Here is a 576,716-nt window from a genome sequence, read left to right on the forward strand (position 1 = left end):
AGCGAAACCAAGTATTATGGTGTTCACTCTTTTCAAGTGAGTTTCCAAGTCATCATCTGTTAAGTAAATGTCATCGACATAAGATAATGCTTCATCATCATATTGTTGTAGTAATTCTGTTACTCTCGCTGAGAATACCCCCGGGCTGTTCTTGTACCCCTGGGCTAACCGACAGAATTGTTTTTGAGTGCCATTTACTGACAAAGCTGTTAAATATCTGCTCTCTGGTGCTATGTTTTGACAAAAGAATCCGTTGGAGATGTCCAAGGTAGTTTTGTATTTTTTGCGCACTATGTTATTCATTAGTGCAGCACTGTGTGAGTTTTGCACTGCAAAAGTTTTGCAACATGTGTTAAGGTGTCGGTAATCCAAAACTAGACGATATGAGTTGTCTGGTTTGGCGACCGGAAACAAAGGATTGTTCATTTGTGAGGTGCAAGTTTCAATCACCCCCTGGTATTCTAGCTGATCTAGTATTTCATTTACTTGTTTTTTAGCTTCTTGCTTAATTGGGTACTGCCTTTGTGCAGTTGGTTGTGATTTTAACTGGACTTTGTGAGGAGGAGAATCCTCATCCCATCCTACATGATTTTTATATAAAGCAGGTGCTAAGGCCACTGCCCACTTTCTAGCAAGTGTGTATTTTTTATGAATCGGGATTTGATTCGAGAAGGCAGGCATAATTACTTCTTCGCCATGAGGGCACTCCCTGACAAACTCTGGTGGCCAGTCTTTTTCAGCTAAAAGTATGTCATAACCCTTTGAGAGGTTATCCCAAAATAGTCCCCTTATTTTCCTAGTCTTATCTCCCTCTATACGTAATGTTATCTCGTATATTTTGTGGGGCTTGCTAACTCTGGTATCTGCAGTTTCCACTTGAAGGTATTCATTCGTGTCCACTGTCTCCAGATGATTCATAAGGACTTTGCGAGCTATGCTCACCTCTGCTGCGCTGTCTAGCATTGTCTGAGCCCACTCTCCGTTTTTCAGTTGTGTCCTCAGTATTCTCGGCATTGTTAACTACCTTGATACTGGCTACCTTCTTTTTTGGAAATTGTGATTTCTTTTTCAGTTGAGCAGGTTCCTTGTCTTTGGACTTGGCGTGCTCTTCTGATCGTCCTCTTCTTTCCGATTTCTGCGAGGAATTCTGAAAAGATTGAGAGGGACGTGTATCAATGTCTTGATATCTATCAGGTTTTTTAATATTATCCCTATTTCTAAGGTTACATCTATTCCCAGAGGGTTCACTCTGGGGTGACCTTTGTCTCGGGTTTGGAGATTTCTCTCTTCGCCTAGGAGACCTTCCTCTGGACTGGAATTTCTTTTCTTTGGGATTGGATTGTTTGTTCCCATCCCAGTTCTTTTTTGGTGAATTATTATTATTATTAAAAAACATTTTTTCTGGACTTGTAGTCAGTTGCGGTTTTACTGGTATTCCACCTAGACTATCTCTGCCTAGTTCTTCATAGGATTTTTCTATGATTCTGGCAATTTCAGCTGGTTGGTCTGCTATATCTGTCTCTTTTAACCTCTGGCGGATCGCCACGTTTGCTGCTTCACCCTTTATGTTGGCTAGTAATATAGCCGAGACCTGCTTGAAGTCTTTTAGTAATTTCATACCAAGAGTTAAAGCAGGTTCTGGACCGTATTCATCTTGAATTTGTTTTAGCACATCTGGTATTACCGAAATGGATGGAACACCGTGCGTTTTTGTGTAGATGGAAGCAAAGACTGTACCCCAAGTGTCACAGTCCTCAATGTGTGGTGCGATTCCCATTGGGAGACATATAGTCAGAATCCTGTGTTTTTCTAATGGGGTGATGTCAGGAAACACCGCCTCTATTTGGGTGATTTTCTGTGCCAACCAGAATGGTATTTGTTCCCGTTTAGCTGGAACTTTACCTAGGCAGGATTGGATGTTCTGTGGTGTAATTTTATTTGTGTTCCCCTGGTGAGGGGTCAGCTGTGGTAGTTTAATCGCTGGCTGAATTGTTGAAGTCCGCATTACATACTGAACTAATTGTCTGTGAATTTTTAGTAGTTGTTTTAGCTGTATTAACAGCTCTGCTGCAGGCATTCTTTCGATGTCTGGATATGGTGTGTATCCGGCTAGGACCGGCCACGTTGCTCCTGGTCTTCCTAAAGGACCGAGCCTTGTAATGTGATTATTATGTTTTAGGGTGCCATCAAATAAGAGCAAATGCTCTTGGAATTTGAGTGGTACTTCCACCTCCTCGAAAGGAGTGTACTCATTAGGAGGTTCCTCTACTTTGTAATAGTGGAAGTACTTTGTTATAGTATTAGCTGCTGGAAAATGTATCCATGTATAGTATACCTCTGTCTGCCGATATTCGTGTGCCTCGATTACGAATATGACTGTGCCACCTCTAGGTGTCAGTCCATTTTCTATAAGTTTTAAGGTTATAGATCTCCTTTTGGCGACCGGAATGAGTATTATATCCGCGTCTGCTGCTTGCATGGTAGCATCAGCATCTGCTATTTCAGTAGCTAATCTAGTAACCTCTCGTTCTTCATCGCTGTCCATTTTGCTGACAGGATGGTATTATGTTTATTTGCAGATCAGGTTTCTTTATGGAAACAGAGATTAGATGCACAATATTTTGGAACACTGTTTATCCTTCAACGTTGACTAGACCAAGAACCATACATAGGAGTTCCCTCCTGCGAGGTTTTGGAGGATATTATAACCTTTCACCCACTCCAGACGTCTTTGGAGTATTTGGGAAAAGGGGTCTGAGTGAGAAAGCACGACTGAGTTACTCTAAATGTCTTACGTTAGTTTTATCGCCCTTTCCAAACGCGTTGGGCGCCATGTAGTGTAGCTCCTATTTTCCCAATAGGCTCTGCGCATTGGAATAGTACCTACAGCAATAAAGGCCTAGGCCAGACGTTAACTAGGTCTACTACTGTCGATACTAGACTTAATTTTTGGGTTTGCCAGCTAAGCTCAGAGTTCGCTAGAAACTTTCTCGAATGTTCAAGGAAGGATTAACTCCCCTGATTAGACAAGAAGGGATTTAGTTTCTGACAACCATAGAACATGACAACTTTGCTCTCCCCTAATCAAGAGTCAATCTCAAGAGTCGTGTGAGCACAAGGCAATTATTTTACTCAGTCAGTACGTGCATTCTTAGTCTCATCAGAATGTAGAGAAAAGGAAGAGACGGGCGTGTTCAATAAAAGGTGTTATTTATTGATCAGTCTCTTTTCTCGTACAAGAGAAATGGATCGATATTATTGCAATACTTATAGTTAAGTAAAGTGCATACATTAAAAGCAATAGTATAAAATAATACTGTAAAAACATTGATATGGTTTCTGAGCCATATGATGTTTTAAAATGATTAAAATATATTTACATACACATATACATTTGACTAAACGTGCTCAACTGGTGTTTCTAAATACGCCTACCCCGTGTACCTGACCTAAGTCTAATACGTGGGCGGGAATAGAAAGTTACAGTTTAAGTTAAGTTTGTTTTTGCCAAGTGAATAACTAAAGAATTCTCTAGGAGGGGTTATTCAGTTCTGTACCTGGAATTTAGGATGAATGAGGAATGGTATCTCTTTCTCTGCTCTCGATATTCCAGGCTGCCTGCGAGGGCTGCCCAGAAATGCCGGTGCTGGGTCTCTCGGCTTGAGATAACAGCGCGTCTCTCAGCGCGTCAGGAAGGCGGGGCTGCTGCCTGCGGGGTCTGCTTCTGCTCTCGGCTTCGGCAAGTATGGCTGCTCCGTCTTGTCACCACGCGTGTGTTTGCATAGGGCAAGGTCGGCAATATTTATACCTTAAAGGTGCCGGGATTGACGTAAGGATGGACATAGGTACGTCAATAAAGATGTCATACGACTTGCTCGTTAGCACATTCTTTACTAAAGTTCTCTGTGAAATCAAAACAATGGCCGCACGGATTATCCAGGTTGTCATAGGTTTGATTTGTTATGAGAACGTCGTATGCCTTATCAGGGGCTGGAGGAATGTCGCTTGTCTAATTAGATCTCAAGCGTTATGACCTAATCAGATAACACGTTCCTGTGCCGTAGTGTGACTGCGTCAGATAACGGTATCTGCATCATGGGGGATTTCTTGCCTCATGGGCTGACTGTTAGTTAACTAGCTAGGTAGTTTAACCAGAATAGGGTCAGGAATAGGGGGATCGATTCAGAACCTATAGAAATACACGACAAGTTTTTGAGCACCCTCGTCTGTTAGATGCGTTTCCTGCAGATATGCGATGGCGACTCCATGGCGGCGGAGGAAGGACAGGACCCTATGTCTCTTGGTGCAAGTGCCTAGCCCCGCACGTTCCATGTCATCAACTTATATCCCATGACCTGTGTTGGTGCCCTTCCGGGGTACTAATCGCATTCCAGTGGGTTCCCCCACTTGTGACCCTGAACGGTGCCTCGATGCCAACAACAATCATCCCCCTGTACCCCACCCAACCCTTGAGAGCCCCAAACCCCTCAACTCCCCCAGAACACACCCCGCCACCCCCACCCACGAGCAAACAGGCAGTGAAAACAATAAAACATGCTACCTTGCCCTCCCCCTGCCAGTGCCAGGACATGCACAGCCACCCCATCCGTTCCATACAACCCCCACACACACACAACCCAACCGGTACTTCCCAACCACCCCCCTCCCAGCTCCCCGCTAGACCCAGTCTAACATAACAAACCTTAGGCATGATACTACAATAGAACATACAGTTACCCCGCCCCAGATTTTCCTCTCAGCTGGATGCAAGTCCTCCGCCCCATCCCGTCATCCAGAGCAAACCGCTGAACCCACCAGCATCACAAAACATCAGCAAGGGTTCCAAAGTTCCTCCCACACCAAGGACAATATTGCAGAGATCATAAGTACCTCAGGGTGGGTCCGACTCCGTCATTGTCTCGGATAGTCCCGTCTCTGGAATCACCGGTCACCAATGTAATACGGGGCCCCCTGAAGCGGATGAAGGGCAGACTAGCAGGGGATAAGTAAATCCAAAACAGAAAACGAAATGTCTGCCTTATATATTTGGGAGACAGTGTATCAGGAGTGGGAAGTCTGACTTGTGGCGTCCCCCAGGGCTCAGCATTATCCCCACTCCTGTTTAACCTATACCTGCAGCCCCTGATTAACACACTAGCGGGGATGGGCTGTCGGGTGTTTAACTATGCTGATGACACTCAGCTGCTGCTGGGCATAGATGACACAGTACAAGCCCAGTCACACGCTCAGGACATACTTAGATATACGGTCCACTGGATGTCCACCAACCAGCTTAAAATTAATCCGGAAAAGACAGAGGTGCTGATAGTACCATCCAAGTGCTCCTCCTGGAGTGCCTTGTATTGGCCCCAGGAGCTGGGCCCATCCCCACAGCCAGCAGTCACAGTCAAAAGTCTGGGTATTAAGCTGGACAGTGCCCTTTCAATGACCAACCAGGTTTCCACCGTGGTCGGCACCTGTACTGGTCTTCTAAGACAGTTGCGCAAACTAGTCCCTCTCCTCTCCCAGTCGATGCTACGTACAGTGGTCTCGGCCACTATAGTATAGTGTCAAGACTTGACTATGGCAATGCGCTCTACTTAGGCCTGCCAAAAATGCTAACAAACAGACTTCAGGTAGTCCTAAATGACGCCGCTAGACTTATTTTCAACCTTCCGCGGAGAACGCATGCCTCTCCACTATTAAAAAGTCTACACTGGCTGCCAATTGGACAGAGGTCCGTTTTTAAAAGCCTCTGTATAGCCCACAAAGCCATCTATGGGAAGGCCCCGACCTACATCAAGGAACGGATTGAGATATATAGGCCGGAAAGAAGTCTCAGGTCCTCTGATGCCAAACTCCTTGTATGTCCTCGTTTCAAACTGGCCACAATGGGAGGGAGATCCTTTTCAGTTCTACTACCGAACCTTTGGAACGCCCTGCCTGAGACACTCCGAAAGGAGGGGAATTTACTCCGTTTCAGGAAAGCCTTGAAAACTAATTTGTTCAGAACAGCACTCAGCTCAGCTTAAGTACTCCACCCTTTTTATATCCCGGATGTTTTGTTTTGTGGTCAAAGCGCCCTGAGACCTGTAGGTGACCTGGCGCTATATAAACCCATAATAACAATAACAATAACAATAACAATATTTCAATTTAGAGGCTCATTAGGAGTCCTATAGCAATAGCATGCACAACTTCGAGCTCACTTATCACGAACTATGCATTAATTTTTTAAACAACTTCAAAATAAATATATTTTATTTTCATTTTTCAATAACAAAGTGATGAAAAAAGTGTTCAAAGACATCGTCGTTTAGATATATACCTAACACAGTACTATATTTACAATTAAGAAAAATACACAGCCCCTGGGAACCCTCTCATCTTTCATTCATATTTACAGACTCATTCCACTAGGCCAAATTCACACATTCGATTCATCCATCCACATTCACACAATCCAAGAACCTCACAACCTATCGTAGACAGATACACTGAGGTTGTCCTGCAGTATCCTCTGAGCAACTTGCTAGGGGGAGATGTGATATTGTTGGCAGGACAGATGTTCACCACGCCAACGCGCGTTTCGGTGCCAAGTGCGATCTACGGCGGCACCTTCATCAGGGCATGTATACGAAGGGGGGGCACAACGGGGGCAACACAGTTTTTACAGCCGTGACAACTCTTGAATTCAAAACGGCACAGGATGAACACTCTTCGCACTTTTGATGGACTATCGTCTATTTCATCGAATATTAGTGCTGGTTCAAAGGGACTCTACGAGCCTTGCGGGATAAGGGCTGCTTTCTTATTACACCTTCCAGCAGTTAATGTAGCGAAACATACATTGTTTGAGCGTATTTCAGGCTTAAACGTTTTTCTTCCCTATCGGTTGATAATCGTCACGTACACAATGGATGTAAGAGACCAGCCGGGGAGCACCGCCTCATTTACTTCCGATGATGAACTCCTGTATATCAGCACGCTGGAAGACCTACTCACGCCGCCGGCAACCTCGAAATGCCTCGGTGTCTGTGCTGGGCATCGTATCTTGTAGGGTGTCTGGAACCAAAGTGTCCCCAGGGAGAGTCCTGATCAGAGACTCCGGGCCCGCCTCCCCCCCGGGCGGTCTCAGCAGTAGAGCGCCATCCTCACCCACCATGATTCTAGGCCCTGCAGGATCCTCTGAGGCAGATCGGCGTCTTCGTCTCCCGCGGCGCCGTCGCTAGGGCGGATGCCCCACGTCTCCCGGGGTCCTCCTCGTTCTCCCGGTGGTAGATCATCGCCTCGTATCTCGAGCCACTCCCAGACCTCCGCCGGGGATTCAAAAAAATGAGCACGACCTTGTGAGATTACTTTGAGCTTAGCTGGGTACAAGAGCATATACTGCAGCTTCATCTCCCGGAGCTTCTGTTTCACGGCCAGGTAAAATTTCTTCTGCTCCTGCACCTGCTGGGTGTAGTCAGGATATATGGAGATGCGGCTGTTTTCAATAGTGAGGGTGTCCGTTTCCCTCGCCGCCCTCAGTATACAGTCTCGGTCCTTGTAGTTCAGTATCTTGGCGATGAGCGCTCTCGGGCGCGGAGGCGGCACCAGGGCGCTGTGCGCCCATACGATAACAAAGACACTGGATAGTCCCCGTGGACACAGATGGGTCCGAATCCAAGTTTCCAGAAAACGTTCGGCGTTGCCCGCCTCCAACCGTTCCGGCACGCCTAGGACCCTGATGTTACTACGGCGTGATCTACCTTCCGCGTCCTCGGCTCTCCGCTCCAGGGCATGCGTCGCAGCCGTGATGCACGCAAGTCTTGAGGGAGGCCACCTCACCTTGCAGTTGAGTGATATTGCCCTCAGCCTCAGCGTCGGAGACCTTATCCGCCACCTTACGGAGATCTGTTCGCAAGAGGTTGACATCAATGGAAACTGTCTCGATCTGCCGCTCAAGCGCAGTGTGGGAGCCCTGTATAGCTTTCAGCAGTTCGGCTCTGGATGGTTCCGCCGGCCCCTCCGCACCCTCCTCTTGGCCAGTCTGACGGGTAATTCTATGTGAGGGCAGCCTCTGGGTAGTGTATTGTGTAATGGTGTTGGGCTGGGTGGACTTCGACATCCTGTCTTTACGCATCGCCGGTGGCAACAAGGACTCAATGATCCCCCCCGGGTGACTCCGAAACTTCTCGTTCCCCCTGTCTTCCTGCCGCAGGGCTCCAGGCAGTTCTTCGAGGATCAAGAGGACACCAGGCCGCGTCAAGGCAGGCCCACACAACTGCGGCGAAGGCTAGAAGGTCCACCTTCGCCCCCTTAGAGCAGCGGCGTCTGTGGGGGGCCGTTGAAGTCGACCATCCGCTCCCCCTGGGGGCGCCCGGGAATTGGACGGACCCAGGGGTCCCAGGGGAGCGAACACAGGACGTACCCCTCCTCCTCCGTCCAGCAAGCATCGAGGTTCAGGACAGGCAGGCCAATTCAGGGGTCAAGGGTGTCGTGATGGGCCAACACTCCAATAGTCCCCCACTCTTCCGTACTTACGTCTTTTCAGGCACCTGGAATTCCGGGGTGCTTGCCCACAATGCTGTGCCCCTGCGGAGAGTCCGGGGCCTCTAGTCAATCACCCAAGGGCCACTCAGCCAAACAGACAGCCTCTCAGGAGCAGCCGGAGCGCGATCTAGCAGCCCCCTCTCTCACCAGGCTGCCAGCAGGGCCCGGGGGAACCAGCTCACTCCAGGGGGCCGGGGCCCAGCACCAGCGGAGAGAAACGGCTTCACCAAGCGTCGAATCAGGGATGGAGGTCCAGCGCGGCCAACCGCGGTGATGTTTGTCCGTTCACCAACACCGTGTCACCATGGCTAGGGGCCCATATTTGACTGTGGGGCACCGGAGACTGGCTCCCCTCTTCCGTTCTGCAGCCCCGCCCGACACGGGGCCACTCAGGTACTTGAACCCCGTGGGTGGGGGGGGGGAGCACCACCACGCCTCCATTGGGGCCCGCAAACCCCCACCGCACACAGGCTCCGAAGCGGCCTGCGGCCGGCCTATGCCGCGGACAAGATGGCGGCCCAGCCCGGCAGGGCCTCAGCACCGGACCTCAGAGCCGCCGGGCGGGACACGAGGCCACTCCGCCCCGGGCCCCACGTCAGCCCCCAAGTCCTGCAGGGCTATCTGCCCCGGCTCCAGGGGCACTGATCCGGGCAGGAGCGCCCTCCGTATATCACCAGGCAGCCCCCGGGAGAGAGGGCGGGTGCCGCGCCTCACCTCCGGTCCTCCGATAGGGTTCGGGCCGAGCCGTGTGCTTTTGAAGAGCCCTCCGGGGCTTCACAGGCGTTAGAGCGGCGGAGCCCCAGATGGCATCAGGCTCCGCCGATGAGATTACAACACGGCCGTCGCTGGAGAGCCCAGAGAGGCCACTCCCACCGCACCCCTCCGCACCAGGCCGCGATCCCCGGCCTCGCTTAGGCGCTCGGCCGGGCCCCGCTGTATCGGCTCTTCTTTCCGCAGGATTTGCGGGTGCCGTCTCGACCAGCCGCCGGCCAGGGGGGCACCAGGACAGGGGGATCCCCGGCAGTCGATTCAGTCCGCTATAGAGGCCTGGACAGGATTAATTTCAGGATTTTCGGGTCCGTCGGACGGGAGCTGGCGGAGCTCACGTCCTGCCAGCCATGCTGCTTGGCCACACCCCCGGTTTTCCTGTTACTTATTGCCTTCAAACTTTCTGCTTAGACTTCGGTTTTACTGGACTTAGGACTCTACGCACTTTACAACCACTGAACAGACCAAAAGAGCTTGCGCTCTTTCCTAAAATAAATGTTGGTGTCTGATAAGATCCTTCTAGACAGGCTCAGGTAGTTGAAAGTGACGGGGACCATCTTATCCTGGTTTAGCTCCTTTTGTGAGGTCCCAGAGAATCCGGTTGCATCCTTACATTTCCTCCCCTCACCCCATGATTTGTGGAGTCCTCAGGGCTGACTCTTTTTAATATCTACCTGGCACCCCTTGCCCCACTCGTAGAGCAACATGGTATAAATGTTATCTCATATGCTGACGATACCCAGCTTGTGTTCTCCTTCAAAGATCACTCTGAGGCTGCATTTACAAACTTCAAGCAGTGTCTCTTGGACATATCAGCCTGGATGACTGATAATTGGCTCAGGCTGAATACCGACAAAACAGAGGTTTTTTTTTCAATCAGCCTTCCCCTCCCCAATCTGTTCTCTGGTGGCCTTAAAAGCTTGATCCTCTCCCTCTTCCTGTCTCCTCTGCCAGGAACCTGGGGTTCAAATTCGACACAACCCTCTCATGCAAGACCCAGATAGGCCATGTTTCCTCGTCCTGATTTTGGAAAATGAGGGCTCTACGGAGATTCCTCTATTTGCTACATTTAGACTGCAGGAAAACAATAGTCCACGTGCTGATCACGTTGCCGCTGGACTACGCAAATAGTTTGTACTTGGGTTTGCCAGCCTTCCTGATCAGGAAATTGCAAACTATACAGAATGCAGCTGCTAGGCTTATAAGAAACGTCCCGCTATGGCATCACATTTCCCCTCATTTACGTAGTCTTCATTGGTTGCCTGTCAAAAGGAGAACAGAATTCAAGGCAATGACTCTTGCCTTCAGAGCAATAAACAACATTGGTCCTCAATATCTAAGGAAGAGACTCTGTAAATCCCATCAGACAAGGAACCTAAGGTCGAACCATCTTGAACTCCTAGTCACTACCCGCTTTGCAAAGGCCAGGCTTGGAGGACTGTCCTTCCCCGTCGGAGCTCCATGCCCGAACACATCAAAAAGGCCAACTCAGAATCTACCCACCAAAAATCCTTGAAGACTTGGCTCTTTAACCTTCCTTAGTACCCTGTGGCATCCGAAAACTGAGCCTCACCTTCTCCGTCTCTGCTGCTAGCACCGGGACACCTCCGTTGGGGGTAGCAGTGCGCTCTACAAGCTACAAAATAAAATAAAATATAGATTGGCTACCCAATAGACATTCTTAATTTACTTGTAAGTCCAGAGTAAAGTATCACTGCCTGTGCCCAGGGCCTGTAAATATAATACTATTACTGAGCCTGCAGCACTAATTGTGGTACCCATTTAAGTAGCACTTTAAATATGTTTCAGGTCTGCCATTGCAGCCTGTGTGTGCTGTTTTACACTGCCATTTCAATCTGGCAAATGAACTTTTTTCCAGGCGCAAACCTGGCCCTATATATAATTTACTACTATGGTAGATCCTGCACAGCCCAGAAGGCAGGGTGCATTGTGTTGAAAAACATGAACATATACTTTTATGTTTTCTATGTTCTGGTAGTGAAAAACTCTTACATTTGCTTATCACTACTACAAGGCCTCTCTCTCCCCTAGGGTAACATTGTAGTTAATAAGCTATAACTCCCAAATGGGCACAAATGACTCACTCATGTTTTGTGTCTTTGGAATTGTATTGAAAATCCTAACCTATGGTGAAGTCTAATTTTAAATTATTTAAAAAATGACACTTTTAGAAAGTTGGCATGTTTCTGCCTTAGCCATTTGGTGCCTGCAGCCTGTCTCTGGGTCACATGACTGGATGTATATGAGAAAATTAGGTGTACTATATGGTGTGGTTGTCCAACCTCACATGTAATAAACTTACCAACCCCTTTAGGACCAGTAGGTCTAGTCTGTCAAACTGTGAGCTCTACCCTGGGTAGCTGTGGCACTGAGCAGCCAGGCTTACACAGAGAAAAGGGTGTAAAGCATTTAAACAGCACCAAAACAACTGAAGAAGAAATGTACACACCAGTCAAGAAATCCGACACCAATTTAGAAAAATAGACTGCATTATATCAGAATGTAAGCACTATGAAGAAAAATCACTCCCAGAGGGTTCCAGAGATATGGATTTTATAAGTAATAACAAATCAAAGCATTTTCACCCGAACACGAACACACCTTGGCAAAATCAACAATTTGACCCAAAGAAACTTTTTCAACAAAAACGTTGGTAAGTGTCAAGGCGGTGGGTAGAAACACTTGGGATGACCAACTCCAGCAGGGAGTTAGACTGGGGGCTCAGCAAGGTCCTTAGAAACAAATACCTCCACAGTAGAAGCAGTCTTCTAGCAGTTCCAGGCGCTTTATCAATGTTGCAATGGATTCTTACGGAGTGGTCCTGATACAAGAGATGAAGGATGCTGAAGATGCTCCAACAATGCTGTAGAAACGACACACTCAATAAGGGTCTTCTTTTGGGGCTTCCTTGGTCCACGATGAGGCTGAGGGGGTTCTGGTTTAATGGTCGACATCTCATGAAGGGTTTTTCAGTCTGATTAGCAGGCCTCAGTGCACTCTCGGAGGCAAAAAACCAGCAGCATAAGTCAACAAAATTGGGGGTGACTGTACCAAAAGAGGTTTTTCCTTACACTGTAGTTGTACTTGGGCTTTGTGTATTCCTTCCAGGCTGCCACACACTTAGATGTTCATGGATGGGCCAACACTGGCAGGATGGGAGAGAGGAGTGCATTGGTGTTAATACATGAGTCTGCTCGGTTTCAAAGACCTGCATTGCATGGCAGCCCGCTGCTTCATTGGAATCACCACTGTGTAACAGATTATTGGTGCAGGACCTCGCACCCTGATCGATGACAACCTTTTTTGTGTTTAAATCTGTTTTTATTAAGTTTTGATTTTGCATAGTAATGAAAGGCAACATACGTTTGGATATTCATCTATACATAAGACCATCTGCCAAAAATGTGGTGTACATTTCTTTTTGTGTGAATGCTGAGTATACCAGGAATACCTATGACGTTGTTTGTACAGGATCAAACCTGTCATATTACAGACTGCAGAGGTTACAGTTCAATAATAGCATGCTTTTCTCATAACATTGTACAGAGTCCTTCCAGTTCATACATCGTGGGCTTCTGAACAGATGGTATGATTGAGAACAAAGATAAACCAACAACAACAGCGTTGACCAGTACATGTATAGTTATCACTCCCACTGCCCCCCTACACTCATCTCCCCAGTGTTTACTATCAACCTGGTTGTTGCCTCTACTCTCTAGCAGCAACTACATCTATGCTGGGTGTCAATCAGCTTATATGTATTCTTGGAATATTATGGCATTTCACTGACGGGGCACACGTCTCCCACTGCTTGCTTGCATCCCTCTCACTTGGACTGCCCCCCAGAGCCTTCCTCCTCCGTTTGCTGTAAGGCGCAGAGTAGTCCCTCCTATTGGGCTGCTATGGGCTCTTTCCGCAGCCCCAGTGTTTATTCCCGCAGGATGGTGATTCCCTCTGCCTTGGCCCATGCAAAGAGCAAGCATCGCCACGCCCACGCGTGTGGTGGGTCTTGCACCTTCCACTGCTTAGTTAAAAGTTACTTGGCAACCACCAGCCCCAGGTCTAGAAACCGGGATGTTACTTTTGTGGCGGGTTCTTCTAAAATGGTGCAATAGGTATACAGTCCATTCAAAGGATATATTGCGGCCCGTGCATATGTGTAATAGCCTGCTGATTGTGTGCCAATATGTGTATAGTCTGGGACAACTCCAGAACATGTATATCAACTCAGCCCCGGGTTCGGTGCATCTGGGACATGTCGCATCCGTGCGATGAAAATACTTGTTGATCATCTCAGGCGTAAGATATGCTCTATGGACAGTAAATAATTGTATTTGTCAGAATATCATATTCCTAGATATATACACTGGGCTTTTAAATATCCTTTCCCATTACTTGTCTGCCAATTGTCGCCTCAAGTCCAGCTCCCATGTGCGGCGGAGTGGATCTAGGCTTATCGCAACATGTGTTCGGAGTGACGCTGCAAACCAGTGAACCAGGTGTGCACTTCACCTCATAACGAGGAGGTATTGTATGGTAAGGGGTAAACTACCATTACTACGTGGCCACTACTCGAATAACCATTTGTATGCATCTTTTACTTTGCAAGTACCATTACTACGCATGCTTGAACTACCATGCTTCTAATACGAAAATACCGTTACAACGCAACTAACAGCATGCAGAAGTAGGTTCTGTTAGTCCGAGAGTTAGATTTTTCAGAGCAGGACTTGCTCGGATTTCATAAATTGGGTCTGTGTGTTTCGGAAGAACTAATAGTCTGAAGATATCTTTCCTGGGTTCTTAATTGGATTAAACGTGTGACCCCCAACACATCTCTTAATATGCACGTATTTCTATAAAAAAAGATGCAAACCGGGAAACTCCATTATTAAGCATAACATGTATTTAAAAAATCTTAAATGCAAGACTTACGTCTGCTCTCCGAATCTCTGCTCACTCCCCTGGTATCCTTCTTAGCATCCTCTGAAGTCTGTCCGCCCTACTCCGGAAATAGCATGGATGTGGCACAGATAAGGTTGTTGCCCCGGATTGGCTGGTGTGTGTTTTCACTTGGAGGTGTCTCCCAGCAACACGCTGCTGTCCAGGTCTGTCCTAGTACTGGTGAGTTTATGTCACAGGGTGGGCAGTTGTTATACATCGGCTCTGATCCTGCAGTGGTCCGGTTCAGGAACAAGGATGGGCAGATTCTCGGGTGGTGGAGGTTCCTCTATGGTGGCGGGTAACTAATTTACCCGGCTCGGGTTCAGCACTTCTCTCATTCTGTCCTAGGCTTGACTAGCCTTGGTCGGTGGGTGGTAGCGTCCTCCAGATCTATGCGGACCCCGGAACAGTCACAGGCTGGTGTCTGGGTCAAGGCAGTGCCCCCTATGGGTGGCTGGTCCCAGCCCCGCTAGAAGTTACGGTGCAGTAAGTGCTGTCTCCACTTGCAGGAGCAGGCAAGGGTTATTTTATCCACGTGTGAAAGGAAGGAGCCGCTTGACGTAAAATAAAGTAACGAGTACGCACTACGCACCCCTCCCGCCTCTCCTAAGCACCCTCCCTCTCCGCGCACAGCACCCTCAACTTGGCTTGATGAAAAAGGAAAAATAAAAATATTTTATTAAATTAACACCCCCCACCCGAAACCCTTATTTCCCTGGCATCCCGTCCCAGGGGATAGGTTAATAAAACCATTATTTATGATCAAAACTATCCTAAAATGCACTGTAGTTGTTTGCATGATATTTAATTGCGTAGTAATAGCATTTTTAATACATTTAAAAGGAGTTGCGAAATAAAAGCATGAGCAATAAAAACTTGCGAAGTAACGGTATTTGCGAAGTAATAACTTCGTAGTAAAAGCTTGCAAAGTAATGGTTTACGAAATAACGAGTCATATTCATGGTAAGGTGTTGACTCGGTTCTGTGGTTATGCCCACCCATCTGGCAGTCAGTGTCGCTACTAGCGAGCAGTGTGTTAGGAATTGCCCCGACGGAAGTCCCTCCTCCGCCACCAAGGACTCATATGGTATAAGTGTACCATCACAGTACAGATCTCCTAAGGTCTGTATGTCGGCTTCCCGCCATTCTGTGAGTGAGAGAGGTGTGAGTACCCCGGGGCAACTAGGGGATCCCTCCAACGGTATTGCTGGTGCGTAAGGGGCGATAGCTCTAGTGAGATATAGACACCTGCGCTAGCATTTGTACGCCACTGCTAGCAGACGTGGCGTTGGTGGTGCAGCTTTGGTAGCTGGTGAAAGAGTCTGAGTGTTTGCTCTAGCAAGTGCAGTGGCAGCATAGTCGCTGTGTCTTTGTGGCCCTATCCGCGAGCCAGCCGGCTATCCGCGGCAGCTGGGCAGCCAGATAGTAGTGATCAAAACAGGGCGCTGCAAGGCCCCCGTGGTCAGTAGGCAAATACAGTTTCGCTAGTGCCAGGAGTCCGCATGTTGGGTGCGGAGTCTCTCCAGGAGGCCCGAGTGCCTGCCTTTCCCTTCTTCTTCACGTTCATATTGTAACAGCTGGGATTCTAAGTGTGTAAGTGAGATTGATAGCTGCTTACATATGTTCTATGCTGGGCATCCCCCAGAGAAAGTCCCTGAGCCGTTTAGTGAGTGTAGTGAAGAAGGCTGCAGGAACATAGAGAGGTAAATTAACGAAGTAATACAGGAGTCGGGGAAGGATCTTAGCACTAAGTTAGTGCTACCCTGCCAGTGACCGTCAGTGAAAGTGTGCTCCAGAAGCGTACCTGCGACTTGATTGCTGTTAAGGCCCTCCCCGAGTTTCCGTCAAACAAGTCTTTCGGTTGGTGGTATATCTCAATCCCTAGGTAGCGAAAGGTGCACTCCCTCCAGTGTACCCTTGTACCATTCAGAGTGTATCCTGGGTCTTGGCTTCCTTCCCTGAACGCATAAATGCAGGATTTGCCAGCGTTCACTTGGAGTCCCGAAAAGGCGGCGGAGTCATGCAGTATATGTGCTAGCTGAGCTGGTATGTTTTCTATGTCCTTCACGTTGACTAGTAGGTCATCTGCGTATAGAGACACTTGGTGCACCACGTCGCCCAGGGGTATTCCATCTCCCAATGTTGCACGTAGCACCACCGCTAGGGGTTCTATCACTAGTGAAAACAGAAGGTGTGACTGTCTAGTACCTCTGCACACTGGTATGGCTTCAGAGAGGTATGGTCCTAACCGCACCCGGACTGTGGGATTTTTGTATAATCTGTTGACCATCTGAAGACATCCTTATCCCAGTTCTTATCGCAGCAACACTGCCAACAGGTAGCCCCATTCTAAGCAATCAAATGCTTTTTCCATGTCTAACATGAGGCCCGATCTGGGCTACTTCTGTATACCGTCCGTTGCCACCCTGAAAAACCTCCGCAAGTTCAGTGACGTGTTCCCTGTGGGTACAAATCCATTTTGGCCGGCATGGACCAATTCAGGGACTGTTAGTTCCAGTCTTTCCGTTAGTACTTTAGCGACTATCTTATAGTCCGTATTGAGAAACACTAAGGTTCTATATGAACCTAGGACTGTGGGGTCCCTATCTGGCATTAGCAGGGACACCAGGTATGCTTCACGCATCGAGGAGGGTAATGTTCGCTCCTCCAGTGCTGTAGTATATAGTGCATGAAGGTGTTGCACTGGAGACAAACGGTAAGCCTTATAATATTCGGCAGGCAGACCATCAGACCCAGGCGTTTTCCCAGACGCCATGGACCCAATCGGCTCCTCAATCTCCTCTAAAGTGAGGGGGCTATACAGTGTCTCCTGATGTGTTTCTGAGGCTATGGGTAACTGGACGGATTCTAAGAATCTCTGCAGGTAATTACCAGAGTAGCGTCCCCTAGATTGCTACAGTTGTGCGTAGTGGTCTGTGATTGCCTTATGTATCTCGCGATGCATATTCACTAGGGTCCCCTCCAATATGCGCATGGCCCCAGTCAGGGCGTGATTACTCTCTTGCTTTAGCAGCCAGGCAAGTAGGCGAGCTGCTCTATCAGCCGTGGCATGTGTGCGAGCTGTGTGAGCTGTGTAGTTGTGGCACCGCAATCGCTCCAGGAGGTCCGCATGCTGGGTGCAGAGTCTCTCCAGGAGGCCCGAGTGCCAGCCTTTCCCTTCTCCTTCACGTTCGTATTGTAACAGCTGGGATTCTAAGTGTGTAAGTGAGATTGATAGCTGCTTACGTATATTCCATGTGGGCCCTAATCGCCATTTTGAAGGGCGTCCTATTTCACTAGTGCATTACTTGCTGTACCTTTGTTAAGGTCAAAATATGTAAGAATAGCCGTCCCTAGTGACAAACAGAATTCAGGGTCTTCTAGTGCGTTCGTTTGGAGACGCCATGTGGGTATGGAGGGGTGATCAGTCTACCGGCTGAGTTGGATCCACAGAGGATAATGATTGGAGTGCGTCCGCCCTAGGTATTCTGATTTCGTGACTAGTGGAAGCAGGTATTGGGAACCCACTACCCTGTCTAGTCGTACATGCAGATTGTGCACTACAGAGTAATAGGAGTAGCTACGCTCATTAGGGTTAAGGACACACCACACATCTAACAATGCCCAATGTGTGAGCTAGTATGTGAGCGCCTACGCTTTTGACACAGCAGATGTTCTGTGAAGCAGGGGGTACAATCTATCTGTGTGTAGGTTAAGTACCGAATTAAAATTCCCCACCCAGTAACCAGGGGAGCCCAGCGTAAGGAGTCAAGCCTAATGATAACTGCATTAGGAATGATGGCTGGTCTACATTTGGAGTGTATATCGATCCCAACACTATTGTTTGACCATTAAGCGTCCCACACACTAAGGTGTATCTGCCTTCACGGTCTGTTGCCACCTCCGCACAGACAAACGGGATGCCCGCCCTCAAACAGATTAACGTGCCCCTCGCATGTGATGAGTATACAGTGTCATACACCTGTGCCCTCCATCGCCTGCACAATCTGTCTTGTTCCGTCTGTGTCATGTATGTTTCTTGCAATAGGGCAATACCGACCGGGTTTCTCTGGAGGTAAGCGAATATGGATTAGTGCGCGTGGGTATGTGCATGCCATGTATATTCCATGTTATTATGTTAGCTTGCGTCATTGCTAGAGTAGTTAGTCATCTGTGGCGTCAGGAGTGGGATGCGCCCTGGTGTGTGTGGGTCATGGGTAGGCAGGGGTGTACCGGTCGGCTGCAACAAAAACAGTAAATCAACTTTGAACGTCATAACAGCTGGGACGAACTCTGCGGAGATGTCCCGCCAAACATCTGTAACAAATTAAAAGTATAAACTAATTCAGTACATTGCCTGGTGGGGTCGCGCTTATAAGCGGTGCTCTGCCGTGACTATCCCCCCATTTATGTGTAGGAGGTGTGCCATCCAGGTAATCACCTAGGTCGGTGTGAGGAGCCAGTGTGAGTTAAGGCTGTGTCGCTGTGTATGTGCCTAGTCTCCACAGTAATATGCATCGGGCGGTCAGTCCTGGACCTAGTGGTCTCCTAGCTGTTGCATAATGGACCGTGAGTGGTTACTAACCTATCAGTACCTCCCGTATCTCTAGCGCGATCTAAAATACATAAACTAACAAATAAAGCTCTACTTGCGTGAGCTGCCTGTGACAGGGTTCAACACGACAATGTTCTATCCTATGGTGCCATCAGCAGTCTGTGTGGTCACCACTGGTAAACACATGTCCTCAGATTCTTCGGTTGATGGAGACGATGAGCGACTAGCCACTGCCGAGTTGTGCATGTAGGTTTCCAAGCACTCTCTGCTATGTGTGGTTCCAAGAGTTGCAACCACCTCCAGGACAGCCTGCCGCTCCATTCTGATCTTCTCCGGACTCAGGGCTGCTGTCCCTGGTTTTGCATTTTGCAGTGCCTTGCTTCTACCGCGCCATTCAGTTCTCGTGCCTGCTGAGTTGTCACCATCTAGGCCCGAGGGGCGCGTTCCCGTCCACAGCCCTGACTCCTCCAGCAAGCCAGTCCCATGCCTCCCCAGGGAATCAAAGAAGCGGGTCCCCCTTTCATTACCACTCTCAGCCTGGCGGAGAATAGCAGGGAGTAGAGCAGTTCCAGTTCTCTGAGTTGGTGCTTCACCGCCGCATAGTTGCGTCTGCGATGCTGCACTAGTGCAGTGTAGTCTGGGAGTAGCATAACTTGACTGCCGCTCGCTTTGAGGTCTTCTAGTTTTTGGGTTTTGCGCAACACTGCATCCCTGTCATAATAGTTGAGAAGCTTAAAAAGGAACAGGTGTGGCCTATCTCCTGGTTGGGGCTTTTGCGCCGGCACACGATGCACCATCTCCACTACAAACTGTGGCAACTGTGTTCCCTGGGGCAGTAAATCTTGTAGCCAGTGCTCAACATATTGCTCTGGATTCCTTCCTTCTTCCCCCTCTGGTAAGCCCACCACACAAATGTTGTTGCAGTGGGAGTTACCTCCGCGTCTTCTACTTTATCTTCTAGGGCATGCATGCGATCCATCATGTCTTGCAGCTCAGCAGCGTGGCTTTGGGTAACAGGCTAAAGTTCCTTGAGTGTCTGGCTATGGATGGTGACTTTCTCAGCCAGTTTATGGTGGACTGCATGTAGGATCGTGAAGTCTGAGGTAACTTTATCGATCTGAGTTTCCAGAGATGTTCTGGTATGTTCTAGTGCTGTATCGATTTTCTCCTCTGCTGCACGCACCAAATCTATTTTGCCCGCCAGGGCCTTGGTGAGTGGTTCCATCTCCCCTTCGTCTCTTATGGATGAGGGGTCCAAACTTCCCATACACAGCGGTCCTTGCTGTATCTTGGCACGCATCCGGCCCATCACAAGTAGCTGTGCCGTTGGCATTCGCAGGTGTGGGTTACTTGAGCCGTGTGTCCGGGTCTGTGTATTGGAGGCAGTTGCACTTCGTGTGGCATCTCGTTCTTGAAAGCGGGGCCTGTGTCCTGGAGGCCCTGTGTGCAGACCCTGCATCAGCAGCTCTCCAGCAGTGTGGAGTATTTGGGCTCCCAGTGGGGCGGCGGCCGGTAGTGTCTCTCAGTGTTAGGGTGTCTTCCTCTTCGTTAACGTCGCTCCTCAGCGGCAGGGCGCTCGTGCCTTTTCCTCTATCGGGTGCAGCGATTTTGTAGGGTATAGGCATGTTCCGCCCGCTACCGCTACCTCTGTCACCTCTTCCCGCAGCACGCTATAGCCGCCTCTGGCCACCTACAGCCCACTGGTCTTGTTAGCCGGGTGTGCACAGGCCCTGAGGGTCACTTATCCACTATTGTCCTTGTCGGTTTCGAGGCGTTTCCTCCCCCACAGCTTCACTCCCAAGATGAGTCGCCTCCAGTGCTTCACTGTCACCTGGTGTCGCCCACTCCTTTGGCGTGTTGACTACTGGGTTCCTGCATGTCACTTCTCTGGCGTGTACTCACTGGGCTACTTCCCGGCAGGGGGGTCATCTACCTCTGTCTGTCTCCCCGTCTGGAGTATTGGGCTCAGATGCGGGTTAACGTACCCTGATCTTGATGACTATGGCTGGAGCTGGTGATGTGGCCCTTATTTCCTCTTGCACTGCGGGCTCGGTGTAGCCCCACCCGGGGGCCGGTGCTGCTACGTCTTCTCTTGTTGCTACGTCAGATATTTCCTCATCTGCGTGCTGACCGGGTCTCTATTTGGCCCGTTGTGTTCACCTTAGCATTATATCGCCCACCAGGCGCCTCAGAGATAGGATCTCTCAAGCTCCGCTTCTTGGTCTGCCACCACCAGTTACCTTTCGTTTCCTTAGCAATCAAGGACCGCCATGAGGGGAATGAGGGGATCGCTGCCTGCTGTTTGACGATTACTCGCCTCCTCTGCTTGCAGGGCCGCGTCAGAGATCTTTCTCTTAAGGAGCAAATGACTTGGGGGGGCCCGCCGCCACAGCCAGTGTGTTTGGCGAGTGCTCTCAGAGTTTGGTGTATACAGGCGTTCCCATTGCCTCAGTAGCTGGAAATCAGTTGCCCCTCCACTCTGGTGTGCCGCCTCGCCAGTCAAATGCCGCGACACCCAATCGTCGCCGCCTCCATCGTTTCTGCCCTATGCGCTGGCTGCTTCCCTCACCTCAGTCATAGCAGCAAACTTAGTCTTCAAAATGGCGAGTGTTGGAGCCGCCTAGTGCTACCTTCTGGTCTGCCACCACCAGCAATCTCGGGCCTCCGGTGTCAGCTCGGAACTGCTGTTGAGGGATACCTCGGTGATCGAGAGCCACGAGGGGTTTGCAGGCTGTTTGTTGTCTGCATTGCACCAAATGCAATGCAGTGCGCATAACTAAATTTGTTTTATTTATTTTTATGTTTACTTACCTGTTAAAGTCCAGATTCCATACATTACTACCCCCCCACCCTGTCCCTCCCACTCCCCACGTCACCGCCCGGCCGGTACTCCCACTACCGGCCGCAGCTGCCCGCCTCCTCCTCTACTAGCAGGGCCGCGCCCAGGGCCTTTTTCCCAGGGGGCCAGACAACTCGGGGGCCCACTACCACAGCGGGTGAGTTTGATGAATGCCTCTCCGGGTTTAGTGCGAATGCACGGCCTCGTCGCCCCAGTCCATTGGGGCCCAGCAGGAATTCAGCCGTCCCTCTGCTCCACTGGGCCGCCTCGTCTGTTAGAAACTACAGTCTCGGTGTGGATGGCTGCCTCCCATGCTGCGCCGCCTCCACGTGTCCGCTCTGCATGTTGGCCACTCTCCTCGCCTTGGTTGTAGCTGTGGCAGCAGTCGGCGGGATGGCGCTTGCTGGACCTGTCCCACGCTGTCCTCCAGACCATCACCACCGGAGATCCTGGATCTCGGAGCTGCTACCAAGGGATCGCCGACCTCCGTGCAACGGCCGCTCGCCTCTCTCGTCAGAAGGGTTGCATCGGCGGTCCGCTTCACCGGAGGGCCGACGATCAGGGAAGCCCCCACCACATTAGCGGCTGAGTCCGGAAAGCACTGCGTGGGGGGTTGTGTCTGATACTGGCTGCTGCCTCTCCCTGCGCGCTGCCTCCGCGCGCCTTCACTGTATTTAGGCCGCTCTTTTCCCTGCAGCCGCGGCTGCAGCTACAACCCAGGAAATGGCACTCGACAGGGCTATCTGACTTCAGTGGCCCTTCACCTCACCGGGACCACATATTTCCTGCGCGAATGGAATGGTATCAGGATGATCGTGGCGGATAAGTAGGGGATGTTGGCTGGAGTGTTTGGAACTTGCATCCGCCATGTTGGTTGGCTAACCACGTCCCCCTCATCAATGACAACCTTGACGACGGACTCTGTATTGCAGCCTCGCAGCTCGTCAGAACTGACACATCGCCCTGACTGTGCGATGCATCTTCAGCGTTGGACTTCGCAGCCCAAGCCCTCATCAACAGGCTCCTTGATGATGACACAGGATTTCACATTGCAGCCTGCCACATCTTTGAACCGACGCATTGCTTTGGCTTCACAATGCATCTTCAACATGGAACCTTGCAAAACTCTGCAAACCAGGATTTTAGGTACTTTGTTCAGTTGGCTTAGCTGGGTGCCTGTAGCCAGCCCACACACCATCAAGGTCAGCCTGAAATTGTGACTTTTCTACTGGTCAGCGTGACCAAATATCCACAGTTGCCGCTTGTGCTTTAAGCCAGTTATGGTTCAGGCTGCCTAAAATACATTTTTACAGTTACTTTTCTTCTTAAGTTATCAAAAATTTGATTTTTTCATTGACATATTTAAAATAATAAACTAAACAGAAAATAATTTTTAAGCATTTTTATAACCCTTTCCAGAAGTGGAAGTGGAAAATAAAGATTCTACCCCCACCTCTGCCTATTAAGGAAAGGTTTATCAGGCTCTACCAGTGCATTAGCTTTTAGATTTTATTTTACTGTGAGGGCATGCTAACCCCTATATTCAGTGGACCTACTGTTAGGCTCAAGGCCCACTAGGGGAAGTCCCAACTTTAATGTTGCTCCATCTTGCACACCTTGAACTCTGAATTCTTGGATACGGTATGGATTTGTCTCATGCAGTAACAGAAGAGTCCTGAAGGAAAAAAACACACATTTACTCTTCTGAAATGAACTATCTCACATCCTCCAAATATATTTAGATTTGGTTAGCATTCTACAGCTACAAGTGCTTGTGAACATAAATGGTTCACCTCCAACATATGATGTGATATGAAATGCTAGGATTAAATCAAACCCTTCCACTGTATGATGGTAAATGCATGAAGAACATAATCCCTTCATTAACTTTATTAATTTCAAAACCAGTTTGTAATGCGTTCAAAAAACGACATCGAGTAGGTGATTCAGAAACGTCGGAAGAAATTGGAGATTTTAAATAAACAGGAAAACATAACTGTAGTTTAGTAGAATCAGTCATTAAATAATACTGCCTTTGAATAAAAATCCAAGTCCACAGATAGCAGCACTCCAAGAACAATTAGTACCCTTGATGAAATTCAGCTAATATCACAAAGAGGATATTCCAGAGAAGTTGTAACATATATTATGTAGTTTTCAATCTGAGTGGAGACATAAGCAGACAATAAATGGCCACTGGAAATTAACGTTCTCCGGGGTAATTTCCTTAATATACTGAAGTTCAAAGAGAGCAGACACAATCTAGTTCGTGTTTGTTCTCATTTGGAATATGAATCTCACTACATGTGCAACATCTTGTTTTGGTAACGATAACCAAAACCCTCCCGGTTCGGTTTTCGACTTAGAAACATAGAACATTTACTTAAATCTGCATTCAATAATAATTGTGTGGAATTAATATTCAATATATAGACTTTCTGATTGTCTAAATGTAAGAACCATAAATGTACTTCAAGCATAAGTCCAGCTACCTTGATTAGCCCCTGTGGCAAAACAGTTCCTACTCTGACAATAGATAATGCATACTGTGTGTGTGTTCCTCACACTTGCAATGTACACTTTAGGGGTGAATTATAAATACATAAAAATAGTTTTTTCCTGCATGGCAAAGGCAGTTTTTCATACCATGTGTTACTGCAGCGGATTTAAACTGCAGCCTAGCTATAGCACTGCGGTGCTACAAATGTGGGTGATGTAACTATGCACTGCAGCCCACATCTGGCATTTAACTTTCCATGCCCCACTTGTATTTTAGGCATCATTTATAATTATTAATGGACTTGTATGGAAGTTAAATAGGTAAAATAGGGAGTTCCAATATACAGCAGATGTTTTAGAAGGGAAGCAGAATCACTTTCCTACTGTTTAACCGTGGTACCGTGCGTGCACAGTGTCCCAAAGCCAGCAAATATAGGGTCCAGAAAAATAATAAAACATCTGAGGGGACGATGCAGAAAAGGGTGATTTCCTACTCAGTCAGTGTTGGGCTGATATGAGGCATTTTCAGCAATTTTAGAAACTTTTGATCCGATTGAGGTAGAAATAATCTTTTGTTGACGTGTTAATGCGGTGGGACAGGAGCAAGGGCAGAAAATTCATAGTAATGGTCTGGATCAGCTCCATGTAATCAAGGATGTTATGGTGTTATTTGCCCCTGTAGGATCTAAACAGCAGAAAGATAAGGATGGAAGAGTTCATTTTGGAAGTTTGAGGCTAAAAATGTAGAGCACATACAGTTTTAGCAGGAAACCGAAAAAATATAATTTAATAATCAGCGAGGCACAGAAGCGTTTCTCACTCTGCTTTATTTCTTCGCATATTTCCATTCTCTCGTTCTTTCGTTTAGAGGCATGTCTTTTGTTTTTGATAACCCACTGTAGTATTTCTCTTCATTTGCATATACTTTCCAGCTGTTGTGATGATAAACTGCGAGTTCACCCCTTTTGTCGGCACCGCAGTCACAGGAGTATCCGTCTTTCTGACGTCACATTATCAAATGCCTAGAATAGAGACGTTTGCGATTGCCTTTGCAAAAACAATAGCATTTACCTTTAATGTTTGACAATAAGGAAAATTTAAAAAATACTATTTGGGGTCCGTGTTTTACAGTGTCTTTTTTAAACTCTGTTTTACGAGTACCCGTCATTAGTTACACTTGAACGAACAGCTTTGGTTTATTCTTGCTTCTTATAGAAAATCTTAACACCTTGCTATGTGGATAGGATACAGGGACATGAACGAAACCAGAAATATATTAGTTTAGTAGGAGAGTGACAGCACCGCACACATTCATGTTTGCTTTTAGGGCGGAGACGTGTTTCCACCACATTCATTCGCACAATAAACTGGGTGTATTTATTTTGGAGGCACGAAGAAATTCGCACCAGCTGATGATTTTATCTGATTGTTATATTTGGGCAAATTCCACTGTGTATTCCAATGAGCGAATACTAGCAAGAAAGCAATGCCTAGTGAGTGTCTTCTCGGCACGTCGCTGGTTCTCTTTTTAATGAATAACTTTGAATATTATTAAAACAAAGACTTATAGTGCACCATCCAGGCAAAACATATGTTGGTCGCCAATCAAACTTGAAACAGTTACCACAGGAGATGCTTCTGTTGTTGTTAAGGTGGATACAATGAAACCTCTGCATCATTGGTAATTATGTTTACGTGTTTTAAGTCACCCAGCGGTGGAAATGGGACAGTAACAGGCTGACGGCACACTACCGCAGGACTGCTCTGCTGTACTCTATATATATGGGAGCGCCAGTCAGACACTCACTGATTCAGACACGCCAATACCCTTTGATGTCCTGCGTCTGGGAGTCAGTACTGTAATTCACGCCAGCAGCACATATGTGATTTCAGCAATATGACCAATGCAGTCTGGGTTCTGCAACTAACGTGGGTTGTTAGCATGAGATGGTGGCAGCACTTTAAATGTTACAACATGGTGGTTTCACAAAATAGGCGATGGTTTTGCAACGTGCTTGTGAACACATCACAGTTGAGGATGCATGCAGCTAGATCAGAGGTCTTCAAACTTTTGTAGGTTGAGCCCCCCCCAGCTGAATTTTTTTAGATGTTGGGCCCCCCCACCACCTGACAGAAATTTCTGGACTCGACCGCCACGCGCACATTCCAAGCATATTCAGCGAATAACATTCAATACAATAAGAGTGTTTAGTAAACTGCAGGTTTGTGAGTGGGTGTTGTGAAATTACAGTGGCTTATTACATAGCTCAAAACACCATTTTCCAAGATAAAATGTGTGCAAATAGTTTTTACTAGGATGCTTTGTTTTACAACTGACATAGAATGATAATAAAACCACCGACGACGGTCAATCTGTGGTTGGATTGTTGCTACTGCTATCCTCAGGTTGTGCTCCACATCCAGTCTTGAATGGTATTTAGTCTTTAATACCTTCAGTGCTGAGGACCCAATCTCACATAAATAGGACAAACTGAAAGGCAAGAGAGTTTTGATAGCAGTTTCTCCCAAAGCTGAATATTCGGCAGACATTTTCAGCCAAGACAGGGACTGTAAGGGATACAGTGTTGTCAGATGTTTCGAGCACTCCCTAGCTCAGAGCTGCTACAAGAGAAACAAATCTTCTGTAGAAATCATTAACAAACGTTTTAGACAGCATTATAATGGGATAATTTCCCACCAACCAGTTATGGATCCGAAAACAGTTGTAAGTCCACAGAGAAGGCGCTGAACAAACACCTCACTGAGAATTCCTTAGTGGTACAATACGTTGCTTGCCTGAAGTAGTGGGGGTTTGGGACACGTCAGGCTTAGGTTTAAAAAAAATAGAACTAATAATAAATTAATGATGTTGTCTAGTTTACTTCAGAGTAATGTTGTCTGACAGACTTTGTGATGGCAGGGACATGTTAGGGATTTTGGGTGCTCTGGGCCAAAACTATTTTGAGGGACCTTGTTCAGTACAGGTTTGAGTTTAAATGATTTATTTTCAGCTCTGCCATACCCTATTTAGCCAGGCTACTAACGGTGCACAGGCATTGTAGTCGAAATTCTAAAAGCATTTACAGCTAATATCCACAGATAGTGATGTGTTTTCACTGTTGTAACAGAGCAGCCGCCCACTAATTTTACAGTGAATAATATCTGTGATATCCTCCAATTTCTCATATGTAAGGACCTGTTTGGATCTAACTTTTTTATGGTTAACTTTTTTAAGGTTGTTGCATGAAACAAACACATTTCTCTACAAATAGTAATGGACTCCCTCACATCAATTACATTAAAAAGAAATTAAACAAAACAGTATTTGCAAGAATCTGTTTAAGAATTGTTCCAGTCCATCACGGCAAAAACAGAACTGTCCCTATCAAGGGGCCCCTGGAAGGCTGGTTTGTAGTGCATTTAGATGTCTCCTTTTGTAATTTAGGATGAAAAACTTAATGGAGCACGAGATGCCCATACTTGTGTACAGGGGTGAGTGAGGTGACCATATAAATTTGGGTGCGCATGTTATTGCAGAGTGGGACGAATGAATGTATGTTTAGTGGCGGGCTTATTCGAGTGAGATTGCAGATTGAACAGTGAGGGGGACAGGTGGGTGAAGTGTCACGAGTGCAGGTTGAGTAGTGTGCTTGTGTGACCGCAGGGTGAACAGCGCAAATGCATTGTGAGTGCAGAGTGATCACTGTAAGTGGAGGGTAAGTTGGTGAATGGTGTGAAAACCTGGTGATTCGTGTGAGTGCAAAGTGAGTGGGTGAATGTTGTGAGTGCATGGTTATCAGTGTGAGCGCATAGTGATCGCTGTGAGTGCAGAGTGATCACTGTGAGTTGAGGGTAAGTGGGTGAATGGTGTGAGTGCATCAGGATCAGTGTGAGTGCTGGGTGAGAGTGAAAGTGAAGGGCGAGAATGAGGAGTGAGTGGTCTGAATGTAGGTTGCATTCCCAGACACTTGAAGTAACTCAGCATGTTATGGACGGCAGCGTAGGGTTTCAAATTTGTTAAACTATTGCTATTATGGCAGTAACCAGGGATCAGGGTGGAGTAAATAAATAATGTGCTGATCCCTCAACAAACTTCCAGTCTTATGATTAGGGTTGCCAGCTCATTATTTTGATGTCACAGATGGTATAAAAATAAGCAGTCACCTAAAGCTGTATTTTCAGCACTTGTCTGTGCATACTTTGAACAGCAAATATAAATAGAAAGAACTTTTGTTTTCTAGAGCTGCATGAATGATCCATGACTGATAATAAAAGGGAACAAAGATAGAAAAGTCACATTACAAATGAATCAACAAAAAGAAGGGGGGACCGGGAGCTCGTTAACATTACAAATGAATATATACTTCTTATTTATAACCATATTTAGCAACTTGCAAGCTGTTTAAACACATGTGGCTGACTGGCATTTTGCGCGTCTGTCTGTGTAATTTTAAAAGAAACTTTCAGGGACGTTTTAAGGATTTTGGGGCCTGTGGGCCAAATGTATTTCTGGGGCCCCTGTTTGGACGAGCTTTGATTTTATGATCCAGTCTCAGCTCTTTCATGCCTTCTTTGGTCAAATACTAAATGTGTGTACATCGGATATTCAGGCATAGTGATGTGTGTTTTCAGTATGTAACACAACAGCAGTTCACTAATATTACTGCAAATAATCTGTCACACCCTTCTATTTCTCATATGTGAGGTCATGTATTGATCTAAAATAAACTTTTTATATGGATGTGGCATGATTCATAAACACATTTTGTCTGCAAAATGTCTGTAATAGACTTTTACACAATAAAAGTTAATGATTGAAAATCGCTATTTACAACCTTGGGTTTAAAAATAATTCAAGGTCATGAGGGCAAGACTCTGTAGACTAGAGCTGGCTCTGTCACCCCCCACCCCTCCCATCCCCTTTGAAAGGTTGGGGCCCATGCCTTAAACTTCTCTGGAAACTTGGTCTTCGTTCTGGGAAGAGCTAACTCTCCCAGGAGTGGGTTAATTCACAGAGCTGACAGCTTCAGCTGCAGTGGGAGGCAAGGAGTCTCCTCTGCTAAAACCGAAAGCGTGTCTGTTTGTTTGCTTTCGGTTTTAGCAGAGGAGACTTCTTGCCTCCCACTGCAGCTGAAGCTGTCAGCTCTGTGAATTAACCCCCTCCTGGGAGAGTTAACAACACAAAAGAACGGGCATGTCATGCCCCATTGATCTCCCTCCCTCACCCTTTCACATACCTTCACGGAGTCCTCCCTGAAGACTTGGACGCAGGGAACAAAAGTCAGAGTGGAGTGCGCGCCCCCCCTGGGAAGGTGTCGCTCCCCCCAGGGGGGTGCGCCCCACAGACTGAAGAACACTGAGCTAGATAGATGCTCTTCTACCACGATTCACTACTCAGAAGTTACGCAGAAATCTTTTTCTTAGCTGACCAGACCAGTTCCTAATTTGTAAAACAATAAGTCCTGGGGCCCAATGTTTTTCTCAAAGCCCGTGGCCCGCAGTATCAAAGCTCGGGATGCTGAATGCTAAGGCTGTCTAGTCTGTGTTCTACCTCATTCCTCCTTTAATCAACCACCGGACACTTCCTGTCTCTGGATCTCACTTTTGCAGGTTCTTTTTCATCCCAGCTTTCTCCCTTTGCCACGGTTTTTCCAACTTTCCCTTTCTCCTTCTCCCCCTTTTGTGTTTTTCTCTCTCTTGCTTTGGATCCAGTTGTGTTGAAAAATATAAGTCTTGGTCCCCAAAAACGAGTGCAGATGGGTCTCTATTTAAGCTTCTCCTTCTTTCAGACTCAGCATTGGAAACTATTTCTGGAAATGGTTTCAGCTTGGAATCCCTGCTTCTCAGCCCTTCTATGTTTTGTATCCTGATGCCAATCCACTTCCTCCTTTCCATGCTTAAGCCCTTATGGTTGCCGGGGTTCTGTCTAAGAGTCATAACGCTTCTTCCTGACTGTCATTGTGTTTTTGTGGTGACACGTGCTTTGAGAATGTAACACTAACTCTAAGCCATTCATCTGGAAGGTGACAACTTTACAACCACTTCTTTCCCAGAAGTACACGTTAAATTTGCATAGGTCTTCAACACAGAGTGATAACATCTATATCAACATTACACTTCTTTTATAATTTCTAGTATGAATGAAGAACACAGACTATTTTTAAAAGAAGACTGGATAGGCTCATATTAGGTTCCTTCTTGAAACATCAGAACACTGAAACTGAGACACTCATCACAGTGCACACCCACCAGATGCCTAAAAAAGTAACATTGCTGTATAATCATCTTCCAGCCTATCTATCCCATCAACCATTCACCCGAAACCACATAGCCCCCACTAATGATCACACTGACCTGGTATTAATACATAACAAGGAAACTGGAGTGAATGTGTTTGAACTGGGGGTCTCTGATTGGCAGAGGTATGTACCTTTGCCCAAGTAGGGAACCTTGCTTCTAGTCAGGGTAAGAGGGATACACACTCTAGATAACTCCTGATCACCCCTTGGTAGCTTGGCACAAGCAGATATGCTTATGCCAAAGGCAACGTGTAAAGTATTTGTACTCAAAACACACATTAACACAGTGATAATACCACAAATGGAAACCACCCCAGTTTCGAAAAATAAAGTATCTTTATCTAAACTCAACAAGGCCAAAATGACAAAAATCCAACATACAGGTAGTAGAATAGCACTATAAAACATTGTTTTCCAAAATAAAGCTTGTAGAAAACAAATAGCTCCACCTGGGGCTATCACGACGTTGATACAGCAATAAATCCAAAGTACGATGCCAATCGTGAGGTGCGCGGTGTCAGGTGTGGGGTCACATGGACCCCGAAGCAAACAGTACCTTGGAAACAAAATCTATGATGATGCACGGTGTCATGGAGTTGAGGAATTGGTGCCGAGATTAAGGCCGGCTCCCTGGATGTGAGGCGTCATGTCTGCGATGAGGAGACGTGTTGAATATAGGACAGGGCAAGTCGGTTGTCTTGGCGGTGAGATGTCGGTTCCGGTGACAATGCAAAATCGGCGAGTTTGTGGCGTAACCCTTGGTGGTTATGGGCACCGCTATAATTGAATGCAGGTGCTAGTGGTGATGGAGTCAGTGCGAGCACTGGCGAAGGCATGGCAGATAACTGCAGTAATTGTCAGGAATCGATGGGTGTCGGAGCTGCAGTGCAGGCTGGGTGCTGTGTTGCGCACTTCATGAGCAGTGCCCCCTGGTCTCTGTGCTGGCTGTGGCATCACAACGTTGTCTCTGGTGGCATCAGAGACATGTTTCTTACTTCTTTCAAGTTGCTTCCAGCTCCCAACAGCATGAACAACCTCCAAAGTCCCAAAACTGAAATAGGCACCTCCTGGCTTTTCAGAACTTTCAGCAATGGAGTTCAGGGAAGCTGGGGGTGAAGCCTTTGTGTTCCTGAGACTTCAGAACAGGAGGCCATGACACACAGGCCCTTGGATATTCTTCTTCAAGCAAATTTGTCAGCATAGGTTCAGTCTTTGTCCTTTCTGTGGCAGAAGCAGCAACTGCAGGCCAACTGCACACAGCAAAGGGGCAGTAATCCTCCTCACGGCTCTCCAGCTCTTCTCCATGGTAAAGTTTCCTCTGGAGTCCAGAAATGATCTAAAGTTCTGTGATTTAAGGTCCACTACTTATTCCCCATTGTGTCTTTGTTCTTCTTTGTGCAAGAGTCTTTGAGTCCAGTCTAAACCAGTTCTGTCCTCACTGGTGCAGTATGCCAACAGGGGTGGAGACAGCATTGTGAAAGGGAGACTGGCCCTATTCAGGTGCAAAGAAATCTCCTCCCACTACTTTAAATGCAGCCAAGGTTATTCAGCTCAGCTCCGAGTGATCCAAGAAGGTCCAGGTACACCTCAACCCCGCCCTAGTGGCTGTCTACAGAAAATGTACATCCCCAGCCCCAGTTACTCCAAACCCAGACAGTCAATCCACAAACAGGCAGAGGCACACAGAATGGTTAAACAAGAAAATGCCTGTTTTCTATAAGTGGCATTTTCAAACACAATTTAGAAACCTTCTTTACTAAAAGATGTGTTAATACATTCTGAGTTTAGAGAGCCTAAACTTGATTCCTCTATCTTGTCCTAATCGAAAGTTATACTTGACAGATGTCACAAAGTATCTCCCATGCTATCCTGTCGGACAGATAGCCTTACTATAGTGAAAAATAAAATTGGCAGTATTTCACTATCTGCACATGTCACACACACCAGTACATGTCCTACATTTCATATACAGTACACCCTGCCCTGGGGGTACCTTAGGCGTACCTTGGGCCTACCAGATGGGTGCCTTACATGTAAGAAAAGGGAAGGTTAGGGCCGGGCAAGTGCACTTGCCAGGTTGACATGGCAGTTTAAAACTGCACGCAGACACTGCAGTGGCATGTCTGAGATACCTTTTCAGGGCTACTCAAGTGGGTGGCACAATTAGTGCTGCAGGCCCACTAGTAGTATTGGACTTACAGACCCTGGCACCCACTGTGCACTTTACTAGGGGCTGATCCGTAAATCAAATATACCAATCATGGATAACTAATTATGTTCACAATATACACAGAGAGCATATGCACTTTAGCAATGATTAGAAGTGGTAAAGTGCCCAAAGTCCTAAAGCCAACAAAAACAGGTCATGAAAATAGGAGGAAGAAGCAAAAAGTTTGGGGATAACACTGCAAATGGGCCATGTCCAACAAAATGGATGCAATTTCTCTTGAGAGCATACACATTAGTTATCACAATAACCAACAATAACCACTGGACTAACCAACAACATTGGGTTCGGACGCCATAAGCACTTTGATGCCTCATTAGGGGTAGTAAGCACTATATAAATTCAATTAAAATTACAATTTATCGACAGCAAGGATTTCAATGACCGTGCCCAGGGCAGTTTCTACCATTAGGCAGGACTAGGCGGCCGCCTAGGGCGGCAAAAGGGGAGGGCGGCAAAAATATGAGTTTGGGAATCCCCTTGAACTGGGTGTCCCCTTCTACAATTCGACGTGATGTCGTGTTTGGCGCCACAGGCGGGGGCTGTGCGCGCCACTAGCTCTCCCCATGCCCCAACAGTACACTGTTTGCTGTACTCCAGGCAGTCTGCCCTCTCCACCTGTCAGAATGAACATCCTGCTGGAGCTGCTGCTCGTTATCCTGAAGGTGCCCTCAGCCTTCGCACAGGCGGCAGGTCGCTGGCTTTTGCAGCCCCGGGAGAAGAGCGTGGCGGGCAAGTGTGCCTGGTGGGGTGACAGGTGCCAGCGGCAGCCAGGGCCGGCTCTTGGACCTGGAGCTGGCTCGGTGCCGGGTTGTACTGGTGCTGTGGAACATGAACAGCCAGAGTAACGAGGATACGGCCGAGCTGGTGTGGGCCGTGTACCGAGACATCCAGGCCAGCGACGCTGAGTCAGTGGCAAGGTAAGGAAGGGGTTGTGCGCTGGCCTGTGTATTCCACAAACCACGCTTCTTGCAAAAGGGCACACTTGTAACTGCCAGCATTATGGGACTCTGCCGTACGGCACACAGCCATGCAGTGGTATAGAGAAAGTGTCACAAGCCACCTGGCAAAAGTAACCCTGAGAGCCGCTTGAGACTCTTCGCCTAAGACACACTCCACCGTGCCCTGACATACAAAGTCTGCCACATAACACACCAGCTGGCACAGGGTGCACGAGTAATTCTGTAAGTCTTATCAGACGGCACGCCCCCTACTTTGGACACAGGAAGCTTCCCACCAAACGGGATGTTCTGCCTTGCACATGCCGACAATGTCACAAAACACATGTATTGCCACATGGCATATTGACAGACACAGGCCAACCTTCACTCACACGACACTGTTCCAGCACATTAACACACCACCTACTGCAGCAATGTTGACTGCTATGCTTAGGTATTCCTTTAATTTTCCCAGGCATACCAGGTGCACAGGGCACTTCTCAATGGGCTGTCGCACTGCCTATCAGAAACCACAGAGTCTGGCATGGGTCACACGAGAAACTGCAACCTCTGGAAACTCTGCACCCAAATGACACTCTTGCAATCACTTACTTGAGCATTGCATAGCGCAACAAAACCGTGATTATAACAGACCACACAAAGGCATTCATGCCACACTGCAGCACTTCCAGGCATGTCGCACAATGTACTGAAAGAACACTGGCCTGCAATAATTAACAGGATGCTGCATTGCAAAGAAATCGCTTGCTAGTTCCACAGAGGGGCTCTCAAATCCACAGGTCCCTTAACACCCCAAGGGTGCCCTTCACTGACTAGGCTCTTTGCCTTGCACTGGCACACAAGCTGCATGAAATTACACCGGAAGCAGGAGAGCTTGTTACGTGGCAGTCTGCGTGCACCGTAAAATGTGCCAGGCATTGTGTGCGATATTTACCACAACTTGCTCTACCAATCAGAGGGTAAGCTGTGAAGAAGTAACGTTGATTGACATTTGGCACAGACTGACCTGTAGTTTTGAGTAATCTATCCATAACAGCGCACCTCGGAACCAAGTTTCTGTGTTCCGTTTAGTAGCATCATGGTCGTTCTGTACTGGTCATCACCACGATTTGGCGCAGCCATGTCCTTTTGTCTAAATCAGGTACCGCACTGTATTCACTTAACACACTGAACCATGCAGTGCATATTGTACACTGAGTCTAGTAACACTCTCAGACACGGCAGGCTGCGTCCACTAGTCACAATGGCCTACGCTTACTCACGAAACATGTCACGCTGCACAAAGCACCCTTTAATCTGTACTGCAAGTATTCGTGTATGATCAGGGTGACTTCAAAGGTACTATCGTCTGTGCTAGAGCGGGTAATGTTTGATTGTGCCATCAAGCACAATGCTTGGTTCTACAGTGGCTGCTGCTCGGAGGACAGACATGTCTGAAATCATCTATTCAGTCACTTAGTTATGTTCCAAGAACTCTTTAGTTTTACCTCACTTCATGCGGCGTTACACCAAATGACCTAGATTTGAAGATAGAGGAGCGCACATTTTCATCCGTGGGAATAGGCAATGGTGAACAACAGTGGCGGTGCGTCCATTGGGGGCGTTGGGGCATTGCCCCACTAGCCATGGACGACCGCACTGGCAATGAAGTATGAGTTTTAGAAAATACACATTTTACTTAAAGAAATTAAATCTGAGTCGAGCGCACTGCGCGCTACCTGTCCCGGGAAAAGCCCGACCGAATCGGGCATCCATAATGAAGTGGGCCGTGGGGGGCGGGGCTGCGGCAGAGTGACAGGCAGGCACGCACACAGAGAGGCAGTGGGGTGCTGGCAGCGCATGCCAAATCCCGGAGTAGTGACCAGTGAGTCGTGTTGTATGTGTGCTGCAGCCTAGTAGGACGGTCAAGAGGGTTGTTTCATTAGGGCAAGTGCTTTCTTAGCAGGGTCCTGTGGTCATAATTATCTACAGAGAACTTTGCAGACCCCCTGGTTTAAAATGTTAATGCAGTGTGCTCTGACCTCTCTAGGAGAAACATGAATATTCAAAAAGCGTTCCTCAGAACTGGCATCCTTTGTACATCACTCCTGTTTTTAGTGTTTTACCAGGGTCTTCCCACGTAACTTTTAATGTTTCATACGTAATAATCTGTTTTTCACTAGTCATTCCAGAGATTTTTAATGAGGAACGCTAATCATTTGTTTGTTGTGTTTATACTGCATATTTATTATTTTACACAAGACTTCTTTAATTTGCCTAGATTAGTCGAGTGGTCATGCCTTGTCCGGTGTGGATTTGTAAACATTGTGCTGTATGCATTGCAATGGAACTAGCACTCCTGAGGAGGTGGAATAATACACCCAATGGGCAACAGAATGAATGTGCGAGAGAAATAATCTTCTAGTACCGCCGGCGCCTGCTTGGACCTGCTTTAAGTTTGCACTGTTTGCTTTGTGTACTGGACTGACATGCCAGAGTTACCGCGTAAGTGTGTTGACCAATCCGTGACTGTCACTGTAATAATATACTACTGCAGCATTGGCATTGCGCTGGCCCCCCGAGTCACTCTCATCATTCCTGATGCTCTGCACCCCTTCATATTTCTTGTCGCAACTACCCCTAGACAGAACAGAAGAAATGTCACTCGCTGGAAAGAAAATGGACATTTCAACATATTTAATTTTGCTCCTTCAACCTTAATATTTCATCTCGGCGTTGCTGCGCCCCTGCTTTCATTTCTGGGTAAATGGCAGTGTTCAGTGGCTGCCAGTATGAGAAAATCGCCTGATAATGTAAATTCAGCTTAATGTATATGGTGAGATGATTTCAGATGATTTTATCTCGAGTGGAGAGAGAGCATTGGGAAAAGTAAACATTATTTTGCACTCACTATTATTGTTCAATGTGCTCGACTACTGTACGTGTCTAGTTCGGTATGTATCATGTAGTCCGGGCCACTAGAATGTCGCGATTTCACGGTTTTAGCGTTTTATTCATAATTATGGAGTTGCCGCATTTGCCACATAATCTGTCATCAAATGCATAATTTCTAATCTGCAGATTTTAACCAAAATGTATTTTTAGCACAAACGGAGCGAAAGTTACCAAGAACATGGTGATGGCGTGCTCCCTCACGGTGGAAAGCCCTTTGCAAAAGTTATCTTTCACTTGCTAATTGCTGTATCTGATTAACTGCTGTATCTGATTAATAAACTGTTGCTGTATCTGATTAATAAACTGGTACCGATGAGGTGAGTTGTTTTTGCCGAGATAGTGTTACCATGTATAAAAGTGAATTATTTATCCACCCACTGCCACTGGCAGTGGGTGGATAAATAATTCACTTTTATACATGGTAACACTATCTTGGCAAAAACATGTCTGCCACTGTGAATGTGTTGAACCGAACGTGAGCAATTTCCTATGCTCTGAGTCTGTGCTGTCTCGCACTCACTAAGCGTTCTTATGAGCGTCTGTAGTAGCTTTTTAATTTATGTATTTCATATCTCAGGATGCCGAGCTCAGAGGGGCTATTATATTGTACACACACACACACACACAGTAATCACAGACTGGAGACTGCCTCCGCGCGGAGCACGCCGTATTATTTCCTGTTTGGGGCCATTTCTGACCTTTGGCTGTGGGCTGGATAGAGCAGGGCTCTCCTCCAGACAGGCTGACGTGGACAGATGGGTGGCGGTGGAAGTTATTCCTTTCAAATGAAAGTTTTCATTGTCCGAGTTTGTACCTTTTTCCAAAGCAGTGTCGCTCGCTGCAATGGCACACACACACACACACACACACACACACTGCGTTTGCCCACTTAAACGCGCACCCATTAACCACTGTCAATTAATTCCATTGCATGCCAACTCTTTGCCTATTTTGTAGTCAAAAGTAGTGTCGACTTCCAGCAGGAAACGTCCGTTTTTGGTCTAAGTAAACAACACATGCATGCCCCCGAAAACCTTGAGCAGTGCTCGTGGACCTCATGTAGGGGGACACAGAAAATACCCATGGCATGGCTGCACCTTGCGATCCCTGGCCTCCGATGTAACAAAAATCAGTGCCAGGAACATGGGGGCAGCTCGTGGTTATGGGCATCGGTTGGGGCGCCACTCTCCTCGTTTCCCACCATTTTTTAAATTACAGAAATAATGTATAATATTAGATTGTTCACTATTAGTGTTGTTTATTCAAAAAGTACTCATGGTTTGACAAGTGTTATTTTACCAGCACTGCAATGCTTTCCTATGAGGAAAGTAATTGAACGGCTCATGAGGTGGGAGTCATTTAGGTCTTAGGAGGATATCAAAACCCTGTCCTGGCATTGGCAGAGTCCCAGTATAATGTTCTTGGAGCGGTCAGTGCAGCATGAAGCTCATAAGGAAAGCTTGTGAAGTAACTGGCACTGCTTTAATTTAATGTGTGACAAGAGACCTAACCGAGCCAAACTTAGGATTGAGAGAATTCTTATATTGCTTTTTCTGCCTGAAGAACGTGAGTAGGTTTCTAACTTTTAAACAGTGCTTATTACTGGCAGATGGTCTGCTTGTAAGTGCTGCCAGTTTTTACAGATAGGTGAGGTGACCTGAGGCAAAGCCTTTGCCTCAGGTCATCTCGCTGCAAAGCCTTCCTCCAGGAGCTGAATGGACAAAGCGGGCCGCGATATATAGGTACATCGTGAGAGTTAGTAGGGGGCAGTAACAGAGAGGGACCGTTTTTTCAGTGTCACAAATGTAATTGCATACTGTGACCTCACTGTTTTGTATTGGTTGCTCAAGTTTCATAAGAAGAATTACTGCCACTGCTACTACCACTAGCAGCAAAATGCAGGTTACTTCTGGCCTGTATGAAAGGCACCTCATCTCTGACAAAGGTTTGGCTCAAAGATGTTGCATGCTGCAGCGAGACAGTAGCAACTTATGCCGAGTCGATGGTCCTGCAGCTGCGACCGAAATGGATGCAAATCCTACGCAGATGGACACGAACATGCAATTCATTCTCACCTTGTGTCTCCCATGTGTCCTGTTTGTACTACCTTGGCAGAGTACATGAACTTGTTCAATAGGAACACACCCCCGGCCCTCACAAAAGTGTACATATTTACGAGTAAGCGGAATGTTAATCATATCAACCGTCACATATCTTGTATGCATTCAACTGTACCCTGTGTATTATGTTGTTCATTCCATAATAAAACTCAAGAAAAAAAGTTTCTCGTAAGCACATGTAAAATTTGCTCATATTGAGAAATACTGCTCCTCTGCAGTAAGGCATACTCAAAATGATATAGGTGTATTTAATTAGTTCTCCCTTAGAATTGCCTTTAAAAAGTAAGTTAGTTTACCAATACATATAACAAATGGTGCTGTAAAATGCACTCTCTGGCCTAAAATGTTCCAAACATTTTATTAGGGGGATCGCCAGAGGCCACTCTATAAAATATTGCCCTCAATATCTGAATGTATTTTGCTTGAGAAACCTCTATGAACATTGGAATGAGCCTTGCCAAGTAACCTTAACAAGGGGCCATTTCCCAGTGGGGCTTGTATCGAAAGAGCGCGAAATTCCAGAGTCCTCATTTCCTCTTGGCATATTTCAGTTTCTCAGGCATAGTCTGTAAATATAGAAAAGATATATAGCTCCCCAAGTAAATATTCTATAGCTCTCTCAGGAAATAGGTTGGATTTGTGTGCTTTGATTTTGGGTCTAGTTAACTCACTTAGTATTAGGTGTGTTTTGGTTAAAGACATATTCTGCATCTGCCAAGTCATGGCAGCCATATTCCTTATCAGGGGCACAGCATTTGAGGAGAATAGTTATCAATAAGTTCATACGGGCATTACCACCCCTTTCTGAATGTTTTATGCTATGTCATCAAAGCTGGTTGCTTGTTCAGCTTGACTTTTCTTCATGGTGTGGACATCCTTCAGAAATGTTTTGAACATAGGGGGTCATTCCGATGTCAGTCTGATGGCTTGACAGTTGCGGTCTGACCAGCATCTGCTGCTGCGGTCCAACCGATTCATTACAATGTGTGCAGCCGATAGTGTAATAAAAATGGGATTACCATTAGCTGGAATGTGATACTTTCCACCTAGATTTACCGTTGACTATAGACATTAAGTGAAATTTTGATTGCCGTTCGATGCGCTCCCTGCATCTGTTGGGTTTCATGACTTCCATGTATGTGACTCGCTGCTTCCTTTGTAAAGCTCTCTAACGCTTTCGTGCATTGCAGGCGCATAATAAAATTGCATCAATAATAGACAACATGTACAATAAAAGCACGCCATTCGTATCGCCACGGGAGACTGCTGCTACTCATCCCTAACTTGCTCTTTGATCCCCTGCCCGGTCCTTGCCACTCCTGGGCTGTCGCAGTCGTTTTATTAGAGGGTACTCAGGCTAGCACCTGGAAGCTTGGAGAACTTGCTTGCACACTCACTGTGTGATAATAGCTCCTGCTCCTCCTCACCCTGTGTAGGGACCTTTTATCGTGTTACACGTATGGTCTGAAGGTGCGGAAGGAGAAGGCACCAAGGATATTGTTAATGTTTTTCCTAGAGAGAGATCAGAGTTTTGTCTAATGGTAGTTTCGACTCATGGAAAGGTAGCACAGAAGGTTAATGTGCCTGCTGCAAAGAACATGTACCCGATGCAGATCACAAAATGCAGTAAATAGGTCAGTGAGTCACTGCATTTCTCAGATGAATCATTTTGTCACTTGCAGTTCGTAAGTAAAAATCCTAACATACAACAGTGAACTATTGAAAACTGCAAGGTTAAAATTGTTCCGTTATGTTCCCCCCCCCCCAGTCTTTGTTTGATTACCCTAATGTCTCAAAAATAAATTGTTATATTTTTATTTCCAGCACCTATGTTATATGACAGCTCTTTAATAATGTAATACCTGCACTTTCACAATTGCTTTATCAACCTTCCTGCTTTCTCAAATTTGCTTGAAAATGCACCATTTTTCCACTATTTTTTCAAAATTTTCTCGGGGGGAAATCCCCCCAAACCCTCCTTAGTGAGTTCGGGCTCGCTCGCTACGCTCGCTTGCTACGGTGCAGTATGATTATCAGTTTCTGCTCCACCAGTTTCAAATGTCACCAGCCGCCACTGGTGAACAAGTCAACGTTTGCGCAATTTATGAAATTATTTTCACGACATGCTAGGAACTCCTTTAAATTGTGTTTAACAGGAGCTTCTTTTAACTGCTCTGACTACATCCACGGCTCTGTCGTATGGAGCTCTTCGATCCACAAGGCAGCGCGCCCTTTTTAGACACATAGGGCTTCTTGTCACTTCCATCTGCAAGGCAAAGGGCACATAAATCAACTCGCCACTGCCTTCATCAAGTTATGCTGCCTTGCACCAGCACATAAACCATCTTTGCTCTCCGCTGTCTTGCACCAGCTGTGCTGCTCTGCATTGTGTCCCATCCCTGAGCTGTATTGCACGCAGTGCCACTTATAAGCACTTTGCATTACAAATCCACTCAGCATGGATGCTGGCCCTGGTTACATTTCTACCCACAAACCCTAATACTACAAGGAGAGCGTTATACCACCACCCACAAGCCTGCATTCTGCCACACATTGTCTGCCCATGAAACAATTAGCACAACGCTGTCCAGCCTATTGCATAAACAGGCATCATATGCATACCCGAAGATTGTCATTGGAAAAAGGATACTTCTTGCTTTGATGGGTCATCCATCTTACAAGTTCTTTTATATCTAATGTATTAATTCTGCTAGCCTGGATGACAGGGGAGTGAATGATGGTAGTTCAAGGGAGGGGCGGCATTTTTTAATTCTCGCCTAGGGCCTCAAAACACCTAGAAACGGCCCTGACCGTGCCACATGGCCACCTAGCCCTAGCTGCATAAAAGTAGTTGCTTTTCGTCCCAGTATTTACTTTGAGGCATGTACATAATATTTTTAAATCATTCAGGCATTCAGAATCCTCAAAAAAAATATTAGGTCTTTAAGTATGTGGTATCTATATACGCCATCCTCGCCGAAGGATAGCAGAACTCTGCACATGGGCAAAGGTAAGCAAACAGTTATCAAGTGGTTGAAGTGAGCAGCAGGATTCTGAGAAGGCAGGTGGGCTATTACTTTGACGTGATGCATTTGTGTCAATTCGTCAACCCACCCCTGCCGAAGCCAATGTTTTATTTCATCATCATACTTACCAAATCTAGCCATTTCAAACCCCTCTTTCTTTAGTAGAGCTTGATAAACGCCACATAGAACTGGACATTCGTTAGTAAGAGAGTGCAAGATATTTATTCTTTGCATGTAATGATTTGGGGCCTCCATGAAGCAAAAGAGCCCTAACAATTTTATGTTAAAATATGGAAAAGAAATTTCAAACCTTGAAAAAATAACCATTTGTGGCTATGTCATATCATTTCAACACACAGTTGTGGAGAAACTTAAATGAATGGCGTTGATCATAAAATTGCGTTTTTATTTTTGTAAAGCCCACCCTTTCCATATGTTTATTTTGTTTAACTAGCATTATAATAATCTACCACGAATTACCCTTTGTTGCAGAAGTAGAGGAAGAATAATGTTCATATTTTGCTGAAAGAGCTCATTCAGTCCACGCCTGAATTCTGATTCTCAGTTGAAGGCCGAACAAGAAGGGATTCCTCTAGGAATGGGGCCGGGTGAGTAATTACGGCCTCCTATTTGTCACAGTGGATAAAAAGCGGTTAATTCTAGAGGGCTGGGCAATTAAACTGAAACTTACTTCACAGTCCAATCCATTTGATTCGCTTCACAGTGCTGTGCGCGAGGACGGATAAAGGCCACTGGACATGTTTAACATCATTTCTGTTGAAAGTAATGAAGATTTTTTTCAATGTAAACTTCGCATTTTCCAGCATGAAAAGGACAATTCAAATTAGGGCTGGCCCACCACTGATTAAGGTGCGTACTCTTTAGCTCCCCCTCTGATTAAATATGTATAACGATTAGGTTTAACTGCTCATTGCTGGTGGTGACCGGGGAGAGGGCGTGCGCCCTTTTTTTTCTTCTGGAATTTGAAGTAATTTTGGAGCCTGTGGGAAACCCTGCACAAAAACCTAATCACATATGATCCACCATAAGACAACCCGGAGCGGAACGGGGGTATACCTTAAAGAACACAGTGGTGTGGGTTAAAATCTGCACGGACAAACAGAACTGTAATGTCTGATTTACTCCTGTCCTATCCTTCTTCTACACTTATTCATAGTATACTATTAACTCTATACCTTGTATCCTCAGGGGCGGGTAGCCCGCATAACAATTCTTGTCTTTATTGTATGTACACAAAATCTCATAAATAAATACAAATTAAAACTAGGTGGCGCACTCTCCTAGGATCATAGTTGCTAACTTCATCCCATCTCATAGTTTTTAGACAAAACAACACTGGATGGACTTAGTACCGGCATGTACATGCCATTAAAATGCACCTTAAACCAAAATGAATATTATAAGCAAATAGAGCAAGCATTGGTAAAGGCATTAAGTTTCGCTTATGTGATTAATTATAAGCTGTTTTTGTTGCAAGTTGTAGCTTGCTGAGTAGTTGTACAATATAAGTTACAGAAAGTCTGTTAAAGTGTTATGACTTGTTTATGTACAAGAAGGCAATATATTGTATTGTTGTTAGTGGTATAGTTGGAGAACAGCCATTACAATGCGGGTTTTACCACGCTTTGCTTTTACATCGCATGCATTACAATGCATGCGATGTTACAACGCGTGGTAAAACCATGCATACCATAATATCGTATGCGCTTTTACAACGCATGCGATGTAATGTGTAATGGCGGCGGCGGGGGCGGCTATCCACGTCGTTGTGAGGAAACTTAGGCTGTTTCCACACAACAACGTGAAGCAAGCAGGAAGGAGGAAGCAGGATCCGACAGCGACGCTGGAGAGGAGAGAGGTAAGGGGGTTTGTGCAAGGGGTGGGGGTTATTTTTGTAGGGTTTAGGGTAGTTTAAATGTAGTGTAGTAATGTTTGTGTTGTGTGTGTGTTTTTTAAAAACGTTTTAGTGTGTCTTGTGGTGTTGTCGTGTTTGTTTAGTGTAGTGTATTAGGGAGGGTAGTGTAATGTTTATGTAGTGTAGTGATTTAGGTTTTAGGGTAGTGTAGTGTTGTATTGTTTGTTTATTGTAGTGTATTAGGGTAGCGTAGGGATGGGAGTAGTGTGGATAGCGTAGTAGTGTTTTAGGGTTTAGGGTAGTGTGGGGGAGGGAGTAGTGTGGGTAGCGTAGTAGTGTTTTAGGGTTTAGGGTAGTGTAGGGGTGGGAGTAGTGTGGGTAGTGTAGTAGTGTGGTAGTGTTTTTGGGTTGGGGTAGTGTAGGGGTGGGAGTAGTGTGGGTAGCGTAGTAATGTTTTAGGGTTTAGGGTAGTGTAGGGGTGGGAGTAGTGTGGGTAGCGTAGTAGTTTTTTAGGATTTAGGGTAGTGTAGGGGTGGGAGTAGTGTGGGTAGCATAGTAGTGTTTTAGGGTTTAGGGTAGGGTAGGGGTGTGAGTAGTGTGGGTAGCGTAGTAGTGTTGTAGGTTTAAGGGTAGTGTAGGGGTGGGAGTAGTGTGGGTAATGTAGTACTGTGGTAGTGTTTTTGGGTTGGGGTAGTGTAGGGGTGGGAGTAGTGTGGGTAGCGGAGTAGTGTTTTAGGGTTTAGGGTAGTGTAGGGGTGGGAGTAGTGTGGGTAGCGTAGTAGTGTTTTAGGGTTTAGGGTAGTGTAGGGGTGGGAGTAGTGTGGGTAGCGTAGTAGTGTTTTAGGGTTTAGGGTAGTGTAGGGGTGGGAGTAGTGTTGGCAGCATAGTAGTGTTGTAGGGTTAAGGGTAGTGTAGGGGTGGGAGTAGTGTGGGTAGCATAGTAGTGTTTTAGGGTTTAGGGTAGTGTAGGGGTGGGAGTAGTGTGGGTAGCGTAGTAGTGTTTTAGGGTTTAGGGTAGGGTAGGGGTGGGAGTAGTGTTGGCAGCATAGTAGTGTTGTAGGGTTAAGGGTAGTGTAGGGGTGGGAGTAGTGTGGGTAGCATAATAGTGTTTTAGGGTTTAGGGTAGTGTAGGGGTGGGAGTAGTGTGGGTAGCATAGTAGTGTTTTAGGGTTTAGGGTAGTGTAGGGGTGGGAGTTGTGTGGGTAGTGTAGTAGTGTGGTAGTGTTTTTGGGTTGGGGTAGTGTAGGGGTGGGAGTAGTGTGGGTAGCATAGTAGTGTTTTAGGGTTGAGGGTAGTGTAGGGGTGGGAGTAGTGTGGGTAGTGTAGTAGTGTGGTAGTGTTTTTGGGTTAGGGGTAGTGTAGGGGTGGGAGTAGTGTGTTGTGTAGGTGTATGGGTAGGGTTGTCACTTACCTTGCATACTTTTACCACAAGTATAGCTTTACCACACATGCCTTTGCGTTGTAATGGCATGCGTGGTAAAGGCATACTCGTGGTAAAAGTATGCAATGTAATGGCATGCAATATCATTGACATTGCGTAGTAATACCCGCGTTGTAATGGCATGCGTGGTATTAGTATGCGATGTAATGACATACATCCATAGTGGAGGAACAGCAATGTAATGACATACATCCACTATAGTTGGAGTAAGTAAGCAACATTTTGAAAAATGAATGGAAAGAGGGAAATAATATAATTAATAAATGTGCTAGCAATATCATGTGTTTAGAAGAGTTCTGACAGCTTTTGGGTCTGGTGCTACTGCACCTGCTGCACATTTCAAATCATACCCCTGTTTAGTAGTAAAATAAGGCAATATTTGGTGTTTAGAGGAGTAATGACAACTTTTCGTCCCGGTACCACTGCAGCTGCTACACCATTTAAATCATTACCCTATTGCCTGGAAGGTAGCTAACTTGCAAATGCTTACTTAGTAGTTAAATATATCAATATTTGATGTTTAGCGGAGTTCTGACAACTTTGGCCCTGGTGCCACTGCACCTGCATGACCATTAAAATCATGGCTCTAGTGACGGCTAGATAAATGCACTTGTGACTGCCTGTTTAATAGCAAAGTATTGCACTATTCCACCTGGAAGAATACGCTGACCCCAACCCAAAAGTACTCATCCAAGACCTTAGAAGCCTAGACCTCATTGAACATGCAAAGGAACCTACCTACACTGCAGGTCACCTCCTGGACCCTATTTCACTAACTTCGACAACATCAGAGTCAGCAAACCCACACCAGTCTCCTGGACAGATCACACTCTTGTCAAGTTCAGCATCCCTGTCCCGGTCAAACACACACAACAGTCAGACCAGGCCACCAAAATTGGAATGTCATCACTGAAAAGGACTGGAACACCGTTTTCAACACCCACTGTGCTGAAAATAACAACAGCCTCCCCAAATCAATCCATAATTTCAATAGCTGGATATCCTTCTGCACTGACTCCCTGCCCACTCTCATACACAGAAATACAACACGATCTGGACCCCAGGCCAGTTGGTATATGGAAGAACTCAGACTGATGTAACATCACTACAAACAACTGGAGGAAAAATAGAGAAGAATGCAGGACAATACAGATAAGAGCACATTCAAATCCTCCCTGAGACACTACCACCAAATGATCTTGACCACCAAACATGCTGCTCTGGTGAGGTGCATTGATGCCTGGGCTAATAGAAGCAAAGAAATCTTCACCATTGTGTAGGATTTCACTTCACCAACAGCTGTCACTAACGTGATCACTCACTTGCAGAACCTCTGCAAGAATCTCTCTCAATTCACCAGCAACAACATCATTGCCATTTACAGCAACTTCAACCCATAATATGACTCAACAGACCTCACCAAACACCTCACAATCTTTTCCAAAGAACTTTTGCTAACCACATGGCTCATCATCACACCAGAAGAAACCGCCACCACCATAAAGTCCATCCCTTCAGGTGTCCACTACGCTTACTCCAGAGCACTGCTATCCATCAGCCAATTCTGAATTCCTCCACCTCATTTGCAACATCCCAAAATGCTTGGGAACACACAACTGTTCTGCCAGTGCTGAAGAAACCCTCTGCAGACCCTTCAACACTCCCTAGCTACAAGATGAAACAGACTCCTCACCGAATACTTCAACACACCTACTCCTTAACACCACTCAGTCTGGTTTCAGACTAAACCACAGCACAGAAACTGCCCTCATCGCTGCCATGAATTACATCTGCTGTGGAGACATTGCTTCCCCCATCCTTCCGAACCTTTCAGCAGCATTTGACACTTGCTCCCACTCCATTCTCATCCAATGTCTAAATGACATTGGAGTTCAAGGATACACATTCCATTGGATCTACTCCTTCCTGACTGGAAAGACCCGGTCATTCAGACTGACACTGTACACCTCAGATGCCCGCGACCTCATCTGCAGTGTTCTGAAAGGGTCCTCCATGAGCCTGAGCCTCTTCAATGCATACATGATCCCTCTATCTAGCCTCAGATGTTCTCATGACAGCAGCCTACTCTCCTATACCAATGACACAAAACTCATTCCATCCCTCACAGAGAAGACGCCAAGTACCTGAATCAACTTCAATGCCTGCGTGACTGAAATCACCCATTGGATGAAGACCAACTGTTTAAAGTTGAACACTGACAAGACCAAAATTGTGATCTTCGGGGAGAGCATTTCACCAAGGGACTGCATCTAGTGGCCAATGAAATTTGGACTGATACCCATGCCAAGAACCATCGGATCATTATCGACCGCAAACATAAACATGATAGCCCCAGTCAATACAATTACAGCCTTATGCCTCCATACCCTGAATATGCTATGGAAGATTTTCATATGGCTTCTGATCAGCACCTGGAAAATCGTCATGCATGTCCTGGCATGAGCAAAGGCGACACAGTGCCCAGATACCCATAGGGGCGACAGTGTTTCACTTTACAAATGATGTTTGATTGATGTCTGATTTCAAGCAAGCTGGAATACGGGAACAACCTCTATGTGGGGATCAACAAAAAACTCACTAGAAGGCGGCAGACCATTCACAACTCAGTGGCCAGAATCACTCTCAATCTCCCACACTGCACTCATATCACAGCACACCTAAATGAGCTCCACTGGCTCCCTATGCACAAACGAGCACAATTCAGACTCCTCACCCACACTTTCAAGGCAGCGACCTCCGACCCTGCCTTCAGGTTAGGTCGCCCCCACGCCGCTGCCGCCTGCTCACCCCATTCGCCGCCCCGCTCCCGCCACCCAGCTGCTTCTCCCTCCCGTCAGCACTCTTAAGGAGCTTACGCAGCAGCTCAGGGAGCGACCTCTGACTCTACCTTCAGGTTAGGTCACCCCCACGCCGCTGCCGCCTGCTCACCCGGTCTCCTGCTGACAGTTGACTCGCTTGCCCGCTTGCTGCCTCCGCCTGCACCCGGTCTCAGCCGCTGCTGAGCCAGGCACCTCTGCCGCACTTTTCCCGCCGCTGCCTCCCTGTGGCCCCGCCCCCCTGTCACCCCATTCGCCGCCCCGCTCCCGCCATCCAGCTGCTCCTCCCTCCCGTTAACACTCTTATGCAGACCACGAAGCGGCCGCGCAGCGGCTGCGCCGCTGGCGCGCTGAAGGCGTGCCAAAGGTAAGCCCGTCTGTGCCCGTCGGCACCAGGACCGCGCCCAGCGCCAGGACCCCTGGCCCCCGACGATGCCAGACCACACGACGGACTTACAACGCCGCCACCCTCCATGCACTCAACACCGGCCGGACCCCCGCCTGCCACCGAGCCACCCTGAAACCCACCCACGGACCCTTCACCTGCCAAGCCTGCAAATTCACCTGCCTCCGTACCTGCACCGCTCCCGCCAAGCCAGGCACCAGCAACACTCACCTCAAGTGCATCCTGCTCAACACCCGCTCCGTCCACAGACATGCCGTCAAACTCTGGAACCTCCTCGACACAACATCACCAGACGTCGCCTTCCTCACAGAAACCCGGATGAACGCCTCCTCAGCCCCTGACATCGCCATACCCATCCCCGATGGCTACAAGATCACCCAGAGGGACCGCGTCAACCAAACCGGAGGAGGCATCGCCATCGTCCACAGAAACACCATCCGAATCGCGACCAACTCCGACGACACCCTCACCGCCGTCGAGCACCTACACTTCCAGATACACACCAACCCCAAGACCACCCTCGGAGGCACTCTCATCTACAGACCCCCGGGACCACGCACACAATTCAGCGAAGCCATCGCAGACTTCGTCAGCCAGCACGCCCTAACCTCCTCAGACTACATCCTCCTAGGGGACCTCAACTTCCACCTGGAGAACAACAATGACAGCAACACCGCCGCCCTGCTGGACAACCTCGCCAACCTCGGACTCAAGCAACTGGTGAACAGCCCCACCCACTACGCCGGCCACACGCTAGACCCCATCTTCTCCTCCAGCAAGCACATCTCCTTCAGCCACTCCACCGGACTACACTGGACAGATCACAGCTGCGTCCACTTCAACTTCAGGAGAACCACGACCCACCACCACCCGCAACAGGTTCCCTGCAGAAGCTGGAGCAAGATTACCGCCAACTAACTCACCACCTCCCTCAGCCAGAACCGGCCCACCAACACGAGGGACCCCAACGAAGCAGCCCGCAACCTCACACAGTGGCTCACCAACTGTGCCGATGACCTCGCGCCACTGAAGAACCCCCCCAGCAGACCCAACAGCAAGAAAGCCTCGTGGTTCACTAACAACCTCAAAAACTCCAAGAAAAGCTGCCGCACCCTCGAGAAAGCCTGGCGCCACGACCAGACAACAGAAAACATGACAGCCCCCACGAACGCCACCCGCAAACACCACCAGCTGATCCGCACCACCAAATGGACAACATTAAAAGAACCTCTGGACAGCAACACCCACAACAGCAAGGAATTCTTCAGCATCGTTAAAGAGCTCTAAAACCCCAGGCCCGCAACAACGACATCACACCCTCGCAATACCTCTGCGACTCACTCGCCTCGTTCTTTCACCGCAAGATCGCTGACATACACAACAGCTTTGGCTCACAGACAACGCACCCAACCACCGAACCAGCGCCCCCCACCACCACCCTCTGCACCTGGACCCCGGTCAGCACCAAAGACACCACCCGCACGATGAACACCATCCACTCCGGCTCCACCACCGACCCCTGTCCACACCACATCTTTAACAAAGCCAACTCCATCATCGCACCCCATCTCTGGGGCATCATTAACAGCTCCTTCGCATCCACCACCTTCCTGGAGAGCTGGAAACATGTCTGCGCCCTCCTGAAGAAACCCACCGCGGACCCCACGGACCTCAAGAACTTCCGCCTCATCTCTCTCCTCCCTTTTCCTGCCAAAGTCATCGAGAAGACCATCAACAAACAACTCTCCGCCTTCCTCGAGACAAACGGATCCCTTGACCCCTCGCAGTCCGGTTTCAGAGCAAACCACAGCACCGAGACCGCCCTCATCGCAGCCACCGACGACATCAGGTCCCTGCTCGACAACGGGGAAACAGCTGCCCTCATCCTCCTGGACCTCTCGGCAGCCTTCGACACCGTCTGTCACCGCACCCTGATATAGCACCTCAGCAACACCGGAATCCAAGGAACGGCCCTGGAGTGGATCATCTCGTTCCTCGCCGGAAGAACCCAGAGAGTCCGCCTCCCCTGTTCCGATCTGCGGCCACCGAAGTCATCTGCGGCGTTCCGCAAGGATCCTCGCTCAGCCCCACCCTTTTCAACGTCTACATGAGCCCCCTTGCAGCCATCGCACGCCAACACAACCTAAACATCATCTCTTACGTCGACGACACCCAGCTGATCCTCTCCCTCTCCAATGACCCTGCCACCGCCAGAGCCAGCCTCCAGGAAGGAATGAAATATGTCACGGAATGGATGAAGCTCAGCCGTCTGAAACTGAACTCAGACAAGACGGAAGTCCTCATCCTGGGACCATCCCCCTCTGCCTGGGATGACTCCTGGTGGCCCCCTGCCCTGGGCACCGCCCCCAAGCCAACGGACCATGCACGCAACCTGGGCTACATCCTGGACTCCTCCCTCACAATGACCAAGCAAGTCAACGCCGTATTGTCATCCTGTTTCAACACCCTGCGCATGCTCCGAAAGATCTTCCGGTGGATCCCCACCGAAACCAGGAAGACGGTCACCCAGGCCCTCGTCACCAGCCGACTGGACTACGGAAACACCCTCTACGCTGGAACAACAGCCAAACTCCAGAAAAGACTCCAGCGCATACAGAATGCTTCTGCACGACTCATCCTGGACATCCCCCTTCACGGTCACATTTCTGCCCATCTGAGAGACCTCCACTGGCTCCCCGTCAGCAAGAGGATCACGTTCAGACTCCTCACCCACGCACACAAGGCTCTCCACGACATGGGCCCCAAATACCTCAACAGCCGCCTCACATTCTACACACCCACCCGCCAGCTCCGATCCGCCAGCCTCGCCCTCGCCACCGTCCCACGAATTCGCAGAACCACCGCCGGAGGAAGATCCTTCTCCTACCTGGCGGCCAAGACATGGAACTCCCTCCCCACCCACCTACGGCTGACCCAGGACCATCTATCCTTCAGGAAACAACTCAAGACCTGGCTGTTCGAGCAGTAGCGACTCCCCCTCCCCCCCAGCGCCTTGAGACCCTAGCGGGTGAGTAGCGCGCTATACAAATTTGCTGATTGATTGATTGATTGATACATAACACTGGTGCTGTTTACCTCAACAATCGCATCTACTTTCCCAAATATTGCAGACACCTCCCTTCGTCCGAACTCCTACTTGCATACATCCTACCCATACAGAAAACCAAATCTGGAGGTCGATCCATCTCCTACATTTCTTCTAAAGTGTTGAATGACTTGCTACTGCACATAAGACCCTCCTCCTCTCTTCTTGAATTCCACAAGGAGGGCAGGGGTTAGCTCAGATCAAGATGACAGAGCAGCTGTAATGCTCCCAAAGAGGGAGGAGCTGCAAACCATCTACACTGCAAAAACAGCAGAGGGGCTCAAATAAAAGAAGGGGACAGAACAGAAAGCTTCACCGGGATCCAAGTCTGAACCTTATATCGAGCACCAGGCATTCATACCACCAGCAGCGAGAAGCAGCCTTTGGAGACAATCATCACAGCTCACAGTGATGGAGACTGCTTATTAAGCCTGCAGAGGGCGATTGCTCCATGAGCAAAATAATTATACCCTGAAGCAGCGGGCAACCTACTTAGAGCTGAGTGGCAAGACTGCAGTGGCACCTGTGGTGGGGGAAATACCTATGCTCTACTCAGCTGAGGCACCAAATAGACGTTCTTATCCTTCTTGTTGTTGGAACAGTCTTTCAGGCAGCGGACCATCAGGGATGGAGTGTGGTTCTGGCTGGGAACAGCATGCCTGGAGGCCGGAACCAGGACAGAGGTACCAAGTCCCCTGAAGATAGAAAGAGGACGGTATCACTTCTCCGACTGCAGCCATTTTTAAATAAGATAATCCTTTGAGTAACCATAGAAAGAGAAATTATACTGGGTGAATATTCTATAGGCAGCCCTCTTGGTTTGGGCTGCCCTTTCTGAAAGTTCCAGCATGGGTGCCACATCTCCTAGCCCCCCACTGTAGAATAAATTGTGATTTATGACAGGATGTGGCCAAATTCAATAGGAAATGTGCTACTTTTCCTCAATTTGGAGCTAGCTTCAGCATCCAGATCAGACTGCAGATCAGAGGCGGTCTCATCCCCCCATTTTAGCAAGCCAGGAGACAGCATGTTGTACTGCCTTTTGGACAACTTTAAACATAAGGAGTGGTGCAAGACGTAAACAAATTATCTCATAGCCTGTGGAAGACATGCATTTTGCCTTGCACAATTCCATGTCAAAGACCAAACCTGCAAGACAGTTGTTATTCTCAGAGAAGGTGGCCAAATGTCCCAAGGAAACACTCAACATCAAGCATGTTATCTACCATGGATGCATCAGACTCAGCCTTTTCTGTTCTTCTGAAAGAACTGTCGGGAATCAAAAACTTATTTGGAAACATGACGTTGGAAGTCGCCATGACTGAGAGGAGGAACATGGCGGCGGTAGGCTGACGGCTACCGCGGAGCTCCTGCACTCTGAAGCACCTTGGACAGCATTCGGATGGTCTTATCCCCCGTACTTGAGAGAGGACCGTATCTAAATATGCGGTGAGGACGGGTGAATACTTTTTTCATGGAAACTTAATGTAGGTATATAAAAATTTCCCCTGTTGTTTGTCCTGAGGTTCAGAGGCTGGCGAGACGCGCGAGCGCACATGGGCGCTAGGACCCTGCGGGATGCCGGAGCGGTGCTACGCAAGGGAAGCGGAGACTGGGCAGCTGTGTCGGATCTGGAGCTGTAAGCTGCGGGAGGTAGCTGCCAAACAGACCGCCGAGACTAAACGTGATCAACGAGAGCTCTGAGTCAGCCTCAGGAGTCTCTGGCTTCGTTCCAGGGAGGCGCTTTTTTCTCGAGGGAAAGGTCCATTAGGCAGGAGGGCCTATGAAGCACTAAACGACGGTAAGGTGGATTTTGGAGGGGAGGATTGTATGGAGGCAGTTAATACCAAACCAATCTGCCAAAGTGATTCTGATAAATCAATTAAAGACATTAAGACTGGCATTGCAGAGGGGGGAGCGTCTGTCTATCACCATCGAAAACAGGACAGTGCAGCTAAAGGAAGAACGGGGGAAGTAAGGAATAGGTATCAGCTAAGGTCGAAACAAGAGCTAAGGAAACAAGGGGTTTGGGATTGGGACTCTGCTGTTACTGCTGAAAGAGGAGGGCCAACGCCCATTTCTCCATATAAACAAAAGAGGAAAGGCGGTGTGAGAAAGGGTGGGTCAGCTAAGGCGATAAAGCAGCTACAAGCGCCAAAAGGTACTCCTTCACTTAAAAGCTACTTTAATATAATGGAGCAAGCAGTAAACTCCAAGGAGAGAGTAATAAATAAGGCAGAAGCCAAATTAGGCCCTGAAGTAGCTGATACTGCTCGGTTGGATGAAGTACTTACTCTCTCATTTTCTCCTACTTTACCCCTCTGTAACAAGTACGCAGTATTGGAGTCAGCCCCTAACGAGGGAGAACTGGGGGCAGTTGCACAGACCAGCCCCGATCACGAGTCAGGCCTAGGCTCAGGCTCAGGTTTAGGTTTGGGTACAGGCGTCCCGGTGGCCTCGATGAGTGAATTCCCTGTTGCACCTATCGTTCCAATAATGCAAGCACCGTTGAGTTCTGTTGTGACTTCTCCCCTTCCTGCACTTCATATTGTTCAGGCTGAATCTTTATCTCCCCCCCCCAAAATTTGATACACATAGTTTGATCCCTCAGCCTGATGGAGCTGACGGATCAAATGGGGTTGAGACTGAAAGGGACAGACTTGGCTCTTTGTTTAAATCACTGAGAGAGGATTTGCTGGGAAAATTTGAGATCTCTGAGAGAAATCATAGAGGGCTACATGACAAATGTGACGTCTTAGAGACTAAGCTAGAGGAGATCACAGCCAGGACTAGTGTATTGGAGAGCAAAGTTACTACACTCTCAGAAACTTCAAAAGGAAACTCCAAGGACATAGAATCCATCAAGGCTAAGCATGGGCGGATTTTACAAATTGGCAATCCGCAAACTTGCGTATTTACGGTTTCGCAATCCGCAAAATCCGCGAACTCTCGCGAATTTGCGTATTTTTTTTTTTTTTGGGTTCGCAAGGATTTCTGCCAGTTCGCGAGGGTTCTGTACCAGTTCGCAATTGCGAACTTACTTGTCGGCTCGCAACGGCCGCGACTATGTTGTTTCTACATCTGGTTCATCATCACAGGTTCACAGCACCCTCTGTTTCACCACTGCCACCCTCTGGTACACCCATGCCACCCTCTGGTACATCACTGCCACCCTCTGGTTGGTTTATCACTGTAGATTATGGGGGTACAAAAAAGCAAGCACACCTGCCCTGCTTCAACTGACATGAATTAATTTGGGGTTGATTAATGTGTCACTGAATTTAAACTTCCAGTCTGGCTGGCACCTGCTTCCTTATCTGTAATTTGCTGAACTCTGAAGGGGCCCCTCAGGAAGCACTACAGGGAATGGTTACTAATGATAAGATTGAACTTTTGCACCTGCTGAGTGCTTTCAGTTTTGTCTGTAATTGCTTTCTGTTGCAGTGTAATTTTTTTAACAGGACCGTTGTTGTATACTTGTAGCTATTCTCTGAGCCTGCTGTGAGGGTCAGAGCAGGGTCATAGAATAGTTGCAAGTAGGCAAATGAACTCTGAAGGGCCCATCAGGAAGCACTACAGGGAATGGTTACTAATGATAAGATTGAACTTTTGCACCTGCTGAGTGCTTTCAGTTTTGCAAAAATCCAAATATCCAGCAGCATCCACAAAAGTAATCCTTCCAGGTCAAGATCCAAATCAAAGTGACCAGCACACGAAGAAAGCACTGGGAGGAGCCTGGTGGACAGGAACAGGAAGTTGGAGATTGTGGGGCACTTCCTTCCTCCCACCCCCACCCCCCAAAATGGACTCCTTGCAAAGAAAAAGTGCAGGCAAATGTCAACCTGAGGAGTTATTCTGATAAAAATCATAATTTTCAAGGTACATGCTGCCTGCTGGTGGATTTCTTGTGCGAAATTGCAAATTTTGCAATCTCGCAATTGCGAGATTGTCGCTGCCCGCCGCATCTACGTGTTCGCAAGTATTTACTCCCGCGAAATTGTATAGTATTCTAGTTGGCAAGTGCGACCAAGCAAAAAATCCGCTTTGCACGGATTTTACGAATTTTCGGCAAGTTCGCGAGAGTTCGCGGATTGGGAATTTACCGAAAATCCGCAAAATCCGCGAGCGGAACGGATTTTACGCCCATGCTTAATCAAGGCCCAAAATCGGACACTGATGATGGATCTGGAGAGACTGGAAACACAGAGCTGACGTAATAACCTCAGGATTCTCAAAATCCCAGAACGGGCCGAGGTGGAAGATATTAAGGGATTTGTCTGTAGACTATTTCGGGAAGATATATTGAAGGATCGGCTGGATATTGACCTAGAAGCTGAGATCCAGCGAGTACATAGAGACCCTTATAGATTACATCCGGATCATAAGGCACCAAGGAAGATCTTGGTTTGTTTTCAGACCTACAGTGTTAAAGAACTAGTTCTCAGCAGGTGTCTATCACGTACCTCCCTCCATTATCGTGCCAATCCCTACCTAATCAGATCTGACATTGGGGGAAAGACTGCTCAAAGGCAATGGGAGCTGGGTTCAAGGATGCCAGAATTACGTTCATTGGGAGCCCAGGTCCAAATGAAGTTCCCCGCTTTATTAAAAATAATGTGGAATAATAAGATGTTCACTTGTCACTTCCCAGAAGAAGTTGACAATATATTAGCAAAAATGAAAAAGTAGATAATCCTCTGTTAAGATGGGAACCTACTTAAATCACTGGATTTGGTATTTGGGAAAAAAAAATGTATAATGAAAGAAAACTTTCCTTTTTTCTATAAATGGGGGGTGTTAAGATTATATGGGGGAAAAGACTGTTGTCCAGTTTCACTTAAGAAGGTGTCCTAGGGTACGGGGGCCCCCAATGGCGTGTTACGCCAAACAGGAGGGTTGGGTACCTCGGGGGGTGGGAGGGGTGGGGTCACAGGGGGGAAAGGAAGAAACAAATAAAAATGTCCCCATCTGCCATAAGTTTCTATATTCTTAAACTCAAATATGAATACCACTGGTACTAGGCGCAGAACTAAGGTATTATGGTTTTAAACAGGACATCTAGTAGTAAAATCCTTTCCTGGAATTTGAATGGCATAGGGAGCCGAAAGAAACAACAAAGAGTCTGCGATTTTTTGAAAAACTCTGAAGCCCATGTATATCTCCTACAAGAAACGCATCTGGAAGCAGAAGCGTGTAAGAAAGTATTTATGAAATTTAACTGGGTTCAGGAAATTCTCTGCTCTAAGCAAACTGGTTCTACTAGAGGGGTAGCTATAATGGTACGTGCCAATAAGGGGATCAGGATTCATGATTGGGGTACGGATCAGTCTGGACGATGGATGGCAGCAGTCCTTTCGATTGGTAGTTCTAATTTTTTGTGTGCGGTTTATTATGGCCCTAACGAAGATAACGCCTGTTTCCTTCAAAAGCTGGAGCAGTATATGATACAATATACAGCTCCAGTCATACTAGGAGGTGATTTTAATCTCATAATGGATCCACAATTAGACCGCACCTCCAAGGTTAAATACAACTCCCCAAATAAATCCCTTCTAGCGCTAAAGAACATTATGAAAGATTTTTCATTACAGGATGCCTGGAGAGTTAAGCATGGTAATCTCAGAGAGTATTCTTTTTATAGTAAAAAGTATAGTCAGTTCTCCAGAATATATTTTTTTTTGCTAGATCAATCATTTTTGTCCAATATTGTTTCAATTTCACATATCCCAGTAGGGTTGTCAGATCACTCGGTGGTCGAGTTAAAAATAAGCTTTAAAATTAGCCCCTCAGAGTATAGGTGGACACTTGATAGGACCATCTTGTTAGACGATGAGATTAAAAATAAAATCAAGGCGAGTCTGTTGGAGTTTTTATTGTTCAATGAGGGAACAGCCTCAGATCAAACTGTATGGGACACACTTAAGTCTTATTTAAGAGGAATCTATGGTTCTCATATGGCTCTAAATAGAAAACTCAAGAAAGAAAAGGATATTTATGATTTAGACTTAATTAAAACAAAGGAATTACAATTACAGCAGGCTGCTCTAGACGATAGAACTATTATACAGGGTCTTGAAAGAGAAATATTAGAGTTACAGACAGGCTTTAAAGCTCGAGCTGACAAGACAATTAAAGATAGGTGGGAAGTAAGCAAGCTCCGTAATTTTGAGTACGGAGAGAAGTGTTACTCATTGTTAGCCTGGAAGGCAAGGTCAGAGCGCGGTAGAAATAATATTAACTCTTTAACACAGCGAGGTACTGGGCTGCCTTTAGTAGAAGATATAGAGATAAAGGGAGAGGCTAGAGGCTTTATGGAGGAACTTTATCAGGAAAAGAATATACTGGGGTTGGAAGAGTTGGAAAATTGGTGGGCTTTGAGAGAGCTACCCCAGTTGAGCGATTCGGATAGAACTTTTTTAGTCACTGAGATCACGGAGGGAGAAGTAAGGTCTCAGTTGAAAGAAATGGCTAGAAACAAGGCCTCTGGTCCCGATGGATTGCCGACCGAGGTTTATAAAGATAACTTAGAAGAAGTGATAGCCACATTATTGAGACTCTTTAATAAAATATTCTTGCAGGGGGAATGTAGGCCGGGGAATTTTGGTAGGCTTACCTGCACTTAATAACTGCACTACACCCGTACTTGGCGGGATAGAGTGAGTTTACCGGGTCCGTCCGCCATCTTGGGTGGGGGTGAAGTCTGTCAGCTCGCCGGGCGCCATCTTGAGTAGGTCAAGGGACGCAGGAGGCGGACCTCTGCACTTGGTGTGCTTATTTAAGACACCGTGGTGCATCAGCAGGTCAGAACTTTTGCCTACGCGCTTATCGCTGCTACAACACTCTTTTAAGTGCGCTTATTGCTTTTAAATTCTCGCGCTGTTGGTCATCGCGCTCTGAGCTTCTAGAGCTCGTTTTTACTGCACTGTCTTTCTGGTGTCGGCTCCGTAGGCCGGGGAATTTTGGTAGGCTTACCTGCACTTAATAACTGCACTACACCCGTACTTGGCGGGATAGAGTGAGTTTACCGGGTCCGTCCGCCATCTTGGGTGGGGGTGAAGTCTGTCAGCTCGCCGGGCGCCATCTTGAGTAGGTCAAGGGACGCAGGAGGCGGACCTCTGCACTTGGTGTGCTTATTTAAGACACCGTGGTGCATCAGCAGGTCAGAACTTTTGCCTACGCGCTTATCGCTGCTACAACACTCTTTTAAGTGCGCTTATTGCTTTTAAATTCTCGCGCTGTTGGTCATCGCGCTCTGAGCTTCTAGAGCTCGTTTTTACTGCACTGTCTTTCTGGTGTCGGCTCCGTAGGCCGGGGAATTTTGGTAGGCTTACCTGCACTTAATAACTGCACTACACCCGTACTTGGCGGGATAGAGTGAGTTTACCGGGTCCGTTCGCCATCTTGGGTGGGGGTGAAGTCTGTCAGCTCGCCGGGCGCCATCTTGAGTAGGTCAAGGGACGCAGGAGGCGGACCTCTGCACTTGGTGTGCCGTGGTGCATCAGCAGGTCAGAACTTTTGCCTACGCGCTTATCGCTGCTACAACACTCTTTTAAGTGCGCTTATTGCTTTTAAATTCTCGCGCTGTTGGTCATCGCGCTCTGAGCTTCTAGAGCTCGTTTTTACTGCACTGTCTTTCTGGTGTCGGCTCCGTAGGCCGGGGAATTTTGGTAGGCTTACCTGCACTTAATAACTGCACTACACCCGTACTTGGCGGGATAGAGTGAGTTTACCGGGTCCGTCCGCCATCTTGGGTGGGGGTGAAGTCTGTCAGCTCGCCGGGCGCCATCTTGAGTAGGTCAAGGGACGCAGGAGGCGGACCTCTGCTCGGTCCAATACTATAAAGGAATGGGGGACCAAGCGCGCAGCGGTCACGCGTAGCGGGCGCGCCATAGGCGCGCCGGAGGTGCGCCAGAGGTAAGCCCGTTTGCGCCCGTTCGCGCAACGGGCGCGCATAGGGCCGTTTCCTCTGGGCTCCCGCACTCTCCTCCCCTAGTTTATTCCCGGGCTGCTCTTCTGGAACTTAGACCGACTCCGGCGTCTCTGTCCCAGAGGACTATGGCTGCTCTTCCATCCCAATCTCTGTCTTGCGGCTTGCTTAATGTGCGGTCGCTCTGCAAGCATCATACAGAAATTTCTTTTCTGATTGACTCCGCGGGGCGGGACGTGTTGTTTCTAACCGAAACGTGGACGCGGAAGGACTGCCTAGTTGAGTTGGGACTTGCATGCCCCCCTGCCTTTAAAATCTTCCACACCCCTCGGCTGAAGAACCGAGGTGGTGGAATTGGTGTCATATATAGAGAGGAACTGGGACTTTTTCAGCTTAAAATAGGTGAGGTGCCGGGTTTCGAACTGATGGGGTTCTCTTTCAGAGCCCCAGAGAGAACGGTGCTCTCTGGTGTGCTCTGTTATCGACCTCCGGGCTCAGTACCTTCCCTATCGGTTTTTCTAGACCTAATATATGATTTATCCAACACTCATTCTAAGCTGCTGGTCCTGGGGGACTTCAACTTATGGCAGGGGGGTCCACTGGACGGATCGTTTACAACACTTTGTCAGGCTTTTGGTGACATTCAGCTGCAGCAACTGGTCGTCTCAGCGACTCATAAGGGAGGTCATACCCTCGACTTGATTTTTGCTGACGCCCAATTAGCTGTGGTCACCGATATTTTACGGCAATGCTGGACGGATCACGCACTGGTGGCCTTCTCCCTTCGTTTAGGTGACCATTCTACGGAGCCAGCCGGGGTTGGAGTGACAAAACTGGGTAGACCCTGGTCGCGACTACTCAGGCTCTCTCCTCTGCCTTCTCTACTCCTGGACAACTACTGTCTGAGTAACTCAGTGGAGGAAAGTTACCTGACACTGTGCCAGTCGATTACTGACTTGCTGGACAAGGTTGCTCCTCTTCGTAAGTCTTGTGGGAGAATAAATAGGGCATCTCCCTGGTATACGGAAGAGCTTCGACAGCTGAAGCTGAACTGCAAACGTGCTGAGAGGGCGTGGAGGAAGCAATATCTACCATCAGCAAAAGCCTTGTTCAGGCTCACACTACAGGGCTACAAAGCTCAGATTAAGCACGCCAAGGCAGCTTTTTTGGAATCCACCTTGAACCAAGCGTCTAACAAATCGCAAGCACTGTTTAAGATCGTTAGGGACATGTCCCACCCTTTATGTGTGGCTAATATGGTCCCCGCATCACAGGCCCTGTGCGATTCCTTGGCGGGTGCTTTTGAAGAGAAAACTGCTAAGATCTTAGAGGGCTTAAAACATCCTCTGCCCGACGTTCTCGGAGCTCCGGTGAGCCCGCTCAGTCGACCCCAGCCAGTTGGCTTTAGTCCTGGCATGGGAGCTCCGAACGGGCTAGCCAGTCGACCTCAGCCAACTGAACTGCATCTTCCAACAGTAGTTCCTGACCTGGGAGCTCCGGTTGTCCCGCCCAGTCGACCCCAGACTAGTGCCTGCGGCCCTGGTCTGGGAGCTACGGACTGTCCATCCAGTCGACCCCAGCTGAGCACCCCAGCTCTTTGTCTGGGAGCTCCGGAGTTTTTCTCCAGTCGACCCCAACTAAAATCTTTTCCTCGTCCTTCCTTTGAGGAATTCTGCAGTCTGGCAAACATGGTATCTTCGGGCTCTCCGCGTGATCCTTTGCCTCCCAAATTTTGGAAGGTTTTTCATGCTGAACTTTTTCAACCGCTGCACTCCATCTGCCTCCAGTCTCTGGAGTTGGCATCAGTCCCCGAGTGTTGGAAGTTAGCAGTAGTGTCTCCGCTGCTCAAGAAACCAATACTGGACCCGACCTGTCTCTCCAACTATCGGCCAATCTCTTTGCTCCCTTTTCCCATTAAGATCATGGAAAAATGGGTGACCCGCTCGCTCTCAGGCTTCCTTGAAAACATCGGTTGGTTCGATGAGGCACAGTTCGGCTTCCGCCCCGAGCACGGGACGGAGTCCGCGCTTGTAACCGTGTTGGACAATCTTCGTTCACGGGTCGACAGTGGGAGGGCAGCCTTTCTAGTGCTGCTCGACATGTCGGCCGCGTTCGACATGGTTTGCCATCGGACCCTTGTCGGGAGACTTGAAGAGTGTGGGGTCACAGAGGCTGCAAGAGACTGGCTTATATCTTATCTTTACATATATCAATAAGGACTAGCTATTTAAGTAAAAATAGAGAGAGAGACTCTGTTAGGTACGTCGTGGAGCAACATAGAGTGGGGAAAAGGCATTGCTTTCCTCATAAAGCCCTCACCCACCGACCTAGTCGGTGGCATGCTTCATCATCGGGCCCACCACAGTGGCACCGAATGTGCCCCGGGTGTGCTTCAACGCCAGGAGACTGCGGAGCTGGTATGTTGCTGAGTGTGCGGTGAAAAGGGGTGAGAAGGTGTAGATTAAAAGCTATGCAGGAGGTCCCAGCACCCGAGGGTTTGTTTATCTTTAATGAACTGGGCCTCTGCTAGCAGATAAAAAGGCAAGGAGACGTAATGGAGTGCTGATTATGACCTCCAGCGTCTTGTGCGGTCTACATGTTTCAGCCAGTGCCTTGTTGAATTTAAGCTGGCTTTCCTCAGGACCATTTACTATGTGAAAGGTGCAAAGTAAACTTAATTTAAGTGAAAGTGGTGTTTTGGCTATGTGTGGCGCTCGCTAAGGCGCTGTAACTGTTAGAGGGGATTCCCTCAAGCTTGATCTGTTATTCCTTGTAAAAAGCTTCATGGGTCGCTTGGCAGAGAAAGAGACCGAAAATATCGGTCTGGTTCCTCCTTGGACCTATTCGTCCTTCCGCGGCGCCCTTAACGGCGTTGAAGCACACCCGGGGCACATTCGGTGCCACTGTGGTGGGCCCGATGATGAAGCATGCCACCCACTAGGTCGGTGGGTGAGGGCTTTATGAGGAAAGCAATGCCTTTTCCCCACTCTATGTTGCTCCACGACGTACCTAACAGAGTCTCTCTCTCTATTTTTACTTAACTAGCTAGTCCTTATTGATATATGTACATATAAAACAGGGGATCGGGCCTAGCTTATCTAGTCCTCTCTCTCCCTTTGATCTATTTATATCTTATCTTGGCAGTCGGCAACAGCTGGTTTCGCTTCCTCCTTTTTGCTCTGAGCCAAGGAAAGTAGGGCAGGGGGTGCCACAGGGCTCGGCCATCAGCCCAATACTTTTCAATCTGTACCTCCGCCCTCTGGTCCAGCTCATAAAGTCCTTCGGTGTCTCGGCTTTTAATTACGCTGATGACACCCAGCTGATCTTTTCCTTGGAGGGCAATAACGCGGTCTCGCTGGAGATATTCCATCGCTGCATGACAGCCACAGCAGACTGGTTACGGGCCAACTCTTTACAATTTAACAGTGCCAAGACGGAGGTCCTTCACTGTTATTTAGATCGGATCCCGCGGGCACTTCCAGTGAACTTTTGACCTGCTTCCTTCCCCGAGCCAGTATTGGCTGCGGCATCCGCTCGCAACCTGGGGGTGATCTTCGGTCCAAATTTGCAGCTTGACCTACACGTTAATAAAACCACGTCCACGTGCATGATGCTGCTACGCATGTTGCGTAAAGTTCTGCCCCTTCTCCCCGCCCAAGCCAGACCGGAAGTAGTTCGTGGGACAATACTTAGTCGCTTAGACTATTGTAATGCGCTGCTTCTGGAGGCCCCAAAACATCTGGTGGGGAAGTTACAACGAGTGCAGAACATGGCCGCTAAGCTGGCACTCTCACGTCCTAGGTCCAGTTCTTCGACCCTGGCTTTGAGAGAGCTACATTGGCTCCCGGTACATCTGAGAGTGATGTACAAAGCCGCTTGCTTGGTGTTTAGAGCAGTACATCAGTTGGGCCCGATACCGCTGCAGAACATGTTCACTTGGTACGCTGCCCCGCGACTTTTACGTTCTTCTTCTGCGCATTTGCTGGTGGTCCCGCGGTTTCAGAGAGTCAGGATGGGTGGCCGCTCGTTCAGTGTGGCAGCGGCAAAATGTTGGAATTCTCTGCCACTCTCCTTGAGAAGCCACAGTGACTACCTTCCATTCAGGAAAGCGCTAAAAACTCACTTGTTCCCTAAAACTGCTGTGTAAGTGAATAGTGCCACTGCTCTAGTTCAAGCGCCAGGATGCCCTCTGGGTGACAGGACTGCGCTCAATAAATACACAAAATAAAATAATAAATAAATAAATAAATATCCCAGCCTCATGGTCAGAAGCTACAATTTCCCTTATAGCAAAACCAAATAAAGACCCAAAAAAGATAGAGTCTTATCGACCCATCTCTCTCTTAAATTCAGACTCAAAAATCTACTCCGGTATACTTGCATCTAGATTGGCTAAAATAATTAAGTCTATTATTCACTCGGATCAGAGGGGGTTTCTTCCCAGCCGTCAATTAAACGAACTGATATTTCAAGTCATTGGAGCGATAGACATAGCAACTGAAAAGAAGATGCCGCTCACTATTGTGGCTATTGACGCCGCAAAGGCGTTCGACCAAGTTAACTGGCTATTCCTATGGAAGACCATGACAACATTTGGTTTCCCAGATGTATTTATCAAAGGGATTGAGACATTATACAGGAGTCCCCGGGCCAAAGTACTGGTCAATGGTAGTTTGTCCGAATGGCTGAACATTTCTAGGGGAACGAGGCAGGGTTGTCCCCTGTCCCCCCTTCTCTTTGATATTTACATTGAGCCTTTTGTCTGCTCTCTGAGACAAGATCCAATAATTAAACCATTCATATTGGGAGACCTGGTGCTTAAGGCAGCCCTTTTTGCCGATGATCTTCTTCTTTATACATCTAACCCTGTGGAGGCTATCCCCTGGCTATTTGATTTGGCTGAAAACTTTGGTACAGTGTCGGGGTATAGCATTAATAAAGACAAAACGGACATAATGAGCTGGAACAACCCCGTCCAGATCCCAGAAGCAAAACTAAAAATCAGATACCTAGGGATTTATCTTACCCACAATCTGGAAGAAGTTCCCAAAACCAGCTGGTCAATGGTTGTTAAGGAAGTCAGGAAGCTTTTGACTAGATGGAACACTTTGCCTCTTAACATCTATGGTAGAGTGAATCTAGTTAAAATGATAATACTGCCAAAGGTCTCCTTTCTATTTAACTCTATCCCTTTTAAAATTTGATAAAAAGGATATCTCTAATTTGCAAGGGAGGATCGGCTCTTTTATATGGGCTACTAAGTCCCCGAGAATAGCTTGGAGGAAATTGAGGAGGGGACTGAAATTGGGTGGGCTGGCTCTTCCGGATTTATTGTTTTACTGTTATGCTTTTCAGTTTAAAAATTTCAGACTTCTAGCCAACAAATTGGACTCCTCATCTCATGGTAAACTTTTTCGGGCTATGATATCAGACCTACCACATGGCCCAGACTTTTTTCTTTATAAATTTGGAGATCAGAAGTTTTTCAAGAAAATTTGCTTGAAGCTCTTACAGACAGCCTTAGATAACTGGCAATCTATATGTAGATTTTAGACATCCCATACTATCACCCCCAGGCCCCAATATGGGATTCTCCTGGTACTCCGGAGTGTTTACAGGACCAACTTGCCCTTCCGCTGAAAACAGCAGGTCTCATGAAATGGGGGGAACTGTGTAACAACTCAACATTATTAAGTTGGGAATCCCTATCAAATCTAACAGGAGGCACCATGACTAGATTTAAATGTTATCAGCTATCCGCTTGGTGTGGAAACCAGAATTGGTCTAATGAGGAGAGCTTTATTTTTGAATCAATCAGTAGGGAGAAGGGATGGAAAGGTGAGGTTGCTTTATGGTATAGGACACTGGTGGGAACTAAAGATAATCTAGAGGCGGAAACCATTAAGCTATGGGATAATTCCACAGTACAGATCTCAGGAGACCTGCTAAAAGTCTGGACGGACTCCTTTACACTCTCTCAAAAAATTATAAAACCATAAAATTTGGGGAGAAACCACCTGTTCACGTCGTATAGGGCATACTGGACACCTGCGAAACTTTCTAAAATTGCAACTGAAGAATACTTAAGCCCAAGATGCAAATTTCCAGCAGCAGACGATGGACATATGTTTGTCGAATGCCCAGAAATAGCTATTTACTGGAGGCAGGTGTGTGGGTTTCTTGAAGAAGTGTTGTCAATACCAATAACTTATAGTCCTAGATTAGTTTTGTTTGGTCTCCCGTATGATTATGATATAAAAAGTTGTACCTCACAGTTTATTTTCTACGTAGTTGTCATTGTTAGGAGGGAGATCTGCAAGGAGTGGAAATCGGAAAATCCTCCAAAATTTGCAGATTGTTTAAAAAAATATCATGGCAGTGAGTCGTCTAGATATGTTGTGTGGTGGGGTAAATTCTATTAAGCTTTGGTCTGCATTAAAAGCATGGTGTGAGAAATGATACCAATAAGTCCAATGATTATGCCAGAAGTTAAGTGGTCCTATCCTCCCAAAGTGGCAAGTAACATCGGGAATGGGAGTTGGATTGGAAATGACCTACCTCTGGGCAATCTCCAATGGCTATCCACAAGCATAAGGGCAGGAAAGGTTGGTTTGTGTCAGTGGCCTGGAGTAAGCCCATCTAGAGTTAACATCTACTGGTGGCATGTATGAGGACGAAAAAAAAAAAAAAAGGAAGTCGCCATGACTAACTTTGTGATTCAGTTGCTGGGGGGTGAAGTTACTTCTTTTCAAAGTCAGCTCAAATCAATGGAAAGAAGTGTCCAAGAAGAGGAACAACGTCTGGAAAAACAGCCTATTTAGGGATTGGACATGTGGCACCTGCACCAAAAGATTATTGAAAAAGAGGACATAAGTTGCAGAGACAAGATAAGAAGTTTTGGGGGTGCCAGTACAGGGTGAAAAAGAGGACATGTTTGTCTGTTTTGGTACCTTGCTTCCTGCCTTTCTGAACATCACGTTCGATCTTCCATTGGAGTTTCAAAGGGCACACCAAGTGCACACCCGAAACACCTCGTATAGTGGCCATCCGAAACATATTCTGGCCTTCTGCATCTGACATCAACAATCTCAGCAGATCGTAACCATATAAAAAAGTAATTGCCCTATGCCTATATTAAACAAGTAATCATTACAGATGACTTCTTAGCAATCACCATTGTTAAGCGGAACTAGTTCTTACTCCTAAGGTCACAACTGCTGCAACAAGACGTTAAATACGGCCTAGTCAAACCGACAACTATGTTTATTTCAAATGATGGCTGAACTATGGAATACAGATCATTTGTGAATTGGAATTATTTCTCAATGATCTGAAAGCTGCTACAAGTGATACAGCCCTATCGACAAGTAACCTAAGAAGACTGTAAAGGGAAATCCGGAAGGAGACAACACAGATCATGAGAAAATATAGCACCGGAGACTGTGATGTAAAATTGATCTCAAGGAAAAAACAAAGATCCTTGAAATCTTTGCGCCTAAAAGACAAGTCTAGGTCATTACCCCTTTCTCCCAGGATAACGTACCTTGACTGAGGTAGAGTAATACCCTTGTGTCCCTAGCTTACCTATCTAATCGTTACACCCTTGTATAGTTTGGTGTATACCAGCCCACTCCCCTTCACTGCTGATACACCTTATCCTTTTTGTAGTCATTCCCCGAGGAGGAGCATGCCCCCACTTTTAGCTGACACTAGCTTGTGTGACCATCTCCTGATGTCCTTGTAAATAGACCAGATATAATACCCCAACGGTTGCGATTTTACATTGTTGAAGCATTTTATTTGGATACTCAGGACTTTGATACCCTGTTAGCTATGGGAGCATTAATGTTCCTAAGGATTATTTACCTTCAAGTGCACAATTAGCCACCATACCCCCACAGTCACAAGGACCATTGGCAGTGGCATCCCTTAATGATACAGTAATAGGAAAAAAATGCTCACCTTCCTGTGCCAAACGAAGCCTGATATCGCACTCCTGCAGGAGACACACCTTACCTCAAAGGTGAGTGACAAGCTTTGGAGGGATTGAGTGAGACTTGTGATTCATGCCAGCTCTACACTAGTAATATACTTGCGTGGTGGAGAATACAACTTGCATAGGGAAAATGGGGCTAGCTTTCCTAATAATCAAGTCCTAGGCCTGTAAACTGGTCTGTACCTGAGCCAATATGGATGGTAGGTGCGTTTTTGCTAAGATTTGTATCCATGATGCATGCATCATCATGGGTTCTATTTATTCACCCGTCGTAAATAAGTCCAAATTCCTATCCTGGGATGGTAGACTGCTCACTTAATTTGTCAAAACAAAAGTGATACTAGGCAGGGATTGGAATGTCGCAGTGGATCCCCTTCTAGACAGATCCGGTAAACCCGAAATGAGCCTCAATAGAGATAGATATGCCATCCTCAACATGATACAAGATCTCACCTTACAGGAACCATGGATACAACTGCACCCGCAAGAACAGGACTACGCCTTGGCGACATGCCCTCACAGGGTATGTACCAGAAATAACGATTTTCTAGTAACACATAACCTGCTAACGTGTCTGAGAGGCACCCTGATAATCTCATGCAGGGTATCTCAGCATGATTTGAGTTTTAATCTGCTTAAATCTAGAATTCCACCCACCCGAAGGGTGCCTGGTGGATAAACCTTTCTTACAATAAAGACCCCATAGATAAACAATGCCTTTGTTCCCATGTCAAACAAAATCTTAAGGAATCCTAAGATTTTGTTACCTCAGCACAGATACTAGGGGGGCCAGGGAAAGCCACAATACAGGATCTGTTGCTGAGAGATTCTGTGCTATGCAAAAACCTAATCCAATTATGAAAACTGCAAAAAGAGATACAAATCCAAAATTTGACTAGTGCATGCTCGCGAACCCCATTCCACGACAACATGTAAGATCTACTAGTAGCTTAATCATTGGTAAATATATTGTCTAAACTAAGGAGGAGAAATTGCCCTTCTGAATCCACCAGATACATTATGAGAGGGACAATTAGTGGCCCTAGATCTTCGCTAGCTGGACTCATCCTGAACGATATCCGCTGTTTGTAATGCCGAGGGAGACCTTCTAACACACCTCTCAGGCTTCACAGCTGAATTTCAGAAGGTATCACATATCTCTCAACACTTCTTCCCCAGCCTCACAAATATCTATTGAAGCTGCATTTTACGACCAATTGAAGGTGCAGAAATTGACACAGGCATAACTCTGACAACCCAGATTGTAAAATATCCCCAAAGGAAATAGGGCAGGCACTTGACATCATGGCTAGTGGTAAGGCTCTAGGGGAAGATGGCTTCTCAGTACAATTGTATAAAATAACTAAACTACTAATTGTGCCCCTGCTGGTAGCTTTGTCCCTGGGTGCATTCGTTGTAGCCCATCTGAAGGAAGACTTGCTACGGGCCAGAATATCATAATACCAAAACTAGGCAGGGGCGTCTAAAGTGTTCTAGTTAAAAGCCTATATCCATTATCAACATAGTTATCAAGATACTGGCAAAAGTTCTAGTGAATTGCCTGTGGAATTTTATTGGACACTTGGTTCACCCTGCTTAGGTCAACTTTGAGCCGGTAAGATCTTCCTCCAACCACTGACGAAGGCTTGCTCACATTATATGGCACATGAAAAAAGATTGGAAGAGAATATTCTCTTATCCTGAGTAGAGTAGGGCTCTCTTTTCCATATGATGGAAAGGATAGGTATTGGTAAGAACTTCCTGACACTTTACTGGGGTCATGTAACACGCACCCATTGCATCAATAAACGATGGTGGCCATAACACACTGTGCTTCAAGATACATAGAGGGACGTGTCGGGAGTATCCCCTGTCCCTGTTGTTATTCTTGATAGCATTGGAACCCCTTTGGATTGCTCTCCACACCAATGCACACATTTAAGGGTTTTTCCGCCAGCAGGAGAAATTAAAGTGCTTTGCTATGCAGATGACATTTTATTGATTCTGTCTAGACCAGCCACATCTACAACAGTACTCATGGGTCAATTGGATTCTTTCTCCCATTGTTCAGGTAATAAAATGATTTGGACCAAATGTAAGGTCCTTCCACTCACCCCAACTACAACGAATGCAGCTCTAGGGGACATGCCATTCAAATGGCTTCAAAAGAGGCTGTAATACATGGGAATCTAGATAGCTAGAGGGTTACCTGGCATTGTGCACAATATCTTCCCATCGTCCTAAAAATGAGGCAAGATTTCCAAAAATGGACATCCTTTAACCAATCCATTTGGGGGAAAAGTCAAATCATTTGAATGTAATACTTAAATTCAACTATGCATCCAACATTTTACCCCTCCCTGTCTCAAAGACTGTCTTAAAGGATATAGAACATGATATTATTTATTTTATTTGAGGGGGTGTAAGACCACGATTGAAGAGCTCTAAGCCACACAGAGAGACTCCTCCTACCTCATATAGAAGTTATTGATTGGCCTAACAACTAGCCCACTAAGTATACATGATGAAAAATTACTTTTCTTCCTGGCTTCTCATTGAAGGTCATATTATCAATACTGAGGACGACCTTGCTGTGTACTATACAAAGAGCCCCAAAATTACACCTCTGACTAACCCTTCGATTTTATCTTCTCTATATGTATGGCAACAGGTACATAAGGTGATAAAGGTGTCAGGCTTTGTCTGGTCTAAAGCGCCTTTGTGGCCTGACACAGGGATAAGAATCAGCGTAAAAGACATTAATTGGTCTTTTTGGGAGGCAAGTAAGAGCATATATATTAACGATGTCCAGATGAAAGGTTCCCTGAAAACATTCATAGACATACAACATAAATTCAGTCTACCTCACAGATGAAAATATCTTCAGCTTTCACACACATTGTTCGGAGCGCAGGGGAAGTCTGCATCTTGATAGATCCCTTGTGGTTCAATATGTACATACTCGAATGATTCTGGGGGAAAGGTATCAGGGCTGTATGCCACACTAATGAACCACCTTTTTATCAGACCATCTTGGTATCAATACTTAACTGGTGGTAAATACTATTAGACACCCACTTTTTGGAGTGGGATTGAGAAGCAGTACTTGCTGACTGCAATACGGGTCCTAGAGTGTCTCGACTGAAATATGGCTTTTAAGATCCTGCATCAATGGGAGTAGTTCCCGTCAATCAGAGTAATGCAAAGCTTAGTAGAGACTGTAGGTCTTAGGAATGTGGAGAGCCAGAGGGCAGTATCACGTTTTGCAGGAGTGTAAACATACAGATGGATATAGGAAGCTGATATGGAAGTGCCTGGAAACTAAACTGCTCGTTTTGTAGCCCTAAGTAATCGTTTAGCACTGCTTCACAGCACCTCATATTTACATACCCTTACATCTCATGCAAATAGACGGTGAGCTATAGCATTGACTATTGATAAGGTGGTGATTCTACGTCATTGGAAGACCATTGTTACTCCAACATTCCTGGGACTAGCTAGAACATGTGTATGAGATCCCATAATTTGAAAGTGCTATATATAGTCTCAATGATAAGCTGCCCGTCTTCTAGGAACTCTGTGGGAATTCCTTGTAGGCCACACTTGTTTTAGGATGGACAGAACCACGTTTTCTATTTCTTATTTTTTACTGATTAATCTTTGGCCTATTGCCTATTATCATAGTGTAAATAAGAATTAGTAGATCTAGCGCCCTCAAGGCTGGGGGGTGCGACCCCACCAGTTTCATGTCTCTCATCTAGACCCGCTATTGTGATTTAAGTGTTGCTTAGGCAGCTAGAGGAGAGCGGATGGAATGAATGTATGGTTTCAGGAGGGTGCCTCCCCTGCAATAGACAGGTGCTTACTGTTTATCCTATTTTTTCTCCATAGTTAGTAGGGAAGAGCTCACAGAATTTTGCTTCGCTGAGTTCCCTAAAAACTCTGTGTAGTTTCTTGAGTGGGAGGAGTATTGATCAGCCACCCCTAATTAAGTCCCTCTGGATGCTGAGGGTCCTAAGGGGATAAGAACCACCATTGCTGCCACAAGTCACCCAGAATGGCAGTGCTGAGATGTTGTTGGCCCCGCCCCTGCCCCTTTCCCAACCACTCAGCAAAGCGACCTCCTGATGCACTACTGGTTGGGGGATGAATTCCTCTTGGCTGCTGAGAGTCGCTGAGGGCTGAAAATCCCTGTTGTTGCAACAAGGAAGTCCCCCACAGCTGGACTGCTGAGTCGTTGTCAATCCTCCTTCTCAACCACTTTGCAAAGGGGCCTCCTGGCGCACTACTGGTTGGGGTTATGAAGTCCCCTTGGATGCTGAGGGTTGTGCAGGGCCAAGAATCCCATTGTTGCCACTAGTAAGTCCCCCACAGTGAGATTGTTTAGACGTCATCAGAGGACGTGCCCCCTTTCTCAAACACTCTGCAAAGGGGCCTCTTGGTGCACAACTGGTTAGGGAATGAAGTCCCCTTGCTTGCTGAGGTTTGTTGGGGGCCAAGAACCCCTATTGTTGCAGCAAGTAGGCACCCCACAGCGGGATTACTGAGATGTCGTCAGAGGCCTCGCCCCTTTTTCAACGGCTCTGTAAAGGGCCTTTGTGGTGCACTACTGGTTGGAGGGGTTATGATCTCTGGGCTGCTAAGGGTTGTTGGGGGCCAAGAACCCCTATTTTTGCTAGAAGTAAGTCCCCAACAGCGGGATTGCTAAGATATTGTTGGAGACCCTGCCCCCTTTCCAGCCACTCTACAAAGGGGCATCCTGGTGCACTACTGGTTGAGGGAGGAAGTCCCTTGGCTGCTGAGGGTCGTTGGATGCAAAGAACCCCTATTGTTGTGAAAGTAAGTCCCCCACAGCTGGATTGCTGAGATGTCGTTGGGGGCCTCACACCCTTTCTCAACTACTCTGCAAAGGAGCCTCTTGGTTCACTTTTGGTCGGGGAATGAAGTCTCCTTGATTGCCGAGGGTCTTTCGAGGCCAAGAACCCCTATTGTTGTCACAAGTAAGTTTTCCACAGTGGCATTACTGCGAAATCGCTGAAGGCCCAGAACCTTTCTCAACCACTCTACAAATGGGCCTCCTGCCACACTACTGGTTGGGGGAGGAAGCCGCCTTGACCGCTGAGAGTTTATGGGGAACAAGAACCCCTATTTTTGTCATAAGTAAGAACCCCACAGCGGGAGACATCATTGGAGGCCCACCCCTTTCTCAACCCCTCTACAAAGGGCCTCCTGGTGTTCTACTGTTTGGGAGATGAAGCCTCCTTGCCTGCTAAGGGGCATTGGGAGCCAAGAACCCTTATTGTTGCCATAAGTAAGTACCCCACAGCGGGATTGCTGAGATGTCATTGAGACATCATCGGAGACTTAGTCCCATTTCTCAACCACTCTGCAAAGGAGCCTCCTAGTGCACTACTCTCTGGGGATGAGGTACCTTGGCTGCTGAGGGTTATTGTGGGCCAATAACCCCTAAGGCTGCCACAAGTAAGTCCGCCACAGCGGGATTGCTGAGATGTCATTAAGACATCATCGGAGACCCAGTCCCCTTTCTCAAACTCTGCAAAGGAGCCTCCTAGTGCACTATTTTTTGGGGATGAGGTGCCTTGGCTGCTGAGGGTCATTGAGGGCCAATATCCCCTAAGGCTGTCACAAGTAAGTTCCCCAAAGCAGGATTGCTGAGATGTTGTTGGAGGCCTGCCCCCTTTCTCAGCCACTCTGCAAAGGGGCTTCCTAGTGCACTACTGGTTGGGAGGTGAAGCCCCCTTGGCTGTGGATTTGCACTGTGGGCCAATAACTCCTATTGTTGCCACTAGTAAGTACTCCAGAGATTGCTATAACTAGGGGTGACTGCGCCAGTAAACTCCGCTCCACTGTTGGGTTTGCAGGAAGGGAGTTTACCACCCACCTCAACTATAAGATTCCTAGTGCACTACTGGTTGGGAGGTGAAGCCCCCTTGGCTGTGGATTTGCACTGTGGGCCAATAACTCCTATTGTTGCCACTAGTAAGTACTCCAGAGATTGCTATAACTAGGGGTGACTGCGCTAGTAAACTCCGCTCCACTGTTGGGTTTGCAGGAAGGGAGTTTACCACCCACCTCAACTATAAGATGCTTTTGGAAGTTGATGTTCTAGTGGTCTTACATAACTTTCTGATGTTTTCACATAATTAATCAATACAAGTGGTGAAATTATGTATTATAGGGTTCTGCGATAGGTGGGGCTCCTTTACCTCCTATTCTAGTCTGTGTTTCCTTCCACCATTCATTCTTTAATGTTTCATGCTCCCTCCTTGGAGTAGGGAAATATACTAACAGAACTATGATTGGATATGATGATACTCGGTAGTGTTGAATGATGCACTAACCATATCTACGATTGTGACATTTGATATAATAATAAAGAAATATGATTAAAAAAATTATTATGCAAGTAGCAGTAGACCTGGATTTTCAAGTATTTCCACTATGCCCTAGGCTTAGCTAGGCTCACACCTCTTAGTGCCAGGATATCCTCGCTGGTGATAGCGCTATCTATAAATCTGCTCAACATAACATACCAAAGTAATTATGGAGTTTCCTAGTGTATTAGCCAAATTTTTGCTCATGGTAGATATTGTTTCTTGTACTTTTTACCGAAGTCTGTTGACAAGAATATGTTTTAATGGCAGGCTTTCTAGAATCTATCTATCTATCTATCTATCTATCTATCTATCTATCTATCTATCTATCTATCTATCTATCTATCTATCTATCTATCTATCTATCTATCTCTCTCTCTATCTATCTATCTATCTATCTATCTATCTATCTATCTATCTATCTATCTATCTATCTATCTATCTATCTATCTAATCTATCTATCTATCTATCCATAAAACCCACCCACCTATCCATCCATCCATCTTTCCATTTATCCATCAATCTCTCCGTCTATCTATCTATCTATCTATCTATCTATCTATCTATCTATCTATCTATCTATCTATCTATCTATCTATCTATCTATCTATCTATCTATCTATCTATCTATCTATCTATCTATCTATCTATCTATCTATCTATCTATCTATCTATCTATCTATCTATCTATCTATCTATCTATCTATCTATCTATCTATCCATCCATCCATCTATCTATCTATCTATCTATCTATCCATCTATCTATCTATCTATCTATCTATCTATCTATCTATCTATCTATCTATCTATCTATCTATCTATCTATCTATCTATCTATCTATCTATCTATCTATCTATCTATCCTTACACCCACCCACCTATCCATCCATCCATCTTTCCATTTATCCATCAATCTCTCCGTCTATCTATCTATTTATCTATCTATCTATCTATCTATCTATCTATCTATCTATCTATCTATCTATCTATCTATCTATCTATCTAACATAATCTAAACAAAGAATCAAAGGGGAGTTAGGAAAATTAGGATTAACAGGAAAGGGCGAGTAATAGCAGCTACAGCAAAAAAAACTCTAAAAGTTAAGGTCCTAACTTAACTTTAGCTTCCACATCTGTGATACTCACTTAACCTGAGCTTGAGCTTCCCATAGAAATTGCAAAAGATGGCTATCGGAAACGATCATCTTTTGCATGATGGCCTTCCAGTTCATTTCCCTATCTGTTTATCTAACATTAGAACTGTGCTGGTGAAACGAGGCATTGTGGGATTCTGGGAAGGGTGGGGCTTCTTTCCCTCCGTTTCTAGTCTGTTTTCCTTACACCACTCACTCTGTAATATTTCATGCTCCCTCCTTGGAGTAGGGAAATATGTTAATCGAACTATGGTTGGACAAGATGATACTCTGTAGTGTTGAAAGATGCACTTACCTTATCTACGACTGTGACGTTTGCAATAATAAAGAAATGTGAGCCAGCTCCAACCACAGCAAGGACGTCTCAAACATCATCAGAATGTACTCCTGCCCGTCAGTTACCAAGAACACAATCATCCCTTCCCAGGAACTCTGTCACACCCTGGTGGACTACTTCCACAACAAATCCACATTCTACAGAAACTTTGAACGCTAACCCATCTACCTCTACAACCTCCCCACACCAAGGGACGTCACACACAATCACCTGCTCACCGCTTGGGAACAGCTCACCACACAGAGCACCACAGCCATCATCAACTACTTCCACTCCGTAGCACCCATGGCCATTGCCCCCACCTCCTCTTCAGCCTCTGGAGCAAAGAAATCATCTGCAAACTCACCTCTATTTCCTACACGTTCATACATACGGTTGTATTCCCAGAAGAATGGAAACACACAGATGTCAGACCCCTGCTCAAGAAACCCTTTCCTGACCACATAAAGCTCAAGAACTCTACTCCCCTTCCTTCCCAAAGTACTCAAGAAGATCAACAGCTGCCAACTCACTGAACACCTGAAGAGAAACAACCTGCTGAACACCTCCCAATCCAGTTTTCACGCCAACTATAGCACCGAGACCACCCTGATCGCTGCCACAGTTGTCATAAGAACCCTCCTCGATCAGGTAGAAACAGCAACCCTGATCCTCCTCAACCTCTCTGCAGCATTCAATACCGTATGCCAACAAACACTCATCAAAAGACTCTACCACATGGGAATCCAGGGAGACGCCTTCAGATGGATAACATCCTTCCTCACAGGACGAACCCAGAGAATCCAATTACCACCCTTCACCTTGGAATCCAAGAGCATCATCTGCGGCATCCCTGAAGGTTCATCCCTCAGCCCCACTCTGTTCCATAAATATATAACGCCCCTGGCCAAAATTGTCAGAACCCATGGCCTCAACGTCATGGAAAGGCCCAGCCTTTGTCCACATACTCAGGCTGATGCCATACCTAGTCAGAGGGAGCTACTCCCAGAACCAGTTTTGAATGTCCTCACAGGAGGGGGACTGCTCATTACCCTGTTCACACCTCTAGTTGGGCATGCAATCTAAATGGCAGAAGGATTTCCTCTTCTAGGATTGTGAGAATGCGGTGCACTGTGTGGTTGCATTCATAGGTCAAACAAATGGAAGAAAAAGTAAGTTGGTTAGTGTAAAAAATTGGTTTATAGTAGGGGTGGGAGGAATTTTTAGTTACCCTGCTGTAATTGAAGTTCTTTTGTAATTCTGCATTACTCATGTAATGCTTAATTACTAATTAATTTTGCAGTTCCGCCAGCAGAATTAAATCAGCGCCGCTGTAATGATTTTAAACAATGCTGGTATGGAGAGCAGCCCTGGTATAACCTACGAAAACAACACCCAACTCATTCTCTTGCTCTGAGAAGACCTCTACACCTGCAGGACAAACTTCCACACCAACTGGATGAAGACCATCTGTCTTAAACTCAACACAGACAAGACAGAAGTGCTGATCTTTGGGAACAACACCTCCCAATGGAACAGCAGTCCGAACTCGGACCCTCACCGACAGACCATGCCCGAAACTTGTCTTCATCCTGGACAGCAAAACATGAAACACCAGAACAACGCAGTCTCTGTGGCATGCTCCCACACGTTCTACATGCTCTTTTGATGGCTCCCCGTCAACACCAGGAAAACCATCACTAAGGCCCCAAGTTACCGCCGGATGGACTACTGCAATGCACTTTAAGCAGGAATTACCACCAAGCTCCTGAAAAGTCTCCAAACGATGCAGAAGTCAGCTTCCAGATTCATCCTCGACCTCCCCAAATGGATTAACCCCCCACCCCGCCCCCCACCTCAGTTACCTTCACTCGCTCTAAATCCAGAAAATATGACAATTTTAAAATCGAATACATTCATACAAGGCAATTCATGGCCAAGGACTAGCATACATCAACCACTGCCTGAACTTCCACCAACCATCCAGACACCTGCGCTCCACCTCCCTCGCATGCACTCCCCAAATCCACTGAACCTACTGTGGAGGACGCAGCTTCTCCTAACTCTCCGCCATCTTTTGGAACGATACTCCTTCCCACCCCCGAACTCATCCTCGCTCGTGGAATTCAGAAAGGGACTCAATACCCGGGATTTTGAATGCTCCCAGTAAGAACCTAGTGCTTGGATACCCATGTAGGTGAGTAGCCGCACTCTACAAGTCCTAATTGATTGACTGATATAAGGCCATAGTGTGTGAAGGAGAAATGTACCCCTGGCATAGAATGTTAGGGGCCACCAGTGAACTGCAGCATGTATTGTGCCAACCACTACAGTGTGAGTGAAAATGGATTCAGGCCTACCCTGTGTAGCTTGACAGAGGCTGTTTGAGCCTGCTGCACAGACCTGTTAAAATCACCCCATAGATAGTTAGGCAAACCAGGCATTTAGTAAGTCACCCCTGCATTCACCCTACTGCCCAGTAATTATGGTGTATAATATTTAAGAGTGGACATATGTGACATTAGAAATGGCATGTTCCACCTGTGACTAGACCCAAAATAACATTGTCACTGGTCAGGTTTTAGCTGGCACATAGCAGAAGTCAATGTACAGATTACACACGTAAATCTATAATCTTTGACCAGTGTGAGCTACAAACTTAATTCAAAGACTTATGTTTATATTAAATAAAAATTCAATCTATTGGTGAAGTTGTTTTTTTATGTCCAGTATACAAAATATATCTTTCTAAAGGTAACTTTAACCTGCCTGAAATTGCTGGAGGAAATTTGTGTTAGCTCTTGCAACTGCCCAGCCTGTACCTGACCTAATTTAAGTGTGAAACACGTGTGAAAAGTGCTTTCAGAATGCAGAAAATTGTGTGAAAGGAGCTAGGTGTTTTCTTCTACTGCTAGCTGCCACACCAGCTGGGATGGGCACTGGAACTTAATTTACTTCAAAGGGACCAGCCCTGTAATAAGTAAATGTTAGGTGACACCTGGATAGGCCCAGCCTTTCTCCACATACTCAGGCTGATGCCATACCTAGTCAGAGAGAGCTACTCCCAGAACCAGTTTTGAATGTCCACATTGGAGGGGGGTGTTCATTACCCTGTTCACACCTCTAGGTGGGCATGCTATCTAAATGGGAGAAGGATTTACTCTTCTAGGATTGTGAGAGTGCGGTGCACTGTGTGGCTGCATTCATAGGTCAAACAAATGGAAGAAAAAGTAGGTAGGTTAGTGTAAAAAATGTGGTTTATAGTAGGGGTGGGAGGAATTTTTAGTTCCGCTGGTGTAATTGAAGTACTTTTATAATTCTGCATTACTCATGTAATGCTGAATTACGAATTAATTTTGAAGTTCCGCCAGCAGAATGAAATCAGCGCTGTAATGGTTTTAAACAATGCTGGTATAGAGAGCAGCCCTGGTATTTTAAACTCCTTCAGATTAAACTGTAATCTTCAGTGATTTTTAAACATAGGTGTACTGCTCCCTCTTTCAGCCCTGTAAAGTACCACTGCAATGTAGTGCACATCCCTCGCGCCCTTACATACGTATGTAAGGGCGCTAAGGGGTATGTACTGGAGTGGATACCCGTCGGTGCCCTTACATAAGTTTGTAAGGGCACTAAGGAGTATGCACTGGACTGTAGTTCAGGCCCTACCCCTTGGTGCCCTTACATAAGTACTACTATTCATGTCCCTTTGTACCCTACTTATGTAAGACACCGAAGGTTTGCACCGGAGTAGATACACCCTGCTACCCTAAAATAGTTATGTAAGGACATAAGGGGTATGCTCTTCACTTTAGTACCCCTTGGAGCCCTTACATGAGTATATCCCTGCAGCCATATTCTACTAAAAGCCAAAGTTGCGCCCAACACATATCTGAGTAAACTGTTTTTGACAGTTTGATCACCTACGTTTAAGGTTAGCAAAGTCAACTAAGGAATTGGAATGTGTCTGCAGTGATGGGATTCCAATGTGCATTTAGTGTAAGAGACTAAAACAGCCTTTCGATTTTAACTAAGCCTCCTTGAAAACGAAACACACTTTCTTATTAGCGACATCCAAGTTATATTCATCAGGAAATCACAATTTGGGATTTTATTGTACATATACCCCAAAGTTGATTCGTAGAATTATTGTTCTTCTCTTTTTGAAGCCTAGATAGTTAGTCATCAAGCTGGGTCTGCCAGGCACTCTCCCCGACACTGACTGTAAGTAGATTTCCCCACACCTGCTGGAAGGTGTGAAGTGGCTCTTGGTAAAGAAAAGTATCTTGGGGGTTAGATGGCCTTCTCCCAGAGTTCTTGCTTGAAGAAAATGTGAGGCTAATTACAGAAACATACACCAGTATTTATCTAGAAATGTGGTTGGATAGGAAAGTACAGAATATTTACGAATACCTGGACAAGACTCCGATAGTTATTATGTTTACATTAAATAGAGATATGGAGTAATTTCTTCTTAGAGGAAGGTTTCCCCACATCCAGCTTGACTCTTGTCAGTGTAGCCTATACCTGTTCGAGGGGGTTTCTTGCAGGAGGGAAGGTAAGGATATATCTTTAATAAGCCAGTCACCGGGAGGGCTCAACAGTCAAACACAGGAACTACTGAAAAAGAGTGAAGAAATGAAGTGTGTGCATTTTTGTAGAATATGTTGATGTTCCGTGATCTGTCACTATACAGTGACTACAAGAACCGCTGCTAGCACAGAGAGTTAATAAGACAATTGGACTTGGAGAAAAACAGAAGAGGAACAACTTACTGTTTGTGTCTACCTAGGGAAAGCACTGAGACCTCAGCCCAGCTTTCCTGAGATTTAGATTGCTATTCAAGGGCCAGACCATCTGGCCTGATATAATCCCAAAAGAACTAAAGGCACCAACAGGATTCTTTAGAGACGATCTTACAAATCAGTCTTAACCAGATCTCGTGCTAAAACCCTGAATGAAGAGAGTGAGGCAAGTCATGTCCAAGTGTTATCTTCTGCACAATCTTCAAAAAAATATCTTTAATCACTGCCCCATGCAGCAATTGCTATATCTGGCTGCCAATCTCAAATACATTAAATTGTCATGTATTAGGCAAGGCTCCGAGCCTCCTCTGACACACTATTCTCAATATTGGCAGTATTAAAAAAACAGTCATTTGTCCTCTTGACTGTATAGTTTCACCCTTCCTCAGCATTAACAGTAAATTGGCATTCAATTTGAAGACAATAGTGTAGTTTTACCAGGAGGAAGAGTTTATAGAATGTTACCCAGTTCTTAATAATCTTTTCAAAGCAACAAATGCTGGAAAAGAATGGGACTCTAATATTTTTCTAATCTTCATTAAACAGAGAGTTTATAAATTCAGGAGATTTAAAGACTTTATTATCAGTACAAAACGGTTATGTTGAGAACTGTTCAAATCTGATTTATTTTGCTGTTATACTTTTCCAACATTTTAGTTAAGCCTATAATCTCTTTATTGTCGCAAATTTGATTGATGTATGATTTTATTAAATGTCCACCTGTTCATACAAATAGAGTTTTTTAGTTGTTATCTTGACCCTATGGCCCTCATGTACAATGATTCCTATTAAGATACCATAGATTGCAATATTTAATGACTTGATTTTTGGAATTTCTTATCAGGTATGTACAACAAAAGGAATTAGTTAAAAGCACACCGACTTTTAAAGAATGCATTTGTATTTTGTGAACCAACCTATGTTCTAATAGGTCAGTTCAGAAAATACAGAATCTTAGTGTGTCACAATTCGACCCACCTCATTATTATACATAATAAAGGTCGTAAATTGAGTCCTATTATGATTGGCTACATTTACAGGCATGGTGCTCTGCTGGGGTCAGCAGTTCACCACATTTGTAATTGCTTGTATATAAATCAATCTTTTTTTTCTAATGCAGCCTGTTTTCCTCAAAGGAAAAGGGGGTGTGTTAAAAAAGAAAAGACAAATTACACAAACCTTTATTAGAAGCAGGCAGTAGTCCCATGGACAACTGCCCTGCTCCTAAAAAAAATGTTTGTGAACATTAACAAAGTCCCATGGCACCCCTTCCTGTTTGTGAATGGCCTACCATTATCTATGAGGAAGTGGTAAATTATTAAAGGTTTGCCACCTGATTTCAGTCACAAAACATTGATACATCCTTAAAGGAATCAAAATCTGGAAGCTATGCCCTTAATACGCCCTGTCCAAATACCTATTCAGTATCTATCCCCAAACGTAAATTGCAGTTTGGTAGCATCTTACCGAATCGCAAATTGTGTTTAGTGAATTACTAAATGCAATTGTGTGGGCAGAAAGGCTCAGATTTTGTGAATCGGAGCCTCGCCAGGTACTGTCCTAATTGACCCCTTTTCATATTTAACACGCCCTTTTTTAATTTTGTGCAATAAGTAAAACAAAAAACCTTCAAATTAACATCTCTGATAGTAGGGAGTGCTCTATAGGTAACCGGTTTGGGGCATAGCTGTATATGTTGATAGTAATACACAGCTACGTGTAAGATGTAACTTTTGTGATATATCATAAAGTCTGGGATGCCAAATAATATTTTGCCACTGGGGACTTTTAAAATGTAATGAAAATGTTAGACTGTTTGTCCTAACCACGATTACATGAACATGGTGTTGAAAGGTAGAGGGAGGCTTTTATAGCATTAGCAGTGCTCTTGCGATCAGACAATCTGTGCAGGGAGCGACTAAGCCCAGAATATGAGCCTCTTAAAGTTTTTGCAATGTTAGTGTCTAGATTTGAAGGGACCACAACAAGGCAAATCATCCATCATTTGCCAGGACCTTGAAACTTGACTTTTGAACCATCATGCCATTCTTTTGGATTGCTCAGCATCAATAGGGGTACAACGTTTTGGTCCCCGTCTTGGTAGCCAGAGGAATTGGCGTCACTACCTAATCCTGCAATTAAAGTTTAACACCTGGGATTCATTATAGACAATAAGCGTTCCTTCCGTAATGAGGTCAGTTGTTTGACAACTTCGACTTTGTTCATTCTAAGGATGATCAAAAAGATCTCATGATTCATTCCTTTAGAATCTCAAAAAACTGTAATTTCCTCCCTTATTCGGTCACTGCTGGATTATTGCAACAGTCTGTATACTAACATGTGGCAGCAACACTTAAAGAAGCTAGAGGTGATGCAAAATGCTGTGACCATACTTCTTTCTGGCACTACCAAATTCTGTTCTACGAAGGTGATAACCAGCAACTTCATTAGTTACCAGTCAGAAAAAGGAATACATTAAAATCCTTGTGTATTGCCTGCAAGGCTCTTCACAACATTGGGCCTGTTCATCTCAGACAGACGCTCGCATGGTATACCGAATAGAACCCTTCGGTCCTCAAGTGCAGGAACCTTGGTTGTTCCCATATTCAGAAAAAGTCAAGTGGGGTGGAAGAACTTTCGGGGCACAGTATCAAGAACGGCGTTAAAATTATCGCTGATTTAGCGGCAGGAAACTGCTGCTAAAGCGGCAATAATGGGCTTGATAATATGCTCTTGAGAATTCCAATGGAAGCCCATGTTCACACCAGAACATGGGCTTCTATGGGAATTCACAATGGCATATTATCAAGCCCATTATTGCTGCTTTAGTGGCAGTTTCCTGCCGCTAAAGCGGCGATAATTTTAACGCTGTTTCTTGATAATATGCCCCAATGTCATTCATTCTGCTGAGGCCTGGGTTGGGCTACCGCCTTTCATTTATGCAGCCCCTAGCCTGCGTACATTCAGGGAAACAATATAAACATGACTTTTTAGCAACTAGACCTTCCAGTGTCCATTTCTGTCCTTTGGAGCCAGCGCCAGTACACCCCAGGGTAACTGTGCTCTTTATAAAAACACTTAGCATTAACATAATCAATACCAGACGTCAGACTAACCAGTTTAGGAGGCACATCCAATCCTTAGAAGAAATGATTTTAATCAACATTTTCTGCACTGAGAGGAAGCGATACACAAATGCAGTTGGGAGCTGAATTCATACATGGGACCATTGCAGTAAGGGAGAAGTGCTGCTGTATGGCATATGGAAAACCAGCAGGTTCATAAGCAGGAGCTCCTTGCCTTTAGCCCTACACAGCAATTATAATAAATAAACACTAACCCACTGCTCACCCATCAATTGAACGCTGCTCCGTTCCGGACTACAGTGAAAATCATTGCAAGGGTACATTGCTGGATGTTATATATCTTCTGGAGGGCCTTATTTTGGATAGCCTTAACAGAGGGATTAGAGAGAACCCTCAAGGGCCCAAGGCATGGACTGGATAATACTAGGTATGCTTAAATCACCAGCCAGCAAATATGTGTGTGCTCTCCTGGCTTGGTGTTATCGCTGAAAATGGGGTCACAGCTATAGGTGGAATGAAGCCACAAGAAACCCCTGTTTCCCACTCCCCTAGCAAGACAGTAAGTAGGCAATGTCGGGTGGTTCAACACTGCAGGGCTACCAACTGTGCATGCATGTGTTATTCAGAGCTAAACGTCCTTGTGTTGCCATTTGGAGCTGTCTTACAAAGGACACATAGCAGTGTTTGTGCAACAGCACTTAAGTAGGGAGCATAGGCCTGCTTGTCTGCCAGTGGACTCAAAAGGATCACAAGGGTATTGTCCTCTTCCCTACCTTACCAAATATGATTTTTCTCATTTGATTCTCAGTCTTCTCGCTTGAAGAGGTAAGAGATTCCAATTCGTATTTTGAGTTTTACAGAGTGGGTGCTCTGTCGTAAATTGGTGTTGCTCCTACCCTGCTGAAAATACTGTTCCTGTGCTCTGTTTACAGTAGAGGGAAACTCGAGGTTTACATTCGTGGATATTCCTTTTTTGTTTTTGCAAGTTGTGAGTTCTGACAAGAAGGCCAGACCGCCAAGGGCCACCAGGTCACAATGACAGTGGTCAATGATGTTGCCTATAGAATGGAATATTTCTGATTGCTGATATCAGGCTTAGCCACGTTACAGCCCACCTTCTCCTGACCAGAGATCTCAATCTAAATCTGTTACAGATCCCTCTGCGTAGAATTGCTGAAAAATAGCTGGTCCCCAGTGGCTGATTCCATCGCAGACTTCAAGGTCACAAACAACAGAATCCACTGGAGGTACTTTTGTAGCCAGTCTAGAGGCACTGTCTCTGCGAGGCCTCAACGGGTGTTACCCAGAAGATCAAAGCCCCCCCAACCATCCTACCCACAAAATGTCCTGCAGTGCTGGATTATTTATTCTGCTTAGTCACTCTTTTCAATACAATCCTGTCATACTCCATCCACCTGCGCTGTGAAAGAAACCACGTGCCCCAGGTCTTGCTTATCAAAAGCACCATTAATGCTCACCCTACCCTAAACCTTACTGGCTCAGACCAGCCGCTCCATAACTGGGGACAGGTCAAATGGAGCTCGGAAGCCGCCCTAAAGTACAACAATTGGAAAGCATTGTTACTTAACCCAGGCACCGTCTCCATCCCCACAATTAAAGACTGGGAACTCTTTGCACATAGGTTGGTCTCTGCTCTTGTTAGTAGCGAACATTTTCAGCCTCGAAAGCATGGTTCACAAAAGATCTAAGAATGCAGAAAAGAACATTATGCAAAATGTTACTAACACTCAAATCACACTCTAATGCTACTCTGCTAGCCGAAGTTGAGATCCTCCATAGTTAATATAAAAAACAAATCTGGCAAACATAACAAAAACATGAGGAACCATTGCAGACAGAACTTTTCCTGGCATGCCAAAACAAAAGCTCAAAATATTTCTGGGCAATAATAAATCACTTAAATAGGGGATCAGAACTGCCCACTATAAACGGAAGCAATGTCACCTCAAAAAACTGGATACAACATGTCACTACCCTATTCAAAGTTACATCTGAAAGGTCTGATCTACAACCACTGCCGAGCAAGCGAAAGACAGCAACAGAAATCAGTGGCGAAAGAAACATAACTTTGCCAATAGGTGACGACTTTCAAGGCAACAAGAATAGCAACTCTGATTTGGAAAAGCAGAGCTGGCAATGCTCCTGACCTTAACTGCATTCCAGCATCCGTTCATAAACAAGACCTTGACTTCTGGTCCGGCGCCTTGGAAAATCTGCTCAATTACTGCATTATTACTAAATCTACTCCATATTCCTGGCAAGGCTCAATCTTACACCCTATTTATAAAAAGGGCTCAGTGTTGCTTCCTGATAGTTATCGATACATTGCACTGCTAGATGTTGAGGCCAAATACTTGGTATTGCTTTTGCTGGAGGATCTAGAAGAATGGGCAGCCACAAATAGCATGCTGCCGTTGGGAAACAACCTTTACAACGCAACCATTACATCGCACTACGCTTACAACGCAGGCGTTACATCGCAACATCCTTTACAACGCATGACACTACAACACAGGCATTACAACGCATACCATTACAACGCATGACACTACATTGCATGTCACTACGACACAGGCATTACAATGCATACCAGTACAACGCATACCATTGGAGTTAGAATAGTAGTTTTTTTAACCCCTACACTATCCAACACTTACCCTACTGTTGCACCCCCTGGAGTTAGAATAGTAATTTTACCCCTACACTATCCAATACTTACCCTACTGTTGCACCCCCTGGAATTAGAAAAGTAATGTTAACTCCTATACGATCCAATACTTAGGTTAAATGCTATGTAATGGTATGCATTGTAATGCTATGCGTTGTAAAGGTAGTATGCGATGTAATGGAATGCGTTGTAAAGGTAGTTTTTAAAAATGCGATGTACTGTCATGCAATATAATGGAATGCGTTGTAGTGGATGTTGTGATGTAAAAACTGCATTGTAAGTGCTTGCATTGTAAATGTATGCATTATAACGTCATACATTCGTTGCCGTTCAAACAAAACGGCTTTAGACCACTCTCCGGTACTATCAATAATCTCATGGCTCTAAGGATGCTTGCAGCAAAACAAATAAGGAAGAAGGAATAGCGTTACTGCTGCTTCATTGACTATAGCAGGGCTTTTGACCTTGTTAACTGCCAACTCCTATGGTCAATGCTTGAAGCCTGTCCAATCCGGATCAGCTTCTTGAAGGCTCTATCCTGACACATGGGCCAGGGTTAAACTGGGCTATAATATGGAAGTCTCAGACAAAATAAACATTGACAAGGTGTCAAGCAGGTGTGCATATTAGCTCTGGCATTATTTATTCTGTTTATCTGCGACCTGGTACCTGAATTGGACTCAGTAATTAGTCATGCACCAAAATTGACGAACCATCACATCACCTCGCTCCTTTACACGGACGATGTAGTCCTTTTAAGCCAAACTCCAAACTCCAGGCTCCAAAGCCTGTTAAATGCCCTAAATAATGGCTGCACCTAAAACGATATGACAATCAAATATGAAAAAAGGAATATCGTGATCTTAGGCAGGAAAAGGATAAAACAGGGCTCTTGGCACCTTAACAACCATCGTCTGATCATTTCGTACAAATATAAATACTTGTGGTGCTGGCTGGATGATAAGGGTGGTCACTTATTACATTTATATTTCCTAAAACTGGAACTGGCCTCATTACAATCTGCCCCCTGAACGATCTTCAAGAACACAAAAAAGCATACCTACAAGTTGTTGCATAATTTTGCTCTACTCTCTCTAAATGTTGTAAAGTAAAATAAGCATTACAGACACAGTTCTAACCAACAGGAGTCCAGAAGCAGGAGACATTGGCAAAAACCTGTGCATTCATTAGGTTAGCTGTGAGGTGAAGTCAGACCATTGATTGTAGTCCAGTTCAAGCTTGCCTTCTCTTTGCCACCAGAACAGCTTCACTGTCTTTTTTCTTATGCCCTTATTACAAATTTCTGTGCAGAATTTCACTCTGCACAATTACAAATGGGTCGGCAGTGTTCCGGTTTTCCTAAATAATAAAACACCAGACCTGATTTTACAGGCCAGAAAAAATCGCCAATAAAATCACTTGAGGATTTGACAACCAAACACCTGTCATCCGTCCCTCTTGAGACTTTTTTGGGCATGAGGGAGAGGGTCTGCATTCTCCTTCCAACTACCCGGTCAACCCCCCCCCAACCGTTCGTCCAGTTGGTAAATCTGAGGGTTAATCCCACAATTTTATGACCCATGGTAAAACTGAGTCCACGCGGTTATTCTCCATTCCATGCCGTTTAACTTAAGTTGTACTTGTACTTGTATGTTGTACTCCTAGTTGTACTTGTGTTGTACTTGTGTTACGGTAAGGTATCTGATAGAAATTGGGTTTCTGTGAGGGGTGGGCAGAACGTATTATTACTCCGGCGGAATTGGAGGAATTTAGCTATTCCGCAGAATTAATTATAAATTCCTCCGTTCCATCGGCAAAATTAATCAGCACCGGTGCTTTTCCACACAGTGTATCCATATGGCAATACCGCTGTGTCTTGGTGCCACCAGACCAGTCCAAACAAGCCCGATTTGGAGAGAGGGGTGCAGTACAGACACTGACCAATTTTTGTGCGTGAAAAAGTCCCTAAATCAAAACCGACGCACATCAAAACATTTCTGGCCAAACCGACTTACAAAACTAAAACCTTGCTACACATCGAGTGAACTAGCGTACCACACCCCTACGCCGACCCCCAAACATACCCACCCTACCATTAACTCATTAACTGTATTGAATTTCAACATTTCCAACCTTCTATTCCCCCTACATCCTAGGATTATCTGTATAAACCTTTAAGTAACCAAATGCCCTAAACTGAATCTTTTTAACTACCTGCCTACCCTCCCCTTGTGCATGGTTACCCCAAATGTCAATGCCAAGCAACGTCTGCCAACTCCTGTCAAATGTTTCATGCCCCCATCACCCAGACAGGGGGAAGGGTTGTGAAACTTCTCCCCTTTTCTGCCCCCACTGTCACTTCTGGTGTGTGGTTTAACCCCTTCCCGCTTCACATTCAAAACCTTGGCTAAAACGTCTCCGATTTCCAGCAAAGACAAGTCCATACCTATTCAAACAAATGTATTCTGTCACCTTTCAAAAACTCTGTGGCCTCAAATTTTAAGCTCATCATCTCCCTATTGACTTTCCTCCGTACCCTGTCTATTGCTGCCGGCTTACATGCCCCTCTCCAAGACAGCCTCAGCACAAACTCAGTCCACAGTACAAAAACCTTAGCCCACTGCTTCTTTATTTCCAGCAAATCCCTCTTCAAAGTCCTCAACTGTACCACCCCTTTTCTCTAACCCAGTCATTCTCCCCAAAGTGAATAAGCAGCACATTCGGGCACAGTGACCCAACCATCATACCATTTACTGTGTGCAGAAGATCCCTTTAAAGCATTCTCCCTTTTCCCCTCCACGTAATCAGAAAAATATGATAATTGAAATCCAGACCCCTCTGGCCCACTTACATAGCTGCCCGTTTGATGAAGGAGTGGCCCACTCCCCAAATCTCCAGCTCCTCAACCACTGGGTCCTCTATCACACCTGGAAGGAAACAAACAAGCAGTAAGCAATTCACCAAGCAGCATCCACCACGCAATCCTCATTCCCAGCCCCTGCACATATCGCCTACAGCATGCCGATGACCAGCGGCCCAAACTCATGATATCTTCCTGCGCCCAACCTCTATTTGTGGCTTCTGATTCTACCACATTGCAAACGGAATGCATGCTTTACGCGGATGCCTGTTTGCCAGCCGGGCCAAGGCCACACTGAGCACTGCTAATAGCTGGTACGCTGTCACCTTGCCTCCTTGAAGGTGTTGGAAAACCAAACCACCCTCCTTCCAACAACATGCCATCCAGATCTCACCCCATGCCACTGGACAGGAGGCTGATGACCCATTGCTTTCAAGAAAACCCACTTCCCTTGGGCCCTCTGATCTGTTTTGGAGTGGCAGATTCATAACTCCCATCTCCCCGACACCCTGACCTCCTACTTCCAACAGAGAACACTCATACCCCTACCACCAAACATTTCTGAAACTCTGAAAAACATCCCCACCATTAGTGTGGCCAATAAACAATTCTCCCCTGCGTTTTAGCAAACCCCAGGCTGCTGCTGCAGCAATTGAAGCAGTATGTTTAAAGACAAGGGCTTTCTGACCCAGACCTTCTGTCCCTGTTCCCTCGCCCAACCTTCCAGTATCCTGCGTCCTCGTTCTCCTGCCGGTATCCCCATAACAATTTACCCACAAATGCTAACCCCGCCAAACTCCCCTAAATTGTCACCCGCGAAAGACCCTTGTCAATTAACTTCAAAATATACTGTATCGCGTCCCTCAATTCTTGCACGATCAGCCTCCTGGTGCTATGCTCCTGATGCCAAGAATCCCTTCCAAGCCTGGACATAGACCCTGTGTGTAGAGTCAGCTAGTGCCCCTACCACTAGTTGAACCACAAGTTCCCTGACATTGGCATCGAGTCTCTGTCTGCGTCCGTGGCTAATCCACAGAATCACCCCTACTTTGAACAAGACAAAAAATCCACAATGTCATTGTCCACACCCGGCACACAGTGCGCTGAAAGTGATGTCATGACACAGGCAACCCAACATAACAACCCGTAACAGCTTTAGCACCTGCATGTCCCTAGCAGATTGTCTATTCACCAACTCCACTACAGCCTTTTTACCAACCAGTAATAACACTTTCCTGTGTGCTAACTCTATTCCAGAGAGAGTCATCACCACCAAAGGGAAGAGTTTCAGGAAAGTTATACTCCTTCCTCCGTTGCACCACGTAGCCGGGCATGGTACGGCACACCATCTGGCCTACCAATAAATGCCGAAACCCTGACCTCACACAGCATCTGAAAAAATGTGTATGTCCCACTCAACATCCTCCTGTCTCGCCAAATAAATACGGTTGAAATCCTGCATGAAAACACACCATATTCTCAGATCTTCTTTGACCTCTGTTGAAAGACACAAATGGTGATGATGCAGAGAACACCCCGATAATGCCCCTCCAAAACCTCTTGGAGATCAATCTCTACACCCACACCACCCTGCACACAAAATTAAGGTGCCCCAGCAAGACTTTTATCTCCTTCACTTTCACCTTTGCCCATCCCAGCATATACATTAGTAATAAGAGCAATTTCTATTTTTCGTCCTGCATTAACCTGGACTCCATCTGCACAGAATCAATCTCAATGGCCAAAAAACTGTTTTGAGGCCCACTCTTTCTCCCCGGCGGCCAACAGCGCCCATAGTTCACACATGAGCTCTTGGAACCTTGCCAGTAAGACTTGGAAGTCTACCGAACCAGGTCCACCAAACTGGGTGCCCCTGCAAAGAGGAAATAGTCCATTTAGTGGGCCACCATCTGATAGCCTGTCTGCCATGTGAACATCCACTACAAGAAAGTACTGAAGCACTCAAAGAAAGCACAGGAAATGGAGCAACCCATTGTCCATGTACCTTTTTCATTCAAATTGCAAACCCAATAGTTGGAAGTCCTCTATGTGTACCGGAAGCAGCCGAAAACCTGACTTCACATCGCATTTAGCAATTAATACTCCCGAGCCCACCATCAGTGACATGGCCACATCTACTGAGGAGCAGGACACTGACGCTACAGCCTCCATGATGAAATTGAAATGATTGACTGACCTACCCTCAGGCCATGACAAAAGTTGTATCAAATGAAATTGTCCCTCCTCTTTCTTGGGAACCACTCAAATTGGAGACACAATCAGATCCTCCATAGGCCAATTATGAAAAGGTCCTGCAATCCTGCCCTTGGAAACCTCTTTTTCCAGCTTGTCCCGAACTGCTTGTCTGTGCTTTGATGCAGAACGCACATTGTCTACCCATGGCCGCGTGGTCGGACCCTCGTACCACAACCAAAAACCCCATCGAAACCCATCTCACAACAAATTCACCTCTTCTGTTCACTTGTAAAAACCCACCAGTACTACTTCTCGAGGTTAACTGGAGAACAAGCCTTTTGCACCTCCCTTTTCCCTCGTGGGCCAGAGAATTGCTGCTGGTGCCGACCCCCATACTGCTGCCACTGTCCCGTGCCCTGGCTGTGGGATACACCCCTGTACCGTTGCAGTTGACGAGGGGTGTCGATCTGCCCACTTTGAACACTTATGGCGAACTTTGCAGTACTCCTTCATGCGCATCCCTTTATTAAAATCCCAGCAAGTGCCCACCAACCCTGGTTGCACCTTTGGAGCCCCTCCCTGGGCGGGACGTCCCTGAAAGGGACGATAGAATATTGTCAGACCACTTGCAGTGGAAATAGACTTCCCCAGATTTTTGGCCCCCATAGCATGCTCCCATAGATCTGATTCAACTTAGCCCTATTTTTCCTCCAGACCCCGATACAGCCATGCCCAAAACTCCTGATCATACCGGACCAATGCATATACCCCCCTGTGATTTGGGCTTTCCTTATCATATCCATGTACTTGAACATGGCTATGCATAGCCCTAGATAATTTTCACAGTACATGCTGGCATATATCAGAAATGCAACTGTTTTCTATAATGAGGGGAACTCTCTGCTGCTTGGCCAAATCGTATTCCTATTCTTTAGAACCTTCTTTTGTCCGCACCACTCTATGTAAATGTTTTACATAAAAAAGTGCTCCCCTTTCCAAATTTGCTCTTTTGTGGCCAACATTAAATCATCCCCCTTTGGTTTAGTCATTCCCATGTAGAGCAATTTTTAAAATCTTTTTTTATCTTCAGTTTCTTGCTGTCTGGTTCCTCCTTGTTCTGTCCTGCCTCAACTGACCACCTATGTAGCTACCCCTAAGCCCTCTGTTTTGCTTCCACCCCCACACTGACTGTGAGTGCTATCTTTCTTATCTATACCTACTCCCACATCCATCACGTTCTTCCCTTTGCTCACCCCCCTTCTAACCAAGTGCAAACATCCACGCCTGTAGATACCATCTTCGGAGCCTTATCCTTCTCCTTGTCCTTACCTGGAGTCAAGGCCAGTGCCTGTGCAATGGCAGTCTGCCTCACCAGTGTTTTCTCCTCCTTCTCAGTCTTGGTGGGCCATTCTGTATGCACCTGTAACATACTGGACAACTCATTAGTGAACCCTACCCACCTCGAACATTCGGCTCCTCATTGCGGAGATCTCCCTCCTCCATGCCATTTTCTTCGGAATCCAAACTGGTGACCCCTAGAGGGTGTTCCAGAAAGACCCAACTGGGACCCACTCCTTACCCTTGTATATGCTCTGATCCAAACTTCACCAAAGCTTAGCGGCGCCCGAGGTCCGCTGAAGTGACCCTTCATTGTCGTTTTGCAGACACTACTCACCTGCTTGCTGTTTCTTAGTTGCCTGAGGCCATTCCAGACCTACCAGCTGCTGTGGCCAGTGAGGTCATCCAGGACCTTCATACCTTAGCCCTGCCGGTGTCAGGTGAACCGCGCTGGGGCCAACCCTCTCTTCCCTTTGGTGCTGATGAGCTGCACCCTGCTCTGCTGAGTCCGGAATGTCACGCCGCCCTAGTTCATGAAAGAAAGTAGACAGGACTGTGCTGGCACCTAGGACCCTACCCACAACCTCTTCAGAACCCATATATTCTTGCTTCTATGCCTGTATTTCCTCCATGTGACTAGAGAGCCCACTGTGCCCATCACTCCCCATCAAGCCTCACCCCGCAAGGTGCACCCCCCTGACAACTCCAAAGTACTCATCCATCAACCCATCATCCTCTAAGGCGTCTTTTTCTTCACTATAATCTAGCATGGCTGTACATATTGCAGATGTTGGCCCCTCCCAGCTCCCTCCCTCCTCCTCAGGAAATACCTCTCCCTCCCTTTCCTGCCCCATGGCCCCCATTGAAGGAACCCTCCCCTGCAAGCATCCACTTGAGCCACCCTGTACTACTCCTTGCCCCTGGAGGCCTCCTCCCAATGGTAAAATGTCTATCCCTGCCTAGTCTAACTTATCCTCCTCTAGGTTCATGGACTATTCCTCCAAACTCTGCCCCTGGCCCCTCCCCACTTCTGTCACATCGTCAGATGCTGTGCACCTGCGGGAGCTCCTCCCTCCTTGCCTCTCCTCAAATGTGGGTGGCTCCTCTGATGCCACCTGCTTCCTCCCATTTCCCTTGCTGGCAGCCCTGTAAAGACGCCTAAAACATGTCATGGCTGCCTTGCCTCAGCTATTCGTTGTCGACCCCACAGCGGGGGCCTCTGCCGTCCTACTTATAAATGTGGATCCTGCTGCTACCAGCCCTCCTCCCACTCCCACCTCTACCAATTCTGACCTGGCCACAGCCCTTTTGGTGCCGGAAGACCTCGCTGTATTATGCCCAGTCCTAGCCTAGAGCTGAGGGGGGCTGCTCCACTAGTCACGGAGTGACCTCTATGACTCACCTCACTGCATACTGCCTCCTCTGCCCACCATGTTCTCTGTGGGGAGCATACCACCACGGGCGCAGCTACCACCAGTGAACGCATGGTGATATGGGAGGGCCAGAGCGGCTACAGCCGTTCCTGCCACCACTAGGTACAACATCCCGGCCACCTTCAGCAGTTGCATCCCATCAGCCACGTGCAAATCAGTAGCAGCCATAACACAGTAAGTATACACACTCTACCTACAAAAATGCCTCAAAAGCTTGAATTATGCAAATTCAAAAACATTCACTAATCTAAGATCACGCTGGCAGCCAACATGTCACATGAACCTAAAATGGAGGCTGGTAGTCCAACCTGACCTCCTAAATATACTGTGGGCTACCTTTGAGCTCTATACATAGCCCAAAACAAAATGGTAGTTGCTGGACTGCCCCACCTTCCCAATCTGCCCCTGGTAAGACTTCTCTCTGGTCAGCTGCCCCCCAAGTCCCATTTGCTGCCAATAACTGCTGGTAGTTTCGGTGAGAAAGCGACTCTAATTTGAGAAGATCTTGCATCAGGTATAGCTCTCGTGTATAGCACCTCGGTGTACAGAAGCAGAGCGTGCAGGCCCGCAGTACTCAACACAATATAGCAAATCACCAGAAAGCGTAGTACCACAAAGTCCAGATCAATATTATAAATCGCATAGATGCACAGCATCTTATAGCCATTTAGCACCACAAATATCACCAACACTTGACATAAAGCCATCTTGTATAGTGCCTCAATGTAAGCAATGCCTTTTACAGCACCACTGTACATCATCACACTGCGAGGTGACACGCTACATCAAACCCACACTGCCTCCTGTGCAACACTACAAAACACTATGTTGTGCAGAAGCACTACACAGTGTGCAACAACACACTGCAGTGCTGTACACTGGTGCATCATGGAACGCACAATCCCTTCCAAAAAAAGCACTTTGACGAGTACCTCATGCATGCCCATCAGTGCACAAGTGGGACAGGAATACTGCAGGACTGCACAGCTGACAGGCTGAAGCTCACAGAGCCACTGTCACCGGCCTCCTTGGCAGCCACCATCACGAGCACCATGTCGGAAGCATTGCCCATAAGGCTGGATTTCTGCAATCTTTAAGTAGCTGTATGAAAAACACGAAGAGGAAAAAATGAGAGCGAAAGACGGGGTGATAGAGGATGATTAGAAAAACAAGCCAGAGTGAGCCTAAAGCATCTATTATGAAAATATGCAGAAAAACAACAGAGTTCCAGTGAGTTGGGTAACATTATCAATTGTAACAGCTCCACAGAACCTCAGGGTTATACACTAAACCACCAAGACACCTCAGGGTATACGAGCTCTCTACGAATTTGGTTAACACAACATACATAAATGAATATCATATTGATCCAGTGCAACACCAATAATTGATTAGGGATCAATACTCAATAACATCATAATGCAATGGCCCATACACATTCTCCCAGAATCCCTGATGCGCTGGGGTCAATTTATATGTAAGTTCAATTATTTTCTTTCATAGGTACAAATGTGACATCTTTTGATGTATATATAACTTTACATCATGTTACCTTTCATTTGGTCGATGAACCAAATAGTTCAATAGTTGATGGTAATGATAATATTTTTCTAACTAACTATTCAGTCAGCGAAATAACCACAGACTCTCGGTAAAGTTAATAAAGCTTTATCTTAATAAATTTTGAAAATGCTCATTGCATACCGTCAAAAAATGCAAACAATGAATTTACAAAGGGAGAGAAACATCAGCAATTCCAAGGAATACAGACTCATCATTCAGGCAATGACACTATGCTTGAAGGAGTGGATAGATTAAGAGACAAAACTTTCAGCAAAATTCAAATGTGAAACAAAATATAGATAACGGAGGGATAGATGATGAGACAAAAATGTCATCTAAATAATACCTATCAATGTACCTATGACGGAGTGGATAGGTAAAGAGACAAATGTTTCAGAGACAAATACATTTGCAAGTAAATTTGCAAGAACGAATCAGAGTCATACAAACCTAACGGTCAGTAGAAAACCACCCCCTCGGCAAGGACAGGAACAGGACAGGTCAGGGATAGGTCAGGGACAGCTAGGCCTCTCTGAAAACCGACGGACAGCGACGCATCTCCCCTCTTTCTCTCCTGCCAGCCTAAGCCTAAACCACATCCCTAAAGGCACCCCAATTATACTCTTAAACTTACACGTCCACCCCACATTTGTTGCAACATTTCTCGTAACTTGATAGGGGATTGGTGGGTTTGGGTGGTGGTGTTGTTACACCTCGGTGACTTCATTAAGATTTTAGGCACATTCATTGTTCTACATCGTTCCCATGAATTATAATAGTTTTGTTCACACATTTTATTAAATGTTTCAAATACACATGACTTTAAACAGTGGCCACGGAAGAGTTCTTCTTTCCCATGGTCAAGCACGTCTCTTGGTAAACGATCATCATTTTGGCCTTCAACTTGTGCCCGTACTTTGCAGCATTCAGCACTTCTGACTGCTCTCTCATGACATTTTCACTCCTCTTTCTGACTCCTCCCTTCTGTGGCCAACTTAAGGAAGATGGCGGTTTCATCCAGCTCTATATAGCAAAAAGGAATACAGATGTTTATTAATTATATGATAATGCACTTTTCCCTGTTATCGTCTTTTCTAGCCTAGCTTTAGCACAAGCGGAATTATTTATTATTTCAAAGGAAAATGCAACATGCATATTACTGATCCACATGCGGCCTAATCATGCAATATTTCTCATTTCTCTCAAACCACAATGTTATTAAAGTTTTAACTCTTTCATATATTAATTTGTGTTAGTTCATGAATGCACAAAGCTATTCCCTTATGTTTATGTAAGTTGCATGTTCTTTTTCTATTACTACTTACTGTTAGTACTTACTATGGGGGTGTTCATTCGAGCAGGTTTCTCTAAGTGGAATCCTGCTCCATCAATATGATTGACAATTACCGATGGCATGAGGTGAGATTGGCAGGTGCACCCTGTCCAAGGACAAACATAAATCAAATTATGAGGTACCAAAAAGCAACTCTTCCATTCTAGAGGATCCACACAAATTAGAAGCAATGGCACCTAAATTTGCCATTGACTCTCCATAAAATGAATTTGAGCGATGTAGCGTCCATTGTCCCTAATATTTATATAAATAATGCAAGGGAATCCTCCCCACAAAGTGCTGCTCTCCACCTCAGCAGGGCAACAGTTCCCGCTCCTTCCAAACCCGGCATGCTGTCTTCTTCTGTGTGATATGCGGCAAGGACTCCAGGCTCATATGTCTGGCATAAAACCCACAGTTCAGTCCTGGTAGCAAGGGTTTCTTTTCACAAAGCTGTGCGCACTCTTATTAGCTTTTAGAAAGTAGAACTGCGTCTGTTTGTTTGTTGAAAAGTAAGGGTTCAAGTCTCATCCCTACTACACTCCCTGTCCTTTACAATACACATCAGTTGCAACACTACTCACGATTGGCAACCTGCAAACCAACAATTAGCAGTGGGTCAGATTGTTGTATAAAACTCTCTGGCACACAGAAACGTGTTGTGTAACAAGGCAGATGAGTTATCAGTAGTTGGATGAGTCCTTTCGGGTATTTGAGGTTCACCTCTCTGAGTGCGTCTGTGCACATTCTTTCAGCACCTCATTAATAATATCCCTAAACTGTGAGAAGCCGATTGTATTGATTGTATCTGCTAGCTTACACGGGAGAGTAGTTTGACTGGTTTAGTAAAGCTGGGGAGTTCTGTGCAGAGTTTTTATGTAATGCCGCAGAATTCCGCAGAGTAAAATTCTGTGAATTCAATCCACCATTTGCACTCTATCGAAGCAGGGACAAGAATACTAGTCAAGGTAAGTCAGTAACAAACTCTAAATTAACCCATGCTCACCCTCTTTGGTAGCTTGGCACAGGGCAATTCAGGCTTAAGTAATAGACAATTTGTAAAGTAGATGTGTACACAACACACAGTAACACAGTGAAAACACCACACCAGTTTAGAAAAATAGAGATTATTTTTTATCAGTAAAACAAGACCAAAACGACATAAACCCAATAATTAGAAGTCACAATATGATTTTTTTAAAGCATAAACAGTTTTGTAGAGCTTAGAAACAAAAAGCACCAACTATGGCTATCTGGTAGCGCTTGACTATATCATATCCAAAACATCAGGCTGACTGCGATGGAGCGGGGGCCCGGCCCACTGAAACAGTACCTTTGATGCATCTATGTAGAGGACGATTTGGGGAGCATCGGAGGTGATGCATCATCGTAGATCCTTTCGAGGAAGGCGAGGCATCGGTACCGACCTGCACCGCGCCAATGTTGCATCGAGGGTGAGTAGCACTGAAGTGATGCATCAAAGTCGAACCGCAAGTCGAATCACTGTCTGTCCACTTAGGGGTAAGTAGTTCCCAGAGCAGGTCATAGACCACACAATGATCTCTCTTAGATGGGAGGTGGATTCAGAGGGTTAGTTGGTGATCCCTAAGGGTGGCAGTCTTTACTTCCACCAGGTAAAAGTGAATGGGGTCCCAGTCATGGCTCTAGAGGATACTGGGGCTAGCCAGACCATGGTTGTGGACAGGTTAGTTTCCCCATAGCAGTACATCGGTCAGGTGTGTTGGGTGATCAAACCCCAGGACTTTTTCCACCACATGGCCCTGGTATCCAAGCACTTTAGCACTGGTTAGCAGTGATGAAGTGCCCAAAGTCCTAAAGCCAACAAAACAAGGTCAGAAATAAGTGAGAAGCAATGAAAAAGGTTTGCGGTGACCCTGCAGAAAGGGCCATTTCAAACAGTATGAGTAACTACAGTTAAACTCATAATGAGTGTGGGAGAGAGAAAAAAAACAAGAGCATGAGAGGAAGAGATGAGATGAGATGAAAAGTGAGAAAAAAGTGAGGTGGAAAGCAAAGGCTAACAGTTGCTCATGTTCTGTTTTGATTCTCTCCTTGTCCAACGTTTGACCCTCAGGTACCAATATAACTAAGTCTTTGTAGTTCAACAATTGAACCCAGACAAATGGCCTCACAGTAGCTCTTTGTACACAATGTCCCTCTTCCCTGGTGATATTGTGACATACATCCATGCCAGTGACAAAACTTTCAATAATGTGCTGCCTGACTGCAAAGGCACTCCTTTTATGTTTAACTTTCTGGTCAAGTGCTTATACATCTCCACCGGTCAAGTCCTTCTGCGGTCTTCACTATTATGACTATGATCCGCACTAATCAAGGAGAATGGAAAATCACTACTATTCTGTTGATTACAAACTCCAAGAAATCCCAGACAACTAAAACTCCATCTGCTCCAATCAGTAATACTGTAGTCCAACCTCTACATTTCCCTGTCACCAATCCTGAAATTAGACACCTGCATCTGTACTTTTAACCCAGTGGATGAGGCAACATTGAAGTTAGATCCTGTTGAGTAAAACACTGTAAAAGATTATTGTGAGATAATGTTCTTTTATGCAAAACCACCCTCATTATTTGCTGAATTTTATTGTAGGTTATCAAACCCTGCACACTGGGGTGCTGCAGTCCAGTACACAGTGTATATGCTCCTACAACTAAACCATATAAAAATTGGCTAATTCAGGAGTGGCATACTCAATAAGCCTGGGCGGAGTTCGCATAGCCATGCTATGCGGAACTCCGTGTAGTGGTAAAAACTCTGCGGTGCTACGTGGCGTTCCGCAAGCAGGGGGAGTTGCTTATCTCACCCATTCATGTGACGTTTCCGCCATATGGCAATGCAGAGTGCGTGTTCAGGCAGAAATATCCTGCAAACTCCATCAAGTGGTTGCACATGGCCTCTCCCCTGCCTGAAACTCCACGTGATACCACAAATGAATCTCAACACACCACCATGAGGATGACTACACACAAGCGAAATCCAACACAATCAGATATTTCTGCTGATATACACTCTAATCCTTCGACAAGAGGGGCCAATCACGTCTCATTAACTTTAAGCATTGTAGTTTAATTTACTTCTACAGTTAAGGCCGACAGATGCTTCTGTTTCTGAAGTATAGGGAGGGAGGAGGAGGTGTGGTTGGGGCCGTTGCACCGTGTTTTTAGTTGTTCTGCATCTCAAGGTCCACAGCATCTCATCTCTACATTGGCACAACACAACCCTGCAGAGACGCAACCACAATTGTCCCACATGACAGTTATTCCTCTGCCTCCAAGACGCTCACCTCACAGCAGGCTCCCACCATGCTGCAGGTTTCCTTTGTTGACCACGAGGTAATGACCCATCAAGGCATCTGGCTCTGCATCATGTAATGGAACGTTAATGGTCTACTAGACAGAATCAAACAAACCACAGTCCTGCATCACGTCCAGAGACACACTCCAGACAATCTCCTACTTTAGGAAACCCATCTCTTGGGCAACCTCTGCCCCTTCCTCGCCAGATATGGCTTCGACAGAGCTTGGTACTCAGGCTTCTCACAGGGTTCTCGTGGGGTTGCTATCCTTCTAAGACGCAATTTTCCTTTTGTACCTTCCCAAGTCACCAGAGACCCTCACAGGCGTTTTGTCACCCTCTCCGGTTCCTTAGGCAAAAAAACTCTTAATGTCCTCTCTGCCTATGTTCCACACGCCACTCATACACAGACCGTACACTGCATAGGTGACATGCTAACCTCCATTGTCTAGGGACGACAATATTAGGAGGGGATTTCAATGCCATCAAGCAACTGACACTGGATGTCACAGGGACTCCTTCTCTCGCACGCAGCTCTCAGGCCAAAATACTTATAGACTGGACTGCTGCAATGTGTCTCTGCGACGCATGGCGAACATGGAACACACGGGTGACCCAGTACACACACACTTCAGCAGTGTACCACAGTCACTCTCACATAGATTTGGTGTTCATGCCTGCCCCTGAGTGTAGAAAAGTCAGAGACATAGATATCCTCCCCGGGGCATCTCTGATCATTCACCTTTGCTTCTAACCATGGGTGGTCCTTCCACTGCTCTTCGTCTGATGTGGAGAATGAAAGCATGGTTCCTCCAGGCCCAAAAATTCAAAGAGGCCCTCAAATCTGACATTGAGCAGTACTTCCTCACGAACCAGGCCTCTGTCTTCTCACCGGGTGCCCTATGGGAGGCAGGTAAAACCACGGTCCGAGGGCAGGCATAGAGCCACCTCAGAACCCACGAGTGGCCACGAATTGCAGACTCACTCTCCTGGAACCCAAGCAGTCCAACTGGAAAGAAATGCTGGCACCATGCCTGATGACTCTCAGCTGTGTCAGCTGGCGTTGGTGAGGGACGACATCAGACAGATCTCACTGGACGCGTCAAAGCTCTTGTGGAGGTCCTCAGTAGCCTGAGTCTACGGATGGGGCGATAAGAACGGTAAACTACTGCACAGGCTAACATCCTACCCCTGGTTGTCTCGAATCATCCCAGAAATCTGGGACTTAACAGGACATATCCACCGCTCTCCCCGGGCAATAGCTCAATCCTTCACAGACTACTACCTCGCACTATATTCAAACAAAGCAAAGGTGCACCACCCAAAGATTCTAACAGCAAAGGCAAATCAAAGGTCCATGACCAAAAAATATTCAAGAGGTCTTCGATGTTTCTTTTATTTCTTTTTTCCTTTATTATTGTTCCAGGAGAAATAGCAGCCTCCAAATTAAAAGACGTGGTTAAGAAAAACTATGCAATTCTGAATGAAAGATTAGAAAGTCACCAAATCTACCTAAGAGACAAGAAAGTCAAAAAATCAAAAGAGACGATAAGGGTTACAAGGATGGGAGAGTATACACCTTCTCTCATAGATATGACAATGTGAAGATCCCTGGGGAAGGTAAAAGACCACGAGAGGAGGCACTGGACTTAACCTCAGCCAGTAGTATAACATCCCTCTCTTCTGGGGCCAGCTCCTTAGCCACGGATGACTCCGTAGCAGGTGTGGAGAGTGAGACTAGGCCCAATCATTTTTTATTGGAGATGGAAATGCTAAAATTAAGTGTAAGATCGATGCCAAAAGATCAAAAACCAGCAAGGGGGGGGGAGATGGCAGAAACACAAACAGAAACAACAACAAGAATACAAAAGAGGAGCCACTGAGCAGGGTAACCAGATCGAAGAAGACACGGAATTAGAGAGCCACAATGGGGATGGATGTTCCGTGGATAAAAAATTTATGATTGTTAACTTGTCAAACAGAATGGTCTCTGTGGATGAGGCCTCAGTTTGAGCAAAGGACTTGGCTTTTGCCCTAACTTAATGGGTGGTGATGTTGACGTCTTTGTGGATTTATCAAAATGTGTAAGATTGTTGAAATTGAAGGACCATTTTATATACAATCCTACTACTCATGTGAAACCTGTTAATGAATATGTTCCTTCAATGCAATGAAATAAATGTAATTCAGTCAATAATGTCTGTCGAGTATGAAACACCCATTGATGTTGAACTTATTAGGACTGAATTAGATATTTTGGAAAGTATGCATGAGGATAGTGGTCTAAAACCTAAATCAAAATTAATTCCCGTAGGGACATATCCCAACATCGACATTTTTAGAGACAGGGTCACACATGGGCTATACCAGATGCTAGAACATCCCATCCCACCAAATTTGAGAAAGTATAACATCACGGCTGCTGAAAACAAAGCCCAAAAGAGCCTGAAGTCAGATCCCTCAATAGTCATTCGCGAGGCAGATAAGGGGGGAATGTAGTTTTAATGAACAAAAATGGCTGTATGAAAGAAATAGATCAACAATTAGCAGATAGTTCATGTTACACTAAACTATCAGGTAATCCCATCAATAATTTGAGCACACATATAAATATGAGACTTGTGGAGTGGCAGGAGTTTGGGTTGTTGAGTGAGGAGGAATGTAGATATCTGACAGTTTTTGAGCCCACTTACCCCTGTATTTATATTTTGCCCAAAATCCATAAGGGTGGCCCTTTTCCACCTGGCTGCCCTATTATCTCATGACTCGACATGGTTTCACCAAATCCAGGGCACAGCGATGGGCTCCAGATTTGCTCCCACATACGCTGGGATCTTTATGGGCTGGTTTGAGCAGGAGCACGCCTGGGGCCGACATGCGGCAAAATGGATGGGGCATGTGATCTATTGGGGCAGGTACATCGATGATGAAATTATGCTATGGGATGGACCTGCCCATGATCTGGTAGACTATCATGCCTACCTGAATGACAACCCCTTTAACGTCAAGTTCACCATCAACTATAGTAGGGAGGAGATTGACTTCCTAAATGTAACTTTTTTCATACAAGACAATCGGATCCACAGTCACACACACAGAAAGAGTACTGCCTGCAACAGCATGCTACACTTCCAAAGCACACATACCCAACATGTGATCAATAATATCCCCTATGGGGAAATGATCTGCATGAGGCGAAAATGCAGTACTGAGGAGAACTTTCTATTGAATCTTAAGGAAACAGAGAATCGTTTTCGTGAGAGAGGGTACCCCGAAGTCATCCTCAAGAGAGCCCACAACAGAGTAATGGAAATTCCAAGGGAAGCAACCCTCAAGATAAATCATGAGGACAGGACAAAGTTCGGGCTTATATCGCACTCAAAAGGAACCCATTTAGGAGCGCTACGGGATTATTTCGGATTTGGCACATGAAAGGTATGCTCTCAATTGTACAGACTATTGACAACCTGCTGTGTGGTTAGTTTGTCCCATGACTGCACATAACAGGTTTCTTTGATCATTTATGCCAAGGGCATGATTTCATCTATCCTGTTTTTTACTTCTCTCAAACATTGACTTTTAAACTCATTTCTCAAGTGAAATGTGGCTTCTTCTACAGTAGGCACATATGCTACATACAGGTGCTGTTAGATGGAGTTGACGGGACACTTAAAGAACGGTCAGAGAAAAGGTATGCTCCTACTTTCAAGTATGCTGTCCATCTTTGGAATTGTTTATCGGGCGTCTGAGCCGCCTGACAAGTTGTTGATGTTTTTATAATACAGGAATATTTACTCATCCAGCTCTCCATTTTAACCTTTCTGACTCTAGATATCTCCCAGTGTTTCTTAATTGTCACCTTCATTCGTAGGCTGTCAGATCGAGACGCCTACCAAATTGGAAGATCTATTGCTTGGTACTACTAATTAGTATTGGGAGATATACTCCGGATAATAACTCCCAATTGAATGTGTCTGTCACACGAGTTAGCAAAGTCATTTTGATAGTACCATTCCTCTTTTATAAATTGTTCATAATTGCTCAATTTATACATTATAGACTGCTTACATCGGGGAAAGACGCCCTTATATGTAGATGTGGCTCTACTGATCAATTCCACTTCCTATCAAGAGAATTTAGGATTACTACTTTGTATATAATATCAATTTTTATTCTAGGGGATGAAAACTTCCGTCTGATATTATCTCACTCGTTGTTCAAGTTGCACCTAACTATTGCCTTGTACCTTATAGATTGCCCTTGATGGGAAACGACAACAAGTAAGAACTTATATGCTCTACTGGAAACATCTGGATGGGCCTGATCCCACCCTATTCCCATGGTGGGTACCTTGATTCCGAGGCTTCATTAATATACATTGAGTGTGTATTTTTGTGACTTGCACTTTCTGCACTCTTCCCGCTTTCCCTTTAGATTTTATGTGTCTGTTCAAACTGAAGGCTCCCCCCCCCGATTTGCTCTACAATCTTAGGTCCTTGATTATTCCTTGTTGTTCTGATAATGTATATATTCCCTAGTACTTTATTATGTGTCAGGTTATTATGTCAGATCGCTACAAGTCATGGGTGTGTGTATTTACACTTTTTGTGTTTCTTTATTTTCATGGTCACTTCTTTCTTATTATTTTATCAAATTATTTATTTTCCTCTCACCTTGTGAGACCACCTTTTATGGGTCCTTTAGCACTTCTTTCCTGGTTATTCCCTCTATTTTGTATGCAACGCGTGATACCAGTTTTTAATGTCCCTTTAATGTAGCATGGTATTGTAGAAGACATGTATATGTGAGGGTCGCAAGTACGAACACATTCCCGGCTGGACATGTGTGTATTTTCTTGTCTTTTTATGTATATATCTCTGCCCTAGGTGGAAAAACATGAAGTATTTATGTATCTTTGCTCATATGATAGTTTTGTAATATCTTAAATATCTTGTCTGTCTGTCTTTGTTGCGCTCTGAGGACAACCTAAACCATCCTTTGTCCTTTTTTAAAAAGTATTTTTTGTTTGTTGAAAGTTTGTCTTTATTTTTGTACTTTTATTTGTTTGCACTTAACAGCCCTAAAGAAGTCCTGTATATGGACGAAATGCGTCGGCTGTCTGTTTTGTTGGTTGCACTGTTTCTTCTGGAACAATAATAAAGACAAAAAGAAATAAAAGAAACATTGAAGACCTCTTGAATCTTTTTTGGTCATGGACATTTGATTTCCCTTTGCTGTTAGAATATTTGGGTGGTGCCCCTTTGCTTTGTTTGAAAATTGACTGTGGTCCTGGTTGGGAACTAGTACTGTGGTGGTGGGTATTGTACAGTGTGGACACACATCTCCCACCCAAAATAGTGGGTAAATTACCAATTGAGTAGACAAACCGGGTTAGGTGCTGTTAGATAAGAGGCTCCACTGTCAGTACTTCTTTCTTCATTGTACTTTGCACTATACTCCACCCGGATCCTGATGGACCTCCACCTTCCTGCTCTGTCTGCAGCTGAGTCCGAATGACTGGAAGGCCTGATTACATGTGTGGATATACAGGGAGCAATTTCACTAGTAGTAGCCGGCAAGACTCCGGGCCTTGATGGCTATCCACAGGAATACTACTCCACCTACAGAGACATACGCACCCCTCGCCTCCCTGCTCTATATGATGAAGCCATAGAAAAAGGCTCCTTCCCTCTGGAACGCCACCATAGTTCTTATCTCCAAAACTCAACCGCCATCATCAATGTATGCGGACTACCTCCCCATCTCCTTGATTAACACAGAAATAAAAATGTTTGCTACAGTCCTAGCTCATCGCCTCAAACCTTACCTCGACAAACTGGTTCATCCTGACCAGTGTGGGTTCATGCCAGAGCGGGGTACTAAGCCCTGCCTGCGGTGTATCCACGTGGCCCTGGCTAACCGTCAGGTACTAACCCCTACCTTGGGCTTCTCTTAATAGATTTTGAGAAAGCCTTTGATTCAGTCGACTGGGATTATCTTGGAGATGTTCTGCGTGTCCTGAACCTGGGTCCCAAGTTTCATCTTATGGTGTGTGTCCTGTACTCCAAACCAACTGCGCAGGTGCAAGTCAATGGTGTACTCTCCAACCTTTTTTTGATAGGCAGAGGGATGAAGAAGGGGTGCCCCCTTTTACCCCTCCTCTTCGCCCTAGCCATGGAGCCCCTGGCCAACTTCATTCGCTCTGACAATCGTGTTTAGGGCTGGCGATGGGGAGGTTCCCATGACGACAAAATCTTGCTATATGCAGATGACGTCTCGCAGACCTGGTCCGATCTGGCCCCCGTGCTTGCTTATCGTGAACTATGGTTTGCGTCTGAACCCGGCCAAGTCAACATTGGTTCCCTTGCACCCCTCCAGGGATTGCTTCGACTGGTTGTCCACCATCCCTCACAGGCGGCAGTCCTGTAAGTACCTATGAATATGGGTCACTCTAATGCCTGACCTGGCCTGGGCCCTCAATGTGACCACCTTACTCACTAAAACTCAAAGCTACCAATCAATCCACTGGGGAGGATATCTCTATTCAAAATGATGATACCCCCTGATTCCTTTACATTATTCAAAAAATACCACATCACATCCATCGAGCCTGGTTCCGAGGCATAGATAGTCTAATCATAAAATTACTCTGTAACGGTCAAAGACTAAGAATGACACTCCGGCACTGCCAGATTCCACCTTTTGACGGAGGTATGGAACTAACGAACCTCTAATCGTACTATATGGCAGCCCACCTCCTGGTGGTCCACGATTGGTTCTATGGGGAGTGGTCCGACCCTGCCTACAGATCTGAACTCAACACCCTGGGCCTTCGAACGTTCAAGCTATGTTATATGGATCCCCCATCCCCAGGGACCTCCCCACGGTGACCCGTGCAGTCTTCTTGGCCTGGCGCGCATCCCTACAATACACGCAATGGCAAAACAAGCTGACCCAACAAACACCACTTTGGCAGGGTAAATGGCTGTGGTAGGTTGAGGGCCTAACTGGCTTCTGAAACTGGGACATCATTGGCATCTCGTAACTTGTAGACCTGTGGGTTAGTGATCACATTTGTTCATTTGCCGACCTGCAAACTAGGGGGCCGATTATGATGGCGGACGGACATGAGTCCGTCCGCCACCATAGCGTAGGAGGGAACCTCCGCATTGCCTGCGGAGTTCCCTCCTGTGCAATTAGGATGTGACCCCCACCCTGGCGGTCACATCCTCTATTGTTATCATTGCGTCAGGTGCGGCTTCAAGCTGCACCCGCCGCAATGGTAAAAAATGCATACATTGCATTTGTATGCAGAAAGCGGCAGGCACCGTGCGGTGCCTGCCAATTTCTGCATACAAATGCAGGGGGGTACCATAGGTACCCCCCATGTGCACCCCCCGACACCCCCTTCGACAAGGGGGCCCGCAACAGGCCCCCGAAGTCAAGGTCCGTATGCTTTTCCACGGCGGAAAAGCCGCCGTGGAAAAGCATATGATTTCCGCCATCCTAATATGGTTGGCTGTGTCTGATAGACACTGCCAGCCATGTTAGAGCTTTTCCGCCGCAGTCGGAAGGCGACCGAGGCGGAAAAGCTGTGGACGGATGTTGAGACCCACTGCCATCCTAATTTGGCGGTGGGTCTTTTGTGCCTCCGCAGCGGTTTTCCCGCATCCTCCGGGCCGGCGCTGGCTTCCGCCGGCCCGGTAGATGCGGGAAAACCGCGATCCTAATCGAGCCCTAGGTATGAACTTCATCCATCCCAGTTCTACAGATATTGAACAGGCGCCCTCCACGCCTAGGGGAGGGGCACCCTTAGTTGTGCCACGTTAGTGACAGTCTGAGGTAGTATGGTAGTTCACCTAGCATTTGTCATCCATCTGTCCAAATACAAAGATAGAATTCCGGCCTAGCTTTAATTACAGTTACCCATGGTGCAGAGTTAACAACTGGTTGTTGGCACATGGGGATCTCTGTTTTAGAGTGCGGCCCATTAAACTCAGCACTATAGCAGCAAGCTGACGGTTTGCACCAGAGCTGTAACACAGTATCACAACCATCACAACCCAATGAGTGTCACCAGTCCACTCAAATGCATTATTCCGTAGCAGGCAAAGGGAAGAACTTATCAACATCTTAGCTGAGCCAACCACCTAGCTGGGGTCATAGAAAAACAGGGTGCACTGGTCCTACTAAGTGAGATCCGTCAGAAGGCCATTGTCTCAAAAGGATCGCCTCCCTACCAAAGTTGAGACAAGCAGTTTGTCATCATGCTGATCGGAGGACGTCAAAAACATCTGGGTATTTGATTTCTTGGCTGCACCAGCAACTACTTCTTAAGGGTTGTACATCATCTGGCTAGTCACCAGGCCGTGGTAGTGGGAGCAGTACATCAAAGGGAATTTCCTCACCTTATGCAGAACACAAGCTAGCTATGCATGTGTGATGTCTCCCGGTAGATGGGACACCTGGTGTGGCTCCCAACAAGCGTCAATTAGGTGAATTAAGCTTAGTGGGCTCCGGGCGCGCAAGAGAGGGGGCTGACCTGCCATGGTCACAACCTTTCTGGCCTTACCTGAAATGCTCACTGGATGGGCTTCAGGTGTGAGTGAGGGTCCAGGCATCCTGGCTGATGCAGTGTGTTTATAAATATTAAGGTCATAACATGCGTCAGGGGTTTTAAATCATTTGCCGGCCATGGCGACTAATTTTGGCGTAGGTGCATAATAAAAGCTGCAGCTTGCGATTGCCTTCAACAAGGGCAACACAATTTTCTTATGGTTGGCTGTGGAAAACAGCTTTGTGGCGGGATAGCACTCTTCATAAAGTAATAAACAATACCAGGTTGGGGAGGGGAGGGGACCCTCTTAGTTATATGCAGGAGTCTCCTGTGATCAGGGATGCTCCTGGCGGCCCTTTCCTTGTAAACAGGGAGGGCAAGTGTATTCTAGTGTGCGGCCGAGGTAAAAAGTTAACGTGTAAATATTCAACTGTTCGGCCAAGTTGTTCGAGGGTACGGCCCAGCTAATTGCAGAGTGCGGCGTTACTGGCCGAAGGTGCCAAGTTCAGTAATACGGCCAAGTTCTGGTGTGCGGCCATCTTTCAAATTAAAGGGTAAAGCTCAAAGGTACGGCCAAGTTGTACCAGTGTGCGGCCAAGTTCTCAGAATTTCTTCTGCTCCGATGCCCACTATTCAAGCATAAGTGCCCTTCCATGTAATAACTCAGTGCACACTATGGGCTTTCCCTAGCGCCAATTTCCAGCTGCCCGGTGGGCCAAGGCGGTATGCAGCGCCACTGGAGCCATGCGCTTCGGACATCTTAAAAAGTACATTATCCACTGATGGTGGACTCAATGGGCATAAGGTGCAGTTACACTGCATATTTTCAAGTGTATCCCATTGGTAAACAGGTATGTTCTCCAGTGATGGTGGATGAAATAGGCATATAGTAAAGTTTTCCTGCATATTCTCCAGTATAGGCCATTTATAAATAGGCAAGGATGTTTTGTGGAAAACTGGGAAAGGTGGATTTAAAGTGGGGCCGGGATGGCTCTATGGGCACAGCGAATATCACTTTATTATGTACACTTCGCTTCCATAGCCAGCTTCTACTTTGGGGGTTAATATAACAGTCTAATTGGAGCGATTAACAACTTAATCAAAGCAATTTTAACAACAGGTATATCTAAAAAAAAACAACAACAAAATCAAAGGAAATGTTCTGGAGCACAGTCAGCGTCTGGGGGGGAGGGCGAGTGCCCCGGGGAGCTTCTCACCCTGTGGCTGAGCGCTGACAGTTAACAACAAAGAGGGATGCACAACATTGGAGGTGCAACCATTCCATGGACCCCAGGAGAGGGTAGATTCCACATGTGTAGTGGGTCGGCGGGGAGGAGGGACCAACCTGATGGTGGTCCTGAACTCTACTGCCCTAACCCACAACGTATGGACTCAATAGTATCTTGGGGAGGCTGCCTGTGTTCAGGTACCCTGGTGGGCCGATGCGGTATGCGGTGCCCTGGATGTCAAGTAACAGTTGGCTGTCACGCGTTGGGGCCTGACAGCGCAATGTGCGCAGCATGGTGGGACATTGGTGGCCGAGATGGCCAAGTTCAAATGTACGGCCAAGTTCTAGTGTACGACCGAGTCTAAAAGTTAAAGTGTAACGTTTAAATGTACAGCCAAGCTGTGTACGGTCGAGTTAAAGTGTAATCTTGTACCTAATTTCCTTACTGCCTTTGACATGTGATGCCGCTAAGTGTGATGCTTTGAATAATTCTTATTTCCAAGAAGCAGATCTTTCTTTGGTAATGGTCTGTGGTAAGTTGCCTAGCGTAATGTGAATAAAAAGGCTATGCCGTGGACAACAGACCCTGATTCTGAGAGTTATTGGGCGTAGCGGGTGGTAAGGTGAAGGAATTTGGGGAGGAGGGAATCTCACGTTGTGTGCACACTATTGCAAGTCTGTCACGCCTTAGACACACATATACAATCCCGCACCTCACTGCCAGAATATAGCCCCCTTGAGGCCCAGGTTATGAGGGGTAATGTTGGGAGAGGCAGAGACGCCACATATATCGTTCCTTAACAAACAACAGTCCTGCTTCCCTTGACTGGCTGAAACTTCAGTGGGAGGCATGGTTGGGTCCTTTGGAGGATGATGATTGGAGGGATACTCTGATGGCGCCAAAAACCATAACTGTTTCGGCCAAGCTCAACCTGGTCCAGCTGTACTACCTGCACACTTCCTACCTCGCCCTCAGTCACCTACACAGAGCAGGCCTTATTCCAAATCCGACCTGTTCGAGGTGTGGTTCAGACCCTGCAGGTTTCTTTCACATAGTATGGACGAGCCCACACATCGCACCTTACTCGGCTGCCTTAAAAGTGGAACTCACAGAGAGACTAGAATGGGAAGTCCCACATAACCCCCTAAACATATTTTTGGGCGTCACCGATGCACTAGATGGGTCCATGGCAGACAAGGCCTTCAGGGGACCTGCTCTGGTGATGGCCAAGCGCGATAAACAGCTGCGTGGAAGAATCGCGCCCCGCCCTCTTCAGCTAAATGGCATCGAGGTGTAGATTGGTGCGCCACACAAGAACACTCGTTATACGAAGCCAAGGATTGCCCTGCCAAACTGGGGCAATTGGCTGGGAGTGTTAGACTGAGCATTTCCCCTATGTTTGTGGGTCTAGTGCGCTATGCCCTCTGGAGGGAGTGTAACATTAATGTATCTTGCTCTACCTGTACTGTGTGCCGAAACCCACATGTTATGATGCTGTCTACAATGCTATACTGTGTACCTTCATTTTTCTCATTTCTCTGTAAAATCAATAAAATTGATTATCCATGAAAAAATTGTCCTAATGAACCCAACTTGCAACAAAGCAATAGGTACAGTGACAATGGAGGAGTTTATAGAAGTACATGATTAAACTTGTTTGCTATAGATCCCAATAGTCAATAACGTTTTCCCACGAATTTTAAGAAACTATAAGACACGATTGGGTGGCCTGGTGGTGTGGATGGGTCTTTGTGTACTTTTGGTAAATAGTACAACTGTGGTATGCGAGGATGTTTCTTCATCAAGTAATCTGATTCCTTGGGGCTCAGGATGCCTTGTTCCTTAGCATCTGAGACAATCATGGTTACCTCTTGCATGATGTCTTTTGAAGGATCTTGCTAAATCTGTTGGTACCATTGTTGGTTATATACATGTCTTCTGCCTTCTGTCTGGTAGGCTTCTTTCGACCATAAGACCACCGCCCCACCTTTGTGGCGGCGGTCTTATGGTCTCAAGAAACCTACCAGACAGAAGGGAGAATCCAGACAGAAGTCAGAAGCCATGTATATAACCAACAATGGTACCAACAGATTTTGAAAGATCCTTCAAAAGACATCATCGCCCGAGTCACCTACACAGAGCTAGTTCTATTCCCAATCTGACCTGTTCGAGGTGTGGTTCAGACCTCGCATATTTCTTTCACATAGTATGGACGTGCCCACACAATGCCCCTTACTCGGCTGCCTTAAAAGTGGAACTCACAGAGTTACTAGGATGGGAAGTTCCACATAACACCCTGAACATATTTTTGGCTGTCACCGATGGACTAGATGGGTCCAGGGAAGACAAGGCATTCCTGGGTACCGCTCTGGTGGTGGCCAAGCGCGATATTGTAGCTGCGTGGAAGAATCCCGCCCCGCCCTCTCTAGGTAAATGGCGTTGAGGTGTAGATTGGTGCGCCACACAGGAACACTCGTTACACGAAGTCAGGGGTTGCCCTGCCAAACATCGGAGAATCTGGGGCAAACGGCTGGGAGTGTTAGACTGAGTGTTTCCCCTATGTCTGTGGGTCCAGTTCGCTATGCCCTAGGGAGGGAGTGTAACAACAATGTACCTTGCTCTACCTGTACTGTGTGCTGAAACCCACGTTATGAAGCTGTCTACAATGCTGTACTTACTGTGTACCTTCATTTTTCTCATTTCTCTGTAAAATCAACAACATTGTTATCAAAAAAATTAGTGCTAATGGAAAACAACCTGCAACAAAGCAATCAGTACGGTTACAATGAATGAGCTTATAGAAATACGTGATTAAACTTGTTTGTTGTAGATCCCAATAATCAATTACGTTGTTCCACGAGTTTTTCGAAACTGTAAGTAAGTAAGAATGTCTGCATTATACATAGAGGGCTATGACCCGGTGAGGCAGTTTTAATGCATGTGATCCGAAGTCACCCTCACTGAAGTCTGCACAGGCGTGATCCGTAGTACCTGTAACATATTTCCAGAGCCACAGACCCCAGGCGGCGGTCAATGTAGTACAGTCACCGGCGCTCGTGAGAGGCATGATGAGCCCAGTGTGCGTACACCTGCCGCGGCACGCGCCTGCAGAGGGAGGCTGAAGTCACCCGCCCCAGGTGAAACTCAGCGCTTTCTACACTCAGACATCGCCTGGCCGAACCCACTCAGCGGCTCTAGAGTGACGTGCCGTCCGGTGCCGGTCCTCGGCTTCTCGGGGAAGCTGTGGGAGGATCTTGGGCGGAGGAACCGTCTGCGCTTCAATGTCAACCTCGGACAGGCGGGACCCAGTCCAGTGTCTGTTTCCGCCGAAAAGAGCCGCCTCCTGGGAGCTGCTGCTGTCATGGGACTGCTCTTTGTGAGAGGTAGGACTGTTACACAACTTTGCACAGGCTGCTCTGCGCGTCGGAATAGTGAGCACAATGCAGACCTACCCTGTCCAGGCTGTTGTGTGTGTGAGGGGTAGGACTAGTGCCCGGACTGTAAGCATGCCGTATACAGTCTGCTGCGTGTGAGGGGTGGCACTGGTGCCCATAGTGTAATCAGTCTGTACAGAGTGTCTGTGTGAGAAGAGTGACCAATGCTAAGACTGAAAACATGCTGTGTGAGAGATAAGAGCCATGCCTAGAATGCCAACAGGCTCTGTACAGAATGTGTCTGTGGAAGATTCACAGACTTCACAAGTGCTACGCAGGGACTCGTCTGTGGGGGCATAATAAATATGAGATTATTGCCATATTGCTGTCTGTGGGATCGGAGGTAATGCCAGTGTCCAGACGCTTTGTACAAACTGCTGTGTGTGAGGGGGTGTCCAGAATGCAGACAGACTATGTTCAGACTACCCTGCGCTGCCTGAGAAGCAGGCTTGGTTACCAGACTTTAAATGAGCTTTGTAGGGGCTGTTCTTTCTGAGTGGTAAGACGCTTTCTCCCTACTTGGTACAACTGCTCTTTGCAAGTGATAGGAATGGATGTTGAGACGGCAAACTAGCTCTCTGCACATCGTATGGGAGGGAGGGCGAGTGACCAGCATGCAGACGGGTTCTGTACAAGCAGTTCTGTGTGAGAACTTGGGCTTGGATTGGTTTCGAGACTGCAAACATGATCTGTGCCTACTCTGGGCCTAATGGGCTTAATGAGGCTCCCTCTCCCCTCTAAAAACAAAATGCCATGGCACTGGCACGCACATAGAGCAGTTTGTGCAAAGTGTGTTTGCGGTCTGGACAATATTCATACCTCTCTCACAGAAAAGCCTTCACAAAGCTAATCAGAAGACTAGACTCCAGTCATGACTCGAACAGTGCAAAGCAGTCTGTACAGAGCCTCTTTGCATTCTTTAGCTATAGATTGGTACTGCCACCCCCCTCCAATACAAAGATGGGGTTGAATCACAATACTAAGCATGCTTTTACTAAACACGCCTTTTCCACGCTCCAGCATTTACCATGCATGCCCTTGCCATGCAGATGCCTTTACCACGCATGGTAAGTATAATAAGGAATTGCTTTCCAGACGTGAAACACGCTTTGTACAGACTGTTCAGGTTACACTTGGGCAGAATACAGACTGTTCCAAATCCATGTGCAAAAGCCGCTGCAAGGCACTGTGCAATACTGAGGTGAAGGCAGTCTGCTGAGAGGGTAAACTCACTGCTCCCAGCTAGAGATCTTTTTTGTGTAGCACATGTTACGAGTTTGGTGTTTGGTGAACCTGGGGGAAGACTGCTGAATATCTAGTCAGTTTATTTTTACAACCAGCGTATTGATTGCGCTCACTCCATCCTACTTTGACGCTTTGCTTTATTTCCGTGTACATTGTTGTGTCGTCACTACTGTACAGAAAATACAAATCTGAGCATGTTCCTTGAGCAAACAGTTGCTCTCACGCAGTTAACCAAATAGCAGAGTTTACAAGAAGGAAATAGAGAGCGGAAAAGGAAGACGCTTTAATCTCACACTGGAGTGAAGTGGGAGAGAGGGATTTCACGAAAACCTTCGGCTCTCATTCTAACTCTGTCTGTTTTGAAGGAGCCGCGACTGTTAATGCCACCTATGTATCTAAGTACCTGCTGCCTGCCGTTTTCTCGTGGTTTCTTGTCTTTCGCCCCATTGCAATGTACAACGTCGCATTCTATTCCTGTAAAAAATACCCTGTCTGCTCCCTCCGATTCACCCTAGTACCATGGGCCGACTCAAAAAATGAGTTTGGCTGGTGCTATTTCTTATTCTTCTGTGGTATTTCAGGCAATACTTGGTGCAAACGCCTTTTATCACCATCTTGTAAAAAACGTTTGTTGAGTTGGTAACATTTGGTAATAATTTGTATGCATATTCGTTGCATTGAATTTCGTTATGGTGATGCTGTGGTATTTTGTGCTGTATTAGTTTGTTGCATTTTTGTTCTCTTGTACTATGGTTGTTGTGTTGCGTTCTGTTTTTTTGTATTGTTCCCTGATATCATTTTTGCTTTGTCTTATTTGTTTATTTATTACTTTGTTTTATAGAGTGCAAACTTGACCCGTTAGGGTATCAGAGCACTTTACAGGCAACATAGCAATGTACAAAAGGCATAGAATCACCGAGTAAAAGAAGAAACAAAATAGTAGGGAGCAGGATATATGATACATAGGAGATAGAAAGGCAAATATTTACAAATTACATATACAGTTACTCAAGATGAGATAAGTATTACATATTACATTTACCATTACTCAATACACAATCCCTGGTTTCTGGGTGAGGTGACTAGGACATCTGAGGGGAGGCAATAGACAAACGTGGATCCGGGTCATAGTGGTGGTTGAGGGCAAGTTTAAACGAGGAATTTGCTCATAAGGAAGGTCTTGGCGTTGTGAGAAGTTGGCCTGGCATATGCTCTCCACTATTCTAGTTGGCACCTGTACCAGTCCAAATAACCCTTTTTAATGATAGGTTAAAGACAAACTTTATAGAAAACTATCCTAGTGGTAGCTGTGGAGAGCAGCCTTCTGGCTAAGTCTTAGAGGAACGTAAAGCAGCTTGTTTTACCAGTCTATAATCTCGTAAATGACCAAATGAAAGGAGAACCACACCAGGTATTTATAGGTATATATATAAAATATATGTATTTATTCTAAACACATCCCACTAGTCTCTTTATGAGGCTAGAGGCAAAAGTACATAATGTAAAATTAATAGCACACAGTAAATTAGCACAATATACTTTGAGCCCTAGGGGCGTACCAAACCATATATTAAGAAAGTGGTATGAGAACCACAACTTGACTAGAAAGAAGACCTAGAGCCTGTAGAAGTGCTGGGGCCACAAGGAACCACTCAAGGTAGTGACACAGGGGACCCACAGGGGACGTGTGCAGTGTCTGAACACAGCCGCGTATCGCTGTTGCCTTCAATGGGGAAAGTCGTGGTTGGAAATTTAAAAATGAAGGACACTTAGAAGAGGACTTTGAGCAAACCCCTATAGACTTAGGGGGTTCTAGGGCTAACACCCACGGGAGCACGGGAGTACTCGAGTTACCTCACCCTGGGAAGCCGAGTGCATAGGTTTCTTTTGGTGTGGGAATCGTCGTCGTTTCCAATGGCGATCTGCTGCAAAGTGCTGCTGCCGTCGAAGAGAAAAGTGTCCGGGTGGATCCAAGCCTGGATCGGAGATGGGAAGGACCTGAAAGCAGAGGGGACAGAGTCTGGGTCACTAGCCAGTTACCAGGAGCACGATAGGCGGATGCCCATCGATGTCTGGTGTTTTCAGGTGAAGCTTGACTCTTCTGCCACGAGGACCAGGAGGCGTCGTCAACGAGGATCTGGAATCAAGTTGTCCCATGAAGGATGTCGCGTGCTGCGGTGTCGGTGCCCAGATTGGACCCAACAAGCCTTGGCAACAGCAACCCACGCAGGAAGTAAAGAAATGCTTGAATGCAGACCAGTAAGTTATGAGGGACTCACCATACGGTGTCAGGGCATGTCAGGAGCAACCAGGGAAGCCCAAGGAAAATTCGACTTGCCATCGTAAGGACCGACCAGTCAACGGACGAGGGATTGCGAAGGAGCCTCAAGCAGAAATGCAAGAAGCAGGCTCACGGAACACTCGTGGACACTCGCGGACTGTATGCCTACAATCTTCGGTGCAGATTGTGTTCGGGGCTTGGGCTACAAGTAACCCAAAGCACAACTTCAAGAGGCATCGAGAAGTCAATGCACTAGCAAATGTGCATAGTGTCCAGGAGTTCCGGTTCCACATGACTCACGAGAGCTGCTTGTCTCTGCTTTGCTGGGGCCTTGGGTTGGCCTCTGAGAAGTCTTGTAATCCTCTACCTGGTCTGCAGGTACTTCGGAGTCTGTTAGGAGCTTCGGAGATGCAGACCGTCAAATGCTTCCTTGGTGCCTGCCGAGCAGGGGAGTCACTCCTTGTCCCCAAGGGAGATTTCTCTAGTCTTTAGTAGAGTGTCGAAGTTCCAGAATAAAGTTGCAGAGTTTCGTCCAGGGATATCTAAAGTCCTGTTGCCAGGGTTTTCTTACTTTTACCTAAGAAAGGGGTTGGACTAACTCTAGGAACCCACCTATGGGAGAGTTTTGAAAAGAGGGGTGGCTACACCCATTTCCTTGGTCCACTTTCACGCCAGAGCAGGGGCTGGTTGCCCCTGCAACCGGTTTGAACTGGGCTATGCCCTGGGACACCAAATGTGCCCCCAGTGCAGACTTGAAAACACTCCTGGAGTGCACCCACCCAGCCCTAACCCACTAATGCCTGTCTGGGAGGTGGTTACTCCTCCTTGTGACAGGAAACCTATTGTCCAGGCCTCCCCTGCTGGAGTTTCGGCCAGCAGGGGACCAGGCAGACCGGTGTGTACATGTCTCACACTCTAGAATGGTGGATTTCTACCCCTACCGCCAGGACCGGCGAGGGGGGGGGGGTAGGATTCCAAAGTGTTTGGAACCAAACATGACATGTTTCCGTGCAGCCATCGCAAAGTTAGCATTTACCGCGAGGTTATAATTCCACTTAAGAGTATATGGTCTGGCTGCATCACAGAACAGCCTCAGAGAATAGATTCAGAAAGCTGCAGAGAGGTCCAGCTTATGCATGGGCACCTTCTCACACAAAACCAAGCACCCTGCCTTCAGGATTGATCAGGCCTGCCATAGGGGTGACTGATAGGTTTCTATGTGCAGTGATTTAGGGTAGATATAGGTAACCTATATCTTAGTAAGGGGTGCATGCCGTAGCAGTCCTGTGGTATCATTTTGGAAGGCTTCCCAGGGGGGCATAATACATGCTTGGTAGGCCTCTGGGGTACCTATGCCCTTAGTTCTTAGTGTACCATATACTAGGGTCTCACAAGGGTACCCCAGTAACCAAACTGGAGTGTACCTATAGTACATGCAATCAATTTAGAGAGGAAGCAGCTAGACTGGGGCCCTGAATAGCAGGACCCCAGCCAGACTAAAGTAAAAAACAGTGAAACACCAGAAAAAAGTGGGAGTAACCATAGTAAGCAAATCCTACTCTCCTACAGGCGTCCTTTTGGAGCGGGCCAGAGAAGGGATTTTTCTGATGTCAGGTGGCAGAGAGTTCCATATACTTGGAGCGGCTCCAGAGAAAGCCCGATTATACGTTTTTTTCCCCAAAAGCATTCAGGTTGGAGCAAGAGGTCTCTGGCAGCCTGGGAATTTTTGATTTCTCCGGAAATCACAAGTTTCCGTGCAAGATATGCAGCAGAGTTTGAGTATAAAGCCTTGTGTGTGATGCATGCTAGCTTAAGCTGTATTCTTGCCTCAAAAGGGAGCCAAATATGGCCGAATTTCCTTGTGCCGGTAAGTAGTCTAGCTGCTGCATTGAGGCAGGCTTTTGAAGGTACCAGGCATATCTTGGGTAAACCTGAGAGGGTGGAGCAGCCATATTCCAGTCTAGAGATGACGAGTGCTGGGAAATCCATTTTTAAGTCAGGAGCACCAAGGAATGGTTTCAGTTTCCTAAGGTAGCTCAGGTGGAATCTGGCTGCTTTGGTCACCGAATTGATTTGGTCCTGCATGTTCAGATTGCTATCAAGGTTAAAGTCCACGATGGTTGGTGGGCAATTTAAGGCTGTGATAGCGTTAATCCATGTTTGGATCTCGTGGTTGGTGTTAGGAGGGGAAATTAGGAGAAATTCAGTTTTCTTAGCATTGAGTTTGAGATGATTGGAGGCAAGCCAGTGGACAGCGAGTTTCAGGGCTTTATTCAGGGAGAGAATCTCTACGACAGATGAGGTTTTGATGTAGATCTGAGTGTCATCAGCATACATGTGGAAGGAGATATTTGCAGTGCAAAGCACTTTGGCAAGCTGTTTTAGGTAAAGGTTGAAGAGGGTGGGGGGACAGGGTTGAACCTTGAGGGACTCAAACCGTGACCGGGGAGGGTGCAGATAGGTTGCCTATGAATAGAAATCGCTGTGATCAGTTTAGGAGGAAGGACCTAAACCGTTCTAGGACAGTGCCATCCAATCCCATCCTAAGTTTGAGGCGTTCAAGTAGTTTTTAATGGTTGACCGTTTCGAAAGCCGAAGATAGATCTAGGAGGATTAGGAAACATTTTGCCTTGATCAAGGGCTTGGAAGGCATCATCAGAGATGTGTAGCATGGTGGCTTGAGTGCTGTGCCAAGGTCTAAATCTGGATTGGAAGTCGTCGAGTAGGTGGAAGTTGTTGATGTGTTGACTTAGCTGCTGTTGCACACACTTCTCCAGCACTTTGGCAAGGAGGGGGATGTTGGAGATGGGTCTGACATTGTCTGGGGAAGCTGGATCCAGTGACAGCTTTTTCAAAATGGGGAGGACTTGGCCGGCTTTTAGAGAGTTAGGCATCGATCCCTGCCGGAGAGGGGCATTAATTATTGCAGTCCAGCTAGGAATAAAGGATTGGGCGACGGCAGCTAGAGAGTTGTAAAGGAGTGGGTAATTAAAATGGTTATTCGGTTTTAAGGAAGAGAGTATTTTAGAGACTGAGTCTTCGTCATAGACTTTGAAGTCGGTCCAGTGAGCTAGATTTTTAGGTGGAGCCTGTGGGGGCTTCACAGCAGGTGGAGGCAGGTCAGAAAGGGGTTGAGAGTATGTGGCGGAGCTGAGTTCGATTCCTAGGGTTTTGATTTTGTCAGCGAAGAAAGAGAAGAATTCCTTTGAGGAAATAGGAGTATTGAGGGTTTCTTTCGATGTTTTGGCCAGTTTATTAGATTGGTGTTTGACCAGTTCGAAGAGCTTGTGGGTTCTGTTCTTGGCCTTCTCTAGTTCAGTTCTGAAAAATTATTGTTTGAATTGAAGATGTTCCTGTTATAGACATTTCTGGCCTGGCAGAGAAGTTTTAAGTGTGAGGCAGAGGGGTGCTGCCTCCCGGTTCTTTCAGATTGCCGGAGGGATCTCCTCTCATTGTTGAGGGATCCTCTGAACCAGGGGTTTCTATCTTTGATTTGGGCTCTTTTCAGTTTTAGTGGGGCTAGATCATCCAAGATGTTAGATATAGTCGCAGAGTAGTGATCGTTGAGGCCACTGACCGTTGCGATATTGCTTAGGGTTATGTTATAGTGCGTTCATATGTGCTCTGTGATTAGAATTGACAACAGTTCCTGATATATTTCAGCTAAAAGTAGCATATTCATGTAAAGTCAGTGGCCGCAGTAGGAGGGGTGTGAGGGGGCAGGAGGGTGGTGGGATTTGAGGTGCACGACTTCCTCATACTTTTTAATTTTTGAAAAACATTTCCCCTATGAATTGTTAAAAAGAAAAACTGGTTTTGGACGTTTAATTCTGACTGTTGAAATGCTTCTGCTGAAGTGTAAGGCAAAGGGTCTCCTGTGCTGTGAAACCAAGGGACGAGCAGAATAGCTAAACAAGCCTTCTTGCCAGGGTGTCTGCTTCCCTGAAAGAAATGTAAATGTGCACCACTGGTCAATCTGGCAATGTAAAGGGTGTCTGGAAACCGGTATTGGCTTTAATTGATGGAATCACTTTAAGCTTCCTGATGACACAGACTTATTCTTTTTGAGAGGTATTGTAAGGGAGCTACCTACTAAGCTGTGAAGTGTGTGCTTTTAAAAGATAGTTATAACGAAATTTTCACTAAGTGCAGTCTGGGTATTACTAAAATCTATATTTTGGAAGCACTTTTTTAAAACCTTAAATAATTTTGCACACTTTGTCTATGTTATACTGTGTGTATCTTATACTGTGTGTAATGGAAATAGTTACTTAAATATTCACAGTGCTTTATGTCACAGACTGGGCCCTTGTAGCATTAAACATACACAAGTCTCTATTCTCCACTGTTCCAACCAGGTTTAAATTCTGTGACTCTCTGGTGCAACTCATTAACTAATAGAGTTTTCATAAAGTACATTACCACATTTCACACTGATTGACATAAATTGCATTTAATTTTCCTTTAAGCTGTGCATTTTTTTATATGTAGTTACCTGAAGGTGTAAGACCGAAAAAAGTACTATAATATTTTGTTTTTTAGCCTTGCTTTTGACCACACTTACATGCTCACTCACCACCTCATTGCACACAGCATCACAGTTCCATTACTTTTTTAAAAGCACGATAGACCACCATTTACAATTATTTCAGGTGACTTAATACCCCTGATGCAACCCTTTAACTGTTTAAGACAGACAACAACCTCAACTGTGATGGAGATCATGTCTTAAAGCACTCCCAAAGTGATATTTGACACTTCTGAGGTTAATTGCTTGACCTGCTGGCCCTTCCGGTGTATGACTTGGTCTTGTTGATCTGAAGGAAAGTGTAATGCAGCTAATTTATATACAAGATCAAATGCTACTAGCCTCAAAATGCCCCTCAATGCAAATGCAGTTGAATCCCATGCCAGCCTTCCCTTTTCACTATGTCGCTCGCATGTGGAAGTCAATTATTAATTTAGTGTAACTGCCACCACTGTTGAGGTGCGAGGGAATTAATTATTCAATATAAACATGTAGTTAACTTTCAAGGAAGTAGTTTAGCAGATGCATTTAGATTAGGTTAAATCAGCTCTAACCTTTGTTCCATTTCCTCCTGCCGAAAAGTCTCTGGCTTCTCACACCTATGTGCACACTGTCTGCACGTTCAATCACTTGTCTTCCGGATGCAAAGTAGACAACAAATAGAAAAAAAATGCAAACTTCCTTAACTTGTCACGGCAATGGGGGAAATATGGTGTTTGCTTTTAGGCAGTGGAACGGGAACAGTTTTCGGAGTGGGGTGCTGGTCACAGATGCCAACTTTATAAAGATAGAGGTTGTAACAATACAAATGCTTTATTGAGAGGTCATGTACCCAAGCGACCACCATTTTAGTGTGAGAGTTGGAAAAGTGGGGCACCCAAAGATTAATTGGCGCATCTTGGCGGGTGATTTCAGAAATATGCTTTAAAAAACATAGAATGCTAAGGTATAGGCTTTTATCGGTAGCACATTATGGATAGAAGCTTGACAAAGAAAGGAGCTTCTGCAGTTAATGAGCGAGAGTCACCCCCTGGAATTTCAAATCTGTTTTAACAAGTGCCGGGCTTCCAGTCTCTCAATCTTCTGGTTTCCTCTGCTAGAGGTAAGGGCGACCCCTTCTAGCAACCATGAGGTTGCTGATGCAAGACACACCTGAGTAGTGCCTTCCAGAAAGTGGTACAAAGAGACAAAAATAGGACTGACAGCTAAAACTTTGAGATCAGCGAAGGGTTGAAGCCTAAATACTGGAAGTTCGAAGAAGAGCTGTGCAAAAGATGGAGGCAAGAGGATGTTGGAGATTCCTAGAGGAAATCCTAGAGTCAGAAAAGGAAGAAATAAACGTAGGACAAAAATTGGATAAGGTTGTGAAAAACCAATGAAAAAATAGACTTCGGAAGGGGTTTCAGCACAAGGAAGCGTTTTTTAGCTACTCCTTATATAATGAGTGAGGTATGTCATAATCCAAGTTCACTATCTATTTGAGCTAAGGTATATAGGAAATGGAAAATGAAGGCTGCCATCTAGGATTGTGAAGGTACATTTTACATTTGGTCCATAGCATGCTAAGCTGATCTGTTTTGAAGTCAAACCTGGAGAACTGTGGTGCCTCAATACAAAATGTAATATGGTGCAACTCCTGAAACATAGACTCTATCCACCTGTAGGTGGATTCAAAATTTGCGAACATACGTGACAAGAATTTTCAATTCTATTAAGGACACGGTAGTGAGGATTATGCTTTCTCATTTCTTTATTAGAAATGCTCAGCAGCCAATTAGCAAACAGTATGTAAAAAAACAAAACTACAATACCGATGAGACCTTGGGTATCACATGACATATCATAGAGTCACCAGTATAAAACGTCACACAGAGAATACCAAATCCTCTTTCTTTGGCGACTAAAACAGTTCAAAAAATGAAACGGGCAGTCCAATATGAAGATCCGAAAGAGGAATAACCAGCGACACCAGAAATCCATGGAAATAAAGAAATGGATGCTTGAAGCCGTCAACAACTGGAGATTGAAGAGAACCGTCAGGCAGGAAGAAGCAGACTGGCCAGAAGCCTCTATTTAGGATCGGAACCTGGAAAGAAATACAGAGTCGTAATACCCATTCCATGTGTGCTGAGAAGATCAATACCAGGGGATAAAAACAAGGAGCAACATTCGAAATAGCATATTTCAGTTGCAATAATTAATAACAAGGTAACACATGCAAAATGCAGAAATATGGGTGGGATAATCCTCGCCTCCGTGTCCTTAATAGAATTGAAAATTCTTCTCACGTACGTTCGCAAATTTTGAATTCTATGTCAGGACCGGAGGCTCCGATTATGCTTGTTCAAAGCTGATCCACCACAACAGAAGCAATATGTGCAATTGGTTTATAATATAAAGTTTTAAATACAGAATCAGATGACCAATCAGCAGCCTTCATGATGTCAATCTAAGTGACCCCCATCGAATAAGCCTTAGAAGACATAGCCCCATGTGCTGAGTGTGCACCAAATATGGAGACATCAATACCAGCCTCAGCTATGAGCCATCTGACCCAACGGGCCAACGTGGCTGGGGTCACAGGACAAAAAGGTTTCTGTAGAGCAATCAACAATTGACCCCGCATGTCATAACGAAAAGGAGCAGTACTCACCTCATAATTCTGAATACATTGAACTACACAAAGTTTGGGATTATTGGGAAAACTTGGATAAGTGACAGAGGACGTATTACACTTAGTGCGTCTGGAAAGGATAAAAGAAACACCCTCAGGCGTGAAACTGCGACCTGCCAGGTCCAGAGTGCGAACATCATAAACTCGATAGCATGAAACAAGACACAAAAGCATAGTCAATTTGGCTGACAGCTGCTTGCGAGATAAAGAAGAGTTGGAAGACCAGGCCTCCAAGAATCGCAAAACAATGGAAACATTCCATAATGCAACATATTTCGGACAGGGTGGCTTCACCAAGCGGATGCCCTTAAGCAACTTAGAAATCAAAGGATGTTCCCCCGCAGGCTTGCCATCAATATTGATATGGCCAGCGGAAAAAGCCGAATGGAAATTGTTAACCGTACGGCTATTTGCAAGACCAGACGAGGCTATGGAAGCCAGAAAATTAACAAGCAGAGAGACATCCGCTGAAGCGGAATCCACCTCCCGTTGAGCACACCAACCACACCATCGTTTCCATGCCCCTGCATAACGTTTGTGAGTGTTGGGTGACCAAGCCTCGCTGATAAATCGGGTGGCGTCTCGCGAAAGGCCTGGGACCTGCCACGATCCCCGAAATTCGCCATGCAACTAGGAGAAGATGGCCTGACTCGATCAGGGGATGCGGATTGCCGAGAGGGTCCAGTAAGAGATTCCACCTCTGGGGAAGAAGGAGCGGCACTGCACAACACATTTCCACGAGAACTGGCAACCAAGCTTGAGCCCTCCACAGAGGAGTGATCAGAATCAGCTCTGACTGATAACGCTCTGTGCAAGCCAGGACCCTGGGAATCATCAGAAATGGGGGAAAGGCGTAACACAGGAGCGATGGCCAAATCTGCAGAAATGCATCCGTGGCCAGGTATGCGGGATCCGGTCTCCAGCTGAATAATAGGGGAAGCTGAGCGTTGAGACGAGAGGCAAACAGGTCGATCTGACACTGGCCCCAGACCCGGGATAGAGAGCAGAACATGCAAGGGTGAAGTCTCCAATCGCTGAAGTCCCGAAGATGTCGCAAATTCCAGTCCGCAATCAGATTGTTGCGACTGAGAAGATACTCTGCAATAACTGTGATCTTCCGTTGGAGACAAAAGTGCCAGAAATCTTTGGCGACCCCTTCAGTACCTTGGACTTCGTTCCCCCCAACTTGTTGACATACCGAACCGCCGAAACATTGTCCATGCGGAGAAGTATGCAACAATTGGACTGGAGAGGAGATTAGCAACGGCTTGCAAAAGACCCCGCTAGGAGCTCCAGGCAATTTATATGGAGATACAACTCCTCCTGAGACCACAGCCCTCCCGTCAACAATTGACCGCAACAGGCTCCCCAGCCCCACCGGCTGGCATCGGACTCTATCACCACTTGGATGGAGCGGCGCCGCTCGCAAGACATCGCACAATTGGCATTACCCAATTGACAAATAGCCCTTTGGGACCACTCAATCAGCTCGTCCGGGTCCACCAGAGCTGAGGACTCCTTGGCCTGAATCCCTAGGTCCAAGATTTTAGTAAGAGGAGCCAGCAAATCCAACATTTTATCTTGGCAGGAACGCCATGATCTGTCAATACCCTTCTTCGGGTCCCTAGCATACTTTTTAAGGTACGTGACCATGGTAGGGTCGACCTCTGGAGTGTCAGCCAAGTTGTCGGCCAAATCAGGACGCGGACACTCAGATCAAAGGCTGACGAATATGTGCCTGAACATATTCTGCATATTCTGCTACAGCCGGGGACAAAAGCCAGGAAGACGAATTAGGGTGAATGATTTCAGAAGGTGAGAAGGTGAGAAGGGGAGGATGAGTGGGAGCATCAACATAATGCTCCTTACGAGACTTCTTTGAAGGTGGTGGACCATCTTGTTCAGAAAACGAAGAGGAATGAGTCTCATCCGTATCAGCCAGCTGAACCTGTGACGTAGAAGCACCCATGGAGGACTTACTAGAAGATCGGTCAGATGATAAAGCTTTCACTAACTTCTGAAAATCAGACTTGTGGGGGTTATTGGGAGACTTAGAGGAAGCACGAGTGGAAGAGGACGGCAACCAACCTGTTGTTGCGCATATTTGGAAAGATGGCGTTTCAAGAGAGTAATTGCGCGAACAAGCGTTTTGTTGACAGATTGTTGAACCCCCTGATCCAAAGCCTCAACCAAATCCTGCTCCATAGAGACAGAGGCGTCATCATCATAATAGTAGTCATCCTAATCATAGTAATCTTCCATTTTTTTTTACACAAAGTGTAACAATAATGCCCACAGAGGAGACCAAAATCAAAGCGGCCAAAGTGACCAAACCCCAAAGCAAGCCAACAGCTCATAGGCAGAAAACCTGTGTAAACAACAAACTCGAGTGTGGAGGGAAGGCTTGCTTAAGAAGAGCCACTCTAGGCAAAGCCTATGAAAATTGTACAGCCCAAACTAATATTTGCTGAGTTTTGGGCGTAAATAGGGGCAAAATTGCAGGCTGTGGGCAAGTTAGGCGAGATTTGCCGATATTTTGTAGCTCTCCATGTGAGAAAACCAGAGGTAACCACTAAAAATGGCCACCGCACATGCGCGGTAACGGCCGTCTGTGAAGAAATGCCGAGAATCACTTGCGCACCGCGCGCGAGCGTCTCTGCCCCCAATCTCCCGCTCAAACCAGTTCAGGAGGCGTGGGCGCGTAACGCCCGAACCTGGTAGATGACCGCGCGCTCCCTGCAATGTCGGGAAAAAACACCCGAGCGAAGGCGCGGACCGCGAAAGAAGGAACCGGCAGTAAAGCAAGAAACAAATAGGCAGAAACAAGGCACAGGCAAAGCGCTAGCAAAGCGCGCACATAAGCTGTGAAACAGTAAGCATTTTAAACATTTATGTAGCCAATGTAACACACAATGAAGCAGTCATGATAGAAATGTACTTAACTGGCTGCAGAGCAGCAAAGAAAGAGGATTTGGTATTCTCTGGGTGACGTTTTATACTGGCGACTCTATGATATGTCATGTGATACCCAAAGTCTCATGGGTATTGTAGTTTTGTTTTTTTACATACTGTTTGCTAATTGGCTGCTGAGCATTTCTAATGAAGAAATGAGAAAGCATAATCCTCACTACCGTGTCCTTAATAGAATTGAAAATTCTTGTCACGTATGTTCGCAAATTTTGAATCCACCTACAGGTGGATAGAGTCTATGTTTCAGGAGTTGCACCATATTACATTTTGTATTGAGGCACCACAGTTCTCCAGGTTTGACTTCAAAACAGATCAGCTTAGCATGCTATGGACCAAATGTAAAATGTACCTTCACAATCCTAGATGGCAGCCTTCATTTTCCATTTCCTATATACCGTAGCTCAAATAGATAGTGAACTTGGATTATGACATACCTCACTCATTATATAAGGAGTAGCTAAAAAACGCTTCCTTGTGCTGAAACCCCTTCCGAAGTCTATTTTTTCATTGGTTTTTCACAACCTTGTCCAATTTTTGTCCTACGTTTATTTCTTCCTTTTCTGACTCTAGGATTTCCTCTAGGAATCTCCAACATCCTCTTGCCTCCATCTTTTGCACAGCTCTTCTTCGAACTTCCAGCATTTAGGCTTCAACCCTTCGCTGATCTCAAAGTTTTAGCTGTCAGTCCTATTTTTGTCTCTTTGTACCACTTTCTGGAAGGCACTACTCAGGTGTGTCTTGCATCAGCAACCTCATGGTTGCTAGAAGGGGTCGCCCTTACCTCTAGCAGAGGAAACCAGAAGATTGAGAGACTGGAAGCCCAGCACTTGTTAAAACAGATTTGAAATTCCAGGGGGTGACTCTCGCTCATTAACTGCAGAAGCTCCTTTCTTTGTCAAGCTTCTATCCATAATGTGCTACCGATAAAAGCCTATACCTTAGCATTCTATGTTTTTTAAAGCATATTTCTGAAATCACCCGCCAAGATGCGCCAATTAATCTTTGGGTGCCCCACTTTTCCAACTCTCACACTAAAATGGTGGTCGCTTGGGTACATGATTGTTTTAGTCTTAATATGGTGTGGGAGTTCTGTTATTTGCACTGTTACACTTTATGTTTTAATGTAAATGTTTATTCATAGTGTGGATCTGGGTGCTCCCCAATTAAATACATGAAAATATTGTGGTATATGTTCCTGTATTTATGTATAGTGAATATTCATGTGTAAAAGAAAAAAGATGTATTAAATATATTTTTGTATTTCGGATAAATACACTTTAAAAACCATTGGTCTGGCATAGAATTGTTTATATATCATGGACAGACTGCAATTTACTAAATGATATTGTTTTGGAAAAGTCTTGTTGTTGTATACCTTGTTTTTCCCCTGCTTCCATCTCCGAACCCATCCAGAACAGACAATGACTTTCTTTGTTTTTCATTTAGGCATCAGCGTACCCCATCACATAACCACTTCCCTTCTTTACTCATATATAGAAAATTAAGTGGGTGTCAGTGGAGAGGCTAGCAAGCAATTGTTCTGTTAAAGGGGTTCCCTCACATTTTTACATGTAAATGAATCCATTTATTGGCTTGACTTCAATTCAGAGTTAAGCAAATACAGGCAGAGTAACTTGTTATTGACCTGGAATTGCGGAAATATTGGGGTAATTTTCTTGATCATGTTGTGATTCTTGGCCCTCACTATTCCACCATCTTGCATTTGTGCACCCTAGCACCAGAAACATAAGATATAGATAGATCTGATATTGATACCAGCAAAGTCTTTAATGCTTGATCATTTTCAACCGTTCCATGGAACCATAAGACCTCTGTAATTCCCAAAATATATCTGTTAAAATAAAACCCTAGAATGGTGACTTTGCTTAAATTCATGTCATCTCAATTGTGAAACAATAGACAGAAGTAATGCTCGTGATAAATACTGATCCAGTAGAAGTAATGCTCATCAATAATAGTGTTATCATAAAATAAAAAAGAAGTCCTATTCTGAATAGAGCTCATACTGAGAAGGACACCTTATCTAATAGCACCCTCTGCAGTCTAAACATGCACAGTACCTGCAGAAGTTGAAGTGAATATAGATATACATAACTTAGTAGAGGTGGCAAAGTGAGCTAAACCCAGTCTCTCAAATACAATCTAAAGAGCCTTCCTGTCTCCTAGACGAGTTGTGATAAAGGTATACAAATAGATGTATGTAACTTCGAGTGGCCTATTTATTCACTAATTGTGAATAAAACTGAATGGGCCTCATTTATGAGGCCCTTTGCGCCATCGGAACGTCACTTTTTGTGACGTTCAGTGGCACAGAAGCCTGAGTGATATTTATCAGGCAGCACTAAGCCGCTTTTTTGGCTTAATGCTGCCAGATAAATATCAGTCCCTTTAACGCAGTGTTCTGCATTAAAGGGGCGTGGAATGGGTGTTGCTGGAGCCTTCCCAGCAACATCCATGGCCTTTTGACATTGCCCCAGATTTACGAGAAATCGTAAATCTGAAGCAGTGTCAAAAGATTATGCCTCCCCAGGGGAGGCCTAAGGGAGGCCCAACAGGGAGAAATATCTTTATTTCTCCTCGTTTTTCCTTTTTCTATGAAAAAGGAAAACCCTCTTGTGATTATTTTTGTACAGAAAGGTTTCCCTTCTTGTACAAAAATAATCATCCCCGCAACTCAGGCACCCTTGCACCATGGTGCAAAGTTGCCTGCGTTGGCGCAGGCAGCCCTTTGTGCGCCGGCGCAGGGAAAAAGTACAGGAATGTGCCGTATCTTTTAGATGCAGCACATTCCTGCCCTTTTCTTTTGCCGTAGGGGGGTTGTATGTCAATACAACGGGGTGTTTACACCGCACTACCATTACAACGCTGGTTTTAGCACGCAAGTCGTTGCCACGACTTGCGCTGTACGGTGCTGGACTTAGGAATAGTATGATTTACTATTCCAACACCCCAGCCTACGTACAGTAGGTAAGGTGTTGAAATAGTAAATCTACTATTCCTTAGCCAAGAGCGCCCTCCAGCACAAGTCGTGGTAACGACTTGCATTGTAAAACCAGCGTTGTAATGGTACTGAGGTGTAAACACCGCGTCGTAATGGATGTGCTGCGCTTCCCTACCTTCCCTACGGCAAAACCTCATAAATGAGGTCCTCTGTATCTAACATTTCTTACATAACTGCACTACACTATAGTATGGAGAATTTAGTTAGCACTATAATTTTGACACCCAGAGTTGTCCTGCAGCATTTACAGGATTGGGCTGCTGAAAACCAGGTGCTGTCAGACTTTCAGTACGGTTTCCCTGAGGGGCTGAGTACAATTGAACAGAGTATAAATCTGGCTATCCTTGTAGGAAAATATACAAGAGCTAAAAAAGAGAGGCTTTATTTAGTTTTTGTGGACTTAACAGCAGCGTCTGACTCCATAATTCATGTTAGGCTTTTTGAGATCCTTGTAGACTTAGGGGTGGACCCCAATATTATCTCCTTTCTGCAGCGACTTTACGAGGGAGCGTCGGCCAGCGACAAATATGGGTTGGAGGGTTAGTGCACAAAAGCATTCCTTGTAAAGAGAGGGGTTAGGCAGGGGTGTGTCCTTGCCCCCTTCCTTTTTAATCTATACACTTATGGGCTGGCCAAGGCACTCCTAAAGAGCGGACAAGATTTCCCTCAAGCAGGCGGGCGACGGATACCGTCCCTGCTATATGCCGATGTTAATAGCGCGCACGCAGAATGGCTTGCATAGGGTTTTGGACAGTTTTAATGTTTTTATGCTTGATTTGAGTTTAAGTATTCATTTTTCAAAGACCTTTCGAATGAGTTGTGGTATAGGGATACATAGAGATAAGGGCAGGGACGTTTTTCTGGATGGTAGGAAGCTAGCATCAACAAGAACTTTGTCATACCTTGGTGTCCTTTTTAATCAGAACGATACTTGGACCCGCTTAATGGAGTTGAAAAAACTTGGCTTTAGTAGATCAACTAGTGCACTTGCCAGATTTGCGGAGAAGTTGGGCAGGAAGCCACTGGGCAAATTCATGCAAATATATAAGGCACAGTGTATATCAGCGGTGATTTATGGGGCCAGGATTGGGGTTTTGCTAATTCTCTCCCTTTACAAACAATGGAAAACGCCTTCCTCAGGTATATTCTTTCAGTTCCTCCTGGTACGTCTTCATATGTGTGTTATGAGGAGCTTGGCCTACCATATATAACGGACCTCATTAAACTGGAGCCTATTCTCCTTTGGCACAGGATATGGGTTAGTGAACAGACTCACCTAAATCGAGATATCCTGCGAGATTTTATTGGGTTGGACGGGGCGCACAAGATCCCCTGGCTTAGGTTTGTTCACAGGTTTATGAAAGATCTAGGACACCCAGATTATTACACAAACCCTAGCTCTATGGCTGGAATTTTGAGAAAAACTTTGAACAAAGAGGGCCTTGTTAAGTTGGGATTATTGAGAGTAGCCGATAAAGCCATTAAGCCGGCAGTTATGTAACATCAGTTAAGGCTCATTTCTCTGGAAATGGAACCTTATTTAAGCTTTGTCCCTAGTGGATTTGACAGAATGCTTCTGACCAGATTTAGACTAGGCACTGTACACAGACTAGTGACTTCTCCCAAGATGAATGACTGGTCAAGAACTCTATCCCCGTGTCTGTGCGACTCCCATTCAGAGCAGTCCACTGTTCACCTATTCTTTTTTTGTAAGCTGTTTTTGAATTAAGGAAAGTATGGTTACTACCTCTTCTAAGACAGCAAGGCTTTAGGCAATGCCGTCCAGCTCTTGTTCGCTTACAATTACTAGAGAATGAGCATGCGGCTTGCAGGGTCTCCAAGTGCTTGAAAAAGGTACTGTGGCATAGGAAAAGCATGTTATATGTCCAACTAACAGATATCCATGACACCTTCTTTACTGTGTTAAAACCGCATTTTACCAAGTTATTAAAGTCTAATAGAAAACCACCAATTACTATGGCGACCTGGTTTAATAAACAGTGCAGGGTTGCCAGACTGGAGTTGGGCAAAGCACTTAAGAGCAGAGTTAAGGCCTCGATTAGCGCCTGTAGGAAACAGTATAATGACAGTATCCGTATGGCCAAGAAGTTGTGGGAAGAGGAATACTGGGAGGAGCTACTCGAAGCTTCAGGGCAGAAGGATTCCAGATTATTCTGGAAAATTGTGAAATGGGGAAGAGGGGGCGCCCCCAACAAACCCGACAACAATGTCGATGAGGCTTTGTGGGTCGAGTATTTTAAACCCCAGTATGCTGAGAGTAGGGATTTAATGGCTAGAGAACCAATCCCTATGGTATTCTGCAAGGGCGATTTATTTTCATGCAAGGACGCGGATGTCGTAATAGCAAGTTTGCAGGGGGGGAAAGCCCCGGGGCTAGATGGAATCCCTTCAGATATTTTCAAACACGAAAAAGCCCAGCGGGCAAAATATGCGACTTTGTTGGGAAATGGTCTAGCGAAAGGGGCTAAAATCCCAAATATGGAAGGGGGCTATAATAATACCGATCTTTAAGAAAGGCGATCGGTCACTCCCGGCAAATTATAGACCAATAAGTTTGTTGGCCACCATGCAGAAAGTGGTGGGGAAGATGCTGGTTGACAAACTTATGGCCTGGGTAGATGATAACAATGCTTTATCCCCCTTCCAGGCAGGCTTCAGACGTGCAACTAGTACGGTCGACCAAATTTTTCGTTTCACCATGCTACGGTGGGGGACTGTACTCCTGGGCAAAGGCAGGCTCTATGTAGCATTTGTAGATCTTAGGGCCGCCTTTGATCTGGTGCCCAGGTGCACGTTGTGGGAGGTCCTCCATAAAATAGGGGTCCCTCCGGATTTGCTTACGCTGATAATGCGTCTGCATGAAAGTAACTATGCAAAGGTTCAGTGGGGGAGGAATGGGGAATCCACCATTAACTTCCCAGTCGAGCGGGGGGTCCGGCAGGGATGTGCTATGGCACCCCTGCTGTTCTCCCTGTTCATTAATGGCATTGTAGAAAGGATATTGGACGCACCGGTCGACGCACCTTCGTTAGCGGGCATCAGAGTTCCAATTCTGATGTTCGCTGACGACACCTTGATCGTGTCCAAAACCCCGTCAGGCCTTCAGCGCGCCTTGAATATTTTTGACTCCTTCTGCAAAGAACGGGGTCTTGAGGTTAATGTAAATAAAACCAAGTTGATGGCCTTCGGGCAAAAGTGTCACTCTCGACCCAATGTATCTTTGAACAAAATCAACCTAGAGTTGGTAAATGTTTTTACGTATCTTGGGGTCGAGATATCAAGTAAACAGGGTTGGTCACGTCATATAGAGAAGGCGGTGTTGAAACACCAACAGATCTCTGGAGCACTCAGGGTCGAGCAAGCTAAATCCAAAACCAGGCCCATAAAACCGGTTCTCATGGTTTATGACGCAAAAGCCCTTGGCGCAACCCTTTATGGGGCTGAAGTCTGGGGCTTTGAGAGTCTTACTACCCTTCAAAGATCTGAGAACAGGTTTGTGAGAGGGATAACTAGTCTTCCCCAAAGCACCCCACTCATACCGCTTGGCCTGGATTTAGGTAGAAGATCGCTTAGCGACCGCGCCCGACTGAGGCCTATCCTATATTGGAGACGCCTATGGACAACCATGGAAATAAGACACTATGCGGAGGGGTTTCTAGCACTAGTTAAACTTGATGTTTTCCATAAAATCACATGGCTGAAAACCTTAAGGGATGTCCTTGTGGAGCTTGGGCTCTCCAAATTGTGGGAAAACCCCCTTGGGGAAATATTCCCTAGCAAATCCAGTATTAAAGAACTATACTGGAACCACATTGAGCAAAAACTTTGGAGGAGCGTAACCTCAGACTCCTTGGGGGGTAGATTCATGGAAATTAAACAAAAGCCATCCTTAGAAAAGTATTGGGACAGTATAACTGTCCCAATGGATAGGAAATTATTTTTCCAGCTAAGGGCAGGCTCCCTCCCCTTGAAGTGTATGACGTCCAGGTGGAAAACTGGAGGTAGTGCGTGTTGTCCGTCTTGTGGGGCCCCCAATGAAAACCTTGCTCATTTTCTTTTTGCATGTGTGGCTTATGCAAATCCAAGGAAATTTTGGTTGGCTCCAGTTTGTAGGAATCTTGGTGTCTTAACTGGTGTCGAGGGGCTAAGAATAATTTGTTCCTCCACTGAAATGCAAATTGTAATTGGAACTGCCAAATATTTGGGTTGGGCGTGGTCCTTAAGGAGGAGGGCTCTATCTACTAAAGTGCTTTGAACCTTATGTACTCCTAATATCTTACGTACGATATGCCCTTACAGATAGCAACTGGGAGACTCATATGAATTTTAACTTTAAAATGCGAGTAACATGTATGGCATCAATTTTTATTGTGCAAATTTGGGAATGGTACGTAACGCGGAGGTTTCTACATTTGCATTTAGTTACCGCACATTTTGAAAAAGCTTATTTTAATTCCCAATGACAAATGATTTTTATGTTTTATTATGTATTTCTAATTATAAAATAATTGTTATAGTATGTTGATGTTTTAAGAAATGTATGTAATTTATATGTGTGTGCTTTTATGAGTGTATAACTCGAATAAAGCTTTTTCAATCGTTATATGAGGCCTTGGAGGCCCCTTTCTAGTTGGACTAGTGGGATTTGAAATGTCGTTGGTTTCTAATTGATGTAACTTTTTATATGTAAGTTTTGCATTTTATTCTTTTTAATCTATGTATTGTAACAATTCTTTTTAAATTCAATTTTACTGATTGTGTTATGTGCTTATATGACTGTGAATATTATGGTCGAATAAAGCTAAATATTGATTGATTGATTGATTTACACCCATGGTAAAGGATTTAGGTCTAGCTGACACAAACTTCAAGGCTAGGAGCGAATCAGTAACAAGTTGTTGATGACTAAGGTCCTGATTTATATGTTGGCCCATAGGGAACTATGTTGCAATGGCAGCTGAGTTCCCTCCCTGCCAACATTATGGTCTGCTGTCTGGATTTAAAAGCAGGAATGATGATGGTGGTGACAATCCATCTCTGTTGTGGTCAAACTCCTCTGGCTAACCGCCGGGATAATCGCTATCTGAGGTTTACCTGTATGTACACCCACCTAAATCAGATGCGTTATAGATATTAGGGTCAAACCCATATAGTCAGTGGGACCTGGGTGGATAATCGTTATAGGCATAGGGGTCCCAGACCAAACATAGAATTATTTTCGATATTTGCAAACATATTAGATAAACACCATTACTCAAAAAATTAAATTGGATAGGTGCAGTATTTTTTTATTTTCACTGTACTCTTTACCATTTAATGGTTAGTCGATATGTATCAAGACATTTATATTGCACAATTTCTTTTTGCCCACACAGGGAAGGGGAAGGGGTGCAAGGTGAAGTTGACAAGTGGTAAGGCACTAATCATCAGTTACTAATAAACACATACACTTGTGAATACAGTAAATAAATGCTAACGGTCCCCACAAAGAAGGCCAAACAAAAAACAGACACAAATCAAAACATTGTCATATTGAACATATTCCTAAACAGCTGTATTTATCATGCTCTTGTTAGGAATTGATGAGGTAGATAGCAGTCTACGTGTCGACCCAGAAGTTGTAGGATAGTTGATCCTTACTGCACGGGTCTTCGTCAGGACGGGTGGGAAGGGGTAGGACAGGGGCTGATTCCTGGGTTTAAAAAAAGGGGAAAAAAGGGGGTAGTTACTCAAAACGGTCTCTTTTAGAGTCCCGAAAAAGCCTTTGCGGAAAAACCGCATACAGCGTTAATTTATGTTACTACAAAAACTAAGGAATATATACTATATACTAGGAATGAGCTCACATTGCGCTCTAGAACATTACATTCATCGGGTTACCTGATGTATTGGCGGGGCAGGAGGTGTAACCAACCGGGGTCCGTGGACAATCTGTGTAATTAAGAGAGTCTAATCATGATCATTCCCGGTATGGGGAAGGGTAACATACATATTAGACAGAATTACAGCCCGAAGGGGAGTTTACCTGTATTGTTGAAGAATTAGTCACAATGGATCAAGCTGCTGTCCGTATCTGAAAAACGGAAGAGCAGGGGCCAGTCATATTTAATGTGACACCATTGTTACACAACGCTTATAAACAAAGTTGGACCGTAACGTTAAAAAAGGCTTACCCGATCGTTCGAGTTAAAATAGATTAAGAAATTCAGGGCAATCGTCATCAAAGGACTCCACCACGGAGGTGTGAACATTCAGGACATTAGGCGGAACAATCCGCTATCATTGTCTACAGAAAAGGGAATAATGAATAGAAGCCGGTCATTGATATGGACACCTGTGCGGTGATTCCATGTATGTCCGCACACGGCGTCTTCCAGTGAAACGTACCCGACTAAATCGGAAGGGACATTTTGCGGAGAGCTCTAGTACAGCGTCTTTGAGCGTCTCTGGTAACCAGGAAGTGCCACAGAGAACTTGAATGTCAGGGAGATCAAATGGATCCATTTTTTTGATTCAGTACGCAATGGTTTGAATGAATCAGAGAGCAGTTTTGCTCAGCTAGCAACTCTTTGAATGTTTAAAAATTGAAAATTCTTACATGGAGCGTCTAACCATCATGTGGTAGGTTCACGCAAGCCAAGGCAGCATCTTTGTACATAATAACTATCTATGAATTTTTTCCTACTAATGTGATGTGGTTTAATAACAATCCTTATTGCTGTGCGCCTTTACCACCTTGTTCGGTAGGTTCGCGCATTAAAATAACCATGTTCATGAAATGAAGGTCCAGGGTTCGATTTACCATTATTCCTGATCATATGTTTTTGCCAATTAATTTTCGTCAGAATTTGTATCAATAACTTTAAATGGTTGCTATGTTTCTTTTCTGAAATTACAAGCTTTAATAATGAACCCCTCTTTCAAAAAGCAAAACTACTTGTGGATAGCGAGTGTCTGCCGAGCTTCCGTAGTCTTTCTTCAGTTACAGTTACCGAGCCATGATAGCTCTGTTTGTTCTCTGTGGCACTTCCTGGTTACCAGAGACGCTCACAGACGCTGTACTAGAGCTCTCCGCAAAATGTCCCTTCCGATTTAGTCGGGTAAGTTTCACTGGAAGACGCCGTGTGCAGACATACATGGAATCACCGCACAGGTGTCCATATCAATGACCGGCTTCTATTCATTATTCCCTTTTCTGAAGACAATGATAGCGGATTGTTCCGCCTAACGTCCTGAATGTTCACGCCTCCGTGGTGGAGTCCTTTGATGACGATTGCCCTGAATTTCTTAATCTATTTTAACTCGAACGATCGGGTAAGCCTTTTTTAACGTTACGGTCCAACTTTGTTTATAAGCGTTGTGTAACGATGGTGTCACAATAAATATGACTGGCCCCTGCTCTTCCGTTTTTCAGATACGGACAGCAGCTCGATCCCTTGTGACTAATTCTTCAACAATACAGGTAAACTCCCTTCGGCCTGTAATTCTGTCTAATATGTATGTTACCCTTCCCCATACCGGGAATGATCATGATTAGACTCTCTTAGTTTCACAGATTGTCCACGGACCCCGGTTGGTTACACCTCCTGCCCCGCCAATACATCAGGTAACCCGATGAATGTAATGTTCTAGAGCGCAATGTGAGCTCATTCCTAGTATATAGTATATATTCCTTAGTTTTTGTAGTAACATAAATTACCGCTGTATGCGGTTTTTCCACAAAGGCTTTTTCGGGACTCTAAAAGAGACCGTTTTGAGTAACTACCCCCTTTTTACCCCTTTTTTCAAACCCAGGAATCAGCCCCTGTCCTACCCCTTCCCACCCGTCCTGACGAAGACCCGTGCAGTAAGGATCAACTATCCTACAACTTCTGGGTCGAAACGTAGACTGCTATCTACCTCATCAATTCCTAACAAGAGCATGATAATAAATACAGCTGTTTAGGAATATGTTCAATATGACAATGTTTTGATTTGTGTCTGTCTTTTGTTTGGCCTTCTTTGTGGGGACCGTTAGCATTTATTTACTGTATTCACAAATTTATGTGTTTATTAGTAACTGATGATTAGTGCCTTACCACTTGTCAACTTCACCTTGCACCCCTTCCCCTTCCCTGTGTGGGCAAAAAGAAATTGTGCAATATAAATGTCTTGATACATATCGACTAACCATTAAATGGTAAAGAGTACAGTGAAAATAAAAAACACTGCACCTATCCAATTTAATGTTTTTGAGTAATGGTGTTTATCTAATATGTTTGCAAATATCGAAAATAATTCTATGTTTGGTCTGGGACCCCTATGCCTATAACGACCTAAATCAGATGGGCTGACTTACAGCTATTTTTCAATGCCCATCACCCCCAGGAAATGTCTGATGGTAAGGAGCATTGAAAAGACCTTAAAGGCCGCCTCTCGTCATGGGTGAAACTCACATGGAATGGGAGGCATTTTTCTTGTTTTAAAAAAAAAATCACAGTTTGGAATTTTCTTTTCGAAAATAAATACAGTATACAAATTGCATATATTTAATTATGATACTAATTTAAAATATACACTTTAACTACAAAGCAATACAATTGAAATATAAAAAAAACATCAAAAATACTATTTTCAAACAATAAAATACAAAAATAAAAGATACAAAATTAAAGTATATATAAACATAAATTAAAATAACATTTTGAAAAATGTGTAACATACTAAAATTTAAATTTGAAATATATACAAATCCAACTGTAAATACAATTTTAAAATCTTTATTAAAAATAGACAATTTAGATAAAAGAGGAACAGATATTTGCAATTTTGACTTAAACCTAATACATATTAAAAAATATAGGAAAGCATACCTTTATCAATACATTCAGATATAAATATAAAAAACACACATATCAAAGAAAACACAATGTAATGCCTCAAATTCAACCAGAGCAACTGAAGGGAAAATGTGGAACTTTGAAAGGGTCAGATTCACTATTCGTACTTCAGCCTGAGCAACAGTTGGAAAAGTGCTGATCTTTTGGCAGCGCATGTTTAGTATTCCCACCTGAACAACAGTAGAGAACATGTTGGACTTTGCAAGGGTCAGATTTACTATTCCCACTCCGATCTTAACATAATTGGGAACAGTCTTAGAATTTGGAGAGATCTGATTTAGTATTCCCACTCCAACCTAAGCATCAACAAAGGAAGTTTTGGACTTTGCTAGTGGGGAATTACTGGATTTGGATGGGTCAATTTAATAGTCCAATTCCAAACTGAGGAACAGTTAGAAAAGTGTTGCATTGTGATATGGGTCATATTTACTATTCCCATTCAAACATAAGTCAAAACAGGGAAAGTGTTTTACCTCAGTGAAATCAGATTTATTATTCTAGCTCCTGTGAAAAATACATTAAGGAAAGAGATGGGCGTTTGAGTAGTCAGATTTACTATTCACACTGCAAATTTAAAAACAGTAGAGTTAGATTCACTATTCCCAATACAAACTTAACAAAATTTGGTGAATGTTTTGCATTACAGGGATTATTTTTATAATCCCCACTTTGCCATAAGCAATATTTGGTAAAGTACTGGACTTTCAAGGAGTCAAATGAAATATTCCCACTCCAATCTGAGTAACAGTGGGGAAAGTTTTGGACTATGCAGGGGTCGGATTTACCATTCTGACTCCCACAAGAGCGACAGTAAAGAAAATGCTGGACTTTACTATATACACTTCCCAATCCTAATTACATAAAAAAATCATATCAAACTCAGTGTATTAATTAATTAATTCAAATAAATGTATCAAACTCAATGTATTAATTAATTCAAATAAATATATCAATTAATAGCAAAAAACTGATTCACAACACAAAACAAATGATTTAAAAAAATACTTACACAAAATGAATTAAAGAAACATTCTTAAAAACTTAGGCACAACATTAAAAATACAAGTAGAAATGCAGCTTAATCATAATAAAATATATGCAAAAAAAGTAAACAAATAAACAAAAATGTCTAAATTCTATATACCATTTTTGCAAGCATATTTCACAAAATTCATAAAAGTCTTCACCGATTAATACATTTGAAATGCATTTAAATATTTTTCAGATCTAATAAAAATAACATTTTATTTTTTTAAATATTTGAAACAAATTCTAAAGAATTCAGTTGGAATAATTATCTATACAAATTTTGTAAGGACAAAGGCTGAGACGGATCTGCCAGGATTCAAACTCATGATGACACCACATTTCGGAACTCAGTGCTAAATTGAATGAACTACGCTCCTAGCAAGTAACAACAAGTGTTCTTTTTAAATTGTGTTTTCTCTCATCTGCTCTACAGACTTGGTTAATACTTTCTCTTGTCACATAAATAAATGTGTTTGCAGGTTACCCAAAAAAGGACACGGATATGTGTAAAAAAGTACACCGATATGTGTGTATATATGTGTTTGCTAATGTGTGTAATTGACAGTAAATTCTGCTGGTAGCAGTAGGTGAGCACTTTCTTGATCAACATGCCACATGTTCCTGATCTTATTTAGAAGCAAGTCACTATTATCTATCCAGTGGTCATTATTCACTATAACTAGAGGTGGCTTATCAAATTGTACCTTAAATATTGTTTTCCTGCACTAACTCACCATCCAGTATTCAAGATTGTTCCATCATTCCTCAATTTTTATAATCAATGCATTCACCAACCTGCCTTTTACCCTTTATTTCTTGCCCACCAACTCACTCTTCCATGTGTCATCCAGACTGAACACAACGCCCCAGGCATGCCAGTTAGAAACATGTACAATTCTCAATATGTGCCCTCCCGAGCCAAAGGTAATATCAAGGGTGACCAATAGAACTGGAGAGAACATGACAAAGATGGTCTGCAGAAGTGGAAATAATATGACAGGCGAGGCTTCCAGAACTGTAAACAAAACTTCACATGAGATCTCCAGAACAGAAAGGAAACATGATTTGACAATGTTATTATGTCTGTCTTTAATGTGACAAAGCTTGCAAAAGGAGACATGTTGACATTTATTCTTCACAGAATAATACATCGAAAATATATTATTGCCTTTGTCAATGCTTGTCAGTGGTGGTGGTATAGCTGGTGGTACTAATATGGCTGCTGTTGGTAATGATGGTTGTATTGGTGGTAATATTTGTGGTGTTATTGGGATATGGTGGTCTGGTTTTATAGTGTTGTTCAGATAGTATTGTTGGTATATGCATTATGGTGGTGGTATTGATAGCGATGATATTTGTAGTGGTTGTATAGGTGGTTGTGACATTGGCAATATTGGTGTCCGTGGTAATGGTGGTGGTGTTGGTGGTTTTATTAGTGGTGGTGGCATTTGTGATGTGTCTTAGTAGTGGTGGTGGGTTACACTAGTGAAAATACTTCCCCTGAAACTATCTTACTCTTCTGGTTCTTTCATTTCTCCAATAGACCAACGAAGGAGGCTACAGTCATAGAGAGTCCCTTGTAGTCAGTTCCATTGCCATCAAGCTCCCACTAAAATGTCCAGATTTAGAAGCAAACACCCTGAGTGGGACAAAGTTGAATTCTGAAGCCAACAAAGTCACTATGACACTGGAATAACTTTTGTAATCTTACCTGCTCCTAAGCTTTTCATTTAGATGTAGTCACATTTTTATTTTTTTTAATCCTCAAGTTCAGCAAGATTGAATGCTGTTCTGTAATGACCTTCACAAAGATGGATACCTAAATCATTTTCCTTTGTGGCACAGAACAAACTTGGTCCCAATAGAAATGATTCAAGTTAGATAATAAATTGTACCAAAAACCATAAATAACATACACTTGAACGAAACAAATTCACACATAGGGGCCAATTACGATGCCGGTTGGAGTTGCCTCCGACCAACACAGTTGCGGTTTCAGGACCTCTGGTTAGCGGTCCCGACCCTGCAATTTTAATGCGACCGCACATGGTGTGGTGGCATACTCCCATTTCTCTGTGGGAGTTTGTGCTGCGGCCATAAACCGGCCATAGCACAAGCTCCCATAGAGAAATGGGAGTTTGTGTGAATCACTGCACCGTGTGCCTGCCACACTGTGCAAGGATTCACACAAGCTCCCATTTCTCTATGGGAGCTTGTGCTGTGGCCATAAACTGAGGGTGCCTGCCACACGGTGCAGGAATTCACAGAGGGCCACCATAGGTGACCCCTGAGCCCCTAACCGGAGGCTGCAGGGTGAAGGGGGCCCTGCTAGGAGCCCCCAGTGTCAGTTTCTGACAGGCTGTCAGAAATCAACATCGTAATCCCACTGGCGTGTATGCCGTCCATTGAGTTTACGTGCCAGTCTCCAACTGGCCGATTGGCTCCATGAGCCCATCGGATTCCAGACAGAGTGACTGGTTGATTTCACTTTTGACCACCTAGATTGTAATTATGAGGTCGGAAGTGATACAGCGATGAGGCTCAGAAAGCACCAACCTGCGGTTGGAGGGTTTCTGAGCTTCATTGTAATTGGCCCTACATGTATTGAATTTCAACACTATACAAATAAAATGTACACAATACTATATAACGAAGTTGCTTCACAGTGAGTGAAAAGTACATGCTTGGCAGTGTGCTTGTGAGTAGATATGAAAGAAGTAAGTAATTGAAGTGCCAATATATACAATATTTACAGTCTATTAGGTTGAGGCCTGTCTGTTGATGCTTTATATAATGGTAATTCGCAATTATAAAATACAGAGTATAGATTCCATGTTTTCCAGTTGTGGATAATGATCCCAATACAGGTAGATGTGATTAGAAATGTTGACGTTTCGACCCCAGGAAGATGGAAAGGCCAATTAATCCTTGGTATGGGGGTCTTCATCAGGAAAAGAACGGGAGCAACGTAGAAACCCTCTGTTCTATAATTACTGGGGTGACATCAAGAAAGGGCCATTCGGGTACTAATTAGAGGAAGACACAAGGGTGTCTTCAGTGGTCCTAGGATGATCCAAAGCATTGTTGTGTCATAGTGCTTTTATACTCAGGAACAAATAATTCCAAATAAAGGGCTACATGTATCAAAAGTGTATATTGCGAATAGCTAATTGTAAAATTCTGAAAATCTCAATTAGGTAATTGCAATTTACAATGTATGAAACTCAAAGAGTTTCATATAGTGATTCCTAGGGGTCGCAAATCGGTCTACCTCATTAATATTGATGAGGTAGATCGCAATTTGCGATCCCCTATGAATCGCTAAATTCACGAGGATGGTGGCCTGCTGGGGTCAGCAGACCACAATGTCTGTAACTGCTTTTAAATAAAGCACTCTTTTTTTTTTTAACTGCAGTGCGTTTTCCTTAAAGGAAAACAAGATGCGTTTCAAAAACAAAAATAAAAACTTTTCTTTTAATTTTTTAAGAGTAGGCAGTGGTCTATGGAACCACTGCCTGCTCTAAAAAAATTCTGTAACAAATATTCACAAAGGGGAAGGGTTCTCCACATACTTGAATAAGGTGGTAAAATGCGAATGTTTTGCGACCGCATTTTGGTCACAAAACATTCCTACATATTGGTGTAATTAGGTATTAGGAAATGACACCCTAAACACGCCCCTTTCTAATAGCTAACCCCAAACCCATTTTGCGATTCGGGAACAGGTTACCGAATAGCACACTGGGTTTTGATATATGTAAAAAGCTTTTTTTGCATTTGCAAACGGCACGATTCTGCGAATCTGCCCACTTGTGAACGCAATATTGCTTGATAGCCCAAAGTCTTTATAAATTTGACTAGCAGCCCGTCCCGACGTTGTCCGGGTATGAAATAGAATGTGTGTAATGTGTGTATTTGGCTGGGGCAATTTATTTTAATATCTCGCGGTAGACCAAATTTTTTGTTTCATTAGAATAGGGACGGAGAAGGCCCAGCTGCAGCCCTGGTTGATGTTAGCAGGCGCGTGTAATTGGTGTAGTAATCCGCCGCCTGAGCCCGGCTACAAAGCCCTGGTTGATGTTAGCAGGCGCGTGTAATGTCGTTGAATGAGAGAGTTATCAGCTGCGGGTAAATCCGTTTAATGAGAGAGTTGAGTGACAGTGAGTAGGAGAGGCTGCAGTAATTGTCCCGCAGACACGTTCATTTGCGTGTTCCCCCGCTTGAGGCCCAGCTGCATCCCTGGTTGATGTTATCAGGCGCGTGTAATTAGTGTACTGATCCGCCGCCTGAGCCCGGCTAGAGCCCTGGTTGATGGTAGCAGGCGCGTGTAATTTCGTTGAATGAGAGAGTTCAGTAACAGCGCGCAGGAGAGGCTGCAGTAACGTTACTTACCAGGCCTCCAGGTGAACGCGTTTGTCAACCCCCAGCACACGGCCACAGCAGACGATCTTCTGATTAATGTACGACCCACATGGCATGAAGGGCGGAACGTAGCACACGCCCCCAGCGTTTCTCATGCCCCAGCGTGCCCCTTGATGCAGCGCAATTGCGTTCACATGGCATGAAGAACGGACACACGCCCCCAGAGTTTCTCACCCCCCCAGCGTGCCCCATGATGCTGCGCAGCAACGTAATTGGCGCTTGTATGTACGACTCACATGGCATGAAGGGCGGACACACGCCCCCAGCGTTTGTCACGCCCTCAGCACATGCCCACAGCCCACGATGTGATGGCCGTACCACACTCCCCCAGCGCTAGTAACGCCCCCAGCCTACGCCCACAGCACAACGCAGACATGCCCACAAGGGACTACTTTGCTGGCATGGTTCTTTTACCTTTTAAATGTATATGGTGGCCGTCTGCATAGCCTATGTCCTGCTGCTGCAAACTGCCCTTTCCAATGCTGTATTGGGTGTTGTGATTGGTGCTGTGGTTACTAAGATTACCCGCCTCAAAGGTTTGGGCTCTCTCTTTATAATATTAGTATGGATAATTTAAATGAACCTATTATACAATACACTGATTTAATTGGATTAGAAATCTCTGGCCACAAAGTATCTCCAGGAACGTCTTGCATCTCTGCGAGTCTTCCAAATACCGTTTCTGAAAATACAAATGAGAGAGGTCAGCGTGCACGCGGTTGTGCTCACGTTGGGAGCAGTCGCTCGCTGCTGCCTGCCTTGGCAAGTGAGAATGTCAGTAAACGTCTTGGTTATCCCCTATGCAGGATTGCATGAAAGAAGGATGTCCGTATGGATGGATGGAAGGGCATGTGTACTAGCTCATATAATCCTGCATTTGCATATAAATGCCATTAATTATATGGCAAGTAATTGCATGATTACAGGGAATCTCTAAGAGAGAAACAGACATAGGCAAAGACATAATAGAAATCGTAGCTCGTATAAATACAAATAATTTCATGGTAAGAAATTACATGATTACAGGGAAACTCAAAAGAGAGAGATAGACCTGGACAATGGCATAAAAGAAATCCTATGGTCCAACTGACAATGCAATTGATAGAGAAAATAATTACGTGAACTTTACGGCAACTGTTAGAAATGGGGGTCTCTAGTAGGCAATGGTTTGCACCTTTGTCCAAGTAGAGACCCTTCTTCCTAGTCAGGATAAAGTGGATACACTTCTAAAATAATCCCTGCTTACCCCCTTTGGCAGTGTGGCACGAGCACCCATGCTTATCTCAGAGGCAACGTGTAAAGTTTTATACACATATATAGTAACACAGTGAAAACAGTACAAATGGACACCACACCAGTTAGAAAAATAAGTAATCTTTATCTAAACCAAACAAGACCAAAACAATTAAAATCCAACATACAATAATAAAAATGTGATTCTTAGGATGTAAAAACGGTTCTGTCCATAGCAAACTATAAATGTAACACTTTCAACAGAGAGTACCTTGGATGCATCACAATCATAAACAAAAACAGCTGCAGGGGAGGTGAGGCATCGGTACATTACGCCAATGAAAGGTGATGCGTTTGTTCCTCACTTCAGGGGAGGTGATGCATTGGTTTCTTACTGACACCTGGGAGAGGTGATTCGCTGATTCCTTACTGAAGGGGAGGTGTTGCGTCGGTTTCTTACTGTGCGGGGAGATGATGTGTCAGTTTCTTACTGCAGCCCCGTCATTCTTGTAGACTTGGTGCCCCGGTGCAATGCGTGGGGATCGGGGATGCATCAGTTCTCGATGCGGAAATTGTGCTGCATTGGTCTCTCCAGCCGTGATCCCACAATGCGTTGGTTCTTGCAGCCACACAGCAGGGCCTGCGTTGGAATCAGTGTGGTAATCTCGAACTTCGTAGATCGGTGCACACGATTCTCCAGCCGCGGGAAGGAACTACATCACTTTCTTCAGTGATGCGTCGTAAACGGGTGCAGATGCGTTCCACTACTCTTAGTTGCATCTCCTTTCCAGCTCCCAACAGGAGGAACAACCTCTAGAGACCCAACACAGGAACAGGCACCTCTTGGCAGGTCTGAACTCCTAGCAAGGAAGTTCAGGGGAGCTGGTAGTGAAGTGTTTGTGTCCCTGAGACTTCAGAAAATTAGGCAAGCTGTACTTTAAGCCCAGGAGATCTTCTTCAAGCAGGATACACAGCACACAAGAAAGTATTTGCCCTCTCCTTGGCAGAAACAGCCACGGCAGGCCAACCCCAGACACCCCACAGCAAAGGGCCAGTACTTCTCCTTCAGCTTTCCCAGTGTTTCTCCTTGGCAGAGGTTCCTCTTGATTCCAGAAGAATTCTACAGTTCTGGGGTCTTGGCCCCAATATTTATACAGCATTTCTCTTTGTTCTCTTGTGGCAGAGAGGCTCCATGCTCAGGCAAAACCTGTTCTGTCCTCTCTGGTCCAGCTTCCCGGCAGTCGGTGGAAACAGCATTGTGTAGGACAGACCAGGCCCATTCAGGTGCAAGGTAATCTCTTCCCCCTGCTCTAAATGCAGCGCAGGTCTATTCAGCCCAGCCCTGACTCATCCAGGAAAGGCAGGACCCACCCCAACACCCCCAGTGACTGTCTACAGTGAGTGAATGCACATCCCCAGCCCCTGTCTCTTCAAAGCCAGACAATCAATCCACAAACCAACAGAGGCACACAGGATGGCTAAGAAAGAAAATACTCACTTTCTAAAAGTGGTATTTTCAAACACAAAATATAAAAATCATCTGAGTTCAGGCATACTAAACTCCAACTTTCCATCTTGTCCCAATGGGAAGTTATACTTATAAGATGTCATGAGTAAACTCCCATTCTATTCATTAGGACAGATAGCCTTTCAATAGTGAAAAAACTAAATACACTGCAGTTCACTATAACGAGATGGCACACACATCAGTACATGTCCTATCTTTCATACACAGTGCCCCCTGCCCATATGGGTAACTTGGGCCTCGCTTAGGGGTGACTCAAATATAATAAAAGGGAAGGTTAGGGCCTGGCAAGTGAGTGCACTTGCCAGGTCGACATGCCAGTAGAGACTGCGTGCAGACACTGCAGTTGCAGGTCAGAGACCCCTTTGAAAGGCTGCTTGTATGGGTGGCACAATCAGTGCTACAGGCCTGCAAGCAGCATTTGACTTACAGTTCCGGGGTACACATAATGCACTGGTCTATTGGCTTAGTAGTAAGTCAAACAAGCAAATCATGGAAGCACACATCTATATTCACAATTTACATAGGGAGCGCTTGCACTTTGGCACTGATCAGCAGTTTCAAAGTGCCCGAAGCCATCTAGACCAGCAAAAACGAAATCCAGGACACAGCAAAAATACAGGAGGCCGAGGCAAAAAGACAGGGAAAAAACACTCCAAGGATGCCAGGTGTTACAGAAACCTTCCTCTTCATATTATAAATTACATACCACAACAGGCTGCCTTTGCTCTGCTGCATAAATAGGAAGTAGGGCATGAAGATACATAATAAATAACAAAGATGCTCAAGGAAAAATCGTAAAATTGGGTAATCCAACTCAATTGACTTGATGTTATAATAAATGACATCGCATATGGAAATCAATACACTGCATACAGTTGAATATATAGTCAGTTTCAAATAACATGCATATTTAATATGAGAAGGATGCAATTAATAGAGATATATTGCTTTGCCATGGACAAAGCAGTTGTGAAGTTTGATAGAATAACAGAATATAACGGGGGTATATATAGGGCATGATGTTAGAAGGGTCTGTGTTCAACCTGTGGTAAGAAGGGACAGCTATCTTGTAATTTGCTCATGCTTATTCAGCCCCTGACAGTGTCCAAGATGTGCATCCATTTGCATTCTCACAAATGAAGGTTGTGCACTAGATTACCACCTCTAGGGCCCACAGAAAACCTCTTCAAGAACTGGCCATTTTATACTCTCCACTGGATGATTTAGTGTATTGAAGTTTTCCACTAAAGGTGCCCCTTGGAACTTGCATCTCAACCGGCTAGAATTTTGTAGTATACGTGGTTTTACTTTCTGACAGGTCTCACCAATAAGGTCAGAAGTGTGTTCCTTGTGACTGAATGTTTTAGTCTCTATGGTAAGAGCAGATGATTTGCAAAGCCTGCAGCTGAAATGTCTAGTGATTTGGGGTAAGTGCCACAGTGATCATGTGGAGGGCATTGGGAGGGGGGGACCTAGGAGAGAACAAACTACATGATCTCTAATGCTTTTACCCTTCGTGAAAGAATGCATTGGGGGCTCACTCATATCAATCTCATTTAATATCAATCTCCAGCAGTAGTTGACGATCCGCCTTATATCATTTTAATTGTGTGCAGTAATTTACTACCAAAATCATCCTACCCATCGTGCCCCCCCAATTGTGGCTAAGGTTCTAGCAATGTTTCTCTGGGATTAAACCAAGCCCTCTTTCAGGACTTTCGTTCATCCACCCATGGATGGCTTGGAGGTCAGACTCCAATCAGATGAGATTGACATGAGTGTGCCACAGAGCTTAAGAATCTTACCAACTGCAAAAGTGTATTTGTGATATATGCCATTTTGTTCTTGTGGGTTACTTTATATTGGTCAGACCCGTCAGAAAGTCAAACCACGTATACTACAAAATTGTAGCCAGGTGAGATGCAAGGTCCAAGGGGCACGTTTAGTGGAACACCTTCGCACCCTAAATTATCCAGTGGAGAGCATAAAATGACTAGTTCTTGAGAATCTTACTCTGGGCCCTAGAGGTGGTAATCTAGTGGACAACCTTCATTTGCAAGACTGCAAATGGATGCACATCTTGGACACTGTCAATCAGGGGCTGAATGAGCATGAGGAAATTACAAGACAACTATCTCTTCCTACCACGGGCTGAACACAGTGCCTTCTGAAATCATGCCCTATGTATAACCCACTGTTATATTTTTTGAAACTTCATTTCACCGCTGCTTTGTCCAATGCAAAACAATATATCTCTGTTAATTGCATCCTTCTCATATTAAATATGCAGATTATTTGTAACAGACTATATATTCAACTGTATGCAATGTATTGATTTCCATATGCAATGTAATTTATTGTTCCATCAAGTGAACTATGAGTCGGATTGCACAATTTTATGATTGTTCATGCCAAGGCCCTGTCACTTTCTTGAGCATCTTTGTCATCATGTATCTTCCTGCCCTATTTTTTACATACGCAGAGAAAATGCAACATGTTTTGCTATGCAATTTACTACATGCAGCAGAAGGTTGCTATCTATTCAATTAATTATTTTCTCCTACAATTGCATTGTAAATGTAAATCCAGTACTTGTATAGTGCACAAATCACCCCCAAAGGGGTATCTCAGCTCTGGGGGCTGTTGGGAAGATTAAGCGAGCTATTGCCCAGAGTCACATGGTGCTGGGCAGACACCTGCCGCCAGAGTCGGGGATCGAACCATGATCTCCAGTGTCCAGCATCAGTCGCCCTGGCCGCGGCGCCACACCTCTCCCTATTATCAGTTGGACCATAGGATTTCTATTATGTCATTGCCTAGGCACGTCTCTTTCTTTTGAGTTTCCTTGTAATCATGTAATTTTTTGCCTGAAATTATTTGTATTTATATGCAAATGAGGGCTTCTTCGTGCTAGTACACAAGCCCCTCCATCCACCCATATGGACATCCTTCTTTCACTAGGAGGTTTACTGATGCTGTCACAAGCTGAGGCAGGCAACAGCTAGCGACTGTGCTCCTGATGTGAGCACAACCGTGTGCAGGCGGACCTGACTCATGGCTATTTTTAGACACAGACTTCAGAAGACTCACCTAGACGTGAGATGCTTCTGAAGATACTTTATGGCCAGTGATTTCTAATCCGATTGAATGGATGTATTGCATTATAGAATAATTTAAATTATCAAATATGTAAAGACTTCATTTGGAATTGTCTGTTTGAGTTTAAAAGAACTGCAACACAATAACGCTTTGGATCCTCCTAGAACCACTGAAGAGGCCCTTGTGTCTTCCTCTAATTTTAAGCTGACTGGCACTTTCTTGATGGTGAGGAAAAAAAGGGGGCCCTACAGGGATCGACTTGTCCCTGTGCATAGGGGTGAATGCAGGAGGTCACCTGTTGTGCCCCCCTGCAGTTTTGCACCACCGGTTCTTGCACAGGAAGGAATGTATGACATGGTGCATTCCTTCCCATGTAGGAATGTGTACTGGTGGTCTCGCTGTGATGCTGTTTAAGCCTCTCAATGAGCTTTCTTTCCAGAATGTCTTTGGTTCCAGTAAATGTCTGATTTGATGGCGGCAGGGGTCCATTGCTTATACCCAGTTGTGCCTTTGAAGTGGGGGAGACTTCAAATAAACCTTAGAAAATCACAAGGTCCGTGTCTTTCCTGTCCTGACTCCAGACTCACTACAGGCCACCAGATCCTACTTCCAGGAATTTCTTACAGTAACTGGTCCAGCTCGGATCTGGGGAAACTCTCCTTGGCCACTTAGCTTTCGAAAAGCTGACATGGAAAACAATAAGCTTCTTTTGCTAACGGAAGATAATGCCATCTTCATAGGCAGAGCCCATGCCTGAATGGCCCTAAATAATTACAGAACACTAGCAGCCCCAAAATATTTCAACTTAGGGTATCTGAGAGCTACAAAAGTGAAAAATGTCTGTAACACCACTTGGGGCTACTCCCTTCAGCATTGCATCTTCCTTCTTGGCAGAGGGATCCTCCAATGACCGCTTGTAATCTCTGCGGCAACGGAACAGAAGATCTACCCCATTTATTATGATTTTGCAGGCAGCTGCAAAGGGGAAGGAGACAACTGCTTAAAGTTCCCTTCAATCAAAGAGGAATTTGGAAACAGAGGGAAGTTGTGCTGGTCTGCTTTGTACCCAGGCACCTGCAGCTAACTGTGAACTGGTAAATGTGTCTGGCACATGTGGAAAAGAAAATGCCATCACAGGCCCGCCCAGCACCAAACTCCTTGGTCCCCACCAACCCCCAGATTAGTTGCCAAATGACTCACCAGCATGACCACATAAGCTCGACACTTTCTGTGACTCCAGTTGGGATGATCCTTAGATCTGGATCTTGTCACCTAAGTTGGACTTAAACATTTCTGTAACGTCCCCCCATGTCACAGTCACCCATTTTTATACCCTGTTTAGATGGCATAACCATTTGTAGGAACTTGCGCAGCTTCACATCAAGAGTAAGATGGACATTTGAGCTTGAACTTGTCACCAAAGCAAATACTTATTGCTTTGTAAGGTCCCTCTTTGTTATATGTATATTGCCTTATGATCCTGTATAAAGAGTCTTTACATTGGCACTTCAGTACTCCTTTTTAAAAAAAAAAATATTGTATTGCCATGAAATAGCACACTTGGATACAAAAAGACAAATCCATTAGGTTGGAGCAGCAGTCTTAACATCATGATCAAAACATCTCATATATCAAAGAAAAATCACATAGATACAGGGACTGATAGCTATATATACATAAAAGTAATCAGTGCCAAAAAGGAGTAAAATTTTAAAGGATGTTAAGAGCAAATTTCATTCAACATTCATATGGTCAAGCATAGCTCCCCAGATCCTTAAACCAAATTTCCATCTGTGCGGACCTTTAAGGGAGTATAAACTGTGCTTGTGATTACAAATGGCATAAAATTAAGTCTAGGCGGTGAACTACGCTCCGCTCCTGGAGTTCGCAGAGTATTCCGCACTCCGCGTTACACGGAGCTCGCAGAGGTCTGAAAAACTCTGCATCGCGTGGCGAAGCAGAGTTTTATTCCTTGCTCGCATTCGTCAAGGTCAAGTTGGCTAGCAAAAGCATGGAAAATCCACCTGCCAGCAAGATTTTTCCTCGTTCGCGACCTTTAACATCAAGTTGGCGAGTGTGGAAAATCAACCTCCTGGCGAGATTTCGCAACACGGGCGGTCAGATTACTCATTGCGGGTGGTCGCATATTCTCGCGACCGCTCGTGTTAAATAAAACATCCTTTCGCGTTGAGAATGCTGCCACTTGAATAGAAATGTACTCGAACGCAGGAAGGAAGCAGGGCCCACTTGCGCTGTGCATGATGCGGTTCACAATGATTGCACAGTGCGGACATGCACAGGGTACTGAAAATCACAGCGTACCACATTTATCTAACACACTCCTCTGCTTGCAGAGCTCCGCTTAGCGTGGTGAAGTTTTTTCTGCAAACTATGCCCAGGCTTATTTCAAAGGAAGTGTGTGCTTTTTGCAGCCATGAGGAAGCTATACACAGCCAGGCAACAGCAGTTGCCATAAATATCAGATGACAAACTTACGATGTACCTGGGCCGGTCACCACCCCTCCTCCCTTAAAAGACCCAGTAACATTGCCAAAGGCGTGATCGTGGTTTCTTTACTGGTCACAATAGTTAAAAAGACCCCTATCCCTAAGAGAAGTTGAATTAATTTTGCACATGTAAAAATCATATAAAGTATATCAGCCGAGTCTGCCTAACAACAAAAGCACTTGCCATCATTAGCACCTCCACTTAAGCATTTTTGCAGGCTTATGATAATGATTTTTGTAGTGCAGTGCCCTGAGGCTTGAAAAAATCAAGAATGTTTTGGCAAACTCTATAGATTCCTGCAGGAGTCCACCACCTTGACCCAAAATAGTATTCCTAGTTCCCATCACTTTGTGCTTTTACACATTTGCATATTTGCATTTCAACTCACTGTTTCATGTATGGCTGACACTAGATGCTGTTATTCAGCCAACTTGCTTCTATTTATTTGCCTTTCATTTTTAGAGATATATATGGTGGTGGCATAGCTGTTATTTGTATAGCTGCTACTGCTCTCTGATGGAATTTTTATTGTAACTTATGTGCACTCTTGATTTTAAATTGCTTGCTGTACTTCAGTGCAATGTTTTTGTAAGGTCTCTCCTTGATACATTTACGTTGCTGTTGATCATGCCTAAGGAGGCTGCACATTGGCACTTTTAGTAGTCCTAGCCAGTACACATTTAGAATTTTGCGCATTTGCATAGTTGCATTTTAACTCACTGCACAATGAATGGTTGACACTAGATGCTGTTACTCAGCAAACTATCTGTGACTGAATGCCTTCCATTTTTAAACATGTTTTATGTGATGATCTATTTTAGATTATCTAGCTGCTACAGCTGTCTGAGGGAATTTTGTTAACTGGTGTGCATTCTTCATGTTAAATTGTTTGCTGTATTTCATTGCAGTAGTTTTTATTAACTATGCAAATAAATAAACTAGACTCACTACAGGGGTATGCAGTAGTCCTGGGCAGTGAACTCTGCTCTGATGGTGGAGTTTGCAGAGTTTTCTGCACTCCACGCTCCGCGGAGCTCCCAGAGTGCAGAAAACTCTTCTAAGCGCAGTACAGCAGAGTTTTTTCCTCTGCTGCTGCTTGGGTAGAATTTCTACCCGGGCGGCAGGAAGACCAGTGTGAATGGGAGCTCGCACTGCACTCTGCCACTTGCAGAACTCCACTGAGTTTTGTTGTCACTTCGTGGAGTTCCGCGTAGTGAAACTCCACAAACTATTCCCAGGCCTGGTATGCAGCTTTTTGTGAGGGGACAGGCACAGCTCTATTCGGAGCAAGTGTCAGCTTCTCTTTCCCAGCCTATCCCAGGAAGGTCTATAAGCCTGGTGATGGCCCATCAGGATGCAGATGTCATACTCCAGATCCCTTTGTGTGTGCCTGTCTGGATGGAATGACCAAAGCCCAGCCGTCACCCAACCCAGATGTGTGTACAGAGACAGTCAGAGGCACAGAATATTTAAAGTAAGAAGAAGCCAACTTTCTAAAAGTTGCATTTTCAAATTTACAAATTAAAATCTGATTACACCATAAATTGGAATTTTAAATTGTGAGTCCAGAGACACCAAACTCCAAATATCAATATTCTTCCAATTGAAAATTACACCTAAATATGTTTTAAGGCAATCCAAAAGTTAACCTATGGGAGAGATAGGCCTAGCATTAGTCAAAAAACAAATTTAGCAGTTTTTCACTACCAGGATGTGTAAAACTCAAAAGTACATGTCCTACATTTTAAATACACTGCACTTCTATAGAATAAAAAGGGATGGGCTGGGCCTGACAAGAAGGTTAAACCTGCCAGGTTGCAATGGTAGTTTAATACTGCATAGACAGGCTCTTCAGTGGCAAGCCTGAGACATGTTTAAACGGCTACTGAAGTCGGTGGCACAATTAGTGTTGAAGGCCCACTAGTAGCATTTAAATAGCAGGCGCTGCGCACATATAGTGTACTTTATATAGAAATATAAGTAAGTTAAAAATGTCAATTTTGGATAAGTCAATGTTACCATGTTTTAAGTACATAGCATATACACTATAGCACTGGATAGCAGTAGTAAAGTGCCCAGAATCCTAATGCCAGCAGAAATGAAGTCAGCAAAATAGGAGGTCAGAAGGCAAAATGTCAGGGGAAACAATACCAAAGGCGCCAGGTTTAACAATGATGATTTTCATTAACTCAAAAACCCAGTGTATTCTATTTTCACTTTGTGAACCCTTGAGAGTGGAGAACGTTCACTAATATCCATGCTGTTGTACAAGGCCTAAAATCTGAGAGAATGCCTGACAAAATATCGCCAGACAGAAAATCGACCTACAAAAACATCAACATGGAAATATCGAAGGCAAAAATACCGAAGTCCTATCTACATAAAGGTAAGCACAAAAATATCAGATACAAAATATTGTTGTAAAAAAATATCGATGTTCAAAATATCGTTTTTTAAAATGTTTTAATAATAATGTAAAAATAAGTAAATAATACATATAATTAAAAAGAATTATAGATATAAATAATAATAAATATTTTAAAAATAATAACTAATACTTATAATTTTTAAATTAATTAAACATCTACTTATAAGTGAGTGCAACAGTAGGGAAAGTGCTTGATAGGGTAGGGGTAAAAATTACTATTCCCACTCCAGTGAGTGCAACAGTAGGGAAAGCGTCAGAGAGCATAGGGTAACAATTTCTATTCCCACTCCAAAGGGTGCAACAGTAGGGAAAGCGCTGGATAGCGTAGGGGTAAAAATTACTATTCCCACTCCAGTGAGTGCAACAGTAGGGAAAGTGTTGGATAGCGTAGGGGTAAAAATTACTATTCCTACTCCAGTGAGTGCAAGAGTAGGGAAAGCGTTGGATAGCGTAGGGGCAAACTCTTCTATTCCCACTCCTGTGATGTATTCCTATAGGTACTGTATCGATTCCCCTATTCCTGACCCTGGTTTGGTTAATAATTAACTAGCAGTCATCCAACGGTGCAAAAACCGTTATCTGATTAAGGCATACCACGGCACAGAAGCGCATTATCTGATTAGGTCATAACGCATGCCATCTAATAAGACAAGCGATATTCCTCCAGCCCCTGATAAGGCATACGGAGTTCTCAAAACAAATCAAACCTACAGCGACCTGGAAAATTCCCATAGCCATTGTTTTGATTTCACCGAGAACTTCAGCAAAGAATGTGCGAACCAGCCCGTTCATATGACATCCTTATTGACGTATATATGTCCATCCTTACGTCAATCTCGGCACCTTTCAGGTATAAATATTACCGACATTGCCTTAAGCAAACACATGCGGTGGTGACGAGATCGGAGCAGCAAGACGTGCTGAGGAGCCCAGCAGAGAGCGAAGCCCACAGACGCTGCCCCGCCTTCCTGACGCGCTGAGAACGAGACGCTGCCTTTCTCCTGCCGAGAAATCCAGCTCCGGCGCTTCCAAGCAGCCCTCGCAGGCAGCTGGAATATCAAGACCTGAGATACCAGCCCTCCATCATTCTAGATCTCAGGTACAGAACTGAATAACCCCTTGCAGAGAATTCTCGAATCAGTCCCTTGGCAAAACAAACTTAACTTAAACTGCTACTTATCTACTCCCGCCCACGTATTAGGCTTAGGTCAGGTACACTGGGGTAGGCGTGTGTAGAAGCACCAGTTGAGTATGATTAGTCAAATGTATATATGTATGTATCTATTTTATCCATTTTAAAGTATCATATGGCTCAGAAACCATATCAATGCTTTTACAGTATTACTTTATAATTCTGTCTCTACTGTATGCACTTTACTTAACTACAAGTATTGCAATAATAGCGATTCATTTCTCTTGTATGAGAAAAGAGACTGATCAATAAATAACATCTTTTATTGAACCACGCCCATCTCTTATTTCTGTACAAACTGGTGAAACTAAGAATGCACGTACTGACTGAGTAAAATAAGTTGTCTATTGTTTTCACACGACTCTAGAGATACACTCTTGATTAGGGGAGAGCAAAATTGTCATGTTCTATGGTTGTCAGAAACTAAATCCCTTCTTGTCTATCCAGGGAGGTTAAAATCCTCCTTGCCTATTCGAGAAAGTTTCTAGTGAACTCTGAGCTAGCTGGCAAACACAAAACTTTAAGTCTAATATCGTCGGTAGAAGACCTAGTTAACCTCTGCCCTAGGTCTATACTATTGAAGATATTATTCCAATGCGCAGAGCCTATTGGGATAATAGGAACTACACTACATGGCGCCCAACGTTTGGATAGGCGATAAAACTAACGCAAGACATTAGAGTAACTCAGTCGTGCTTTTTCACACAGACCCCTTTTTTCCCATAATACTCCAAAGACGTCTGGAGTGGGTGAAAGGTCATATCCGCCAAACCTCGCAGGAGGAGACTCCTATGTATGGTTCTTGGCTTATTCAACGTTGAAGGATACACTGTTCCAAAATATTGTGCATCTAATCTTTGTTTCATAGAAACCTGATCTGCAAACAAACAGAATAACCTTCTTGACAATAGTATGTCAGAAACTGAAGAAGAAAGGGAGACAGTTAGACTAGCAGCTGAACTCCTAGAAGCAGACAATACTCTGCTGGAAAATGACCCAAATGCAATACTCATCCCGGTCAACATAAGGAAATCTATAACCTTAAAACTTATAGAAAATGGACTGACACCAAGATGTGGTACAGTCATATTCGTAATTGAGGCACACGAATATCGGCAGACAGAGGTATTCTATTCATGGATAAACTTTCCAGCAGCAAACGCTGTAACAAAGGACTTCCACTATTACAAAATAGAGGAACCTCCTAGTGAGTACACTCCTTTCGAGGAAGTGGAAATACCACTCACATTCCAAGAGCACCTGCTCTTGTTTCATGGCGCCCTAAAACATAATAATCACATCACCAGGCTCGGTCCACTAGGTAGACCAGGAGCAACGTGGCCGGTCTTAGCCGGATATACACCACATCCAGACATTGAAGAAATGCCTGCACCATAGCTTTTAGCACAGCTAAAACAATTAATAAAAATACATAGACAATTAGTCCAATATGTAATGCGGACTTCAACAATCCAACCAGCAATTAAAATTCCACAGCTGACCACTCATCAGGGGAACACAAATAAAATTACACCTCAGAACATACAGTCCTGTCTAGGTAAAGTACCCGCAAAACGGGAACAAATTCTCAAAAAATCACTCAAATAGAGGCGGTGTTTCCAGATACCACCCCTGTTGAGAAACATAGGATTCTGACTATCTGTCTCCCAATGGGAATCGCACCACATGTGGAGGACTGTGACACTTGGGGAACAGTCTTTGCTTCCATTTACACAAAAACACATGGTGTACCATCCATGTCAGTAATACCAGATGTGCTAAAACAGATTCAAGATGAATACGGTCCAGAACCCGCTTTAACTCTCGGTAAGAAACTACTGAAAGATTTCAAGCAGGTCTCGGCAATATTATTAGCTAACATAAAGGGAGAAGCAGCAAATGTGGCAATTCGCCAGAGGTTAAAAGAGACAAATATAGCAGACCAACCATCTGAAATTGCCAGAATCATAGAAAAATCCAATGAAGAACTAGGAAGAGATAGTTTGGGTGGAATACCAGTGAAACCCCAACTAGTTGAAAGTCCTGAAAAGGTATTTATAAAAAATAATTTAAACAATCAAAAAAAGAGCTGGGATGGAAATAATCAATCCAATCCTAAAGAAAAAAGATTCCAGTCCAGAGGAAAGTCTCCTTGGCAGAGAGAAAGATCTCCCGACCAAGGACGCAAGTCTCCCCAACGGGAGCCCTCTGTGAAAAAATACAACCTTAGAAATAGGGATAATATAAAAAAACCTGATAGATATCAAGATATTGATACACGTCCCTCTAAATCTTTTCAGACTTCCTCGCAGAAATCGGAAAGAAGAGGACAATCAGAACAAAGGGAAGAGCACGTCAAGTCCAAAGACAAAGAACCTGCTCATCTGAATAAAAAATTACAATTTCCAAAAAAGAAGGTAGCCAGTATTAAAGTAATCAACAATGCCGAGAATACTGAGGACACAGCTGAAAAACGGAGAATGGGCTCAGACAATGCTAGACAGCGCAGCAGAAGTGAGCATAGCTCGCAAAGTCCTTATGAATCATCTGGAGACAGTGGACACGAATGAATACATTCAGGTGGAAACTGCAGATACCAGAGTTAGCAAACCTCATAAAATATATGAAATAACATTGCGTATAGAGGGGGATAAGACTAGAAAAATAAGGGGACTATTTTGGGATAATCTGTCCAAGGGCTATGACATCCTTCTAGCTGAACAAGACTGGCCCCCAGAGTTTGTCAGGGAGTGCCCACATGGCGAAGAAATAATTATGCCTGCCTTCTCAAACCATATTCCAATTCATAAAAAATATACACTTGCAAGAAAGTGGGCAGTAGCTCAAGCCCCTGCCTTATATAAAAATCATGTGGGATGGGATGAGGACTCTCCTCCTCACAAAATCCAGTTAAAATCACAACCTACTGCACAGAGGCAGTATCCGAATAAGCAAGAAGCTAAAAAACAGGTAAAAGAGATCCTAGATCAACTTGAATACCAGGGGGTGATTGAAACTTGCACCTCACAAATGAACAACCCTTTGTTTCCTGTCTCCAAGCCAGACAATTCATATCGTCTTCTTTTGGACTACAGACACCTTAACTCATGTTGCAAAACATTTGCAGTACAAAACTCGCACAGTGCTGCACTAATGAATAACATAGTGCGCAAAAAATACAAAACAACCTTAGACATTTCTAACGGTTTCTTTTGTCAAAATATAGCACCAGAGAGCAGATATTTGACGGCGTTCTCAATAAATGGCACGCAAAAGAATTTCTGTCGTTTGCCCCAGGGGTTCAAGAACAGCCCAGGGTTATTCTCAGCGAGGGTAACAGAGTTACTACAAACCTATGATGACGAGGCATTATCTTATGTCGACGACATCTATCTAACAGACGATGACTTGGATACTCACTTGAAGAGAGTGAACACCATAATACTTGGGTTCGCAGCAGAGGGTTACAAATTTAACTTTAAAAAGTCAAGAATTGCCCATCTAACAGTCCTGTTTTCAGGATATGAACTATCAAGTGAAGGCAAAAGCCTGGCTGACAATTTCCTAGAGAAATGTGCTGTAATCCAAGCACCCAGAACACTAAAAAACCTACAATCAATTCTAGGCTTCCTGAATTTCGGAAGAACTTATATTATAAATTATGCAGAAAGGGTCAAACCCCTTTATGATCTAATAAAACCAGATTTTAAAAGAATCAATTGGACTCAAAAACACACAGAAATTTTGAGATCTTTACAAACAGACATGTTAATTAAAACAAAATTACAAACATGTGACAACACACGCAACCTTGTGATTCGAGTCATCCCAGGAAGATGCGGATTCACATACCTGACCTCTAATGAGGGAGAGAAGGTACCAATAGCATACAAATCACATTTGTACACAGAAGCTGAAAAAAGGTTCAGCAGTAAGGAAAACATTGTTCATGCGGTTCAAACAGCTGTAGGAAAAGAAAAATACCAAGCAGACGGTAGACAGGTTACAGTCAGAACAGCAGAATCAGCTTTTGAGGCATTAACAACACCATGTAATTTACCGACAACTGCACTAAATCCAGAATGGATTCAATGGGTAAATTCTGTTGCTACAGACAAAGTAAAATACTATTTTGACCCGGAAATGAAAGAATTAAAATATCTAGAATATGAGAAAGAATACCCTCTGCCAATCGACATTCTGCCTTTACGACAGTACGCCTGTGTAATACATACAGACGGGCATGCTCAACCCTCAGTTTGGGGAGAGCTGGCTTACAAGGCCACATGCGAAATTGTAAAAGAAGTGTGGCGCGGAGGTAAATTAAGACCTCTACTTACAAAAACACACTCAGTGGAAAATAATTCAGAACAACAAACGGAAATAATTTCATTAAAAATGGCGCTAGATAATGCCGATCGCGAATTCCCGACACTTATTGTGTGCGATTCGTATTACTGCGTCAAAACATACAATAACGATTTGAAGAAATGGATTCAAAACGGTTACAAAGATGACACAGGTGCCACAATAAAGCAGAAAGCACTTTGGGAACAATTAGTTCTTTTAAAGAAAGAACTACCAAAAACTCACGTGATACATTCACTGAGTCATCAGCGTGATGGCGTTCACGTTGCAGGGAATTCATTGGCTGAGACAGCCACAGCGGGAGCAACTAAACCGGCTTCCGTAGCTACAAAGAAGCGTGCAGTAAAATACATTGACGGTGAAACTGTGCTGGCGGTGAAAACTTCATCAAAAGGCGACTGTTCAGCACTACCGATCAATTATCCACTCAATTATACATACATAATCGATGCAAACTCAGTCCCTTTTGCTCGAATCCCTGGAGTGGGGGATAGAGTGATTCCAAACACGGACAGAAGAGGCTTGTTAATAGCAGACGCACATATGGGTGAGGGTCTCAGACAGCTTAAGCTAAAAGATTCTCTGGAAGAATTACAATCAGTGTACTGGTGGCCAGGCATGAGTCTGCATCATAACATTTTTGTAAAAAACTGCCCAGACTGCAATAGAGATCGCAGTGGCGAGCGGGGAGGACTATTGCCATGGCATTTCACTCCAGATAAACAACAACAATAAGAAAGCCCCCATCAAAAAATAAAAAATAAAAAAAAGCGTTATATTAACATAAAAGACTAATTTTCACTTATAATGTAGACCCCAGCGCTCGGCTGACGTCTGGACTGTTATAAAAGGATTTGCGAGTCTATAATGGCATATACGCTGGGAGCATGCTACGTTTTGACTAATGTATTCCTTTTAGCCTTCAAGCTTATGGGGAAGCATGGCCAAATGAGCATAGCATAGCGGGACTCTTCTCACTTCCTTCCTGAGGGATATGGGATGGTGTAAAGAAAAAACCAAGACATAAAGCAATCTATAACGGAAAAGGTATTAGGTTCGGGTACTGGGTGGGTCAAACATCTAATAAGTGTCCAACGTAGTCTAAATAACCTGCCAAGGAATTCTCTGAAAGGGTTCAGTCCGTACGAACTATTGTTCGGGACTAGAATGATGATCCAAGATCTTGATAGTCAGACTTCAGTGGTTAAAGACAAAAGCTTTGATATCAAAGATCGTTTGGCTATTTTACAGGACTTAAATGAAACAAGAAAAGACCTGAGCAACATAAAGTTGAAACAACAGCCAACAACCACTGAAGAGAAACCACCTGTCCCAGCAAGGCCTGTCTGGATTCCAAAAGTCGGGGATCTAGTCAGAGAGAAGATCGCGGTAAAGAAGGAATTTGGGCCTTCTTACAGAAAAGCAGTTCCTGTCTTGTCTGTCAACGGGACAAGATCAGTAGTACTACCGCCCCTTGCTGGTAAAAAGGAGAACCGAGTTGTATCCATCGACCTGGGTAAACCACAATCATGTGGCCGATAACAAACAGTAGGCCAAGTGGACTCCCAAGAAGTAGCAGAACACCAATGTTTGCTACGAATACAGAGGCTCAAACTGGAAGACTGATCACATTTGGAAAATCTACAGTGAATCAACAAGGACTATGCAACAAAGCAATGGAACTTGAACCTCTTAAAACCCAAATTAAAACTTTTCATCAAGAAACAACAACCTATGATGATGTAACTGCAGACTTTGCTAATGAAAGAAAGCAAAATCCAAAAGCAATTGGAACAATTGACAGAACAGCATCCGGCTACTTCATCAACTTCGATGATTCATCTGAAGACCTGAGTGAAACAAAGAAACAGCCATCAACAAAAACTTTTAAAGACAAAGCTAAGGAACTTTTTCAACAGCTGAAAGAAACCTATCTGATCTCTCCATGGATTGAATTTTGGCTGGCCTTCGGTGCATTTATCCTCATTCTTTGGCTCATCTTAGTACTATGTTTGGGACATTTCATTGAAGGAAAATATGCTAAAATGGACACAGCAAGCCAGAAAATCAACTTGGTCCTTAAACCACACACATCTTCACACATCGAGAAAAGAGAACTTTCTTCAGTAAACTTCACAGCCAATCCTATACCAGGCGGTGTAGCATGGGACAAAACTGATTATGAAATATATGGTCCGGTTGAAATCCTGAAGTATCTACACCAATTCAAGATCTCATTGAGTGACTTTGTAAAACCAAGCTCATTTGCGGATGATTGGGACTTTGAAAGTATTAATGATTTGATGTCTGATCTTGTGATGTCTGCTAAATTTACAGAACATGATTATTTGCAGGGTTTGTCTAATTATGATCAGATGTTCTGCTACAACCATTATGGTAACCATTATCTACATAAATCTGCTCAACCTAGAAATGTTTTAAATTATAACCAATGGGAACGTTGTGCTACTCCTCCAAAAGATAGCTCAAAAACATTTTATGATAAATATTCATACTTTTCAGGGTTTAACACAAGTAATGCAGAAACATTTTATTTCAAATTGTCAAATAAGACAGGTATGAAGACCATGCTTACAAACACAAAATTGATATATTCCGATTCATTCTTTGAACAAATGAATACATTTGAGTTTGATTTCTGGAACAATAATATTGAAGCAAAAACTGTTTGGGGTACAAGAGATTGGCAAGTACAAGGTATAGAATCATTGTTTAGAGCCTGCATGATCCCAGAACAAATTATATTTTTGAACGACACTATTCAACAAACTACCTGTCTTGGCTTAGCCAAAATCAAAGATTTGAACAAACCATCTATTCCAAAGCCAACAGTGAACAGTAATAGCTCTATAGATGTTGAGATAGACCATATATTAAACCAAAACAGAACACATCCTGAATGGAAAAAATGGTTGATCTGGCCCACAGATACAAATAACTGTCAAGACAGATTCCTGAACAAAATACAGGGGTTCACATTGACTAGGCCAGACCCTAGATATTCCCAAAGACAACATCCAGGGATAGTAGCCACCTACAGCGTAGGCAAGCTCTGCCTTCAATGGCTACGAACGTCCACACTGGCTGAAATTAAGCAACACCTAACTTTACTTACAGAAGGTGCTGACTTGCGTGATTTCATATTGGGACCACGCAAACAGCGTCAAAAACGTTTCATAGCGGCCTCTATATATGCAGCTTATAACGAAGTCTGGAAAGTAACTCAAATTGAGACAGCAGAAAAAGTACGGGAAATTGACCGTATTAATTTGGAAAAATCACTTTCTGTGGTGGACAATGGGTTAATGACTCTGTCCTCCAGAATATATTCTCTGGACAGCATTGTGTCTTCAGCAATCGATATAATATCGCAAGACTTACTGATGTTACAACACGGTCAGTCCCAATTGCGTTCTATTGTACAGCTTGGCTGGACGTTACAAAATTTGCGTTCTGGCTATGTGCCTTGGCGTTTAATCAACACAACGTCATTATTTAATATCTTTAATGTCACTGATAAACAAATCAGTTTGGCACAGAAGGGTGCTGACTATACAATTCTGAGCATTGAAAAACTTGAGAGATTACCATTGACAATGTCAGAACGACCTGTCATTGAATGGATAATACATGGGATAATAAATATTCCGATAACTACTTTCCAGTTTCAATTCTGCCAAAAATATATACAGGCAGGCCAGTATGAAAGGTTGGGTAAAGGATACATTAAGTCAATATGGAACTTGCCCTATACACACGAATGTGTCAGCAATAAAGGCCAGAAAGTGTTTCTCAGTGGCGATAATTGTGCAAGATCACTGAGCGGTACACTTCTGTGTCAGGGTATTAGTTTGCACGGAGCCTGTGAAGGGACTTCAAATAACCTTTCATGTTACCAGCTAGGCACACCTGCAACATGAATAGAACCATTCTTTAGGAGACTCTCGAACGGGAGTTACATTCTAATAGTAGATCGCAGATGTTGTAGTTTGCTGCCCGGAAAACCTTATCTCATAACTGTGACTAGGAAGGTCATGTGCTGTGAACATGTATTGTCCCCAGCGAGTCTGCAGACAGGGAGGCAAGGTAATGGCCCGATTTGAAAATTGCTTCTATTCGAATAGATACTTTAAGCAGAATGAAGACTGTGCTCCTACAGACGCCGACAAGGCTCACGTCATCAAAAGAAACGTATGATCTCCAAGTTGCAAGGACAACAGAAGAGATTCATTCATTATTATCAACTAATTCCCCCATACATTTCGCAGAAATACTGAACGAAATCTTAAATATTTCTGATACCACTGGTATCTCCAGTGTATTTAAAGCAGTGTTTTCGGGTGCTTTAACTCCATTCAAAGCCATCCTGGGTATTTTTCCAGACTTTGTCCATTCCATTTTTGGCGGACTTCCACTCCTTTTGGGACTAGTAGCGGGTATTCTATTTTTGATCCTGTTATTTCGCTATGGCAAACCATGTCACAGACAAAACACCTGCGACAAGGGAAGAAATTATCCTAGCCATTGGCTACCGGGACCGGGTAACTAAAATCCTTGGACTATCCCGGCTCAGAGACCTGAACATGACTTGGTTTCTTTCATTTAGACCAATGTGGCAAAGTTGTGTTATGCCTGTATTAAGGTGCTTGCTATGCGGCGAAGAATGCGTGTTGGACACCTGTCTGGCACTACAATCGGATGTGCCAATGGACGCAGATACCTTGTTGGGTCCGGTAACGGCTCATGCATTGTGCTGTCCCCAGCGGCTACCAATCCTGATGACGGCATTCGTGGAGTCTTCACCACTACGATTGAGGGGTAGTGAAGTACAAGATGAAAGCAGCATCGATCAGGTACGACCTTCAGTCAGCTATGCTGATCAAAACATCAATGGAGGCAATCATGCTCAGGCTCATGAATGCATGGTAACAACCTTTTCCGAATTAGTGGAACTTACGCAAGAAGCTGTTGACAGTTTTTTCAACAGTCTAAATAATATGATGTTTTCACCAGAGCAGCAGGAATAACTTTGAGCAAACTAGCACTTGGAGTTCCCTACATGCTGAATTTGGCCTTCAACTTTTTGAAGAAAAGCGATATGAAAAAATTTTTCTTCTTAATTTTTTTTTCAGACTGCAAGAACCTTTTTCCCCAAAATTCCAAAATATTTACGATTTTTTGGGACACTTATCTTCTGCTTAAAGTAGACATTATTCTTAGAGAACTGAATTTCTATTTTAGGTAGTCACGAGACATTAGCTATCCTCTAGCACTATTATACATAACTTTATGATTGTGATGAAATGGTCTCGCATTTTTTTTTCTGTATTAAGAGCCATTTCATGTGTGGTTTTCGCATTTATTCATGCTGAATTTAGAAATATGCGTTATATGTTTAGCATTATTAGACTGCTTGTGCATATAGTACACGTGATAGTACATGCGATTAGGTTTCATAATTTTCAGGATACATATAAATGTATTTTGGGGTGGTACGGTATACACAAACGCTACTGATATTCACTATGCCTAGATTTGTAAATATGGACATAGTCTACGTGGAGTGGGTGTGATGTATTCCTATAGGTACTGTATCGATTCCCCTATTCCTGACCCTGGTTTGGTTAATAATTAACTAGCAGTCATCCAACGGTGCAAAAACCGTTATCTGATTAAGCCACACCACGGCACAGAAGCGCGTTATCTGATTAGGTCATAACGCATGCCATCTAATTAGACAAGCGATATTCCTCCAGCCCCTGATAAGGCATACGGAGTTCTCAAAACAAATCAAACCTACAGCGACCTGGGAAATTCCCATAGCCATTGTTTTGATTTCACCGAGAACTTCAGCAAAGAATGTGCGAACTAGCCCGTTCATATGACATCCTTATTGACGTATATATGTCCATCCTTACGTCAATCTCGGCACCTTTCAGGTATAAATATTACCGACATTGCCTTAAGCAAACACATGCGGTGGTGACGAGATCGGAGCAGCGAGACGTGCTGAGGAGCTCAGCAGAGAGCGAAGCCCACAGACGCTGCCCCGCCTTCCTGACACGCTGAGAACGAGACGCTGCCTTTCTCCTGCCGAGAAATCCAGCTCCGGCGCTTCCAAGCAGCCCTCGCAGGCAGCTGGAATATCAAGACCTGGGATAAGAGATACCAGCCCTCCATCATTCTAGATCTCAGGTACAGAACTGAATAACCCCTTGCAGAGAATTCTCGAATCAGTCCCTTGGCAAAACAAACTTAACTTAAACTGCTACTTATCTACTCCCGCCCACGTATTAGGCTTAGGTCAGGTACACTGGGGTAGGCGTGGTTAGAAGCACCAGTTGAGTATGATTAGTCAAATGTATATATGTATGTATCTATTTTATCCATTTTAAAGTATCATATGGCTCAGAAACCATATCAATGCTTTTACAGTATTACTTTATAATTCTGTCTCTACTGTATGCACTTTACTTAACTACAAGTATTGCAATAATAGCGATTCATTTCTCTTGTATGAGAAAAGAGACTGATCAATAAATAACATATTTTATTGAACCACGCCCATCTCTTATTTCTCTACAAACTGGTGAAACTAAGAATGCACGTACTGACTGAGTAAAATAAGTTGTCTATTGTTTTCACACGACTCTAGAGATACACTCTTGATTAGGGGAGAGCAAAGTTGTCATGTTCTATGGTTGTCAGAAACTAAATCCCTTCTTGTCTATCCAGGGAGGTTAAAATCCTCCTTGCCTATTCGAGAAAGTTTCTAGTGAACTCTGAGCTAGCTGGCAAACACAAAACTTTAAGTCTAATATCGTCGGTAGAAGACCTAGTTAACCTCTGCCCTAGGTCTATACTATTGAAGATATTATTCCAATGCGCAGAGCCTATTGGGATAATAGGAACTACACTACACTCCTAAGAGAGCAACAGTAGGGAAAGCACTGGATAGCATAGGGGTAAACATTACTATTCTCACTCCAGTGAGTGCAACAACAGGGAAAGCGCTGAATAGCATAGGGGTTAAATTAACATACTTATCAATTAAATAATAAAAAATTAAAAAATAACATCATAATTAATTTACAAAAAAATTATTAATAAATACTAATACATTACAATTAATTTTTAGTTAAATACCCTTAAATTACATCCCACAGTATTCCCCCTTTAACACACAACAAACTACAAACACAATTAATATAACTAAAAATTAATCAATTAATAACAATTAATAATACATGAAGTATAATTAATATAATTATACATTTACTAATTATTAAATAATAATTACGATTAAAAATTAATCACCAATTAAATATTAATGAACAATACAATTAATTATTAATCAATACAAATTATTTAAAGCATATTAATTAATTCATTATAATTGAATAACTTCCCACCCGATTCACCTATAAACCCACAACCCACTCTGATACTAAAACACAAAATTTACTTTAACAAAATTACTAATTTCTACACATGTATTAAAAAAATTATGAAAATACTTACAAAAAATATTTAACATATATATAAAATACATACTAAAATACATAACACTAAATCATTTGATATTATTGACAACAATATTTTGCTTACGATATTACTGACTTCGATATTATTTACCTGGATATTAAATAAAACGATATTACTTACCTTGGGGTCGATATTCTGGTCAACGATATCCTTGACTTTGATATTCTGTCCCTACAATATTAAAAACTCGATATTAATGTATGTCGATATTTAAAAATTGATATTTTGACTGCTCATCATATGAGAGTGGTTCCTAAGAGGACTGTGGCTTGGTTCTTAGGATTGTTCTCCCTCTCCCTTTCACCTTTCCTCCAGTATTTAGTTTTATCCTGTGCATTTGCACTCCTACCGGTAGAACCATATTCTACGGATTAAGACATATTGTCCTCAGAAACTGTAAGCAAACACCTGCATAGCCTGACAACTTGCCATGATGCCATATCAGTATGAGTTCTTATCCCCATCTGCCGCAAGTTATGGAACAGGCCTTTACGGATATTTGGGAAGATCTGAATATCTCCAAACTGGTACCCTGAGAGAAGTTTATTGGAGATCTGCAATATTTCCAGTCCTTCATTGCCCAGTGCAGTCTTTATTTCTTATTGAGAGTTGTGCCATTTTATGCGCATTCATTGATGTTTGCATTCATGCTAGTAAGACACTTAAGTTTGAATAAATTGGAACTGGACTAAGACTGATTTACATATGTCTGGGTCTAATCTGAGGTGACTTGACAGGTTGTTCACAAACAACTAGGGGCTCGAATGCTGCCCCCGCAATTGCTAGTTGTTAGATTTATTGCAATCATTTCTTCCATCATCTTTTTAGGGATCATGCCATACATTCAGATGTTTTTCCCATAGATGACATTCTAATTCTATGTTTGCATTGGCTGCCCTTGCTCAGTTGTTTGTTATACAAAGTACGCATCACATACTTTGACAGCAAGTTTTCCTTTAGGTGGATGGAGAAAAACGTCTGCACAAGTTATTGCTTCCTCATCAAGAACCTCTGGTTTTCTTTTGTCTTCTTCCTGTCCTGAAGCCAATTGTGTAGCAGGGAAAAAGTTGTGTTTTCCCAAAAATGAAGAAACAACTTGGACATTTGGAAATGTGCAACTACAGTTGACATTATTAAGCTACAGTTAGCAATTTCCTACTATTAAACATTAACATTTAATCTGTCTTCCTCTCATACTCAACATTGTAAAAAGCATTGGGATTCACTGCTCATATTTGGGCTTGCAACACCTGGAAAGGAAGTGCCACCTTTCCAATCTTGTGAGAGTGTTGCACATGATCTGCAAATCTGATACCACCAAATCAAAAATAAAGGAGCCATGAGATTTGGTTAAACACTATGCACAATCACAAAAGGAAGCTCACAGCTGCTAAAGACAACATCGACCCTTTGGAAGAGACCATTTTGCCTTTGGGCCTGATTATGAATTTGGCAGTGGAGTGCCGGGACAGCCCCACCACGGCCCTGCCAAATCTGTGTGCGCTCCGCCCACCATATTATGACTTTTAAAGTCACTGATGGGTTGTTCTTTGATGTTCCCACGGTGGTGCCATGGGAATGTCAAAGACAGTAGCTGCATAGTATGGACGGGTGTGGTCCATGCCGTTCAGGTACCGGGGTGTGAGCACACAGGGGGGCACATGTTGTGCCCCCACTGCCTGCACCCCATGGCCCTGTAGGGCACCCTTTATTTCCTGTCTGCCATGGTTTTCATGAAGTAGGAACCACCATGAAAACTGTGGCAGAGAGGAAACTCGTGATATGCTTGGCAGGGCTGCGGCGGACCAGTCAGGCAAATTGCGACCTCAACACCATTGCGTCACCGCCAGGGATCTCTGATCCTTGTCAGGTGCAGCGGTGCAATTGCTGTTCGAACGCCCTACTTGTTATAGGGTGGTCGGAAGACCACCACTGCCGCACCTCCACAAGTCTGTCGGACCGTAGACCACCAGACTCCTAATTAGCTCCTAAGTATTTTATTTATAATATATTTTGTAGAAAGACCATCGTTTTTAACTCTGTACCTGACCACTACTGACTGTGGTGACATCGCTCACGATCCACTCAATAAAATACTGCTTCACATAGTTTATTCTCTGGCCGTTCTACCCTCATACTTGTCATACCCGCCCAATGTGTTAAAAACAATTTTGAATCATTCTCTATTGGGATGCATTGGGAGGAGAGAGCTAATGTTAGAAATGGGGTTTCTGGTTGGCTAGGGTATTCACCTGAGCCCGCCACTCTAGTCAGGGTAAGGGACATACACAAGATATCCCCTGCTCACCCCCTTAGTAGCTTGGCAGAGCAGACAGGCTTATGCCAGAGGCAATGTGTAAAGCGTTTGCTCAACACACACACACACACACAAGTGATAGACTACACACCACAAAAAAGACTCCTCTAAAGGTTATATAAAAATATCTCATTTATTGTATATAAAACACATAGACCACAATCATATACATCACTTTGCCACTAGGTTGCACCTGTCATAATAGTACATCATGAAAAACCATTACTGTGCTCACACTCCAGTTCTCTTCACAAGGATTCAAGTGACATGAATTATGGCATCAGGGCATGGGATGCCACTGTTAGGTTACAGATAAATCGCTAACCAAAAGGACATATAATTGGCACTGGGGAGGCCAAGTCAGAACTGTAGGCTGCAGCAGCACCTGCACACCTATAATTGGTAATGCGGTAAACCTTCCAAACAGGGGCCTCCGTCAAGTTCTCGCACTGCCAAACCATCCAATTCACAAGTTCCCCCAAGGTATGTAATACAGAAAGTACCTGTGATTGTGCGGTGCAGCTACGAAGGCTTGCAGGGTCTTCATTCCCACAAGGTACATGTCAGGATGGGGGGGGAGCGTCCCAGTGTCCGTGCCCGTAGTATGCCCACACCTTGAGCACCAGGGACTTTCTCATAATGAAGCACTATCTGCACGCTTGGGCCCCAATTAGAGCTCTCTGCATGCACTCACTTTCTTGCAATCAAAAAGGTACCAGCAAAGTCCAACACTTCTCTGCTCCAGGCAGGAGTAGCCCCTGCAGGCGGTCCTACCCCACACACATCAGGGGCAGAGCTCCTCACTCAGCTTCTCCAGCTCTCCTCCCAGGAAGGTCCTTTATAAATCCAGCATGGATCTTTTCTTGAGGTCTTTTATCTCCCTGAGACTTACAACAAGTGGCAAGCACACACAAGAATTGGAGATTCTTTTATTTAACATGTTATTGTTCATTTTCTCAAATAAATACCATACATATTCAACATACAATTGTTGCCTGTTGTACCATACTTTCCATCCTTGTTTACATAGAATGTTACACAAAGAGCTGCAGTCAATTTGTCTCTAAGATATATGTCACCAAGTCTCTTTATGCCTGAAGAAGTTATCGACTGCCAATAAAGGCACACAGTGCCAACGCCTAACCTCTCAGGAACTCTAATTGTGCGTTACGTTCAGCTTGTGGGTCTGTTGATTCTTGTGATTCAAATAAGTATGTATGAGCAGCTGCCATATGTCTCGTGACCTAGATGTAGATGAGTGTAATTGTGCATAAAGCTTGCCCAGTGTAGAGCCACTTCTCTTTTGGCGAGCATTAACGCTATAGCCAAGTAGCGTTTTATTGATTTTGGGATGTCATGTAGGAACCCCAACAGTGTCTGCACTGGGGTAGGTGTGAGCTCAAGTTGTGTCATGCACAACAGTTCGGTGAATATGATCCTTCAATACCTAGCCAGCTTTACACAAGTCCTTGTCATATGATCAAAGTGTGCTGATGGAGCGTGACATTTGGAGCACGTATGTGGACGGGACAGATCCATACAATGTACTTTGATAGGTGTGACATATGTTCACCATATTAACTTAAAGTGTACAATCTTATGCCAGTGATTTAAGGAGACCTTGCGTGTCTGCGTACAGCAGTAGTACTATTGGAAATCGGATGGTCAGTTCAAGGGAGAAACTGGGGATCTAGGCCCTAAGTACTCCCTGTAGTAGCATCAATACAAATCGGTCCATCAGCGGGGCATCCCAGAAATAAATGTTATTCGTCCAAGTAAAAATGTGCTTTTCAGGAAATAGGTCACCAATAGTTTCCCAGGAGCACTTGGACAAAGTGTGCTTTACCCCTCTGTTCGTATGGTAGTGTGAGAGTATCCCAGCAAATCCTTTGTTATCTATCTCTCGATATGAATCTCAGTAATAGTGCACGTGGTGCTGTGAAAAAAGCGTTAGTCAAGGGAATTGTGATATTGTGAAATGGATAGAGGAATTAGGGGAGTACCACCATCTTAGGTATGGCTATTCTGCCCGCCATAGTTAGTGGCCGTTTCAGTCACTGTTCAATTCGACCAGTCAGTTTTTCCATCACTGTTCCATAGTTGAGCCTTAATATTTGGCCTCTGGAGATTCTTTACAAGCAGCATATAAGGGGCAAAAAGAGTCAGTACTTTTCCTCCACCACAGACAGAAGCAGCAACTGCAGGCAAACCCACCCATCATACAGAAAAGGAAGCCCTCCTCACGCTGTTCTTCTGCTCTTCTTATTGGCAGGGTCCTCTTATTTCCTGCAGTAATCTACAGTCTTGGAGTTTTATGTCCAATACGTATACCCCATTTTGTCATTGTTCTTTTTGTGACAGGGTCTCTGAGCTCAGCCCAAACCAGTTCTGTCCTCCCTGGTCCAGCATGACCACAGGGGGTGGAGATAGCATTGTGCAAAAGAGACACTTTCTAAAGCTATAATCCATCTTTCTTTGATTCCTCCAGTGTGTGAGTACCTTGTTAAATTCTGGATTACCAGCCCCTAAGTGGTTTGTGGACAAAACCGATATTTCCTATTTCTGTTACAATTTCCTTAAGATATACCAAGGTGGTTGTGTATCCACTTCCCTGAGAAGTATCTTGTAGTGGCAGCTGGTGAAGTTTGAGAGGGGTGAGGCTGGAGCTGGGCATAGGAGATTCACATCCGAGTGGGATAAAATGATGTATTTTCCAGTACAATTGGAAAGGATTTTGTACGCAGTCTAAAAATGCCAAAGGAAATCAGCAAGGTATTGAGCACAACAAAGGTTGTGATGAACAGACGCAGAATAATCTTCATTGAAGATGAAGGCTATTGCTAGACAAGTTTAAACTAGGTGGCTGTTCAAACTGCCAGTGACCATCCTGCTGAGAAGGCATGGTATGTCCAAATGAAAACCATTGTGCACGCTCGGCACTGCATGTGGCATAGGTAAAAGCTTCAACAGTGATGTGTCAATTATTTTCATGATTAATTATTGGAACATGGTGGAGACATTAAATGCAACAGTTATTCGCTCAAAAAGAGAGGGAAACTCTGCACAGCTAATACTGTAAGAGCCAGGCCTTTCTGAGTTCCAATCTAGGTGTATGACCCCAAATCAATTGTGAAGCAAACGCTTGATGTGTCATTAGAAAAATGAACAGTAAATGTGCTTTCAATATGTCAGTTCTGACATTCTCACTCTACATTTTTTTACTGTTTCTATATAGCACAAACTCGACCCAAAGGTATTGGAGCGCTCTACATGAGCATCAGTTACACAAGGACACAATAAGTTTGTATATGTACAGTGAGATTAAGGGGCATATGTACAAGGGCTTTATCTCCACTTTTTTTGCCTTAAAAAGCCAAAAAAACTGAGATAAAACTATCGCCCTTTTACAAGAGGGTGCTAACATGCATAATCGATATGTTAGCACTCTTTTTCCAAACACCTCCATTTGCATCTCTAATGAGATTGTTAATAACACGTTACCAGGGCGATACATTCCAGAGATAGCCTGCGAAACAAAATGATCGCTAAGCGCGGCCAGCGATAATTATCGCTGGCCGTTGATAATATACCCCTAAGTGATTATTCCATGATCAATGATCACAGGATGTTGAGCTGACGCCGGGACTCATTCCTGGTTCCCTACTCCAAAATCGGAAGCTCTGGCAGTAGGGCCATATCCTCGTCCCATAAAGGAAAGTCATAATAACATCTTTCACAAACGCACCTCACGGGTTCATTTTGTTTACAATGACACTATCAACCACTTAAAATAGCTCCCGATATTGAACTCTAGACAATTGTATACACTTTTCGGTATATTCAAACTAACATTTATGCAATAAAAAGTCTTTCCTCATGGTCTTAAAAAGAAAGTAAGAAACAAAATTCAATTGCATATATTCCTGAGATGACAATGTGCAACATACAAATAAACCATATGTAACTGTCCATAAGTAGGTAGCACACTGCGAAACATCCCCTCTCGTCTGCATTAAAAATAACACCTACCAATGAGACGTAGACCTGAAAAAAGTGAGCAGATTGTGTCTTACACCTGCAGCATAGCAGTATAATAGTTGTTGTGGAGCTGGCAAAGGCATGAAGTATGTTACTCCGAAACACACAGTACAAGCAAATTAAAGCAATTCCCATACCAACCACAGATTTAATTTCAAAATAAACAAAAAATCAGTGACAGTCTCTCCAACAGTCTATACTAGCTAAGGGGTGCCGTTCCGACCGCATCGGAATCTGCTGTCCGACTGACCAATTTTGATGGGGTTGGCTTGGAAAGGACTCAGAACTGGGCTTTCAAATGACTTGCAAATGGTTTAGAGATCCCTGCTGCCATTCAGAAATCCTCCATCAATCTGATAGAGATCGCAGGTCACCCGGCCAATAATTTTCACCATACACATACCAGGCCCATATTTTCCAATTTATCATATACATTAATCGGGTGACCTAACAATTCTTCTACCAGCAACCCTGGTTCCTTCCTATTTATTTCTATTGTACCCGACTTACCAATCCACCGTTACGGGTACCTAAGATCCACAATGGATCAGGGAGCTAGCTGTAAAAGAAAAGCAGGCAAAATACAAATAGCGACTTTATTTCTCTTACTCCATCAAATAACCACAGACTACTGAGAAGTTTTAAAAGTTTATCTTAGAAATCAGTTTCTGAGTGTACACAATTTACAACGAGAAGGCAATCTATAATCAGAATAATGAAGAGCACGTAACCATATGAAAGCAAAACTAAGGCAACCGTTTATGAGTCTATAGGAAAGTTATAACAATGCGAGCTACTAAATAGATTTAGAAAATGGATCACGAACTAGACATTTACTGTTTAGAAAAATACTGCAAGGTAAGGATTAGAAATCCTATACATCTATAGGAGGGGAAAAATGGAACACGCTATAGTTCTAGCATCCTTACGTAAATCAGATTTCAGGAGAAAATTATATACCACAGTTATGATTCAGAAACAGTATGGAGAGAATGTGTTCTAAAAGGTAGGGAAACACAGGAACATGCGAAGAAAAATATACTGTGTGATTTTTTATAGTAGGTTGCGGAAAGCATGGAAAATTAACATATGCAAAGAAATGTCTTTATTAAAGAAAAGACAGGAAAATAAAAGGTGCAGTATAGAGTTTTCGCACTATATTTACCTAGAAAGGTGTGCAGACCAACCCTGGCCACGGATCAGTCAAGGACAGGAAATACCCCAAGGAAGGACAGTCATCTATGGGACAGCAGGTGCAGATTGGACACCCCAGGACAGGACAGGAAAACCAGATTAGGATCAGGACAGGACCACCAAGGCACGATCAGCACCCGCAGTTCGGAAGCAACGCCTGCGCTCCACCCTCTCTGCAGCTATCAGTCAGAACCCCGATTGGGTTAGCGAACTCCCCAGCAAAGTGCTCCGCCAGCACTTAAGGTTTAGTAAAACCTTAGAGTCTATGGTCAAATTCGGACAGAGTGCTCCGAAGCGCTCTGTATTCAGTCACCTATTGAGTGCGTTGGGTCAGTGACTGGTCAGCTATTCAGACAAGTCGGACAATTTCTCCAGCTAAACCTAGGCTAGTTATACTGTTTTCGGGTCAGTGTACCACCCCCCAAATGTCGCAAGTGTCAAAATCCCCAATTTCGATTGGTCCCCAGGTAGGATAGGCTAACACACCAATCAGAACAAACTTCTACAAGCCTACATTTCCATCCTCTGAGACCGCCTAGCAGGTTTGGGGTTCTCACGATAGAAATAACAGAATACAATAAGGAATTTAAAATTGTATCGAGTTAGGAACGAGTCAGCTCCATCTTGCTGGGTTAGAGGTTGTGTTCACATGAGCCTCTGGACTAGGTTGCCAGCTGGCTGAGTTCCACTGCTCAAGGTTGACTTCTCCCTGGCTGCGCGACATGCGCAGTAGGGACCTTCAAGATGGTTCACGTCTCATTCAAAACCCCCAATATCGCGGTACATGAAAAGTAAGCGAAAACAAATTAAAACATAGAAATAAATGATTTCACCATATACCATGAAAAGCTACTTTATACTTCTCACATCAGAAAAATATACTATTGCATTATAGTTAGTGCAACAGACGATGACACGAGAGCATCTGCACAAGCTTCACCACGATATAACACTAACAGCCATTTTAGAAGCTAGCACGCATGCGCACATTTTCCCACCAGAACTGCAACTACGTCACGTCACGTGAGTGTGACTAACGCATGCGCAGAAGCAAATTCCCAAGCGGCGGCCATATTAAGGACATGAGTTATTCATATTAGTGAACACATAGGCAAGCATCACTAAGATACATGCATATCCAAAATAAAGGAAATTAGTAAAACATACGGGTTGTACAGGATTATAAGTTATTCGAGGTTCTTGATTTGAGCAAGTCGCGTAATATGCGAAAACTTGCTTCATCAATCCCCTCTTTGATGATATTTACTATCATCACAAACTAATGGAACCAGATGCCAACTTCTCACACTTTGTGCATTTCGATTTCTTCCAACATCCGATTCAGTTTCTCTTTCACATCTTTGTTAGGGTGAGAATTTTTCACCCTTTTGTAAATCTGATTATTCAAGTCTTCCAATTCAAGTTCATCCACACTCCGTTTCACACCTCTCTTATTCACAGCGTATTTCTTTGTGTGTTTGCGGCATTTGCAACAGACAAATATGAGAAAGATGATGAAACCTATCACTCCAATTGGCATCAGTACCTTGAACAATAAACTTTTACCTAAATTAGTAAACCAATGACCTACAGCGGAGAGACCATCAGTAAGTCTCTTCCAGGCACTATCAACCTCTAGTGGTTTGAGTTCCTTTTCCAAATTAGTAATGTTCTTTACGTACTTTTTGATTTGTACACTTTTGTCCGGTATGTAAGTGCAACAATGTTGCGCTTTCAACATCCGGCAGACTCCGCCCTCTTTTGCTAATAAGGTGGCAAGCGCAAGTCTGTTCTGCAAAACCATTGATCTGATCGCAACCATTTCGGTATTGACCAGCAGGAATCCATGAGCTGTGTCAGTAGACAACACATCCACTATAGTGGATAATTTGCAAATTCTGTGTGTGTTCAGAACCACTCCCACTCCAGGTATCAGTGCACTAAAAATACTACCAATTATTTCACCTACGCTTTCTCTTTTACTACGCACTAAGCCATTAGTGTTTTCATTGCTTCCAGCAATTTCCTTCACATGGTATATTTTCGGGAAGACAATGCCAAAGTAGCAGCTTCCATACCAGTGATCCGGCAATTTGAAATAAGCCTTGTTTCCACATATATAATAAATTCCGGGAAACACAGGTTCTGACCCATTTTTGAAACCCCAACCTCCAATTACCTTGTAATTGTGCTCACATTGACTGGAACCAATGAAAATGTTATTATAATAACTAGTCTTCTCGCGGTAAAGACAGAGTTTCCCTTTTCTTTCGAAATCCAGCAACAAAGCAGGACCACTCCCACCATTTGAGGTGCTTTCCATGTTTTCAGCCCATTTAGGAGTTCTTTGTCTCTTATCATTTGCCTTTCTTTGGAAACTCTCCCTTCTTTTCTCTGCCATGTTTAAAAACATTTTTTCTTGTTCATGTAATGAACAGGTCAAGTTATCTCTGTGTGCTTCATTTAAGTCTATGGTACCTATAGTCAGAAAATATTCTCCCATATAAGGTGTAACGTCACTTTTAGTATGTACAGGATTCAGATTTCCACGTATAGGAAGTTCAGAAAATATCACGTCTGAGTTAGAATAGTAGTACTGTAACGGTCCTCTTCTGTAAAATAAACTAGCTCGAATGATACAGGAAATTCCATAGGTCAAAGGTAGGTGATGATAAGTCACGCCTTCAGCTACAGAAGTAGGTAGCTTCATGCAGACATAACAGTCTTCTATTTCCATAGTTTCTACATAGTGCACTAAAAGATTAGCGAAAACATTTAACTGTGTCTGGTTTTTAACTCCATGATAGTGTAGTCCTTCCTCATCTGATGCTTGTAAGTCTCGTTTTGTTTGTCTGAGTGCTTTTTCACGTCTTTCTACACTTCGTGTTGTCAGTTCTTCAGTATCAGTGGTCACAGTCTGAGTAGGGTCAATATTAGTATTTTTGCTCACCATATAAGGAATGAAAACTGTTAGTCCTATCCAAATTATTAACACTATAGCTATGCTACATATACATACTCTGCAGCATGTTTTACAACAACTGCGTCTAGGCCTTCCATTCACATTTGAATCAGACATTTTCGTTCAGAAGAAGATTTCTCAACCCCTCTTTGTAACTTTGCACAGGTAGCTTACCCTGCACAACTTCAGGTTGGTTCGTCTTCCTCGGCCGAATAATCAGCTGTCTGTTCTTCGTCACTTTCGTCAGTTATATCAAGATCTTCAAATTCCTCCAACACTAGATATGTCCATTCAGGATCTTGGTATTTTTCGTTCAGTCTTTTTATTCGGTCACTCCTCCTTTGTGAACTTTCTCCAACTTGCTCTGCAATACGAGGACTTTTCCTTCTTTCTGCAAGTTTCTCCTCTACTGTTTTTATTCTCAGTCTCAGTCTCTTAATATATCTTGGTTTGATATGTTTCTTTTTCTTGAGTCTTTTAGTTGGCACTGTGATTTGGCTGTCTTCTAATGCTCTTTTATTTTCATTTGTTCGTGGCACTTCTGATTCTTCCCTTCCTGTCTGACTAGTTCCAGGTCTTCCTTCTATTTCTTCTGCCTGGTTACTAAGCTGGCCTTGTTCAGGTGTATTCTGATTTTGACTTTCGAGCGTCTCTGTTTCTGAGCCCTGAACACGTTCTTCTAGTTCTATCTGATCCTGTTCAAGCACTTCAATCCCTTGATTTTCTTCTGCTTGAACCTTTTCACTAATTCTTGTCTGTCCCTTTTAAATTTCAGGGGTTTGTGGAGGTGTGTCGATCACCTGCTCTGTCCCTGTCTGACCTTCTTCTTCCTCAGACTTGACGTGAATCTCAATAATCCGAGGATCTGCGCCTGTGCCTATCTCTTCCTCTCTATCCCACTCTCTATCTGCATAGGTGTGACTTCTTGTTCGGATTGGGTCATTACTCAGGTCGATTATGGGTATCCAATCATCTTGACTGGTGCTCGGTTGTTCGTCATCAGCTACTTCAGGACCAACTTCTGCAGACCCCTCAGCTGGACAACCTTCAGCGTCAGTTTTCTCGTCTGGAATCACCTTCTGTGTATGGCTGGCATGGATCCACTTTGGAACGCCGGCACACTTCACCGCTGTCGTGGTCACCAGTATTATTTGGCGTTGTTTTCCCCACCTCGGTGCAAGGCAACTCGAACGAGTATGTTTCTTGAGTCTAACCCAGTCGCCAGGAACCAATTTGTGGACTGGAGTTGTTGGATTGGCGACGGCGTCTTCCCCAATCTGGCGAGAGATAGAACGCACTTGGTCACCCAGTTGCTTGCAGTACTCAAGTACCAAATCATCAGAAATGTTTATCAGTTTATGTCCTGGTACCCATGCTTGTCTCATCACTCTTCCCATCAGGATCTCATGAGGGCTCAGGCCTGTTTTTCAATCTGGAATACTTCTAAGTCCCATCACAACAAGAGGTAAAGCATTTATCCAGTTCATGCTCGTAGAGTCACACATTTTTCCTAACCTTGATTTTATAGTGCCATTTATTTGTTCTACCACTCCAGAAGCCTCTGGACGATATGCACAGTGCAATTTTTGTGTGATCTTAAATGCCTTACAGAGCTGATCGATTACCTCATTCTGAAAATGTTTTCCTCTATCTGATTCAATTGTGACTGGAACCCCGAACCTAGGTATTAATTCACGTAGTAACAATTTAGCTACAGTTATGGCGTCACTCTTTTTAGCAGGGTAGGCTTCCACCCACTTTGAGAACAGACAGACAATGACAAGGACATATCTCATTCCCTCACAGCGAGGCATGGTGATGAAATCAATCTGTATTCTTACAAAGGGACCTACTGATTTTCCAATTTTTCCAAATGCGACTACAGTCCTTTTCCCAGCGTTAAACTCCTGACATGTTAAGCACCTCTGGCAGGGTGACTCTGCTACCTTCCTAAACTTCGGATTGTACCATGTTTGTTGGAAAACCAGAACCATGGCGTCCCTACCAGTGTGTGAATCTCCATGTATCAGTCTGGCCATAGAAGCAAGCAGATGTCTAGGCAACACAGGCATTCCATTTGGGCCCACAATGACACCATCCTCACTTCTCGGTCGACAACCAAGTTTCTTCCATTTTTCTTTCTCTTTTTCTGGCACCGCATGCTGCCAGTCTCTCAACTCTTCCCAGGTAGGCACCTCTTCAAACACCATAAGTTGGCAGCTGTTTCCAGGTCCCCCCAGTTTAATATTTACAGACATGCGATTTCTGGCACAATGTTGAGCCACTTCATCAGCAAATCGGTTTCCCAATGTTATATGGTCAATGCCAGATTTATGAGCAGCGCATTTGACCACTGCCAATTCTTTTGGTAATTGGATTGCTTCCAGTAAATCTTGTACAACTTTTGCATTTCTGATGGGAGTACCTGAAAAAGTCAGAAACTCCCTCTGTAGCCACAATTGGCCAAAGTCATGCACAACTCCATAACAGTACTGACTGTCAGTATATACTGTTATTCTTTTGTTTTTCCCAATTTTACAGGCTCTTATCAATGCAATCAATTCGGCTACTTGTGCAGACTTTACTCCATATAAACAGGAAGCTTCTTTAATGGCGTCTATAGAGACTACAGCATAAGCAGCACTTAGGCCTACAAGTTCGTGTCTCATACATGAGCCATCCACGAACAGCTCCTCATCTTCTACAGGCAAAGGTATTTCTTTAATGTCTGGGTGTGGTTTAGTACTAAATTCTGTCAGATCTATGCAGTCATGTTCGTCCTTTCCCTCGGCTTCCATAATCATTGAGTCAGGGAGCAGGGTAGCTGGGTTCAGGATATTACACCGAGTAATGACCACATTCGCAGCACCCACGACAATCCTCTCGTATTTAGTCAGCCGACTAGGGGTGAGATACTGGGTCTTAGTTCTGGTCAATAAAATCACAACTGCATGGGGAACATACACAGTTACAGGATGTCCCATTACAATAGATTCACTCTGTTCTAGACTCGTGCAAGTTGCAGCTACTGCTTTCAGACATCCGGGTAATCCAGCAGCCACTGGATCCAAAGTGGCAGAAAAATATGCCACTGGACGTCTAGTCAACCCATGCTCCTGAGTTAGGACTGACAGTGCACAATTATCTCGTGTGTCACAAAATAGTGCAAATTCTTTAGAATAGTCAGGCATCCCTAGAGCAGGTGCTGTACACAGACATTCTCGTAATTTAGTGAATGCTGTCATGCCCTCATCATCCCATTCCACTGGGTCCTTTGCTCCTTTCTTTGTCATTTTTATCAAAGGTTTTGCCAGGACTGCAAATCCCACAATCCACTGCCTGCAGTAACCTACCACTCCAAGGAACATTCTGATTTCTTTCTGAGTACGTGGTAACTGCATGTTCCGAATTATTCTGACTCTCTCAGAAGTGACTTTTCTGATGCCTTTTTCTATCTGGTGCCCCAGATATTTCACTGATTTTGTACAGAACTGCAATTTGTCAGGGGACACTTTATGTCCTTTTTCACCTAGGTGATTCAGTAAAGCAATGGTGTCAACAACACAATCTCTATGACTTTTAGATGCCACCAAAAGGTCATCTATATATTGCACCAAGACAGATTTTCCTGGTAACACTAAAGATTCAAGGCACTTTTTTAGGATCTGATTAAAGATAGAGGGACTTTCGGTGTACCCTTGGGAGACCCGATTCCAAACGTACACGTGACTGTCGAAAGCAAATGAGAAAAGAAATTTGCTATCTGGATGCAATGGGATCGAAAAGAATGCATGACATAGGTCTATCAAGGTAAACCACTCAGCATCCCAGGGAATCTGATATAGGATCACTGCTGGGTTTGGAACAATAGGACAACAAGGAACCACTATTTTGTTTACCTTTCTCAGGTCCTGCACTACCCTGTACTTGCCACTAGGTTTCTTAATTCCAATTATGGGTGAGTTACACGGACTACTCATCACTTCTTGTATGATGTTTGCTTCTAGCAGTCTTTTTATTTCAATGGCAACTCCTACTCTCACTTCTGCACTCATTTTGTATGGCTTGGTATTAGGATAAACTGCATTTTCTTTCATGGCTATTTGTATTGGGTCTACATTTGCCATTAATCCTACATCCTTTCCTGTAAAGTCCCATACTTCTGGTTTCACTGTCTTTTGGAGTTCTTCAGGTAAGTCCTGTATAGTCATTTGTTTAATTTCTGAGTCTGGTCTAATTAACATTAATTTGTATATGCCATCCTCGTCTGGGGTTTGAATTTCGACGCCTTTTGGTGTGCAAAAGATGGTGCAGTTCATTTTGCACAACAAATCACGTCCCAGTAAGTTTACTGGACTGGTATCACAAACTACAAATCTATGCATTTCTTTGAAATTCCCTATTGTGATAGCCATGGGCTCAGTAACTGGGGTACTAATCAATTGATTAGATACACCCACTACTTGGATTGCTTCTCCCGAGAGGGGTACGTCCGCTGTTCTCACAGTAGAACGGGTAGCACCAGTGTCCAATAGAAAGGTGACATCATTTCCATCAACCTTTCCTTCAATGTATGGCCCTGACTGGTCTACCGGCAAGGAGGCGCCAAGAACACACTCCTCGTCCTCCCCTCTCAGGCCCCGTCAGTATTGGTCGTCACAGAAAAAGGTATCATTCAACAAAAACTGCGAAGTTGCTGCATTTCTATTCTCATTGCCTCCCCAGATCTCTATGTCATCACCCTGTGGTGATTTTCCTTTATAATTTGGTTTTGGCGCTCGGAGCAATTGACTTGCCTTTACCTGATGCTTAGTCTTTCTTGGTTTTTCTTTCTGCGTCTGTGGAATTAAATCAGGGGTTTGGGTATTATCATGCTGTAAATATGGACACTCGTCTCTCCAGTGCCCGATTTCTCCGCACTGGTGGCAGGGAAATTTCTTTTTAGCTTCTTCTCTGCTCATTTTTACCTTGGGCTTCCCTCCACCCCCAGAGCCTTGATTTTGGGTATTCTTATTCATCTTATTCAATTGCTTTTCCTGTTGTTCTGCTAGCTTCACTTGTGCCCACATAACCTTCTCCTTGAGTGCCTTTTTCTTATCTGCCATCTCGTCCTCACAGTACTTTGCATACCGTAAGACCTCATCCATTTTCTTAGACTGCCAACAAATCTTATTGTCTTTGATCCACTGGCAAATTTCTGGTCTTAAACCGTTTACAAACCTGTAAATGAAGTGGGTCATGTCCTTCACCTCGATGTTATCTATTCCACTGTAAGTTTTGAACACCTGTAACAGTCTTTCATAAAAGGAGTGCACAGTCTCATCCCTTTCCTGCGTGGTTCTATCTATTTTGGTCCAATCAGTTTCCTTTGCAGGCACCTTCTTTTTCAGATGTAACATGACCTGGTCATATTTTCTCATTACCTCATCAGAGGGAGCACCTGTTACAGGGTCCCTGTCATACTCTTTGTTGGGCCAATCAATGGCAACCTTGCATTCGGTCCATACATCCACAGGAACCACAATGTCGAAAAAACCATCCAGGTCTTTCCACAAGCACTTTTGCACCTTTACAAACCTTTCCACCTGCCTGTACCAGTCCACAGGCTTTTCTCGTATTTTTGGAAAGTCATTGGCAAAGGACACAATATCCTGTCTGGACCATGGAACGTGCACGTATTTTCCACCTGGCACTTCACGCATAGGGTATAACTGCTCAGGTTTGTCAGCTTCCTTTAGAACGAACTCGGAAGTCGTCTGTTTAGATCTGGCCTCATCTTTCTTCTTTGCCCACCTGGCTTTCCACTTTTCTACGTCTCCCCATTTTTGCAACACTGTCAATAATTCTTTAACCTGCGCCTTTTTTCCTGACACATTCATATTTTCCAGATCTTTGTCTGAAAAATCAGCTCTATAGGGTTTCTGCAGTGGCTTTGATTTTGAAATATCGATTCCCATACTAGCTGCAGTGTCTGTTAATTTTTCATGGAGTACTCTGGTGTTTCGGGTAAAACTCTTGCCGATAAACAGCAACTCTTCTTCAGAATAGGTATTTAATCTGTCTAAACCTACATTTCCTGCCATTAGCTCTTCCATTTCTATTCTAAGCTTGAAAATATCTAAAGGTTTTGATTGAGGAGTTTGTTTTTCTAACTCTCGACTCCACCTTTCAATTTCTTCAGGAGTCACCAATGTGACACTCTTGGTACCCGAAGTCGATTCCATTTGAATCTCCCTCGTGTTGAAAGGATTGTGTCTTTTCTGTAACCTTTTCCCTGCACCCCTAATGGGTAGATCCATTAGCGAGACCTCGGACTCACATTCACTGGTCTGGTCATCCACAATTAAGGGTTCCGGTCTTGGCTGTGCTACAACTGGAGTAATAACTGGAGTCTTCAGACTTCCCTGTCTATCCCCATACAGCGGAACCACTGGTCCAATAGTTACCGGGATTGTCAAGGCTTCAGGACTTGTATTTAACTGGGAGTTCTTCTGAATTATCTCTGCTCTCTGCTTAGCTAAAGCCTCTCGTTCCCTGTCCTCCAGTATCCTGTCTAAAGAATTGTCATGTAATACCTGCGGGGTCAAAGTTGGGGCATAACTCGGGGCAGTGGGATGTGTCTCACTTGGTCCTTCACCGTAATTAGGTTTTGGGAACAGACTTCCTGTGCCTAGGGATCTCGGTTCCTCCTCAGACGGGGGTCTTGAAAACGGAATTCCTGACGTTGAAGGCCTTGCCTCACCCTCGTAGGGAGGTCTAGAGCAGAAGTCTCTTTCTCTCAAATATCTTGACTCCCCACTAAATGGTGCTCTTTGACAGATATCTCTAGCACCTAGAGGTCCCAAACCCTCATTATACGGAGGTATTTGACAACTCTCTCCTACACTCACCGATCTGGCTTCCTCCCGGGGAGGAGGTCTCCGTGAATTATCCCCTTCACTAGAGGGTCGGTGTCCTTCATTATAAGGATGCGGACTTCTCATAAACATGTCATCCAATAATTCATCATCCGACTCCCCAATGGGCACCCAATGTTTGCATTTTTCTGTTCTCTTCTCTCCTGCAGGAGGACCACCCATTGGCGTCATTGGAAACAGCCCTTCTACAATCATATTCTGTCTCCACTGTTTCATCTTTTTATCACGGGTCTCTTGTTTTAGTTTTGGATACAATTTTGTTAACCCTTTATCCATTCGGGGCTTGTCTCTCTCAAAGCGTCGATCTCCCATTCCTCTAAAGCTTCGTACTGCGTTAATCTAGGTCTGCGATGTAAGTCATTCATTCGGGTTCTCAAATTAAATAGAATTCTACCATTGAATGTACCCTCTAACGGAAAAGCCAAAATTCCGTCATCCTTGGTGTACTCCGCCCAGTTTTCCAACCATACACACGAGTGGTACCCTTTATCAAACATCATGAAAGATGCGGGAGTATTAGGTGGCGGAATGACAACACCTTCTCTGGTTTTAATCGGCTTGTCCTTTTTAAAATAATTCTTTACTTTGTTTACAAGGGATAGTTTTCTCTTATTTCCGTACATAATGTCGGTTTTATGTCCTTTCCACTGATCGTTCTCAAACCCTAACTGTCGTGGATCAGGTCTAGTATGCAGTCTATACGAGTGCCACATACGATTTCTGCTAGTGACTCTGTTTACAAATCACTTCCAATCCAAGTGCGTTTTTTTATTTTCGTGCAACCAATGAAGTGCACGGTTTCAAATATTCTCGACCAATGGGTGCGCAGCCTTTCGCGAGACAGGTTCTCACGCTTCGGCACTCACCCCTCCTTTACAATTCCAGCTCCGCTACACACCCGCTGCGTCTACCAATCCCAGCGCGGCACAGAGTGACGTCAGAGCAGCTCCGCAACTGACTCTCTCCCTCACAAGGTAACGGAAACTTAATTTCTCTCTAAAAGTGCAAGTGCTTTGTTATTTTACAAACGAATACACATTCGCCACTGTACCCAAGTGTCTAGACAGCAAAGCTTTGTTTCACTGCAAGTAAACTACTTCCATTTACTTTTCACTCACTACGGATAGATCTCTTCTGCCTACCCTTCACGCAAGCATTAGGGAACCTGCTACTTCTTTTGACTTATCCACTTCTTTCCGGGATATATACTAAGTCTAAAGTTTCACCAGCGAACCCCTTTGCTATCACCCAAGCTCCGATGAACCTGCTACTCCTTCTGATGTGACCCTTACTAGGTTTTTCTCACAATAGAAGTTTTGCCAGTGATCTCGTCGCTATCATTTATTCAAACATACATTCAGAAAAACCCTAGTTAGTGCTTCCATTTCTGCCTAACCTGCACTAACCTTCCTTAGACCAGTGACCTCAACGCAAAGTGGATTCTCTTCACCACTCACTATTCAATTCCCCGGGGATTCCCAACAAACATATAAACACTTTACTAACGAGTGGGTTAATACATATATCAGTACAATAATAGGAAAAACTATTTAAAACATTTCATAATTTTTCAAAGCAAACATTTCACGTGATTGATCAGGCCACAGAAATTGTTTACCCTTGTAGCAGCTATAAAATGTTATCATAAAATTTTAGCAGCATCCAACCTATCTAGCTTAACTAGTCCTACCTAACTTTAACTAGTCCCTAACCATAACTCTGCTACCAGAAAATTACTGATAGAGATCGCAGGTCAACCAGCCAATAAATTTCACCATACGCATACCAGGCCCATATTTTCCAATTTATCATATACATTAATCGGGTGACCTAACAATTCTTCTACCAGCAACCCTGGTTCCTTCCTATTTATTTCTATTGTGCCCGACTTACCAATCCACCGTTACGGGTAGCTAAGATCAACAATGGATCAGAGAGCTAGCTGTAAAAGAAAAGCAGGCAAAATACAAATACCGACTTTATTTCTCTTACTCCATCAACTAACCACAGACTACTGGGAAGTTTTAAAAGTTTATCTTAGAAATCAGTTTCTGAGTGTACACAAATTACAACGAGAAGGCAATCTATAATCAGAATAATGAAGAGCACGTAACCATATGAAAGCAAAACTAAGGCAACCATTTATGAGTCTATAGGAAAGTTATAACAATGCAAGCTACTAAATAGATTTAGAAAATGGATCACGAACTAGACATTTACTGTTTAGAAAAATACTGCAAGGTAAGGATTAGAAATCCTATACATCTATAGGAGGGGAAAAATGGAACACGCTATAGTTCTAGCATCCTTACGTAAATCAGATTTCAGGAGAAAATTATATACCACAGTTATGATTCAGAAACAGTATGGAGAGAATGTGTTATAAAAGGTAGGGAAACACAGGAACATGCTAAGAAAAATATACTGTGTGATTTTTTATAGTAGGTTGCGGAAAGCATGGAAAATTAACATATGCAAAGAAATGTCTTTATTAAAGCAAAGACAGGAAAATAGAAGGTGCAGTATAGAGTTTTCGCACTATATTTACCTAGAAAGGTGTGCAGACCAACCCTGGCCACGGATCAGTCAAGGACAGGAAATACCCCAAGGAAGGACAATCATCTATGGGACAGCAGGTGCAGATTGGACACCCCAGGACAGGACAGGAAAACCAGATTAGGATCAGGACAGGACCACTAAGGCACGACCAGCACCCGCAGTTCGGAAGCAACGCCTGCGCTCCACTCTCTCTGCAGCTATCAGTCAGAACCCCGATTGGGTTAGCAAACTCCCCAGCAAAGTGCTCCGCCAGCACTTAAGGTTTAGTAAAACCTTAGAGTCTATGGTCAAATTCGGACAGAGTGCTCCGCAGCGCTCTGTATTCAGTCACCTATTGAGTGCGTTGGGTCAGTGACTGGTCAGCTATTCAGACAATTCGGACAATTTCTCCAGCTCAACTTAGGCTAGTTATACTGTTTTCGGGTCATTGTACCACCCCCCAAATGTTGCAAGTGTCAGAATCCCCAATTTCGATTGGTCCCCAGGTAGGATAGGCTAACACACCAATCAGAACAAACTTCTACAAGCCTAAATTTCCATCCTCTGAGACCGCCTTGCAGGTTTGGGGTTCTCACAATAGAAATAACAGAATACAATAAGGAATTTACAATTGTATCGAGTTAGGAACGAGTCAGCTCCATCTTGCTGGGTTAGAGGTTGTGTTCACATGAGCCTCTGGACTAGGCTGCCAGCTGGCTGAGTTCCACTGCTCAAGGTTGACTTCTCCCTGGCTGCGCGACATGCGCAGTAGGGACCTTCAAGATGGTTCACGTCTCATTCAAAACCCCCAATATCGCGGTACATGAAAAGTAAGCGAAAACAAATTAAAACATAGAAATAAATGAATTCACCATATACCATGAAAAGCTACTTTATACTTCTCACATCAGAAAAATATACTATTGCATTATAGTTAGTGCAACAGACGATGACACGAGAGCATCTGCACAAGCTTCACCACGTTATAACACTGACAGCCATTTTAGAAGCTAGCACGCATGCGCACATTTTCCCACCAGAACTGCAACTACGTCACGTCACGTGAGTGTGACTAACGCATGCGCAGAAGCAAACTCCCAAGCGGCGGCCATATTAAGGACACGAGTTATTCGTATTAGTGAACACATAGGCAAGCATCACTAAGATACATGCATATCCAAAATAAAGGAAATTAGTAAAACATACGGGTTGTATTACAGGATTATACGTTATTCGAGGTTCTTGATTTGAGCAAGTCGCGTAATATGCAAAAACTTGCTTCATCAAATCCATTGGGCGGCTCTTTCCAACCGAGGGATTGTGATGGAGGATTCCCACATCCTTTCTGGCCAGCCTTTTTAACACAGAAAGGCTGTAGGAATCCCACTTTGGGGGCCACCAGTAGGGCCCCCATGGGTGCAAGGATGTCCAATGGCAGCCTAGGCGGCATCTATGGTGCCCCCCATTGATTCCAGGACCCGGTGGCAGGCACATTGAGGTGCCTGCCACCGGATGCAGGGATGAACTGCACCTCAGCTCTTTACCATGAGAGCATGCATTCCATTTGGAATGCATGCCCCCATGGTAAAAAATAGGAGTGCGATCAAACAGTGCTCAGTCGTATCCTACTTCCTGGGTTGGGACGACGACAGGAGGTAGTTCGGTCCCAGTTCCTAAACTATGTTGGACAGACTCCAGTCCGTCCGACATTGGAATCACCCCCTAAGTGTGCAAATTTACTACCCCAAATAGGTCGGCCCGAGCGTGTTACTTACTCGCTACCCTAGCTGCAAAGGTTTTTTCTATTTACCTGCTTGTCATAACACATGATTGTGGCCTGAGTGGCATCGTCTGGACTGGAGTGAAGCTTGAAGCAAGATACCTCTTTAACCTTTGGATTGCAAATGCCATCTGCAGTGTACACCTTAACTCCAACACACAAGTCTGCTGGAGCTGGAAATAGCATTCTGCAATAACAGCAGCATGACAAGCAGACACCTCAAGTCTGCGCATTTGTCTTCAAAATTTATAATAACAAACCCTGCAGACTCCATTTCTCAGCTACCTGTCTGCCTACAGCCTCTACCCTACCCTTTCCTAACTCATCACAGGATAGGTGCCGATGCCACCCTGGGTGGGGCCTGCCCCATACTGTGATGAGTTGAAAATGGTAGGGTGGCTGTGCTCTCCACTCCCTGATTGCCGTGAACCTCCAGAACTACAGGGCTTCAGTCTAAAACACCCAGGACAAATTTTAATTCCCATCAGGGAGTGCAGACTGGTCCACAAGACTATGGGCCTCAATTTAATGGTGGTCCAACCGACTCTGACAGCCCTTCAGTCCAACTGACGCATTTTAATGCTGGCGGTCAGATCACAGCATCTGGAGTCCAGACTGCCCCCTCTACCAGGATCACAGATCCCTACAGGGGGGTGAACGGAGTCGCAGCTTACAATGGCAGCAGGATCAAGCCTGGCACCACCTTAGGGATTTAGATATCCCTTTCTGACAGCCTGTTTATGGCGGGAACACCGCCATGTATAAGCTGCCAGAAAGAGATATTGGGGGCCCCAAACATGGCCCCAGTCTGTCGTGGGCCACTGCAGAGTGGCCCTGGGGACACATGTCGTGTCCCCACTCACCATCATTTTCCCCCATGCCATGCACGACATGGTGCATGGCACACGGTCCATGGACATGCAGGAGATGCTCCTTATCACAGGGGCTTGTGCTACAGCCATTTACCTTGGCCGCAGCACATGGCACCATGATAAAGAGTACTTTGCAACTGCCAGCCCAGCGGTCGCATCCTAATGTGGCCGTCAGACTTCCGCCTGCGTGTCGGGTGGTCTCCTCACCGCCGCTTTGCGGTCTGCGGTCCAACCGACCACAATCAAAATGAGGGCCTATGTCTATGCCGAGCTGATGACCTCACAGGCCTCAGGGCTGTGAGATCATCAGGCCTGCAAATACTCTAGACTTTAGGCCCACCCAATGCATCACTGTTTGTCACATCAACAAACATGGAGAATGGCAGTGTGTAGCAGACCCTCAGCCGGCCGGCAAGACATGTGTGAATATGTTTTATTAATAAATAAATAAACTTTTATAGGTTAACAGATTTCTTTTATTCTGACCTGCCTTGGGGAGGGGGGAGTAAATGGGGATTATACCCAATGCCGATGAGCACAAACCGCTGCTGGTATCTTGGCTACTTTAATCTTCGTTAGGCAGTGGGTCTTTGTTTAAGCCTTATATTATTAAATACTGTCATTGTGTGGTCTTGGGATAAACACACATGCACATTGTTTTTATATTTCATTCTCTCAATCAAGGTCCCATGGTGGTAGAAGCAGCCATACTGAAGATTTCAAGCAGACAAGGAATGGTGCTTTTCCCCCCCTGTCGATCATTTGCAGCAAAATGTTACATTTCAACAAGTGGAAAATAGAAATTCTTTGACACCTGGTATCTGCTTTTAGGACGGAGACATTCCCTGGAGGCAAACACGAGTATTTTCAAGTTGGTACTACTCCCCCTGAATTCTGCAAGGCAGGCTACACCGTGCTTTGTCTGATGATCTTCTGTATTCTCCTGTCACAGGCGGAATAATACTTTTAAACAATCAGGCCCCTCCGTCAGGAACCTGTCCCCAGTACTTCTGTTGGCCAATAGGAAGGTGATTCAAAGTGTCCTGGGGAAAAAAAGCTATGGTCCCTAAACCTTATGGTCATGATATTGTGGGTACCGTTATATTACTGTTTTGAATATGGTTGGTAAGTCAGGATGTGGAATTGTTATCACCAGACACCCAGGACATATTTGCCTTCATTTACTATATTTTGATTCACGGCTAAACAGCAAGCCTTCCTGCTGTGCTGCCCTGCATTAAAATAAAAGGGCACGAATGCTGCGTTTCTACAGGATAGAGCACACTCCTGTCCTTCTCCCCTGTGCCAGTGCACAAACAGCAGCAATGCGCCCACGCAGACAACCTTGCACTATGGTGAAAGTGTGCCTGCGCTGCTGGATATTTATTGTTGTGCATGAAGGGACACTTTCTTGCACAAAAACAATCATTAATGATGATTTGCTACTTCTATGTGTGCTGCGGAATGCAGCACACATAAAAAGAGCAAAAAATGAGGAGAAATGGAAATATTTCTCCTCATTGCGCCACTCTTATGCCTCCCCTGAGGGGGTATAGGAGCCTGACGCTTTCCCAGGTTTACAACACTTTGTAAATTGGGAATGTGTCAGGTTCCATTGATGTTGTGTGTGATCACCCACAGCAAAACCCATGGGATGCCCCTTTCACACAGATTAATGCATGAAACAGGCCCATATTTACAACGCCATTAAAAGAAATGCGGGGTGACTTTAAGTGACCTTGTAAATATGGGCAGGCACACTGTGCCGCAGGTGCATCAAAAAAGTGATTCACTGGCACTGCAATGGGCTTCGAAATATGTCCCTCTGTTTGGAGTCATGAGCAACAAGTTTTAATGTTTACTTTGTCCCTTGGACAAGTAGGCGGGAACCTTAAAGCACGAACCCTTTAGCTTCCAGTTTGCAGTACATACCTGTGAAAGGATTGTCTGCCACTAAAGCAAGGTGTGTATTTTTACGTGTATATGGTATACACTTGTATATATATTCATACATGCAGAACCTTTACTGTTAGTGCCAGTGCTGTATGGAGATGCAGTGAGTTCAGTATGCATTACTGACCTAGTTCAAAAGCTTGTACACATATTTACAGAATTTAACAATTTGAGTTTACGTATAATGCTCCCAGAAAGGGTGGGTAGTTGCTTAAAAATGTATATATTTTAAAAATTCTGGGTCAAATATTTATTTGTGTATAAACGTTTCTTAAAAAATGTTGAAATATGTTTATTGGTATTTAACATTTTTTGTTTGAAAATTATTTTTCCAGTTTGGTAAGAAATGGATTATATTTCTTTTAAAAACATGATTATTTTTTATATATTCGAAATCACATTTTGTGAATTAAAGGATTGTGTAAATATAAATGTATATGCTTTATTGCATTGATTATATTATTTCTTTACTTTTGTTTTTTTCATTATTTTTTTGCTATGTTAATGATTTTAATAATTTATACATTACTGATATTTATATTGCAATTTATTTTAGATCAATTTACATACATTTTTACAATTCTTTTTCTGTAATGTTTATTAGTTTTGAGTGTGAATAGTAAATATGGTCTCCCAAACACAAATCATTTTGATGACATTGTACATTTTGGATTGGGAATAGTAAATAAAACGCATTATAAAGTGATTTAAATGTTTATAAATAAAAAAAATGTAGATTTCTAACATTTAAAAACATGTTTTGTAGTTATTTGATTCTATTGTTATTTTCTGAAAATATATGCTTTCAAAAAGTATTTTTTTAAAAGTTTTTATAAATTAATAATTTTTATTGTAAAAACAGTTTTCATTTTTTTGCAATTCAGAATGCATTTATTTAAAAATATTTACAAAGTGAATTAATTTTAATTATATACCATATGTGTTTAAATGTATTACACGTTTTTACATTTTTAAAAACTCATTATAATAACATTCACTTCATATTTTAAAAGATCCTATAAATATTATTACTCAATATTTTGGTTTTTTCATACTTATGTAAATCATAATGTTAATTGTAATACTCAATATTATTTTAATCTATACATTTTTAAAATGCATACACTGATATATGTGCCTTAAATAGCTATCATATGCACTTCTTGCTGACACAGACCCTTAGAGAACCTGCTGGACAACACTCTTAGCACTGTCATGCACACAGCAGTACTCCATGCCATCTAGATGGCTTCACATTTGTGAGTTTAATGGTTCATTCATTCAAAGACGGCCACAAACATACATGCTAAGTGTTTGCAAAATTATGCCTAAATACGTTAAATCACAGCAATTACATGTAATTAGACAAAATTCAAATCAGTAATTTTGCTCTATATTTTCTAATGAAATGCGCCCTTGTGTAAATTTTTGGCGAGAGAATGCATTTAAAGGAAAGTAGCGCAAACAATAGCTGCCTGCTTTCTGTTGTTCCCACACAATCAAGTTAATTTTTTACAGCAAATTTCAAAGGCCACTAAAATGTTTTACTATGAATGGAGTGTCATTTTGTGAAGCTTGAATTATGAGTAACAAGGATAAATCAAAATTTCTGAAATTACGCCGGCATAATTTGAATTTCACACAGGGCTAATATGCACATAAAATGGCATGGAAGTCACATAATGGGAATAGATGCCTTGAAACATTATAACAAAATGAAAAAAAAATAGCATTTCAGCAGGAAAGAAATGTCAATGGTCTTCAGGACACATACATGTAATACATATAATGCTCCACACTGAGCAGATTCTAGCTTTTCACTCTCCGATACATTCCATCACTGAACAATGCATTATTAGTTCACTCCAAACATGTTGGCCATTATTCAACATCATTTACGTCTAAATAAAAAGATACTAAATATAATAGCAGTCGACCCTTTTTACTTTGATCAATTAGAATCTCAGGGAAAGGAGCCAGCAGCGGCTGGCAAGGAGTAGGAGTGGTGACGTGAGAGAGAGCCCAAACCTTTGAGGCGGGTAATCTCAGTAACCACAGCACCAATCACAACACCCAATACAGTGTAGGAAAGGGCAGTTGCAGCAGAAGGATATAGGCTATGCAGACGGCCACCATATATATATTTTTTTTGTTGCGGAGTTTTATATAGTGCGAACTTTGACCGGAACTGAATCAGGTATCAGAGCGCTTTACATAGCACCAATTACGTTACATGAGGACACACATTCATTTTTGTTAGGCACGGGGAGATTAAGTGATTTTCCCTTAATCACAGGATGTTTGGCGTTGTTACCAAGACTCGAACCTAGATCCCCAGGTCCGAGGTCGAGGGCCTTAGCCGTTAGGCCAACTCCTCTATACATTTAAAAGGTAAAAGAACCGTGCCAGCAAAGTAGTCCCTTGTGGGCATGTCTGCGTTGTGCTGTGGGCGTGGGCTGGGGGCGTGACTAACGCTGGGGGCGTGTGGTACGGCCATCACATCGTGGGCTGTGGGCGTGTGCTGGGGGCGTGACAAACGCTGGGGGTGTGTGTCCGCCCTTCATGCCATGTGAGTCATACATACAAGCGCCAATTACGTTGCTGCGCAGCATCAAGGGGCACGCTGGGGGCGTGAGAAACGCTGGGGGCGTGTGTCCGGCCTTCATGCCATGTGAACGCAATTGCGCCGCATCAAGGGGCATGCTGGGGGCATGTGCTACATTCCGCCCTTCATGCTATGTGGGTCATACATTAATCAGAAGATCGTCTGCTGTGGCCGTGTGCTGGGGGTGTGACAAACGCGACTCTCTCATTCAACGAAATTACACGCGCCTGCTACCGTCAACCAGGGCTCTAGCCGGGCTCAGGCGGCAGATCAGTACACTAATTGCACGCGCCCGATAACATCAACCAGGGCTGCAGCTGGGCCTCAAGCGAGGGAACACGCGCCTGCTAACATCAAACAGGCCTGCATCTGGGCCTCAAGCGGGGGAACGCGCAAATGAGCGTGTCTGCGGGGACAATTACTGCAGCCTCTCCTACTCGCTGTCACTCAACTCTCTCATTAAACAGATTTACCCGAGGCTGATAACTCTCTCATTCAACGACATTACACACGCCTGCTAACATCAACCAAGGTTGTAGCCGGTCTAAGGCGGCGGATCACTACACCAATTACACGCGCCTGCTAACATCAACCAGGGCTGCAGCTGGGCCTTCTCCGTCCCTATTCTAATGATACAAAAAATGTTGTCTACAGCGAGATTTTAAAATAAATTGCCCTTGCCAAATACATACATTACACACATTCTATTTCATACCCGGACAACGTCGGAACGGGCTGCTAGTACAATAATAAAATCACCCACAGCTGCTGTGGCCGTCTCTCCACTGTCGTGTCTCCTTCTCCGGCAAGTCGCAGAAGAAGGAAGCACACAGGCTCCCCTTAGCCAATCACAAAGCTGCTGTGCGATGTTGTGATTGGTCTGAGTGCTGCGGTTCAGCGCTCAGATGGGGACAGGGAGCCTGTGCATGTTCCCCACCCTGCTGTGCATTAACGCCTGGTGGGGAACATGCAAAGTGTGCATGATTATTTGCCGGCCCAAGACGGCCAGCCAAAAAGTCATGCATGCTTGAAGTGTGCAAACCAATCCTCCCCCTGTGCCACCAGCCCTACTCTAAACAAGCCCCAAACCTGATCTAAGAGCAGTGGGGGGACGCTCCTCCACCTTAGCAGAGGAGCCCCCCTAAAAGGAGCCTAGGTTTTCAGAAAGCTTTGATACCATATTTAGGAGCTATCCTAATGTATTTAACATAAGATAATATGCTTGTCTTTTGTCATTAGTCTGTTGTTTTCTGATATTTTGTATAAGAATGCTTTCTATTAGCTATTTTTCTCCTCAATAAAATTATGATTGCTCTAATTGTGGCAATACAAAGTTTATGTTTTGTATACCTTCATTAGCTTGTTACAACACTATTGGAATCCCTGATCTAGAAATAGTTTTAGTTGTGTAAGACTTTGCCTGAAAACTGCATTTTAAGCTCTAGAATTAAATTAAAACACAATTTCATGCATAACTGGTCACAGATCAGCATTGCAAAATAATCATTGAGTGCTGTTTATAAATTATTGTTAAACATGAGGCACCTTTTTTCTTTTTTTATAGTAAAACAAGGAACGCTTGAAGGCATCGTGGGTAAGCATGTTTCTCTACTATTATGATATTGCTCTTATAGGTATTTTTGTGAGGCATTTGCCACTGCACATTGCAAAATGTACATTTTCTATAGAATTTACATATTGCCCCAGTATTGGAACTTTCATAGATTCCCATGCTTTGTATCATTCCCCGTCGTCGGAATGGGAGCCTCGATAGTATCACAACCATAGGAACAAAAGAGAAAAAAAATAGGCCTAGGCCTCATCTCATTTGTATCCTATCACCCTCTTTGTGTAAAAGAGACCAAACTTTTGTCAGGACCAATCAGAGCAGCCTCACCCCATAGAACCTTCCGGAGAGAGCTCAAAGCCTCAGATTTTTCTACCGCACGTTGTGCTAGGGAGTCTCCACTGAGCTCTGCTCAGTTTTCTCATTCTTACTGGTTATTTCTTCAACTTTTCTACTTCAATCAAGACATGTCTGACAAGGAGAAGAAGGCCTTATTCAGGTCCTGTGCGTCTTGTGGAAAAAAGAGACTTTTTGTAGAAGATAAGCATGAAAGCTGTATCTATTGCTTATACCCGGACCACAAGGCCACAGACTGCAAAATTTGTAGAACCTTCTCTACAAAGACACTACGTGACAGAGAGGGCCAGCTTTTGACCTGGCTTCAGAAAATGAAGACTCGGAAGGAGGTGCTCTCATCAGATGAAGAGGATTCAACATCTCTGGCTTCCTCTCACAGATCCAAGAAGAGGGGTAGGTCTCCTCCTTGTTCTTCTTCAGCCGAGCCTCCTATCAAGGCCCCTCATAAGATCTCTGACAGGTCTGAGAGGGCTAGTCTTCTTAAATCTCCTCATGGAAGTGAAAAGGAGAGGCAGGGACAGGCATGAGGATTGGTTACAGCCTCTAAGGACAAAAAGGAGGTTTCTATCACTTCTTCTCCGTCCAAAAAGGAAAAGACGGATGAAAAATACTCTACAGTCACTCTAGGGACCGTGCCTGAGAAAAAACAGCATCCGTCGACGACAAAAACATCAGGTACGTCGACGACGATTGCTTCTATGAAAATTCCGCTGTTTCCTTGGCTCCGTCGACGGGATCGTCGTCGGTAGCGACTTCGTTGTCGTTCAAGGCTCCCGTTCCGTCGATGACAACTTCTTCCACGTCGACGATGATGGTCTCCGGAAAGGTGCTGTCGACGGCTTCGACGACGACGAAAACTACGTCGACGACGACGATGACTTCGACGACGACACTGATGGTGATGACGACGAGTTCGTCTATGAAGCCGTCGACGATCATTCCGTCGACGACGACCAAGACTCCGTCCACGAGGTCCAATGTGCCATCGACGATTCCATTGACGATACCGTCGACGACTGCCGCACCGTCGACGAGCCCATCGACGGGTCAAAAAATGCAATTTCCTCTGCAGAGGATGAAAATTACACCTGAAATGACGTCTCCTCGACGAGTTTCGTCGCATCCACCGACAATGCTTCTGGATGACGAGTCGGAGGAGGAGGAGGAAGATGGAGGCCATTATGGGGATGCCTACAGTCCCTCAGACTTAAATATAAAATTACAAGAGACTGACACGGAGGAATATTATGAGCATACATGTGACCAACAGATGCATCACTATGTTCCCCAGGAGCGACGTCCACCAGGTTTAGGGAAGGACATGGTGGCCATGCCCGCCTCTCTAATCTCTGATCTACAGTTGATGCTGCAGGACTATAGAACCAGGTTTCCTTCGGAACCTTCAATGCAGTCTGCGCAACCTCCACCTCAGGTGTTGCCACACGCGCAACCAGTTGTCGTACTGCCTCCTTCGCAAGTGGTGCCTCTCACAACACCAGCGGTCATACCTACGGTCCTTTCCCGGACATCGGATCCCGAACCCGTCAATACTGTTCAGCAGGATACCTCGTCAGATGATGATGTACAAGTGGATCCCTTGACTGATCCATTGCAGGACCCAGACTTGGATCAGGGTGACAGTGGGCTACAAGATCCAGACCGAACTGGTCTGGATACTTCTATTTCCCCTCCAGTTGATATAGGGGGGTTCCATAACCTCATGGAGAGAGCATCAAAGACGTTTGGACTACCAATTACGAGGGAAGAGTCTGAATGTTTCCTGTATGACTTCAAGGAACAATACAGAAGATCTGTCAAATCCATTCCCATAATTGAGCATGTGTGGGAGGAAGGTATGAAGATCATGCAAAATCCAGCCACTGTTATTCCGGTTCTCCCCAGGCTGGAAAAGAAGTATAAGGCTCCAGAGGGCAGTCCAGCTTGTCTTCTTGGGTAGCCGAAGCCTGATTCGGTGATCTCACAGGCCGCTCAAAGCAAATCCAAAAACCCATCTACACCTTTGACTACGCCTCCGGACAAGGACGGTAGGCGCCTGGATAACGTGGGAAAGAGGTTTTCTTCCATGGCCAGCTTGCTTATTCGAGCAGCAAATGCTCTCGCCATTCTAGGCAGATACGATCGCCAGATGTGGTGTGACATGGAGCCGTTTGTGGAACGGCTGCCTGACTCCGTGAGGGAGGAGGCCAAGAGAGTACTGATGGAGGGAGAAAAATCATCCTCCGAAGTTATCGACTGTGCTATGGATATAGCTTCCACGGCTTTTCGTGCCTTAGCAGGGTCAGCGGTGCTACGTCGCCAGGGCTGGTTGAGAGCCACCTGGTTTCGTCAGGAGGTCCAAAATAAGATCCTGGACCTCCCATTTGATGGAGAGATGCTCTTTGGTAAGCATGTTGATGATGCCCTGCAAAATATAAAAAAGGATACGGACACAGCGAAGTCTTTGGGATCCTCAACTACCTTAAGGTCCCATTTAGAGGCGCTCGTGGCAGAGGTTTCTCTTTGTATAGAGGCAACACCCAACAAAGATATTCCTCGCAGTCTTCGCAGTCTTATAAGACTCAATATTCAAATCAACTGCAGGGACAATCGGCGTCTTTCTCTCGCCAACCTCCGCGAGGGCGTCAGAACCGTCAGGGACGCGACAATGCCAAGAGGCAATAGCGGCCTCCTGGCTCTACCTACTGTTCCTCCCCTCCCAGTCACATCAGTGGGGGGCAGGATATCCTTTTGTCTAATGACCCTCAGGCGAAACCAGATTAAGGCAGCACTTCATGGCTTATTCATGAAGGAATATCTACGGAGCAAAATGGCACCACCAGGGTTAATAGTTAAGAATGAACCACTCATTTTTCAGAACTATTTAATTTTTAAAAAGGAGTGGTCGCTAATATCCTGGCATTGCTCAAGAGATTGGCTAGTCCTTATAATAAAAACAGCAGCAAGAATCACACATGAGCTAAAAATTGAAATCAACAAAATAGAAGTCCAACTGAAAACCTACATGTCAACGGAAGAATTGAAATTAAGACTAGACGAATTAAATCAACAGATGACGGATTTTGAGTTTACACTCAAACAAAGCAAGTCCAACAAACTAGCTAAAGATAAAGCTAAATTCACACCTGAAAGTGCGTACCCATATACCAAAGCAGATCATGTTCCAATAAACACTAATAGTGATACTGACAGTGACATTTCAGACAACGGATCCTCGGGCTCCAACTCTAGTGGCAAGAGAGGATCCAAACAATGGAGAGGAGGATGGAGACAAAGGAGACAACAGTTCCCGAGACAACGAGGGTGGAGAGGTTATCAACCCCAGCCTCAACAATATCCACAACCATTCCTAGGCCCACCACCATTTAATCCCTTCCAATATGGACCACCGCCCATGGGTCAGAATTACCAACAATGGAACCCGGACTACAATGAGGGATACTATGGCCAGCAGCAGCCTTTTTTAGGCACGCGTTCCACAACACGTGGAAGGAACCGGAAAGGCAACAACGTTGGATGGGAGGATCAAGATCAAGCCAACTCACGAACCACGAGAAGCATGACCGGATCCCTCCCGAACCAGCCGTCAACGAGCAAGAGGGGGACCTAATAGTCAACCTTACACCCTGGCCACTAACGGATGCACAACGGAGTGTGCTTAATAAAGGACTAGGTTTCGTACCGACTAAAAAACCAGATGTGTTCAAACTGAACATAGAACTTCAAGAATTCACAAGGAAGCTGAGATTACAAGCATTCTTCCTAGACAAACCACCTACCACGGAGAAGACGGACACTGGCCTGAAACTCAAGTCATCCTTTACTCCTCCTGACTCCGCCATGCCAATAGAACTACTAGCTTTTGAAAAAGCTGTTATCACAGAAGTGAATAAACTAAACATGAGGGATGCCAACATTTATCACAACACCAGTGGAGATGAACAAAGGGCAATCAGAGAGCTATCCAACAACAATGAACTGATCATAAAACCAGCAGATAAGGGCGGAGTAATTGTCCTACAAACCTTGGAGACATACAATAACGAATGCATGAGATTACTGTCTGATACAAGGAACTACAGAATCCTCCGGGAAGATCCAACTGAGAAACTACGCATTAGAATTGGAGGCATGGTGGAAGAGGCACTAGCCCATGATTGGCTCAGTAAAAAAGAAGCGGATTTCTTACAACAGCCTTCACCAAGAATTCCGTATTTTTACTGTATCCCCAAGATACATAAAAACATTAACAAACCACCAGGTAGACCTATAGTTTCAGGGATCGGTTCCATCCTTGAGCCGCTTTCCAAATTTGCGGACGCTTTCCTTCGGCCCCTGGTACAATCTACCGACACCTACCTGAGAGATACAAAATCGGTCCTCCAACTATTGGAGAGCAAAAGCTTCGACCCAACGACACAATTGCTACTGAGCCTAGACGTGGAAAGTTTATACACTAGTCTACCTCACGACGAGACACTCCAAATAATAGAGGAAGTACTATTTTCTAGCCAATGGAAGTACCAAACACCTCGAGGACTGGTTCTGGAATGCATCTCCCTGGCACTGCAACAAAACTTTTTTCAGTACGAGAAGACCATATACCTACAGAGCCATGGGACTAGTATGGGCAGTACTTTTGCTCCTAGCCTGGCGGGACTCTACGTCCACCATCTCGAGCAGAATAGGATACTCCATACCGTTAACCCATACAGAACCCACATCAATACCTGGAAAAGGTATATTGACGACATCTTGATCATCTGGGATGGGGAGACAGACACAGCCATTGAATTCGTCAATTGGCTCAATAACCAGAACAGATACCTGAAATTCACTAGCACCATTTCCAACACATCCATGGTGTTTTTAGATCTCAACATCTATGCTGATGGGAACAGACTCAAAAGCACCACGCATTTTAAACCCACAGCAAGAAACTGCTTATTGCGGTATGATAGCTTCCATCCCAGGCACCTCAGAGAAAATCTCCCTTATGGACAATTCTTAAGGTTGAGACGCAACTGCACAGAACTGACCAACTTCAAATCACAAGCTGGGGATCTTAGAACAAAACTGCTACAGCGAAAATACCCCCCTAAAATCATTGAGAAGGCCATGAAAAGGGCCAAGAACAATCACAGGGATGCGCTCTTGGAGGAAAAGGTACCGTCACCTGAGGAGAAACAAAGACCTATATGTGTCACTACGTACTCTACAATGTCAAACGAAATCTCCAAAATTGTAAATAAACACTGGAGGATATTGAACTGTGGCAATCTCAACCTGGAAAAACCAATGTATGCACATCGCCGTGGCAGGAATCTGAGAGACCTACTGGTACACACCAGACCCAAGCCTAATACCACCACCAGACAAACCACCATTGGAATACAGGGACACTTTCCCTGTGGGAACTGTAGCAGCTGTCACCTCACGAAGAAAAGCAATAAGTTAACATTCAGAAATGGCACTAATTGAGAACAGAGACAATTCACAAATTGTAACACCAATGCGGTCTGGAGTATGTGGGGATGACCACGAGACCTGTGAAAACAAGGATAGGCGAACATAAAAGCAATGTCCGCTGCAAAAAATCAACGACGAAAATGGCAACACACTATCTGACTAAACAACATGGTGTGAATGACCTGAAATGGACAATAATTGAACACCTTCCAACAGAAATGGGTCTTTTTCAAAAGGAACAACGGTGGGTGTTCCGTCTAGGGACACATATCGAGGGATTGAATGATGATGTGCCCTGGGGGCAACTAACCAGTTGATATCTGCAAAACAACCCATCAATCTAAACCTGCTTTTCCACCGAGTGTGGGAACAAACATGAGTGACCAATCTGGGCTGCCCTATACCAGTGTGGATTATATAAAGAAACCAATGGCCACAACGTATTGCAATGCCACCGTTATGTTGGTGGTTGAATAGTCTCAGTTTCTCCTACTGTGGCTAAGCCTCATAATGATCATAAAAACATCCAATGATCTTTTACAATGCTAGCCATATTCAGCGTGTGGGTAATATCACACCAAGGTACAGCTCCTTTTTTCACGAGACCGAACTACACGCATGCGCGTTGTAGTTATCACCACCGCAGTTGCGCATGCGCCTAGCACGCCCCGCTAATCACGAACACGCGCTGGTGTGCACATGCGCGAAACCACTACTCTCTGGCGCATGCGTTGCACGCGGCTAACCATTAGCACACGCAGGTGATCTCCATCGAGCTTAGATACACGCTCACTCTAACCGGCAAAAAACCACACCTGGCACCACACGTGTAACCGGACATACCATACATGGTGTGACGGTAACAAGGAGCGGATTTGCCTAATATGGGCATTAGCCATTTCCGACAATAAGCCAATAGTTAGAGAGTAGCCCTTGGGAATTCACTGTATATATAGCGCCCAGCTCCCGTTCGCAGTCAAAATCAGCGGAGCAGCGTGAGGGGAACACGGAGACAAATTCTGTCCTGAGTTAGTGAGTATGAGTCTGTAGAAAACACCCTTTTCCTAGCAAAAAAGTGAGTAAACAAACTAAAAATCCCGTTTTTGTTCCTGTAGACTGCATAATTAGCAATCATCCCCTGGCGTCCAGAAATGCTCATGAAGCAAGCCATCACTACAAAATGAGTATGACCAATATTTCGAACCTACTATCTGTGTGTTTGTGTGTTCTGTGTTGTTTGTCCTTTTCTTTCACAGGGCGACTACGCCAAGTGGTGCTCCAGGTGACTGCACCATGTTGAGCTACCCTAACAGGGCCACCACACTTATTTTATTTTTCTTTTTCTTTTCTTTGTAGGTCATGCAGGTGCATGGTCACAATAAAACCCGCTGTAGGCACACTATAGCCTATATTCAGTATTAATTCACTGTACATAGTCTTGCACTTTTTTTGTATAATACACATTTGTTAGAAATACGTGAGTAAGGTGGGAAGTTGTGCCCCCGTCCTGAAGAAGGAGCACCAGCTCCGAAACATGTTGACGCACACTAGAGGTACTGTTCATAGTGACAACAGTTAATTACCTCACCCTGCACCTTTTTAATAGTACCAGCCCGGGGTTGTGAATAAAGTTTTTTCTTAATACCCACGAGCCAGGTACTTTTTAACCTTCACCAACCCCACCACTCACATTTACTACCCCATCACTTGCATCACACACACCACACATAGTCCAACTACAAGTGCTCCCGCGTAGTCGTAGGTCGCAGCACGCCGCATCCCGTTAGAGGGGTGCGAAGACTCCAATGATGAAGCATGACACCAAGGGGCCTGTTGGTGTGTGAGGGGTATTTAACACAACACTGAGTGTCCCCACACTTGTGGTATACTCACCGTCCCTCTCACTGCGAGTAGGATTCTCCTTGTTTATGAAACAGTGCCCGTGGAGTAAGAATCCTACTTCTATACTCTACCTCCCTCTGATTGTTTTTTTCATATCCTTTTGTCTGAACAGCTGGAAGTGTATAACATCGGACCAGTGGGTCCTGAATATTGTTCAGAGTGGCCACACGTTGGAATTCCAAGATCTTCCTCCAACAAGAGCTCCGGGCGCCACCCGCACAAAACATCTGGGACTGCTCCACCTCGAAGCCCACCAATTGTTCATCAAGGGGGCAATAGAACCGGTACCTCTCTCTCAGAGGGGCAGAGGTTTTTATTCCAGGTTCTTCCTGGTTTGGAAGACGGCAGAGACTTGGCGCCCCATACTAAACCTACGAGGGCTCAACACTTATCTCATCAAGCTCTCTTTCAGGATGGTCACTCTCCAAGAAATTCTTCCTCTTTTGAACCCAGGCGACTATTTGGCGTCTCTGGATTTAGAAGATGCGTATTTCCACCTACCGATACACCCAGCTCACAGACAATATCTGCGCTTCACAGTGGGCAAGAGCCATTTCCAATGCAAGGTGCTTCCGTTTGGCCTTCGGTCTGCACCTTGGGTATTCACCAAAGTGTTGGCACCAGTAGCAGCTTTTCTACGAAAACAATCCCTGGAGGTTTTCCCTTACTTGGACGACTGGCTTGTCAAGGCTCCATCTTTCAAGGAAACCTCTCAAGCTGTTTCGACTTGCATTCAGTTGTTCAGTCACCTGGGCCTTCAGCTAAATAAACACAAGTCAGTTCTACAGCCCTCCAGATCCACAAGATTCCTTGGGGCCATTTTGGACAAGACGCAATGCACAGCTCGTCCTTCAGAGGAACGTCAACAGAAGTTGATCGTATCGGCTCGCCAAGTGTTCCACAAGAAATGCCTTTCAGTCCGACAATACAAGTCCCTGGTCGATGTCGTCTTGCATACCATTAATACCACATTGCAGGCTGCGAATGCGTCCTCTGCAGGAAGAACTAGACAAACAATGGTGCCAAGCACTAGACAAAGTGTTGGTGACATCAGAAATGAGAAAGGCATGCGAATGGTGGCTAGTACAAGACAATATCACACAAGGTCTGACATTCAGAATTTCACCATCCCCCCTGATCATGACCACGGATGCCTCTTTGGAAGGCTGGGGAGCAGTGCTCCGAGAGCTTCAAGTCAGCAGGCACTGGAGTCCAGAGCAGCGCAAGTGCCATATCAATTTTTTGGAGCTAACGGCCATTTGGTTGGCTTTGCAGGCTTTTCTTCCCAGAGTTAGAAATCATACAGTGCTGGTCCGGACGGACAATACGACGGCCATGCACTACATCAACAAGCAAGGAGGAACGAGGTCGCAAACTCTGTCCAAGGAAGCTCAGAGGATCTGGGATTACGCGATTCTTCACAGCATCAGTTTGAGGGCCGAACACCTGGCAGGCTCTCTCAATGTCACGGCGGATACCCTGAGTCGCCAGACAGAGGTGAATCACGAATGGGAATTGAATCAGTCCATTCTGGAGAGTGTGTTCTCGGTCTGGGGGACACCAACCATCGACCTCTTTGCCTCTCCGGTGAACGCCAAATGCCGGTTTTACGCAAGCAAAGTTCACCATCAGGGATCTCTGGGGAACGCCCTTTCGATGGCCTGGTACAGCGCATTCTTTTACGCTTTTCCGCCAATTCCCCTCATTCCTTGAGTACTCAGGAAAATGAAGGCAGAACCATGCAAGATGATTCTCATTGCACCGGCGTGGCCCCGGCAATTCTGGTACACAGAACTCCTTCTGCTCTCCCAGGCTCATCCAATTCGCTTGCGACCAATTCCGTCCCTATTGTCCAGGAATCAGGGACAAGTTTTCCATCCGGATCCGAAATCGCTGTACTTGACATTGTGGCTCCTGAACACAGAGAGTTCTGTCATCTGAATCTTTCCAAGGAATGTAGAGACGTTTTGTCCCAGGCTCGAGCACCGAGCACTTATAAAACTTACAAGGCAAAATGGAAGAGATTCTGCTTGTGGTGTCAAAGACAAGGTCTCCATCCTTACAAATCTCTGCCTCATCAACTATTGCCATATATACTATCATTGGCTAAGTCTGGGTTGGCGCATACGTCTGTGAAGGTACATCTTGCAGCCATATCGAGGTTTCGGCGTAGTTCTTCAGGCCCTTCCTTATGGTCCTCTAGGATTGTTAAACAATTCTTGAAAGGCTTGTTTCGGATGTATCCTCCAGTTCGCCCTCCTCCACCAGTTTGGCAACTCAATCTTGTCCTGGCTCAACTCACGAAAGCTCCGTTTGAGCCGGTGCAAAAGGCGGACTTGAAATTCCGGTCTTGGAAACTTGCCCTCCTCTTAGCTCTAACATCAGCGAGAAGAGTTAGTGAGCTTCAAGCCCTCTCCATAGTGCATCCATTCCTTCAATTCAAAACGGATCTGCTTATTCTTCGCACCAATCCAAAATTTATTCCGGAGGTGCCGTCTGAGTTCCACTTGAATGAACCTTTGATTGGAGTGACCGCTGCGCCTCTCACCAGGCCGGGTCACCCCCTTGCTCCTCCTGCCGCCTCCTGCTCCTGCCAGCCAGCCTTGCTCCTGCCAGCCAGCCTTGCCGCATTTTTTCCGCCACCGACGCCCCCCTGATCCCCCGAGTGGCCCAGCCACAGCAGAGCCGCCTGCTCGCCAGTTCCTGACGCTGCTCGCCACAGGCCCCGCCCTCCACCGGCCCATTGGCCGAGCCGCTCCCGCCGCCCAGCTGACCCGCCCTCACGTCCCCCTTCTTAAGGGGACAGCTAAGAGTGCTCGGGAGTGACCGCTGCGCCTCTCACCAGGCCGGGTCACCCCCTTGCTCCTCCTGCCGCCTCCTGCTCCTGCCAGCCAGCCTGGCTCCTGCCAGCCAGCCTTGCCGCATTTTTTCCGCCGCCGACGCCCCCCTGGTCCCCCGAGCGGCCCAGCCACAGCAGAGCCGCCCGCTCGCCAGTTCCTGACGCTGCTCGCCACAGGCCCCACCCACCACCGGCCCATTGGCCGAGCCGCTCCCGCCGCCCAGCTGACCCGCCCTCACGTCCCCCTTCTTCTGACGCCCCCAGAGCGGCCGCGCAGCGGACGCGCGCAGCGGGAGCACCGACTGAGCGCCGTCCGCGCCTGGACCGCGCCCAGTGCCAGGACCCCTGGCCCTCGCAGACCCCAACCCACCCGCCGGACGTACGACGCTGCCACCCTCAACGCACTCAACACCGGCCGAATCCCGGGATGCTACCGAGCCACCCCGAGACGCACCCACTGACCCTTCTGCTGCAACGCCTGCAAGTTCACCTGCATCCGGACGTGCACTACTCCAGCACCGACCAAGACCAAGCCGAGCAACAGCAGAAGCCACCTGAAATGCATCCTGCTCAACACCCGTTCCGTCCACAGACACGCCGTTGAGCTCTGGAACCTGCTCGACACAACCTCACCAGACGTCGCCTTCCTCACGGAAACCTGGATGAACGCCTCTTCAGCGCCCGACATCGCCATCGCCATCCCAGACGGCTACAAGATCATCCGGAGGGACCGCATCAACCAGACCGGAGGAGGCATCGCCATCATCCACAGGAACACCATCTGCATCACGACCAACACCGACGACACCCCCGCACCCGCCGAACACCTGCACTTCCAGGTCCACGTCAACCCTAAGACCACCCTCAGAGGCACCCTCATCTACAGACCCCCGGGACCATGCACACAATTCAGCGAAGACATCGCCGACTTCATCAGCCCGCACGCCCTCCTCTCCGCTGACTACATCCTCCTCGGGGACCTCAACTTCCACCTGGAGAACAACAACGACCGCAACACCACCACCCTGCTGGACAACCTCGCCAACCTCGGTCTCAAGCAGCTGGTGACCACCCCCACCCACTACGCCGGACACACACTCGACCCCGTGTTCTCATCCAGCAAGGACATCGCCTTCAGCCACGCCACCTGACTCCACTGGACGGACCACAGCTGCGTCCACTTCAGCTTCAGTAGGACCACGATCCACCACCACCAGCAACAGGTTGCACGCAGGAGCTGGAACAAGATCACAGCCGACCAGCTCGCGACCTCCCTGAGCATGAACCCTCCCACCAGAGCAACGAACCCAAGCCAGGCGGCCACCAACCTCGCGAAGCTGATCAGCAACTGCGCAGACGACCTCACCCCCCTAAAGACCCCGCCCAGCAGACCCGGTAGCAAGAAAGCCCCATGGTTCACCAGCGAACTCAAGAGCTCCAAGAAGAACTGCCGAGCCCTCGAGAGAACCTGGCGCAGAGACCCAACACCGGACAACATGACTGCCTTCAAGCTCGCCACCCGAAAACACCACCAAGTCATCCACGCCACCAAGAAAACCGCATTCAAGGAACGACTGGACAACAACGCACACAACAGCAAGGAACTCTTCAACATCGTCAAAGAGCTCTCCAACCCCAATGCCGGAAACAACGACATCACCCCTTCGCAAGACCTCTGCAACTCCCTCGCCTCCTACTTCCACAACAAGATCGCGGACATACACAACAGCTTCAGCACTCAACCGACGCTCGCCACGACCGAACCCCCACCCCCCACAACAACCCTCCGCGCCTGGACCCCGATCAGCACCAACAACACCGTCCGCACGATGAACTCCATCCACTCCGGATCTCCTACTGACCCCTGCCCTCACCACGTCTTCAACAAGGCCGACGCTGTCATCGCACCCCACCTGCGGGACATCATCAACACCTCCTTCGACACCGCTACCTTCCCGGAGAGCTGGAAGCACGCCGAACTCAGCGCTCTACTAAAAAAGCCATCAGCCGACCCCACCGACCTCAAGAACTACCGCCCCATCTCGCTGCTCCCGTTCCCTGCAAAAGTCATCGAGAAGACCGTCAACAAGCAGCTGGCCGCCTTCCTCGAGACAAACGGATCCCTCGACATCTCGCAGTCTGGCTTCCGGGCCAACCACAGCACCGAGACCGCCCTGATCGCAGCCACCGATGACATCCGAGCACTGCTTGACAACGGAGAAACAGCAGCCCTCATCCTCCTAGACCTCTCCGCGGCCTTCGACACTGTCTGCCACCGAACACTAGTGCAGCGACTCAGCAACGTCGGAATTCAGGAGAAGGCACTAGAGTGGATCATCTCCTTCCTCGCTGGAAGGACACAGAGAGTCCACCTCCCCCCGTTCAGATCTGAAGCCACCGAAGTCATCTGCGGCATCCCTCAAGGCTCCTCGCTCAGTCCTACCCTCTTCAACGTCTACATGAGCCCCCTCGCAGACATCGCACGCCAGCACAACCTCAACATCATCTCCTACGCCGACGACACCCAGCTGATTCTCTCCCTCACCAACGACCCCGCCACCGCCAGAGCCAACCTTCACAAAGGGATGAAAGAGGTAGCCAAATGGATGAAGAACAGCCGCCTGAAGCTGAACTCGGACAAGACGGAAGTCCTCATCCTGGGATCCTCACCCTCCGCCTGGGACGACTCCTGGTGGCCCCCCGCCCTAGGCAGCGCACCCAAACCAACAGACCACGCACGCAACCTGGGATTCATCCTGGACTCCTCCCTCTCCATGACCAGACAAGTCAACGCCGTCGCCTCGTCGTGCTTCAACATCCTGCGCATGCTACGAAGATCTTCCGGTGGATCCCCACCGAGACCAGGAAGACGGTCACCCAGGCCCTCGTCACCAGCCGTCTGGACTACGGCAACTCCCTCTACGCCGGAACCACCGCCAAACTCCAGAAGAGACTCCAGCGAATCCAGAACGCCTCAGCACGACTCATCCTGGACATCCCCCGTCGCAACCACATCTCCGGACACCTGAGAGACCTGCACTGGCTCCCGGTCAACAAGAGAATCACCTTCCGACTCCTCACCCACGCACACAAAGCCCTACACAACCAGGGCCCAGGATACCTCAACAGCCGCCTCAACTTCTATGCTCCCAAACGCCAGCTTCGATCGACCAGCCACGCCCTCACCGCCGTCCCCCGCATCTGAAGAGCCACCACAGGGGGACGGTCCTTCTCCTACCTCGCCGCCAAGACATGGAACTCCCTCCCGAACCACCTCCGCCTGACCCAGGACCACCTCGCCTTCAGGAAGCAACCTGGCTGTTCGAGCAGTAGCGGACCCCCCCATAGCGCCTTGAGACCCTCTGGGTGAGTAGTGCGCTATATAAATCCATTGATTGATTGATTGATTGATTTTAAAGTCTTTCTTTCCGCGCCCTTCTACGCCTGCGGAACGCACATTACATTCTTTGGATGTTCAAAGATGCTTGAAATTCTACTTAGAACGCACACGACCCTTTCGGAAATCATCCCAATTGTTTGTGTCCTACAGCGCATCACGAAGGGGTTTCCTTTGGCAAAGAGTGGTATTTCCCGCTGGATCTCCAGTGCGATTCAATTCTGCCATCAGGAGGCGGGCAAGCCACTGGACAGGAAGGTCCGTGCACATTCTACAAGGTCTGTGGCATCGTTTGTGGCTCTCTTTTCTGGAGTCGCCATTAAAGACATTTTCAGGGCAGCAACGTGGAGCAGTACTCATACCTTCACAAAACACTACTGCCTGGAATCTGCAGGACGAGACGACGCTGCTGTTGGTCAAGCAGTTCTGCAGAATCTTTTTCATTGAGAGGTGAACTTTCCCTCCGATCCCTCCATCCTGGTGAGCACATTTTGTTTTTTGTTTGGCTATGTGATAAGTATTGCGATATGGTTATGTGATGCCATGTATCTACAAAATGTGTCTTGCTAATTTACTGCTAGCTACTCTGATAAAAAGCATGGGAACCTATGAAAGTTCCAATACTGGGGCAAGAAAACAAGTTACTTACCTGTAACTTTGGTTCCCCAGTATTGGTAACTTTCATAGATTCCCATGCGCCCACCCTCCTCCCATGGGAAAGCTCAGTCTTTTTACAGAGATAGTGGCGGTTTGCACAACGGCTACGAAAATCTGAGGCTCTGAGCTCTCTCAGGAAAGTTCTGTGGGGTGAGGCTGCTCTGACTGGTCCTGAAAAAGGTTTGGTCTCTTTTACACAAAGAGGGTGATAGGATACAAATGAGATGAGGCCTAGGCCTATTTTTTTTCTCTTTTGTTCCTATGGTTGTGATACTACCGAGGCTCCCATTCCGACAACGGGGAATGATACAAAGCATGAGAATCTATGAAAGTTACCAATACTGGGGAACCAAAGTTACAGGTAAGTAACTTGTTTGCATACATATCATGTGCTCACAATAGAAATTGTGCTAGTCCAAAGAGAAACACATTAACTATATTATTGAGTTATGCAGCTGGAAATTATTGGTTATGATACAGTTCATGCTTTTCATAAACTACAAAGCAGTAGAGGGCAGAAAAAGGATTGCCCCTGTGTTTGCTGTGCATGTTATGGATTATGTTCCTAATGAGAATTTCAGTGGCTTTTTTTTTTAACTTATGACCATAACTGTATATAACTGTACTGTTTTTAGGTGAATTGTAAGAAATGCTAATCATAAATTCATTTTTACCTGTGTTATTTCAAAAAGTTTTTTTGGCCTTATGATCACAAAAAGCATCTAAGAGTTCCTACATCAAATCCTTGTTGAAGAGCCATCCCATCTGGGCATTGTCTTTAACCATGCACAGCAGAGGGTTGGCCACAAGGTCAGACCTCCAACAAAGCCCTGTGTTCATCTTTCCATGGGTGTCCGGCCTTTGGCTATGCGCAGCAGGGGTTTGCCAGATGGTCAGTGTTGAATTTGCCCCCTTCTGCAGGGGCATACCCAAACTATTTGCCTTCACCCTCCTTTTTTCCGAGCCTGTTTTTGTTGGCTGTAAGGATTTTTTGTGCACTGTACCACTGATAACCAGTGCCAAAGCGCTTTTTCTCTCTCCTTAAACATCATGGAATTTGCTTAGCCCTGATTCCCATATTTATTTACATGTAAGTCCATAATGAAGTGGTAATAATATGCCAAGGGCCTGTAAATTAAATGTACTCGTGGACCTGCAGTACTTATCATACCACGTCTCTCAGGCCTGCAAATGCATCTGTGTGTTCAGTTTTTGAACTTTCATGTCCACGCTGCAAGATAAACCATTTGCCAGGCCCTTTTTTAATACATATAATACAAATAGGTTAACTGGCCCTGAACAGCTCTGAGGGGACAGTGCAGTGAACTTTTAGGTTGTACATATCTTGGTTGTGAAAAATTCTTACATTAGTTTTTTACTACTAAGGGGCCTACCCCTCCCATAGGAAAACATTAGGTTACCCTATTAAGCTGTAACTTCCAATTGGGAGCAGATAGGCTGACTTTTTTTGCTATCTAAAGAGCTGTAATTAAGAGTAATGCTAAAGTTGGATTTCTAGTCACAATTCTGAAAATGTCACTTTTAGAAAGTTTCAAAAAGAAAAAGAGATGAACACAATGCTGAACAATGTCAAACATTCAGCCCCAGTACAGAGATCTAGGCATAAATCCATTGTTTTTTGCTCACCATGTCAAACCAGTTTGGAGCCAGCCATATGCAAATCAGTCTTGACCCTGCTCCTCATCGGAGCAACCCAGCCTGAACTGCCAGGCCAGGTCCTCCCTGCACTCGATGCAAGCAACTTAGGACCGGTTTCGGAGTAACACTCCCCATCAGCCTGGCTAGCTTGAATCCAGTGCACAGTGATTCATCAAATGCTAAACTCAGGCCCAGAGCATTTGACATGTATGCCCAGATGTGAGTTCCATGCTCACCATGCCATTGGAATAAAGCTAGCCTGGGTGATGGGAAGTAATACCCCAAAATGAGACCCATGATGCTTTTTTCGTACCCATGGAAGACCAGGCCTAGCAGTTAGGGCTGCACTGTTCCCATGGGGAACAGGGTCAAGACTGACATGCAAATGACTTGGTCCAAACTGGTCTGGCATAGTGAGCAAAAAACTATGGCTTTAGACCCAGATCTCTGTACTGGGGTAAATGTTTGACATTATTCAGCATTCAGTCCATTAATTGTTTTTTTGTTGGCACTTTTTGAAAGTTGTCATTTTCTTGTCCTAACTATTTGGCGCTGGCAGCCTTACTGGATCACATGACTAGGTGTAGCTGGCAGTTTGTCTTTGTGTCTTGCCCCTAGACAGTGAAACAAAGGGAAGATAGTGTTGTCCGGATGGGCTACTCCGAGTTGATGAAGGGGAGGAGCTGTCACCTACCACACTAGCACATCATAAAGGCTCTGCCTGAGCACTCTCACAAAGACTGGTCTATTGTGACCTCAGATAATCTGGGGTTAGGACAGGGAGGGAGTGAGGGGAATCTTGACATCCGGGAGGAGTGAAAAATTGTTGGACCCTTAGACACAACACCTCAGTATACTTATGGATCTGTGGACCCTTCCAGAAAGAAGGGACTGCCACTCTACTGGACTGCTGTTTGGAAGGACTGCTGGCCCACTGTGCTCCCATGCCGCCCTCTCGCTTGGCCGAGAAGGACGGGATCTGCATCTCTAAACCCAGGACCCTAGAGTGACTCCAAGGACTACTTGGTGGGCCTCCTGTTCAGCTGCCTCATGGACAGAAAAGGCTACCAACAACCTAGAACCCAGCAGCTTGACTCTGCCATCTGATTCCTATCCTCCCAAATGGTGCCACACCAGTCCTTTGCCCTTGAAAGTGGGTCTGTAGGAGCTCTGCCAGCCCATCTGTGGATTCACCAGAATAGACGCACCTCTTCCCTGGAGCTCTCCATCTTCCTCAGAACCAGCTCACCACCTCTGCTGCTCAACATATCATTTTTGGAACTGACGCATTGCCTATGCTGCTTGGACTTCCCTGACACAAGGACTTTGCATCTTCTTCACAGCCCATCGGAATTGCCCCAGCCCAAAGCATCTCCACCAAGGACGTTGCCTCATCCAACTCAGCCCATCAGAACTGCTGCTGCGTGATGCATCCCCTTGAAAGGACATCAAATCGCAATTCACAGATCCTCGGAACCACTGCAACATCACACATCTTGCATGGACCTCACATTGCATCTGCTGCATGCTGCATTCTCAACGTGGGACTCCACAGCTCTTTGCAAACTGGATTAAGACCCTGTGTTCAGTGGGCCTAAGTGGGCCCCTGAAAGCGGCCTGTGCTCCATCACAGCTGGCCTGAACTTGTAACTTTGTCCTGGTCCACCGCGACCTGATAACCACAGTTGATGCTTTGTGCTTTTTGGCACTATTTTCACTTAAATCTTTAAAACTGCATACCTCTGGCTCTACGGATTCTTTCTTGCTTTGGTCTTTATTTATTAATTCCAACTTAGTCTATTCTTCTAAATTGGTGTGGGGTTTTTATTGTGTTGTGTTTTCACTTTAATACTGTTTGAAATGCTGTAAAAATACTTGATATATTTCTTAAACCTGACTGCTCTGTGCCAGGCAAATATAGCATGTTACAACGCATGCTGTTACATCGCGTTCTTTAACAATGCGGTTGTTAAATGACCGCTTTGTTAGAACGCAATACCTTTACATCGCAAGTCATTAGATTGACTTGCTGTCGGGGTGCGCTGAATTTAGGAATAGTATAATTTACTATTCCAACTCCAGCCTGGGCAACAGTAAGGAAGGTGTTGGAATAGTAAATGATACAATTCCTTAGGTTAGAGTCCCTACAGCAAGTCGATCGAATGACTTGCGATGTAAAAGTATCGCATTCTAACAACGTGGTCATTACGACCGCGTTGTAAAGGTAACGCGATGTAATGACAGCGTTGGTAAATGCTGTTTCCGTTGCCAGACTACCAGAGGGTTGAGTGCATGTTAATTTGGGTTTGCTTGTGGCTTTACCCTGACAAGGATTGTGTTTGCTGCTTAAGTATGGTTTACCCCCAACCAGTAAATAATTTTCTCACAGCCTGGCTTTTGGATGCGCACTACATCCAACAATCTTTGGGGGCAATCCTCACTTTACATGGCAGTAGGCCATGCACATCAGAGTCGGTTAAAAAAGCTAGCCTCTATTGCCTGCACCCCACCCTCCGCAGGTGGCCAACAACCACTTCTACTGCCTTCAGCGATGTGCAGCAGGATTGGCTGCAGGGTCTGGCCTCCAGCCAGTCTCTGCACCCAACTCATCACAAGCAGCCATTACTGTCAGATGAAAGCCTTCAGCATTGCCCTGCTTGGTTGGACGCAGATCCTTGACTGTGGCCAGGCCTTATGCTAAACCGTATGTTGGTGACCAACCTTCGCCCATCCTTTGACTATGCGTAACAGGAAGTTGGCCACAGAGCCTGGACTCTGGCTAACCTGTGTGCCCAATTCTTCTGCAGAGCATGACATTAAGCCATACACTGCGAAGGTTGGTTTAGTTCCTGTCCTCTGTCCAGGCCCTGTGTTCAAAATTCTGCCTATTTGAAACCCACTGCACATCACCAACTGCAGCGAGGCTACACAAAGGGACTGTCCTCCAAGCCTTCAGCCATGTGCAGTGGGCTTAGTTGCATGGCCTGGCTTAAGGCATTTTCTGTGCCCAACTCTTTATAGGTGGCCAACACATTCAGTGTATGGTCCCAACACTCAATGCTCTGCTGGTGGTAACCTCAATTATGATCTGTAGCCTCTCCTGGAATAGAGTGCTGTTGGATAACCCTGTGGACCTAATGCTCTATAGTCCAACCTAATCAAGGGATTCCCCCAGAGGCAAAGGCCCATTCATTTATAAGTACCAATTGGGAATTCCAGTTGTATTTCCCCACATCAGGGAGGGCAATGCCCATTCATACCACCCCTTCGCAAGTTGAGGAATCGTTATCTTGGCCAATCTCTCATCCAATAGGAGATGGTGAATCATTTGCCTAACTTTTCCAAAGAACTTGGGCGGAACCTGATACGGCGTATTTTGGAGCACATAGAGGAGTTTTGGCAGGACCATCATTTAATACGTAGCTGCTGTGCTGACAGCGGAAGCCTCCTCCAATGTTGCACATCACTCTAAATCTGTCTAGTGCCGAGTGCAAATTAACAGAGATAAAGAGATCAGGCAACCTTGTAACATAAAGGTTGAGATTTAAAGCCCATATCTTCCACAACCAGTCCCTCTGGGAGGTGCCAGCACGTGGCTCATGCACATAAAGGGTAGAGGAGGGATTTCCTTTGTTGTGTAGTTCCTACCAATCCGTAGGACCTGCGCATTGTTTGGACAACACTAAGTATGGGCGAAATTTGTGAATTCGCGTTCCGCGAATTTCCGGATTTCCCCGCGAAATCGCAAAAAAAATCTGCAATTTCACGGAATTTCCCACAAAATCAAAGATTTTTTTGCGATTTGCACTGGAAGCCACACACTAGCACTATGAAACGTCTTCCCACCCTTTCCCCACTATGATGGACAGCTCACTCAAGGGACCTCAGAGCCTTTTGGCGCGTTACAAAGTTACAGGCACACATGGTCACTGGAGACACATCTTCCGGCTCTTTACGCAGCTGCAGTGTAGTAAAAGCACTATGGGGCAGATTTACAAGCCCCTTGCGCCTCCTTGCGGCAGCACAAAATATGCCCCATGGTGCTGTGTATTAACAACGTGATGCATCTGAGAGATGCGTCACGTTGTAAAGCCATGCACCATCAGGAGGCATTCCAGCGCAGGGGAGGGCGGTCCTGCGCAGGAACGCCTCCTAAAAGTGGCTGAGTGAAATCTACAAGATTTCACTCAGTCACTTTTAGGCCAATGCTGCGTCAAAACCCTGCGCCTGCTTGAAGCAGGCGTAAGCTTGACGCAGCATTGGGGAGATAGGGCCCCCAAAGCATTGCTGGAGCTGCGTCGCACTTGCGACGCAGCTCCAACAATGCACCGCTTTTACGGCACCGATGCGTGACGCATCTGTGCCATTTTTGCCACATGGTGCGCCGCATTGTAAATGCGGCGCACCATGGGTGGCGGAGCTGCGGCGCACAATAACTGGCGCATCCCTGGGGATGCGCCAGTTATTGTAAATCTGCCCCTATACATTTAGCCAACGAGGGAGCACTTACTGATTAGACAGTAGAAAGTACTCCAGTTGAGTAGAGGTATTGCACAAAACGGTGGCATCTTCGTGGACAAACACGCAGGGCGGGATTCATTCTGGCACGATGCTCCTGTCACAAAAATTAAACCTCAACAGAAAGCACTTACAGATACAAATTAAGAAGGTGCCTGAGTTGAAGGTCAAATTCAGTAACGTAGTAAATCAGCCCTAAAAAATTGTGAGCAAGGTCGAGGCTGGGCAAGTGTCCTTTATCCCCATATCTGCCCTCTTAAATGAGCTGTAATCCTTGAGGAGGTCTGTGTATCCATACGTTTCTCGAGCGCCATCCCCGTGTAGTTCCTGTGACCAGGAGCCTGCTTTCTCCTCATCTGCTGCCATGCTCGGTCTCTGACTCTTGAAAACAAGAGGCATGTGAACTCGCATTGAAGCCCTGCACACCACACACTAGCATAGCACTAGTGTGTGGTGTGCCTCTTGCACCCCTGTCACCATCTAGTTCACCAAGCACCCTCTGGTTCACCACTGTCACCCTCTGGTTCACCCATGTCACCCTCTGGTTCATCACAGCACCCTCTGATTCACCACTGTCAGGCTCTGGTTCACCACTGTCACCCTCTGGTTCACCACTGTCACCCACTGCCACCCTATGGTTCACCACTGTCGCCCTCTGGTTCACCACTGTCACCCACTGCCACCCTCTGGTTCACCACTGTCACCCACTGCATCCCTCTGGTTCACCACTGTCACCCTCTGGTTCACCCCTGTCACCCTCTGGTTCATCACAGCACCCTCTGGTTCACCACTGTCACCCTCTGGTTCACCACTGTCACCCTCTGGTTCACCCCTGTCACCCTCTGGTTCATCACAGCACCCTCTGGTTCACCCCTGTCACCCTCTGGTTCACCACTGCCACCCTCTGGTTCACCCATGTCACCCTCTGGTTCATCACAGCACCCTCTGGTTCACCACTGTCACCCTCTGGTTCACCATTGTCACCCTCTGGTTCATCACAGCACCCTCTGGTTCACCATTGTCACCCTCTGGTTCACCACTGTCACCCTCTGGTTCACCACTGTCACCCACTGCCACCCTCTGGTTGACCACTGTCACCCTCTGGTTCACCCCTGTCACCCTCTGGTTCATCACAGCACCCTCTGGTTTACCACTGTCACCCACTGCCACCCTCTGGTTCACCACTGCCACCTTCTGGTTCACCCCTGTCACCCTCTGGTTCATCACATCACCCTCTGGTTCACCACTGTCATCCTCTGGTTCTCCCCTGTCACCCTCTAGTTCACCACTGCCACCCTCTGGTTCACCCATGTCACCCTCTGGTTCATCACAGCACCCTCTGGTTCAGCGCCAGGAAGCCGCTTGGCCGCAGTGCGCTTTATTAAATTTCTTTTTCATTTCACTGTCACCCTCTGGTTCACCACTGTCACCCTCTGGTTCACCCCTGTCACCCTCTCGTTCATCACAGCACCCTCTGGTTCACCACTGTCACCCTCTAGTTCACCACTGTCACCCACTGCCACCCTCTGGTTCACCCCTGTCACCCTCTAGTTCATCACAACACCCTCCAGTTCACCACTGTCACCCTCTGGTTCACCACTGTCACCCTCTGGTTCACCACTGTCACCCACTGCCACCCTCTGGTTCACCGCTGCCACCCTCTGGGTCACCCCTGCCACCCTCTGCTTCATTACTGCCACCCTCTAGTTCAGCACTGCCACCCTCTGGTTCAGCACTGTCACCCTCTAGTTCACCACTGCCACCCTCTGGTTCCCCACTGTCACCCACTGCCACCCTCTGGTTCACCACTGTCACCCTCTGATTCACCACTGTCACCCACTGCCACCCTCTGGTTCACCACTGCCACCCTCTGGTTCACCCCTGCCACCCTCTGGTTCATCACTGCCACCCTCTGGTTCAGCACTGCCACCCTCTGGTTCACCACTGCCACCCTCTGGTTCACCCCTGCCACCCTCTGGTTCCTCACTACCACCCTCTGGCTCAGCACTGCCACCCTCTGATTCACCACTGCCACCCTCTGGTTCACCACTGTCACCCACTGCATCCCTCTGGTTCACCACTGTCACCCTCTGGTTCACCCCTGTCACCCTCTGGTTCATCACAGCACCCTCTGGTTCACCACTGTCACCCTCTGGTTCACCACTGTCACCCTCTGGTTCACCCCTGTCACCCTCTGGTTCATCACAGCACCCTCTGGTTCACCCCTGTCACCCTCTGGTTCACCACTGCCACCCTCTGGTTCACCCATGTCACCCTCTGGTTCATCACAGCACCCTCTGGTTCAGCGCCAGGAAGCTGCTTGGCCGCAGTGCGCTTTATTAAATTTCTTTTTCATTTCACTGTCACCCTCTGGTTCACCACTGTCACCCTCTGGTTCACCCCTGTCACCCTCTCGTTCATCACAGCACCCTCTGGTTCACCACTGTCACCCTCTAGTTCACCACTGTCACCCACTGCCACCCTCTGGTTCACCCCTGTCACCCTCTAGTTCATCACAACACCCTCCGGTTCACCACTGTCACCCTCTGGTTCACCACTGTCACCCTCTGGTTCACCACTGTCACCCACTGCCACCCTCTGGTTCACCGCTGCCACCCTCTGGGTCACCCCTGCCACCCTCTGCTTCATTACTGCCACCCTCTAGTTCAGCACTGCCACCCTCTGGTTCAGCACTGTCACCCTCTAGTTCACCACTGCCACCCTCTGGTTCCCCACTGTCACCCACTGCCACCCTCTGGTTCACCACTGTCACCCTCTGATTCACCACTGTCACCCACTGCCACCCTCTGGTTCACCACTGCCACCCTCTGGTTCACCCCTGCCACCCTCTGGTTCAGCACTGCCACCCTCTGGTTCACCACTGCCACCCTCTGGTTCACCCCTGCCACCCTCTGGTTCCTCACTACCACCCTCTGGCTCAGCACTGCCACCCTCTGATTCACCACTGCCACCCTCTGGTTCACCACTGTCACCCACTGCCACCCTCTGGTTCACCACTGCCACCCTCTGGTTCATAACAGCACCCTCTGGTTCACCACTGTGGATTATGGGGGGAAAGCACACCTGCCCAGCCTCAACTGAGATGAATAATTTGGGGCTGGGGTAATGTGTCACTGAATTTGAGCTTCAAGTCTGGCACCTGCTTCCTTATCTGTAAATGCTTCCTGTTGCAGTTTAATTTTTGTGACAGGAGCATTGTGCCATATTATTCTACTATTCTCTGACCCTGCTTTGAGGGTCAGCGCAGGGTCAGAGAATAGTTGTAAGTAGGCAACGAACTCTGGAGGGCCCCTCAGGAAGCACTACAGGGTTACAGCAGGTGCACAAGTTGAAGTTAATTTATTTGTAACCAAATGGTTACAAAGAAATTAGCTTGAACTTTTGCACCTGCTATAACCCTGTAAGTGCTTTCAGTTTTGCAAAATTCGTTCCGCGCTATTTCAAGGAGTTTTCTACGATTTCACAACATTCGCAGATTGCAAAATTGCAGAAAATCTGCAAATTCCGCGAGCGGAACAAATTTTACGCCCATGGCTAGACAACACAACTAAGGGCTTGGTGTCCAGATTAATCCTAGACTCCCCACAGGATATGTTGCCCTATATTGCAATGATTAGTAGACAGAAGCAGATAAAAGTCATTGTAAGCACCAAAAACATAAATAGTAGATATTGCTCTACTATGGTGCTAAACAACTGTAAATATGCAGGCATATAAGCAAGGCAGTAATCTAGTATACTCCTACTCTGTGAACCCTATTCTGAGTGTACCTAGAGTGTCCGTAAGGGTAGAGCCAACCCCATTATCTGAATGAGATAGAGGGGAGGACACCATCTTGGTTACGAACTGGACACCCCTCATGAGATTTCAAGTTGCTGCATGGTGGTTTCTCAGCATTCAACGACCCTCGGTGTCAGTGGAAGTACCTCCTTTACTAATCTATCGGGATGCTCATCTTTAATGATGGAAAGCAGCCTTGTGATGTATGCATCGATTAGTGATGTTGAAGATATGTAGATAGTCCTGTCGCCCTTGGATGAAGATAGTGATGACATTTGAAGGTAGTAGGGAACGAGACCTTGTACATGATGTTCAGGGCATTATGAAAAATGTTTGAAGCTAGATATGTAAAACTGAGAAACTAATCCAACATTGTCATGCGTGCAAATGTATGCAAAAGCTCACAGCTTGGAAATGTTATTTGTGAGGACAATTTTAGAAAAAAAGCTTCTTTTTAGTTGCTCGCATCCGCAGATGTTCCCAGAGGCTCACATCGTAGCTCAACGTCTGAGCATACCCTTCTAAGTTGGCAGGGTATGCTCAGACGTGAGTCCCTTGCTCACTTTGCCACTGGATTCAAGCAAGCCGGGATGAAGACAGCTGAAATGCCAGAAACCGGTCCTCGGAAGCTTGTTTCCGGTCCAGGGAAGGCATGGCTTGGCAGTTCGGGCTGGACTGTTCCCATGAGGCACAGAGTCAGACTGATTTGCATATGGCCATGTCTGAACTGGGGTGGCAGAGTGGGCTAAAGAACGGTGATGGATTAAACCCAGATCTGTTGACTGGGTGTGAGTGTTTCATTGGTTCAGATGCTCCGTCCATCACCACCCCGCTTTTGTACCACCATGTCGTAATATAGACATGTATTGTTGTATTATGTTAATCACGGAAGACAATATGTTGCCTAATAAATACTTTCTGGAGGACCACAGCCAAAGCTTTTTCTAAATTAACCTTCTCAATCTTGTGCAGTCTCTCTGCAGCTTCCTGCTGAGAAATCTTCCACAGCTTGTTTTATATTCCATACAAAATGCTCTTTTGGCGTGGGTTCCGAGGACCTAGTAAAAATTCCCTGAGATCCATCTTATCAGAAATAAGGGACAAGTGTTGTTTCACCTGGGATAGTGCCTAGTTTTTTAGCCAATCTAGGCATAACTTCCCAACACTAAATGACATCACCACCCCTAACTGTTCTGTCTGTGCATATCATAGATCAGGCCTATTGATTCTAAATCCTTCGGTGTTACCCAGGAATCTAGATTGACACCTGTTCACAGGCCAAACTAACCAAGCCTTTTAATTGGGGTCTGATGAATTGAAAGAACCATTTTGTATCATGGTATCTAGTGTATCCTTACTAAATTCTGTAAAATGCTGCTAATTCTCAAAACGTTAGATGTTGGAATACGAGGTGTGTTCAAATCCTTTGTGTTTGCTATACCTAAACATGAAGTTTGTTGTACTGTCTTGTCCAAAAAAATCATTTGGTTTGGTATGAGGCATGCTCTAAATAAGGCTTCAGTCCGCTGAACTTGCCAATCTTTTGTCACCCAGATATACTTTGTTTCTATTGGGTCTTTCTAAAAGTTGAAACCTTGTAAAGACATTTGGAAAATAAAGGAAGCAGAGTATATCAGCTTGGTTTTTGTTAGCATATTTTTCTTTGTAGATGTAGGTGCAAGCTTATAGTAATATGAGGCTGGGCCTGATGTTTCAAAACCTGAAAAATAAGCAAAGTTCAATGCAAAAGTCTTTGAACTACCTTCTGGCTGTGTTGGGCTGTGTAATTATAAACAGTGCGTGGGATACTGGCTTTATGGGAAAAATGGTGACCATAATACTGGTAACAGAACATGTCCCCAAAATTACTTGCACCATCATACAATACACCATTTGAAAATGCAGCTGATTGCTCTAAATCTGAAAGCATATTATGCACAGTTTTAATGTTAGAATCATCAGAGAAAGTACTAGAGGTAATGATGCCATTTAAAGAAAGTTTCAACAAATATGGAATTTTCAAAAGTTCAGTGGGACTATATATATCATACGAAACCCTGTCACATAGAATTTCTTCAGGAACTGGAACCTCTGTAATGTTCACCAAGGACAAGTCTCTTAGTTCACGGTGTGATGATACATGTGGTTTAAGAAACAAGTTCATAAGATGCACTGCAGAGCATTCTGGGAGAAAGCACCCATTGTGAAGTAGGAAAAAGACAGTTACTATATCAAGCCAAAGTGCCAGGAAAAGCGAGGCAAATCAAAGCCATAGATGTATGCAGAGAACATCAAAGTAAGTCTTTTTTATCCAAGGATAGGAAGCATAAACTCAAAGCTTGCCAGGGAGAGGCGGTGTCAGCAGTTCAGGTTCACTTTGATCCAATGAGAAATCGTCATAATGCATGAAGGATCCAGACACCATCCGATCTGTGCTTGGGGGCTAAGCAGGTTTTGTAGAACTGTGAGATAATTCAGTCTGTAGCATGTTTGCGATTTACGTTGTCAATTGTTTTAATTGAAATTTCTGTACTTGTTGACTTTACAGTTGTAATTGTTTCAATAGTGAGAAGCATCATCTCATTTTCATTTATATCTTCTCTTTGGAAAGTGGTGTTTTCAGTCGTCATTAAAGTTTCCTTCTGAACTTCCGGTATGGAAGTGAGAGGAGTGCAGTGGCTACCCAGGAACCCACATGGCCGACTGTTGAGAATCAGCCAGAGTGGTTTGATCAGGTCAATTGAGATAAACCATTTGTCTTGGCAGCCAGCAAGAGGTAGAAGAAAGACAGATCTGGTTCCTTAGACAGCTAGGACAGGCACAGGCGCTCTGTAAAATGGCCCAAATCCTTTTTTGTCAACAATTTTCTCTCTGCTCAGGTCCCGAAATCCAGGACAAAGGCAAGTCTTACTATTACCATTTTCACTTCCCCAGTGGCGGTGCATTTTACTTGGACGTTGCTTTGTAAATATCAGTATTCTTGTAGGTCTTGTAAAACATCCAAATGATCATTGAGGTCAAATGGTGTTTCATCGGCCACTGTGCTGACACTATCGAGGTCAGGTACCTAAATTCTTGCTCCAAACACGAGCTCATAAGGTCTATGACCCCCCCCAGGGATTTTCTTTGCATGTTTTTGAGTGCCCTCCGGACCCCATATAGGTTGTTGACCCAACTGCCACTCAAGCCTAATACCCTTACTGTTAAGGACTTCTTTAAGTCACATTATTTTCACTCGTCTACCAAATTTCACTCAGGATGATAGGGCAGGAGTACCGCATGGCCCCACCCTAACTTCCCATGGCTGCTTTGTGAACCCGAGAGCCAAACGCCGGGCCTTGGTTGGAATGTAGTGTGTCAATTGCGTATGTCCAGATAAAGACTCGCAAATCCTTTATAACAGTTTGTGTATCAGCCTAACACTGGGGCCAATCCTACAGGAATCTACAGCATGAATCTACTGCCACCAAGATGTACTTGTAAGCTCCATCAGAGTGTAAGGGTCTGCAGTGAAATAGACACATGTAAGAGATTTGTTTGAGATCAATAAAGGTGTTTGCACTAGACATGCTACGGTGGAGGCCTTCATCTGCTGGCAGATTTCGTATTTGAGGACAAAGTCCTTGGCCTGCTCGGTAAGACCTGGCCACCAATAGTACTGCTTTAGTAGTGAAATGCTGACAGAGATCCCTGCATGTGCTGAGCCCAGTCCCTCATGTTGATCTAGTATTAATCCCAATCTGCGTTCAGTATTTGGTATTACTCTATCCCCACTCCTGCAATTTGAGCATACAGGATGTTTTGCACATCTAATTTGTAGAAGTACTTGAGTGGAAAGGCTTTCAGCAAGGATGAGCTTTTTCGCATGGCATTGACAGTTATCATAGTTGCTCCGTCTATTCTCTTGCCAGAGCAAGTTATTCCAGCAATGGTAGCAGTGTGCACTGTTGCCTTGGCTGCTTCATCTGCCATTGAATTCCCTTCAACATGAACGCCAACATGCTGATGACTTAATATGTGAATAAAATGAGCCTGGGGCAGGCCTTCTTTCAGCTTTACTAATGAAACAAAGGGAGAGGGAGAAGTATAGACTCAGTCACCTTCCCAACTGTTAAATATTTGTAACAACTATAGAACGAGTCTTCCCATATATTTTTTGTCATTCCCGTTACCTTTATTTCGGATGTTGTCCAAATTACCATTGATTTGGAAAACACAGTGTTTTTAAAATAAAACCTCACTCACCTTCCTAGTGGGTGACATGCTTCATCATAGGGTTCTACCCTGGTCGCCGAATGGTTTTAGGGTGTGCTGTGATGCATGATTACAGTGAAGCTATTTTTTGTGAGGGAGTGGTTTTGTGGTTGTGTTTATGTTGGTTGAAGGTGAAAGATAAAATTAACCTGAGTATCCTATCAACAAGTTATGATAGTTTTATTTTCATGACTCTCAGTCAACATTAAAATTGTGGTGGTTGAATTCAGGATATTACATTTCTACAACTTATCCTTGGTGTTGTTGACATGTTTCAGCCATATTGTTTGCCTCTTAGGGTCAGCTTGGCTTTCTTCAGGACCAGCGAATATGTTCAGCTCACATATGTACTATAACATGCAAGTGCAGGGTGTCATGCAGTAAATACTTACAAAACCCTGCTTTCAGCTTTGCCACTTGTTCCCAGAGCATCTTGTGCTTTATTGTGCAACCTTTGGAACCTCTAATCCATTCTAGCCCCAATAATGTAAATGTTCGTTATACGACTGGACATAGTAAAATGATTCACACACTATGGGTGTGGGAAATTCATCATCTGTATTTTGTAGTGAAGTATCAGTGCTTTTAGTTCAGCCTTGCGCTGTACAGTCTCCTAGAGACTGTGTGTGTGTTTTTCGAGGAAGAGACTTTAAATCCTGTATGCGCTCTTTTACAATTGTGCATGCCGTGAAATATTGCTGTTTCGTTCCTATGGCCAGCCGGACAGATCAATCGGTATAAATGATACATTCATATCGATCTAGAGGCATTATTTCATTTGGTAGAGGATATTCTTGTTCGTATTGCAGGAATGCTTGTGTTTGTAATGTAGAATCAAATTTGTAATCTACATCTGTTGCAGTGAGAAAGTTAGCCCATTGAATCCATCATGAGTGCTTTAGCATTCGTAATGCGTGCCTTGTAAGGGCTTCGAAGGTCAGTACCAGGGTTATGACCATTATGCGTTTCCCCTGTGCTAATGCGCTCTCTCTCACTGCAGCAGTCTGTACTGTTGTGGGTATGTTTCTGTTGGTGCAAATTGTATTTCAGCATTCGTGTACAAATTTGATTTGTATGCAATAGGTACTGTATCGCCTTCATAAAAAGTAACCTAGGTGTACCGTGTGGGTCCAGAGAATGCGCGGATCACCAGGTTAGTCGTGTTGACACGTGTGTGTAAATGTTCGGAAGCTATCATGTCAGCTTGTATGGAACATAGGACATCAGTATGTTCTTTTGTCTAATGCTGCATTGAAAAATCTGGTAATTTCACCCTTTCTGCGCAATCCAAAATGTATGTCCAGCCAAACTTCAAGACTCCTAAAATGGATTGTAGTCTTTTCAGAGTCGTCGGAGGTTGGAGGAGTGCACATTTTTCGAAAAAATTTGCTGCCAGGGATTTGCCTTCACTTGACAACTTGTACCCTAAAAATATGACACTAAGGAGGGCAATTTTAGATCTTTTTAAATTAAATTTGTATCCCAGAAGGGCGAACCCAAAAATGATGTAGGTCACCCTAGACAAGTGTTCCATTAATTTGTAGTCTGTCAGATAGATGTCATCTACATAGGACAATGCCTCCTCATCAACATTTTTAAGTAACTCGGTTACCCTGGCTCAAAACAACCAGGGGCTGTTCTTATGTCACTGGGGTAATCGTGAAAATTGGCACTAAGAGACTAGAGCAAGAATGCTGTCAAATATCTGTTCCAGGTACTCTATTTTGGCAGGAAAATCCATTTGACATGTCTATTGTTGTTTTGTATATTTTCTGCACAATGGTCATTAGTGCGGCACCGTGTGCATTCCGTACTGCAAATGTTCTGTGGATGCATTCAAATGCCTGAAATCTAAGACTAGACAATATGAATTATCGGGTTTCATTACGGAAAAAAGGGATTATTCATAGGTGAGGTGAAATTCTTTATCACACCTTGGTATTCAAGTTAATCTAAGATCTCCCTCATATGGTTTGTTTGACTCATGTTTGAATGGGTAGTGTCTCTGAGGTTGAGGAAATAATTTTAATGGGATTTCGTGATGAGGTGACTCATCATCCCACCCAACATGATTGCGATAAAGTGCAGGAGCTAATGCAAATGCCCATTCCTGCACGTATGAATTTGATCTGATTCTGGTCTGAGGTTGGAAAAAGTAGGTAAAATAACTTCGTCTCCTAATGGGCAATCCTTTACAAACTCTGGTGGCTAATCCTGTTCAACCAAAAGAATGTCAAACCCATAAGTCAGGTTCTCCCAAAAGAGACCCTTTACTGTCCTGGGTATGACCCATCCATTTGGACTGTTATTTCATATAGACGATGTGCGAAACGTTGCCTCGTATCAGGTGTTTCCACCATGATTTGTTCACTCAGCGCTTCTACCCCCAGAAAGTCCATCAAGTTCTGGTGAGTTATGATGACTTCTGCCGCACTGTCCAGCATCTTCACTGCCCATTCCCCGTTCAGAAGCAGAGTCCTCAGAAGCCTGGGCATTTCTAGTTTAAATACCCAGCTGCCTTCTTTTTAAATTGAGGTTTTGAAATCTTTTGCTTTTCTTCCTGTTTAACCCCTTCGCTGTTAGGCATTTTCCCCTCCTGTACTCACCCTTTTTTGGCTATTTGGGGTAGTGCGTGCTTAGGCCCCTGTAACTCTTTGACCACATAAGGTATCCACGCCAATTCTGCGTCCTTTTCTTCCAACATCGAGGGGATTCTAAAGGTACCCAGGGTTTGTGGATTCCATTGGAGGGGTTCCAGAAATGAAGCAAAATACAGTAAAAATTTGTTTTTGTCAGAAAAATGTGAAAAACGGGCTGCAAAGGAAGGCCTCTGGGTTTTTCCCTGCAAATCTTATCAAAAAAGGGTTTGTGGGGCTGAAATCACCATCTTCCCAGCTTTTAGGGAATGACAGTCTTTTGTCAGAGAACCAACATTTTTTACACAGTTTTGGCAGTTTTCTGGGACATAGCCTATTTTTGCTATTTTTAATGCTTCCAACCTCCTTCCAGTTAATGGTAAAAATGAGTATGAAAGCAATAATGGATCCTGTAAAGCTCTACATTTTTATTAATTTAGACAAACTTCTGAATTCAGTAAGGGGTCATTTGTCTACATCCATGAAGGTTTCTTTATAGAAACTAACAGTTAGATATAGGAAAAAATGTAATTTAGTTGAAAAAAACAGCCTTTTGTGTCAACGTTTTTACCTGTAACTTCTTATAATTAGGACAGCTCTTTGCAAGCAATATACCGTTACATTTGCTGGACCTTCCTGTTTGTGGAGATATATAGGACTTGTAGGTTCACCAAGAATCCAGAGCCAAAAACTACGCAGCAACTTGCAATGGAATTTTATTATGTACCGGGTTTAGAGCAATTATTCTTAGAAAATGTATACATGGAAAAATCGGTATGAAAGACACCTATGTATTTCTGAAATGGGTACAAATTATAGAGTTTAGAAACAGTACATATTTGCACATTTTCAAAATTGGGAATACTCATACTAGCATGAGAATTATTGGTCATTTTTCAAAATGACTTCTTTTTTACACACTGCCTTTCATTTGGAAGGCAGTAATGCATCAAAACTCAACAGGAAATAACAGTTGCTTTACAAACCTAAATTACCCTAAGTCTCTCGATAAAAATGGTACCTCACTTGTGTGGGTAGGAATTGTGCCTGCGGCAGGAAACGGTGGCAAAACACAATGTGGTCATACCTCAATTTTCGCAGTGAAAAATTACCCTTTTTTGGCAGAGTGCCTAGCTGTAGTTTTTGTACCCTAGCTTAGCCGGCACCTAGGGAAACCTAGCAAACCTATATATTTTTGAAAAGTATACACCCTGGGGAATCCAGGATGGGGTGACTCGACTGCTTCCCACAAGGTTCTATTACCCAGAATCCCTTGTAAACCTAAAAAATTGACAAAAACAACACATTTTCATCACATTTCTGTGGTGGAAAGTTCTGGAATCTGCGTGGATCAACAAATTTCCACCCACCCCGCGTTCCCCAAAGTCTTCTGAGAAAAATAGTACCTCACTTGCATGGGTCGGCCTAGTGCCTGTGATAGGAAACGGCGCAAAAAGCAATGTGGTCGCACCTCAATTTCGCAGCGAAAAATGGCGAAAAATTGCCCTTTTTTGGCAAAGTGTCTACCTGTAGTTTTTGAACCCTAGCTCTGCTGGCACCTAGGGAAACCTAGCAAACCTATAACTTTTTGAAAACTAGACACCCAGGGAAATTCAGGATGGGGTGACTCAACTGCCTCCCACCAGGTTCTGTTACCCAGAATCCCTTGCAAACCTAAAAAATTGACCAAAAAAACGCATTTTCATCACATTTCCGTGGTGGAAAGTTCTGGAATCTGCGTGGATCAACACATTACCACCCACCCCAAGTTCCCCAAAGTCTTCTGAGAAAAATGGTACCTCACGTGGGTCTGCCTAATGCCTGCGACAGGAAACGGCGCAAAACATAACATGGTCGCACCTCAATTTCGCAGTGAAAAATTGCCCTTTTTTTGGCAAAGTGCCTACCTGTAGTTTGTGAACCCTAGCTCTGCCGGCACCTAGGGAAACCTAGCAAACCTATACATTTTTGAAAACTAGACACCCAGAGAAATTCAGGATGGGGTGACTCGACTGCCTCCCACCAGGTTCTGTTAAACAGAATCTCTTGCAAACCTAAAAAATTGACTAACAAAACTCAGTTTCCCCACATTTCTGTGATGGAAAGTTCTGGAATCTGCGTGGATCAACAAATTTCCACCCACTCCGCGTTCCCCAAAGTCTTCTGAGAAAAATGGTACCTCACTTGCGTGGGTCAGCCTAGTGCCTGCGACAGGAAACGGCGCAAAACGCAACGTGGTCGCACCTCAATTTTGTAGTGAAAATTGGCCCTTTTTTGGCAAAGTGCCTCCCTGTCATTTTATAACCCTAGCTCTGGGGGCACCTAGGGAAACCTAGAAAACCCATACAATTTTAAAAACTAGACGCCCAGGGGAATTCAGGATGGGGTGACTCGACTGCCTCCCACCAGGTTCTGTTACCCAGAATCCCTTGCAAACCTAAAAAATTGACAAATAAAATGCATTTTCCTCACATTTCTGTGGTGGAAAGTTCTGGAATCTGCGTGGATCCACAAATTTCCTCCCACCCAGCGTTCCCCCAGGTCTCCCAATAAAAATGGTACCTCACTTGCATGGGTGGCTCATGGACCCGCAGCAGGCAAGGGCCCAAAACCTAATGAGGGGACATCAAAATTACCTATCACAAACCAACCTGGTTTTGCAAGGGGGTTCCCATGAGTTTTTGGCCCGGGGCTCGGCGGCCATCTAGGGAAACCTACCTAACCTACACATTTCTGGAAACTAGACACCCGGGGGAGTCCAGCGAGGTATGGCTTGCGTGGGTCCCTCATCATTCTCCTACTCATTATCCACTGAAAACCTCAAATTTCGCAAAAGAATTCGCTTTTTTCTCTCATTTCTGTGTGGTAAAGTTCTGGAATCTGCGTGGATACTCCAATTTCCTCCCACCCAGCATTCCCACCAGGTCTCCCGATAAAAATGGTACCTCACTTGCGTGGGTGGCTCAAGGACCCGCAACAGGCAAGGGCTCAAAACCTAATGAGGGGACATCAAAATTACCTATCACAAACCAACCTGGTTTTGCAAGGGGGTTCCCATGAGTTTTTGGCCCGGGGCTCATCAGCCATCTTGGGAAACCTACCTAACCCACACATTTATGGAAACTAGACACCCGGGGGAGTCCAGCAAGTCATACGTGTGACACATACAAAACATTCACACCGCCAGCCACATTCACATAAGCAGACAGCGCCATTCAAGGCCCAACACTTTCACACGCCCACTTTCCTGACACAGTAACTACACACAGTGATGGACTGTCTGGAGTGGCACTCAGCTAGCAGTGTGTGTAGTGACCAACAGAAATTAAATACTCACACACCACCAGCCAAGTGCCAGTCCACCCACACCGCCATCCAAGCACCAGTCCACATACACCGCTAGCCAAGCACCAATCCACACACACCACCAGCCAAACACCAATCCTTGCACTCTGCCAGCCAAGCACCAGTCCACGCACACCACCAGCCAAGCGCCAGTCCACGCACACCACCAGCCAAGCGCCAGTCCACGCACACCGCCAGCCAAGGGCCACTGCACGCACACCGCCAACCAAACACCAGTGCACGCACACCGCCAGCCAACCACCAACCCACACACTCCGCCAGCCAAGCGCCAGTCCACGCACACCGCCAGCCAAGCACCAATCCTTGCACTCCACCAGCCAAGCGCCAGTCCACGCACACCGCCAGCCAAGCACCTATCCTACACTCCGCCAGCCAAGCAACAGTCCACGCACACCGCCAGCCAAACACCAATCCATGCACTCTGCCAGCCAAGCACCAGACCACGCACACCACCAGCCAAGCGCCAGTCCACGCACACCGCCATCCAAGCACCAGCTTGCACACACCGCCATCACATTTAGATTTTTTTTTAAATAACACAAACCAATTGCAAATACCTACAAATCTGCTAACACAAATTCTTTAAAACTAAATACATTTCACTAATGCCAACCTTGAAATAGACTAAAAAATATAAAAGAATACAGACCAGGCAGTTCACTTTACCGCTCATGGAAACTCCCAAAACTTCTTATGCGGTTGGTGCGATTTAAAGCAAGCTGACACACACAATCCTGGATTAGGACAGTTGGGGCAGTACATACGAGTCTCCCTTCGCACGACTCTGCGCCAACAGGCTCTTCATCTCCTAGTGGGAAAGTCTTTTGAGGATGTGGGAGGAATGTATTCAGGAACGTGGCGATCTTTCAGTCTTGCCACATCCTTCACCACTCCAACTCTAGGAACACTTGCCTGTTCCACTAGAACAAGGCTGCCTATTATAGACTCCTGAAACTTAACAAAAGGCATCTTTGACTCAGGACAAGAATTCTGAAACACAACAAAAGCATTAAAGGTTGGCAAGTGGAAAAGATGAATAGCCAACTTCTTATACCAAATGTAAGCCTTACGAAGAGCTGCATAAGGTTTCAACCTCTGATCTACTCTGTCAACACCACCCATGTGCCCATTATAGTCTAAAATGCACACAGGTTTGTGCACTTCAGCAGCCTGACCCCAAACAGGCACAGGCGCAGTGCTTTCATCATGGATGTTAGTAAGCATGTACACATCTCTCCTGTTTGAAAACTTCACAGCTAGAAGCTCCTCACATCGCAATGCCCTAGACTGTCCCCGCACAAGCCTTTTGCAAATAAGTTCTTTTGGGAAACCTTTACGGTTACGCGCATTGTGCCACAAGCAACAGTGCCCACTTTGGCCAATTCCTTGAACAACCACACACCAGTGTAGAAGTTATCTACATATAAATGGTGGCCTTTGTTAAATAATCCTCTACCTAGTTCCCACACAATTTTCTCAGTCACTCCAAAAGTGGAAGGACAACCAGGGGGGTTAATGCTGGACTCCTTACCGGTGTACACCCTGAAATTAAAGACATATCAAGTCCCACTGTCACACAGCATGTACAGTTTAATTCCATAGTGTGCCCTCTTACTAGGAATGTATTGCCTAAAAACCAAGCGGCCCTTGAACAATACCAAAGACTCATCCACTGCTATTTCTTTACCAGGAGCACAGATCTCAGAAAAACGATCAACAAAGTGATCAAGGACAGGCCGAATCTTAAAAAGACAGTCACAAACAGGGTGATCTTGTGGCAACGCTAAACCATTATCAACAAAATGCATCATCCGAAGCAGAAGCAAATACCGATCACGACTCATGACTGCTGGAAATATAGCTGTTGCCATCACGGGACTAGTGGACCAATATGAAGACATTGATGGCTTCCTTAGCAAGCCCATCAAAAAACTTAATCCCAAAAACTTCTTCATCTCTTCAACATTTGTGGGAGTCCACCGGGTAGCTCAAGAATGGGACTTAAGGCTGGCACTGTTGTCCCTCAAAAACTGTTCTGCATACAAATGAGTCTGCTCTACAATCACTGCCAAAAACACATCGTCCATAAACAACTGAAAAAAATGTATCTGCAGAAAATTCTCAGTATTCACTCTACACCCTGGAACACCAGTAAAGTCTGGCAATGCCGGCTGCACCATGCCAGGGGCAACCCAGAGGCCATCCCTATCAACGGGAAGAGTAGCCGCCCCAGCCTGCAGCCCAGATGCGTCTTGCCGCACTACACCAACGGGAAGCCTACCAGCATCAGATGCTTCTTGCTGCACTACACCAACGGGAAACCTAGCAGCCCCAGATGCCTCTTGCCACACTACACCAATGGGAAGCCTATCAGCTCCAGATGCCTCTTGCCGCACTACACCACCAGGAAGCCTAGCAGCACCAGATGCCTCTTGCCGCACCACAGCAATGTGAAGCCTTTTGGGCGAAGCCTGCAGCCCAGATGCCTCTTGCCGACGTACACCAAAGGGAAACCTTGCAGCCCTAGGCTGCAGCCCAGATGCCTCTTGGCCCACTGTTGGCACATCAATGTCCTCCTCTAACCCAGGCACTTCATCAGCACTAGAAGAAGCTTTGTCATCCGATGGTTCCATGGAAAGAGAAAACTCACTGCCTGAATCTTCCCCTCCTACCTCTGGCTCCGAATCGGAGTCAGTCTCTGAACCAAGGTCAGAGGAAGACTCAAAAAGCATACCAACAATCTGCTGAGCAGTAATCCTGCGACTAGCCATTATCCTTACTAAGAAAGAAGACTGCACAAACAAGTCAACAACAACCAACACTGTGCAAAGTAAGTAATAAACAAGGTAAGGCTTTAACACAAAGATCTATACACTCCAAAACAATATAACTCTTACCAAAGATAGCTACACTCACCAGCACCTACTCTGCTTAGACATAGCAAAAAGCAATGATATCCTACTAGAAATAAAAAATAAAATAAACATTAGAAAACAAAGTACACATCAAGCACTAATGCAAAAAAGATTTTGACAATCAAAACACAGAGCCAAACAAACTGCTATTACTACACCTTTTACAAAAACACATTCATCTAGGGAAGGTAGTACAAAATACATTCACTTACCAAGCACAAGCAACTACACAAGCTGCAAAACCAGCAGTAACAGAACCGCAACCTACAACAATCCAAACAGCAAAAGCCTTGAACTAGAATGAAATAGAGAAATAACAAAATTACTATTACATTTCACAAACAATATAACAATTAAAAATATAACACACAAATTTGCCACCCAAATTGACATTCGTCCAGATGGGCCTTCAAATAGGGCTGAGACCAATGGGGATTAGGTGAGGTTTTCCACCAAGACACTGGTTATATTTTTGAATGTTTTTTTTTGCCTGCCCCCTTTGGTGCCAGTCGGTCTTTTTGTCCTTACTGTACCCCCCTCACACGGGGGCAGTAAGGACAAAAAAGACTGACTGGCACCAAGGGGGGCGGGCAGAAAAAAACATCCAAAAATATAACCACCTTAGGAAGCGAACCTTGGCCAAGGGCTCACTTCCACACACTACAAAACACAAACCCGAGGGCCTAGTGGGCCAGAAAGGCCAATAAACAGCCGAAGAAATGGGCCAATTCGCCCCCGGGGTGGGGCAGAAAACCATTCCTGAAAAATGCCCCCTCTAAGAAGCGACCCTTGCCCAAGGGGTCACTTCCATTGCAAAAATAAATGCCCACAAACCAATCCCTGGTGCCTAGTGGCATTTTCTGCCCCTGGGGGCAAAATGGACAAAGAAACGGGCCGATTTGCCCCCGGGGGGGCAGAAAATCAAAACAAATTATGGCCCCCACATGGAAGTGACCCTTGCCCAAGGGGTCGCTTCCATTGCAACAAAAATGCCCCTGTGAATATCCCTGGTGCTAGTGGCGATATTCTGCCCCCCCTGGGGGCAAAATGGCTGAAAAAACGGGCTGATTTGCCCCCAGGGGGGGGCAGATAATCAAAATTAGGATTGGCCCCCACCTGGAAGCGACCCTTGCCCAAGGGGGTCACTTCCTACAATCTAATATTTAAATCCCTGGTGCTAGTGGGGGCATTTCCGCCACATGATCGCGACGCTGTGCGCGATCGTGAGGCAGAAATGCCCTGCAAAGAGACATCAGGGGAGAGGAATATCTCTTTCCTCTTCCCTGATGCCTCCTTGCGGCCCCAAACCCCCCCCCCCAGAAACATAAACACCTACCGATCTCCTCGACGCTCAGGAAGCAAATGGCTTGCCGAGCGTCGGGGACTACCTGATGACGTCAGCGCGCGCAGGGCGCTGATGTCATGGGATTCCCATGGGGGGGTCGGGGGTGGCAGCGGAAGCTGCCATCCCCCTTCCTGGGGGTGAAATCGAACACCCGAGGGGGGAGACCCAGCGCTTCCCCCGAGGGAGGGGCCCATGACGAGCTGGACTCGTCATCAGCAGACGACCAGTGTGTGCCATTACGAAGCTTGTCATCAGCTAGGAAGGGGTTCATGATGTAATCTGAAGTGCCATGTATCTCCCTTTTTTTGCATGACTCTCTCTTCCGATCTGTGCTCTGACCGTCCGTCTCTCTCTGAATGCTTTTTGAATGTCTTCTGAAAGGAACTAGATGAACGTGTATCAGTATACCGATACCTTTCAGGCTTTCTAACATTAGCACTTTTTTGCATATTGTATTTTCAGTCTGTGTTTTCCTGTTGAGCTGATCCACCCCATGACTGTGTTTTGTTTTGTTTACTTTTTGGTTTATTATCCCATTTCTTTTTGGAAGAATTGGGGTCTTGATTAGAGTTATCTTTTTCAGAGCTACTCTTAACTATTGGTTTCCCTGGTTTGGATCCCAGATTGTCTCTGCCTAGGCAAGCATATGTATCTTCGATAATCTTGGCTAATTTTCACTCCTGCTGTGTAGGAGTGAATTCCCTCAGGCATTGGCATATAGCCACAGCTGCTGCCTCTCATTTTATGTTACTTAACATAATGGTAGCTACCTGGCCAAAATTGCCAAGCAAATTGTCCGTATTCTGTGTGTATCCTGTGCTGCTTCAAGCTGTGCTGGTTTTTGTGCAATCCTTAATGGGATTTGATACTGGCGGCTGCTGGGAACCTTTCCCATAATGGTATTTAGTGTTGTGGGCTAATACGTGTGGTAGCCATGTGTGGTTGTGTAGCCTGAGCATCCCCCGTAGGTTGGACTCCTTAATTATTTTGGTAGATTTCTGTAATTTTTACTAAATCTCTGTAAAGTTTGCGCATTCCTGCTGGTGTTAAGCCAGCAACGTCTGAAGGCGGTGTATATGATACTAAGACTAGTGAAGTCGCTTCCTCTCTGCTAAGCGGGCTGAGTCTCACATGCTCTGTTATATGGCGTAGGGTACCTTTGAACCAATTACTGTACTCTTAGTAAGTTAATTGGACTTCTAAGTCCAGGTATGGAAAATACTCATCAGATGGTTAATCTTTGATGTATTCATGAAATAACCTTGTATGTGCATCTGTAGGCAGGAATTTAACCCAGGAATAGAATACATCTACTGTGAATGCTTTGTGTGCCACAACCACGAAGGTAACATCTCCACCCATTGCCGGGAGGACATGTTGTACCAATTTCATGGTAACTGCCTATCTTCAATTATTTGAAATATTTAGTCCATCTATCTGTTCTTTTCGCTCAGTAACTTTCTCACTTATTCTCAGAGAAATATACATAGAAAACGCTATTGGACGGTTTCAATATTATTTATTGAACCAACATTATTCTTGCATAAAATACATGTGCTTCAGTGATTAGTAGACAGAAGCAGATAAACATGATTACAAGCACCAGTGTAAATAGTAGATATACAGAGTGTTGGCAGGATGGGTTATCCACCATGACTGGGGTTGAGCTGTGCACAGCCCTACTTGCACTTCAAAGCAGCTGCCTCAGCACACAGACAAATAACTTCACAATAGACTATTGTGCCCTCAGAAATCCATGGATCAGAGCAGGTAGGCAGGAAAGTCCAGACACCTCTGTGGGGAGAAACTCCAGACGTCTCTTCCACTTCAAAGCTGGCACCTGGTATAAAATTAGGCCCTTCAGACCTGCACTGCAGTTCAATAAATCAATCAATCAATTATTTGTAAAGGGCACTATTCACCCGGGAGGGTCTCAAGGTGCTGGGGGGTGGGCAGTGGGGGGAGGGGTGGTGCTGCTACTGCTCGAACAGCCAGGTCTTGAGAAGTCTCCTGAAGGTCAGCAGGTCCTGGGTCTGCCTCAGGTGGATGGGGAGGGTGTTCCATGTCTTGGCGGCGAGGTGGGAGAATGATCTGCAGCCGGCGTTCATTCTGTGGATGCGTGGAACGGTGGCAAGGGCAAGGTCAGCGGAGTGAAGCTGGCAGTTTGGTGTGTAGAAGGTGAGTTGTTTGTTGAGGTATGTTGGTCCTGCATTATGGAGTGCTTTGTGAGCATGGGTGAGGAGCTTGAAGGTGATCCTCTTGTCGACGGGGAGCCAGTGCAGGTCTCTCAGGTGGGCTGTGATGTCACTGTGGCGGGGGATGTCGAGGATGAGGCATGCTGAGGCGTTCTGTATGCGTTGTATTCTTTTCTGGAGTTTGGCCATGGTTCCCGCGTGGAGGGTGTTGCCGTAGTACAGTCTGCTGCTGACAAGGGCCTGGATGACCACCCTCCTGGTTCCGGTGGGATCCATCTGTAGATCTTGTGAAGCATGCAGAGGGTGTTGAAGCAGGAGGAGGAGCCGGCGTTGACTTGCTGGGTCATTGATAGCGATGAGTCTAGGATGAGCCCCAAGTTGCGTGCGTGATTGGTGGATGCCGGTGCAGCTCCCAGTGTGCCCGACCACCAGGAGTCATCCCAGACGGAGGGGTGAATCCGAGGATGAGGAACTTCGTCTTTTCCTAGTTCAGTTTCAGCCAGCTGTTCTTCATCTATTCAATGAGGGCCTTCATTCCCTCTTGGAGGTTGGTTTGACAGTGGTGGGGTCCTTGGTGAGGGAGAGGATTAGCTGGGTGTTGTCAGAATATGAGACGATGTTAAGGTCGTGCAATCAGAGGATGCTGGCGAGCGGTTCCATACAGACGTTGAAGAGGGTCGGGCTAAGGGATGATCCTTGGGGTGTGCAGCAGATAATCTTGGTGGCTCTCGAACAGAATGGAGGGAGGCGGACACCCAGGGTTCTGCCGGTGAGGAAGGAGGTGATCCAGTCCCGTGCTTTGTTGTGGATTCCTGCGTCGTGGAGGCGTGTGGGTAGAGTGTGGTGGCAGACGGTCTCGAAGGCGCCTGAAAGGTCCAGGAGGATGAGGGCCGCGGTTTCGCTGTTGTCCAACAGGGTCCTGATATCGTCGGTGGCTGCGATGAGGGAGGTTTCAGTGCTGTGGTTGCTGCGGAATCCAGATTGGGACGAGTCCAGAGCATTGTTCTCCTCAAGGAAGTGGGTCAGTTGCCTGTTGACAATCTTCACAATGACTTTTGCTGGGAACAGGAGCAGGGAGATGGGCCAGAAGTTCTTGAGGTCCGTCTAGGGTTTCTTGATTAAGGCGTTGATCTTCGCATGCTTCCAGCTCTCTGGGAAGGCGGCGGTCTTGAAGGAGTTGTTGAAGATCTTCCGGAGATGGGGTGCGATGATGGAGCTCGCTTTGTTGAAGATGTGGTGGGGGCTGGGGTCGGATGGTGAGCCGAAGTGGATGGTGTTCATGATTTTGATGGTGTTGTCGTCATTGACGCGGGTCCAGAAGAGCAGGAGCCCGGTGTCGCTTGGGGGCGGTGAGTCTGAGGTGTTGGCAGCTGTCAGGGGGGTCTGGTTGTTGAAGCTGTCATAGATGTCTGCAATCTTGTGATGAAAGAAGGAGTCGCAGAGGTCTTGCAATGGCTGGATATTGTTAGAGTTGGACCAGGGGCTGGAGATTTCCTTCACGATGTTGAAGAGCTCTTTGCTGTTGTGTGCATTGTTGTCAATGCGTTCCTTGAAGGAGGTCCTTTTGGCGGTTCAGATGAGTTGGCGGTGCCTGTGGATGGCGTTCTTGAGGGCTATGTGGTTGTCCGGTGTCTGTTCATGGCACCACTTCTTCTCGAGTCTTTGGCAAGTCTGCTTGGATACTTGTAGGTGGGTGGTGAACCAGATGGCTTTTCTGTCAGTGTGTCTGTTTATGGGTTTCTTGATTGGGGCGATTGTGTTGCCGCAGTCGTCGAACCATTGCCTGAGGTTGCGGGCAGCAGTGTCGGTGGTGTCGGTTGGTGGGTCTCAGGCGATGGTGTCGATTAGCTGGACTTCAGTGCCATTGTTCCAGCTGTTGCGGGGTATTCATTGAGGGTGGTGCGTGGTGGGTTTCTCGAAGGTGAAATGGATGCAGCAGTGGTGGGTCCAGTGGAGTTTGGTGGTATGGCTGAAGGTGATTTGGTTGCTGGCGGAAAAGATGGGGTCGAGCTTGTGTCCAGCGTAGTGGGTGGGAGTCGTGGCGAGCTGTTGGAGTCCGAGGTTGGCAAGGTTGTCAAGCAGGGTGGTAGAGTTGCTATCGTTGGCGTTCTCGAGGTGGCAGTTCAGGTCTCCGAAGAGGATGTAGTCCATGGATGCAAGGGCATGTGTGCTGACTAAGTGGATGATGGAGTCGCTGAACTGTGGCCGTGGCCCGGGGGGCCAGTAGATGAGGGTTCCTCTGAGGGGGGTGTTGGGATCGATGTGGATCTGGAAGTGCAGGTGTTCGGAAGCGCCAAGGGTGTCTTCGGTGCTGGTTGAGATTCTGAGGGTATTCCTGTGGACGATGGCGATTCCTCCTCCTGGTCTGTTGGTGTGGTCCCTGCAGGTGATCTTGTAGATGTCCGGGATGGCTAGAGCACTGTAGGCGCCGAGGAGGGGTTCATCCAGGTCTCCATCAGGAAGGTGACATCCAGGGAGGATGAGTCGAGTAGGTCCCAGAGTTCGATGGAGTGCTTGTGGACGGAGCGGGTGTTGAGTAGTATGCATCTGAGATGGTTGTGTTCCTGCCCCGGTCGGTGGGATGGTGGCTTGGATGCTGGTGAACTGCAGCTCCCGCAGAAGAAGGGTCAGTGGGTGAGCTTCAGGGTGGCCCGGCCGCAGTTGGATGATTGTCTGGCATTGAGTTCCTGGTGGATGCTGGCATCGTAGAGGCAGCGGGTGGCGTGGTGGTCGCAGGGGCTGTGGGGTCTGGCACTGGGCACGATCCAGGCATGGACGGGCACAGACGGGCTAGACTTTGGCACACCAGGGGCAAGCCCACTGCGCACTGCCGCCATTAAGAAGGTGAGGTGGGAAGGAGGAGCTGCTGGGAGGCGGGAGCAGGCACAAATTGGTGGGCAATTGGGGTGGGGCTGCAGGGGATGCAGTAGCAAGAAGGGAGAGGGACAGAAAAGGCTGGAACGCTGGAAAAGAGCTACAGAGAGAAAAAAGGCAGAAAAGAGCAGAATAGAAGAAGGAGAATAAACCAGCAGATAGGCAGAAACAGGCAAGAGGGAACAGAGAGAGCAGACAGAATACTTACGGCTCACCACTGGGCCACCAGGGATGAGGCGCAGGCAGGAGCCTGCGGGTGGAGGAGGGCCTCAAACTCGCGGCAGCAGTGAGGACAGTGAGCAGGGGCACGGGCACAGTTAGGTGGAGCTGCGCGGCGTGGGGAGCGACCTGCCTGGTAACAGGGTCAAGTGCTGCTCTCACTTCTGGACCTGCAAAAGAACTCTCAGAGGACTGCCCTGCTGCCGGTCCTTCTGTGTACTTCGGAGGACTGCCCTGCTGCTCCAAGAGGCCTTCCCTGCTGCCTGAAGCCTGTCCTGTGCCTTCAGAGGACTGCCCTGCTTCTTAAAGCCTTCTTTCCTGCTTAAACCCAGGTCTACCAGAGTGAATTCAAGGCTAGTTTGTTGGCCTGCTGATCAGAGCCTCAGGGACACAAATGGCTCCAGCCATCTTGAAACCGCACCTTAACCCAGCTTGAGTGATTCCTAACCCTCCAAGTGGTGCCCCCCTAGTGCTGGACCCTTCGACGTAGTGCTAAAGGTGCCTAGATACCTCAAATCCTAAACTAGAGACGTTACCGCCAAAACGTGCCCTGAGAAACTAGTGAAGACCAGGACCTAACTGCTCACCTATCTACCAGAGGCACACCTGCAGTCAGCCTGACTTTACATTAGTTCCAGCTAATTTCTTTTCCGCAGCAGTATATCCTGTTGAGCTGATCCTGTTCTGAAGGGTATCTGGCCTCATGTAGCTCTTGTTGGCTACAGCCTGCATATTCATGCTGCTGGAGATTTTCAACTTCCAAAAGAGAGACTTAGGGCCTGACTACGATCTTGGCGGATTTGATACTCCGTCACAAACATGACGCATATCCCTCCCGCCATGTGAAAAGTTCCATAGAATGTAATGGATTTATAATTAAGCAGATGGGATAACCGTCACATTTGTGACAGAGTAACCCTGTCTGCCAAGATTGTAATCAGGCCCTGTGGGTCTGATTTACAGTTTGGTGGACGAGGTTACTCCATCACAAACGAGACGTATAGTCCATTCACCATATTAAAAATAAATTATATCCTATAGAACTTTTAATTTGGTGGTTAGGCTATCCATCACATTTGTGACGGAGTAACCATTCTGCAAAACTCTAAATCAGGCCCTTAGTCTAAATATAAGAATCTTAACTGCAACTTAGTTCAGTGACTCCCCGAGGATGACGCCTCCTTATCGGACACTGCTGGCTGCCTTGCCACCTTACCTTCTTAGACATTTTCCCCCAAAATATCATCTAATTCTGAAGGTAAGTGAGGATCAGGCACAGTCCACATTGTGTGTCTGCACTAAGCTCTCTCTCAGTTGGCCATAGCGTTTGACTTTGCTACGGTCATACATGGCTAGATATCAACTGTTGGCACTTTGATCTTTTAGGTCACTTTAAAATGTTATCATTTTGGTGACAACTAATCTATTACATTTTACTCTATATTTCTAAATTAGTCGATTTTTTTTTGTGTTGTGTCTGTACCTTATTTGTGTAAATGCATAAATATTTTACACATTGCCTCTAAGTTACGCCTGACTGCATTTGGGATAAGCTACCAGAGGGTTGAGCACAGGTTAATTTAGTTACTTTTTGTGTGTCACCCTGACAGGGATTGTGGCTGTTGCTTGAGAAGGGTCCACACCCCACTCAACCAAAAACCCCATTTCTCACAGTACCCTTTCATGAAGATCAAACTTTCCCAAGGTTTGTTCAGTTCTAGTTTCACATGACGCATGCATTATTTGTGCTCCAATGTTTACTTAACATGTGTTCCATATCTTGTTCTATAAAGAGCCCTGTAGGCATAATAGTTATTTTTGAAGGGGAATGAATTGTTTTGTGAGCAACGTAAGTTGTTGCCAGATAACATCTCTTTGGTAATGTTGCAATATTTCGAATGTGTTTTATAGAGCCATGTGAAACATACGCAATCCTTAAAGTCCACAATCTCAAGAGTTGCACAGTAACAAGAAGTGGAAGCAAGCCTTGCTGGGAACAAGATTTCACTTTGTAAGTATTTCAGCTTTATTGCACCTAAAATGTAGTTCTCTTAGTTTGCTCATCGAGGAATATTTATTGTGAAAAAAACTGTTGCATTTTTATAACAACTATAGGCGTCACCTATTTTGCACAATGGCTAATGGAATACATCTTCAATTGCATGGCGATTTATGGCTGATAAACTGATAAACATATCACAAAATAATCATGTTCTGTTGAGTAAATTGCACAATAGCAGAGTCCATCAGGGTTTTCTGAGGCAGTAATTTTGCACCTGAATTACCAATATCACGGGAATCAGTATGTAGATGTAGAATTATATTAGCAATATAATTTTCCCCAATCATCATATAGCAATGGAACATTAACTCGGTTGCTGTTTCTGCATCAGTCACAGGAGACTCCAGCATTAAAGACCCTTTACGGGAGCAGATTTCCACCAGTTGGACCTATCAAAATGTGTCCTTGGAAAATTTAGGGCACAATTCACCATAGAAAGTAATCCGTTTAAACTCATACTTCTGTGTGTGGCTGTAACTAACCAACTTTTTGTGAATTCACACTTATTCCAAGTGGTAGGCCTGGTAAGCAGCCACAGCTTTTGCAATGTATTGCTGGTAATATCATGGTGCATCTCCTATTTCCCCAACTATGCACAGAGCATGCCTCCACATCAGAAAATGAAATTCACTGTGCACGTGCATATGTCTTTTTCATTTTTGTTATCTCCATAGGGAAAGCATTTTTCCGCATGGTGTAAAATCTTCCCCTCATTTTTAAGAAGATTGGGGGTGTTTTATTCCCCTTGCTACCTTATCTCCCCTTCTCACCCGCTCCATGCAGGAGTAAGAGCCAGATTTACGACCGTACAGACAGTTTGTGACTGCTAAAAAGTGTTGTAGCATGTATCACACCAATTTTGTTAGTCCGTAACCTGTTACCGACCCGCAAAATGGTTTTTATGAGTCACTATTAGCAAGGGGCGTGCCAAGGGCATCCCTGCCTAATAGTGAGTGGCAGGGGGATGTGAGGTTGTTTTGCAACCAAAAATGAATTCGCAAAACAAATGCATTTACAATCAATTTCAAATTGGGGGTAAGCCAGTTGCAAACTGGAAGGGGTTCCTAGGGGACCCCTTCCCTTTTGTGATTGGCCACCACTGCCTGATCTTAAAAAATGAAACTGAAACTTTTCATTTAGATTTTTTAGGTGCAGCCCGTTTTTGTTTAAGGAAAACCAACTGCATTTAAATAAAAACAAAAACAGTTTTATTGAAAAAGTAGTAACAGACATGGTTGTCTACTGATCCCAGCAGGCCACCATCCCTGTGAGTGGCAGTCATTCCCAATGGATCACAACATACGACCTGCCTCATGAATATCGATGACGAAGGTCCTTTGCGACGCATTTAGGAATCTCAAACAGTCTCGGACACTGTTGTACATCAGTGTTTGCTACTCACAATGTGGGAGTCACAAAAATGTGAATTGTGAGTCTCAAACACTGAGGGTCATACATCTGGCCCTAAATCGCCAATCTTTCCTGGGTGAAAGTGTCACAGAGGAGTTGGGGAATGCCAAGAAACTCATAGGTTTGTAGGCACTCACAAACTCACTTAGAAAACAGTGCCTTGGTCTTATTACTTCACAGCGCTTGTCTGGGATTTATGATGGCATAATTCTAAACATTTGTGGCATTCAGTGAATCAGTAGTAAAACAATTAATTCCTACCAGTTATCATTTTGTTGGCTCATGACATATTTAAATGAAGCTCTATTCCGTTATTAACTTATGTTTTCATCCGTAAATGATTTTCTGAATCAGGACCCATGGTAATATTGCATGTTGTGATACCATACATCTAGTTCTCCCAAATCTTAATGAAGTCTTATACCTCCGCATTATGGTTGCTCAAGGCATGAAATAAAGTAAAAGCTTGTATGCTTAAAGTTGAATGTAAATGCCTTTTTTTTATTTGAATTAACCAAATAAAATCATTTAGGGTCTAGGGGAGCATTCCAAATATATTTGGACACACTCTACATTCAAGGAGAGAAGTATAATTAAAGCAGCAGATTTCAGGGTAAATTCGTGACAGAACTCTATGGCCTGTTCTGTGACGTTTGTTAATAACAGTATGTAAACTGTTCCGATTTGCAGGTAAAGAGGAAATTGTAGTCAATTTGATCTAAATTAAGAAATCAATATTAGTGGAATGGTAAAGTGATCCAGTGCTAGGAAGAATGATCTATTTTAGTAAGACATCGATTAAAATCTAGGTATGATGATACCTAAAAGGGCATGCTCATAATAAAATATAGAAACATATTGCATTTCAGCCCATTTGAAAATACTTGCAGACTTGCAAAAATGAGAGGGATGGTCACGACCAGTGTGCCCTAATCTAGATACAAAGTGAAATGATAAACTGGCAGAGCAGCAAATTACTGTTATAGCAAACAATCATCTGAAGATATCCATTGCTTTTAAGGTTTCCCCGAAGTGCTCAAACATTTTCTTTAATATAGCCCTAAAGCCCCTAGTAGCAAGCTATACCGGCCATTAATGGACGCTATCGCCCAGGTATGGAGGGCTATAACACAGAACCATGGTTCCGTGAGACATTTGTTCACAGCAACAGCTGTGAAGGACAACATTGACATTTTGGAGCTCCGGGCTTCTACCGGCCATCAGAAGCCCAGAACACTCCATTATTTTCAATGGAGCTCCCAACATTACAATGTTCAAATTTGTTTTTAAATATATTACAGTTTGTAACAAGCATTGCAAAAGCAATAGGCCTGGTTTCAATGTACTCATTTGTGGCATGTAAGCACAGACATTCCCAAATGTTGTGTGCATCTGTTGCATGCATAATGCTTATTAACACTTTAAAGGCAGTCCAAATGGCTTTGCCAAAACATGGTGTAACATTGCAAATATAGATTACGTTCTCTGTTAAATGCACACAGGACATTTGAATAGCACAAAATGTGCTGTAAAACAGTCCCATCGATATTCCAATGGAAGCACTTTCTCGAATGGAGAATGATAAACCTATGGTCAATAGCATTAAGTGAGAGACTAATAGCCACAGACCAATGTACATTTTTTAAAATTTGATAACAATATGGAATGCAGACAGCACCACTTTCAAGCCAAACCTTAAATGGGCATTGGCAATGTTAGGCACTCCCTTTCTGTAAGTCATATTCTTGATCTTCCCGTGCTAGCTTTGACTACTATTCCATCCCTTCTCTTAATCGATCTGAGACCACTACTTATTTGCATCTGGTCAAGTTGCTTCAAGTCTACAGTCTAGCGGCATTAAAACGTTTTTTGTCATTATGCAACATCTTTGCCTTGTCACAAAATCTTGCTTCAAATCGAGCAAATCAAGTCTAACCAGATCATATTTAAAAACTAGAAAATAATACCAAGTAAAACACTATCACCAGAGCTAACGTTTACTGATTTGGAAACTCAATCTCAGCTGCACAGGGACATTTGTTAAATAAAAGGCCTTGGTAGGAGCCATGAAGGTGCACAGCTTGTTTTGATAGACACCTATTTCTATTACACCAGGGTTGCAATTGGAATGAAGTCCCTGTGTAGAAGTTCAACTATGCAAATATTTCTTATGTCCCCTCCAAGAGTGACCATGTATCTCATTTCTCAGCAAACCTTTTCAGAACTTGAAGTTTGAAGTTTAAAGTATTTATAGAGCGCTCTGTGGCCAAGCGGCTTCCTGGCGCTAGGAGATTAAGACATTTACCAAAAGACGGAACACCAGGGAGTGATTAAGACGGGAAGGCTAGGGAAAACAGATGTGTTTTAAGTGCCTTGCGAAAGTGTCAGTAAACAGGAATGGATCTGATGGTCAAAGGGAGGCTGTTCCAGAAGCGGGGAGCAAGGATGGAAAATCTAGTACCGCCTACTCTGGACTTACGAAAGCGAGGGACGGCTCAAGAGTGCCTGGCTGGAGGAACGAAGGTTGCGAGAGGGAAGGTAGTGGGTGATCATGGAATTGATGAAGATAGGGGCCGTGCGGGCATGGGCCATAAAGACAATGCAGCCCATCTTGAAGAGGGTCCTCTGCAGGATGGGAAGCCAGTGAAGGGATCTAAGTAAGGGAGTAGTATGATGGAATTTAGGAAGCCTGTGAATAAGGCGGGCGGCCTGATTCTGAATGGACTGAAGACGCCGCAGCTCGTAGGCGGGAATGCCCACATAGAGGCAGTTCCCGTAGTCCACCCGTGAGAGGATCATGGCCAAAACAATAATTTTCAGGGCATCGAAGGAGAAAAAACGGGAAATCTTTCTAATGATCCTGAGGGACAAAAAACAGGATGAAACGACAGAGCTGACCTGGGGACGAAGGGAGAGGTTCTGACTGATTTTAATTCCCAAGGTTCTAAGTGAAGCGGAAGGAACCGGGGGTGGGCCAAAGGTGGAAGGCCAAAAGGCAGAGGTCCAGGGGCTAGAAGAGCCACCAGTCAGGACCAGCTCCGTCTTGTCCGGATTAAGCTTTAAATGGTTTTGATTCATCCAGTCAGCAATGAAATTGAGTGTGGTGTGGAGTTTAAGGATAGAGTCAGAGTTATGAGAAAGGTCGAAAACCAGCTGTAGGTCGTCGGCGTAATTGTATACGGAGACCTCCATGTTTAACAAAGAAACAATAAGCGGATAAATGTAAAGGTTGAAAAGAAGAGGGGAAAGGGAGGAACCTTGGGGAACCCCGCAGGGCACCGGGCGAGGGGGGGGCAGAGAAACTGGAGAGAGGAACGGCTTGCGTCCGACCTTGGAGAAATGAGGCGAGCCAAGAGAAGGCAGATCCCTGGATGCCCGCTGCCATGACACGGTCGAGGAGGATGGAAAGGTCGACCGTGTCAAAAGCAGCGGACAGATCAAGAAGAACCAAGGCTTGGGGGGAGTTGGAGTCAGCCTTACTCTTCAGCTCGTCCAGAACAGCAAGGACCATGGATTCAGTTGAATGGACTGTGCGAAAGCCAGCTTGATGGGAGGCCAGGAGATGGTGTCCTCGATGTAGGTCGAAAGGCAGGAAGTGATGTGGCTTTCCAGGATCTTGCCTAGATAAGGGAGCAGGGAGAAGGGTCTAAAATTAGTGGGGAGAGTAGGATCAGAGCCAGGTTTCTTTAAGATAGGGACCACTGTGGCTGATTTAAAGAAAGCCGGAACTGTACCCTGGGAAATAGAGGCATTAAGAAGGGAGAGGGGGGGATCGGGGCAACCGGAGAACAACTCCCTTAAGATGCGAGCTGGTCCATAGTCGGCAGGGGAGCCTGACTTAATTTTCCTGACCAAGATAAGAAAGGATTCCTTAGAAATAGGTGGAAACTGAATGAGAGAGGAAAGTGGAGGGGGGAGGGAAGGGGGGAAGGGGAGAAGAAGACGGAGGGATATTCTGTTTGATGTTGGCAATCTTCTCAAGAAAGAAATCATTCAAGGAGAGGCAAAGGGCTTGGGATGGGACTGGGTAGGGGTTAACTCTGTAAGATGCGGCCAGGGAGTGAACGATAGAGAAAATCTCCTTAGGTTTGTTTGCCGCTGACAGGATCTTGCCAGAAAAATAGTCTAATTTGGCTGAGAGGATAGCTCTCTTGTAGTTGTTAAGGAGAGACCTGTATCGATCTCTCAGGGAGGGGCAATAGTTGCGCCTCCACTGGCGTTCTGACTGTCTGAGAGCCAATTTCAGGGTCTTAAGGTCATCTGTGAACCACTTATTGGCTTCGTGAAGGCGGCATGCCTTGACCCTCCTGAAATGGGCCACTGGGTCGCATGAGGTGGACAGCCAGCTGTTAATGGCATCAACTTGTTGATCAAGAGAGAGATCCGATAAGTCAGGAGGAAGGGCCGCCAAAGACGAGCAAAGAGTGTTAAAATCCACCCAATTCCAGTTGCGAGCGAGGATGTTCTTGGGCAGGGATGGCTTATGGGTGGCTCCAAGGTCAATAGTGAAAGAAATGAGCGAGTGATCCGACCAAGTGCAGGGGAGAATAGTGATGGAAGAAATAACCTGAATGGCCGACCATAACTGGTCAAGGATGTGACCCTGCGAGTGAGTGGGGGAGTGAATATGAGAAATGAAATTGAGACCACACATGGTGTCAGTGAAGTCTTTGGAAGCCCTATCTTCCCTTCAGCTTCATTAATGGGGGTTCTTGCTCAGCATGGGATATACAATTATACATCTAATATGCAAAGAAAAGCACATGCAGCAGGATACGTACTATGTAAAGTATGTGAGTCAATCAATCAATGAGACAGGATTTGTAAAGCACTGCTTATCGGCTGTGAGGGTATCTAGGTGCTGGGGAGGCTGTGGGGGTGGTGGGGGAGGTGTTGCTCAGATGGTTTAGTTGAAGAGCCTGGTTTTTATACCCTTCCAGAATTCCTGTAAGAACAACGATGAGTCCTAACGTACCTCAATGGAACAACCAAAGAGGAAATTGATATATTAAGTTAATTCACTTGGTCATTGAGACATTTATGTATAGTCATTCAAACACGAGAGTAAATACTCTTCAATAATACAACAAAGAAAGAGACCAAACAACTTAGGTTATAGGAAAAGGAATAATTTTTATTCCAGGGACTACTTATCACCTCATCAAAGCAGCCTGGCTAGTCCACTGGCCAATCAGGGAAGATCCTTGGAAGGCTGAATATTGTGTTATGTACAAGAAAGTGGTATAACTTTTTGTCTGTACATTTGAGTACATATTCAGTAATAGCATGTTGTTGGATTTATCAATAGCATTCTAGTAAGTCCTTGATTGATATTTTTCAGTGTTTCCTGGCAGGAATTATTACTTAATAGCTTCTAGTCATGTTAACCTATCTGGATGAGGATCTGCAATAGGAAAAATAAACCGGACCATCTTCTCCAACACCAGGGCTATTAAAACATCTTTTATAAATACCTTGCCTATATCTAAATGGCACCCTGCCCCTGGAACACCTAGGGGAGACTTTGGAATTTCTGAATATATACACATATTGCAGATCTTCACTCCACAATGCTCCTAGCACAAAAGTCGATTTAGGGAACACTTTACTACAGCGAGGGAAGGGAAATGTGCAATTTCACTTGACCCAAGGCATATAAAACCTATTTTATAAAGTCCTCCATATACGTACCTGGCCACACCCCTGCGACACCTAGGGAGACCCTATGGGTACCTAATTTACCCAAATATTCTAGTTTAGTATTGTGTTAGTGCCCCAGAGACCAAAGTCGAGTTGGAGCTCAATTTATATGGTAAAAGCAGTCCTGCAAAAACAGGGCTGCTTTGAAACTGACCTCAGGCTTCAACAGTTCACACATGCAAGTACAGAAAGAGTTGCTGGCCTCTAAATTGGCATGCCATATAATATACTAGAAAATTAAAGGTCGTTTTGATCCCCCTGCCCTATTATTCACTAGGGCCTTGTAGGGGAGATCATGCCAATCATTGAGATACCCTAACCCATAGTGTAACCTAGTGCATATAGGTGTTTTCACTGTATTCTAAGTGTGTTTTCAGCATATCACTGGCACAGGTCCTGGTTAGGCTGAGCCAAGGGACAGTCAGAGTAAGTAAACCAGTACCAGTCAGCAAATAAAATGGGGCTGCACAGGGCACAGGATGACTTTGCAAAACCTACATAAACTGGTTTGCTATGGGCACTTTCAGAATGTAAGCAATAGAATGTTTATTCCTTTATGTCTCAGTGTCCACTCTGACAAACCATAATGATGTGTATTTCCTCAGAAGATTTCATTCGTAAAGGTATATCAATATATAAAAAAATCTGTGAGGTACTCAGAATTGTTATCACAGAGTCTGTTAAGTAGTTCTGTGTTTATAGAGAATAGCAACTACTTATGTCATTATCTTATGAAATCTTTTTATTGATGTCATAACTATTGGCCAGATGTAGGCCATATATATATATACACACACTAAAATACATAACAATAATAAAATAAATCAGTATTTTTAACAACTTAGAGGTCTATTACGATAGCGGGCGGACCGCAACGGCAAAAGGGACCTCCCGCCATTGAGGCGCCGATCCCGCCCTGCCAATCAGGATGCGATCCCATCATGGCGGTCACATCCCGCATTTTTTACATGGCGGCGGGCAGTGCTGTCAGCAGAGCCCGCCGCAATGTGCAAAATGCATGTTGTGTATTTGCATGCATAATGTGACAGGCACCGTGCGGTGCCTGTCACCTTGTACATGCAAATGTAGGAGGGTACCATAGCTACTCCCCATATACACCCCCCACCACCCACACACCCTAGGGGCCCGCAACGGGCCCCCGACAACAAAGACAGCATGCCTTTCCATGGTAGCATCACCACCATGGAAAGGCCAATTTCCACCATCATCATAATATGTCTTGCAGACACCGCCACCATATTGTGACTCTTTTTAGCTGGGTCGATGAGTCAACCGGCTGAAAAGTGGCGGACAGTCTTTCTGTCTGTCACGGACCCCCCAGGCATGCTAATATGATGGGGGTTAATCAGACATGGATGACGGGTGGATTGCCCCCACCGGGCCAGCGTTGGCTACCGCCAGCCTGGCGGGGGCGGTCCACCTGCTATCCTAATATGCCCCTATATTTTTACCAACGATATTAAACTTTTCGATATTTTTTAAATCAATATTTCTTACCTATAATCAATATTCTTGACCACGAGGATTTTACTGTCGATATTCCTGACCCACGATATTTTTACCATGATATTTGTGCAATTAGATATTTTTACCTCGATATTCTTTCTCTGCACCCCCTAAAACAGATTACAAACAAGCCCAGGCGTGGGTCCCTTGCTCAATGTTTTACTGGAATTTAGCTACACCTGGCTAAATAGCCCCAGTCAGGGCTAAACAAGTATTGGGATGCCAGTGGTAGACAAATCGCAACCATGCCTCCGAACGTATTTTGTGTGTCTGATGTAATGTCCTAAGTGGCCTTGGGTGATCCATGATCTGGTTCCCTGCGCAATGTGCCACTGGAGCTAAGCTACGCCCAACTGAGGTGCCCCAATCTGGGAGAAAATGGTCTTGTGTTGGTTGTTTTTTCCCTGAAAAAGCAAGAACTTCTTCAGAGCTGAACTTCTTTAGGGCATCTATATAAATGTTAGTCTCAATTAACCCAGACCACTTAAAAGGCCAAGTTTGCATAAGGGACAATATTTCTCAAACTACTTGCTGAAGTGATTACTTGAATATATGTAATAAGGTATAAGTGGACACCATTTCGCAGTCAGAAAGCTGATGAAACACATTGACTACATTGCTTTTTAAATATATGAATTGAATAATGAAGACTAAAGGAATCCAGCTACATGTGTCATTGTGTAACAATATGAGGTGACAGTTTTCTTGAGTGCCTCCTGACTAAATGTCATTAAATGTTCTGCAATTGGCAGCAGCACCTTTTAGCAGCTGGTGCTGCTCAGGTTGTGCACCAACTCATTGACTTCATAACCATGCTTTCCCTCCTTTAGGACTAGGTAGCATGTCTCAGAATAATTCCTCCACTAGCAACTTTGACCTTAAACTACAGTTTGCTAGCTGCCAGCTCAGATGAGGTCAAGCTATGAGAGTACATGTTACCAGCTCTACTCGATATTACAGGTGTAGTGGTTTCCAGTGGCTGGTCTTTCCATGCCATGCCATTCTTGTTGTGGTCCATCTTGCTGTTCTTGGTAATGATCCTCTAAATGGATATGTCAAACCTCCTCCTAAGTGCTCCAGGGCTCACTACAGTCTGTCTTTTGGGGTTTCTGGTTAATTTTTATCACCCTTTCCTTGCGTAAGGATTTATTCTAGACAAATGTGAGAGTACCAAGGTAGAAGGATTCTGGCTCTTTTTTATCACTCTCACCTTGCATAAGGAGTTAATCTAGACAAACTGTAAGGCCAGCCATGATAGATAGATTCAACTCTGTGTTCAACTGAAGATAAAACAAATCTGATGCAAAATGAGTTTGATCAACAAAACTAAATGATCCTACCAAAAATGAACAATATAATGTTGGTACTGTGTGTGCCAATTAAAAATTAAAACACATGTTGCACCCACATCTGTAGATTAATTTAATTGTATTAATTTATAATATTTGTATTGTCATTTGTAGCAAAACATAGACAGAGGGACAATCTTGCATAACAAGCGCCAATGTCAACACATTTGTAATACAGCTGCACAGAGACCAACATGTAAACTGTGGGCCTTTCATCCAGGCTCCCAAGAACAAAATACGACTACAACAAGGGGTTCCGGGACACACAGCCACAACCATATACTATTCTTCTCCTCCTCTTCGGGTTCAGCCCAATGCATTGCCAATTGTCATTCCTGATTCAGCCCCCATATAATCCAGCCCATAGAAGGCTCTCCACCAACCCCAGAACTTAGAAATTCCATTTCTCCATTCACTTATTGAGGAATCTCAAAAGCACCCCAGAGGCTCGCTATGTCTTTCTTGGCCACCACTACTAGTCCTAATGTACTAAACAGGAGTTTGAATCGGGGGAGATCAACATAATTTGGGATACCCAACAGGACGAATTTGGGATTAAGGAGGATCTGGGCCTCTGGTAAACGGGAGAGCTCTTGAGTATTTCTGGTTCAGTAGGTCTGTCTGTATATTGGGCATTCCCATAATGTGCGCAAGAAAGAACCAATTGCCTCGGTTCAATGAAGACAGGTCAGGGTTTGTGCTTTGCCAATTTTGCATAAACTATTGCGATCGAAGTACACCCTGTGGAGAATTTTGAATTGTATGAGATAGAGGCGTGCCTTAATAGCAACTTCCCGTGTGTGCATCACTGCGGCCTCACAGTCAATATTCTCAAACTCCCCTGGGTCTCATTCCCATCTCTCCCTTAATTTAGATAGGGAGTCTGGCATGTTATTATGGATAGTGCGATATGTCTGGGATGCTGTCTTCTTACCCACCTCTTCCATTAGTAAGCGGCCCTCTAGTGGGGCAATATTCTCGGATTTCCATTGCAATTATCTCCTCTGCTTGTCAGGCATGACGGAGCTGTGCATATTTAAGGAATTGGGATGGGTGTAGATGTGTGGTCTTCTGGGCACAGGAGAAGGGCATGAGAGCACCTGTTTTAAGAACGTCTCCAATTTTAGAAATGACTATAGTGTCCCATGTCTGAAAGCCCAGCAGTTTCACAATTTCCTTCAACCATGTCCCGGCCCATATGAGCGTCTCTCTCGTGAGCCCAGGCCAGTATTGTCGCTCCACGACCCCATGCCACCAAAGCCACTTGTGTCGCCGGCGCCAAACTGTGTGAGTCCTTCCCATAGTGAAGATATGAGTACTGTTCCTGCACCGCGCGTTCTGTAGATAAATTTTTAATTAGGAACTGTTACTGTTGAATGATAACTGCAGTGTAATGTTAAACACAGGGTTTAAATTACAAAAAAAAATCTTTATACTGGAATTTGTATTCGAGAAAGCAGGGAAAGGGATACTTTATTAACTTGAAAATGTATTTAAATGGGTCTTAGATGGAACAATACGGCGATCTCCGAGTTTTGTAATGTAATAAGGCTAGAAATAAAGAAATACATTCTTATTGTATTTTTTAAATAAAAGCACAAACTGATGCAATTAGAGGGACCGACATGGAAAGAAATAGGTAAATCTACACTCTGAGGTTTAGGACTTAGTATTTACTCCTGCAGTTCAAACAAATGTCACAGCTAATACCCGTAAACCTTTGCCAGTCGCAATGCACTCATCGAAATTGTTTGTGAATTCCGTTTTTCACTACACAGTTGGTATTTCCGAATGCATAATTGTAAGCATTGTACAATGTTGCCACGGGAAATGCCACCAATCTGTGAAATGGCACTATTCTGTTCACATTTGATGCTCCACGGGGAAATAATTTTCCCTTTGGAAAAACATATTTCACCATAAAGCCCCACCATATAAAGTTATCTACTAGTTCCTGAACGGGATGAAATCTCGGCTATTGCCAGAAAGAGAAGAAGGTTAAAGAGAAGTTTATGAATACCCGCATGTCATTGTTCATAAACTTAAAAGGCAAACTACACCTTAAAACACCCACTATCTACCACTAACGTAGGATTTACTTTCGCTTAATATACACCATCGATCGTGGGGTAATATAAAACAAGACTAATACATTTCTGACAGCAAGGTATAAGTTTACAAATTTCTAGCTTAGAAAAATCCATCTAATGTGTGTTAAAGTCAAACAAACATTATAAAATTAATTTGTGGAGCGGTCCAAAGTTTTTATACTTTTCCTGGAACACTATTAGGAAATTGGCAAGTGGCTGGCAACATAAGGAAAATTAACCAGGGTAAAGGTGATGTTTTCTTCCAATTTAAAACATGGCTGTGATCTATTCAGTGCATTATAATGGTTTCACATTTAAAGATACGGAGTCTAGCAATTTCTTTTATGTGCTGTAGCTTGCTATTTATAACTTGCAGAGAATGTGATGATATTACCCACATTTGAGCTCTAAAAGTTCAGTCTAGTCTATGTTTGTGAATTTGTACAGTGACATCAGTGAAGATGAAGACAACTTTGTTGTAGAACTATGGAAAAAATGCTGGATATGGGACAAGCTCTTAGGCAGCGTATGCATTCCCCTAAACACTGTGAAACATGCAGAAGAGGTAAAGTATGTGTGCTTATCTTAATGTATTAATTTATATGGACAACATTGTTAGGGTAGTCTGCAACTTGTAAATGTGTATCAATTTGTATAGTACTTCTGTGAATGATTTTGTAGAGGAAGGCTTGAATTTCTACCGCTTTGGAGAGAGAAGCTTGGTTCGGAAAACGTTGAGTAGAAATGGTTCACGAAAAGCAAAAACAGTGATGCATTTGCCGGTCAACCGCTGATGAGTGATTGTTGAATACAAATAAATAAGTCCTGCTCTTTTGGCAGGCCCATTATAACCTGTTTAGCTTAACCCATTTGTCGTGTACTGCTGCGTACTGCCTATTTACTCTGTAAATTAGCTTGCACTTGCAAATCAAACCGATTTTATTTATATGTATTTTTCCATCTCCTACCTACAGCGTACAACATTGCTTGTTAGTAACAAACCTATGTCAGTGGAATATGGCATACAGGTTAAAATTAGCATGAGCGCTATTTATCTTTAACTTTACTGTGAAGAAACATTATTACAAATGTGTTCGTGTGTTTGATCTACCATTGTCTCATCTAAATAAATATAATTTGATCAAAATGATGATTTAATTAGGTCGAGGAATGTGGTGCACTCTAATTTCGAAAAACTGAGCCCACTTCCCCCGATATTGATATTATAACCATATTTTACAACTCATTTGGGCTGCAAAATCAAGAGACCAGTGGCTATTTTGACTTTTAACCCTTGAGTGTTGAGCACTTTTTAGGTTTCTGGTTAGCCAAGACCTTATGATTTTACAAAAATTTGTATAATACACTTACATTTAGGGGCTTTCAGCCACCTCTATTCATCCATTGATTTGTTGTTATGTGATTCCATTTTGTTGTCACCCACATCAGCATACATCCTTTGGCAGTGGGGCACTCTACTTAAGCCAATGGTTAACTTTACTTTGAGTGACTGCATTTTGTTCTCTCACAAAGAGCATATCCACACGTAAACCGGTTCTCTGCAGCGCCAGTGCCTTTGATTTTACTTTGTAATCAGGGCAGGACTGGCCATAGCGGGCACCGGTCAGTCCCCCAGTGCGCCGCACGGGTGGGGGCCGGTTTTGGGCCCCTAGGGGCCGTTTTTGTTACAGGGCCGTTTTTGCAGCATAGCTGCAAAATCGGACCTGTACCAAAATCGGCCGATTACCGGCCCTGGCAAAGAGCTCGGCGGGACCCACAACCCCCGGGGGGAGGAGGGGGAGGCAGACTGCCGCGCACTTTGCCAGGGCCGGTTGTGGTTCCCAGTCCGGCCCTGTTTGTAATTACTTTAGAGTGACCTTTGTATTTAAAGCCTGATGTGAAAGCAGGGAGAGTCTGATGTAAATTCCATCTTTATCAGAACCTATTTCCTGACAACGCTGTTGTAAATTCGTTTTGGAGTGTTTTGCTTTTCTCTGGGGTGCCCGACCTTTCAGGGGACACCCAATCCTTTACCTGGAACCCATCCTTCCCAACTTCAAAGAATATCTGTGAGATATGGGAGACTCAAGGGCCCTCTCATCCCTTTGTGCAGGGAGTGCATCATTTTGAGTTAAGCCTCTGGCATCTCTGATTGCCATTATTTCACACCACACATGATTGTGTCCATTTGAAATTTCTCGGCATATAGTTATCCTATTTTTACTTTTTTTGTTTCACTCCTTCCTTCTTCCATTTCTCTACTTTCTTTCTTTCTTTCTTTCTTTCTTTCTTTCTTTCTTTCTTTCTTTCTTTCTTTCTTTCTTTCTTTCTTTCTTTCTTTCCTTCTCTCTTTCCTTCTCTCTTCATTTCCTTCTCTTTCCTTCCTTCTTTATGTCTCTTTCATTCTCTCTTTCTTTCCTACTCTCCTTTATTTCTTTCCTTCTCTGTTCTTTATTTTGTTCCTTCTTTCTTTACTTCTCTCCACTCCACTTTCTTTCGTTCATACCTTCTTTCCCTACCTACCTCCCTCCCTCCCTCTTTTTTCTTTTTTCTTCCTTTCCTTCTTTCTTTCTTTCTTTCCTTCTTTCTTTCTTTCTTTTTTCATTTTTCTTTATTTGCTTCTGCCCATCACTCTTGCTTTCCTTCTTTCCTTCTCTCTTTCTTTCCTTCTATTTCCTTCTTTCTCACATTTCTTTCTTTCTTTTTCTTCTCTTTCCGTCCTTCTTTCTCTCTCTTTCATTCTTTCTTGCCTGCCTTTTTCTTACATGTCTTATATATTTCTTCCCTTCTCTTTCTTTCTTTCTTTCGTACATTCCATTCTACTTTCTTTCTTTTCTTTTCTTTTCTGGTCTTCTCTCCTTTCTCCTTGCTGGCATTCTTTCTCTCCTTTCTACTTTAATCCAGTCGTTCTTTACTTTTCTCTTTCTTTCTTTCTTTCGTTCTTTCTTTCTTTCCCATTCCTGCTTTCTTCCTTCCTTCATTCATTCCTTTCTTTCTTTCATTCTTTCTTGCTTTCTCTTTCCTTTCTTCCTGTCTTTTTTTCTTTCCTGGCTTCTGATTGACATTTTTGGTCTGTGGTAGGCAAGACCTTTTCACTTCACTAAAACTTTGTTTATAACATAGCTACTCATAGGGTTTGAGACATACATCATCTATTAGTCTGTGATTGGTGTCATTCCCATTTTGCTTCTACCCACTTGTGCATGCATTAAGGGGGAATGTATCAGCCAACTTCATCAATTGGCTGATGCCACTAGAAGTTACAGCATGAAACCCATTCACAAGTAGTTCCCTTCAACCAAAGGGAGTACTCTGGAAATGTGCGTTTTTTTCAAGCCAAACACCCTTTTTGTCTGTAACAACTTTTATTTTTTTTAGATTGATAAACCTTAAAGTTGTCAATAATATGTATATACTTTCTGTTATTCATCTTAGGACTGATTAGTTTTTGTTATTTATTGTTGATTTTTCTAGACCCCTGAAGAAGGGTCCATTTATGCGACCGGAAATGCATTGGGTTTTGACAATGATGGAATGATGATTTTAAATTCATAATTTTGGAATGTCTTCTTAAAACTGTATAAACAGAAGAAATGAATGAACTTTGGAATAAAAATCCAAAATAGACTTTGGATACTGAAATTATTTTTTTGATATCCATAAATCGTGATGTAAGAATTAGTAAGGAACAGGACCAGTTCCAATTAAAAGTCCATCATCAGGGTTCTCAAAGAGGAGATCAGGGAGAGGGTCACTTTCTTCTTCCTGTCCCTCGTCAGTTGACATGAGCAAGCCCTTGTCCACCCTGTCAACAAAAGGTTTCAGGTGATTCACATGAAGTTACGTATGAGGCCTTCTTGGAGTACCCATGTCCATCAAATAGGTGACCTCACCTTTTTGTTCAATGATGGTGTGGGGACCACTCCACTTGTCTTGGCAGGCTGCTGGGGCCACAGGCTCCAACACCCACACTTTCTGGCCTGGCTGGTAAACAGTCAAGACAGCCTTTTGGTCATGCCAAGTTTTTTGAAGTTGTTGGCTGGCCTCTAGGTTTTTGCTAGCCTTCTTCATGTACTCAGCCAAGCATGAATGCAGGCCAAGGACATAGTCCAAAATGTCCTGTTTAGGGGGTTTGAGACGTTGCGCCCAACCTTCCTTCACTAGACACAAGGGACCCCTAACTGGATGTCCAAACAGAAGCTCAAAGTGGTTGTAGCCAACCCCCTTCTGAGGAACCTCTCTGTAGGCAAAGAGAAGGCAGGCTAATACGACATCCCATTTTCGCGGAAGCGTGTCTGTGAGTCCCATGATCATACCCTTGGAGGTCTTGTTGAACCTTTCAACAAGCCTGTTGCATTGTGGATGGTAGGGTGTGGTAAACCTATAGTTTAATCCACACTCTTTCCACATTGCAGTGATGTAACTTGACATGAAGTTGGCACCTCTGTCAGTTAAGACCTCCTTAGGAAAGCCCACTGTGGAAAATATTCCCATGAGGGCCCTAGCCACCATTGGAGCTGTGGTGGTCCTAACGGGAATATCTTCAGGGTACCTAGTGGCATGGTCCACCACCACTAATATGTGACTGTGCCCAAATGCATTTGGAGGGTTCAAGGGACCAACAGTGTGAATCCCTACCCCTACCCTCTCAAAGGGGACACAACCACAAGGGGGCCTTTGTGGTGCCACCTGCCCTACCACTGGCGTGGAAAGTAGCGCTGGAATGAAAACATTCCTTTGAGTCTTCAGACATATGGGGCCAGTAAAAGTGAGGGACAAGCCTGTCTCAAGTCTTGTTTGGCTTTGAGTGTCCTGCAAGAGGAATATCATGTGCCAGGGAGAGTAGGAAACCTCTGAACGTCTGGGGTATTACCAACCTCCTGGTAGCACCAGGCTTGGGGTCTCTACCCTCAGAGTATAGGAGTCTATCCTCCCAATAGATCTAATGGGACCCACTGATATTCCCTGCTTTCTCAGCAGCTTGCTCACTGAGGGGTTCAAGAGAGGGGTATGACTGCTGCCCCAAACTCATATCTGAACTGGAAAGGCCCCCTACCCCCAAGAACTCTGCCTGGTGAGGCCCATGCTCATCTGGGTCAGTTCTTTTACAGGGGCTAGGATCATTTCCCTCAGGAGGCTGATCTTCACTGAGAGTTTGTGGGGTGGACATTTCCTTACCCTTCCCGCTCCTTCTCTTGGGAAGCACCTGGTGCATTTTCCAGGATCGAGTGCTTTTTTCAGTGGTTAGCTGTTTGGCCTGAGTCCTAGCAACCACAATCACACTGGCAGAGATGCCCATCATCTCTGCAGGAGTCCTGAACTCCACTTCGGACCAGGCTAAAGTTTCTAGATCATTGCCCAACAAACAATCTACAGGCAGGTCTAAAGATACCACAACTTTCTTAGGTCCAGTTACCCTTCCCCAGCTGAGATTCACAACTACCAAGGAATGATCAGTCTGACATTGCTAGCGTTGGTTTCTTGGTTCATTTGTCCAAGTATGATCTCCTCAGGAGACACAAGCTTCTCTGTCACCATAGTGACACTGCCCCTGTGTCTTTATGAGCCATTGCTTCCTTTCCATTGATTATTATTATTATTATGCGTTCTTATATAGCGCTCGATTACCCGTAGGCATCTCGGCGCTTGCCATGGGAACCCGTCCTGGCTTCCCCCAAGGTGAAAGCCAGGCATCCCGCCGCGGGGGGGCCGTAGTGGAGATTAAGCAGGCTAATGCCCAGAGCTGCAGAGTGTGAACCCATGATTCGAGTAGGCACCAAAACGAGAATTATCGAGTCCGTGGATATTTGGGCTCAAGACCCTGCCGCGTCGGGAATTGAACCCTGGTCCCGGGTCTGACCTCTGCTTCAGGATCTGCCTCCTCTAACCAGTGAGCCACACTTCTCCACTAAAGTCTGCTACATGTACCTGCCCACGTTAGTGGGACTTATTAGTAAGGTGGCAAGATCCATGTCATCATCACAGACTAAAACAGCCTGAGCTGGAATTCTAACTAAGTCAGAACCATTCTCAATACCCAAGGTTAACCCCACTAACCCCTTGTTTGCTGTACTAGCACTTATACTTGTGCTAGGGGTAGCCGGTGCCTATGGGGCAGTGGTAGTAGGAGTAGTATCCTTGGCCTTCGGACAATTAGCATCTTTTCACCAATGGGTCTTCACTTTATTGAAGTAACACTATGGTTTATTTTTACCTTTCTTGGAATTTCGGGACTCACCCCCAGATGCAGGTTTTTGGGGCCCTTGAGAAGATTCTTTCATATCTTTAGCCTTGTCCCCACCCTTATCCTGAGATTTAGAAGAATCTTGCTTCTTCTGGTCACTTCCATTACCATGGTTTTTCTGTTTAACCCTGGTGCAAACCCATTTGTCTGCCTTCTTTCCCAATGGGGAGAGGTTAGATCAGAGTCCTCCAGGTCCTGGCGCAAAGCTGGTTCTGACTATTATTAAGGATCTGCTCCGTCATAATCAAATTGAACAATCCTTGGTAGTCCTGTACCTGTTAGGGTGTGTTCTCGGCAAAGAGCCTGTCCTTTTACTGCTCAATAAACCTGGCATGTAATATTATTTCTTATTGTTTCTTGTTCATGTGCCTATATACAGCAGAAATATGAATATCATGTTTTGGACGATGCAAAGCACAATATCATTCAAATGTATGCTGTTATATTTATTGAAAAAACATCACATTCTTTCCAAATGTCATGCTCATTCTTCACATGACATTTGGTCTCAAGACTCAGTAGCATTCAGAAGCCTGTTTTGGAAAAGCTCTGCCTCATATGTAAACGGAAAGCTCTCCTCCGCCGTTCACACGTGCAGAAATACGAACCCACCCTTGTGCACTTATAAAAGGCAGTGCGGATCACAAGGTGGCGCTTGTGTTTGTCGTCAGTTATCCGGCTCTCCTGCGATCCAGCTCAGCGACCTATCAGACTTACCCAGTTACTCTCCCAGCAGCATTCCTCGGCCGAGGCAGCTCCTGGGTCCCCAGAGACATCTTTTTCCCAGCGTCTTCCGGCTTCACACTACCTCGTCCTTCTTCAGCTTGTTCCTACCGGCTCGCGTCCCCTGGAGACCCGGAAACGATTCCTTCACCCTGAAAAATAAACACAAAGAACGGTAAAACGAAGCTCGAAGTAAGGGCATCAGAACTGTAAGTACTTTACCTGATAAAACAAGCGAAAAGCACCATTTGCTACATGTGACTTTGGATTTTAAGATAACGTGAATATAATCAAGCAGAAAAGACATTGCAAAATATATGGATGTGAGACTTTATGCAAATCTTATTTACGCTCATGATGGTTACTGTCTTGGAAACCCCATTCCTTTGTAAAAACTGATAATACATATGTGATATTTTATGATTGGACAGCTTCTCAGGGTGAGAAGAAAAGTAAGCAAAGAACAGAGACATTAAGGTTTAGAATTGTATCACGTAGATTGTATAGTTAGGTTTATTTGTTTCTTCTCTTTCTTTTGTTTAAGTTTCTTTAGGAAAGAGAAGAATATATCTTTCCTAAAGGGCCCTATCTGGTGACATTGAAAACGCCAGATCAGAGAGGTACATTAATGTTTAGACTGCTCTTGATGTGTTTGCTGTATCTACTTTGTGTAATTGTGTAGTGCTTTACAAACAGAAGCAGTTAAGTAATGGTTATCTTATTCTCATTCTTTTGTTGAAGACATCGCTCCACAGACAAGACGTTCCTAGCTCCTAAATAATGAAGACAGAGTGATAGGAAGTTTCACAAGAGTCAAGAGGAGCAGTGTTTCTCTTTTGTTATTTTCTCCACTTCCCCCTTCCCTTGGGCTTCTCTCACTACTGCATATCGCTGTCAGCTGTGCAGTGGGGATTGAGGTTTAAGAGAGGGTGCGAATTACCATCTCATCCTTCGGGCAGAACTAACTGGATGTGCAGGTGAGTGAGACATTGACAGAAACACAAGCCACACAACACTTCAGTTCTGCTCGAACGATGGACGTTAGAGGAGACCCAGAAACAATCTTTGTACAGGATATGGCACAAGCATTAGATGAGGATACAACAGGAAGTAAGACATTAACCACTCTTTTACAACAATTACAAATGGAAGTGAAGGAATTAAAACGTGAAAACATGTGCCTAAGACAAGATATAGAAAGGTATAAGCCTTGAGATAACCCTTGGGGAAAAGCTTTTCCCTCTAGTTCAAGAGAGTCTAGTAAATTGGGCACCAGGGCTAAAGATACCAATTCTGAACTGTCCCCTGTGAAAATTACGGTGACTGTACCCCAAGCGGTACCCTTAGCAGCACCAGAGCGCTTTTATGGGGACAGTAACAAGTTCCATTTGTTTTTAAATCAATGTCAACTACATTTTGTTTGTAAACCTCAGCAGTTTCCTAATGATGCTACTAAAGTGGCTTTTGTCCTTTCCTATTTGGTTGGCACAGCAGCTAACTGGTCTATTCCATACGTAGATAGGGACGATAATATCCGCCATGACTAGACGCTGGTTAAACGAACTATGACAAAACTATTTGCCAAACATACATACATGCAGGCTAGTGACAATGAACTGCTGAATTTAAAGCAGGGCAATAAGGATTTAATAACCTACCTTACAGCATTTAACCGCTTACTTACTGAAACACAATGGCCTGAAGAAAAACGTACGTCCCTGTTTTACAAGGGGTTGAGAGATGACCTCAAGGATGCTCTAGCACATATTGTGGATCTCCCTACTGACTATGCTGATTTTTGTTGACTTAGTTGTAAAACTAGAACACAGGTTAGGAGAAAGGAAAGGAGACAAGGTAAAAACAGATATTAGATTTACTATGTTAAAGCATGATAAAAAGGAAGTAGAAAGCAAATTGCCCGATCCAGAGCCCATGCAAATTGGTACCATTAGAGCGCCTTTGACTAAGGAGGAGAAAGACAGAAGGAGGAAACTTCTGTTATGTCTTTATTGTGGAAAACTTGGGCATTTTGCTAAAGACTGTCCTATTAAGCCTAAAATGCCCCAGAAAATAAATGCCTTACAGGTCACTTCTCCTGATGCAAAAAACGAGTAACCTCGAAAAAGAAGGAGGTCCCTTGTTCGAGGAAAAATTGGAAGCAGACTTCAAATCATGTAGCTTATACTGTCCCTCATATTCCACGACATTTTTTCATCCAGGTTGTGTTAATAATAACTACACAACTTCGGCATACTTTACCTGTTTTGCTTGATTGTGGCGCCACTGGCAATTCTGTAGATAATAATCTGGCTAGAACTCTGGGTTTACCTTTGCAACAGAAAAAATGTCCGGAAACTGTCTGTGCAGTTGATGGGTAAGAATTAACATCGGGCTTAAAAACTCAAGAAACTGGTCCAATCATCATGGTTTGTCAGAACGGCCACACGGAAACGATACATTTTGACCTGATAGACACTCCAACGTTTGGTTTAATATTAGGAGTGCCCTAGTTAGTTACACACAAGCCAAAAATAAATTGGGTAACCAGAACAGTAACCTTGGATTCAGTTTACTGTAAATCTGGATGTTATCAAGAGGCAGTAGAGGAACTGTCAACAGTAGTACACTGTGCGTCCGTTAGTACAACAGCAGAAGTCCCAGTCCCTCCTGAATATCTTGACTTTAAAGATGTCTTTGATCCTGTAAAGGCGAGTGTTTTACCTCTGCACAGGACACATGATTGTCGGATAGATCTCATTCCTGGAGTTCCGTTACCCAACAGTAGAATCTACGCTCTCACTGAGGAAGAGACAAAATACTTACGAACATATCTGGATGACTTGTTACAGTCTGGCTTTATTCGTCATTCAACCTCTCCCATCTCTTCTCCTCTTTTTTTTATTCCGAAACCGGATGGTTCCTTACGCGCCTGCATCGACTATAGAGGAATTAATAAAGCCACCATAAAGAATAAATACCCACTTCCATTAATACCGGTCCTTTTAGACCAATTACGGCATTCCACAGTATATACCAAATTAGACTTGAGAGGCGCGTACTATCTGGTAAGGGTAAAGGAGAATGATGAGTGGAAGACAGCCTTTAAAATGAAGTTCGGTCTCTTTGAATACACAGTAATGCCATTTGGTTTGTGTAATGCCCCTGCGGCATTCTAATTTTTTATCAACGAGGTCTTACACGAATTTTTGGATGTGTGCGTTATTGTCTACATTGACGATATTCTTATCTATTCAAGAAATCAAGAAGAACATGTATCACAAGTAAGGGCAGTGTTAGCAAAGTTGCAAGAGCACCGTCTCTTTGCTAAATTAGAAAAAAGGGTATTCAATTCCAACACAGTGGACTTTTTAGGGTATCGCCTATCCCCTCAAGGTATCATAATGGATGATAAAAAAGTAAAAGCAATCAATGATTGGCCAGCACCCACTTCTACTAAAGAAGTGCAGAAGTTTTTAGGGTTTGCAAACTTTTATAGAAGGTTTATTACACATTTTGCAGATACTATGGCACCCATCACTAAATTGTTGCAGAAAGGACAATCCTTTGAGTGGAACACACAGGCTGAACAAGCTTTTCAGTTAATGGAACAAAAATTTACATCTGCCCCGGTGTTAAAACATCCTAATCCTGATCTTCCATTTTTTGTGGAAGCAGATGCTTCCCAAGTAGCGGTGGGTGGGGTTCTTTCACAAAGAGATCCAAAGGATGGTCAACTACACCCCATCGCCTTTTATTCTAAACAATTGCTACCTGTCGAGCACAACTGCACTGTGGCAGAAAGAGAACTTCTGGCTATAAAAATGCTTTTACTGAATGGAGACATCATCTGTTAAGTGCCAAATTCCCAGTCACTATTTTTAGTGACCACAAAAATTTACAGTTTTTCAGTTCTGTAAAGGCCTTGACCCCGCGTCAAATGAGATGGTTAAACTTCTTTTGCACATTTGATTTCATAATCACTTACAGGCCTGGTACTCAACAGATTCAATCAGATGTACTCTCTAGGTACGGACATACCACTGAGTTGAGTGTAGGAAAAGAGAATCCACCACCAATTATACCCCTTCAAAAGATAGTAGCACTTACTCTTCCGAAAGACTTTCTGCAAACACTATATGAAGAACATTTGCAGGTACAAGTACACGACTGGTTGAAAGATGCGCACAACACCATTCAGCAAGGACTGTTATATCATAAGTCTTTGTTGTATGTTTCAACCATTGAATTACAACACCAGTTACTGCAGTGGCATCATTCAGCAGCATTAGCAGGGCATCCAGGGTGGGAAAAAACTTTGGCAAATATACGCAAACACTTCGGGTAGCCAACAATGGAAAATGACGTCAAGGAATATGTGCTAGCTTGTCCTACATGTGCTCGACAAAAAACCTTGCATAAGGCCCCTACAGGTCTTTTACAGCCTATGCCCGTTCCGAGCACCCCTTGGCACACCATCAGTGTAGATTTTATGGTAGGCCTACCGTTAGTGAATAAGTGCACAACTATTTTGGTAGTGATAGATTACTTGTCTAAGTTGGCTCATTTTGTGCCCTTACAGAAGTTACCAACTTCTGTAGATTTCGCAGACCTTTTTATAAAAGAAGTAGTACGTTTACATGGATTGCCGAGTAAGATAGTGTCGGACCGAGGGAGTCAGTTTAATTCCAAATTCTGGAAAACCTTATGTAAAAAATTAAAGATAGAGGCAGCATTGTCATCAGCATTTCACCCAGAAACGGACGGCCAATCTGAAAGATTAAACCAAACATTGTTACAAACACTAAGGTGTCTAATGACTGAATTCACTGACAGTTGGGTAAAAGCATTACCTGTAGTAGAATTTGTTTATAACAATACTACACACTCAGCAACACATTGCACGCCATTCTTCTTCATGCAAGGTTATCATCCCAAAGCTTTACCCATAGAGTTACAAGATTCACTGTTCCGAAAGTTACTGAGCGATTGCACTTTTTATCAAATATCCAAGAAACTGCCAGGAAACATCTCGTTCAGTACAAGAGTAGAATGAAAAAGCAAGCAGATAAGCATAGAACAGAGGCTCCTCTTTACCAGGTAGGGGAGAAAGTCTGTCTCTCTACAAAGAATTTGAATATTGATGGTCCCCGTAAATTGCAACCCAGATTTGTAGGACCATTCACTGTTACAGCACTCATTAACCCAGTGACAGTAAAACTTGACTTGTCTGATGATTTCCCAGTACACTCAACTTTCCACGTGTCCTTGCTTAAACCCTATTACCCTCAAACCAGGCCAGAACCTCCCCCTCCACCAATTCCAATACAAGGTCATTTAGAATATGAAGTGAAACGCATTTTAGATTCAAAAAGGTTGAGAGGGCAATTGTATTACTTGATTGCATGGAAAGGTTATGATGACACTGAAAACTCATGGGAACCAGCATCACATCGGCATGCCTGAGACTTCTTAGACGGTTTTATCTCGCTAATCCAACTAAACCATGACCTGTGGGGGGGCCTTTGAGGGGAGCGACTGTTAGGGTGTGTTCTCATCAAAGAACCTGTCCTTTTACTGCTCATTAAACCTGGCATGTAATATGTAATATTATTTCTTATTGTTTCTTGTTCATGTGCCTATATACAGCAGAAATATGAATATCATGTTTGGGACGGTGCAAAGCACAATATCATTCAAATGTATGCTGTTATATTTATTGAAAAAACATCACGTTCTTTTTCATGCTCCTTCTTCACATGACATTTGGTCTCAAGACTCAATAGCATTCAGAAGCCTGTTTTGGAAACGTTCTGCCTCACGTGTAAACGGAAAGCTCTCCTCCGCCGTTTACACGTGCAGAAATCCAACCCCACCCTTGAGCACTTATAAAATTCAGCGCGGATCACAAGGCGGCACTTGTGTTTGTCGTCAGTTATCCGGCTCTCCTGCGATCCAGCTCAGCGACCTGTCAGACTTACCCAGTGACTCTCCCAGCAGCATTCCTCGGCAGAGGCAGCTCCTGGGTCCCCGGCGACATCTTTTTCCCAGCGTCTTCCGGCTTCACACTCCCTCGTCCTCCTTCGGCTTGTTCCTACCGGCTCGCATCCCCTGGAGACCGGGAAACGATTCCTTCACCCTGCAAAATAAACACAAAGAACAGTAAAACGAAGCTCGGAGAAAGAGCATCAGAACTGTAAATGCTTTACCTGATAAAACAAGCGCAAAGCACCATTTGATACAAGTGACTTTGGATTTTAAGATAACGTGAATATAATCAAGCAGAAAAGACATTGCAAAATCTATGGATATGGGACTCTATGAAAATCTTATTTACGCTCATGATGGTTACTGTCTTGGAAGCCCCATTCCTTTGTAAAAACTGATAGTACATATGTGATATTTTATGATTGGACAGCTTCTCAGGGTGAGAAGAAAAGTAAGCAAAGAACAGAGACATTAAGGTTTAGAATAGCATCACGTAGATTGTATAGTTAGGTTTATTTGTTTCTTCTCTTTCTTTTGTTTAAGTTTCTTTAGGAAAGAGAAGAATATATCTTTCCTAAAGCGCCCTATCTGGTGACATTGTAAAACGCCAGATGAAAGAGGTACATTAATGTTTAGAGTGCTCTTGATGTGTTTGCTGTAACTACTTTGTGTTAATTGTGTAGTGCTTTACAAACAGAAGCAGTTAAGCAATGGTTATGTTATTCTCATTCTTTTGTTGAAGACATCGCTCCACAGACAAGACGTTCCTAGCTCCTAAATAATGAAGACAGAGTGATAGGAAGTTTCACGAGAGTCAAGAGGAGCAACGTTTCTCTTATGTTATTTTCTCCACTTCCCCCTTCCCTTAGGCTTCTTTCACTACTGCATATCGCTGTCAGCTGTGCAGTGGGGATTGAGGTTTAAGAGAGGGTGCGAATTATCATCTCATCCTTTGGGCAGAACTAACTGGATGTGCAGGTGAGTGAGACATTGACAGTACCTTGCTTCCATGAAGCCAGCCTGCCAGAGCCTTAATATCACTGTCCAATCAATCAGGCAGAGTACTTGTAGAGCACGCTACTTACCTGTGAGGGTCTCAAGGCGCTAAGGGGGTGCTGCTTCTGCTCAAAGAGCCAGATCTTGAGGAGTCTTCTGAAGACGAGTAGGTCTTGGGTCTGCCATATGTGGGTAGGGAGGGTGTTCCAGTTCTTGGCGGCGAGGTAGGAGAAGGATCTGCCACCGGAGGTCGTTCGTTGGATGCGGGGGACAGTGGCAAGGGCGAGGCTGGCAGAGTGGAGCTGACGGGTGGGGATGTAGAAGCTGAGTCTGCTGTTAAGGTAGGCTGGTCCGGCGCTGTAGAGTGCTTTGTGTACGTGGGTGAGGAGCTTGAAGGTGATCCTCTTGTCGGCAGGGAGCCAGTGTAGGTCTCTCAGGTGGGGGCTGATGGGGCTGCGGCGGGGGACGTTGACGATCATGCGTTTTGGGTACGTTGTAGTCGTCGTAGGTGTTTGGCTGGGATTCCTGCATAGAGTGCGTTGCCGTAGTCCAGTCTGCTGCTGACAAGGGACTGTGTCACCGTTCTTCTTGTTGCAGTCGGAATCCACTTGTAGATCCTGCGGAGCTTGCGGAGGGTGTTGTAGCAGGAGGAGGAAACAGCGTTGACCTGATTAGTCATGGAGAGGGAGGAGTCAAGGATGAATCCTAGGTTGCGTGCATGGTCGGTGGGTGTTGGTGCTGTTCCCAGTGTGGTCGGCCACCAGGAGTCGTCCCAGGCTGAGGGGGTGGGTCCGAGGATCAGTACCTCCGTCCACAAAGTCGATCCTAACCAGTTAAATACTTAGCAGCAATAGTGGATCCCTCTTGTGTTTCCTACATATAGCCACACGCCCACCAACTCTCTTATTACAAGGCAATCATTTACTCAACAATGTTTCACCCATCCAACAATGCCATGGGACCTGTTTAATGTAAAACCATCTGTCCTTTATTATATTAGTGCAATTCTTGATATCTACAATATCACAGCACAATAGTATTTCACAGGCAGTCTAAAATGTCCTCAAATTGAATACTATCAAGTATAATTCACAATCTAAAAAATCATCATGTCCTATTAAAGCCAGTCCTCTTCTGTTATTGACACCGTTTCAAAACCTTTCTATATCAGTATATTAAATACAGTTCATTGATAAAAACCCTGTTATTGCTTATTATTTCATTGCTTGTTATTTTTATGGGTGTGTCAAGAGAAAACAATGCAAAATAAGGACAAACTGTAAAGGCCTATTATACAAATTCTAAAATTCAGAGTTCCAAGTTTTCAACGCAGTGTATTGGTGGTATACAGCTGGTTTACCCCACCTTCCTCAGTACAAAGTATTTTAAAAAAATGATGTTATCTACAAAATAATTAGGAACACATATTTCAAATATAAGAGCAGAACAAGAACAGTTATGATTACATCAACAGGCTCAATGTATACAATACACACTTTTTCAATCTCTCTTTCTATCTTATTAAGGAATTCTCATGTTTCCCATTATTTTCTCACATAACATACCATACTTCTCTTTTCCTTACTTCTAACGTAAATAAAATCCTGAAATGTAAAAGTGGGTGATCATTCACTCAAGTGTTTGTACATTCTCTTCTCATTTCACCTCCACTGTTGATTTATCTATTCTGTCCATGGCATTGCTGTTCTTAGTCAAAAATTCTATGCCTCTGAGGTGCTGTAGTTAATTGACACTGGTCCTTAGTCAGCTGTTCTTCAGTTCCCCTCTTACATGCGCTATGGACAAACTATTTAGTAATACTTTTCTATGTCTTATGTTTCTGTAACTCAATTACTCATGTAACTTACATTCTAGACAACGTGTATGTCTCCTGAGATTATTTCTTAATGATCACCATATTAATTTCCTCGTGATTCGCAGACAGTTCCTATCATAAGGACTTGGCATCAAAAACAATATTTGTGCCTTCAAAGGATAATTATTTAATATGATCTTTATGGTCTAATCTTTGTGTTTACCTATAGACTCATTGATTAGAAATATGAGGTATAGGGACCAATGTTCTCAATTGTTAGCTGATGTTCTCCAGAAAAGGGAATTTACTTTTCTCTCCTATTTTCTTATTTTGTCGGTACGGGGTTTTTATTCTTCTTTCTGCCCTCGTGTTCTACGTATATTCAAAGAAATATATACATATATCACAATTCACTCATACTCTTCACATTTTATGAAAACAAAGTCATGTTCTTACTTTGCCCTAAATTTATCATCATTTATTTCTCATACAATAAACCAATTCTTTAGGGTCACTCGTCTTGGTGCTAATGATCCACATCGATTTCTCCCACTCGCCTGGAAAAGACAGACTTACTTACCATAACTATTTGTTACTGAAGCATATTGGTTGAGGTGGGCGACTCATAAAAATCTTAAACCGTATCACCCCCTCAATGGCCCATACCAGAGTAACAAACCTCTTTACTATTGACAAGTAGGCAAATTCAAAAACATTCCTCATACATTTGCTATTTAGAGAAATAACAATGTTCTTTTGCATTGCTTTCCATCTCAGTGTAACAGTCTTGTCTCCCTGATTAACTTTGGGTCAAACAGGCTCAACTGATTAGTCCGTTCATTATATACCCGTTGCTCACCGCACATTTGTGAGCCATCAGCGTCTCAGAATAGCCCACATATTGATGTCTGTAAATATCGTTTAACCGGCGCATGCTCCTATTCATATATGTTTCCTGTTGTTAATTGTATTAACGGTCAACTGACCCTAATACATTCTAGTTATGTATTATTATTACTTATCAACGGAACATACAATTCCGGTTTCATTTACCACACATATCAAAATACTTAATGCTTAAAATTGGCGGACATATTTACGTAAAGGAATAGTTTCATTACATCATCCCTTTCTCATAATTAAATCTTATTTTGTTGTTTAGCATTTTAGAATCCAAGCGTAAATTACCAATTCATGCCCTTATATAGGCATAATTCACATTGCCCTTATTTAGACATTGAAATCATACCCATATTTAGACATAACCCATCCAGGCCAAATACAGGTATGGCTACTTCCACTAGTTCCAAAAAGCCACAACGATTTCTTGGAAAACTCGGCTTCAACAGTCAGGGACAGCCCCTTGCTTGAATATTGATTTGTCCTAGAAATTATGGAGTTTTCAAAGAACTACCATTCCCTCGTGGTTCTTTGATGACGTTATAATGTCCGACTTTACGTCAAACTAGGCACCTTCAAGGAATACATATGCCTACACTTGCCCTAGCAAACACACGGTTCCGAAAGCTCGACTATCTACTTGCCCGACGCAGCTCGCTACAGCAAGTGCCGAATGAAGCCGACCCTCCAGCTGACGCACTGACAGAAGCTATCCTTTCTCTCACTGAGAATCCAGCTCCAGTGTTTCCAAGCTCTCCTCGTGGGGTGGTGCTAAATCGAGTCCAGAGACAGAGATACCAGACCTCCTTCATTCTAAAACAAAGGTACGGAGCTGATTAAACCCCAAGAGAAATCTTGGTTAGATTCTTGGCAAAGACAAACTAAACCTATGCTACACCTCACTTACTACTTCCCTCGTACTAGACTTAGGTTAGGTACATTGGGGTAGGCGTATTTTAGAAGCACCAGTTGAGTACTTTTAGCCTTGTTATTTATGTATGTATTTATCTATGGTTTAGAAACCATACAATACTTTTTACAGTATTATTTTATAATACTCTTCCTACTGTATGCATTATACTTTGCAACAAGTTTACGATTGTAGCAGTTCACTTTACTTGCGTGAGAAAGAAGACTGTTCAATAAATCCTTTTATTGAAAATGCCTGTTTCTCTATTTTCTCTGCACCTCTGATTAAACGAAGCATGCACGATTGACTGAGTAAAATATCTATCTATTGTTTCCACAACTCTGAAGTTCAGTTTTTTTCTTGGGGAAACAAAGTTGTCATGTTTATGCGGTTGTCAGAAACTAATCCCTTCTTGTGAATTCGAGAAAGTTTCTAGTGACCTCTGAGCTAGCTGGCACTCACAATTAAGTCTAATATATTCGATAGAGACCTAGTCGACTTAAGCCCTACGTCAAATCTATAGTATATATTATTCCAATGCGCAGAGCCTATTGGTAACTACACTACAATTTGGTCTAAATGCAATACAAATCCATAAAACATGAAAATATATTGTCATCAAAAAAAGCTTTCTGTTGGCATCTACTCATAGTCTATCCTCTCAGTTATATTATCAGTTATAGTTCAAAACCGCTACCGAGAGCAATGGCAATAGTGATACTTATTATCTATGTGGTTCTTTGTTGTCACATATTACAGACATCTTGGGATCAGTCAGTGTATTCTTTTAATCCATGATTGAAATATTCTGTGATTGCACCCATCAAAATGTTTTTGTCTTCTTTCCTATCATTAATAGAGTTAGTTCATAAGGGTCCTTATCTTGTTGTTGTTGTTATTCAACTAAATAGGAGAGCATATTACTTTTTATACTTTCTAATACTATACAAATAGGCCAAAAGACCCCAAAAATAAACCGCAGCCTATTTTTTGTCTTATTGGTCGTTTGGTCTTGTTTGTATGTCAATTTCCTTAGCTTAATAGTTTTTCCCTTTCCTCCCTGTTATTCAGACCATATGTAAATGTGCTACATTTGCTCGTACAAAGCTGTTTCCTGTTCTTTCTTTTTTTCTCCAAGTTTCCGCCTCTCATTGTCCCAACAATTTTTTCTATTTTAAATAAATCACTTTATGTTCATCTTCTGACCAATTGTCTGTGGGGGGGGGGTGCTTTTTCTTTCCAGTTTTTATTGCTGATCTGTTTTCATTTCATCTTGTTCGCAATTCTCCTGCCATTTCTAGTATATATCCTTTTTTGCAGGGGCATCTCATTAAATATATTGCATTCTTTGTTCTGCAGTTCATCATTGTTTTAAACATGTGTTTCACTCCATTAATTTCCACATCTCTTTCACTTATTATGGCACTACTGTTTCCACAGATACTGAATGTATAATTTCCTACAATTTTCTTATTACTTTCAATTCCTCTTTCTTGTAGTTCTTTGGGTTCCTTATATGTATGCACCAGACAATTTCTGATTGTTCTTTGACTTCGGTAGGCAAATAGAGGTTTCTTAATTATCCTCTTATCTTTCTCATTTAGCAGCGACCTGCTACTATTAATTAGATTTAAAATTGTATTACTCATGCCTGAGAAATTTGTTACACATACTATTCCTTGTTTACTATCCTCTGTTTTTTTGGGTTTCAAAAAGGCTATCTCTATTATGCTATTTGGTTCTTTTATAAGCCTGTTTTATTATTCTTTTGGGGTGTCCTCTATTTTAAAGTTTTCCTTTTAGAGCTTCAGCACGAATTTCAAAATTAGCCCTATTCGTACAGTTTCTTCTAAATAAAAAAAACTGTTCGAAGGGCATATAATCCTTCCGGCAATTTGGATGGTTACTTGTATAGAGGAGAATGGTGTCATGATCTGATGGTTTTGTAAAAAGTTCCACTTCCAAAGTGCCCTTTTTAGCGTTTATTTTGATGTCCATAAAGTCACAATAAGTTTGGCTCATCGTTGAAGGGAATTTTAAATTAGAATCTCCACATTATATCCACTATATAAAGGCCACTAATTCACTCTCATTGTCCTGCCAGATAAAAAACACATCATCAATGTCATACATTTTCATAAAAAACGGTGGCATTTCATTGAATATATACTTTTGCTCAAAAGCACCTACATACAGACATGCTAGACTCGGGGCGTACGTTGCACCCATACTGGCCCCTAGGGTTTGGCAGGAGTCTTCACCATTAAACAGAAGGATATACTTCTTCAAAATAATTTCTGTGCATTCTATAATCAAATTAGCACATGGTAACATATAACAAATCATATTTACAGTATCTGTTTTAGGCATATTCATTAATAAGGCCTTGATGTCTAAAGAGACCAAGCATTGATTTTCAAGATCAAAGTTTATAACCTCTACCTTTTTAATCATATCAGTCGTGTCCTTAATATTGGACTTTTTTGGCACAAGAAGCAATCTACGTATTTACTTAGAGGTTCAGTTAGGAAATATATACTAGACACAATAGGTCGCATTCGGAGGTCTGAGATATTTTTATGTACTTTCGGGAGTCCATATAGAGTGGGGAGAATTGGATGTTTATTAAATAGGAATTCATATTCCTCTTGACATAATAAGTCATCATCCCTTGCTAAACGTAAGAGCCTGGCTATCCTGTCCTTCAAATTATTAAATTTTGCCATTCCTTACTGCTTAATTTCCTGTAGAGTTCTTTTATAGACAGGAGTGCTAACATTCTGTTGTTGTAGTCCATGGTATCCATTACCACTATACTGCCTCCTCTGCCACCAGGCTTGATGGAAATATTGTCATATCCTTCCAAATTTTTTAAGGCCGTACTTAAATCTTTGGACAAATTATTTGTATACCTCATTTTTTTCCTAAATAATTCCTCTATCCCCTTTTCTATTACTTTTTAGAACATCTCTACTTGCTTGCTCACCATTTGTATTGATGTGGTCCAGGTGGATAGTGGTTTCAATCCTGACACATTTTCTTTGCGATTGTATTTTTATAAAAAAAAAAAAAAACATTTATTTTCACTTTTCTGAACATGTTTTTCATATCCTTCTCTATGTCAGATCTATTTTGGAGGCATTGGTGCAAAACCTAGCCCTCTTTCTAGTACTAAGATCTCATCCTTATTTAGTATTCTAGAGGATACATTTATTTTGGGTGCTTTGTCCCCCCTTAATCCCTGTTCTGTGGCTTCATGTCCTCATGTATTGATTTCTGAAGGGTGCAGGTTGTTGTTGGTAATTGCCTCTCCCCCTTTCTCTCGATCCTGGGTAAGCATTGTGTCTCTGTTGTTGAGCTAAAAATATTAGATTCTCTCGGTTTTGACCCATTTCGACTTTTCTGTTTCTTTGATATTGTGCATTATCCGCTTCTGAGTCTGTGCTGTTGTATAATTTATCTGTGAAAGTTACATGTTTTGTGGGCCCTCTAATTTTTGTTGGGTTCCACTTCCTATTCTGTCCACCCTCTTGCAGCGGAATCATAGTAATCTCTTTGAAGATAAGGATACACTCTTTCAATGTTATACCTGTTAAAATCCTTCCTTAGTTTATTTATCGATTTATTCACCATATATTCTTTAAATCCTCCTATATGCTCCTGTATTTCTTCAAGCTTCCTTTTTGCTTCCCCCAGACCCGGATTATCCTTTATTTTTGATTCCATATTTTCAATTTCACATTTTTCTAATATTATTTTCTCTTGGGCCGTCTCTATAATTAGAAGCATCCAGTCCCGGCTGCATCTGTTTGCTATTAGAGTCCAGTGGTCTTTAAACTTTTCATTTTTTATGAACAAACCTGGTTTGTTTTTTATTTGAAGCCCTATAGGAATAATGCTCTTCTTGCAGTATCCTATAAAACAATCTAAATGCAATCACGTACAAATTAAGTTTTTTTAATATTCCATAATAAACTGTATGTCTCAGCATCAACATCAGATAAGGTGAGTGTCCTAAGTATTTTTTAATTTCCTTCAATGATTTTATTAAATTGATCCTTGGAGAAGCCAAAAGTGTTTAATATATCCATTTGGATTACTTCAGTATTTCCTGTTACTATATCACGATACTCTACAACTAAAAGATTGTACGAAACTCAAAAATATATGAGAGAGCAACCCTTCTAACAAAAGGGACATGGTTTAAATACCTAGCAAAAATAGTAGATCCCTGTTGCGTATCCTATATTTAGTCACACACCCATTAACTCTCTTCTTACATACAAATCATTTACTCAACAATCTTTCACCCATCCAACCAAGCAATGAGGCCTTTTTAATGTAAAAACATCTGCCCTTTATTATAATAGAGCAATTCTTAATATCTAAAATCTCACAATACAATAGTATCTCACATGCAGTCTAAAATTTTCTCAAATTGAATACTATCAGGTACAGTTCACAATCCTAAAAATTAACAGGTCCTTTTAAAGCCAAACCTCTTCTGTTATTGACACCCTTTCAATACTTTTCTATATCAATGTATTGACTAAATTTCATTGATAAAAACCAAGTCATTGCCTGTTATTTCATGGTTGTGTCAAGAGAAAACAATGTCAAATAAGTGCAAAATACAAAGGCATATTATACAAATTGTAAAATTCAATTTTCCAAGTTGTTGATGCAGCATTTGAGTGGTATACAACTGGTTTAACCCACCTTCTTCAGGACAGAGTATAAAAACAAAAATGGTATCTACAAAATAATGATGAAAACAAATTTCAAATATAAGAGCCAAATGAGAACTTTATGATTACATCAACAGGCTCAATGCATAAAATACGCACTTTTTCAACCTCCCTTTCTATGTCATTCATGAATTGTAATTTTTCCACTACTTTCTCACATAACGTACCATACACATTTTTTCCTTACTTCTAATTTACTTTCAACTGTAATCTTAAAATAAAAGACTGGGACGATCATTGACTCAAGTGATTGTGTTTGCTCTTTTCAAATCGCCTCCACTATTGATTTTTCTGTTCTGTCCTTGGCATTGCTGTTCTTAGTAAAAAATAGTATGCCTCTGAGGTGTTGTAAATAATTGATCCTTGTTCTTAGTTAGCTGTTCCTCAGTTCCCCTCTTAAGTGTACTATGGAAAAACTATTTAGTTCTACATTTCTCCACCTTATATTTCTGCAACGCAATAACTCATGCAACTTACGTTCAAGATGACGTGTACGTCCACTGAGATTATTTCATAATGATCACCTTTTTAATTTTTCTGGTGATTCGCAGACAGTTCCTAGCAGAAGGACTTGGCATAACAAAAGAATTTGTGCCTGCAGAGGATAAATATTTAATAATTTTAGACTATAGTTGTTTTTTATTCTGTATCTTTATCGATTTTTATGGTCTAATCTTTCCACTTACCTACAGACTAATTCATAAGAAATATGAGGTATAGGGACTAATTTTCTCAATTGTTGGCTGATGTTCTCCAGAATATGGGGACTATAATTTCTCTCCCATTTTCTTATTTTGCTCTGTATGGGGCTTTTATTCTTCTATCTGCCCTCGTGTTCTATGGGTATTCAAAGAAATAGAAACGCATATGACAATTTACTCATACTCTATACACATTCTATTAGAACAATGTTATGTTTTTATTATGTCCTCCATTTATCATCATTTATTTCTCATGCAAGAATCTACTTCCATAGGATCACTCATCTTGATGTTAATGATCCATATAGATTTTTCCCACTTGCCCGGAAAGCCAGACTTACTTACTACAGCTATTCGTTAGCCTATTGGTTGAGGTGGGCGGGTCATAAAAATCTTAAAACTTAGAATAGAGTAGAGAAATGTAGCGTGGAGAGGCATAGAGTGGAGTAGAGTGTAATAGAGTTTAATGGATTAGAGCATTAACGAGTGGAGTATTTAAAGTACCTGTTTGCTCTTGAGAAATGTCATTAAAAATGCAACAGTGCAGAGAAGTGCAGGACCTCTCCCTCTAAAATTGAAGAAGAGCAAGTACTCAGTACTGGACAGTACCTGCCCATTTAAAGTACTTTCCCTGACACAGGGGCAGTGTACGGGCGTACCAAAGGGCAAGTCAAGGGTGGATGCTACTAGCACTAGCTACCACTGATTGGCCTCTTTCTGAGCTTTTCTCAATAGTTAACAATCATACTGACTTTCCAGGTGTGCTTCATTGAGATGGTTATCCCTGCAACCATTAAACATAGGTATGAATTTGAAGTTGCTGCTTTTTTAAGAGTTGCTTGTCCTTGTCCCACTCAATGGTACTCAGTGTTTCAACCTTGTAAGGAAATAAGACTGAGAGGACCAGCTGAGATTGGCACCTGTGCCTCAGAAGCTATAATATATCTTAAAAATTATCTTGATTACAAAATGTATATAATTAATTATCACTTGAATAATTATTAGTTGTTAACTAATAATTAATAATTATATGTAATTAACTGCCCACCATGTTTCCCTACAAACCCAACAGCCCACACCTGAAATATAACTGAAAACAAAATCTCAATTACAATATTTATATAATTAATTATGAATTAAACAAATATTAATAATGAACTAATAATGAATTAGTCATATTTAATTAGCTTCCCACCTTTTACCCCTACAAATCGAACAACCCACACCTAAAACATAACATCAAAAATATCTTATTTAGATCATTAGCATTATGGGACCTATTACGATGGAAGTCGTTGGGTTTCCAAAACCCATTGGCGGTTTCCATTCCGACCAGCTGATTATGTATCAGCCGGTCAGAATTGAAACCAGCTGGTCATTCCACCTGGCTTCCGATGGGCTCAAGGAGCCCATCGATCAATCGGAACTGGCTCGTTAAAATGCACTTTTTCCTGCATGGTTCCATGCCAGCCTGTCTGGCATGGAAACCATGTCAGAAAGCGTGTTTGGGGCCCTCAGTGCGGCTCCCCTGTGTGTGACCTCTATTTGGGGGCGGCAGGGGCTCCTATGGTGCCCCCCTGTTGATCCCAGCCAATTGAGGTGCCTGCCACGGGGTGCAGGGATGAACAACACCTATAATTTCCCTATGGGAGCATGTATTATGGTTGGTTTATGGAAGTAATGCCTCCTCCCATAGGAAAATGTCAGAATGCAACCAAACAGTGTTCGGTTGCATCCTAATGAGGCGGGCGGGACCGCCGACCAAGACTGGTCGTTCCTGCTTACTGGCTGGTGTCGGGCAGAAGCTATTCCGCCAGACGTTGTAATCGCCCCTTATTATTAATTAGTTATAATTAATTACCTTCCCACCTTTCGCCCCTACAAACCACACAACCTGCACAAAAATATAAATTCCAAATTAAATTAATTACACAATTTACAAAAATAATATTCAAGTAAATGATAATAATTAAGAAATGATTATTAATTAATTATAATTAATTTACTCCCCAACATGTACCCTTACAAACCCCACAACCCGCTACAACACTAAGAATTACAATAAACAATTACATTTTAAAACCACAAAAATGTACAAACCTAATTAAAAAACATAACAATAATCATACAATGTATAACATATTCAAGTAAAACATACTAAAATACAGAAAGTTAATTAAAAAGTCATATTATTATCAATGACATTTATTGGAAACTATATTACCAACATTGATATTTTTTACATGAATATTAACAACATAGATTTTTTTGCAAACGATATTCACTACATAGATATTTTTTACATCAAAATTACCTACCTTAGAAAATCGATATTCCTGCTTAATGATATTTATTGAACAGGATGTTACAATTCCGATATTTCTGCATCTCGATATTTTTTAGACGATATTCTGTCCGAATAATATATATTATGAAAATTCAACATGAAATGTTTTTGACCTTGAATCCCTGTGAAATGAATTCCTCCTTGCTTGAGTCGTGTATTGTAGCATTTGCAACATGCTTACTACCCGTAAATGAGGTCCTGGCGTGCTTACACAGATGCGGGTGTGTGTTTCGTTGGAAGACTGTTGTGTCTTAAGGCCTGTTCACCAGTCTTAACAAGCTTAAGGACTGTTCGCCAGTGATCTCTCTAGATGGCAGCACCACTCATGAAACTATTAAGCATGGTTGAAGCTACATTGAATAACAAATGCAAAAAGAACAATTGATTGTCAGAATGCTGAACAATGCGAAACATTCACCCCAGTACAGAGAGCTGAGCCTAAATCCATTTTTATTTGCTCCCAGCCATAAACAAATCATTCTTGACTCTGCTTCCCATAGAAACAGTCCAGCTAGAACTGCCAGGCCCTCCCTGGACGAGAAACAAACATTCTGGGACCAGTTTTGGACATCAACATTCATCAGCTAGGCTAGCTTGAGTCTAGTAGCATGGAGAGCAAGGGACCCATGTCTGGGCATACCCATCCCATTTGGGATGACAAATGCATATAGAACAATTGATGGACAGTATGATGAACAATGTCAAACATTCAAAATAGTACTGAGATCTTAGCCTTTGTTTGCTCCCAATGCCATTCCAGTTTATACTGAGTCAAATACACATCGGTCTAGACTGTGCTCCCAAAGGGAACCGTCCAGCCCGAACTGTCAGGCCAGGTCCACCCTGCACCAGAAACAAGTATCCTGGGACCGTTTTGGGGTAAAACCTCTTATCAGTGAGGCTAGCTTGAATCCAGTGGCACATTGATTCTCCAAACTGTTAAACTCACACATTTGAAAATATACTAAGATGTAGTGATAAACATTGGCTGCACAAATCATTCAGCTGTACCAGACTTCCTTCAACGACTGCTCCTTATCAACATACACAAGGATGGGATTGGAGGTGGGAGGGCACAAAAAGCGGTATGCAGAGGCTACAAAGACATGCTTCTTAAGGAGTGTCTCATTAAAATGGAAAAAAGTACCTGCACAAGCTGCGTCCAGTGGAGGGGCACTGGCAGCAGAGAATGGAATTGTACTTGGTCCATTCTCCAGGTATCTGGATATCAGCAAGTAGTGAAGAGAAAGTGGAAGCAACAGGAGGTTCTGACCAATCAGAAGCAAGAAGAATAGAGCAATGTGGGAGCCAGCCAATGGTAAGTAACAGTAAGTATTCAGTGAGCTGTATGATAGTTTTAGAGAATTCGCTGACAGTGCATGCGCGCAGTACAGGAGAAACCTAAAAAGAATTCAGCCCTGCAATTGATTTTTTTACTAGTCAAAAAAGTCAAAAAGTAGCTTTAATCGATTTCAATTTAAAAAATCGCAAAAGCACAAGTAGATACACAGAGTGAACATTAATACAATTCATTTAAAACTGAGAAATACCGAGAAGCAGTCATAAAAAGATTTCAATTCATTGTTGATCTACATCTGATTACCCTTTTTAAAAACATGGCAACTAAGTACATGGACATCTCATCTTCTAACATTTGCAGTTTCAATAATGCCGGTCTACATTGTCTCAGACCCCATTGCTTCAATAAAAATATTAAATATTTGTTGCTTGGCAATGTGTAAAATTTACAAAACAGAGTATAATGTATCAGTGACTGCTGTGATATGTCGTCACAGGGGCAGAGTGTCAAATCTTTCGACCAGGTGTAAGGTTCGGGAAATGTAATTAGCCTAAGGAAGTTCCCTCCCATGAAGCGTGACAGTAACATCCGAGTATAACAACTCTGGATATGTATTAAATATTTCTGGATACCCTGTCCCTGTAAGATTATTTGATTCTCCATCACAGCGACCTTTTTACCCTCTAGCAGCCACTGTTTGTTCTCTAACAAAACGAGGCAAATATCTTTCAGTTTTTTTCTTGAAATTGTTGCTAGCAGGGTCGGAGAGTCAAAAAATTCAGGGTGTCCAATCTCTTTAAGAAAACCCTTAACATATATAACCCAATCAATTTTTAGGGCCCCCTGAAGCATAAGGCAATCCTGAATTATATTCCTATTTAGTTCAGTTTTGTTCGAGGTCCATACCTTATGCCACAGCAAAACAGGACTCAATATAATAAGGTCTGTAACATAGTCCAAGCCTAGTTCCTTGTATTCAGTACAGAAAAGAAGAAAAACACAAATATACATGAACAGCGATAATTCTTAAGAAAAGGTTGAGGTTGACTTAGGGACAGCTAACAGATATCTGAGGAAAGCATTTTCACATAACTGAATGTCGCGGGTATCTGCAATCCCCCATATTCCTGCGCCATATATTACAGTAGAGACGCATTTTGATTTGTAAATATCCATCAAAATGTGTACGGGTCTGCCCCCCAGTTTATTTGCAAAATGTTGTACTGCCCCTATTGCATGGGAAAACGCTAATTTCCTCGTGTTAGCAGCTACCGACCATGTCCCATTCCTATCGAAACTAATCCCCAGATAGGAAAAAGTGTTAGTTAGTTCTATCTTTGACTTTGCTAGGGAAATATTGCACTGGACGTTTCTCTTTTTCGTGCAGCACACACTAAAAGTTTTTCCAATGTTGATTTTTAACCCTCTGTCACCCATGTAGTCTGAGAAGGAACTAAGCGCTCTCTGTAGACCTATCTGGGTCCTGGCCATAATTACAGCGTCGCCGGCGTAAAGTAAAATGGGGGCAGGACTACCACCAATTTGAGGGAAGTCCTGTTTTTCTTTCATTAAATGGGTTGCCACGCTATTTATATAAAGATTAAATAAAAAAGGCGCTAATATGCAGCCTTGAAGTACTCCTTTTTTTATGGGAAATTTTGAAGTGCATTGGCCCTCATTTTCAAAGCGTACTTTTGCGACAGCCCCCCGGTATAGTTCTTTAATAAAGTTCAGCATATTAGGTTTATGCCTAATTGTGACAAGGTATCCCACAATATTTCGTGGCTCGGGCAATCAAACGCCGAACTTAAATCGACAAAAGTTAGAAATAGATTGCCTTTTTTTGCTACCACGTGCTTGCCTATAATTATTGCCAGGTACAACCCTTGTTCCACAGTGCCCACTCCTGCTTTAAAACCATACTTAAACTTTGAGAGGGCTCCTGTGTCTTCTGCCCATATCTGTAGTCTGTTTAATATGACTCTCCCTACCTCTTTCATCAGAGAGTCTAGTAACGAGATTGGCCTGTAACATTTGGTATCGTTTAGGTCCCCTTTCTTAAAGATGGGGACCACGATTGCCTCTTGCCATGAGTGCAAAAACCCTTCTTTGTTGCAACTGTTTAAAACATTGGTCAGAAGGGCTGCCCATAAATCCATGTTTGTCTTATAAATGTCTACGGGGACCCCATCTGGCCCAGGGGCTTTACCTGCCGCACTTTCTGTAATGTCTGTTTCAACTTCAGATAACATAAAATAGATATCTAATGGGAATGATCCCTCTAAATTCTTCTCAGGCGTCGCAGCTATTTCTACATGGCCACTCCCTACTAAATCATCTCTTTTATATAATTCAGTAAAATGGGTTACCCAGGAATCTTCATCAATGGCCATCTCTATAGTATCTGTGTTCCTGTCTACGAAGAAAGGTGCATTCACCGCCTTCCAAAACCAAGTGTTGTCTTTCAAGATACAGGCTTGGTGTTGAACTCGCCACGCTTACTGCTTCAATACCTTCTTCCGCTTTTTTATAGCTGCATAATAAGTGGCTCTAGCCTTTCTTATTTCAAGAGGGTTTTTCGGTTCTCTTTTGAGTTTTTGCTTCAAGACTGCATGTGCTTCCCTACACTCTGAATCGAACCAACCCTTAACCTTTTTGCCTGAGCTCTTCTTCAGAGTTTCTGAAAGGGCTTTGTTTATTTCTTCTGAGATACCACAAAAGGCCGTAATGACTGAGGCACAGTCAATATTTTCTGCTAAGCAGATCATAAAATCGTTATAGTTATTTTTTACTAAGCCTTCAAGGAAGGCAGTGGGCTCCACTGTATTCCATTTTATGGAATAACCGTTTAATTTAGCTAGGGTTAATCTATAGCTATATAGATTGTCTATAACGTCATTTTTCATACTATTTTTAGAAATTAGGTTTAAGGACAGGCTAATAGGAAAATGGTCACTTAATGCGATATCACCTGTTTCAAATTTAAAGACATTACAAAGATGACTATTTGATACCAGAATGACATCGATCAGTGAATTACATCCCCTGCCATTAAAAGTAGGTTTAAAAACCACTTGTGGGTGACATAGTTCATTAGAAAATCCCAGATCTAATTGAAAAAGTAAGATTTTAAAAAAATTCCCTGTAATAGTGTGTGCAGAATGAGTGCAGGGGTCACCTTCTAGGTTTTCCAGCCCACACACGCCTGAGTGACTATTTGTGCACAAATAACAATTGAAATCTCCCGCCCAAACCACACAGTTCCCCTTCAAGCAGTCATTGCATGCATCATGAGAGATCATCTAGAACATTTATTAATTCTGTCTTTAGAATATTATTATAAAAATTGATCAAATTAATACTTTGATTTCCTCCCACATTAAGTATCAAAGACTGATAATAATTTGGCCCCATATTATGTTTTTGGGCCATGATGTTTGCAGTGTTCGATATAGAGGTGCCAAGTCCCCCTGAGTTTCTGCCCCTCATTCTATGTTTAGCGGGTGTGTGGAAGGTTCGAAATCCATTTATATGAACGGCTTACCGCTCCCAACACTCCTGAAAACAAATAATCGAATATTTATTTATGAAGGGCATGAACATTCATTTAGCTTACTGGATAGACCCGCTACATTCCAGGAAAGAAGAGTTAGAACATCCCCCTTATCTGTAAACTTACTTAAGGCTTTGTCCCTCTTAAAGGAGACTAAACTATTTTCACAAGCTATGTGATCCGAGCAGACTACTGAGTCCTGTTGTTGGTTTGTCGTGACTTGTTCTTGATCGACGACTAGGTGTGAAGGGAGCGAGTTACAGGAGGTGCCTACCGTATACTTGATGTTAGGGACTCACCTCGGACCCCCTTCATCCATTATAACATATGTATTTTGAGTACCCTCCTGAGTAATAACCATTGGATCACATTTATCTCTTATATTGTGGCCATTTGGGAGAATTTGGTGTCCTCGCCCCACTTCCTTGTTTGTTTTATGTTCTCTGATCAAATGTAGTCAGTCCACCAAAGCAAAACTACTGAACCTATTTTAAGTGGGTATGTCTCTCCAGTCAATTGATAATGCGTACCCTCTATTTTCCCTTCTGTCACAAGCGTATTTCATGGCCCGTGTCCAGTCGCCACCAGGGTCAGGTAAGTAAGTTGATGGATAAAAAAACTAAAGTGGTCAGGGTTCTATAGATGATCTTGTGTTTTGGTTTCTCCAGGTGCAAATGTAATCCACCGTACGGGGGTCCCTACAATTTACCAGCACACAATCCCCTGGTATTGTTTTTGGGCTGTTTCCCACCCATGGAATTCTCCCTACCATCAATATTTCGCTCGTGATGTATGGAGGTACAGATCGATTTGTATTGAGCCAATGTGTCACTTTGTTTTTCAGAGGCATATAAGATTCATGAATGGAATTATCTAATTCTGGGACTCTGGTCAGTACAACCAGGTATGGGCTAGTATCTGGTGGTAAATTAAAACGACAGCCCTCCTGGAGTTTCCCTCCCGGTAAGGCCCCTCGAGACTCTCTGTGATGGGCTTTAGATGTTATAATTCCTCCCGTAGAATGCAGGGTGGGTTTAGCAGGTTCTACAGGGGGTGTTATCTTTGGTACGATAGGAGTATTTGAATTTGGTTGCTGGACCAGGGGAGGAGGTTTATAAATTACTTCTTCTTCAGGTACCATGTTTAACTGGGCAGTACCCAAACATGGCGTCTTTGCGTTTGTGACATCTAACATGCCCCTAGTATTCCGTTCCAACTGAGAGAGCTGTTTCTCGATACGTAAAAGTCTGGATTCTAAAGTTCAAGGGAAGATTTTAACAAGGCCCCCAGTTTTTTTAATAAGGGATCGTCTTCCACCTCGATTCTGCCCACGATGTTAACATCACCTCCGGAAGTTAAATCTTGGCTTAATGTGACCGGAGGCTGAGGGGCGTGCCTAGTCGGGGTGTTCCGGCCGCTATCCCCCTTTGGCTTGGAGGAAATATGACTCTTACCCGTACCTTTAGCTACCTTAGATTTCCTACCTCCAATGTTTGTCGTGTAAGCCCTCTTTCTCTTTGGAATTGCGCCCTCACGTCTCTCCCGTAATTTTCTAGTGTTCAATATCTCAGGTGAATTAACACTCGTTAGAGTTAAAACAGCCTCTAGTGTTTCAGACATCTGTGAGCCATTCACAGGCAGAATGTATGATTGTTCATGGGGGGTAGGAGGGCAGTGTATGAGTGCTTGGGCTTCAGTAGGAATAGCCCATGGAAGATCTTTTAGCCATCGCCAAATCTTGTGACAAGCGTCGTTCCATTAAAATTATTCCATGGTCAATTACCGAATTAGCTCTTATTATGAAATTATCCAGGGTACCAGTTAGTAACGTCCCTGCACTTGCAGCTTTACTTCTGCTCTCACTTGCAGACATAATATTATCAAAATCTATAAGCGGGATTACTATTATACCAAGACGGGCACCAGTTACTGGGAGCAGATGACAGAGGGTGGGCCCGGTCCGGTCTCTCTCGGGCTCGAACGGGCTAAAACGGGCCCGCCCTTGGCCCGGGCTTCGCCCGGCGCGCGCCCGCGGAATGCGGAAGTGGGTGCGGCTAAACACAGTCAGAAATGGGTAGGAAGAGTCCCAGGTGCCGGCAATGATCTTGCGCTCGGGCTGCTAGTCCTCTCAGTCCCGCAGCGCGACTCCCAAATCTATGGCAAGCCCATAAGTTGAAAATCAAGGGTGTTTTAAAAAGCAGCAGAGTTACAGCCCACAAAGATACTGCTACGAGCGGCTCCCGCGAAGCGGGGGCCGCGAGTAGTTATATGGTGCAGTCAGGAGTGGGCGGGAAGAGTCCCAGGTGCCGGCAATGATCTTGCGCTGGGGCTGCTGGTCCTCGCAGTCCCGCAACGCGACGCCCAAAGCGATGGCAAGCCCAAAAGTTAAAAATCCAGGGTGTTTTAAAAAGCAGCAGAGTTACAGCCCACGAAGAAACTGCTACGAGCAGCTCCCGCTAAGAGGGGGCCGCGAGCAGTTATATGGTGCAGTCAGGAGTGGGCGGGAAGAGTCCCAGGTGCTGGCAATGATCTTGCGCTCGGGCTGCTGGTCCCCGCAGTCCCGCAGCACGACTCCCAAAGCGATGGCAAGCCCAAAAGTTAAAAATCCAGGGTGTTTTTAAAAGCAGCAGAGTTACAGCCCACGAAGAAACTGCTATGAGCGGCACCTATAATATTATAATGTTATAATGTTACATCCTCTTTTTGTTTTTTCTCCTTATCTGACATGGGCAGTACTCTAAATATGATAATAAATGAGTGCTAGGATCTCCAATATAACATTCGATGTGGTTGCATAAAGTTAAAAAAAACAATAAGTCTCTCTATCACAGGTTTGTCCATGCGTTTTCTGGGTTAATCCCAATGACCATAAATTGTCATGGAAAGAGATATTTGTCTTTTAAACTGAAATGTTTAACATTCCTGGACACAGCTCCCAAGAGCTTTATATTGGGTCCAATTTTAAATCCCCATCCACCTGATCAAGCATTTATAGTAGAAGCTAATAGTTCAGGTTTGTCACTGATATGCATAGTGTTCCAGATTGGTACAGCCTCTCCTTAATCTCATAATTTGAACTGATACTCGCGTATGTTCACTCCTGGTAGTGACATCGACAGCACTATTAACTAATACTATCTAATGTATAATATATAATATAACTAATACATATTTATATTTATATTTGCATAACAAGCTAGGCCAATATTGAAAGTTTAGGAAAATAACTCACCTAGGATTCCAATGGTTCTAGGCATCCATGAATAATTAAGGCCCTGACTGCAATCACACTATTAAGGCTGAGCCACAGCTACCAGGCCCTGTTGCAGCGGTCAGGAAGCTGCAAAATGCTTGGGGGACAGCCACAGTCCCCAAAGCATATTACGAGTTTCCTCTCCGCTGGCAGTGTCATGGAGATTCATCCTCCATAAATACTGTGGCGGAGAGGAAACAAAACGAGCCTTGCAAGAAGATGCACACAGGGGAGCACATGTGCATTTGCCCCAGTTCTTGCACGGTATGGACTTCAATTCTTGACGTGCAGGAACAGTTTTGAGCATTCCCATTGCTATGCTCATTTTTAGAGGCACTACCGTGGGAACACCAAAAACCAGCTCGCCAGACAGGAGAGAACTCCTAATCTGGTAGGCGGTCTGACCATGGCTTTGCATCGGTGAGGCAGACCTGGCACCACACGACTAAAGTCGTAATCAGGCCCTTAGATTTCTTTTGAAATGCTTATTTTGATCATAATACCTTGCAACAATTCAATACACATTACATTATGACTTTCTCATCCCTGTCCATTGAACACAAGGTGTATCCAAACTCTGTAGAAAAGCAACTAGCACAGTGCCTCTGCTGTGAATTATTTTCCTGTTTTTCATTGGCTCTTTATGACCCTGCAAAGTCGTCATCTGAATCTTGCTGACTACGTGTGAGCCCACATGATTCCATCTGAGTTTGGTGTGTTGTGAGGTGCTTGGCTTCCCTTAGCTAGCTTCCGATATGGATTAGGGTTAGGATTATGATTTCCTCCTTGATATCACTTTGGAAGAATCCTTCACTTCGTAACAGATTTCAAGCCACATGCTTGTTTGTGATGTTAATGGTGATACCTGCTGGATTTGGATTTAGTGGAATGTTGCACTATCTCAAGGACCCATTGCCTTTTGTTATGCATCTGTGCCCCTGTGTGTGGTAATTAATGTAATGTAATTTATATATGTATCAAGTTATGTATGGATGTAATATAATGTAATGCATTAGGAATTCGTATAGTACACACCTATCGAAAAGGGCATTGGAGTGACTTTTAGTGTCTCCATTTTGGGTGTGACATTGAGGCTGTTTCTGGACTTTCCCTTGTGCTCCCCATGGCTGCTTCATTTTGGGTTTATTTTGAGGCCATAATATTGTGTCTTAGTTTGCTTCATGTCCTTCTTGCTTGGCATTCCTCCACTCTCTGTCTCTCTCCTCTGTGTGGATGGAGCTGTAATGTGATCTCTCCCCTCTATTTCTGTTTTTGTTTGCACTGAGATGTTCTTTCCCAGCTTATTTTCTGCAGCATCCTGGTCCTGGCTGGCGTGCTCTCTTTCTCACTGTATGTGGATTCCCTGCTTGAGGCTGACCTTGGCATCTTTAGCCATCCTGTTGTATTGTTGGAGTTGGATATCACTGCCTTGTTGAGCCGTGCTCCTCTAGGTGCACTGCTTGTTTCTTGTTTTAGCATTCAGTGATTGTTGGCTTGCTTTAGTACATGTATTTAGCATTTTGATGGCATCCTGGATCCAGTCAGAGAGATATTCTTTATTGTATAGTTAATTAAAACCATCACAATGTTCCAATACATAAAATCCGATTCATCTGCATGATAAAACCACCACAATATTCCAAAACAAAATATCAAATTTTTATGTATGTTAAAATATACCCCAATGTTAAAATGTAAGGTTGCTTTGTGCGAACCATTAAAATGTGCTTAATTGTCTCATTTTTCGCTATATACCTCTAAAGAGGCTGTGAAGAGCAGCTAAGCAATGCTTATAGCCTATATCATTGTTTTGTTAAGTTCTCAAAACAGGTTAAAAATGTTATCAGTTTGCAGATTAATTGCGGATCCTTTGAGTCCAGGATTTTTAGTATTGTGGATCTGCAGGTGCGGATTCCTCTTTCATTAAAATGTTTCCTTAGCAAATAACGCCAGTTGTACACTAACACTGGGCAATTGCTCCTTTGTGCCTTTCTGACTGGCTATCTTGATGAGTGATCACTGCCGGTTGTACCAACTTTGCTAAATTGTCATAATGTTCAGAAATGAAACTACGGGCCTTATTACAAGTTTAGAATGCCACAGCGGCAGTCCCAGGAAGACCACAAAGCCTGTGGTGAACCTGCCGGCCGAATTATGGCATGGCCACCACACTCATAAAATGGCGGGCAGATCAGCTGTTGTGGTTGGACTGCCGTACTCATAATAAGCACCCCGGTGCGCCGTAATGAGGAGCCAGGGGCGCCGCGACCACAATGTGGAAAAGTGAAGCCTCTTTTTTTTGCAGCCAAAATATGTCCCTCCTGCAAATCCCAAGAGCGCACTTCTGTTATACCTGCGTCTCTGATTTCTAACCTGCTCTGTTTTTACAGTGAACATAATGCTGGTGATACATGTGTAAAACAAAGTTTGGGTATTTACACCCGTATCACCAGCATTATTTTTACTGTAAAAACAGAGCACGTTAGAAATCAGACATAAAATATAAGACAAGCCAAGGCCTTCTCTCAGCGAGAGGAAGGCCTTGACTTTGCTTATGTTTTATGTCTGATTTCTAACATGCTCCGTTTTTACAGTAAACAGAATGCTGGTGATACGGGTGTAAAATGAAGGTTGGGCATTTACACACGTATCACCAGCATTATTTTTACTGTAAAAACAGAGCACGTTAGAAATCAGACACAAAATATAAGCCAAGGCCAAAGTGTTAAGATACATTGGGGCACTATATATGGGCAACCTTGTCATTCAGCCATTTATTCAACAACAATAGCACAATGGAAGTGAAGCTACAGTGTTCTGTTGACACCGCCAGGGTGCACACCAGCAGAGCCATCCTCAGTGAGCGTCGTAACAACACACTAGTCATGTCCGAGAGCCGAATGAACACGTCAGCCTAGAGTCTCCTAGCAGGTGCACAGTCCCAGGCCAAGGGCATGAAGTCTGCAGCCGAGGTCCCACAGTGACGGCAAGAAGAGTCACCTCCCCTCCCACATGTCACCATTCCGGGGGAAGGGGGCGGATTATATAACTGATGTAGGAACTTAAAAGGGATAAGACGTAATCTGCAAATTGGGGACAACTCTCCTATTTGTTTGCAGCAATATTTCCATTCCTTGTTCGTGAGCTGCGTCCCCAGATCCCTCTCCCATTGTACTCTGGCCTTGGGTGGCACAAGTTGGTCCTCCATTTGGATTGCATTATAACGGGTCGTCACAATGTGTCTGCTAGATGAGAGATATGATATCCCTGACCCTTTACATGCAGGAGGTTCCTGTGGAAAGGAGGGATGGTAAGCCCTATATCGGACCCGTAATCTGTAGTATACTAGTGTATCCATTGCTGATCAGGTCTCGCCCTCCCTCGCACCTGGGTCCTGCAGGTACTGACCATCTTGGAAGAGGTCTCGGATTGTGAGTAGCCCTGGGTCCTCAGATGTGCAATGCTACTGTATCTTCTGAGAGCAGAAGTGATTGGCTTGGGGAATATAATATGGGGTGTACTAGATGCCTGAGTAGTCTGTCCCAGGCCCACAGCACACAGTCCATTGTATTAATCTCTGCATGGCAAATTCAGGACGGAAGTCCCACAAGCGAGCAGAGTATGTGAAGTTGCACCGTACCTCACTCCTCTGCCACTTGTGGCGTAAAACTGCAGCTGGGTTTTGCGGGGGCACACCTTGGCATGGCAAGGGAGGGCCTGTATCTTTCTTTAATGGAGTGAACCTAGACGATGTTACATAGGGTATCTCCTACCTAGAGGTTTGTTTATTAAAAAGTTTTGTTCAGCAGAACAGGTCACCGCTTAGCATCACTCCAGGTCTTGCCAACCTTTTTCCATATTTCCACTGTCTGAAGCATTTATGGAAATGACTAGCTTTAAATGTGTTCTTTTGAAGAAGGAAACACATAAGCAAGCTCCTTGTTCAATTAAAAGGATCACATTAGAATGACATGTTATAGAGTATGTAATTCACAGTGTATATGGACACACGCAATTACATAGATATTCCTATCCACATTAAGGGGATGCACGTGGGGAGGTACTCCTGCGTCAAGGCATCATGAGGGTGGCATGTTCGAGTTAAAAAGAAATAAATTGTTGGTCTGTTAGCAACAGTGAATACAGCTAGACTTAGAAATCTGGAAGCTCTCAGTGCTCTCAGTGCTGTTGTGGCTGTGCAGCAGAGTACATTTAACTGCTGGACTCTTGTGAGACTATCAATCATAGGTGTGCAAATCAGGGTATAGGACATGTTACATAAGACAAAGGATAACAAGGGGTGAATTCACATGTCAACCATATTGGTAGACAGTATAGTTGAAGAGTACTTGGTCTGGAGAAGCACAAACTCTGAATTTAAAATGTAACAATGGATTGGGGCTCCCTTTACCGCGCCGTGGAATCCACCGCAGTGCAGAGATTTCCGTGCGCGAGCGGGGCTGCGTTGGCCAACGGACGTGCACAGCACTCTGAAGGTAGTGCTCGCGACGGCCGTTGGCCGACGCCAGCACACAACAGGTTAATGACAAGAACAGATTTGTACACAAGTGAACCCTTTTCGCAACATTAGAATAATGAAAGTCTGGGGGGAAAACCCATGTGTTCTAATCTATGGTAATCAGACATAATATCGAAATGATTATATCGAACTGACATAATATCGAACATTAAATATCGTAGGTCAAAAATATCGAACTAAAAAATATCGTATACAAAAATATCGTAAATAGTATGGTTATCATAATATCGAAAGTAATTATATCGGAAGACAAAATATCGAATAAAAAAAATATCGTATAATAGTAAATAATAGTAAAAAATATGCATATTAAGTTAATATTTTATTGAAATCAGTTAATGTTATTGAACAAAAAATATTTTACATTTTTTTTATCTTATAACAATTATAAATACATATATATTTTTAGGAGCGGGTTATTGGGTTTATAGGGGATAAGGGTGGGGATTGTTTTAAAAATATATGTTTAAATAAAATTATATTTCTAAAATATGATATATTTTTATAAATATTAATATAATGATTATAAAATGTAAAAAACAAATTTAAAATGAAATTTTTTTTTCGAATTTAGAAATTCGAAATGTAAATAAAAAATGTAACAAATTTTGAAAAAATTTCGAATTTAGAAATTAGAATTAAAAAAAAAAATTACCAATTTGGAAAAATGTATGTATTAAAAAAAAATCGAAATATTGTTTATATTATAATAATTATAAATACATATATATTTTTAGGAGCGGGTTATTGGGTTTATAGGGGATAAGGGTGGGGAGTGTTTTAAAAATATATGTTTAAAAAATATTATATTTCTAAAATATGATATATTTTTATAAATATTATTATAATGATTATAAAATGTAAAAAAACAATTTTAAAAATTTCAAAAATTTGCGATTTTAGAAATTCGAAATTTAAATAAAATATTTAACTAATTTGGAAAAATATATGTATAAAAAATAATTTCGAAATATTGATTATATAATTTAAATATTTATATATTAATATAATGATTATAAAATTAAAAAAAACATATTAACATTTTTTAAAAGTTTTCGATTTTAGAAATTCGAAATTTAAATAAAATATTTAACAATTTTGGAAAATTACATGTATTAAAAAAAATTGCGAAATATTTATTATATAATTTAAATATATATATAATTAATATAAAAAATTTATAAATTTTACAAAATACAAATAAAAAATCCAAATTAGATTTTAGAAATTTAAATAAAATATGTAAAGATTTTGAAAAATATATGTATTCATAAAATTTCCAAAATATAGAATATATATTTATTAATAAATATATAATCATTAGAAATATAATACAATATATAACAAATTAAAAAATCTAAAAAAATTATACATATATTTTTATTAAATAAATATAACAATTTTACAAATATATGTATTAATAATTATAAATATTGTTACATTTTATTTTAAAATTTTTAAATTTCGCATTTTGATATTTGATTTGTAAATTTTAAATTTCTACATTAAATATTTAGATTTGTATAAAAATGATAAAATATATATATATATATTTTATATAATATTTTTTAAAAATCTTTTTGTTTTATAGTCTTTTAGTTTTAATTTAAAACTGTTATAATATTAGAAGTTTTTTCATATATAACAATTAAACATTTCCTATATTTATGTCCAGCACCTATTTCAATTTTATGTACACTGGAGTGGGAATAGTAAATTATATGTAATTAGTGTCCAGCACCTACTTCTATTTAATGTAGACTGGAGTGGGAATAGTAAATTATATGGTTTTGTTTTTTAAGGGGTATTTTTAGGGTTCAGGGTCAGTTTTCAGTTTTTGGGTAAAGGGGTATTTTTAGGGTTCATGGTCAGTTTTCAGTTTTTGGGTAAAGGTATTTTTAGTGTTCAGGGTCAGTTTTCAGTTTTTGGGTAAGTGGGTATTTTTAGGGTTCAGGGTCAGTTTTCTGTTTTTGGGTAAAAGGGTATTTTTAGTGTTCAGGGTCAGTTTTCAGTTTTTGGGTAAAGGGCTATTTTTAGGGTTCAGGGTCAGTTTTCAGTTTTTGGGTAAAGGGGTATTTTTTGGGTTCAGAGTCAGTTTTCAGTTTTTGGATAAAGGGGTATTTTTAGTGTTCAGGGTCAGTTTTCAGTTTTTGGGTAAAGGGGTATTTTTAGGGTTCAGGGTCAGATTTCAGTTTTTGGCTAAAGGGGTATTTTTAGGGTACAGGGACAGTTTTCAGTTTTTGGGTAAAGGGGTATTTTTAGTGTTCAGGGTCAGTTTTCTGTTTTTGGGTAAAGGGGTATTTTTAGGGTTCAGGGTCAGTTTTCAGTTTTTGGGTAAAGGGGTATGTTTTTGTGTTCAGGGTCCGTTTTCTGTTTTTGGGTAAAGGGCTATTTTTAGGGTTCAGGGTCAGTGTTCTGTTTTTGGGTAAAGGGGTATTTTTAGGGTTCAGGGTCAATTTTCAGTTTTTGGATAAAGGGGTATTTTTAGTGTTCAGGGTCAATTTTCAGTTTTTGGGTAAAGGGGTATTTTTAGGGTTCAGGGTCAGTTTTCAGTTTTTGGGTAAAGGGGTATTTTTAGGGTTCAGGGTCAGTTTTCAGTTTTTGGGTAAAGGGGTATTTTTAGTGTTCAGGGTCAGTTTTCAGTTTTTGGGTAAAGGGGTATTTTTAGGGTTCAGGGTCAGTTTTCATTTTTTGGGTAAAGGGGTATGTTTTTGTGTTCAGGGTCAGTTTTCAGTTTTTGGGTAAAGGGCTATTTTTAGGGTTCAGGGTCGGTTTTCAGTTTTTGGGTAAAGGGCTATTTTTAGGGTTCAGGGTCAGTTTTCAGTTTTTGGGTATAGGGGTCTTTTAAGGGTTCAGGGTCAGTTTTTGGGTAAAGGGGTATTTTTAGGGTTCTGGGTCAGTTTTGAGTGGGAATAGTAAATTATATTTAATTAGTGTCCAGCACATACTTCAATTTAATGTAGACTGGAGTGGGAATAGTAAATTATATTTAATTAGTGTCCAGCAACTACTTCAATTGAATGTAGACTGGAGTGGGAATAGTAAATTATATTTAATTAGTGTCCAGCACCTACTTCAATTTAATGTAGACTGGAGTGGGAATAGTAAATTATATTTATTTAGTGTCCAGTAACTAATTGATATATATGTGGATTAATTTGGGAAGAGTTGTTGATTTATGTATAATAAAATAATATATATTATATTTTGTGTATGGGAAAAAACATTTTTATGATATTAATAGTAAAACACACACTTAATAAATTTTTTCAAACAACATAAATTTATTAGGTATTGTATCATTTGCTGAGTAAATTATTTTCAACATATATTATTGACATTTGTGAAATATTTATATTTTTGAAACAAAAACATTATATACATGTAAAATAAAATTTTACATGAGAAAAATAAAACATAGTATTGTTTAATGTCATATCACATTTTTATAGTGTTACATATGTTCTTAGTAAATGCAATTATTGTATTAATATTAATATTTAATATATTAATATTAATTATTTAAACAATGTATTTCGATACATTTTATTTTTAACATAGGTTTCTTTATATACATTTTGAAAATTGTCATAACAAAATTTTGTAACATTACATTAAATTTTTCAAATATTTTAAATTAATATTAAACATTTTGTTATTATATTTATTTTTACAGTTTTACTACATATTTCACAATTATTTAATATAAGGAGAAAAAAAACATTGTGTTAAATATTGTACTAATTTGGCAAATATTGAAGGTCATTTTACACAGAGTAATTAATATATTTGTCATTATGGACTATTTTGTTGCTTTTGGGTCTTTTATGTTGTAACCGGGTTAGGCCGTTTTGTGTCATTTGGATGGAGAGCAGCTCGCGGTTGGGAGAAACTTAACGTCGCTTAAGGTAAGGTTTGTTTTATATGTTTTATGTGTATTTAATGTTATTTTTGAGACTAGTGTGGTGATATTTATTGTTGTTAGATTTAAGTGAGTGGTATTACAGGATTTATTATTGTTTATTTACGTGTGGTAGGTACACGTAGTTTTACCGTTTTTTAGGCTTGTTTGGAGAGTTACTATATAGATGTTTAAAGTATAAGTATTAGGAATATAGGGCCCCATTAGGATGGCCGCCATCCTATCGGAAATCGGGACCGCCCGCCCTAAGGGCGGGGGTCCCGCACACACCATTAGGATGTGCCCGCCACTGTGGCGGGCACATCCTGTATTTTTAGTATTGTGGCTGGCGGAGCTCTGTGCTCCGCCCGCCACAATACTAAAAATGCTTTGCAGCATTTACATACTCAAAGCGGCAGGCACCGCGCGGTGCCTACCGCTTTGATTATGTAAATGCAGGGGGGTACCACAGGTACCCCCCCCCGTGTGCCACCCCCCTTTGGCCTTCACTCTGGGGGTCCACAGGGGGCCCCCGAAGTGAACACCGCATGCCTTTCCGTGCCCATTGTAATATTGCGGGCGGTGTCTGATAGACACCGCCTGCATGTAACTCGTTTCCCGCCCCGGCCGCAAGGCGACCGGGGCGGAAAAGTGGCGGGCGGTTTTTGGCTCCGCTGCGGTCCCCCCCGCCATTGTAATGTGGCGGGGGGGAAAAGGGTGGCGGCCGGGCATTTCTGTCGGGCGGATCGCCACCGCCACCATGGCGGTGGCGATCCGCCCGACATCATAATGGAGCCCATAATGTTAATACTAATGTTACTAGTTGTTTATGTGTAGTTTTATGTGGGTGGGAATGTATGTTTTATATGTTTCTGTTCTAGGTGTTTGCCATTTCGGAAGGAGCGTTTTTTTTTAAGGAAGTGTTTCTTAGTTTTATTAGCTACTGCATTTCTAACACTTCTTCAAACTTTTCGGTTTTCCCGGAGCGTTTATTTTATTTTTTAACAATTTTCGGGATTTTTATGGTTTTCCAAAGGATCTTCGTTGGATGGATTATCGATTTTTGGTACATTTGCAATTTTGCATTTTTTTTGGGAACATTTTACACTACCTGGATTATTTTGGGGGAGAAGGATTTCCTGGATTGTCGACATGGATTGTGAGTTATTTTTTTTTTATATTTTGTGGGTGGGTAATGTATTTATAAATTTGGTTCTGTGTTATAGTAATGCATTGTAAGTAATGTGTGCATATTTATGTCAAAAAAAATGAAATATATTGCATACATTTAAGAGTTTTGAAAATAAAGATTTTGATGTTGTTTTAATTGCTTAGGTTCCATTTGTATGTACTTGTTTGGTGGTATTATTTATTTAGAGTAGTGTTTTGGCAATTAAGTTTAGGTATTCAATTCCTTTAGTACTAGGGTATAACTTTACTAGTTGTTCTAGGTATTTGTGCATTTGTTTGGTTTGTTTAGATGTTTTAGGGACTAGTTCAGTAATGGATTGTTCCATTCTAAACTCCTGGTAGCTTTGTTCTTTTTGAAGGCATTTAATGAATGTTTCTAAACTTGGTTTAGTTCTGCCAGTTGATTTTATAAAGGCATTGTGCCAACCTTCCACTGCGTTATTTTTTTAGATTCTCCGTTTAAGGTGCTTTTGTAAACGTTCCACCAGGGTATTAGGAGTTTAGGATTTCTTCTGTGGCCAGATCTATGGAGTCTGCCTACCCAGGTGTCTTCAAAGTAGTCCAAAATGGACTCAGTTTTGCTTCATTTTGTTTATAAAAGGGGCTATCTATTAGAATGTTGTAGTGTTCTGCTACGTCTGTTTCTGGGACATAAGCTAGTGCAATGAGTTTTTTTATTTGATATGCAAAAGATGAGTTTGTTGCATATTCTATACTTAAGGTTGTCTTTTGTAGATGCCTCCATATACACTGGTTTAAATGGTAGTAGCAGCCTTGAATGCAGGTATGGGGGTGTAATTTCAATATGCTTGAAAGCATTGCTTGTTCAAAATCTAGGAATATTTTTTCTGGGGAATAGTCATTAGTTTTTTGTTTGATTATATTTAATAATTCCATATATGTGGAATTAGTTTTATTTGGTAGTAGTGCATAAAGAAGAGGTATGTTGCAGTTATTATATAGGCCATGTATGGTGTATAATTGGAAAAATGGTTTGGGACAAATGTTAAAAGTCCCGTCCATCATCCAATATTGAGTTTGCTGAAGTTTTATTAAGTTAAGATTTGTTCCAAAAATTATAAGTCTTTTATCGTTGCTTTCATTGTCGTAAATGATAAATGGTTGTTTGTTTAGAGTTATGGTTTGGTTGGCATTTAAACTTATATCACTATATGTTCTTGGAGGTGTTGTGGTAGTAGTAGTACTTTTTTTTGTTCGTGCTATAGTTCTTTTTAGTGCACGAACATTTGGCATCTGTGTTGTTGCTGTTTTAGGAATTTTGGGAATTTCTTCTTTTAATATGACACTGGTTGGTTTTTGGGAACCTGTGCTTGCTTCTTTTATGTTTTCTAATGCTGTTCTAACTTCTATTTCTGTTATGTTTGGTGGGTGGTTGTGTTCCCTTGTATAAAGTACAGTTGCTTCTCTAGTTGTTGCCCTTCCATAACACTTGTTAGAATAATATTTGCAACATTTCCAATTTACTTTCAACCCATATTGTTTCTCCTGGGTATAAGTGTAACCCATGTAGCAGAGTAATAGCTTTCCTTTCTGGCTGGTCACAAATTCTGCTCCCTCAGTCATTTTGTTGTTTGTAAATCTACAAGAGATATATTTATTAGTTATGTAAATGGTAATGTTTGTGTATAAAAATAATTAATTAAACAATACTTTAGTATATACTTACAATTTGTTCAAATCTGTGAAATATTTTGATATGCTTTATTCTTCGGTTGTTGACTGTGTTTTCTGTTTGTCTCTGATCTGTAAGGTAAAAGTAAGAGTAATTTTAATGATTTGCTTTTGTAGATTTTTAGAGTTTCAGGGCCAATTTTTCAATAAAATTGGCTGCTAATAACTTTAGGATATTAAAAAAATTGTGAATATACTTACTTTGTTACTTTTAGATAGGACGTTGGAGTAGAGTTGTTTGTTATTTCTTAGTAGAGTATTCTGTAGTAGTATCTGAAAAAAAAAAGATTTATTAGAAATGTTAGCATGTCTTTAGGTTTTTAACATTTTATTTGTTACTTTCGTTATTATATATACACACTTATTTTGTTATATCTTTGTGAATTGGTAATTTATTTTCTTGTTTTTGACAGTAGAGTTTTCTGTAGTTTTAGGAGGGAAAAAAAGTAGACATTTGTTATTAATTAGAACATGTGCTGTTTTTGGCATTTTAACTCTTACTTTTGTATTTGGAGGTACTTACTTTGTAAGTGTTCTTTTTGATTGTATAATGTTGTTGTTTGTTCTTTTGTAGTATAGTCTTATGTAGTCGTTTCTGAAATACAAATTTTCCTATGTTTTAGAAATGTAAACCAGTGTTTCATTTTAAACATGTTACTAGTTAATGAAGATGTTGAATATACTTACTTAGCTTTGTGTATCTTTCGTTCTCTGAGTATTTTTCTCTGTTTGTTGTCTGTCGAATTGTCTGTAGTGGTAGTAAAACATAGAAAGGAGATATGTATAATTAGTTACAAAATGTCCTCATTTATTTGGATTTTAGCTTTTAATTTAGTGAGTCATTATTCTTACTTTCTTAGTTGTATCTTTATGTTTGAGTTCTGTATTCTTGTATTTGTTAGGATAGTTATCTGCAGCGTTAGAAGAGAAATAAAAAAGTATAGGATTTTAATAATATGGTTTGTATTTTATTAAAAAGATTTAAATGTGTTTTAAATATAGACAATATATTTACAAATTTTAGCGTTTTATTTAATTATAAATCAGTTGTGTGGTAAATCTTAGTATACTAATCTGTAGTTAATTGAGAAATGGAAAAGTGCATATTTAGTAATTAATTTACATTTTAGTAGTAAAATATATTTATATTATTCGATTTACTTACTTGAAAGTCATGAATCAATTCTTCTAATTTTGATGTTCTTGTCGTTGTAGTGCAATTCATCCATAGATGTGTCTCCTTTCGTTTTTTTTAGCATGTGGTTTGTGTTTAATGGATAATTGTTTATATAGAGTATTGTAATTAGCAATTAGTTTGCTATTGGTTAATTTAGTATTTCTGTGTGTTTATTGGTTAGTTAGTAGATTTGAATTTCGGTTAGGATTTTCATGTTGTTAGATAAGGTTAATGTAATTTATTTATGATTACAAGTAAATAAAATAAATATTTTTAAATATTTTGGAAATATAAATAATAATTATTATATGTTGTTGAATTAAAAAAATTATTTAAAATGTATAAATAAATGAGAGGTGTTTATTTTATAGAAAATAATAATTTTTGGCGATAGCAATTATGTTTATATACATATTTAATATTATCGATATATTTTAAATTACGATATTATTGTTGGCGATATTAGTGAAATCGATATTTTAGTACTTGTGTATACATTTTAATGTGATCGATATTTATGGTCTTCGATATGCATGTAGTCGATAATTTTGACATCGGTGTTTATTTATATCGATATTATGTTTCCGATATTTTGGTATATGTATAGTTAAGTATAGGATGTCGATATTAATGCTTCCGATATATTTGTGTCGATATTTTAGTATCTCGATAATGTGTCTTTCGATAATATGTCAGTGATCCCTAATCTATACCTTGAAGTCTACCAGCGGTTCTTTGACGACAGATATTAACTCACAGACCTGTTTACGTTACATTCATTTTGTGATCTGCACCGTGCATATCAGCCCTCTGCACTACCTAACCAAAAATAACAACTTCCTCGAGTCAAAACTTCTATATTAGACAAAACTCTTATCTCGCCTAGGAGAACATTAATCACCGGAGCTTTATTGACATTTTAATTGCTGCCTGAACACTGCTAGAGGCCAGGAACGGGGCAGCAGGTGTTTTTACACCCCTGTGCGAAGTCATCACCCGCTACGGTGGCACCGGTCGCACCGCCCTAGAGCCAATCCTGCCTTCACTTTTATGAGTGACGCTATAAAATGTATTAAATGCATCTGAGAGAGAGTGGTTATGGAAACTGTTAAAGCGTAGTAGGGAGGGAATCCACGGCGGAGGTGGTCATTGGGAGGGGGGTGCCAAAAAACATTGCCGCACTGGGCGCCATCAGTGCTAAAGCCAGCTCTGCTGCTGTGCAACAGACTCACAGAATGGTAAAAAAAATGGGGGGGAGCCACGGCCCACTGCCCATTAGGTCAAGGGAGCCACGGGTCAAAAAAGTTTGGGAACCACTGCGTTAAGGCCAATATTAGTTACTGCTAATCACATCAATCTGATTTTAGACTTCGCCTCCGCCCTTCCTGTTACATGCCTAGCTTTCATCACAATTAGTAAGAATGCTGTGGTCAATGACTCTGTGGACTTCTGTGAAGAGTTGGTCACTTATAGGTACCCCTGAAGAGAAATTATGTCAATTTGTTTTCAGGCAGATCAGTGGTTCTTAACCCGTGGTCCGAGGACCCCAGTAGGCCTGTGAGGCTTACTCAGGGGGTCCACGACTGTGTTACTGAATTAAATATTATTAAAATAAATACACTAAAATTGATCAAGTAGATGCAAAACTTAAAATGTGAAAACTATTTCTGTATTTGATTGTGAATTAAGCAACATTTTTAAATATTTGAGCATTTGTTTGGTGTATACATATTTTGAATATGTGTGTATTGTTTGAAGTTCAAATCATGGAAGTAGCTTCGGCCGGGGTTCTCCAGCTTCCAATAATGACTCAGTGGAGGTCCCTCAATTTCAGTAAACATTCAGTGGGTGTCCACAGAAGTCAAAAAGTTAAGAACCACTAAGGAAAATAATAAAGTTTCTGTTTCTACGATGTGGTGATGCCCTGGAGCAGCTTGTATTTGGGAAATGAGATGGGGCAAGGGAGCCGGGAGACAATGGAGACAAAACAAAACTTACCAGCAACGTGTCATGCTCATCTGCTCCACTCCACCTCTGCAGGCAGGCTCAGGCTCCCAGCTTGCCCTGTTGCCAATCCTGACGCTGATCTCAGGAGAGCAGCGTTAGGATTGGCCTAAGCTCCGATGTTGTGCACTCCCGGACACACTCCACCCTCAGCAATGCAGCTGGGGTTGGAGAGAGCTTCAATTCCTTCTGAGAAGGCCGGCCAAATACCACATGTGCACTGTAGGTAGAACGCCCCACTCCCCCTCCAGCCTATCATCACTCTGGCCTCGCCCCAAGCCTCAAGCCCAATTACAAGATAAATAAAATGATAACAAAATGGGTTTTAAACCTGTTTTATTTTTACGTTTCTTAAAGTGATGCGCGGGGAAGCGACATTCCTCCACCCTAGCAGAGGAGTTTTCGCTGGTGATGCCTTGTTATGTAAATTCTGAGTCAAGGAAATAGAATTGGAGTATGGGCACTTGTTATTAATCAAAGTATTCAAGTACAATTCAAACTGATTATGGTTACAACTAAAGGCACTTGATTTGCAAACGATCTATATAGTCAAAGAAAATCAGCTAATTAAAAGAACAAATCATGTCCTTTGGCATGTCAAAGGAAACTAGTCTTTCAAATGTAATATACAAAAATTATGAACACATATCATGCTAAATTTATAATGAAGAAGTCAACGTTTGAGATCATACATGACAGAGTATATTATTAAGCTGAAATAGTATGAAGATGGCGACCTTTTTAATAATCGGATTGAAGATGCACATATTTTTGTCACCAGGGTTGGACATAGAAGTTGTTCAGTCACTAAAAGCATGGTCTTAGCCCTGTTGTTCAGATGGTTCATTTGAATTTCTGCAACCTCGGCCAACGTTTATGAAATCCAGGCCTGCAATAGAAAATACACTAGTCAAGAGTGAATTTTAGTGCATATACAGGGCACTTTTCTGACCTGGGTATGTTTTTTATTTACTTGATTTTCTCTAAATATTTATTGACTTCTGTAAATACTGATGAAATAAATACATTATTAGTATTCTAGGTTGAAGAATTATAGTGCATTGTAATGTATAAATTGCTATCAAACATTGCTGGAAAATGTTTAACAGGCAGTCTTATTATTTTGCAGGAAGGAGATGGTAAATGGTGGACTTTACATCCCAACATTACTTCAAATGGAAATCAAACAGGCGGGGATAAAATGTCGGCACAGCATGAAATACTGCTCGACATGTACTTTGCATTGCCTTCTGGTGAGTTGAATATTTCACCACTTTTTCTAAATTCTGTCCCTTTGTTGATGTAAGAAAGAATTATTTATGCCGTGGACTAATATACTGTATATTGTCTCGCAAAAGAAATGAAAATGTTAAATTATATTAACTTCTGTTAACAGATTTCGTCTTGTATACTGATTGCTTATGAAGATGGCACCCCTTCAGCCTCAAATAAATTTGGGACAGCCTAACTCAATGAAGATGTCTCGGGAATCACAAGCATCAGCAAAGCCCATAGGTCTGGTTTTAATGTGCTAACATGCAAATTAGTATTTGTTCATTCCTGTGTTTGCATGCTTTAGCACATTAATAGCCGGACAATTGTGTTTGCCAATGCTTTCCATTCAATGCAAGTGATGCTCATAGTCACTATCATGGCTCTGAGTCCACCTTCTCTATGTTTTGGAAGAAGCGTGTACAGTCACATAAACATTTATAGGTATAAATCACTGGCACAAAAGATATAGGGGCACATGCATCATTGTAGGCAATTGCGATTCCAGAATTACGATTATTAAGGAATTGCAATTATGGAATCGCAATTTCCTATGCATGTAGGTTTCGCTAAAATATTAGCGATTCCTACATAATCCTTAATTGCGAATTGCGATTTGCAATTAAGGAATAGCTTCCCATTCATTCCTATGGGCCTTGATGCCCATAGGAATGAATGGGAATTGCAGGCGCAATTTGCGAGTACCAAATAGGTACTCGCAAATTGCACATGTAATTTTAAGGGTGTAAGGAGGCCAAAAGGCCACCCTGATGCCCCCCTGAAATTTGCATGTTATCACATGTTGCGCCCACACATGCCAAAAGGGCATGTGTGTGTGCAACATGACACTTTGAAAAATTCACTTTTGTGCATTTTTCTAAGTTTTCGCAAATTACCATCAACTTTAAATTGATGTTAATTTGCGATCCCAAATTGAAAAATCGCAATTTTAAAGTGCATCATGCATTGCATTTAGGGAATTGCAGTTTTAGATTCCCTAATGCATTCGCAATTTAGGTAATCTAAAAAAATGTGATTACCTAAATTGCGAGATTGCATTTGGGTTGATGCATCCCAAATGCAAAAATACTGGTCGCAAAGATTCTGCTAATCTGCCCCTTTGCGACCAGTATTTACAATGATACATATGCCCCATAGACTCACCTAGCTAATTGGTTATGTTGGTGCATGGAGAGCGACTTGGATCCCATGGAGGCAGATGAAGTAGAGGTGGGAAACTTCCTAGCAGTGTTATTTGAGAAAGTATTGTCTTACAGAACACTGAACTATATTATAGGTCAACAGTGGCAGCAGGTCATCCATTACGGTTTTATGATGTTACAATGCATTCCATTGCAACAAATGCCTTTACTACTCATGCGTTACAGCGCGAATGCCATTACCACACATAACCTTTAACACAAAAATGCCTTTACCACGCATACCTTCACAATGATATTCATTGTAAAACCATGCATGATAATGGCATATTCATGGTAAAGGTTATCTCCGATCCCTGCCCCAATTCAGTGTTGGGATTCAGCTGTGTTACAAGATGGCACATGTTGCATTTATATGCAGTTTACTTTCAAGAATGATCTGTTTGAATTCATTGTGCAATAAAGTCTGATATAACAATAACTCTCACTTCTTCCTCAAGACACATCTGGATGTATTTTAAAATGCAAGTTACAAAGAAAAAGTACCATCGCCTCCATTCCTTCTAAGAAATACCCCTGCCTGGAACACTAAAAATATTGCCCTGCGCGATTTCCCCACCCACATCCCCTTCTATCAAATACCCCTCCGCTGAACCCTAAAAATGTACCCCTGCGCGACATGACCCCCTCATCCCTTAATTTTTTTTAACTAAAATTCCCCTTACCTCTCCACGACCTCTCCATGCTCTTCCTACGTGCGTTGTACCTCGTAAAGAGGAAGTGGAAGTGTCTTTCCGTTTCCTCTAACAACGCCCATTGCCACATCTTTCCACAATCAATCTTTATTGACTGTGAAGGCGACAGAAACAGGTGAGTTTTGTTTGGGAGGGAGACTCCCGAAGCCCCCTCTTTTTATACGGGTGTTTTTTTTGGGGGGGAGACCACCCAAGCCCCCTTTTTTGCTTGTACCTTTAATACACATGCCTTTACTACGTATCTCGTAGTAAAGGAATGCGTGGTAAAGGCTATGCGTGGTAACCACACATGCGTTGTAATGCATGCATGGTTAAGGCTATGCATTGAAACTGCCCCGTTGTAGTGACTGTTTACCATTCATTACAAAATGTAATGTCAGTAAGTGGAGTCATGAAACGGATTCTGTTAAAAAAAATACTTGAAGCAAATTATCAAACATTGTGGAATGTGTATTGGCTGTGCAATAGATACTTACAGGTGAGAGAATTAACGTGGAAATGAGCAATGTCATTGTGTTTAATTTTTTTTAGAAGGGATTCAAATGTTAAGGCTTTAGAAGTGTCAAATAGATTTTTCCAGCTGGATGGAGTAATTTTCGAAATTCGGAAATGAACGAAGACTATGAGGTCCATTAGGATGTCAGGCGGATTGCCCCCGCCAGGCTGGCGGTGGCTACCGCCAGCCTGGTGGGGGCAATCTGCCCGACATCCTTCCCTGAATTCCCCCCCCGCCATATTACAATGGCGGGGGGGACCGCAGTGGACCAAAACACCGCCCGCCACTTTTCCGCCCCGGTCGCCTTGCGGCCGGGGCGGAAAATGTTTAATATGGTGGCGGTGTCTATTAGACACCGCCAGCCATATTACAATGGACAGTGTCAGATGCCTTTCCGCGGCGGCGCTGCCGCCACGGAAAGGCATGCGGTCTTCACTCTGGGGGCCCCCTGCGGGCCCCCAGAGTGAAGTACAGTTGGGGGGTGCACATGGGGGGTACCTGTGGTACCCCCCCTTCTTTGTCATTTGCAAAGCGGCAGGCACCGCGCGGTGCCTGCCGCTTTGCAAATGACAATGTGAAATTGCATTTTCAGGATTGTGGCGGGCGGTGCAGATAGCACCGCCCGCCACAATGCTGAAAATACAGGATGTGCCCGCCACTGTGGTGGGCACATCCTAATGGCACCCCCGGGACCCCCGCCCTTATGGCGGGCGGTCCCGATTTACGATAGGATGACGGGCGGGCAAAGTCCGCCCGTCATCCTAATGGACCCCTATGTCTGGTTCAATATTTTACCATAGATTTGACAATTTACCAACACTATTTGCAAGCTTTCACTCGGAATTGGAAGGAGATGAAAGCTTATGTGTCCCCTCCGTTTGCTATGATCCAGAGAGTGTTGATTCAAGAGAGAAGACCGGGCTGTCAGATAATATCAGTGACTCTGTTTTGGACTTTACAAGCATGGTTCTCTTTAGTGATTGTATATTTAATTGGAGCTTTCAGAGGGTTGTTAGCATTAGAAGAAGGGATAGAGCATCCTCAGGTAGAGGCAAGTTCACTCAACCTTCTAGACTGAGGAATATGTCAGTGGATGTCTCTTTTGAACCAGACACACATGCTTGAAGAATCTTACACAAAACTACAGTAGTGTACTACTACTGAATATTACTACAGCCTTCTTTATTCAGGCACTAGTGTTTGGTGCAGCATGATATGTGTCTGTTAACAAAGGTCCCAGAGAAACCCACCACTGCCCGTTCAGTCTCAGGATACCAGTGAATTATGAACCAAGCAGACGTCCTTGAATGCATCCTCGTGTTGGAAGCGGAACAGAAGAATGGCAAAAAAAGTGAAGTGGTTTTATTTGAGCAAAGCAGATGGTAGAGTGCAGTTTCACCATATATATATATATATATATATATATATATATATATATATATATATATATATATATATATATATATATATATATATATATATATATATATATATATATATATATATATATATATATATATATATATATATATATATATATATATATATATATATATATATATATATATATTACCTACTGGCGATAGCCAGTAGGTATATATAGTTAGGATTTTTTTCCTATGGGATTTTTGAAAATTCTATGTCGAATAACTTTGGCGTTTGGAGACAGAATTGGCTGAAATTTTCAGGAAAATGGAACGTTTTGTTTCTGAGCAGCCCCTGAAAATTTGGGGGGGTTTCGTCAAGGGGGGGCCGAGAAAAAAGGGGGGTCCAAAAACGTGTTTTTCCCATGCAATTTTCCATAGGGCGGTTGGCCTCACTTTTAGCCTGAACGGCTGAATGGATTTACACCAAACTTGGCAAAATTGTAGGGACTGGTAGCCCGATGTGCCTTTGCTATGTCTCAAGATATAGGCTCCAGTGGTTTTTATGAAAATTAACTTTGAAAAATATATATTGGGCTACATTGGGCTATATATATGTTGGAGCCCAAATGTAGCCCAATGTAGCCCAATGTAGCCCAATGTAGCCCAAAGATGGCCACCAGAGACAAAAAAAAACAAATGTAGCCCAAATATCAGCCAGATGGAGCCCAACTATAGCCCAATGACAGAATGTCCCAGAGTGTTCTAAAGAACAACTAGAGTGCTAACAGTCCTACTTATTACAAAGGTATGGCACACCTGAAGCCATCTTGATTGGAATAAAGTGGTAACTCTTAAAACATTTAATTTAAAAAGGAACAAAATGAGGGGGTTCATTTTGCCATAGAAAGTATGATTAGCGAATATATGACAAAATCCCACATACCATCAGTCCGCAAAAAAAATCCCGCATGTACTATTAGGCCGCAAATTAAAATAACGAAAACTTTTAGAACGAATATGCCTTTAGCATACACTAAACAACTAAACTACCCTAAACCCTAAAACACTACCCCCAGCATGACCCTACACCACACAAACAGTACAACACTACCCTAAACCCTAAAACACTACCCCCAGCATGACCCTACACTACACAAACACTACAACACTACCCTAAACCCTAAAACACTACCCCCAGCATGACCCTACACTACGCAAACACTACAACACTACCCAAAACCCTAAAACACTACACCCCAGCATGACCCTACACTACGCAAACACTACAACACTACCCTAAACCCTAAAACACTACCCCCAGCATGACCCTACACTACGCAAACACTACAACACAACCCTAAACCCTAAAACACTACCCCCAGCATGACCCTACACTACGCAAACACTACAACACAACCCTAAACCCTAAAACACTACCCCCAGCATGACCCTACACTACGCAAACACTACAACACTACCCTAAACCCTAAAACACTACCCCCAGCATGACCCTACACTACGCAAACACTACAACACTACCCAAAACCCTAAAACACTACACCCCAGCATGACCCTACACTACGCAAACACTACAACACTACCCTAAACCCTAAAACACTACCCCCAGCATGACCCTACACTACGCAAACACTACAACACTACCCAAAACCCTAAAACACTACACCCCAGCATGACCCTACACTACGCAAACACTACAACACTACCCTAAACCCTAAAACACTACCCCCAGCATGACCCTACACTACGCAAACACTACAACACTACCCTAAACCCTAAAACACTACACCCAGCATGACCCTACACTACGCAAACACTACAACACTACCCTAAACCCTAAAACACTACCCCCAGCATGATCCTACACTACGCAAACACTACAACACTACCCTAAACCCTAAAACACTACCCCCAGCATGACCCTACACTACGCAAACACTACAACACTACCCTAAACCCTAAAACACTACCCCCAGCATGACCCTACACTACGCAAACACTACAACACTACCAAAAACCCTAAAACACTACCCCCAGCATGACCCTACACTACGCAAACACTACAACACTACCCAAAACCCTAAAACACTACCCCCCAGCATGACCCTACACTACGCAAACACTACAACACTACCCAAAACCCTAAAACACTACCCCCAGCATGACCCTACACTACGCAAACACTACAACACTACCCAAAACCCTAAAACACTACCCCCAGCATGACCCTACACTACGCAAACACTACAACACTACCCAAAACCCTAAAACACTACACCCCAGCATGACCCTACACTACGCAAACACTACAACACTACCCAAAACCCTAAAACACTACACCCCAGCATGACCCTACACTACGCAAACACTACAACACTACCCAAAACCCTAAAACACTACCCCCAGCATGACCCTACACTACGCAAACACTACAACACTACCCAAAACCCTAAAACACTACCCCCAGCATGAACCTACACTACGCAAACACTACAACACTACCCTAAACCCTAAAATACTACACCCCAGCATGACCCTACACTACGCAAACACTACAACACTACCCAAAACCCTAAAACACTACCCCCAGCATGACCCTACACTACGCAAACACTACAACACTATCCTAAACCCTAAAACACTACGCCCAGCATGACCCTACACTACGCAAACACTACAACACTACCCTAAACCCTAATACACTAGCCCCAGCATGACCCTACACTACGCAAACACTACAACACAACCCTAAACCCTAAAACACTACCCCCAGCATGACCCTACACTACGCAAACACTACAACACTACCCTAAACCCTAAAACACTACCCCCAGCATGACCCTACACTACGCAAACACTACAACACAACCCTAAACCCTAAAACACTAACCCCAGCATGACCCTACACTAAACAACCACCACAACTCTACACTACACTAACACAACACTACACTACACAACACTACACTACACTACACAATCACTAACCCACGAAAAAATGACAAGATGTGGTGAAAAAAGAAGGGGGAAATGAAGGAAAGGGGGCAAGGTAAACCCCTCCTGACCCCCTAGGATTGATGAGGGGGATATTAAAGTCCCCCGCGATTTTTCGCGGTAGAGGCGCTTCCCGGTACGCGAACCGGGCAGCTAACCGCCAGCGTAACGGGAGTCCGCCATCTTGTGTATTTGGAGCGTCCGGTTCGCGTACCGGGTAGCGTCCCGGTAAGCGTAACAAGGGGAAAACCAAGAGAAACAGTAAAAAAAAAATTAAGGGAATAGATTTCCAGCAAACTTGGCAAAATTGTAGGGACTGTTTGTTTGATGTGCCTTTGCAAGGCCTCAAGATATGTGCACGTGTGGATTTTGTCTAATTAAGGTTAAAAAAAAAATATATATCTGTAAGCGTGCTCCGGCACGCCTACGTTACGGGTTTTGTTTGCGCTGCAGAGCCGATACGTCACGGTTATGCGACGCGTCATGAGGCGTCTCACGTGGCTACGTGATACGTCACGTAATAAAGAATATATTTTACAGCTATAGATATTAGCTTTTAAAAAACCAATGAAATTCACTGAAAAAACCATAGGTTATAGACCATATATAGTTAGGAATTTGCATTTACAAAACCTTGAAAATTCACTGAAAAAACCATAGGTTAGAGACCATATATAGTTAGCTGGACATTTTACTGACATAAAACCAATGAAATTCCATATATAGTTAGTTGCACTAACTATATATCGCGCACCCGCAATCCACTGCTGATGATGTCACATATTACATCATTCATGACATGCTCAGTGACATCACTGATGACATCACTGATGACATATCAAATGACATCACTGATGACATCACTGATGACATCTCAAATGACATCACTGATGACATCATGACACACCAATACTAGTTACTACATACGCACTCACTGATTCCTACGTCTACACACACATTCACTCATTCACCCATACAATCACTCATACATACAGTCACTCATTATTACAACACTATCATATGCACTCATACACCTATGCAGACACTCACACACTGCCACTCATCCATGGAGTTACTCACACACCTAGTCAGTCCTGTAAAGAATCAATCACACTTCCATTTCCTCATCTATACAGTTAAACACAGAACACCATACTTCAGTGACATCATTGATGACATCACTGATGACATCTCAAATGACATCACTGATGACATCTCAAATGACATCACTGATGACATCATGACACACCAAAACCAGTTACTACATACGCACTCACTGATTCCTACGTCTACACACACATTCACTCATTCACCCATACAATCACTCATACATACAGTCACTCATTATTACAACACTATCATATGCACTCATACACCTAGTCAGTCCTGTGAAGAATCAATCACACTTCGATTTCCTCATCTATACAGTTAAACACAGAACACCATACTTTTCACACATATACTAACACATACTTACTCTCTTATACAATCACTGATACAAGTACACATTGATATGCACAGAGTCACACACCTCCCAGCCAGCCACACACACACTCAGTCTTCCATACATCCACTCATTCTTCAATATGTAAAACATATTTAAACTTTACAAAAACACACAGACACTAGATGATGTCATCAGTGATGTCATTTGATATGTCATCAGTGATGTCATCAGTGATGTCATTTGAGATGTCATCAGTGATGTCATCAGTGATGTCACTGACCATGTCATGAATGATGTAATATGTGACATCATCAGCAGTGGATTGCGGGTGCGCGATATATAGTTAGTGCAACTAACTATAAATGGAATTTCATTGGTTTTATGTCAATAAAATGTCCAGCTAACTATATATGGTCTCTAACCTATGGTTTTTTCAGTGAATTTTCAAGGTTTTGTAAATGCAAATTCCCTTCTATATATGGTCTATAACCTATGGCTTTTTCAGTGAATATATATATATATATGCATTTGAATGTTCACTTTTGCTAATATAGTGATGGCTTAATGTTTTGTCAGCAACAAATATTCAAGTGCTGAATTTATTTTGATAGTTATAGTCATTTTATGACTTTGAGTGCTTCTCTTATATGTCCTTGTAGGAGCAGGTGAAGACATTCTAATATTTATAGACATTGAAAAGTGTATTCAATGCATGGTGATTATCAATACAGCTTTTGGAGGCAAACTAGGGGATGTCAATAGTGATAAAATATTTATTAGTGGTGTGACTGGAAGTGATGAGTTATGCCTTTGTCATGGTACTCATGGCCCAAATATGGCCATCTAAGTTCTTCCAAAACACCTCTAGTATGTTCTGGTAGTATCAGGTGAAGGCATTCTAATATTTATAGGCATTAAAAAGTATGTCTAACATATGATTACATATTTTGCAATACTATGGCTAGAGGCACACTAAGTTTTATCAATACTGATGAAATATTTAAGAGTTGTGTGACTGAAGGAGGTGAGTTATGACAAAGCATGCCTGAAACACAAAGCGAGGCTTCCATGTTAGGGTTATGCTTGCACTTGAGTCTTGACTAAAGTCTTTAAATGCCTGCTGCAGTAAATAAATTACAAAAAAATGACTTCATGTATTAAATCAGGGCCATCAAAAGGGGGCTGGACAGAGGGGGGGGCATGGTGCCCCAGACCGTTCGCTTTCCAGGGTCCAGCTTTTTTTCCACAAAATTTAGTTTTAGATCGTTATTTAAAAAAGCCATCCTGCTATCTGCATTAATAATGAGGCAGCAAACGTATTTATACTACTAGATGCCATGTTCTCCCTGTCCCTCAGGTCCATTTTTCACTCTGAAACAGGTGATTTTGGCACCTGGAATATGTCAAATCGTTGCCTCCAGAGGTCCTCTAGTAAGTACTTGCCTGAACCCTCACAAAAACGTCTGATTCCCCCTTATGCCTCATTTGAGCATATTTTAATGAAGGCTGTCACCTCCTACTGATCTCTGTTGTCAACAACCTACCCAAGAAATGCCTACCTACCTTCCAGTCTGACCTGATAAATCTTGCCCAACACGCCGTAATGCTTTCCAGCTGTATTTCTTTTTTTTTTATTTCGAAAGTTTTTATTGAGAACATTTTCTTCAATACAGTACAGCAGTGACGTGGCCAAGAACGAGATGTGGGCGGCACTGGACACACATCTGGACTCACACAAACCCCTATGAACGAATATCCCATCAACGCCTACCGCCAGCATGCAGCTAGTGCGAAGAGGGCAACAATATAGTATTGATGGACCCCCCCCTCCTTTCTTTTCCTCCTTTCTTCTCCTTTTCATGCTTGACGGGGGTCTCAAAGAACTTACAGTGAAAACCAGCCTATGAAAAGAATGCAAATACTATTAGGTCAAGGGTGAGGCCTCCATGGTTTGATACACTAGCAGGTTGTAAAATACCAAGGGCATCCATGTCATCAATTAAGGTTTGAGGAAAGCATTAGAAATACAGCTGGAACCAGATTGACTCCCATTTGGTATCAGCGGCACCAAATGGGAGTCAATCTGGTTCCAGCTGTATTTCTAATGCTTTTCTCAAACCTTAATTGATGACATGGATGCCCTTGGTATGTTACAACCTGCTAGTGTATCAAACCATGGAGGCCTCACCCTTGACCTACTTTTCTCTACATTTCCAGAACATCGGCCTCTTTGCATTGATCAGCTGTTTTGGCACCAATTTTCTATAGACATCCTACCAGTTAATGGGCGCACGAAATTGGTCCAACTTCCTCTTCTTTTACCACACAAACACTACAGACTTAAGCATTCATTGCCTAGCTAAAAGATATTCCACAACCTTCTTTCAACAATCCAGAAAGATATTTTTCACCAACTGATCTAAAATGTTAGCAAGGTCAAGGACTCTTTCCTTCCCTCCACAGTCAGAAATAAATAGCCCTCAAAATGAAATGACTTGTACTCCAAGAGACTCTACCAAATTAAGGCAAGGTAGAGCTTTAGAAAGACTGTTGATCAAAACCAAACTCCACCCTGTGGAGGAGTGTGGCTCAATGGTTAGAGCGGCAGACCCTGATGCAGAGTTCTGGCCAGGGACCAGGGTTCGATTCCCGCCTCAGCGGGGTCTCGGGCTCAATTTCCTCGGACCTGTTAATTCTCGCCTCGGTGCCTATTCTAATCATGGGCCCCATGCTGCAAGTCTGGGCAATAGCTTGCTTAGCCTCCACACCAGCCCCATCAGCGCTAAGGATGCCTGGCTTCACCCTGGGGTGCCCAGAAATGGACACTTCACAGGGAAAGCCAGGAGGGGTTCCACAGCGGTATGAGTATCAGCGCCAGGAAACCGAATGGGTGACACTGCAAGGTGACCGTCTGGTGACAGTGCGCTCTATAAGTACCATGACATTTACATTTACATTTACCCTATTTGTACAGCCTGCAGAGTACATACTAAAGGGTAAACAGTCTAAATATCGATTTTTTATTTTCGACCAACAAGAATATCGAGTTCCAAATATCGGAGGGAAAGAATATCGAAATTAAGAATATCGACAACTAGAATATCGACCTAAAGGTAAGAAATATTGTTTATGTTAATATCAAACTTAGTAATATCGATAGTAAACATATCGATGTTACTAATATCAATATTAATATTAGTGTTATGTATTTTATTATGTATTTTATATGTATGTTTTTATAATTTGTGTTAATTATTGTACTAGTTTTAAAATATATGTATTACATTTTTAGAAGTTAGTAATCATTTTTTTAAGTAAATTATGTGTTTTAGTACCATAGCGGGTTGTGGGTTTATAGGGGAATAAGGTGGGAAGTAATTTAATTATAGTAAATTGATTAAATATTTTTAAGGAATTATTAAATATTTTTAAATACATTTTGCATTTTAGTTCTCTAGCGGGATGTGGGTTTATAGGCGAATAGGGTGGGAAGTAATTTAATTGTAACTAAGTAATTATTGAATTTTTATTTTTTGGTATTGATAAATATTTTTATGTTAAATAATGATTAATTGGTAATTAATTTTTATTATTTGGTAATTCATTTTTATTCATTGATTAATTGGTAACTATATTAAGTGTATTAATTTATTATTGAAGTGTGTTGTGAGGTTATAGGGTAATAGGGTGGAAAGTAATTTAATTGTGATTAAGTCACTTTATTTTAGTGTTCAGTATTGATAATGACATTATTGTTAATTAATTATTAATTAGTAATACATTTTTAATAATAAATACATGTTTTTTAATTAATGTATTGTTCATTAATTATTCATTGGTAATTAAATTTGATTATTTATAATTTATTGGTATTTTTCACTAATTTATTGTTCATTTATTGTTTTTTGCTAAATATTTTTTAATAATTATTCTTTCTTGGTATTGAATTTTCTTTTTTTTTCTTTTTTATTATGTGGTAATACATTTTTAATAATTATTATTTAATTGTTACGCTATCCAACACTTTCCCTACTGTTGCACCCTCTGGAGTTGGAATAGTAATTTTAACTCCTACGCTATCCAACACTTTCTCTACTGTTGCACCCTCTGGAGTTGGAATAGTAATTTTAACCCGTACGCTATCCAACATTTTCCCTACTGTTGCACTCTCTGGAGTTGGAATAGTAATTTTAACCCCTATGCTATCCAACACTTTCCCTTCTGTTGCAACCTGTGGAGTTGGAATAGTAATTTTAACCCCTAAGTTATCCAATATTTACTGTTTTAGTTAATGTAGTGTATAAATTCTTTAAAATATTTTTTTATAATTTGTTAAATATAGTTTTGATATTTTTATTTATATTAATGTTGTATGTTTATGTATTTATTTATAATTTATAAAATGTTTTTTTAATAATGTATACGTTATTAGAGTAATTAATTGTAAATATTATTAAGTAGGTATGTATATTATATTTTCTATGTATACTGTTTACCTTCTGGAGTTGGAATAGTAATTTTAACCCCTACGCTATCCAACACTTTTCCTACTGTTGCACCTTCTGGAGTTGGAATAGTAATATTTAACTCCTACGCTATCCAACACTTTCCCTACTCTTGCACCCTCTGGAGTTGAAATAGTAATTTTAACCCCTAAGCTATCCAACACTTTCCCTACTGTTGCACCTTCTGGAGTTAGAATAGTAATTTTAACCCCTACACTATCCAACACTTTCCCTACTGTTGCACCCTCTGGAGTTGGAATAGTAACTTTAACTCCTACGCTATCCAACACTTTCCCTACTGTTGCACCCTCTGGAGTTGGAATAGTAATTTTAACTCCTACGCTATCCAACACTTTCCCTACTGTTGTACCCTCTGGAGTGGGAATAGTAATTTTAACCCCGACGCTATCCAACACTTTCTCTACTGTTGAACCCTCTGGAGTTGGAATAGTATTTTTAACCCCTATGCTATCCAACACTTACCCTACTGTTGCACCCTCTGGAGTTGGAATAGTAATTTTAATCCTTACGCTATCCAACACTTTCCCTACTGTAGCAACCTGTGGAGTTGGAATAGTAATTTTAACCCTTACGCTATCCAATATTTAGGGGCCGATTCCGATCTCGGTCGGAAGGGCACCGAATCGGGTTTGGCATTAGCGGACCCGATTCGGAGGCTGTATTTCCGTCCAGTTCGTACACGGGTCCGGACGTCGAAGTACGATGCGAACAAGTGCAAAATATCCCTCCGAATCGTTTCCGGGTCCGAACCGCTCCGTACGACTCGGCCGTAAGCTAACCGTGGTGTGTAATGGAGACTTTTCACGACCGAGCTAGTACGATGCTTGATTCGGGCAGGCTGATCGAGTCGGAGCTTCCGGCTCGCAATAGCTCCCGGAAATGGACTTTGGGGGTCCGCATCGGACCCCCTGTTACCCGCAGCCTTACGACTCGGACACAGCGGGAGACGCATGAGTCTCCCCAACACAGGCATGTACGGTGCGGATGGCACCAGTGCGTACTCACTGTAGGGGGTGCACATGTCTGCAACGTACCCATTCAGTTAATGGGAGCCCATGTACGCGCCATACGACCGCCTCCCATTGACTTCTATGGGAGTCCGACCGAACCGAGTCCGACAGCATACGGCCGCATTATACTCACTCGGTCGGTCTGCAGTAGTCCGGATCGGTCGGAAAACACCATGGATCCGGCTCGGTCGGAGTGATTTCCGACCTAGATCGGAATCAGCCCCTAACTGTTTTAGTTAATGTAGAGTACAATTTCTTTAAAATTATTTTTTATAATTTGTTATATATAGTTTTGATATTTTTATTTATATTAATGTATGTTTATATATGTATTTATAATTTATAAAATGTTTTTTAATCATTTATAAGTTATTAGAGTAAGTAATTGTAAATATTATTAAGTAAGTATGTATATTATATTATACCGTGTCTCCTTGCATGAGAGCGCGCTGACCTGCTTTGCTGTGCCTGGAATCATAATATATTTTATATGTATATGTTTATTTTTTGTACATTATATGTATAACTTATAATTTTAAACATATTTTTAACTATGTTTATTTTAATTATATGTATTATTTATTTAATTTTATATTATTAATATTATTTTTAAACTTTAAAAAAACAATATTTTTACAACAATATTTTTTGGGGATATTTTTGTACTTACCTTAATGTAGATAGAACTTCGATATTCTTGACATCGATATTACGCCTCCGTATATTTTTGACGTCCATATTTTCGATGTCGATATTATGCCAGACTTTTATACTAGAGGGCACAGATCTGCATGTGCAAGGGCAAGAATACTGCCAGCCTCACTTCGTTATGTTTTCTAACTTCATCGATGAACTTTTCAGCATCTTTGAAAAGTTAGTATCTTTCAGTTTTCCCAATAATTTGCCAACTTTCTCTCTCCACATCTCTGTGATAATGTCCTGTTATTCTTCAACAAAGAAATCGACTGGCTGATGTCTCAAATTGCGGAATTCATTGAGCAACTTCGGCACATGTACTTCCATATTCCGCCTCCTTCAGTAATTGCACTTATCAAGAACTTGTTCAGCCTCTGAAACTGAGGTTAGAATAATATTGACCACCTTCAAGCCATTGTTTCCAACCTGGGACCTTGCCAATGACAAGCGCATCATTTCAGGCACCCAGAAATCTTGTTGATTATGTCCAAACTTGTAAATCACTCATTAACCAGTGGAGAAGTCCCTCTGCACTTAAAAATGCAATCATTCACCCATCCTAAAGAAAGCCAATATTTGATGCTGAAGCTATTGCCAAACATAGATCTACATTGAACCCCAACGTTGCTGGCAATTAAGTTGACATTTTCATCTATCACCATCTCGTCTCCTAACTCGAGTTCAGTGGTTTACTTAGTGACTTACAGCCTGGATTCAGGCCATGAAGGAGCACTGAAAGCACTGTTAAGCATTTTGGACTTAACTCCTTTCCAGACTCCACCACCAGGGCTACTCCTGTGCTCTGATACTACTTGATTTCCCACAATTAACACCATTGCCTACCAGGTGCTCATCCATCGATTGCCTTCCTCAACAGACATTAGTGGTACTGCTTGTGAGTTGTTCGCCTCCTTCCAGCCCAACCATACCGATGAAGAAAAGAAATGAGCCCTTCCTCTCAAATCAAACAGAAAGAGAGGAAGGGCTGAGCACTGAAGCTTATGAGACACTCACCCCCAGTCACAGATCTGGGTTGAGTCCCTCCTTGTGTTTAGCTCACTTCACCACCCCAGTTCAGACCCAGCTAGATGCAAATCAGTCTTGACCCTGTGCCTCATGGGAACAGTCCAGCCTAAACTGCCAAGCCATGGCTTCCCTGGACGGGAAACAAGCATCCTGGGACCGGTTTCAGGCTCACAGCCCTCATCAGCCAAGCTACCTTGGATCCAGTGGCAAAGTGAGCAAGGGACCCACGTCTGGGCATACCCTGCCAACTTAAAGTGATGCTTGAAATGGGGGTCTCTAGTTGGCAATGGTTTGCACCTTTGTCCAAATAGAGAGCCTTGCTTCTAGTCAGAATAAGGGGGGACACTCCTAGACAACCCCTGCTCACCCCGTTGGTAGCTTGGCATGAGCAGACAGGCTTATCTCAAAGGCAGTGTGTAAAGCATTTGTGAACAGATACAGTAATACAGTGAAAACACTACAAATGGACACCACACCAGTTAAAAAAAATAAGTTATCTTTACTAGACTTAACAAAAGACTAAACGACAAAAATCCACGATACAGTAATCGAAAATAGGACTTCAAAATGGTAGAAATAACTTAGTTCAATGTAGATGGTAAATGTGACACTTTAGTCTCAAAGTACCTTGGATGCATCACGCAAAACAAACAAAAGAGTCGCAGGGAAGGTGATGCGTTGGTTCCTTGCTTCGGGGGAGGTGATGCATTGGGTCCCTTCTGCAGAGCGGTGGAGGTGATGCATCGGTTCCTTACCGGAAAGGATGTCATATGTCGGTTTCTTACTGCGTTCTGGTTAAGATGCGACAAGATAGCGCCTCAATGCGACGATCCGGTGCGATGCGTCAAAATGGTGTCTTGATGTGATGCAACAATGTGGATGCGATGCATGCATGCCGGACAGCCGTGCGGCAAAATCGATGAACTTTGGAGCCACCACAGGCCCTGTGACACGCTTCTCCGATGATGCGACGGCGACCTATGCAGTGAAGGCACACTTCTCCGGTGATGCAACATGCTTCGTCCGCGATGCGACGGCGAACAGCTGCGGTGGTGGCACGCTTCTTCGGCGATGCAGTGGCAACTGCTGCAGCGGCATCATGGTTCTCTTCGTTACACCACGCTTCCAGCTCCCAGCGACACACAGTCTCTCAGAGGGCCCAAACAACAGCAGGCACCTCACTGAAGGTAGAATTTCCAGCAAGGGAATTCAGGGGGAGATGTTGGTGAAGTATTTGTGGTGCTGAGACTTCAGAACAGGAGGCAAGCTCAACTCCAGGCCCTTGTAGATCTTTCTCAAGATGATTAAAGTACAAATAAAGTTCCTTTTCTCCTTTCCTTGGCAATAAAGTAACCACTGCATGCCAACCCCCAGACAGTCACTATAACAGGGGCATTCTCCTCCTTCAGCTTTCTTGGTTCTTCTCCTTGGCAAAGGGTCGTCTTGATTCCCAGAAGTGATCTAAAGTTCTGGGGTCTGGGCCCTAATATTTATAATGCAAAATCCTTTCTTCTCTGAAGGCAGAGAGTGTTTGTACCTAGTCAAAACCAGTTCTGTCCTCCTGGGTGCAGCTTCCTGGCAGGAGGTGGAGATTGCATTGTTTGAGAGCAGACCTGGCCCAGGTAGCTGAAAGGAAATCTCCTCCCCCTACTCTCTATCCTATGAGGGCTCAGGGCAGTGAAAGGAAATCTCTGTCCCCTACTTTCTATTCTATGAGGGCTCAGGGCAGTGAAAGGAAATCTCCTCCCCCTACTCTCTATACAATGCAGGTCCTATTCAGCCTAGCTCTAAGGGTACAGTCTTACTCCTCCCTCAGGCACCGTCATTGTGACAGGTCCAATTCTTCCATAAAGGGCATTCAGTGGGAAGCGTGATTATTCTGTGGAGGTTGTGGCACTTGCCCAAACTGGTTTTGACCGACCCATTGTAGGAACTTGGCCTTGTCACAGTGTTTACCACATCTGGCACTTGCACTCACTCTCCTTCCTGCATCTGATTTGCTGGATTTAATTGACACTCGTGCTTCCAATGCACGATTTTGTGACAAAAATGGCAAGCAGTCATTTTCTTTAGTGTGGGCAATGTCTATACCTGTTTTGGGGTCTGTGGGGACACCTCCCCCTTTTCCCTGTCCAGAGCTATTCGGAACTTTCTAAAGCCCTCCTTGATTATTCCCTTGATTCTGACCCATTTTCCCCCTATTGTCTGTGCCTTATCTACCCTTACACATTCTTCATTTGGACCAACATCAACTTGTCCTTAATTCTCCAGTTTTTGGAATCTACCTCATCACTGCAAAACCTGACGTACCGTGAGAATTCATCCACTGATCAAATCTTGCTGGATCATAACACTGATTTCTGGTCTCAAACCCATTACAAATTAGGAAATAATCTGTCCCATATCTTAAGGATCAAGAGTATCTAACCCACTGTATTGCATGAAGGCTTTCAATAAGCATGTACTGATCGATTTCTTTATGTTCCTGTGTTGTTAAATCTATTTTAACCCAATTGATATCTTGTGGGGCTATTTTGGAATGCAAGCATGTAATCACATGTTCGAAATTTTTCATAACCAAAGGTGAAGGACCATGAGTTATAGGATCTCTGTCTGGTTCAGCAGAAGGCAAATCTATAGCAATTTTATAAGCAGTCCATAAATCACTTAGAACCACAATGTCAAACAATGTGTTCAGATCAATCCACAACACCTTATACATTTTTACAAAGCGATCAACTTGCTTGAACCACTCAGCATTCTTCTTCCTCAGCTGAGGAAAATCATTAGTGAACACAGCTAGATCACCCCTACTCCAAGGGAAATGCACAGACCCTCCAATAGGCACTTCTCACAGTAGATATGCCTCAACTCCTGCTGTTCCCCCTCCTGTAGGCAGCGTTTCCCCAGTCACCTTCCTAATTCTCTTTTTATTTGACCACTTTTCCTTCCATTTGTCAAGCATGCTCCAAGCGTGTATCCCTATGATCAACTCTCGAATGTGTGTTTTCAAGCCTGTTACTCTTTTCTCTTACAGTTCTTGATCACTGTAGTTCAACCTACAGTTTCCCTGTAACATTTTTGTTTTAGACTGATCTACATCATGTTTTTGAACCAATCCGTCAATTTCACATTTGCTTGTCTCGCCTTACAGGTGACATCCTTCACCACAAACAATAGCTTGTTTTGCTCATAAGTATCTATACTCTCCAAAGGCAAGTTCCCACTGATTACTTCATCCACCTCAGCCTTCAATCTCACTACATCCGACAACATAGCCTTTAATGCAGCCTTAACCGTGCCTTGACTAGACGTGCTATTCTGTCCTTCTCTAACACTAGTTTCTCAACCAGTTCTCAAAATTTGTGGTCTCTAGGACATGCTGATATCCAGAGGCTCCCTGACCTGCACATGCTTCTGGTGTTCTTACCATAGGTCCTCTGACTGGTGCTTCCCACATCCTAACATCTGAATTTGAGTTTGCTAAAGACACAGATCGTATGGTACTAGACCCAATTCGTATTCTTGAAGGATCAGCAGTTGCCAGCAAAGGGGTACTAGATTTTACAGCCACCAGATACATAATTTTTAAGTTTGTGGTCTCATTCCCTCCTAAGACTATTCTGTCCTCCAACCCTGACTGTTGCTGACTAGAGTTTTCCACTAAGTTCAGGTCATACACAGAGACTACAGGTCTGATGTTGACCATAAGGGCTTCTGGTAACCGTAAAGCAGCATTGACAGAAGAGGTGTGCTGTCCTCGAACACGGAATTCAAAACCATTCCGCCTAAAAGATGCGTTATCGAATTCCGAGTTCAAGGGTACCAGACTCCGACTCTGTATCTTGCTCCTATGGAAAGATAGGCGGGTAACCATTATACACTGCCTTCCCCATTCTAACCTATTGGGCAAGATAGCCCCTCCATAGTGAATGATCACTTGGCAGTCTTTCACATGTCACCCACACTAGGACATGTCCTACCTTCCTTATGTACGCCACCCTTCCCAGAGGGGTACCTCGGGCCTACTATAGGGGTGACTAACGTGTTCAAGATGGGGAAGGTCATGGCTGATGGTGTGGACACCAACCAGGTCATCGGTGCAGTTGACAGCGGGGCAGCGATGGCCAGCCCAAGACATTGTTTCCGCGCTATGCGTGTGGGTGGCATAAGCAGTGTTGCAAGCCCACTAGTAGCATTTGAGTTACCGACCCTACCACAGATAGTGCACTTTACTAGGGACCTATGGGTAACACAAATCTGCCAATCATGGATAACGAATTTCATACAATTTTTCCAGGGAGCACTCGCACTTTGGCACTGGTCAGCAGTGGCAAATTGTCCGTAGCATCTAAACCAGCAAGATGTAATCTGGCACAATGTCAAAAATACAGGAGGTAGAGGCAAAAAGTCAGGGGTAACAACGCCAAAAGATGCAAAGTCTAACTAAAATCATTCTTCCATTGTAAATAACTGTGTTGTAAACAGAACATCAATAGTTCCAAGATGAAGATTTTGTTGGCTTCTAGTTCAGGCAATTGCAACAAGGCCCATTCACATGCTTCTATGCCCTCCTTTAAGGGTATTGAGGTGTACAAAGCAGTAACATCAATAGAACTTAGAATCCAAGACAGGGAGCACTAACCACCCACTGCGCCTAGTAGTTGTAAGAAATGTCTGATGTCTTTGATGTGCCTTTTCCACGTCTATACAAACTTATGTAGGAAATTATCCACGTATTGTCCTGCGGGGGTAAAGATGGAATCACAACCCAATACTATTGGTCGGAAAGGAGGTTTCTGTAGGTTTTTATGCCCCTTCGGGAGCATGTAAAGCTTTGGTCTCCTGGGGTGAGCCACAGTCAAAAACGTCCGTACATTGGTAGAGATCCATTGCATAGTCTCAACATTGTCGAGAATTTTATTCAGAGTGTCCATGACTGGTAGTGTAGGGACCTGATCCAACCTGATGTAAGTTTCAGAATCTTGCAAGTAGAAAGTAGTGTCTATAATAATCAAAGAGCCACCCTTGTCAGCCATTTGAAATGTGAGTCTAGAGTCCTTTGCCACTTGTTTAATTATACTCCTCTCATGTTTTTTTAGATTGGCTTTGACATCAGGCCGAAGATTCATTTTAGCAAAGTCATTTTGGATTAATGTCTCAAAAGAATCGAGCAGTTTGTGCTACACAGGAGTCATGTATGCACTCTTAAGTTTGAAAACCCTCAACTCAGAATCTTGCTCACTACTGATGGGATCTAAAGAATCCATTGTTGGTAAAACATTAGTGAAAAATGTTTTAAATGCAGATTCCTCATAAATTTGAATGTTGTCACTTCAAATTCCAAGGCATTGGGTTGGTACACAGGAACAAAGGAAGTACCTTTTTTCAACACCCACTGTTGAGCTGACGACAGCTCAACCGTATAGATGTTTATGACGTGGTCTTAGTTTCGCTCCTTAGGCTCCGAGTTTGAGCATCTTTTTCTCTTGCTCCACCTGTATTTTTTAGATCTGGTGGTTGCCCTGAAGTTTGGCCGATGACACATTCCACCCAGCTATTTCTTGTTGAACATCCACAAGTACTCTAGTTGTTGATCTGAAACTTCGGATTCCTGTGAAGAAGTGTTTGGTTTTTAAAAGGCCGCCTACAGGCATACACCTCTGCCCAGGTGTAAACCTTGTTTAATTTGTAATCAATTGTATCACTGCAACATTTTCTGAGTTTTCTTTCTTGTCTTTCCTTGCCGGAAGCATCCACCTTGTTGTTGAGATCTTCCAATGTGATCTTCCAATAATCCGCGTCACAACGTGTAGATAGATCACATTTAATAGCCTCCGCGTCTTCCGCCAGCTCTCTAATCGTGCGGGAAAGTACCTCTATCAGCAATAAAATTAAGTCTAATGAGCATGTGTTAAGGACTGCTTGCCATTTCTCCATGAATACTTTATTGAACTGGAATTTATACAGAAGAGGTTTGATGGGTAATCACAGTCCCCGCGGAATTTGCTGAACTTTATGATATTGTATCAATGTTGACGCATGCAGACGTTGACTCAATGCTCGTCTTGTAATGAACTCCAGTTGTCTGATTTGTTGGGATATTGAGCCTCCCTGGACATTGAAGGTTGTTGTTTCTTGTATCAGAGCATATATGTTGTTAACTTGTGTGAGTGAATATGTGCGTGTATCCACACTATTGTCAGTGATATTCACTATGCTTTCGAATGACATGATGAATGTGGCGGGTGCTGCTGACGGAAATGGCAGAAGAGACTAATGTAGGAATTGATGGTCAGTGCACTCCTATTGTGTCAAGAGAAAAACGCTTCCAAATGTAATCAATAATGCGTGCTACCCAGTAAGAGGCAGCCAGCCTCGTAGTACAAGTAACCCTACAGGTGAATGTTCACCAGTACACTGGATGCACATTGCAAAATGTAGAATCTTCACTCCACAAAATTGTTAACAAAAAGCAAACCATTCAATCAGTTTGGAGAGAAAAGAGTAGTACAGATGGGTCCAAATCACATAAGGGCCCGATTAGAAAGTATAGCTGGGGGTATCAGGGTGAGGAGTGCATCAAGTATCTATGAGAGAGTGGTCAGCCTGCTCTATCTGAGGGTCGAGGGTGAGGTTAAGGTCTCCCCCTAATATGCACATTGGGATCAAAGTGTCTCAATAATACTGAAAGGTTATGGAAAAAGGTAGGGTCATCAACATTGGGAGCATAAACGTTGAGTAACTAAAACATAACGGCCCTGAGGGTCAGTGATAGTGGTGTGATGCTGAAAGGGAATGAGTTTATTAATCAATATGCAAACGGCGCTGAAGTAAGAGCTGTAGTTTGAGAAGTATCTATGTATGCCCGATGTGGCAGCAGTGTGGAGTTCACTATTGGGGGGGATGCGTGTTTCCTGTAGAAAGGACACTGTTATAGAGCAGTGATTTTAATAGGATAAAACCTCGTATATTCCATGTGAGAAGTTTGATTTCTATATATGACTGAGTATAGCCCACCATTTAGATTGTCGATTAGAAAGTGGGATATATGATCCAACTAGAAAGGGGGAGACTTGATATATGGGGACAGGCCTACCATAAGAAATTTTAAGAGAGAAAAGGGAAAAAACAGAAACTACCATTCAAACAATCCCAGATCCCCCCACCCACCGCCCATACTGAGCCAAATGTCATTGGTAAATCAGTAATATGTCAACAAAATAAACTCAAATTCCAACATGGTACTTGGAGTACTCCTGGGGGGGTGAGGAACGCCTCAAAGGGCCAATGTCAAATTTGAAACAAGTATAATAGAAATTTAATAGGAAAAGGCCACACAGGCATAAAGATCGATGAGGCCGCTAAGGAAAAATCAAAATAAGAAATGAGGAAAGAAGAGAGCCCAGCATTCACAGAATGAGTCAGGTGGAAAAGGTCTGCACTTGATGGCATGTCCAAGTCCAGAGAGGTGCACTCATGGGGGGTGCATTATCGCGGAGATCCACTGGATGTCAGTTGCTTACAAAAGGATATGACCTCGGCCAGAGTATCAAAGAATCTGACTTTCATTGATCATGACTCGGAGTTTGGCCGGATAGAGCATTCTGTATTTGAAATTATATTTGGGCAGCATTGCCTTGGAGTCGTTGAACTTTTGCCAGGCCTCCTGAACAGTCAGCGTAAAGTTGGGGTTTATGGAGATGGTAGTATTTTGATTTAGAAGGGGCGCCTTCTCACGGGCTAGGTGCAGTGAAGTGTCTTAAGCCTTGCAATTGAGGAGTTGTGCAAGTATAGGGTGAGGGGGATGACCGGTGGGAGGCAGCGGCCCAAGGACATATTCACCCCCTCTACAACAAATTCAATGTAAACTGCTCTGATCTAAAATGTCCAGTTAGCAGGGATTCAAGAAGCAGTGTGGGGGGCCCATGTTATCTGTTTCCGCAATGCTCGTTATCTGAATGTTGTTGCATCGCGACCTAGCCTCCAAGTCTTCATTTTTTATGGCATCAGCTTTGAGGAGGCACTAAGTTTTCTCCAGGCAGCAGGCCATGGTGCAGGAGGTATCTTCAACCCCAGACACTTGCTCCTCCCCTGCGGTCAGGCGCTGACCATGTCGCCCCATATGATCCATATGTGAGACTAGGGCATCGAGACAGGTGTCTATGGCATCAAAGCCTTCCCACAATTCCAAAACGATTGGTGCAGCGCCATCGATTGGGTCCCGGGGGTGTATTTTATTTCCAGGGATCTTCCGTATCTGATGTTGTCTCAGAACAATCCATTGTTTTGGAGGGCTCGAAGGATAATCTGCATCTGACCCATGTTTAAGCTGTAGGGTTCTATCCAGGGGGGTGGAGAGGAAGTCAAGGATGGCCAGGTGGCAGTAGGATGGAGAGTCAGTAAGGGCCCAGCCACAAGCTGCACAAGAGGAGTCAGCCAGTAGAGCTGGCAGGGCAGGGGGCCTAGGCGGCGAGTAGTGGACTGGCAGTGGTCAAATGGAGGTAGAAGGGGGGCTCAGCCAGGCTGCCCCCACCACTATCCCCAGCCAGTCACCAAAATGGAGGGTGGGAGCTCCACATGTGCGATCTGGCAGAAGGAAATGAGGAGGCCACAAGCAGTGATGAGAATGGGCATCAGCCTCACTGTCCAGTTAGCAAAGCCTGCCAACCAGGGGAGAGTGCGAAGCTGACAGCTGGATCATGTGAGGGGTGTTATGCAGATAAGGGGGGACCCCCAATTAACTGGCAGTGCAGCAAGTTATACAGTGAGGAAGGTCAGAAAGGGGTGGGCGATGAGGTTTCCAGCCTCCCCCCGGGCAACCTTACCGTAAGGAAAAGGCTAGGTGCCAGCAACAATTGCTTGCAACCACGAAAGAAGGAGGAGTGAAGTGGATGGCACCACCACGCAGACTGCCGAGACAGCCACAGTCCCTCCGTTGATGTCAGAGCAAGGCAGGGCCCAATCACTTTCTCAAATTGCCAGAAAAGGGTGGGCCCAGAAGTCCCAAACCGTCTCAACTAAACCTCTCTGGTGCGGCCCATCTGGCCCTCCGGTGAAGCTCAGTTTGGGTCACAGCTGCAGTGTCAGAGCGGGGCAGGGCCCATGCACTCTCCTGAAGTGCTGGAAGATGGTGGACCTGGCAGACTTTTCCAGGTCACAGCTGCAGTGCTTGGACAGGGCCCCCAGCTGGGCTCACAGGTCTCCATTGGGGTGGCAAAGTGAAAGGGGGAGAGCAGGCCCAGCAGGGAATTATCTACCCCAGCCTCAGGCTCAGCCGTGGCCCTTATCGCTTCGGGCCTCTGAGGCGGCCAGGGCCTTCACTGTTCCCAGGCAGTGATGACATACTCGGTCGGGCGGGTCTCAGCAGTCTCTCCCAGGCGATCACAACATCATTCAGTGGACCAAGGAGGCGGCTTCTCCCGCACCCCTCTGGTAAAAAAGGGACGGACGTGGCCTTCGTAGCCGTTAGGATGTGTTCATCAGTTCACAGATTCAATGCAGCGCAGCCATGTTGGTCGGTGACTTAGCGATGCCCCATGTGGAGAGTTTGATCTATGATTTGGTGTGATCTGATAAGACCACAGAAAATTGGGCCACTGGTGAAGTTCCTTTCTGTGTAATGAGTGAGAGGAAGCCAGGTTCTAAACTTTGTCCTCCTCTGATGCCGGATTTGGGGTCCGATGGATTAGTATCCAACCGCGTCCTTCAGGATAACATTGGAAACCTGAGGATGATGTTATGTTATACTAGATTTGTAAAGCGTGCGGCTACTCAAAGTATACCGGCGCTAGTTCTAAAGAAAGCCCACCACATAACCATCTAAAGGGGAGAAGGAAAAGAGAAGAAGCCTCAAAAAAGCAGAGTTTTAAATTTATTTTTGAAAGCAACAGGGTCAGACACCCTCCTAAGGGTCAGAGGGAGCTCATTCCAGGCTAGACCTGCTTTGTGGGTGAAGGAGCAGCCACCCAGCCTGTGATGATTAAACCAGGGGTTCTGTATTAGGGGTTGGTCAGAGGATCGCAGTTGCCTAGAAGGTTTATAAAAGGCAAATCGCTAGACTAAAGATAAAATCTTGAAGAGGTAAAAAGGGGTTCAACAGATTCTCAGGGCCCTTCAAGGTCAAGGAGAAACACATGTGGCATGTGGTGCTGCTGAACAGTGGAATTTGAGAAGAAGTATGATGGTCAAGAGAGTTGTAAAGAACGGGAAGACGTGAAGCGTGCCGTAGCATCATATTCATGAAGGATGAAGATGTGCATCATTTGGAGAGTGGAGGTTTGAGGCATGATTGTTCCTTGGAGATAGGTGCTGATGTTGGTGTGCGTGTCCAAGGAGAGTTTAGTGCACGGGCTAGATGTTGGAGTGGTGTCAGTAGAGTTCCCACATCAAGAAGGCAACTAGTCTACTTGCAGGAATATATTCAATGACATGTTATGTATCCTTTTTATTGGTGTGTTCACCGTTGATTTATTGTGTGTTGTTTCATTCTACTAGTGCACACTTTTTGAGTGTCTAACTTAGTATTTCCCTATGTAGCCAATTGTGCGTTCTATACTGCATTTTTTTTATATTTGTTAACAGAAGGGGATGTGGTGTAATATAAATGCGAGCCTCGTGAGGCATTCATCTCATGGATGTTCCGAGTGTTATGAGGGGTATTGTGACGGGTTCGAAATGGCCGACAGTTGCTTGCTGCTTGGTAGAGGGAGCACTATGACGAGAGCTGTTCTCCCATCTAATAAAGTTTCTTTGTTTGAAGTTCACCCTGCGTGTGGAGTCTATCTACAACAATTTGCAATAAACTGAGACAGAAAGTGCTGAAAAAGTAAGTTGAGTTTTGCAATAAAGTTGCATGTATTTAGGTATAGAGAATTCGGCCTTTATAGAGGAATGGCAAATAGAAGTCAGACCTGAGGAAGTGGGGCTACAGGAGTGACCACGATTGTGTATTGCTACACCAGGAGTTGTTTACGACTTATCATTTTTACACCTCCAAAGAACTAGGGCAAGGTGCTGAAGCTTCATCTTGAAGGGTGCACCCATACATTGAGGTTTTTTCTTCTAAAAGCATTTTTGCAGCAAAGAGAAGAAGGGCTCAGCAAGACCTCTGAATTAACGTATCTGGCCTCATGGCTGCCAGCCTTGCCATACTGGTGGAACCAAACTGTTACTATATCCGAAGGCATATACTTGAATAATGGTGAGGAGACAAATCTACCCCAGCTGCAAAGCAACTTCTGTTGCTACAACATCCTGTCTTGTCCTGCTCAGAGCTTTTTCCAGGCAGTAAAACTTAAGGCTTTTGTAGGAACCTCAAGAACATAACTGTAAGGGACACTTTTAAGCTTGGACCCCAAAAGGAAGACTACATCTGAAGAGAAATATATTGAGTGGTGATATCCACTTGTTCTACCCAATTAACTATTCTGCCTACTATTGCTCCTAGGTGATGGGCCAACATAAACTGTGACTTCTAACTGGCACTTTTTTTTCTTGATTCCTCTAGAACCAAAAGATTTCCGGGCATATTATCAAGAATGGGCGTTACATTATCGCCGCTTTATCGGCAGTTTCCTGCCGATAAAAGTGGCGATAATGTTAACGTGGTCCTTGATAATATGCCCCCGCATTTCTTTAAATAAGTATTTTTGTACATTGAACATTGCTGTTCATACGGTCCTATTCAGTAAGGGCCATATGTATCAAGGCCAAATGGGTTCGCAAACGCCGAAATTCGCTGAATTTCGGCGTTTGCGAACTCATTTTTGCAAAATGGTATGAATGAAAGAATTTGGGTGCAAAATAAGGAATCGCAAAATTTGCCATTCCTTATTTTGCGATTGCATTTAAGGAATGACAAATTTTGCGATTCCTTAAATGCAATGTATCAAGCTAAAAAAAAAATCGAAAATGCCCTTAAGGAATTGCAAATTACCACCAACTTCTAGTTGGTGGTAAGTTGCGATTTTTTTGAAAAATGCACATTTCAGCATTTTTCAAAGTGCCACGTGGCGCACATACATCCCTTAGGGCATGTATGTGCACCACATGTGCACCCATACTTATTTCAGGGGTGCAACAGGGTGTCCTTTGGACACCTCTGCACCCTTGAAATTATTCTCAATTTGCGATTTGCAAATTGCGAATCGCAAATTGTGAATAAATTCCCATTCCTTCCTATGGGCCAGGAGGCCCATTGAAATGAATGGGAAAGTATTCCTTAATTGCGAATTCGCAATTTGCGAATTCGCAATTAAGGAATATCAAGAAATCGCTAAAAAATTGCATTTTTCTTGATACATACCATTTTGCGATTCTGAAATAGCGATTTCTTAAAAATCGCTATTACAGAATCGCAAAATGGTTCCTTGATACATATGGCCCTTAGGCATGAAAACTGCGATAATAAGCTGAAGTCAACGTATATAGGTAATATGTTCATCCTTATTTTTTTGTATTGATTTGATTGCACATATGCAGATTTAATTGCAGATAAGTGGAGTGGTATATCTGATAAACAATTAAACATGCATACTCAACCGCAAATTGTCTGGCATGCAAAACGTTTGGTTGATTTTGTAATGAGTGCAGCTATGCAAGTAAGAGCAGCCTGCCTCGTTTCCTGTGTAAATACAATTTTCAGACTGATGATATGTAAACCTTTAGGTTTCCACTAGATGTCAGTCTTGTATCGCCTTTAATGAAGTGTAAACATTACAATTGAAATCTGTATCAACTCAAGATATTAAAAAAGAATTGAGGTTACCGGCAATGTTACGCTCGGATATTCATTTCGTTTAGTTTATTTATGTATTATGTTTATTTAAACAAGGTACAAACAAGGATCTGAAACATCATATTTCCTGCGGTGTACCTAATCACTATTTTCCACTGGAGAATGTTTACTTATTGAAAAAATCGATATACAATTAAATGTCCGAAATTCACATCTCTGCTATACTGCTATACTGATGAGACATTTTGTCCCACTCAATAAACATGAAGAGGAGGTTTACTTTGAACATTTAAGACTGGCAAAGTGGCCTTAAATATTATCTGACATTTTTCTGAATCCAGTCATATTTGGAAACGTACACTATATATAGCAAAAAACGTACCCTATATATAGCAAAGAACTTACAGAAGATGCCCCACTTTTTATACGCAATTTGTGATTCCCGCCCAAAAGGATTAAATATGCAAATTGCTTTACCCTGGCTTTTGGGTCTTCTGATATTGACAAATGTGTCGCAGCTTCTGAAATGTTTGACGCCACTGTTCATTTTGAATAGGAAAACAGGGGCGGCTCCTCTTTTAGGGCAAGAAAGCGTTGCCCCACAAAGTGCAAAAGGAAAAAGAAAATTATAATAACGCAACTTTCAAAACTTTACGTTGTTACCATATTCTTCTTGGAACCAGCCAGGTTAGAGGGGGCAGGGCTTGCCTGGGAGAGGGAGGAGAAGTGGTTCCTGCTGCACTTAAGTGCACATGAGGGTTTGGGCGGCTGTCTCGGACCGGCCAAATCGTCATGCGCACTTTGCATGTTCTTCACCCAGGTTGCATTACAGCATGGGTGGAGAAGATGCCCAGCCTCCCAGTCCCTGTCTCAGCGCCGAACCACAATCACAACACTGCCTTAGCTGTGCTGTGATTGGTCAGGAAATTCAGGGAGCCTGGGTGCTTTCTGTTCCTGCGTCAGAGGAGGAGAGGCAGCGGCTGGCGATTGACGTGGATAAGGTACGTTATTTTTTCTTTCTAAACCCCCGCCGCATCCCCGCCCACACACCACTGTTCCCAACGAGCCACTACAGTGGGAAAGTTCAGATACTAATTAGGGAGAAAGATACATTTTTGGCATTTCTCTTCTTTACCACTTATAACGTATTTTAACGAAGAGATAGACATAAGGCTGGATTCATCAAGCTTAATTGCTCTCGCAAAGGGCCAGATTCTGAGAATCTGGCCCTTTGCGAGTGCAATTTTTGCATTTGGGATTCATCATCCCAAATGCAAAATTCGCTAATAAAGAATTCGCACATTTGCGAGGAATTGCATTTAAGGAATCTCTATTTGGGATTCCTTAAATGCAATTCATGAACCATTTTGAAATTGCGAAATCGAAATTTAGGACCGCTATTTACCACTAAGTCAAAGCTCGTAGTAAATAGCTAAAACTTAGAAAAATGCATTTAAATGCATTTTTCTAAGTTGCATGTTACACACACACATGTCCATGTGTGTGCACAACATCAGTGTAAATTTACATTTCAGGGGTGCTACAGGGTGTCCTTTGGACACCCCTGCACCCTTGAAACCGCATCCTTATTTGCGATTAGTGATTAGCAATTTGCTAATCGCAAATAGGGAATGTGTAGGAATCGCACTTTATTTAGCAATTCCTACATGAATCCCGTTTTGCAAGTCCTTAATAGAGATTCCTTATGAATCGCTATTAAAGACTTGCAAAACGGCCCTTTCGTGAATCTAGGGGTTGGTATCTATTATAAAAAATGTAACTTTGGGATCTATGTGAACGGTACAGATACGTTTTACATTTCTGCTACAGACCATTGATGAATATTTGTATGTGGCACAGTAGTCACTTTTTTTTATTGTAAACAGGTGTTGTATTGAGAGCTGCACTCATTATGTAGGACTTCTACCCAGGAGCCTGCTGGGCACTAAAAGTTATGAATACAGTGGATGGCAGAGTTGCTTCATTTATTAATATATTGTTTTCAACTTGTCCATTTTTTCTTGAATTAAAAAGTCCGGTGTGAAACAGTGAAGAAAAATCGTAGTTAACCCTAAATCCATCTTCGACTCTTTTCTTGTGATGTGGTCACTTGTACTTTGTTTACAGTTGATCAGCACAAAGACATGCCCAAGCCCAGTTGTGTGCTGAAGACAGGCAGAACCTGGTTTATGTGCTGCGTTGCACAATAGCTGGTCATTTCTTTCAGTTTTGTGAATTTCAGGTTTTCTTGTATGTACTACATTCACCTGCCATACACCCGTTCTTCCAGGCCTGTGCACAACCTGCTTTGGTCATGCACAGATGAAGTTGGTTTCCAGGCTTGTCTGGCCGTGCCCTGGGCTTAATTAGCTAGCTGTCAAATCTCATGCTGATACATCAAACAGCGATACCGTTATTAGTGAATTCAACTTTGCTTTACCATCATTTATCTCTGCTCCTCTGATAGATCTGGTCAAAACCTGAGATAATCCACTGAAATTAACATTTTCTAAGCTTCTAACAAATGTATGTGGATTGATCGAGCCATTCCAAATTTGTTGGCAACTGATCACTTGTTTGTGACACCCCTTTTTAACTGACCACAACGTGATGGATGACAGACTTCAAAACATCAACATACAATGGTGGCTGCTATGGCATTAAAGTGATGGGGTACCATGTGCGGTGGCATGGTAGGGTGGGGTCAGCATTGGGAGAAGAATATAAAAAAATGTGCTTACCTGCCATCTGCTGCCTCAACTGCCAGTCCTCAGGCTCCCCTACACCAATCCAGATGCTACTCTTATGCTGGTATTACGCTACATGAGATCAGTGCTGGGATTTGTCTGAGCACCTTGGTTCGGCATTCACTGACCGACTACAACCCTGTGCCTGTTCTCCACCCGGCTGTAAAGCACAGTTCGGTGGAGAGATCTAAGTGCACAGGTTGGTTTGGCCATCCTAAGACTGATGAGAGACGCTGATGCAAGCAAGGAGAGCAGCGAGGAGAGGAGCTGCCCCCACTCCTGCTCCTGCAACCACTACCTCGGTGCTCTGGCCTACGAGCTCCGATCTCCCAGCCTCTGGGATTCCAGACCTCCCGGACTACCTGTCTTCTGGTCTTTTGCTCCTGCTCGTGTTTCTCAACTGAGGCTATAGCGTGGCCGCGAGCTGAAGTAAGTGCTCGGGCGAGTGTGGCTGCCAACAGTCGGCAGTTGCAGTGTGAGTGTCACAGGTGGCCCGCAGAGGCAGCCCGGTTAGTTTAGGGTCCCGCTTGCGGTTCGCCTGGCAGGCCCCACTCGCCACCTGCACAGCACTAGGGGCCCCAATCTCCCAGACGCAGGAATTTCTGGAACCCCGCTATTTGTCTCAACACCAGTGCAGCAAATGCACATATAGGAAGCTGGAGGTAAGGGGGGTTTGTATGTTTTGTTTTGCTTGATGTTCAATTACCCCCCTAAGTTGTACCCTCCACATTTTTAGACCATTATGACCATTATAGATCATTTTAAATCCTTTTAGAATATTCTACTTGCACCTCTCTGGCAGTTCTCAGGGTTCACTGTGCTTTGGCTCTGTTCTATACTGCACTGAGCAACACAAACACAGCCCCAGCTCCCAGTCCCCAGACCCACCTCAACCGTAGGAGTGTGGGGGGTTGCGGCACTAGCTACATGGGAGAGGCTAACTCCAGGGTTTGGATATGAGTTTGGGTGCAGATAAAAAGATACTTTGCTGAAGCTGCGGCGGTCATTGTAGCCCGAGACATGCTAACCAAAGACTAACTGGAGAACCAGAGAGGAGAACTCACTGGAAGTGGTCTTTGGAACCGGCACAGCAGGACATCGGTCTCTGCACAAAGGAGGTACTCACTGGCCGCAGCAAGTTAGGAAGTTGTGTTCTGGCCTTCCACTGGTCCTCACTGCAGGTGTGGCTCATCGAAAAAAGACGGAGAGGGAGAGTGTAGGGGTGGAAATGGGGACGAGGGAGAGCAATATAACATGTTTTTATAAAAATGTATATGATGCCCTCCATGGCATTGCGCTCTTCTTTTCCTCTCATCTTGCGAAGGCACAAGCTCCCAGCTGGCTCTGTGGTCAATCCTGAAGCTGCTCTTACATGAAAGCAGCTTCAGGATTGGCCTGAGTGCCCTCAATTTGTGCTCCAGGACAGACTGTGAGACTGTGTCAGTTCTCTACAACCAAGCAGCATTGCTGGGTTGGAGATAACCTTCACTGCGCAAGATGGTTTGACCAGCCTGAGACGGCTGGCCAAACTGCCATGTGCAGGGAAGGGAGTGCACATGCCACTTCCATCAGTGCCTGTCATCACTTTGGTCCCGCCCCAAGACTTTTCTCATGATGTGGAGGGTGCTGCAGAGGGGGGCGACACTCTTCTGCCAAAGCAGAGTAGCCGCCCCTACCTCACTGGCCTAATCCCCGATTGCCTGGTCAACACAGGAGCAGCAGCTCCATCAATCCAACAAAAGTGAACCATGCTTTCAGGTAAAGAAAGACCACTTTTTCCCTCCGTAAGGAGGGAAAAGAAACTCTAAACTTCAACAACTTAAAGAAATTTAAGGTTAAAAACGCAGGACGGAACCAACCACTAATTTCACAGGTTATTCGTATGTTTAAAAAACGAATGTAAATGCCACACAAATGTGACTTCATGAAAGATCCCACCTGAGTTATGCTCACGCTACAATCTGAAACCCACAACCTACAAACGCCAATCAAACCAGATAGTAATACACAAGTACTACTTCACGAACTTGGCATAGTAGTCCCAGACCATCAGGAGAAGGAGGAAAATGAGGGATCTCCATTGGGGCAAATAACAGACTGGGAGATGTTAACACTAACCACAACGACACAACTCTCCCATGAGGTGCCATCCCCATCAGAAATACCCACAGGATATCCTCAAAATGTACTGCTTACAGGGGCACCGCTTCCTTTGGAGGTAACTGTTAATATTCAAAAGTATAAAATTGCAGCGGACACTACAACAAGTACTCCTCAAATAAATCAGATAAATCAAGAGTTACCCAAGGAAGATTATGTGAAAGCTTAGCTCAAAATGTTAAGGGGCACCATGAACCCTCCTAGATCCAATTCTGAAGTTAGGCAAGACAACACAAATTATATATGGTTCATTAGACCTTAGAACAGGGGAAAGGGCACCAAGAACACAAGGAAGAACCCCTATTAAAATCCAAAAATCTGCAGTTCTGGAGCACACCATGTGCCAAAAACATCAGCCTTCAGTTCTCCAAGTCAAAAAGTAAAGATGGAGAACATCTAAGCTCTTCAAGCAACAAAACGTAATTCAGAATGTTCGCAAGAACAACACTCACCGGTATCTGTAACACCCGCAATAGGGCCTATATGGGATATATTTTACACAACTTCTCATTTAACATTAGAAGCTCTAACGTATCTGTTAAATAATAATGCGCAAAATAATTAGCATGGTGGTTGAGCAAGTTATCATGAAACTGTGTACATCAGTGACGTACAAAATATTATTCAAACACAATGCGCTATAGAAGAAAGCTGTGCACATCAGCGAAATGACGGAAACTGTGTGCATCAACAAAATTGCCAAGGAAATAGTTTCGAAATCGCCGAAATAATAAAAATGTAAAATATGCGCTTACTGCCATGAACGGCGCGTTTACTGAGCTCTTTTAATGCCAAGCTGTGCGCATCAGCGAAGTTGCCATGGAAATGATTAAAATGGCCGCACGCAACGTCAGAACGTTGCGTGCACGTCGGAAATGAAGGTCAGGCAAATCGGCAATGCGCAGGCGTGAAGACGAGAGAGCAAGCAATAGCTCGATCGCGTATTAAACAACACAGAGTACCTCAAAACAACGAATTCATAGATGTAGAGGCATCAGCAGCACGGCATAAACCAAGGGCAGGAGGCGCAGGAAACGTGAGAAACAGCACCAGCACACAAAGCAGAAGCACGGGCATACGAGGCTGGAGCAGGACATCAAGTTCAAAATGGCTCATCAACACCACGAACGTCGATGGGGAGGCTGGAGGCTGGAGTATCGTCGCCAATGAATAGAAGAGAATATCCATACAGGTACGTGAAGAGAGAGTACTTTATTGTCCGTCCACAGTGACTCCCCGGCAGCAACTGCCGATGCAAGAACACTCCACACAATATCTTCCACGCAGGGAATGTTCAAGCACCAAGGTTCCCAGATCTTAAGAACCAGATCCCAACAGTATCATTCTAAAACATAGAAGTACAAATCGATCTTCTCAATGTTATGGCAAATTCGGTGCCAGGTATCGACCAGAAGTTGACCACTCTAAACAACCTGAAATTACGAGCACAATCACAAGCAACAGCTCCATACATTGATTGCCAATTTCAAATGGCGGCTCTTGTAGGGGGCCCACAACTTCGGGGGAAAACACCAGAAATAACCACCAAGAACCCGAAATATATAATGTGCAATGTCAGATCCCTGGACAAACACCCATATGAAATATGGGACATGATTGACTCATATGACCCTGATATGTGTTTCTTTACAGAAACCTGGTTAGGTCTCACTAATCAACCTTTGATTACACTGGCCATTTCCGAGAAGTATAAATGTATTCATTTGGACAGAGAAACAAAAATGGGAGGAGGCATTGCCATTGCCTTCAAAAACCACCTGGTCGTGAACTGGGTCTTGACGGTCAGTAATGACTGTCTTGAACTAGGGATTTTTAAGGTTACCGCATCAGCATCCGACTGTTGGTACGGCGCTCTAATCTACCGGCCTCCGGGTCCCAAAGCTAGATTTACAGATCTTTTGATGGAACACCTTGCCTTGCATGTACTTGCAGCAAATAAGTTCATTTTGCTTGGAGACTTTAACTTCCACAGGGAAAATCGGACAGACCCTGAGGTAAATAAACTTGTATCCTCTCTGGAACTGATGGGACTTACTCAAGGGTAGAGGGCACCACACATAGAGCAGGCCATCAACTAGATCTGGTCTTAACCAACATAGACCTGCCAAGCTGCAATTTTCCTGACCCTTTCTCCTGGACGGACCATTATTTGATCTCGATTCATGTGCAGCAATCAGACCAGAAGATAGCTAACCGTCCCATTATTGTAAACAACTAAGGAGTGGCTAAATAAGAAAAATAAATATATTTGTAAGAAATAAGGGGGCGCTAGAGGGCGCATGAGCTGTATGGCCGCACTACTGTGAGGCTCCGGCAGCCTGGCATCAATATCCTAAATTAATCCTGCTTTTTTCTGCACCTGCCCGTCCGAGACTCCCCACGCAAGGTCAGCGAGGGTGCCCGGACACTCGGTGAGATTTTGGTGTCCCTGCTTGCATGGGCGGCGGTGACAGAGCCCTTCCAAGATTTGACCCGGGAGGTGTCCTGCCGTGCTGGACCTCTGACTCGGCTTGCGTGGCTACGCAACACCGAAGCCCTACACGAGGCACCCAGGCCGGCCACGGAAGAGTGTGGCACTCCTGTCCTTGGCGGCGGAGGGGGACGAAGTCTCATCCCACCACCCCCCTCCCCTACCTCGTCCGACTACAGTGTGCAGGCCAGTGAGGAACCCGGTGAGTCTGCCAGCTGCAGCGCTTACCGCCATAGCATGCACGGATCGCGGCCCCTCCCCCTCCAAAGCGGCCCGATTTCGGCGCGCTGGCGGACGCGCTGTTATACCGCTGTGGAAATCATCTTGCTGCCTCCATGCGCGTGGACCCTTGCCTCAGCCTGTAAATTCGGCTATAATCACCCTGCAGCCTCGAGACTCTCTACACTTACTTCACCAGGGCGCTTTTGAACGGTGAGGTGCTTCCTGCTGCCCGGACCTCAGTGTTGTCCCCAGGGGCACTGCTGGCTGCCGGACGTTGCGCCACGTGTGGAGGTGACGGTACCTCTGGCCCGGGGCTCTACTGAGTGCACCATATCATGGACTACCCCTAGCTTCCCTACAAGCCTCTACAGTGGGGCCGCCGGGGTTTCCCTATACCCGGTACTTGCGCAGTTCACTTGAGGGTGCCGCTGCCCGCTCTGTGTGGTGCTACTCACCGGGATCACATCCTCTCCAGCCCTTGTGGCCCTGATACGTGCGCAGTCTCCTGCACCAACCTAGCTTCCTCATAAGCTCCTCTGCCAGCACCTACCAAGACTGTCCTTGCTCGCCTGTGGCATAGCAGGGGCACCGCAACTTCTACACTGCGTACGCTTGGTGTAGGGATACCTCGCTTGACTTGTTTGCAACTGCACTGGGCGGGATCATCATTCGCCTGGAGCGGAGCTATACTGCATCCTCGGCGCAATGGGGAAACCTGATAATAAACAATCCAAACTGCATTTTGAGACTGCGGTACAAAAAAAGTGACGAGGACTACGGGGGACAGCGGACAGCCCAGGAGTCCTTCCGCAGAAGTATCCACGTCGGCCCCTGCGGCGCCGGACATTGCCACTATGCTGCATGAGATGCGACAGGGCTTTGCCACTGTAGTTGATAAAGTAGATAGACTTTCGGCCAGAATGGACGGCATAGTCCAGAAGATGGATATCCACGAGGAACGCCTTACGGAAGCAGAACGCCGGATTTCCGAACACGACGACACCACGGCGGCGCACGCCTCGAGACTCTCGAGGATGGACAATGTGCTTCGAGTGATTGCCGCTAAAAATGAGGAATTGGAAGCGAGAAGCCGAAGGAATAACATCCGCGTCACGGGCGTTCCAGAGACGACCAACACAGGGAAAATGGAGCTCTACATAGAGAAAATACTTATATCTGCAGTGGGGGCAGAAGCCTTCTCTAACCAATTTATTGTGGAACGCGCCCATCGCTCCCTTGGACCTCAGCCCAAGCCTGGTGCCCCGCCACGGCCCATAATTGCGCGCCTGCTCAATTATAGAGATCGGGATGCGGCACTGCGAGCGGCCCGAGCGAACCGGAACCTCACACATGACGGTGTGACATTCTCCATTTATCCTGACTTCACCCCAGTGGTGCAAGAACAACGGCATAAATTCCTTGTGGTTAAAAGGAAACTTAGAGACCTGAACATTGACTATGCCCTCCTATACCCAGTCAAACTGAGAGTGACTCATCAGGGCACGCAACATTTCTTTCTCAACCCGCAACAAGTTGAGGACTATATTAAAACTTTGCATAAACGAGGACGGCGATCTGCTGAAGCGGGGGACCGACGTGACTCGACTTCGGAATAAGGGTTCTGTGGCACTATACTGCTGGACCTCTACAGACGGCTGGGACATGTCTCCTGACTCACGGCGGAATTTGGTGCTCCTGCTGCGGCTTGAGACTGTGACAAACACTTGGGGTACCACGGACGGGTACTGGACTGCAGGCGGTAACGTATGCCAGGCACCCACCCCCCTTCCCCCTCTCCCATCCGGGTATTGCCATCAGGGCGGACATGCACGGAGTGGGTGGTGGTGAGGTGGGAAGACGTGCACCTCTGATGACCCCTAATGGGTATGCCCCACTGATCTGGACTTCAATTCTATTGATAGTTGGTTGGTTTTGTTGTTATTTGGGAGGGGGGTGGGCTTGGAATGCTGGCAAGTTGGGGATGCTTCAGTGGGTGGGGGGCGAGTTGCCTTGTGTGGGAAGAATGCAGACGGCAGAACATGGCTCCTTCTGGGGGAACCATATAGAATGCGCGAGCAGGGACGGACTTTGGTTGCTGCTGTCCCTTCCGCGCGACTACCTTGTTCCTTGGGGCATCTTGGGGATGGATGGGTGGGGGGCACAATTGGGGAGAATGTTTGGTTTATGTTTATGACATGTGCACTTGGTGTCGAGGAAATATTACTAGGTCTTGTTGTGAGGCTTTCTGAACGCGTCGGAGAGTTGAAAGGGCCTGTGGTGGGACGTGTAACCTCTCTGTTGCAACACCACATGGCGTGGGACGGGAGCACTGCGCATGGGCTGGGCCCTCCACTCACTTTGGGGAATGCGCGGCGCAGGCGCCTTGAGCGCGACCCATTGCTGGATGGTATTGGATGCGTCCTACTAGATGACACTTGTTCTGGTATAAATGTACACATGCACGCATGGGGGATACGAACTTGAACATCATCACATGGAATGTGAGAGGGCTCGGTGATCATAGAAAGCAGAGACACATTCTAAGCTATCTTGATCGACATAACATTCATATTGCCTTCCTTCAGGAGACACATTTCAAACCTCACGGGCCACACTCATTTGGGACAAGGTGGGCCTCTTATACAGTTTTCTCCTCTTATTCATCATATGCAAGAGGCACTGCTATTCTAATCAAAAGGAACACGCCTTTCCACCTGGCTGGCTCATCGTCAGACTCACAAGGGAGGTTTTGCTTAATGTGGGGCAGACTGGGACGCATGGCTGTGACATTGGCCTGCTGCTACGGCCCTAATGTGGATGATCCACAGTACTTTACGGACCTGTGGGCGGCAATTGTAGGCACTGGACCACAACACATCATATGGGGGGGTGATTTCAACACTGCCTTAAACCCTGTCTTGGATAGATCACACCCTGCCCCCCATCACTATACTCAGGGGAGGGAAGTTCTGCGTGCAATCATTGAAGAGCATAAGCTCATCGATGCGTGGAGATCTATGCATGGGACAAAGGGGGAGGGTACACACTTCACTGCGCAGGCACGCTCGTGGGCCAGACTGGATTATGTACTTTTGACACCACACCTCTACACATCCCTTACATACTCAATGCATCCCCCCAGAACATACTCGGACCACTCGCCTGTCATAGTCACGCTGAGAGGAACTGAACTGGGGCCCCCGGTTACGGCATGGCGCATGCAACCCACGATGCTGCTTGACTCAGAATTCCAAGAAGAACTCAGAACTGAATGCTTAGATTTTTTCAAACGTAATAAAGACTCAGTCCGAGATGTCGAAACTATCTGGGATGCTTTCAAGGTTACGCTTAGGGGGCTCTGCATATCGAAGGGCTCGGGTGTGCTCAAGAGTATTCTGAACAGATTGAAGACTCTGGAATCAGATCTTCGACATGCGGAGGATGCCCTCCGCGTGCATCCGGGGAGTGACACCCTGGCTATGATCCGTGCCAAACTGTCGGAATACACTGATGAAGCTGCTCGAGAGGTGAAGTTCAGGAATAAACACTGGGTGGCCAGAAGGTATGGGGAGGGTGAAAGGCCGGGAAAGGCCTTGGCTGCAACGATTGGACTTATGCGCTCGCCAACTGTCATACTAGAACTGGTAACGGCCGAGGGGACACTACTCAGGGACACCACACACATACTAAATGCCTTTGTGGAACACTACATCGCGCTATACTCCTCGAACAGAACAGGGGAACTAACACTTGACGACTACCTTGCGGATGTATCATTAGAGTGGCTGAGCGACTCCCAGAGGGCCTTCCTCAGCGCCCCGTTCGAATTAGACGAAGTACGTGAAGCTATCATGCACATGAAATCAGGCAAGGCCACGGGGTTGGACGGCATTCCTATTGAATTTGACAAGACATTCATAGATTTCATGGCGCCGGTCCTGCGCGAGGTGTATGAGGATGCTTTGGAGGTTGGCCATCTCCCCGCCTCTATGAGAGTCGCCCTCGTCACATCCCTCCTCAAGCCAGGGAAACCTGCTACTAACTGTGATTCATATAGGCCCCTGTTATTGCTGAATTGTGATGTGAAAATTCTCGCCAAATTAATAGCAGCGCGCATTAGCCTTCTATTACCCGATTTGATACTCCCCGACCAGACTGGATTTGTCCCGGGCAGGGCGACATCACATAATCTCCGCACCTTTTTCTCGGTCTAGGACTCTGTACACGAAGACTTGCCGATGGCGGCCATATTTTTGGACGCCACCAAGGCGTTTGATTCGCTGGGATGGGATTATGTATTCCGGGTACTCGAACGCATGGGCTTTCCACCTATCTTCATATCTTGGATTAAACTATTGTATACTCGCCCGGTAGCCAGGGTACTCATCAACGGCAGATTGTCCCCAGAATTCCCGGTTTCCAGGGGTACTAGGCAGGGTTGCCCACTTTCCCCACTACTATTTGCTATAGCTACTGAGCCCCTTGCAGTGAAACTGCGTCAACATCACCGAGATAGTGCATTGAGATGCTTTCAGCGGCAGATACTAATCTCGATGTATGCCGACGATATTACACTCTTTGTCCCCCACCCGGTTGTGAACTTGCACCCCATCCTTAGAGAATTCATTCGATTTGGAGCCCTCTCTGGCGTCCAGATCAACTGGACCAAGTCGTGTATTTTCCCACTCACCGCCTCGACCCATACGTTTCCTTTGGAGTACCCACTTGCCTGTTGTGAGGGGGATTTTAAATACCTAGGAATACACATAGAAAAGGACAGGGAGGCGCTGATTCGGGCTAATTATGGCACAGTGATGGATAGAATCAGTGACAAGATCTCTAGATGGATATCCCTGCCCCTTTCAATGGCTGGGAGGGCTTCCTTGATCAAGATGGTGATACTCCCTCAACTCCTATACCTTTTTCTGAACATACTATTTCACCCGGAGCCTTTTTTTTTAGACTGCTACGTTCGGAACTGCTTAAACTAGTATGGGGCGGGAAATCACCGCGGCTCAAATGGGAGATCCTTATCAGGCCGTACTCGCAGGGTGGCTTTGGGATTCCGGACTTTGAGCTTTATTACCGCGCAGCTCAGGCCCACTTTGCCTACTTCTGGGTGCGACAACCCAGATACATGCCCCAACTGGCAGCTGAACACTGGCTGGCACACCCAACCCCGATTGAGGGCGCATTATACTCCCCGGTGGAAGGTAGGGATAAGACCCCCAACACAGTACTAAGCACAGTGACTGCGTGGCAGCGGTTGACATCGCAACTTGGACTGCAACTGTTGTATGCCCCATTGTTACCCTTGGCTTACCACCCGCAGCTACCACTTCTACAGGAAGCAAGCTTTCATAGACTACTGACGAAAATACATGTCCAAACTTGGGGGGACCTATACCGTAATGGCACGTTCCGTTCCAAGGAACAACTGTACGAAGGTATACAGCCGACACCGCTAGAGGTGTTTTACTATATCCGACTCCGGCACGGTTTACAGGCAGTCACACCTGACTTCCCACACGAGCCTCCTGTACTTCTCCCACTGCAGGCCCTGCTCTTACATGATAACCCCATAAAACTGGTGTCTACACTATATAAATCAGTCCGCGCCAATCTGGAATACACTGTCTTACCTGCTAGGAGGAAGTGGGACTTGGAGTTGGACATCACCCTTACGGATAGACAGTGGGATTTCTGTATGCAACAGACGGAACGAATATCGGCTAGTAGCAGGTATAGGATTATTCATTACAAATTCCTACACAGATTGTATCACACTCCTGCACGGCTACACAGATTCCAGATAAGACCCACTGACAATTGTGATAGATGTGGTGAGCCTAGGGCGGATTTCTTACACCTTGCATGGGGGTGCGATCAGATACGTCGTTACTGGGATCAAGTCTTCCAGGCCATCTCCAAAATGATACACATGGTAGTAGGTCCCTCCCCGATTGTAGCGCTTCTGGGATATGTAGAGCCACTCCAGGCAGCCCACCGCAAGTATGTGGCACTAGCTATGCTGTTGGCCAAGCGCAGGGTGGCTTGCAGGTGGGGGAGGGGTCGGGCCCCCAAATTCAAGGATTGGATACAGGACTTGGTGTACTGTCAAGAACAATTGCATACCTACTCTGAACTATTACCGATGGCCTCTAGACCTACTGATATATGGGCCCCGCTGCAGTGCTATCTACTGGAGGTTGCCTCGGACGAGGGCAGGGATTGCTGATTTATGGCATATGCTAATGGTGGGCTTGTATGTACTCATGAGGTCCCGGGAGAATGTACGGGAGTAATATGCTGTTGTGTTTTACTGCTATTGGCGTTACCGTTCCCCCCCCCTCCCTCTTCTCCTCTTTCCCTGTGGCCAGCTCACCGCTCCTGTGATTGGCGCTGTTTCTGTGCTTATTGTGTTCCGCTGTGGCCGTGATTGCCCGAGGTACGAAGTGTGAGGACCGTGTTGAGGTCTCATAAGTAACAATGGACTGCTCCAACTTTCTTCTTGTTCACTTGCATTGCACTGTCTGAGCTTCACCACGCCCGGGAGTGGGCCCACCACCCACCTGACGCTCGGATGTCTCTCATTTATAGACTCGATACCGCACATGTTGAGGTTTTACAACAAAAAACTGTGAAAAGCGAGACAAATTGATTTGTTATATTGCCTATGCAGACTGTCACCACATTTCTATTACAACTATGTACCTTTACCTGTGCATTTGTTTTTATATGTCTTGTGATCCTGATGTTGGTACATATAGCGGCCGGCCTCAGGGTTGTAGGCGTGACGCTGTGTTCACCTGACAGTATTTAATAAAAGTCTTGCACCAAAAAAAAAAAAATATATATATATATATATATATATTTGTAAGAAATAAAAGGATTTTTTTGGGTTATATTATTGTGATTTTGTGCCCTATCTAATCAGTGAATCAGGAAAAGAAAAATCTTTCTCTTTTGAAGAAGGACCCTCACTCACCACTAGTTGGTGACATGCTTCATCATTGGGTCCCCGCTGGGGTGGCCGAATGCCTGCCCAGCGTGCTACAAAGCCTGAATTACAGCGGAGCTGGATGGTGATGTGTGCAACAGTGTACAACCAAAATGTGTGGAATTTACTGTGAGTGCAATATTAAAAATACATGTTAAAGCCTATACAATTTTTTTTTTATTAAAGGCCAACATGTAATAGATTAAAAACAAAGTGAGGGGACAAAACTGGGTTCTATTTATGAAACCTGTGTCCTATAAATAAAACAAGTGGTCAACTTGTTTCTGCTGTTCAATTTGCAATTTTAGCTCAGCATTCGTCAGGACCTAAGAAAATAGAGGATAGTCCTCCAGTGGTATGCGCGCGCTAAGCCTAGACAGGCTCTAGCAAATTACCATCTTAACTTAAAAGGGGCCAAGCGCCAGTTTATTATTACCCACATGGAAAATGCCAGCAACTCTTCAAAATCACTGTTTGAGATAGTGCAGGAATTTGTATCAATGAAAGTGTGTAGTCAAGATCCGGTGGAATCACAGGAACTATGTAACTCTTTAGCACACTACTTTCATAACAAAATCAAAAATCTACGAGAACTTCCCACCATCAGCCCCATATGATGTGTCTGCCTCCAGTACACCAGAAAAGCAGAATGTGAATATAGGGTGCTCCCTTAGTAGCTTCACAACAATAAGGTTTGGCATTGGCCAAATCAGGGTCACCCTCAGATCTTTGTCTGCCGAAAACAATGGCACTGCTAGCAACCTGTTGTGCCCCAATCATTAGAGACATCTTTAATCTTTCAATCCATACGGGTACTATTCCAGCGATATGGAAGGAGGCATTTGTGCACCCATGGCGGACCCTTTAATTCTTGGTAATTACCGGCCCATCTCTCTGCTACCTTTGTTGATCAAAATCTAGGAAGGTATTATCAATCGACAAGTAAGTACCTGCTTGGAAGACAATCATCTTATGGATCCTTCACAGTCAGGGTTTAGGCCAGGCTTTAGCACAGAAACTGCAATCCTGGCAGTGACTGATTCTCTCAGACTGACTATTGATGCGGTGGTCTCAGCAATTCTGATCCTCCTAGATCTCTCCGCAGCCTTTGATACCATCTCGCATTCTAGACTGGTGGAGAGATTTGCAGCCTCGGTTATCAAGGGGTTGGCACTTAAGTGGCTCAACCACTTTCTGTCTGAGAGAACCCAAACAGTGATGATGGGACCTTACACCTCCGAAAAAAGACACCTTGACAGGGGCGTTCTGCAGGGCTCTCACTTAAGCCCAACTCTCTTTAATTTATAAATGGCTCCATTGGCAAGGATTGTCGAGCGGCTCGGCTTCAAGATCATCTCTTACGCTGATAATACGAACTTATATTTACCATCGGTCCAAACCCAACACTCAACAAAGCCCGTTTTGCCACCGGTATGCTTGCCATCTCCGATTGGATGACAGCTAATTGTCTCCAGTTGAACCCGGAAAAAACAAGGTGATGCTTATGGGCGAAAGCCATGGCCGTCTGGTCAGAAGACTGGTGACCGACTGAGTTGGGACCTGCTCTGTCTCCTAAATTGACAGTAAAAACCCTGGGGGTAAAGCTTGACCTGGTCCTGAACATGAAAGATCATGTTTCGGCGACGACAAGTTTGTGTTATTATGCCCTTCGTCTTCTGAGAAAAATTCTACCTTATATACCCGTCCCCCTTCGGAGAACACTAGTACAGGCAATGGTAACTAGCCGTCTGGGATACGAGAATGCCCTGTTGGTGGAAGTTAGAGAGACACTACTGGCTAAACTCCAAGTTGTTCAGAATACGGCAGCCAGAACGATTTTAAATCAACCGGCAGGTTCACCTTCAGCTCCCCTGTTGAAGGAACTGCATTGGCTGTCAGTAAAGAAAAGGTGTTTCTTTAAGATTTGTTGCCTGACGCTCAATGCTTTAAATGCAAGAGGCCCTCTGTATTTGTGGAAAAAATTACAGAAATACTTTCCTTGTAGGAATCTCAGATCTAGTGCCCTGGATCTTTTACAGATTCCCCGAATTCGGCTGACCCTTACTGGCGGTAGAGCCTTTTCATTTCTAGCGCCAAGGTACTGGAACCAAATTCTGCAGGAGCTACGTAAAATTACAAGCTACAATGTCTTCAGGAAACAGCTGAAAGCATACCTGTTCTAGTAACTCGGCTGGATTATTTGTACGTCTTCGCCAAAGGTGTTTCTCTGCCATGATAGCGCCGTGATGCCCCAGGGTGATTTGAGCGCTCTATAAAATTTAACATAATATAACATAACATTGCAGGTGCACTCCACTTATTAATAAACTTGCCGCAATCTCCAATGTTTTGAGCACTGTGTTTGATGACTTAAGAGTGATTCTACAATCCTTAGGGGCCAACAAGTATTCTAGGCAGCAAGAAACGGAGGAAATAGGTACCATTAAAAAGACAAACTCCCCAAAAAATATGGAACCATTGTTCCGACTCGGCAATAAAAGGGAAAACCAAAGCCTAAAGAATAGAGATATCACTTCTAATATAAATTTTATCCTACAAAAAGATACTGCGTTACCGTTAAAGGAAAGAATGGAAGATCAAGTAGAAAAGCTACCACCTCCCCCCCGGATTCTTACTTATGAAAAAACTGAGGAATAAACAATGTAAAGCAAGAAATAAGACAAAAAGTATGAAAATAATAAACTCACCCATAACACAAACAACAACCAAAATGGGGAGTAATATAAACAGCCCAATCAAGACAAAGGAGTAATTCAGTAAAATCATAGAAAATATTAAAAAGTACTACTCGATGTTTTGGAAAAATCAGGGTAAAAATGCTCTCGCTAGGGAATGTGAAAAATCAAGTATATGAAATGAACAACAAACTCTGAACCACTGGGAAACAAAAATAGATATACAATACCATAGTCTCAAAGCGGAACCAGAAGGGATTGACAAGAATGGATCATAGGGGGAATCCTTGGCGTGTGTGGCCTGTATACCATCAAAAGACAAGATCTACCCCATGAAACAAGATTCTTCGTTTCGACTCAACAAACTAGGAAGATCACAAGATCAGGAAAAAACTGAGCATGTACACTGTGAGTACTTTGACGGACAAAAGATAGATCCAATTAAAAAACAATTAAGATTCATCAGTTTCCATAGGGGTGACATCGTTAACAGCCATGCAGAACACTTCGAATATTAGAGTCTAGAAACCAGCAATTGAGCTAATCAAAAAAAGAGAATACAACCTTTCCAGTAGGTGAAGAAAAGAGAACAGCCTATGACTAAAATAACGGAAAGAGACAACTTATTTTTAAACCAGAATATCAGTATAGGGGCAAGCACGACACTTTTAATCAGGCTAACATCGTAAGGCTCTTCAAACCAAGATTCAAAATAAATTCTTAACATCCATGTCAAGAAAGTTTTAGATTACATTGCTGCCTAAAACCTTGGCAACCCAGCCCCTGATGTTGGAAGGTTTTGCAGGGTATTTTGCACAGTCAAATAAACAAAGTAAACACGGGATACCTAGTGGGGGTCATGCCACCTTTATTGCAATAGACTTAAAACTGGAAAATGAACAAGTTCTCACAAGTGACAATATTACAATACTGATTGTACTACATCAAAAGGAAAAAAACATAACAAAACTTCTGTTAATAATAAATGTCTACATACATCCTGAGGCCAGAACTAAGAAGTCGATGGCCACCGACCTCACAAATATTATACTACATCAATTGAATGAGGAGATTTACTCTGAAATGATTATATCGGGTGACTACAGCATGAACCTGATGTGGTCTTACATTTGAGAGGAAGAAATATTGCATCTGGACCACCTATGGGTGATTACTGAACAAACATTAATCCCAGAGACTAAAGCATCAGGATGAGTAGTTGGTAAAAACCTTGTAAAAGATCTTAAATCCCTGGAAATGAGAGTATTAAATGAGAGGTTCCTGCAAGACACACCACCAGTATGTACTTACCATGCACATATCTATAAATCGAGAATGGACTATTAATTAGTATCAGCAAGATTATTCCTGATGATATAATCTTTTCAGATTTCAAAAACTAATGGTAGCCATCATCCCCAACAAATAATGGAAATCAAGATACAATGTACAAGACACCAGAAATTAAAAACATTTCCTAGGGAGATTGGGGAGATTGTAACAGTAAACTATAGTAGATTGTACTGGACAGAAGGTTCCAAAGCTCTCATCATGAAAGAGGCACTTAAATTGGCTCAGGAAATCTTTGTAGGGGATATGCTCACCACTACTGAGAAATGGTCCCTTTTTATAAAGAAATTAATCTCCACACATGCATTGAAAAGTTATTAAAAACAACATATACATAGCATTAAACTTTCTTTTTCAAGTCGTCTTTTAAAAAGAAATCGCAACACACCACTGAGACAGACAAAGAAGTGGCCGGCTAACACAGTCCTTTGTTCCCAATTAAAAAATATTACCTATGAACTAAGAAAGCTAATTTAGAGAAGAAAAAGCCCAACTAAAACAATCAATTTGGGCAAAGCACACTACTTAAGTAAAATGAAGAATTCCTGAGATTTCAGGAAAGTGTAAATGACCTATCAAGAACTAGCAAGATGACTGTAACTTCTACATTAACGGAAGATGTTTGGTTAGGATTCCTAACAACCCACTTTAAAGTACAGCCAATTACTTTAGAAAAAAAAGAAAAGGGAATCCTCATTTAAAATTAAATATAACCGAAGAGCAAGTATGCAAATTAGTGCGGAATCAAACAAAAGTTGAGCCCCGGGCCAAAGAGGATTCCACTTGCTCTATACAAAGAAACCCTATTATTCGGGCAGAATACTAAACAAGAGTATATAAAAGGGCAGTGCATTCTTCATCAACACCGGACTCATGGAAAGGCTCCATTATATCTCCCATTTATAAAAGTGGCGTATGGGCACATCCCACCAACTAATGACTAATCACTCTACAAGACACAGAAGCTAAACTTTTTGCGTGAGTTCTAGGGACCGGGGGGCATATTATCAACAACTAGCGATATTTATCGCTAAATAAGCTTAGCGAAATTTTTTCTATTGCCGTGCATCGCCAGATTTTATTGCAGAGATAACGTGCTGTTAGCAATGTTTATCTCAAATGCGATAAAATATCCGGCGATAGCGGCTTAATGCGTGAATATCGCTGGAAATCCAGCAATATTCAGGCATTAACGCCAATAGGGTCTTAACCTGAATATCCACCTCCCATTGAATATACAGGTTAAGAAGTGGTCTGAGCAGGCGTTAGTTTTCAGCGATATTCGCGCTTAGCGTGACTTTTTTAATCGCTACGCCTGCGTCGATAATAGGCGATAGTGATGTTAGCAATTGTTTTCAGTCACTATCAGGTTGGGTACGCTCACTTTGCATGTCACTAGCGATAAATATCGCTGCCATGTAAAGTGGGCCCAAAACCGCTCGCTATTCCCTACAAACTGTCGCTAAATGCTGTTAGCGTCAGCTTGCTAATAGGGCGATAAAATTATTGCCGCTTCTCTGCCGCTTCTCTGCCGAAAACAGCCGCAAAAGCGGCAATTATTTCATATCGCCCGCCTTGCTGTCATACCCCAGAGTTCTCAAAATGGTCAACTGAGAAACCAATAATTCTACCTAATCAATCAGGTTTTATGTAGCAGCTGGGAACAGTTACTAATATCTTAGTACTTTCAATACTAATTGATAAATATAAATTAAGGAAGCAACCATTATATCTCTGTTTTGTGGATTTTAAATCCGCTTTCGATTAGGTGAATTGGCAAACCCTCTGGGAAAACTTAAAGAAACTTGTCTTCTAAAAACAATTCAATCACTATACTCTGATACCTGGGTTAGAGTTCAAATAGGGGATGGTTCATTCCTATCAACAAAATTCGTTACCTCTTCAAGACTAAAACAAGGGTGTGTTCTTGCGCTGCATCTATTCAATTTGTTTTTATCTGTTCTATCTGTTCTAACCCAAACCCTGGACGATGTGAATGCCTAGCCTCCCAAGTTAGCAGGAAGACACATATCAAATGTATTGTACGCTGACAATGTAATATTATTTAGTCAAACAAAGTATGGGTCTACCGCGTCTTATCAGCAGAATATGAAATTACTCCTTGGTAAATGACATGCTAATAAACAATAATAATGAAAGTTAACAAGTCAGTTACACAATGTGACCGTAAATGATACCTCCAAAATCGCCAATTGGAGCAAGTAAAAACGTACAAGTACCTGGCAATATTGTTTGATGATAAGGGATCATTTCAACCAGACAAACTAGTCTCTTTGGGGACCCAGTTATTTCCCACTCTTAACAATAATAATGATAAAAATATTACTGAGTATAACTTATGGCAATGAAGCACTGTAAACAATGCTTTTACTAAAACTTTTAAGTCACTGTTCTGACTCTCATCTAATGCATCACCAGCCCAAATTAGGGTAGAATTTGGATTATTTAACCAGATTATTCTAGTAAAGGCTAATTCATAAAGGTGTTTAAAAGAATATTAAAACAAACACAACGAACCCAATGTGCCAGCTACTATGGAAATAAATACAAATAAACAAAAAAAAAATTCTGGAAGTATTTAGAAATAGCCTTAGATGAGTACGCACACAATTTGGCATATGCTGATAACATCGGAGTCTTTCCAAAAACCTATTAATAAAAAAAGAAAACAACTATCAATGCTGACAGACGAAGAATCCCTTGCAAAAAGAATACACACATGAATGATCATGAACGAGTACAACATGGCCAAACCACAAACCTATTTAGAAACTCCTTGGTCTACAAAATCAAAAAACATCTTTATAAAAGCACGATTTGGCCTTCTCCCAGGATCTGCCCACACAATGCCATGGCAGCGCACAACTGAACCGACTCCCTGCCGTTTATGCAAAAAAGGAGAAGAAGAAATCATCTATCTCCTTTGTATATGCCCTGGATTGCAGGAAGAAAGAAGGGGGGGCTCTCAAGAGCCACTTTAACATGCGCTGAATCCGGTTCTGTAGACAAGCGGTTAAATGATGTCTAAAATTAACAGATATAGTTCTGAACTCAGCTTTTGTAAAATTCATACTAATAGTAAAAAAGAAATTGGACTCCTGCAACTACACATTAGTAACCCTGCAGATGAAAACTGCAGAACTATTATAAAAAAAGGGTACATGTCCGATATGTACAATAGTGATATTGATTAATATGATTTAACTCTTTCAGATGCCGATAAAGTCAGAATTTGATAATTGGTGTTCATGAGAGGTACATCGTGATGAAAAACCTAACTCCTGAATGATGAATTTCTTACCTGTAAAATGGCGACATGTTTTTATAATATGAAAATATATGAGACATGTGCACTTGCAGCAGTGCCACCAACCCTCCTCTTTGATGCAGGTGTCCTTTAGATTGTAGCTTAAAGCACAAATTGTGGTATAGGTGATAGGGTATAGACGCCTCAGGGTAATTTCTCTAGGTATTGTTGAAGAGAATTAGGTATTGGTGACGGTGCTGTAGAGTTGAGGAGAACCACCAGCCTCCCTGAGTTTCTGTGGTAGAACCAACAGGATAAATGTAACACTTTACCCCAGCACAGGTAAGTTACAAAACAGATCTTTTCAGAAATTATTAGCACACTAAACAAAAAGGTCAGTTAGTTGATTTTTCTTCTTTATAAAAAAAAATAAAAAAAATGATTGTCAAATTTGCATGAGCAATGCAGGGCCCTGTCTCCCAGGGGAGGCTGCAACAATAAGTATCATAACATCAGTTGCAATTGACATTTTCATGAGACAAAGAAACATTACAAATAAAGCCAAGAATCACCCCCCACCTGCCCACCTCCCCTCCTCCCTCTCCCGCAGCCCAACCCCCCACACCCTCCAAAACTCCCCACCCCCACCCACCTCCCCTGCACCCCCCCAAACAATCGCACAGCTCACAGTAGGTCCAAAAACCATTCCAGCATGTATTAAATCAAATATATAGAAAAGATGTAAGTAGTCAATTCGTCCGGTCCGTTCAATGCCCCATACACCCCTCTCACCCTCCTGAGGAAGGTCATCTTGCTCCGCTGGGGGCTCCAGCCACACCCCCTGTAATCTGCCCAGCACTTCCAAATTTTAAAGTGCTTCCGCGTGCAGCCCCTAGCTACAAAGATCGGGCGCTACAGACCCTTGTAAAAATCAAGTCCCTTCTTCCAGACCATTACCGATGGGGCACGAGGGTCCTTCCATCCCTTATCTATATATCTCTTGGCGGTGGTAAGGCCCAGTAGCATCAACTGCCTCTTGTATATGTTTCCCCCCACCCCATCCATGACATGCAATAAGGCAAATTGTGGCGTGCTCGGGAGCTCCCACCCCAACACCTCAGATAAGCAGGCCAGGATCCCACTCCAGAAGCGCGCCACAGCGCCACAACTCCATACAGTATGCAGGAACGTCCCCCCCTCACTATGACAGCGGAGACAGCCCGGTGAAGCAATCAGACCCGCCCGCCAAAGACGAACTCTCGAATAGTAGACCCTGTGCAAGTACTTGAACTGGATAAGGCGAAGGCGCACTGCTATGGCGGCACCCCTAGGTGAAGCCAATGCCTCCCTCCAATCCTCCTCCTCTAGCCCGCCCACGTCCCCTTCCCAGTGTTCCCTGAGCTTCTGTAGTGTGGGGGAGCTATGTGTGACTAGTGTCTGATATATGCGAGATATTTTCTTTGTTACAAGGCCACCCAGAAATCTTTTTGCTTCCAGGGGGTTGAAGTCCGGGAGATTCTCCAGCCCCACCAAACTGGGGGACAGGGCGTGGCAAAATTGAAGATAGCGGAAAAATTGGGATTTGGGCATATCAAAACCATCCCAAAGCTCTTGCAAGGGTTTAAGTGTTGTGTCATGCATCACATCTCCTAAAGTCGAAATGCCTATACTGTCCCACCCCGTAAAGCCCTGCAGGGAAACCAGAGCAGGAAATCGGCCACAGCGCCATAGAGGAGTCTCTGCCGTCAGAGTGTTCCATCACCCCACACGGCGGATGAGAAACACTGCCCGGGTGACCGCTGGTAGTGCACGACGCAGGGGTGCGGAGTAGAGGATGGTATGGAGTGTGTTGGAGCCCATCAGAAATCGCTCCATGGCATAGGCCGGGTCCGCACGAACACCGTACCACCATTCGTTCAGCACCAAGAGATGGGAGGCTTGGTAGTAGGAGTGGATGTCTGAGGTGGCCAGCCCTACACAATAGGTAGAAAGGAAGCACGTGCGCAATGCCACACGAATCGCTCCCCCCTCCCATAGGAACTGCCCCAAGAGGGAGTTGACCTGACGAAACCAGCTCGGGGAATTGGATATGGGTGGTTCTGGTGTTGATATAACAGGCGGGGAAGCGCCACCATTTTGAATATTGCTGACCTGCCATATATGGTAAGCGGCATATGCGACCAGGTCTTGTGGTCAGCTCGTATGCGGTCCCAGACCGACACTAAATTCCCCTCCCAAGACACGGCCGGGACATCTGACAAGAAGACCCCCAGGTATTGAAGTCCTCCTACTGCTACCCTGAGCAGAGCGACCCAATCCCCTACAACTGGAGTCTGCTCTCCTAGTACCCACAGGGTAGATTTGCAGGGATTGATGTAGAGTCCCAAGGACTCACCAAAGATCTGTAGAATTTCCAAAAGGCGCGGGCCCGACCTATGAAGGTCTGTAAGGAAAAAGAGGACGTTGTCTGCGTAAAGCGCAATTCTGTCCGACGGGCCCTGCATCCAGTCAAACCCACCAAGCTGTGCATCTATCCGTACCCATGCCGCGAGCGGCTCCATTGGCAAGGCAAATAGGTAGGGCGACAGATTTTTCTTCTTTTTAATCAGCAAATAGCGTTATCACTGGGTGACATAGGTTTTGTCTCTGGTGACAGGTAAGTGAGAAACTACACATAGAATTACTTACCAGCACGTAAATGAAAAATGTCACGTGCACAATTTTTAATATAAATAACAATGAATGCTTATGTGAACAACCACACAACCTTGTATCGTTTTTAGGATGTGCACCATAAAGTGCCACTTACTACTCAGAAGTCTGTATGCATGTACAGACTTACAGTTGAATGTGCAAAGAGATGCATGAATACTAATACACAGACTGCCTCCTGGGAGCAGATTTGATTATGTGTAGAAACCAATGGATGCCTTAGAGTTAAAACTTTAGATAAATAATAATGCGAGGTCTTATACTATGTACATATATGTTTTACCTAGCCTTGGACAAGTCGCATGTACTAACTTGCAGAGGCGATGAAACACGTGTTGGCTTGCGAACATTTGAGCAACTTGCAATGTGAAGACTGATTAAAAAGAAGAAAAATCAACTAACTGACCTATTTGTTTTGTGTGCTAATAATTTCTGAAAAGATCTGTTTTGTAACTTACGTGTGCTGGGGTACAGTGTTGCATCTGTTCTTTTGATTGGCCTGACCCTGCTCCTCCCCGCTCGAGTAAGTGAGTCAACATAAAATGATAATAACTTGTGTTATCATTTTTTTCCCCATATTTTCAATCGTGCAAGAGAGGTGGGATGATGCTCCTTCACCTTATGTTTGAGCCGCCATTGTTAACACACTCTCCCTACTGTTGCACTCTCTGGAGTGGGAATAGTAATTTTTATCCCTACGCTATCCAACACCTTCCCTACTGTTGCACTCACTGGAGTTGGAATAGTAATTTTACCCCTACGCTATCCAACGCTTTCCCTATTGTTGCACTCACTGGAGTGGGAATAGTTATTTTGACCCCTTTGCTATCCAACGCTTTCCCTACTGTTGCACTTTCTGGAGTGGGAATAGTCATTTTTACCCTCCCGCTATTCAACGCTTTCCCTACTGTTGCACCCACTGGAGTTGGAATAGTAAATGTTACCCTCCCGCTATCCAATGCTTTCCCCACTGTTGCACTCACTGGAGTGGGAATAGCAATTTTTACCCTCCCGCTATCCAACCCTTTCCCTACTGTTGCACTCACTGGAGTGGGAATAGTAATTTTTACCCTCCCACTATCCAACGTTTTCCGTACTGTTGCACTCACTCGAGTGGGAATAGTAATTTTTACTCTTCCGCTATTCAACACTTTCCCTACTGTTGCACTCACTGGAGTGGGAATAGTAATGTTTACCCTCCCGCTATCCAACGCTTTCCCTACTGTTGCACTCACTGGAGTGGGAATAGTAGATTTTACCCTCCTGCTATCCTACACAAAAAATATTGAATATTTTTTATTAATATTAAGTTATTATATATATATGTATTAAAAAGTAAAAATGCATGATTTTTTACTTATATTATTTATTTATTATTTGTAAGGATATTTAAGTGTTTTTAAGTATGTTTTATTTAATTATATTTACTATTTTATTAATTTTACATTACTTTTAAGACATTTAAAAAAATCGACATTTTAACAAATTATATTATTTACAATGATATTTTGGATGCAATATTTTTGTGCTTACCTGTTTGTAGATAAGAATTCGATATTCTGACATTCTATATTTTTTCCTCGATATTTTGGCAGGTTGATATTTTGCTCCTCGATATTCTGTCAGTGATCCATGTAGAACGGGAGTTATGAGTTCTTAGTTGTAGGTGAAAATAGCACAAATCTGGTTGTGCTGGACTAGATTAAAGTCGCAAGTTCAGGCTAACCATGATGGAGCCCGGTTTGGATACAGGGACCAGGTTCATCTCGCTAAAGTGTTTTACCTTCTCTGGTCCAAGTCTTCTTGAAGAGATGCAGGTGGAGATTTGCATAGGCTGTGAGGAGTCCTCTGCTGGTGCTAGGAGCAGGTTTGAGTTGTGAACAGTTGCTGTTTGACATGAATAGTCATCACTGTAGCTTCACGTTGGAGTTCAAGAGAGTCTGTAACTGTTGGAGCTGGATAAAGAGCAGGTTGTCACTGGAGATTCGTGTTAAAGATCTGTGTTGGCAGACTGTTGTTATTTAGCATGAAACGTCTACTTTGCAGCTGCAAGGAGCCTAAAACATCTGGATTTTCACATTGAATTCAGGAGGAGTGCACTCTGATGCCAGCCAAAGGTCAAGAGTCTGGGGTTACCTCTTGGGGACCATGACTCACTTCATCTGAGGCCAGAAGCAGGGTGCAGGCGGAGGAAGGCATCTCCGGTAGGTGCTGTCAAGCTGGGCAATTGCTGGGAGGCCTCTGGAAGCTTGTTGTGTCCCTGTAGCTCAACCAGCAAGTCTGTCAACTGATCCTTGGAGTCACTTCGGGGAGTCATGGCAAGGAGGTGCAGTTTTTGTTTTTCTGACTCATGGCAGTTCCTCTTTTGAATCTTCCACCGGTCTGGGAGTGTTCTAATGAAAAGTTCCGGAGTTACCAATTTGCTACAGTGCCATCCAATGGGTGGGGAAGCCCCCTTTTTCTAACTTTCCTTTTTTTCCGGGTTTGTCTCCCAACTGTCTAGGGTAGCAATTGGCAGATAGTCCTTGGCATGAGCTGCATTTGTCAGTAGTACTGCAGGCCACCCTTAAATGTTTGGATGGGGATGGCAAGCTCTATAGCCACCTTTTGAAGCTCAGGAAAGCTGAGTATAACCCCCTAGGACATCCCACTCAGGATGTGAAACCCCTGCCCCACACCCAAGGCCTTTTGTCCCCAAGCCATGAAAAAATACAAAAAGCCCACAGGGGAGCCATTCATAGTCTTGTAATGGTGGAAACTAGCATAAAGGCACATTTGGTTTAGGCAACCTTCTAAAAGTGGCATTTTCAGCATAGTAACTTAAAATCTGACTATACCATTAAAGAGGATTTTAAATGAAAAATCATTTTAATAGAAACAGCATTTCTCTATTTGGTCCCACAATGACGTTATCATGTATAAGGTGTAATGAGGTAACCCATTGTCAGTCTATGGAACATATAGCCTTTCAACAATGGTAAACGACTTTCTGAGTTTTCCCTGTCAGAATATCTAAAGCTCAAACACATATTATATGTCATGCACCCTGCCCTCTGAGTGGTTAGCTGCTTCCTTAGATGTGACCTCGAGTAAGAAAAAGGACGGTTTAGGCCTGCAAAAGATTTATTTTGCAGGGTCATAATGAAAGTTTAAAATTGCCCTACAGGCTGCAGTTGCAGGCCTGAGACATGTTTTAAAGTGCTACTTTAGTGGGAGGTACAATGAGTGATGCAGCCTACGATTAGCATTTATTTACAACTCCTGGGTACACAAAAGTACCATATACTAGGGACTTACAACTAAATGAAATGTACCAGTAAGGTGTAGGTCAGTTTACCATGTTTTAGGGCGAGAGTACAAGCACTTTTTCATCGGTGAGCAAGGGTAAAGTGTACATAGTTCTATTGCAAAAAAAAACAAGTTATGCAAAAGAGGGGAGTGAAGGCAAAGGGCCTTGGGGAATACCATGCCTAAGATGTCAGGTCTAACAGGAACCCTATCTTCTCTTTTTCCACATCATTGTCTAGGTCACCACTTTCCATCACATGAGTGGGCCAGTAGAGATCCATTCCTGCGACACATATAAAAATGTCTACCCATAGTTTCTGATTCACAGAACATAGTATGCTGCCACTACTGCTCTACATGCTAAACCCATGATAAGAACGAAAGTCCACTGCCAAACAAATGAGGTCATGCTTTGTGTGCCCCTCCATGTCTAGGACTTCACTCATAGCAAGAGGTAGGCCTAGGCCTATGTGCCCACAATAGGTCATTGGTAGACTGGAGTCGAAAACAAAACCCAGGATGCCAGTTACTTGCAGATGGGCACGGACAAAATGTGCCAAAGTAGGCTATGCCACTGTGGACGTGAAAGCGTCCTGCAGTATCCTGAACCGTGCCTGAGACCATGAACATTTGTGCATGAAGGGACCATGCCTTTACAATTTGGAAAGTGCGGATGAAGCGACCTGTACTGCTGTGATGACTGACCGGCCCTATAGTGGTGAGTGGTAGTCCTTCACTACCGCCTGAGCACTGTTTTTAGAGGCCCTGGGACCACTGATCCTGCCCAACTCACCCTTCATGCAGAAGATGGCCAGAGAATGAAAAGAGACACTGTGGCCTGCCAAAAGTCAGACTTCGGGTAGTGGCCTCTGTAGATGCTGCTCCCATGGACAAGACTGAAGTGCCAACGCTCTCAATGCCAGTACATCTGTCGTAGGAAGGAACAGATGTGTGGGGCGAGTACCGACTGTGACAAATTAGAGAAAACAAATCTCATTGGCGAGAGTTGCATACTGGGATGAAGACTGTAGAACTAGATGTGCAAAGTCTGAAGGAGAGGGGTCGAACTGCTGAAACGTGAGGTAATTTATCTTGCACCTAGTCAGTGGGAGGGGGGGGAGGAGAGACCTCGAACTCTGGGTAATATGGTCCAGCATTTGTGGACATATGTAACCGTATATGGTAGTTTGTAGTATTTCATCGACAACCATCCTCATACTACAAACTTGAGATGCCAGTGGTTGTTGGACATCGCTCCGGCTGAGGGTTAAGTGCTGGAGGCCTTGCACCTGGCCCAATCTACAGTGCCACAGTAGGGCACGCCTCAGGACATCAGAGAGAAAGGACTACAGCCCCCAAGAGTAAGAGCCTCCAGCCCCTTGTTTGCCCATGGTAACCGGAACGGAGTGTGACATGCGAATTAAGGAGAAATATTATTACGTTTAAAATGTTTTTGTGCATGGCCATGAACATAGATGCATTGGCATATAGACTCAAGCATCCTATAGCATGAAATGTAAGCCTGTTCTGTAAAAACTGAATAGTTAAAGAGCTGTCATTTAGTGTTAGGCTATAGTATTCATTTACCCTGGGAGTGAATATTGTAGATTACCTTTCTATTCCAATAAGAAAGTCAGCTCGCCATTCAAATTGGAACAGACAGCGCGGATGAAAAAAAAAGAACAAATGACTTTTTTATTTCTTTTTTGTGTCGGCAAAGAGTTCTCTATATGCCACAAAATTTAATATTAATAAATGTGTTTTTGATGAGGTTGCAAGTATGTCATTTCGTCTTGTGCATTCCATATTTATTTCCTCCGTAAAGGGAAAAAAGTTCAGTCTAACTAAAACCTAATCTGACATTAGACTGTTATTTATTTAAATTAGGCTGACTAAGCTTTCCTGCAAACATCTAATGAACAAAAAAAAATTCAGTTGGAAAGAGGACCCTTAGGGTGAGGTGCTGCTAAATGGATTGGTTTCAATTGGAAATAGAATAGCTGAACTTAGTAACTTGTGGAATTACCGCAATTTTCCCCAGGGAGAAATATTGAACAGTTTCTTAGCTCTAATAGAAGTCCCATTTCTTCTGTAATGTTTATTATTTTTAATGGAATTGATTTTGTGACTTTTTAACTGCATATTGTCCAATTCCAAAAATGTGTATTTTTTTTATCCGTACCCTATTCTGCAGCTAAGAATATACTATGAAATGTAGATTTTATTTTAAAGAGCTATACCTTGTATTAGTAAACTCTTCAGAAATTCTGAAATCAAATTGATTTACTCAAAACATTATTTCTGAAAAATCAATGGAGAGTTCAGTAGACACTTTCTAACAAATGGAAGGGCTGAATTCAAAAACAATAAAAAAAAGAATCAGGTCAAATACTCAACTTGCTCTGCACAAATAATTGACCCGCAACGTTTAATGAGCAGATCAATTTATTTGTGCAGTTCCAGAAGGATGTTCCTCCTATCTGAAACAAGCATTAGTTATGCTAGTTTGTTTTTTATTTATGAAAAATATCTTCAAATGTTTAAGGAATGCATAAAGCAGTGAATCAGGGGCAGGAGATGCAGATATTACTTTATCACACACGGGAAATCTACAAGCATACTACTATTTCCACATTCAGCCATTATGTACATGTGGGAATTATATGCACCTCTCACCTGTCCTGTTATTGTTCTTTTGCAGTAGTGCAATCTTCTTTACCACAATCCTGATGTGGTGCTTTGCAGCAGTTTTAAGATCTTCTTAGAGCTTATTGTTGCTCAAATGGGTGTCATTTCTGATATTTATATGTTTTCCTCGTCTTCAGTGCTTGATTATGTTTGCGAGACAATGTCACTCATAGTCTATTAATATTGAAATTGATGCATTCAACACTACAAATTAAATCTTATCCTTATTATTAGAATCTTCTGTTCTGAAATGCACATCAACCTCGACTTGCAAATATGTAGTCAATTAGGTTCTGAAACCTAGGCCTGGGATTACTGATTGATGGGTCACAGGTGGGATGGTGCGTCCCTTCCAGGCAAACACTCGAGTAGTAAACTCTTAATCAATATCACAGACAGGAGCAGCAACAATACAATTGCCAAAGGAGATTTCTCAATAAAGAACACCTAAAGAGTCAGATGCCAAACGAGTTAGGAACACATAGCCAATCAGGACCTAGCACGCGTGGTGATCACGTGCTCCCCATTTCGGATATATGGACTCGTTATCAACTAGCCAGAATATGTCCATGCGAGGTCGAGACCAACCTGTAGTAACCATTAGACCAGTCCTTTATGATTCCAAAAGCAGAAACCAACATTCCTCACCATGAATGGTAGCCCAGAAACCATTAGAACCTGTAGTGTTTTGTAGAAAAGAAGGACATATACATATTGTAAATTGAGGCAGTCCTCAGTTCTCCCGGCCATAATGTTTAATTAAACAAACAGTTCCTGCTTCACCAAATTACTTGTCTTCTGTTTTTGAAAGGATTTTTTAACTCAAGCCACTAGTCTTGAACGTCGCTCATAATGACACTTAATTTATGAAAATGTCACTCATAAGCAATCTGAAACCATGGAATCTATGTATCTTTGTTTTGTGTTAGCGAAGCTTGGTGGACACCTATTTCTTATTTAAAATCCCAAATAATCTTTTACATGGGTGAACACTAGGTAAATTGGGGAAGCAGCACATGCTGCAAGAAAGTGCAGTAGCTGTGTTCAAAGGGGCATGTAGCACAGGGCACAAGGAGATGGGTTGCACAAGTAAATGACATGGCAGTGTGCAAAGGGGTAACTATGAAGGATGCAACAAAGAAGTCAAGAGTATGAAATCTTGCACTGAACATGGAATAGGTAGAGCACTGACAGGAGCAAGGCATTTCTTCCTAATCGAACACGCAGCAATAAAAAATGAAATGCCTCTTCCTTTGACAGACCGGAATTCAGATTTGGTACCTTCACTGACAGCCTGTGATGTAGCTTTACAAGATTTTCTACAAAACCTGTATCAAATCTGGGTGCAACACAGCCTATTTTGACAGAAGATAGTTGCATGTCACAACTGGCTGTACTCAAAGTTGCCGAGGGCTATGGAACAGTCCCAATATGGAGGGGTGGCAGCATGATGAGAATTGCTCATAATGGCCATGGGTATCAGCTCGGAGGAGAGGTGGGGGGCACTGTAATCAGCACTATTATCAGCTTCGGTTAGTGGTGAAAGAATGACATGTGAGTGACACAGGAGTGTCAGGGGAGGCAGAATTGAAGCTAGGCCTATTTCCTGCATAGCCTTGTACACCCACGTAGGCCCAGGAGTAGAGACAATGATCAGATAAAATAGCAGAGACAGAGGTGTCTAGAAGAGGTGGTATATTCCGAACACATATATAAAACAGGTAATGCCTGGTGGTAGACCAACATCACAAAGCTGTCGTAAGGAGATGACAGAATACTATTAAAACAGTAATCTTTTGGGAAAAACAAAATCACCCATTGCCACCTGTAGTAACCACTAATCATTATAAATCACTCTGGACAAAGAGCTAACTACACATATACAGGAGAATAAAACTGATTGGACGAAAATATTAAAGTGAAGAGCTAGCAAATGAATTTTGTTAGGTTTGGATTTTATTCTATACCTGCTCTCCTACTTGTGTAATGAAACAGTAAAATATCCTCCACTATTTCAAACTCCTAACTAGATTAGAGAAGGTCCACACTGCCTCTTCCTTCTCAGCCAACTAATATTGCAAGTAGTCAAATCAAATCAAATCAAATATAGCTTTATTCAATTGTTAAAAGCAATCATAAAAGCATACATATTTAAAAAGTTAACACATTTCAATACATTTTACAGGATCACCATATCATACAAAACAATTCATTGGTGACAGAATTCCAATAAAAAACGTCCTTCCTATAATTAAGAATACATTACATAATTAATATTTTCCTATAATGTGTCACTCGTTTCAAAAACACTGTGATTGTTGCTACACATCGCTCATTGTCCAAATATTGTGTGCTTAACATGGCCAGACGACATTGGCGCAGGCCCATCTGTCTCACTAGAGGCAGTAAGATACTGCGCCTAGGGGAATCATAAAATGTACAGAATAAAAGGACATGAATGGTACTGTGGGGCGACACATCGTCACACGGACAAGGCTGTAAATCATGCGACCAGTCATTTACAGTTGGAAAACTAACCAGTCTATGGAAAATTCCAAATCTTAAGTGAGATAGTAAAAATCTATCATAATTGCCAGGAACATAAACCAAATAGGGTTGAATTTTAAAAGAAGTTAATAACAGTTGATGTTGCAGGACAGTTGGTTTTAAAACCTCTGTTGCTTTCCTTAAGGTATCCGAGGAAGACAAACCATCCTTCCTCAAATCTTTTCTTGAAATGGCTGAGATAGTAAGTGGATTTAGGAAATATTCTGGCTTTCCAATATCAGTGAAAAATTTAAACACATAGCTCAGCCATGGTATCCTCATTGCTCCTTCCAATTTCAAAATATCTGACACAATATCCCTATTCAGCTTGGTTTCTTCTTTGGTCCACAGCCTGTGCCATAAAAGCACAGGCTCAAGCTTGATCAGATCAGATATGAATGGGAGTCCTAATTCTGCATGGCAGTTATAGTTAGGAATGCTCTTGGGAACTGCAAGGATATATTTCAGGAAAGAGTTTTCGGCTACCTCGATGGGGTTAGGGTCAGCAAAGCCCCATATCCCACTCCCATAGGTAGCGCCAGATACACATTTGGCTTTATATATCTTAATTAGCTGAACAGGCGGTCTCCTACCTAATTTTTTAACACAAGTCTTCAGGGCAGCAGTAGAACGGACCATTGCAAGTTTTTTAGCTGCTACTGCCTGAACCCAAGACTCATTCTGAGTAAATAATATACCTAAGTAAGAGAATTGCTTAGTTGCCTCAAGCTTCTGTCCTGCAATAAAAATCGCCATTTTGGTCTTACAATCCTTACCACATCGCATGATGAATGTTTTTGACGTGTTTACTCTTAACCCCAGATCTTTCATGAAAAGGGCAAACCTATCCACAACGCGCTGTAGTCCCACTTGAGTACGAGACATTAGCACAGCATCGTCAGCGTACAAAATTGCCGGGATTGACGGTCCGGCTACATATGGGGAATCTAAGCTGTCACTGCACAGCGCTCCCTCCAGATCGTTTATATACAAATTAAAAAGGAACGGAGCCAGGACACACCCCTGCCTGACTCCACTCCTAATTGGGATTTTGTCCGTGCGTTCCCCCTTCAGGCCGTAACGAACGCGTGCTGACGCATCACTATAAAAATGTTTAAGAAAATAAATAATATTCTTATCAACCCCTAGTTGTCCTAGCAAGGCCCACAATTTGGAATGAACCACACAATCAAATGCAGTCGAGAGGTCAACAAAGGCCAGGAACAAACTCCCCTTCTTAGCCCTTGTGTACTTCCCCACCAGCATTAGAAGGTTTAAGCCTTGCTCCACTGTTGATAGGCCGGCATGAAAACCATATTGTAAGTCAGATAAGATAGAGTTGTCGTTAGCCCAGTCTAAAAGACGGTCCAAGATTATCCGCCCAACTATTTTCGTAAAAGAGTCCAACAGGGAGATGGGTCTATAACATCCGGGATCGTGTCTGTCCCCCTTTTTAAAGATGGGCACGAATATGGACTTCACCCAAGTGGGCAAAAATCCTGTAAGACAACTTGCATCAAGCACCTGGACCAGAAGGGGAGCCCACAGAGGAATGATAGCTTTAAAAATATCTATGGGGACACCCTTCGGGCCAGGTGCCTTACCGCCCTGACTTGCATGGAGTGCTTTTTCAACCTCGTCCAAAGTTAACATCAGATTCATTGACGCGGGATAAAAAGTAGGAGAACAAGGAGAAGTTATGGGTGCCTCTCCATCATATACCTTGGCAAAATGCTCGATCCATTCCGCCTCAGAAATTGCTATTTCAATTTTAGGGCCAAGCTCTTCCATTAAAAAAGGGGTTCTAATGATCTTCCAGAAGCCTGCACTATCATTATTTACAGATGCTGAATGCAAGGCTTCCCATGCTTCTGCTTTTAACGTATTTTTCTTATCTTTTACAGCCAGTTTATATTCTTTCCTAAGTCTCCTAACCTCCGAGATACATCTAGGTTTGTTATGTAGTTCTTTCTTTAGAAGTGCATAAGCTCGAGTACAATTGGAATCAAACCATCCTCCTTTCTTTCTATTGTTTTTACACTGTCTCGTAAGAGAGGTCCTAATTTCATTAGAGATGGTCGAGAAGGATGCTAGGAGAATTTCAGGGGTAGAATCTTCCCCCAAGCAAATTACTAGCTCAGACGTACATTTGCCGATTACTGTATTAAGTATTTTTGTTTGATCGACCATGGCCCATCGTAACGAATAGCTGCTTGTACTACCAATAGACAAATTTTCATCCACTCCATCTTTTTCAAAGTTACTTCTTGGGAGGGTCTCCATTGGCATCAGAATGGCCATGCAAAGTGGAAAGTGATCGCTTAGTGCGACGTCTGAGACCTTAAAAGAATACATTCTTTTAGCATGATTATTAGTTACAAGAGCATAGTCAATAGTGGAGGACCAGCCCCTCCCACTAAATTTTGGTGGTAGAATGGAAGGTAACACACAAACTTCATTCACAAATCCCAGGTCAAACTTACTAAGTACTTCATTTAACTGTTCGCCTAGAGAAGTGTGGATAGAATGTGACTGAGGCAAACCCTCTTCCCATACTGCTCCGCATCTATTATCTTCCGCCACACTACATAAAGTGCAATTAAAATCTCCCACCAAAAGAATCATCATATCTTGCCTGGCACTTTTACCCTGTGAGGATAATGCTTTGGACAATTTGTTAAGGACATTTGATACTTCGTCCGGAGGAATGTTATTATATAAATTAACCAGAACAAATGAAATATCAGGGTCCAATACCAACATCAAGAGCTGAAAATAAATATCTTTAATGGGCTCAATATCCCTTAGTATTTTCAACTTATTTGACCAATAAACACTCAACCCCCCCTTAGCTCTCCCATACGTAACTTCGACAGCCGAAGTATGAAAAGTCTTATACCCTTAAGGTGGACCGGTTCCTTGCTCCAGGTTTCCTCGAGACAAATCAAATCTTGTGACTGGATAAAGTCCTGCCAAAGTGGGTTATCAATTTTAGATTTAATTCCAGCAATATTCCAAGAGGTAACATTGCATTAAGGGGGAGCAAGGGGGGGATGGCACAAAAAGAGGGAGCCTAGCACCTACTGTTAATGGTCCGGTCCCATTTGGAGTACCGCCTTACAACCAACTTCAAAAACCTCCAACCCCTCATTAATATCCTCAGTCCCCGGGCTACTAGCATTTTCCATCCACTCATTCCCAGTATTCTCGTGATTGCAGGCAGGCCTAAAATAGACTGCTCCGCCAGAAATATTGGCGAGATTGTCTGTCTGCAGTCAATCATTATTCTCTAGACCACTCAAAATCTCAAAATTATTTGATGTCGGGACACAATATCTTCCTTGTTTGGGACCCATATAATTTGTTGTCTGACAATGGGGTCCTAAAAACCTGCCAGGATGCGTGGGGCAGTAAAAGAAACAGAGGGGAAGAATGTTAATACACCCATTATTAACTGCCCCAGTAGAGCCCCTCTCAATTATGTTTCGTACCAGTAGCGGGGACCGAAATGTTAAGATTACACAGTGACCGCTCAGAAATTTACTAGATGTGCCCACCCAACTAACCTTTCTGACCATTTTAAATTCGGAAAACAATGAGTTATTAGAACCAAGTCTCGTGGATAAAAAAATGAAGGGATTTATTCCTCAATGTCGACCAATGTTCAAAAGCGTTGGGAGACAAAACTGGAACATTCGCTAACACAACCGTATATGGTGTAGCTTCAGGAGGTAAATTTAGGATTGGTAGGGATAAGATTGCATTATCCTCTTGGCAAGGCCGATCTCTTCTTGTATTACTTGTAGTATTGCTATTATCACTACCTCCCTGAGTTGGGCTCATTGGATCTGCTACTCCATTTGTAATGTTACCCCTTGTGTTTTTGAGTTCTGATCTTCTACTGACCTCCCTATTTTTATGCTGTGCTTGGATGGCCGGATCCAAGGATATATTTTTAGAATTCTCACCTACATTGGCTGAGGTTGAGTAGGATAATGTCTTGGGAGGTTCTACCTGTATGCGCTGAGAATTATTAGTCAACTTTTCCTCAATGCTAGTTACCCGGGCTTCAATGATGGTCATTTTTACACGAATGGGCTCAAGAAGTGTTGTTAGCAAAGTCTCCATTCTTCCCCAGAAAGTCTCATCAGCTTCTAAGTTGCCTACAGTGTTTAGAACAGGAACAATATCTGTCTGACCATTGCCACTATTTCCTTTCAGTCCAACTGAATTTACAACGGTTTTACGTTGTTTAGGAGTACCCTTCCCTTTAGAATTTTTTATAGGTAGTTCTTCCTTATTGTTTACGCCTCGCTTTTTGCCCTCTCATAGTTACATGCGGGCTGGTGTTGTTCGACCTTGATAGTGATACGGGAAAAGGGCTTGGAGGGAGATCACACTCCACCTGCCCCTAAGAATCATCTATTAGAAGCGGGAGCTCAACAGTTGCATTCATTGGCAGTATAGTTGGTGTCAAGGATAATCTTGTTGGCAAGGGAGAGGGTTCAAGAGACAGATTATAGTTTGTGGGGACAATTTCATGATTCGATGGAATAGATTGGGCACTTGTCAGTCTAACGAATGAAGGCGCTAACATTGAGTCCTGAGAATTTATCGTAAGCGTAGATACATTCACAGAAGGCAAGGGAGGGAGCATACCATTTGGGAGAGAAAGGTGCCTTTCTGTATTTTCAATGGCAGATGCAACCACCCCTACAGCTTTCTGCAGCATTTTATCTATTGGGGTTAAACTTGGGAGTGGAGTATTTAAGGCTACATTTTGCTTGGTAACAGGGCGAGGCTGCAGAGGGATATTTTTCCCCATATTCCCAAACATAGAAAACCTGAGCGGCTAAATCAGCAACAAATCAATATAACGATCCCAATAGAGAGTAAATAAGAAATGCAAGTAGGAATGGAAATTGTCAATCGTTAAAAGGTAATATAAACTTAAACAACAAATCAAAGTGTCAATAAAAAAGTGTCACTAGCAACAACCGGATTTGAAAGATTACCGCGGGCAGGAATTGAGTCAATTGAAATCCATTCAACCAAGGGGGATGGCCAAGCCCGGCCTCTCCCGGCCCCGGACGGCCACAGACTGTCCCGCCCTTGTCCCGGGCTTCTCCCGGCACGCGCCCGCGAGGTGGATATGGCTGTCAATTGTATGTAATAATGGGAGTGGCCTAATGAGCCTCAGGTGTCAGGGCGCAGGTTTCCTGGGACACGTAGTCCTCATGGGGAATTTTCGGCTGTACAGTCTCCCTCAGGTACAGCCGTTGTTGTGGCCAGCTTGCTCTTCAGGGAAACAGGACTATCCAAATGCGAGCACAGTTCTCAGCAACCCACGATAAAACCTCACTGCGATGCTGCACCCGTGAAGCAGGTGCGACGAGAGGTTTAAAGCCCAGAGCCTCAGGTGTCAGGGCACAGGTTTCCTGGGACATGTAGTCCTCACGGGGAATTTTCGGCGGTACAGTTTCCCTCAGGTACGCCCGTTGTTGTGGCCAGCTTGTCCTTCAGGGAAACAGGACTATCCAAAAGCGAGCACAGTTCTCAGCAACCCACGGTAAAACCTCACTGCGATGCAAGTAGTCAATCAGAGCAAGTGACTACAAATATGTAGCACTGACAACAGTGGTCAATGTTTTTAGAAACTACTAACACTGTCCTGATGATATGCAGTACTTCAACACACCAGTTCCCTTCTCCTTGCTGTGCAGAAAGAGCTGGACATGTTTGTGCCCTCCAGTTGTCTACTCGCCCTTATTAGTTCACACTCCCAAGCAGCGTGGTAGCCAGTAGTTAATGTCTGGGTCAGCTAGCCAACATTAGCTTCTTTTGGGGCTAGCAGGCACTGATGAGAGGGGAGGTATGTAAGGGCTCACCAAGAGGTGCAGAGAATACTTAGACATGTGAGACAGCAGGGATTATACTTGTGTGACTGATAAATATGCACTCTAAGAACATGAGAGCCCTAATTCGTGTTAGCCATCAACATTGCTAAATGCAAGGCAGCACCACCACTGGGTGGAAAGGTGCTGGTGGTGCTTCAGAATGCCTAACTAACATATTTCGCAAAACAACTTTTGTAGTTCTCCCACCGTTATGACCAGGTGCTGATTTTAGATTTCTTCTTTTGGTGACCTGTGTATCCATGTTTTAACAACACCACAGGGAGGTTCTAGTCATGTCTAGGTGTCTGCTCTCACAGGGCATCAGGAGTTCAAATTCTATACTCGACTCTAATACTGCAATGTACATACTTCACAAAATAAAAAAAATCTCTCATGCTTCTATTTTATTTGCTTTTCTACGAGATACAGATTTTGCTAATCAGCTATGAAGGTACTTGTCCCCTAACCCCTTGAAGTTTTAGTGGTCTGGTGGTTGGGACCTGGATCGCATTGTAAAATATTTGTGCAAAGCACTTTATGTGAAATTGACAGCTGGCTGAAGGATAAGTCCTGGTTATGAGCCCTTATTGCCCACATCAACAAAACAGCACAATGAAATGTCAGTGTGAAACACTTCCATCACATTGACATTGTAGATAGAAAATGTGGGTCCGATAATGCATGAACTAAAATAATTTCTGAAGCAAAAAGGTATCAATAGAGTTCTAGCACAGTTGCTGTTGAAAATATTCTCATGATCAGGGCACTGAGGATGTAATGAATCAACCGAGAGTGCAGCCCATTCAGTAGAATTCTGGAGCGCCAATGTTGTACTTGAAGACATGGATTCTACAAACTCTTACAGAGGAAGGTAAGCTCACACTTTTCGATTGAGAAAAAATATGTGTAGCACCTATTTATAAAAACGTAATCTCCACTTACCCTGCACCTTTGCGATCCTATGTCCATACCCCTACTGTTTCATATTTCTTTTACAGTACATGCTGATTTGAACCACAGGAACATACAACTTCAAAGTACATCTGCAAGAATAAAACATATTTTCTTTACCCTAAAGTAATCAAGTGGGGCTTCAGTTTGCACTCAGAATTAAGGAAATATTGGACAAGGAGTCATACTGAAGGGAGAGACTGGTATCTGAGCACCTCAGTTATCCAGCCAACAGATGGGGCATATCATCAAGGAGAATTCCGCCGCTTTAGAGGCCCATTTCGGCCGAATAGCGGCGATTTTTTTAATGCCCAGTCATGAAGGACACGCTAACGCGTGTTTTCTTGTGTAAGCAGTCCTTCAAACGCCACTTTGCATGTCAGCGATGAACATCGCTAATGACATGCAAAGTAGGCGTTCCCCGACATTACTCCGTGGAAATCCGCACTGATACAGCAGCGCACTATTAGGAAGCCTCGAGCCAACCCGCAATGCGATTAAATAAACCACGCTAACCGCAGTTATCGCAGGTTTGTTATGCCTGGTTGGAAACTGACTTTATAGTTAAACAAAATGGTATTTTTTAACTCCACTTTTCCACCTCACCTCACTCACTCACTTTGCTTCCCTTAACACATACCTACACGTAGCTCACTATCACGTGCTCCTACGTAGCCGCAAGTCGTAGCACGCCGCACTCCGTAGAGGGGTGCGAAGGCCCCGATGATGAAGCATGACACCAAGGGGCCTTTTAGTGTGTGAGGGGCATTTAAACAACACTGTGTGCTCCCCATCACTTTAGGGATCACGACCACTTTCCAGAGTGGATTCCATTTTGTTTAACTTTATTGCCAAGGGAGACCGAATCCACTTGTCTCTCTCTCTCCCCTCTTTGTTGTATATATGGAAACTGACTTTGCCATACTTATAATGGCAGGTGGATTGTACGGCTGAGGCAACGGGGCATATTATCAATGAAACGCGACATATATTGCAATTCCCGCTTTGCGCAATTCTGATTGACGCCACTATCGCAGGATTTTTTCGCTGTGTAGATATGCGTTGATGATAACGCGCTATCTCTGCAATTAAATCCTGCAATACGTGGTGTTAAACAGAATCGTGCAAAGTGGGACATGCAATATTTATCACGTTTCATTGATAATATGCTCCTGAGCCTATTCATTATAGTCCTTCAGGTTAGGCTTTGTGCTTCCTAATCGTGTAATGGAGTCAATAATCCCCACAGTCAATATTTAAGAAGAAGGTGTAAATAAATTGAAGTAATGATGGGGGAAGGAGAGCATATAATCATGAGCAACATTCTATTAAACTTATTAATCGAAGCTGAATGGAAGTCCAACGTTTGCTGATCCATCCTCTAATCATATGGAAATGGGGGGGAGAAAGACAACTAACAAAAAGCTATCAATACAAAAGTAATCATTAAGAAAGTTGAGTAATACAAAATGGTTCAATAGTCCTCCCATAATGTAGAAGTAGATTGCAGCTGGAAAAAAACAGTATGCTGTGATAAATCAACAACAACAACAACAAAAATAACAGAACCTAAAGCTCCCACTCTGAATTATCAACTACTTGAACATTGACAAATAAGAGCTGATGAAACGTGAGGGGCTGTGAAACAATGAAGTGTTTACTAAGCAAAATTCAACACATGACTTTATTGCCGGGAGCAGCAAACTATGTCATCACATAATTTCGGATATAGCTACACATGAATGTAACATGAAGAATTCTAGTAATGTTGCACAATAATCCTTTCTATTCAAATTTAGAGTGATTATGTTTAAGGGCATGAAAGGAATCACATGTGTTCCACTTATTAATTACAGTATCCAGTTCTTGAACTAAATAACATGAAATTAAAACATGAAGTTCTCTGAAAATATTCACATTTAAGAAATCATTTATACATAAGAGTATTGAATAATCTAAATTTATGACCACTGTTTGAATGCTGACTAGGCAGTAGAAACCAAAAGGAAAATCATTGGCACGGATCTCCTCAACACCCAATCTGGCAAGTTGATCTTCTGTATAAGTGTATTTCCAGGGACATAACAAGGTCTGTTAACTATTTGAAGGACCAAGTTTGTATATTTGTTTAAGTTTTTAACAGCAATGATGCACTATCAATATAGTAGTTGCCACCTTGAATAGTGAATTAATTCAAGATTATGTGATTGAAATGAAGGCTTATCATTTAAATATGTGGTTTAGTTTAGACCAGCAAGCAAGGTCATGGCGCAATGTTAGCCACAGTTGGCTGTTAAACTTTACATTTGTCTTCTGCATATTATAAAAATGTTGCCATGAGTTACTGATAATTTAATGGTTTGAAAGAGCCTACATTGCACAGCAATTTGTGATGAAAATTATATTTGCATTGCACCAGGTTAGTACTGTGGCACAGATGGATACAGTGATAGAAGTGCTAAGTCTTGAACACGACAACAGCGAGCATATTGTTTATAGGTGTGATAATGTTACATGCTGTCACAGGCCTTGATGCATAAATTTGAATTTTATTGTCATGCCTAGGTTTTAGGACTCTGTAAAAATCTGGTATTCAGCTTCATTTTTTTTAACATGCTTAAGAGTCTGCACGTGCTAAATTGTCTTCTATTTTCTATTGCTCACCTTGTATTAGCTAGGGAAGGATTTTTCTACTCTCTACTGCAGTGTTTGTGTTCCCTAAAAGTCTACTTATATGCTTGATCATCTGCGAGTCCTCTGCTTGACCAACTGAAGAGAAAGAATAGCTCACTTTGGTGTTCTGTTGACCCTCACTTTTGGGCTATCTGTTGCTGTTTTGAGTAGCTGCACTGCAGCCATTTTCACGCTCCCACTTCTTGCGGTTTCCTGGCCTCCTGCCTCCCTGCCAGCCCCTCCCACCTTCCAGGACTATTTCTAGAGGCTGCTGCACAGCCATATGCAGTGGGTGCACCAAGGTCAAGCCTGTCTGCGTCCATCGTTCCTCTCTGTGCCTGGACCTCGCCCAGCACCAGGAACCCTGGATCTCCAGTCACCCGGCGCTAAACCTCCACCGAGCTCCTGGCAGTAGACCCTTAAGGCCAAAACAACAACTGCTGCATCCCCTACCCAAGACAAACAGAATGACCATTTGCCTGTCACCCATGCTGGTTCAGCTGCAACACTGAAACCCTCACCACTCCCACATAGGCAACATCCAACCTGTCAGAACAGCTCCAGTGCATGCTAATCAACGCCCGATTCCTCTGCAAGCAAGCCACCAAGATTTTGGACATCATCACCACCTCCAGCCCGACGTGACGTTCATCACTGAAACATGACTCACACCACTCAGTACCCAGCATCACAATTGCGACACCCCTCGGCTACAAGATGAGACACAGAGAACGTGCCAAAAAACACAGTGGAGACATAGCCACTATTCACAAGGAGACCCTCCAATGCTCCACCACCAAAGATGACACCTCATCAATCATGGGGCACATTAACTTCCAAATCCTAGTTGATGCTAACACCACCATCAGAGAAACCCTTGCTTACGAACCCCTGGCACTCAGGCTGGATTCTATGACTCCATCTCCCACTTCATCACCCCCGTGTCAACAGACTCCAAACACTACATTTTTGTTGATGACCTGAACTTCCACCTCGAAGACCCTGGTGATACCAACTCCATCAACCTCAGTGAAAGCATGAGGAACATCAAACTAATGCACTTGGTCACCAGCCCCACTCCCCATGCAGGACACACCATGGACCCAATCTTTACATCCAACAACAGAATACAATTCGACTATGCACCAAACTCATGGTCAAGGTCAAGGAAAGCTGTATTCAACTGATTTTTTAACAGTCATAAAAGCACATAAATGACAAAAAGACATAATATCACAATATTATTCACAATTTAAAAACAATAACCATATAGCGATATGAAAATATCAGATGTTAATTAAAACAACAGCAATAAAGTCATACAAGTATCAAAAAAACTCATTATGCTATACTTCATTTGTTATATACAATTTCCTTTGGAGGAGTACCTTCTTAAAGAACATGGCTAAGCACCAGGCAGTGTAGTGTAGTTCCTATCTTCCCAATAGGCTCTGCGCATTGGAATAATACCTACAGCAGTAAAGGCCTAGGCCAGACGTTAACTAGGTCTACTACTGTCGATACTAGACTTAAGTTTTGGGTTTGCCAGCGTAGCTCAGAGTTCGCTAGAAACTTTCTCGAATGTTCAGGAAAGAATTAACTCCCCTGATTAGACAAGAAGGGATTTAGTTTCTGACAACCATAGAACATGACAACTTTGCTCTCCCCTAATCAAGAGTGTATCTCCAGAGTCGTGTGAGCACAAGGCAATTATTTTACTCAGTCAGTACGTGCATTCTTAGTCTCATCAGATTGTAGAGAAAAGGAAGAGACGGGCGTGTTCAATAAAAAGGTGTTATTTATTGATCAGTCTCTTTTCTCGTACAAGAGAAATGGATCGATATTATTGCAATACTTATAGTTAAGTAAAGTGCATACATTAAAAGCAATAGTATAAAATAATACTGTAAAAACATTGATATGGTTTCTGAGCCATATGATGTTTAAAATGATTAAAATATATTTACATACACATATACATTTGACTAAACGTACTCAACTGGTGTTTCTAAATACGCCTACCCCGTGTACCTGACCTAAGTCTAATGCGTGGGCGGGAATAGAAAGTTACAGTTTAAGTTAAGTTTGTTTTTGCCAAGTGAATAACTAAAGAATTCTCTGTGAGGGGTTATTCAGTTCTGTACCTGGAAGTTAGGATGAATGAGGAATGGTATCTCTTTCTCTGCTCTCGATATTCCAGGCTGCCTGCGAGGGCTGCCCGAAAGCGCCGGTGCTGGGTCTCTCGGCAGGAGATAGCAGCGCGTCTCTCAGCGCGTCAGGAAGGCGGGGCTGCTGCCAGCGGGGTCTGCTCTGCTTCTGGGCTTCGGCAAGTATGGCTGCTCCGTCTCGTCACCACGCGTGTGTTTGCATAGGGCAAGATCGGCAATATTTATACCTTAAAGGTGCCGAGATTGACGTAAGGATGGACATAGATACGTCAATAAAGATGTCATACGACTTGCTCGTTAGCACATTCTTTTACTGAAGTTCTCTGTGAAATCAAAACAATGGCCGCACGGATTTTCCAGGTTGTCATAGGTTTGATTTGTTATGAGAACGTCGTATGCCTTATCAGGGGCTGGAGGAATGTCGCTTGTCTAATTAGATCTCAAGCGTTATGACCTAATCAGATAACACGTTCCTGTGCCGTAGTGTGACTGCGTCAGATAACGGTATCTGCATCATGGGGGCTTTTCTTGCCTCATGGGCTGACTGTTAGTTAACTTGATAGTTAGTTTAACCAGAATAGGGTCAGGAATAGGGGGATTGATTCAGAACCTATAGGAATACATGACACCCACTCCACGCTAACTATGGTCATATTTACTAATCTATGCATAGTATAACATAGTACAACATACTATAGAGTATAGTGTATACCTCACCACCCCAAAATACATAAATGCATTTTGAAATTTTCAAATATACCGAAAAATTGCAGTCATATATATTGTATGCACTTAAGCTATGAATTAAATGCTAAAGTAAACACGCATTTGTAGACATTATTGCTTATTTGGTATATGAGAAATACACATGAAATGGCTCTTAATATGGCTATACAGAAAGAAAGTTCGAGACCATTTCATCACATAATAAAATATTTGTGAACATACCAGCGGGCAACTAAAGTTTATAAAGTATCTAAAAATAGAAATCTTAGTTCTCTAGGAATAGTTTCTTACTTTAAGCAGAAGATAAGTGTCCCGAAAATTTTGTAAAAAATAATTTGGGACTGCTAAAAAATTGCTGTCCGTGAACTGGTGGGAAAAATTGTTCATGTGACTTTATTTTTAAAGTTGAAGGCCGAATTCAGGGAACGCCGTGTGCGAGCTTGCTCAAAAGTCTCTATTTCTGTTCTGGAGAGAACATCATATCATTAAGGCTTTCGAAAAAACTGTCAACAGCTTCATGGGAAAGTTCCACTAAGTCGGAAATAGGTGTAACCATGCATTCGTGTGCATGATTGTCTCCATTGACATTCTGATTCGCATTGCTGACAGAAGGTCGTACCTGATCGATGCTGCTTTCATCTTGAACTTCACTACTCTTCAATCGTAGTGGTGAAGATTCCACGAATGCCGTCATCAGGATTGGCAGCCTTTGAGGGCAGCACAAAGCGTGAACCTTGGTAGGAACCAACAATGTATCTGCATCCACTGGTGCATCCGATTGTAGCGTCAGACAGGTGTCTAACACGCATTCTTCTCCGCATAGCAGACACCTCAATACAGGTAAAACACATCTTTGCCACATTGGTCGAAATGATAGAAACCAAGTCATGTTCAGGTCTCTAAGCCGGGAGAGTCCCAGGATTTTTGATATCCGGTCCCGGTATCCAATGGCTAGGATTGTTTCTTCCATTGTCGCGAGAGTTTGATCTGTGACATGGGTTGCCATAACGAAAAATAAGGACTAAGAATAGGATTCCTGCAATTAGTCCCAGGATCAGGGGAAGTCCGCCAAAAATCGAATGGACGAAATCTGGAAAAATACCCAGTATGGCTTTGAATGGTGTTAATGCCATCGAAAATACTGTCTTAAATACCTTTGAGACCCCAGTGGTATCAGAAATATTTAAGATTTCGCTCAGGATTTCCGCGAAATGTACGGGGGAATTAGTCGATAATAATGTATGTATCTCTGCAGTCGTCCTTGCGACTTGTAGATCATACGTTTCTTTTGATGACGTGAGCCTTGTAGGCGTCTGAAGAAGCACTGTTTTCATTCTGCTTAAAGTATCTATTCGAATAGAAGTAATTTTCAAACTGGGCCATGCCCTTGCCTCCCTGTCTTGAAAGAAGCTGGGGAACAAAGAACGTCCACAGCACTTGACCTTCGCAGTCGTAGTGACTAGATAAGGAGTCCCGGGCATAAGACTACAACATTTGCGGTCTACAATAAGAATGTAACTCCCATTATAGAGTCTTTGAAAGAATGGTTCTATTTCAGTTGCAGGTGCGCCTTGCTGGTGACATGAAAGGTTGTATGAATTCCCTTCACAGGCTCCATGCAAACTAATTCCGTTACACAGAAGCGTGCCGCTTAGTGACATAGCACAATTGTTGCCACTAAGAAACACTTTCTGTCCTTTATTACTGACACATGCATGTGAATAGGGCAGGTTCCAAGTTGTTTTAAGGTACCCCTTCCCCAATTTCTCGTACATGCCAGCCTGTATATATTTTTGGCAGTATTGAAACCTGAAGGTTGAGATTGGAATATTTATGATTCCGTGGATTATCCATTCACTGACAGGTCGTTCTGACATTGTCATTGGTAATCTTTCTAGTTTTTCAATGCTCAAGATTGTATAATCAGCACCCTTTTGCGCCATACCGATTTGTCTATCAGTAAGGTTAAAGATTTGGAATAGTGACGTTGTGTTGATTAAACGCCAAGGCACATAGCCTGAACGCAGATTTTGTAACGTCCAGCCAAGCTGTACAATAGAACGCAATTGTGACTGACCATGTTGTAATAACAGTAAGTCTTGCGATAATATATCGATTGCTGAAGACACAATGCTGTCCAATGAAAAAATTCTGGAGGACAGAGTCATTAACCCATTGTCCACTACAGAAAGTGATTTTTCCAAATTAATACGGTCAATTTCCCGTATTCTCTCTGCTGTTTCAATTTGATTAACCTTCCAGGCCTCATTGTATGCTGCATATACAGAGGCTGCTATGAAACGCTTTTGACGCTGTTTGCGTGGTCCCATTATGAAATCACGCAAGTCAGCACCATCAGTAAGTAAAGTTAGGTGTTGCTTAATTTCAGGCAGTGTGGAAGTTTGTAGCCACTGAAGGCATAATTTGCCCACACTGTAGGTTGTTATTATCCCTGGGTGATGTCTTTGGGGATATCTAGGGTCTGGCCTGGTCATTTCAGGAATCTGTCTTGACAGTTATTTGTATCTGTGGGCCAGATTAACCATTGTTTCCAATCAGAATGTGTTCTGTTTTGGTTTAATATATGGTTTACGTCTATCTCTACATCCGTATCAGAGCTATTGCTAAACATTGTTGGCTTTGGAATAGACGGTTTATTTAAATCTTTGATTTTGGCTAGGCCAAGACAGGTAGTTTGTTGAACAGTGTCATTTAAAAATATCATTTGTTCTGGGATCATGCAAGCTCTAAACAAAGCTTCTAAACCCTGTACTTGCCATTCTTTTGTACCCCAAACACTTTTCAAATCAACATTTTTGTCCCAATAATCAAATCCAAAAGTATTCATTTCTTCGAAGAATGAATCTGAATATATCAACTTTGTGTTGGTTATCATGGTTTTCATCCCTGTCTTGTTGGACAATTTAAAATAAAATGTTTCAGCATTGCTTGTGTTAAAACCTGAAAAATATGAATATTTGTCGTAAACGGTTCTTGAGCTCCCTTTTGGAGGTGTTGCACAATGTTCCCATTGATTATAATTTAAAACATTTCTAGGTTGTGCAGATTTATGTAAAAAATGGTTACCATAGTGGTTATAGCAATACATACTATCATAATTTGTAGAACCTTGCAAATAATCATGTTTTGTAAATTTAGCAGACATTACTAAGTCAGACATCATGTTATTAATGCTTTCGAAGTCCCAATCATCAGCAAATGAGTTTGGTTTTGCAAAGTCACTCAAGGAGATCTTGATTTGGTGTGGATATTTCAGGATCTCGACCGGACCATAAATTTCATAGTCAGTGTTGTCCCAGGCTACCCCACCAGGTATAGGATTGGCTGTGAAGTTGGCTGAAGAAAGTTCTCTTTTCTCGACGTGTGAAGATGTGTGTGGTTTGAGGACCAAGTTGATGTTCTGACTTGCTGTGTCCATTTTAGCATATTTTCCCTCAATGAAGCGTCCCAAAGTTAATACCATGATGAGCCAAAGTATGAGGATAAATGCACCAAAACCCACCCAAAATTCAATCCATGGAGAAATCAGATATGTTTCTTTCAGTTGGTTCAAAAGTTCCTTAGCTTTGTCTTTAAAGGATTTTGATGATGGCTGTGTCTTTGATTCACTGAGGCTTTCAGAGGAATCATCGAAGTTGATGAAGTAGCCGGATGCAGTTCTGTCAATTGTTCCAATTGCTTCAGGATTTTTGTTTCTTGAATTGTCACCTGGTACTTCATTATAGATTGGTGTGTCTCTGCTAAATGTTTTTATTTGGGTTTTCAGAGGTCTGAGTTCTATTGCATTGTTGCATAGTCCTTGTTGTTCTTCTGTAGGCGTTTCGAATGTGATGAGCCTCTTTGTTAGGACCTCTGTACTGGTAGCAAACCTTGGTGTTCTGCTACTTATTGGGAGTCCACTTGGCCTACTGTTTGTTATCGGCCACATGTTGTGGTTTTACCAGGTCGATGGATACAACTCGGTTCTCCTTTTTACCAGCAAGTGGCGGTAGTACAACTGATCTTGTCCCGTTGACAGACAAGACAGGAACTGCTTTTCTGTAAGAAGGCCCAAATTCCTTCTTTACCGCGATCTTCTCCCTGACTAGATCCCCGACTTTTGGAATCCAGACAGGTCTTGCTGGGACAGGTGGTGATTCTTCAGTGGTTGTTGGCTGTTGTTTCAACTGTATGTTGCTCAGGTCTTTTCTTGTTTTGTTTAAGTCCTGCAAAATAGCCAAACGGTCTTTGACATCAAAGCTTTTTTCTTTAACCACTGAAGTCTGACTGTCGAGGTCAGAGATAATCATTCTAGTTCCAAATAATAATTCGTACGGACTGAATCCCTTCAGAGAATTTCTTGGCAAGTTATTTAGACTACGTTGGACACTTATTAGATGTTTGACCCACCCAGCTACCGAACCTAATTTCCTTTCCGCTATAGATTGCTTTATGCCTTGGTTTTTTCTTTACACCATCCCGTACCCTCAGGAAGGAAGTGAGAAGATTCCCGCTGGACTGTGCTCATTCGGCCATGATTCCCCCCAGGCTGGTGGGCTTGAGTGAAAACAATGGTCGAACGTAGCATGCTCTTAGCGTATATGCCATTTAGACTCGCAAATCTTTGTATAACAGTCCGGACGTCAGCCGAGTGCTGGTGATCTACATTATAAGTGGAAACTAGCCTGTATATATTAATCGCAAGCCCTGCTTTTTATTGGTCATATTATCTGCCTTGATACGACGAGGTATTAAACTGTTTCTCTCCCCACTGCGATCTCTGTTGCTGTTTGGGCAGTTTTTTACAAACATGGTGTGATGCAGGCTCATGCCTGGCCACCAGTACCGTGATTGTAATTCTTCCAGAGAGTCTTTCAGTTTGAGGTGTCCAAGACCCTCACCCATGTGTGCGTCTGCGATTAACAAGCTTCTCCTGTCCATGTTTGGAATCACTCTATCCCCCACTCCAGGGATTCGAGCAAAAGGGACGGAGTTTGCATCGATTATGTATGTATAATTGAGTGGATAGTTGATCGGTAACGCTGAGCAGTCGCCTTTTGATGACGTTTTTACTGCCAGCACTGTTTCACCGTCAATGTTTTTTAATGTACGCTTTTTTCGAACTACGGGAGCCGATTTAGTGGCTGCCGCTGCGGCTGTTTCAGCCAATGAATTCCCTACAACGTGAACGCCATCACGCTGATGACTCAGTGAGTGTGTCACGTGAGTCCTTGGTAGTTCTTTTTGTAAAAGAGCTATTTGTTCCCAGAGCAATTTCTGCTTTATTGGTGCATCTGTGTCATCTTTGTAACCGTTCTGAATCCATGTCTGCAAATCCTTGTTATATGATTTGACGCAGTAATATGAATCTGACACTATAAGTGTCGGGAATTCGCGATCCGCATTATCTAGCGCCATTTTCAATGCTATTATTTCAGTTTGTTGTTCTGAATTAGTTTCAACTGAGTGTGTTTTTGTTAATAGAGGTCTTAGTTTACCTCCGCGCCACACTTCTTTTGTAATCTCACATGTGGGGTTGTATGCTTGTTCTCCCCAAACGGAGGGTTGAGCATGTCCGTCTGTATAGATTACACAGGCGTAATGTCGTAGAGGCAGAATGTCGATTGGCAGAGGATACGTCTTTTCATATTTTAGATTTTTTAATTCTTCTAGTTCTTTAGAAAATTGTCAACCAGGCTATACTTGATAATTCATATCCTACGTATAAGACCGTTAAATGGGCAATTCTGGATTTTTTAAAGTTGAATTTGTAACCCTCTGCTGCGAACCCAAGTATTATGGTGTTCACTCTTTTCAAGTGAGTATCCAAGTCATCGTCTGTTAAGTAAATGTCATCGACATAAGATAATGCTTCATCATCATATAGTTGCAGTAATTCTGTTACTCTCGCTGAGAATACCCCCGGGCTGTTCTTGTACCCCTGGGCTAACCGACAGAATTGCTATTGAGTGCCATTTACTGAGAATGCAGTTAAATATCTGCTCTCTGGTGCTATGTTTTGACAAAAGAATCCATTGGAGATGTCCAAGGTTGTTTTGTATTTTTTGCGCACTATGTTATTCATTAGTGCAGCACTGTGTGAGTTTTGCACTGCAAAGGTTTTGCAACATGTGTTAAGGTGTCGGTAATCCAAAACTAGACGATATGAATTGTCTGGTTTGGAGACCGGAAACAAAGGATTGTTCATTTGTGAGGTGCAAGTTTCAATCACCCCCTGGTATTCTAGCTGATCTAGTATTTCATTTACCTGTTTTTTAGCTTCTTGCTTAATTGGGTACTGCCTTTGTGCAGTAGGTTGTGATTTTAACTGGATTTTGTAAGGAGGAGAATCCTCATCCCATCCTACATGATTTTTATATAAAGCAGGTGCTAAGGCCACTGCCCACTTTCTAGCAAGTGTGTATTTTTTATGAATCGGGATTTGATTCGAGAAGGCAGGCATAATTACTTCTTCGCCATGAGGGCACTCCCTGACAAACTCTGGTGGCCAGTCTTTTTCAGCTAGAAGGATGTCATAACCCTTGGAGAGGTTATCCCAAAATAGTCCCCTCATTTTCCTAGTCTTATCTCCCTCTATACGTAATGTTATCTCGTATATCTTGTGGGGTTTGCTAACTCTGGTGTCTGCAGTTTCCACTTGAAGATATTCATTCGTGTCCACTGTCTCCAGATGATTCATAAGGACTTTGCGAGCTATGCTCACTTCTGCTGCGCTGTCTAGCATTGTCTGAGCCCACTCTCCGTTTTTCAGTTGTGTCCTCAGTATTCTCGGCATTGTTAACTACCTTGATACTGGCTACCTTCTTTTTTGGAAATTGTAATTTCTTTTTTAGCTGAGCAGGTTCCTTGTCTTTGGACTTGGCGTGCTCTTCTCTTTGTTCTGATCGTCCTCTTCTTTCCGATTTCTGCGAGGAAGTCTGAAAAGATTGAGAGGGACGTGTATCAATGTCTTGATATCTATCAGGTTTTTTAATATTATCCCTATTTCTAAGGTTATATCTTTTCCCAGAGGGGTCACTCTGGGGTGACCTGTGTCTCTGGTTCGGAGATTTCTCCCTTCGCCTAGGAGACCTTCCTCGGGACTGGAATTTCTTTTCTTTTGGATTGGATTGTTTGTTTCCATCCCAGTTTTTTTTTTGGTGAATTATTATTAAAAAATATTTTTTCTGGACTTTCAGTCAGTTGCGGTTTTACTGGTATTCCACCTAAACTATCTCTACCTAGTTCTTCATAGGATTTTTCTATGATTCTGGCAATTTCAGCTGGTTGGTCTGCTATATCTGTCTCTTTTAACCTCTGGCGGATCGCCACGTTTGCTGCTTCACCTTTTATATTGGCTAATAATATAGCCGAGACCTGCTTGAAGTCTTTCAGTAATTTCATACCAAGAGTTAAAGCTGGTTCTGGACCGTATTCATCTTGAATTTGTTTTAGCACATCTGGTATTACCGAAATGGATGGAACACCGTGCGTTTTTGTGTAGATTGAAGCAAAGACTGTACCCCAAGTGTCACAGTCCTCTATGCGTGGTGCGATTCCCATTGGGAGACATATAGTCAGAATCCTGTGTTTTTCTAGCGGGGTGGTGTCAGGAAACACCGCCTCTATTTGGGTGATTTTCTGTGCCAACCAGAATGGTATCTTTTCCCGTTTAGCCGGAACTTTACCTAGGCAGGATTGGATGTTCTGTGGTGTGATTTTATTTGTGTTCCCCTGATGAGGGGTCAGCTGTGGAAGTTTAATCGCTGGCTGAATTGTTGAAGTCCGCATTACATACTGGACTAATTGTCTATGAATTTTTAGTAATTGTTTTAGCTGTATTAACAGCTCTCCTGTAGACATTCCTTCGATGTCTGGGTGTGGTGTGTATCCGGCTAAGACCGGCCACGTTGCTCCTGGTCTACCTAAAGGACCGAGCCTGGTGATGTGAATATTATGTATTAGGGCGCCATCAAATAAGAGCAAATGCTCTTGGAATTTGAGTGGTACTTCCACCTCCTCGAAAGGAGTGTAAATGTCGGGTGGAACCTCTATTTTGTAATAGTGGAAGTACTTTGTTACAGCATTTGCTGCTGGAAAATTTATCCATGTATAGTATACCTCTGTCTGCCGATATTCGTGTGCCTCAATTACGAATATGACTGTGCCACCTCTAGGTGTCAGTCCATTTTCTATAAGTTTTAAGGTTATAGATTTCCTTTTGGCGACCGGGATGAGTATTATATCCCCGTCCGCATCTAGTGCTGCAGTATCAGCTGCTGCTATTTCAGCTGCTAATCTAACTGCCTCTCTTTCTTCATCACTGTCTCCCATTTTACCGACAGGATGGTATTATGTTTGTTTGCAGATCAGGTTTCTTATGGAACAAAGATTAGATGCACAATATTTTGGAACAGTGTATCCTTCAACGTTGACTGTACCAAGAACCATACATAGGAGTTCCCTCCTGCGAGGTTTTGGAGGATATTACCTTTCACCCACTCCAGACGTCTTTGGAGTATTTGGGAAAAGGGGTCTGAGTGAGAAAGCACGACTGAGTTACTCTAAATGTCTTACGTTAGTTTTATCGCCCTTTCCAAACGCGTTGGGCGCCATGTAGTGTAGTTCCTATCTTCCCAATAGGCTCTGCGCATTGGAATAATACCTACAGCAGTAAAGGCCTAGGCCAGACGTTAACTAGGTTTACTACTGTCGATACTAGACTTAAGTTTTGGGTTTGCCAGCGTAGCTCAGAGTTCGCTAGAAACTTTCTCGAATGTTCAGGAAAGAATTAACTCCCCTGATTAGACAAGAAGGGATTTAGTTTCTGACAACCATAGAACATGACAACTTTGCTCTCCCCTAATCAAGAGTGTATCTCCAGAGTCGTGTGAGCACAAGGCAATTATTTTACTCAGTCAGTACGTGCATTCTTAGTCTCATCAGATTGTAGAGAAAAGGAAGAGACGGGCGTGTTCAATAAAAAGGTGTTATTTATTGATCAGTCTCTTTTCTCGTACAAGAGAAATGGATCGATATTATTGCAATACTTATAGTTAAGTAAAGTGCATACATTAAAAGCAATAGTATAAAATAATACTGTAAAAACATTGATATGGTTTCTGAGCCATATGATGTTTAAAATGATTAAAATATATTTACATACACATATACATTTGACTAAACGTACTCAACTGGTGTTTCTAAATACGCCTACCCCGTGTACCTGACCTAAGTCTAATGCGTGGGCGGGAATAGAAAGTTACAGTTTAAGTTAAGTTTGTTTTTGCCAAGTGAATAACTAAAGAATTCTCTGTGAGGGGTTATTCAGTTCTGTACCTGGAAGTTAGGATGAATGAGGAATGGTATCTCTTTCTCTGCTCTCGATATTCCAGGCTGCCTGCGAGGGCTGCCCGAAAGCGCCGGTGCTGGGTCTCTCGGCAGGAGATAGCAGCGCGTCTCTCAGCGCGTCAGGAAGGCGGGGCTGCTGCCAGCGGGGTCTGCTCTGCTTCTGGGCTTCGGCAAGTATGGCTGCTCCGTCTCGTCACCACGCGTGTGTTTGCATAGGGCAAGATCGGCAATATTTATACCTTAAAGGTGCCGAGATTGACGTAAGGATGGACATAGATACGTCAATAAAGATGTCATACGACTTGCTCGTTAGCACATTCTTTTACTGAAGTTCTCTGTGAAATCAAAACAATGGCCGCACGGATTTTCCAGGTTGTCATAGGTTTGATTTGTTATGAGAACGTCGTATGCCTTATCAGGGGCTGGAGGAATGTCGCTTGTCTAATTAGATCTCAAGCGTTATGACCTAATCAGATAACACGTTCCTGTGCCGTAGTGTGACTGCGTCAGATAACGGTATCTGCATCATGGGGGCTTTTCTTGCCTCATGGGCTGACTGTTAGTTAACTTGATAGTTAGTTTAACCAGAATAGGGTCAGGAATAGGGGGATTGATTCAGTACCTATAGGAATACATTTTTGTTGATGACCTGAACTTCCACCTCGAAGACCCTGGTGATACCAACTCCATCAACCTCAGTGAAAGCATGAGGAACATCAAACTAATGCACTTGGTCACCAGCCCCACTCCCCATGCAGGACACACCATGGACCCAATCTTTACATCCAACAACAGAATACAATTCGACCATGCACCAAACTCATGGTCAAGGTCAAGGAAAGCTGTATTCAACTGATTTTTTAACAGTCATAAAAGCACATAAATGACAAAAAGACATAATATCACAATATTATTCACAATTTAAAAACAATAACCATATAGCGATGTGAAAATATCAGATGTTAATTAAAACAACAGCAATAAAGTCATACAAGTATCAAAAAAACTCATTATGCTATACTTCATTTGTTATATACAATTTCCTTTGGAGGAGTACCTTCTTAAAGAACATGGCTAAGCACCAGGCAGTTTGTTCATCCTTTAACATCTGAAGTCTAATTAACGCAGGGCGGCATTGCCGCAATCCCTGTAGTTTTAAAAACTGTAAGATACATGCTTTCCTCAACCCAGAATAACATTTATAAAATAAGACCAAATGAATTGTGGACTGGGTAGAATGATTGTCACACGGACAGAGAGGCAGATCCCGCGACCAGTCATTCGTTTTTGGAAAGGTTACGAGTCTGTGGACAATGTTCAGTCTGAACCAGGTCAATCGCCGTCTATCAAAGCTACCTGGTACAAATGTGAGGGAAGGTTCCATGTGAGAAGCAGTTACAATTAAATGGTATTGCCTTACACTGGGTTTTAAAATTTCTCCTGACAGTCTTACTATACCCAATACTTCAAGACACTCCTTTTTTAGAGCCTTTCTGGAGATCGTCTGTAAGGCAGTACGGTAGGTGAAGTATTCTGGGTGTCCAATGCCCTTTGTAAAACCACAGATATACTTTATCCAAGGTATCTTTAAGACCCCTTCCAGCTTAAGGCAATCCTGTATGATCTCCCTGTTTAGCTTTGGCTGATCCTTTGACCAGATGCTATGCCATAGGAGAACTGGTTCTAACTTAATAAGGTCGGAGATATAAGGAAGGCCTAACTCTTCCTGTCAGGTGTGCTAGGTGGCACCGATAATATGTATCTTAGGAAAGAATTTTCAACAATTTGTATTAGGAGGGTACTAGCAAAGCCTCATACTCCCACCCCATACATTTCATTAGCAGTGCACTTGGCCTTATTAATTTGAGTAAGCTCACCTGGAGGTTTCCTGCCTAGCTTTTTTGAAAATGACACCGAGGCGCTTGAAGTCTTAATTAATGCTAGTTTTTTTGCAAGGATGGCTTGTGTCCACGAGTCCCCTTTATTAAATAAGATGCCTAGGTAGGAAAACCTTTTTGTCTGAGCTAGTTTTTGTCCGTCCATGAACATGGTTTTCATTCTTTGAACCCCATGGCCACAGCTTATAGTAAAAGTCTTAGAGATATTAGTAGTAAGACCGAGGTCTTTCATAAAAACAGTAAAACTATTTAAAACCTGAAGACCTATTTGGGTTCTAGACATTAAAACTGCGGCATCCGCATAAAGGAGTGCAGGTATGGGACAACCATTTACAGAAGGGAAATCTTGATTATTCCTGAGGCAGGCTTGGCACATACCATTAGTGTACAGATTAAAAGGAAAGGGGACCAGCACACGACCTTGCTGTACCCCCTTCTTAACAGGAAAAGACGGTATGAGCTCGCCAGCCAATCCAAAGCGCACACTCGCCGAGGCATTTTTATACAGGCTCCTTTGAAAAAGTATAATGTGGGGATCAACCCCGACAGCTCCAAGATCCTCCCACGGCCTGTCATGTCGTACTGAGTCAAAGGCTGCAGTATGGTCAACAAATGCCAGATAAAAGCGACCTTTTCTGACTCGTGTATATTTGCCAACCAATAAGGACAGGTTCAAGCTCTGCTCGTTGGCCCCTAGGCCTTCTCTAAATCCATATTGTATATCTGAAAGGACTGAGTTTTCTTCTGCTCAGGCTTGCAGACGTTCCAGAATAACTCGTCCCAGAACCTTAACCATAGAGTCTATTAAAGAGGCCTGTAGCACCCTGGATCATCACGGTCCCCTTTTTTAAAGATTGGAACTATAATAGATTCTGCCCAAGTTTTGGGCAATGGTACTGAGCAGCTGACATTAATCACCTGAGCTATAATAGGGCACCAGTGCAAGGTGTTTGATTTGAAGAGATCTACAGGTACCGTGTCAAGGCCAGGCGCCTTACCGCTCTTGCTCGCTGACAGGACTCTTTCCAATTCCTCCAAGGTGAACTGTAAATCTGCATAGTCAGTAGGTTCCCCTGGTGTATCACTAACTTGGAAGTGTGGATTCATCTGCCCATTATACACTTTTGAAAAGTGTTTAATCCATAGCTCCTTTGATATGGCAATTTCTATTGTGAGGCTGCCCGTAGACTGTAAAAATTGGGTTTTTGCCGCTCTCTAGAAGGCAGCACTATCCTTCAGTTGTGCTGCACTGTGAAGGGATTCCCATGCTTCCCTTCTCTGGGCACATCTTCTTTTTTTGAGGGCCAATCTATACTCTAATCTTGCCTGTCTGACCTTAATAAGGTTTCTAGGTTGCTTATGCAGCTCCTGTTATAGATTAGTGAGTGCCTGTGTGCATTTTGTGGTGAACCATCCCAGTTTTTAGCCTTGTTAATCATTTGCACAAATAGTAAATCTCTGACCCCAGCCGCAATTTGCTGGAAAGACAGTAAAATACTATCTTGTGGGGCTGATTCACTCAGACAATTTTCAATTGCTATTTTACATTTTCTTACTAATATTGTTGTGACAGCTTCAGGGTCGACCTTTGACCACCGCAATGAGTAACCATTGGTTCTATTGAGTGTTATTTTTCCTGCCATTTCTACCACATTAACTACTCTGGCGAGCCTACATGATGGCAAATTGATCTCTAGGCTTAACGGGAAGTGGTCACTCATGGGGTTGTCGCCCACTTTTAAAGAACGCAACCTGTGAGCATAGTTAAGTGAGACCAATATATAATCGATTGTTGACGATAGACCTCTACCATTGAATGTTCAGGGCATAGGAAAAGGTCTAGTCACTAGAACATTCACAAAGCCAAGCTCAGTGCTCACAATCAACTCGTTAAACAGATCCCCCATCACTGTGTGACAAAAGTGAGTACAACATGTGCCCTCTTTATCAATGTTACTACAAATCCTGCTATCTTCTTGAGGACATAGCGCACAATTAAAATCGCCCCCACAAATTATCATAGTCTTTTTTTCACTGGCATTAATAAATGCGTTGAGTTCACTGCCTAATATTTTAACAACATTACCGAAGTTGTCTGGGGGGATGTTGTTATAAAAGGTAGCCAAGATAGTACCACCTGGGCTTGCCCCGAAGCGGTCGCTCACCCACGCTCCCACGCTCGCTGCCTGTCTGTGTGCCTCATTGCAGCCTGCTACCCTGCTGATCCCGGAATTGAAGCTTCTCGCACAGCGCTTGGTATTGTAGCATCTAAGCGCTATTAGAGCCCTCCTGCACCGCATTGCCAATCTAAAAATATCATAACCTGCCTGTTTGAAAATCGCTACTGCGCAAGTAGATTGCTTTTGTAAACGTTGGCGCCGTATTGTTTGGACATAATTGCTGGAACTTGCATTTGTTTACATTGCCGGTCCTCGGCTGTGCCCCATTTCGCTGCCTGCTTCCGTAGCCATTTTGTTGTTGTTATTCCCCCTCCTGGCCCGTGTCTCCTCCTCGCTCCCGCCTCCCAGCTGAGCCTCCCTCCCACAGTCAGAGTAAGCTCGACCCTCCTCCCCTCCTAGCGCTGTGACCACCTGGGCTTGCCCCGAAGCGGTCGCTCACCCACGCTCCCACGCTCGCTGCCTGTCTGTGTGCCTCATTGCAGCCTGCTACCCTGCTGATCCCGGAATTGAAGCTTCTCGCACAGCGCTTGGTATCGTAGCTTCTAAGCGATATTAGAGCCCTCCTGCACCGCATTGCCAATCTAAAAATATCATAACCTGCCTGTTTGAAAATCGCTACTGCGCAAGTAGATTGCTTTTGTAAACGTTGGCGCCGCATTGTTTGGACATAATTGCTGGAACTTGCATTTGTTTACATTGCCGGTCCTCGGCTGTGCCCCATTTCGCTTCCTGCTTCCGTAGCCATTTTGTTGTTGTTATTCCCTCTCCTGGCCCGTGTCTCCTCCTCGCTCCCGCCTCCCAGCTGAGCCTCCCTCGCCCCTGCCCACTCCAACTTCCTTAGATGACAGATGCTCCCGCGTGCAGCGTTCACGCGCAGCGGTCGCGCCCAATGCGTGCCGAAGGTGCGCCAAAGGTAATCCCGTCTACGCCCGTCCGCGCCTGGACCGCGCCCCGCGCCAGACCCCCTGCTCCCCGCCGTGCCCAGCCCACCAGAGTCACATATGATGCCACAACTCTCCTAGCCCTCAACCCCGGACGCACTCTACACTGCTGCAAAGCCACCCCAGGACGTACCCACGGCCCATTCGCTTGCCTCTCCTGCAAGTTCAACTGCACTAGGACCCTCACCAAAACCACCTCCTCCACACACAGCCCTGACTCCAACCGCCTGAAGTGCATCCTGCTTAACACCCGCTCAGTCCACAGACACGCAACGGAACTCTGGGACCTACTCGACACCACGTCTCCGGACATCGCCTTCCTCACAGAAACATGGATGAACACATCATCAGCACCCAACGTCGCCATAGCCATTTCGGGCGCTTACAAAATCATCCGCAAAGTCCGTACCAATCAAACAGGAGGTGGCATCGCCATCATCCATAGGAACACCATCAAAATCACGACCAGCTCCAACGACAATCTTGCAATCGCCGAACATCTCCACTTTCAGATCCACACCGACCCCAGGACCACACTCAGAGGCACCCTCATCTACAGGCCTCCAGGTACCCGCACTAAATTCAGCGATTACATCACGGACTTCGTCAGCCCACATGCTCTCGCTTCTGAGAACTACATTCTGTTAGGAGACCTCAACTTCCACCTTGAAAACAAACACGACAGCAACACCACCACCCTTCTGGACGACCTGGCCAATCTCGGACTCAAACAACTTGTTGACACCCCAACCCATGTAGCCGGACACACGCTCGACCCTATCTTCACCTCCAGCAAGCACATCTCCTTCGATCGCACCACAGCTCTCGACTGGACGGACCACAGCTGTATCCACTTCAGCTACAAAACCACCCTGACCCACAACCGCCCACAACCTATTCCTCGGAGAAACTGGAACAAAATCACCACCGACCAACTCCTCACATCACTCAACCAAAACCCTCCCACCCTCTCATCGGACCCAAACCAAGCGGCCACCAATCTCAAGCAATGGATCACCCACAGTGCAGACGAATTAGCTCCCCTGAAAAAGCACCAGACCAAATCTGCCAGCAAAAATGCTCCCTGGTTCAATGAGGACCTTAAAAAATCCAAGAAGCTTTGCCGCACCTTGGAGAAAACATGGAGAAAAAACCCAACCACCGACAACATGTCCACCCTCAAGGCAGCCACCCGCAAACACCACCAGTTGATTCGGTCCGCCAAGAAATCAGCTCTCAAGGATCGTCTCGACAACAACTCTCACAACAGCAAGGAACTTTTCAACATCATCAAAGAATTCACCAATCCCACCGCAGCAACAAACGACATCACTCCCTCCCAAGACCTCTGCGATGCGCTATCCTCCTTCTTCTACAACAAAATTGCCGACATCCACAACAGCTTCGAGAATACTCCCAGCGATCAACCCTCCCCATCCCCCTCAGATCCTACCCCGCCAACTAACAACCCTAGCGCCTGGAACCCAATCACCACTGAAGACACCATCCACCTTATGAACTCAATCCACTCAGGCTCACCAACCGACCCCTGCCCCCACCACATCTTCAACAAAGCAGACTCCATCATAGCTCCCCATCTCCGTGATGTCATCAACTGCTCGTTCAACTCGGCCACCTTTCCAGAAAGCTGGAAACACGCCGAACTCAGCGCCCTTCTGAAGAAACCCACAGCAGACCCCTCAGAACTTAAAAACTACCGACCCATATCCCTCCTCCCATTCCCGGCCAAAGTCATCGAGAAAGCCGTCAACAACCAGCTCGCCGCCTTCCTTGTAACCCCTATAACTCCCTCGATCCATCGCAATCCGGATTTCGAGCCAAACATAGCACCGAAACCGCCCTCATTGCAGTGACAGACGACATCCGAACACTACTGGACAACGGTGAAACAGTGGCCCTCATTCTACTCGACCTCTCCGCAGCTTTCGACACAGTATGCCACAGCACCCTAATACAACGCCTCAACAACATCGGCATACAAGGAAAAGCCTTGGACTGGATCACCTCTTTCCTCGCTGGGAGAACTCAAAGAGTCCGACTTCCCCCATTCAACTCTGAGCCCACCGATGTAATCTGTGGCGTACCACAAGGATCATCACTCAGTCCCACCCTCTTCAACGTTTACATGAGTCCACTCGCATCCATCGCACTCCGACACAACCTTAACATCATCTCCTATGCTGACGACACCCAGCTGATCCTTTCCCTCACCAAAGACCCTAACACCGCCAAAACCAATCTTCACGAAGGCATGAAAGAAGTAGCCGAATGGATGAAACACAGCCGCCTAAAACTCAACTCAGACAAAACGGAGGTGCTCATCCTAGTATCCTCCCCCTCTGCCTGGGATGACTCTTGGTGGCCTTCCGCCCTGGGCACAGCACCAACACCCACAGACCATGCACGTAACCTTGGCTTCATCCTAGACTCCTCTCTCTCGATGTCCAGACAAGTCAACGCAGTCTCATCCTCCTGCTTCAACATACTTCGTATTCTCAAAAAGATCTTCCACTGGATCCCCCTCGAGACAAGAAAGACCGTCACCCACGCACTGGTCACGAGTCGACTAGATTACGGCAACACACTATACACCGGAATCACAGAAAAATTACAGAAAAAACTCCAACGCATCCAAAACGCATCAGCAAGACTCATATTAGACATCCCCCGCCAAGATCACATCACCGGACACCTAAAAGACCTACACTGGCTTCCGATCAACAAAAGAATTACATTCCGCCTTCTCACCCACGCACACAAGGCCCTCTACAATCTAGGACCCGAATGCCTCAACACTCGACTGGCCTTCTACAAACCCACCCACCAACTAAGATCGTCCAATCAAGCCCTCGCCGCTGTCCCGCGCTTCCGAAAATCCACCATGGGTGGCAGATCCTTCTCCTTCCTCGCCGCCAATACCTGGAACTCACTCCCCACCCACCTCCGCCTCACCCAAAACCACATCTCCTTCAGAAAAGAACTTAAAACCTGGCTCTTCGACAAATAATGTACCACATCCCCAAGCGCCTTGAGACCCTCTGGGTGAGCAGTGCGCTATACAAATTACCGAACTTGAACTTGAACTACAATGAGTCAGATTTTGATGTACTTTTACCAGCTGATAGTATCTATTCCCCAATAAAAGGTCTATTTTGTCCAAAGCAAGTTTGTTCGAGATACACATACAAAGCCCACCCTTCGCTCTGTCCCCTCGTTCTTTCACCCCAGGTGTATGGAGAGTCTTAAATCCGTTAATATGAATTGGTTCTCTGACCCAGGTTTCCTGGAAACATAATATATCCTGGTCAGAGATAAAATTACACCATGTTTGATAGTGTATCTTACTGCGCAACCCTGCAATGTTCCAGATCTTACATGGAAAGCAATCATCGCGCGGGGGGGGTAATTCTTGAGGGAGACAAGATCAGAAGGGTGGGGCTAAGAGTATGAACTGATGCTTGCAACGGGGTTGGTAGTTCACATAAATATAGACAGTTGGCTAGAGAGCTATTCGTGACTTGACTTGAGGTCTAAAGTCTTTTGTACCGCCGTACAATCAATAGATGTTACTGTGACCACGTTGCTCCTTGAAATGCCCACGTCAACATCTAAGCCCCCATTAAATGACTTCAGTCAGTCATTATCACCAAACTCACCTCAAAGGGCGTACACAGAAAATCTGTCTACCACCTTTCATCTGCGAACCCAAGAAAATCATCTGCGGAGTGCCCCAAGTATTCTCCCTCAGCCCCTCCCTCTTCAACCCCTCCATGACAATGTCAACAACTGGATGAGATGCAACTGCCTGTAGCTGAACACAAACAAGACAAAAGTGCTCAAATTTAGAAAAACCTGGGGGGCGTGGCCAGCAGCCGGCGATGGCGGCAGCTTAGGAGGAGAGCTCCGTGATTGAAGCGGCCTCCTAAATAATCCGACCACCTATCCGTTCACGAAATTTCCCAGGCGGGAAGGCAACGAAGCCCAGGACCGGGCGGCAGTATCACAGACTAGCGGGACTTCATTCCGTGGTCAGAAAGTATAGTTTTGAGCGGAACCCGTGTGGGCCTGTATGAAGCATCCGGGCCGGGGAGTGGACTGCACCGCTGACAGGCGGGAAGTGTATTGATCCGGGCAGAGGGACGCCGGAAGCGCCCGCCCGCGGCCGACGACGACGAAGGAGAAACCTCGGAGCCCTGATAGCGCCACCGGACTTCACCAGCCCGGAGTGCGAGCCCAGGCACCCCTCCGAGGTGAGGAGAAGACCAACCCTGACAGCCTACGGGGGCAGAGAGAGGCTCTGAGAGCGGCGACACCGGGAGCAGGGGCCGCCATCTTGGGGTCGCGCAGAAAGCCCTGCTTCAGCAGCTGTGGACCCGGCGTCGCGGACGGAGCGCTGGGACGGACGGGGAGTGATTTTTCGCCGCCAGGCAGTACAAAGTATAGCTCCAGGGCTCCTCCACTGACTGGGGGCGCATTGCGCCAAAAAAAGCCCGGGCGGACACCGGACCCCATCGTGACTCCTCCCAGAGCCTACTCCGGGTGCTGAGGGTCGTCCACGCGAGACTTTCTCCTCGGCCTCGGGCCGATTTATTTGTCAGTACCACGGGCCCTACAACATAAACAGGGGTACCAGGCGGGAGTTCGACGGCCGCAGGGCAGGGGCGGCACATAAGACACTGGGGTGGAGGAACTTCCGCTCTTTCAGGGGAGAACATTAAAACGACCGCCCCACGACTGGACCTGGCAGCTACATCCTACCGTTCCCGCTGGCCATTGCGGGAGCGGCGACACAGTGGAGGGGCCATGTGATGAGTATTGTCGCTGATTATCGTATGAGCCAGAAGGGAATTTCGGGGACCACGCTGAACCGCTGACCGCCACGTGGGCTGTTGGACTGTGCCCCGTGGCCACCCGGGGGTGATACGAGTGGGACTGCCCAGGCGGAGTCAGGTGTGTGTACGTACGAACAGTTGCACCGGTTCGGAGGATTGGGACACCGGCTTCCATCGCTTTTGAAGAGCCCCGCTGCTAAGATGGCCGGCAAGGGGCAGAGAGCCGGAGCGACGCAGTCTCAACTTGACCGGTTTGCATATGAGAAACCCGTTTCCTCCCCCCCCCGACGCCAAGACACAGCAAGGCAAGGCTGCGGAAGCGGCGGGGGGCAAGAAGGCGACCCTGGACGATGTCATGCGGGCCCTCACGCAAGTACAAGCAACGGTGGGGTCAATCTCATCCGAAATCACGCTAATAAGAGCGGACTTCCATAAGATGACGGAGAAAGTGAATAATATGGAAGTGGTGACCAAGTCCTTGGTGGAGGATGTGTCGGAGCTGCAGATTGGCATGGAACGCATCTCGAAGGAAAATAAGGAACTGCGAGAAAAGCTCGATGACCAGGAAGGGCGCTCGAGGCGCAACAACATCCGTATAATTGGTGTGCCGGAATCGGAGGACACGAGGGCGATGGACCTGTATGTGGAAAACTTAATCAAGCAGACCCTGCAACCTAAAGGACTCTCCGCCTTTTTCACGGTGGAAAGGGCACACAGGGTCCCTGGAGGACGCCGGAAAACGGGCGCTAACCCCAGGCCGATCATAGCGAGACTCTTTAATTTCAGGGATCGGGACGCCATCCTGCAGGCGGCGAGGACTTCGCCCCCTGTTAAGATCCAGAACTCTACGCTGGCCTTTTTTCCGAACTACACAGCCGAGGTCGCACGGAGGAGGAGAACTTTTTTCGAAGTAAAGAAGGAACTGAGAGCTAGGGAAATCCAGTATTCAATGCTTTTTCCGGTCAAGCTTCGGATTGTGGCAGACAATAAAACTTGGTTTTTTGATTCCCCGGAGATGGCGCAGGAATGGCTGGAGGGGTGGAGGCCGGTGGGCCTCCCTCGTCGCTCCAACAGGCAAAATAAACACCGTAATGCTGAACCCCGACAGGGCTCACAATCCACCGGGGAGGATGCGGAGGCACTCTCCCCTCTGCCTGACCATCAGGAGAGAGGCGATGAAGAGGAACAGTGACTCACTGCTATTGTCTGGCTGAACTGACTGCAACGATGACCGGCAATGCCGCCTTGGACACTGGGCTGAGGGCCTCCGCGGCCGAGGATGGGGGCCGCTGATTCCGGAGAGTCCTTCACCCCAGCGAGCAAGTACAATGTTTTGGGTTGGGATCAGGCACTCTGCTGAGTTGGGGGGGTGGGCAGTTTTGAGTCCGTTGAGCAGGGGGGCAGGGAGGGGGGGAGTTGGGGGTAGGATGGGTTTTTGGTTTGTAGTTAGTACACAGGGTCAGGAACAGTACCATGGGGCAAAAGCGCGTAGAATGGTGGTAGTGCGGCAAAGCACACATGTTCACTCCACAAGCTGCTTGGTGCGCTGCGAACATCGACTGACTTTCCACCCATTCAAACATGGCGGGGAGGGACGCTAGTATGGGGCAGTCGTCTCCGTTGAGCCTCATGTCCTGGAATGTGAGGGGTCTGGGAGACAAAATAAAGCGTGGGTTGGTCTTACAGAGCATAAAGAGGTTGAATCCCGCCTTGGTCCTACTACAGGAAACTCATCTGACTGGCACAGCGACACAGGCCCCAGATAGGAAAGGCTACAGCATGATTGTCCACAATGAGTTCACTAAGGGGTCCCGAGGCACGGGGATATTAATGCACCGCTCGTCCAGGTTCATAACCCAATCCGTTAGCATCCACACGCAGGGACGCTTCGCAGCGATACACGGGCAATGGGAGGGGAGGCCGCTCAACGTAGTCTCAGTATATATCCCGCCGGCACTGCACACCATAGCTCTCCCAGAATTAGGAAAATGTTTGTTGAACCTTCCAGAAGGGGATCTCATTGTAGGGGGTGATTTTAATGCGGTGGCACACAACTCCCTAGACCGCTACCCTGTGCGCACACAAACACCAGGGCCTTCCAGATTGCATGACTTCATGGAAACGCAGGGATTAGTAGACATATGGAGGCAGTTTCACCCAGAGGACCGGCATTACACGTACTATTCGGCAGTCCATGATAGCCTATCGAGGATTGACTACTTCCTCACACTGGGGGGGGGCCTCCTCAACTTCACTGACACTCACATCAGACCGCGAGGGATCTCAGACCATTCCCCGCTAACACTGACTCTTTCTAGCCAGGTACGCACCCATAGACGCATCTACCCCATTTACCCGGGATACCTCAAAGAGCCTGTTATAGCCAAGGCTTTAAAAAAAGGCACGAAATCCTACCTCGCTGACAATGAAGGGTCGGTGGCATCCCATACAACCTTATGGGAAGCATACAAGACGGTTCTTCGCGGGCAGGCAATCTCTGTTATCACGCAGCATAAGCGCATGAGGAGTAAGGAATTGTTAGACCTAGAGGGGCGGGTCGCCAGGGCAACACAGGACCACGAAAGGAACCCGACTGGGGATACACAACACGTGCTCAGACTGTGTCAGCAGAGTCACACCGACCATGTACGCCACAAGGTGATGGACAATGTGGCAGCGACAACGAGCAGGATATATGACGTGGGCGATAAGTCAGGTAAACTCCTAGCCTGGTTGGAAAAGAAATGAGGAGGACAGAGGGCCATACTGCAACTGAAAGATTCGGAAGGGGTGTTACAGACCAGTCCCGAACGAATAGTAGAACTCCTGGCAGACCATTTCCATTCCGTATACTCCCCTGAAGTCGAGGTCACACGGGAGATGGCAGAAGGATCTCTCATAGGGGTACCTACCCGTACTCTCCCACAGGACGCACGGGACGAGCTTGACTTGGACCTGACGGCCGACGAAATACAAGTAGCCATAGCAGCATTACACCCGGGGAAAGCAATGGGCCCCAACGGAGTGCCGATTGAATGGTACAAGATCATGTCCGAAACGCTGTCCGCACCCTTGCTCGATATGTACAAGGAATGCCAGGAACGGGGGCATTTGCCTCCTGACCAGCGCACGGCCACTATAGTGGCAATACCGAAGCCTGGCAAACCCCCTGAAGAATGCGGATCATACCGCCCAATCTCACTCCTTAACGCCGAAAATAAAATTTTGGCAAAATTACTGGCTACTAGACTGCTGCCCCATCTGGCGCACCTGATTCATCCGGACCAGTCGGGCTTTATGCCACACCGGAGTACGGCGCTGAATTTACGACAGCTGCACGGGGTGCTGGCACGCGCCCAAAGGTTGGCGGAGCCGGCGGCGGTGCTGTCCTTGGATGCCAAAATGGCGTTTGACATGGTCGAATGGCGCTATCTCTTTGCGGTCCTGGAGCACATGGGTGTTGGCTCGAAATTCATATCGTGGGTCAGGCTGTTGTACACCGACCCCGTGGCAAGGGTGACGGCCAATGGATGTATCTCGAGAGAGCTCCCGCTGGCGAGGGGCACGAGACAAGGGTGCCCACTCTCGCCGCTGCTATTCGCCTTAGTACTGGAACCCCTGGCCACGGTTCTCAGAACCACCCAGCTACTGAAGGGCATACAGTGGGGAGGCGACTGGGAGGATAGGGTCTCCCTGTATGCTGACGACATGCTCATTTACCTCATGGACCTCACGGAGGGTATTCCGGTCCTTCTGGCACTATGTGAGAGACATGGTGCGGCATCAGGGTATAAACTTAACTGGTCCAAGTCCATACTCTATATGATACGGGGCGACCCCCCGGCCCTACCTATTGATTGCCAGTTGATGGTAGAACCTCTTTCCTTCAGGTACCTGGGGATTCACATCAAAAGGGACCATGCGACCTTTCTGGAGTTGAACCTTGGGCCCCTGCTGGACAGGCTTAAGGCGGACGTGCGCCACTGGAAGACCCTCCCCTTGACACTGCTAGGTAGAGCGGCGCTCTTCAAAATGCTGGCGCTGCCTCGCTTCCTGTATGTCCTGGAGAACACGCCGGCGATGGTCCCATTGTCGTTCTTCCGCCAAGTCTCGGCACAACTGTCAGGCCTGCTGTGGGGGGGCAAGCCAGCTAGGGTAGCACATTTGAAATTGATTAGAGACTGGTACAGCGGGGGGATAGCGCTCCCAAACCTTGAATTGTACTATTGGGCAGCTCACCTTAAGGTGATCAACGAGTGGATCCATGGTGCACAAGATTTATTTATTTATTTATTTAGCGATTTATAAAGCGCCTGGTGACCCGGAGGCATCCCCGCGCTAATGATACAAGTGAAGACCAGAGGGGGAAGGGGAGCTTATTTGGGGAAAAGCAGAGTTTTCAGTTTTTTACGGAAGAGGAGGTGGCAGGGTTCCAGTCGCAGGAAGCGGGGGAGTGAGTTCCATCCTGCAGACGCTTTTACTGCGAACCGTCTACCGCCAGTGCGTGCCTTCCTGAATCTCGGGACGGTGGCCAGGCGTTCGTTGTCAGAGCGTAGGGGTCTAGGGGCCTTGTAGGGGGTGACCATGTCTCTCAGGATAGAAGGGCCAAGACCATTGAGGAGTTTGTGGGCAGTGCACATCGCCTTGAATTCTACCCTCTGCCGCACTGATGACCCGGCCTACCTGGCGGATAGACGCCAACTGGGCACGAACACCCTTCTGGCCCCGCTCTATAACAAGGGTATGGTGGGGAAGCTGGAGGGACCTACCAAACACACAGTGTCTATATGGCATAAAGCTCAGAGGCGGCTTGCTTGGGAGGGAGTGATTACCAAACTCACACCACTATGGGATACCAAGGCCCTTGGTAATCTGCGCAGCTGTAAAGGGTTTGACCAATGGGATACCATCGGAATCTCCACGGTAGGCGATCTATGGACGAGAGATGGCGTGCTCTCCTTTGCGACCCTGAGAGAGCAGTATGATCTCGGGGTGAATGAAACATACAGATATGTACAAGTTAGGCACGCACTCATGTCCGTGTTAGAGCTGGGGGTGACAGTCCCGGAGTCTGCTCCGTTAGAGGACCGACTGCTTACGGACTATATGGAGGCGGGTGCTACCTCCCTCACTTACCGTAAACTGCTGCACAACCTACCGGATCCGCTGGAGAAGCTGGAAAAAAAGTGGGAAGATGAGGTCGGAGACCTGGATGAGGGGGAATGGAATGCAGCGTTGGCGTCGCCTAGGGAGGCGGGTATATCCACCCGATTTAGACTGGTCCAATTTAAAGTATTACATAGGGTGTACTACACACGAACGACACTACACAAAATCCACAGGGCGGAACACCCATACTGCCTAAGGAATTGTGGGGAGGAGGGTACACTGTTCCATACTTTGTGGGACTGTCCTAATATACAAACTTACTGGAGGCGGGTGACGCGAACGGTCAGTCAGACCCTACAGAACTCGTTCATACCTGACCCTAGGGTTTGCTTACTGAATGTGTGGGGCCCAACAGACCTGTCACCGCATGGGAAACGATGGGTGATCATTGGTATGATGCTGGCGAAACGAGATATCGCACAGAATTGGGGGGCGCTGGAGACCCCGACCCTGGCTCAGTGGTGCAGGAACATGGACATGCTTATGTTAACAGAGAGGGCGATTTACCAACAAAGGCTTAATCCACGCAAATGGAACAAAATATGGTCACCCTGGAACACATACAGAGGGGATATTTGTGAACCTCTGCCTGAAGATGAGGATGGAGACAGCTCAGGGGAGGACGAGGATATGATGTAATGGGGGGGAACCAGGGGAAGGGCAGTAGAAGCAGCGGAACGCGCAGGGCCCCAAGAACCGAAAATGCAGGCAGGATTGTTTGTTGCTAGAGAATATGTAAAATGCCTGCGATACTTCTATTTACGCCAATGCTGTATTTGATTTATGACACGTATCGTTTATCTTGACCCTTTTAGTAGTACTGTTAAGAGTTTGGATGCAAAAACAAAATTTGAAAAGTTGCTATACTGATTGGATGCAGCTGAATGTTGACGCTGCAATGAAACGTGACTATCCGTTGATGCTTATTATGTGATGGCAACAATAAAAACAAAATGTAAAAAAAATTTTTTTAGAAAAACCTCTCTCCATGGGAGGACATATGGTGGCTCAAAGAATTTGGACCTCCACCTACCCCACCAACCACTCCTGTAACCTTGGACAGCGACATCTCCATGAACTGCCAGGCTAACACGTTGGCCTCATCCTGCTTCCACACCCTCTGCATGGTCCTAAAATCTTTAGGTGGATTCCTGCCAGGACCAGGAAAACCGTCACTAAAGCCCTTATCACCAGCTGACTTGACTATGGTATGAATACACTCTACACTAGCACCACCTCCCATCTCCTCAAACATCTACATACCATACAGAACACCTAAGCCAGTCTCATCCTTGACCTCCCCAAATGGCCCAGCATCACCCCCAACTCAGAAGCCTCCACTGGCTCCCCATACAGAGGAGTAGTTCCACTAGCAGTCCAGAAGACTCCGATCTGCCTACCTTGCCCTTGCACCTGTTGCCTGCATCAGCCGAATCGCGCCGGAGGCAATTCTTTCTCCTGGAAAGACCTCCTACTCCATCTCTAAACCTCCCCCTCGCTCTCACTGACTTCAGGAAGGGACTCAAGACCTGGTTCTTTGACTGACTATCACCACTACCAGTTCCTGGATACCCTGGGGTGATAAACCACGCTGTACAAATACTGACTGATTGATTGATTGATTGATTGATAGCTGTGACTTTTGATGCTGTCTAATAAACTAATGCATACAATGTTTTCAATTGTGTGTTGCGTACAGATATAGGGTAAGACCAAGTGAACTCCTACTTCAGCCATGGACTCCTAATGCTACAAAAGGTAGAAAATACCCTTGCATTTAGGGTGAGAAAAGCAGATTGACTAGTTGTTGGGGAGATATACCTTCAAACATAGAGCTGATTTGAATCCTTCTGGCATACCGGTATGGTTGAGGTTATGCGTAACCAAACAAATATTATACACTAGTAAACATTGCTGAAATGTATCTAAAGCTGCTAAAGAATATTAGTTTAATAGGTTAGGGTTTGTGATGAACAATACCTGGTTATATGTATTTTTCACTTTCATATTTTTAATTGCTGATGTGTTTGTTAGTATGTTGATGTTTCTTGCTCACATACTTTGCAAGGAGAAAAACATGCATTGTATTTTATTATAAAATATCAAGTTTTGTGTAAGCACTGATTTTGGGGATTCAAAAAAAAGCTTCATTATATCATCTGCAGGAGAGTCTCTGTATGGTTACAAACACCCCTAGAACACAAGAGCAAATCTCAGTGGAGATACGAGAAACAGTTGGCAGTTTTATGGTTCTCCAAAAAGGTTGTTGTTTATTTTAGAGTTTCAGGGAAATATCCGGGTTCTCATGCAAGAGTATTTAAGCGAAATAGGGATATACTGCTATTTAGGGTAACTTTTTTAAGCAACAGTTAGCAAACCATAACTCTGAGAAAATGTATTATTGGTTGAAGTGGATGGTATCCTTTATAAGTAATAATGGACCAGTTAGGTCTTAATACTTTGAACCTGAGCTCAACCCAAATGTAGCTGTTACACACAGCAGACAGGCTTACACTGGAAGATGTGTACAGCATAGATCAGTTGCAACAGAGATTAAAAGTAGAAAACACAATTCAAATCCCACTCTAATTTATAAAAATGGTGAAAATGTTAATGATGAAATAGACACCAAAATGACAAAAAAATGTAATGCATGTAAACGGATTTGATTTTTCAAAGTTCTAGAGGTTTCTAGAGCCAAAGAGCAGAAAGCGCAGACTGTGCTTGCCAGGTGATGCAAGGCAAGTTCAAAGTCAAAAGTTAAGCCCGATTGTGATGGATCATGGATTAGATACAGGTTCATCCTGGTGAAACGTTTACCTTCTAACTTAGTACATTTTGTGGAGAAAACACCTTGTCAATTAGATTGTCGGCAAGTAGGGGGTACCAACTTGTTTCAAAGAGGTACTCATTGATAGCAGCCAGCTGAAGTGCAGGACCTTGGAGGGAGACTCCAGTGATAAGTTCAAGGTACACAATGTCGAGGCAGGCAAACCCCTGATTGGGCAAAGCTCTAATGTCAGGGCCCAGGAAGGAGGTGCTCTTGTAAGAATTTGTTGTTGAGGTGCTGTTCATTGTTGGTCCGGTGAAGTGCTCTATGTTTGGACTTAGAAACATTTCTGGAAGTCAGGAGCTTCTCAGTAGTCAAACCAGCACATTGATTCTGACCAGCAGATCAACATTGGTGGCTGCGGCTCTGCTCCAGTTAAGTGGTAGCTTCTGCTTCTTTTATAAAAAGTTCAGAAATAGGTTCTTAGAGGCCAGTTTTTTTATATTGAGAGGGGAAAGAGTACACTCAAACTGTAGCAAATCGTCTAGGACTTTGAATCTCCCAGAAGCAACTAACAGGGTCCAGGGTGTATCCTGTTAGAAAGGGCCCGCTGTACTCCGCAGTGATTTGGGCTTCTTGCAGCTTTGGTGTTCCTGAAGCTTTAAAGGAGGCTAGCCAACTTGGAATCCATACTTCTGTCCTGGGTACATGAGGGGAGCAGTTCCAGCCCTTGGGGTTTTTCGCCACAGGTTCATCAGCAGGTGCAGTCCTTCTGTCTTCTGTATGTCCAGAGGTGTCCTGAAGAGGATACTGTTTTGGATGCATGGTCGGGTGTTTCACACCCATGACTTCTTCATTTTCTCATTTAGTGCTTTTGATTTTTTCCCTATCAGCTGTCTAGTTTCTTGTGACGTTTTGTAAATATTGTTTCTACATTTTAATATGTTTTTATAATGGGGGTCTGGGTGATATTTCTTGTGTATCTATTTCTGCTCTGTTTTCTTAATTGTTCAGTCGCATTTGAGATGTTGTATTTTACCTTTCATCCCTGGCTTCTGAACTATTTTCTTCATGTGTACATTGCTGTGGTTAGCCAATGAAGGTGATCAAGGCGGAGGAGATCTTAAGGCACTGAACAGAGAACAGGTCTTGATTAGAAAGAATAGTAATAAAAATAAATCAAGCTCCGCTGGAAGTTAAAACTTTACAGGCCAAGAGGCCTGAAATGCATGCTGCCAGTGACCATAGCTGGTTGCCTTGAACAAAATGCACTTTACTCCATCACAAACTACCCTGAGAAAGCAGATAATAGAACTAGAAATACGGCCATCTAGAGGACAGAGATTAGCCAAAAGTGTGTGGCATATCCCTCTGAGTTTGAGTCTATCCCCTTGGGTACCCGGTTCCTGGGGACCAAACACTTAGGACAAATTCTGGCTCATTGTTATACAAATTGCTCTGTGGACCTCCGATCCCCTGGTAGCCAAACTAGTAGACAGAGAGTGGTCATGCGCCCATTGAATCTGCTCTCAATGGGATAGATTATAGAGAGCAAATATGTGTTTCCACCACCCCTTTTCCCACGGTGGGGATAGGAAGCGCACAATGAGGAGGACTGGTCCTGTAGGGCTAAAGCAGCACATTGCCCTGATGCACCTTGGAGGAGGAGGGACTCTCGGGTCCATCAAAAAAAAAAATGAAAGCAGCTTACAAGAACACTGAAAAGAAAAAAAAGAAGATAATGCACATGGCGCATCAAAGACAGTTCAGTGTTCTGCACAGCTGAGCATATAAGGCAATGCGGTGGACCATAATTTGATTTGTTTTTTTAATTTTGTATAGCGCCCAAGTGCCCTAGGGCACCTTGGTGCTGCTTTTGACTAGAAAGAGAATGGTGCTTCACTAGAGACCAAAGAGCCAGGTCTAGACCGATTTCCTGAAAGTCCAGGTGTAGACAACTGGATAACAACTATATTGCCACCTCTATAACTTTGAAGAAGCACAGTTTGATGGCTGCAAGAATTCATCAGCTTCATAGAATCCTAGCATGCAAATAATGTGTGGCACTGTAAGTCTCCCAAGTCCTTCCATATATGACCAGGGGAGACTTTTCCATTAGTCGCAAACACTCCTGCAACTGGAATTTTCAGCGCAAGGCTCTGGAACGTGGAGGCCCCTGCTAGTGGGTCTTAAGGCTGCATTGCAACATGTTTAAAAGTAGAAGAAAGACTCATGCACACAGCTTAGTGAAAAGGGAAATTCTGTATTGATGATACAAAGATTACTCTGAATCACTGTAAGTCCTAATGAATGCCATTGTACAATGGTACCAACAATAGTGATTTTAATGATGATGCAGTGGGTTATTGTGATGTATTTCTGGGTTTTCTACTGTGGTGACACCCGGACAATGCCATGCAGCTCTGATTTTGATAACTACCTACCCTTGTAGTGTAGCTGGTATATTTGAGGCGTGTGTTCTTTATAGGGTACCAGGCTCACTTGGGCTGTGCAGTGTTAAGAGGGGTGAAAAAGTGGGTATTTCCACCTGCCATCATATACCACAACAGGTAGGTGATTTTACCTTTTTAATTCACGAAGGCTGCAGTCAGATGAAGAGGGAACAACCAGCAAACATAACAGCTGCCAGTCGCTTCTCGAGTACACTTACTCTTAATCATTGGCATATTCAGTAACCAGAGACAGAGATGTGCAACTTCATTTAAAGAACGCCCCAGTGGATGTGAGCACTTGCATGGCCTGATGGTATTCGTAGTTGCATAATAATTCAACTTCAGTGAGTCTGTCATCCAGTTACAATGTTCAAAGTTCAATAATCCACAGTTTGGTGCTGCTCGGTTTCTTTTCAAACTGCTGCAATCTTCAGCCCTCATGACAGGACTACCTCCCGTTAGTTTGGTGATGCCTGATGGCGTCACCACGGGAACCCTGCGCCAACAGCGCAGCTCTTTCCGCAACCGGGCTGACCGCTAAAATCCACATCCAAAGGTTGCCCAAAAGGAAGAACCTCAACAGGTAGGTGATTTTCCCTTTTTAATTCACGAAGGCTGCAGTCACATGAAGAGGGAACAGGCAGCAACCTGGGTGTCTTTTGGAAATTAAAACAAGATCGGGAAACGTACAATCCTGCGAGTGCGTTTTCATTTAAACCACTTAAAAAGTTAATCCCAATCATTGTCAGGGTTTACAGTGTTCCCTATAAATATCGACTCTATGGAATTACATTAAAACAGTTCTGTGGTTAACTTCCAATTATCATTAATTTCTTATAGATCAATCTCAACTCTTTGGTTATTTGGCTTACTTTATCATTTTTATCAAGGTTCATCAGGCTCCTAATTGGAACAACTAATAAATATTGAACTTTGTTGAATGAGAGGTAAATGATTTTGCACAATAGTAAAAAACTGAAGAAAATATGTTATGGCAACTGGTTGACATTTGTTCTTGCCCCAGTGAGGAAAAGGTGTTTACTGCAATAACTAATTCTTTGTAACTTTATAACACTAGACACATTCAAAGTCTGTTGATCTGGCCAACACGTTTATAAATCTAAAACATCTTCATTCTGTGTTTGTTTCCCTTCAGACTGTTCTCTTGAAAGTAAAGTTATTGACCGGGGAACAGAGAATGATGGCAGAAGGTCATCTTGTAAAGATAAAGGATATTCTGAACAGTTCCATGAGAGTGGAAATCTAACATCGAAAAATACATTCATCGGCATCACAAGGAAGGAACCAAGGTAGCTGTTTTTTTTACTTTTAGCACCGCAGACCAATTTTTAGCAACACATTATAACTGATGTAAGATTGGCCTAAAATATTAATTATATTTCCAATAAAAGCCTGTTATGATAACCGTGATCCAGATAATGTGATGAAAAATAATTGTATACATGTGTATATTTTGGTTAGATCGAAGATTGTGTAATAATTTCTCTCCAGGTCACCTGGGAACATGCGTCACCTCTGTAGTTCACGCTTTCTTTATTCCACCATTCACATGCCCGAGCTTAAGTTAAAAAGTAAATTGTAACTTCTTCTGTTCCAAAGGGATATTCGTTTCAGTTTTCTTTTTCGAGTTGTTATTTCGTTCTGTACGTGATGCTGTTCTTATTTTTCTTTGGTGCATCGGTCCTAGGTTGCAATACCTCGGGGTCAAACCGTGCATTGTTGATTGAATGAAGCATCCAGTTGATTAACACACAGGACCTGGCTCTGCTATCTGGGAAATTTGCATGTAGTTGTTTCCTGCCATTATTGGGCAGAAAATCATTGACATTCCCTTTCGCAGATTATGGAGTAAGATTGAAGTTTGGTTCTTTAGACTGCGGGGTGAGGGGGGGGGGGTGCATTGTGTTCTATTGGAGGCAAAAGCAATCCTTGGTAAGAAGGCCGCAGCAACAAAATGGTTCATAGTTTTGCGGGCTAACAGTCTCCCGTAATAGATCAGAAACTGTTGAGAGAAAAAAATGCACAACCTGCTTTTAGAGAGACTAGTCACTTTGGATACAAAAGTTAAGGATCGTTCATTTTTGGATGAATCGCTTACTCAAGCTGTGTCCCGAGGTCTTCAGTAAAATGGAGGGAATCTGTAACTCTAAGGTGTACTCTGTATTTGTAAAGACCACATATAATGTATCAAAGCATCAGTTGGAATGTAGACAGCTCACTTTTCAGTAGCAAATGGGGTGGAGCTCTTCTCGGAGGTCTTGTATCGATTCTGAGTCCTGTTCAATTCAGGTTGCATTAGCGGATGACAGACAACTTGCTAAATTAATCAACACTTATTCATGTTCCTGTAGATAGTTAAAAACGTCCAATGTGAATATGGCATGACCAGGAATATCACAAAAGGACTTTAGTTTGTTCGTCCTTAGCTTTCTGAGTTTCACAAGCTCAAGGTACAGTCTTCAAACGTGTTCTAGGGAACATGAGAAACCTCAGAGTCTTTCTGGGATCTAGCAGACTACTTATGTACAGTGTATTTAATAAGCTCTTTATAATGAGTATTCAATATAGACCTATTCATGGGGCTCAAATGGTCACTAGTCCATATATGCCACTGTTTGATGTGTGAAAAGCCAAAATAAATTAACTCTTTAAATTGTATGTCTGAAGTACCATAGTTCAATCGTTTTTCCCTGGTTTCCAATTCACACCGAAGATAAACATTTAGCATAATTGACTGAAGTGGAAACATGGTCTTTTTTCTCTAAATGTACTCACTCCAGAGTTGTTGATTTTTTAAATTTGTTTGAGGTTATCCTCCTCTCCCCATTTTTAGGTCATGCCTATATACAACATTAGCCGTCTGTTGTCAAAGACTATTTTATACAATACTTTGGCTAATGAGTTCTTCTCAATAAGTCCACCAGGATTTTTCACATTTGATTACCTGGTTTTTGGACTTTAATAGTGAGTGGGTCTCACAAATGGGATTTCACTCACAGTAAATTCATAGTAAATGGGCTGAGTGCAAACCACCACTGTCTGCCTTTCAAGATAAAGCTGCAGCTGCGCAGCTTGGTGAAGAGGCTCCTTATATGTGAACATATGAGCACACTCATCTGCGAGCTGCATGTTTGAGACTACCTTCTTGCACAACCCAGTATCTGCGCACAGGTAGCCTGTCAGTGAAGCAGCTCTTTGGGATTGGTACTGACTTGGGGTAGGCCTACGTGAGTGGGCATTCATGGTGTAGATAGATAGTGCTTACTGAAGATCTGTGACGGTTAAAGAGTATTACATAATATTAAGAAAATCTGCCCTAAAATCCATTATCACCACAGTAGGACTACAGGGTACAGAAGGGTTACCAATGTAGGGTAAACACGCCATATGAAACTTTTAAGATTCTGAACAGTGCTTGATTAAGTTCCTGGGAGTGGAAGAGATGGGGAGGAAATCTAAATCAGCTAATTCGCTTGTCACACTTCTCCTGGGATGGGACAGCCCAGGCCAATTAGAACAAAGGAAAATGGCCTGACCTTTGCAGCCCATACAGGGGAAAGGCTTGCCTTTAACGTTTTCGTGGGAATGGATCAGGCAGCAGTATCAGCTAGGAGCTGAGCTGAGGGTCTCAAGAAAGCTCTTTCAACCTGAAGTTACTATATTGGATTGTCCCAGAATGCTGTGCAAGAGAGCAGAAACAGAGGTGGAGTGATGATATGGCACCACAGGATTAGGCCAGGTGTGTCTGGCCTCTAGAACATTATAATCCTACTTATAAATCCCTGCACAAGGAAGGGATAGATGAGAAGACACTATATATGGGAGCGACAATGGCAAAAGAATGCCCAACTGGAATAGGAAGCCACTTAATGCCCTGCAAGAATAGCTTTTGAGACTTTGATACCAGCTGACCCCCAGGACTAAGAGGGGTCTCCCCAAGGCCAGAGGGACTGTCCTCTGTTTGCCCTCTGAGGACCATTGCGGAGAATGGATCAGCTGGAGGACCCTTTATAGCTCCCCTGTGACTTCTGTGAACTTACTTTTGACTCCACAAGCACAAAGGTTACCCTCAAGAAGCTAGGAGGTTCTGAGACCTTGGTAGTATGGCAGGAAGGATGTTCTGCTGGCTGTCTTTGGAGGAGTTGTGGAAGATGGCCCTGAAGCAGAACAGAGCACAAGTAGTCCAGACAGAGAACATATCTGGTAAATCAAGCAGTAGAAACCCAGCTCCCAATGAAAAGCATGCGGTTAGAGGCCAGGAGGTACAACAAAAAGGTTCCCTGTGGCTAGGGCTAGCCACGAGATGCAAAACGAATCCAAATGTGCATTTAGTGGTCTTATGTGGCCCAAAATACAGCTTAGTCCCCCAGGGAGACAAGGCAGAGAATGGAGCACAAGGTGCTTTGTGGCAATAGCTTCAATTTACCAGGTGGATGGGCAGGGTCTTGAGGTCCACTGCAATCTTCAGTTTTTGTTTACAAAGAGACGGAACCGTCATGGGGACTCCTCTCCAGACTCATTCCTGGCCCTGTGGTTTTCATCCCAGAGGTAGGCTCTTTTTACATTGCCCTGGGAACAAAGACATAGTCAGGAAGGTACCCAGGTCAGGCCTGTTCCCCTGAGGTTGTGAGTGGAGCCCTCCCTGCTCTCACAGGCTCTCCGTGTGGAGAGCCTGTGGGAGAAGAAACATTCTGGCTTCTGTGCCAGCATAGACTATGTCAGTGGGTGAAGAGCTGGCCAGGAAGCATGGAAGTAGGCTCCTCAATCACATACCCTCAGAATGAAAAAAGGCATGTAGGTACCCACATGGAACTGGGACTCCGGAGATAAACAAAAAGAGACTGTTGTGTGAAGCAGCAGGATAAAAGAGCCCGTAGCGAAGAAGCCATTAACAAAATATGCACTACTCCAAAGAATGAGTGCCCCACAAGCCCCTAGGTAACAGCCTTAAGTTTGTATTTTGTGCTTTTTGAGGCCCCCTAAAAGGTCAGAGGCACCACCAACGTTGTATAGTGAGTATGTGAGGGCTGAAATTAGTAAAAATACTAACCCTACCTCTCCCAGGGATTGAATCACTGCCCCTGGGAGAGGTTGGCCTTGATTTCAAGCACTCCTGAAGCTGGAGCTTTTGATCTTGGGCTCTGGTGTGCTGGACTTTTGTGCTGGTCCCCATGAATGTTCAAGCTGTATGATAGCAGTGCATTAAAGACTCAGAGACACATGTTTTATTTAAATTTCAACGCTTTATTGAAAATATCGATATTGGCATGCATGCTTTGAATATTGTTATTGTTCCCATTGATTTTAATGGTGTTGCAATGTTGAATATAACAGATTGCTTCCTTTATTGTAATGGGGGTGTTGTGGGTATATGGTTTTGGATCCACTAGTGGTGTAACGCAAAATCAGGGTGTCACCAAAGGAATTTACATCCACCTGATTGTATATATTGGTAATTCAAAGCACAGTATTTAGCAATGTGTAGATGTGTCATAAAAGTACTGTTCCCCTTTAAAAGAGAAAGCACTGGTTGGACAATGAGTTATTGAGTGTTATTGTTGTAAATCAGTGAGCTGGGATTATTAGCCCATACTACCTTCCCTGAGCAGGCTTTGCCACCCTGAGCGAGTCAAGTGCTCTAATGGGTTATGTAGTTCCAATTAAAAAAACAATTGCATACTCATTACTTGTGAAAGACACATCTTTTACAGCTAATATCCCAATTTCTTAAAAACACCAATACATGGAGAGAGGCTAGGGTCAGCCAGGTTCCATCATTGATTTGCTTTCTTGTCAAAGAAATGTGCTTGCTTCGTATTTGATGAGTTTCTTTCCTTTTCTTCCGTTTGAACCTCATCTGTTGTATAGATGCTTTACATTCCCTTTGAGTGGATGGCTGGAGTTCTTTCACAGCTGATATCGGGGAGGAAATTTGGTCTCAATCACTCCTCTATCTTATTTGCTTACATTTAAAAAAAAAACTTTTTAGGGCAGTTCTGTCCTCGCATTTGCTTGTCCTCTTCACATTCATGCTCCACTTTTCCACCTCCACCTGTCTATTGCTTCCACGCCCTTCCCTAACAATATTTTCCATACTCCTTTTAAAAAAGAAAATTACTTCCTTTTCCAGAACCGGGCAGCAGCACACTGCTATCAATCCATTGGTTTCTTTGATTTTTGTGCTTGCATACAGCTTCATTGTTATTTAATTTACAGCTCATTAATAGTTAATAGCCATCTTCTAACTGTAATATAAACTTAAAATAAAAGACTAACATAGTTGCTGACACGTCATAAAGCACTGGCATGTGTTGCTGTCATGACACATCCACATGCAATGCTGGCCATCTTGGAATGATTTTTGTTTGAGAAACCCATCCTAAGACCACCACTCATGCGTGCACATACACAGTGCTTGATATGTTTTTTCTCAAACAAAAATCATTTCAAGTTTGCCTCCAATGCATGCCTGTGCATTGTCACTGCACTGGCAACTATTTTGAATGATTTTGTTATGTGACAATGCTTAAAAACTAGCATTGGGCAATGCAATAGGATGACACTGACATAAAACCTTTTTTTGACATTTAATTAATATATCTGACATCAGTTATAAGTGTGCTCGGAAGCAATAGTAACAACCAGCAATTAAAATATGTGAATTGTGCCAACTTACATGTTTAAAATGGATTCGCGGATTAAATAGATTTTAGGAAGCAACCGACACTTCAGAATGAAAAGAAATCTATTCTGTGAATCAAAACTATTATTACAAATGATACAAGAATGTTTTTCAGTAGCTACAGTCTTTCAAAATTCAGTTATTAGCAGTGTTTTAAGTGCATTATAAAGATGTATGGCAAATATAGTTTGCAAAAGTATAGTTGTTTATATTATTGTTTTTTAATTATTATTATTGTATTTAAGTATATATTTTAAATCTATATGATGTAGAATTGTGAATAATTATTGTTTATGTTTTGTAATATAGTTGTGAAATTTTTAAGAGGTGTTAAATTTAATTCAATTAATTTTCATGATTTTTAGTACCATGGGTTGTGGGTTTTATGGGGGTATGGGGTGGATAGTAATTTAGTTTTAATTAATTAATAATCAGGTGTGAATTAATATTATTTATTTAATTGATAATTCATTTGTGTGTAAATATACATATATTTAAATTTTAGGTGTGGATTGCGTGGTCTAAAGGGGTGCAGGATGGGAAGTAAATTAATTCTAATTAATTAATAATGAGTTGTTAATTAATATTATTTATTTAATTGATTATTAATTCTGATAATTGTGTAACAATTGTTATATATTTTTATTTTTAGGTGTAGTTTGTAGGGTTTATAGGTGTACAGGGTGGGAAGTAAAATAATTAATGTTTGATTGATAGTAATGATTACATTGTTAATTAATTATGTTAAATATACAATTACCTTTTCGTTAAGTTACATTTTAGGAGCGAGTTGTGTGTTTTGTTGGGGTATATTGTGGGAAGTAAATTAATCAATTAATCATCATTAAGTAATGAATATTTTTTATTTAATGATCATTTGTTTATTGAAATATATTATGTTAATAGTGTAAATAATTCGTTTTTTAAAGTTAAGTTGTAGGTACAGGTTGTGAGTTGTGTAGGGGTATGGGGTAGGATGTAATTAAAATAAAATGTAATACATATTTTTTGTTATTGAATGATGTTTAAATCAAATTATTTATTTAAATTAAACATGTGTTTTTATTTTAATTATAATAATATTTGTAGTTATTTATGATATGCACTTAACATTGAAATATGTATATATTTTATTTAAGTTTTCTACAATAAAATATATTTGTATTTCTTTATTTTGCATATTTATATTGTTATTATATTGAACCTTTTTTTATTTTTATTTGTTTACTATGTTTTTAAATTATTTTATTGTGGCGCACTGACTTGGATGGGAATACAAAATTGTATTCATGCACAATCTAACACTTTCCCACCTTTTGCACTGACTGGAGTTGTATTAGTCAATTTTAACCCACAGCAATCCTACACTTTCCCTACTGTTGCTCAGGCTGGATTTGGAATAGATAGTAGTACCTCTCAGCAATCCAATACTTTCCCTACTGTTGTACTGACTGCAGTGCGAATAGTACATTTTACCCCACTGCAATCCAACACTTTCCCTACTGTTGCACTGACTTGAGTGGGAATAGTAAATTTTACCCCACCGCAATCCAACAGTTTCCCTACTGTTCCACTGGCTGGAGTGGAAATAGTAAATGTGACCCTTCGCAGTCCTACAATTTTGTAATCCAACAGTTATTGGAGTTGGAATAGTACATTTTACCCCTCCGCATTCCACCACTTTACCTACTGTTGCATTGACTGGAGTGTGAATAGTAAATGTGACCCTTCGCAGTCCTACAATTTTGCAAGTGTTGTCCCTGACCCCTGTGTGATGTAACAGTTTTCGTACTGTTAAATTGCATTAAGTGGGAGTGATAAATCTTGTGCATCCCTAATACAACACTTTGTCTACTTTTGGATAACTTGTAGTGGGAATATTATATGTATTAAATGTAAAATTAAATCATTTATTTTATATTGTTACAATTTATAAATATTATGTTTTTGCTCTTTTAAAATTATAACATTTATAATTATTATTGTTTTAATGTGTACAATATTTTTGTCAAATTGTAAGAAATGTATGTTGTTTCCTTTTTTCCTTTTTTTCTTTTATCCCTTCACTGCTAGGCCTCCCGCCTCCCCCCTGCGCTAAGTCGAGACCCAGAAATTGGCCAAAATACAGCAACATTTTTTGGGGGAAATGGGAAGAAAGGGCTTCAGATGAAAGCGTCTGGTTTTTTTCCTTGCAAATGGTATCAAAAAAGGTGTTGTAGTGCTGAAATAACCATCTTCCCAGCTTTCAGGGACAAGCAGACTTTTGTCACTAAACCACATTTGTTACACAGTTTTGGCATTTTTCTGGAACCTTGCCTATTTTTTCTACTTTTTGTTCGGTCACCCTCTTTCCAGTTAATGGTAGAAATGGGTATGAACGCAATAATGGATCCTGGAAAGCTATACATTTTAGACAAGTAGACAATATTCTGAATTCGGCAAAGGGTTATTTGTGTAGATCCTTCAAGGTGTCTTTATAGAAATGAACAATAGAATATGGGAAAAATTGAAAATTAGTTGAAATAAACAGCCATTTGTGTCAACATTTTCAACTGTAACTTCTTCTGATTATGACAACTGTTTAAAAGTAATATACCATTACATCTACTGGACCTTTCGGGTTGTGGGGATATATAGTAAGTAAGGGCATAGTGCTCCGCTCGGTCCATGGACTGTGCGTAGTGTTGCCTACTTCGCACTCCGCGAAGTAGGCGTAGTAGGCAGACTACGCACACGCCATGGAGGAGCGGAGTTGCCCGCCACCCGCCTCCCTCCCGCCCTCTTCTAAATACCCTTATAATCATTAAAAGCATTGTTAAAGTAATGAAAAAGACTTACCTGAGATGCAGTGTCCCGAGGCTCCCTCTTCCTGGTTTATCGACGACTTCTTCCTCACAAATGCGCATGCACGGGTGCCCTCGCATGTGAATTTCTTGTTACTTGACCCCTGATGGACTTAGCACCTGGTGAGCGCTTTACTTTTTACCCTGAAGAGAAGTGTGTGTGCTCTGCAGCGCTGGGCTGCTAGAGCATCCAGAGGGGTTCCTAGCCTGGGCATTCCCATGCACAGCATAAGGAGACTGGGTGCCTACCCCGCAGTGGCTGTTTCTTGGAGCGGGTTCCCACCCCGCGATTGCAGCCGCCTCGGTGGTATGTGCCTTTACAAGTGGGTGCCCACCCCTCATTAGTAATTTCCATTTGAGATCAGAGGGTGCGCATACTGCTTATTGCTCCAAAGAGCGGGTGACCACCCCGCAATCGTCTTGTGGAGGTGGGTGCCCACCCCACATTGTTGCCGAAGAAGAATCACCGCCGCAGCCCGATTCAGCGCCGCACCGGGAATGCGACCCGGAAGTCAGGCGCGTCCGCCTGGCTATGGGCGGGGCCTGTCACGCATGTCCGGAAGGAAGGTGGCGGAGTTACCGGACTGAGCAGGGGCTCCTGTGAGCTGTTGGGAGCCCCCATGCAGAGGAAGTGAAGCCAGAAGCGATGGGGTCTATGTGGGGCTCCTGTGAGGAGAGGGAGAGCCCTGCACCTTTTCTGAAGTCCCCCCCAAAGTCCCGAGAGGCCCAGGAGGAGTGAATGGCCCATACACGGAGAGCTGTTCCTGTGACCAGCTGTGCGTGGTGCCTGAAGGGGACCGGAGTATGAGAGCCGGTGAGTGAAGGGTCTATGTGTTGGTGCTGTAGTCCTGAGCAGTCCCGCTGTTGTGCGCCGCCCCAACGTTGGGGGGGGGCAATTTTTTTCCAGGAGCCCCAGTGGGGTTCCCAAGGGCCAGTGGTGCACTGGCCTCCCTCCGGATAGCATTTTACAGTTGCCCTGTTTGACATTGGGCAACTGCAGCTGTCGGGCAATATTTGTTTTTAGAGGGCCCATAGGGGCCCGTGCCCCTTCCAATTTTGGCTATATTTTCAGCTGCCCCACTTGCTAGAGGGTAGTTGCCCCTAAGGAGGCCAATTTTATATAAAGAGAGGCCCAGTGGGGCCAAAGGGGCACAGGTGTGCCCATTCCCTTTGCTTATTACAGCTGCTCCGCCTGATAGAGGGCAGCAGCAACGTTTTGGGCAACATTTGTTGGAAAGAGTCCCAGGGGGGCTCACGAGGCACAGTCGTGTCAGGGCCCTTGTTACTTGTCCCCAGCTGTGCCGAACCAGCGCGGGCAGCTGCAGAGGTTTGCACATTTACTCAGGAGGCACAGTGAGTGCCAGTGAGGATCACAGCTGCCCGGCTATTAGCGGGCAGCTGCTACGTTTAGGCCAGGGTGTAGTGAGGAGTCCCAGGAAGGGACCCAGGAGGCACCATGGTGCCAGCACATTGCGCACTTTTAGCTCTAGCTGCAAGTGGCAGCTTAACGCCCTGATATTCTGGACAGAGGGCATTTGAGCCCCAGAAAAGGCCAGCTGGCCTGAGGTCATTGTGAGTGAGAGGGGTAGAGCACCAGGCTTATGCACCCTGTTTTTATGCCTCTAGTGACTCATGAGGTTATGGCATAATGTGTTTATGCTGGTGAGGCCTAGTGCGTAATGTGTTTATGCTTAGGAGGGTGTCTATGCTGTTGAGGTTTGGGCATAATGTGGGTTTAGGCTACCATGATAATGCTGAGGTCATTAGGATACCAGTAGTGACTGGTTGTGCTTTGAATTTACTTACCTGCATTTTGATAGTTCTGACCGTTGCCTGATTGGCCAGGTCCTGCATATAATCCCCTGTGAATATTGCCCGTGCCAGTTGGCACAGTGTAAATGTGTGATTATGTTTCTAATGTGTTTATGTCAATACAAAGGTTATTTTTGATATATGTGGAACTTCTTTTGTAGTGTGCCTAGTGTGTTGCTGCTGTGTGTGTGTGTTGCGCAAATGCTTTACACATAGCCTCTGAGATAAGCCTGACTGCTCGTGCCAAGCTACCAAGGGGGTGAGCATAGCTTTGGCGCAAGCCATAGCCAACCAGAAATTCCATTTCTAACAAGGCCCACGTACCCGCGACAGGCAAGGGCCCAAAACGTATTGAGGCGACATCAAAATTGATCATCACAAAGTGACCTGGTTTTGCAAGGGGGGTCATCTCTTTTTTTTTTGCCCCATACTCGGCGGCCAGCTAGGGAAACCTACAAAACCCACACATTTAGGAAAACTAGACAACCGGGAAATTCCATGGAGGTATGGCTTGCGTGGACCCCCAACTCGTGTGGGAGGCCCAAGTACCCGCGACAGGCAAGGGCCCAAAATATATTGAGGCTACTTCAAAATTGCCTATCACAAAATTACCACAAACCTGCTCCCTGGTCGCCTCGAAGCGCACCAAAGGAGTCTTCTCCTGCCGGAACTGCAGTTTCCCCAGCATCCAGCCCGCCAACCCACCTACCAAAGAACCCAACTACCTCAGATGCATCCTTCTCAAAACCTGCTACGCACGCAAACACGCAGTCGAACTCTGGGACCTACTGGACTCCAACACCCCAGATGTCGCGTTCCCGTCGAAGACCTAGCTGAACTCCTTCTCGGCACCCGACATCGCCATAGCCATCCCGGAATGCTACAAGATCCCCAGCAAGGATCGCACCAACGGAGTAGGAGGAGAAATCGCCATCATCCACAGGAACACTCTCAAAATCTCAACAAACACAGACGACACCCCCAACACCTGCACTTCCAAATCCACACTGACTCCAACACCACCCTCAGAGGAACCCTTGTCTACAGACCCCCTGGACACCAACCACAGCTCAGCGACTCCATCGCCACCTTCGTCAGCACACACGCCCTCGCCTCCACGGACTACATCCTCCTCGGGGACCTGAACTTACACCTCTTGAACAACAACGACTCCAACGCTTCCACCCTGATTGACAACCTCACCAACCTCGGACTCAGACAACTCGTCACAACACCCACCCACTCTGCGGACCATATGCTTGACCCCATCTTCACCGTAAGCCCCCACGTCTCCTTCAACCACACCACCGAACTTCACTGGACCGACCATCACTGCATCCAATTCACCTTCTGGAAACCCACCACGCACTACCGCACTCAACAGTTCCCCCGCCGCTGCTGGAACAAAGTCACCGAGGACCAGCTATTCACTACCCTCGCCCGGAGCCCACCTGTAGATCTGACCGAGTCTGACGCTGCAGCCCGCAACCTCAGACAGTGGACCGACAACTGCGCCAACACCCTTACCCCCGCTCAAGAAACCCTGCAACAACCACACCAGAAATAAAGCAAAGTGGTTCTCCGAAGACCTCCAGACCTCCAAACAAGCATGCCGAAAGCTAGAGAAGAACTGGATCCATGAACGAACACCGGAAAGCTATGCAGCCCACAAGAACGCCACCCGCAGTCACCACCACCTCATTAGATCGCCAAATGGGCCTCTTTCAAAGACCGCCTAGACAACAATGCACACAACAGCAAAGAGCTCTTCAACGTCGTGAAGGTACTCTCCAACCCCAGCTCCAACACCAACGACATCTCACCTACACAAGACCTTTGCGACTCACTAGCCTCCTTCTTCCACCGCAAGATGGCAGACATCCACAACAGCTTTGATGCCGCGACCGCCCCGGCAACCACCGAGACCCCCGCCCCCAAGACCACCACCCGCACCTACCGCCTAACCTCCTCGATCAACAGTAACGACAATGACTCCCTGAAGATCATGAACTCCATCCACTTCAGATCCCTGTCAGACCCATTCCCACACCACATCTTCAATAAAGCCAGCACCACCATCGCACCCCATCTCCGGAAAGCCATCAACATCTCCTTCGAGATAGCAACCTTCCCGGAGAGCTGGACGCACGCCGAGATCAACGCCTTACTCAAGAAACCCAAGGCGGACCCCAAGGACCTCAAGAACTTCCTACCCATCGCCCTGCTCACGGTTCCGGCGAAGGTCATCGAGAAGGCTGTCAACAAACAACTGACCAGATTCCTCGAGGACAACAGCATCCAGGACCCGTCCCAGTCTGGGTTCCGCAGCAACCACAGCACCAAAACTGCCCACATCGCCCCCACCGACGACATCAGGACCCTGCTAGACAATGGAGAAACCGCAGCCCTCATCGTCCTGGACCCGTCAGCCGCCTTCGACACGGTCTTCCACCGCACACTACGAACATGCCTCCATGACGCTGGATCCAAAAGAAGGCCCTGGACTGGACCACCTCCTTCCTCTCTGGTAGAACACAAAGCGTCTGCCTCCCCCCTTCCGCTCCGAAGCTACCGAGATCAGCTGCGGAGAACCCCAGGGCTCATCCCTCAGCCCAACGCTATTCAACATCTACATGGCACCACTCACCCACGTCGCCTGACTGCATGACCTTCACATCATCTCCTACCCCGATGACACCCAGCTGATCCTCTCCCTCACCAAAGACCCCTTGACCGCCAAAACCAACCTCCATGATGGAATGAAGGCCGTCGCCGAATGGATGAGAAACAGCCGACTGAAGCTGAGCTCAGACAAGACAGAGGTCCTCATCCTCGGATCCACTTCCTCAGACTGGGTTGATGCCTGGTGGCCGACTGCACTAGGAACTGCTCCAATGCCCACTGACCACACACGCAACCTAGCGGTCATCCTCGACTCGACCCTCTCCATGACAAAACAGGTCAACGCCGTCTCTTCCTTCTGCTTCAATACCCTCCGCATGCTCTGCCGGATCTACAAGTGGATCCCCACCGAAACGAGAAGGACGGTCACCCAGGCCCTCGTCAGCAGTAGACTGGACTACAGAAACGTCCTCTACGCCGGAGCCTCGGCCAAACTCCAGAAACGGCTCCAATGTTTCCAGAACGCCTCCACATCCCTTGCCTCAGCCACATCACACCCCACCTGAGAGACCTGCACTGGTTCCCCGTCAACAAGAGGATAACCTTCAAGCTCCTCACCCACGCACACAAGGCACTCCACAACACTGGACCAGCGTACCTCAACAACCGACTCAGCTTCTAGACCCCCACCCACCAGTTCTGCTCCACCAGCCACGCCCTCGCCACTGTCCCCCGTATCCGTAGAGTGACCGCCGGCAGCAGATCTTTCTCCCACCTCGCCGCCAAGACTTGGAACACCCTCCCCATCCGCCTACTGCAAACCCAAGACCTACTGGCCTTCAGAAGACTCCTAAAGCCCTGGCTTTTTTAACAGTAGCAGCACTCCATCTCCCCTCAGCGCCTTGAGACCCAACGGGTAAGTAGTGCCCTTTACAAATGATTGATTGATGGATTGATTGACCTGGTTTTGCAAGGGGGGTCACCTGGGATTTTGGCCCTGTGCTCAGTGGCCAGCTAGGGAAACCTACCAAACCCACACATTTCTGAAAACTAAACACCCGGGGGATTCCAAGGAGGTATGGCTTGCATGGATCCCCCAACACTTTCTGACCAAGAATCCCCTGTACCCTCACATGTAGCTGAAAAAATCTTTTTTTTCACAGATTTTTGTGTGTGGGAAAGTTGTGGCATCACCGGTCTGCACAAATTACCTACCACCCAGCATTCCCCCAGGTCTCCAAATAAAAATGCTGCTTCACTCGTGTGAGAGGCCTAAGTACCCGTGACAGGCAAGGGCCCAAAAGTTATTGAGGCGACAACAAAATTGCCTATCACAAAACAACCTGGTTTTGCAAGAAGGGCCACCTGGGTTTTTGGTCCTGTGCTTGGTGGCCAGCTAGGGAAACCTACCAAACCCACAAATTTCTGAAAACTAGACACCCGGGGGATTTCAGGGAGATATGGCTTGCATGATCCCCCAACGTTTTCTTACCCAGAATCCCCTGCAAACCTCAAATTTTGCTGAAAAAATCACTTTTTCCAAACTTTTTTGTGTAGGAAAGTTGTGGCATCACCGGGCTGAAACAAACTTCCTACCAACCAGCGTTCACCCAGGTCTCCCAATAAAAATGGTGCCTCACTTGTGTGGGAGGCCTAAGCACCCACGACAGGCAAGGGCCCAAAACGTATTGAGGTGACATCAAAATTGCCTAGCACAAAACCACCTGGTTTTTCAAGGGGGGTCACCTGGGTTTTTGGCCCTGTGCTCAGCGGCCAACTATGGAAACCTACCAAACCCACATATTTCTGAAAACTAGACACCCACGGGATTCCACGGAGATATGGCTTCCATGGATCCCCCAACGATTTCTTACCCAGAATCAGCCTTGGGGGGCAGAAAGACTGTGGCTATTCTTATGGAGGAGGGGTGGGGGCTTTGGGATGCCCATTCTGGGAAGCCCCCTCCCCTATTAATAAAAAAGCCAGCATAATCACTGGCTACTAGTGGACTTTCTGTTCTGGGGGGCAGATCAGGGCCTACTGCCCCCAAATGCCTCCTGGGTGGCAGAAAGGCTGTTGCATCTTTTTTTTGGGGGGGGGGGGGTAGGGGCATTGGCATGCCCATTGTGGGCAACCCCCACCACAAACTTTATTAAAAAAAATCCCTGGTGGCTTGTGTTCCTTTTGTTCAACCCGGGGGGGGGACAGATAAGGGGTCAGAAAGTCTGTTTAATTTTTTTCATTTTTTGTTGGGGGTGCGGGCCTTGACATGCCCATTCTGGGGGACCATGACATAAAAAAATCCCTGGCTCTTAGTGGGCTGTCTGTCGTCCCCCCCCCCCCGGGGGGCAGATCAGGGGCTATTGCCTCCATCTTCCTCCTGGAGCTCCTGGAGGCGCAGCAATTCTTTAGTTTTCTATGGGGGTAGGGTGAGGGTATTTGCATGCCCATTCTGGCCAGCTCCCACCCCGGGCATATAAAAAAATAATCCCTGGTGTCAAGGGTGCTTTCTGCCCCCACGGGGACAAATTGGGGTCTCCTGCCCCCATCTCCCCCCAGGGGGGCAGAAAGACTGGAGTTCTGGTGGGGGTGAGGGGTGGGGGCATTGGCATGCCTATCTTTCCCTCCCCTAAATTATTTATAAAAAAGAAAACCCTGGTGTCTAGTGGGCTTTCTGGCCCCTGAGGGGTGGAGTTTGGGGGCTATCATCCCCATCTGCCCTCAAGGGGGGTAGAAAGGCTGTTATTGTGGAGGGTTGGGGGCTTTGGTGTGCCCACATTGTGCAGTCCTCATCCTTAATTTACATATTAAAATAAATCCCTGGTTTCTATTGGGCTTTCTGCCCCCCAGGCAGAAAGACTGGAATTTTGTGCGGGGAGGGGTGGGGGCATAGGCATGCCCATATTTGGCAGCCCTCACCCCTAATTATAATTTTCAAAAAACATCCCTGGTATCTAGTGGGCTTTCTGTCCTCCTGGGGGAGCAGAAAGACTGTGATTTTACAGCCGGGGGAGGAGGCATTGGCATGCACATATTGGGCAGCCCCTTCCCTAAATAATTTTTTTAAAATCCCTGGTATCTATTTGGCTTTCTGCCCCCCAGGGGACAGATTGGGGTCTACTGCCACATCTGCCCCCCCCTAGAGGGGGCAGAAAGACTACATTTGTCCAAAATAATATGGAGGATCAAAGGCCCTTGCCCAAGGGCCGCTCCCCCCTCTCTGGTGCCTAGTGGGTGGATCCCTGCACCATACTCTTCCACCGGCACCCGCTAGTACAGAGACTACAACACTGATTGCATAGGGTCCTACTTAGCTTGACCATCCAGTAAGAAGCCTCCTGCACGGCACCAGCACCCCTACCTAGGAGAGACAAAGACACCTTGCCCATTAAGAAGTCTCCGTAGACGACAAAGCGGAGACCGTCCTCCAGCCCCACACAGTGACCGACCAAGAGAAAATGAGACAGCGCTGGTAAAAGCTAACCTCCCCCTCTAAACAACATGGGGAAAGACCATGCTCCGAGGCCAGCTGCAATGCAAATGCAAATCAAGATGGACCAGTTCACTACGAGTTAACCTGGACCCACAGAAGGTGCCGTGGGAAAACCTGCCCTCCCTGAGGGGGAACATACCACAATCCTGCAAGCTATCAGTATATCACAGGCCTCAGTTGAAAACAAAATCGGTGAGGTCCGAGTAGACATGGCCTTCTTCCGACAAGACCTTTGTACTGCTACGGCTTGCATCTCTGAAGCAGAATCCCGTATTTCCACGGTTGAAGATGGCATTATCCAATTGAAAGAACAGGTAACCCACCTACAGATCCACACCAAAGAGTTGCACAGAAGGGCCGAGGACCCCGTAAACCGGTCAAGGCTGAACAATCTCCGCCTGGTGGTATTTCCCGAGAGACGGAACAAGGTCAAATGGCAACCTTCATAGAAAAATGATGGGAGTCATGGATGCCACAAGACGCGGTGGAGAGGGCTCACTGTTCCCTGGCACCAAGGCCACTGCCCGGTGCTTTACACAGGCCAATCAGTGCCAGGATCCTTAATTTTAGGGACAGAGACGCAATCCTGCGGTGGGCCTCAGCCCAAAACACTTTGACCTATCAGAACCACACTATAATGATTTTTCCAGATTACAAAAGGAGGTTCAGGCTCAACGGTCCTCATACATTGAAGTCAAACTAAAGTTACGTGCCTGCGGTCTCCAGTACAGGCTACTCTTCCCAGCCCGTCTCCAGGTCATAATTCAAGATAAAACACAATTCTTCGAATCCTTGGAGTCAACCTGGACCTGGCTGACCGAAGAACACCCTCTCAAGTCTCGGACCACGTCTTCACCGTCGAGACCTCAGACTGAAGCAGTCCTGCCGCCCTCCCCTAGAGCACGTGGAAGACGCACACGGTCACACAGGGGTCATGGTACTTGCAGAGACACATCAAGATCACCCATCTTTGCCATCCCAGACCCCAGGAATCAAACCAGCCGACAGGTTCTCAATCCCAACATCAAAACGGCCCCTTGGAATGCCGAGCCATCGAGGGAAGCCCCCCGAGGACTCTGGGCACTGAATCCACTGACACAGACTTTTCCTGAAGCCCAGCGATCTTAAAGAAAATGGCCCAATCCAGAGACAATGACAAGATGCCTAGTCTCCATCTGGAACTCGAGACAGGTGTCCCATCGAACTATAACATTCAGAGAAATATGCCAATGTTTTGGACACATCCGGATCAAGAGAGGGGTCCTCCACGCAACTACTAAGCTAAGCATTTTAGTTTAGGCTGTTAATTTGGAATTTAATAGGCTGACAGATGCCTTTGTTCCAGAATTATAGGGTGGGAGGAGGAGGTGGGGGAGGGTTGGGACCGTTGTCCTATATTTTTGTTCATACTGTTAAATGTTTACAGCACTCCATCCCTTCACTAGGGCAAATACATAACAGTCACACAAACTAGAAGAGTGAAGTCTAGGTCACAATCGCTCGTAGTCTAACCCATTCCCCCAGAGGGACTGAAGCCCCATACTCTCCTGGCTCCACACATAGATCATGACACATAGGTTAAATAAGGGTAACCCCCTCTGAGTTCTGTCATGGAAAGTCAATGGTATGCTCCACAGAATCAAACAAACAGCAGTCCTGAGGCATGCCCAAAGGCACACTAGATCAAGAAACTCACCTCCTGGGGTACCATTGCTCCTTCCTCGCAAGGTATGGGTTCAACAGAGTATGGCACTTCGGTTTCGAATGGGGCTCACAGGGGTTGCGATCCTCCTGAGGCGAAGCCTTCTCTTTGTACCCACCCACGTCACTAGTGACTCTCAAGGCCAGTTCGAGGCCCTAACTGGGTTGTTAGGAGGGAACACTCTCAACCTAATATCCATATATATCCCGCCTGCCACGCTCACATCATCACTTAGACAGCTTACTAATATTGTATCCACCCTGTCCCTGAGTGAGACAGTGATAGGTGGTGACTTCAACACAGTCATGCACCCAGACCTCGAGACCACAGGCATACCCTCCTTTGGTAGGATGTCACTCACAAAACGACTAACAGAGAGTATCTGACATCAATATCCTTCCCCAAGGTATCTCAGACCCTTCACCCCTTGCCCTTTACCTGGGTGACCCCTCTGACACACTTCACTCCATCTGGAGGCTGAACGCCTGGCTCCTCCAGAACAAAGATATCACAAAAGCGATTGGGGAGGAACCAAGACAATACTTCCTTACTAATCAGGACTCTGTCCCCTCTCCAGGTACCCTCTGGGAAGTGGGTAAGACCACTATTCGTGGCTTTGCCAGGGGCCAACGGAAGGCACAGCGACTACCCAGGCCAGCCAACTTTCCCTCCTTGAGGCACAGGCAACTTGCCTGGAGAGGAACACAACTGAGGCATCAGACGATTTTTCGGAAAGGTAACTCACGATGCTTTGGGAAGAGATTAAACAAATCTAGTTAGTATCAGCTAAGCTGCTATGGAGATCCTCCTTTACCCGAGTGTATGGTTGGGGCGACACCAACGGGAAAATATTGCACAGGCTGGCATCATATCCATTAGCAAACCGTATAGTTCTCGAGGTCCGGGACCTCTCCTGAGCCATACACCATATGCTAGCCGCAATAGTCCAGGCTTTCGCCAACTACTATTCCCGGCTTTACTCAGCCCAAAGGACGAAGCCTTGCTTCTCTATCTAACTAACGTGGGAGTGGTTCGTCTTCTCCGCCTCACCGCGGGCGAGGCGGCTGGCTCAGATCTCCCCTTCACCCCAGAGGAAATGAGTTATGCATATCTCCTCCATATTAGCAAAAAGAACAATTGATGGACAGGATGCAGAACAATGTCATACATTCACCCCATTACAGAGATCTGGGCCTAAATCCATTGTTTTTTTGATCACCATGCCATTCCAATTTGGACCCAGCCATATGCAAATCAGTCTTGACCCTGCCCCAATGGGAACAGTCCAGCTCGAACTGCCATGCCAGGTCCTCCCTGGACTGGAAACAAGCATAGCAGCAGGGAAAACGCCGGGCCTTATTCCCGCAAGAATACTATGCTACATACCGAGACATTTTGATCCACCAACTCCTCCCTCTTTTCCAAGATGTCACAGATACAGAGGCATTCCCCCCCAAAACGGATGCAGCAAGCATTGTCGTCATCCCCAAGATTCAAACACCCTCACATGCCTGCACGGACTTCCGTCCAATCTCACTAATCAACATGGAGGTAAAGATATACGCCTCGATAGTGTCCCAACACTTACGACCATCTCTCAGTAAACTGGTCCATCCAGATCAATGCAGCTTCATGCTGGATCGTAGTACAAGACATTTTCTACGGTGTCTACACCAGGCCCTCGCGAATCGCCAGTCACTCACCCCCTATCCAGCGCTCCTCCTAGTCGATTTTGGAATCAATCAATCAGAGTACTTGTAAAGCACGCTACATACCTGTGAGGGTCTCAAGGCGCTGGGGGGGTGCCGCTACTGTTCGAAGAGCCATGTCTTGAGAAGTCTTCTGAAGGTGAGTAGGTCTTGGGTCTGCTGTAGGTGGGTAGGGAGGGTGTACCAGGTCTTGGCAGCGAGGTAGGAGAAGGATCTGCTGCCGGAGGTCGTTCGTTGGATGCGGGGGACAGCGGCGAGGGTGAGGCTGGCGGAACGGAGCTGGCGGGTGGGGGTGTAGAAGCTGAGTCCGCTGTTCAGGTAGGCTGATCTGGTGTTGTGGAGTGCTTGTGTGCGTGGGTGAGGAGCTTGAAGGTGATCCTCTTGTCAATGGGGAGCCAGTGAAGGACTCTCAGGTGGGGGGTGATGGCGGGGGACAGTTGATAGGCAATACCTGGACGACGTGTTAGCCGTGGGTCAGGGACAGCAGTTCCGCTGCTTCGTCCGTGTCCTATACTCCAAACCAAGAGCGAGAGTACTCATAAATGGAGCTCTCTCAGAGGCAATCCCGATTAGAAGGGGTCAGGCATAATGACCTTATCCAGGGCTGGAAATGGAAGCACCACCGCATTGACAAAATCACCTTCTACGCAGACGACGTGCTGCTCTTTCTGGCTACCCGGCCCAGTTCGGACCTAGGTACCTCCAAGTTCTCCATGCCTTTGAACAGGTATCAGGCCTACGTCTAAACTCCACCAAATTGACCTTGGTACCCCTTCAACTCTCAAGCGAATGTTTCGACTGGCAATTCACCATTCCCATCAGGTGGCAGTCGTTCAAATACATTGGTACGAATTGGAACCCCACTGATCAAGAAAGCTAAAGAGGATCTCCGAGGATGGCAAACCTTACCACTTAACCTGCTGCGTAGAGTGGCACTTTTTAAAATGATCCTCCCCTGTTTCATATACATTATCCAAAACACCCCATTCCACTTCCTACGAAGCTAGTTTAGAGAATTAGACAGCAACTCCACAAAGTTCCTAAGGGGAAACATGAGACCGCGTATAGCTCTCGCCCACAGCCAGATCCCACCCTTTGTTGGGGGCATGGGCATGACTGATCTCTATCTATATATAGCCACTGACTGCTCGTCCTACATGATTGGTGTAATGGCAGCTGGTCTGATCCAGCATACAGGACCGAATTAAGGGAATTGCGATTTCCACAAATCCAGGTAATGTTGTATGAAGGCCCAGAGCCCTACCATCGGTGACTTGAGCGGTCCTCCTGGCATGGCGCTTGGCCTTATGTCACACTTTGTGGGACAACAAATTGACCCAACAAACACCGCTTTGGAAGGGCATTTGGTTGGAGAAGGTGGGAGCTTTTGAGGAATTCAAGGGGTGGGACCTTATTGGTATTTCACAATTGGGTGATGTATGGGTGGGGGACCACATACAATCATTCCAATATCTACAGAACCGCTACACCCTCAACTCTTCACAATTTTACAGATATTTACAGTTATGTCACGCCGTCAGTACACACCTATTGACTGGCAATACACTTCTAGAACTCAGTCCAGCGGAAGCACAGATCATGATGGGGAACTTAGGTAAGGGAGGGGTGTTGCAGATATATCGCTCCTTAACCAACTCTTGACTCGCTCGACACCGCTGGGAGGGGTGGCTGTGTCCCCTCGAGGATGAAGACCGGGTTGACGCCTTAATGGCCCACAAGACCGTTACCAGCTGAGCTAAGCTCCGCTTAATCCAGCTATATTATCTTCATAATGCCTAACTAACCCCAGATCGCCTTTATAAGGCAGGTCTGCTATTCTCACCATCCTGTACGTGCTGTGGAAGGGAACCATATGACCTTTATTATATGGTCTGGTCCTGCTCCCCCTCTCACTCCATACTGGGAATCACTGGAATACAAACTTATGGTATCCTGGGTTGGGAGGTGCCACACAACCCCTTGAACCTCATCCTAGGAGTCATGGATGGCCTAGACGGATCCAAGGCAGACAGGCTCTTCCTAGGTACCGCCACCACCATGGCCAGATGAGACATTGCTGCGGCAGGGCAACAGTCTGACCCCCCCAAGCTTAACAAAATGGTGAAAAGGCGTAGACTTGTCTGCAGAGCAAGAGAAGCCCTTGTTCGAAGTCAGGGGATGCCCAGCCAAACACTCAAAGTTCTTGGGCAAGTGGTTGAACCAATTGGGATGAATCGGTTTTCTGTCTCTTCTCTGACTTTGATTACATTGATAATATGTTTTAAAAATGGATCAACATGTATGTTTGCGCATAACAAAATAAATAATTTGCCACTGTCCCAATTACTATTGTTTACCTAAGCTGTAAGGTTTTTTGTGTATTCAAAAATTAATAAACGTGATTATCAAAAAAAATATATATCTTCTGATTCTTGTAACTATTTTGTGTTGCTTTGGTGTAAATTTAATCAGTATATATATTTTTCCGTTTATTAGTTTCTATATTTGTTTTTCCGCCTTCATTCTATTTTTGCTGCTTGTGTACATATACTACAATTGTATTCTTCCGCCTTCATTCTATTTTTGCTGCTTGTGTACATATACTACAATTGTATTCTTTGATAAACGCCTTGCTGTCCTGTTCAGCTATTAGGATTGAGCGTTTTATTTGTCAAGGAGTTTATTGTTTACTTACAAGGATGAGACAGTTTTAAATTTATTTGAGCTCAAACACATCTCAAGCACATCTATCATTCATACTGTTGCACTCCAACCTATTGCTTCTTTGCAAATCTCAAAATGATATAATTTCTGTCCTTAGCCTATTAGAAAGTTTCACACAAAGCATCGCAACTACACCTGTTTTGGAGCACCTCTCCTCTAGTGTTTTAATAGACATGTCAGTGGATAAACAGATTTGCCCGTGAATAAAAAGTATCAGTGCATTATTGTATAAAAGATGGTGCCAAAGCAGCCAAGTGAGTTAATTTATTTCATAATCTCACAGCACAAATATTTTTGGTTCTGCTTATAGCCTGAAGGCAGCAAGAAAGATGTTCCAAAATTGATACAGTGGTTTTAATCATGAGCTATATCATTGTTTCAATTGCATATCTTAAAAACATTTGCAAAATAAAGTTGTCACTTTTGAGAAAACTAATGGGTCCACTTGTCACTAACTCAACCACTCAAAAAACTTGGGGTGCTACCGTTTAGGGGAAAAAAAGAGTCAAAGGGGCTCCCTTGGAAGCTTGCACTGTTCCTGGCAGCCCTCAAACATTGCTGAAACGTTTTGCTGCAGCTGTCAGAAAAACAATTATGGTAATTTTTGCGGCATTTACATGCCTGACTGGGTGATCTTCCAGCTGCATCAGGGTATCACTGGCTGATACATTTTCACCTTTTCCAAACCTTTTGATCCAAACCATTCAGCATATGAATACTGCTGCCATGGAGCAGGCCAAAACCACCCAATCTCAATTCTCTTCTCTCTATTCAACACTGGTTTCTCGAAGGTGGGTATGGAAGTTGCTCTCTCAATCACTCACCATACTTCAGAGAGTGCAGTGCTGCTCTGTGGTCTTGGGAGCAATCCTCCTCGTAGAACCCCAGATAACAGGACCAACGACTTCCCAAGCAGAGAATATCCATTTGTTGTCCTCCACACTTCTAACAGGGCATTTGTAAAGAGAATACAGTGACACCCAATGGTCCACAGGGGATCCAATACAAACTATTTCCCACGGGTGCTAATTTTAAGATCCATCCTATGATCATATGACATGGCGGTGTCCCTTCAAGTCTAAAGGCATTTAATGCAATTTCAAGTCTACAATCTGGTAGCCCCATGAGAGAGGCAAAAATCTAGTCTTACTAGATCAAGTAGAGAGATCAAGTGCAATAAAAGTATAAAGCGAGTTTCCTTCCACTCCCAGAAAGTTGTTCAACCATGGTGTGGGTTTGTCTTCATCCTTCTGTTACTCTTCCGCTTCTCCAATATTCTTAGACATACAGGAGTTTCAAAAAAAAGGTGGAGAGTTCTTGATGGTGGGAATCACTACCCATTCCGGAAATGCCACATCATTGATTCATCCCTTAATGGCAATTTCAAGATGGATGTAACGAAAAAGGGAGGTACCCTGATATTTAAATAGGGACCGAGTGAGTTGAGACGTCAAAGAGTGTCCCAACTAACAGGCACAAAATTACCCAGGCTGTTTCACAGAGCTTGTGAAGAAACCTATTAACAACTATAAGTGTAACAATCTAAGGTACGTCAGCAACAGCACAACATAATCAATACAAAGCAACATCAAAATTAGTATAAAAAAGTTTCCATATATTTATGACAATCAAAGGTTAAAAACATTTGGTACATAAAAAACATTTAATTGCGGCATTTTTAGAAAACAAAGTCAACAGTGTTTCGGTGAGTTAGATGATGTTCACCTTTTTCAGGACAGTTTTCTAAACAATGGAAACAATGTATTATTTATACATACTTGTGTTGCTGACGAAACCTATACAATCACTATTTACAATTAAAATCCTAAAAATATCATATTCAAATAGAGCAAAGACGAAGCATTATCTATACATTTGAGAAGTTTCCTTGAAACCTATCATCTAGTTTATTGTCACACTGTACTTTAAACTTTTTTTTTTAAAAACCTAGATATCACCTAGATATCAATATATCTAAAACAGTTTTTCTTTTCGCCTCATATTAAATATAGCGAGAGCAAACATTTGGGTTTCATACCTCTAATCTAAGCATTGCTGAGTTTTCTCTTTATCAGGATTACGCCAAAGAAATGATGGCATGGTATCTTGGTGATATCCCAAACATTAAAACCTATATAACATCAAAACAAAAGTTTACTTAGTGCTCCCTTCATCAGTCGAGGGTTAATTTTCAAATTCATTAAACTAAATGAATGACAGATTTATTTTACCTACCACTGAGACAATGCACAGAATCATATGACATTTGTTGGGGCCATCGTCTTGTCAAGATAAAAACATATACTGGTTGGGCAAAAAGATAAATCAATACTAATTATTATGCCCCTCGTATCTACCAATTTGAGACTATGTACCTATATGAAAAATAATAATGAAGTATTACTTGCCTATACAGATTAAAAAAACAGGGGGGCCTGTCAAGGAGCCTGTTTAGGTCAACTTGTAAGTTGCGACTGGATACCGACTGGAATTGAAACCATCCCTGGGTTTTATCCACTGTATGGATACAATATTGTATATCAGGTAATAGTAATAATGCATATAGTTCCACTTTGTTTTCTTATTTCTACAATGTTGTGAGAAGACAGGGTATGTATTACCTGTGATTGATGTCTGTGTCAGTCACTCTGCAGAATTAAAAAAAAATTCTTCCTGGCAGGCCTGTAATTATAGAGTAATAAGATAAGGACTTACTATCTGCTAATGAACTGATGTCGGTAGAGCATCATCCAGTAGTTTTCTACACTGTTCAGAAATTAAGGGATTGTGATGCTCTTGTTTAAAAAAAACTCAAAAAATCTTATGTATAACGGGCCGTTATCAATTTGCTAATCTGTCACTGGCTAAATGTAGTTAGGTACCAGTGACTGTGCCAAACAATTTACAGTGTAATGGATATTGCCCAGGGGAAATAGCTTATAAGTGGTAAAGAGATAACGCTTTGTTTCATCGCTACTAAATGCTTTATTCAATAGCTCTAATATCGCATTAATCATCGTTGCAAGTTTGTCATCCCCCAAATTACGGGCATAAAATGTGGTGTCGGGAGATGAACCTCCTATTTGCTTAACAATACAGCTTTCAATGCTTCGATTGTACGGACATAACCTGAATACAGTATCTTAACTGGCGCAGCGCACGCATTTACTAAACAGTGCTGAGTAACTACATCTAGTCCGAAAAGGAATTCTATATCTAGATCCTAGGGATATTAAAATTCCTACATGGGGATTTTCGCTTACCTTGGGAATAGGATACGGCCTCCCTGCGTCCAACGAAGTCACTTCCGGGTATCGGCGTGACTCGTTGTCAAAAAACCGTGTTGCGACTCACCCCGTTTATATGAAAAACAACTACTGATTGAGGCAAATGCTTTTTTCTTTTTAATATGTTACAAGCTGCCATCCCTCATATTTTATCGGAATACTCTTGCTATTAAGTCGTGTTTTTTCGTAGATCATTAAAAACATTTTATTGTGTTCTGGGGCGGCCATCTTGGACCAGTCCGAATACCCCTTCCGATACATGCTAATCATTTTATGCACAAATAGTTTAGTGGATTGTGTTTGCAGCCAACTTGTCTCGTTATTGCTAACTTTACGAAACAATGATCTCTTTGTAACTTTGTCATTATACTCAGAAATAGTATTCTATTACGCTGGTAGCCTTCTTAGAGCAGGAGTACTCCCGTTTCATAATAATTATTGCTATTATCCACATTCAGTGTTATATTTTGTATCTTTAAATATTTGATCAGAAGTGATGCATGCTAATCATTTTATGCACCAATAGTTTAATAGTACGAAAGGACAGCACAATGGATTGTGTTTGCGGCCAACTTGTCTCGTTATTGCTAACTTTACGAAACAATGATCTCTTTGTGACTTTGTCATTATGCTCAAAAATAGTATTCTATTACATTGGCGGCCATCTTAGAGCAGGATAGCTCCCTTTTCAGACTTATTATTGCCATTATCCACATTCATTGTTATATTTGGTATCTTGAAATATTTGATCAGAACTGGTCCAGTGGGTAAATCACGATATGACCAGTGGTATGATGGTGAAGGTTTCAAAATCTCTCCCCCGAATAGAGCTCCAATTTATATATGGGAGAGTCTCCTTTAGAAAGGCGCCCTAAAAGAGTATATATGCCCCTAATATACACCTCAATGCATTTCTAAGTGTTTCATTTTGAATCTCCAACTTAGGTAACACTATTGGTGACTGTCTTGTTATTGGTATTATCATCAATCTATTACTATATGTGCTGCTCACCATTATTAATTAAGACCTGGTAAAAGGGGCAGAGATTCATAATCAGCGGAATATAAGGGGGCAGATTCATTAATTTCAGCCTTTCCTAGTCCTCTTTGCTGTTTAACCCTTTCCTAAATGTATCGAAATGGGACATGTAATACTGCTCCCTTTTCTTTCTTTTAATCATTTGATTGCCTCCTCTGAAACTGGTTTTGATAGTTACTATCAAAGCACACAAGATGATGGACGGAATGTTTCACAATGGCAAAACATTCACCCCCAGTCACAGATCTGGGTTTAATCCATCGTTATTTTGCTCACCAAGCCACCCCAGCTCAGACATGGCCATATGCAAATCAGTCTTGACCCTGTGCCTCATGGGAACAGCCCAGCCCGAACTGCCAAGCCATGTCTTCCCTGGACCGGAATCAAGCATCCTAGGACCAGTTTCTGGCTATCAGCCGTCTTCAGCCAGGATAGCTTGACTCCAGTGGCTTAGTGAGCACGGGACCCACATCTGGGCATACCCTTCCCACATAGGGTGAACAGCAAAACACACAAGATGATGGACGGAATGTTGCACAATTGCAAAATATTCACCCCCAGTCACAGATCTGGGTTTAATCCATCGTTATTTTGCTCACCAAGCCACCCCAGTTCAGACATGGCCATATGCAAATCAGTCTTGACCCTGTGCCTCATGGGAACAGTCCAGCACGAACTTCTCTGGGATATAGTGGTCTTCCCTGGTTGGATACACCAAAAATTCACAGCAGATGGTCTCTCACCTTGCAATGTGTTGGACAGCCTAAGGAATGTGATGACCATGCCTGGAATATGGCGGCCCTTACTGGCCTAAAATGGCAATCCCTGGTATCTGGGGTCTAATTTAACTAATATTTACCCCAGCCCTGCCTTATCTGGTGAGTTTGAGTCTCTACCGGGGAGAGCACAGCTGTGACAACTAGAATTTCAAATTGCAACTGTCACACTGCTTTTGCTGCCGGCGGAACGGGCTTTGTATTCAAGAAGGGACACGCGTCCCTTTATAGGCAGTTGTGTGTTAAAATATCCATCTCCAAGGGGAAACAGTAGTTCCTGGTCTATAATAGCGAACATGGGCGCAGGGGTCTCAAGGGAAATAGAATGGGAAGTAGTAAGTGGCCCTGCACGACAATAGTAAATAATATTGCTGTAGATTAAGAACAAAATATTGTATTTACTAAACATGAAAAGCCGGTGTTCATAGCTGTAAAAGGTATATTTTCAAATGATCTTCAATTTTTGTCAGAAGCGTGAATTAAATACTTAACAGCTGGTGTTTAAGGGAAAATTCTTGTATTTTTAGTAGATTGCAGTCTGGCATTTAGGGACAGAATGTGTTTTTATGTTAAAAATGAGAAGTTGGCATTTAGCTGCAATAACATTCTATTTCGACATAATGACATGTTTTTGTTTGTGGAATTAATAATGTATTTCACAAAAATGAAATGTTAGTTTTTTTTTGCTTGCAAAATGGTGTTTATTTCTGAAAAATAACAAACTAGATGCAAATTGAGTGTTTCTTTAAAAAAATGAGGCGCAAGTATTTTAGTTAAATATGTGGTTATTTACAGTGAATGAAACAGCTGGTATACTTGAAATGGGGACAGAAAGATTACATTTTTATAAAAGTTGAACTTTTTCTTTTGAAAAAATGTTTTGGCCCTAAATGAAAATCTGGTATTTGATTGTAAATAGTGTGTATTCTTAAAAAATAAAAACACACAAACTAATTGTTTGGTACATCTGCTCTCACTCTCCCTCGCTCTATCCCTTCCCCGCGAACGCCTTCAATCAAGTTTATGGCAGAAATTTCAGTGCCCCACACATCACTGGGTCCTAGAGTCCCTAGGGGTCCTTGTATCAAAGATTATTGTTGTAAATTACAAGCCAATCGGCCAAGAGACCAATTTCTTTGACTTCACTACGACAGTGGGATCCTTGCTATACCACTTAGACTGGATGGCAATATAAATATTTATCAAACATGGCCTGTAATTAGCTATACATGGTCGAAAGTCAGCTAAGGATTTGCAACACATACAGAAAAGTTTCCAGGAAATAATGAGTCTTTGTGGATGTTTAGTACTTCGTATTACAGTCATGCTTTGCAGATGTCTATTGAGTAGAATATGTCTGATTGCTTTCAGGTTGAAGTAGGGTGCTTCAAGTGAGACATAATATTTCTTTGCTTTCTATTGAAATACAGCAAGGGCCTAGAGCCCACAAATATATGTTATATGATATTAATATCAGGCACATTAGTGCTATGACATTTCTAAGCCATCCTCGAACTCTCACCGACATTTTTCTTTGCCACTTGATTCTGCCAAAGCAGGGCTTACATCAAGGCAACCCCCTCAACTCATACAGTTACAATCACTACTGGCTGTAATTGTGAAACAAATACAAATAGAACATTTATGTGTTTGCCACTTGGCCTCATTAAGAGGATGCGGCAATTTGGCCAGTAATTTTTCTAACTATTGCTTGTGATGCTGGGAAACCAGTAACTCAAGGGGAAATAGTTTTCTGAATATAAGTGTGACCCTTAGAAACACCTGAGAAATAATGAATTTACTAGTAAATCTGTAATTCCACATAAAATTCCTTCTGTAATTCCTTATTTCTCATTATTTTTTCCTCCAGATGTGTAACCTACTTTGAGAAGTTGAACCCTGTTTTAAAACTCAGATTTTGCTAAATCTGGAACAATAATAAAAAATGACAACTTGTGATGAGGTGTCTTATTCCCCATTGTCAGAACCTCATGGTGCTGTGCTGGAAAACAAGACTGGATCAGAGATTTAAACAAAAAACTATTGCATTCAGATTATGCAGACCCGCTGTTCTTTTTCTTCAGACACTTAGAGGACCAACTATCTCTGCTGCTGTGGGAACCTTCCTAAAATGTATTGATCACTGCCGAAATAGTAAACGTTTTTAATTTTTTTATGCAAATACATATTATTGTTAATCTGTTTTGTCAGGTTAAGGAAAAGGTACAACTTAATAGAACATGTCTAGCATTTAAGAGAAAGTATAATAAAAACAAATTAATGTGAAAATATTCAATACAGTTGATGCATTAAACAATAGTAAAATGTGCATTATAGAGCTATGGACCAAAAAAAGAAAACCCGAATAAAAAATGACCATAGTAATACCTCATTTTGTATTTTGTGTTTTGTGGGAAAGGAACGAAGAAAAACAGGAAAGCAGTGAGAAGAGAAGATTGAGAAAAAACAATATAATAGAATACGGATAAACAAACTTACTAGCATTTATTATTATTCATTAACCCCTTCGACGCTCATGACGAGCCCAGCTCGTCATGGAGTTTCCATTGATTTCAATGGAAATTGCATGAAAGTCCTAAAATAGCCTTAGCATCCAAGTGGTTAACAAACGCCTTACACAAGTGGATAATAGTGAAGTAAATAGCATGTAAAGGTTCTAAATAATAAAAGAAAGGTTAACTGCGGTTAAGAAATAGAATTACTGTCATGGATCCGGGGTGGAGTGATTGGACAGTTCAGTGCTAAGTGGCGACCAAAAGGTATCTTTCTGAAGAAGTTGCTGTCGAGCCTGTGGTAAGTTCCACCATCCAGTCAAAAAAACTTTGATAGCATTTTTCTAGTTAGATTAAATGATTTGCAGAGCAATAGCAATACGCAAGTCTACAAACTTACCCAATTTACGGAAACCAATCTAAATAGGTGAGGAACTCCCCACAAAAATAGTATTTGATTTAAAAATGAAAAGTGATAGTAATAATGGAATTGTTTTACATATCCTCTTCGGAAGAGTCAATATTTGGCCTATATAAAATGGAATGCTGATATGTGCCTGGTGTGTTTAAACAAGTCCAGCATGAGTTTTGTAGGCTTTGATCGTATTTGCAGAGAGAGATTGGAGTTAAAAACAGTATGATAAAATTAGTATAAAGTATGCTTAGTGCTAACATTATGGGAGGTAAGGTGTATTCTCAACCATATGGAGCTCCATATTTGTATGGAAAAAGAGTGTTGTAGGTCCAATTTCCATAAAAGTTCTATTTTGTATTTGGGATGATAAGGAAGTGAATAGTGAAGAAATGTAAATATGTATGAGGCTTTAAATGGTGAGGAGAGGATTGACTGTGCTGGAAGGAGATCTGGAGTAGGGGAAAGCGCCTGTCACAAAAAGGATATATATATATATTGTGTAAGAGCATTTTTAAATGATTTGTATTTAAGATCTGAAACAGCGGTGAGGTAAAATTTGGTTTGTTCCTCAGATGAGGAAATGAAATGTGTCTCTTGAAGTTGCTGTTTAACCTGAATTTTTCCTTTATCTACCTAATCGTTTTAAGACATTTATTGTGCCATATGGAAGAGTCTAGCAAAACCTGTAGTGGTAAGAGAGAACTGGTAAAGAGTGGAAATTTAGTGTATATAGAATGAGTAATGGTAGGTGATACAAAAGATTGTGTAGGAAGTTGAAAATGAGGCAGAGACTGAAAAGAGAAATGGAAAATCAAAGAGTCTTCCAGTTTGCACCAGACATTTAAGGGTTTCTCAGTTGCTGAGTGTATGTGAGGTAAATCTTGTTTTATTAAAAATTAGGAATGATATTGTCAAAAATTAGGAAAAATGACTTCACCTATATTTTTGGGTTTGCATAAAGAAGATAAAGATATGTGTGTTTTCTGTCTGTGTCATGGAAATTAGCCTTTGGGCTATTAAGGGATTCAACGAATTCCAAAGTGATTTTAACTGGTAGCATGGATACATAAAAGTTAATGACAGAGAGTATCATCATCTTGATTGTATCTAACCTTCCCCACCAGGATAAATACAGATGTGAACAATTCTCTGGCATTGAAAGAATGTTTTTAAGGAATGTCATCTAAATTGTTAAGGATGTATTTTGTGATTGAAGATTGATCCCTAGAATTAAATATAATTGGAATTCCATTTAAAACCATTTTCTGCAAATATCCCTTTTAAACATATATTTATTTAATGGAAGGACTTCAGATTTAGAAAAATGTTATTTGTAGCAGGAGAGGTTGGAATAGGTTTTTAAAAGATCTTTAAAGTATGTACATTTGTAGATCTGAGACGTATAAGATGATGTCATCCTCATAGGCTGTGAATTAAATTTCACTATTTTTGTTACTAAAAACATGAAAGGAGGGTGAATGACGCAGATTGTGTAGAAAGGTTTTGAAAGATAATATACAAAAGTAATAGTGATAGAGGGCCTCCGTGTGGAGTACCACTTTGGAGGAGGAAATAAGAGGATTGGGTCCCATTGACAAAGATAGAGGTGGTTGTAGAAGAATGAAGTAGACTAATATATTTTAAAATTCCAGGTACAAAATCATGCCATTTGAGTGCTCACATCATGAAGTGTCAGTGGACCAAGTCAAAAGCTTTCTCTGCATCAAAAGTGCTGGCAGCTATAGGGTCAGATTTTCTTGAGGCAAGATGCAGAATAAATTAAGCTCTTGAGTTATCAGCCATGCTACTCTTAACAAATCCAGTTTGCTCCATCCCAATCAGATTAGGGTTGGCTTAATTTAGCTTAGGGTTGTAAAGCTATTATTTTCGCAAAAATCTTACAGTCCAGAATAATGACGGAAATAGGCACATAGTTAGTACAAGAGGAGGGGTCTTTGTCTTTTTTTGAAATTAAATAAATCATTGCTTCCAAAAAGTACATCGAGCCTCATTTCTAAAGAAAAAAGTATTGATATGAGGAGAGTAGTTGGGGAAGTAGAATATGTGAAAAGCATAGGTGAAATCTGGCTGTAAAACCGTGCGATCCAGGGGCTTTATCTTTAGGCAATTTTGCCAGTGCTGTCTTCAGGTCCATTATGGTTATGTCCTTGTCAAGTAGATAATAATCCTGAGGCTGATGAGAGCATGGTAGAAGAGAATGAAAGAAAGAGTCTCGGCTGCCTCTGATGGAGAGAGTTCTGATGTATATAAATTTCAATAAAAATCTGTGAAGCATTGTAAAATGTAATTGTCCTGAAAATTATTAATACCTTTGTCATCTATAATATTTACGATTTTGGACTTTTGCTATTTGACTTTGAGCACTTGAAGACTAATGAAGACATATTTTATACAATAGGTCTGGGATTGGACCTGTTGACAAAAGCACATCTGAGAAAGGGATCTAGACTAGACATGGGACATGGAAAAAGGGATATTGTTGCTTGAAGATATGTCTTAGAGTGGAAACGATAACAGTATCTCCAATGATAACCAAGATATTTGCAAAAACAAACATATTGTTAACTGTGTGACAATAGAATCATTTAAAGTTTTTACAACTTACATTTTTTCTCCCTTTTGTTGAAAAATGAATTTTCTTAGGTTGTTTGGTCAATCAAATGACAAAGCCTGATCTTGTCAGTTACTTTGAAAAAACAAGGATGAACAAGGCCCTATTGAGGGTTCTTGGAGCGTAGGACAGGATGGCAGAATTGAAATTATTTTCAGCGAGCAGCAGTTGCACAAGCTACATCCTGTGACAAGAAGATGTTCTAGCCAGACTATAGCGTTTGCTTACTTTGCTTGACTGCTGATAGAACTGTAAGGATTTTGGTATATTCCATATAAAGAGCTATTATTTCTCTTGGACGACCTGATGATGAAGGTCCCAGTGATTTAGGGCCTACTCAATGAGCGCATTGTAGATTGAGGTATATTCTCTCCTTAAGCCTAACTATATTCAGGATGTGTGAATTAAGAAAGGCAAGATTGTCTGAGCCCTTCCTCCTTCCAGGAATGCCATAAATTCTGAGGTTGTTACAGCTGTTGTGGCTCTCCAAATTCTCAGTTTGTTGTTTTAGAAGTGTGATTTTTTTAGTCATATGTTCAATCTTTGTTGCCACATCCTTTTTATTCCTAATCCGACCTTGGTCATCCTGGATTCAAGATTGGACCATTTTTTTCTATCTGCTCATGTGTAGCGTTGGCTTCCGTGACAAAAGGTTTCAAAAGTTTTATTCCTTCTATGAGGTCGTCGAGGTTCAAAGGTAATGAAGACTTCGTTGGTGATCCAGGGTGTTTTCATGTTTAGTTTTGTAGCATTGTTACAGTCTTTGTTAGCAGAAGACATAATTCCAGATGAGGCCACAGCCTTTGAACTTGAGAATGAAGAGGACTCCATAAATATATGATAGAGCAGAATTTATAGGCCACAGAGAAGGGGACAGCACTTGTAGGTGATGTAAATTAGCAGGGAGGAACATAGCAAAGGGAGCCTTTTGTCTCTGAGCCACAGATTTTGTTAAATGAAACAGGAATTAATGCAAGAAAGACGTCTGAATGATGAGAGGACTGCCGTTTGGCAGGCAAAAGAGCTGGTAAAGCAAGCCTCCAGCAATGTCAACAGAGTTACATGTTAATAAACAATTGGCAGTGTAATACTTATCCAGGCAGCATGTGAAGGCGGCAATAAACAGTATGTGGGCAAAAGGGGCTAGTGTGGCAAGCCGTCCACGAATTCAGCAGTGCGTTATACTGTTCTAGAGTAGAAGCCAGTTTAATTAGCCTGTGGACAATATGAGGAGATGATAGAGAATATTATGCTGGCAAAAGGGCTATCAAAACGAACCTCAAGAAGTTTGAACACAGTTCTTAATTGCTGGAATGTAATTCCGGTGAACAAAGTGAACAAAATTGCGACTGTCAAATCTGAGGGGAGTTACGCGTGGAAAGAAACATAATAAATAAAGACTCAAAAGAAGTCAAAAAGCAAAAATACCTGATTCCCCCATGTTCACCTTTAATCTCTGCTCACTTCATGCCCCATATGCTGCAAACTGCCGTTGTAGTTCATGTAAAGTCATGTAAAGTCTCCATTGCAACGTTGAGACTCATATGTCTGTGGCCATCTTGCTGGCTGTACAGCCATGCTCCCCATTGTTCATCTTTTGATTTTATGTCTATTTGTGTTTACTTTTAATGATTACGCTTTTAATCAAATGAAATTTGACTCAGACCAGAATTGTGCAACATAGAGCTTTTTATTATGGATTTGACTGTGTACTTTTACCAAAGACCTCTCTGCATTAGCAACTCCTTGCAGAGGGTTTAGCATCCAAAGCCAAATAATTGGTAGAGCCTTTCTTAACAATCCAAGATTCTCTTGTCCTACTTTTGGTCCTTGCAGGGTCCAGGAACATTACATCACAAGGGGTCTTCACTGTGAGCAGGATCCACTAATTCAACTCTTTGCTACAGTGTGTATTAACGTAGTACGGTGGAAAATTTACCAATAACAAATTGGACCATATGTATGGGTTGAATTATACAAATCATATCAAATGACACTACAGTAAAATATTACCACTGCTTATCCTGGTATCAAATCATGTGGCAATTTAAAAACAATAATCTGAAAAAGGGCCAATTAGAGACTGAGCAATTTTCTTATATAAGAATCAGTGAACTCCAGTCCAAATGGCTCTGGACTACCACACTGTTTCAGCATGGAGGACTCAGTTTAAGAGAAAGCAGAAAGCAACTGAATAATTGAAGAGGAAACTGCAGCCAGGACTAAATGTAGCTTCTACTTGATGGAAAGGATGTATGCATATCTCTATTCCTGTTGTTTTAAATTTGATCTGTTGCACATCCACTACATCTCCTTCAGTTTTATCAATTGAGATGCGCGCCCCCTTGTGATCACCAGAGGCTGTGATTAATTCAAGCATTCCATCCATCACTTTTGGTGTCCTTTATCTTTCTAAAAGTGGCATTCCCAGAATTGTGACATTATATCAGACTTTACCATTACAAAAGGTTTTAAATTACAATTCTTTAGACACCAAATTTGACATTCCTACTTGTTGGAAGGTGCTTTATTTGTTGGTGTAGGTAGGTACCTATCATTAGTAATAACGGCACAATCACAATATAAGGTCCATATAAAGTCTCAGTAAATGATTCCCTCGCTGAATCCTTAGTAGCTGGCTGCGAGCTTAGGAGACAACTGTGTAAAGCATTTAATAACACCAATACATTAAATAGGTAAGACACAACACACGACAAAATCTAACACTAATTTATAAAAGTGGGCAATAGTTTTATAAATAACTGAGATCAAACCGACAAAATCCACTGTAGTGAACTGGAGATATGAATTTCTAAAAAGGAAATAATTTATGGTGTCTAAAAATGAAAAGCGCCAACTTGGGACATCTGGTCACGCTTGACCAGGACAAAGTCAAAGCTTAAGGTTGGCCGTAATGGGTGGATACACTGAGCAGCACGGCCCGGACAAGTTTTTACCTTTGGACTTAGTCATTTTGTGAAGCTTTTTCTCTTGTCGTCAAGCAAGGCACCTCCTCAGGCCAAATTTTGAGTTGATGATGGTGGCTTAGCTCACCGCAAGCCCCAGTGAAATCCTGGGAGTTTTGAGCTCCAGAGCTTTCAGCTGGGCAAATCAGACATCCAGGCCAGGTTGCGGTTCTACATCGGCAGCTTAACTCTCGACGAAGGTCAACTTCTGGAGCTTTTTACCAAAAATTCTCCAAAGGTCTCAAAAGTTCTGGAACTTCTTCTAGAAGGCTCTTTTGCAGTTCCAGAGTGTCCAAACTAAAGTTTCCCGAATGTCTGAATTGCAGCTTGGGGCATTGAGACTACAATTCCCATAATGTTTAAAAGTCCAGTTGAAACGTGGCAAGCTGGTTTCTTCTTAGTGGAGATGATGCAGGTTAAGCACTTTTAACATGTTGTTTTCTAGGAGTCCCCCCTTTAATTTTCAAAGCAAGGCAAAGTCATTTTTGGGCTGAAGACCAAAGTGCCCTGCAGGTGCAGTCCTCAGGGGTCAGTCCTCTTCTTCTTGTAGTTTCAAGGCAGGGATCAGAGTTGCTGGGAAGCTCTCCCACATTTATCCATGCTTTTGGAGTGACGAGCAGGGGGGCACCACTGACTGATGGATTACAAGGGGCCATCGTCAGGTATGATAATTTCCTTCAAAGTGTGGCATATTTTTGTCCCAGTGCACTGTTTGATATAATCCAAAAGGGAGAAATTCACTCTAGGGGGTTTAGGTCTGGCTAAGCCAACCCGCTAGCGTGGCTAACCTTCATTAACATTCCCCTTCCAGCCCATCTGCTAGTTCAATTACCGGGGCCTCTGTCTGGCTGAGGGTGCAGGAATTGAGGGTTAGCCTGTGTCCTGTCATGTAATTCCCTCTTTGAAAACGAGTTGGCTACTCCACCCCATCCTGCCTTTTTCTCTGTAGCTGCAAATATCCTCCTACCAGATGTCCTATTTCTCTATGCAGGCCACTTCACACCTCATCAGAGCAGTTTTACTCAGACTGTCAAAGCCTGGCCAATCAGGAGAGGCAGCTAGAAGACTGGAATGTGGCACATCAGAAAAGCACATCCTATAACGTATTTTCTGTAATAGTTATAATAAATCTAACATAGGCATGTTGGCGTTTTTATCATAACTATTCTTTGAAGTCTTTGAATTATTATTTTAGCTCACTCCTGTCAATAGTTATACTTTATTAAATATTTCCATATTAGCCTATTGAGCCAATGTGCTACAATGGGAAAAAACAAAATTGGCAATTTTTCCCTCATCAGAGAATATAAAACATCATTTAAAATGGCCCTTCATATTTTTACATAGCACCCTACCCAGGAGGTACCAAGGGTAGACCATAGCAATGATTTATATGTAAACATTAGGTAGTTTAAGACTTTAGAAGTACCTGTCATTCCAAACTCAAATGTTCATATATTTTTCTTTTAAAAGCAGGCACTGCAAAGCAGGGCTGCCTTTAAATGTCAGCAGTCAACAAAGCAGTGTACACTTAAGTGTATTAAATCTACTAGGCTTCAAAACCTATATGCCCTACCATATACTAATGACTTACAAGTAGTTTATCAGTTGTAATTATACCTATTTGCCATGTTGATAAAGTTTTCAACTCCTTTATATTAAAGGATTAGTATGGTTTTTGTCATCTTTATTCAGATTAGTTGAGTTTACAGAAATATAAAATAAAAAGAATGATTAGTGACAGCATAAATCAATACAAATTTTTCATAAAGGAAAATGTCACTAAACAAGCTTACCAGAAAATAGACCAAATGAGGAGTTCCTCTTTGGAAAACAGCAAGATAGAACTTCCCATAACACACAGCCTAGTTTCCTACAGCTGCTGTAGCAGCTGTCAGAATATCAGAAACAGAGAAATGATCATTGCGGAAGCATTGATCAGAAACTGGCTTGAATAAGGTAAAGAATAAAGTCAACTTTAGCAAGAGCTGTCAGTAACAGGGTAAAGTCTCTTCCAAGCTAGTCTCAGAGAAAGAATTAATTGAGTCTCTCCTGCTTCTCTAATCTGACCTAACTAGCAAGGAACACTCATTAATATAACATCACACAGTAATGTGGAGAAACTTAGTAGATGTTAATATTTCTCCTCCAATTGAAACCACTCATCTGATGTTGTTTTTAACTTCTGATGCTTCTTCTCTGGATTCCCACGGTAAAAATCCATGCTGGTATTTAGTAAAACAATGTTGCATATACTCGTAACATGGAGGAAAGTTCTCATGAGAACCTTCTTACCCGAGCTAAAAGATGCGCTCTATGTTCATTGTGAATAAAAATGCACATTTGCAGAGACAAAACTAGCAATAATGTTCTGGTGAGGAATACATAAAATATATCTAAATGATAAAAATGTTTAATCAGATCTTAATCCTAATGTGTTATCCAATTTTTTATAACTGGATGGTATACTGTGTATGATCATTCCTTATTTATTTTATCTTGTGGAATTTGTATTGTGAGATTGTTTTTATTCTGATGCTTTTAAGAAAAAAATTTATCGAAATAAAGCCTTCTACAAACAAACAAACAAAATAAATCATAATTTATCCTAAAAGTCACAGCAAAGATCATTGTTTAGTTTAAATGATCTAATGTGGCATGATGAGGTTAAGGAAACATAAGCTTCTTAAGCAAGATGCTAGTGCTAGGCGAAATGTTCTAAACAAATGTCAATTAAGCAATGGACAAGGGTTGAAAGAAATGGCTTTTGGCCCTAACTAAAGGAGCACATTTAAGAATGATAGGCCAGTACAAAAAAAATATTTATGTTATTTATTTTTTTTGATTTTCCAAAACCTTTATTAGTAGTTTAAAGTGTTAACACAGCTTAATGAATACAACTATTTCATGGCCGGCAGCTCCTCAGTAGTGTCATCAGGCTTCAAACAGTAATCCGCATAGATATTGTATTTTAACACAGCAAGCCGCCTACAGCCACTTCGGGCCGGCCGCGTTTCATTGATCATTAATGTAACAACTATCTGTTTCGGATGGCATGAAATACAAACAATGAAAATCAATAAAACTCGTGGTAAAGCATAAACTTGGATCATGCAGTTCTCACTCACCGTTCAGCGCTGCACACTATACTAGGCAGCGCAGCATGGCATGCATAACCTCAGTGGGACCTAGAAAAAAATAAAGAAACGTCGGAGAGCATATTCGGGACATTCCGTCCCGCTAACATTTTCATAGTCTCTAAGAACAGTATCATTCAATCAATGTCACCAATTCCATGAACCTTGTGGGCGTTAAGAGATAATAGCAATACAGAGTGATCTACATTTAGACTCGCTAAGGCCCCTGTCCCTGAGGTTCTGACAGCAAGTAGGATGTTAGTGGCGACCATATGTCTCTGGGCCTGGAACCACTAGGTAATAGCTCGGCATAAATGGCAGACTGTTCTTGACAGTATATCATATCATTAGGCCAATCCTTAAATGTAGGCGCCCTCCCCCTGCTCCATCTACAGGCTACCCGTCTCTTAGCCAGCAATAATGCAAGGGTGTGTATCGGCGGTATGCCAGTGGTACATGTTTGATATAGCTCAACAAAGCAAGCAGTAGTGTAGCTTCTATACGCGCATTGGTCATCTGGTTCAGTGCTGTAAAGATGTGTCCCCAATATTCGTGTATTGCGGGGCAGCTCCAGGCCAAGTGTAAAAAGTCAGCTCGTGGTGCGTGACATCTATCACACCTATCTGTATCTCCGAGGTGGTGTCTGTGCATACTAACCGTAGTATGGTACAGTCTGTGTAGATATTTGTAGTGTATGATTTGTAACCTACTGCTGGCCGATATTCGCAGAGTTTGCGAGCAGCAGTATTCCCATTGTTCCTCCGTTAAATCAACTCCCAACTCCTCTCCCCACTTAGAGCGAGACGGTGAAGTCCCGACATTATGCTGAGTGTGTATTGCTCGATAAATCAGGCATACCAGCCGTCTAGGCGTAGGCTGCTGCAAACGTGTCTGTATCTACATGTATGGATCTAATTCCTTGCTTGAGTCGTATGTATAAAAAGACGTCTAGTGGAGTGCCTTGTGTTCCCTGAAATACACTCTCAGAATTTCAAAATTGTCCATTCTCATACAGACTTCCCCAAGTTTTAATGGATGTGCAGTCCTGAAAATTGTGAAAGAGTGTTTCCTGCAAGAGAGGCATGTCCGGATGGTACACCAGTGGAAGCAGCGGTGAATAAGGTATGGGGTGCTCAAAGAGTTGTGTAATATGCAGCCATGCCCTAATCGTGTCATTGACAGTGGTCTGTGTGCGTTCTCGGGCATTCAAAGTCATATATAAGGCGCCCTCTATCGGTATTGGATGTACAAGCCAATGTTCAGCTGCTAGTTGCGGCATATGTTTAGGCTGCCAAATCCAAAAATATAAATAGGGTGCCCGAGCGCTGATGTAATAGAGTTTGAAGTCTGGGATACCAAACCCACCCGCAGCATAAGGCCTGGTTAAGACAGCCCATTTCAACCGGGCCTGTTTACCCCGCCACACTAACCGAATCAGTTCAGATCTAAGGCATTTAAAAAAATGTCGCCCCGGAAAATATGGAATATTTAAAAACAGATAGAGCAGCTGGGGTAATATCACCATCATTATCAGTGATGCCCTACCTGCCATAGAGAGCAGAAGCCTTATCCAGTGGTTCACCTTGTCAGTTATGCGGGTCAGTGCCACCCCATAGTTGAGTCTCATGAGTTCTTCCTTATTCCTGGAAATGTCAATCCCCAAATATCGTAGCTCATCCTCGCACCACTCCATAGGGTAGTCCAGAGGAAAGCGCACAACTGAGTCCATCAATGGGAAGAGACAAGATTTCCCCTATTTTATCTGGACACCTGACAGGCGACCAAAGACAATGAATTCCCTTAGAAGCATGTTCAGATTATTTTGTGGATCTCGCACATAAAGGGTGATATCATCAGCATACATAGAAATCAAAATTTGTCTCATATTGCATTGCAGTGCCATGGCATTGTGGTGCTGTCGCAGTCATGCCACCAAGGGCTCCGTCGCCAGAGCGAATAACAATGGGGATAGAGGGCACCCCTAGTAATCGAGAATCTCTGGGACAACCATCCATTATTAAGCACCTTAGCTCCCGGTTGATGATACAGGAGACGTATCCAAGACAAAAAAAGCGACGGGAACCCCATGCGGAGCATTATTCCAAAAATGTAATTTCATTCTACAGAATCAAAGGCCTTAGTGGCGTCTAGAAATATTGCCGCCTTAGGTAATTCAGGGGCAACGTTATTCAATAGTGTAAAGAGAGTCCTCAAGTTATGGGACTTGGCTCTGCCAGACTGGTCCGGGAGGATCAAATGATTCAGCAGAAGGCTCAATCGATTAGCAATGAGCTTCGCTAAGATTTTTACGCCGCAATTAATAAGGGAGAGCGGTCGATATGATCCACATAGGTGGGCTGATTTGTGCGGTTTCAATAATGAAATAATGAGGGCTTCTCTCATAGAAGGAGGAAGAGAGCCAACCTCTAAAGACTCATCATAGACTTCTCGAAGGATTGGGGCCATGAGATCTATATAAGTCTTATCAAATTCCAAAGGAATGCCATCCATTCCCATGGCCTTGCCGAGTGTAGGCCCATTATGGCCTCACGAACTTCGTCCAGTTCGAACGGTGCACATAGAAATTTACGATGCACGTTGCTCAGCCAACCAAGGCCTACATCCCCCAGATAGGTATCTAAGTCTAAGTCTTGTTCACCGGAGGTTCCATACAAGGTTTCGTAATGGCTAGTAAAGCCCTCAAGTACACTTGCAGTATCACAGCAGCGTGTTCCGTCTGGCCTCTCCAGTTCCACCACGTAGTTGGAATAGCGCGGTTTACGGATTGTATCTGCTAAAGTTTTGCCAGGGCGCTCTCCTTCCCCATAGCGGCGAGCCTGCCAATGTTTACCCTTAAAGTGTGTTTCTCTTTGCGCCTCCTCCATGTACTCAGTAAGCTTGATCCTGAACTTCTCTGTGTGCCCCGATCTGGTGTATGTGCTAGTGTCGCCTCTAGTGTCTTCAGTTCGCGATCTAGCCTATAAAGAGTATTGGTAATGTCCTTGAGTACGCCTGACCCCTTAGTTATGCAGAACTCTCTTAGTGTAACCTTGAAGGCTTCCCAAATTGTCTCTACATTCTGCACCGATCCCTTGTTGCATGTGAAAAAATCTTGTACCTCTTCGCGTAATTCTTCCTGAAAGACTGTGTCTAGCAGCATGCGTGTGTTAAGTCGCCAAGCGCTACACGCCGGCTGAATCCGCCGAAGAGAAGGCCAGCATGACAGGGGCATGGTTGGAGTACGTCCTAGCCAAGTGCTGCACTGCACAGATGGCAGGTCTAAGCCCCCGGGATATAATCCAATAGTCTAGCCGTGCCCAGGTGGCTGCATATGCCTTAAAATGTGTACCTTCTCGTTTCAAGGGATGAATGTGCCTCCATGCATCTAACAAGTGATTGTCTGTAAGAATATCTTTGAGTACACTGCTTGCTTTAGTACGATGGTGTGGAGCGGGATGTGATCTGTCCAGGGCCGAAGCATAGGTAACATTAAAATCTCCTCCCCAGATAATGTGATTTGATCCAACGTTCCTCACCGCTTCCCATAAGGAGAAGAAAAAATCTGGGGCATCTACATTTGGTCCAATACAACACACTTATGTGACCGACTCTAAACCCAGGCGTCCCCAGGCCTTGCAGGACCTTCCCAGATCATCACTGGCCGACCCTACTAAATGGAAGGGCACTTGTTTTTTGATTAATATGGCTGTACCCCTAGCGTAGTTGAAGTATGAGGAGAAAACACTGTGCACGGCCCACCTAGAGTTTCCTACAGCATTGCTATATGCGTGTGGTGTCTATCTAAATATGCTAACACCTGCCGTCTCTTTCTAGGGTCTCCCAGCCCCCGGACGTTCCACGTGATAACATTCAATTGTGTCTGCATATCTTTAGCCATAAAAGTATGATACAAAAAATTCAAGCCATGTTTTGCAGCGCCATAGCCTTTCGTACCATGCGCAGCACAATGTCGATCGCGGTATGCTCAGTGCTCCAATTGTTCTCAAATGAAATTTACATTTACTGATCGCTAAACTGCGTGTTACTTCTGTACTCAAAATATCCACCATCCATTTGTCCCTCCTACCCACCCGCCCCTCCCACTGACGCAACCTCAACATGCCAGCATTATACACCCATCCCACCCTCCCTGAACCTTCACCCAAACAAGAACAAAGGGCAGCCCCTACCACTATTATGTGGCAAGATAGCCTGGGGTAATTCCACCTGGGGATCATATCTAGGGGGCTACACAACTACCCCTCGTCCTCAAAAACACTCGCAGCCAAGGCTGCAGCGCCATCGAGAACAGAGGGGGCCCGGCAAGCTAGCATTTAGCACCCCGGGGTACATTAAGCAATGGTAACATATATCTTCCTGGTATTGCTCCCCAGTAAGTATGATACTACTTATGGGCACAACAGTCTGTTTCGAGGTCTACAACAGGCAGAGGCATATTCACTGATCCTCTCGTCCACTTCTGCCAACGGTGACCGTCGACAGTCTTCCTCTTCATTTCCAGGTCTTTTCGAGTGTTTAGGGTGCTTAAGGAAGTCTTCCACTTGCTGTGGTTTAGTGAAAAATCTTTGCTGTCCTTGATGCGTGACCCTCAACCGCGCCAGATACAGGAGGGCATAGTCAATTTGTGCCTTGCGCAGTTTCACCTTGCCATCAAGAAACTTCCGCCGCTCCCCCTGGACCATAGGTGTGAAATTAGGATATATAGAAAAGGAGCTGCCATCATAGGATAGTGCTACATCTCGGTCCCTACAGTTTAGGAGTCTAGCAACGATGGGTCTCGGAGTGGCCCCAGGTTTGGACCTAGGGCCCAATGACCTGTGCGCCCATTCGACAATAAATTGGTTAGAAAAGGCGTCCAACCCAATCGCCGCTAGTAACATCTTTTCAACATAGTCCTCCATCCGTCCTGTATTGGTCGTTTCCGGAATACCTAAAATGCGTATGTTGTTGTTGCGCCTATTTCTCGCTTCCAAATCCTCGTTTTGGGGTGCAATGATTTTCAGCAGGTTATCCATTCGAGGGTGCTGTGAAGTATGTCTGGCAGTCTTATCTTCTGAGTCCAATATACGCCGTTCCGCTTCTTTAATCCTTTCTTCGTGCACATCCATTTTGTGAACTATGTCATCCATCCGCGACAACATCCTATCCACTTTGTCCGCTATCGTGGCAAATCCCTGGCGAACCTCCCGTAGTATGTCCTGTACCTCTGTGGGTTGTTCGGATGTTTCGCCTTGTGGTCCACTGCTGCTCGCTTGTTCTTGTGGATCTTGTCTTGTGCGGGTATGTCTCTTAGCGGCTTCAAAGTTGATTTTCGGCTGCTTCGTGTCGGTCTTGCCCATGTTGACTCCGGGACTACCGGCGCAATCGCACCCTGGGCCGCTATCTTAACACTGAGGCCCGATTTTCTACCCCCGTAGGAGTGGGGACAGTGATGCGTCTGATAATGGAGGTGGGCGACAGGTTTGACAGACACTTTGTGGAGCTGCCTCTCTCTGGTAATACGATGAATCCACTGGGTGCCGCTTCTCCGGGAGTATGTCGATGGTATATGGCAGCCTCATGCACAGTAGACACAAATCACAATGTGCCTCTGTGGTGTATGAGCCTCTCGCAAGTCTCAAGTCTGACGATGGTGTGCCGGAGTCTAGGCCACGTCAGATATTAGTATCACTGTCTATTGAGACCCACTTTGATCCAAACTGGTATCTGTGCCTCCAGAGGAATCCTGCCTTGCTGCTAAGTAGATAAGCGATCGAGCATGCATTGGTTAGGCCGACCCGCAAGCAGCTCCACTGGCCAACCCTTGATGCAAGCTACAGTTCGTGGTGGCGTCCGCGACCCCCAACCGCCAACCGGACGGTGTATTTTTTTGTGCTGCTAGGTGCCTCCCAGGCCGTGGCTTGGCATCGCAGCCGCCTGGAGAGAGGAGAGGGGGGAGGGGAAGGAGGTGGCGGAGGGAAACGCGCGTGTGTCAGGGGCCATGCGCGCCCCTATCAGGCACAGGATCTGCTCGACGCAGTTGGGTCCTCCGCCTACCTAATGCCCCGGTGTCCGCTTGTAATCGTCGTTCCCCGTGAGCACAGGTGTCTCTGATGACGTTCCGGCCACCGCGGGGGCACAGGCAGACTTCTCTTGGTCGGCCAAGGTCCCAGGCCTGGGGTCTCTCCTCACTCGCGGCCTTTATCCTCGTGGGAAGCCGCGGACCAGCGTACATTCGCAGCCGGCGTCCGCGCAAGTCAGCCTCCGTAGGCCTTACCCGGTAAAAGTTCACCAGCGTCGCTCTGGCTCAATATCCAGCCAATCAGGTGGAGATTCGGCCTAAATCAGCGGAGGGGCACACCAATCGCTTTGATACCTTAAATGTCCCCAGAGGTGCCAATTAAAGGATAAATGAAGGATTAAAACCGCGGGCGGCGAGAGCCTCACGCAAAGGCGGCCATTCGCAAGTGCGCCACCTAGCGTCCCCCTCATATTTATGTTATTTCATATACATTTAAGCAAGTATATTTTCCCTAGGTGTTATTTATTTATGAATTATTTTGCGACATTAATAATGCATATTAATAGATTCTTTTACATTATAATGCAGGCACATTCTCCTTTGTGTCACTTTCTATGGGAAAATATTTCTGCAGCAGTTTTAATGCACTTTAAGATGGAATTCTAATATGGTTCGCAAGTTGAAATTTCATTTTCAGAGTCATTTCCCACAATTCCCTACCTTTTGATGATTTTGAATCATCACATAGTTTTACATCACATGCAATTTCAAGTCTAGAAGGAACCTTCGTCTTTAAATGTGTCTCATCTTTTTCTTTTAATTCCCCTGCTATGTTTAAGTCATTTATACACATAATCCCATGCCCCTCTTGAAGATTTTCCTGTCTCTTGTGCATGAAGTATTTACAGCTTAGAAACAGGACAAAAAGAAATATTAGGGAAAGTCCTATTATCACTATCGACATTAGTATTGCTTTCAGTGTACTCTTCCCAGCTGTCGAAAACCAATTTGCGATAGTGCTTAATCCGTTCCCAAATTTTTTCTGCAAACTTAGGGGCCAATTAGGATGGCGGACGGACCTGAGTCCGTCTGCCACCATAGAGTAGGAGGGACCGTCCGCAGGGGCTGCGGCGGTCCCTCTGTGCAGATTAGGATGTGACCGCCAGCGTGGCGGTCACATCCTCAATCTTTAACATTGCAGCGGGTGCAGCTTCAAGCTGCACCCGCCGCAATGTTAAAAATGCATGCACGGCATTTGCGTGCACAAAGCAGCAGGCATCGTGCAGTGCCTGCCGCTTTGTCCATGCAAATGCAGGGGGGTACCATAGGTACCCCTCATGTGCACCCCCCACCCCCACTTCACCCAGGGGGCCCGCAACGGGCCCCCGAAGTGAAGCTCCGTATGCTTTTCCACGGCGGAAAAGCCGCCGTGGAAAGGCATACTTTGTACTCCATCCTAATATGGATGGCGGTGTCTGATAGACACCGCCAGCCATGTTAATGCTTTTCCGCCGCGGTCGGAAGGCGACCACGGCGGAAAAGCGGAGGACAGATTGTAAGACCCACCAGCCATCCTAATTTGGCGGTGGATCTTTCAAACCTCCGCGGCGGATTTTCCGCATCCTCCGGGCCGGCGGTGGCTTCCGCCGGTCCGGTGGATGCGGGAAATCCGCCATCGTAATAGGCCCCTTGGTGTTTCCAATTCTTGTAATTCGGGTTCTAGACCTGCAATGTTCCTTGTAAAACTTTCTATTTGCTTGCTCTAGTCTGTTATGAATACACAGCAACTTCCTTCTCTGCTATAGCTGCTGTGAGTTGAAATGTCCTTCCCCTACACCTTCGCATAAACAGGGGTGTGGACCATTTTTTGAATGCAGTTTGAAAACCTGGCTTTTTAGTGATGCTTTTTAGATTGTGTTCCTCTTATGACAAGACCTGGTTTATTGGACATTTAGTCCTGGGACACTCTTTTGAGTAGCTGGACGCTTTATAAATTCTATGTGCTTGCATTACATGTGTTAACTTCAAAATGAGACAGACTCCACTCTTTTCAGTGAGCAATTGTCTAAAGCAAGACGGTCCTGCAAAACCATGGACATAATCGCAAATAATTCCATTGTTAATCAGGAGCAAAGTTATTGAAGTGTTTGTTGCCATTTTGTATACTACTGCAGCTAGCAGTAGTATATTCTAATATTGTCATCATTCAGGATTATTTCTACTGCTGGTATCACTGCTCCAAATATGTCCCCTAGCAAACCGGCTCCTTTGCTTGTGCTATGTTTGGATCTGTGTGCTGGTGCTAATATTCTAGGCCAGTAATGTGGTGCATCTTTGGGATTAGTATGCCTAAGTAACAGGTTCCTTCCTAATCAGCAGATAATAGGAAATAAGCATTTTGTCCACAAATGTAGTAAATCCCTAGAATTGCATTTTCCTCTCCCTATAATATTTGCCGTGTTCCCCCTTTCAGTTCAAATGTGTGTTAGTGACTACTGACCCTACATGTTTAGTCCTTTTTAGTGTATGTCTTTTGTAAAAGCACATCTTTCCCTTGTGTTGGCTGTCTAGTCTAAGTTTAGGATAAACCATTTCCTTTGTGAATTCATTTTCTTCCTTCCTCCATAAGTTCTCTAAAATGTCTCCCTTTCTGTCTGTAGCTTTTGACATGTATCTTTCCTCTAATGCCATAATGTAAGCATTCTCCCTGGGTCACATTAAGCAGGTTAGATATTTTTATAAGCCTTCATGCTATATACTGGTAAATGTGGAAAGAAATTATACCAAGCTGTATCTATTATTTTTGCTTGCAGGTGTAATTTTGTGTGTTCCATTAAAGGTACTCTAGATAATATTAAATCATAATTTGAATAAAAATATACCTTGCCTATAAACTAGTGAAAGCAAAATGCTACAGGGGACTTCATAAGACAAAGGTATGTGATAGTATGGAACCTCTTCAGAAACAGAAGTTGGTTAGTGTGCATAGACATAGCAATCCTTAACATCCATTGCATTAGTGTACTCTTGTACTAATCTTGAATTAACATTAGTAGAGTAATCGTCTTTCTTGTAATTCACAATTGTTTTAGGAAAAATACTATCCCTAAATTTGTGTGTGCGGATATTACTGACATTGGAACTGGGGGGTTTGGAATCAGGGGTTAGGTAAAATCCCACTAGTACTATTGTGATCATTATAACTGGTATGGGAAAATTACTACCATGATACATTTCCACGTATTTCTAATGTAACACATCATTCTGAGTTAGCAATAGATTAGTGTGCTGTAGTGGATTAATAGACGGTTTTATTCTTAAAGCTGTTCTCTTTTTTTAATTCTTAGTTCTTCTTATTAGTGCAGTTCCCTAATAGACAATCCTTAACCCTACTCTGCGTTTTACGAAAGTGTTATCCCTATTCTTCTGTAACTTTCTTCTCAGACCTGGGTTAGTCTTCTATGAAAACAAATAACTAAAACAATAAACACCTAATAAGCACAGTTCATAGATATTTTTCTCTTTGCATTAAGTTTGTTTGTACTTTTCAACTGAGTTTTTCAAATAGTAATGTCTCTGTAGTTCAAGAGGGTTCTAAAATTGCAGGTTTCACGTTGCACAAATCTTCCAATGTAACATTCAGTGCTGCGATCACTTAGTAAGACCATTCAGGTGCAGAATATCTTCTGAAAGGTACACGAGTCCTTCTGGATCTTCATAGAACTTGATGATTTGGCTCAAGATCACCTTCGCCTCTGTCTCACACTCTTCAGGCACTTTATGGGGAATCTGTGCTATTGCTGAGCTTCTCCTCATTGGGTAGGCGTCCAACCATCTCGAGAAAACACAGATGATCACTACGGTATATCTTACCCTGTTGTGCACAGGCATCTCAATAAAATCCATCTGTAGTCTGTTAAAAGGGCCATTTGATCTCCCTATGTGTGTGCTTCCTCCCTACATTTAGCTGTTGACATGTGACACCCCTTCTGCCATTTTCATCAACAATGATTCAAAACCTGGGATTGACCCAAGATTGTCGAAAGAGTCTCACCATGGAATCTCTCCCTAAATGTGTGTCTTTGGAAACAACAAGCTATCAGGCAACATGGCCTCCCATTGCTTGGCATCTAAATGTAATTGGCATTTTTTAAACAGCCTGACCTTACCCAACTATTCTGTTATGCTTCAGACACATTTTCCTGCACTCTTTTCAATTCTTCTCAAGTGTCAGTAATTTCCATCATGATTGCAAAAACACTTTCTTCCTCAGATTCACATGTGAAACCTCCATTAAATAGGCATGCTAGCAGTGCATTATACCTGGCTAAGCAGTCAGCATATCTTTTACCCATAGCAACATACCCGCTGCCTGTCTGACATCCTAGAAATTTTACAACAGCAATTTCAGTAGGCACCTGCAAGGCTTCAAGCCAGTTCTTGACATGCAGTCCATTGTGAATATGCGCACCTGTGGAGGTAAGAAATCCACTATGCACCTGTAATTGTCCAAAATCATGAACTATGCCAAAACCATACTAGTTATCCATAAAGATGGTGACTCTCATTTGTGCAGTTAAACTGCATGCTCGGTAAGAGCAATTAACTTGTCAGTGTGTGCAGAGAAAACAGACTGAAGCCAAGAAGATTCAATCGCTCTATTTATGGCACACCCAGCACATGCTGCTCTTAGTGTGCCTTCATTTCCTCTTATGCTGCAAAAAGAACAATTGAAATCTGGGCATAAGTCCATCGTTTTTTTTACTCACCTTGCCACCCCAGTTTGGACCCAACCATATGCAAATCTGTCTTGACCCACCTCCCCATGGCAACAGTCTGGCCAGAGCTGCCAGGCCAGGTTCTCCCTGGACTGGAAACAAGCATTCTAGGACGGGTTTCGGGGTATCAACCCCTCATCATCCAGGATAGCCTACAGCCAGGGGCATGGCGAGCACGGGAGCAACACCTGGCATATAACTCAATCTGGGCAGCAGCTCACCCTCCTTCACAAATTTCTGCACATTCACACACAACCTTCAAATATCTTCTTTAAACAACTTCTTGTTTGCTGTTACCAAAGTAAATTAAGTATCACACCCTCTCAAGAATATTCTGCACTCGCAAGTGACTAATTGACGAGCAAAAATTCACACAAAATAATGCAGCTTCACCTTATTGCACAGTAAGGTTCAATTAGCATTAACAGAAGTTAATCAAACACAACAGCTTGTCCCTATTGTGACTGATGAAAGTGATGATACCCCACACTCCACATCTAATTCACCTGCACCCTAGTTCAAAAAACATTTGTTATTATCCCAGAATCTTTCGACTTCAACAAGCTTGAAACTCAACTCCTCCTTTTCAACAACTCGATGTCTCTATCTCCCACTCAGCCACTAAAAAGAAAAGACAGTCACAACCACAATACTTTCTACCACTACATGTTCACCCTATTAATACTCACACCTTCAATAGCAGTCACAGCCAATACCGCAATGCCTTCGACTTCCATTTTGCCACGCCGTCTGGATCTGGACACTGGAAACTAGAATCGGGGATTATTTTTAATATATGTTGTGTACTATTTTCAATGCTCCATTTGGGGTGGGAACCATATCTCTGGTACCAGAAACTGTAGGGAACCAAAGAGGATTTAGCCAAAGGGTATTTAAGACGTAATAACCCAACTTTCAGATTTTGTCTTTTGGAAATCCTGATGGGTTCTTGACAGATCAATTGACCTTTGCCACCATGTTGGAAAGGAGCTGGATTGAAATACAAATCATGCATATATCATCAACTGCGAGATTCCTAATGTTCAGTCAATGATGATAGGTTGATGAAGTATCCAAAACCTTTATTTATCTTAAAGAATTAGTATGCTTTTTCTCATCTTTATTTAGATTAGTTTGGTTTACAGAATTATCAAATAAACAGATTGATTAGTGACAGCATAAATCTATATAAAGTGCTCTATATAGGAAAATGTCACTAAACTAACTAAGAGCCTAATGCACTCAAAGATAGAACCCACAAAGACTTCCTCTTCAGAAAAGAGCAAGTTAGAAGTTCCCTTAAAGACTTGTTCTGAAAACTCAGCCGAGTTCCTTACAGCTGCCGTAGCAACCATCGGAATTTTAGCAAGAGAGAAATGATTGTTGCAGTAGCACTGACCAGAAGAGGGTTGGATAAGGTAAAGAATAAAGTCACTTTTAGCAATAGCTGTCAGTAACAGGGTAAAGTCTCTTCCACGTGAGTTGCAGAGAGAGACTGAGTTGAGTCTTTTCTGCTTCTCCAATCTGACCTAACTAGCTAGGAACACTCATTAATATAAAAACACACAATAATGTAGCGAAAATGTGTAAATATTTTTCCTAAAATGGAAACGTCTCATCCGATGGTGTTGTCAACTTCCGGTGCTTCTTTTCTTAATTTCCACAGTTAACATCCATGCTGATATGTTGTAAAACAATGTTCCATATACTGGTAACATGGAGGAAAGTTCTCATGCGAACCTTCTTACCTAAGCTAAAAGATGTGCTCTATGTCCAGTGTGAATAGAAAAATGAGTTGACACAAAACAAGCAATTGTGTACTGGTGAGGCATACATACAATATTTCTAAATCATTCTTTATTCTAACAGTCACAGCAAAGATCATTGTTTAGTTTAAATGAGCTAATGTGGTACGATGAGGCTAAGGAAACATAAGCTTCAAGTCAGCACATTCTTAAGCGAGATGCTGGTGCTAGGCAAAATTTTCTAAATAAATGTCTGTCTAACTATGAGTTGAATGAAAAAGGTTTTTAGGCCAAACTAAAGGGGCACATTTAAGAATCATAGCCTAAGACAAAAATGTTTGTATTTAATTATTCATTATTTTGTGAAATTAGGAATGCATATTAAAAGACTATTTCACATTATAATGCAGGCACAATTCTAATATAGTCTGTAAGTCGAAATTAAATTGTTTACATTCATTTTCTACAAGCTTGTGCCCAATTTTTCTAATAAACTGTCTTGGGTTCATTGCTATATAACGCCTACCCTAGTGGTACATGTATTAAATATGAAGGTTTAGACTTCGCAAAAGGTGTAAAACTGCACATACAAGCTGCAATCGCAGACCTGGAATATGTTTAAAGGATACTTAAATGGGTTGTACAGGTATTGCTGAAATCCAACTAGTAGCATTTAGTTTATAGACCCTGGGTACATGTAGTACCACTTTACTAGGGAAAAAGCCATTTCTGGCAATGATCAATGAATTTCAGCTCACATGCTATAACTATGCAAATAAAAAGGGCGGGCCCATAAATTTTAGACCTGTTCTAGAGTCACACTCCAATGGTTCTTTTTCACAGCATGAAAGTGTAAAGGGGAGAAAGTGGTTGGTTAGGAAACAGTCAATTAGTCAATATTTCTCCTTGATACATAATAATTCACAAACAACTACTTAAGATTAGTTAGTTTATTACTAAGCCAAAAATAACTGGATATGAGACACCTCCACATGAGGTTTTAGAAGTACAAAGGAATTAACATGAAGCAAAATCTTTGCATCCAATTAAGACAGTGCAGCATAAGCAACACAATTAATTCAACAAGTAGGATACAGAAAATCAGGAAGCAATAGTCAAAATTTCCCTGCATCAAGGGTTGGTGAGTGAAAAGCATTAATTGTATTCCTACTCTGACGCTAAGGTGTCAGTGTGGGGCGTCTTCCTAGGAAGTCTATCAACCATCAATGGGTCAAGTAACATAAAGCCACCATCACAAAGATAGAGCTTGCTTGAGTTGCTTTCCCTCTGAAGTCAAAGAAGAAGTGGGGCTCTATCTCAAATTCCAAAAAACAGTTATCCACAGGTAGCATTCCCATAATGCATCTCGAATCACACCATCCATTCTGGGTTTAGTCCTGAATGTACTTCTCCACGATGTTGATCATACACGATGTACAGTCCTGAATGTGCTTTTTCACAATGTCAACTGGGTATCTTTCTCTCAACAATTTGTCCTTGGTTCCCAGACCTTCTCCTGTGTGAATCGTAAAGTTCTTCCTTTATAAAAATCTGGCATTACCGTCCTGCCATCAACTGAAACCCAAATGTTATTCTTCCCTTTCTCACAACTTGCTCTGATCCAACCTGCTTGTTCCTTGTCTGTGGCCTCCAATTGCAACATCTCACTTCATCCCACATGTCGGCAATAGCTAGCATCATGCTGAGTTCAGTCTTCTCCGTACTCTTGCCAATGTATTCCCCATTGAAAACACACTCATGAATAGCACAGTAAAGTGCAACTTCATCCGCATACCTATTCCCAATGGTAGGAAAATAATTTACCCTTCCATGGTCTGCGCATTTAATGACAGCTACTTCTCTTGGAAATAGTAAAGATTCCACCAGTTGTCTCACATACTCTTCATTCCTTATCGGGAACCTGATTACATTAGGAACCCTCTCTGCGACCATTGCTGTTCAAAGTCACACCAAAACCATACTGGCCATCGGTATACATGATAACTCGGATCTGTTCAGAAACTCGAAATGCACGGGTCAAGACAATGATTTCAGCCACCTGTAAGGAGTGTACTTCCTGTAAACAAGCAGCTTCTACCACTCCAGAGATGGTACAGACAGCAAACGCTGCTCTCAAATTTCCATTATAGTGTCTTAACCCTGTCACTACTAGGCCTTTTCCTCCCCTGTGCTAAGTCTTTTTTTGCCTGTTTGGGATAGTTTGTGCTTAGGCCCCTGTAACTTTTTGTCCACATAAAGTATCCACATCAAATTTGCGTCCTTTTTTTCCAACATCCTAAGGATTCTAAAGGTCACCAGAGATTGTGGTTTCCCCTAGAGGGGACCTAGAAATTAGCAAAAATATAGCTATTTTTGGGGGAGAACATTTGGGGAAAAGTGCTGCTGAAGAAAGCGTCTGCTTTTTGCCCTGCAAATGATATCATCAAAAAGTGTGTGGTGCTAAAATACCATTCTTCCTAGCTTTCAGGAACAGGTAGACTTTTTTTAGAAAACCTAAATTTTTTACACAGTTCTGGCATTTTACTGGGACATAGCCTATTTTTTCTATTTTTTGTGGTTGCAACCTCCTTCCAGTTAGTGGTAGAAATGGGTGTAAAACCAATAATGGATCCTGGAAAGATGAACATTTCTGAAAAGTAGACAAGATTCTAAATTCTGCATGTAAATTGTGGGGAAGTTTTAAAGTTGTCCTATGGAAACTAACAGTTGAAATAAAATAAATATTGAAATTGAGTTGAAAAAACACAGCTATGTGTTCCAACCATTTCGCCTGTAACTTCTTCTAAATATCTCAGATTTTTAAAATGATATACCGTTACGTCTGCTAGACCCTTTTGGTTGTGGTGATAAATAGGACATGTAGGTTCACCAAGAACCTGAGGTACCCAGAGCAAATAACTGAGCTGTGCCTTGCAATGGTTTTTCATTGTGAACCAGGTATATAGCAATTCATTTTGTAAAATATAAAGAGTGAAAAATAGGTATCAAAGACACCTATGTATTTCTGTAATGGGAACAAAATATATAGGGGGCATATTCGCAAGGGCTTTATCGGCGTGGCGATTTTTTTATCTCCCTATCAGCAGGCGTTAGCAACAGCTTTCTGGCATTAGCGGCCGGTTTTCCTATTGCCTTGCATGCCAACGATGATTATCGATGATGACATGCAAGGTGGACGTTCCCAACTAGAAGCGACTGAAAACAGTCGCTAACCCTACTTCCCCCTATTACCAATGCAGGCGAAGCGATAAAAAAAATCGCACTAAGTGCGATTATCGCTAGTATTTAACACCTGCTGAAATCCTGACTTACCTGTATTCCTCAATGGGAGGTGGATTTTCAGGCTAAGTCCACCATGGCGATAATGCGTGAATATCACTGGATTTCCAGCGATATTCAGGCATTTCGCCATTATTGCTGTATATGTTATCACAGTGGAGATAAATGTTGCTAATAGCATGTTTTCACCGCTAAAATATCCAGTGATAGGCTGCGATAAAAATAAACGTTCTTGCTAATATGCCCCATAGTTACAAGAAGTATTTATTTGCACATTCCCAAACTGTGGGTACCCATACCAGCATGTGAATTACAGGACATTTTTCAAAATAACTTCTTTTTTCATCATTGTCTTGCATTTGGAAGGCAGAAATGCATAAACGTCTATTGGTAATAACACTTGTTCTACAATTCTTCCCAATAAAAATGGCACCTCACTTGTGTAGGTAGGCCTAGTGCCAATAACAGGAAACGGCCCTAAAAGCAATGTGGGCACATCGTATTTTATCAGAGAAAACGGACCCATTTTTTGCAATGTGCCTAGCTGTGGATTTTGGACCCTCATTCAGCCAGCACCTAGGGTAAGCTAGCAAACCTGTATATTTTAGAAAATTAGACACCCAGGGAAATCCAGGAAGGGGTGACTTGTGTGGCTCTAATCAGCTTCTGTTGCCGGAATCCTTTAAAAATCTCAAACTTGTAAAAAAAAACTAATTTCCCTCACATTACTGTGATGGAAAGTATTGGAATCTGTGTAGAGCCACAAACTTCCAACCACCCAGCATTCCCCCAAGTCTCCCAATAAAAATGGTACCGCACTTTTAAGGGTAGGCATAGTGCCCGTGAAAGGAAACACACCAAAACGCACTGTGAACACTTCAAAATTATCAATTGTGAAACTACCTGGTTTTGCGAGGGAGTCACCTGCTTTTTGGTCCTAGGTTTGGCGGCCATTTAGCAACCCTTCCAAACCCAGTCTTTCCTGAAACTAGACACCCATGCTAGTCCGGGGAAGTATTGCTTGCATGGATCTCCCAACATTTACCTACCCAGAATCCCCTGCAAACCTCAAATTTAGCTAACAACATGACATGTTCCTATTTGTGAGGTAACTGGGCTGACACAAATTTCCTATCACTCAACTTTTCTCTAGGTCTCCCCACAAAAATGGTATCTTACTTGTGTGGGTGGGTTAAGTACCCGCAGCAAGGAATGGCCCAAAATGTATTGTGGAGAAATCAAAATTATCTATCACAAAATGCCCTGGTTTTGAAGAGGGGTTGCCTGCGTTTTTGCTCCCAGGTTCGGCAGCCATTTAGGAAACTATCAAATCCAGACAGTTCTGAAAACTAGACACCAAGGGGAGTTGAGGTGGTGTGGCTTGCGTGGATGCCCCAATGTTTTCCTACCCAGAATCCCCTGAAAACATAACATTTAGCTAAACAAATCATATTTTTCTTACATGTCTGTGTGGGATCACCATATGGCACTGATTTTCTACCACCCAGCATTCCCCTCAGTCTACCTATAAAACTGATACCTCACTTGTGTCCAATGCAGAGGCAGACTCTAAGTTTTTGGCCCTTCTCAGTCACACGTTCTTGGCCCAACCACACAAGTGAGGTATCATTTTATTCGGGAGACTCAGTGGATTGCTGGGTGGTAAAAAAGTTGTGACAGCGTGGTGATCGCACAAAGAACAGTGAGGAAAACGTGATTTATTTATCTAAATTTAAGGTGTGCAGGGGATTCTAGGTAGGAAAATGTAGGAGGTCCATGAAAACTAAACCTCCCTGTATTCCTCCACGTGTCTAGTTTTCAGAAATGTCTGGGTTTGTTAGGTTTCCCTTGATGGCTGACGAGCCCAGGACAAAAGACCCTGCCAGCCCACACACACCAAGGCTCAGCAGGTGTGCTGGATGAGTGGCGGGGAGGGCAGTGTGCCCGGGGAGGGCAGGGGGTGCTGGGTTGGGCATAGGTGTCATAGGTAGGAAAACTAAAAAAGAAATAAAGAAAAACTTACCTGGGCACGGTATTCTTTTCTCCTCTTTTTCTCTAGGCCGCACAGGCTCCCAGAATGCCCTTGTAGCCTTTCCTGAAGCTGCTCTCACACATGAGAGCAACTTTAGGATTGGCCTGAGATCCCTTGATTGTCTCTCTAGAACAGACTGTGAGTCTGTGCCTGCTCTCTCTAACCCAGCTGTGTTGCTGGGTTGGAGAGAGCTTTCACTGCACATGACAAGTTGGCCTGTCTAAGATGGTTGGCCAAACCATCATGCACAGTAAACGGAATGCATCTATCACTCACCTCAGTCAACTGCCCTGGCTCCAAGACTGGGCAAGAAAGGGAAAATAAAACTAGTGTTTATCATCATTTTAGTTTTCCTTTCCTGCAGTTTTTGGGAGGAAGTGACACTCCTCTTCCATAGCGGAGGCGCTGTCGCTGTGCACAGCACCAGCCAAGAGCAATCCACGCACACCGCCAGCCAAGCGCCATCCACACACACTGCCTGCCAAGCACCACCCATGCACACCGACAGCCAAAATCAGTCCACGGACACCACCAGCCAAGTGCCAGTTCACACGAACTTCCAAGCAAGTGCCAGTTCACCCACACCAGCAAACAAGCACCGGTGTACACACACACACCACCAAATGTACAAACACAGCCAGCCAAACACCAGTACAAGCAGACCGTCAGCAGAACTTCAGTTTACACCCACTCAGAAACTTTCCCTGGTATCTAGTCATTTTCAGCTCCCCTTGAGATCAGGTTAGCCGACAAAATGTTGCTGATCTGCCCCCAAGGGAGGCAGATACAGCCAAAATATGTCCCTAGAAAAAAAGGGGAGCAACCCTTGTCTATGGGGCCGCACCCTGACATGCACTTGAACATATTACTGGTGTCTAGTGGGTTTTCTGCCCCCGTGGGGAAGATCTGGGGTAATAACCCCCACTTGGCCACCAAATGGGACAGAAAGACTGTCCAATTTGTGTTTGGGGGAACAGGCATGCCCATTTTCAGCAGCCCCCACCACTGTGTATAGCAAGCATTGGCATAGCCAAAAGGTCTCGCCTTTGGGACCTTATAAGTGTTTAGTTATGCAGCACGATATCCTTGGTGCAACAACATCAAGTGTTGCATGGCATAGCCAATAGGTTTCGCCTTTGGGAACTTATAAGTGCTTAGCCATGCAACAGTTGATGTTGTTGCACCAAGGATATTGTGCTGCATAACTAAATACTTATAAGGTCCCAAAAGCGAGACCAATTGGCTCTGCCACTGCTTTTATTTTATAAATAATGTGAATAGATTATCAAAGTGGACACTTCTAGCTTGCAAATCACAATTTAGCATTGTATTGCTCACCTAAAAATGACTGAGACTCCCAGTTTGACACTGGGGAGGATTCAAACATGTGCATCTAAGAATGACCCCCGTACTCAAGAACCACAGCATGCAGGCAGGTGGCTCGATTTTATAGGTACCACAAGTAGCATTCTTACTATTAGACATATTAGTAGTGGAAGTATAAAATGTCTCAATGCAGGACTGTTTATACAAAGAACAAACGAGATGTGCCTTTTGTTTCAAGGAACAGGCACCGACTAATTAAAGAAAGCTGCTATTCGTGGAGGACATGAAAGGGGGAAAGGGCTAAAGGTCATCGAAAGAAGAAGAACGCTAAGACACCGGCTATTGTTCATTGTTGGCCTTTGTGGGAAGTGCACACAAAAATATAGGATTTCCTTCATTGACCAGAACACTTCACTAAAGAAATTTATCACAATCCATTTTAGAGTATACTTGTGACAGCTTTGTGGGAAGAGCTGCAGAGCCGCAGCAGCGCCTGTGAATTCACTTTGATCAGGCTCAGAGTCATTGAAATGAAAAAAAGGCAAACAAAACATCCACCTTTGGGGTGGTGTGTGGTGAGGGCCACAGAAAGGAATTCCATGGATGACACATGCTTTCTTTTCCTTGGTCACCTGGCATGTCAGCTCAGGATGGTCTTTTGGCAGGAGGTCATTAATTAGAAAATTCCTAGGGAGAGGGAGTGGAGAGAGAGAGATAGATAAAAACTGGAGATTCTCTCAAAAGGAGCCTCAAATACAAGAATGGTTGGTGGGACATGGACTACGAGGGACTGGAAATCAGGCCAAGCCCGGCCACTACATCAGCATCCCAGCATTCACAATGGGCTACTGGTGTCCGAATGAAAGCCTTAGTGTGGTGCTGTTTGTGAGTATCCGGGTTTAATGTCATTTGTTTATCGATTGCATAGCTCAGGTGAGTAAAGCACATTACATTCCCAGGTATGAATCCCAGTGAGGATGGCTCAACCTTTAGCACTCATAGGTATTAAAATAGGTTCTATATTCAAATTGGTTAATAAAATAGTCAGTTAAACACAATGAAGCGAGCCCATAAGAGTATGCACGAAAACAATGGATTTTTTTGGTTAGGTTTGGATTTTCTATCTATGTTCCTGAAAAAAGCACTAAAAGTAAAAAAAGTAGATGCAGAAAATCTGTTACTAAACAAAGCGCTATTATTTTATAGTGCCAGTTGCTACTAACTGCATAATTTAGTAACATTAAGTGTATAATGCAGTTACTGTCAGTCATAGCAATGCTTTTAAACGCTAACAAAGACATACATTCACATTGATAGTAACTTTTATTCTAAGATGTTCCCAGTTGTACATTCAGTGCTTAGACGTTGTTGTTTTTTTGATTCAGTGAACTATTACACCTGCAAGTTACACTTTCACCGGGCCGATCTTTTTTTGCTTTTTTGAAATGTCTTTTTTGATCCAAATGTGACTACCCTTTCTGCATTTGTAAGGATGTGGATGTTTGCTTGCCAGCGCCATATTGCATCGGTGCCTATTCGGTCTTTGTAATCTGGGAACCTCTGTGCTACACTGCTCAGGGCCACAGGACTATAAATGGGATGAAAAAACTGGTGGGTCTCTCAAAGGGGCATGGCCGATGGAATTAAGGGCGCGGCTTAAAAACTCGTAAGCTAAAAAACTGTGCTTTGCATTGTGTGCCGCCCGACTTGTATTTTGCTGTTTCTGTCATTGTCTCCAGATATGATACAAGTAACATCATCCCTACAAGAAGTCAGTACTATTGTCTTTGTCAATGGTTGTTAGTTGCATAAGATAAATAAGCAGCAACTATGGCTTATATATAATATTGAAAAATCTTCTACTTAAAGCCCTGGTGACACCAGGACAATGTTGCTGCTCCTGAGTTTCAAAAAGAGAAGGGAAATCCAGAGAGAAAATGACTCTTTAAAGAATTTCCCTTCCCCTACAATGCTCATCTGGCATGACGTCATGCCTTAACTTCTCCACTAGTGGGAAGTGAGAATGTGAGCAGCGCACATCGATGTGCCTGCTGTCACTGCAGTCCGGGAAATAAACGGACCTCCTTTTCAGGGCACAAATCAGAGCCCGACAGAGACCGGATTCGAAGCCTCCTTTAAAAAACTGCCAATGCTCAGCACCGGTGAGACCCGGCCCACTTAAAGCCCTGCATCGCCATTTCAATCTAGGTCAGAATAAGTACTCAGATCATATGCACTAGGTTCATTAGGCACCTGCTGCAGAACTACTTGCCACCTACATCACTTGGGCTTGGTTGCCATCCACGCAAGGCTAATATAGCTGTTCATTCTTCTGAAGCTGATTAAATAAGTACTTTTGAGTTGGTCAGTGGCTGTAGTCTTTCGTGCAACACTGAACTACATGTGTAGTTTTGCTTTGGTAAATGAATGATTTTGAGATGTATGAAGTGTTGGTTTTGTAAAATTAAAAAATCGCCTGAATTGCCATTCCGGCAGCAACACAGTGCTCAGGTGGGATTCTGTAGTATTCACCACTGTCATTCTGGGTTTTAGCTCTTTTTCAGAACCAGAAGGACAGTAGGGAATCTCAAGAGTTCTAGTATGGTGAGGGGGCTGGGGGTCGATTAAGTTGGAGATTGCCAATTGTCACGGAGGTTGTGGATCTTTATGGTTGTTCTTTATATGGGTACCTCTGTCTCACATATGAACAAGATGAAATAAAAGCTACAGCACCTCAACGTTGGTGTGGTCGGTTCCTCCGAGTACCACACATTCACTAGCCAAAGAGGAAGCAGGGTTGGCCCGGCAGCCTCGTAGCGCAGCGCTGTGTGTTTACTTCTGCAGGATACAGCACGGGTGGTATAAGTGATGCAAGGAAGAAGAGGGGAATGTGGCAACACTTTATTAACCCATTCCGTGCTTGTGACGGAACCACTCCGTCACGAGCCACGGGCGTGCTGTGCTAATGATGGAGTGGTTCCGTCACGCCGCGGCCGCTCCACCCATGCTGCATCAATTCCGCGCCTGCGTGTCTGAATTAATGAGTGGGCGGGGCCGTGATGGAACCACTCTGTCATGAGCACAGTGCGCCCGTGGCTCGTGACGGAGTGGTTCCGTCACGAGCGTGGCGCCACCGCGCGACCACCCCTCCCCCCCGCACCGCGGTCGAATCACCGCCGCGGCCAAGGGGTTAAACAACAATGCACTTTGTTTTGATTTTCATTTTGCGCTCTGAAGTAACTAAATTGTTGTATGCAGCGCAATACAATTTTACATATATGTATATGTAAATAAAATAAAGAAACATGTAGAGCAATAAAGCTCTTTCTGCAGCACCATCTCCTCAACTGCACCCCCAACTAGGGTGACCGGATTCTCAAAACAAGCAAGCGTGTCTCTTGCAATTTGGGGGTAGGAGGGAAGTGTGCCCGAGAGCAGGCAGCGTTTCCCTTGCAGGAGCGAGTGAGATCATTTGTAACACATGGCGCCGCTTGCTCCCACAAGGGAATCACCAAACGTGCACGCGTTGCCATTGAAGTCAATGCACCGCTTGCACGTATTTGGCTTAAAAGCCGAATCAATTGCTAAAGGCCTTCTTACTATGCAGCGTATGTGCGCTGCGTAGTCGAGACCTAAAAAAGACATAATCCCTGATGCTGGGCTTTATGACCTTCCCGGGGGGGCTGATCAGGGGCTATTGCCCCATCTGCCTCCCAGGGGGTTCAGAAAAACTGTGGCAATTGTTTTAGGATGTGGGGGAATTGGCATACCCATTCTAGTAAGCCCCCACCCCTGTTACTAGAATAAGAAATAGTCCCTAACTTCTCAGTGGGCTTTATGCCCCCATGGGGGGATAGATCGGGGGATAGACTGTCCTTCAGCCCAAGGAGGGCAGAAGGACTGTACAATTAGTTGGGGTGGGGACTGCCCAAAATGGGCATGCCAGTGCCCCCCGCCAACATATAAAAAAAACAATCCTTAATGCTTAGTCTGCTTTCTGTCCCCTCCCCGAGGGGGGAAATCAGGGGCTATTGCCCCCATATGCCTCGCCGGGGGGGAAAATACTGTGGTAATTTTGTTAGGGTCAGGGGGGCAATGGCATGCCCTTTTGGGGAAGCCTCCACCCCTATATGTACATAAATAAAAATCCCTGGAGCCTAGTGTGCTTTCTCCCCTCAGGGGGGCAGAAAGACTGTTTACAAATATATTTCTCTCTGTGGGCAGCCCCACCCTCTTACATAAAAAAAATCCCTGGTGTCTAGTGGGCTTTCTGCCCCACTCTAGGGGGCAGATCGGGGGTAAGAATCCCCATTTGCCCTCCATGGGGCCATAAAGTCTCTGAAAGTTGTTTGGGGTGGTGGGTGCATTGGCATGCCCATTTTTCGCAGCCCCCACCCCTATATGCACTCATAAAATAAATCCCTGGTGCCTAGTGTGCTTTCTGCCACGGATGGGGGGATCTAGACCTGTTCTTGAGTCGCACCCCAATGGTTCTTTTTCGCAGCATGCTAGCGTAAAGGGCAGAAAAGTCATCAGGAAACAGTCAATTCACCAATAATTCTCCTAGATCCATAATAACTCATGGACTACTACTTATGATTATTTAGTTTATTACAAAGCCAAAAATAACTGGACATAGAGACACCTCAACATGAGGGTATAGATATTCAAAGGAATTACCATGAAGCCAAATCCGCACATCCAATTTAGATGGTGCAGCATAAGCACACAATTCATTCAAGAAGTAGGCTACAGAAAATCAGTAAGCATGAGTCCAAATTTCCCTGCATCAAGGGTTGGTGTGTGGAAAGCATTCATTCTATCCCTACTCTGATGCTAATGTGACATCCCTACATAAGCCTTTTCCAAGAGGAAATATGAATGTTGTCAGCACGTGGAGTCTTCCTAACAAGTCTCTCTACTAACAATGGGTCAAGTAGCATATGGCCACAATCACAAAGATAGAGCTCTCTTGAGATGCTTTCCCTCTGAAGGCAAAGAAGTAGTGGGGCTATATCCCTAATTCTAACAACCAGTTATTCACAGGTAGCATTCCCTTAATGCATCGCAAATCACGTCATCCATTCTGGGTTTAGTCCTGAATTTACTTCTCCACGATGTTGACCGTACACGATGTGTACATGATGTGTACCTTTCTCGCAACAATTTGTCCTTGAATCCCAGACCTTCTCCTGTGTCAATCATAAAGTCATTCCTTTATCATCTCAAGCCACACAATTGTAATATATTCTCTCCTTGCCTAGCTAGTAAAACAAAGACATTATTCTGCCTAAAAGAGCACTTCTTCACCTGCAATACAAAAACATGAGAAAGAACAGATTCCACAGCACAAATGACATTCAACTATTAATTCTAAAATAAAAGTTGTCAGAGACTTGCATTTCAGGCCAACAAATTTAATTTAACATAAGAATGCATAAAGTAAGCTTTAAGAATTCACATAAACATTGATGAAATTTCAACTAATGCATTTACCTAAATAGGAGATATCATAATTAATAAGCCCATTTAGTACATAAATATTTGTCAGTTTCACAACACGAGTTCTTCATGGTATTGGTCTGCTAGTTGCATTAATTTTCCACGTTAAATCTCCATGCCACTTGTCAATAGCCTAAAGCATGTCATGTATTTATGTTAACACATTCCACAGTTCTAACACTTCACATTTACATATTTTTGCAAGATGATATGCGGGTACTCTCTAAATGTAATTATGACGCACTCCTACAAATGAAATTAAATTTCCATTCCATCACAAATGACACACAAATGCTCCTAATTCTCGAAAGCCCTGAAGACATTGAAAACTCACAAATCTTCAGTTGTCTCAGAGCCTTAGATCAGTAGATGACATTGTGCCACCTCTAATGGAATGCTATCAAAAAGGAAATACTCACATATAGGGATTGGGAAAATTATGACCCACTCTGAGCCAGGCCTGACGATCTGGGACCACCTCTTAGAGTATCTAAGGAAGTAAGATCCCTTGGGGTTATCATGGACTTTAAGTTAACAATGAATCTCCGAGTGGACAAATTAGCACGATCAAGCTTCATCACCATGACAACTCTGAGATGCATCTTCTTCCCCTTGGGATTTCCACACAAAGTCCAGGCTACTATCCCTCTTGTACTGATTTCACCATGGATCTTCTTTACAAACTATAAAAAGACTACAATCAATCAATCAATCAATCATCAAATTTGTAGAGCGCGCTACTCACCCAGTAGGGCCTCAAGGCGCTGGGGGGGAGGGTCCGCTACTGCTCAAAAAGCCAGGTCATGAGTTGTTTCCTGAAGGAGAGGAGGTCCTGGGTCTGCCGTAGGTGGGTGGGGATAGAATTCCATGTCTTGTGTGGTAAATAAATAAATAATACCCTATTTTTGACTAGACATATATCATAACAGATAGCTCAATAAATAAGAGTCAAGATTCGAGGTAGTAGGAGTTTTGCAGGTTTAATACAGCATAAGGACAGGAACAGGACAACCTGCATAGGAATAGGATGACAGGGCCCAGCAGCTGCTGGGGCTGGGTCTGGGATGAGCGCGCTAACTTTTGATAACAATACACGAGCATATATACATAGCGCGAACACATAGCATTACATTGCAGTAGGCGTAGCAGTGGGTGGAACAGAAGGCGTGACGCGTAGCAGTCGCGAAAGATAACAGTAAAAGTAGGTGTAACTGGGCGTATACATGGACATGTGGTACAGACGTAACAGAATATGTCATGAATGGGCGGAAACATAGGAGGGGGCTACCTAAGGAGCCGGGACCTCTAACCTGATGGTGCGCGCAAACTGGCAATGACGTGTTACGAGGAGAAGCTGGGGGCTATGAACTCTGTGCTAGGAGCAGAGACTAAAGTCTGGAGGGTCGGAGCGACATGTACCTAAACCCTATCTAGTATCTGATGTTTAGGGAACATGTTGATATAAACTAGAAGTCATGAGGGGAAAAGCTAACTGACTCTAAGACTGGAGCATGCATTTATTCTACATATAGTGCGTGATGAAGAATATTAAATGACCATTAAATACAGTATTTCTCTTAACATGGAGCCGCATAGGCTAGACAATGACGGAAACTATTGATGCAGTTCAGTAGCTTAGGAATGCAGAGAAGGAGGACTAAACTGATAGCTGGAATCATAACATAGTCTTGGCAGACTCAGAGGCAGAGCCAAGCTGCACCGGGCACTGCGAGGCAGGAAGTAAGTGAAAGGTCGAGGATACAGGTGGGGGCTGGATCGCTCCTCAGCGAGGCTTCAGGAGATAGGAGCTGAATCTGATGTCCGGGCCCTGTTGAGGCCTGGAAACGGGGACTTTATAATGAAATAACGTGCACACTGAGAAACGTGGCAACGTAGCTTTACATAGGCCTGGTATTCGTAGTATTCACGAGGACTGGAAACTAGCATACTAGAGGTGGACACAACTGTAATTGCGTCATTAATCGGACATGGGGAGTACATATGCATATTTAATCATGCACACATAACATATGATGGATGACACGTAGGGACACAGAACATAACAAAATTTACTTTTCCACATTCCCTCCTTGTCACTACGTTTCCATCAGGAAACATCAATACTCATGATACCATCTATCATTTCATACAGTACCATTTGTTCATCTCGAATTGTCTTGGAACGGGATTTAGAACGGGGCTTGGGACTAGGAATACAAGAGGTAGCACACATGCCGCAAATCGCAGGGCCACATTGTATACAGAGGCAGCAGCTGAATATGATCGCTACTGCGATACCTAGAAAGGACAGGACTTTCCATCCCCAGGCGGAAATTATATTCCAGAACCAACCGGACCATGTCCAGGTGCCTGGATCTTGGTGTAACAGATGGGCAATTTTATGGAGTCTGGTTATAGCTGAATAAACAGACGGCGCGTTATTTGGAATGAAAATGCAACAACTGGATCCGATGAGTCTACAGGCCCCGCCCCTATCGGCCAGTATGACGTCAAGGACGAGACGATTCTGGAGCACAACAATTCTCATAAAGGATTGCTCTTCGGTTAAGTTACCCAGAGCGGAGGCAGTCTCATCTACTACTGCTTCAAGGGTTCTTGTTAACCTACGAATTAGCTTACTATTTACAACTGTACCTAAATAAGGGAACACACCTTTATCAATATCAATGAATTGCTCTGCAGCAGTTTCAGTATAATCGACAATCGGGAGATTTCTCTTGTGTCTAGTATGTACTAGGAAGGAATTCCTATGGTAGTCAGGTGGGGCTAGGAAAACAGGTGGCAGTAGGAAGGCAATGTAACAGGTTCCCTCCCAATCGAGGGGCAGACGAACATATGCGGTCTGACCACAAACAAAATAAGAATGACGTGAAGCTTTGAAAATAGATTTCCCACTGTCACTATACTTGATAATAGTGGTACAATCACTATGTCCTACGTGTACAGAACCATTATTTCGGACACATAATTCGCCTTTGACTGGTAATACTGAAATAGCAGGTGAGTCTGGAGTAGTATCAGACTGAACATTCAGGACCATGAAATTCGAAGAATAGTTACCTAAATTATACACTTAATTTTCTAGATCTAAACCTGTTCTGTGGGGGAAACCTTGCTTGTCTGGGAAACATGTGCTGTTAAGAAAAGACATATCTGTTAAGGATGACGTTAACGTGGACCATGCTCCACACGAACCATTATGTGAAAAAGGATAAGGAAAGAGTGGCAGAACTCCCTTTGACGTCTGAAAAGGGGGGAGTCGACCACACACCCAACAATTAGTGGCATTGCTGGTCTGGTGTGAGTAATGTAACATGCGGATAAATGAGTTATTACGCATAGCGAGGCGATATGAATATTCGTGAGGAGGCAGATCACTAAACGTGTGCTCTGCTGTAACATTAGAATGCTTATTTACATGAGGAACTGGGAAATATAGGAAAAAGGCATAACTGGTGCAGGAAATCATAATGCTGATGAATAATATGAAACTTAGAAAAACGATACATTGAATTGAGTTTTTACTAACTCTCTCACTATGGGGGTCTATTTTATACATGTCAGAAACAGTCTAACCGTTTCACCTAGGGGAGGACTTAGACAATCAAACTGACTGACTTATTTTACTAGACCGTAGTTTTTGCTTATACTCCTGCTGCGGAGTTTTCTCTACCAAGGGAGGGGTTGTATCAATGTCTTTTGCGGGACAGTCCTTAAAATCCTGGGAAATGTTCTTAAAGACGGGTTTCAGTCCTTTTAAAAGTTTAACGTGAGAAAGGTGTATCCATCCTTTTCGGCCTTCCAACTTCACGGCTGTACGGGTGGTGAGGAGGACCTGACGGGGCTCTTTCCATCGAGGCTCCAGCGGACTTGATCTGTCAAAGTTACGGACCATCACCATGGAACCTGGAACGATTTCATGCGGTGCCACCTCGGTATTGTCTGGAAATGCGGCAGCAACCTGTGAACGACATGAGTTGAGGGCAGACATCAAGGAAGCTAGGTAATCTGTCAGCATATTACATGAAATATCAGTAATACTTCGGGGTCTAGGAGTACCCCACATGTTAGGGGGGCGGCCGAATACGACCTCATACGGGGACAGACCTGATCTGGAATGTGCGACCATGCGCATATAAAACAAAGCGACTGGCAGAGCTACTAGCCAGTCCACACCCTTATCTTTACATATTTTTGCAATTCGAATTTTCAGAGTCTGATTATGTCTCTCGACTAGACCAGCTGCTTCGGGATGGCGTACACAATGGAACTTCCACTGGTACCCTAACAACAGGGAAACGTGCTTCATCAACTCAGATGAGAATGGCTGACCGTTATCAGAATATACGACTCTAGGGAGTCCATATCGAGGGAAGAACTCACGAACCAACTGCTTGGCAGTGGTCGCGGCTGTGTAATCTGGGACTGGATATGCTTCTGTCCATCTGGACAAAGCGCATACAACTACAAGGACATACTTGAAACCTCGACATCGCTCCATCTGAATATAATCCATCTGGAGGACCTCAAAAGGGTGGTCAGGAGGCTGGAAACCACCTTGTTCCACCGGGACACTTTTACCTGGATTAAACTGACAACATATCATACAGGTACGGACTTTCTGCTTGGCTGCAGCTCGTAAATGCTTGTTGAACCAAATGTTCTGGATACTGTCTAACATTGCTTTTTCTCCTAAATGTGCTGGACTATGTGCGGTATTAATGATGACTTGAACCATAGAGTCGGGGAGAAACCATGTGGCTCTACCCTTCGTTAACCATCCTTGATCTGTCTGGACCCCTCCTTGTTCGGACCATTTCTTGATTTCTTCAGGAGTAGCATGTAACTGGATATCTATGACATCTTCAGTAGGGTCCTTAACTGTCATACATGTAATCGGATCTGGAGTGTGTGTCATGTTAACTGGACTGTCTAGAGTCTGTGCTGTAAGCTTGGCTGTGCGATCTGCTAGATCATTACCTTGAGAAATAATGTCAGTAACTTTCGTATGTGCTTTGCATTTCATGATAGCAATAGATGTCGGTAAATGTATGGCATCTAACAGAGCTTGAATAAGGAGACCATGCTGAATCTTGGTTCCATGAGAAGTCATGAAACCTCTCTCCTGCCAGAGCACTCCAAAGTCGTGTACAACTCCAAATGCTTAACGTGAATCTGTGTAAACATTAACTTTCAGGTTCTTGCCGTGTATGCAGGCTTGTGTCAGAGCAACTAGCTCTGCTGCTTGAGCGGACAGAGTATCAATACGGTGTGTTTCAATAACTTCGGTGTCAGTAGTCACTGCGTACGCGGCGACTAGTTCTCCTGTACTAGTTCTCATACATGACCCATCCACATAAAGTGTCAGGTCAGGATCTGGTAACGGAATGTCTGTCAGGTCTTGTCTTGGCTTTGTCGTAATGTTAACTACTTCCACGCAATCATGTGTGGCTGGATTTGAATTAACTGATGGTAACAGTGTAGCAGGATTCAGGATGTTGCAGCGTCTAATATCTATGTGTGGCTGGAACAGTGTCAATTCATAACCTGTTAAACGTGCAATTGTCAAGTGCTGAGTTTGTGTTCGGTTTAGAAGAACTTCCACGGAATGTGGAACTTGTACTGTCAAGGTATGTCCTAAGACTATGGAATCACTTTGTCTAATAGCTAGTGCTGTGGCTGCAACTGACTTGAGGCACGCAGGCAACGCCTGGGCGACTGGATCTAATGTGCTCGAAAAATAAGCACAGGGCTTGTATTGTCCTGCTTGATCTTGTGTGAGAACAGATAATGCTGTACCTTCACGTTCAGTAACGAAAAGTGTAAAAGGCTTACTGTAGTTCGGTGTAGCTAGAACTGGAGCTTGGCATAGGGCTTTCTTTAACTCGTTGAAACTAAGTGTATGTTCAGATGTCCAAGGGAGAACAGTCGATACGGCTGCCTCCTGTGTCGTTAACTGTATCAGTGGCTTGGCTAGAAATGCATACTGAGGAATCCATTGTCGGCAATAAGAAGTGAGGCCGATAAAGGCACGTACCTCCTTCTGGGTTCTGGGCTGGGGAAGATTCGCTATTAACTGGATACGGTCTGGTGTCAACTGCCTACCCCTCTTGGACAGCAAGTGTCCTAAGTAGACCACTTGCTGGACACAGAATTGAAGCTTCGAAGGGGACACCTTGTGCCCCATCTCGGCTAGGAAATACAGAACTGTAAGTGACGCTCGCTCGCAGTCACGTTCAGAACGGGCTGTGATCAGGAGATCATCGACATACTGGAGCAGGGCAGTGTCAGTTGGCATGTGAATATTGTCTAGTTGTCTCTTGAGTGCTTGACTGTAAATACTAGGGCTTTCTGTGAAACCTTGAGGAGCGCGTGTGAACATATAGCTCCTTCCATTTAAACAGAATCCGAAAAGAAACTGGCTGTCTGGATGGATGGGAACACTAAAAAATGCGTTCTTGAGGTCTATGACAGTGAAGAACGTGGCTTCGGAATCAATGGCTGTCAATAGGGAAGAGATATCTGGGACAACTGGGTACTGCGGAATAATACATTTGTTAAGTTCTCGTAAATCAATCACTAATCGATATACTGGGGGTGCATTTGGATCAGTACGTTTCATGACTGGAATGATCGGAGAGTTACATACGTTGGAGTCAGTTTCTACAACTACTCCTTGAGCGATGAGCTCGTCAATAATTTTGGATACGGCTGCTACAGCCTCGGGTGGCAATCTATACTGCCTGATTCGTGGTAACACTACACCTGGTTTCAGGGTCACATGATGGGGTGTGATTTGCATGTAACCTACATCAGTTGGACCTTGCGCCCATAAATGCTGCGGAACTTTAGACAGTCTGGAATCAAAGTCTCGTAATACATAGTGACCCTTAAAGTCACGTAGGAACAGACGTATTCCCTCTGGGGAACAGCATATAACTGCACCTAATTCTTTCAGTGTTTTAATACCTAACAGATTTTCTGGACATGACTTAGTAAGTAACAGATCAGTAGTGCGGGACAATGGACCTACTTCTAGAGTGACTGGCTTTGAAATCTCATTTACGATAGGCTTTCCTGAAAATCCAGGGGAAACATTTCTTGAGCCTGAGAGCGGAGCCCCTGGAACTTCGGCATGACTAATTGTGGTCCTACTTGCCCCTGTATCAATCAAAAACTTTCTGTCTTTCCCTAATACTTGACTGTGAACATAGGGACCTTCTTGATCTACAGGTATCTCGATGAGAGGCAAGCCTACCTCCCTCTCTAGGCTGTTTCATGAATATGGCTGGTACTCTGGATACTCAGACTGTGCATACTGGTACATCTGCGATGTAACATGCTGTGTTGCAGCAATAGGCTGCGGTGCTGTAACTGTCTGTGGTGCATTCTGTGACTGAGGAATCTGTGAAACTTGTTCTTGTCTAGGCGGACGTGGTCTTTCTTTAGTCTTACCAGTAGCTATGTTATGTTTCAGAACTGCACACTCATTTATAAAATGACCTGGCTGTTTACAATAATTGCAGTTCCCTTTAACGGGAGCTGCAGGATGACTGGCTTGATTCGGACCCCTCTTCTGACTGTCTTGAGGAACAGATTGTGCAACTAGTACTTTCATTTTCGTGTCTTTCATACGTTTTCTCTCGTGTTCTTGCTCTTCCCTGATTCTATTCTGGTGATACTGGAGCATCTGGAGCATCTGGGACGGGGTATTTGCTTGCCAGGTGCTTTCGACTTTCAAAACTCGGTTTTTAACTTGTGGGCTTGAATTCTCGACTAATTTAGTAACAAAAAGGTGAGGGTATGACTCACTACTTGTCTTGAGACCACTGTTAATACTAAAGCACTTTTCAAACCTAGAATAAAAATCACTAATATCTTCATCTTGTTTCTGTTTACAGGCTGAGATTGCATCCCAGTCTTCTTTTCTCGTTGTTAATAATCTGGGTAAAACTTGAATTAATAATTCTGGTAATTCTTTACATTTCTCTCCAAGACCAGTACCTGGTACTCGTGCCTTGTCTTCAGCTTCTAGAACTGTCCAATCGATCTTTTTCTCTCCCACCTCCCATTCTTTTTCCTTTAGTTTTTCATACACCCCTGCGGGTAGCAGAACTTTTAACATTTTAATGATATCTGGGTAAGTGTATTCTCCCATACGGAGCATGTCTTTTAATTCTCTATGGAACCCTGCTGGATCTTTATCATGACAGGGAATTAATTTCTTCATTTCGAGAAGTTCCATCTTTGTGATTGGAGTGTATACAAACACTCGCTGCATTTCGCCACCCGTTCCTTTAACTGGGTGGACTTCTCGTAACGGATTCTGTCTGTCTATGTAGAATGATTTACTTTCTGGGGGTGAGACATGAACAAAATGCGGGTTCAAGAATGTTCTATATTTGTGACGCTGTTCTAGAATGACACTAATTAAATCGGTACCTAGACCTCTCCATCTGTACTGGAGTAACTCGTTCAGGATATCATGTAACGGGCCTGGATCAGAATGTTGACCCTCATACAGAGTAATGAGATGCTGAATCATATACATACCCACCAGTCGCTGCTCGGCTGGGGGCATTTTCAGAAACATTTGTGCCACTATTTCGTCCGGAAAAGTGGTAGAATCAGTAATCCATCTGACTGCTGATCGGACTAGTTCCTGTTCATGCATAGTACTTAACTCACTATAACCGATTCGTGATTTCAGAATATGATCAGTAGCTTGGAATACTTGTTCTAGGGAACCTTGTTCTGGTGCTGAATGATGGAAAGTTGGCTTGTGTTCTAGACGTAAATGGCGATCTGGAAATCTGGGTTTTCCTACATACGCTATTCTGGCAGTATTCTCATCGTCTTCCTCTTCAGGATCAGAGGTACTTTCTTTCTCGCTTACTTGTGCGGCTTTACGCTGTTCGTGTATCCTTATTATTTCTCTACGGATTTTCTTGTACATACTCTCCATGGCACCAATGGTATTGTGCTTTCCTTCGGCTATATTATCACTCCACTTTGTTAGAGCTTTCATTTCTTCTGGATCTTTAGACGGGTAATCTTGTTCTCTTATTAAACAGTTAATTAAAAACTTTAAAATCATGCGCTGAATCTCGGCTTTCCTTTGAGACATGGCATCACTAATACTTTGTGGGTCATCCCCTGTACGGATGAAACGATATATCCTGTCTAGATCTTCTTTCATATTCGGCAGGGTGACTAGATACTCGGTCACTCTCCTTATGCGTACGGAATATAAAACCATATTAAATTCGCCTGGAACTGGGTCATAGACACATTCACCAAGGGTTTGCCTGATTTCTGCGACAGACTTATTACTCTTGGGAGTACGCTGTGATGCTTGAGCATGTAATTCGAGTGCTGATAAACGTTTGTATGGCGGCGGGGTTTGAGGAAGACCTCCCCCTGCGGCCACTAAACTAGAATCATCAACTGATGCTTTTCGTCCTGGCAGGGTCGGTAATTGTAACGTGGGCTGGATTTGTATGGCGGGCTGACCCGGGGGGGCTGTTAAGGGCACCCCGGTGTCTGGAGGAGCAGGAATTACCTGATTTACAGGGACTGGCGGAGCGTGAACAGGATTTGCATATTCGGGGACTGTGTCGTCCAAGTAGGACGAGATGAAAATATCGGCTGCGGTCGGTTTGTGACGTAGCTTGGTCGGAACTAATGGTGGCGGAAAGTTACTGGATGCCTCTGGGGTCGCTTTTGGCAAGCCCTCAGCAAGAAGAGGATACATACCCTTATTAAGGGCATGCCTCTGTCTGTCTGATTGCTCAGTTCTAACTCGTTCACCTATCTCGATTAATTCTCTTTCTTGGGCTCGTTCTTGGGATTCTCTACTTAGTTCTGACTTTCTGATTTCTTTTTCGGTTCTTTTATGAGCTTCTTTCCGCCATAACTCGATGGCATCTTTCTGTGACTGTCTGGCTTTCTTTTTCCATAATGCTTCTTCTACTCGCATGATGCATTCGGCATCCCATGTACCCGATACGGGCCATCTATACTTTTCTTCTAACTGTTTGGTATAATCTACCCATAAATCTAGATACAATATGGCGCTTATGCCATGTTTCTGATACATAAAATGACCTGGACTGTCCCTGGGCGGGACAGGAACTGCTTCTTCTAACAAACCCTTTCTAGTTCTTAACTGACGTAGTCTCGAAAAGAGAGACATTGTAAACTTGAATCGGAACACAATACAATAGACGAGGAACAATAACAATTGGGAAAACAATTCAGGCATACCACGACATTGGAAATACATTGAACAACATCATAACATTACAGTTCGGACAGAATAATACCTGGAATACTAAGAACAGAAACACAAGAATTTCTCGAGAACGGAACAGACTAGAGTTACTGGATGCACTGCTGAAACAGTACGGAACATACCGGTCCCATAAAGGGACGCATCAAGACCCGTATCCACCTAGGTGAACACTTCGTTAGTGGGCCTGGGTACCACCAACCCACGGACCAGAGTCAATTTAGATTGACCCTGTCTAGATACTACCCCAGCAATGGTACTCACCGGGCAACAAGAACGGAAAGGCCTTGGACTGGACTGGACTGCTACGACGACGGACGACGAACTTCGGACTTCAGTTACGGGTGGGCCTCCGGATACCTCGGACCTTGGACTCTTGGCTTGGGCTCTGGTCGGGACTCGCCGCGTTCCTCCACCGTCTCGTTTGGATGCTGGACCGCCTCCTCCGTCTCCTCCGTGGGCCTGAGGGATACTTGAGCAGAAATATCTGCCACTGCGCAGAAGAGTTCCGTCACGACTGCAGAGGGTCAGGGGGTCGGCGTGGCTTCACCGACGCGTGGGGAAAGGGCAAGTCCCTATTCGGGCGCCATTATGTGGTAAATAAATAAATAATACCCTATTTTTGACTAGACATATATCATAACAGATAGCTCAATAAATAAGAGTCAAGATTCGAGGTAGTAGGAGTTTTGCAGGTTTAATACAGCATAAGGACAGGAACAGGACAACCTGCATAGGAATAGGATGACAGGGCCCAGCAGCTGCTGGGGCTGGGTCTGGGATGAGCGCGCTAACTTTTGATAACAATACACGAGCATATATACATAGCGCGAACACATAGCATTACATTGCAGTAGGCGTAGCAGTGGGTGGAACAGAAGGCGTGACGCGTAGCAGTCGCGAAAGATAACAGTAAAAGTAGGTGTAACTGGGCGTATACATGGACATGTGGTACAGACGTAACAGAATATGTCATGAATGGGCGGAAACATAGGAGGGGGCTACCTAAGGAGCCGGGACCTCTAACCTGATGGTGCGCGCAAACTGGCAATGACGTGTTACGAGGAGAAGCTGGGGGCTATGAACTCTGTGCTAGGAGCAGAGACTAAAGTCTGGAGGGTCGGAGCGACATGTACCTAAACCCTATCTAGTATCTGATGTTTAGGGAACATGTTGATATAAACTAGAAGTCATGAGGGGAAAAGCTAACTGACTCTAAGACTGGAGCATGCATTTATTCTACATATAGTGCGTGATGAAGAATATTAAATGACCATTAAATACAGTATTTCTCTTAACATGGAGCCGCATAGGCTAGACAATGACGGAAACTATTGATGCAGTTCAGTAGCTTAGGAATGCAGAGAAGGAGGACTAAACTGATAGCTGGAATCATAACATAGTCTTGGCAGACTCAGAGGCAGAGCCAAGCTGCACCGGGCACTGCGAGGCAGGAAGTAAGTGAAAGGTCGAGGATACAGGTGGGGGCTGGATCGCTCCTCAGCGAGGCTTCAGGAGACAGGAGCTGAATCTGATGTCCGGGCCCTGTTGAGGCCTGGAAACGGGGACTTTATAATGAAATAACGTGCACACTGAGAAACGTGGCAACGTAGCTTTACATAGGCCTGGTATTCGTAGTATTCACGAGGACTGGAAACTAGCATACTAGAGGTGGACACAACTGTAATTGCGTCATTAATCGGACATGGGGAGTACATATGCATATTTAATCATGCACACATAACATATGATGGATGACACGTAGGGACACAGAACATAACAAAATTTACTTTTCCACACTTGGCTGCCAGGTAGGAGAAGGATCTTCCGGAGAGGAAGATGGGAAGGTCGGGAATGCAGGAGGGAATGAGGAGAGTTTTATTTGAGGACTGCCTATTGTTCATTGTAGAGCAGGGTTATTATACACATGATATACAATGGAGGTATGAATGTGGCAACAAAAGGTTACTGAAAACATATTTAAACATAATGATATTTTTGTTTAGGAAATGGATAGAAATATGATTTCAAGACTCTTTTTTAGTAGTTATTCAAAATCCAATTTAATGGTAACATTAAACCACTGTACCAGAACTCTCACGCACCTTTGGGAAAACTCCGGGAGATTGCCTGTTCTTCCCTGCTGAGCCCGCACTGCTGCACACGGTCTCCTCCTGCCGCCGCAGCCTAATCAACATCGGAGCTCGGCCGCAGTGGGGGGGAGACAGAGGGGGGGACTACAAACACCACAAGCCTCCGCGGCCGGAAACCGCCAGCACCCGCGCCAGGAGGCGCTTAAAACTACGGACAGCCCCCGCGTCGCGGGACCGCGCGCGGGCCAAGCCGGGCTAAGCCCGGGCAAAGGGCGGGCCGTCTGTGGCCGTCCGTGGCTGGCCAAGCCCGGGCAGGGCCACGTCCCTTTACTTTGCTGCTCTGGACACACTCAGTAAGACAATTCCTTCATTAGTGGTGTTTTATTTGTTTGTCATACCATTACAAGACTGTCCTACATTTACTGTTGAAGTCTATCTGTCTCTTGCACATTGTGGTCTACGCTGCGCTGAATATTTGCTTTAGAACATACTAAGCCATGGCTTTCCGTCCCTCTAAAGGCAGAGCCTCTCTAGTGGGAGGGTCAGTCAGAGGGACCTTGGATAACTTCATCACCAGGGCCACCTCAGTGCTAGAAAAGTAAATAGCTATAGCAGAGTGGCGTCTGTCCGCAGAGCATCTTTATAACAAGCGATCGTCTTTGGGCTCCATACAGTTAGCCACTACACCGCAGATTACAACACAAACGGACTGCTTGGTTAACGACTCAACAAGTGACAACAGCACTCCTCTACTCCTACATGACATAACTCCACCAATTAAAACATTCAGCAACTCAAATATTAACGCTTCTAACTCTTGCCCTAATTCATCCTCATTATTGGAAGTTATATCAGGGAACCATACATCAACGGTTATGCCCACACAAACACCGACACAGAAGCCCCAGGACAAAATAGCTCAAGGTCCTCCACCAAAAAAAAGAAAGAGGTGGGGGCTAGCCATAATGGCAAACGTGTCAAAACATCTAAAATCCCCTTGAGTCCCCTAAATGACCCAAGTGCAACAGCTAGAAAAATCCAACCTGACCACCATTCCCCAATAGATTTACCAACTAAGGACCTAATGGGGAGTATCAAGCAACTAGTCAGATCTCTTCTACTACCACTCATCGAGAGGATGAAAAGAGTTGCTCAACAACTGGGGTCACTTGAGAAAGCTATTGCAAGCAATACCGGTCTAATTAAAACACTATCCATCCCTAGTACTCCACACCCAACCTGTGCCATTCCAACAAAATCGTCTTCACTTACAGAAGTAATCCCAACTAAGTCAGCTACAAATAAGGATCCATCTCTTGAACCAAATGTAAACATCATGTCACCCCAGTTGGAAGATAAATCTGAGATAAATAATAGGGGTGTAAGAGTAGGAGGGCAATCTCAAATTTCTGATAGCTCCCAGCCCAATACAATTAGTTCTCGTGCCCCGGGAAAGACCGATGGGGCAAACATACAACAAATAGATTTGCCCCCGGAGGCAGTCCCGTATGTGGTGGTACTTACCGGAGTCCCAGTACTAGAAAACGGGAAAAAAGAAGGTTATTATGACCTTAAGAATAAAGTCGTACACTGGTTAAGTCATAACAGACCACTTCCCCCCAACATCAACGGGGAAATCCTTCATGTATGGATACTTGGTTGGGACATAGACCGAAGGAAATTGAGGGTGACATAATTATTATTAATTTTAGAGATTGTAGGGCAATTACACATATTATCGATTGGTACCCAGAGAAAGGTTGGGGTGGCATCAAAACACACGACTTAACCTACTTCTACCCCTGGGTTCTGCTGATAGATCCCTTGAAGACCCGAGTACCGTTTCGGTGCCATACAGAGGGCCCTAGCTTTAACATTCCCACTTTCAACTGCTTTGCTACCTTTTTGGGTTTGGAGGGAGTAGATTGACTCCCTTGTCTGAAAAGCACACATGGGCTCTCAGAGACCGAGCACAGGGTAATAAAAAATAGCAAACACCCAAATCCCCATCTGAATCCTGTTACAGTCCCCAGTAAGACCAGACAAGATCTGGATCAAGGTATAGAGCCTTTAGTGTTGGACATGGGGCCGAATTTACTTACCCGTGACATGGTGACACCGACGGTATCTAACGTAGAACAAGTTGCCATATCTTCTACTGATACAGTGGGACATAATAGGGAAGGGAGTAAGTCCCAAATCGTTGCTCTGTTCTGGAATGTTGCAGGTCAGCGTCCCAAGCTAGCAAATGATGGTTGGATCAATTTTACCCAAAACGTTAAAATTTTATGTTTTCAGGAGACCTGGTCGACCACAGAGATTCATATGGAAGGGTATAAAACTTACTTTTCACCTGCTCAACCATATAAGTCTGGCATAGCAAAGGGAAGCCTAACTATCTACTTCTCGAACTTGATACAGACAGTTGAAATAATACCTATAAAACTTGAACCCAACTTTCAGGTTCTTAGTTTCAGTCCAAGTAAGACGGATATCTTTCTTTTGGTAAACTTTTACAACAATCATTCTGAGGGAGACTCAGTGAATTTAGTACGCCAGATTCATTCCTTTTTATTATCCAGAATAAGGAGGTCACTGAAAGAGGTTACCATTATTTGGGGTGTAGATTTCAATCAGGGTCCTTGTCAAGCTAGCAATCAAAATATATGTGGTATTTATGATGAGAGTGACAATCCAATTCCTCACTTCAGACATACAAGAATAGGTAGCTGCTTAAATTAAATCATGTTCGATCTAGATCTGGTAGTGGCAAATAAAACGACTAACTTAAATACAGTGATGGCTCCCACGTTTCATGGGAGAGGTACTCAAACCACAATAGATTTCATTCTCGTTTCAAACGGAGTGAAAAACATAGATACGTCTTTTTCCATACAAGCAAACGCCTTAAGTGATCATTACCCTCTTAGCATCACTTTGCCACTGTCACATAGATCCAATTGTAGCATAGCTAGTATATTGGCACAAAATAATTTGACATTAGATAAGCTAAATGGCTACTCGCTGAAATGGGGAATAGTTGACCCCAGTGTAATTGCCAAAACAGTGGTAACAAATTTGTATCTTTCCATCCAGAAATGCCTAGACATGGCCACACCAGACGCAGAAGTTATCACTAATTTTGGTATGGTGACTAAAGCCATAAACAAAGCTCTATGGGTAAAACTAAACAATACATCGAAGAAGAGGAAGGGTTGGTTTAACCATAGGTGCACAGTAGCCTACTCAAACTATAAATCTGCCCTACGGAAGGCAGTTAGGGTCCCCCATGAGATCCTTAATTTGAGAAAAGTATATAACTCAGCTAAAAAGGACAGAAAATCCGAGCTAAAGCAACAACTCTGGGATCAATTGCATGAAAGCTGCACCTACAAAAACATTGCCGCCTTTTGGCTAGTGGTAAAATCCCCCTCCTTGATTGATAATGGAGACTCTCCTAGAATTGAGGTGGCGATAGATGAAAAAGACTGGGTTGAGCACTTCTCTAAGATCTTCTCTAACGATTCATTGGTCGCAAGCGAACATGAGAAAAATTCTCGAGACCAATTACCCACCCCCTATCCTATTGACTTAGTCTTTACTGTTGACCAGGTCGTTCAGGCCCTGAAAGCAAGTAAAAATGAGAAAGCCCCAGGTCCAGACGGGGTGCCAATAGATTTCTTCAAAGCCCATATGGATCTTTGGACCCCCCTCTTGACTAGGGTTTTGAATGCATCAAGTGCAACAGGCCTTCTGGAGTCATGGTCCAAATCAATACTGGTCCCTATTTTTAAAAAAGGGACTGGACGTCTGTATCCTGCTACCGTCCAATCTCCCTGTTGGACTCTGTAGGCAAAGTGGCGGGCCGAGTAACTCTTGAGTGTCTGCAGGGATGGGCGGACGGTGGCAGGATACTATCTGACCTCCAATATGGGTTCCGTGAGGGATTGGGGACCATTGATCAAGCTCTAAACCTGTCACTGCTGATAGATAAGTATGTAAATGTTAAAGCAGGAGCCCTCTATATGGTGTATGTGGACTTATCAGCCGCATTTGACTGTGTTTGCCATGCCAAACTTTGGTCTGTGCTTTTGGAGATGGGGGTAGAATTAAACCTAGTAACTTTCCTGAGGGAACTGTACTCAAATACGACTGCAAGGGTGAGGTTTGGGACTCGGGGAGAGCTAACCGCGTCATTCGGAGTGGAGAAAGGAGTCAGGCAAGGCTGTGTCCTAGCTCCCTTTCTCTTCACACTTTATACCAATGGATTGTAGAGGGAACTGATTAAGAGGTGCCAGGACCTGCCTATAGTAAATAACCGCCCAATTCCCGCGTTACTCTACGCGGACGGCGCGGTGATACTAGCCCGTACCCCCATTGAACTGCAGAAGGCATTGAATAGATATTCCTCTTTCATGGCCAACCTGGACCTAAATATCAACATTGGGAAAACATTTGTCATGAAAGCTGGGTCTGGCAACAAACGTAAAATAAGGGACATTTATTTGAAAAAGAAAAAACTAGCGACCACACACAAATACCCCTACCTAGGAATTATGATTGACCAGAAACTTAGTTGGAAACCGGCAGTTGAAACGAGGAAACTCCTTTTTATGAGAACCACCACAGCCCTTGTAAATTCCTCAAGAAAATTAGGGAAAAGAACCCCTTTGGAACTTGTCAAAATCTACAAAGCTAAATGCCTTACAGTGGCATTGTATGGGGCGGGTGTGTGGGGCCATGTGGCCACGGAGGTGTTACAGGGGGTAGAAAATACCTTTTTGAGGTATCATCCTGCAGTACCCAGGAGTACGGCTACCTTTTCCTGTCATATGGAATTGGGACTTTCCCACCTGTCTGACATTGTGGAAATACAGCCACTCTTATTGTGGCACCGAATTTGGTCGTCAGAAAAAGCAGCCTTTTCACAAATGATAATCTCAGACTGTATCGCCCTGGAGAAGGCACATAAGTCTAGATGGTTATCCTACGTGAAAAGGTTCATATTCGACCTAGGGCTGGAAAATATTATCTTGACCCCCTTTCAATCCGGGAGGTACCTAGGAAAGTTTTTCAGAAGCATTTTCTTAACCATCTTGAAGAACTGCGTCTCACGACCGAGGCCACGAAACCATCTGTTAAAGACAGCTTGGCTGTACAAACAACACTTGCCATGCAGCCCTACCTAATGTATAATACCACCACTTATGAGCGTTATCTTTTGGTAAGGTTTAGGCTAAACTTTTTCCACCGACTGGTTGTATTTCCAACGAGAAACAACTGGGCAAAGGAGTTACCTCTTTGCCCCTGTGATAACATCTCTTCCCAGACAACTATACATACTATTCTTTTTTGTGAGTTTTACAGTGAGCATCGAAAGAAATGGCTTATACCACCACTAAATCTAATGGGTTTCAGAAGATGTCGCCCTGCATTTCTCTTTTTACAGTCACTGGACGGGGAATGGTTGGTATATATCGTTATTAACTTCTTGAAGTGTATTGTTCGTCACAGAATTAACTTAGAATGATCAATTGAAGACAAAACTTAAAATAAACTGAACCATTGGTGGGTTATTATTCATTCCCTATATAACAGTGTGTCCATAGGATTTTAAACTTTATATTTGGTTTTTTATAAATTGTATCAATTAAGTTGTGGAAAAGTTACAAAAATTATAGACAATGAATATTATATCGAGGTTGTATCCTTGTTTTTAACTTTTTTATATCAGAAAGTGATTCGAAAAATTGTATATAGTGTTTGAAGATGTTGTTAATATTTTAAACTGAATACGTATATATATACGTTGCATCTTTCTTACTTTGATATTGGTGATTCAAAATGAATTGTGTGGAGAGATATTCTGGATAGTATCGGGTCCTCTACGAACTACATACACCATTTTATTGTAAATTCGTTTTCTTTTTAATGTATAGGTTTCTTTCTTTGTTAACATTGTCTTTTAAATGTATGCTTTTATGATTTTGTAATTTAAAATCGAATAAAGCTTAATTGAATTGAATTGAATTGGTAACATTTATTTTTAATAACTATTAAGGAAAATTTACTTTTAAAAATTATCTTTTCCCTGCCAAAAGCCTCTGGAGGGCCATTTGCATGAGCTCCAACAGTCACCTAGCAGCTGAGTAGCCCTAAGATGAGGAGCAAAAACTGCTCCCAGAGCAGGACAAAAGCTTGGGAAGTTGATTGTGTTCCTCTAATTAACTTCAAAGAGACCTACCCTGTCATAGGAAAATGTTCACTTACACTTAGGCAGGCCCTTCTGCTGTTCCTCCATCCGGGCAAGCACCAATCCCAGGAGTAAGCATGAGCGCTAAATCCGCTCCGCTCGAGGATTTTGCGAATTTTCAGTAAATTCGCGATCCGCGAACTCTCGCGAATTTACCGAAAATTCGCAATCCGCGAGCGGCGGATTCCTATGTCAAAAGTTCAAGCCTTGCTGGCCTGTTGTTGTAACTATTTTACGATGGCGCCGGCAAGCTGCCAGCGCCATCGTAAAATAGTTACTAAATTAGCTTCAACAGGAAGCACTAATAGATAAAATCAAGCAGGCGCTCGTGCATCTGCTTTATTTTATATATTCGAGCTTCCTGTTGAAGCTAATGTAGTAACTATTTTAGGATGGCGCTGGCAGCTTGCCGGCGCCATCGTAAAATAGTTAACAGGCCAGGCAGCTGTGCCCTCTTCCCAAAACGGTGGCGTCTTCTTGAATAAATATGAAGGGCAGGGTTCATTCTGGCACGATGCTCCTGGCACAAAATTAAACCTCAACCGGAAGCACTTACAGATATCATGTAAGCATGTGCCCTAGTTGAAGCTTAAATTCAGTGACTCATTTATCGGCCCAAAAAACAATCGTGAGCTTTGTCAAGGCTGGGCAGCTGTCTCTGATCGGTATCTGACCTTTTATACACACAAGAGGCATGTGCACTCGCATGGAAGCCCCGCCCCAAATACGCAAATACGCAAATACGCTGATTTTGCGGATCCACGATCCGTGAATACGCAAATCCGTGAATCGTGGATCCGCAAAATCCGCCCATGCTTACCCAGGAGGAAAGAAGCTGACCCTTGAACTGGTTTAGAGTTACTACAGAGGAGAAGTTGCTCATTTACCTGACCACATCTCTGGGGTGGGGACAAATGTTGTGCATAGAGGGAGAAGGGTTTCACTGTATAGGATTTAGGTGGAGAGGGGCCCTCTGAGATTGATTGCAGTAGGGCACATAGGCAGAGCTGCAAAAGTAGGTAGGGTTATACCTGAAAACATTCATCCAATTGGTTAGGGAGGAGCCAGGACTCAGCCCCACCCACAGGCTGGTGCTGGGCATAAATGTGGTGTTAACAGTACCCTCTTCAGAACAGTACTGAATCTGTAGAAGATCAGCAGAGGACTGAGCATGCGGTCTGAGACCTGAGAAGTGCCTAGAAGATTTGACCTGCTCTCCCTCTTGTGCTCAGGACAAAGACATAGACTTCAAGGGGCGTAAGACTGCCCGCATGCCTAATCTACAGGGACACAACAAGCTACAATTGGCCTTTCCTGCATCTGCCCAGCTGACAAGTTTCAACGGGGCCTGCCCTGGACCCTGTTAGTGGCCTCTGATGCAGTGGGTCCTGACTCCCTAAGTGTTGTTCCTGAGGCCCTGGAACCTGTGGATAATTCAAAGTGTACTCCTCCTAAGATATTGTGAAACTGGCTCTCAGAAAGTTTTTGGCCCCAAAGACCTCATATGGACCAGGACCAATCTGCCCAGCCGGTCCAACAAAGGTGTGCGGCTGCTTCTTTGACGATTCAGGTTTCCTCTACTCAAAGTTTTTCCACAGCAGTATATCTGATTCAGTTGGACCTCACAGAGAAGGCATCAGGCCTCGTGGTCCCCTGTTCAGCCAACGCCTGCAGCCTGGCCCTTATGGAAGAATCTTAGCTCCAAAAAAGTGAGACACTTTGAACATAGAAATCTTCACCGGGCGAAGACGCCAGAAGTAAACATCCCTAGATGGTCTTTCTTTCAGTGAGCAAATCAAATTTCTTCCCCTCGGAGTTTTCCCACCAAAAGTCAAAAGCTTTACTGAGAACTTGTGGCTGTCCGACAATGTGGAGCCCTCCTCAGCCGTTGCCTGATGCCTAGCCTCGCTGAGTATTTTTGACTTCCATTTCAAATAAGAAGGTAGAACATCCACCTGGGTCTAATCTGGTTTCTATATTCGACCCATGCTCTATCACTGTTGGCCTTAACTCCCTTGTAGGTACCAATTAAGCACAACCAAATGACCATGGTTGGCACTTAACACTTTTTTGCGCTGTTTTGAATCCTAGACTTAAAAAAATTCATAGCTCCTTTTGCCATTATTGGTTTGTTTTGTTTTATTTATTAAAATAGTCTCCATTTTTCTGAAATTGTTTGTGATTCTTCTTGTGTTTTGACTTTGTTTTTTGTTGTGTTATTAAAGTGTGAGTATGATTATTACTACTTATATATTATTCAGCCCTATTAACCTGGCTGTAATAATTTGTGCATCTGTTGTTGCCTTAGAGTTGTTTATTTGTTTGTTTATTTATGATTCATTGACAATGCATAGGAGTATAATTGGTATTTAATCATGATGTGAATCGGATGGGCAAATTTGCTATTTTTATCTGTATGAACACTATATACATATTTATATTGTTTTTAGTGTTTACTTCCTTACTGTTTTGCTCCCAACCTAAGGGGAAACAATCTGGATGCCTGATCTCAGGGAGCAGGATAGAAGATATTTAATAAATTATCGAGATAAATAAAGTAAACAGTTGACATAAAACATTGTGTGCACAATTCATACAGAAGATTTTGTGTTTGGTTGTTATATGAGTTGGATGTGGTTGTTATAATAAGAAGAATGAGGATATGTTGTAATCACTTTCTCTGGGAACTTGTAAGAGACTGAGGAAATGTTTCACTATAGTCTGAACACTGCCTGGGCTATTAATTATGAGTACTTTAAATTTTTGATGACCTCTGGAAATGTACATTTCCTATCAAAGTCATTTTTTCATCCAACCATATCTTATTTGCACCATATTCTGTGCTGTAAAAGTGGGAGGCACAGAAGGGAACCATGTCATGTGGTGCACCAGGGACGGAATGACCTTTTATTCCATCAAACAACATGTCCCCTTTGAACCTTGGGCCTCATTTATGAGGCTGTGCGTCACTTTTACGCCACCGGTGCGTCACTTTTTGTGACACACCAGTGGCGTAAAAAATGTGCCTTGTTGCGTCATATTTACAAAGTGATGCATCTAGGTAGATGCGTCACTTTGTAAACCCCTGCGCCACATTATACCTGCGCCAGGTATAATGTATGCAGTGGGGGCGTTCTGACTCAAGAAAGGGTCATAGAAGTGACGCAGTGAAATCTATAAGATTTCACTGCGCCCCTTCTAGGACAAAAATGCGTCAATTTCCTACGCCTGCCTCACAGCAGGCGTAAGACTGACGCAGGCTCTTTCACATGGGGCTTGCCCCATGTGAATGGACACATTGCTTGAGTTGCGTCACTTTTGTGGCACACTCCAGCAATGCGTCACTTTTGCGCCATATAGATACGTCAGAAATACTGACGTATCTGTAACTCCTTGCGCCATGATGCGTCATACTGTAAATATGACGCATCATTGGTGTCGCAAGGAGGGCGCAGTGAAAAGTGACTCATCGCTGTTTTCACGCAGCGATGCGTCACTTTCCATAAATGAGGCCCCTTGAGTCATTGGAGTACTGCTGCTGGAGTCTTTGTCACGTTCACCACCTCTCAAATGTGATTTGCAGCAGGAAGGGAGGGGATGTGGCGTTAGGCCAGAGCTGACAACTTTGGAACTGGGAAACCATGTTCAAGTCTCGGTATCCTTTAATTCTGGGCAAATCACTTAATCACGCATTCTCTTAATATGACCTTGTGTAAAGTAACTGGAGCTCATGTAAAGCGCTCTAGTACCTTCTGATCCAGTTCACACTTGTGCTTTATTGAGGCGGTGGTTTACGTTAGACTGCACCAGTGCTCAGTTGCAGCACCAGCTCTAGTGGCAATCCACCACATGGAGGCGCTGTGGTTGTCTAATTTTGAGATGAGTACAACAAGTGAGTTTAATAAGTCAATATAGATTAAAAAAGAATAATACCTGCTCACCCATATAACGTTGGCTGACCTGGAATAGTCTGAATTGTCACACTGGTAGGAGTGTGATGGTTTGTAGTTGTGTTATGTTATGTTAATTTTATTTCTTGAGCGCATGGTTACCCAAGGGTGTCCTGTCGCTGGCTACTGACTTCCTATTAGCAGAGTGTGTAATGACCTATGTGGCAAACAGCCAGGTTCTCAGCTCGTTCCATACCCGAGTGGCTCATGTGACAAAGCTTCTACCAACCCAGCTAGCCTTTTTAGCTAGGGAGGAGCGAAGGGCTGTTCTGGGGATGTACCTTTGAAAACACTGTTTCAGGTGGTCTGGGTCTATTCGGTGAAGGGCCTTGGAAACCGTACACAGGGATTTGAATCGAACCCATTATTTCACTGGGAGCCAATAAAGCCTTTTTATTTCTTTTGTGACAGAAACAAACTTTGGTGTCCCAGTCAGCAATATGGCTGTTGGTACTGCCATTGGCAACGCTGGCAGTAGCAACATTAAGCACTGGTTTCGCCTATGTGAAAACGTCAACAACAAAAAGTGGGGTTTAAAGAGAGGGACGTAAAGAGGTGGAGTGAATTAGATAAGAGAGGTAGAAGAAGTGAAAGGGGAAAGTAGGTTAGAGAGAGCGGACGAATTGAAAGTGAGCAAGGGAGTGTCAGGAAGCAGTTCGGGCGTAAGCATTTTTGGCATTTATAATATTGGCACACCAGTCTGTCCATAGGGTACACAGTGGCCTAAACTCAGCCCTGAAGACAGGAGAAACCTCCCCAGGAGCTCGCGTCTGGTTCTAAACGCTGCACAGGAAGGCATTGCCTCTTTCCAGGAGTCATCTTTAACAGGCTTTGTGACTCGGATCGAATAGTACCCTAACAAGTAGCATCATGGTAAAGCTTCTCCGCCACTCTCTTGTGCAAGAAGACCGTACATAAAAGGAGCCTTTGTGCTATTTGAATACTAATAAAACATAAATGAAAATAAGATGATCTGTTACAGTCTTGCTAAGTAACCTGTGATGTACGGTCGTACCACATTCCAGTGAGAAATATATCACTGTAAAATATTTAAGCAATTTAACTTGCTTTAAGCTTTTTAACCTATCACAAGGATGAATGTGCCATGTGGTGAAGAAAAACATAACACGTGAATCTGTTCCTCTGATCCTCAATTAATTATTTCCTTTATCACTGTGACACATTCTATCAGGTAGTCTTTGCAACTAATCGTTTTATCAGTTATCAAGCAGCCAGAAGACAGTTTTATAGATCTTATGATAAACGTTTTAGTAGAAACACGATTGGAATTTTATAAATACGCACAGTCAGTTCTCTACATCAAGAGGATGAATGTTTACGGTGAGACTACATCTCTTATTGATTTTCTTAATTGACTTTTTCTAAGGTCCAGATTAATCAATTTACATTTTTATGCAACCTTATTGATTTTCTGTATGTTCCAATGTAAACCTAGTGTCAGATGAATGTTGCATGTCATCGAAGGTCAATACATAACAGAGATGCGTCCTCGTTTTTCTTGATGAGTAGATGGCCCTTTCCCTGTATTCACTGATGTTCCCCTGAGAAAGTCACAATCATTTTGCAAACCTCTTATCAGCAAAGAAAGAACTATGACGCCGAGTCACAAAGGTATGTTAGAGTATATAAGATTGTAGTTATATAGTTCTCTTTTATATACGCTTAAAGGCCTTTTTAATGTAGGCCAGAATCATCTAAAATTGGAATAACATCGAAATATACATTTTCAAATAGTACAGATGGATGAACTGTATTTGGGAATTGTCCATCAAATCAATTAAGCTTTGTAGCTGAATGAAATGCACAGAGGGGATACAATGGTTCCTGTAATATAGTTATAGAAATGAAGCTCAGTTGTGACTGTGGAGCTGTAACCATATGTAATACCATTGGTCATTAAAATGATCCTTATTTTCCATGCTGTGAGAAAATGAATGATTAATTGGGTGAAAGATAGTCTTTTCTGGTCCAGTAAAGGTTTCAGTAATTTAAACCTGAGCTCAACACTCAGGAGCAAATATACAGAGCAGACAGGCTTAACATGAGAACATTTGTAAAGCATTTAGAAGTAACAAAACAATCAAAAAGTCCAAAACATAACACAATAAAAATCACACAGCAATTTATAAAAATAATTATCAAAACACCAAAATGAAGAAAATCCAATAAGGGAAACTGGCATTATGAAATTAAAATTATTCAATGAAAATAGTGCCAAAAAGCACTTCGTTCCAACCCAGAGGGTCTCAAGGCGCTTGAGGGAGGGGGGTGCGTTACTTATCAAATATCCAAGTTTTGAGTTGTTTTCTGAAGGAGAGGTGGTTCTGTGTAAGGCGGAGGTGGGTGGGGAGGGAATTCCAGGTTTTGGCCGCGAAGTAGGAGAAAGATCTTCCTCCCATGGTGGATCTTTGGATGCATGGAATCGCGGCGAGGGCTTGATTGGACGATCGTAGTTGGCGGGTGGGGGTGTAAAAGGTCAGGCGCGTGTTGAGGTATTTGGGTCCTAGGTCGTAGAGGGCTTTGTGTGCGTGGGTGAGGAGACGGAACGTTATTCTCTTGTTGACGGGGAGCCAGTGGAGGTCTCTCAAGTGACCAGATATATGATTGTGGTGGGGGATGTCTAGGATGAGTCTGGTGGATGCGTTCTGAATGCGTTGGAGTTTTCTCTGTAGTTTAGCTGTGGTTCCGGCGTAGAGGGTGTTACCGTAGTCCAGTCGGCTAGTGACAAGTGCTTGGGTGACCGTCTTTCTTATTTCGGTGGGGATCCAGCGGAAGATCTTTTTGAGCATACGTAGGATGTTAAAGCATGATGATGAGATGGCGTTGACTTGTTTGGTCATCGAGAGGGAGGAGTCCAGGATGAAACCCAGGTTGCGTGCGTGGTCCGTTGGTTTGGGGCGCTGCCCAGGGCCGGTGGCCACCATGAGTCGTCCCAAACAGAGGGGGATGATCCTAGGATGAGGACTTCCGTCTTGTCTGAGTTCAGTTTTAGACGGCTGTTCTTCATCCACTCGGCTACGTCTTTCATCCCTTCGTGTAGGTTGGTTTTGGCGGTGTTTGGGTCTTTGGTGAGGGAGATGATCAGCTGGGTGTCGTCTGCGTAGGAGATGATGTTGAGGTTGTGTTGGCGCGCGATGGATGCGAGGGGGCTCATGTAGACGTTGAAGAGGGTGGGGCTGAGCGATGATCCTTGTGGTACGCCGCAGATGACTTCAGTGGCCTCAGATTTGAAAGGGGGGAGGCGGACTCTCTGGGTTCTTCCAGCGAGGAACGAGATGATCCAGTCCAATGCTTTTCCTTGTATCCCGACGTTGCTGAGGCGTTGAATAAGGGTGCTATGACAGACCGTGTCGAACGCTGTAGAGAGGTCCAGTAGGATGAGGGTAGCTGTTTCTCCGTTGTCAAGTAGTGTTCGAATGTCGTCTGTGGCTGCGATGAGGGCGGTTTCGGTGCTGTGTTTGGCTCGGAAGCCGAACTGTGATGGGTCGAGGGAGCCGTTAGACTCGAGGAAGGTGGCGAGCTGACTGTTGATGGTTTTCTCAATGACTTTGGCAGGGAATGGGAGGAGCGAAATGGGGCGGTAGTTCTTAAGTTCGGTGGGGTCTGCTATGGGTTTCTTCAGGAGGGCGCTGAGTTCGGCATGTTTCCAGCTTTCCGGGAAGGTAGCGGTGTTGAGGGAGCAGTTGATGATATCTCGGAGATGGGGTGCTATGATGGAGTCGGCTTTGTTGAAGATGTGGTGGGGGCATGGGTCGGTTGGCGATCCGGAGTGGATGGAGTTCATCAAGCGGATGGTGTCTTCAGTGCTGATTGGGTTCCAGGCGCAAAGGTTGGTGGTGGGGGGCTTCGATTCTGAGGTAAGGAGGGTGGACTGGTCGCCAAAGCTGTTATGTATGTCAGCGATTTTGCTGTGGAAGAACGAGCCTAGAGAGTCGCAGAGGTCTTGAGAGGGAGTGATGTCGTTGGTGCCGGCGTGAACTGGGGTCAACTGGTTGCAGTAAACCAAGATGTAGGCCTGATTTTGGGATGACCCCGATGGAGTATAGGTTAGATACTCCAACCAGGTTCGACTCAGTCAGAGATTTTACCTCGAGACCTATGAGCTAATTTAGAGGTTGGCAGAGGCCTACTCCTCCAAAAGATCCATTACTGAGTCCGCCCTCTTTAGATATTGGCTTTTTCATTATTATTTTTTTGCTGCCTGGACAGTTGAAACAAAAAAAGACTCCCATACAATGTGTGGAAACTCCCATGATGTGGGAGTCATTTTTTAAACTTTTTTTTTCACTGAGTCATGCTTTGGGAGTTTGTTTTTGAATGAAAATTTAAGATCTGTGGAAAAGTTTGATGCACAGTCATCCTGTTGTATGGAGAGATTAATCAAAGCTTTACAACATTGATAGGAACCACAGTGACAGTTGTTCCTGCCAATGTTAAGAGTGGTCTTTGGTGCCAGCAGACATATCTAGATTTAGGGGGTGAGATGTCCAGCAGGGCAACAGACTAAATTACTCCATCACCCTGATAGACATTAGTCTGCCCACCAAATCCAATTCAGGACCTTAGACTTTTTTGTGGAAGTCAAAATCTTTCAGGGGGCAAGGCAGCAGGCTGTATACAAGACAGCTCCACAATGTGTAAAAGGCATTGGATGAGGTTCCGGTGAAGCCACTAGTTTTGACAGGAAAAGCTCAGAGTCAGAAAAATGCGAACAGTTTTGGCACCATTGCCAGTCAAAATTTCTGCTTTCAGACTTATTCTCTATTTTTCAAAGCTCTGAATCATCCAGCAGGGCAAGGTGGCGGGCTGTATCCAAAGAGGGTTACACAAGCCTGGGTACCTTCTTGAGAAGGTCCAGCAGAACTGGATTTGAAACTGGTGAGAGTCTTCAAGGGCGAGAAAACAGTTTCTTTAGTCTAGCAACAATGAGCCTTGAACAGATCAGCTTGGCAGGTTTGTCCTGGACTTCCGGAGGTCTTAAATTCTAAAAACTCCCAGGTTTGAGGGATGTTATATAAAGGCCAGTTAGACTCAGCCAAGGGTCCTAGGGCCTCAGGAATGGCAATCAGGGATCAAGATTCACTTTGTCAAGAAGGTGTAGGTATTGTCCAGTATTTAGCTATGCTATTCAGGTAAAGGTCTTTTGCATTCTGATGTGGCCCTGTAGCTTACACAGCACGCCAGTCAACTCACTCTTGAAATAAACTTCTTGGTAGTTTTTGTTTCTTTGTAGTAGTGAGCTATATTTGATTGAGACTGGGGAGACTGCTTTGAAGTAAATGAAGTTCCTGTTGCTCTACCCTGGGAGCAGTTTTCCTATCTCATCAGGGCTATTCAACAACTGTGTGGCAGTTGAATGCTAATGCAAATTAGTCTCCAGGAGCTTCAGGAAAGGAAACGCTAACTTTCTAACAGTCATTTTTCTTTACTATTTCTTAAAAGTAAAACTTTACTAGCGAATTTGGCTTCACCTTTGAGTTGGGGTTTTATTAAATATTAAAATAGTCTTCAAATTATTTTCTGGCTGGTCTTTTGTCTGAGATAGCAGAATTAATATTTAGTATTGCTTCTTAGTGTTTCACTATGGACCAGCCAGCCTTTTTACAGTAAAATCAGCATTTGAGGGCTAATCACTTTATGGCCTTGTTAGGTTTCTACATGTCCTTCTTTTAAATACCTTACAACCTACCTTGAGGCTTACATAGGGGTGAATGACTAATGTTGAAGAGGAAGGTTTTCTCCAGGTGTTGGACAATGCTCTTTTTGCATTGTCTCCACCTGCATTTTGCAGGATTTTATTGCTGGTGTGTGGACTCGGGACACCAGGGCACTGGCACTGTCGTTCAGCATCCATTGTATATGCTATGACCCCTAAAAACATATAGAATTGGCTAATCCCGAATTGGCATATTTAGCTTGCTGACAAGTATCTAGTACATGGTACGCTGTGTACCCTAGGTGTGTAAGTTAAATGTCACTAGTGGACTGCAGCATATTTTATGCCACAACTGAAATGATTATAGAAGGCATCTTTACAGGCCTTCCCCTGCAGACTGAGTATGTGAAACCTTCAATTTCAACCTGGCAAAATAAAGCTTTTGACAGGACCGAACCTTCCATTTTAATATTTATGAGTCACCCCTAACTTAGCCCCTAACTACCCATAAGGCAGTGTGCATGGTATTTAAAAAGTAGACTCGCGTACGTATGTTTTACATGTCATGGCACTAAAAAATCTGCAAAGGTGTTTCTCACTGTGGCAAGACTGGCTCTCCCATAGAAAAGCAGCGGGTTACATTACAACACCTTATAATGTATAACTTCAGTTTGGGAATAGCTAGAATCATGATTCAGGGACTCAAATTAATAGCAGAGGTGGGCGGAACTCACCAAGTTTCACTCCATGGGATTCCGGAGAGTTACATAAAAACTCCGCCATATTCCTTGGAGTTCTTCAAACAGGTTGTGCTGAATTTTATTTCCTGGAGCTTGTTCCAAGCTGCAAAATCAGCGAGAATTGCACCATACAACGCAGCCAGAGGGCACTGCTTCTTTGCTGCCACGCGCGTAGACTTTCTACTCAAGCTGTTGCTATCTCACAACAAGCAACAGCTTTCTAACTGCAAAAGGTCAAGACTTCCCCCGACCGCGTATGTTGAAAATATCTTGCCAGTTGCTGCTAGGTGAAACCAATTGTTGCAATGTAACATTTGTGAGCCGCGGGAAACAGCCATTACAACAAAACGTTTAAACGCATGCCATTACAACGCATGCCATCACAACACAAGTTTCATTACAATGCAAGTGCCATCACAACGCAATACATTACAACCTATGGTATTACAACGCATATGCCTTTACCATGCATTACAACACATTTCATTGTAAAGGCATGAATGGTAAAGGCATATTTGTTTTACATGTAAGAACAAGGTAAGCATATAGGGTTTAGGGTGGGTTTGGCTTTTGGGGTGGCAGGAGTTATTTTAGGGTTCAGGGTGGGTCTGGGTTTTGGGTTTGCAAGGTGAATTTAAGGTTCAGGGTGGGTATGAATTTTGGGGTGGCAAGGGTAATTTTAGGGTTCAGGGTGCGTAAGGGTTTTGGGGCAGCAAGGGCAATTTTAGGGTACAGGTTGATTTCGTGATTTAGGGTGGCAAGGGTAATTTTAGGGTTCAGGGTGGGAGGGTTTTGGGCTGGCAAGGGTAATTTTAGGGTTAAGGGTGGGTATGGGTTTTGGGGTGGCAAGGCTAATTTTAGGGTTGAGCGTGGGTAAGGGTTTTGGGTTAGCAATAGTAGTTTTAAGGTTAATGGTGGGTATGGGTTGAGGGCGTAGTCAACTGCAGAGCATGGAGGATGTGTGCTAAGGGAGCTCCGTTCCAAACCCGACACTTGCCAACATATCCTGTAATTAACTGGATCTTCGAGCGCAAGATACACGATCCTTGTGGGCTGAATGCTCCCGGAACCCCTGGTAGTGTTTTGGGACCCCTGACAGCTGTGGAAGCTATACTTTTAAGCAACAGATCAGGGCAACTCGGAGACCACGTATAGATGGAGGGCGGAGTCTTGGACTACAACATAGAGAACTGTATGGGCTTGCGGTTGCCGATATACACGCTGGGACCCCCGGAGATCTCTGACCGTGGAGTGGTAGTGTAAAGACTGGCACCTCTTAAAGGAAAGCAGACCCGAGAAGGTGGAACTGACCGTCAGATTTGCTGCGACGCGGCGAGAGACGAAGGAACAAGATGGCGGACGGAGGCGTCTGAGGTGCAGAATCGCTTTCCCGATAGTGAATGTCAGCCGTGGTGTGGGAAATACCCTGGTGCTTGGCGTGGCTGTAGGAGCTACGGGGAGCACATTGATGCAGGAGGAAGCACGCATAAATGATGCATTAACCGATGGCCGCATCGTGGCACCGGCGGCTATTACATGATCGGATGAGCTTTGTGGACAGACTAAGGTTCACTGTGTTCAGCACTGCAGCGGTTTTTGCCTGCCACCCGGGGGGTTAAGGAGACTGTGAAATAGGGGCACTGTGGATAATCTATAAATACTGGTCAGGACTGAGAAGAAATGACAGCATGAGTTGGGAGGGAATAGCCTGCGTACGCAGGTGCCGCCACAGAGGGAAGTAATATGTACCATTGCTGCAATCAGCTCTAGGGGCAAGGGCCTCTGGCTGTCGGTCATGAGGGCGGAAACGTAACCCAGTGATTCAGTAACCGCCTGGCAGTGGACGGCCACGCAGAGGCGAGGCCCGGGGATGAGCAACGCAGTGATATGTTGGAGGTGTCAGTGTGCCCTGCCGGAGTGAAGTAGGGCCTTCACCACAATGTCTGCATGCGGACCAGTATCAACTGCAGCGAGCCCTGAATAATCACGACGAGAGCACTGTAGGAGTGTAAGGCCCAGGGAACATAACTGTAGACACCTTCTGGCTGGAACTGGGGATTGTACTGGCTGGGACAAGTGTGGGCAGCGGAGGTGCGTACAACTGAGCAGCCCATCCCAGAAACATACTGGAACAGCGGAGTACACGCGATCGCCGTGGCACTATGGGACACCCCAGAGCTAAACAACCTGACGCAGCATCCAATGAAGATGCGCATATCGCACCCAGTAGTGACCCCTCCAACAGTTCGGACAACAAAGTGGTGCCTCCCACAGGAACCGATCAACATGCTGCCTAGATAGATTTCATTTTCAAAGAAATACGGGACTCAAGTGTCTCGATCGGAACACAAATGGGAGCGATATCCGCTAGTCTAAACTTGCTGCAAGCGAAACATAAAAAGCTAACAAACAGAGTGAAGTTGAATAAACTGGCCCTGGATGACTTGATACCACAACAAACCATGCACACCTCTCAACTTGAACAATTTCAGCGCCAGTTGAAGGGCTTGCAAGACTGGGTGGTTGACGCAGAAGGAAAATCCCGATGCAATAATGTCAGAATTCTTGGTATTCCCGAGCGAAGCGATGGAACTAACACCACCCAATTCGTAGAAAACTGGTTACAAGAACACGTGGCAAAGGATGGGTTGACAGCACTCTACAGTGTGGAGAGAGCGCATAGAGTTCCGCCATTACCACCTCAACCGGGTGCACCACCAAGACCACTGATAGCACGCATCCTGAACTATAAAGATCACGACACGATCCTGAGAGCAGCCAGGGAGAATGCTCCCATACGCTTATAAAACAAAACGATCTCCCTCTACCCAGATTTTACTTTGGCGGTGCAAAAAGCCAGGGCCACCTTCCAGGAAGTAAAGAGGAATTTGAGAGCCCGTAATCTGAAATATACACTGCTTTTCCCGGCCTGGCTGAAGGTTATCCATGAACAAAAATTATTTTTTTGGGCAATTCAGAAGAAGCAGCGGATTGGCTGGAAATAACATTTACACCGGCAGCCTCACAGACCTCACTCCCGTCAGGCCAAATGCATCGGATGCTTACACCACAAGATGACGGGACCCACATGGTCCTCACACCGTACTCATAAAGGCCCTCCGACTCGCAGGCGTCACTGGGACTGCCCTGAGCTGGCTTAGCTCGTTCCTTGCCGATCGCGTTTTTCAGGTTTTTTCATCTACCTCTAAATTCAAACCTCATCACTTGCCATATGGGGTTCCCCAGGGTTCAACCCTTGGTCCTCTATTATTGAATATTTACATCAGACCACTGGCAGCTTTAGTGGAGGAATCAGGTTTGTCGCTTTTTTCATACGCCGATGACACCCAGATCCTCTTCTCTCTTTCAACTGGCAAACAATCCGAGCCCTCTGCACTTAGATCTGGACTCAGTAAAGTCATGGCTTGGATGAACTCCAACTTCCTGAAACTTAAGGGTGATAAGACAGAGGTTCTGATCCTTGGCAACATTGGCCACCAGAAATGGGTACGCTACCTCAGCCTTCCACTCAGGTGCGCAACCTTGGTTTCATTATGGATGATTCTCTCTCCATGCGGCAGCAAGCGACCAAGGTTGCTGCCACCTGCTTCACCATTCTGAAGTAGTTAAGGAAGATCGTGTGGATGCTTCCATCTTATGCGCAGCATACCATGGTCCAGGCCCTGGTGACCTCTAGGCTGGACTACGGAAATATTCTCTTTTTTGGTGTCAACAAAGAGATAACATGCAAACTGCAGCGAGTACAAAACCCTGCCGCTCGACTACTTAGTCGAATGCCCAAAACGGCATCCACATCCAGGTCGCTGGTCGATCTCCACTGGCTTTCAATAGAGAAACGGGTCAAGCTCAAGGCTCTCACGTACATGTTCCGTAATAAGCATGCTAAGGCCCCAGACTATGTACAACAGCTGGCCTGCCCCTACGTCCCCTCACGTACTCTCAGATCCTCTATTCAAGAGAAATTACGAGTTCCGTGAGTTTCCTGTATGGGAGGGCGCTCCTTTTCTCATCGAGACTGAGGTTTTGCTGTCATTGGCTTTGAGTGAAGATATCTCGGATTCGGTTTTGGGCAATGTATCCCGCCTCGTCTTTAGCACGGTTCCACCCTATTTCACAACAAGAGGCTCTGGATGAAATTAAAAAATGCAAGTCGGGGGCCCCAGATGATCCTTGCCCTCCAAAGCTATGGAATGTGATGTCCTGCTCTTTATTAAAAACCCTCTCACATATCTGGAACACAACCATTGCCTCTGCGGTGTTTCCTGACTGCTAGAAACATGCCACACTACTCCCCCTGAAAAAAAAACTAATGGTGCCTCAGAGGACCTTGGTAATCTTAGGCCCATCTCTTTACTATCAGCGCCAGGAAAAATGCTTGAGAAACTGATTCAACGCCAATTGAATTGTTTTATTGAAAATAACGCCATTCTGCATGAAACCCAATCTGGCTTTAGATCTGGCTTCAGCACTGAGACCGCCCTCATTGAGGTGGCAGAGTCAATCAGATGGTCTCTAGATTCAGGGGCATCAGCAATGCTGGTGCTCCTGGATCTATCTGCTGCATTTGACACTGTCGACCATGTCAGACTCATGCAGACATTGGAGGCTGTTGGCTTGAAAGACAAGGCGCTGGCTTGTCTACACTCCTACTTAAGCGACCACTCCCAGAAAGTTGCTTTAGGTACCTTTTCCTCTAAACCAAAACAGCTTTGGAGTGGTGTTCCCCAGGGATCAGCACTTAGTCCCCTACTTTTTAATGTTTATTTAACTCCACTGTTCACTCTGATTGCCAGTTGGGGTGTCAAAGCGATTTCTTACGCAGACGACACGCAGTTGGTCTTTCCATATTCAGAACCATCGGTTGAAGCATTTAGCATTTTCAAAGGATGCCTTCGCGATATTGCAATATGGATGAACACCAACAAGCTAAAATTGAATGCAGGGAAGACCGAGGTGTTTTTTTTTGGGAAAAGCCTGCGCCCTCCGCCTGATCTGTGGTGGCCATCTGAAATGGGACCTCCGCCTCTCCCCAGCAGTAGTGCAAAAAATCTGGGGGTGAGATGGGATGATAGTTTATCCTTCTCCGCTCACATCCAGCAGGTTTCAGCGGGGTAACCTAAACAAACTCAGAAATCTTCGCAAATTTCTTGACCTGCTGCCAGAAGAATGCCGAAAAGCTGTAGTCCACGCGACTGTCACATCGAGGCTGGACTACGCCAACAGCCTCTATCTCGGCTTGCCAAAATATTTGACCTAGCGTTTACAGACGGTGCAGAATGCGGCTACGAGGCTTATCAAACATATTCCTTTTAGACATCATGTCTCTCCGCATCTGCGCGTTCTGCACTGGCTATCAGTGGCCAGTAGGATCAAATTTAAGGCGCTGACCTTGGCTTTCAGGGCACTGCAGGGTAACTGCCCCAACTACCTTAAATTGAGACTTCCCCGATACCAGCAGTCGAGGTCTCTTCGCTTAAATACACTGAATCTGTTACATGCTCCCTGAGCCTTGAAGGCCCGGCTTGGGGGCAGGACTTTCTCCGCTGAGACTGTAAAACTGTGGAATGCTTTGCCTTTGTTGATTCGCTCTGCAACTCCAGAGACTTGTTTTAGGAAGCAGCTAAAGACATGGCTTTTTAATCAAAAAATCAAATACCATTCCATTTACATTCAGTTGCTCACATAGCGCCAGGACACCTCCGTGTGAGGTAGCTGTTTGAGCTTTAGAAATATCAGTATCATTATTAATATTATATGCAATGAGAAGAAATGACTCTGTAAATTTAAATGATATATCATGGCTGTTTTATGTCAAGGCACTCAAATTATGGGGGCGCCCATTTTTCCGTAGCCATAGATCTAATCATATGTACTCAAGAACTGATGCAATGTTAATTACGAATTGTATAGGTTACTCAGGATTGCTGTTACGACCTGTTGTATAATTAACGTAAACTAATGTGACCTATGTTGTATAAATAGAATGTCGGTACAGTGGCCTTTTCATTATATGTACATTTGTTGTGCACAATTAATAAAACATTTGTTGAAAAAAAAGGGTGGATATGGGTTTTTGAGTGGCAAGGTTAATTTTAGGGTTCAGGGTGGGTATGGGTTTTAGAGGCAAAGTAAATTTTAGGGATTAGGGTGATTATGGATTTTGGGGTGGCAAGAGTAATTTTAGGGTTCAGGGTGGGTATGGTTTTTAGAGTGGCAAGGGTAATTTTAAGGTTCAAGGTGGGTAAGGGGTTTCGGGTGCCAAGGGTAATTTTAGGGTTTAGGGTTCACGTAACTCTGTGAAGTGACAAAAAAACTCCGTGTAGTTCTGCAAGTTGCGTAGTGAAGTGCGAACTGTAGTTCGGCCTAGTTTTCCTGCTGCTCGGGTAGAAATTCTTCAGTTCACAAGCGGGGGAAAAACTCCGCTGAATTTGTGCACGGAGTGGAGTTCACCACCCAGGCCTAGTTTTAGGGTGGGTAGGTGTTTTGGGGTGGGAAGGGTAATTTTAGGGTGGGCATGTGTTAAGGGGATGTGGGATTTTAACCATTTGGCTATTATGCCTTCCCCCATGCTAAGCTTTTTCAGCTATTTGGTGTAGTTTGCGCATAGACCCCTGTAACTTTTTGTCCACATAAGGTATCCATGCCAAATTTGCATCCTTTTCTTCCAACATCACAAGGATTTTAAAGGTACCAGAATTTGGGAATTCCCCTTGAGGAGACACAGAAACAAGCCAAAATACAGCTAAATGATGGTTTTTGGGGAAAAAGTGCTGCAGAAGAAAGTGGCGGGTTTATTCCCTGTAAATGGAATCAACAAAGGGTTTGTAGTGCTGAAATCACCATATTCCCAGCTTTCAGGAACAGGCAGACGTTTCTCAGACAACTAAACTTTTCTGCACAGTTTAGGGATTTTATTGGGACATAGCCTATTTTTACTACTTTTTGTGCTTTCAACCTCCTTCCAGTTAGTGGTACAAATGGGTATGAAAGCATTAATGGATCCCGGAAAGCTATACCTTTCTGAAAAGTAGACACAATTCTGAATCAGCAAGGGGTAATTTGTGTAGATCCTTCAAGATTTTTTTCATAGAAAATAACAGCTGAAAATAAGAAATATTAAAAATGAGTAAGCCCAGGCGGAGTTCGCATAGCTGTGCTATGAGTTCCGCTAGCAAACGGAGTTGCTTGTTTCGCATGCTCGTGAAATGTCTCTGACATTCGGCAATGCAGATTGCGTTTTCGGGTAAAATATCGTGCAAACATCCCTATGCAGTCGCACATGGGCGGGACCATCTTGTTTTTCTTGTCTGGTGTGGTTCTGGGGCATGTTTTTCAATCCTCCCTAAATCTTTCCGATCCTTTGTCCATAAAACTATTTTTCAGATCTTTTTTATTTTATATCTATCCCTCTCTCTTCCCAAGTGTTTATTTTGTGTTTTTTTCTACTTTTTGTGTGTTTTACTGAGAAAAGGTGCACAGGAGATGTATAAAGCACAGGGACGTGCCTGCTGAACAGGAACAGGAAGTTGGAGACTCTGGGACACTTCCTTCCTCTTAAAAAAAAAGTACAAAATGAAAAATGACTCCTTGCACAAAAAAGTACATCCAAATGGCAATTTGAGTTGTTTTTTTCACCCAAATCATCATTTCGAGAAGGTATTGTGGTACCTCACTTGTGTGGGTGGGCTAAGTACCCGCTGCAGGGAAGGGGCCAAAACGTATTGTGCAGACATCAACATTTCCTATCACAAAACAACCTGGTTTTGCAAGGGGGGTACATTTTCTACCACTCACTGTTCCCCTTAGTCTTCTAATAAAAATGTTAATTTACTTGTGTGGATGGGTCAAGTGCCTATAACATGGAAGGGCCAAAAACATGTAGAGATTGATGGGGGCCCAAAGCGGGTCCAAAAGGGCAATTTGGTTATATGTTTTTAGGCTGATGTTACTTTGGGCATCCACATAAGTGAGTATCATTTTTCTTTGGAGACTAAGGAGAATGCTAGGTGGTAGGAAATGTGTGCGTGTGCGGTGATCCTACATCTTATCCACACAGAAATATTACTATTTAAGTATATTTAAGGTTTGCAGGGGATTCTCGGTAAGAAAATGCTGGGGGATCCATGCAAGCCACAACGGCAGCCAAGAGTCAGTACACGCATACCACCATCCACCCACACCACCAGCCAAGCACCATCAATGCACACTGCCAGCCTAGTGCCATCCACACACACACCACCAGCCAAGCACCATCCACAAATACCTCCAGCCAAGCACCATCCATGCACACCGCCAGCTAAGCACAATCCACCTACATTGCCAGCCGGATGCCATACATGCACACAGTCAGCCAAGCACTATCCATGTACACTGCCAGCCAAGCGGCACCCAGGCACTCCACCAGCCAAGCAGTGTGGACTGGGAACAACAACCAGCCATGGCAGATTGCTGCTCAACCTGCACAGAGCTAACTGTGCACCAGTCCACGTACGCTGCCACTCCACACACACCACTAGGAAAGCTCCACACACACTCCCAGCAAAGTGCCAGCCAAAGGTAAGTAAATGCAGACCAACAGCTAAACTCCAGTTTACACACAAACAAACTCTTCTTGGTTTCTAGTGGGTTTCTGCCCCCGCTTGGGTGCAGGTGAGATTACAAATATCAATGAAACAGAAAAGACGTGTGCCTAAAAAAAAGGGAGCAACCCTTGCCTATGGGTCTTCTCACTGGCATGCCCATAAACATATCCCTGGTGCCCGGGGTGAGAATACTTTTTGGGGGGGGGTTGGGGCCCATTCTCGACAGCCCCACCCCTATGTATACAGAAAAAAATCCCTATTGTCCCAATCTACCTCCTGGTGGAGGCAGAAAGACTCTGGCAGTTTTTATGGGGCTGGGTTCATTGGCATGCTCATTTTGGGCAGCCCTCACCCCTGCATATAAAAAAAATCCCTGGTGTCTAGTGGGCTTTCTGCCCCTCTCGGGGGCAAGCCCAGGGCTATTGCCCCATCTGTCTCCTTTGGGGAGCGAAATAATGTGGATAATTTTTGAAGCGGGTGGGGGCATTGGCATACCCATTGTCATCAACCCCTATATATATATCTATAAAAATTTCCCTGGTGCCTAGCGTGCTTTCTGCGGGGGCAGATTGGGGGATATTATCCCATTTCCCTCCCCAGGGAGGCAGAAAGGCTGTGGACATTTTTGGGGGCTATAGGGGCATTGGCAAGGCCATTTTGGTAGCCCCTGTAAATGTAAATGTACATGTATTTATATAGCGCAAATCACCGACACGGTATCTAAGCGCTTGCTTAGGGAACCCGTCCTGGTATTCCCCTGTGAGAAACCCCGGCAGGGTGTCCACAAGGTGAAAGCCAGGCATCCCACCGCGAGGGGCCGTAGTGGAGATTAAGCAAGCTATTGCCCCCGTGAGTCGAGTAGGCGCTGGAGCGAGAATTATCGAGTCCGTGGAATTTTTTTAGCCCGAGACCCGCCGAGGCGGGGAATCGAACCCTGGTCCACGGTCGATCTCAGCTTCCGGGTCTGCCGCCTCTAACCACTGAGCCACTACATATTAAAAAACCCAATCCCTGGTGCATAGTGGGCTTTTTGCTTCCCCCGGAGGGCATATCAGGGTCTATTGCCCCCATCTGCCTCCCTGAGGAGCAGAAAGACTGTAGAAGTTTTTTTTTGGGGGGGTGCATTGGCATGCCCGTTGTGGGCAGCTCCCACCCCTTTATACATTAGACGAAATCCCTGGTGCCTGCTGTGCTTTCTGACCCCGGCGGCAAATCAGGGGCTATTCCCCCCATCTGCCTTGCAGGGGGGACAGAAAGATTGTGGAATTTTGTGGGGGCATTGGCATACCCATCTTGGGCAGCCTATACCCCTAAATATGGGCTAAAAACAAAATCCCTGGTGCCAAGTTCCCTTTCTGCTCTCCCTGGAGGGAAGGTTGGGTGATACTGCCCTATCAGACCCTTAGCAGGGCAGAAAGACTCAATATGCCTCAAAGAAATTAGGGGGAGCAAAGGCCCTCGCCCAAGAGGTAGCTCTCCCCTCCCTGGTGTTCAGAGGGTGGATCCCTGCTTGGGGATCACCCTCATGAGGCAATCCCCAAGCAGGGATCACTAGTTAGAGGATCTCACCTTTCCAATAATACCTCTTTGTACGTGCTCGGGCTGAGATAGTCTCACAAGCATGTAGAAAGTGAAGCTGTTCGGTTTCACTTGAAATGACAATCAGCGCAATGTGCATGCTGATCATCATTTCAGGGAAACCTAAGCAGCCTTGAGAGCTGGGGAAGCTCTTCCCCAGCTCCCAGGCTGTTGTGGGGAAAGCAAATCCCTCTGGTGCCCGCCCTAGAGGGATTTCCTGTGCCATGGCGTCAGATGCGTGGGAGCACTTTTGCGTGGGACAGCTCCCACACGTCTGACACATGGAAAGGGTTAAAGGAAATCTGTGTATAAATATATATGTATACATAAACATATATATATATATATATATATACATATATATATATATATATATATATATATATATATATATATTTGCTTTAGTAAACAAAATGAGTATTTTACAGGGATATATATATATGTCATTGTAAAGGTATGCGGTGTAAAGGCATATATGTGGTAAAAGTTTGCATTGTAATGGTAACGCGTTGTAACAGCACTTGCGTTGTTACAACTGCATTGTAATAGCATGCATTGCGAAGGTATGCGTTGTGCTGTCACATATTTGTGAGCCGCACACAAGAAAAAACTCTGCCCGGCAGAACTCTGCATTACAAGCATATGCAAAGTAAGCAAAACTGTAAATTCCGCTGCCGGAGCAGAATATATCGCACACCCCTAATTAATTGTCATTTAAAATCCTGTTCAATGGTGAGTTCATATTTTACATTACTATTTTGAAAATGTCACTTTAGAAAGTTGGCATTTTCCTACCTAAGCCAGATGTATCACTCTGCCAGGATTCAGCATCACCTGGCTGTAGTGGCTTCCCTTGGGTGAAATATGTATTGACCGTAGACAATAAGCAAAAGGCTTGGAGCAAGACAAAAAGGCACCATTCCTATTGTGTACCCTGTCATCAGCAGATTTAACTCACACCTAGGCCTGCCCCATCATTGTCCTGCAGTCAACCAGGCACCAATAAGAGTGGTAGAGGAGCTGTCCTCAGAACCAGTTTAAACTGATCACAAGGGAGGGTTTGCCATTATATTAGCCATATTTCCAGGTGGTCCCAGGAAACTTTGCACAAGGTAAGAAAGGTTGTACCATATTGGTTTTGTGGGGCCTTAGGGTCTCTTCTCCCAAATGTTTTATCTTCTTCCTCCATTTTTGCTGGTCCCATTGTTTCTGGCCTTAGCACTATGTAATTTACCACTGCTAACCATTGCTAAAGTGCTTGTGCTCTTGTTATTTTATATCACAATATGATTATTCTAAAATCAAACTGTCAACTGATTGATGAAGAGATGCATTGCAAGATCCCCAAGTGAAAAGAACCAAAGTCATCCAGAAAACAAAGGTGACAATATGAGTGAAGATATATGGTTTATTGGTTATTGCTTTATAAGGCAGCCAAATCATTACATCTAATTTAATCACAATAGGTAGGATCCCAGTGTTTAATTCATGCAGAAATAAGGTCTGTCTTTGTTGGTGTAGATGATGTTTTGACCCTTTGCCAAATACTAGAGCGTCATCAGGACTAAAATGAACCTGGGGAACTAAGGAGATACATTCAGTCATTGATTCGGACACACAGATAAATCAAATTTGACTTAAAAATATTGGTTGGGTTTCCTTAAAGATTCTGAATAGAATTCCTTTTCTGTTCAAAATATCACTTTTCTTGATTAGATTTAAAAAATACAGGATTTACTGCATTTTCATATTGAGTTTTTGAAAATTAGTTGCATGTGAACACTTTTCCCAATTTATGCCGTAGTGGGTCTGCAGCACTTATTGTGCCACCCCCTCACGTAGCCCCTTTAAACATGCCTACCATTGCAGCCTGCATGTGCAGCTTTTAAACTGTCATCTTTACCTGGCAAAATAAACCTATTGAATGAATGAATGAAACGCAATTTATAACGCGCAACTTAACCCAAGGGCATCAAGGCGCCAGAAAAAGCCTATGTAAAGTCGCAGGTCTCGAAGTTACCAGGTCCATGACTTAGGAATACACCTCTCGAAAAAGCCAAGTTTTTACATCCTTATGGAAGAGTGCCAGAGAGGGTTGTCCAACCAAATCCGGCGGAAGAGAGTTCCAGAGTTTGGGAACCAGGGTGGAAAAGGCCTTCCCTCCCCATCTGGCTTTGACGAATCTGGGCACTCGAAGGAGATTTTTGGTAGAGGACTGGAGGGCTCTACTAGGAGAGTAGGGAACAAGAAGGGACCTAATGCTCTCTGACCCTGAGCCATAAAAGGCCCCATGGGCCAGACAAAGAAGCTTGAATGAAATCCTCGCCTGAATGGGCAGCCAGTGAAGGTCTTTCCTGGCCAAAGAGGCCAAGGAGAGCCTAGGAAGATTGAGCACGAACCTGGCTGCCGCATTCTGGACCATCTGCAAACGATGTACGGAGTTCTTATTCAGGCCCGCGTACAGTGCGTAAAAGTAGTCCAATCTCGATGTGACCAGTGCTACCGTCACCTGCTTCCGTGCCTCAAAGGAAAGATAAGAACCTATCTTTCTGAGGATCCTAATGATCCCACAGCATGTGGACACAGTCCTACTGACCTGGAGATCGAAAGAAAGGGAAGTATCAATCAGAACCCCCAGATTCCTGGCAGAATGGGAAGGCAGCGGGCAATCCCCGAGGGAGTCCGGCCACCAGTCTTTGGACCAGGTGTCCTGGCCCCCCCAAAGATTAAAACTTCGGTCTTTTCTCCATTTAATTTAAGGAAGTTTGGCACCATCCAGTGGGAGACTGCCTCCATACAGGTTTTAAAGTTGAGGGCAGAATCATTCACCGACTGGGTCACGGAGACCATGATTTGGGTGTCGTCGGTGTAGGACAGCACCTCAAAACCAAACGATCTCACCACCCTGGCAAGGGGGGCCACATAGATATTAACCGCATGCACGCTAGCGGTTTTCCCGCTGCGCGCTGTGTTTTTTAAAAAGGCGCGTTACATGACGAGCTGAGCTCGTCATGAGCGTGCGAGCGGCGCAACTCATGACGAGGTCAGCTCATCATGAGCGCGGAAGGAGTTAAAAAGGGAGGGACTTAAAGAAGACCCTTACGGGACCCGACACTGCACAGGAGTGGAAGGCGACAGAAAATCACCCAGTTTAACTTTCTGCTCCCTTTGATGGAGAAAGGAGGCTAGAAGTCTGAGGGCAGGCCCAACCTTCCATTTTAATATATATGAGTCACCCCTAGGGTAGGCCAGGAACAGCCCAGAGGGCAGGGTGCAGTGCATTTAAAAAGTTGGACATATACTCCCAGATTGATTTTTCACTATTGTTACACCCACTTCTTCTGTAGGATAACATTGGGTTACCTAATTACAATAACTGATAACTTTCAATTGGAAGTATGTAAACAGGTAGAGTTTGGTGTCTATATACATGTAACTAAAAGCCTTATTTGACGGTCAAGTCTAATTTTAATCACAATTCTGGAAATCCCTCTGTTACATTTACCTATCCCAACTATATGGTGCATGCAGCCTGTTCCTGGGTCACATGACTAGGTGTTTCTGGCAGTTGGCCTTAGATTGATCGCTAGGCACAGCCCCGGAACCCACATACCACGCACGCAACCTGGGGGTCATCCTCAACTCCACCCTCTCCATGACCAGGCAAGTCAACGCCATCTCCGCGTCCTGCTTCAACACCCTCCGCATGCTCCGCAGGATCTTCAAACGGATCCCTCCCGACACGAGAAAAACCGTCACTCAAGCCCACATCACCAGCAGACTCGACTACGGGAACGCCCTCTATTCAGGAACTACCAAGCTCCTGATACGACTTCAACGAATCCAGAACACCTCGGCACGACTGATCCTCGACGTCCCCCGTCGCAGCCACATCACACCCCACCTGAGAGGCATGCACTGGCTCCCCGTCAACAAGAGGATCACCTTCAAACTCCTCATCCACGCACACAAAGCCCTACACAACACCGGACCCACATACCTCAACACCCATCTCAGCTTCCACACCCCCACCCGAAACCTCCGCGCAGCCAACCTCGCCCTCGCCACAGTTCCTCGTATCCGGAAAACCACCGCCGGTGGCAGATCCTTTTCCTACCACGCCGCCAAGATCTGGAACACTCTCCCCTCCAGCCTACGACAGACTCAGGACCTGCTGACCTTCAGAAAACTCGTCAAGAACTGGCTCTTCGATCAGTAGCGGCCCTCCTACCCCCCACCCCAGAGCCTTGAGACCCTCACGGGTATGTAGCACGTTTTATAAATGCAGTGATTGATTGATTGATTGGCCTTGTGTTTTGGTCCCAGATAGTGAGACAAAGGGATGTTGGTAGGGCGGGCCAATCTGAGTTAATGAGGGGGAGGATCTGTCACCTATCACACTTGCACAACAAAAAGTCTCTGCTTGAGCACACTCACAAAGGTGTTTAATACAAGTCTATTTTGACCCCAGACAATCTGGGCCAGGCCATGGAGGCAGAAAATATCACTCACCTCTGGGAGGTAGGAAACCCCAAGAAGTTTCTCCTACTTAAAACTAGGAACTAGGTATAAATTCTGCACCTCAGACCCCCAACTCGTCAGATCACTTCGGGACCTTTGAACTCTGCCAGAAAGAAGGATTGCCCAGGTGAGAATTCTGCTCTGCCGACCTGCCTTCCTGGCAAGGGCTGACCTGGTGCCAAAGGATTGCTGCACCAGGCCTTTTCTGCTGGAAGCTACCTTGCTGAAACCAGCCTACCAGGGACTTTAAGATCTCCAAGTGTCAGTCAGCTGACCTCCTGTTCTCAAGTTGCAGGGACACAACAGGCTTCTCTGGGCCATGCAAATTCAACACCAAACCGTGCCTCGACAGCACCGCATGCTTAATCCAGCATGGCACATCTCAACTCCACCACCTAGCCTAGTGCCCTGCATCTTCTTGCAGCTCCAATGCAGGTCTGCACAACTCCTCCACAGCTTCCCCAATTAACCGTGGGCGGAGCTTGTGTAGTGTCTCTACGCGTAGCTCCACAGAGTTTGAAAAAACTCTGGAGTTACGCATAGCTACGCATTGCTCCCTCCCCGCTCCCCCTCAATTGCTTTAAAACTAATAAAAAGTAGGCACTTACCTGTGTTTCTGCCACCTCCCCTGCCTGGCTGCTCTTCTTTCTGCTCCTCGCTGCCTTGGGTCCTTCTTCATTGAAAAAAACCACTACGTTGTACGTCTTGCACAAGTGCATGCACACACGCAAGACGTACAACGTAGAGTTTTTTTAATGAAAGAGGATGGGAGAGGAGCAGGGAGGAGAGCCGCCAGGCAGGGGAGGCGGCAGAAACACATATAAGTGCCTTCTTTAATTATTTTTAAAGTATTTTGAAGGGGGGAGGGAGCAGCTAATCTGCTCCACCACGGAGGTGGAGTTTTTCCTATCTCTGTGTTCGCCACGGATTAGGCAAATCTCTGCAAACACTGCTGGTGGAGCGGAGTTACCCACCCAGGGTTACATCCAACTCGACCCAGCACAACACACCTCGATGTAGACAACCAGCCTAGCTTGTGGCCCACATTTTGACACTAGTCCTCACTAGCCTCACCAGCTTTACCAGTGCTTGTCCGGTATGACACTCCTTGACCACAGCACCCACGCATGCCTTTGCAAGCCCCAGTGGCTTCCTCGACAATGATGCCGGACCTTGCATTACAAGCTCCTGCTGATGGTCACTGACTTCGCTGTGTGACGCATCAGGGCACAGGGCCTCCCATCGCACATTAGACCTTGGCGGTTTCTCAGTACTGGCCAGCACCACCCCCTTTTCTGAATCATTTTGTCCACCATAAGCGTGGAAGGGTATACTCAGATGTGAGTCCCTTGCTCATTGCACCATCAGGATTCAAGCAAGCCGGGCCGACGACGGCTGAAATGCCAGAAACCGGTCCCCGGAAGCTTGTTTCCTTCCCAGTATAAGAATTGGCTTGGTAGTTTGGTTTGCCCTGTTCCCATCATGCACTAGGACAGGAACAGACTAATTTGCATGTAGCCAGGTTCTGAGCTGGGATGGTGCAGTGAGCTAAAAAACGGTGATGGATCAAGCCCTGATCTTTGGACTGGGTAAGAGTGGTCTGCTTAATTCAGACACTCTGTTCATCACCACCCCCTTTTCTGAATCATTTTGTCCACCATAAGCGTGGAAGGGTATACTCAGATGTGAGTCCCTTGCTCATTGCACCATCAGGATTCAAGCAAGCCGGGCCGACGACGGCTGAAATGCCAGAAACCGGTCCCCGGAAGCTTGTTTCCTTCCCAGTATAAGAATTGGCTTGGTAGTTTGGTTTGCCCTGTTCCCATCATGCACTGGGACAGGAACAGACTAATTTGCATGTAGCCAGGTTCTGAGCTGGGATGGTGCAGTGAGCTAAAAAACGATGATGGATCAAGCCCTGATCTTTGGACTGGGTAAGAGTGGTCTGCTTAATTCAGACACTCTGTTCATCACCACCCCCTTTTCTGAATCATTTTGTCCACCATAAGCGTGGAAGGGTATACTCAGATGTGAGTCCCTTGCTCATGGCACCATCAGGATTCAAGCAAGCCGGGCCGACGATGGATGAAATGCCAGAAACCGGTCCCCGGAAGCTTGTTTCCTTCCCAGTATAAGAATTGGCTTGGTAGTTTGGTTTGCCCTGTTCCCATCATGCACTGGGACAGGAACAGACTAATTTGCATGTAGCCAGGTTCTGAGCTGGGATGGTGCAGTGAGCTAAAAAATGGTGATGGATCAAGCCCTGATCTTTGGACTGGGTAAGAGTGGTCTGCTTAATTCAGACACTCTGTTCATCACCACCCCCTTTTCTGAATCATTTTGTCCACCATAAGCGTGGAAGGGTATACCCAGATGTGAGTCCCTTTCTCATTGCACCATCAGGATTCAAGCAAGCCGGGCCGACGACGGCTGAAATGCAAGAAACCGGTCCCCGGAAGCTTGTTTCCTTCCCAGTATAAGAATTGGCTTGGTAGTTTGGTTTGCCCTGTTCCCATCATGCACTGGGACAGGAACAGACTAATTTGCATGTAGCCAGGTTCTGAGCTGGGATGGTGCAGTGAGCTAAAAAACGGTGATGGATCAAACCCTGATCTTTGGACTGGGTAAGAGTGGTCTGCCTAATTCAGACACACTGTTCATCACCACCCCCTTTTCTGAATCATTTTGACCACCATAAGCGTGGAAGGGTATACTCAGATGTGAGTCCCTTGCTCATTGCACCATCAGGATTCAAGCAAGCCGGCCGACGACGGCTGAAATGCCAGAAACCGGTCCCCGGAAGCTTGTTTCCTTCCCAGTATAAGAATTGGCTTGGTAGTTTGGTTTGCCCTGTTCCCATCATGCACTGGGACAGGAACAGACTAATTTGCATGTAGCCAGGTTCTGAGCTGGGATGGTGCAGTGAGCTAAAAAACGGTGATGGATCAAGCCCTGATCTTTGGACTGGGTAAGAGTGGTCTGCTTAATTCAGACACTCTGTTCATCACCACCCCCTTTTCTGAATCATTTTGTCCACCATAAGCGTGGAAGGGTATACTCAGATGTGAGTCCCTTGCTCATTGCACCATCAGGATTCAAGCAAGCCGGGCCGACGACGGCTGAAATGCCAGAAACCGGTCCCCGGAAGCTTGTTTCCTTCCCAGTATAAGAATTGGCTTGGTAGTTTGGTTTGCCCTGTTCCCATCATGCACTGGGACAGGAACAGACTAATTTGCATGTAGCCAGGTTCTGAGCTGGGATGGTGCAGTGAGCTAAAAAACGGTGATGGATCAAGCCCTGATCTTTGGACTGGGTAAGAGTGGTCTGCTTAATTCAGACACTCTGTTTATCACCACCCCCTTTTCTGAATCATTTTGTCCACCATAAGCGTGGAAGGGTATACTCAGATGTGAGTCCCTTGCTCATTGCACCATCAGGATTCAAGCAAGCCGGGCCGACGACGGCTGAAATGCCAGAAACCGGTCCCCGGAAGCCTGTTTCCTTCCCAGTATAAGAATTGGCTTGGTAGTTTGGTTTGCCCTGTTCCCATCATGCACTGGGACAGGAACAGACTAATTTGCATGTAGCCAGGTTCTGAGCTGGGATGGTGCAGTGAGCTAAAAAACGGTGATGGATCAAGCCCTGATCTTTGGACTGGGTAAGAGTGGTCTGCTTAATTCAGACACTCTGTTCATCACCACCCCCTTTTCTGAATCATTTTGTCCACCATAAACGTGGAAGGGTATACTCAGATGTGAGTCCCTTGCTCATTGCACCATCAGGATTCAAGCAAGCCGGGCCGATGACGGCTGAAATGCCAGAAACCGGTCCCCGGAAGCTTGTTTCCTTCCCAGTATAAGAATTGGCTTGGTAGTTTGGTTTGCCCTGTTCCCATCATGCACTGGGACAGGAACAGACTAATTTGCATGTAGCCAGGTTCTGAGCTGGGATGGTGCAGTGAGCTAAAAAACGGTGATGGATCAAGCCCTGATCTTTGGACTGGGTAAGAGTGGTCTGCTTAATTCAGACACTCTGTTCATCACCACCCCCTTTTCTGAATCATTTTGTCCACCATAAGCGTGGAAGGGTATACTCAGATGTGAGTCCCTTGCTCATTGCACCATCAGGATTCAAGCAAGCCGGGCCGACGACGGCTGAAATGCCAGAAACCGGTCCCCGGAAGCTTGTTTCCTTCCCAGTATAAGAATTGGCTTGGTAGTTTGGTTTGCCCTGTTCCCATCATGCACTGGGACAGGAACAGACTAATTTGCATGTAGCCAGGTTCTGAGCTTGGATGGTGCAGTGAGCTAAAAAACGGTGATGGATCAAGCCCTGATCTTTGGACTGGGTAAGAGTGGTCTGCTTAATTCAGACACTCTGTTCATCACCACCCCCTTTTCTGAATCATTTTGTCCACCATAAACGTGGAAGGGTATACTCAGATGTGAGTCCCTTGCTCATTGCACCATCAGGATTCAAGCAAGCCGGGCCGATGACGGCTGAAATGCCAGAAACCGGTCCCCGGAAGCTTGTTTCCTTCCCAGTATAAGAATTGGCTTGGTAGTTTGGTTTGCCCTGTTCCCATCATGCACTGGGACAGGAACAGACTAATTTGCATGTAGCCAGGTTCTGAGCTGGGATGGTGCAGTGAGCTAAAAAACGGTGATGGATCAAGCCCTGATCTTTGGACTGGGTAAGAGTGGTCTGCTTAATTCAGACACTCTGTTCATCACCACCCCCTTTTCTGAATCATTTTGTCCACCATAAGCGTGGAAGGGTATACTCAGATGTGAGTCCCTTGCTCATTGCACCATCAGGATTCAAGCAAGCCGGGCCGACGACGGCTGAAATGCCAGAAACCGGTCCCCGGAAGCTTGTTTCCTTCCCAGTATAAGAATTGGCTTGGTAGTTTGGTTTGCCCTGTTCCCATCATGCACTGGGACAGGAACAGACTAATTTGCATGTAGCCAGGTTCTGAGCTGGGATGGTGCAGTGAGCTAAAAAACGGTGATGGATCAAGCCCTGATCTTTGGACTGGGTAAGAGTGGTCTGCTTAATTCAGACACTCTGTTCATCACCACCCCCTTTTCTGAATCACTCCTTGACCACAGCACCCACGCATGCCTTTGCAAGCCCCAGTGGCTTCCTCAACAATGATGCCGGACCTTGCATTGCAAGCTCCTGCTGATGGTCACTGACTTCGCTGTGTGACGCATCAGGGCACAGGGCCTCCCATCGCACATTACACCTTGGCGGTTTCTCAGTACTGGCCAGCACACCTCAACAGTTCTTTGCATTGCTCTGCAACCAGGATTTAAGGTACTCTTGTTCAGTGGGCTTAACTGGGACCTGGTAGCCAGACATGCCCCATTTCAGTCAGTCTGAACTTATGACTTTGTCCCAGTCTGGCATGGTCAGATACCATAGTGCTTTTGGCGTTATATATTCACTGAAGCCTTTAAAACTACATATCTCCGGTTCTCATGACTGAATTTTGTCATTTTGGGTGTGATTTATTTATTACAATTTACTCTATATTTCTAGTTTGTTGTGGAATTCTTCTTGTGTTGTGCTTTCACTTCATTACTGGTTGAAGTGCTGCATAAATGTGCTGCATAAATACTTTTCATACATTGCCCCTAAATTAGGCCTGACTGCTTTGACCAGGCTACCACAGGTTAATTTGGTTTGATTGTGACCTCACCCTAGTAGGGTTGTAGATGATGCTTAAGTACAGTTTCACCTAATTTGTTACAGGCACTGTAGGATAGATTACAGTAAAACACAAAGGAAGCGCTACAAAATTGGGTAAGGTCACCCCAGGGAACTTTCAACCCATTGGCCAGGAGGTCCCCCCACCAACAAGCTGACACTGGGATTACATGTGGAACCCCCGTACCTCCTACAGAACACCTATGGTGCTGTGGATGACAGGGCCGGCTCCCACTTGTGAACAGAGCAGAACACTGGGCTCCACTGACGAGTTGGCTAGCCTCTTGTTCAGCTTCAGAACACAAAAGCTGCAAAAAGCCGTAGACTCTGCTGAACCCAGCTAACCAGTTCCAACTGAATTTGCGTGGTGCCCTGCCTGTGGCTTCTGGGAGATGGAGTCCCCCAATTGGTGCCCAAAAGATTCTGTGTGCTCAGGGAAAAAATATCTCACGTAAACCTACTATTAGGACTAGACAGTTATTGATGTTTTTAATGAAAAAGTACTACAAATCTGTGGCCTTCTGGTTTGTAGGCAGTAATATATTTTCATTTAAAAAAATGTATTGCACATACTTGCAAACAAATATAATAAAACAATTAAAGAATTACTCCAGCTTGCCTAGTCTAAACCTTTTGGCGCTGCCAATGTTTGTTAATGTTGTCTTAATTTTGTTCACTTTGTGCAGGAATTTTACTGTGGTGTTTTCTGAAGTTTAATATTCTTTGCAACCAGTTGAATTTAGCATCTGTTTCCCTGAATTGACTACTTTTTGTGTCACAGCTACAAATGGAAAATAGAGATTTTGTTGATTGGGTTGGTAATGTAAACCCCTCTGAAATTAATAGCCCCATTTCTGAGACTCAAACTTTAAGACAACAAAACGTTTTAATGAATATGGCCAACACTTACTTATATTTAATCCTAAATGCAACAAAGGTCAACCCCAACTCATATTCTGCGCAGCACTTTACATCTAAACGATGTAGACTAAGACTGAATAAGCATACAGCAGAGCAACTTTAAAGAGGTTGAGTGAGCTGGTAGGCCTCACTGTATTGACACACATCAAAAAGGACCAGTTAAATTTTACTTATCACTTCACATTATTTTAACACCTTTGCACTTGTGCTGCTTAACCATGGTGTAGGCCATAGCCTTCCTCCACTGTGAGGGTAGCGCTTTGGATGCCCATCAGGGCCCCACAAGATCGCAATCCTTAAGGTAGGCCTATGTCATAGCAAAAATGCATGATCCATGTTTGCCTATGTAAAAATAAATCCGCATTAGGGATCCACAAAACAGTACAGTTGAGCACTTAGGGCAGGAGTGCACGTACATTACAAATCAAAGAAAATTTCCGTCCTAACACATCTTATTGGTCACAGGTGTGGTCTACAATGAGGGATTTGTTGTGGTTGCAGATCACAGTTGGTGCAACCTTGTTGCAATTCAAAACCTACCTGAGATTCTGGACATAAATGAATGTGAGAGGAGGTTGTTTATCACTGCTATATCTGTTGCAAAAATTAGCATTCTGAGATGATGGAACACAACGTATGTATCATTGCAATATTACTTGTTCAGAGTAATGCTGGTGGCAGTAGGATTTGCGCACTGCAAGTAGTCTCTTCATGACCAACTCAGTGTTTTCTAGGCAATCTAAAATGATTTCTTACAGAACCCCTTCTCCATGCAACGTAATCAAATCTAATTAGTGAAAGAGATCTCTTTCACTAATTAGTTTGTGGATCATTTCCGCTTATGGGGGTTTAATAGGCTGATCCCCCAGATCTGAGCACCATTCTCTTAAAATATTTTCCACATTGTGACATGTTCGGTTATTTAGGTCTCAGCCTCTTTTTGTGAATCGTTATCATAATAAAATCTGGTTGTGAGATGGTTGTACGGCATGTCTCCCTGTTCTTTCTCTTCACTCTGAGTACTTCATGATTGACTTGGCTTGTGTATGTTCATTGAGTTGATGTCTTGCTATCACTTGCTAGCTATGCTAGGAAATGTGTTGAAGTCTCTGATGGGAAGTGTACGCTAGTGTGTGCTTGTGACCTGATGCGTTTGTCTATTTCCCATGGTATTGTCAGCACATATTCCATACCAAGTGGCTGGCTGAGCTCTGTTTGTGACCTAGTGGAATGGAAGGAGCATGAGCAACTTTGGTCACTTTCAGGCTGATGGTGGAATAGTGACAAAAAGCATAAAGCTGCAGTGATAGTCATTGGTTGTGGTAGCCCAGGACCACAATGACACACAATCAGATATACCAAACAGGTCTGTCCTGGTTGTAGAGTTTACCTTTTGACTTAGTCATTTACATCACTATTAAACACACACGTACATTTCTAAAGACCCCCAGCACTTCAGGAGAGGCACCTACAGACACACAAGGTATCAGGCAGAGGCCAACAGAGAGGGTACAATCCGGGCCCAATTCTTTCTTGTATGCTGGGCAGTAAAAGGAAAGGCCTCTTGCATTGTGTTGTATCTATGAACAGGAGGTCAGTCTTATGTCCCTAGGTGTCCACGTTTTTGCCTTTTGAACAAGAGGGAGCACTTCCAGTCCATGCAGGATGTCCTTTCAGGACAGCAGGCCCAGTCCTCTTCAATACTTCATCAGGTCCAGCGGTGTTCTGAAGTGGATGCATAGAGATGTCACATTATTGCTTGGAGTGAGCTATTGAAAGTTCTTGTGGCCGACCCTACCAACTTCAGGCATTTAAAAATGGCAAATGTCTCCGGCCACACTGAACTTGGGTTCTCAGAAATGGGTATATGTCTGAGGAGTGTACACTACTATCCTCCTTCATATAACAATAAAGCAGCCAGACAGTGGATACACAAGCATTATCTTGGCATCCACTTTTTCTCTTTTCAAAAGGATCCTTGTAGCCCCCACCCTCCAACTGAGATACAGTGACCTAATATGTAGCTGCAGAGAAGATGCTCACACCGAATTCCCACCTATTCAAATGCTGGTTGACTGCAAATTATCCTAGGGGAACTCCAGGCAAGGAAAAGGAAACTTTCTAAAAGTGGCTTTTCTTTAATATTTATTAAAAATCCAAATGTACCATTGGAATTTATTTTCGATAACTATTAAAAGAATTATTTAATTATTGTCTTACTACTCCCATTCCCAAAATGCAGTCTTAGGATCTTCTATTGCTTCCCAGGGTTCCGCTATTGGTCAACCACCCTTCCTGCAGTGTAAATAATGTGGAGGTGTTGGTCACTCTAAGGACCTTGTAACCTTAAATTTCTACGTGTCCTACATTTAAATGCCATGCGCACTGTTTTGTGGGATACAAGGCCTACCATTGTGTGACTTGATGATATTTAAAAGTGAAGACTTTACATGTCCAAGCGGTTTGTTGTGACATGCGAAACTGGATTTTTTACCCTGAAAGAGTCAGACTACGCAGGTTAGACCTGAAGCCATGTATGCACTACCAAAAGTAGTGAAAGGCACTATAGGTACTGTAGTCAACTTGTTGCATTAAAGCTTCAGGCCCTGCATACCTGTTGCACCATAAACGAGGGACTTGTAGGTAAATTAAATATACGAATCAGGAATATGCCAATTCAACCATATTTAGAAGGGGAAACATGTTTTCTATATATTGTCCAGCAAAAGGCAAAAAATCCAGGATGACCTCACAGAAAATGTGACTTTCTTACAAGAATGTACACTTCTTAAACAACAGCAGGATTATTAGATTAATCATATTTACTGTACTATTTAATGGTGAGTTACACTTTTCATCATATATTTGCCAGCATCCTTTCAGTCTTTTTCAAATTAATCTTATCATCTCTCTGACATGGTAATTGAGAATGAATTGGTATATAATGAATTTTAAATGTTTTAATATTCAGAAGCTCTGAAAATGTATAATTAGTAGAAGCCTCTTCTTAACAACACGTGAGAATATAAATGCTTCCAGTGCAACCTCAAATGATTCACAATTAATTGTATTAAATTTATCAGAGGATTTATTAAAAGAGAAATGTTCATTCATAAATGATCTGTTATTTACAATACCCATCATATGGAAAACAAAATCATTAAATCGCCAACTGTCCCATTTTATTAATGGTAAAGGACCTAAAGTAGGACTACAAGAGCATGTTTTAAAATGAAATTGAGTCATGTTTGCCTTAAGTAAATTAGCAGACAGCAATCAATTCGTACATTTAATGACCACTCTGGTCTGGGAGGCATGGCAAAAAGAGACAAACATTATTTGGCATCTGGTGTACAGATTCTCAATGAAATGTGAATGAGAGGTAAAAGCAGCTGTTGTTAGAAATTAGTTAACTTCTTATGTTTTGATCAAAAAGCAATCCAATATGTGGGGAAACTTAATTGCCAAATTATAATATTATAAGTAAGACATAATTCCAATTTTAATTTTATAGTATACCAAGAAGAGGTAATATTTTGAACAGACTGCCAAATGTTTAAAAAGGGAATATAATACAGACATTGTTTATTAAGGCATAATACAGTGTCCCTTGCCCATCTCAGCGCTGTCTCTTGACAGGAAATAACTATACCACCTTTATGACCAAGAGACAAAGAAAAGAAAACATTACTGAGTACATTTTTTTTGTTTTTCAAATACTCAGTGACACTGCAATGAGTTTATTGTAAAACAGCAATAGAATAGTTCTACTTTTCGAGAGAGTGTTTTCTACCCTTTAGAGAATTGTAGAAACATTTTCTTTTTCAAGATATTATATTAAACATCATATATCAGAAATAGCTCAAAGAAATGAAATAGAACAAGCTTAAAGTGAGAAAGGGTATGAAGAGTGAGAAAAGTTAGAAAACTAAAAGAATTTAAGCCAAAAGTATTCGAACTGAATAAATATAAGTTAAAAGTACTGTTGTTGATTACATATTTTCTCTACTTTATATTTTGGAATATAGTCCTTACATTTAGTTGGTTCGTCACAGGACACAGGTTTGCTATTGTGCTATTTTGAAGTAGACTGGGTGAACACAACCATAACTGATGTTCCTCTGTTTCAGAGTAGGACTCTGGGTAAGGAGCTTTTCTTTTTAGTTTCAGATACATCTTGTATGGTGAGCATGCTTTTTCTATAGCAGATGAGATTTGCTTCCTCCTTTGAATCTTTGTCCACTTGGGGTGCTTCAGTGTATTCAAAGTACTGTATATTACCTCTTGATTTTTCATTTTTTTATAGAAGTTATAGATTAATTTGCTATTGATTAAATCTCTGAACATTTACCTAGTATGGCTTTTGAAAACAGCAAGAGTGGATTTCTTAAATAATAATATTATGCAATGCATTTTTTTCTTAATTCGGAATATTACCAAATACAGGATTTGAGGATGATTAAATCGGAGATGGTGATTCAATCTTTGCCGTTTAAAATGTTATACTACTTAGATTAGATTTTATTTTTCACCTCAGATCTGTATTGTTAATAATACATATTTTTCTTTTTTTTGTTGTTGGAAAGGTTTCAATCTTAGAAAAGTACCCCACCTCACAACAAATGTATTTATTATTTATTTTGAGAGTTTTATACAGCGCGAACAAGATCTTTGCAGATATCAGAGCGCTTTACAGAAAACAAATGCAGGGGATAAGAAAAACAAGCAGGTATTGAACAAAGTCTCTGATCACAGAATAAACGAAAGTAAAAAAAAGGGCATCTAAAAGGGGGGGAAGTTACACCGAGGAGCATACTAACTCAAATAGGTACAGATAATACAAAGGTGCAAAAATATCCAGGGTCAATGTTCAAGTGAATTTAGCCATGAGGATAGCTTTTACTTCCTTCTTGAAAAATGCAGTGGAGGAGATAAGTCTGGTTTCTGGGGGGAGTGCATTCCAGATCCTGGGTGCCATTCCTGAAAAGGATTGTTTAATGATAGGAAAACAAATGCTCTAAATATGATTAACAGACCATACATACTGTCACTTAACACCTTGGCCGCGGCTGGAATTCCGCGCTGGTGCTGGACATTCCGATTGCGGGCGTGGTCATGACGGCTCCTGGCCGTCAATAGCACACGCCCACCGTGACTCATGACGGCCGGGAGCCGTCATCAGCACCGAAGAGGTTAAATATATATTCAGCAAGATCTGATGTTACAGAAACTCTCAGACTAGAGACAATGTATATGAGATAGCCATTAGCAAAATATGTGAGGCGATTTAGAGTGCACATTAGTTCAAGATTTATTATGCAGGTCAATTCAAATATTTTTTCTCAAATGCAAACCATTGTACTTTGATGGTAAAATGCAATGGGGCATATGTATCAAGCCCTTTTCCCGTTCGCAGATGGGCTGATTCTCACAAAATTTGCAATTCTCTGTTTTGCAATTGCATTTATCATGCAATGTATGAAGCACAGAATAAGTGCAATATGATAAGAAATCGCAAATTAGCACCAACTTCAAGTTGGTGCTAATTTGTGATTTCTTTGAAAAATGCCCTTTTTTGCATTTTTCAACGTGCCATGTGGCACACATACATGCCCTTAGGGCATGTATGTGCGATACATGTGTACACATACATATTTCAGGGGTGCAACCGGGTGTCCTTTTGATACTCTGGCACCCTTGAAATTGCATTCTCCATTTGTGATTCTCTAATTGAGAATCTCAAATTGAGAATGCCTACCCATTCACTCCTATGGACCTCCTAAGTATTCCTTAATTGTGATTCTTTAAATGCATTTGCAAAATAGAGAATCACAATTTTTGCGATTCTCTAATTTGCGATGCCCTTTTGGGATGATACATCCCAAAAGGCCTTTTTCTGTTCGTAAATGGGCTGTTTCTGAGAAACGCCCGTTTGCAAACGGGAAAAGGGCTTGATACATATGTACCCTAGTCACTAACAAAGTGTTGATAGGTATAGGAAGCTGGCTCTGTAGATACTGTACCAAAGTGAGGTAGAGTGTGCACAATGTCCTGTGGAATCCCAAAGGTAGGCAGAGGTAAAAGTAGATAGCACCTTATGCTCTATTTGTGGTAGTGTGGTCGAGCAGTAAGGCTGTATCAGTTTGTTGTGTTACTCAATTAGCAAATGATATGGTACACTTAAAGACTGAACTGCAGACCAATTGGTTTTGTATAAATATATTCTTTTAGTTATTTTATTTTATTTTCTAGAACCAAGCAAACTTGGCACAGGTAAGCAATAAATACTTTACAGTAGTAATGCAGTTTGTAAATATTTCGACTTGCAATTGTATGTGAACTTTGATTTGATTATAGTAGTGTTAATGATAATGCAATGCTTTTCAGAATGCAGTACATATACTTTTCTTTGGCCTTTAAGTAGAATATCATGTAAGTAACTTTTCAGATTACTTTTCTTACACAGTGCAGTATACCTAGATACTGCACTGGGGCATTTCCTGTAAACAGGTAAGTAAAAGCGTTTTGGTTATTTAGTTACAGTTTAAAGGATTTATTAGATTTTCCAACTCCACACTTAAAAACTTTTCAAAGAAAAACAGTCACTGTTATCCAATGTAGGAAAATAGTGTTATCGGTTAATAGGTAAGTACTTTGTTGTGGGAGTTGGTATTCTGGGGTTAGACTCAGGGGTCCCCTAGGGTCAAGGATGCACTATTGTTACACCCTCAGCGGCACTAAGGCAGCAGGGTGCAGAATGCTGAGGTCCAATGTTATCCAAAAGGGGGTAGAGGGCCTCCGGTTAGTGGCTGCTTAGGAGCAGGCCACAGGGTTGTGGGAGCAAAGCTCCTGGACATAAGCAAAGGGCAAATGGGGGATTAAGCCAGCACAAAAGGTGCACCCTCAGCGGCACAGGGGCGGCCGGGTGCAGAGTGCTGTTTTGCCTTCGGGTGCCCTATAGCTTTAAATGGGGAGTCTCTGGTTTGCAAACACACTGTAGGTTCGGGAACAAAGGTCTTCTGGGTGCGACCACTACTTGGAGAGGTAGGTTGGGATGCTGAGGGTTGGTTAGGCACCGTTGGTTGGGCTTCCCAAGGCCATGGGGGCGTTGGGTGTCGGGGTGCTTTTAGGGTCAGATTTTCTAACCAGCTCCTGAACACGGTTGGGGGAACTTCCGGTTTCAGGCTGCAGGTGTTGGCTGGAGGCTTGAGGCAGGTCAGGGGTCTCAGTATCTTGGGTTAGGATTGCCGGGGGACCTCCTCTTGGTGTTGGCCACTCGAACTCGGGGTGTGGGCGTCGGGTGCAGAGTATTGCAGACTTGCTGATCCTGTCAGAGCTGGGGACTGTTGGTGAACAAATCAGTTGTTCACGGGAGGTAGAGTCTTTTCTTTTGAAGGCAGGGCAGGTCCTTTGGGTTCAGGACACACTGGGGCTTTGCTTCTGCAGGTTCAAGGTGGGGACAGGTTGGTAGGGCTGGGGCCAAGTCAGTAGGCATTCTCCTCTTGTTAGCTTCGGCACAGCTGTTCTGTCCTTCTACTTCCGGTTTCTTCTCTGAGGATGCAAGGATTAGGGGTGCCCCTAAATACTAGATTTAGGGGCATTATGGGTAGGTAACAGGTTGGGACCAATGGGTCCCTTCCCAGGGGTGGGTGCACCCCCTATTATGCCAGCCTCCAGTGGGAGAGGGGCAAATGCCTCACCAGGTTGGCAGGGTCCCCCATCTGCAAGATGGCGGTAACTGAAAGTTGTGCTTCACCTCACCTTCCCCACCTGAGGGGTGGAGTTGGCAGATGTGGGCACACCTGTCTTCCTCACTTGTTTTTCCTCCTGGTTCTCCCACCCAAAGTGGGGGTCAGATCCAATGGGGGCAAGTTGCTGAAAGCAGCAAGTGACCTGGGGAAGCTCACAAAGGTGGAAAGCCATTCACTCTTACCCTTTGTTGACCCTGCCCATCCTGGGGGAGGAGGCTTAGCATCTTGTCCCCGGATATGCATTGTTTAAGGCCCCCAAGAGCAACAGGCTCTCGACACAGGGGTCTAGAAACATGTCTGGTGGTGGCAGCTGAAAGCAGCCGCTCAGCCTGGACACTAGTGGTAGGTAGTTTTTCAGTGGCATATATAAGATGCTCTCTGTGTGCATTTTTCATTAAATCCCTCACTGGCGTCAGTGTGGGTTTAATATGCTGAGAAGTTTGATACCAAATTTCTCAGTTTTCAGTGTAGCCATTATGGTGCTGTGGAGTTCGTAATGACAAACTCCCAGCACCATATACTCTTAATTGCAGCACTGCACTTACAATGTCGAAGAATTGACTTAGACACTGGAGGGGTACAAGGCTCGTGCATCTGTACCCTCAGTACTGGTATAGTGCACCCAGCTCGAGGGGTAAATAATCTATGTCAGGTCAGTGAGTTGTGGGCATGGCACACAGGGAGGTGTCATGTAGTGGGGTGTGTACCAAATGCTCAACATCCAGTGCCATGTCGACTATTTACTTTGTTCTACACCAAAACATACAGCTGTGTGTGAGTATAAAGGTCCAGCACCTCTAAGGGTGGCACAATAAGTGCTGCAGCTTTTAGAGGCCTTCCCTGGTCATGTTGTGTAGGAATCTAGGACCATTGTGTAATTTTCCCGATTCATGCCCATCTATAGGTATAAATTACCCGATCCTTATATAGGCATAGAAATCATTACCATATTTAGACTGAGCCTTTGCAGCCCAAATACTGCATGGCTACTTCCACTAAGTTCCGAGAATCAACAACGATTTCTTAGAAAAACCTGCCTTCAGCAGCTAGGGACTTCCCCTTGCCTGAATACTAATTCATCTAGGAAATCATGGAGTTTTCAAAGAACTGAGTCGTTGATGACGTTATTATGTCCAATCATACGTCAAACTCAACAGCTTCAAGGTATAAATATGCCTACATTTGCGCAGACAAACACACAGTGGTTTGGAGCAGTTCAACTATCTACTTGACCGACTCGCCCTGCAGCAGCAAGTGCCAAAGGATGCTGACCCTCCAGCTGAGGCCAAGAAATCCAGCTCCAATGTTTCCAGGCTACCCTTGCGGGTTGCTGGGAAATCGAGTCCTTGGAGAGAGATACAAGACCTCCTTCATTCTGAAACCAAGATACGGAGCTGATTAGACCCTTAGAGAATTCTTGGAATAGATTCTTGGCAAAGAATACTAAACCTAAGCTAAACCTCACTTACTTCTTCCCTTGTACTAGACTTTAGGTACACCGGGGTAGGCGTATTTTAGAAACACCAGTTGAGTACTTTTTAGTCATTATTTATCACTGTATGTATTTTATGTATTTTAGGTATGGTATGGCTTAGAAACCATATCATGCTTTTACAGTATTATTTTATAATACTCTTCGTGCTATACGCATTGTACTTTATAACCAGTATTACGATTGTAGCAGTACATTTCTTATGCTTGAGAAAGAAGACTGTTCAATAAATACTTTTATTGAAAACGCCCATCTCTCTATTTCTCAGCACCTCTGGTGAAATGAAGCATGCACGATTAAAAATAGCTATCTATTGTTTCAGCGACTCTAGAGATTGATTTCTTATTCTTGGGAAACAAAGTTGTCATGTTTATGCGGTTGTCAGAAACTAATCCCTTCTTGTGAATTCAAGAATGTTTCTAGTGACCTCGAGTTAGCTGGCACTCACAATTAAGTTTAATAAATTCGGTAGAGACCTAGTCGACCTCAGTCCTACGTCTAAACTACAGGATATATTATTCCAATGCGCAGAGCCTATTGGGAATATAGGAACTACACCACGGTCGCAGTGCCCTGGGCACATGTGGTACCAAATACCAGGGGCTAACCTGTGGCCAGAGAGTGTCGATTGGGCATACAAGGTACAGTTTTGGGGAAAGGACACAAGCCCTGGGAACCTGAATGGCAGGGACCCAAGGCACATCAAGTCAAAGGGCAGCAGTAGTCCGGCAAAAAATGGAGGGGTTACTGCAACATAAACCCAGCTTTTAATAATGGATGTCTACATCTCGAGCACATAGTGACAGATCAAAGCGTCGTTATCAGTGACCCCTGCCAGGGTTAAATCAATGTGTAGCGGTAGTATGCCATAAGGACAGTGAACAATAAACTATGAGCAGCAAACAATACAAGATCTTTGCGATATCCTATCATTCATCCTTGATGCGCGGGTACTCCTGCTGCTATTCTATCATGCCCGATAGACCTGACTGCTACATGAGATATCATTATGACGAGGATGGAGGGAGGACTTCGCCTCATATGTCCAGGAGGTAGCAGCTGCTTTATGCAGTTTGTGGATGTGTCCGTCTTTTCATCCGCACGTAGCCCTCAGTTGGGGGTGTGTGCCCCAAGGAAGTCGTGCAGAGCCAGGTTGTGTGTTTAACAGGTGGGCATGGATCAAAAAGGGAGATGCCATCTATTGCAGGGCGACCACAATGGTGCCCATCAGTCTAATCCTGAACAGTGTGAGAGATATTGGGGGACGATCATCTGTTTTAGCCTCCATGTAAGTAGGAGAGTTTCCCAGCATTCACCTACAATTCCGGAGTCACTTCTCATGTGAAGCAGCCGGCATGTTTGAGATTCTTCCCTTGTCCAGTACAGCAATCTACTTAGCCTCCATCGCATATCTGGGGATGCGGGTGATTTCCATGTCATAGTGATACTGTGTTTAAATAATACAAAATACATCTCCATGAAATGGTGTGTGTGTTTATCTCCCTTCATTCTGGGGTGCAGTCCCAGGAGTCATGATTCGGGCGTGTCCGTGAGGCTGCACTTTGACATCTTGGCTATCTTTGCTGTCCCCTCTGTCCAGGAGGGATGCAACGACTGGCATGCCCAGATCAGTTGGACTGAGGTCATTCCAGGGACTGTATTAGGAACATGTGTTGATTGTGGTGACGGGAAAGATGAGTTTGGTGTATGAAGCTAAATTGTGTGTTGCGAAATCTAGGATTACAAAACAAGCCTTATCAGTCAGTGGGGAGTACTGCATTCCGACAGGCACTGGCCCTCACTGCAAGATCCGCTGGGTGGTGTGGAGTTCCATGTACAAAGTCATGATGGCACGTCGTGTGCTTGTGGATGATAATAGAATGTGTAGTTATGAGGAAATGGAGGGTTCGGTATTGTCTACCTTCCACATCTCCTGGATAACATCCTGGAGTATTCGGTTTATTAGGATTGGTTCAGTGTGCAAGCCGTGTGACTCTGCCAGGTCTTGAAAGAGTGCAAGTGCGCCCTCATTATAAAGATCACCAATCAATGTGAGCTCCATGTCTCACATTGGAGCTGCTTCACGGCGTTGAGCCGGCCTGCGTATTGACGACAAGTCCCAGATAATGATTGCCAGGGAGTTTGTAAGCGTGACATTGTTGGTATATACGTACCTGCACCAAAATGTATGTGCCACCATCATCTGTATAAACCTGTTACATATCTGGGTTACAGAATCAGTCAGCCAGGTGTAGGTATTCTCGTCATACAGCAGTGGGTACACCAAGATGGTTTCAGGATGGCTCGAGTTGCATAACCACGCCACCGTAGCTGAGAGATGGCTTAATGTAACTCATAATGGGGTGCCCCCAAACCGTCTTCCCCTAGTGAGCGTGGAATCAATTGCAGGGTGACTTGGCGGCGCCCAAAGCCACATATTATTTTTACCAATAATCCATTCAGTTCACGAACGAAGCTCTGGGGGAGCATGATTGGGAGGGCCACAAAGATGTGCAGTAGTCGGGGGAGAACCAACATTTTGGAAATTGCCACCCTGCCAGGTGGGGATACATGGAGGGAGCACCAGAATTATAGGCACCAATGCAGGGAACAGACAGCCTTATGTATATTTCCCTCCTTGAGGTCTTTTTCAGTGTTATACATTTGTATACCTAGCTATTTTAAGGTGTCACAGCACCACCTCAGGTGAGTCTCCCCGATCCGCCAGTGGTCTGCACAACAATGCAGGAATTATCCCAGTTCACTTGCAGCCCAGAAATGTCACCAAAAGTGTCTAATATTCACATGAGACCCGAAAGCGAAATATCCACATCTCTAAGGAAAATTAAAGCATCATCAGCATAAACAGCATAAACATCCCGTTCCCATTTGCCCCACTGCTCTGCCAGCTGTTGATGCTGACAGGCCATGGGCTCCATGGCTAGTGCAAACAGGAAAGGAGAGAGCGGGCACCCCATCTTATCCCCCTGTGGATATCCACACTGTCCAAAATAACCTGATCAGTCTTTACTCTCGCCATAGATTGGAGTGTAGGGTACAAACCCATCCCAGGAAACCGGGCCAAAATCCCATCTTGGTGAGGACCAACATAAGGTAGTCCCACCCCAGGGTGTCAAACGCCTTTTCTGAATCTAGGGACAGTGCCACTTCCCTGAGTGCTACGAGCGGTGTGCCATGCATGAAGTGCAATAACATTGGATGGTGATGAAAGTGTGATGCATCCTTGTATGAAACCAGTTTGGTCAGAGTGGACCAACAGATGGTTGAGAGGCATGAGGGGGTTCACCAGCACCTTGCCTAGGATATTACAGTCTAAATTGTGGAATGGCATGTGGCGATAGGATCACACGTCCAGCGGACCTCTACCAGGTTTAGGCAAGACTACTATCAGGGCTTTGCTTTGAGATTCCAGGAGACGCCCACACTCTCTGGCCTCCACAAAGACATCCAGGAGGAGCTGTGAGTTCTGTGCCACAAAAGTGGTATAGTATGCACTCGGTATGCATCAAAGGTTTTCCTGTGCACGATATGGGCCACAACCGTGCGGATCTCCTCTAGTTGCAACAGCTCATCCAAATCAGCCCTCTGTAAGGCTAGTCAGAGGGGACGCTATAAATCATGGGCACAGGTCAGGTATGTTGGAACAGGAGCTGTGTTTAAGTCCTGGTAATACACTGGGAAGGCCCCATTTTTGGCTAACTGTGTGGTATGCAGCCTGCGATCAGGTGTGCGTATCGCCCCGATATGGATGCATTGCTAATCCTCCCCCGCCAGCCAAGCAACCACCCTGAACGGTCCCCCTCCACGTGCCTGCAGCCATGTTTACTGAGCATGCCTTTGGTATCATTGCCCCACTTTTGAAGTTTGAGAAGCTCCTCAGATGGGGCCGCCTGGATGGCTACTCACTTCTTAAGGGAGCGGAGGTCATGCTCTACATCTGAGACGTCTTTTAACAATCTCCTACGTATCCTCCAGGTGGTGGCCATGCAATGGCCCTGCACCACCACCTTATGGACAATCCCACTTGACCGCTCGAGTCTCAGTGCTACTCTCCTTGAGCGCAAAATATTGGTCTAGGCATTCGGCAAGGTTTGCACGGAATAGTGGGCAGAGAAGGCCTCCACCTGGATCCGCCAGGTAGATATCAATGGGCATTGCCGTCCTCATTGCAGGGTCAGTTGTAGAGGCAGTGGTTGCATAAAGTCCACTCTGGCCAACCACATACCAAGGCGGTTAGCGCAGAGAAACAAGTCAGTTCTAGTATGCACGTCGTGGATCTGCGAGTAATAGGAGTATTCACGGATTAAGGGATGCATGTGATACCATGCATCCAAAAGAAGCTGTCAGGACAGCTATTGAAGAAAGTGTTGCACAGTCCGCCTCGCAGCGTCCATTCTGAGTATGGGGTGGAGTGATCAAGCGTCGTGTCTGGGATACAGTTAAAATCCCCATCCCAAAGTCCTGGGGAGGAAGGATCGCCAATGAGTGCCTGTGTGAGTGTGTCAAAGAATTTGTTCTGTTGCGTACTGGGAGCATAAATTGTTACAAGTGTGAGTTGCTCAGCTTCTAGTTGCCCCTCCAAAATCACAAATCGGCCCCTGTGTCCGTCATCTGTGTAACAACAGTGTAAGGCACCTGTGGAGCCTCCCAAATGATGACCCCACGAGCAACAGGGGACACTGAAGTGCCATGCACTTGTCCACACTACTTGACACTGAGATTGTGTAGTTCAGTAGTATTGAAATATGTTTCCTGAAGCATGGCTATGTTTATTTGGTAGCACCTGAGAGTGACATCAATTTGATGTCACTTGGTTGGGGTGGTCATGCTGTGTACATTCTATGTGATAATGTGGTACTGAGGGACGTGGATGTTGGTATTTCAATCGTCTCATCATGCAGTGTGTGAGAACTGGGGACCCCAGAGCTCTACCACTCCCCCTCAGAACACGTGGGGACCAGGGAAACATTACACATATCCATGTTGAATAGGATGTCATACAGGACATTATAAAACATTAATAGAGCAACTCGAGTACTCATAGTAAAAAATAAAAAACAGTTTCCCCCCGGGACAGTTTCCATGAGACGGACCATCAATGAAAGCAACCCCAAACTATGCTTCAGCAGCTATGCATCAAGAAAAAGAGAAGAACAAATCAAAAAGAAAGAATGAACATTCAATGTCAGAGTCCACTGGGAAGTGATGGGGGGCAGGGAGCTTAGATCAAAGTCAAGGGCTGCCTGTGGTCCCAGCAAGGTGGTAATGTTCAGTAGGAATTCTTTGGTACAGGCCCTGTGTTTACCTGTGCCCCGCAATCTCATGCACACAACCTTTTACCTGCCGGCATCTGGCTCGTCTGGTGGTTTACCTGTACAGCTCAATACCAGAGCATCAGCAGTCCTTCATGCACAGACACAAGTCATCAGCTTATCTGGGGGTGATCTTCAGCCCGACCGTTGTCGATAATGGAAGAGAGCAGGCCACCAGAGTTCGACCCTGACTCCAATGTCCGTCCACCTTGGAGGGGCGCAAGCGAATTTGCCCTGTGGAGGGAAGTCTCTGCTACATCCAAGGCTCTCTCCTCAGCAGCCTGGTCCCTGGACAGCCCCACCCTTGGGCGTCCACGCCTCCTTAGTTTAGGAAGCATCCACTCGCCCTCCCTCCACTCCGATGAGGGAGAAGGCAGGATCTCCTTCGCATGGAGCCATGGACACATTCCTCCGTTGTAGTTAGTTATGTTAACTATAACTTGCGCACCCGTAATGCACTGCTGATGATGTCTCATATTACATCATTCATGACATGGTCAGTGACATCACTGATGACATCACTGATGACTTCTCAAATTACATCACTGATGACATCATCCAGTGAATGTGGTATAGTTTGAAATTTAAATATGTATCATATATACACCAATCTGTATTGAAGATTGAGTGGATATATAACTGTCTGGATGGAGGGATTAGTAGCTGTCTGACTGTCTGAATTGAGTAATTAAAAGTGTCTCACTTAATACATGGATTAGTAACTAAACTATGTGAATGTGTGCATCACTGTCTCTGTATAACATGCTGCATCAGTTGGTCACTAACTACATGAGTGTGTATATTAGTTATTGATTAGTTGTGTGTGTATTTGTATGGGACACTGAGGGGGTCATTAGGATGGCGGGCGGACTTTGTCCAGCCCAATAGGCCAGAATTCACCTTTCTCAAGCAACACTGCGTGAAGTATAAGACACTTATATGCTTCGGTGAGCAGTTGGTGGATGCAGTTTGTGCTGCACAACGTAGCCATCGTTGTTAATTTTTGCTGTTGTTGTTTTTGGAATGATAAGTCATTCCAAAAGTTTCCTGTTTTATTTGTTCTTTTTTTTGTTCATTTTTTGCGGGGACACAGGCACCCTTGCACCATGGAGCAAGGATGTCTGTGTCGTGCGGAGATTTTTTTTGTGCAGGAAGGGACACCTTCCTGAACAAAAACAATCAGTAAAGGCATTTTCCTCTTTCAATGTATGCTGTGGAATGCAGCATGCATTGAAAGAGGAAAAAATTTGGAGAAATTAAAACAATTCTCCTCGTTGCGCCTTGCTACACCAACTCTAGGAATGGCGCAGCATTTACACACATCTCCAGATTTATGAGAAATTGTAAACCTGGAGATGTGTGTAAATGCTGCGCTATCTTAGAGTTGGTGTAGCAAGGCGCAACAAGGATAATTGTTTTAATTTCTCCTAATTTTTTCCTCTTTCAATATGTCTTGTTCTATGGGTGCTGCGTGGGAACAGCAACACCTATGGAACGCCCCTTCAACACAAAGTTCTGTGTATGAAAAGGTCGTAACGCCCCTTCAACGCAAAGTTCTGTGTATGAAGAGGTCGTATTTACAAGGAGAGGACAAACCTTGCAGGGTGGCTTTTCTTCTCCTTGTAAATATGAAGGAGTGCCTGGTGCCATCGCTACGTTACAAAAAGTGACGTACTGGTGTTGCAGCGTGCTTGTAAATCTGCCCCATAAGTGCTTAGGTATTGGCAAACTGATACAATAGGAGCATAGTGCTGGATGGGTGATTGAAGAATTGCATGAGACTGTCAGGAGGTATCCTAAGCTGCATGGGTACTACTACAGTATTTAATGGAGTGGACCAATAGTATGTATCTGCTTAGAGATTTGTAGGGATTATGCACAGAATATTTTATGTGTACTTGTGTTGGTGCCTAGGTCATTTTGTAAGAATACCACTAGAAACTGGAATGATGACAGTGCTGCAAACAGAGTGAACACTTAATTTATAAGTGCTTACGTATTGGTGGAGTGATAGGATAAGTAGATTGTGGTAGATAAGTTATTAAAGAAGTGCATAGGACAGACTGAACTATTCCTACACCACATGAGTACTAACTGGGTATTTAGAAGAGTGTATCAATAGTATGTAGCAAGTTAGAGGTCTGCTTGGATAGGCCATTCCATAAGATCATGACTAGTAACTAGAATATTTACAGTATTACAAACAGAGTGTATAGTGTATTTATAAGTACTTAGATATTGGTGGAGTAATAGGATAAGTAGATAGTGCTGGATGGTTGATTATAGAAATGCATGGGACAGACAGGAGGATTCCTACACTGCATAGGTACTAACTGGGTATTTTGAAGAGTGTATCAATAGTTTGTAGCTGGTTAGAGGTGTGAATGCATAGTGTACAAAATATTGTACCTGCACTTATGTTAGTGACTACGCCATTCCTTAAGTATACAACTAATACCTGGAGTAATTTCAGTGTTGCAAAGAAAGTGCATGCTGAATTTATAAGTGCTTAGGTATTGGTGGAGTGATAGGATACGTAGAGAGTGCTGGATGGGTGAATAGAGAAGTGCATGGGACAGACAGAAGTATTCCTAGACTGCATAGGTACTAACTGGGTATATAGAAGAGCATATCAATAGTAAATAGCTGGTTAGAGGAGTGCATGCATAGTGCACAGAATATTGTAGCTGTACTGGTATTGGTCTGTCTATGGATTCGAGAATGGTAGTCTGTATTTTAGGGCGTGAGGAGGTGCATCAGATCATCACGTGGATGATGTCATCAGTGTTGTCATTTGAGATGTCGTCAGTGATGTCACTGACCATGTCATGAGTGATGTAATATGTAACACCATCAGCAGTACATTGCAGGGGTGCGAGCTATAGTTAACACAACTAACTATAACGGCCTCATTTTTCTTGTTTTGTATGAGTGAAATGTCCAACTAACTATGACGTCCATAAAACCTGTGTTTTTTTCAGTGAAATTCTTAGGTTTTTTTAATTCTAATTACAAACTATAATGTCCCTAAAAATTGTGTTTTTTTCAAATAATTTTATATATATTTATTCGTTTTGTTTCGAAAACCTTTATTTCGGTCGCTGGGACCATAAAAGTATACACAAATCAACAAAATGACGGACATACCTAAGCAATTCTTACAATTCAATACAACACTCCATAAAATGATACAATTACTAGTTATAACTCACAGTGACGGGTTTTACCGGATTAGTGGGGTGGGAAATAGGAGGGCAAGGAAAGTGGGCATGAGTAGCAAACATTTATTTTAGTTGATGTTGATGCACTCGGCAGACAGACAAGAGATAGCAAAGGTATTTCAATAAATAATATAAAAATAAGCTATTTACAATAAAATCACATTCATCATAAACAGTTGTGTATACCAAACCAATTAAAAAATCTGTATCTCATAAAACTAATCCAATGCTAATCATGTTATATTGGTGTTGGGTGACTATGTGCAATTTATTATTATTTTCCCTTTTTGATAAAACCCTATCTCCTTCGCCACATTGTATTTAAATAGCGTGAAACAGCATATACAATGGGTTTGGATGTGTCATATTTTAGGACTCGAAATGCCTCCCTGCAATGCTTGAACGCCAGATTCCGGCAGAGTTGTACTAGCAAACAGTGCATCGCTCTTTGGTAACCTGGGCAAAAAAAGAAAACATGCAATTCTGTTTTCTCTTGTGTGTTGCATGCTGAACAACCCTCCTCTTTCTGCCCAGCCCATTTGTTGGCAAGAGCACGTACAGGTAAGGTGCTGTGTCTAAACTGGACATACAGTTTCCTTGCCACCTGTGGAAGGATATCATCCATAAAGTTCATAGTTATCCTTCACTTTGAGATACTGAGATGTGAGGGTGCCCAGTTTAGGGTTTAAGTTCATGGTCTGTAGCTTTTGGATGCGACAGGTCCTTGGTAGTAAAGCTCAAGGATCCAAGGGATTGGTAGCCCCTGGGGTACTCCACAAAGTTGGTTCACCAAGGTTTTCACTATATATGTATTTAATCTCCTCTCACTCTTACAAGGAAGGAATCAGCTCTCAGGTTGTAGTTTGGAAGTATTTAGTCTGCAAAGGACGTGATCCACGCGTTTCGTCTTGTCCGAACTTTGATAACGACTCAAGACGTCATTGTAGCATCCTTATTTAAATGTAAAAATGCCTAAAGTTGCCAACATTAACAAAGGACTACATATTATTTTAATCCAAAAAGCTGGCGGCCATATTGGCCTGGTCACGAGGTGAAAATTCAGGAATTGATACAATAAAGAAAAGAAAACAAGTGTTAATATGCACACAATGTAATTTCAGCATATCTTGCCCCGTGACCGCCATACCTGTATGTTCGTCAACGTGACTTATTCATAATAAACATACTTAGGATTGCAAACATCAACATAAACAATGGACTACACATTACTTTAAAGTGAAAGGCTATCGGCCATATTAATTTGGGCACGTTGCGTATTATAATGATTCTTACACGAAAGAAAAGAAAAAAAAGGGGTGTTAAATATACACACACTATCCCTAAATAAAGTTCTTGCGATTATAGTTCCATTCCATTCACAGCTCATTTGAGATGTCATGAGTGATGTCATGAGTGATGTAACTGACCATGTCATGAATGATGTAATGTCTGAGGTCATTAGCAGTATATTGCGGGGCGTAAGTTATAGTTAGCTCAGTTAACTATAACTGCTGAATTTCACGGGCTGTGTATGATGAAATCTGAGTCTAACTATACCGTCCCTGTAATCTTTGTTTTTTTCAGCAAATTTCTACTTTTTTAAAAATGTTAAGTAAGATGCATATCACAATGGATGGTGGGGGGTTGGAAGCAGGGCCTTCATTGCTCCTAGCCGTCCATTGTCCAAGTCCATGTCCCTGCTCTCTTATTACAGCCCTGGGTGTCCGTTGTTCTGCCACTGGCCTTCCCACCTTCTCTGAAAAGTTAGCTTGCTGTCCATCCACCTCCTCCCTATCCTATTGTCTGAATCCATGGACTAGCCTTCTCCCTCCTGCCATGCATGGGCTGATGTGCTACCACTGCCCTCCATTTAGCATGATGTACCAGTCCACTCCTCCTGCCCTTCAGTGCCCAATTCTATGCCCCATTATTGACCTCCTGCTTAGCTTGCTGCACCTATTCTCATTCTTCCTGCCCTCCGATGTCTGTGTGCCTGCCCCTGCTCCATCCTTTTTGCCCACCATGTTCCATGGACCTGCCACTCCTATCTACTCTGAGTATTCGGTTGAGCTGCTACTCCCCTCCCACCTTCCTAGCATTGTTAGATGACTGTAACCTGTCCCTGCCACCTCCACCATGCCTGTCCACATTCCATGCCCCTATCCCCTTCCTCCTGTCCCCTATGGTCCATTTTACTGCCACACCCTTCTGCCCTCCCTGGTCTGTTGTGCTGCAACTACTCCTCCTGCCTGCCCTGAATGGTCTGTTGTGAGGCCCCTTCCCCTGAACTCTCTTATCTGTGCCCAGGTCCTGACCCTCTCTTCTATCCTCCATGGTCCTTTGTGCATGCCCCTGCACCCCCCTTCTTCCCCATCATAGCCATTGTGCTACCACTACCCCTCCCGCTTGCCATGCATGGTCTTCTGTGCTGCCATGGCCCCTCCCACCTTCCCTGTGTGGTCAGCTAGCTGCCCCTGACCCCCTCCCACCTTCGCTTCATGGTCTGTGTGTATGCCATTGTAGTCTCACTGTTGCTCTCCATTATGTGTGTCTTGCTTCTAGTGCCCATCCTGCCTGACCTCCATGGTCATCTTGCTGCTCCGGCGCTGCCTCCTTGGCCCCAGCCCTCTGTGTCCATGTGTAGACCCCTATACCCTCCCTCATGGCTTGTCTGTTCCATTGTAATCCCCCTAATCAGTCCCTCCTGCCCTTTATGATCTGTTATGCTGCAGTTTTCTCTCCTGTCTGTCCATTATGGTCAGTTAGCTGCCATTGCCTTTTCCCCTCTGTTCTCTGTTGTCCATGTGCATGGTCCTGTCCCCTCCCTATTGCTTTCTATGGATGGCTGTGCTGCACTCCCGTCCCGCATACCCTGTGTGGTGTATTCTGCTGCTGCAAACCCTGATGCCTGCTCTGTAGGGTCAGTTTGTTGCACCTCTCCATGTCCCTCCTGTCCTCTATTACCCGAGTCCATGTCCCTACCCCAATTCCTCCTGCCTTCCATGATCCAATGTACCATACTTGCTAACATTTTGAACTTGGTAAGAGGGAGATTTTGAAAAAAAAACGGGGTATTGATTTTCCCCTTTGACTTAAATTGAAAAAGAGGAGACTGTAGACAGGAGACAGATCAAATAAACCCTATTTGGGCTTAAAAACATTGGACGCTTCCTGGCTGCATCGAAGTCTGTTGGCATGTATGGTTGTACTACCACTGCCTCTTCCTTCTGCCCACAATGGTCTATTATATTGCCACAGCCTCTCTTGACAGTCCTGATTTGTTGGTTTGTTGCCCCTGCCCCTCTTTCCACTGCCCTCCATAGTCTATTGTGCTGCCACTGCCCTTCCTGCCTGCCCAGTGTGGTCAAATTGTTGCCTCTGTACCCTCCTACCTGCCTTCTATTTTCAAAGTTCGTGCCCCTGACCTCTACCTCTCAACAGTATCCTAATAAACTAGATTGCTAACATTCTATATTTATTACAAAAGTGTGGAACGCCTGACGTCATCTTGATGTAATCCAAACTGTAGCACCTAGAGCATTTCCTTTAGAAATTACATATATGAGAGGGTCTTATTTGAATCAATATTACGGTTAGTGCTCTAAAAAACTAAAATGAGGACATATTTTCTGAGTTTTCAAATAGCGACAAATCACTTTTAAATTATTTGTTATCTTTATTTTTTTTTTTATCCAGTTGACCACTTGATTAAATGTTGCACTTAGGGGAGAGGATGTGGTGTTACTACCAGAGCTGCAGACTTTGCAACTGGGGAACCAGGTTGGAGTTTCTGCTTCAGCTTGACATTCTGTGAATCTGGTCAAATCACGTAGGGCCATATGTATCAAGCAAAATTGCATTCGCAAACGACGAAATTCGCCGAATTAAGGCGTTTGTGAATGCAATTTCGTCAAATAGTATGTATTAAGGCAAAATAAGGAATCGCAAAATTTGTGATTCCTTACTATTGCACTCTCTGGAGTGGGAATAGTAATTGTTACCCCTATGCTATTCAACCCTTTCCCTACTGTTGCACTCACTGGAGTGGGAATAGTAATTTTTACCCCTACGCTATCCAACGCTTTCCCTACTGTTGCACTCACTGGAGTGGGAATAGTAATTTTTACCCCTACGCTATCCAACGCTTTCCCTACTGTTGCACTCACTGGAGTTACAGCATCGCAGTTACAGCATCACAGTCACTATAAAATTTGCAAGTTTGACATAGGGGAATCAACATAAAACACTCTTAAATATTCTATATTTATCACATCCTGTCAGTGTGTATATCTGGTCCCAGTCCCTATGTTATCTAGGTTCCCTTTTGTTATTCCTTCTGTATCATACATCCTGTCTTGTGATGTCGTCTCTTCCTCCCTCATAGGGAGTATACGATATCGCATCCAGGGTGCCCGTATTTTATTAAACTTCTTCGGGCATCCTCGAGCTTTAAATTTCATCTTCTCAGCTGTCCATCCCTCCTCTCCACTCGCATGTCACATCTCATTTAGCCACTAGATTTGCTAACAGTAGCTTGGCTCTAGGGAGGTCTAGGGAGGCTCTATCATAATATGCCCAGTGTAGTATTTTAAATTGTATTAAGCGGAGGAGTGATTTGAGAGCGACCTCATGAGGGTACATCAATGCCACCTCCCAGTTAAAGTCATCCAGAGGTCCTAGTCCTGTTTCCCACTTTGCCTTTAGTCTTATCAGGGTGTCCGGCTTGGTATTTATATGTGTTTTGTAAGTCCACAAGGCTGCCTTTCTGCCAATTCCCCCCATGAGAAGTCTCCCTTCAAGTGGGGCATATTCAAAAATATCCTCTGTGTCTAGCCCCTGAGTTTTCCAAGTGTGGGCCATTTGTAGGTATTTGTAATACTGATTCTTGTACATATATTCCGGTTGCAGTGAGGCAAATGTAGTAAGTTCCTTTCCCTCTGAAATGAAATAAATGAAATGCCAAACATATTCCATAGCCTAAAGCCTCTTAGTTTGGCAAAGTCCAACAACTTCAACCCCTCCCCATAGGGAGGTTTCCTTTGTTACGCGGTCGTTCCATTGCATCTGCTTTCCTGCCCTTTTCAAAGCAGCTACTGCTACCTGTGTCACCGGTAATAGCTTCTTTACTCCTTTGCTTCCATATAGATAGTGTGTGTGTGGGTGTGGACCACGTTGTGTACATGCAAGAGCATATGTGGGGTGATGTCCTGGCATGTGTTCACAGCCAATGATAACAATCAGATGTGCCACCCAGTAATAAGCTCTGATCTCTGGGAGCGATATGCCCCCATTATACTGATTTCGTTGTGGGGGCCTCAGTGCTAATCTTGTTGTATTGCCGTTCCATAGGAACTTTCTAAGGGTCTCTTCTATCTTGGTTAAAACCTGTTCCGGGAATGGGTGGTATGTATTTTGGAGGACATATAGTAGCAACGCAACGTTATCATTTTAAACATTGCTGCTGTCCCTAGAAATGTCAATGGTAGGGTTTTCCATCACTCGACATCCTTGTTAAACTCTGTATTTTATTCCTTCCGTCTCTATTTTAAGTTGCCCAGCAATGTCCCTTGGGTCCAAGCTTGGGTTTGCTGGGTATAGGCTTGATTTCTCCCAGTTTATTTTGTAACCTGCGTGTTCCCCATATTTCTCAAATGTTTAAAAAATACAAGTGAGGCTATAGCTTGGTTAGTAACGTAAAGGAGAACATCGTCTGCATAGAGCGATATTCGTTCCTCTTCTCCTCTTTGTGCTGTCTGTTGGAAGCCAAATATCCCTGGATGTGCATAAATTGCACATGCCAGGGGCTCTAGTATTAGAGCAAAGAGCAACGGGGAAAAAGGGCATCCCTGCCTGGTACCTCAGCCTATTGGGAATTCTCTTGATGCTGCCCCAACCACTTGCACTTTGTCAACTGGGTTTTCATATCCGCTCCCGAAATTTAGGTCCAAACCCATATTACTGGAGAGTTAGCTTCAGGAAGTGCCAATGTACCATGTCAAATGCTTTTTTTGGCATCTAACGGCTGTATCAGGTGTGGATCTTTTCTTAGTCTAGCCGCTTCCAGCCAGTTATGCAGTCGGTGTAAGTTTAGGCTGATTGACCTTTTAGGTATGAAGCCAGACTGGTCCTGGTTCACTAGGGTGGATATGACATGTGTTAGTCTATGGGCTAAAATAAGGGTCAGGACAATTGTTTTTAGTGTTTAGTAAAGAGATAGGCCGATATGAGCTACATTTCGTGGGTGGCTTACACACCTTGTGGATTAACACCATTGTGGCACTTCTGAGATCATGTGGGTGAGTGACTGTTTCTCTAGCTTCCTGAAATAGGCCTAACAAGTGTGGGCACAGCAGATCCACTTTCTGCTTATAAAGTTCTGCTGGTATGCCATTATGGTCCGATGTTTACCTGGGCTTGAAATAGCCTACCTCTGCTAATATTTCGGTGGGGGTAATCTCCTCCTCTAATGTTTGCATGTCAGTATCACCTAAGGTAGGGGTTGAGATCTCTGAGGGATAGCTTTCTATTTGTGAAACACTTGCTAGTGAGCACTCTGCATAGAAGGTCTCATAATATCAGGCAAACTCGTTGGCTATGTCAGTGGGTGTGTTGTATTGCTGTACCCCCTCAGATTCTATGTGTGTTCCCCAATGCGCATCTGCTTCTTTTTTGCTCAGCCATGCCAGTAGTCTTACTGATTTGTCTCCAGCATCGTAAATGCAGCGGTGCATGGCCTGAATTACCGCCTGCGCCTCATGTTGTGTTAGAGCTTGATATTCTTTACAAAGGATTAGCATGGTACGTAATTGTGAGGTGTTTTCAGGTGTTTGTATCTGACTTACAATTTGGAGGAGGTTTGCCTCTATTTCTTCCATCTCTTCCTTTGCTCCTCTCTTTTCATGGGCTATTATTTCTGCGCCCTGTCACTCTGGACTGCTTTATATGCCTCCCAGTGTGTGACAGCTGATGATGCAGAGCACACATTTTCCTTAAAGTTCGGCTCCATATTGGAGTTACGAAAAAGAGCCAGGAGACCTGGGACACATGTTGCTGGACTGCTCCTCCTCTAAGAACTTTTGGGCAGATATTGACGGAACCATATCACAAATTCTACATCTAAATTTGACTCCAGACCTAGCCGTTATCGCCTTGGGAAGCCTTCCCCATGACACACATTCTATGCTAAATAAAGAGGATCTCCTTTTATTGAACATCCTTGTCTCAACTGGCCTTAAAAACGTTCTCTCTGAATGGAAAGACCTATACAAACTCTCAGAATGGAAAGACCTATACAAACTCTCAACTCATACTTGGTGGGATTGGGTTTAATTCAACAGAGGGGCATATAATTCCCTAAACACATACTTAGAGACTACATCAAGGAAAAAAGAAAAACTCAAGTAAAATTTAAACAACTTCATTCTTAAAACACCTCTTAAATCTTGCTAATCCACCCCTTCAATCCCACCCACTCCTACTACATACCTACCCCTCACATTACTCCTACTCTTACCTCTCCCTCAAATCTGCTCTCATCTTTCGCCTGTTCTATCTACTCTCTATCCTTAGGATTTTTTTTTCTATAACCACATCACAAGATAAGTGGGGGTAACCCATACCAGAACTCCTCTTACCATCTCCTGACTCCCTCCATACAAATAACAGCAGAACCTTCACCCCCATCTCACACGCTAACGGATACACATACCGACTCTCTTATCTGACAACTCTCTCAACAAAACCTATTATGCTGTACTTAATTACACGTATGCCCCCCAACAGGAATATCTATCTTTGTTGTCCATCTTCCTTGTCTGTACTCTTTTGCTCACATAAGATCTTAACCCGTTCCCTGTGGGGCTAATTCCCCCCCCTGTGCTGGGGGAGGGGGGCGCATGCAGCGCCCCGGTGCTCGTGACAAGCTCAGCTCGTCTTGCAGCATGGTGGCGCTGTGCTCATGACGAGCTGAGCTTGTCACGACCACGCCCATTTCAATAGAACGCTCAGCACAGCGGGGGAATTATTCCCGCGTGTGAGCGCCGCGCGGGTCACGACGAGCTCGTCATGAGCACAACGCAACCATGCCTCATCCATGAGCACGGAAGAGGTTAATAAAAATTATTCAAACAAAAAAGAAATACAGCCCTCCCATAGATCTTGCCCACACCGTCTAGTGACAGGCGGTAGTTGGAAGTATCCATTATAACACCTTTCTTGAATATTTGAACATTGTTCCTGTATGTAATGATCTAGAGGTGTTTCCAGATCGCACCACAGCATTAAAAATTCTAACAGTGATTGGGACCAGTATGGTTGTTACAGCTCACATGATCAACACTCTTGGAAGTCATCATAAAAGGGGAGATCTTGGTAATAGTTTGTTCAAATAGGGCCAATGACCTATTGTCATCAACCACTTTAAGAAGCCCTGTCATCAACGATTGCTCTAAACTAGAGTGGATTGAATGTCTCAAGTCCTTAGCATGGTACATGTATTTTTCAGGGTTGTACCTCAGAGTCCTTCTAATGCCTTGCTGGTAATTTATGGTACCACTACACTTAAGAGTGTCTTCAAGACTAAGAACTACCCAACTATTTCCAACACAAAGGGATGCAACAAGTGGGTTATGGGTACTATCTGAAGGGGTACTACCTATATATCCCTCACCATTGACCAGACTTCAGTGTTTACTAAGAGACAACTATGATAAATGAGACTCTGTTACCATGAAAGGTCACATTTGTGGGGGTTTCAAAAGGAATGCTGCCATTAAGATGTCTTACACCACAGGTCAACAACACAGACCTGAGCCCTTCCCCTTGGGACCTGTGGCTTCCCATAACTGTTAGGGTTACCTCCCTCGCAAGGCCTTCTTGAGGGAGAGCACTTCCATCTGCATCATGTCTCAATGAGGTATTAGATTCCCACATACTAATATAGTGTGCTGTGGAATTTCACTGTAATCAGATCTAACCCTCAAAATAAATTCCTCAGGAGTGTCTGACACAGGTATACCTCTAGCAAAATAGAAAACGACAGGACCCTGCCAGGGTTAAATAGTAAGGTCCTACTGAGGGATCCTCATGTTGAGTGGATGGTGGCAAGAATTACCATATCAGGGCAGACATAGAATGACTCAGGGTCCAAACAATTCTCAATAAAGAATATATATGTTTTATTTGTGATAGATCAGACATAGATTATAAAAATATATCGGGTCTCAGGGAATTGCAGATCAAAGGTCATTTCATCAAATACCACTTTCTCCCACAGTCATCCAAGGCAAGTACTCTCATTCATAACATCATTCAACACATTATTTGCACATTCATACACAGACCAACATGGGGATGCTTGACAGTCCGGAGGGAGAGGTTTTTAATGGTCAACCGGACTGAAGCTATAACAAGGAGGCATGGCACAATAGATCGGATGGAGAAGCTTATACAGTTTGGGGAACACTTATTTCTATTGTTGGACACATGGGTCTAATTCTAGGTCAGGGTTCTGACAGGTAGGCGTCACTCGTAATATAGAACAATTCCTCTAAGGGTATGTGCTCACAAGTTTGATCAGACATTCAGACAGCTATTTTCAAACATACAGGGGTATCTATCTGTATAGGGGGGGGGAGCCCAGGTTCTAAGTTCTTTTATGGTGGAAAATTTCTTTTAACGAGGGTGAGCAGGGAGATTCCTAATGGTCTTGTACAGGTCTCTGATTCGCCACAATGGGATACATCACATTACATGGTTAGAATAAATTACCTTTTTCCACACCAAAAAGGGTACAGAGCGTTGGATAGGCTTCCCAGAGGGGTCAGATTCTGTTTCAAAAAGAGGACGATGGGAAAGAAAGTATATAGGACCTGTTCAGCACCCGGAGATGATCCTGTGTAGGATAGAATGAACAATATTTCAGGAGGATGTATAACGGGAGGGGAAAGGAGCAGGACTTTGATAGGGCAGCGTCCACCGAAGATGTGATGAGGGGACTCAGGGTGCCAATCTATGGCCAGAAGAGGATAGTACCTTAGATTCGGTGGAGTAGAGGGTCTCACAATCGATTATATGTTAGGCGATGATATATGCCCCGCCGGTCCTATCACAATAAAGAGGATAAAGATAAATAATTAATAAAACTAATAAAGGAACACTTAAACAAAGGGGGGATAAAGTTTCCTATTGGGTAACCTAGGGGGGAGGTATTGTGAGATCCCAAGTAGGGTCACTTCATGGCAAAAAATATATTTTTTGATACCTGGTAGACGAGCGCGGGAGTTGTGGGGCTGGGGTCCTCAGTGCTAGTCGATGCAGGAAAGGCGGCAGCAATGTCCCGGCCAATCCTATGAGGTAAGACTGGATCTCATAAGTACTCTCATGAGGTATAGATACAGGCTACAGAATGAGTCTATTAGGGTTCTCTGGTTACCTTGGTTTGAGGATGGAACAATGGTACTGCACTGCAAGGTCTTCAGTTCTAGTGATTATTAAAAAACGCAGGCCATACTTGTCAGGGGATTATCGAAGCAGTCCGCAGCTAGCTCTTTAAGGGCACCTGTAATTCAAGTCGGGAAGCTCCCGTTAAACCAATTGGCACAGGTGAGGGCTAAGGATAGGATTATCAGATAGCACGCTCATTACCTCAGTGGAAGGTGCAGGGTACGAAGGGTAGAGTAGTGTCCTCTGTTCTGGGGAGTACGGTCAAGGTAGGGCCGATATGGTCAGGATTCCTGCAATAAGTAAAAGAGACGACTTAGTGTCTGGCGTAAGAGGGGCCCATCCGAATGGTAAGGTCATGGCTTATCAGCCCCCGGCTGTCCACTTTTAGAGCAGTTTCCCTCACCGAGGTAACTTCCACGCTGGCCAAAATGAAAAGCGGGTCCCCCCTTGACCCGGCCCCGGTTAGATTCTTGAAAACCGTGTCTCCCAGTATAGCCCCCATCATCAGGGATCTCATTAATACCTCTCTCTCCCAAGGCACAGTGCCTCCCAACTGGAAGAATGCGGTTGTCAAGGCTCTGTTGAAAAAGCCCCATCTGAACCCGGACGACATGGCCAACTACAGACCCATATCGCTCCTTCCATGTATCAGCAAGATGGCTGAGAAATTGGTGAATGGGCAATTATCCCAATTACTTGAGGCAAACAAACTTCTACGTCAATCCCAAACTGGATTCCGGCCCGGCCATGGCACGGACACTGCCCTCCTCTCCGTTATCGAGGAGGCCAGGTGTATCCTGGATTCAGGAGGATCAGTGGCAGTGATCCTCCTGGATCTCAGTGCCGCCTTTGACACGGTGGACCACCGTGTCCTTCTACATCGCCTGGCCAGGGCAGGAATTGTGGGAACTGCACATGCATGGATTGACTCCTTCTTATCCGGACGCTCATTTCAGGTGTGGGACGGCAACTCACGCTCAGACCCACTCCCACTCACAAGTGGTGTCCCCCAGGGGTCTTCGCTTAGTCCCACCCTGTTTAATGTCTACATGGCCCCCCTTGAAGATGTCGTGACCCCTTACGGGATAAAAATAGTAAACTATGCTGACGACACTCAACTCGTCGTCTCTCTTTCCCACCTGGATAAACACCCAGACAGCCTGCTGAACTGTCTCCAGGATATTCACACCTGGATGTGCGAATCTTCCCTGAAGCTGAACGGTGCTAAAACCGAAATTATGCTCTTGGGCAATAAATGGACCTCCATCCCTCCATCAGTCTGGCCGGACGCTTTTGGTGAAATCCCCACACCAAAAAAAGAAATTAAAACACTAGGAGTATGGCTGGAACCGGACCTCACTATGAAGACTCAGGCAGCCAAAACAGCTGGGACATGCTTCGGCCTCCTGCGTTCTATTCGCAAGATCCTCCCTCTCCTTCCCCCCCTATCCAGGAAACTACTGGTTCAGGGGCTCATCTTAGCCCGGCTTGACTATAGCAACGCCGTTTATCTCGGCGCACCTGAATTCACCTTGGCTAAACTCCAACTCACCCAAAATGCGGCGGCGAGGCTCATTTTGAACCTTCCACCCAGAGCCTCAGCCAGGTCTGCGCTTAAGACTCTGCACTGGCTTCCTGTTCGCCAGAGAGTTGAGTTTAAGGCCCTGTGCACCTCCCATAAACTCATCAACGGTGTTGGCCGAGCCGCCCTGAAAAACATGGTCATTCCCTACAAAGCCCCCAGACTCCTTCGCTCTGACGGCGAACACCTGGCCACGGTTCCTAAGTTCAAGAAGGCTCGCACCGGTGGCCGTCGCTTCTCGGTTAAAGCCTCCGCAGGATGGAACTCACTTCCACGCAGCTTGCGTCTGGAACCTTGTCACGCCCTCTTCCGAAAAAAACTAAAAACCTTCCTGTTCCCCAAATAGTTTTCCTTTCTCCCCCTCTTTTGGTCTTCACAGATTTACAGCGCGGGGATGCCTACGGGTCACCAGGCGCTCTACAAATCGCAAAATAAATAAATAATAAATAAATGGCTAGATAGGGTATCGGGCGCGAGCGCGGATTACCAGATTCCAATCGGGAGAGGTCGGACCGCGATGCGGCGTCTTCTCAGGGGGCCGGAGCGGCGAACAGAGGTGGGATGCCGGGATCGTAGTTCATATATAGCGCGAGGAAATGGGGAGATATGCCCCAGGTGTGTCTGTATTACCAGACAGTGCCGGCGGACTAAACAGGTCCGCGAGGTTAGGATGGCGGCCATTTTGGGATGGGATAACAACCGCGTCGGCATGGGAGCGGCTGGCGGTCTGGGGAGTTCGTTGCGGCGGCCATGAGTGAGAGGGGAAGAAATTTATTTAGAAAATAAAGAAATGTTTTTTTTGAAACGGAGTCTTTATTTAAAAAGGTATACCTCTAGCCTTCCTCCTTGGAGTGACATAGAAAATTTTAAGGGGGTGCCACAGGGCTCATGTTTGAGCCCCACTCTTTTTAATATCTATGTGGCACCCCTGGCAGGAGTACTGCGTAGATACGGTTTTATCCCCGTATCGTACGCAGATGATACGCAGCTCCTTTTCCCCTTTAAAACTATTTCCACGGAGGTTAGAAACTCTTTCTCGTCAGGCATGAAAGAAGTGGCAAAATGGATGGCTACCAACTATCTCCAATGTAATGTCACCAAAACGGAGATCATGTTATTTGGGGAGGCTAAAATACTATGGACTGCAGAATGGTGGCCGTCAGAACTTGGAGCAGTCCCTGAACCTAAACAGGTTGTGAAGAATTTGGGAATCCGGTTTGATCACGACCTGTCATTAAAACAACATACCAGCTATATTTCAGGGATATGCTTCCACACTATTGGTCTCCTTCGCAAGGTCTTTCCACTTCTACCTGACTCAGTAAGGAAAACCCTTGTTCAAGCACTGATCCTCAGTCGGATTGATTACTGCAACGGTTTGTTACTATCGGCCAATGAAGGAGTGCTGGATAAGCTACAAGTCATCCAGAACACGGCAGCTCGCCTCGTTCTGAATGCTCCTCATAGAACTGCTTCCAAGCCTCTCCTAAAACAACTACATTGGCTTCCAATCCGACAAAGGGCAAAATTCAAAATATGCTGCCTGATCCATAAGTGCTTGAATGGACAGGGACCGATCTATCTAGAGCGGAAATTTGTTCCTTATGTTCCAGCACGATCTCTTAGATCAAGTAACAATCTCCTTCTCGTGGTCCCTCATGTCAAAAAGGTCAGACACGGAGGTAGAGCCTTGTCTACCACTGGTCCTAAGCTGTGGAACAAATTACCTCTGGCTTTAAGACAATGCAAAGAGCACTTAACATTCCGTAAACTTTTAAAAACCATTCTTTTCAAAAATGAAGTCTAATTTCATCCCCACATCATGCTGCTGATTTTCCGGTCAAAAAGCGCAGAGATACTCCTGTCGGAGTGATTCAAGCGCTATATAAACCTACAAATAAATAAATAAATAAATAAATAGACATTCAATACATCCATGACCCTATCTCACCCAGTCTGATATGCTCTATTTTAGTAGGTATATTGACGTCAACAATGAGGCTCATGAGGCTAAATAGTTTTGAGGACATATCACGAGGCTACCCAATGGGCAACCCATGTTCTGCTTAATTGCTGGAGTATGGCAGGTAATATAGCCTTACATGATGGTTTCTGTGGTTGTCCATGACTCCTGTAAACAACAGATATTGTTCGTCCTAATAAATGGTTGCAACTCTAACTTCTCTAATTTAGGCGATAGACCAAATGAATTTCAGCTAATAATTCTCAGAGTATTTAGTTCCTGGCTCCCACTAGCCTTACTCAACTGTTTTTCCCAATACCTGAATGGGATGGCTAGGGGTATCATGCTACACCCTCTGTCTATGCTCTAGAGTGCTTGAGTAGCTGCTGGTAGCCAGGCCCAGGCCTTATTTCCTAGAAGATGAAACATATTCAGTCTGTCATTTTCTCTCCATCTTGATCTATCGTACACAACCCTCTTGGTCTCTTTCGTCATAACCACCAGTTGCTTAGCATTGTACGTAATTGCTTGTGGTAAAGTATGTTGTGCAGTTGGACGGGGTTGAGCAAGGGCATATATTGATGTTAAATGGAACTGTATTACATCAATCCCCATTCAACGCAAGGACCCTACATTATTCAAGATCATTTTTACTAACTGTGCATTTCTTAGTTTAACATAGGTAAAATAATAACCATGTTTCTCATCCCGGATCATAGGATTCACGAAAATCAAATCCCTAGAAGTAAGCAATCGCAGCAGCAGAATCATATAGAAAATATCTAACCTAGGTAACCTAGTAGAGACATCAGAGAATATTTCAATGAAGTCCAGTACTGGCGATTTATAAATCAGGGCTGTCCCTAAACGAGCATCACACCACAGGGGATTTGAAAAGTCCCCTTTGGTGTGATACTCTTTTAGGGACAAACCCAATTTATAACCCCTCAGCATTGGACTTCATTGAGATCTTCATAGTTCATTAGCCAGTTTTGTGCAGGTAGTTGGTAAGGCTCGCCCAGCAGGTTTATTATCCCAAATCCTGGTGTGACCACCCAGCTAGGTAAGGTAGGGGCGTAGGGAAATAGATAGAAAGAAATGAGTAGGGACTACTGCCCCTACTGAAGATGGATGACAGATGTCACCTATTGTTATTGGGTCCATGTCCATCACTTCATTATCATTATTGTCCGTTTCTTCCTGGTGAAAATCAAACTTTGTGGAGTAGTGTGGCTCACTGGTTAGAGGCGGCAGGCCTGAGAGGAGAAGTCAGCCTGGGACCAGGGTTCAATTCCCGACGCGGCAGGGTCGTGGACCTTGGTCAGCGGACTCGATAATTCTCGCTTCGGTGCTTACTCTAATCAGGGGTTCCACTCGGCAACTCTGGGCATTAGCTTGCCTAATCTCCACAACGGCCCCACCAATTCCGGGGATGCCTGGCTCCACCTTGGGGACTCCCAGCAAGGGACCATCCCACAGGGAAAGCCAGGACGGGTTCCCCAGAGTTATACAGCGCCGGGACGCCCCGTTGCTGGGGCAGCTGCGCGCTTTACAAGTATACTACATTTACATTTACATTTACTTTATCCCATGTAGTCCTCTCTTAGAATTCTGTCTTTACTTCACCGTCTTACTCTTGATAATGTTGTCATTTGTTACACCACAAGGCATAGATTTTTCCCCATGGACAAGAATGGGATACATATCCACTGGTTAGGAGGCAGGTAAAGAAGTGCCTAGTGGGGTGGGCAAGTCTTTGCAGCATATGCCCACATCCCCTACTACTCTTGCAATACCATATTCGTCTTTAGACATTTGTTTTAATGAGTAGACTACTTCAGTCGCATTCTTGTTCTTTCTAGCTCCTTTAGTGATCGTGTATTGTTAACTTTCCATGATGGGACCAATGGGCTCTTTGTCATCTAGGGAAACACATTTAGGATTATATTGTCAGGCGCCTTACTCTCTGGATGGGGCAACTCATCCTTACAGGATTCCACTTTTATTGTCAAGTTTCTTGAACGTTCTCTACATGATGTAGGCGTTGACACAGTGTTTATAGGAATACATACTTCATCTGTTGAGATGCTGCCTACTTACTGGAGGGTAAATCTCATAACTGATTCCCCATTACGTTATGTAGAATGCATGATCTGAACCCTCTACAAATTTCTCTAGTAGAGCAGGTATTGAGGACAGTATCATTTGTATGTCCGACAGAGATTCTGAAATAATATGATCCCAATTGGAAACAAGAGCATTGGCTAAATACTGGGTCAGGCGGATGTTTGATAGTCCACGATCAGGAGATTGTCCTTTTTATCGCCCTCTTGATTCGCTACTCCAGTAGGATTGCTAATGGGAGTATTGCAACCCATTGCTATAGAAATGCTGGAGGGTGCTTTCTTGACTGCCTTCAGTAAATCTGGAGAGTATATTTGCTGATAAGAAAGAAAGAGGAGCGACCTCAGGGACTCAGATTTTACACCTTCGCAATTTTCCTCGGGGCACCAAGCAAATAAATGAGCTTTATTGTATTAATCAGATTCGTCCTATAAGCCCATTACTTGAGGCATGACGATTGAGAATTAGAATTACTTGCTTCACCCTCCTTATAGATAGTGATATGGGTCTTGGCAGCCCGGGGAGACGGTAGACAATTTACTTATTAAATAATGGGAAATTGGTTGCATACTCTCTAGTGAATGCAGATATTTATATAAAGAGCATTTCTTGGCCTTGGTGAGTTATGCACCTGAATCCTTACAAAAAACAACCCTCAGTTTGTTAAATGTCCTCTGAGGCCACCTTGGTATTACAGTGGAAGCATGGTGTTTTTTTTTATCTTTATTGCAATGTGCCATATTTCTATACTTTATTTTTATGTATGGATCCCTCAAGAGGGACAGAGAATCCAAATATCTTGCCAAGGAGCAATGTACTACTATCTAGAAGTCACATCAGATCACCACAGTGTGACTGCCTGTGTCAAGGCTAATAATTTCAGACTCAATTTTATCCTGAGTAACTCTAATTTCTACATACCACCCAGCTCCTCGCCATTCTCCCTGGCTCAGGCCGACTAGGGAATCCAGTGCCTGACTTCCACTCCTGGCTCCCACTACCTCACAGAGACCTTGCAGTGTTCAGGTCCTCAGGTTCTCCAAAACGAAACTACTCATAGAGGAGGTACCAACCCCGTCCAAACCCCCCCCACCCCTCCCGATCCCCCACCAGCACCTAAGGCTGCAAGCTTTCCTAAACCTCATGTGTGGGAGGACATTGCGCTGGTCCAGAATGGCTGTGTCATAAATGCACCCGGCCACATCAGACAGTAACTGCAGATACTGAGGGGGCCCAGGATGATATCACCACTCACCACACTCTATCCACCTGAGTCAGGAGCCCAGGGCATCCATCTATCCTCACTGCAATCTCAATGTAAACTGGTGTACTTCATCAGGCATCCAGAAAGTCAGCCACTTACCAAGCCACGTACCTGCTTCCAACCCCCCTTACTCAGTCTTACATTAGCTCATAGTGATTTTAAGCCATTCAAAGAATTTCTGTAAGAATATAAGATCATCACTTCAAATCAAAAAGATGTCAATATATCTCTTCTTTGTCTAAGTCTGTTGTAAATATGGGTTGGAGGTATTCAATATAGTGTTGCGTTCAAAAGCTTCGATATACAAAATGGCAGAGTTGGGTGCAAAAGTACCCCCGTTGGAAGAGTCCCTGATTTGCGAATACAAACTCAGTACAGTACATGTAGACCATTAGTTATAAAGAATGCAGGGAATTTAGTTTTCTTAATCTCTCCATGGCAGAGGAATTTTTGATCACGATGTCCAAAATAATTGTATGCTGTGAAAGGGACAACTGGGGTGCACGCTGTGATCTATCAGACATTGCCAGCCAGGAAACTTTAACAGCTATACCATTCTGGAGCTGTTGCAAAAGATGGACACATTTCTTTGCAATTAATCACAAAGGGAAAGTAGCCCTTTGATACACCATTATCCTTTTCATCTGTAATGACAGCTGTAAATCATCATGCGAATCATTGCATATTGTGTCTTTGTATTTAAAAAAAATCCTCCAACGTTGCGGACAGAAGGCTTCACACTGAGAAAAACCCCTTAAAATCATCTGACTAAGAATGTGTTTTGGGGGATTTTCCCAAACGTAAGATAGGGTTCTATTAAATATCTCAAACACTAATGAAAATTCATACAACAGAAATGTATTTTATAGATCTACCACATTTAGGCAGTGGTGACTCTATGTCGCCTTAGTTATTTTTAATTGCAGAGGTGAAAATGGTCAAAGTGTTTTATCTTTTGAGAGTCAGAGCAGGATCCATTAATTCTGCATTGAACCATAAATCAATATTGGCCTCAGTGAAAGCTGAGTTGCCCTCTGACAGATCCCTTCTAGCAGGAAACCTTGTGTGATTTATTAATTCTTAATAACCTTATGCTTCTTGCTTTTCACTAATTTCACTAAGGATAGCTACATGATGTGGTTTAAAATGCAGGGCTAATTGCATTTGTTTGAAAAGGATATATCAGCATGCGAAAAAAGGTATTTACATTATTTCAGCATAGTCAATAATAACCATGGCTATGTCAAAGATTTTGTCTGAGCATGTAAACTGCATCAGCATTTTTTTATTCACAGAAAATAATTTGATAACAGTTATGAGGATATAAGTCTAACACGACTTCACAACATTTTGAATGATATCACAATAGAGTAGGGTGACCAGATTTTTTTAACCAAAAATCGGAACGTGCTAGACACAGAAATAGGTAAAACCTAGTCACACACCGTAGCAGTTAAAGTATTACAATGGCAACATATGAGACACAGGACTACACAGGCATAATCTACAGAACGGCTACATATAATAAACAAAAACATCTTGTTTCAGAAATTGTAGGCCTCATTCCGTTAAAAAAACATTAAAACTACCTCACATTCAGTGTGGTTATCTTTGCATTCTGGGCATTGTAGTCCTTATTTATACTGTTTAAACAAAGCTACAAGTATCAGAAAGCAAATGAAAACACAGGGCTGAATAAGCTTTAATGTGTGTTCTTGTATCTTCTGTACTGTGGGCAGTGTGACCTGCGATGCCTCCGGCTCCCTGTCACCACTGTTCTCAGCAGCAGCTTTAGCTGCTTGGAGTGGACCTAACCATGGATTTTAAGATCGTACCATGTGGGCGGGGTTGGAGGAGAGGAGGGGCTGGTTGGTTGTGCAGTTGATTGTGATTCATCCCTCCTTAATACCTGCTGTGGGCAAGCACCGGCTCAGTCGAAGAGCAAGGTCTTGAGGTCCTACCTGAAGATGTGCAGGTTAGGGGAGCATCTGATGCTGACCGGGAGCTCATTCCAGGTTATGGCTGCGATATAGGAGTAGCCCCTTCCTCCTGATCTGCTTCTGCAGATGCGGGGTGTCTCCGTTATGGTGAGGTTGGCGGATCGGAGAGTTCTTTCGGGTGCGTGGAAACAGACTCTATCGTTGAGGTATTTGGGTCCGATGTTGTGAGGGATTTGTAGCGTGGGTGAGAAGCTTGTAGGTTATTCTCTTCCGACTGGGAGCCAGTGTAGATCTTGAAGTTGTTGCGTCATGCGTTTGTGCCATGTGGTCCTGAGGACAAGCCTGGCCGTGGAATTCTTGATGGTTTTGAGCTTGTGTAGGAGGGTCCTCTTGATGCCGGCGTAGAGGATGTTTTCCGTTATTCAGTCTGCTGGTTATGAGTGCGTGGGTGACATTTTTTCTGTGTTCGGGGGATCCATTTGTAGTTCTCTCGGAGGATGTGGAGGCAGTTGAAGCTGGTGGAGGCGACGGCGTTGATCTGGCATGTTATGGTGAGAGAGGAGTCAACGATGATGCCGAGGGTCCGAGCGTGGTCTGTCGGGGTGGGGGGACTCCCATGGGCAGAGGGACACCATATGTCTAATGTATGACATTATCCCACTGTATTTCTCGCTGTACTTCTCCCCACAGGGAATCACAACGCGGTTGGGGGGCGCTGGATGTTGGAATAGTATAATTTACTATTCCAACTCCAGTCTGTGCGGACAATAGGGAAGGTGTTAGTGTCCCCTCCGAGTGGTGACATGTTCCATTGTTAAAATGAATAATGATGTAGCTCAATAAGGCGTTTACCTGCAGCCAGGTCTTCAAAATGGGAAATATCCTAGAATACCAGGTCTGCAGCATATAGATTTCAATATTCCAAGTTCAGCGGTGTTTATGCTGTAAACTTAGAGGAAGGACTTCCATAGTAGTCCCAGCAAAAGTAGGTCTGGCATGTTTAAGAATTATAATATATAATAAAATAGGGGAATATCTCGTAGATATTGCGTGAGGTGGTGAGTTCATTGAAGTCCACACAAAGGAAGTCTCAAGTGCACCATAATTATGTAGATGTGCGCAAGGTTATGTAGATGTGCGAACTACATAACTGCTGCCTGATTCCAAGATCGCAGCAGTGTAACAAGGGTCAAAATGAGGATGTGTCGAAATGGTTATGGAAGTGGTGCTTAGGAGGAGGGAAATGGGGTGGGGAACAACATGAGGGACAGAGACCTATTGGTGAGCACAACACAAGTAAAAGTCAAACAAGCGCTGTGCATGCAAAACCATAAGAAAATAGTTCCCTAAAAGTGGATGGATACAGTACTTTGTTGAGGGAAACTGACAAGAAAAGCAACAGGAGGAAAAAGCATTGTTAAACGCAGAAAAAAAGCTGCAGTCAACAGAAATGGGGGAAAGTAAGTGGCAAGCCCATTCACCAAAGAAAAGCAATGAAAGCCAAGGGGTGGGATGCAAGCCGCTTTTAACATGTATTAAATACAAAAGCTTTCACAAAGACAGCACAAGGGCTATGTAGTCAAAACCTAAATAAACCAGGACATGTATTTACATTGCTAAAAGTGTTGGGACTCCAGGAAAGTCCTTGAAAAACCAGGTCTGTCTCAGGAAATCCAGGACATTTGGTCACCCTAAAATAGAGTGATCGAATGGCAATTTACACTACTATAAGTGTTTTCTGCCCATATAGAACAACCTGAAACAAGTGTTTACAAAGCAGGTAGAAAACGCAGTAGATTTCAAAAGTGCTAAGAAAGGCCAGCGGGGAAGAAAGTTAGAGGGAACTTGCAATAATTTGCAGATAAATTATAATGCACAACTTGTATGCTCCCTCAAAAGAAGAGACACCAATTAATGTAGTGTTAGGTCTCACCTAAGTAAAGCTTTTGCTGTTTTTTGTTGAAGACACAATGTGTGGAGTTCAAGGAGAGGATATTGGCTCAACCCAAAGTTCATGATTGAATGGCTTTCTGGTCTCTCTCAGTTCTTTGCGCCTTATATGATTGCTTTCCTTCCTAGTCATGTGTTAGTCCTACCTCTGGGCTTTTCCTACTTCATCATGTTTACGAGAGTGACTTTCGTCCCTTCAAAGCTGACATCCAGTAACTATTTTGTATTTTAGCACTATATTGGAGAGTGTCTTTATTTGCTCTTTCCTCTTCTCCTTATTCTCATTTCCTTTCCATGCCAATCCGCATACTCTGCTCCCACCTCTACTCCTCTATTGCTTCCAACTTTCTGCTCAATGATACTCCTCTTCCTACAACCAGTTTTTATTTTTTACTTTTCATTGAACAATTGTTTGCGAGGATGCAGAAGCTGTACATTGCTATCAGGTCATATTCTTCTTTATTTTTGTGTTCTTGCACAAACAATGACCATCAGCCATCTTGAAACAATGCATTAAACATTTTCTAAAAATCCTTAATTGGCCACCTGTGCATCACAACATGTGTACGTACTAGAAAGTGTTTGTGAAATACTTTTCCTTGAAAAAACATTACTAAGAGACTGTCCACACATGTCCATATGTAGTAGTGTACTGTTAACCAATTTGATTTTTTTTTGCCGCAAAGTAAGATAAGTCATCTAAGATGGCCACACATACATGAATATGCATGCTCGGGCATCATGACATACCACTGGCCTTTTTTTGTTTGCCTTTTGGCAGTGCAAAAGCAAATACGCAATTGCAAAGGCAATGTAAAGGCACACACATTGTGCTCAATTGAGTTGGCCAATGTTTGCTTCTGTGGTATATCATACAACACTTCCGCAGAATTGACCCCAGTAAATAAGAAGTTGTCAGAATGTTGATTATTATTTGAAAGGTGGGGCTCATGCCAACCTAATAAACACTCAATGATTAATTCCGTCCCTTCGGAGGTGGAACATTTTGTTTTGTTTATTCTTGTAATGCAGATTCAAATTTTATTGTTCATGTCTGCAAACATTCTCTCTCTTTCAAATAAAAAAGGCAAAACACCAACGATTTACATGAGTGATGGGTAGGTTAATGGAGTCACCATGTAATATAATGATTAAAATACATTCTGCCATACATTATGAGGAAATTCAAGCCCTGTGCTGTCACGGAATGCCTTAAGGACTTGTGTATCCTTCTGATGTACAAGAAGGGGGGACTTTATACCTTATATCACAATAGCAGCAATTGCACCATTGTAGTTATTCTTGGGTCTAATTTAGATGCCATTTGATGAATCTGCACGAAGCGGTAAAAAAAAAGATGATTGAACTTGGGCCTTTCATGAAAAACACGGTGTCCAAAAGTGTGATTTCCCATGTTAATCCCCCCCTAGTAAAGTCTGCTCACCGATACTGGAAAGATGGCTAAATGGGATGATATCAGATTTGGCAATAAGTTAGAACTTTACTAAGAAAAAGTTTTTTTGTTTTCTATTTGTTGTAATTTCATTATGTCGTTTTCAATACATAGGCATTCACAAAGCTGATTCGGTGGGAGTGAGGGACTTACAGCCTGATTCATGAAAAAGGAAATCTGGGATTCTCAAATAGCGATTTACAGCGAATCGCAATTTGAAAAGCGCAGATCGGCATTCATCATAGTTAGCGAGAAAATAAAGCGATTCGCACACGGCCGCAAAAAGCGTTAGCGAATTACTAAAATCGCAGAAAATTCGCAATTATCCTCAAAATCCGTGTCGATTTAGCGATATCGCTATTAGCGAGATCGCTAATTGCGAGATCGAAAAATACGATCTCGCAAGTAGCAAGATCGCAAAAACGGGAAGTTGCATTTCGAGCATAGTGATGACATCACAACCAGGAAGCAGGCAGTTCCCACCCCCATTCAGAACTGTGAGGCTGATCTCGAGGCTGCAGCTGAACAGAGCTCCTTCCAGGACACCTCCAAAGTTGCAAATCCAACCCAGTTGTGACTGCAGCAATGGCAGAGGAGCCAGCACCAGGGCCCAGTGACACCGGGCGCAAGAGGAAGCTCAAGTTCTCCGAGCAGGAGTTGGAGCACCTCATTGAGGGAGTGGTTGATAACCACTCCAAACTATTTGGGAAGGACTCCAGGAGGGTGCCGGAGGTGGAGAGACGTCGAATCTGGCTTGGGATAGCTGCTAAAGTGAATGCTGTGGGCGTGACACACAGGTCACTGGATGAGCTGAAAAAGCGGTGGTACGACCTCCGAGGTCGTGCCAAGGAGAGGGTGGCAGAGAGGCTGGGCAAGACCCAGGCTACTGGGGGCGGAGATCCAACAGTCCCTCCCAACACCCCCATGGAGGACCGCGTGGAGGACACTCTGGAGCCAGAGGCGTGCATAGGGGACGTCAATCTGGACTCATCCCGACCCAGCCAAGACAGCCAAGGTAAGTGGCATGCGACTGCGACCCTGTCCCCTAACAATGGCCATGGCCCTATAGCCTCCCATATTCATCCCAAGTCATGCAAACCATGCACATTAGGTCATGCCCAAAAGCATTGTGGGACATGTAGTATGCCCACAATGTACAAGAACCCAAATGCAGCCTCACATGTCCCAAAGTACGCAATGCCAAAGCCAGGCAGGGAAAGTCATCCAGCATGCATGTAGCAACTGCACGTGTGACAGATACATGCAATTAATGTACGTCCAATTCCCCCCACAGGTGGCGCTGACAACAGCAGCGACAGCAACAGGCTGCTTATTGACGATGCACAAGAGGATGCCGAGGAGGTGCCAACACCGACACTTCCTGCACCATCAGGCGCAGCACCTCTCCCCGCAGCCAGGGCAACACCAACTGCGCCAGCACCATCAGGCGCAGCACCTCTCCCCGCAGCCAGGGCAACACCAACTGTGCCAGCACCATCAGGCGCAGCACCTCTCCCCGCAGCCAGGGCAAGACCAACTGCGCCAGCACCATCAGGCGCAGCACCTATCCCCGCAGCCAGGGCAAGACCAACTGCGCCAGCACCATCCGGCGCTGCACCTTTGACAACCACAACTCCACCACCAGCTGGACCATCTACACCTGGTGCAGCTACTGTGGTGACAGTGCGCACACCCACTGTGGGCAGCCAGCAGAGCAGGCATGGCAGGGATCGCCAGCAGAACACAGCACGCAGCGGCAGGAGGGGGATGGCTGTGCGCGTGCCAGGCCTGAGCATTGAGCGTCAGATGCTACGCATACACCAACTGCAGGCACAACGGCAAGGGGCTATTCAACTGCAGCTAAACAACATTGGCCGCAATGTGGCCTATGTGGGCGAGAGGAATGAGCGCATGATGACAGCCATGGAGGCCAACACTGCTGCGCTCATATCGCAGCGCAACTCCGCCCGCCGCCGCCACCGGCAGCTTCTTACGCGGCTGTCAGCCTACACCCGCTCTAACTATATAATCGGGAATGCCACCTCCCAGCTCTCACGACGGTCCCTGGCGCAGCAGCAGCAGTTGATCCAATGCGTTGAGGATGTTGGACGAGTGTTGGAGCAGGTCACCACTGCCGTGCTGGCACTCCATCCTACTGGGCCAGGCAATGGGGGGGGGGGCGACACCAGTGAGGGCACCTCCAGTGTCAGCAGCCTGTCTGCCTCACTGGTTGGCGTGTTACGCCGCAGGACCAGGCCCACTGCAGGGACACGTGCCGTCCCAGAGGAAGAGCCAGAGAGGCGTTTGGGTGTTGCGCGCCGGAGGCGCAATTGAGTTTCATGTACATTGGCTGGGACATGCTGCTGATACAAGCATGTCCAGTGTTTTGTTAGGAGCAGTATGGCGCAATACTGCTAGCATTTGATGAATGGAGACATAACATTATTATTGTGCATTTAACAATAATATTTATTCCTGCATCATACATCGGCCTCCTGTCATTATTTCCATTGGCATGCAATTGCGATTTGTTGGGTGAGGGGAGTGGGTGCACTAGAAACTCTTCATTGTGATGTGGTTGCGGCGTCTGTGTCCTTCAGCTGGGTTCTCCCCGCGTGCATGACGCATATGTGCAGGTGGCAGGTCGTCCCCTTCCGACTCACTGCCAGAGATCTCTACAGGTATCCGGCGCTTGGTAGCAATGTTGTGTAGTATTGCACACACAGCCACAATGCGGCAGCACACATCAGGACTGTAGTACATGGCCCCACCAGTCTTGTGCAGTATGCGGAATCTGCTTTTCAGTAGCCCAAATGTCCGCTCAATGCAATTCCTTGTGCGTATGTGTGCTACATTGTAACGCCGTTGCTGTGGTGTCGCAGGGTTGAGGTATGGTGTGAGGAGGTATTCACGGAGGGCGTAGCCACTGTCACCTGCATGAGAGGAGCGAAGGGTGAGTGCCTGTGCAGCGCAAATACTACATCACAGTGTGACATTGTGGGGCAAGTGTACTTACCAAGTAGGTGTCCTTCACCAAAGTCTCCCCTGGCCAGTCGTGTGTGGAGGCCACTGTGCCGAAATATGAAGGAGTCATGTGTACTCCCCGGGTACTGTGCCACAATGTCCGTGATGTATGTCTTAGCATTGCAGACCATCTGGATGTTGAGGGAGTGGTAGGACTTGCGATTGTGGTACATGTACTCCGTTGCAGCTGGTGGGCAGATGTGGATGTGAGTACAGTCAATGCATCCTATCACATGTGGGAACTGCGCAACATTGTAGAATTGCTGCTTGGTCACATCCAAATCCTGTTGGCTGGTGGGAAATTTGATGTGCTGGTGTAGCTGGGTCAGCATTGCGTCAAGGAAACTCCGTAGGCAGCGGGACATGGTGGGCTGGGATATCCCCCCAGCAGCCGCAACTATCCCCTGGAAGCTACCGGAGGCCAGGAGGTGCAGGCTACACAATACCTGGACATTTGTAGGCACGGCATTGGTCCGCCTTGTTGGGTGCTGCATCAGGGGGTCAAGGTCCTGTATTAGCTTGATAATCATTGCCCCATTCAGGCGGTACTTTGCATATATTTGCTCTCTGGTTTGGCCCAGCAGGGTGACCCGCTGGCGGAATATCCTCTCCTGGATTCTGCGTCTCCTCCGTGCTGCTCGCTGTAGCCTTCGCCGCCTGACCACCATGTATAGTCCTGGCATTGTGAGACTCCTAATGCTGCTGCAGCATCTCCTTCAGTGTGTTTGGTCAGGCCAGCACCTGTTCCTGATTGGGTAACGGTTTTTCAATTTTTTTTTTAAGGGGCTTTGATGGTTACCACCTGCTTTGGCTTGTCCTTAAAATGCGCCTCGCTAATTGCGATTGACGGGATTTTCGGTATTAGCGATTTTTCTTGAATAGCGATTGCAAATATATTGCTGTTTCGCAATTTTTTTCGCAATTTCCGTGGTTCCTCGCTATTTTCGATTTGCAAATGGGCAACTGCCGGGATTCTGCGAATATTTTTGCGTATTCGTTATTCTGGCTTAGCGAATTCGCTATTTCCTTCATGAATAGCGATTTTGACTATTGCGCTCGCAATAGCTTTTTCGCAGCTATTGCGAGCGCAATTTCGGTTCATGAATCAGGCTGTTAATCCTGAGAAAAGTTAGCGCTATCTGGATTGTTATTAGTTCTATTGTAGACCGGTATCAAGGATCCTCTTGAAATCCAACATTTTAAAATAATAGTAAATTCTCATTGACCGCAGGAGTATTTTCTCTCTCGGCCATTTCAGTACTACGCATTTAGGGAAGGAATCCATGGTAGCGGACTGATCTGATTGACTAACACCAATAGGAGGAGAATATTTTGTGGCCACCATCACATAACCTAAGGACTCTGTCCCCCTGAGTACTGAAAAAAGTTGAGAAAGTGCTTGTAAGTGGACAGGGTAAACACACACAGGCCCACTTGCCCATGTGTAGGATGGACCCGTAATAACTCATCTGTTTTTCAAAAATAAATATAAAAAATATTTTATTGTGCAACCCAGTGAGCCCCTCCCATGAGGTTCTGCTTAATTACCTTGGTACCATTGTAGCAAACTACCCACCATTGATCCTGTGGCCCCATGCAAGCTTTCACTCTATGGTGCATGTTCTGTGGTACCGGTTCATGTACCGCAGATCCAGTACCAGTGAAAGAATCCTTCATGGCAGCACAGCATCACCGCAGGGAAGCTTTCTCTCAGAACTAGAGAACTAAAGGAGAAACAAATCATGGGAAGATTTCCAGAATTTGCCTTCCATAGCCAAATGCGGTCACTTGTGGAGAGTTAGCCTGTCTTAGTGGCTTAGCTGCAGGGCCTGGCTAGAGCCAGAGCTCACTGAGAGTTGCGCAATGGGCCAAGCTAGAGTCTAGGGCCTGTCACCAATTTCTGCTGCACCTAGCCAAAGGCCATATTAAGTGTATAAAAAGAGTTTGGTGAAAATCTTGAATTAATCTCAACCACTGGTAATTACTCCGGCCTCGCCCCAGTCCAAAAGCAGTTTGCACAACAAGCTACCTCGGTTTGGACTTAGCCATATGCAACTCGATCTCCACCCTGCTCCAGTTGGGAAAGTTAATTACAAACTGCCAGGTCCCGGAAAATTAATGCAAGCAATCCAAGACCAGTTTGAATCATGGCAGCACCAGCCTTTGGATCATTCCTCCCATCTCTTTTTAGTCTACTTCAAGGCCATATGTAGCAGGAAATGCCTGTATGCAGTGTTGTCCGCCTATGAAACATTGGATGCAGCGATTAACCGGAGTCCTGACTCTGCAGCTAATCTCTGCTGTGCAGGGCTGAAGACCTTGTGCTCCGTGGACTGAGTCCCTGCAAAAGGTTAGCCGCCTGTGGATATTTGGGTTAAGGACGAGGCTGGATGCCTGACCACGTGTCTAACCCTGTTGCTCACTGCTGGAGGCCATGTGCATTGTGGATTGGCTTAACATGAAAGTTTGTGCATAGGGTCTGGCCGAGTCCCAATATGCACAGACAAAGGCCGTTTGTGTTGGTGTTGGCATCCAGCAGGACAACTGGGCCTCAAGCCTGGCTAAATGTTAGCTAAACAGACTTGAGCTTCAGAAATAAATATCATAAAAAATTCACAAAAAAAACAAAGGGTAAAGTTGTAGGTTAAAAAAAACACTACAGAAATTCACAGAAAACACAGTAAAAATGCACTTATGGCTACAAAACAAAACCTAAAAATCACCATATTTTGCCAGTTATTTTCCAGTGAATTAACTTTTTCTTGAGACTTTTCATAAACCGCTTATGACCACAAGTATGAAATCACTCATGACATGTTATATGACATAATTGATTATATTGCTTATAAACTGTTAAATGACATCACAGACATCACTCGTAACATCCTCCATGATACTGCTATGTTATGTTACAAGAATTCATATAGCACATGGCTGCCCTCAGCAGGATTATACAGTGCCACAGAGTTTGGCTACAGTTAATATCCACACATAAGCTCTATATGATTTGAAGAGTCATGTCTTTAGATGCTTCCGAAAAATCTCTTAATTTGGGCTTTGGTGTAAATATAATGGCAAAGTTTTCCCTATTTAGAGACACATCCTAGTGTCCCTCTATGATTATGATATAACGATGTACCTGCGAGGCCCAAGCATCAGCCTTAACCTGTAGCTTAAGGAATGTATATATTTCGGGAGGGCCTTGGGCATTAATATCAGTTGGGAAAAGTCCCAAATCTTTCTTCTTACTCCAGATGTCCAGTCATTTACCCCCGACTACCCACTAAAATGGTGCGAGGAGACAGTCATATATTTAGGGATCCCGATAACAAGTAGAAACTACTGACCCAGCACTTTGCGAAGGGAAGATTTGAGGCGCTGGACATGGAGCTCTATTTTCAGTGAGCCCAAGCCCACTTTGGGGTATACTGGATTACACCACCACCCTATAAGCCACATCTAGCAGTGGAGCAGGGATACATGGACCTTGTCCCGATCACAGCATATCAGTGCTCCGCCTCCAAACGGTATGGGGTTAAAAATCTGACGACAGTAGATTGCACAAACAAAGCATGGAAAAATACAGCCAAACGATTGCAAACACCAATGTTACACTCCCCAAAGATGGGAACACAACATCATCTAGACCTCCTGGTTACACATTAAGTGAGCTGCAGGCAGATGCTGCGAAGGACGGGGAAACTGACCTGGGGAGATTTATACGAGAATGGGAGTTTCTGTACTCATGAAGGGTTTTTCGGGGAGCGCCCTCCAACCCCCATGGAACTGTTCTTATACGTACGCCTAAGCCAGGACATAAAAACGTCCACCCCTGACTTCCCTGCTGAGCCTGTAACATATTACAAAGCTCTGCAACCACGCACGTGGTATCCATGCCATCCCGCTCCACCCAGGAAAACAGCCCCGATCAGGGCCAGAGGTTGAAGGCCCGCTGGGATGAGGACCTACGGTCCTCTCTTAGCGATGACCAATGGATGTACTGCTGCCAGACTGGCAGAGTGTCGGCAAGTAGCAGGTTGCACATTATACACTCTATATTTACATCGCATATACTATACTTTGACCACACTCCACTGATTCCAGCTCCGAGAGAACGACTACTGTGAAGGATGCAGCAGGGAAGGACCAGGGTTTTTGCATCTGGTGTGAGATTGTGAGCCCATTCAGAAATATTGGAGAATGGTACTGGAGGTCCTAGGACAGATGATAGGCGCCCCCATTCCAAACACCCCATTGGCAGCAGAGTAGGTTATACGGCGGAGATAGAAGCTTCATTTCGGAAATTTGTGTTGCTTTGACTACTGCTGGCCGAGCGGGGATTAGCTTGCTAGTGGGTAAGAGAGAGGGCTCCTAAGTTTAAGGAATGGCTGCATGATCTTATATGTTGTCAAGATCAACTACTAGCATACGCAGAATTAATGCCGATTACGTCCCAGCCGCGAGACATATGGGACCTGTTGCAGACTTATCTGGCTACACATAAATAGAACCCAGACTCACTTGGGCGGGAGAGCCTGGGATAAACATAATATATGGAAATGGTGGAGGGGAGGAGGGAGGGGAGAAGGACGTGAGCTCAGGGGAAAAAAGATCCTTTAAGGATAGAACTGCTGTTAAGGATGACAAACATGAAATTACGAGGTAATTGGAGGGGCGAACCTTTTGAAAGTAGTGAATAGTTGCTACTGATGCAAATATTCCTCTGATGTTTGACTGCTAAAGCATGATCTGGGAAATATCCTACTGCATATGATTTGAAGAATGTACATGACTGTGCTCTGTAACAGACATTATTGGATGTTGTTTATGCTCTCCTGTTTATTGTACTGATGTAATGAACATAAATCTTAATAAACAGATTTAATTAAAAAAAAGGTTTTAAGTGTTCCCTATTTGGATGCTGAGTATCTAAAGAGGCACACCACCCTCCTTGCTTGATTGAGTCAGTGGACTGGGCACACTGTAGAACTGATATGGTGCTACAAATAGTGTGCCCTGCATTGACAAAAGCACATGAGGCAAATCAACATGCCCTAAATTGTATACACTCACTTGCTCACCAGCAGCCAATGTGGATCTCGCAAATAGATTGTTATGGAATGCTGCTTGGGAGTGTGACCAAGCAATCATAACGCCATATTTGGATTGTTTTGAAGTCCAAATGTAAAATATTCCCATAGTCCATGAATCATGTTACAATAAGGTTGACTACAGGTTTCGGTTTCTAAGGTCGGAGTGACCAGAGTATCTATTTTAAGATTTTTAAAAGTCCTAAACAACAGGAAGGCACAATACTTATTTGATTATCAAAAATTGGATTACTGTCCAGCCACACACCCAACTTCTTCATAGTGGGTTTAGGGACTAGAAGAGGGCCTATGTAGCCAGGCCACAGAAGAGGGTGTTTCAAAGGTTGGGCTGATTCCCCACCATAATGATTTTGGTTTTACAGCCATGTAATTTTAGGCAGTTAAGGCTCAGTCAGTCCCTCAATATGGGGGAGGGGGATTACTTCCTATGTGAGTAGTTAGAGATCTGACCAGCTGTGTGTTATCAGCATACAATATTATTTTGAGGCCAAATGATTCAACACATTTGTTGAAAAGTGTAGGACTCAATGACGGACCTTGTGAGACCAGAAAGGAGATTGATCTAGACTCTACTGTGAAAAGTTTGAAATATTTCAACCATTTTAGGACCTTTTGCAAATCTTGCAATCTAGAAGTCTAGTAAGAAGAACATTACAAGACTTTGTGTCAAAAGCGGCACTCATATCCAATGGGATGAGTCCACATCACTCCTTTATCCAAGTTCCTTCTTAGTTCTTCTGTGACTGCAAGGAAGTCCGACTCATTGCTATAGCAGGAGTGGAAACTCAAATGTGAGCTGTGCAGGATATTATTATAGTCCAAATAGTTAGATAGTTGGGAGCTGATGAGCTTTTCCAGAATTTTGACTGTAAGCAAGAAGAGCGAGGTGGACGGTAATTCTCTGATTTCGCTGAATCTAGATGTGGCTTTTTTATCAAAGATATCACTAAGACATGCTTCTATGAGGGCTGCACCAATACTATGATAGTTAACTAGAGGTTTTAGTCTATGACCAGACCTCGTTTCATTTTTTTTATGCTTTTGTGGGAACCGAAGTTTTGGTCTATGATCAGACCCTGTTTTGTTTTATGCTTTTCTTGTACCGTGGTATAGCAAGGCTGGCCAGGCTGAAACTGGTTGCTGGTATTGCGGCTAACAGTGAGCCAAAATATTTATTTGGGACCCCCTCCTTATTGTTGACCCATGCTTGATGGATCAGTGTGAAACTTTCCATAGTGGATCCTAAGTGGATAAATATTTTTTTAAACAATTTGTCAAACAACGCCAAAGTTAATAAGAAAACAATAAAAGTGCTGTCCTATGGAAACACTGAGCCAACTAAAACTACACTGTGTCAACTATTTAAATACCTAATTTGTGCATTAGTTAGGCAAACCAAATAATAAGTCCTTATATCCTGTCAGGTAAATACACAGTGTTTAAATAATTTAAACCTGATCTCAGTGCCAGGCATCTACGGCACAATACAATAAAAATCTTATAACCAATTTCTAAAACTTTTGAAACAAATTATAGGAAACAGTACACCAAAATGAATAAAATCCAACAAGGTCATCTAGAGATTTTAAAAGATTTAAGGCGAAAATCACCAAGGAAAAGTAAAGCGCGAATCAGAAAGCACTGTTCACAGTTGAACGGGACCCAGGCACAATTTTCAGGGTGAACATGATGGAGCGAAGGTGGAGTACAACAAGCGGAAGTTTAGGTCAAACTTTTTTCTGCCCTAGTCTTTTTTATTGAAGTGAAATTTCTCTAGGGGACATGGTTCACGGCTTTACTTGACAAAGTCCTTTTGAAGTTGGATAGCCATTGGATAAAGTCCCATTGATAAGATAAGCAGTTCAGAGCAGGAAACTTAGAACCTAGGGGCTAATTATGATGATGGGCAGACATCAGTCCGCCCGCCATCATAACGGTGATGGGACTGCCCGCCAGACGTGCAGCGGTCCCACCAGCCCAATTAGAATGCACCCGCCATACTGGCGGACGCATCCTGGCCGTTTACCATTGCGGACGGTGCTGCTGGCTGCAGCACCGTCCGCAATGGTGAAAGAGCATGCACGGCATATCCCGGCACTAGGTGGCAGGTACCACGCGGTGCCAGCCACTTGGTGCGGGGAACTGCAGGGGGTAATGGTAACCCCCCAGTGCACCCCTCCACCCCACCCCCAGAGGGGGCCCTCAACGGGCCCCCAAAGCCAATCACCGCCAACCTTTCCATGGCGGCATCGCTGCCATGGAAAGGCCTATACATCACCCCAACCTTATATTCCATAAGGTGCCTGCTAGACACCGCCACCATATTAGTGGCCCAGCTCCACCAGGCAGGCAATCGTAACGATTGCCACCGGCGGAAAAGCGGCGGACGGACTTTGCATCCGCTGAGATATCCACCGCCATCCTAATATGGTGGTGGGTAGTTCTCATTATGATGGCCCTTAGTGCCCATGAAAGTCCTCCTAGTTGTGATTTCTTTATTTAGGATTAGAGACTGATTTAGAACTCTGAGTACGGTTTTTACTCTATTAGTGTGAAGGAGTAAAAAAAGCCATTGCTCTGATGAAGTAACCATACTTGGCATTTGAGTTGTTGTCCACCCCAGGATTCTGGAAATAACTTTCAATGCATTGAAAGTGTGCTACTCGACTCCGTCAACATTATCTTTTTTTATATTTTCAAAAAACTATTTCCCAAAGCAGGATTTTGTTTTTTAAAATAAAAGAAAGAACTAACCACCGAAATAGGGTGTTGTATAGCATTTCAGGACCCTAGTATAATTTTCCCGATTCATGCCCTTATATAGGTGTAAATCACCATATCCTATTAGGCATAGCCTTATTTAGACATAGCTCGTGCAGTCCAAATACGGCATGGCTACTTCCACTAGTTCTGAAAATCCACAACGATTTCTTGGAAAACTCGGCTTCAGCAGTTAGGGACTTCCCCTTGCTTGAAGGATGTATAACGTTACAACGCGGTCTTTATACCGCGATACCATTACGACGCGGTCATCACAACGCAAGTCGTTACAACGACTTGCGCTAAAGGCGCTGGATTTAGGAATAGTATGATTTATTATTCCAACTCCAGCCTACGTAACAGTAGGGAAGTTGTTGGGATAGTAAATCATACTATTCCTTGCTATATAGCGCCATCCAGCGCAAGTCGTTGTAACGGCTTGCGTTGTGATGACCGCGTCATAATGGTATCGCGGTGTAAAGACCGCGTTGTAATGGTTGTCTCCCTTGCTTGAATATTGATTTGTCCAAGAACTCATGGATTTTTCAAAGAACTGTAACTCTTTGATGACGTTATTATGTCCACCTTTATGTCAAACTCGGCACCTTCAAGGTATAAATATGCCTACACTTGCCCATGCAAACACACGGTGGTTTGGAGCAGTTTGACTATCTACTTGCCCGACACATAATGTTACAGCAAGTGCCAAAGGAAGCCGACCCTCCAGTAGACGCACTGAGAGAGACGCTGTCTTTTCTCCTGCCGAGAAATCCAGCTCCAGTGTTTCCAAGCTCCACTTGCGGGGTGTTGGGAAATCGAGTCCCGAGACAGAGAAATACCAGACCTCCTTCATTCTAAACCAAGGTACGAAGCTGATTAGACCCTAAGAGAAATCTTGGATAGATTCTTGGCAGAAAGAATACTAAACTTATGCTACACCACACTTACTTCTTCCCTCTTACTAGACTTAGGTTAGGTATTTCAGGGTAGGCGTATTTTAGAAGCACCAGTTGAGTACTTTTAGTCTTTATTTATTAATGTATGTATTTTATGGCTTAGAAACCATGCCATGCTTTTACAGTATTATTTTATAATACTCTTCCTGCTGTACGCATTATAATTTACAGCCAGTATTATGATTATAGCAGTTCATTTCTTCTGCATGAGAAAGAAGACTATTCAATAAATACTTTTATTGAAAACGCCCGTCTCTCTATTTCTCTGCACCTCTGGTGAAATGAAGCATGCACGAATGACTGAGTAAAATATCTATCTATTGTTTCCACGACTCTGAAGATATGTTTTATCTTGGGGAAACAAAGTTGTCATGTTTATGCGGTTGTCAGAAACTTATCCCTTCTTGTTTATTCGAGAAAGTTTCTAGTGACCTCTGAGCTAGCTGGCACTCACAATTAAGTTTAATATATTCGATAGAGACCTAGTAGACATAAGTCCTACGTTACATCTATAGGATATATTATTCCAATGCGCAGAGCCTATTGGGAATATAGGAACTACACTACAAGGTCAGGCAGACAAATGGCCAAATCTCTGATGGTCATTGCTGTGTAGGGCAATTGGAGGAGTGTGTCAGTGCAGAGATCTTGTCATAAATCTATCTGTTTTTTTGCTCACCACATCGTTCCAGATGGACCCAGCCATATGCAAATCAGTTTTGACACTACTCCCCATGGGAACAGTCCAGCCCAAACTGCCTAGCTAGGTCTTCCCGGCCTGTTAACCAGTATTGTAGGACTGTTTCTGGGTAATCATTCTCATCAGCCAGGATAGCTGTACTCTGGTGGCATGGTGAGCATGGGACGCACGCCTTTGGCTTTCCCATC

At 44.2% G+C, this 576,716-nt stretch overlaps 1 protein-coding gene across 1 annotated transcript; it reads left to right on the forward strand.

Moving 5' to 3' along the window:
• The first annotated feature begins 112,912 nt into the window (after positions 1-112,912).
• LOC144826132 (protein unc-13 homolog B-like) lies at positions 112,913-438,658 on the forward strand. Its single transcript, XM_078684528.1, has 7 exons — positions 112,913-112,991; positions 196,776-196,805; positions 243,111-243,210; positions 255,785-255,902; positions 304,448-304,571; positions 409,180-409,333; positions 438,604-438,658. Exons 1-7 carry the CDS (start codon positions 112,970-112,972, stop codon positions 438,656-438,658), a joined length of 603 nt encoding a protein of 200 aa, XP_078540654.1. The 5' UTR covers positions 112,913-112,969.
• The last annotated feature ends 138,058 nt before the right edge of the window (positions 438,659-576,716 follow it).

The sequence above is a fragment of the Lissotriton helveticus genome, chromosome 3_2, assembly GCF_964261635.1.
Source record: "Lissotriton helveticus chromosome 3_2, aLisHel1.1, whole genome shotgun sequence".
Lineage (NCBI taxonomy): Eukaryota > Metazoa > Chordata > Amphibia > Caudata > Salamandridae > Lissotriton > Lissotriton helveticus.

Excerpts from the sequence above, each read along its gene's own strand:
- LOC144826132 (XM_078684528.1), top strand. The coding sequence starts at position 112,970 with ATGGGACTGCTCTTTGTGAGAG. Across the intron at positions 112,992-196,775 it reads GGGACTGCTCTTTGTGAGAG|TAAAACAAGGAACGCTTGAA; the intron begins GTAGGACTGTTA and ends CTTTTTTTATAG. Across the intron at positions 304,572-409,179 it reads GTACTTTGCATTGCCTTCTG|ACTGTTCTCTTGAAAGTAAA; the intron begins GTGAGTTGAATA and ends GTTTCCCTTCAG.